At 39.6% G+C, this 532,841-nt stretch overlaps 3 protein-coding genes across 4 annotated transcripts; 2 read left to right on the forward strand and 1 right to left on the reverse strand.

Moving 5' to 3' along the window:
- Positions 1–113,203: 113,203 nt before the first annotated feature.
- Positions 113,204–455,187, forward strand: gnao1a (guanine nucleotide binding protein (G protein), alpha activating activity polypeptide O, a). Of its 2 annotated transcripts, none has more exons than XM_028809389.2 (8): positions 113,204–113,697; positions 113,886–113,928; positions 223,327–223,468; positions 402,576–402,736; positions 418,725–418,853; positions 420,990–421,119; positions 428,608–428,761; positions 434,972–441,395. In XM_028809389.2, the coding sequence occupies exons 1-8, from the start codon at positions 113,580–113,582 to the stop codon at positions 435,157–435,159; spliced, it is 1,065 nt and encodes a 354-aa protein (XP_028665222.1). In that variant the 5' UTR covers positions 113,204–113,579; the 3' UTR covers positions 435,160–441,395. The 2 variants fall into 2 exon arrangements, with proteins under 2 accessions (XP_028665222.1, XP_028665221.1); XM_028809388.2 differs by lacking the exons at positions 428,608–428,761; positions 434,972–441,395 and adding exons at positions 445,965–446,118; positions 452,848–455,187 and having other exon boundaries at positions 113,210–113,697.
- Positions 455,188–465,005: 9,818 nt separating this feature from the next.
- Positions 465,006–509,920, reverse strand: tradd (tnfrsf1a-associated via death domain). The gene is made up of 6 exons (XM_028809391.2): positions 509,770–509,920; positions 480,359–480,436; positions 474,734–474,884; positions 473,987–474,264; positions 473,425–473,557; positions 465,006–467,232 (listed from the first exon to the last, which is right to left on the reverse strand). Exons 2-6 carry the CDS (start codon positions 480,362–480,364, stop codon positions 466,940–466,942), a joined length of 861 nt encoding a protein of 286 aa, XP_028665224.1. The 5' UTR covers positions 480,365–480,436; positions 509,770–509,920; the 3' UTR covers positions 465,006–466,939.
- A 15,556-nt stretch (positions 509,921–525,476) lies between these two features.
- On the forward strand, positions 525,477–529,512 carry fbxl8 (F-box and leucine-rich repeat protein 8). Its single transcript, XM_028809392.2, has 3 exons — positions 525,477–525,750; positions 527,570–527,733; positions 527,992–529,512. The coding sequence occupies exons 1-3, from the start codon at positions 525,748–525,750 to the stop codon at positions 528,968–528,970; spliced, it is 1,146 nt and encodes a 381-aa protein (XP_028665225.1). The 5' UTR covers positions 525,477–525,747; the 3' UTR covers positions 528,971–529,512.
- The last annotated feature ends 3,329 nt before the right edge of the window (positions 529,513–532,841 follow it).

The following is a 532,841-nucleotide window of genomic DNA, read 5'->3' on the forward strand; positions in this document are numbered from 1 at the left end:
CAACTGTCTCACTGCAAAAGGTACAATTTTCCATGAGAGTGTTCCTGACAACCATTGAATTATTCGATGACAGAAGGTCAGTACACTTGTGTGTCAAGCAGCACCTGTCTACATTATGTTACAAGCATGTGAAAGGTGCTCAATATTATTATGAGGAAATAAACTAGGATATGAAATGACAGGCTTTAGATATGGTCAGTGGACAAATCAAGGTCTAAATCGGGAAAGCAGAGTAATCGGAATTGTAAGATGCGAGGGTATGAGCGAACTCTAAGGTAGGGAACAAAAGAATTCATTGTTGACGATTTGTTTTTTTGTTAGAAAGATTCCTTCAGATGATACTAGTTATTTTTGATGCTGTTTTGTTTGACCTTGGATGCCGCTATTTTGTGCAGTTTTGTTGTAGCTTTTGCTATTGCGTTGCTATTGTTTGACATCATTTTGTGAATGTTAGTAGTCAAGGTTAATAAAGATCAGCTCCATACACTTCCTGTTTTACTTTGATCCTTTGGTCCAGTTTCCAGACTTCTTGCTTTGCTTTTTGCTGTCTGCATGATAAAAGAACTGACTTTTTGGTTATAAACTTCACTCAGTTTCTGACTCAAATTTCATCTTCCTATACTAATTAAAATTAAATATGTCTACCTTTCTGTGAAGACAATTACAACAAGAACCTATTGTAGTTCTACTTGAAAAGAGCGCTATTTCTAGAATTAACTGTTTATTGGAAATCCCAGTAACATCAATGAACCAGACGCCTGTAACTACGAAAATAGGAAATTTATAACATGTGGACAAAATTGCATAGTCTAAAAAAAAACAAAAAAAACAAAAAAAAAACCAACACAGTAATGAAAAATAACACCCATTAAATGGAATTGAAGGTGCAAATTATAGTCAAAAACATAATCCTTACATACAAAAACCTCAAACCAGACAAAACCATATGTACAGTGGATTCAGAAAGTATTCAGACCTCTTCACTGTTTACACATTTTTCTTTCTTGCAGCCTTGTGCTAAAGTCATTTAAATTAATTTTTCCCCACATCAAGCAACACTCAATAACCCAGAATGACAAAGCAAATTACATTTTTGTCAACTTATTTAAAATGAAATTTGAAATATCTAATTAACAAAAGTATTCCGAATTTTTGCTATGACAGGCTCAGGTGCATCCAATTCTATTGAACTTCATTAAGATGTTTCTATGGCTTGTCTATATAAGGTGCCACAGTTGACAAACCATGAGGTTGAAAGAATTGTCTGCAGAGCTTATAGACAGGATTGTGTTAAGTCACAGATCTGGAGAAGGCTTCAAAAAATTCTTACAGCAATGAAGGTTCCCAAGAGCACAGTGGCCTTCATAATTCTTAAAGAGAAGAAATTTGGAACAACCACAACTCTTTTAGAGCTGGCCAGCTTACCAAACTGAGTAAATGTGGGAGAATGGTCACAGTAAGAAAGATGTCCAAGAACCTGATTGTCACTCTGGCTGGGCCGTACAGACCCTGTGTGAAGATGGGAGAAACTTCCAGAAGGAAAACAATCCCCGCAACACTCCACTGATGATGTGAGAAGCAAGATTCTCTGGTCTGTTAAAACCACAATTAGTTTCATATCTGCATTACCATTCTAGTTATGAAGCGTATTGGTGACAGCATCATGCTATGAGGACGATGACCCCAAAAACAAGGCAAAGACAACACAGGAGTGGCTTACCATCAACTTTAGGAATGTCCTTGAGTTACCCAGCAAGTGCCCAGACTTGATGTGGGGAAAAACTTAATTTAAATGATTTTAGCTCAAGGCTGCAAAAGAGCAAAATGTGAAACAAATGAATACTTTCTAAATTCCACAATATAAAAAATGGCTAAAATTTACATATCAAACATAAAAAGAAAACAGAAATAAAGCAAGAACAAGATAGTGAGATATGAGAAAGCAGCCATCTTTACAATGGTGCAATCATTTACAATCTCTGTGGAAGTATAAATAGACTAAGAATGATCAGTTGGATGTCACAGACTATAAAACGTGCTTGGTGTGGAGTTGACAGGCGTTTTGCTGAGTAGAACCAGACTAAACTGATTTGGATGTGTGTAGTAAAAGATGGAGAAGGATTGGGTGAAAAGCCGCACCAGCAGGAAGGTGGAGGAGCATGACAGCAACATAATGTCACCGGCTGTGACAGTTGTAGTTGAACAATCGACACTCAAAAGAATCCTACTAAGACTTGATTAGCTCGAGTCAGAAAGGCAGGAACGATCTACAACTAGCGCAAGGGCTGACACTCAGAGTTCCAGACAAGATCTGAGAGATCTGTTGTGGCTTTCAGATCCTCTCACTTTCCTTTATTTTTACAGTTTGTGAACATGTTTTTTTTTCAAGTGCTGTCTGTGTTGAAGGTTTTGGCTCAAGTGATTTAAGTCTACTGTTTCAAGATATAGGTGGTAAATTTTATATTAATGAATTGGGCTTTGATTTCTTGCCTTTATTTTGCTTCTTATTGATTTCTTGCTTCTTTCTTTTGAGCTATTATTATTTTCTCTGATTTAGAAAAGTTTTCCATGTACTTTTTGTCTTGAATCTACATCATAGCTTTCCTGGAACCTTTTGGTGTATTTTACAAATTTTAATTATGTTTAACATTGTTAATTATTTTAACTTCATGATAGTGATGCCATCATGAAGTTATTTTAAAATATTATTTTGCTACAATCACCACCATCATTGGCTATATTATGTACAGTTGCTATTCTCATTGCTGGTCATGTAACATGTATCATTCATTACATACATAGGGCCACATAAATTAGGAGAAAGAAACACGGAGTTAGTTCAGGATTTCTGTCTAGAAAGTAATTTAAGGGCTATTGCTCCTGGTTTGGTGTCTTGGTTTAATTTCACTTCCCCTGGTTGATAGATCTTCAGCCTGTCTTCTGACCTCACATTTAACTTTCCTTCACTGGTACTTTCCATTCCCTGGTAAAATTATTAAGTTATTAATATTATTATATTATTTTATATTATTATTAGGTTTCAGTCTTAGATACATTATGCCAAAACTTTAGTTAATTAAATTATCAAATGATATAGCCCATTTAGCTAGTTTTTTTTAACTGTAGAATTTAATACTTACATAAAGTTAAATACTTAATAAAGTTAATGCAAATTTTTGCTATTGGCCATTTTAAGTTTTGAGGTGTTGTGGCTTTGGCCTTTTGATTTGGGAAATAGACATGACAAGGACAGCCTCAAATGACAGACAACTTTTTTGTGTGTATCTTATAGTCTGTCCCACAGGAAATGTTGATGTGTGATAACAATGAGCACAAGAAGAAATACAATGGATGTGAAAACTCTACACTCTGTGAGATTTTACCTTTTTTTGATGGAATAGCTGACATCAGCACAAATCATAACAGATGTCTTCACGTTTAGTAAGATCTTGTAAGAATGAATATCTCTCTATTATAAAAGGAAAAGGATTGTTTCAACTTCTGCAAGAGATAATTTCAGGTCCGGCGAGACGAGACTTTTTGCAAAGAGATTTTGACAAGTCCCGCCCTCCTCTCAAGCATTTACAACCACGCCCACGGTCCAATCACTTCTCATTCGTGTGAATGTTATTGTCAGACACAGTTCCTGTGCTCTCAGCCCCAAGTGGGGTCAGAAATAAAAGACAAATAGTAGAAGACAAAGTAGAACGTCGTAAAGAGGTTGAAAAACATTGGTGCAATACACATGCAGAGCAGGTTAGAGATTATGAAAGTACTAAAATTCAAAAGTCTCAGAAAAATAATAGTAAAGATCACATTAGCGCTAACAAATGGAAATTATTACTCGGTGAAATAATGGAACAGTGAAAAGTGATAGAATATATGGACATAAGTGATATGACAGAAGTACTGTATGTAGATATTCTTTGGCTTTAATCTAAATCGGAGACTTGTAGATCGTCTAATTCGTGTTGCCATCAGGGAAGATTAGTGTTTCTTCCCAATGAAGAGGCCTATCCACGAGAATTAAAAGAGTTGTTGTTTGGTGAAAGTGAAATCCACATTCGCGAGTGGCAGAGACGTGAAGTGGCTGGCGCATAGCTCAGGCTGGGGGGTTGGTGAGCGAAGCAAGCAGGGGGCAAAGCCCCCTAGTTTAAGTAAAAAACAAGTGTATCATTTTTAGGGAGAATAATTGAATCATTAAACTATGTGTTATGGTTGCACAAGTGTTCACACTCCTACTAATGGCCTGCTGGAGATGTTCTCGGGACAAAAGGTAATTTGACTTCACATGGCATAAACTGAAGTGATAGGCTCAAAATAAAATCAGCTATTCAAATAGAATTTCTCTGACTGCACCTTTTTTGGGTATACCAAAATGAGATAACTAGAGATCTTTTAGATCTCATTGATTAAAGAAACAAATCAGGAGAGACAATCAGATCAGGTCAGGTCCAGTTGAGGAGCATGCACTGATATAGCGCATAGCCACACCCCCCACACAATGAAACAGCTTGGGATCCTGGTTGGCAAACCCCAGGCAGACGTGGTTAAATCCCACCCTCTGGAAATGACATCTATCTGCCTCAGCCATGTGTTACGTCGGCATCCCTTGGCTTGGTCCAGCTACTCTGGTCCACAATAATGAGGATCCTGTGAGCCAGATCACCCTCGGGGAATCATGCCACATGGCCATAGTGCCGCAACTGATGCTTCACAATTCAGGTAATGTGCCTCATTCGGGACTCCATGAGCATCCAGTTGTTTAACATAGAGTCAAACCAACAGTACCCAAGGATTCCCTGAAGAGACACAGTACCAAAGGAGTCTAGTCTTTGTCTCAGGTCCATTGAATAGCATCCATGTCTTGCACCATCTAGCAAAAAGGAAGCACCAAGATTCTAAAGACTTGGTCCTTTGTCTTTTTTGAAATCGGGAGTGCCACACACCACTTTCCAGTGACCTCCAGCAAGAACACACCCCTGATGAACCCTAGAATCAACTGGGAATAATTCAGAGGTTCTTCCTCTACTCTGCACAGCACTCACAGTACCAGTATACAGGCTAGCCATGACTTCCAGCAAAGTCTTGGGATATTGCACAGGGCAGCTTGATCAAATGAGTTGAACACTTTATGAAAATCAGCAAAGGTTGCAAAGAAACTCTGCCAATATGGGTGTTTGCGTTCAATGAGAACCCTCAGTACCAGGATGCAGTAGATGGTAGACTTCTTAGGCATAAAACCGGACTGCTTTGGTTCCTAGTAGATGAGTAAGTGATAACGGATCCTACTGGGGATGACACTAGCAAGGACCTTACCTGGCATTGAGAGCAGGGTTATCCCCTGTAGCAATCCAGGCGATCACTCTTCCCTTTCCAGACAGGGTTATCATGTCCTGTTTGCCAGTTAGTTGTGAGACGCCCGTCACCCAAATTGAAGAAAAGATTGCTTGCAGTGCAATGAAGATAGCCTTGCCACCAGCCTGGAGAACTTCACCCTGGATACCACAGTTCTCTGCAGCCTTACCTCCCCAGAGCTGGTTGATCACCTGTGCAATCTCAGTTAGATTGAATGGTTCACAACATATTGGAGGATTAGCCTCAAGAACCATGGACCCAGAGATGTCCATCATCCAACTTTTAACAGCTGCTCAAACTAGCCAGCCCAGCAAGTCACAACTGCAGCGTCATTCATAAGGACCATTCCATCCGTTCCACCCTTACTTCGACTCTCTGAGGAACAGATTCGATGTGTGTAATGTTTGAATTCCTTTGTAAGCAGGATATGGGTCACTAGACAATAGATGGCATGTCATGTGCTCACAGAGTCCTCTAACAAACTCTTTATCTGCCCTCAGAGTGCTCGCAGACATCCTTCTCAGTTCCCAATAAAGATGGGAGCTACCATCAAGCCATGCGCTGTGACTCCTGTCGATAATTTCCAGGATGCCCTGCAAGATTAAACATCACTTTCTGGGAACACTGACAACACCAACACAACCCTCAGCAACCTTCAGGTTCTTGTCATGGTAGGTATCCCACTTCACGTTAGGATCAGCAGTTACTCCCAAGTCTGCAAGTTCCTCACACAAACTGCATGCAAACTCATTAGAAACAGCCTGATCTTGGAGTCTGGCCAAGTCCATCTTCATTCTAACTAGTAGATTGTAGCCTACTGGACCTGGATCTTCAGAGTAGCAACAATAAATCTGTGGTCAGAATTCGCAAACTGGGCACTTCTGTAAACACTGCAGTTCTGTAGGAGCCAACAGTGTCTGCCCACAAGGATATGATCAATCACCTTTACTGCACTACCAGTATTAGAGTACCAAGTCCAATGATGTTACTATGGGTGCTGGAACCAGGATCCAGCAATCTCTAGCCCCTGACCTTTTGCAAAGTCAAGGAACATGGAGCCACTTTCACCACGGTCACCAGACCCATGGGGACTGATACAATCCCCATAGTCCGCCCCGTCAGTGTCAGTAGTTGCATTGAAGTCACCCATGACCAGATGAGTGTCACCTTGTGAGCACTTATCAACCACCAAGCAAAGTTGTGAAGAGAATGTCTCCCTCATTGAGACATCACTCACTGCGGTGAGAACATGCACTGAGACAACAGACAAGGCATCTAGAGAGTGCATTAAACCTGATCTCATAATCTGCTCAATGAAAAGAGTGACATCAGACACTATCGGAAGAAGCTGATCCATCACAGCAACAGCTACTCCTTGAGTCTGACAGCCTTCAGAGCAACCAGACAAATAGAAGGGGCACCCACCTGCAGGGATCTGGCTAGTACATGTATATTACATGTATCATAAAAGATTAAAGAAATATCATTAAAAAGTGGGGGGAATATGGCACCACCAGGGCTTTGCAACCCTAAAATGTGTAGTACAGAGGATCCCCACTTGCAATCAGACTTCCTGCAAAAATAACAGAAAAATATTGCAAAATCTGGATTTGCTAAGTTGATGGAGACCTATGTAATGAGTTTTATTACTGGAATCAAAACAAAAGGTAATTCCACAAAGCATTAGTGAATGGGTGTGCATACGTTTACCACCAAGTAATTGAAAATGTTTATAGAATTTTTAACCTAATTTTTTTAATCTGTATTTTTATTTTTAAGCATTGTTAAAAGGTTTTGGATAATCATTAAACTGGTGAGCAAACTGTTTTTCTTGTAATTCTTTTCAAATACCTCTCAGAAGAAGGTCACTTGAATGATCAGCAAATCTTGGAGACATCTACAAGGTTAAAGTGACATGAAGTGACTGATCACTATCTTAAAAGAGAATCATTTACTCCACTTGTATTCTAAAAGAGTAAAAATATTTTCCCATACATTGGATGTAGTAATTTAAACCTTTTTTTTTATTCTGTTACTAAGGTTGTAAATTCACTTTTAGTATTTACCATTTGGCACATTGTATTTTGATCTTATTTTATAATCCTGGCTGTTGCTTGTTGTAAACTAGAAATATAGATTCAAATATTGATTAATCAGTACATTTCTCCCTTGCTTATGTAAATAAAATTCCCATACAGGTTGTGAGAAGGATAAAGAATGTCATATCACAGATGAGAAGATGATCTCTTCGGACTTTCCTGTCATTTTTCTCCTATTTTATGAAACACAACTGTAAATTAAGTACATCTGGAAATTGAGGTGGGTTGTGTCACACCTGTTTGGTACAGGTTTCTGAAATGTTTAAGGGTGAGTACTCTAGAAGAAAGAAATGATCAACTGGCAGACTGCAGTGGCTTGTGCCTCCTTCAGTGTGTTTTGCTGATGTTCCATAATTAAATGTGTAAGCAAAAAGAAATTTGCCAAAGGCAACACAAAAGAGATGAAACAGTGCAACCATTCAAAAAACAGGCTCTGTACCTCCAGGCAGCTTCATGTGCCATTAGTATGTAAGCCTCCTCACGCTGACTGCCTTGGCATGTCTTAAGGCCTCGTGTTTATTTAAACATAGGCTGCTTGCTCAGGAGTCAGGCACGTTGGAAACCTTTGTCAAAGTGACCTTGTTCAGAGCACCCTGCTAATGTTGTGTAACTGTGAGTTTCAGTTGTGACAAAATCCAGATAATCCACAGGCAAGAGTTCTGCTCCTCTCAGCATCAGTTCATTTGATATGGTGATAAATGACTCTGCTATTGAACCTGAACTAGAAGAAGGAGAAACACAAGTTCATTTATTCCTAGTAGTCACTTAACCCTGTGGGCTCTTGGAAAGGATTTCCATAATTTGAGAAACCAAGCGCCTAACTGTATCACCTTAAAGGACACAGATGATGGTGACAAGGCTTTTACCTCTAGGCTGCTTCAGTTTGATAGTAACGCTGATTATCAGCACAGATGCAAAAGTCCAACTATTACATTACTCTTTTCTAATATAAACACAATATTACAGTGACAGCGTTAAAATAAAAATCCAATTTTCAGCTATTGACATGTTACATATATGTGAACACAACAATCGGCCATAATGCTGCTGTTATTTTGTTTAGGCTGGAAATAGAATACACTGTCGTGTGCATCTTTCCAGAAATAATATGAGCGATAAAATATTAATCCTATAGCCTGTAAATGAAATGATGCATCAGAGTGGCAGTGGCTCTTGTCCAATGAGGTCTCAGTCAACTTGCCTTACTCCTACTTTCTCAATGACACCTTTTATTGGCTAACTAAAAAGATTACAATATGTAAGCTTTCGAGGCAATTCAGGCCCCTTCTTCAAGCAAAAGCTTACATATTGTAATCTTTTTAGTTGTCATTTTGCTTGACTTCTCATTACATTCATAATGACTAACACGGTACAACACCCTAGTACTTCTTTTTCACAAATGGAACTCTCACCTGTAGCTCTAGGAAGAGTTGTGGTTGTTCTAACCGTATTTCTTTGGAGGTCACCGTGCGATTGGGAACCTTCAATGTTGTAGAAATGTTTTGTAGCTTTCCTCAGATCTGTGCCTCAACACAATCCTATTTCTAAGCTCTGCATGCAACTGTTTTGGATTCATGACTTGGTTCTTTGCTCTGTCAGAAGTGGGACCTTCAATAGTCAGGTGTTCACCTTTACTTATGATGTCCAATCAATCGAACTGACCATCGGTGAATTCCAAACAAGGTGTAGAAATATCTCAATGATGATCAATAGAATAGAGTGTACCTGAGGTAGGTTACAAGTGGCATAGCAAAGGGTCAGAATACTTGTGTGCATGGGAAATTTCAGTTTTTTATTTTTAGTAAATTTACAATAATGTCTAACATCCTGTTTTCATTTTGTAATTCTGGAGTGTGAGTTTAGTATGAGGTAAAACAAAATGTTAAAAAGTAAAGGATCTGAATATTTTCTGGAGGCATTGTGTATATATATTGTGTATAATTGTTTTTATATGTGTGGCAAGCGGCTGGGGGTGGCACCCAGCCAGGATGCCCGGAAGGACCGGAGGAGGGATTGTGCCTCCTCCAGATCACGAGGGGGCGGCCACTCTGGTGTCTTTGGGGACCACGGGAACTGAGCATGGAAGCTCAACCCTATAGGTGCCCGTGGTCACAGCCAGGGGGCACCCCAATGCCTGAGGAGCCCTGGCCCTCAGCACTTCCGCCACACCTGGAAGTGCTGGGAGAAGGAAGACCAGGGACACCCAGAGTGCTTCTGGGTGCACGGCCGGTACTTCCGCCACACTGGGGAGTGTCGGCGGAAGATTATCGGGAGGCACCTGGAGCACGTCCGGGTGTGTATAAAAGGGGCCGCCTCCCTCCATTCAGGGGCTGGAGTCAGGTGAGGAGAGGTGGCTGGAAGAAAGAGGAATTAGCTAAAGGACTGGACTTTTGGGGGAGTTGTTTGGGATTGTGTGCTTCACTGTAAATAGTAAATTATGTGTAATAAACGTGTGTGGGTTGAACCATTGCTGTCCGCCTGTCTGTGTCCGGGCCAGTCTCCACATATTTTACATTCTATGTATGTTGTATTTTTTTTTGCATGTGGGTGTTGTGTTCATATTGTGTTTTTATCAATATGCTCAAGAGACCTACAAGCAAAATATCATTGTATTATGTACACATGCCAATTTCTGCCTCTTTCATAAATGGATCAAGTGTAAGTGAGTGAGTGAGTGAGGGTGCGTATGTGTGATGGGCTGGCGTTTCGTCACCAGCTGGCACCTGTCTTGGACTTTAAACCCTGAGGTTGCTGGTTCATCTCACTGTGTGAACCTGCCTGTCCTACGATAATAAAAAATGTATGTGCACAATGAAACCATTATGTACCTAGGGATGGTGATCACCATTGAAAAGGAGCTATATAAAATAAAGGTTTTCTTTTTTTATTGTTTGAACCCAGTGCTGTAAGAATAAGCTTAGGTTAATTGATTACTCTAACCTGGCTTGAATGTGTGTGAGTGGTTGTTTGTCATATAATGGACTAACATTTTAAACCAGGGTGGGCCTTGCATCTTATTCTTCCTGGATTCAGGACCTAGATGGAAAGATCAATACATTTGAGTTTCTTTGTTTAGTAAATATGCATTTTTAAATAACCTTTTACTTTATGGTACACACAACAATGCAACACGCATTGTACAGTGAAACATCTGTACCTCAAGACTAGTAAGATCTAACATAACATTCCTGATCAGTGTCACAGAGAGCTGCAGCCTATCCAAATGTTATCAGGCTCGAGGAATTTACCAGTCCTGTAGTGGGTAATCGTCCATTCATACAGTCACTTGCAGAAGGGGTCATTTTAGAATTGCTGTTTAACCTAATGGGTGGCACAGTGGTAGCGCTGCTGCCTCGCAATACGGTAGACCTGGGTTCGCTTCCTGGGTCCTCCCTGCATGGAGTTTGCATGTATTCCCCGTGTCTGCGTGGGTTTCCTCCGGTTTCCTCCCATAGTCCAAAGACATGCAGATTAGGTGCATTGACAATCCTAAATTGTCCCTAGTGTGTGCTTGGTGTGTGTGTGTGTGTGTGCCCTGCAGTGGACTGGCACCCTGCCCGAGATTTGTTCCTGCCTTGCGCCCTGTGCTGGCTGGGATTGGCTCCAGCAGACCCCTGTGACCCTGTGTTAGGGTATAGCTGGTTGGGCAATGACTGACTGACTGTTTAACCTAATAAGCAAGCATTCACCAGGCAAGAATTAGAGAGGGAAGAGTATGAAAGGTGTGGCAGAAGAGTATAAGTACTGTTTTTTAAGGATGGTAAGTTCACAAAGCAGACAGGAGTGCAAATCTTGCAGACTTAGAGCCAGTATGGCAGCTGTTCTTGGTTTTTTGTTTAGAGTTTGTTGCGCCTTGTCCTTACCTTTCTTGTGTTCTTATGTTAATAAAAATGCATTTTTAGTCATGTTCCCAAACGATGCAATAAGCGTTTACTGTTATCATCATATCTGTCTGTCTGTCTGTCCATATGGAGCAACTTGGTTCCCAATGGACCAATTTTGTTGAAATTTGGCACACTTACTCTTCAAGAAAATGTGTCATGAAAGTTAAACTTTCTTGGGCTTATCTCAAGTACAGTGCGCTGTACATATTCTTGAAATTTCAAAATCTTACATTGAAAAGCACTTGTGAATTTTCAGATTTGTCCATCTTAAAAAAGAGAAGCTTTCTCCTGTGATTTAGTTCACTGTTTCAGAAAGAGGTTACTTCAACTTGTGCATTTTGCATGTTTTCCTCTTTCACTTGTCCAACACTTACTCATGATGGTAAAACAGATTCCCTATACAAGTTAATTAAATGCTGGGAGAGGGGCAAATGTGCACAAAACCATTGATTCACCTGCACACTTCTTCTGCTTGAGCTAACTATAAAAAGTGAACAAAAAAAAGTAGGAAGAAAGAGGAAAATTATTATGTGTGCACTGAGCGAATAAACGCATCCATAGTATTTACAGTACATTACACCTAAAACAACCTCACTGCTGCATTATCTCCACATTAGAATGATTCAAATCACCAGACCTGTCCAAAGCTGCCAACAATTTTAGCTTGAGACTTCAAGAGAGATTCTCCATCGGCTACGTCTTTCAAAAATGTTATAGTTGAGAAATTTGAACTGCCATTAGTCATTAGAAGCTTCACAATTAACGAATAACAATAGCAAATCAATCAGTACTATTTTTACATTTGTTGAACTGGATTCTGTTGTCTGTGAAAGCTATCTGAGCCACCACAAACTTGTTGGGCTAGGTTTTTAAATACATGACATTGTAAAGTTCTGTTAAAATGCATTGTATTTAATATAGTCTTATAGTCTACAAATGCATGTAATTGCATTCTATTATGGCTGTTATTTTTTAATTTGACCCACAACTACAAACATATTTAATAAACAAAAATGTGAGAACTGACTCATTGATGAAGTAACTAAAACACATTTAAAATACTCCAGTTTTCAAACCAGTTATTAAAGTTCCTGAATCTACATGAATGTTACATTTTCTAACTTATTTACTGTAACTTTTACCTATTTGGTTTTTCTGGGTTTTGGGAAGGCTTGATGGTGCCCTTTGTTGAGCACAATGTAGTCTATCCATTTCTGAACATCATTATAGTGTGTCACAAAGTCCAAGGCTATGCCAACGCGTGACAAAGGCCTTGCCTGGATGGGTTGGCAATCATAATGTGCTACTTTACAAAATATACTAAATTTGATTATGGAATGATAGTGCAGTCCTGCATTTAAATCTTTTGCAAAGCTTTCATTTACTACATTATATTCTATTAATTATTTATATTCTATATATTGTAATAATATAGGCAGACAGTCCGTAAAGACTTAGGGCACATAGGTGACCCCCGCATATTTTGCAAGTTGAGATTTGCAGGAAATTAAAAGGAAAAAAAAGAATGCGATTGTCTTCTTCAGACGTGACTCAAAATGACTGCCCCAAGATGGTGTTCGAGCCAGTTTTTAGTGATCCAAGGTGGAAGCAGTAGGTTCAGGAGGGAGGAATATGAAATAAGTGATGTCATCAATGTTCTGGCTCTCACTCATCACTCAGGAAGAGGGAAGACATTAGGCAACAGTGCCAACTCCTAGTTCGGTGTGTAACTACCCCTAATTGTGTCCTGAAGTTGTATATTTTACTCTGAGGATCAGAAGAATCCAACATCAAAGAAAAGTGAATTGAACAGTGAAAAAAACTGAAGAAAACATTCATATTTCATAATCATAAAGGGCCGGTCTACTGCAGTTGATTAATGTTTAAAAAATTTAAATCTTTTGCAAAGCTTGAATTTACTACATTATATTCTATTAATTATTATATTCTATATATTGTAACAATATAGGCTGTGAAAGAATTGTCTCAACACACTGAAAAAGGTTTGGGGCAGCCACCCGTATATTGTTCCTGGCTGCAAAAATTTTTAAAGTTAGCACACAGATGTTGTTTCTTTGAGTTCCTAGAGTGAACTGAACTGATCTGACAGAAGGAAGGTTTTATATACTGTAAACCGGAAGTGACGTCCGTCTGGGCGCTGGAACAGGAAGTGATGTCCGTCTGGGCGCCGGAACAGGAAGTGATGTTCGTCTGGGCGCTGGAACAGGAAGTGACGTCCGTCTGGGTGCCAGAACAGGAAGTGATGTTCGTCTGGGCGTTGGAAGAGGAAGTGACGTCCGTCTGGGCGTCGGAACAAGAAGTGTTGTTAAACCAGGCAGGTTTTCCCGTATTTGGCCTGCAGAGATAACAGAAAAGGGTTTAGAGCACTCTGCCACCCCCTGACCTGGCGGATGATGACCTTCACTTGGTCCACTCAGCTCGCTCCTAGTCGCATGTGTGTGACAAGGCAGACAGGCCATAAAGACCAGATAGCAGGTTAGTAGCATCACGGTTCAAGTCTTGCCATTATCCTTTTTTTTTAATCTTGATCTTATTTATTATCATTTACACAAAAATGCCAGCTGAATAATAATTATCAATATTATATAGGTTATCTCAAAAATCAAAGTTTATATTTAAAAATTAAGTATTGTTTTTAAAATGTAAGATATTCACACTTTTCAGTCTTTGCCTCTGTTTCTTATGCATCAAAATGTGCATTTATTTGTATTATTTGCTTTTCTGACAATATAATACCATGTTTTGATTTCCTTTGAATTTTCCATTGCCTTCTATTGTATTCTTTAATGTATGAGTGCTTTGAGTAGTGAGAAAAGCGCTATATAAATACAAAGAATTATTATTATTATTATTATTATTATTATTATTATTATTATTATTATTATATTGATTACATTACCAGTGTCGCTTAAGAAATTAAAACCATTCCCATCTCTATCTGTTCGGCATTGTTCTTTATTAGTTCACATTTTCACTTACTTCCTCACAGTTATTTAGGTGGTATTATAAAAGTAGCACTACACTTTAATAGTAAGTCATTACTTTAATTTATTTCTCAGTTTCTATATGTCCTTTCACAATTGATTTGTTATCCATTTCACGAGCAAAGCACAATGGCTTGCAAAGTGCAAGATGTAGTCATTACTAATACAGTATACAGTATATTGTGGACATCAGGGTGTGCTATTTATCTTAATCTCCAGACACAACTGACCACAACTCAAGATTTAGCTCAAATAGACCTTGTTATTTAGCCACAGAACCTCTAATATACATCTAAAGTATCTCCCAGACAATGTCCTTACAAATAAGATCAATAAAATATAATTACTACTCTTTCCATTTTGTCTTCTTCCCCTCCACTCCAGGAAAGCATTGTCCTTCTCAGAGGGGCAGTGATGTCACAGGCAAGGTAGGCAATTTCCAGATGCTCCTCATTGGGAGAGGGAAGCTGAGGGGGTCTGTTTACATACGTACTCATAGCTTACAGGAATTCCCAGAAGCTTAGCATTGACATACTACAACGACTAACTTGACCTAATTATGGCATCTGAGGGCAATTGAAGATTCAATACAAAGACAAATTACATACCCAACAAATGTTTAATTCAATTCAGTTTAGTTTTATATAGCACTTTTCACTGATGAAGGTCAGAGTGCTCTAACAAGTTTACAGTTGACATAAAATAGCAAACTTTATGTAATGTGCACACACATAACAATACAGATTAAGGAAATACAAAGCCAGACAAAGCAATTTAAAACTGTCTGTATATACATGAATACAGAAATAACAAAATACAAACCAAACAAAAAGACAATTCACAGTAGAACATAACAGCGTATACACTGCACAGAAAACTCATACAAATGTCCACTGTCACTTACAGCAAGTCATTTGGTGCAGTCATTAATAATAATAATAAGTAATAATAATCCCTTTTATTTACAAGACCTGGAAGGATCATTTCAAATGGCACTGACACCAAGTGCCACTTTAGGATACTGGTAAAAAAGAAATTGAATGAGAAAGTCTTAGTAATGACTATTCATAATGGTAGGCACAATTATTATGGAGCGCATAGCACTTTCACTAAGGAGTTATGGGAATCTGGAACAAACTCCCAAGTCATATAGTTCAAGTTAAAAAAATGACAACCTTTAAAAATTTTCTGGCTGATTCATGGAATTGAATGATCAACTCTCATTTGTCTAACTTCTTATTCAGCAATATGTGCAGCCTCATCAGAGATTCTGTTTGTCAGACAATTAAGTAAGTAGTCATTCACTGTAGAAGTGACAGCACTCCTTCTACTGCTACTAATACTAATACTACAACTCTAACAAGAGCATGATAAGCTAAATTGATTTGTTAGCCTTAATTGAAATTCTGGGCCAGATGGGACATCTCTAATATGGGCAGGTACATCTTTATAATTAATGTAGTCACTGTTTCCTGGGGCATAACAACTTCATGTAGGTCATCTTATTACTTTTTCCTTTTTACTCTTCAGTCCAACTGTAGAAAATCAGCATGTAAAGTTTTCTGAATGAATCTTCTGCCAATCTCATTTAAACCATCTGCCCTATATAAAAGTTCCTAAGTGTTATGAAATGGTCTCAAGACAATAACAAGGTAGAAGTATGGGACCTCCATTAGGCTTCACTGGACAGACTAAGCCTATTTTGCATGCATGGAAAAAGCCCAACCCAAAGGGTTTAATCCCAGCTCCACCAGCCTGCTTTGGCCTTGCAAGCCTATGATGTTTGTAAGCCTCAAAAATAAATAAATGTTCTAACGTATCTCTCAAAGAAAGGAAACGGTGAAAATCTAAGGTTGAAGAGACAATTTCTAACAAATCTTTAAAAATGAATATTTATTTAAATTAGTAAAATTACCAAAAATGGAAAAAATGGGTTAGGTTTTAGCAGAATACTGGTTCATGGGAAGGAAACAGCATGGAGAGACAGGGTCAGATGGATACCCCTTGGGGCTCAGGAATGATTATTCCACAGGTTCATATATGGGAACCTGGTTATGACTTTTAATTCCTTTATTGTCTGTCCTGGATCAGGGGATTCTTCTTCACAAGGGTCTCCAAGCTATTTTGGGAGCAAGCCAGGACCCTTACTGAAGCACCCAGCAGAGGCACACTTAACTTCAGTCAGGTCCCAAAGTAATTAGCTGGACTCTGATAGGAGCAGGCCTTTGAAATGGAACACTGGCCTCACAATTAAGTCTCAAAATACTAGCAAATGCCACCAATAGCAATAGGATCACCATAAACCTTAGATTATATACAAATGGCAGACAAATAATCTTTATAAATAAAAAATATATATATTTTCCAAGATAACACTTGTAACGCAAGAATGCACAAAAGAAATCAAAAAGAGGCAATTGAAATCCAAATACAGAATCTGATCAGAGTGGTCAAAAATAGAGCAGAGGCCAAAAATCCAGATAATCAAATAATCACCTAAATTTCAAAACAAACAAACAAACAAAGAGAACTTACCCTAACAAATACAAATAAACTGCATCAGACCGGTGGGTTTCCTCAGTTTTTATACGGCTGAGGGTGGTTTAACACAGAGACTGACAGGCGGTCCTGCCTCTTGGGGGACCACCCATAAAGTATAAAGGGATGTAACAGAACATGAATACACATAGAAACATAACTACTCAACCATGACAAAATGTATACATTACATAAATATTTATAATAAACATATAGAAAATAATTGAATTTAAACAAGGAAGACATAAGAACAGAACTTAAGCAGTGAATACAGAACATAAGCAAGAAGAACCATGACATAGTCAAGTTTGATCTTCTTCTAGGCACCACGCCAGGGGCCATGATTAACCACAAAATGGTGCCAATCTGAGGACCTCAATAAACCATTCAATTAATATTAGCGATGGGCGGTGGGTACAATGGAGAGAGACTTAATCAGTGTGAGCTTATGACCTGAACTTAGAATTTCTTGTTCGTGGGTTTACATTTGCAAGCCCCAGTCATGAATGGAGTTCAACAGTTTACCCACACCTCTTGGCACTGAGTAAACACAAATCGATCGATTCAGTGTAGTGCACATGCAGCCTGAGACATCTAAGAGTATCATAGACCTGTTATTGTTCAATGTCACATTTCAATGTTACGCATTAGGCCTCTAGGAATTTTGCAAATGCCTGTGAATAGATAGGAGTAGACCATGGGTATCGTGAAATGAGTTACACTTTTGTAATTTTGGATAAGCAAATCTGCAGGAACGGATTCCACAAATAATGAGGATTTACTATACTTACTTGGACTCCAGACAAAGTACAATACACAACCACTGAATAGTCTCAGTTCTGACTTTAATAGCAAGAGGTAGGAATTGAAGTGGTGACGTCACAGTGGGTACTCACCTCTTGGAGTACCACACACATAATACGAGGCATAGGAGAACATCATATAACACATAAAAACATATATTTATGCATTAAATAATTAAAGAAAGTAAGACCAGAGAAAACATTTTACATGAAAGAAAACAGAGATAAAAAAATAAGGAAACAATAAATAACAACAAAAACATTAAATCCATAAAAAATACACTTAAGCCAGGGCAATAAACCTGGCTGAACCAAAGCACCAAGGCCATGATCCACATAATCAATATTAGTGTGTCATTTTTTAATGCAATACAAAGAATACTGACATTAATTGTTTCATTACAGGTTTGGAAGGTCTTGCCCAGGCCTTCTTTGTATCCCTTGCTTTTCCAAGTACTTCTATAATTTTGTCCATTTCCTGTAAATACCTATTCAAGGCCTTGACAGTGTGGGTGCTAATCAGGCTGTATACATTTAAGGACTTCAGTTCTCTTACATTAATAAAAAGCAGATAGGAGTTCCAGAAGAGAGCCTTTTAACCACAACTTAAGATGGACCAGAACACAGCTATAACAAATGCTCCGACACTCTGCAAAGGGCTTTATCATAAAACAGGGGTGCTCTGGAGAAGACTCTGCACTCAAAAAGACACCAGTGCTGTCCAGTTACAGGAATTTAACAATAAAGTATGTCCTGCTGGACCTTACTAACACATCTGGGCTAACTTCCCAGCTGTAGAACTTCTTGTATTTTTATTTTATTAATTTTCATTGTAATCATTCCATACAAACAGATCAATTTATAACCCAACAAATTTGAAGACAAATCAAACCCCACCCCTGAGAAGGAGAGCTTAGCTAAAGGAAAATTGCTTAAGGCTTTTTAATAAGGCAACATTAAACAAAAGAAAGGGAGAAGTAAATATATATGTAAATAAGAGATGGAGAAGGGAGTTAAATGCGGTAATAGTTATTTCTCTTATTCTAAAATAATATTGATTAAATCCTGCCAGGTTTTGAAAAAATTTTGTAGAAATCCTCTAACTGAGAATTAGATTTTCTCCAATTTCAAATAATATAAAACATCGGTTTCCCACTGACTTATAAGAGGAGAATTAGGATTCTTCCAATTTAACAAAATAAGTCTGCGTGCCAAAAGTGTAGTGAATGCGATCACCGTTTGCTTGTCCTTCTCCAATTCAAGTCCATCTGGAAGAACACCGAACACAGCTGTTAATGGGTTAGGAGGGATTGTGATACTGAGGCTGTCTGAGAGGCACTTAAAAATTTTTGTCCAAAATGATGTTAGTTTGGTGCAGGCCCAGAACATGTGACCCAGTGAGGCAGGAGCTTGGTTGCAGCGTTCGCAGGTTGGATCCTGCCCTGGAAACATTTTGGACAATTTTAAGCGAGACAGATGGGCTCGATATATAATTTTTAGTTGAATAATTCTATGCTTTGCGCATATAGAACTCGAGTGAATTCTCTGCTTTGCTACCTTCCACTCCTTTTCTGATATATTGATTAAGAGATCTTCTTCCCAATGTCCTCTTGGATCTTTGAAAGGTAGGGACTCTAATAAGATTTTATATATTGCGGAAATAGTGTTTATTTCCTCGAAATTGAGCAGTATTTTTTCCAGGATTGTGGAGGGTGCAAGGTGGGGGAAATCGGGCAATTTCTGTTTAACAAAATTTCTAATTTGAAGATAGTAAAAGAAATGTGTAGCTGGGAGGTTGAATTTTGAACGTAATTGTTCAAAAGATGTAAATATGTTGTCTATATAAAGATCTCTGAGCATTTTAATTCCAAAACTTTTCCAGGTATTAAAAACTGGATATATTTGCGAAGGTTGAAAGAGGTGGTTCTCTTGCAGAGGTGCCACTGATAAAAGATTTTCCATCTTAAAATGCTTTCTAATTTGGTTCCATATTCTAAGTGAGTAAAGCACAATTGGGCTATTAGTATATTTGCGATAACTTTCATTTATTGGAGAGCAGAGCAGGGAGTATAAAGAAGTACTACAGGATTTTACTTCTATTGCGGACCAAGCCTGTGTATGTTCATTTATTTGTGTCCAGGTTTTTATGGTTTGTATGTTTGCTGCCCAGTAATAAACCTGAAAATTAGGTAAAGCCATGCCACCTTCTGCCTGAGGTCTTTGTAGGGTTGCTCTTCGGATACGTGGGTGTTTTGAGTTCCAAATGAATGAGGTTATTGTTGAATCTAACTGTTTAAAAAACGATTTATTGATATATATTGGAATGTTTTGAAATAAAAAGAGAAGTTTAGGAAGGATATTCATCTTAACAATGTTAATTCTTCCAGCTAGAGTGAGATGAAGGGTTGACCATCTATGCAAGTCTAGCTGTAGAACTTAAACAGTAATTCCTAACCTCCCCACAACCTTGTGCTCTCCTTGTCCAGTTCCATGCTTGTCTGACTGAATGTCCTGTCTGAGTATGCCAGGAAGCAGTTTAGATTTGATCTGGGACTAGAAGATGAAACATTGTCAAAAATCAAACCAACATTGAAGCCTGGAAGTCAATTAAACCAAATAATGCAGCCAAAACGTCAAGCCTGAACTGTAGTTGAGAAAACAAAGCAAAATGATATAATTTAGGAAATCATAATCAAAAAAGGTCTTTAGTGGAATAAACAGTCTCAGGCTACTTCCACACTACTGTCTTGTTATTTAAAAGTGCTATGTTTAAATAAAAGTGACCTCTGTACACACTAGCATTTTCATTTCATTTATGAAAGTATCTCAGTCTACACTAAAACAACCAAAAATACATATGATGTAGAAGTTTGCCTACACTGGGCATGCATGCATTGGCGAAAAAAGATCCTTGAATGCTCAATAATGTAGCTAGGCACGGTATTTATCACAAACGTGTAGCGACCAGCAAATTATTTACCGTTTGTGCATGTGTGCAGCATTCAAACAGTACAAACTTTAGAAGCATACAGGAAAGCAATTCAACAAGTGCCATGGAAAAGATCTTCTTTGTCCACTATGTTGAAATATGGTTTTCTTCAGTGAAAGCTGACCAAGCTGGGAATGACACTTTTGGAATGAGCAGAATCCAATCAGGAAATGTCAACATAATAAGCTTGAACAAATCAGAGCGTAATTGGAATTAATACTGCCACACTTGAACTTTTTGAAAACGAAATAGTGTGGATGAGGCTTCAGAAGTAGTGTGTTAATGACCTTTATACTGTTGAGCTGATTACATTAAAGGTCACGACCTCCTGTCATGTGTCAGTGGTGACCACCCTAACAGCAGTATACAAACAAACTAAAAAAGCAGTGCTCCTGAAAAACCAAAATGACGTTGGAAACACTATACATACTTTACAACTACATTGAAACAACATTTAAATAAAAATGAATATCTGAAATGGAATAGTGCCTCAAAAACTATATTTGAAAATAAAACATCTTGAAAAATGTTTAGAATGTTGAAAAAAAATAAACTAATCAAAATAAGCCCAAATCATAACAATGAGGAGGTGGAGGCCATTATAAAACTACATCAGGTGCAATTTCTGCCTTCCAGGTAGTGCGTCCAATTTACCTATCATTCCATAGATGCTCCTAGAAAAACAACACTTCCCAAGATCCTCAGAGGGAAGTTGGGGCATCATAGCCAAATTTTGTTGCTACCCACTACAGGCGTGGGGGATTTAGTACAATATATCCTTTAACACCACCACCATTAATACTGTAACAGCATACAGAGTAGTTCAGAAGAGGATGCTGTTTTCAATAAATCACCATACATTTTCCAATCCGCTTATCCAGTTCTGGGATTTGTGCAGCCAGTGCCATTAAGCTGTTTCTGTAACATTTATAAGTGTACATTTTGCACCAGGTTCTCTCAGCTCTCTCTTTAACCAATTGAAATGCTAAATGGTCTGGCCGCCACCTTGTTTCCTTCACCTCAGGTACAGCAGAGTAGCGAGTGCTCATGAAGGACAGTAATAAATAATGGTCAATATACAAGTTGTATTATGAAGCTGTAAATGTTTTTTTTTTCAGAATGTGTAGGTAATGTGATCAGATTCTTCCAGAACCAAAAGAAAAAAAATGGGACATCCATTTTTAGATTTCCTTTACAGTTCTTATAAGAGAGGTACTCTGATCATACAAGCTTTGCTGTTAGTACATGGCTGACAAGTTGTTACAGAAATCAGACCAGCAAAGACAATGGAAAAGGAAATGGGATATCTTCCCCTAAACAACTGCTTATGCATTAAGTGACCTGTATTCTCATACTTTGTGCTGCCCCCTGGTTCCTGTGGAGTTTGTATATCATTCCCCTTAAAGCATTTAAGCCAGCTCAGCTAGCCCTTTCTCATTAAATAAGAACATGTAATGTGATTGGAGTGTATAGACCACTATGTCATCCACACACAAACTGTCAATTGCTGTTTTCTTGTAATGCAACACTGGCGGCTTGACAAGCTGACCCCATCATGCAGCAGAATCCCACTTTGTTTCAGCAGGATGGGTAAAGTGTACCGGTCAAAAATGACAAGCAAATCCATGTGTCATCAGCATTCCACTGAATATTCACCCAGTGGAGCTGAATAATGTTTCCTAGGGGGCCCTTCTAATGCACTGAGAGTAGATGCCAGACGCCACCCCGCCCCCTCCCCCAGACCACTTCAGAAAGAACACAAGACAAATCCTTTTTGAAAGTAACAAGCTTGTCTTTTGAAAGGCAAAGATTCAAGCCAGTTCAGGACACCCCGTCAAAGGCTCTCCTCAAATCTAACCCAATGCGTCCTGACAGCCAGCCGTGATCAGACAAAATCTGAGGATTATGAACATAAAAAGTCTGCAGTAATGATTTCATTTAGTCCCACACATTCCACAAATATGATGAGAGCGGCAGCTTATGGCAGGGATGGGGGATGGGGATGGCACTAGTCTGGCAGCCACTTAAAACACTTCTGCAACTGGTCTTAGCCCCTCAGAGCGCCTGATTCGGTTGTTGGTAATTGGAGCTGAAAGCTGCTCAATGGGTCGTTGTTTCCACGCCAGCATCAAATAATCCTACAGCTGATGCACTCGAAGGGCATATAAGTGGCACCAGCACAGATCACGGCCCAGACTGCCTGTGTGTGTGTGCAAGTCAAGTCATCTCATCTCCTTCTGTCCATCACAGGCAGAAGTCAAACCCTTTGGATAAGTAGTCTGCCACCAGCTGATTTCCAAAGGCAGCTAGCATTTCATGGTGTGGATGCACACATTAGACGAATCAAGCCACTTCACCTTCAAGGGTCCTTAGTAGGGCAGCATGGGGACACAGCAAATAGCCGTCTACTATACTAAGTTGAGACCTTAGTTTGAGTGCCTGGTGGTCTAATATATGGAGTCTGCGTGTTACTTTAGAATGTTAGAAAAACGTAGACAAGAACAGGCTATTCTGCCTAACAAAGCTTACCAGTCGTGTCCTATTAATTCCTCCAAAATAACACTGAGGTCTATTGTCACCACACTACTTGGTAACTTATTCCGTGTCTATAGTTCTATGTTTGAAGAAAAACTTCCTGTTTGTTTCCAACAGTGTCCCCGTGTTCTCTTTGAACTCACTTTAAGGTAATAGTCTCAATCCACTGTACTCATTTCTTTCATAGATTTAAACACTCCAAACATGTAACCTCTTAATCTCCTTTTATTTAAACTAAAAAAGTTCAGTTCTTTTAAATTTTCCTCATAATTCATCCCTTGCAGTCCTGGAATCAACCTAGTCGCTCTTCTCTGGACGTTTTCTTGTGCTGCTATGTCATACATGTACACTTCTAAATTTTAGAAGCTCCTTCTGGTCCCAAAGATGTGCTGCTGGACTGAGTGATGTGAGGTTATGTCCAGCAAATGACTGTGCTTCTGTAATTTACAAAAACTAATTGAAAGCTCGTTTTATGATCTTGGTAACCTAAAAACACCCACATATATCTCAAAACAGATGACAGAGGAGAAAAAACTTGAACATTAGGAAAAACAAAATGGTCTCTTAGCTTGACAAATAACGCCAATTGAAATTAATGGCTGTGGCGGAGGAATATCAGCATCATCAAACAAGAGTCTCTGCCATAAAAGGGGCAGAAGCAAATTTATTGTGTGACTTTCAGGTTTTGCGTCCACGTAACTTGGTTGAAGAGAACCAAAAGATAGGACAGCTCAATTACTTCAAACAAGACACTAATGTTACACCATTGCGACAGACGCAGAGGCCCTAAGTTTGCACCTTGGAGAGTTGTGGGGTGTTCAGCAATTTCTCACAGGTAATAGGGGATGAGATGATGAGGGGATGAGTTCTAGCCAACTGAAGAAAGAGCAACTGTTTATAAAAAGAATGCAAAAAATTAAGAGTGACAATGTACAAGTGAGCCCAAAGGTACTGTGTTTCTTGGACAGCAATTATGGAACTGTTGTGGTCTGTTTTTACTTGTCCAAAAAAAAATTTTGGAAGGAGACGAGACATGACTGTCTCAGAGACACTGTGAGACGAGACTTCGTGCCAAGCGATGTAACCACACCAGGGGCCAGAAGCCCCGCGAGACAAGAGCTTATGCAAAGGGATCTGGAAAAGTCCCGCATGGTTATACAATACAATACAATATAATTTATTTTTCTATAGCCCAAAATCACACAAGAAGTGCCGCAATGGGCTTTACCAGGCCCTGCCTCTTGTCAGCCCCCCAGCCTTGACTCTCTAAGAAGACAAAGAAAAACTCCCAAAAAAACCTTGTAGGGGAAAAAAATGGAAGAAACCTTGGAAAAGGCAGTTCAAAAAGAGACCCCTTTCCAGGTAGGTTGGGCGTGCAGTGGGTGTCAAAAAGAAGGGGGGGGTCAATACAATACAATACACAGAACAGAACAAATCCTCAATACAGTATAAAAAATAAAAATATTACAAGTACGGATCAGAATTTAACAGTAGTTGATATCACATAAGGATTTGTTTAGAGTCCTGGAGACCTCAGCCATCAAGCTGCCTCCCCAATTTGACCATTCCACAGCTTAGACAGCACTGGGCCAGCCGATCCGATGAAAGGACCCCTGTACCCAACGATTCCTGCGATCCTCCATCAGGGATGACTTTACCTTAGGCAGGCAAAACAACTTGGCAGGCAGGCCGTGGCATCAAGTGCTACATTTGAGAACCGAGAAGAGAAACAGAATAAGTGAGGGTTAGTAACACATTACAACTATCATATATTGTGCTATGTCAGACACATTTCTTGTAGAGAGAAAGGATATTCATTCACAGGCAGTTATACGTTGCGTTGTCACGATGTAATTCCAAACACGGAATCAAAATTCAATGCGATATTGATGAAAAGTTAAAAGCGAAAAGAGATCGAATAAATGGACATAGGTGATATGACAGAAGTGTGCAGCGCGAAATGCAGATCACGCGACACGGCAGCAGCAGCAAGCCAGAAGCTGATCAAGCAAAGAGGAGGTAAAAAAAAAAACTGTATGTGTTCCCATTGTATCACCGTTTAAGAGGGGGTGTCGGAGGAGCGATCACGTCTCTTTGTGGTGCATTCAGCCCCCCTCTTCACAATGCAAGTGGCAGCGATGAGAAGTGGTTGGTGCGTAGCGCAGGTGGGGGGCAGATGGACAAGCGAAGCAAGAAGGGGGCGAAACCCCCTAGTACTTTTATATATATGTGTGTTTGACTTGAGTACTGATTGAAAAAGCCATGTTTTAAAGTCTGTTTGGTGCTCAGAGCTATGTGACAATATGAAGAGTACTGGATATTATGGCAGTGTGCTGCTGTTACCACTCAGCTACTAAAGAAGACCTGAGAATGCTGGTGATCTCAAAGGTTTCCTTCACATCACACAACACCGATCAAAGCAGAAGAAATTTCCCATCTGGACATCTCTAAAGAAACCCAAACATGGCTGGTTGTTTCCAGTAGTTATTTAATAATAGTGAGAGTCAAAAGCTTGCATTTCAAATCGAATGTGTATGTATGAATGAAGTGGTCCGGTGCCATACTCCAATATTACATTACTATTATTGCACAGCGGTCACTTCAGATTACAGTTTTTTTTTTTAATGAGAGTGCATGTAGTTTTTCAGAGGATTTCAAAGGATTTTACAGGATTATAAACCATACGTTTTTTTTTTGGTTTTTTTTTATACAAGTTGGAAGCTTGTAAAATTCTCTATTCTCTTTTCAATGTGGAAAACATTTTAACAGTAAGAAGAGGATAAAATAAAAAATGATTTATTCATATCAGATTCTTTTTTTCTAATCCTTTGGCCACAATGCAATTAGTGTTGTGTTTAACAAATGGTTAAAATCCTCGAAAAGGCAGTGAAAAGAGAGGACCCTACAGAGCAAATAAAAATAGAGCTTTTTATATAATAAGGTCGAATCTCAAAGCTCTGAGCGCTCAGCCTGTTTTTTGAGGCTTCATAAGATCCTCCCCTCTCACTCTTAAATGATTTCTGCTTTCAGACGGTTGGTTTCCAAAGCTGTGTTTTACAGACAGTTTTTTAGCTGCTTTTATGTATTTTAAGGGTGTTAAAATCATGTCCCCCTCCAGTCTTCTGTGGGCACAAATGAGCACCTAATAATAAAACTTATTGTCACTTCAAGAGGCAAACTTTAAACAATTAGAAAAAAAAAATAGAAGATTTATCACCCTTCTCTTTTCTGAACTCACTTATCCATTACAGGCTCACAGAGAAGTTGAGCTAATCCTTGTGGCATGGAGATCTGGATCCAAACTGATTTGAGGTGCTAGTCTTTTGCCAGAGCACACTTGCATGTACACCATCCACCCTAATTTAGATTAGGTCAATTGACAGAAACCCCATGCGTCTTAAGATGTGGAAGGAAACCAAATTCACTTCAGTCCAGAAGGATGAGAGACCTTGGAAGTCTACTGGTACAAATCAACACAATGGAAACCAAGGAAATTGAATCTAGATTGAAACCAACAGCAGTAGGTAAGACCATCTTTATCGTTCTTCCACTTACTAATCTTCCACATACATAATATAACATTCACTTTACACTGGCAGAGGCCGCCCACTGCTAGTTTATGGCAGGGATCTGCAAAGATGGTCATGGGGGGGGCTGTAGTAGCTGTAGGATTTTGTTCCAATTAGAAACCAATCATTGCCAATAACCGATTCTATTTAATTTAGTAACATGTTAGTCTTTTTATTCTGACATGTCAGTTCATTCTTACATCATACATATTTTTTTCTTTCTAAGAATATCATCCAAATGATTTTTGTCTTGAAGCGAATTGGTAATTCTCAGTGCTTCACTTTTTTTCTCTTCACTTCCCTTCAAAATATTTTATTCATCCGGATCATTCATGATGAATACACACAGGCTGGAAAGGGCACAAGTTAGATGGAGCACTGCTGGCTCTTTTTTCATTTGAATCTTACTGCTAATAAGCAGCAATTACAAACAGGAAGCACAGCTGTTTAAGACTAAAATAAAAGATCACGGGTCGGAAATTTTAACAAGTGAGCAATAAGTGCTAACAAAAGCAAAAAGTGCTCTAACAGTAATATTCTCATTAAGAAATTGGGTTGGAACAAAAACCTGCAGCTACATTGGCTCTCAAGGACCAACTTTGTAGACCCCAGGTTTATGGCAGCTAGATTATTAATACAAAAGCTGTTGTCCAATGAACTATGTAATACAGTACAGGAAAATACCATCACACTGCTTTACAGAACTCCTCCACTGGGGAAGAGTTCAAGTATCTTGGGGTCTTGTTCACGAGTGAGGGAAGAATGGAGCGTGAGATCAACAGGCAGGTCAGTGCGGCGTCTGCAGTGATGCGGGCTCTGCATCGGTCTGTCGTAGTGAAAAAGGAGCTGAGCCGCAAGTCAAAGCTCTCAATTTACCAGTCGATCTATGTTCCTACCCTCACCTATGGTCATGAGCTATGGGTAGTGACCGAAAGAACGAGATCGCGAATACAAGCGGCTGAAATGAGTTTCCTCCGCAGGGTGTCTGAGCTCTCCTTTAAAGATAGGGTGAGAAGCTCAGTCATCCAGGAGGAGCCCAGAGTAGAGCCACTGCTCCACTGCATTGAGAGGAGTCAGATGAGGTGGCTTGGGTATCTGATCAGGATGCCTCGTGGACGCCTCCCCAGTGAAGTGTTCTGGGCACGTCTAACCGGGAGGAGGCCTCGGGGAAGACCCAGGACACGCTGGAGGGACCATGTCTCCCGGCTGGCCTGGGAACACCTCGGGATTCCTCCGGAAGAGCTAAAAGAAGTGGCTGGGGAGCCACCTCAGATAAGTGGAAGAGGATGGATGGATGGATGGATGGATGGATGAATGCTTTACAGAACATATTAGATTTTTTTTTTCCTTAATTTAAACACTGGCCCATTCAACAACTTACGTAGGGTGACAAAAGTGAAGAAGTGACAGGTGTTAGGGACATTCAGAGCGCCTGAGGATTATTGTGAGTGAGAGCACACCAGGAGATGAAAGGAAAACAAGAAATCATGGTCAATAGTAATAGGGAGGTTCAAAAAATACTGCAGACAAAAATAGATTGAGCAACTTGGAAAAGACAGGCAAAACAATTTGTAGATGAAAGTCAAAAACTGCCAAAACCAAACAAATAAACTTGCCAAAACTAAGGAAGATAAAAGTATTTTGGTATCGACCATAGAATAATCCAGTACACACATTCGCTGCACCATATAAAAAGTTTCCATAACATCACAAGCGTGTCAGCTGCGGTAATGTGATCACAGCAGACAGCGTTGCATAAATAAAAGAAAACAAGATGATGATAATAATAATCATTTTAATTACACAGATAAACACAAAACAAACAACAGATTCAGAAGCTAGATACAATCAAAACCTCAAATAATTAAAAAATGTACACATGTATTTGTGAGAATATTATAGTAGAGACCAAATCTGCATCTGTGTGATTTACAGTGCTGGGCCTTAGCAACCAAATGACACTAACTGTCTAATAAGCAAAAATATCTGTCTTTTGTCTGATGGAAAATGTACTTGTAGTTGTGTCTAAAGCAATTCAAAGCTGGTTAGTATTATGCATGGCCTTTTCCTTTTTGACGATGACTTTTGTATTAGTTGGCTGTCTGACATTGCAGGTGATACTGGTGCCAGTGTGTTAGGCGGTTGTTTTGGTGACCATGTCCTGTATTCTTTGGCAATGATTTCTGCACAAAACTAGATATGTTAAGCACTTTCTTCCAAGTCAGTTTAGCCTTAGGCTTTGATTTTTACATTGTGTAATTCAAAAGCAAAGTTTCTGTTTTTATGATGCATAGTTGAGTTTATGCAGTTAGCCAGACTTAAGTCCCTGTTTTGTTTTCATGCAGCCTTGGGCACTGGTCACATTAAACAATGCTGTATTTCTATTACTGGAGGTAAAAGTCAGCATTAGCCATTAGCATCTATGTCCATTCAGCTTTACAGAGTGGTTTCCATATCTAATGAGTCAAAGGCAATGGTTTCTGTGTCCATTTAGAGTGATGCATTGATTTCAATATCAGACAAGTCACAAATAGTGCTTTCTGTGCTCATGTAGCCTTAGAAGGCGATTGCCTGTGGAAATGATGTGTCTATTCAGCCTTGGATGGAGGGTTCTATGTTTGATTCACTATAGACAATGAGTTCTGTGGGTATTTATCCCTTTGTAGCTGTTTCAATACGTAGTAAGTCAAAGACATTGGATTCTGTGCCATAATTTGTGATTTCAATATTCAAAATGCTTTAGGCACTGTATTTTGTATCAATTTAGATTAAGAAAACAGTTTCCATTCGGAGTTCTCATAGCAACTGCTTTCTGTGCCCATTTAGACTATGGCTGGTGTCGCACTACTTGACTTTAAATCATAGAGCACGTCATACTTAATGACTGTAGTTGCTGAATCTCGTTGCCTGTGAATAATCCCATCGTATTTTTATCCTGCAAGTCACTTTGGATAAAGACATCAGTTTTACATGCATTGGTACTATGGTAATATATCCACTTCTTTTTTAACTCACTACTTTGCAGGTTTCCTCCAGCTCCACCTTTGGCATTTGCTTTTGTGTAAAAGCAAAAGTAAAAACCTGGAATTGAAAGGAAATCTGTGTAATTGTGAAGAAGCCTGAATTTTGAGAAGACACTATGTGTGTCTTGATTTGTGACCTCAACTGCTGATTATGGTAATTTACTCTTTAAAATTTTCCTTGATTGAGGTTATTTCAACTTGCATGTTTTCCTCTTACGTGTCTGATTGCTATGGCTGATGGCAACACAAATCCCCAGTACAGGTTATTAAAGATTGGTATACATACCTTACTGGCCATGTGATAGCAGACTTCAACACAGATATTAAATCTCCACTTTTAAAAATTGTATGTTTAAGGTATACGGACTACAATTAGTTATTGGCCCTCCAAATCTAACAAACTACAGAATATAAAATGATCTGCTGTATTTCAGCCAGCACAAGCCTATTTGGGTTCAGTTTCTTATAATATTGTAAACTGCTATCAAAAATCATGTATTTAAATTTTAAATCATCCTCTTCCTGACACCTACCGGGGCATTGTAGAAAACATTTAAACATGTGTTTTACCTATGTAACTGCCTAGCTACCTCTTCCTTAGGTAATGGACTAGTTGGACATCTTAATTTAGAACTATTCCCGGATGCTTTTAAATACCAGGATCATGCCTCACCTCGTTGGAGCAAACCCCCATGTGTCTTGGTCACCGTACCCAAACATCAGTTTAATATACAATTAATATCAATTAATAATACAGTTTAATATACAACCCCAGATTGGGAAGCCTGTCAGTTATTAAACTGACCAGAATACGACTGCAGACACAATCGTAACCAAGAAAACACCTAAATACAATGCTGCCTTGCTGCGGCCAGACTGGCAGTGGCACTAGGACAAAGTTGCTTCACGTACCTGGAACTTTGCTAGGTTGGAGGTACCCTTAAGGAGAATACAGCAATCAGGGAAGAAAGCTGGCAGAGGTCCTTGAAATGAAAAAAGGGAAAGACACGCGAAAGAAATGGGTGTAAAACATTCACTAAAGGCAACACCTCATTTGCATTGGTTAATGAAAGTGATCTGTGATTGGCCAGCACCTTCATCTACCCCTACCACCAAACAGACAGACCCACCCCTTTCTGCAGGCTGCAATGCAGCCATGGCAGTCTAGATAGATGGGCAGGAAGACATGAGGCACTTCCTCTACCTGACACCTACCAGCACTTAATAGAAAACATTTAAATGTATGTTTTGCCTATCTATCTGCCTAGATTCATCTTCTTTAGTGTTTGGGCTGGTGGGACATCCCTTTTTGGAACTACTCCAGTAAGCTCTGCAATACCAGGATCATGCCTTAGCCTGGTGAAGCGAACTCCACCTGTCTTGGCCACTGTTCCTAAACATCTGTTTAATATACAGCGGACAACCCCAGATGGGGAAATCTATCAGATATTAAACTGACAGGAATACGACTGCAGACACGATCATAACCAACAAAACACCAAGATGCAATGCTGCTTAGCCATGGCCAGCCTGGCAGGGGATCTCAGAGAAAGTCACTTCTCATGCTTGAGTCACCCTTAGGGAGAAAGCAGCAGGCAGCCCAGAAAGCCAGCAGAGGTGCTTGAAATGAGGAAAAAGGAAATAAACGAGAAAATAAAAGGTATTAAACATTCACTAAAGGTAACACATCATTTACAATTGCCAATGAAAGTGATCTGTGATTGGCCAGCACCGACATCTAGTCCTAGCCCCAGCCCCACCCCCTTCTGCAGGCTGCACTTCAACCAGGACAGTCTAGATAGATAGATAGGCAGGAAGCCATGAAGCACTTCTTCTTCCTGACACCAACTGGGCTTTGTAGAAAACATTTAAACATGTGTTTTTCCCCATCTAACTGCTTAGCTCTCTTCCTTCGTTATTGGGCTGTTGGGCATCCTTTTTTAGAACTACTCCGAGAAACTCTGTAATACCGGAATCGTGCCTCAGCCTGGTTGAGTGAACCCCACCTGTCTTGGTCACTGTTCCAAAACATCTGTTTAATACACTACTGGTCAAAAGATTTAGAACACCTCAGTCACAACTCAATCAGAAGACAAGTTTCTGTGGGTCACCATCTTGTGTGATGGGTGCCACACAGCAGAATAACTTTATGCACAGCTTAACAGTGCAGGTCGAAAAAAGCAAGTCACAGTTTCTGCTGTGAAGAAGAGACTTTGTGCTGCAGGTTTGACAGGGCGAGTGGCAGAAAGAAAGCCATTCCCTAAAGGTCAAAATGGGGCCTTGAAATACCGGCCGTGGACTACTGCAGACAGGAACAAAGTCTTATGCACCAATGAATCAAAATTTGAAATCTTTGGTTCATCACACAGGGTGTTTGTATGCCATCAAGTTGGTAAAAGGAGGGTTCCTCAGTGTGTGACAGCAACTGTCAAACATGGAGGAGGAAGTGTGATGGTCCTGGGGTTCTTTTGCTGGAGAAAGAGTTGGTGACTTGCACAGAGTGACTGGCATTTTGAATCAAAAGGGTTTCCACACTTTAGCTGTTATACCTGCAAGAGGTGACTACTTTGATTAATGAAAAATGTGGATAAAATTTTGTACACAATGATTGATTTGCTTTTTTTTATTTGCCATTGTTTATTTCTTCTGTGCCATGATTTCATGAAACATTAAGACATTAAACTGAGTATATCTCTCAATTATAATAAAAAAATCTTGGGAGATGTGACATGACTTTTTTGAAGAGACTTTTTGGAATAAAGTCCCGTGAGACAGAGACTTTTAACATGAGATTCTTTCAAGTCACGCCCTACTTACAACCATTTTCAAACAAGACCACAGTCATCTAACCTCTCAGTCATGTGAATGCTTTTGTCAGACACACTTCCTGTGGTCTCAGCTCTTATAAATTTTATCAGGACAATAATTTTTTATGTTCTAGACACATCAATGACTAAGCGAAGAAGAAAGAGCACGGACAAACATTTGAAAAATTTGGTTTATTTATTAGAGAGAAAGAAACGATATTCATTCACAGGCAGTTATACATTGCGTTGTCATGATGTAAGTCCAACACGGAATCAAAAGTCAATGTGATTTTGAAGAAACGTTCATTCCAAATATTGTTTTTACTGAGGTTTTAAAGCAAAAGTGAAAATAATGCATATGTAACAATTCCCATGAAAATAACAATCTCTTTAAATTGTACATCCGGTTAACCAAACCCGGGGGTTGACGAGCGAAGTGAGCAGGGGTCAGAGCCCCCTAGTTTCCATAAAAGCTGAGGTGTTCTGAACCTTTTTGACCAGTAGTGTAGTACCTTTTTGAATATTCAAAGCACTTCACAAAAGCCAAAGATATACAATAAACAAAGCAAAGCTGAAATTAATAACACAGGATACAAACTACAGTAATATCAAGCACTAATAAATATATGAAAGTCAAAGTTTTGAATTAGATAAAAAACAAGCAGGAGAAAAAAGAAACCCATGTAAAAATAATACATTTTTTTTACACTTACAGTACATGTAGGAATGTAAATGTTACAGAATACAGATGTTACAATCATCCACGACAACAAGGAAAAGGGACAATGAAAAAAATAAGAGTGATTTCATTATTAGTTTGACAGCCAAACGCTGGATAGACATCGGCCATTCAATGGCTATCCATTTGCTGTTTCATTTCTAAACACTTGGATGGAGATTCCCTGTTAAAAACTGTGTCATTCTTAATATATTTAGAATGTAATGTTGAGAAGTTCAGCATGATATTGTGATGGAATGTGCTCATTGACACCGCACCACCTACATTCAAACATCTGTACTAATAACCTGATTAAAACTACACCTTGACGTGTAATGTCGGCTCGTTTGATAACGTGTACTGCATGTCACGCATCTGCGTAATCTGTCACTGCAAATGTATTGTCAATAAATGAATAATAACCATATAATAATAATAAAGGTTAAATGGCTTGAATTCCCACCTTCTTTGGCTATAAAGTTAACATTTTTCCAGTCTAATTTCTGGCTGAATCTGAAGCGTGGTTAACTGTTTGTCGAGCTGACAAATCCTCCATGGCTGTAATTTTCAAACTATCTTGCTGTAACTTTCAACCGTGTGGCCATGTGTTTTCATTTATGCGCCCTTTCATTGAAGTTTAGTGAAAGTTGCCTGTCGTGTACTGACAATGTAACTTTTTTAGTTGGCGACTGAATATGCCCGATAACATATGCGGAATAAGTCATTCACAAGTGATGAAGCTTTTGAATTTATTTACTTTCAGTTTTAGCAGAGAAAGCTGAGTGATGGATGAAATGACCAATGACATCCACAGATTCTGAGGGATACTTGCACATGAGCACAAATAAATGCTTGTTCCTATTCTGTGAATGGGTTTTAAATAATATGTAATAAATATACCAGCAACTGCCCGCTTGTGTTTACTATAAGCATAAAAACTAGTGTGGTGAAAATCAAAATTAAAAATTACAAAAACTAGTTTCATTTTTGTTTTTATTTTCTTGCTTTCATTTAGTTCTAGTTTTCAGACAGATTTTACTTTTGTTTTAACTTTAGTTAATGACTTTTTTTCATTAATGACATATTTCATGTTTGTTTTCGTTAATAGGAATAACACTGTCTTTTCCGAAGTAAATTCTCATTACTCAGAAAGCCCCCAGCTCACCACGTAGCAACATCTCTTTCTTGTTTCTTGATGCCTGTAGGATATGCATGCTGCAAACGCCATGAAACTTCAAGTTTCTTTTTCATCTGTGATGCATCTTTAGGATTGCACTCATGAAAGTTGTTGTCATAATTGGCAAAGTGAGGATAAGTAGTACTAGAACATGACTGGCAGTTCAACATAAAGTCTACACGTGACAGGAAAGTCTGGTGATCTTTTTTTACTTAAGATCTTTACATAAATACTGAATGCAAGGCAGAGACACTTGTGGAAGTAATACATGTAAACACTTCCAGACAGAAATTAAACACCTTTCTTGTGTTAATGGCACTAATTTTGCTGCAAGTAAAATGCAATTTGTCTCAAAGTTATTTGCAAGAAGATACAGTTTGGTTGTAAATTCATTTTCATGCAAATGGTTTCAGTCATCTCTACAAGTAACAAGTTCATTGAACTATGTACATGTGATAATCAATTTGAAGAGAACTTGCACTTAAAGAGCACGTCTGTTTATTTAAATTCTGTGCTCTTTTCAGGCGATAAGTTTGAGTGGATCTACAATTAGGCTTTCTGTATTATTAAATCAGATATTACACTCCACAATTCAAATGTCTCATAATGCTTCACATTACATCCAAATGGGGGACAGTATTGAGCAGCCTTCTATAGTCCAAAATGCCTCCTCTCAAGTAAACTTCTAAGTGCTTAAAGATTACATGTTTGGAACCCATGCAAGGTCCTGTATTTTAGGACACACCTGGAGAAACTGTAATGGCCAAAACACAATCCACATTAATTAACCCACTATTACAAGATCATATCTTAATCCAGCACCATCAAGACAGGACACAATGCTGTATAGGTTCCTAATAGTTGTGTGTCCATGTATTTTTCTTTTTTTCCTGGTTATTCTGTTTTCTCTGTAAAATACCAAATACACGCACATACAGTTAGGTCCATAAATATTTGGACCGAGACAACTTTTTTCTAATTTTGGTTCTGTACATTACTACAATGAATTTTAAATGATACAACTCAGATGCAGTTGAAGTGCAGACTTTCAGCTTTAATTCAGTGGGGTGAACAAAATGATTGCATAAAAATGTGAGGCAACTAAAGCATTTTTTAACACAATCCCTTCATTTCAGGGGCTCAAAAGTAATTGGGCAATTGACTTAAAGGCTATTTCATGGGCAGGTGTGGGCAAGTCCGTCATTAGTGAGTTGTTTCATTTAAAATTCATTGTGGTAATGTACAGAACCAAAATTAGAAAAAAGTTGTCTCTGTCCAAATATTTATGGACGTAACTGTAAGTGTGCTTGGTGATTCTCAGGAAAAGTAGGTGTGTGTATGCCCTGTCATGAATTGACATCTCATCCAAACGGTGAGGAGGTAAGACTTCAGCTAACTGCAATTTTGAATAGAACAAAATAAGAAGATTGATGGACCAAAAATAGGAATACATAATAAACTAGATAATACACATTTGCTCACACAGTTTCAACCATGTCAGTTTTGAAATGACAGGCAGCCTAATAGAATATAATTTAAGGTTGCAATAAATGAGGAGGATTGAGAGGACATAACAATCCAGATCTGTATATGAGAGATTACAGAGGTGGGCAACCTTTTAGCCCAATGGTTTGGAATCATTTTATAACTCCTTAATGGAGTGGGACTCTACAGAAGAGATATTTCCCTCCAGTCTAAGAATTACTCCAACTCCAAAATTCATTTTGGGAACCATCCATCCATCCATTTTCCAACCCGCTGAATCCGAACACAGGGTCATGGGGGTCTGCTGGAGCCAATCCCAGCCAACACTGGGCACAAGGCAGAAACCAATCCCGGGTAGGGTGCCAACCCACCACAGGACACACACAAACACACCCACCATGGCCAATTTAGAATCACCAATCCACCTAACCTGCATGTCTTTGGGAGGAAACCGGAGTGCCCGGAGGAAACCCACGCAGACACGGGGAGAACATGCAAACTCCACGCAGGGAGGACCCGGGAAGCGAACCCAGGTCCCCAGGTCTCCCAACTGCAAGGCAGCAGCGCTGTTCACTGCGCCACCGTGCCGCCCATTTTGGGAAGCAGCATTTGTGAAAATAAAGGTTTACACATTTAATAAAAATCCAAAATGAAAATCTCTCATTTATATAAAGTATTCTAACTTTTAATTCAGTACTTATTGCCTTAAGTCTTGTTGGGGAAGTATCTATAAGCTTTGTACACCTGGATTTGGGCAGTTTTTTACCATTCTTCAAGGCAAATTGTATCAAGCTCTATTTGCAACCTGCTTGGAGGTTTTCCCATACTGCCTCACATTACACTTAATAGAATGCATTGGCACAATGACTTCTTCTAATTAGATTTATAAGTAGGCTAGAACTGTGTCGAGTTTTGAGGCACTTAATTTAAAAATGGTAGAAAGTCTAGCAAAGTTCACAATTAAAAGTGGCTGTTAGTCTAGCTACATTCACCATGTGTGCAAACATCTTGAAATTATGATTTCAGTTGTGAAGTGGGCTTAGTCTACAAATTAACTATAGTGTAACAATGTTGAGATAGCCTGTGCCTGTGCCTGTGATGAGTGGTCCGTGGTGCAGGGCGACTTTTTAAATAAATATTCAGGTCCCCATAATGTGCAGGGTGTATGAGTGTCCTTCGCTCCGGAGCTGGTTGGGGTGCCTGGCTGGGAGCGCACAAACGTGTGAATGTGAGCGCCAGTCAGGTGCTTCATTGTTGCCTCACATGGAGTGGCATCTTAAACCTGTGCCCAATTAAGGCAATGTAAAAGGTGCCTGCACAGCAGTAAGGGGGATAAAGAAAAGGAAAAAGGAGAGCAAGAATGAGAGCGAGAATGAGAGGTTAAAAGATGGAGAGAAGGAGAGGAGTGAATGAGAGAGAGCCGAAGCAAAAGTCAGGAAGCAGGCAGACGGGAAAGGAGCCCTGAGATGGAGCTTATGGCCGGTGCTCTAAAGGGGACTGAGGGTTGCTCCAGCTGAGCAGTCTGAGAGCAGGAGGAGCCAAAATACTCTGGAGGTGTCCCTCACAAGACTTGGTGTGCCGCCCTGTGGATCACCTGGGATTGGCAGTGGGGACATGAGCAGAAACTCAGGGTGGTCTGTGCCTGCTCAATGACGTCTCTCTGTGCTGCAAGACCCAAACAGGGTAAACTAGGGAGACGTTGTTTTTAAAGGGATGCACCAGGACTTGTGCATTTTTCAATGACAGATTCCTGCATGGATTTTAACCTCATTTTTATAAACTATTTATTGAACATTTTAATTTTCACAATCACTGACTTTTAATGGATTATTTATTCATTTTGGATTGACTGCACTGCACAATCATTTGGAACACTGGTTTTTTTTTTTGGTTGTTTAATAAAAGCACTTTGGCACCTTTTTGCACAAAATCCTTGCTGCTGATTGTGTGTCCACATTCGCCTGGCTCAACTCGGTTTTGACTGTCGACGATCCATGTGGGAGTGTGGAGCTACCCAGACTTTCACAATGCCCCACATTCATTAATTATGTTCTTGCAAAATCAACCATGATTCTAGTGTGTACACACAGTTTATCATAAATAAGGCAAAATAGTCAAAGTTGTTCTTCCTTAGTTATTAGCCACTGTATTTGTGGGTTTAGGACTACAAAACTCACTAGTGTGACCTCTAGGGCGTGTTCATCTTTTAAATGCTACAAATCCAGACATGCTCACTTATTTATTTTGGGTCTCCACCTAACAGTATGATGGTGGCTGTTTGGATCAGTGTCTCAGGCAGAGTTTACTTTGACTGCTGCCTCTCTCGTGTAGGTGATTTTTTATATCATCTTAGATACACATAACCAGACAAGCTTGTCCTCTGATTTGCTGCCAAAGCCTCTTGGTGTGGGTTACTCCTCTGTGTCTGGGCTCTCTTATGGGAGCCCAGGACATGTTCTGAATCATCTTTACTTCTCACTGGTTTCCCTTTTGCTCCCAACATGTTCTACCCTAGGAGGTGTGACAAATTATATTATTTATCTTGATTTTCAGAAGGCTTTTAATAAGGTACTGCATGAAAGTTTATTGATAAAATTAAAAGAAGTGGCAATTCAGGGCGCAGTCTTTTGCAGGTGGGTACATAAGTGGCTCAAGCACAGAAAACAAAAGGTTATAATAGTGAGGGTAACTTTTTCAGAATTAGGTGATGTTAAAAGTGTTACCCTCATGGATCATTGCTGTGGCCACTGCTCTTTTTAATATACATTAACAATCTGGAAAAAATATAATCAGCTAGGGGGCTTTGCCCCCGGTTGCTTCGCTCGCCAACCCCCTGGCCTGTGCTACACGTTAGTTAGCCTCTTTGCGGTTCTGATACTCACGTATAGGGATATGGTTGTACAATTTAAACAGATTTTTATTTTCATGGGAATTGTTACATATGCATCAACACAACATATAACTGCCCATGATTGAATTTTGTTTCTTTCTCTCTATTAAATAAAATGACTTTTTCGAATGTTTGGCTCTGAGATTTGTTAATTGTCTTTGCAAAAGCTATTCTGACCAGAAACCGGTAACATTTTCATATGAATGACATATCAAGATCTCTTTTGTTGTCTAATGTTATCCGCAGAAAATGTACTACATTACCTTTCTTGAATACATCCTTCTTTGTACAGTAATTCATGAATTGTAAGACCGGACAGTGTTAACGGTTGTAGATATTCTTTGTGATATTGTAAGTTGTTGTTTTCATCTTCTGCATGATCACCACCAACTGTTTCAGCATAGTCTATTGATAACTCATTTAACCAATTTGCAGTGTAACCATTTGACATTTTCGGATGCATTTAACCAATTTGATGTGTAACCGATCAACATTTTTGGCGTTAATTCATTTGATTTCCTCGTTTCTTGGTGCTAGGACTGTGCGTGTACTCATTTTTTATGTTGATATCCCTTTGTGATGAAATTCTTCAATAAGATTTGGACATAATACATCTTCTTTAATTGGGAACTTAAAGTGAGGAAAACATTAAAATGTATTAGAGCTGAGAGTGCAGGAACTGCATCTGAGAAAAGCATTCCCACGAATGAGAGTTGAGAGGTCCATGGTCTTGTTTGAAAATATTTGAGAGGAGGGCGTGACTTGAAGAAATCTCTCTTCCAAAATGTCTCATCTCCAAAAAGTCGCATTGCTTCGAAAAAATTTTTTATATAATAAAGAGATATGCTAGTTAAGTATATTGATGATACCAAACTATGTGGAAGGGCAGATCATGTAGAATAAGCTAAATTGTTACAGAGGGACTCGGATGCCATGTAGGCTTGAGCACATTGTTGTGAGATAAAATTTAATGTAAGTAAATGCAAAGTAAAGGAAGCAAAAAATATTACATTTTAATAGACAATGGGGATTCTGAAACTTGAAAGTGCACTTTGTGAGAAGGACCAGTGAGTTATAGTGGACGCATTACTCTCTACTTCCAGACAATATATAGAAGCAATCAAGATAGCTAATAGGATAGTAGGTTATATATCAAGATGTGTGGAGTACACATGGTCAAGGAAGTCAAGGAAGGTTATGCTGAAGTTATATAACACACCAGTGACGTGCAGTGAGGTTCATGGCTGGTGAGGTGCTGACTCCTTCAGAGTCAGATTTACAAATATATGAACCCAAAAGAGTAGCTTATTTACTATTCTATTGGCAGCCTGCACATTGACTACTGGTTATGTTTCATATCTCATCAGCATTCTTTACACACACGTAGGTAAGGCGCATATTTGGCTAAGAAAGAACGTTACATTTATAGCAGCGAGAGAGAGTGAAGAGAGTGCGTTTGCTCTGCACCTTCCATGTGTTCTAAATTTGTCGTTACAATTCCACAATTCATACTCATTCAATGCCAATGAAAGCAAAGAGTGGTGTACAAAAAAAAAAAGAATTTCAATTTTGACCTTAATTGAAATATTTAGTTGTTTTTAAAAGCTTTTAATTCTGTATGCTTTAATCAATTTTAATACAGACTATTCAACAAAAGGATAACAAGAAAAACAAAAGAATGAAGGTCAAAATTTAGTTTTTGAATATTGGATTTTTTTATTAATCTGATCCCATTTTTTATAAAATTGAAAACTGTTTATTGCCTTACCTTTATTTGTAAATGAAGTCCATGCACCTATCCTTCTCCATTAAAATCTCCATCACTTTTTTGTAAAAGTCCTCCTTATTTTCCTTTATTTTTGAAAGTCTTAATCTTCCATTTTGACAGTCAGTTGGAACAATAAATAAAAATAAATGCACCGCTGCAGTGTACTTGACTTTCTGATATCGCTAACTTATTATTGGCACCTCTGAGTAGAAGAACCGCAGCAACAAGGACCTGTTTGGCTCACATGTGCTCCCTTCAGTACAGCACGGTACTGTCTGTCTCACCTTGTGTCACTTCACTGCGGTTTTATGTCCGATCAACAAGACTAGATATGTCACACACATTCATTAAAGATATTAGCCAGACTGTGGCATGTCAGGGTGTATAATAAACGTCACCTGCTTCCCCTGACCGCACATCCAGTTACACATTAATGAAACCTCACCTGGAGTACTTTGTGCAGTTTTGCTTTCCATATTACTAAAAAACACAACAGTACTAGAGAAAATCCGAAGCAGAGTGACTAGGCTAATTCCAGGACTGAGTAGTATTATGTTATGAGGAGACATTCAGAAGTTGAACCTTTTCAGATTAAGCAAACAAAGATTAAGAGGTGACATGAGTAAAATGCTTAAAATTATGAAAGGAATCAGTACAGTAGATCCCAGTTGTTTCTTTAAAATAAATTCAGCAACAAGAACAAGAGGATGTTTTTGTTTATGCCACGAAACAATAACACATGGAAAAAATAACCAAGTACAATGGTGGATAGGAGGATATTAGAGAATTCTTAAATCTTGACTTGATGTTATTTTGGGCAATCTCACTAAATAGGGCAGATGGGGTGAATGGTCTGTTCTCATCACAGTTTTTCTGATGTTTTACAATGATACTATGTGCTATGTTATGTTTTAAGAGCTGTAATGCTGCACTCCTAATCACTTTGCCAGTATACTGCCTAAATCCGACATTCAGGCCATACCCAGTGAATTTTCAGCATTGTCAAAATGCAGTATTTACAGTAAATGACAAGTACAGTATTACAAAAGCGAAACCTCTTGTCCTTACATTTACTCTATGTGGGTAAATCCAAACTAATTCACAAAATGTTCACATCTTTATTTCACTCCATTGGGCCCAGCTGATAGTTTTATGCACATCCTTGGTTATGGTATCTGTTTATACTATGGTTTAAATCTATTCAGTTATTTTTCACCTATAGTGTTGTCAACATGGCATCTTGGTTTATTACACACACTGTATAAATAAAGTGAGGAAATAATCTTGGCCAGGTAAATCAAATGCGGAGGCCATTTTTGGATTGAATACTTTCCTGGCTGATGACCTAGACCTAGAAATTCACGCATGGTACACATTTGGTAACAAAAACCAAAAAAAAAAAAATCTGTATACTAAAAAAGCAGGGAAAATACAAAAATATATTTGTGTTGGTCTGACTCTACAGATGTATAAAAAGAGTTATTAAATTATAGGGCTCCCACTGTGCAAAACTATTTTAGCAATAATTAAACATTTTTACTCCGTTCATCCTCCTTCATCTCAAATGCCTTGTAATTTTTGGTTTCATTACCATCCCCACATTCTAACATCAAGGTCCTGTATTTCTAGACTAGAGTCTGGAGTAACCTCATGACTCTGGGGACAATGCAGTAACCAGTAGTGTCTTTGGGGAAAGTGACACCTAATCTATCTCAGGATGTACAGCACAAAAACATAAGTGACTTGACCTCCAACTATAGGCCTGGGCCCCACAATGGACAATCGCAGAAAACTAATCCTGCTGGCCTGCCTCTATTTCCTCCTCTGCTCAATGATCTTATGCTAGGACTGCCTAACCAAAACTCTAAGGCTGCACACCCTTTTCTGCTTCAGTGGTGGCTGAAGGACCAAGCAAATAACTTTTGGGTTGTCCAAAAATTACATGACAATGTGTTATCCATACTGCTGCTTGTACTCTTTGAATACTGGAGCAGCTATGCCATGATATCTTAAAATATCCAAATGATCATTTGTGTTTTGAAAAATTCAAACACATGAACAAATGTGGCTCTGGACTGTTCATAGGTTCATAGGGTTCATGGGGTTAGACTGTCCCATATGCAGAGTACAATGGAGTTCTTACTTGCAAGTGCCAAACAACATGTAGCATGTCGCCACTCACCAATGCCAGTGAGTATAACAGCCTTAACTCATAACCTCTTAGTTCCTTATTTTAAATAATTACCTTACCTTGAAGCTAGAGATGTAATAGAATGTGATTGCTACTTTCATGATAATCATTTGTTTTGACTGATCTGTTTACCTAAAATTGGTGTTTGCACTAAAACTGCTACATGATATCTAGTTATCCATCCATTTCTCTTCTTCTTCTTTTGGCTGCTCCCATTTCTAAACCAATTTAATCAAACTCCATGATTTTAGGCAGTTGATGTTTATCCCAGCTCTAGGAACCAATCCTGAACAGGGTACTTATTGATCTCACAGAACACTGAAACCCACCGAATACCTCATGCTCATGTTGTAGGAGGAATCAGGAGTACCCGGAGAAAAATCCAGTCCGACACTTCTCATGGACATTAGCCATGCCAGGAATCAAACCATTCTCTCTCCCTATCAGCGCTTCTGGATAAAAGTGGCTAAATGAAGGTGTCCTCAAGCTGTGGTGACAAAGTAGACCAGTAGTGTACACTACTGCTTCATAGATCCTTTATTTGAATCATATGCTTGGTTGTTGTCTATGTGTTTTCATGTTCTCTTTATGTCTTTGTTAATTTTTCTCAATTTTTATGCTTAAATTCTCAAAGATGGACAGGTTAGGTTAGATGGCAATTTTAATTTGCATCTATTTTGTGTACCCTGTGATGGAGTGGCAGCCTATCTAGGGTTGTTTAATGCCCAGTGCTGCTTGGATGGGTTCTGGCCCTTCTGCACTATGAAATGGATTAAGCAGGTTTACATGTCTTGCACTCTCAACATTCTCACACACTCATTGCATCATGGTATTTTACCTTCATGAAATCCCACCCAATAACCCTTAGAATTTAATATGTCAGCCTCAGTATTTGAGCAGACCTGCAGGGCTCAATTTTAAAATTAAAAAGGATTGGATGTCCATTACTCTGGAGAATTCCCACAGGAATGGCAAAATTCCAGATCTTCTGGAGAATGAATATTGCACCTCATTGTATTACGTACCATATTTCAGTAATACTGGCACAGTGCTACTTGAAAGTTGTTAGGAGGGTTCCCCATTTCAATTCTTTTCAATGTACACATCACTCAGCTTCCCCTTATGGACCACCTGAATATTGCATATGATGCTTACAGCTCGCTGAATGTCTGTCATCATGTGAACCGATGGACTACATTAAAAATATAACATTACTCAGGTTTAAAGATGAAGCTAACCTTATTTCTGCTTAAGACGTATTATAGTAAATCTTCACCCTGAATTGCCTACTTTTACAGCCATTTTTGTCACAGACTTTATTTAAATAATCTTATAAAGTTAGAAGCACGCTGCAACTGCCAGTCCTTTGGTCTGACGTACCCAGCGACTCAATCCAACCAGTCTGTGACTCTTCCTGACAAAATCAAACAGGCATCTTTTTGTCTTAAATAATAGGGGTGAGCTTTGTGTGCAGGAGAGTCGAGAACCAATGAGTGTGAAGTACAATGCATATAATGCAGCAACATGAAATAAGGAATGTGGGTGTTTTGGACCTTTCAAACAGAAGAGAGGGTTGTCTGTCTGATGTCTTGTGTGATATGCAATGGAAAAATGATATGACACAATGGAAAAAAGAAAAACAAAGGCAGAGATTTCTACTGAACTTGCTGTACCAGATAAACATTTATACAGCACCAGCATTGTCAGGTAGCACATTTTTTAATGTAAAAAATGGTGAACTTGTAGTGTTTTAGAAATGTAAAACTGTGCTGGAAAGTCGTGTAATTTGTCAGGCCTTGCAATTCATAGTCATGTAATCTGAAATCCTCAGTCACATGATTAGCAACCATAGTTTGTCAAGTTGGCTTAAAAGTGAGTGTCCTGTGATGGACAGGTACCACCAAAGATACATTAATAAAATACTGTAATAATGTGCTTAATATGCTGTATAATGAGGTATTTGTAAAGCATCTAATAAAAAAGAGCTATTAAATATTTTATACTTCCTTAAATTCATATACAGTTTTCCAGACAATATGTTACAAAGAAATTAATATTTAATACCTTGATATATAACATACATTATTAATTTTTATACATAAAACAAATCAGAATAACAATAAAATAAAAGAATTTTAATGTCTATAGTAATTGATTATTAATGTTATTAACATAAATAATAAAATGCTTAATGACTGCTTAATAGCTACCTATAAAGAATACCCACTAAAGTGTTTCCTATAGGCACTTTGGTGTTGAATTTTAATTGAATGAAATTATCCAGTTGGATTAAAAATGTATTTTAAAGTATGGCAGAAATTAAACAAGAGTTTGTTAACACGTGAAGTTCAAATACTACAATTGTTTTCTTGTTATGATATAGTTTGGTTTAACTTTTTTTTTTAATTTCTCTTTGTTCCTTTTGGGGTGTGTTGTATTCATTTTGTTTTTTATGCTGTGATTGGTGTTTCTATCATTTATTTTTCATTTTGGTTTTGTTCTGAAGTTATTCCTGCTACTCTATTTTGTTTTTATGAGGACGTTGCCATTTTCTAAGCTGTTTGCTTGTGATTTCTATAGTGTTGCTATGTGAGGATGACTGGATGGACATGCCACGTGACGTTACAGCCACAACGGCGTAAAGGTCCACATTGCACACTTTCTGGTTTTCCAAGATTGTGGATGCAAACAAACTTTTTAGCATGCATTCTTAAGAACTAGTGTTTCTGTCTCTTGATTCTTTTACATTTAAATTTTGACCATGATTTGTTCAGTGTTTTAACTTAGGTGACTTGCTGTATAGATTTCCTATTAATGACCTTTGTCCTTTTTCTTTACTATGTTTCATCTCTTGTTTTCATATCACATTATACTGCCATATTTACACAAATGGCTGAAGCCAAAATGCTAATCAAGAAAATCAGAAAACTGAGAATCACAACCTCAAAATGAGATATGAAGCTAGAAGTTTCCTAACTCACTAACAAAATTTTTTGTTGTTGAAAATTTAGAAACTAAAATGTTGATGCAGCATGTGTTTATATGTTGCAAAAATGAAAGAAAAATGTAGCAAATGATAAGTCTCAATAGAATATCTCAATGAATCCTCTTCTCAAACAAGAGGACATAATATTCATTAGCTTTATGTCACCTTTAAAAAGATGAGCATTTAGACTGAAAAGTAAAAGAACACCAAATTTAAAAAAAATCCCAAACTTGTTTTGGGTTTCCATCCATGCAGGAAGATTTTTAAATCCTTTAAATTCTTCAAATTCAACAACGGCCTATATAAGCACTTTGCACTGGAAAAGCAGCAGCAGATGAAACAGCACTTGCTACTTCCGACAGAGGCTTGAACTTGTCAAAACCACACAAATGTTTGCTGTATGGTCCATTAGCTTGTAACAGCAGCATTCCATTGCACTCTTTTCTGAGAATGTATTATGTTGGCTCATTCCTGCTGTAATGTCAAGTAGGGAGATGAAATGCTGTTGAATACCAGATGCACATGATGTTCACCTGAAGCATCCACGAACTAAACACAATCAAGTATGAGTTTTAACAATAGCCGAGTGCCTTGTTTTTTTTTTTTATTTTGGAGTAGGATACCTCAGGTACACAACTTTGGGGGAAAAACAAGGTATACTTGAAACAGTCAGACGAAGGCAAATAGAAGGATTATAAGTTAGGAAAATAAAGCCTAAACAAAAGAAATCATATTACAAATAAGTTCAAATCCATCCCTCCTGTGTTGTCAATATTGAGTTTGCAAGTGTGTAGGTGTTTCTTTGTTTGTTTTTCCAGCTTTCTTTCCAAAGAAGGACAAGACAGTGGATTAATTGTACGCTTTCATTTAATATGATTACAGCATCAATGTGAAAAATACATTTCTTTTACTATAATGTAACTGTTGAATTTGCTTAATCCAATTCAGGGATTTCGGGAATGGGGCTTAGCCTGGCGGCATGGGGTTCAAGGCAAATGCCATCCCTGGAGGAGGCACCAGTCCATCACAGGCCATAAAGTCAAGTTTTGAATAAATTGACATTGCTTGGTTACATATGTTTACATTAGTAATGCCTCCACAGGACATCCTGTTATATTTAACCAAAGAGGTGCACAAATATAGCATGAATAGCCTATAACCACTTGTACATCTGTAGATAGGCAAGTGTGAGTGCATCTACATGCTCAGTGAGGCGAAGACTTTTGGAGGATGGCCTGGTGTCAAGAAGGAGGGCAAAGAAGCCACTTCTCTCCAAGAAAAACATCAGGGACAGACTAATATTCTGCAAAAGGTACAGGGACTGGACTGCTGAGGACTGCTGGGGTCAAGTCATTTTCTCTGATGAACCCCCTTTCTGATTGTTTGGGGCATCCGGAAAAAAAGAAAAGGTGAGAAAAAAGAAAAAGCACTACCATTAGTCCTGTGTCATTCCAACAGTAAAGCGTCCTGAGACCATTCATATGAGGGGTTGCTTCTCAGCCAAGGTAGTGGACTCACTCACAATTTTGCCCAAGAACACAGCCATAAATAAAAAATGGGACCAAAACATCCTCTGAGAGCAACTTCTCCCAACTATCCAAGAGCAGCATGATGGAGCACCAGGCCATAAGGTATAAGTGATAACTGAGTGGCTCGGGGAACAAAACATCGAAATTTTGTGCCTCTCATTTAGGATTTCTGGTTTTGATCCACTGTTATTGTTTAAGGTACTGTCTTTGGATTCTATATTGGATTTGTTCTTGTTAGGTTTTGCCTTTTAGACAAAACTTATTTTGGTCTCTTACTTTTTTTATGATTCACATTTTGTCTTAATCATTGAAGGAACATTGATTTTGCTATTTTGTGGGGTTTTTTTTTTTGACCTGAGGTTTAATTGTTCTTTCTTGTATCCTTTTGTTGTGGACATTTTTTAACTTTAATAGCTTTAGACATATTTCTGGGATAGTGTAGTTTGAAGCCTGCTTTTTTCATTCGGGGTCAGGCTGCCTGGGGTGAGGTTCATCCAGGGGCCCAGACCTAAACTAAGAGCAGCTCTGGCCACTTTATGTGGTTTTTGCTGGATTGCACCCCATTTTTACATTTTTTTACTTAGCAGTATGTCAACAATAATTATGTTAAAGAGACTGGGTCAAAATAAAAAAATTAATATAAAGAAGAAACAAGGGAGCAAGGTAAAATAGCAAAAATGATAAAAGAAAAAAGACCAAAGGATACAAACAGAATCTTAATAGTTCCTGCAAAATCCATTTGTCATAACCTGCAAGAAACTGGTTGCTGAAAAGGGACGCGGCCAAAGTAGGAGAAGCACTTCAGAATGAAAAGGAGCACAGAGCATCAGAGCTGTTAAAGATTTCCTCTAAGTAAAGGGCAGCCAAGTCATTGTTGTTTGGGTTCTACCTTTTGATAAACTATGTCTTATTGTATTATCACTATAGTCATTCGTTTAGAGCTGTGGTTCCCAACCTTTTTTTTGGCCATGCCCCACCTAGGCCTCTCTAAAATCATGATATCCCCCACTGTAACATATACCTTATTCTTATTATTACCTGTTCAAAACGTAAACTCCTACTCACGTGGAGGAAGTCCATAATGTCATTAATTTGGTGTAAACAAGCTTCCAAAAAACATGGAAACAAAAGAGGCAAAGGATAGTTGAAGTACTGACAAAGAAATCACTAAGAAATTGTTTAAAAAAATATAATATGAAGTAATATGAAAATACAGCAAATACAGTTTTGAAAACATATAATAAGAGACGTGATATTCATAAATATAAAAACTTTAATGACAGCCTTTTCTGTAATATTTTGATAATTTTATATTTTTGTTATATTGCAAATCTTGATCATTGTTACAATTCATATTATTTTAATGGTAAAAACAATTTCTAAGTAGAAAAACCCAAGCCGGTTGCAAAACCATAAATTAAAGGGTTCTTCACCATCCCTTCTATGTTTTTTATAAATATATAAATGTCTCTGTAAAAAATGTAAATTATTTGTTTATTTTTTCTATCATTTTTAACAGTGAACTTCTGTTTTTTCATTTTATAAATTAACATACCTAAATTCTCGAATTGCCCCCCTAAAAAATCGAATTGCCCCCCAGTGGGGTGTGTGCCCCACGTTGGGAATCACCGGTTTAGAGTATTTTGCAGCCAATCAGGGTGGTCTTTTAAGGACACTGAAAAGAACACAAAATTCTATCTGCTGATGTGATGCTCAGTTTTTCCCTGACGTCATTGATCAGCAAGACACAAAGGTTTTTTCTTTTTTGAGTTTGAGAATAGAATTATTAAAGCAAGACGCATATTTAAATTTTTTTCATTTAGGATATGCTTTTATCCAAAGTGACTTACAACTCAATTATTCATAGGTTCACGTTGACTGGGTATGCCATTTGCATGGTCTGGAGGGTACACATTGATCTATATGCAGTTAGCAGCAGGGTAGCCATCGATTTGAGGATCAGTAAAGAGCAATCTTATCAGCTGCGAAGTGTACAGATATGCAGTAAATTAAATTGTCAGCCAATATGACACATTGTCAAGGCAAGTAGCTGCAAGCATGGGACCAGCCTAGGAAAACCTTCCACTAACTTGTACTTGTCTGTATTAAAAAAAAAGTTAAATGTCCAAGCATGCCAACTGCACTCCATGTTTTACTCTTGTTTTAAATGTAATATTGTTAGCCATATACGTGCATTAGGATGTCGCTATACATGCTTGTGTCCAGCTTGTTCTTTAGACCACTCTTTTATTATAATTCTGGATTTCAGGTACAAAAACTAGAAGATAGAGCTGTCATTATCAGGTTTGAAATTTTCTTACAGTCAATTACACGACTAATAATTTATCCAATTTCTGTAAATATGAGTTTTCCATGCTGGGCATGCTTTAGACAAATCTTATTTTTGGTCTCTTTTGCTCTTTTGGTCTCTTACCTTTTTTATGATTCACATTTTGTCATTGAAGGAACATTGATTTTGTTATTTTGTGTGTGTTTTTTTTTTGACAAGAAGTTTAATTGTTCTTTCTTGTATCCTTTTGTTGTGGACATTTTTTAACTTTAATAGCTTTAGACATATTTCTGTGATAGTATAGTTTGAAGCATGCCTTTTTTAAGAGCAGCTCTGGCCATTTTATGTTGTTTTTGCTGGCTTGTACCCCATTTTTACATTTTTTACTTAGTAGTGTCTCAACAATAATTATGTTAAAAAGAGACTGGGGCAAAATTAAAAATAAAATAGCAAAAATGTAAAAGAAAAAAGACCAAAGGATATAAACAGAATCTTAATAGTTCCTGCAAAAGCCATTTGTTCTTTAGACCACACTTTTATTATAATTCTGGATGTTAGGTACAAAAACTAGAAAAAACAGCTGCCATTATCAGGTTTGAAATTTTCTTACAGTCAATTACACAACTCGTAATTTATCCAATTTCTGTAAATCTGAGTTTTCCATGTTGGGCCACAGCAAGGAGACCCTGCAGAACTTGGCAGAAATGAAATCTGGGTGGATTGTAAAATGATGTCAGGGCACAGTAGCACACATCTAATTAATTTAGCAACATGTCTTAAGGCTGTGGACATAAATCCATGGAAATTTAGGAAAGACATTCTAATTCCAATTCAACACTTAAGACAATTCTATATGGGAATCAGGCTGTGTGATGTGGCAGGTATATGTGACTCATAACAGCTGGTCAGTTATGTGGTGGCTTACCCTTCACAGTGAGTACTGTCACTAATCATTTTATAAGTATTCAACACCACAGAATTGAACCATTTGTTCCTATCGACATAACATATTACTGTCCTGTAAATGTTGTTTCAGCAGGACTGAATCCCAAAGAAGACATTGCAAGTTGGTTGTGCTCAAGGTGGTTATCGTAGATTTTTATTTTCTGGTTACAACGAGAAAAAAAGAGGTGGGAGCTGTTGTGCATTTATGTATATTTTTGTTGTCGTTGTTCACTTTGAGTCATTATTTTTTATTTTTACGTTATATCTTGTCACACACATGCGTTTAGGAGACAGCTAAAGGGCCTGGGGGACTGTAATACTACACCCGACCAGGGGTTGGCAGAGTGTGCTGACTGTCTCTCTTAGTTTCTTGCAGACCATTCCCGGGAAATCTCACCAGGTTCCGGTGCCTCTGATGACGTCACTTCCGGCTCCGGACTAGATGACATCATTTCCTTCCCCAGCCCTTAAAAACCGCCATCTTACCTCCAAATGATCAGTTCTGTTTTGGACTCTGTCTTATGAACAAATATTACTAAACTTTTGCAGCTGGAAAATAATATACAGGTGGCTGCCCCAAACCATTATGATGTCTGAAGTCTCATTGCTATCACAATCTATTGATTTTCTTTATAATTGGTTAATTATGTACTGTTTTATCCGGTTTGCACAAGTTCCTTGTGCCATGTTGGGGGTTCCCGAAGAGGCAGAACCACCCTGATGTCATAGCTGCTGGGTATTCCTTCAGAATTTATCGAGGCAGAAGCAGAATTCAGCAGCCAAGCATTTTCTTGTGTGGGATCGTGAGACTTGCGGCCACATGTCTTGGACACTCGGGTGAAGAGAGGGGCGGAGCTGTCAACTAATCACCACCTGGTGGTGAGTTGGCTTCGATGGTGGGGGAGGATGCCGGTCAGGCGTGGTAGGCCCAAACGTGTTGTGAGGGTCTGCTGGGAACGTCTGGCAGAGCCCCCTGTCAGAAGTAGTTTCAACTCCCACCTCCAGCAGAACTTCGACCATGTCCCGAGGGAGGTGGGGGACATTGAGTCCGAATGGGCCATGTTCCGTGCCTCTATTGTTGAGGCGGCTGACCGGAGCTGTGGCCGTAAGGTGGTCGGTGCCTGTTGTGGCGGCAATCCCCGAACCCGTTGGTGGACACCGGTGGTGAAGGATGCCGTCAAGCTGAAGAAGGAGTCCTACAGGACCCTTTTGTCCTGTGGGACCCTGGAGGCAGCTGATAGGTACCGGCAGGCCAAGCGGAATGCGGCTTTGGTGGTTGCTGAGGCAAAAACTCGGGCGTGGGAAGAGTTTGGGGAGGCCATGGAGAACGACTTTCGGACGGCTTCGAGGAGATTCTGGTCCACCATCCAGCGTCTCAGGAAGGGGAAGCAGTGCAGTGTCAACACTGTATATGGTGGGGATGGTGCGCTGCTGACCTCGACTCGGGACGTTGTGGGTCGGTGGGGGGAGTACTTCGAAGACCTCCTCAATCCCATTAACATGCCTTCCAATGAGGAAGCAGAGCCTGGGGACTCAGAGGTGGGCTCCCCCATCTCTGGGACTGAGGTCACCGAGGTGGTCAAAAAACTCCTTGGTGGCAGGCCCCCGGGGGTGGATGAGATACGCCCGGAGTTCCTCAAGGCTCTGGATGTTGTAGGACTGTCTTGGTTGACACGCCTCTGCAACATCGCATGGACATCAGGGACAGTGCCTCTGGATTGGCAGACCGGGGTGGTGATTCCCCTCTTTAAGAAGGGGGATCGGAGGGTGTGTTCCAACTACAGAGGGATCACACTCCTCAGCCTCCCTGGAAAAGTCTATTCAGGGGTCCTGGAGAGGAGGGTCCGTCGGATAGTCGAGCCTCGGATTCAGGAGGAACAGTGTGGTTTTCGTCCTGGTCGCGGAACAGTGGACCAGCTCTATACCCTTAGCAGGGTCCTGGAGGGTGCATGGGAGTTTGCCCAACCAGTCTACATGTGTTTTGTGGACTTGGAAAAAGCATTCGACCGTGTCCCTCGGGGAATCCTGTGGGGGGTACTCCGAGAGTATGGGGTACTGGCCCCCCTGATAAGGGCTGTTCGGTCCCTGTACGATCGGTGCCAGAGCTTGGTCCGCATTGCCGGCAGTAAGTCGAACCCGTTTCCAGTGAGAGTTGGACTCCGCCAGGGCTGCCCTTTGTCACCGATTCTGTTCATAACTTTTATGGACAGAATTTCTAGGCGCAGCCAGGGCGTTGAGGGGGTCCGGTTTGGTGGGCTCAGGATTGGGTCACTGCTTTTTGCAGATGATGTTGTCCTGTTTGCTTCATCAGGCCGTGATCTTCAGCTCTCTCTGGATCGGTTCGCAGCCGAGTGTGAAGCGGCTGGGATGAGAATCAGCACCTCCAAATCCGAGACCATGGTCCTCAGCCGGAAAAGGGTGGAGTGCCCTCTCAGGGTTGGTAGCGAGATCCTGCCTCAAGTGGAGGAGTTCAAGTATCTCGGGATCTTGTTCACGAGTGAGGGAAGAATGGAGCGTGAGATCGACAGGTGGATCGGTGCGGCATCCGCAGTAATGCGGGCGCTGCATCGGTCTGTCGTGGTGAAAAAGGAGCTGAGCCGCAAGGCGAAGCTCTCAATTTACCAGTCGATCTATGTTCCTACCCTCACCTATGGTCATGAACTATGGGTAGTGACCGAAAGAACGAGATCGCGAATACAAGCGGCTGAAATGAGTTTCCTCCGCAGGGTGTCTGGGCTTTCCCTTAAAGATAGGGTGAGAAGCTCAGTCATCCGGGAGGGGCTCAGAGTAGAGCCGCTGCTCCTCCGCATTGAGAGGAGTCAGATGAGGTGGCTCGGGCATCTGATCAGGATGCCTCCTGGACGCCTCCCTGGTGAGGTGTTCCGGGCACGTCCAACCGGGAGGAGGCCCCAGGGAAGACCCAGGACACGTTGGAGGGACTATGTCTCTCGACTGGCCTGGGAACGCCTTGGGATTCTCCCGGAAGAGCTAGAAGAAGTGGCCGGGGAGAGGGAAGTCTGGGCATCTCTGCTCAAGCTGCTGCCCCCGCGACCCGACCTCGGATAAGCGGGAGACAATGGATGGATGGATGGATGGGATCGTGAGCATTGTTATTTGTGTTGGACTTTCTAATAATTTTTCTTTGTCAAAGGATTCTCATTCTGGATTACATATTGAGACTTTATTTATTTAAGATTGCCTTTGATGCAACTCCTTTTCCTTCTTTTGTTCTGTGATGCCTTGCTTCCTATTTTTCTATTAATAAATCCTCCTTTTTTTTTATAAAAGTTCATTTTGAGGCCCTTTTGCTCACAAGTGACACTCCTACTTGTGGAGCTTTTTGATATATTTTTAGGACTGTTAAATTTCTTTTGAAGGATTTAATCCCTTTTGGGCTTGCAAGGCCTGAAGCAGGCTAGTGGAGCTGGGATTAATCCCCACTGGGGTGAAGCCAATCCAGGCAGACAGATGGGGCCACAAATAAGTTTGTCTTTATGTAGTCTATTGAATTTTCAAAATCGTGTCCAGCAGCTGGAGTACTGTCCACATTGAGTGTCGGGTTCAGACTGAGCACCATCTTCTGGGGACCGCTTGTGTTTTTGGTGGAAGGGGTGGGGCTAAGCATAGTCCTTGGGTATTTTCTCAGAACTGTGCTGGAAAGAGAAGATGAATTTAGTGCCAGTGCCCCCTCTCATCCCTGAGTACAATTGCTTACCTCATTACAGCCAGGAAGGTGATCCCCAGGCACGCATGTGTGACAACAGATAGCACTTTATTTGTTTCCAGGGGAATTTTTTTTTTACAAAAGCTCAATAAATAAATATTATATTATAACAAACAATAAACCCCTTCTCAAATATGCAGCAGAATAACAAAAGAAGGAAAACTAAAAACAAATAAAAACTCCTTACTTGGGTAAAGATAAGAAGAGCAGTAACAGGTACATTGAGGCCTTATAAAGAAGCCCTTTACTGTTTCAGTGTTACTTTTCACACTCCTGCTGAATAATTAGTTGGCTGAAAGTAATGAGACACTTAATTGTAGTGTGTCATTCAAAGGTCGGTTAAATTCTGTATTAAATGTGTTTCTTGTGATGAATTTAACATTTTTAAAAATGTTTAATTTTTAACAGTGGTAACACTCAATGAACGAGACTGGCACATTCAGTACAACTAACCTCTTTTGCATTATTTTATGACAAACAACACCTTCACCTCATCCCGTCACCTTTTAGCATTACGTTAATTAATTCAGTTACAGTGCTGTCTGTGTAGTGCTCACTAGAACAATCTATTTGGCCCAACAGAGCTTGCCTATCCTTTTTACTTAATTCTTCCAAAATAACATCAAGAAAAGTTTTAAGGTCCATAAAGTCCTACTGTCCACCAAACTGCTTGATTGCTTATTCCAAGTATCTATGGTTCTGTATGTGAAGAAAAACTTCCAAATTGTTTTGTGAAATTTACCCTTGACTAGTTGCGAACTGTGTCCCTGTGTTTTTGGATGGGGAGCATGCATTGATATAGCCCCATATATCAATATGTATGGGGCCCCAACACCCACCACACGACAATCATCTCAGGATCCCAAATTAGGACCCGAGCTCAGCCGTGCAATGGGTGACACCTCGGCACCACACTAGTTTGAATGGAGTGAACAGTGTGAGGTTTTTTACAGTGGCTGAAGTGCCAATCCTGCCACACCAGCTTGATGAACTCATTTTAAAGTAACAGTATTAAAAGTATTCACCCTGTGAAAATGTCCATGGTGGGTGAATATTTTTCATAGGCACTTTATATCCTGATTATTTATAGTCTGGCCTTGTCATTTCTAAGGATTTTGTTGATTTATCCTAATTCTCTCACATTTGTCTTACTTTTCAGTTGGAGTTTGGTTGTATCACAATTCAACATTGTATGTATTTAATGGCAGTCTGATCCTGCCAGATGTCATTAATACGCTTATATATATTTAATTCAAAGCAGATCGCCCCAGATTTAAGCTTCCTGATAATGTATTTAATTGAAGTCAGATATCAGCATTCTGCATTCTGTTCAGCTCTAATGTGAACCTGGTATTCCACTTCAGTTCAAGAGTGAACCTGTCAGGTGGCCGAGAGCTCAGTTTTATGGATTTGCAAAGCATTCTGTTATATTTACAATGCTATTTCCATTTATTTGATTAAGTTGAGCTCAGGTATACTGTTTTGTTGCCAAATAAAAAGAACCATAAAAAAGACTGATCCTGTCAGACTTCATCATTCTATTTATTCATTTAGATGAAGTCTGATGTGCTCAGACCTTAACATCTTATTTCCATATTGACTTTATATTCCAGGGTAGAGTATCCGCATCCTGGTTATTTTTTCAATTACATGCTCATCGTGTTAGATATCAACATAGTGAACATTTATTAAATTGGAGTTGGATCCTTTCTTAGTATTGCGCTTACTTAGTCAGTTGTCAGTATTATGAATTTTATTCAATTATAGACTTATCATGTTAGACTTCAAAATCTTGAACATTTATTCAATTATATTTGAATCCTGCTGAATTTTGGAATTGTGCTTATTTATTCAATTGCATCCTGCTCCTGTCAGATCTTCATTTTAAAATACAAGTGAATAATCACATTGGGCCTCTTCTTTCATGTAGCTATCAGACGTGGGCATGAGAAGGAGGTTGTGTGTTTTTTAAGTTTGATTCATTTTTCTTGTGTGTTTGTGTGTGCGTGTGTTTTTGGAACATAATGGCTTTACCTCTGTAATGCTGACATGAGCTGATCCTTGAGTGAATTGTCTTATTGCATGTTTTGTATTCTCTTAAATACAATAAAACCAAAAATGATCTCAGTTCTTTGATTTCATTTATAGGCTGATTTTGTCAGACCTCAAAATATTGAACATTTATTAAGTAAGGTTTTGATCTTGCCAGATCCTAATCCTGTCAGATTTCACTGTTCTACTTTTTTATTCAATTTCACTGAAATGCTGTCCAATTTTAGTATTCTGCTCCCTTATTTAGTTCTGTCAGATCTAAAAATGCCCAACATCATTCATTTGAAGCCCAGTTTTGGCAGATCTCTGTATCCTTCTTAATTATTCTGCTAGAGTCTGATCCTGCCACGTTTCAGTGTTGTGTTATTTAATTCATTTGAAGCCTGATCACAAGGCCTTGTTAATTCATTTTGTCTGAGCCTAAAAAATACGGGTATTCTGATTATTTATTTAAGCCCAGTTACTTTTCAGGATTCTATGTAATTATTTATTTTGACTCTGATTACACAATCTTCAGTATTCTTTCAGTTTCAGTCTGATCTTGACTGAATTCATTATACTGCTTATGTATTTAATTACAGCGTAGTATGATTGCAATATTTTTATGTACTAAGCTGCTTCGTGCCCCTTTATTTTGTTAGATTTCTTTAGAGTCTGTCACATTTCATTATCTTGATTGTTTATTCCAATGTAGCCTGATCTTGTCTGATCCCCATACCTTGCAGCTTTACCCTACCGGAGTCTAATCATGTCATTTTTCAGCAATCTGTAGCTTTACCCTCTTGAAGTATTTACCCTGTCAGACATCAATATCCTTGAATGCCACATTTGAATCAGATTGTGTTATGTCTCAGAGGCCAACAGCTTAAGGATGATACATTGAACTGTTATCCAATCAGACCTCTATGTTCTGTAGAATGATTATTTTACAGTTTGACCTTGACATATATTACAGTTTTGAAGTCTTATAAATGTAGAAGGTGAGCAAGGTTTTAATCATAATTGTTCAAAGAAGCCTTACTTGAACATCATCTTAAGCATATTAGATGCAATATACTATATGTTGTAAATGAAACATTGTCTGAGAAGGAAAGAACACTTTAGGAAAGTGACCTAAAGTGTGATCACAGGTGCACTTTCATGGCTGACCTACAATTTAATTGTTAGAGTAATTAAAGTAACTTACTATAAACCCCCGGTATCTCATTTTCAGAAAGTTGAAGAAGACATTCAAAATATTTCTGCAAAATAGTAATCTTTGAGTAAAAAAGCTCATATTTGACCTTTCTGCTTTAAGAGCTAGATGAGGTAGCAATAATAATGATCTGAAAAAACAAACAGCTAAGATTTGAGTAGACTTCATTAGAAGCATTACTGAACAGCTGTCAGGAACTATAATTATAGATCACTTCAGCGGCTTCATTACTGATCTGTACGTAACAATAATAGCAAATGCATATAGGTTGCCAAGAGTTCAGAAGAGCAGCTGCATCCTGTTCAAGCCATGGGCCTCTATCTTGCACTCCATGGCCCCAAACAGTTCTTGCTCTTGGATTTGACGTCACTTTTAATAAACATATTCACAAGCAGCTGTCATTCCATCAAATCTTCTGTTGCCCAGCCAGGTCTCTAAAGTATGCTTAGAAATCTGTGTTGATTGATCTTAAAAATCAAAAGAACCCCCAAGCTACTTTAAATTATCTTCAGATTAATGTTAGGGCACCTTACAATGTATAAATAGGACAAACTATTGATTTTGAAAGTTTTTTTTTTGATTGTTAATTCCACTTAGGGCTTTTCACCTATGTACTTCAGATATTCCAGTCAATTCCAGTTAGGGCAGGTAATGCAGAATGGCAGAATGACCAACTGGAACAACTTTCCATGAAAAACTGTGTCTCATCAGTGGTGTGATTTTATTTGACAGTCAGCTGAGATAAGAACACAAATGGTGAAATTGAATTGACCAATGAGAAAGTACAGTATTTAAGAATGTGTAAGTTTTCAAAAATCCTTTGATCTAAAACTGAGAGGGCAATGTAAAGTTCAAAAGCTGTGAGATGTGTGCTGCTGTCTTTCATATCGTGGTATCATGATGTCACTGGTCACATGACACATGAGTAGCGTGACTACCAACCCCAGTATCGTAGCAACTGAAAGCTGTAAAATGGCGGCACTCTTCGAAACAAACACAAAAAGATAGAAACAGGAATACACAAAATCAAAAAATTAAGAAGTCACTGTAATAATGATAGAAATATTAACAAAAAGAAATAAAAAGCACAAAAACAAATTAGTATTACTATTAGCATTAGTTATAACTTTGAAATTCTTGCTTGTATGTCCAACCAACTTTCACGGAGAGTTCTTGAAATTCACATTATGAATTACGATAAATCTTGTCCTATCTGCACAAATTATAAATTAAATACATTTCAAGCCCATGCGTCTGTTTTATTTGATCCCATTATAAATTCAATAAAATCTCTTTGAACTCAACTTGCTGTCCTGTCTGCTCACATTATCGATGAATTAAAGTCTCTCTGTGCTCCACTTGTTGCCCTGTCTGCCTTTTCACATTACAAATTAAATAAAATCTCTATTAGCTTGATTTGTTGCCCTGTCTACTCAATTCATAGATTAAATATAATCTTTCCTAAGCTGAAATCAAAAACTAAATAAATCTTTCAGAGTCCAACTTTCTGCCATGTTTGCTCACATTATGAATTAAATAAAATGTCAGAGCTTGTTTTTTATCCTATCTGCTGAAAGTAAAAATTACTTTTTTTTTCTCCCTCAGCTCAATGTGCTCCCTGACTACTCAAATTATCAGTTAAATAAAATTGTTTTGCGCTCAAATCACTGTCCTGTCTGCAAACAGGCTGAACTAAATGAACACCCAGTAAATTCAAGTGGTCATTTCACCTGCTATCTCTGATTTCAGTGAGGCCTTCCTATGTTCAGTTATTTACTTTGACTCAACTCATCCTATTCCATTGTAAATAAAAATTCTTTGCTCCTCACTCACCTGTTGTACTAATTCAGAAGATTCTGAATAAAAGAAAATGAATATGACCAGGAGAGGCAGAGGTTGGGGATATGCCAAGATCAGTATCAAAACTCAGAACCGATCTTTCACTAAAACAACAGCTCAATCAAAAGTCAAAGCTCAAAGCAAGGGTTCATTAACTGGGAGAAAATCCAAAGAAGTCTTCTTAGCAAAGCGATAAGAAGATCTCTCCATCAAGTTCAGATATGGAAAGACTGATGAGAGCAATCTTTATACTTTATCTCTAATGTCGTCACAAATGAGCATATTGCAGAGAATTCTTGGAACAGTTTCCATGTCAGCAAGTGAAACAAAATGTCTGAAGATGACGGTGCCCATAGAAGAAAGAAAATGGTGTCACATCAAAATGCAATATTTAATATATAAGTTGTTAATAATGAATTAATAATAGATACAAAAAAATTAATAGAAATTGTAACACCCATTACCATTTATTGGAATGAGAAGTTTTGTAATATTAATGAAAGTCGTGTCATGTCATTTTCTAACCCACTTAATCCAGACCAGGGTTACAGGAGGTGCTGGAGCCTATCCTAGCATAGGGAACAAAGCAGGAAGAAACCCTAAAAAGAATGACAGTCCATGATAGGCCATATTAATGAAATGGTGAATTTAATTTGCTGCTGTATTTTTTGGTAGACTTGAGTGAATTATCTCTGAATTCATCTTGTTGTCCTGTCTGTTCAGTTTTTGAATTAAACAGAGTCTATATGAGCTGAGTTTACTGCCCTGTATGCCCACATTTTAAATTTAACAAACAATTGCAATGAACTGAGTTAATCTTCCACAGCACCATCTGCTGTTGTTCTCTTCACTGTTTTGTACACTTAGAAAAAGAGTAAGAGAATGGATTCAACAAATGCAGTTAGTAATTGTTGTGAGACACTTGTCTCAGTATTATTGTGAGAAGAAATTATAGACCAGGAGAAGTAAAATGCACAGCAGAAATGTAGTTAAAAAGTTAGATGTCGGAACAGTCAGGACAAATAAATTGGGACACCAAAACCAAAGGGCAAAGTGAAAATCAAAGCTGAAGAGTAACAAGGTTTTCAAACCCCTGGCAATAAGGTCTACTTGAATTGAAACTATCACTTAGTTCTTTGAAAGATTCATTATGTGTATCCATCGAGGGATTATTAACGGTACGAGTACTCCCATATTTATAGTCATATCCTGTGACATCCATAGCGTGACTGAATCAGTCATGTGACACTACTGGGAGCATTGAGTTAACAGCAGAAACAAAAAAATATGTATTAAATCCCATGAGACACAAATGCTGTAAATGTATGTTGTTCAAAAGTCACTTATTGTAGTTTTCTTTTAACTTAGCTCTTTTTTCATTTTATCAATAAAAATTAGATCACAAAAAGGAGGCTTAGAATAAACCATCAGAATCGTCATGGCAGTGTATCTAAAAGGACTGATGCTGCTTTAAACACAAAGTGTGGTCATACCAAATATTGATTTTAAGTTTTACTGCTTATTCCTCTATTTAGTATTTTTTTGATATTAAGTCATTTTTTCTTTGATTATTTTTGAAAATATCATTTGCTTTAGGGAATCCTTTACATGTGCCTAAGGTGTTTGCACAGTACTTTCACAACTACATTGTTTTGTTTTTCATTGGAATTTTGAATTAGGGTTAGGGGTAGGGTTAGGCTTAGGGTTAGGGTTATTTCTGTAGTATACCTTATAAATGTACTTACATCTAAAAGATAAACGCCTATGCTGTAGCCAACTCGTCTGCTGATTATTACACTAGCAAATCACTCACATCAGTGGGATAAGCATCATAGCAGAGGAAACGTCAGCTCCAAAGCTCTGCCTTTAGGTAAGTGTATCTTGGCTTACAGTTTACTTGAAGCCTTTCGGGTGACTGCCAAGGCACTACTGTCTGCACCTTCTTAACCCATTTAGGCCATGCTAATTTATACTTTGGCAAAAATTGGCTAAAGTTAACATAATTAACAAAAAACAAAGACAGTAAAGCTAAGGTGAGACTTAGGCTGAAACATGACACCAGTGGTAAAGACTGGCCACAGCTGATCAACACCACGCTCAGGGACCTCGGACTGAACAATGTGCTGTGCAGCTGAGTTTTTAACTTCCTGCCTGGCACACTGCATGTGGTTCAAATGGATGCCCACACTCTATCACTTCTCACCCTCAACACAGTGACTCCACAGGATTGTGTTCTGAGCCCTCTGCTGTACTCCCTCTACGCATACGACTGCAAGTCTGCACATGACTCAAGCGTCATTGTCAAGTCTGCTGATTACAGACCTTTGGCAGGCCTGATCCCTAACAACAAAGAGCAGACTTACTAGGATGAAGTGGAGAGTCTGTCACACTGGTTTAAAGACAATGCTATACTTCTGAATGTCAGCAAGTAAAAGGAGCTGATTGTGGACTTTGGGAAAAAGAACAGAGACACTGCCACCCTCTCAGTATTAAATGCACACAGGTGGAGAGGTTGGACAGTTTCAGATAACTTGGTGTCCACATCACAGAGAATCTGACCTGCTTCAAACACACTGACACCTTGGTGAAGAAGGCATGACGTCTTAACCTCGTCAGCCACCTCCTGGATTTCAGGCTGCTCTCCCAGATATTAAAGAACTTTTAATACATCAACCTTCAAAAGTATCCAGGCTGGAAGTACTGAAATCAGCAATCTGCAGGAACATAAGGTTCTGCAGAGAGTGGTGCAGTGAGCTGAACACATCACTTGGGGTGCACTATCTAACTTTTAGAACATGTACGCCAAGCCAGGTCCAACAAGGGCAAAGAAAATGATCAGAGAGCCTGTTCTTTGTGCTGCAGTCAGGAAAACACCAAGGAAATTATTGACCTTTGAAAGTCTGAGCCTCATTCTGTTGTGATTTGGCTTCATTCTTTAATTTTATTTGTCTTTTTTGTGATCATTTTCCATTTCTCAATGACATTTACGAGTTTTTTTTAATTCTTAAGAATATTTTCAGTATTTATCTTAAGTTTTGGGCTTATTTTTAACATTTTGAAAATTATTTTAAAAAGGTCAAAGTTACTATTTGTTTTATGGCTATTTTTGTGACTTCATATGATGGTAGTTATTATAGGTATGGTCACGCTAGTTACAGCCTTGATATAAAATGTGAACACCGTTTAAAAGCATCTTCTTTCCAGCTATTTTCTATGTGAGTTTTGTGGATATACTTTTAAATTATTTTGCTGAACTTCTGATTCCCTTAGTTGTTAATGACTTTTACTAGTACCTTTAAAGACTTTGACTTCTGCTTAGTGTCTTTGGTACCTCTGAATATGTGACTTAATTTACAGGTTACAATTCTAGAGTGTTTTTTGACAACTTCTTATTTAATGGTCCTCTTCTCATAAACAGTCTCTATTCTCCCGTGGTAGTATGCATTCTGGGGTTGTACAAACCAAAAAGCCTGCCATTTGAGTGTGGGTCTAGGCTGCCTGGAGTGAGGCCTGCTTCTAAAAACCCAGACCCAGTGGAGCTCTGGGCTGGCTTTGGTTTATTTTAAGGCCAAGTTACCCTTTGTGCTATTTTGGTGCGCTATGAAGTACTTGCATTTTGCTGCTGTGCAAAACACAGAACGGTGAATGAGACTGTATGGAATAATATTTTTTGTTTTTCCCCCCAAAGTCCTTCAAAACCTCACCCCACCCCCCAATTTTTTAAAATTAGATTTGCTTTTTTAAATGAAGAAAATTTATTTTACCACTAGTTTTACAATGTTTCACTCATGACCAGTATAAAGGATATATGTGATGGTGTGAGCTCAGGGGGCTCAGAACTAGAGGAACATTTTTAGACCCAAGTACTTCCTGAAGACATGCCTGGCCCCAGAGTCAGCTTTGGACTTAATCCTGGGCCCAGAAGTATAAAGCTGGCTCATTCCCAGAGACTAACTCTTACAACAATTCAACTGGAAAGAGGATGAATGATCAATGGATTAAGGTAAAAAGTAATAGAAGTGTGGAAGGAGTGTTTAGTCAAAATTTAAAGGTAGGAAGTAGAGTGCCACCCCATTATTTAAACAGAAAATATGACCTACTATAAAGGAAAGCCTAGAGAGGTATCAGAGTTTTGTTTTCCTTTTAGTTATTTGTGTTATTTTGTGTCTGTTTGTTCTCATTCCTAAGTTGTGTGCTTTATCTATATATAGTATATAAAATGTTAAGGTTAGCATGTCATAGAATTATTCATGACATACATGGACTAGAACCTTCATCTTGGTCTTGATCAAAACCTTATGACCTCATACGTACTAAAACTGCAAAAAATGTGACGTACCTCAGCAAACTGAACTGCGCTTGTGAATTTAATAATAATAATGTTATGTATACATCTTCATTTGTAAATGTCAAGGGGTATCCTGTTTTTTCTTATATGGTAAAGGGCATGGTTGTGTGTGCATGTGTAATATAAATGAAGGGGTGTGGAGTTTAGAGCAAACAGTGTGTATGGAATGAGTGACAAAGAGACACGTGTGTGAGAAAGATAATAGCGTTTGCGGTTGGTTCAGTTTTGTTAAATAAAGTGTTCCTGTTGTTCATCACCCTGTGGAATTGGTTGTATTTAAATGTATACAGAAGAGAAAAATATATAATAATAATTCAAGTGAACCCACTATCTCCTTACTGCAAAGCTTATGACAAAGTGATAGATGAACAAAGTGACACGGCGTAAAGAAAAAGAAGACCAGCGTCAAGAAAATTTCAGAGGTTGATGATGTGATGAGTAAAGCCATAATAAGAAGACAAAGAAGAAGAAAATCAGCTCTCTCTGGTGAATACCAAGTGCAGGATAGAGAATGCAAGAACTAGAAAGGTGGAGAATTACACACAACCTGTGTCTTCTACTGGTGCTAGAACTTTGATTGAAAATGTACGGCCTGAAAAGGCTTAATCCCCTAGGACACGGTACATACATGTTCAGAGTTCATAATCAAGTGTACATATTGTGTTTATTGATCCTTAAACATGATGAACAACGCCAACATAAGAAGAAGTAAAAAAAAGACAGATGACACCTGTTGAGCATCAAGCATGTTGCAGAAGGCGTTTAAGACACAGCGGCTGAGCAAGAGACAGAGACAAAATTTTATAGGCGTGCAAGAAATAAACTTGACCAAAGAATGCAAGAAAAAGAACAATAGAGAATTGCATGCCAAGAGACGAGCACTATGAGCTCGATCCTTACAAGACCAATCTATTGATAATCCCCGAGAGCACACTACATTCATCTTCTGAATGAAGTGTAAGTATTTTGATAATCAACCATGAAGAAGAACTCTGTAACGGGAAGAAGGTAAAAGAAGAGCAGCAATATCTGTTGAATATCAGGTGCTTCATGGAAGGCGCTTACTACAGCATACAGAATGCAAGAATGAGAACCAGAAAGAACTGCATGCCAACAAATGAGCACTACTTTGCAAAGTTGCATCAATAATGTGATCATTGTGAAGCTGTATTTTTGCATGGTGAAAACAAAACACTGTCTTGCCCAAATGGAAAAGTTCAGCTCACTCTATTTGAACCAGCTTTATTTGGGGACAAGAGGTCTTTTTGGGGATTTTGCCTTCTTGGCACTCATTCTTGGTCTGAGGGCACTCCCTATCTACCAAATTGGTAATTGAGACATTTGAGAAATGGGGGCCAGCTGAGGTAATATTCTTCCACATACAGACTCAGTTCTGTTTCACGGAATGACTTGTTCACCGTTGTGTTATTGTAAAAGAATATTCACCTCAACAGTATCAGGCTTCAACAGCAGTGATAACTTTTGCATATTCAAAGCATTTGTGCCTCATGGAATGCTTAGCCAGCTGATACTGAAATTAGCTCACTGCAGGATGAAGGCACTATCTCTCTACAGCCCTTGTTTTTAATTTGCACCCTTGTCTGTTCATCATCTTCAATATTATGAGAATGTAAATGAAAGAAACAGAAAATATCACTTTCAGAAATACCTACAGTAGGAGTTCTCAGTTGCACAATAATTTCTGTTTTGTAGTTGCTGCTTCATTCTACATACATGTACATGAATAAGTCTCTGTCTTGTTAGCTCCAGCATCAATTAAACAGCAGGCACTACTAGTGTGTCCTGCATACTCCATATCTGGCCCATCAGCAACCTGACTATTGGCCAAAAAATGGCAGTTACCCTATCAGAATTCAGTCAGTGAGCTAAATATTTGGTGCTTGCCCCGTCCCACCATGGTAATTTATCATTTTCTCATTATCTTTCATGAATATCTGATAGCATAGGCAGCCAGGATTTTTGAGGATGTTAAATGGTAGAGAAAAGCCAAATCATCTGAACCAAATTTCTTCTGCTAGGCTGACTGTGCCCTGGGAGCTGCTGTGCAGTGCGATGTGCAGCAGTCCAAACTGATGGAATATGTCGTGTGGAAAAAGAATATGCATACCTTTGGTGAAAGTGGACTGATCAAGAGATGGGGCCCTTAGAGTCCCAGCTTTCAAAAAAGAGCTATGCATGTAAAGATGTTCAATTTCAGACAGGAGTGATGCTGCTTTTAGTCATGTAATTTACATTTTTATAGTATCCCACACAAGCAAACTCTGAAGCCCATCTTATCCAGTTCTGGGTCAAAGTTTGTTGTCCTGGTTGAATTAATGCATCTCATAATCTTATTATTTGTTTCTGCTAGAAGACTTAACTTCATCTATGGTGACTTCCACTGACTGAGACCCCCATCACTATAGTAGTTTACCACCTAAAGCAAATTTTTCTGCACATGTACTGGTGTAATAAAAACCTTAGTTATATGTGTATTTTTATTTTTGTGGCCGTCTTATGTGAGATTTAAATGTTTGGCATTGGCAATAAAATTGATATTTAAAATATTAATTTATTACTATTCTGAGTTCAGTCACGCGATCCATCATGTTGCTCTTCTGAAATCAGCATTTGATGCTATAAATGTGTTACCAATTTGCTTTATTTCTAAGTGGATACAATGTCTGTGTAAATATTTATTGCTGGTTAACTTTTACTCAAGTAGACCCTAATGGCAATGTTTTTTTGGTTTCATCATCATTCTGGCTCTAGTCTTTGCTTTCATTCTGTCCTATGGGATTTGTCATTAGGTTCTTACTGACTTCCTGGTTTTGACCCCTTTCTACTCCTTCTGACAATGTGTTTCAGCTCTATTTTTCTATTTTCTCTTTTCATCTCCAAGAATCATTTGGCACTGTTATGTGTTCATAGTAACTTGAACCTGAGTCACAAACCTCCATTGTTGGGTTCTGGTATTTAGGTGGTCCTTCTTTTGGTTAGAATTTGGGATAGATGGAACGGGGTTGTTGTTTATTAGCTACATTAGCTGAGCAAATTAATCACTTTTTTCAGATTTGCTTATATACAAATAAAAGTCATGTTCACATATTAATCAAACATCACTTACAAATCAGTTATCTAAATTTCAGATGTCAGCATTTCTGGAGCCCTGTGTGACCTACACCATTCAGTCCACAGTAGTCACATAAGTTTTTCTGTAGGCCTGAGGAACATTGCTTTATGGCGGATTAAAAACTAATACTTTATTTAGACTAAACTAGTACTTTATTTGTCCCAAGTGAAAGAGCACTCTTTAATAAGTACAGGCTAAAAGCGCTAGAACAAAGTTCATAGCTACAATGCAATTATAAACTTTACCAATTACTAATTACATTATCTGCGGTGGGTTGGCACCCTGCCCAGGATTGGTTCCCTGCCCTGTGTTGGCTGGGATTGGCTCCAGCAGACCCCCGTGACCCTGTGTTCGGATTCAGCGGGTTGGACAATGGATGGATGGATGGATGGATAATTACATTATATATACAGTACACACAAAAACACACAGTAAGACAAAGCAGTTCTGGACTGATTTACATAAATGGAACCTAGCAATATCTGTCCGTTAATGTAAATTAAATCTCACAAAATATCTGTCCATTAACATTATGGTTGAACTATGACCAGTTCACAGTGAAAAAGGAAGCAAAAGCTCCAGTTAGCAGCATCCCTTGGGAAAATAAACCTCTTAGAGGTCCACAGCCAGTTATAACGGAGAATAGCAAAGGTAAACTCAGACAGTCACAGATCTGGACCCTGGCCACATGGCCATCCATTCTGTTCCAGGTATTCAACAGCAAAATCTGTGCTGGGCTGACTTTCCATCTGTTGGTTCCAAGGCTTCCTGTATCTGAGATGTCTTTACATGGAAAACAAATTAGAAGCAGAACAGTGGTACCAAGTGTCAAAGCAGGATGCCAAGAAGTGAAACAAAATAATGGAGGGTTGATAATGGTTCATAATAAATGTGTCTTGCATTCATTCATTTTCTACCACTTATCTGAATCCAGGTTGCATGGGCAACAATCTTAGGAGTGAAGCTCATATGTCCATTTCCCCAGCCACACTTGCCAAATCATACTGTGGAATCCCCAGGAGGTCTCTGGCCACTTGGAAGATATAATCCTCCCAGCGAGCCCTGGGTCTTCCCAGGGTCTCCTCCCAGCTGGTTGTGCCCGAAAAAACTCCACTGGAAGGCAACCAGGAAGCATCCATATCACATGCCCAAACCACCTCTTGATGTGCAGAGTCAGTGCCTCTTCAACCATGCCCCTCCTGGATGTCTGAACTTCTCATCCTAATGTATAAGGGAGAGCCCAGCCATCCTGTGGAGAAAGATTATTTCGACCGCTTGTATCTGCAATCTCATTCTTTCGGTCATTACCCAAAGCTCATGACCATAGGTAAAAGTAGGGACATAGATCAACTGGTAAATTGAGAGCTTTGCCTTCTATCTCTGTTCCTTCTTCACCACTATGGATCAATATAGCAACTGCATAACTGTGTTCAACACCCAAATCTGTCTGTCGATTTCGCCATCCCTTTTCCCCTCATTTGTGAACAAGATCCCAAGGTACTTAAACGCCTCCATTTGAGGCAGTAACTCACCCTCTATTTGGAGAGGACAGTCCATCTTTTTACTATTGAGGACCATGGCCTCAGATTTGGTGGTGGTAATCCTCATCCCTGCTGCTTCACACTTGGTCACAAATCGTACCAATGCGTGCTGGAGCTCACAGCCTGATAAAGTCAACAGGACCACATCATCTGCCACCGAACTGGACCGCCTCCATGACTGTGCCTAGATATTCTCTCCATGAAAATTACAAACAGGATAGGAGACAAAGCACACTCCTGGCGGAGTCCCACACCCACTGGAAACAGTGTTGATGTTTTTCCAAGTACATATGCAGGTACAGCTCCAACGCCATACTCTCCCAGCACCACCAACAGAATCCCTAATGGAACCTTCATTCATACACCTTCTCTAAGTTTGAACAACACATGTAGAATGATTGGGCATACTCCCATGTCCCCTCCAGAATTCTCATGAGGGTAAAGATTTGGTCCACCGTTTCATGGCCTACATGAAATCACCATCTGACCCAACTCACCACCAGCTGCAAATCCGATGATATGATTATGAAATTGATCACAGATCTTTGGCCTAAGGTACTCTGGTACCAATTACACTTATAAGCCACCGTATGTTTGAACATGGTGTTTGTCATGGACAAATCATGCCTAGCACAGAAGTCCAATAACACCTCTCCAGTTGTCTTCATTTTTTCCCATTGAAGTCACCCAGCAGAACTATTGAGTCCCCAGTTCTGAAACTCATGCAAAGTGATTTTTGGAATTACGAAAAAATCATAGGATGCAAGGTCTAGGGAGTAGTTAGGGGAACCGTTGTCATCCCGTTTGCTTCACACTCAATACTGTTTGGGCGGGAGACGTTGTCTTGATGCAGAAGACACTCACCTGATCGCATCAATTTGGGTTGTTTTCTCCGCAAAGCATCATGCAGTCGCATGAGCACTTTAATGTAAAAACCCTTGCCTGGCTCAAAGCTTCTTCTTTGAAAGCCTCTCGAACCTTTGTGACAGTTTTTGCTGCTGTTTTGATGCAAACACATTATTCTTTCAAGTCAGCTATCACAAAATCGACAAAGATGGTAACAGAGGCTAAAGAAGAAAATTACACTGACCTTACAGGCCTTTCCCCAAGGACACCACTTGGCCAAATGCAGAGGGTAGCCTAGTACACGCACCTAGCGGGAAACGTTGGAACTAACACCCCTCCAGCCTCCAGAAAAAAATTCTTGTTATTTTTGGGTCCCCCCTTGTACAAATAACTAATAAACAGAAATGCAATATGTATATCTAATCAGCAGCTCTACTCAGGGTATGCTAAACTAAAGTAGTGACTCTTCAACCGGGATTTAATAACTGAGACTGAAGGAGCATCTCTTATATAAGAGCAGGATGATCATTCCAAAACTTTGGGTCCCTGTAGCTAAAAGCTTCACCTCTCACAGTTATTTTTTCAGTCTTTGGAATCTTGAGATCTTAATGTGCACTCTGGTTTGTAGGTTATGATAACTTTAGATAAGTAAGCAGAGCCCTGGCCACTTATGTATTTATATAAATAAAGGAATATTTTGAAATCAGCCCTAAGCTTATATATATACGGAGACTTTCCTCCCTGATGTACAGTACTTAAGTTGATTTCTGCATGTAATGGGCGTGTGTCATCAGTTGAGATGATTTTAATTTTTTTCAACATTGCCCTCTGACACACAATTACTACACCATCTGCATTTGTTCCAATAATTTTGGTTTCATGCTTGGTAATCTGCTGGAGCATTTTTAAAATTTCAAAAGAAGGACAACATGAGGTCTTTTTCCACTTTAAATAATGTTAGTTTATAAAGGATAAATAAGCACTGATTGCTTTTAGATTATGCTTTGTATTTTTGAATGAATATTCCAATTAAGATTATTATCTCGGATAGTTCCTCAAAGTCAAAAATCACTTCTTTAGTCCTTCGAGAGAGTTAGCAGTTATGATAGAGAGAAGGAAGGTTGATATATTGTGCGTGCAAGAGACTAAATGGAAGGGGAATAAGGCCAGGTGGATAGGAGGTGGATTCCAATTGTTCTATCATGGTGTGGATAGGAGGAGAAATGGAGTAGGATTTATTCTGAAGGAACAGTATTTGTCAAGAGTGTTTTGGAGGTGAAAAGAGTATCAGGCAGAGTAATGATTATGAAGCTGGAAATTGGAGGTGTAATGATGAATGTTGTTAGTGCATATGCACCACAAGTTGGGTGTGCAATGGGTGAGAAAGAAGATTTTTGGAGTGAGTTGGATGAAGTGATGAACAGTGTAACCAAGGGACAGAAAGGGGTGATTGAAGCGGATTTCAATGGGCATGTTGGTGAAGGGAACAGAGGAGACGAGGAGGTGATGGGTAGGTATGGTATCAAGGAGAGGAATGAAGAAGGTCAGAGGATAGTGGATTTTGCCAAAAGGATGGACATGGCTGTGGTGAATACGTATTTTAAGAAGAGGGAGGAACATAGGGTTACGTACAAGAGTGGAGGAAGATGCACACAGGTAGATTACATCCTATGCAGAAGAGTTGATCTGAAGGAGATTGAAGACTGCAAAGTGGTGGCAGGTGAAAGTGTAGTTAAGCAGCATAGGATGGTGGTCTGTAGGATGACGTTGGAGATCAAGAAGAGGAAGAGAGCAAAGGCAGAGCCAAGGATCAAATGGTGGAAGTTGAAAACGGAAGACTGCAAGGTTGAGTTTAGGGAGGAGGTGAAACAGGCACTGGGTGGCAGTGAAGAGTTACCAGACAGCTGGGAAACTACAGCAGATGTAGTAAGGGTGACAGCAAGAAGTATGCTTGACGTGACATCTGGAAAGAGGAAGGAGGAAAAGGAAACCTGGTGGTGGAATGAGGAAATATAGGAGAGTATACAGAGGAAGAGGATGGCAAAGAAGAAGTGGGATAGTCAGAGAGATGCAGAAAGTAGACAAGAGTACAAGGAGATAAGGCGCAAGGTGAGGAGAGAGGTGGCGATAGCTAAAGAAAAGGCGTATGATGAGTTGTATGAGAGGTTGGACACTAAGGATGGAGAAAAGGACCTGTACCGATTGGCTAGACAGAGGGACCGAGCTGGGAAAGATGTGCAGCAGGTTAGGGTGATAAAGGATAAAGATGGAAACATACTCACAAGCGAGGAGAGTGTGTTGAGCAGATGGAAAGAGTACTTTGAGAGGCTGATGAATGAAGAGAACAAGAGAGAGAAGAGGTTGGATGATGTGGAGATAGTGAATCAGGAAGTGCAACGGATTAGCAAGGAGGAAGTAAGGACAGCTATGAAGAGGATGAAAAATGGAAAGGCTGTTGGTCCAGATGACTTACCTATGGAAGCATGGAGGTGTTTAGGAGAGATGGCAGTGGAGTTTTTAACCAGATTGTTTAATGGAATCTTGGAAATTGAAAGGATGCCTGAGGAGTGGAGAAGATGTGTACTGGTGCCGATATTTAAAAATAAGGGGGATGTGCAGGACTGCAGTAACTACAGGGGAATAAAATTGATGAGCCACAGCATGAAGTTATGGGAAAGAGTAGTGGAAGCTAGGTTAAGAAGTGAGGTGATGATTAGTGAGCAGCAGTATGGTTTCATGCCAAGAAAGAGCACCACAGATGCAATGTTTGCTCTGAGGATGTTGATGGAGAAGTTTAGAGAAGGCCAGAAGGAGTTGCATTGCATCTTTGCGGACCTGGAGAAAGCATATGACAGGGTGCCTCGAGAGGAGCTGTGGTATTGTATGAGGAAGTCGGGAGTGGCAGAGAAGTACGTAAGAGTTGTACTGGATATGTACGAGGGAAGTGTGACAGTGGTGAGGTCTGCGGTAGGAGTGACGAATACATTCACGTTGGAGGTAGGATTACATCAGGGATTGGCTCTGAGCCCTTTCTTATTTGCAATGGTGATGGAAAGGTTAACAGATGAGATTAGAGAGGAGTCCCCGTGGACTATGATGTTTGCTGATGACATTGTGATCTGTAACGATAGTAGGGAGCAGGTTGAGGAGCCCCTGGAGAGGTGGAGATATGCTCTAGAGAGGAGAGGAATGAAGGTCAGTAGGAACAAGACAGAATACATGTGTGTAAATGAGAGGGAGGTCAGTGGAATGGTGAGGATGCAGGGAGTAGAATTGGCGAAGGTGGATGAGTTTAAATACTTGGGATCAACAGTACAGAGTAATGGGGATTGTGGAAGAGAGCTGAAAAAGAGAGTGCAGGCAGGGTGGAATGGGTGGAGAAGAGTGTCAGGAGTGATGTGTGACAGACGGGTATCAGCGAGAGTGAAAGGGAAGGTCTACAGGACGGTAGTGAGACCAGCTATGTTATATGGGTTGGAGACGGTGGCACTGACCAGAAAGCAGGAGAAAGAACTGGAGGTAGCAGAGTTAAAGATGCTAAGATTTGCACTGGGTGTGACGAGGATGGATAGGATTACAAATGAGTACATTAGATGGTCAGCTCAAGTTGGACAGTTGGGAGACAAAGTCAGAGAGGCGAGATTGCGTTGGTTTGGACATGTGCAGAGAAGAGATGCTGGGTATATTGGGAGAAGGATGCTAAGGATAGAACTGCCAGGGAAGAGGAAAAGAGGAAGGCCTAAGCGAAGGTTTATGGATGTGGTGAGAAAGGACATGCAGGTGATGCAGAGGACAGAAAGATATGGAAGAAGATGATCCGCTGTGGCAACCCCTAACAGTAGCAGCTGAAGGAAGAAGAAGAAGACATTCAGAGTGAGAAAATTCTTATTGCACCAATTTAAGTAATGGCTTTCATCCTCTGCAGATACACGTCCTATTACCATAACTTTCTACAGCATACTTGATAATGGAGTAGTGGTCATTATTCTGTCTCACATCACTTGTGTACAATTTTAATAGTAATGGAGACAAAACACCTCTTTGAGGAGAGCCTGAATTTGAGAGAATGACTTTTGAAAAAGCATAATGTACTTTGACTGTCTGTGAATGATTTAAAAGAGAGTCTTTCCTGAAGAGAGTCCTGAATCCATCCACTTTAATAAAAGGATAAGTATCTGTGTATCCATCTAGATGCTATGTCTCTGTCATTCCAACAGATGGCTCATTACAAATATTTGTAGTAATAAAATGCTTTGCATTTGTCATTGCATCAGATGGCACATCACAAACATTAACACTGCTGTTACGAATCCCAAAATGTCATATAACAAAAACATGCAACAGATGCAATACACTTTATTACTACATGCATTACAAAATACATTCTGAGTGTAACTGCAAACATTAACACTGAGGTCTCTTTGATTACTTAGATATCAACCCGTCATATGTTGCATTCCATTTACCTTGGAAGTCAGATGTTGGAGCGGGGAATGACATCACACTCAAGTTGGCCGCGTTCAAGTAATACATTCGGAAAACCAATATGGATGCTTCCAGGAAAACGTTTGTTGTGCTTGGTACATCGGAATGTTGATAACAACATATTACATAGTATTTTGCATACCCAAACACTGTAGCAACATGTCCACAGATAGAAGCTGGAAAGTACTTTGTGTACAAGGAGACACAAGTAAACAGAAGTGCTAATAAACAGTATAATACTGCAGCTTTCACTGAAGTTCATGGTGTATGTCACCATTTTGGATTGATGTCTGATCTGAAGTCAAACAAACACGGACTTGACAGACCAACCCCATTCCAGTTGAAAATTCTGACTAGAAACTCAATGAAAAGTCAAGCAAAATGACACCTTTTATTGGCAACTGAAAAGCTTGCATATTGTAATCTTTTTAGTTAGCCAATAAAAGATGTCATTTTGCTTGACTTTTCACTACATTCATAATGGCTAACACGGTACAACACCCCAGTACTACAGACTAGGAACTCAGAAATTCTGACTTCTCACTTCAAAGGAATTAAGCATTAGATGGGTAGAACAGCTAGTAATGTAATAAATGGGTTAACGTTCATACTGTTCAATTTCAAGTCAGCATGTTAGGCTGGATGGTATTGAATGCTGAAAAAAAAATCCAGAAATAGTGCTGTTACAATGGAATCAGGTTTGTCAAGAAAAGTGTAGATCAAGGATGGAGGTTTTCATTTAATCATGTTTATACAAGAAAATATTAAATATGCCAAAAAAAAACAGAAACAAGACAGGTTAAAACTCGCAGAACAATTCTAAAATATTTACATCATTTAAAGAAAAAACAAATTCTTTGCTAACAACTTCTAGTAGCATGATAGTATGCTTTTGCCTAAAATGAGTACATGATACATAACAAAAACTCTACACTTATGGAAATTTGTACTGTCTCTGATATTCCTTATTAAAAAGACATATTGCACTAGAGAGAGTGGAATTTCTGGAGCAATTCGTGGGGGTCTTTAAAGCAACTCTCCTTCCTGAGTTACAGAAGTTAAGTTCTGCGTGTTATGGGTGTCCATCACCAGCTGAGATGTTTTCAAGCTTTTTCAACATGAAAACATGAATCAGGGCCTACTGTTAATTTTTTATTGTCTTTAAGGTGGTGCCCACTTAAAAATGTTCAATATTATTCTATACACTGAGATGTTGATCTTTATGAAGGGCACCACAGCAAGTTTTTTTGGGATTTGAAATGGAGCTTACAGTGCTAATGGTAATGTTTTTCATAGAGTCTGGTTTTAAGGTGGTGGCTACTTTAAACGGTGCTATATTTTAATCTTTCTTTGAGACCATCTTACAGCGAAAAGGCACTAAATTGCTTTCTGACTAAAAAAAGAGCTTAGTCTGAGTGACATTGTTGTTTGTTGCTCTTGGCTTTAATAATTTGCCATTTCAAAGGACTTTGTTTTCTGCTTGAATCAGGGTTTAACATCGGGGGCACTACAGTTTTTGAAGACTGGCTTTTGAGCTGATGCCCATTTTGAAAGGTGCTCTGCATTGAATAAGTAGGGACCACGCTCAGTTTGAAAGGCTCTGTACTGTGGAATAGTGGGTCCACAGCTCAGATTAAAAAGGCCAGTTTTTAAATAAATAAAGAGGGTACGTGGTAGTGTGGCCGGAGTGGTTCCCTGGTGCTTTGTGATGCGGATGGTCCCTGCTTATGTGCACAGGTGAGGAATCGTCCGCATCCGTAATTGATGCCGGGAACTGCTAATTGCCATGCCTGAACCATGTCCCCATAATATTATATAGTATAAGCGTGAGTGCGGAAGGGGAAGAGAAGAGAAGAAACAGAGGATGGAAAGAGTGAATGGAGGTTAAGGGAGGTGAAGGCGGGAGGTGATGAAGCTAGTGCTGGAGTGAGTGAGAGCAGGCTCGTTGAAGGCTGCATGCAGCTGGTAGGAGAGCCCCGGAAAAATGTTAGGCCAACTCTGGGTGGGTGGGTTAGGGGAAGCTGATTGAAGTGGTCGCTCCAGCTGAGCAGTTTGGAGGAGCTGGAGTGACCGGCAGAGAAAACAATTTGCTGTTGAAGGAAGCAGCAGTCGGGGATGCTTGGGAGTGTTGAGCCCCAGCGTGAGCGCCCTGCCCACTGGGAAACCCAAGCCTCGGTCCGGCTGGAATCTTACATACCCGGGGAACGGAAGTCTACCGGACCAGAATAGAAGGCAGCTGTATTTGCTGGTAGGCGACTCCCCTGTTGTGGGGCCCGTATGGGAGAAGCAGGGGAGCCGCATGGTAGAAAGAAGAAATTTTTAAGAAAAGACTGCTTCCAGCCATTATTATTTTAACCTCATTTTTAAAGGATGTATTTATTGGATTTTAACCTCCACAGTTCACTTGTTTTAATTGATTATTTATTTAAGGACTGTTTAAGACACTACACTATTTATTTGAACACTTTGCTTTTGTTTTTGTTTTAAATAAAAACACTTTGCACATTTTGCACCATCCCCTTCCTTCATTGTTGATGTCTTCACTGTCCAGCTCATCCAGTTATATTACCGACAGTGTCGGGTTTGAGAGCTCCCCAGAAGCCATATGGGAGCCTGGAGCAGAACCTGCATCGTCATATATAGTATACTGATTTCTGCTTTGAGTAAAAGCTGATTGATATTGATATTGTAGTGCATTACTCTTGCCCTTAAAGTAGAACTCACTGTGAAAGGTGCATTATTGTTGTTATTATTCTAGTGCTTGCCATGACAGTCATTGTCACTCTGCTCATTGACTAGTACTTAAACTCTGATCAGGTGCGTATTTCAATCTATATGTAATGTTGTAAGGTTTTTGTCTGTCTGTCATGTGATTACTTGAGAACCACTAAGGCTAGAACCTTGATCTTAGTCTTAATCCACATCTTATGACATGATATGTGCTAAAGAAGCAAAAAATTTGGCAGTGGTGAGGTTATAGGATTTGCATCTTTCCTGTGGCAACCTTTTCAGGGAAACTGATCGAGAAGTTGACATGGCAAAAAGAAAAAGAACAGCAGTGACATATGCTGTGTATGAATCAAATTTTAGAAGCTCATTATATGATAAGAAGAAAAAGAGTGATAGCTCTGGCATCTGCCAAATGTCAAGCACAAGCAGTGTGTCAACTACTGGGGATGGAACCTTGATCTTTGGAGGACCAGAGATCTATGTGTTTTCTAGTACATTTTCATATATCAGAATTATTATAATATATATTATAAATATTTTAATATTTATCAGACTTGCTTAATCCAATTCAGGGTTGGGATTGGAGCCTATCCTGGCAGCACCAGACAGGGTGCCAGTTCATCAAGAAGACCTCTCACACACTCCAGCCAAGGACCAATATAGACTTGTCAGTTTACCTAATGCCCAAATCCTTTGGTTGCATGATGTAAACCAGATGTATGATGTAAACCAGAATGCCTGCAGATAAATCCACAAACACACTGCCAGAACATGCAAATTCTATACTGTGCCCAGGTGTAGGTTTTGGCACAGACAAAACAAAGTCAATGTGGCAACAGAGCTAACTACTGCACCTCAATACATTACATGATAGGCAGATCAGGGGTTTCTAATTTTATTTTAATTTTTTTATAAATCTCATTTATTTTATTTAAAAACATAACGTTATAAAAGAATGCATCTCAATCAAACAAATGAAAATAACATGGCAAGTACAATAATATGCTTTAAAGACAATTCATGACCTTCACAATTAAGCTGTTTCATTCAATTCCATTAATTTTGAAGCTCCCATACTTGATAACTTTTTGTGTTTTGCAGACACTTTCAGCCAAGATATGAGATTAGCATATATCAAATGCATATATACTGTCATGTATGTGAGGATTGCAAGTGATAAACAGAGTGGTGAAAGAAGGACTGCACTGACTCTGTTCTAATACTGTATGTCCTCAGGCTAGCAGAAGTCCCATCCGTCAATGAGTTTCATCACTTCCAGTCCTTCATGAATTTGCCCTCCTGCTTCCTGAGCTATAAAAACACCCCAGCCTACAACCTGGATGTCATTTGTCAGGTGGAGCTATGACAGTGTTTTTTTCCCGAAGGGGGACACTCGATTCTTTTGTTTATTTTTATAATTATTATTAAAAAGGGTTTCCTGGCTGGGACCCTGACTCTTTGCACATTGATTTTGATCTTTTTACAGTATATCATTTACAGTACAAGCACAGATAAGTGAGTTGCTCTGGGTCACATCAAGAATAGGGGAAGGGGAATGAACCAGATTCCTTGTGACTTAAAGTCCAGTGTCCTGGTCACTATACTATAATGTCTGCTAACGTGCAGCTACTGAAGTCTTCAGAATACATGGGGGCTATCCTGGTGTAATGTGGCAGGAACCCGAGCCGTATGGAATACTAGTCCACTAAAGCATGTCCACAAAGAGTGGCAGATCCATACTCATTCACAACTATGCTGGATCACTGTATACCATGAATCTGAGTTGGCCTGTGAGTAAAAGCTGTTTTTACTAGTGGAATTCTCCAGTAATTGAACAGAATTAGCCAGGCCCTGCTGATAAGAGTGGTGCCAGTGCACAGAGTGCTGTGTCACAATATCACCAGCACAGTCACCCCCTCTAGACACTTCCCACTTTCAGAAATGAGCTTGAAAGCTGTTACATCAGCTCCATGCGATCTGAACTGTCCACACTTCAGTGGCCTAATTCAGGGGTAGCCATTCTAGGAACAAGAGAAGAATGGGGGGGATAATGCACTGCTGCAATTTTCAGTCTTCCATCACAGGGAATTCTGTAGCATTCAGGGAACTTATTAGCGAAAAAATGAAGATGGTGAGGAGACTCAAATGGCAGCAGCCTAAGGACCTTAGAGACAGGGGACCGCTCTTCCTAGAGCAGCAATGGCTCATTACTGTGTGGAAAATATGAATGAATGAAAGTTTGACAAAAGCACCTATTTATGCTAATGTTTTATTTTGTGTGGTTGTGAAACTCTCCATGCATTTTAGAACGCTCAACTGACAAAAACAGGAAGAATAGAAAGAATAGCAGACGTCACTGTAAAGGAAATTAGCTGCCAGGTTGTCAAGGTGAGAAATGTAGGGAGAGTGTCAGGGGATTTGGGGCCCCCAATTAACCCACAGACTATAGTGATTGAAATTGTGAGGAGGGTCCCTGAAAAGTTGGTTTTAAAAATGTATCAATTACTCTATACCCATTACTGGAGTTCAGAGAAAAGGGGCAGGAAGGCAGCTATCTGTGTGCTCTTCACTGGCAGCGTGAGCCTAGGTGTTTAAGTGGAAAGAGCGTGATGAGAGCATTCTTGGTGTGAAGGCCAGCCGGGGCCCTTACATGGCCAGGACACCTCTTTATTGGAAGGACCAAGGGGAGAGAGCATGCAAAGGGCTTTATCTCCTCCGGATTGGTAGATGACAACCCCTTGGGTTGCTGCAGCACCATGGTTGCCCACAGAGCATCATGGGAATTGGAGTTCTTTGACTCAGCCCTGTTGGATGCCACCAGGGGGTGCTGCTGGGACTGAGACTCTAGACTTACCCAGAAGTGCTCTTGGGCCAAGCATTCAGAAGACCAGAAGTACTTCTGGGGATTACTTAAAAGGAGCTGCCTGCCACTATTCCAAGAGCTGGAGGAGCAGTGGAAGCGGGCAGAGGAAAAGAAGAGACTAAGAAAAGAAGGCAAAGACAAAGTGCTGTGTGCTTTCTAATTGTGTTTATTCACTATACTGTGCATTGCAAGTGGGAAACGATTAGGAAGAGTTTCCCACACCTGAATAAAAGACTGTGTGTTGTGCTGAATTTGTGTCTGTCTGTATCAGGTTAGAGGAGCCGGAGCACCTCCTGGTGTTCACATTAGATAAACCATGGCAAGACTGGAGAAGGGGGACAGAGATTTTCATGAAAATGAATAAACAGTAGCCTTGCCTTGGTGTTAGAGATACTGAGGAGAGTGAAAGAGATTGCTGATACCATGATAATGGCAGTGCTCACTTTGCAGGGGAACAGCTAACTGTGTCTTGTTCCCAGTTTGTTCAGGTTCATCTTTTTGGTGGTGTTTCCCATTTCAGGTACCAAAGAGAAAGTGAAAAAATTAGGCTCATTTGGCTCTTAAATAAAACAACAACAACAACAACATTTATTTATATAGCACATTTTCATACAAAAAGTAGCTCAAAGTGCTTTACATAATGAAGAAAAGAAGAATAAAAGACAAATAAGAAATTAAAATAAGACAACCTTAGTTAACATAAAAAGGAGTAAGGTCCGATGGCCAGGGTGGACAGAAAAAACAAAAAAAAACTCCAGAAGGCTGGAGAAAAAAATAAAATCTGTAGGGGTTCCAGGCCACGAGACCGCCCAGTCCCCTTTGGGCATTCTACCTAACATAAATGAAATAGTCCTCTTTGTAGTTAGGGTTCTCACGGAGTCACTTGATGCTGATGGTTATACAGACTTCTGGCTTTTAATCCATCCATCATTGTTGGAACATCATGGTGCTTTGGGTAGATGGTGGTGGCACAAGCCACCACCAATAGGACACCGGAAAAGGAAACAGAAGAGAGAGTAGGGGTTAGTACAAATTTTGAATGAATAGTTATTATAATGAATTGGATATACAGAGTGTCAGGATTAAATTACAGTGAAGTTATGAGAAGGCCATGTTAAAGTAATGTGTTTTCAGTAGTTTTTTAAAGTGCTCCACTGTATTAGCCTGGCGAATTCCTACTGGCAGGCTATTCCAGATTTTAGGTGCATAACAGCAGAAGGCCGCCTCACCACTTCTTTTAAGTTTTGCTCTTGGAATTCTAAGGAGACACTCAGTTGAGGATCTGAGGTTGCGATTTGGAATATAAAGTGTCAGACATTCCGATGTATAAGACGGGGCGAGATTATTTAAAGCTTTATAAACCATAAGCAGAATTTTAAAGTCAATTCTGAATGACACAGGTAACCAGTGTAGTGACATCAAAACTGGAGAAATGTGTTCGGATTTTCTTTTCCTGGTAAGGATTCTAGCAGCTGCATTCTGCACTAACTGCAAACGATTGATGTCTTTTTTGGGTAGTCCTGAGAGGAGTGCATTACAGTAATCTAGCCGACTAAAGACAAACGCATGAACTAATTTCTCTGCATCTTTCGATGATATAAGAGGTCTAACTTTTGCTATGTTCCTTAGGTGAAAAAATGCTGTCCTAGTGATTTTATTAATATGCGATTTAAAATTCAGATTACAATCAACGGTTACCCCTAAGCTTTTTACCTCCGATTTGACTTTTAATCCTAATGCATCCAGTTTATTTCTAATAGCCTCATTGTATCCATTATTGCCAATCACTAAGATTTCGGTTTTTTCTTTATTTAATTTGAGAAAGTTACTATTCATCCATTCCGAGATACAGGTTAGACATTGTGTTAGCGAATCAAGAGATTTGGGGTCATCAGGTGCTATTGATAAATACAGCTGTGTGTCATCAGCATAGCTGTGGTAGCTCACGTTATGTCCCGAGATAATCTGACCTAATGGAAGCATGTAGATTGAGAAGAGCAGCGGACCCAGGATAGAGCCTTGTGGAACACCATATAGAATATCATGTGTCTTTGAGTTATAATTACCACAACTAACAAAGAATTTTCTCCCTGCCAGGTAGGATTCAAACCAGTTTAAGACACTGCCAGAGAGGCCCACCCATTGACTAAGGCGATTCTTAAGAATATTATGATCAATAGTGTCAAATGCGGCACTCAAATCTAAGAGGATGAGAACAGATAAATGGCCTCTGTCTGCATTTACCCGCAAGTCATTTACTACTTTAACGAGTGCAGTTTCTGTGCTGTGATTTGTTCTAAAACCTGACTGAAATTTATCAAGAATAGCATGTTTATTGAGGTGCTCATTTAACTGCATAATGACTGCCTTCTCTAGAATTTTACTTAAGAAAGGCAGGTTAGAGATGGGTCTATAATTTTCAAGAGCAGAGGGGTCGAGATTATTTTTCTTAAGTAGGGGTTTAACTACCGCAGTCTTAAGACAGTCTGGGAAGACCCCCGTATCTAATGACGAATTTACTATGTCAAGAACATTATCAATAAGCACACCCGATACTTCTTTGAAAAAATTTGTTGGTATTGGGTCAAGGGCACAGGTGGATGGTTTCATTTGAGAAATTATTTTATGTAAAATCAGGTAAATCTATCCTAGTGAAAGACTCTAATTTATTTATTATGGAGTACTGGGGTTTCGGGGGATCCTTAGTGTTGGGGAGATATACTATGTTATTTCTAATATCATTAATTTTTTGATTGAAAAATACAGCGATAGCCTCACAGGTTTTACTGGAAGTACTTAGGAGGCATTCCTTTGAGTTACCTGGGTTTAACAGATGATCAATTGTCGAAAATAAGACTCTGGGATTACTAGCATTGTTATTTATAATCTTAGAGAAATAGCAGCGCCTCTCAAGACGGACTGTGTTATTGTATTCTGTTATTTTAACTTTTAATATCTCATAGTCAATAGTTAGTTTAGTCTTCCTCCATTTACGCTCAGCTCTACGGCATGTTCTCTTTAAATCAGACACTCTTTGGGTCTTCCAAGGTATAACAATGCTAGAAGATTTTTTAACTGTCTTTTCAGGTGCAACTAAGTCAACAGCAGCCCTCACTTTAGTATTAAATCTTTCCACCTTACTATTTACATTCTCCTCGCTATTATAGTTGGCACTATAAACGGACTGATTGGTTAGAATGTTTGTAAGTTTTAAAGTTGCTGATGAGTCAAAGAAGCGTTTTTTAACAATATGCTTCTCATGAGTGTTTTCTATCATTATTTCTATATTAAAAAGTAGAAGAAAATGGTCTGAAAGACCCGTATCAATGACCTGCTTTATATCAACTTTTAGTCCTTTAGTAATTACTAAGTCTAACGTATGACCTGCTTTATGTGTAGGCTGATTAACGAGCTGTCTCAAATCAAAAGAGTCCAGGAGGTTCATAAATTCTTTTACTTTTTGGTCACATTGATTATCTACATGAAAATTAAAGTCGCCGACTATTAAGAGTGCGTCATAGTTCGTAATTAAGATTGACATCAAGTCAGAGAATTCCTCAAAGAAAGACGCGTTGAATTTAGGAGGTCTATACACGGATAATACTAGAACGTGAGAATCTCCCTGAATAACAATGGCGAGATACTCAAAAGACTTGAACTTACCAAAACTGATATTTTTACATTTTAACCTGCTAGAGTAAATGTTTGCTAGCCCTCCACCTCTCTTTCCTTGGCGATCAGCACGAGTAAAACTGTAATCCGGAGGCGCAGATTCGATTAAAACAGCTGCGCCATCTGAGCTAAGCCACGTTTCACTTAGTGCAATAAAATCTATTTTTTTTCCACTAATAATGTCGTTGATAAAAAACGTCTTGTTAGTTAAAGCTCTAATATTTAATAGTGCCATATTCAATGTTTCGGAGGAGCAGAGATGAATACTATGTGCGTTATTGATATAGGGAACCAGAATTAAGTTATTTTTATTAGCGCCGCTCTGTGTGTATTTTTTGTTTAATCTATGATCTGTTTTTACAGTTTTAATACATTGTTCATCTAAAGTAGTAACTTTAATTAAATTATTGGCGTTTATGCCGTATTGCCTAGATTTTCTATGTGCATTAAGATTGGTTATTACAGTATTTATGTTGCGCACTTTTATGGAAGATTTTTTTAAACAATTATCATGACCAAACACAGGAGTGGCATTTCGGAAGGGGTTAAAAGCAGAGATAGATAGTCAAGATAAACGAATTACCTTCGATATGTTTTCGGAGAGGACCCGGGCGCCGAAGCTGTTCGGATGCAGGCCATCTCGCTTGAAGAAACGCGGGTCTTTCCCAAAAGAGGTCCCAGTTGTTAATGAACCCGATGTCTTGATTCTTGCAGAAGCCCTGCAGCCAGTTGTTTAAACCAAGCAGACGACTGTAATACTCGTTTGATCGTCTGACGAGAGGGAGTGGACCCGAGATGAATATCTTTGCCGATGGGGTCCTCTCCTTTGTGTCTTTAATTAATGCAGTGAAGTCTGCCTTGAGGATCTCCGACTGTCGGTGCCTTACGTCGTTTACGCCAGCATGTATAACAATGGCTCCAACTGCCCTGTTCTTGTAGATCGCCGGTGCACGTCTCGTCACATCTCGGACACGAGCACCGGGAAAACAAGAAACAAAAGATTTTCTATTAGGGCAAGTGATATTGAGGTTCCTAACAATAGAATCACCTACCACAATTACATCACCAGGAGCTGAAGGCGAACTGGGGACGCTTAGAGGGTCAAACCGGTTCTGGGTTACGATGCTTGCCTGTGCCGATGGAGGTGTTCTGGCCTTGAACCCCCGCCTGCATAGCTGAAATACACCGAGGTCATCATCGGTGTATTTCAGCTATGCAGGCGGGGGGGTGAAGGTGACTTGCGCGGCACAACGCGGGGTTGATGTTACGCCGATAACAGATGGCGAGGACGGTTTATCCAACAGCCGAGCCTTCAGATCTCTGAGGTATCTTCGTCTGGACAGAAGATTCTGAATCTGTTCATCGAGTGCCTGGAGTTCCTCGACTACAGTTGCAATGCGATTCACCTCACTGTCGGCCATTGTCCGGAAATTAGCTGCCAGGTTGTCAAGGTGAGAAATGTAGGGAGAGTGTCAGGGGATTTGGGGCCCCCAATTAACCCACAGACTATAGTGATTGAAATTGTGAGGAGGGTCCCTGAAAAGTTGGTTTTAAAAATGTATCAATTACTCTATACCCATTACTGGAGTTCAGAGAAAAGGGGCAGGAAGGCAGCTATCTGTGTGCTCTTCACTGGCAGCGTGAGCCTAGGTGTTTAAGTGGAAAGAGCGTGATGAGAGCATTCTTGGTGTGAAGGCCAGCCGGGGCCCTTACATGGCCAGGACACCTCTTTATTGGAAGGACCAAGGGGAGAGAGCATGCAAAGGGCTTTATCTCCTCCGGATTGGTAGATGACAACCCCTTGGGTTGCTGCAGCACCATGGTTGCCCACAGAGCATCATGGGAATTGGAGTTCTTTGACTCAGCCCTGTTGGATGCCACCAGGGGGTGCTGCTGGGACTGAGACTCTAGACTTACCCAGAAGTGCTCTTGGGCCAAGCATTCAGAAGACCAGAAGTACTTCTGGGGATTACTTAAAAGGAGCTGCCTGCCACTATTCCAAGAGCTGGAGGAGCAGTGGAAGCGGGCAGAGGAAAAGAAGAGACTAAGAAAAGAAGGCAAAGACAAAGTGCTGTGTGCTTTCTAATTGTGTTTATTCACTATACTGTGCATTGCAAGTGGGAAACGATTAGGAAGAGTTTCCCACACCTGAATAAAAGACTGTGTGTTGTGCTGAATTTGTGTCTGTCTGTATCAGGTTAGAGGAGCCGGAGCACCTCCTGGTGTTCACATTAGATAAACCATGGCAAGACTGGAGAAGGGGGACAGAGATTTTCATGAAAATGAATAAACAGTAGCCTTGCCTTGGTGTTAGAGATACTGAGGAGAGTGAAAGAGATTGCTGATACCATGATAATGGCAGTGCTCACTTTGCAGGGGAACAGCTAACTGTGTCTTGTTCCCAGTTTGTTCAGGTTCATCTTTTTGGTGGTGTTTCCCATTTCAGGTACCAAAGAGAAAGTGAAAAAATTAGGCTCATTTGGCTCTTAAATAAAAGTGACATTGTTGATTAGTATTCACTCAGCAAGCCCTTTGTTGAGATGAGCCATTATTCAGTGTGTGTCTCTATCCTTCCATCCTGGCGCCTGCTACAATATTCTCTATTAAGAATTCAGAAAAGGCCATTGTTAGGGTGTTTCTATTTATTTTAGCCTACTTACCCTTGAAATGGTGTATTTCTGCCTGGAGCTACAGCCGTTACAGGGTGATAAATTGGTTTACAACATGCACTTAACTTAATCCACTCTTTATTTATTAGTGGCAGTAGTACTAGGGTGCTGTACCGTGTTAGCCATTATGGATGTAATGAGAAGTAAAGCAAAATGAAACCTTTCCTGAAGAAGGGGCCAGAGTGGCCTTGAATTCTTGCATATTGTAATCTTTTTAATTAGCCAATAAAAGGTGTCATTTTGCTTGACTTTTTATTAGTGGCAGTTAGGTTCTAAACTAATAGGCCATGGTGTTGGGTTTTGATCTTCTGGACTTGAACTCTTTGCTCTCTGGCTCTGGGTTTTTGTCTTGCACCTTTGGTTTTGGTTGTTCAGCTTAGTTTCGCTTAACAGTATTTTGACCCTTGCCTTCTGTTTTTGGATTTCGCTTATGGTCTCATGTCATTTCCCAGCCCATTCGTTCACGATAACCTTCGACATTTTCTGTGTCATAATATTAACGAGGGGTTACCTGAATTCGTGGTCACTGAATATTTATGTTTAGCATTGGGTGGTGTCACAACTGTGACATAATGGTCAGTGTGATCTTTACCAAGACTTTACTATAAAAAATGTTAAACATCCATCCATCCATTTTCCTAACCTGCTTATTGTATCAAGGTGCAGGATTGCCTGGCGCTTATTCCAGCAGTCTATAGGTGTAGGGCAGGAACGATTCCTGGATAGGGTGCCAGCCCATTGCATGGTAAACACACACATTCACTAGGGTGAATTTAACAGCACCAATTCACTTAACTTACATGTCTTTGGTCTGTGGGTTAAAACCAGAACAAATGGAGGGTGCCAACACAAACACAGGAAGAACATGGAAACTCCATGCAGGAAGTACCCAGTATGTGAATCACAGTCTTCTTACTGCATGGCAGCAGTAACACCATCATGGCACCCTAATCAAAACCAAATTTTAAAAATGATGACTTAATTTCACAATTAAAAATGTAAAGACAATGTAAGAATAAAATTATTTATATGCAAAAACCATATCTAAAAAAAAATCAGGAATGTACTACAGCAGTGAAAGGCAACCTTTTTCGAGTTGCAGCACACTAAGTCCAAAAATTTTCTTTGGCGGCACACCTGAGGGACTGCCCATAAATAAATTCATGACGACACAATCTATGGACAATCATCAATAAAAACAGTTAATTTTACAAGTTTGAAAGACATTTTATTAATAAAGGAATCAAAGGATAAATCTTAAATTTAATTAATGTGAACATTGAGATTGTTTTTCAGCACATATGAGATTGATGCGAGGATCAATTTTCGAAAGACAGACGCGCGTTTCCTTGTCAGTCATTTGAAGTCTCTCGCGCTTCTTAGACTTCATTTCCGTATCCGTACAGTGAGCGAGATCTTCTAACAACGAGACTTTTTAAGTCTCACGAGATGTGTTTTTGACACCGCTGGTGTTGATATTATGATGAATGGTGAACAGCGAAAATTTTAACTTGCATTCAAAATAAATACATTCGTTTATTCAACAATCTGATTAACCGTTATCTGTTTTTCCAACATAAAATATTTTTTTTAAACATTATCTTTTTAATCAACCAAAAGTTCAAAAACACTAGCAATTTTAAATATTTTACAAAAGTTTTCACGGCGCCCCTAGAAAATTCCACGGTGCGTTGCCCGACAGTGTACTACAGTCATGAGAAACAGCTGTTCTGTGTAATGCTGGTCAGAAGTACAAGGTGGTGTGGCTTTTATTTCCAGAGAGCATATCCTTGTATGATATGCTTTGTTAACTTACTGCATGTATCCTAAGTGACAGTGTTCTCTGTCACTAATTGAGGGTACTGCATATTGTGTAATGCCAGAGTAAGATTTCAGTGTTTGTTCAGACAAAAATGGAGCACTAATGGAACTTCTTGATTACCTCGGGGTATTTCCCTCACTGTGCAAGTCCTTGTGCAAACATAAATTTACAAAAACTTCTAGAAAATGCAAGAATCCTGGAGTGTGCATTATGCCTTATTATTTAATTTGTAGATGTAATATTTTTTAGTTTTAATGTGCATGTTTTTGGGCATTTGGGGTTTTAGACTGGCTGATCGTGTTTCTGCACCTTATTTCTTATTTTGATTTAGTTGGTTTTGGTTCCTGTTTCACATTTCATTATTTACGCTGTTGAAGCATCAAGTGGCCTTGTGTACTAAAAATATTGTGAACTTATCTAGTAACTAATACAGTTTTAGTATATTTTATCCCTCAGTACAAAATTTAAAATTAATTTCTCTTTAGTACAGATTTGTTTCCCTGTCTCTCATTTTTTCCATTAACTTTTGATTTTTGTTTTTCAGTTTGCCTTGTGGTTACTTGGATGGTTTTTGACCCAATTACAAAACTTTCTTTTTTATTATGTAAATTATTTGCATAATTTTATGTTTAATTTAACTATTGTAACATGAACAGGCTTGGGGTCCTAGCCAGGAAATCCCAGTTTTAACGGAATAAAGTGTTTAGTTAAAGTAACAAACTGCTTAATGTATCTCACAAACTGCACAACATGACTAGCATCCACAGTGTTGCTGCTGGTTGACTGACGACGATTTCCTTAAGCAGTTTTGTCTCGTCTTCACTAGAAGGTGTGCAATGTGAAGAGATTGGCAATGACGTTAGTCTTGGGATGGGATTTCCTCTGTCCTGGAAATGGGAGCAGAAATTGTTGTTCTTTAATCCCCCTGGCGTCCTGGAAAATCAATTCACATAAGTTTATGTACTTGACACTGCTTGTCAGCTAAAACGTTTCGATATGCATATATTGTCAATTTTCAAAATGTAATATATTTGAACATTAATTTAATAGAAATTGTTAAATTAAGAAATTAAGTCTTGGGATGAAATTGTATGTACAACATCAGCATAAGTATGTATATAAAAATAAATGCTAAGAATTCAGGTATATATAATCAAAACATAGGAAATACAAAGCACATCATCTGATTGAAATTCGTAAAGAAATTAATGTGGTCCATAATAGTTTGATCTATTCACAAAAAACTAAAGAACTGGACTCAGCCATCTCAAAGATCAAATGTATAGAGAGCAGTTAAAAGGTAAATATTTAAGCAACAGCAAAATGTCTCTTTGTGAGTACCATGTAGGATGGACTGGCTTAGAATGAGATTTGTTACCTGGTTGGGAGGCCACATAGATGGAATCACAACTTGGCCGGAATGGCTTGTGGATCTTATCACCTTCGGGATGAAAATATAATGGATAGACTGTAGACTGAGGAAGACACTCTACAAAGAGTGATTCATCCCCCAGCATGAGAGTTGTCAGTGCTCCTCTGGTTTGGTTCTAGCTTGGACACCTGCAGGCTTCTACATGGCCTGGAAGGGCTTCCATTGAGCTTGTAATGGCACCTGAAGAACTTCTGGGTCCATTTTAAAAGGGGACCGTCTCACCTTACTCATGAAGTCATAGTTGGGAGATATTGGACAACAATTATTAAGAGCGGAAGAAGATGGAGCATCACTTATTAAATTATTAGAGTTGAACTGACTTTAAATAGCCAGTGAAGATATTAATACTTAATAAAGCACTTTTAACCTAAATCTTTATCTGTGGAAGTTGTGTCTGGGCTTCAGGGCTCAGTGGGACGCCCTAGTATCCACACTTTTGCTCAAGTGCTCGGAATGGTTTATCACAGGTACAAAGTATACACTAGTATATTCAGTGTGATGTATTGTTGGCACAGTAGTTGCCACTTCTGTTGGTAGGGAGCGTACATCTTCTTCCCATGTCTGTGTAAACTTTCCTTCTCTTTTCCTTCTATATTCATGATTTAAGGTTAATTGACAATTCTAAATTGTCTCTGTGTGAATGTGTGAGTGAGTGGTCCCTTCGATTGACAGGCACACTCTTGAGGTCTGTTTCCCATCTTGTGCCCAGTGCTGCTAGTATAGGCTACATTGGCACCCCACAGCTCTAAATTGTTTGAATCTGTTAACATGCATGCATGCAGCATATATTGGTGGCTATAAAAGGATGCTAAATGATTTGAATAGGAAGGTGTGATGGTAATATTATAATATTAGGCCAAGAAATTATTGGACATGGATTAGAATCTGAGGGCCTTAGCCAACCCATCAATGGTTTGGGCATGCACACAGTGTGACAGTACTGCCTTTTTAATATGAGTATACATATTAATTCATCTGCATGAAATTGCAGATTTGGCCTTACATTCATGAACATTTACTTCAAAAGACTTTTGAGGGAGAACCCCTAAAACTCTCGTGGTGCACCAGGCATGACAAAGCAAGAAGCCGGTCCATGATCTAAAGAAGCTGTGCACCTCTGCTTTAGCAGAAATTAATTTTTAATGTGACCACTAGTAGAGCTCAGACCATTGTAGAAAGACAAGAAACAAGCAAAAAGAGCTGGGGATCCACCCTGTATACTGTGCAGATAAAACAGTTGAAAAATAAGTAATCTCTTTAGACCGAGCCAATACCACAGGTATTGATTGCTTGACTGAGGGCGTTGACTGGGTTTAGAGCAAGAGGGCAGGAAGGGCATGCTTGTAGGACAGAAAGTAGAATTAGGTCATCAGCAGGGGCCAGAAGTGAGGTCTGGAATGGAAGCGGAAGTGATGCAGTCAAATGGTTTTCTTTGGGAAGTGAAGAAGAGGCATTAGTGCTCAATGCCAACCCCTGATCCGATTTGCCAATACCCCAGTTTGAGCCTTTTGATTGCCTCCCAATCGCATGTGTGTGACACGGTTAAACAAAAAGATTTTCAGAGAGCAGGAGCAACAAAAATAAATGAGCGCTCACAGAGAATTAAACAAAGATTCTCTGGGATCAGCTGTATCAGAGGATCTCAGGTGTAAAGCATATGTGAGGTGAGCAATCTGGGGCACTGGAATGAACACATTAACAGTATAAGGCATTAGTATAATTTTAAAACATTATGGGATAAACTACAGGAAGTCACTGTAGCCAGGCCAGTTAGGAGTTATATATTCATTACATTTAGGTTAAGTCAGATCTGTGGCAGTAAGATTTCAGACATTTTGTAATGTACCGATACTTTAAGCAGACAGACAATAGAAAAGAAAATTTCAATATTCCAATTAAGAGGTGATGAAGGCTTGATAGAACAATTCTTTAATTTTTCTGCATGATAGACAGAAATCCTGACGGCTGCAGAAATACAATTTCAACTACTGCAAGTGCTGTCAAGTGCAATTCCAAGGACAGTTTCATTGACAGTGAGAAACATTTTCATAAATGAAGGTCTACTGCAGGGGAATCAAGTTTTATAAATTGAGCTGGCAATCCCAAAGAGATAGTGTTCAGTTTTGCTGAGGTTTTGGCAAAGGAAGGTAGCAAACAGTATTATATACCAATGTCACTGAAGAAAAAGAAGAAGAAGACGTGGCATTTATATAGCACATTTCTCACTACTCAAAGCGCTTTACATAGTGAGTGGGAATCCACTTCAACCACCACAAATGTGCAGTATCCGCCTGGATGATGTGACGGCAGCCATTTTGTTCCAGTACTCTCACCACACATTAATTATTAGTTGGTGAAATGGTGAAAGAGATAGTTAACCCATAAAAGACAAGAGATGATTAGGAGGCCAGAATGACCAGTCCATGATGGGCAACTTTACCAGGACATTGGGAAACACCCTACTGTTTATGAAAGATGTCCAGAGATCTTTAATGGCCAAAGAGTATCAGGCCCTCGGTTTACGCCTCATCCGAAAGACGGTTCAGTTTTTGCAGCACAGTGTACCCATCACTGCACTGGGGCATTGGGATCCACATTCAGACCACAGGGTAAACACCCCATGCTGGTCTCACCAACATCTTTTCCAGCAGCAACCCAAGCTTCTCCTAGATGGTCTCCCATCCAAGTACTGGCTGGGCCCGAACATGCTTAGCTTCAGGTAGATGACCTGTTCTGAAGTGCATGTGGTATGACCGGATGGCAATGAGCTTGTCTGTTTCTGTTAGGCATCCTGGAGTGATCTTCACACTGGTCACGTGCAAGTGGATCATCAGGTGATAAATGAGGTGGTAAATCAACTGTCCTAATAGCCACATATATATTAAGCAGAAATGGATCAATGTTCAGCTCATTACACACACCATAGGAGAAAGACTGTCAAAAGCTTAATTCACCAAAAAATTGCATAACAGAGCCTCTTAGAACAGTAATATCCATGTTTTATGGTGCTGAACATGCTAAATTGTTGTTTCTTAGCAGTATTTTTTTTAATTAATAGTTTTTTGGTTTCTGCCCTTTTCCTTGCTGTTGCGTGGTTTGTATGTGTTGCATGTGCTTATTTTTGGGGTTCAGGGTCTGTTCAAAAGAGACCAGTCTTCTTATATAATATGCTACCATGGCTGTCCAGGATTTTAAATCATCTGTAGCTCACAAACCGTTTGAACTATTGACCTGAAATTAGTACATATATACTACGTGACGTCTACTATCCGCTTTCAGGGTGATGATTGACCTCCAAGGTTATTCCTCTTTTTATTTTCATTTTATTTTATTGTAGAATCAACTATCGGCAGCAGCCAGCAGGGCGGCTGTGCGGCACATGCATACGGGCACCGTTCTCATTCCTACCACCTTCGCCATCACTCCTACCTCTTCATATTTTAAATCATTCTTGAGGCAGATTGAAGGCTTAAGTGCCAGCTTAAGTAAAAAATTAAAGGAAAATGTACTAAGTAAGTGCAACACAAACACTGACTTAATCAGTTTTAACACGAAAAGATGCCAACGAAAGAAGAGAAGAAGCGGGCTGCTAGGGTGAAGAAAAGAAGAGCTGCTCAGGAAGCAGCAAGCACATCAACCTCTGAGCAAACGAATGCTAAACGTACAGAGAAAGAGTATGAAAACTAGGAATGCTCAAGTCAAGTGCAGTGCGCCGTTACTGGTAAAGAATATAATTGACACAGAAGTAAACAGTGAACTCATAGTTATTGGAGGATTTGTGGCACATAGGTTGGTAGGTCATAACAGAGAAAGAGACAGAGAAACATTGTAGCAGTGTGCTTAAAGGATCAGTGAGATGTAAGAAAGGTAGGGGAAGGTGTTGATGGAAAAGATTTGAAGATAACACTGCCACTCAGAAAGCACATGCTCAGGAAGCAGAAGCCATCAGCACTTACAAGGTGACGAGAATGACCATCCTGATTAGAATCCTTGTGCTGCACGACAAAACAAATCATTGTGACAAGAAGTCATGATGTTATTAAAGGATAAGTTTGGTATTTTTTATGTCAAAGTTATTTCTGGACAAGCATGGTATATATTAGTTTACCAATGAAATTGTGGTCTGAAGTGCCCCATATTTTATAAATTAAAAAATTATCTAGCCTGCTTTTGTATTTTATAATTGAGCTGATTGGTACTGGGGTCCACTTGTAAGAAAAGCCTTAAAATTTACAGAATGAAGTAGCAAAGGTTTCAAATTCAGAAATCATGCCTTCTGTGTTTCTGAGGCCTGCTTTGTGACAACAAAACTAAACTTAAAGTAATATATTTATCACATTTTCTTGCTACTGTTTTCTTAAGATAAGAGTATGTTTCTTACTCACTTCTTGGTTGGCAGTGGCCGTTGTTGGTGGTGTCATAGCATTACTAAAGTGGCCCTAGCATGTGCACACACGTCTGTGTGTGTTTCACCCTGTAAGGGACTGGTGCCTTGTTGTTCCTGCCCTGCTGTATTAGGCTCCAACTGCCCCACAACCCTGCACTGGATAACAGGATTAGGAAGATGGATGGATGTATTATTATTATTATTATTATTGTGCCTACAGCAGAGAAAAATATATAAAACATTAATGGAAGGAAGAGATTGAGGGCAGCAATTATTTTTATTATTATTAGGTGGCACACTGACACAGTAGTAGTGCTGCTGTCTCACATTGAAGAAGACTGGGGAGTACCTCTGCATGGAATTTTTATGTTATCTCCAGGTGCTCAGGTTTCCTCCCAAAGTTCAGAAAATTGCAGGTTAGGTGAATTGAATTTGTAAAGTGGTCCCATTTTGTGTGTTTGTGTGTGTGTGTGCGTGTATGTGTGTTTGCCCTGTGGTGGACTGGCACCTTGTCTGTTATGTCTGGTGCTTGCTGCCCTTGGAAGATGGAAGGTCAATATTCTCTCTCTCTGAAGCACACATGTGCTTTATCAATCTAGCAACAGCAGGCAATATCGTCATCAAATAGCAAAATAAGGTTTTGCATAGTAAAAACAAATATAAGCAATCATTAAGTGTGACTTTTTCAGTTATTATTGTCTAGTTGTCTACAGAGCAGAGATGGTAATTTACATCTGGGCACCAACATTCAGTAATGTCGGAGCTTGGTGATGTCTTTCTGTTCTTGAGTCTGAAAGGGTGTTGTGGAGGAAGAGAAGCAGCATAGTGAGGTGCACAGTCAATCTCATTTTAAAATGGATGAAATGTGCAACAGTGCACATTCTTAAAACAAAATGTATACCCTGTTTTGTAGTAGGTGTGTAATCTCAAGGCACAGATCAATACTCAGTAGTGAAAAATTAATCATATTCAGTCATTTTAAAGGCTTTTCTTTACAGTAGGACCCTGGTATGCATTAGCTCAATTATAAAGCACAACAACAGGCTAGTTCTTTTTTAAAAATATATAAAATACGATTCACTTTAGAATACAATTTCATGTATGCCATGACTGTGAAGAAATAACTTTGACATGAAAAATGCCAATTTATCCTTTAAAAAGATGAGCCTTAGGTAAGAATTGAGAATCTTACGAGTTTTGGTGACATACAGCAAAAGGTACTTCTGTAGATTAATTGATTGTTTATGCAGTAATGAACTTTGAATTTTACATATGCAAAATAATTTGGTTTCATTTTTACATGTGAACTTCTCATTGTTTATTTTTTATATTGTTATTGTGGTGACACCGTTTTGTATCCTGTTGTAATATGCTTGCCACCATAATGTGCTGATCTTTTTTGTGGCTATGCCCATATTTTTACATACATGTTGCTATGTCTGTTATTGGTCATGCCATTTTTTTAGTTCGTCTTTTCCACCAGTAACAGATGATGCCATGTGTGACCTGGTTATCCAGTTTCTTAAACAAACTAAAATACAAACTGTTATTTCACCAGATGTTTTTAGTAAACAGAGTCAAAGTTAACACTTTGCAACCTTTATTTTTGACAACGATATTTTCATGGTTTTTACTCTTCTGAACTATTCCCAAGCATTATTTTCACTTTGAACTTTGTTTTACAATTATGCAAATATTTCACCTGTCATAATATACTGGTGCTAAATGATTAAACCAGGAATAAATGTCAATATATAGAAAAAATTATAGTCAAAAGATAATGAGCCACAAAAGACACACAATAAGGCAACTAAAACATGAAGGCAATCTGAGTCTGAGACGAAAAAGCAGTTCAAAACCAAAAATGAAACCCGACCCTAGGCCTACTTATTAAGAAACTAACTGCTGCTAAAGAACAGAACTACTGCCATATTTATACTGTCTGGTTTGGTGACATCACAGATGTAACGATCATGGTCATGTGAAGCCTCTCCTCAAGTTGCATAAACAGAGACTGGGGTAAAATGAAAATGAAAATTAACATTTTCATAATAAATCAAAATGGTTAAAAACGCCAAAAAACATTTCTTTATAATAAATAAATAAAATAACTCAAAATACACATATAAAAAATGTAATATTGTTACATTACCACATTTATGCCATTACCATGTTGAGATATTTGTCATGATCACTGTCATTTTATTGTTATTGATGATGTGCTGTTGCAGTCAACATTATGTCACCGTGTTATAATTATTTAAAATGGCTGTGTGCTATACATTTCATCCATGCTTTAAAAAAACAGAGAATGTTTAGTATGCAAATTAGTCTTTTTGGGAGTTAGAATATTTGCCTGTTTTTAACTACTTTTGGTTGGAGATTTTGATTTTGTTATCGCATTTTGGTCATGTTGTGATTGTTATTATTTTTCATTCTTTTTAGTTTAACCCTGTTTTCCTGACCCCTCATTCAGTCATTTTGTTTTAGTTTAAACCTGTTTTTCTGGACCCTTTTCAATCATGTTTAATGGTGAGTAGAACTTTCCTATTTATTTTCTTCTCCATGTCATTTTCAGCTATGTTAATATTCTTGTTATGTTATGTTATTTTGTGTTTATGCAATTCTGACAGGTTGTCATATAACGACTTCATTACATTACTGATGTAATATCTGTTAGATATTGTAATTTAAAAAGCAAGAGCAACAATAAAGATTTGGGCCACCGGATGTTGAAACCCAGTATAACTGGCCAAAAAAAACAAGTTGGCAAAACATAGAAAAATAACCATCTTTTCAGATGTAGATGGCCCTGATGACATCTTCTGGTGGTGGTGTCCTATTTTTGTTGACCCCGGATAAGTCACTGGGTCCAAGTAGACAGAAGCAGAAGAGATGTCAGGGCTCTTCATATAGTGGATGTGCTGGTCTGTGTGTGAAAGGAAAGAAGCAGCATTAGGAGACAGCGCCAACCCTTTACTCGGGGTGGAATTACTAGTTTATAAGCCATTCGCGTGTATGACAATATAAATACAATTGCATTTTCAAATGGAATTATCTCTCAGTTGGATAAAAAAATTCTTTCTTGCAATTCTTGGTAGCTTAGCTTTACATCCCAAATAGAGAGGTTCGTTTTGGTTTTCGACTTTGGTGACATTTCAAGATAAACTCTAGTTCTCCCCTTTCACTAGATGTTCAGTTTATTTTTGTCTCCATAGTTTCCAATCTTTGCAAGTCAGATCATCTCCTGGTCCCACTTGTTCTTACAATGAATACTGCATACATATCAAGTTAGCTTTGTCCTAGACAAGCACAATGAAGAAAGTGCAACCAGGAGAAAAGGATCAGTCAAAATTCAAAAACAAAAAGTTTGAAAGCAGGAGATCAAGCCATACTAGCATCAAAACCAAAATAAGAGACAAAAAGTCAAAAATACAGGTAGAGATCAGTACCATAAAGATAAAAGACAAGATTTTAGTTTATAAAAAAAATGCAAAGCAAAAAGTTTTAGGAACACACAATCTCAGAGGATGAAGTGATCTTTTAATCTGGTTGCACCTCTCCAAAATTGTCATGATCTATGAGGATGCACCTATAGCAGTACTGGATGCTGTACAAATGATGGGCCAACAATATAGTGATGACCAACATAGTAGCTCAAATTGTGGAAATAAAGATATATTTGGTTCTAACCTTAGAGGATATTTGGACTACTGTTCTATCTCATCTCCCCAGTTTTTGTTTAATTTCTTGGGCGTGTTTTTCATTTACTTCTTAATGATGACACTATGAACATCAACAACTTTCTGGGTTTTCATACCCTAACACAGTGGTTCTCAAACTGTGGGTCGGGCCTCCCTAGGGGGGTGCGAAGTAACAAACAGGGGGGCACAAAGATGTGAAAAAAAGAAAACAAGAATCGAAAATATGAAAAATACATCTATTGAAACCAAAACAAATTAACTTAAACTACATTCTGATATTAGAAAAATAAATATAGAGTTAGATAAATGTCGATAAAAGTTAAGTAGCTATAATAAAATATGCATCTATGATATATCATTAATTAAAAAAGAACAAATTGGTATTAGTGGGCTCCTTTCAAAAAAACGTTAGGGGGGCGCGATTAAAACTGTTATGAAAACTCAGGTTGCAAATGCTTAAAGGTTGAGAAACGCTGTCCTAACATATACTCACAATATATTTTATTGTTATGACATTGATGACGCTCAGCGCCATCTTGCTGTTTGTTATTCTTGTTGGCACTGTTTATTACTTGTTTTGCACAGCTATAGCTATGTTATTCATGCTGATAACATCATGTAATTGAAAGTTGTTGTTACACAAGACTTTATTGTGCACTTCCTATTTAAGATGGTGGCATGGCATGGACTTTATCTGTATGATGGATACTCTCAGAAAAAAAAAACACTTCTGTAGTTTAGTTAGGGGAATACAAATAAAAGAGAATGGGGAAATAAACTTTTATTTGTGTAAGTAAACAAATAAAAGTAAAAGTAAAGTTGAACAATTTCACACAGCAACACCTGAGCTGCAAATATCAGGCATTTTCGAATGTTGCAGAATAGTGCCCCTTACTGGCCGTTGCTTTGAATTTAAGTCTCTCGATCTGATTGTCTGTGTTACTAGTAATTCATATTCTAATACCTCGCTAGCACTGAAAAGAACACCACAGAAAATGGCAGAAATGCTAATAAAGGAAAGAAAATTTCAGAAGCAGAGACCAGGGACCTCAACAGTTAATACTCAAGCTTTAATACTTGATTATTTATAGAACCCACTTATAGGTTTATGTTTCATGTAAATGAGCAAGTAAAGTTCTTTACAAGTTGTTAATTACAGAGGTGTCTGACTACATGACGGAAATCAGCTTTGAGCATTACTGAAATAGCCAGTTGTGTGTAAGAGCTAAAGATGAGGGGTGGCTGCGGAGTATTTTCAATGCAGACTTGTCTAATGGATTTCCCCACCTGTAAAAGTCTGCACAATTATGAATGAGTTAAGGCTGTTAAAAAGTCACTATTAAAAAATCATTCTATACAAAGTCAAGTAAATTATTTCAGCTCTGCTTCGCCTATTAAATGTAACAAGTGTTTAGAAAATCAGAAGCCTTGTGAGAATTATTTCATAGAAATTAACTTTGGGAGGCAGAGATGATGCAGAGGTAATGTTGCTCCCTCACAGTAAGGAGACCAGGGTTCATGTGCCAGGTCCTCCCTGCATGTTCTCCCCATGTCTGTGTGGGTTTCCTCCGGGTGCTCTGGTTTCCTCCTACTGTCCAAAGACATGAAGGTTAGGTGAACTGCTGACACTACTGTCCCTGGTGTTTGGCTGAATTGGGTGATTTGGAAAATGTTATTTTTATTATTGATGTCATTATTTAATATACCTATTCATACCTATTCAATTAACCTCATATATGTCATTATATGGTTGCTGAAAACCAAAGTTTATGCCTAAGTCCTTGATGGACATGGCACGTCCATACTCACTCAGTTTAAAATAATCAGTTAACTCAATTGTATATCTTTGGGATGTATGAGGAAGACAAGAGAAAACCAGACATGAAAAGAAAGTCAAAACTTCATATAAACTCTAGACGAAAATTTGAACCTTTTGCTGTGGAGTTCTTGGACACTTATTCTGTCCATAAATGTGAAGTTCATTAGTATGGCTGTAACATAACATTGTGAAATCTGACTAATTAAGATCAGTGCTGTGTGGGGGGATTGTATTTATCCTGACAGCATTAGGCTAGAACCAACCCTAGTTGCGACACAGGTCTAACACAGAACCCATTCATACTAATGGGCCTCATTTAGAATTGTGAATCAACATAACTTGAGCATTTTTTTATACAGGAAGAAAGTTGGAGTGTCCTTATGAAAACAGAAGTAGACATGCAAACTCCACAATAATAATAAAAGTAATAATCATAATTATCATAGTCACCATCATTAGTGATGAGTGAACCCCACTGAATTTGCTTTACCTCAAGGTAAGGAAATATTTGGGAACTTCGCTGGACTTGACAAAATGCATTGAAGTCATTGGGGAAGAAGATACAGAACTTTGAGTCCATTATAATCATTGCAGTGGTCTTCTAAGTGTCCCTGATGGCTAGGGAGATGTCTGCCAGTTATGCTGGACTGATTATAGTGGCCAAATAGTGACCTGAGATGTGAGGCAGCCATGCTTACAACTGTGACACCCTGCCTCCCTGAGATAAAGAATTAATATCAGAACAGTACAACATCTTGCAGGCAATGGCAACAGGAACAGGAAGCATGAATTTACTGAGGCTTGTCCCCACAGATTACATAGCATGTACCCACCTCTCTTGAACCAAAACATACAGTCTGTTTTACATTAAAGCATGTGGATTCTTCACTCCTTCCTATCTGCATCAACCGCATAACACTCTGTGTAATACTCTTAAAGAGGTAGGCCCACATATTACACACCGCTCAAATACAAGTCCAAACAAAAACACTTCACTGCCACAAATACACTGACACATTTCCAATTTCCTTCTGTGTGCACACTTTGTGTTTAAAGGTATTCGCTAGTTTAGCATACCAGTAAAATAGTTCTTATTAAATCAATACTCAAAGAAGAATTTCATTCAGGATAGGTGTTGATCCAGCATGCCACCCAGTACTAAGAATAGCAATATATGCTCAGAGTGCTGTCCCATCCAACATTAAAAATAAATATGTAAAATAAAAAAAATAACATTTATGTAAAATAAATATTGCTCAGGTAACTGTAACAGGATGGATTTGTTTTTGTTTAATACTAAAATTGTCTTATCCAACATACAATTTTTCAGGTACAGTACATCAAAACAAATAAAGAGCTGCTTTCTGCTCAATTTAATATGATTTCTGAGTGTCCAGGGTGGATCGGTCTTTATAGTTAGCTGCATAGGAAAGTCCTTTTGAAGAATTTATACTAATTTAAAATGACTGCTGCACCTCATTTCAAGGTTCACATTCCTCACTGAGATGGGAGGCTGGTGACACAGTCCAAGCTTTTATGATCACTTTCGTTTTTGTTCCTATGATGTTTGCACAACAACAATGGTAATGGCAACTATAATAATAATAATCTACATTAAAAAATAGCAGTGTCTATCCATCTGTCATGTGATGTGGCAAGAACCTTGATCTTTGTCTTAATCGAACGCTAATGACCTGATCTTTTCTGGCAATTCAAAAAAAACTTTTAAGTACCAGCAACCTGGTGGTCACAAAAGTTTATTTAATTAGAGCAAAGTTAATACTAGTCCATCTACCGATAATCCTCCAGTTACATAATTGTTCAGAATTTATAGTCAAGTGTAATTTCTTACATTTGTAAACAACAGGCGGAGAGTTTATTGTTGTTTATATCTAGCTTTTGTACCATTTTATTTTAGGATTGTAGGTCCATGTGTTTCACTAATAATAATAATGATGACATATTTCTGCCTTGTGCTTGATGCTTGCTGGGATAGACTAATAATAACAATAATCATTAATGACTCATTAACATGCACCCCAACTACCATAAAAATACATTGATTTGAAGCAGAACTGAAAGAAACTTCAGCCCAAGCTGGTAAGAAGGCCATGTTTATTGACCTGTAAAGAAATGTCTTGAAGTTTGGATGGCTACACTCCATTGCTCACTAAGTTTATTTTCTGGACCTAACAAATAGAGAAAGTGGGGAATATAGACAGCAGAAGGATAAGCAAAGCCAAACCACATGGGAATAGACTGTCAACACGGTGTACGTGTCATGCCCTGTCTATTTCTTTCAATCAAGTTCAATATGTAATAGTTTTATTCTTGATAACACATTCTCTGTTATCTCTTCATGATAGATAGATAGATAGATAGATAGATAGATAGATAGATAGATAGATAGATAGATAGATAGATAGATAGATAGATAGATAGATAGATAGATAGATAGATAGATAGATAGATAGATAGATTTTTATAAATTCAGTCCTAGCAGGTTACATGACTTCTTCAGGGTCACACACTGAACCATAGGGTGGTATTGAACCAGCAATCTTGTGATTTGGTAACAATTGCCACAGCCCCACCAACAGTCTTGGGATTGCCAGGGAATTTCTCTACCATCAAAAGAGGCTGTGCAGGCTAAGCTAGGACGGTGTCATCTGCTCTTATTAATGCATTATATGTAATGAATTCTGGAATAAAGTTTGCTTGTACATTTAGCCTTTGGTTTGGATGTAATCATCTGCCTTGATATCCTAGTAGAGTATATATCAGTTAGTGTCTCTAATAATCCTTTTAGAGAAAGAGAGTTCAGATTTTGTTAGTTGAAAGCATTTACTTTTAAACAGAGTGCAGCTGAAATATTCTAAGGCTTATTATATGGCTGGTGACTATCATTCCCTCTTTACTATCTATTAAATCATGTTTAACATTCGGGGCAGCAATATTATTATTTTGGGGACAATGCAGAAATGCAGTGCTTCAGCAACATACCCTTTAAGTGCCCTTTTAATGAAAGCAGGCACAGATATCTCAGATTTATCAGATAAATGTAGACATCACAACAAAGGCTGAATATTGTCTGATGGACGGTTTGTAATATAATAAGTGCAATAAATACATTTGTTTTATGAATGGACACTTAGAGTTAAAGCTTCTAGTGAAGGCACTTTTGTCTTAAATTTCATAATGGCAAGAGAAGATTATATTATTTAACTTGGGAGGGCAGTGCAAAATCAGAGATTCAATCTTAATGCTGGCCCATGAAATGAACCTGATGAAATCACTCAATTCCGCTTGTGGTAAACTGTAGGAATATAAAAAAATTATATGGCATTTGTTTATTGAAGCTCTTCAACAGAATGGTTTTTACTTTACTCCTTGCTTATTTAAGTGCCTCTTGATTGTGTTTGCTGTGAAAGGTACTACATAAAATTAGTTGATTATACCCACTACTGCAGGACAGGCCACTGGCATGAAAATAACAGACATAAAAGTAGTTGGATGAATGTTGTCTGTTAGAATTTTTCTTGAGTTTCTATAATTTTTAAAATTTCCCTCTTGGTACTGTGATATTTGCCCGGACACCATCAGTCGGAGACCACATCTTTATCAAACTCATGCTTTTATTTTCTTCTCCACACAACACAAACTCAGTCCTGCACAACTCACAATGTGCTTCTAGCCCCAGTCACCTTTCTCCTGGGCCTTCTCTCTCCCCGTCCCTGGGCCACCTGTCTCCTCTTTCCAGGAGCTTCGTCCCGCTCCTGCTCCCGACTCCAGCTCGTTGATTGGAGGGAGGCGGCCCCTTTTATTCTCACCCAGATGAGCTCCAGCTGCTCTACCTGACGTCACTTCCTGGTGTGGCGGAAGAGTCAGGAGAGCACCCGGAAGCACTCTGGGTGACCCTGGAAGGATTGTCCTCCATGGGTGTGGCGGAAGCGAATAAGTCCCGGGCTCCATGAGGCTCGGGGCGCCCCCTGGCGGTGACCTGAGGCCCCAACGGTCTTGAGCCTCCCTGCTCCCCTTCCGTGGGCCTCTTCTACTCCAGGGCGGTTGCCCCCTCATGGCCCGGAGGACAAATATGCCACAACCCAGTCCTTTCAGGCGTCCCGGCCGGATCTGACCCCCAGCCATGTACGACAGTACAATTAAAGCATTACCTATCTATCTATCTATCTATCTATCTATCTATCTATCTATCTATCTATCTATCTATCTATCTATCTATCTATCTATCTATCTATCTATCTATCTATATGGATTGAAAATAAGAGAAGATGATAACATATTTACCATATGTGTAGCTCATCCATGCCTCCCTTTCCACTTAATCCAGTTCAACGCTGTGGTGCCTCTACATATCCGGAGAGGGCGCCATTCTACTGGAGGCCTGGTCACCCGCAGTTAAATGGGGCAAGTTTGGAGTCACCGTTTTTCCTAATTCATTAGGACTGGAGAGGAAAGCAGAATAGCTAGCCAAATTCAACAAAGACCCACCCAGGCTCTAACTGAAATAGTAAAACAAAAAATAATACATTATAATTTATTATCTTTGGTTTGATGATAAATAAGGTGAAGTGTTATGCTATGCCTTTTTGCTAAATACTAGTTCATTCAAAAGATTAAAATTATGCCTACATAAGGTAAAACAGTAGCCAAGATCTTTACTGTTACATGGTGCATATTTCTTGCTCAAACTCTCCTGGTGTGCTCTCTGATTGCCAATCTTTTTTATTTTCAAATGTGACTTTTTGTATAACACTTATAGCTCCAGCCTTGTGTGTTAAAATTTTGGTTTTAGTGAATCGTTCACATGTTATCACACCTGGGCTCTTGAGTCATCCAGCTTATCATGTTCTGTCATGTACTATGTCCATTTACATAGTCCAGTGTCTAGATGAACACCGAACTCCTTGTCACTCTAGTTCTTATTCAGAGATAGTCGAGAATGAGTGTTCCAGATTATCCTTGTAGACTGAGGCTGACTGCATAGAGGGTGTAGAAGCCCTCAAAGAAGTTGGAATTTCAAATATGGTGGAGCTACCTGTACTCTTATTGAAAGTACCAGTATGCTCCCATTCCATATTTTACCAAGTGGAATAGTACATGTGTTGCAGTCTGTCATGTTCCCCTGTAATAGAAAGGGGTCTTCTTATTAATTCAGTTGACAATTGCCATTGAGACTCTGTTTCATCCCCACTGGACCCATACAACAAACTGATAATGCATTTATCTAGTGAAGGCAAGCTCCATTATGTCATGCAGGTATCAGGCCACTTTCTCAAAAACCTTCCCTTTAATCCAGGAGTTCCAGCAGGCCATTTCACGCAAATGATTGGATATGCATGGTGTACTATTGCCCTACTGGCTTGCAAGTACACATGATTTGTGAGTTTTCACCTGAGTGGTTCTTTACTAGCTATTTTCCTTAAAGAACCTTGCTGTATTTAAACCCTTCAGGTACCTTTAGGTTGTCTATCAATCTATCTGTTCACAAATGCTATTTAAGATGCCACAGTGGTAATATTAATGTTCAGGTTTTAAATAAAATGCACGATGAAAGTAGCTTTTTAAGGAAGGACTAACCCTAAAAAGAAGTAGCTGCTCCATAAGCATTTTATTCCAGGGCAAAAAAATGTGCCACATAAGCCACTTGTCAACCCAAAAAAGATATTTTTGCCTCTTCTACTGTACATATAAAACTTGGACTGATGAAACAGTTTGTGTAAGTGAAGAACAAGGAAGGTGAAGACTATAATATTTGAGACTGATGTCTCCACGAAAGACTTTTTTGTTAATCCACAAATCAGATGTGTCATTAATGAGAAGCGGTTCAAAGATCTGCAAATAGGGCAGGAAGAAGCTGCATATAAAACACATTAAATATATATATATATATATATGGTTGAAATAGTTTACTGTCAAATAAATGCAAAGAGTACGCGATACGTGTTTCGCCCTCATTCTGGGCTCATCAGGCATACACACTCCACTGCACTCCCTCTCGGGAATCGAACCTCGGACGTCAGCGCCAGAGGCAATGCCCCTAACGTTGCGCCACGGCGTGTGGTTCGTTTATTTGACAGCATGTAGATCGGGGTAATTACATTCACGGCATTCGTAGTCTGTGTCACAATCTGATTGTATGGGTGGTTACCTACCAGGTAACGCTTGTGGTTGGCCAGCAATCTGCTAACATCCGCCACGGTGCCCTCAGTTTGTGAGGAGCAGATCATAGAATGGTTGAAATAGTTTACTGTCAAATAAATGCAAAGAGTACGCGACACGTGTTTCGTGGCGGATGTTAGCAGATTGCTGGCCAACCACAAGCGTTACCTGGTAGGTAACCACCCATACAATCAGATTGTGACACAGACTACGAATGCCGTGAATATATATATATATATTAGGGTTGGGCAAGTTAACGTGATATTATCATATTAATGCATTAATTAATTAACGCGACAATTATTTTCTCACCTGTTAACGCAGTTTTTCTTATTATTATTATTTTGAAAGCTTTAGTCTCGCTAGCGATCGATAGAGATCAGTGATCTTCTTGTTACAGCGCTTTTCGATACGCTTTTGCTAGAAAAAAAGTTCGCTTTGTTGATTTGACCTCGATTCCCTGCGTGTGCATGAGTAGCGAAGAGCAAACAGCTTCTAAAATGGTATGTGGAGAGATACCAAAGTGAATGCTCAAAGTAAAATAATAATAATAATAATAATTCATTACATTTATATAGCGCTTAATCCATGGAAGTCTTTTTTCGTATTATCACTGAATTGGACTCTGATTTGTTTTACTCAGATTTGTCAGATTTTGATGCAAGTGATCTGGAGATGTATATTGAAAACGAAAATGAGGTACCGGCATCAGCTGATCGGTCCCCAGCTGATTGAGGTACTGAACACATTTGTGTAGCTGATGCACCTATGGCAACGTTCGCCTGGGAGGACAGACCATAGTGCGTCTCACTGCAACTGCCACCCCCACGCACCTGTCTCACTGGGACAGCCATGCAGCCAGCCCACCATGCATTCCTGCTGGCCATCGAGCAGAAATGTGACTGCTGGCTCTGCGTAGCCGCTGCTGCTGCAAACTGCAAACAGACGTCGGCAGCAGGCATAACAGGCAGCAACAGGCTTTTTTATGTTGATTTATTGTGTGAAACCATTGCTTTGTGTGCTTTTCAGAAAACTGAGTTTTTTTGGAAAAATATTATCCCTCAAAGAGTTGCTACTGAAAATAGACTGTTTATGCTGCTCTCTGATTAAAGAAAATGTTTCTGCTGGTATCTATTCAGTTAAAAAAGAAAACATATTTAGAAATGTTAACTTGCTGTTGCTAAGAAGGTACCTGTTATAATGTTGTGATTGTGGCTCTGGAATCTGAGGTAACTTGTTTTCTATAACAAACTAGATAAATCGTTAATGCCCTGGCAGTGGCAAATAGCTTTGTTTTATATTTGATTTGATTACATTAATGTTTAAGATGATATTTACAATAGATATTTTAACTGCTACTATGTAAAGGGAATACTGCTGTTAAAAAACACCTTATTTGTTTAAAGTGCTTGCAAACCAAATACACGCAATACACTACTTTTGAGTTCATTATTGAATTTTGCACATAACAATGTGATTGTTGTGATTGTCTGCGATTAATCGTGGTTAAAAAAAATATATATATATTATTACACAAAAGTCAGGGATTGACAAAGTGCACTAATGTCTCTTCTCACTCTCCTACAGATCGCCAGAAGGGAAGCCCAACTAAAACACTTCCAGCTCCCGCACGCCCTTTCTGATCACGCCTCCCTGCTGACCTCATTTCCTCCCCATCCCTCATGGACCCGCCTCTTCCTGCTCAGCACCTATAAAACCCATCCACTTCATCTTACGAGTCAGTCCCGTTTTGGACTCCACACCAGCCGTTACTCTGGTATTTTTTTTATGAGAGATAATTGCTGTTGACAATATACAAGGTGAATCCCCAAACCTGTCTATTTTCTTACAATTTATATAAATATGTGATACAATACCTGCCTTACGGGGATTGAACTTTGGATGTCAGTGCTTAAGTGAAAGCCTCTGACATTGCACCACAGTGGCTGGTTTGCTTACTTGGCAGGGTGAAGATCGGAGTATTACATTCATAGGTCTGAATCGCAATCTGATTATTTGGATGGTTACCTACCAGCTAATGCTTGTGTTTGGTTGGCCAGTCAGCATTTGGCAGGTAGTGTATCACATATCTATGATCTCCTTCTCACAGCTGAGAGGATGTGGAGTATGTTAGCCGACTGGCCGGCCAACCACAAGTGTTACCTGGTAGTTAACCATCCAAATAATCAGATTGCAATTCAGACCTATGAATATAAAGTTTCTTTATCTGCATTAACATTTACCTGACTAACCTTGGTGCAGTCAGTGACAATCATGGTGAAAGGTTTCACCAGAAAATTGCAATGATGGACAAGCAGTATCAGGGCAAGTTGAAGCTGTCAATGTTGGACACTGAAATTTGAAACATTAGATGCTGAGTACTTTGAAAACAGAAGCAAAACATTTTAGCTCAGGGCATCAATAAGTGGTTAAACATGCAAAATTCAATAAACGTTAATGTCATGTTTCTCCAAATGTGAAATAGTCAATTTAAAATCATGTGTTCAGCTTGAATCTATCTGTCACATTCACCAAAGTGTTTTCAGGAAGCAAAACTTCTGAAAAAACTGTTGTCCGGTATAACTACTGTTTCACAATGGTAAAGCCCTTGTAGAATTGAGGCCTCTTCCACCACCCTCCTCCATGCACTTCTGTCCTACACCAGTCTTAAATGTTCTCTCACCCCCAGCTTTTGGAGGTTTTCTTCAACACCTTTCATTCATTTCTTATGGAGTTACTCCTGAAGACACTTTACTTCTGGCATATGACATACGATTCAATCCTCTCCTCCTTCCTGTGACAGCCTGTAAATTTATTGGAGAATCTTTTTCTCACGTTTGTTTAGTAGTTCAGTTTTGTATATCATTTTTATCAACTCTGCACTGCATAGATGATCATACATAAAAAGCATTAACCAGGTTGGGCTGACCATCAAGACCAAGTAAATGGTGCACGGCTATGCACTGCATGAAATTCAGGTTTACTAGTTCAAGACATTTAGTAATTTTAAATACCTTGTTCACTAATCTCCAACAAAAATTAGAAGAGCCTGGAAAATATTGAGAGAGTCAATGCAAGAAAACAATGAAGTTTGCAAATCAGAAGTTTGTTGGGGATAACAAAGGTAATATATCAGCCCATCTTTCCCCCAGTCACTTGTGTCCTGATAAAAATGAACAAGGGACAAGCAATATTAATGAAAACTGCAATGATCTCCTTATATAATCACAAAGTTCAAATAGAAGGCACAATAAACTTCATTTTTCTCACTCTTGCAGAATGTGTTCTTCAGAAAAATGTTAAGCTTCATGACAATAGTGTAAATCACAGTAGACAGTATACGACATTAGCATAACATAACCAATAGTGACATCTGAGGGTTTGTGCCACTCAGAAACTTTCTTTAACACTTATGTTCTACTGGAATTAAATAAAAGGTTCTGTAACAGTAAATTGAAGGCTTAAAATGAATTTGATTTTCACTCTTTAAAACACAGATGTCTGGTGTGTCACTTAAAGAGGAAAAAACAAACACATTTTTTAAAGGTCCATCCATCCATTTTTGGATTCCTTTTAGTCCATTGGAGAGATGAGGGAAAATGGGATCTGTCAAAGCAGCACTAAGGGGAAATACAAAATACCAAATCGTCACAGGATAGGGTTATGCACTGGTTTACCCAATATTTACATTTTTTTAATTAGGAAGAAACAAGCACACCAAATCAAAACATACACAAGACCTGCAGAAAATATACAAAATTAGTCCCAAAAGCAGCAGGCCAGAAACTGAACACAAGTCTCTAGAACTGTCAGGCAGCAATAATAATAATAATAATAATAATAATAATAATAATAATAATAATAATTCTTTACATTTATTTAGCGCTTTTCTTACTACTCAAAGTAATACTAACTGCTGTGCCACCCAGAGCATTACACCTGGCAAGGCAAGCAGACTGTACACCACATTATAATAATGAAGAGCAACTTAACCTTAAATTACAGAGCATAAGACTTTATTTACTTATAAAATGCATATTTCGTATATAGTGTGTATAGTGTAGTGTATAGTGTATATACTGTATTATACGTTGTATAGTGTACAATGTATAGTTTAGAGTACACAGTGTATATACTTTACAGTGTAGTATATGTATATACTGTACATATAAATTTTTTTTGGATTTTATTGAATTTAATAACAAATAACATTCCATACAAATAAGTCCAGTATTACAAGACTATACATGCAGTACTCAAACACCCTTTCCGGAAAAGTTGGGATATTTTCTAAAATGTAATAAAAACAAAAAGCTGTGATGTTAATTCACGTGAAACTTTATTTAACTGAAAAAATACAAAGAAAATATTTTCAGTAGTTTTAATGACATACTTAATTGTACTTTTTAAATATACACAAATTTTGAATTTGATGGCTGCAACATACTCAATAAAAGTTGAGACAAAGTTAAAATAAGACAGAAAAGTGCACAGGATATTCAAGTAACACTGGTCAGGAAGACTCCACATTAAGCAGGCTAATGGGTAGCCGGTAAGGTATCGTGATTGAGTATAAAAGTAGCATCCATCAAAGGCTCAGTCTTTGCAAGCAAGGATGGGTTGTGGCTCACCCCTTTGTACCAAAAGTTGTAAGAGAATTACAGTAGTTAGTCAGTTCAAAAGGAACATTTCTCAATGCAAGATTGCAGAGAATTTAGGTGTTTTAACATGTGCTGTCCATAATATTGTGAAAAGACTCAGAGAATTCAGAGATCTCTCAGTGTGTAAAAGGGCAAGGCTGGAAATCACTGTTGAATGCACATGATCTTCGAGACCTGAGGCGGCACTGCTTCAGAAGCCATCAAGTTACTGTGACAAATAAAGTCACCTGGGCTCTGGAGTACTTCTGAAAACCATTGCCACTTAACACATTCCATTGCTACATCCAATTTCAATGCAATTTGAAACTATATTATGCAAGAAGGAAGGCATACATCAATTAACTGTATGTAGAAATGCCAGTGAGTTCTCTGGGCCTGAGCTCATCTCACATGGACCGAAAGACTGTGAAACTGTGTGCTGTGGTCAGATGAGTCCAGCAAGAAAAATGGGCATTGAGTTCTCTGTGCTAAAGATGAAAATGATCATCCAGATTGTTATCAGCAAAAGGTGGAAAAGCCAGCATCTGTGATGGTATGGAGGTGGATCAGTGCCCACAGCATGGGTGAGCTGCATGGAGGTGAAGGTACTATTGGCTGTGAGGCATTTGTTAGGATTTTAGAGAGACATCTGTTGCCATCAAGGCGAAGTCTCTTCCTGGGATGTCCATACTTATTTCATCAGGACAATGCCAGACCACAATCTGCATGATCTATAACAGTGTGGTTTCATAGACACTGAGTGTGTGTGTGCTACTGCCAGTCCAGATCTACTGTATCTCCTATTGAAAATGTGAAGAGGAGAATCAGACCTCTGTGCCCACAGACTGTTGAGCAGCTGAAGTCTTAAATCAAGTAAGAATGCACAAAATTTTCAATTGCAAAACTACTACAATTATTATCCACAATTCCAAAATGATTAAAAAGTTTTATTAAAAGGAATGGTGATGTAACACAATGGTAGACAACTTTTCTTGAGTGTTCTGCAGCCATCAATTTCTAAATTTACAAATGTACAAAATACAATTAAGTTGGTCAGTAAAACTACTGAAATTCTTTTTTTGTGCTTTTGTCATTTAAATAAAGGTTCATGTGAATTAACATAGCACAGATTTTTGTTTTCATTGCACTTTAGAAAATGTCCCAACTTTTCTGGAAATGGGGTTAATATAAACACAGAGGATTCAGAATGTATTTCAAAACTCTTCACTTTCTGCACACTTTATTGTGTTCTACATTTTATTTTAAATCTATTTACAATTGTTACCCTCCAATCTACACCCATAATGACAAAGTAAAAATATGTTTTCATATTTATTAAAAATCGAAAACAGAAATCTCTCATTTATTTAAGTATTCAGACCCTTTTCAGTGGCACTCCAGTTGTGGTCTGGTGTATCCAGTTTGCTTTAACTCTTCTTGAGATGTTTCTACAACTTGATTGGAGTCCACCTGTGAAATCCTGAATATATTGGACATCGCTGAGAAAGTCACACACTTTTGTATAGAAGGTCCCACAATTCACATTGGATATCAGGCCAAAGACCAAGCAGTGAAGTCCAAGAAGCAATCTGTAATCTCTACAATAAAATTGTGGAGTCGCATGGACCGGGGAAAGGAGATAAAACCATCCATCCATCTATCCATTATCCAACCTGCTATATCCTAAACCATTTCTAAATATTTGAGTGCTCCCAGTAGCACAGTGGCATTGATAATTGTGAAATGGAAGATGTCTAGAACCACCAGGACTCTTCCTAGATTTGGTCACCTTTCCAATCTGATTGACTGTGCAAGAAGGTCCTTGGTCATGGAGGAAATCAAGAACCCAATGGTCAATCTTACAGAGTTTCAGAAGTCATCTGCTGACATGGGAGATATTGTCAAAAGGACAACCATATCAACAGCAGTCCAGGAATCAGGCACTTATGACAGCCTGCTTGGAAATTGCCAAATGGCATTTAAAGGACTATGAGACCATGACAAAAAAGATTCTCTGGTCTAGTGAGACCAAAATGGAGCTCTTTGCACAGGCTTTCAACCACAATGTCTGGCAAAGACCAGACACTCCTCATTGCCTGCCTAATACCATGGTGGTTAGCAACATTTTACTATGGGGGGTGCTTCTCAGTGACAGGGGTGGAGGGACTGGTCAGAATTAAGGGAAGGATGAATGCAGACAAATACAGAGAGGTCCTTAAAACAGAGTGCATGCAACCTCAGACTGGGGTGACGGTTCACCTTTCAGCACGACAATGACCCGGAGTATACTGCCAAGACAATGATAGAGTTGCCTTGGGACAAGTTTCTGACTGTGTTTGACTGTCCAAGCCAAAGTGCAGTTTTAAGCCCTATATAACATGTCTGGATAGACCTGAAGAAGGCAGTTTAGAGAGCTTAATATGATCTGCTGGGAAGAATGGGATAAACTACCCAAAATCCAGGTTTGCCAAACTTCTAGAGTCTTACCCAAGAAGACTCAATACTGTAATTGCTGCCGAAGGGGCTCCTTACAACATACTGAATTAAGGGCTTGAATACTTACATGAATGAGAGATTTCAGTTTTTGATTTTTAATAAATTTGCAAACCTTTCTAAAACATGATTTCACTTTGTCATTATCGGTTAATGAGTGAAGATTAATGGGCAAAAACTGAAAATTTAAAACTAAATCTACTAAAGTGTGTCAACAGAACTTACAGTACTTATTGGAAAAAGCTCCCGTTATTCCCCAATTATGTTTGACTAGATATAAAACCAGGCGTGTAAGAGTAATCGCGCTAAACCTCGTTCGTTAAATCGACTGTCTGGATTATATTGCGTGGAGAGCAGAGCTGCATATGCACAACAATTGTGCCCACCTGTCATTATTGTACCCATACATTTCTTTCGTTTCACACATATTGTAAATAGCATCCATTAATTTAGTTTTCCCGTAGCCAATACAGCTGATTGTTTATTAGCTAAAAAGAATGAATGCTGATTATAAACTTTTATGTAATTGTAACCTAATACAGGGTTCACAGTGATCTAACGTTCTGGCTCAGCTCGAAATCCGCCCAAGGTAGTTGGGTGTCTGGATTTTGGACGTTCTGCTCGTGTGTGGATGGGTTTCTTTGGACATAAAGAACATACAGAATTGTTTTAATATTGGATTCCAAATGGAACCTGTGTGAGAGTGTCTTATACAAGGTTAACCAAAATCCGTGTCTAACATCGCCAGCGATCTTAGTCGAGTAAACAGAGCGAAAGCACGCAGACCTCACATATATGACAACTCCAACGCGCACGAAACCGCGCTCCATGCTTGGCCTCTGCCATTAATAGGTATTTTACAAAATCAAATGGTCTCGGTTTCTTTTTTAATCATTTCACTCCTTTAGGCAATGGAATTCCAAAATTAAGAAAACCAAAGTAAAAAAGTTAAGGCAACCCTGACGTTTTGCGTGTGCACATTGGAAGTAGCGCGGGGTTGCGCGCGCGTTCTTTAACAAGCACGCATGCTCGCTCCACTCGTGACGTCAGTCGGCAAGCCAGCCAGCCAGCGAGCTCTGATCCTGGCGCACTCTCCCTCTTTCCTCTCCATTGTGACCAGCTGAACGATGCGATCGTTCGCAGCCATCGCCGCCGCCCATTAGAGACCCCCAGCCCGCACACTTCGGCAGACCGACCCCCGAGCGCTTGCCCAGCCCTCTTAGCCCCGGACCGACTGCAGCCTCATAGTGCTTCTGATGTGTTAGTTCGACAGAAAAAAAGAAAGGAAGAAGCGACAGCGACGAAGGAGGTGAAGGGAAAATATAGAAAAGGAGAAAGAAGGAGAAGGGGGATCGCTCGTTTTTTCTGCGCTGCCTGAATACATATCGGGAGAGAGAGAGCCGAGGTCTGTTCGCCATGGGATGTACACTGAGTGCTGAGGAGAGAGCCGCCTTGGAAAGGAGCAAGGCAATCGAGAAAAACCTGAAAGAAGACGGTATAACGGCGGCAAAGGATGTAAAATTACTCCTGTTAGGTGAGCTATATATCTCCATTCTTTTTCCCCAAATGCAGCTCTTCGTGCCTCTTCCTCCCCCCATCCGCTGGGCGAGATAGCAGCCCCTCTGCATCCATTAGGCACAGCTGCTTCTTGGTGTGTAATCTCCTTTATCTCCTTACAATATTCCACTGACGGCCCTTTTATTTTGTCTTTTCTCCTTACAGGGGCAGGGGAATCAGGAAAGAGCACCATCGTAAAGCAAATGAAGTAAGTGCTCCGCTTTGACACCTTTCTGCTTCTCAGATGGGCTGTGATTTTTTTCCTCCTCGGCTTGGTTTGTTAACGCTTAGGTCCGCCATATTTATCAAGGAATGAGTATATCTGAACGTCGATCGAGTTCAGATGTCTATATGGATAATAGTTTGTGGTTTATTCCCAAACGAGCATTTACACAAAATAAGGAAAATGGAAAAGGGAGGAAAACCTGCCTGCCCTGCTTCACGTAATATGACGAGTGTGCTGTTCACGGCGCCGGTGCTGAAACGAGCGGTGCAATCTGACTGTGATTGATTTTCGTGTCCTGGATGGACGGGTGTATGCGTGGCGTGGAGTATTCAAGTGTACACCGAAGGGAAAAAAAGAACAAGAAATATTAAAATGACCAGTTGTACGAACCACCGTCAATTAGAGTCTAACGCCAGGCTTTTATCTCCTTGCACTGCAGTTTTTATGTTTGATCTCCTCTGATAGGTTGACGGGTTAGCTCTTTGGCATTTATTAAAAAATCTGACTGTAATACGGATTTAAGACATGCAGGACTCAATGCTATTTAAAAGCCCCCTCACAAGATTTCAGTATATTCCCATCCCTCCTCCACTGGCAATTAATTTGTAAGGGAGTTTCTGTGGTAATAACCAATTAAAGATGCTAATACATTAACACATCCGTTTTTAGAAACCATTTGTGGCATTTTCTCTGCACCTATTGTGGATACAAACAATATTGTATTCATAGTTTTATTTTATGGTCAACACTATCTATCTATCTATCTATCTATCTATCTATCTATCTATCTATCTATCTATCTATCTATCTATCTATCTATCTATCTATCTATCTATCTATCTATCTATCTATCTATCTATCCGCAAACATCTGTATGTATCTACTTTAAATGTGTGCCTAATTATTTGCAGTCATTTTCAGCATATATTTTATCCATAATTATTCTACCTTGCATGATAACCAGTAGCTACTAAGCAAGCAATTATAATGATTTTAGTGAATATGACAATTCTGTTTTTAACATATTCAAAACATTCCTTCATTGCAGAGCTGCTTTTATGTGTTACACCCCACTGTTGGTTTCATCTACGGCCTTATTAAGCATTGATAAATATAGACATAACTATAATTTTCTTGCTTATGATACTTATGATATCATCAAGAATAATATTAATATATTAACTTCTCGTATGTATACACATACGTACATTAATAGGCTACATAAGTGAATTTATTTACTTCAGCTCATTGTGTTTTTGTGCCTTTTCTCGTGTATGTGAGAATCCATCCTAACAGCAGATGTAAATGTGTAGTAGTCCATATATGTCTGCTCAAATTGGACCTGTTTCGATTGATTTGCCAGTTGTAAAGGTATGAAAATATGACATATTTGCAAAATATGTTCGTTGAGACCTGATTAAATATATTAGCTTACTACTTAATTGCTTTCTTTATTTTTGTGTTTACTAAAATCCTCGTCTATTTACTAATGCGTTATGATTACATGTTTTATTATTTTTATTTTCTCCGAAGCCAACGTCATAAAAAGAAACAATTCGCAAAAAATGCATGTACATGAAAGCACGGATTATATATTAAAGCATCAGTGAAATAACTTGCACTCCTGACATAACGAGAGAATGGGGTATGACGCTCCCTTCCTGCCGTTTTGCTTTTTGTGCCATTTTGCCGCTTAACTATGGTATATTCGGCATTTTATTCCGAGTTCTCTGTTCTCCGTTGGTGCAGTAGCTAGGTATAACATGACACGTTAATGAGTTCAGTGGGTCTGCAGGCAAGGGCCCAGTGGCTCTCCTGACGGGCGAGCAGATTTCAGGCGGTATCTATGGTGGACAGCGCCCAGCAGAGTGTGTGTGCGCGCGGTCTCGCCTGCTTTCGGAGGCGCTCGTTTTTCTTCGGCTCTGGGTTGACGATAGATTTACAGAGGGAGATAGAGAGCGCGCGAGGGAGACTGGATATTTGCTGCATTTGAAAGAGTTTCCGGATGGCAGATCTTGGGCGTTGTTTTGATGATAAAAGGCACTGCTGGTAATGAGACATCCGCTTAGTAGGCAGAACCTGGAAACTGCATTAAAAGAGGAATTTCATATAATGTATATATATATATATATATATATATATATATATATATATATATATATATATAGCGTGATTTTAGATTAGCATGTATCAGATGGCTTGAATAAACAACCTTTGACCTCGCTTCAGCATTTATCAATATGCATAGTAATTTTATTACTGCATCTGCATATTGGAATTATGGTACACAGTACTTTCTTACATTTTGTTCACTATTCTGAAGTCATTTCAAGTAATAAAAAAATGATATTGTCATATCATTTATAGCACTGCCAGTATCAGCCAGTGTCACTTATGGTTCGTGCTCAATTTGTGGATTTTTCATGTGATCCTAAGAGTTTCTTCTGGTGTCTCTGAATTCTTCCTCCAGTTGAAAGATGAGCTTTTTGGTAAACTGGAGATACTGAATTAGCCTATTATTAGAGAGTGCATGGGTGTCTGTCCTTTCATGGACTGATCACCTAATTGGGTAAGTTTGAGTCATGTGTCCACTATTGCCAGGATACCGTCAGAATTCTTTATACTCTGTGATGGGAAAAAAAGCCCAAGAAATGATTGGGTTAGATGTAACACTTATCAGGCTGTTAAAATATAGCTTTTATTTTTAAACTAATTCAATGCACAGTTTTCAAGTGAAGTGTTAATCATAAGCTTTTTCACATAAAAAAAAATCTTATTCAATATTTGACTCTGTTCTATCAACATATAAAACATTAAGCCTCTTAGCGTAATTATTTGTAGGAAAAAGAGATTTTAGTTTCAGATGATATAAAAATAATCATTATGTTTATGTGAAGGCATACATTTTACCAATCATAAAAACATTTAACCATAATTTACTGTAGACCATGTTTCTGTTTGGGCGGCACGGTGGCGCAGTGGGTAGCGCTGCTGCCTCGCAGTTGGGAGATCTGGGGACCTGGGTTCGATTCCCGGGTCCTCCCTGCGTGGAGTTTGCATGTTCTCCCCGTGTCTGCGTGGGTTTCCTCCGGGGGCTCCGGTTTCCTCCCACAGTCCAAAGACATGCAGGTTAGGTGGATTGGCGATTCTACATTGGCCCTAGTGTGTGCTTGGTGTGTGTTTGTGTGTGTCCTGCGGTGGGTTGGCACCCTGCCCAGGATTGTTTCCTGCCTTGTGCCCTGTGTTGGCTGGGATTGGCTCCAGCAGACCCCCGTGACCCTGTTTGGATTCAGCGGGTTGGAAAATGGATGGATGGCTGGATGTTTCTGTTTGTTTCTACAATGCAATATATATTCATATATATTTGCATCATATAAATTCACTGTTTATACTGTATACTATGCTATATGCACATCAATGAATGAAAACAGAAACATTATATTTTAGCTTTATTAATAGTAATTAATTCCATTTATATAGTGCTTTTCTAACTACTCAAAGCACTTTACATAGACAATGGGGAGTCACTTTGTAGTTTATTGTCATATGCACAGTCAAACAATTGTTACACCATACAATCTATTTATCTATTTGGCTTGAAAATAAGAGAAGATGATAACATACTTACTGTATGCCTCCCTTCCCACTTAATCCAGTTCAAGGCTGTGGTGTGCCAAAAACTCCAGACAGGGCGCCAGTCCACTGGAGGCCTGGTCACCCGCATGTGCACTCAGTTATGTGGGGCAAGTTTGGAGTCACTATTTTTCTTAATTCATTAGGACAGGAGAGGAAAAAAGAATAGCTAGCCAAATTCAACAAAGACCCACCCAGGCTCTAACTGAAATAGTAAAACAAAAAATAATACATTATAATTTATTATCTTTGGTTTGATGATAAATATGGTGAAGTGTTATGATATGCCTTTTTTGCTAAATGCTAGTTCATTCAAAAGAGTAAAATTATGCCTATATAAGGTAAAACAGTAGCCAATATATTTACTATTACATGGTGAATATTTCTTGCTCACACTCTCCTGGTGTGCTCTCTGACTGCCAATCTTTTTTATTTTCAAATGTGTCTTTTTGTATGACACTTATAGCTCCAGCCTTGTGAGTTACAATTTTAGTTTTAGTGAATCGTTCACATGTTATCACACCTGGGCTCTTGAGTCATCCAGCTTGTCATGTTCTGTCATGTAATATGTCCATTTACATACTCCAGTGTCTAGATTAACACCAAACTCCTTGTCACTCTAGTTCTTATTCAGAGATAGTCGAGAATGAGTGTTCCAGATTATCCTTGTAAACTGAGGCTGACTGCATAGAGGGTGTAGAAGCCCTCAAAGAAGTTGGAATTTCAAATATGGTGGAGCTGCCTGTACTCTTAATGAAAGTACCAGGATGCTCCCTCTCCATATTTTACCAAGTGGAATAGTACATGTGGTGCAGTCTGTCATGTTCCCCTGTAATAGAAAGGGGTCTTCTTATTAATTCAGTTGACAATTGCCATTGAGACTCTGTTTCATCCCCACTGGACCCATACAACAAACTGATAATGCATTTATCTAGTGAAGGCAAGCTCCATTATGTCATGCAGGTATCAGGCTACTTTCTCAATCACCTTCCCTTTAATCTAGGAGTTCCAGCAGGCCATTTCTGGCAAATGATTGGACATACATGGTGTACTATTGCCCTACTGGCTTGCAAGTACACATGGTTTGTGAGTTTTCACACTGAGTGGTTCTTTACTAAATAGTTTCCTTAAAAGAACCTTGCTGTGTTTTAAACCCTTCAGGTGCATCTGGGTTGTGCAGTAATACTGGATAAGAAAGCACATTCAGTCAAGCTAAGCAGTATCTGACTTATGCAATGGCAACTACATGTTGCATATCACTGCGGTATTTAATCCGTTTGTGTGTGTTTTCTAACTTTTATTTTATACTATGCAGTTTGTTAAAAATACTCAGACATTTTAATCACAGTTTTGTTCACAGCCTACTGTAAGTGAAAAGCAGAGTGGCAGTGTTTTGTTGTTTTCTTGTTGAGAGCAGTTCTCAATCAGTCATTACAAACTAAATAAATTCATCTTTTTTTCTTTCAGTTATTTCCAAATTTTGACTAATGTCATGTACTGTTTAGTATGTGTGTTTAAAGAAGAAAAGTGATGGTGTGGGATTATGGAAGCTTTGTTTTTTGTTAGAAAAATTGTTTTGTTGTTTTGAAAGTCATTTTTTCTTTTTACTTTGTTGTACATGAAAAGTAATTAATGGTCCCTCTTATTATGTGTGGTTTTGCTTAAAAATATTAGTAACTAATTTTTATTGTTAGCTTGAACTGAACATAATACAGGGTGGCGCTCATAGCCTGATGGATCATTATTTTGCATTCAAATTCATCACCTTGTCTATGTGGAGTTTGCATGTATTTACTGTGTTTGCTGGGGTTTTTATCCGGGTACTACACTTTTCCTCACATATCCCAATATACCTGCATTTTAGGTTAATTAGCTATTCTTTGTGTTGTTGCTGTTAGCTCAATTGGCATCACTTTCTCCCATGGTAGTTTTCACCACTGGCAAGCTAATTCCAAATCATTCTTCTTGGATCAAGCAAACCTTGGAGGTGTCTTACTTATAAATTCAATAATTTCAGTAGGTTTGTGTTGCTCACTCGTCTTTTGCTCCACATTGCATCCCTTCGTTGTTATATTAGTTGGTGACTATCATGTCCCAGGTTAACCAAACCGTGCTGATTTCTTACCAGGAAATGTTCATGATAATTTGTTATGCAGCTTGTTGTTGTCCCTTCTTGTACTTTTATATTTGACTAGAAAAAGGGTATTCAACAAGTGAGAAAGACTTTATTAATTAATTTACTCAGGAGGGAAAGGTCTAGACACAAGCAGGGATCATAGACATAGGACAAGGTGGGGTTGATCAAACAGGCAAACTTCGATATTACGTACCACAAACAGAAATCATTGCCACCCTGAATTATTTCTTGTTGTGAAGGGTCTTTCATTGAGTTTATAAGTAAGTTGTGACATGTCATACTACATCACATTTGATCTTAAATAACACAGCTTTAGACACACCATTAACTGATGCATAACCAATGGCTCTGCAGCAGCAGAAAAGCATCCAGAGACTCAAAGCATAACACAACACAGTTACGTCATTGTGAAGATGACACAAAAATGCAAAGAATAAGCAAAAAATAAATTTCAAAAAAACTCACAAAATGAAAAAAGTACCCCACAATTTAAGAAACTAATGCAAAAAGATTTGAGTTGGTGCGCATGATATTTTAATTTGCCGACCAGCACATCCCAAGCTGGTTGTTCTTGCTCAAACAAACTCATCAATGAATCAAAGAAATTTTCTCAAAAATGCGTTTGCAGTGAAGGGGTGGAGATGTGCTGCCCACTGTTGTTCTGCTCCATATTGCTGTCCTTCATGGTCATTTTAATTTCCAACTAACAACTGCCCAGCTGATGGTCATCAGTTTGCCAGGCTTTGCTGCTTATTTGCTAAGGAATCAGAGGAACATTTTAGGAGATGTGGCTGCTCTATTCTGTTCTTGACTTATGTGTGCTAAACATAGACAGAGAGACATTCTAAATGAAAGTTAGACTAAATTGTAAGGTATGTATTATGTTATGGTGAAAAAAAAACATAAAAAATCAGAAAATTAGATATTTACGTATTTTTTAAGCTAGTTCAACTAACAATATTATGATGTAGTCATTTTCAATAATTTCATTTTTGCTTTGCCTTTTGTCATTTGCAACTCTCTTTATGTCCATTTGGGTTTTTTGTGACAAGGAATGTGATTCTTCAATTGTAATTTATTTAAGTTGTAAGTATTGTAAGTAAGTTACTACTCCATGCTGTTGCTCATGGGTACACCATTTCCTCAGTAGCTTGATTTAACGTTGCTAAGTGTGGTGCATAACGTTATTTATGAGATGGTATAAAGGTGCAGTTGTCCAAGATTATGGATCCAAAACAAAAGCCTTCAAGTGTGATTTCTAAGATGTAATGTTGCTGGCTTTAGATTCTTGCCTACAAGATTCTGATTTTGATTCTGTTCAGTGTATTTTGGCTTACGCAAAATTGTCTGTAGTGACAAGCCATAACAACTATGTTTAATCTCCAAATCCCTTATTCCATCAAGCGGCATATTTCCTTCCCTGGTGAACACACATGGTAATATTAAAATGGTATACCTCAGTAAATTTAATTTGTATAAATTAAGAGTCTTATATAGTTGGAGAAAATGTACATTTTCAAGTGCGCTGATATTAGGTTATCAATCGTTGTGATAATTCTGTTTGTGATCTCATGGGGTTAGTCCTTTCCAAACTTCTCTGCATCGGGCAGCACTTAAATATTTTGCCATATTTATTTTTATTTTGGCAGGACTTCCAGTCTATATTTTCAGTAATTTGGCTTACTTCATACACGTTCATAACTTTTAAAAAGCAGTTTGACATTACCTGTTCAAACAAAGAAGTTAGGTAGGTTTGGTGTTTTCTTCAGGTGCTCTTGGTTTTCCTCATGCTTTTGGCAAACAAACATCACTCTCAGCTGACAAACTGCACATTTCTGAACAGAAAAGATTTACGCTTTTTTGGTGTTTCACTGTACTTGGCAATCTTTTAGAAAATGATCTGAAAGTAATAAATAGCGTGGACAAAAACTTTTGAGACAAAAATGGCCTTTTCAATTTTTGTCTGTTTTAGTGTTATTAGTTTCACTTAATAACATCAGAATGATAGCAAACACCAGGTGCCCATTTTGTGTACCAATTCAAGTTGATCTAAGGATTTCATCCGTCTCTTCCTAAAAGTGCACGATATATTAGCTACAACAACATGACTTGGCAGCCATTTCCACTCTTCTGCGGCTCTCTCAGGAAAGAAGTGCCTCCTCATTAAGTGTTTATGAAAGAAGGGAAGTGAAGCAAAGAACAGATCATTCAGGCCATCATAACTCATTTATTAATGTAATATTTTTAAGATTTTGACACTTTGAAATTCAGAGGTCCCCAAAATGATGCTCCCATCATGGGTAAACTAGTCCATTTATCTATAGTTCCTTGTTGTGTTGTGGTAGACATTTATATTTTTTGAATACTAAACAACTCTGTGGTTGTATAGTCTCCAGACTCACTGCCATGAGAAAACCCCATATATGATATTCCATTCGATACAGCTGTATGTCTGGCTATGTAAGACATCAAGCGTTTTGGGACTCCTTTCTATTTTTCGCCCTCTAGACCTGAAAAACCCTAATTTTTGGGCAATTCTGATCATATTTTGAGCAGTGTCTTCAGTAAAAATACTCAGAAGGACTTGGAAGTTGAGCATGTCACGCTAACCAGTCTCAGGGGTTCACATCCTAATAGGATACACAGAGTTCACAAAAGTTTGAAAAAAATGGATATTTGGCAATATAGGCCCATGGAGTGTTGTTTTATGTTGTTTCAAGGTTGCTGATCATGATTATGACAGTGTTTGATATTTGATTCTTTACTGGTGGGCCCCTTTAAAAGTCACTCCCAGAAGGTTAAAAATAATAAATTTGAAACATAAGCATGTTGAGTATCATTTTAGACTATGTCAAGGTCAGTGATTACGAATATGATGTTACTTTTGATTTATGATCCTTTACCAAGGACCTAGCTGTCAATTCACCTTAATCAGAGTGTGAAAAATGGCAAACTTGTAATACAATTGAGAATATTTAGACTTTCAATATTTAAAGTGAAGCACATATTTTAATATTTAAAATATTTGGTGCAGCTATTTGTGTTTATTATGTACTTCTACCTTACAAAATAAATTGATACATTTCTTATGAACACCCCAAATTAAGGCAGCTTGTGCCAATTCAGACTTGTTTGTTTCTTTATATGACACAGTTTAGAAGTGTCACATGACTGTGATTGTCCCACTAACGACATCATGGAAGTGATGCTATAAATATGTGGCTGTCCCATCATGCGTTATCCCTTGGTGGATATACTACGTTCCATCTAGTATAGTTAGCTTAATTTCTGAGTAAGCTGTAGCGTTAGGGTTTGCTTTTGGTTTTAGTTTGTTTCACACTCAACCTCTGAAAAGCATCTTTGATTCTGAATGCTAAGTTCATTTTTGGTCACTCAGTTTTGACTCCTTGGTTTGCCTGACTATGTTGCCATCTTGGTTAACCTTCTACTGGTTATCTTTTTTTTCTCACAGTAATTGCTGGACACATACTCTGTCCCAGTACAAATATCTGCTATCCGTGATTATCCCCCATTCCTTACTCCACCTTTTTTCCATTTAAATTGTGTTTTTGTAATTATGATGTTCTGGAACAGTCTGTCAGTCCATTTTCATTCTGAGGCAATGAAGGGTCAGAGCCATTAACCACAATCAATTATTTGCTGAAGTTTTTGAAAGCGCAGTCACCTGAAGACTATTGTCACTGAAGTGCTGAGGTGTTGTCATTCTTAGCATTTCCATTTTCACTTTTAAATACAGTACATTATCTAGTTGTGTGTTGCTCCTGGTTGATTTTCGACCTCCATAGTTAATGATTTATTGTTCAGTGTCAGGTTTCAGATTTTGGTTCATTACAGTTCTTAAAGTTTATGTTTAATGTTTAGCACTGCTTTTCAGTATTGACAGATTTTTTCAGATTACTTAGTGCTTTGTTTATTAAGACATTTTCCCTTTTCGTTCTGGTTTTTCTTGATCTTGCTACTATTTTCTGCTTAATTTTATTACTTAAAATGACAAGGGGCCTCTGTTCCCTGCTCGATTCGCTTGCCAATCCCCAGAGGCAGATGCTGGGCACCCGCTTTCTATTGGCTGAGTCACTCGTAGGGCATTGGGGCACCCCTCTGTTAGAGAAAGCGATCGTATTTAAAGAGATAGTAATGGAAGAGTATGCGGGGTGTGGGAGGAAGATGATTGGGTCCTTAGTTATTATAGAGAGAAAACCAGTTACTTGAGTATTTCACTACAACTGTCTATTTTACATACCAATGAATAATATAACATAGTAAAAAGTAGAAGTAAAAAAGTAAAACATAATAAAACATAATAAAAACTAAATAAAAATTAAATTACATTGAAGCCTTGTCAAAAACAATATTATGATCATTATATTATTATATATTATCATTATATTATCCTGTAACTTACATTCTATAAATGTTGCTTTTTTGCATTTCTGTTCGCATATTGTTCAGATATATTTCTCTTTTTCGTATATTGGACGATTCTCTTTGTTCTTGATTTTTATTATATGCAGCTCTTTTTTGTTCATTTTCTTTTTTTCGACATTCATTATCAGCTCTTGCCACTCTTTTCTATCACAATCTAAAATTCAACATCCTTGAATAGATAATTTGCTTTTCTGCCTTGGCATTATAACCGACTGCATTGAAGGGCGAGTTAGCCACACTGATAGTGTCACGGGATGGTACAGAGAGAGGATGTGCACAGCAGGAGTACTGATTGGGCGACCGTTCTGGAGGGGAGTGGTCAAGGCTGAATAACAGACACAACGGAAAACTTTTTTAATATAATAGAGAGATAATGTCTTTGTTCTGATGATTTAATTGTTTGCTTTAATAAAACTTTAATTATTATACTGTATCTTTTTAGTTTAGAGTTCTTTTGGCTGGAGTTTTGTGATGTGTTTATATAATTTGTTGAATTTTTTAATTAACAAATGCAGAGGTTCAGCCACCCTTAATAAAGCAATACTCAGACAAGGAAATGCAGCCGTCCTTCCATGCACAGTAAATGCAAAACGACGCTCAGGGTGTCTCACATGCCAGTGCACACGGCAAAGACGTGCACCTTTGAACCTTATAGATGATGTCATAACAATATATCCTGTGATGTGAAATGTGAATAAATGTTTAGATACAAATTTAGACATAACATAAAGTAGCACCCAAAGGAATATTCCACCCAAAACTGTTATTTTTCTTAAATGTTACTTCCCACATTTACCTTGTAGTGATGGCTGAGAAAAATGTGTAATCTCATGTTTTCATGGAAAATAGAGCTAATAATGTTTGTGCATCAATGGAAGTGGATGGTGGCCAATGCTGGAAACAGTAAACAATATCAAAGCATCCATGAAAAAAATCTCTCATTACACTGGTCGCATAATCCACATAAAGTCATCCAGTCGAATGGTCAAAATGTGCAAAATGTGTGCATTTTTTGCAATAATATTGTCAAATCGATTCCTCTGCTAAAACAAAAGTAGCCCATGTTGCTGGGCTGGCCAGTCCTGGACAAATTAGCAGTCATTTGAAATCTACGCCACTTGTAGATGATTTTCATTAGAGTGGAGTGATTGTTTTCAGATAATTTAGCAATCGTTTAAAATCCTTTGCCAGACTTGTAGGCATCCATAACTTTTTTTTCTGAGGGCCTTACAGAGCTCTTTGGATCTTGTCTTGATGTGACCACAAATACCAATAGTAAAGAGGACAGCAGACCCTCATTATCTGAGGTTTTAGTAAGACAGGGTCCATCTGCATACTCCTTAAGGAGATTCTAATGCATTGACACCTAACTTTGAACACCTGATTCTAATTTTATGGATTTGAGGTGGTGATAAATGTTGGGTTGGACTTATTATTCGATGTGACATATCCACTTTTTGATAATTTAGATTATGAGAATGAGTACATCACATAACTGTAGATGATGGTGTATGACTTCAGAAATAAAGAGCCTGTTGCTGGCTGCAGCTGCAATATTAAAACATACACACTTTATTGTTATATTAGACCTCTTATTATTAATTTTTTTTTCATTTCCTAGTTTAATTGGTGACTTTATATGCCTTTGTTGGAGGTTTTGAGGGATGTAGATTATGAATTTACTGTTAGTTTTTGCAACTAAGCCTTAATTTTATTTTTGTTATGTTTATTGTGGCCATTATCTCCACAATATTATGGATGTAAGGTGTGCTTATTTTGTGTTTTAGTTCACAATCCTTGTCCAGTTACTCATTGGAGTTAAAAGTCGCTTGGAAAGGTCACTTCCATATCCAAGCTGATGGACACCAAAGCATACCTTTTTGCCAAGTGATTTTGGAATAACTTTGGAATGCTCCAGTTCTTTGATCCTTATCTGTATTTTTTCTACCTCAATTTTTGTCTTAGGTTTTGGATTTGGTAACAGTGTGGTTGGCATCTTGGCTCTCAATCTTTTTGTTAATTTTGACTTCATCGCTTCTCCCAGTTACTATTTCAAATCCTTATGCTAGTTTGCTTGGCAGGAAGTGTGATCTGGTAAGGAAGAGATAAAAGCAGGGAACTTCAGGTTTTGTCCTTCATAGTTATTCATTATTCGATGTAGAACTGAAGAAAGTCATCATGACCAAAAGGGACTGAGTGCAAAATAAGAACTATTTCTGAATCATGGGAATGTCCAACACATACCATGTGGGAGAAAAAAACATGGACACAAGGAGAGTGTCGAGACTCCGCATAGATGATCATCAGACAGGAGCCTGAACCCAGGACTGCAGTGCTAAATGAAACACCTCTGTGGTTCATTCACTTCATTCATTTAATAAAAAGCAGGGAAAGCAAAACATTTTCATTACCAGGCTTAATAACTTAATGACATGGACATACTCTGTAAATATCCAAGTGATGTTCATGTTTTTCTCTTCATATTTTCTGATTATGTTGTCAGTCAGGCTTAGGCACAGCATTGGTTTCTAATTTAACTGGCCATGTGAAACTCTCCGGGCATGGGGTCAATGATAATGCTGTGCCTCGTGCAGTTTTCTTTACAGGGAGATGCCAAATGCCGTTGTCTTGTCATGTAACAGTTGGATGATTTCTTTTATTATTATTCTTTTATTTTATTTTTATTCTTTTATTGTCTTATGGTCATTCAGTAGATGAGCTGGGATCCTTGTGACTTACAAGCTAGCACCACTTTGTGACTCTGGACTGAAAGGTCCTGTTGGGTGAGGCCCAACATATTTTGGTTTGCTTAAATCATCAAAATTCTCAAGTGGCCATTCCCAGTATGACAGGTACTTTGAGGTAATGAATTACTAACTGACACAGCTGAAACACATGCCGCGCACAACAGACCATGGTTTATAGACAACAGTATTGATTTGTAATTCAGTGCCCGCCAATGGTTACAGCCTGCGGTCATGAGAGAAGTGACACTGAGCCGCCCCAAGAAGAGCAACCAGCTCTGCTGTGTGCACTTGGGTTTTAATGCTTTAGTGAAACGGCAGTTTGACAGGGAGTCAAAAGAACGGAAGATGGCAAAGGGTGATGGCAGTGGCGCTTCAGGAGATATTGGAGGAGGGATGTACAACAAGGACAAGGAGTTCCAGTACGTAGATGACAACAATGTTCAAGCCAGCCACCCAAATTTGGAGCATAGCAAAATAGAAAGTAAAAAAGTTTTCCATCTTAGTTTTAAGCATTCACTGATCCCAGTATCTCATCCAGACATTTAATGAAAGATCAAGAGATGAATGTTTTAGTAACATCACTTGGAAAGTCTTCAGTCAATACAAAAAATACTCATTGTTGGGATAGCAGTTCCTCATTTCAAACATTGTCTTTGATGGACAGATGTGACAAGTCGAGGCACTTGAGGATTTGTACTTCTGGGTCTTTACATGTGAGACACACCAAGACATCACTTTCTAGAGGGAGAGTTTCAGAAAGTTTGAATGAGAAGATCAGGCTTTTTCTTTACTCTGCCCATGTTGTCTTTGAAAGCCTAACAGTTTAGTTTTCCTAGAAGCTGCTCAAGGGGTTCAGTGTTTAAAACTGTCCTGCAGTGGGCTGCGTAAACATTTTAACTGACAAACCTGCCATGGAAATAAACATCAATGGATTCAATAATGGATGACAGGATGGAAGGATGCTCACCTGTCTTTTTGGGGCCTCCTCAATGTGTGGCCTTTCACATTATGGCACTTCATGTAAGATTCAAACGTAACAGAAACTGCTTTGCTGTGCAAGTGTATTTAAATGGAGGCAAATGCACAGCACAAATCTCTTTAGAGCTGTAGCCTGTTGCAGAGCATGCTGGTGCAGCCTGGAAAAAAATGTCTGCTTAAAATGTAAAGAATTATGTTTAATTTCAAAGAGTAATAAGAATGAAGTCTTAAGTAAAACTTTTTTAATAGGTAAGCACCCTCTGCCAACTTCAGCCAGGCACCCAGGAATACTCAAGTATAGGAAAATCTCTTTTATTTTGTTTTGTACTCCCACGCACAAGCAGGAGAAGGTCACAGTGGGAATGTTGTAGTAAAAGCAAGTGCAGCATTTATTATGAGATGATCACAGGGAGTGCTTCCAATAAAAACAAGGCATTTATGGAATTTCTTTTCCCGCACATATAGTATATACATTTTGTATATAGTGGAAAGTATTTCTTTGTTTTACTGTTGTCCATATTGGAAGGGAATGATCATTGAGCAAATTCACAGAAGTAGAAAGCCACTTGTTTGCTTTTTAATGTTTAGGACTTTTAAGGCCCATTCTGCACTACTGTGTTTTTGTTTAAAAATGCAGACATTAGTCTCTGTTTTCTCCTTTTGTCCACACTATCCTAATGTTTTCAACCCTTGAAAGTGGAGACTTCTACAAACACTACCCAGAGTCATAAACTACCTGAAAATGCAGCCTTGGCATTGTAAATACAGGGTGTATTCACACTTTGATTGGTTCATGCTTATTACTTAGACCTTCCCTGATTGGATCCTGCTCATTTCATCTCATTGTCTGATTGGTCAGTCTTCACAGAAAAAAAACCCTATTTGAATGTAGAAGAGATTTTTCCATGGCACTTCTTGCGTTGTTTTTGTGTATGCATCTAAATTGTATTTTGTACTGTTTGAATGCTGCATACATATCTAAAAGGGAAATAATTTACCAACAGCTACAATTTTGCGATAAACCCATTGGATGGTGTGTTCACCATCCCTTCAAGGATTTTTCTGCCAATGAGTGTGTTCCCATTGTAGGTGAACATTGACATCATATGCATTTTTGGTCATTTTAGTGAGGATGGAGATACTTTTGTTAAACAATGTGAAAACACTAGTGTGGACGGAGATTATTTTGGTTTATAAACAAGGTTTTTAAATGGAAACATAGTCATGTGGATATAGCCAAAAGCATTAAAGTATTCATTTCTTGATTTTATGTGAGACCCATATAGGATGGGATTAATTACAATGAAAATGTACAGAAACAGCACAGTGCTTCTTTGTTTTACAGACAAAGGAAAGGTAAGACCATAGGAAATGTGTACAGGAACAAAAAAACATTTTGTATTTTTATGATGTTTGATCATGACATTACTAGCTGAAGAGCATAGGCAGAGTTTAAAGGAACAGCAAAATATTTTGTTAGTTTTGCAGAGTGTGGTGGACACATTGGGAGTGGACAAACAGAAGGAAGGTTCAAAGGCACACTAAAGTTGGTCTGTATTATTGTGGTGTATGCAAGATATACTGGGAGGAAATGATAACATGGAATGTTTACAGGAACAGTAGTATACACTTTTGTTGGAGTGTGTTTAATATACTGAGAGAGGAAGATCACAGGGAAGATTTACAGAAACTGTTCATTATATTGTTATTCATCCAGAGTGTTAAGCCCGTATCATATTACACAAGTTTTCCATAATCTTTGCAAGATGGAGGTGCACTTGGGATTGTCAGTTGTGCGATGTGGCATACTCCATGACTCAATCCGACCAGACTCCGACTTCCCCTGACAAAATTAAAAAGGTCCCATTTAGCAATGGTTGGGTGTTGAGAGCTGACAATCAATGACCACCCACCCAGAAATGCAGTGCATATAATGCAGGAAGAAGGAATGTGTGTGCTCAGGACCTTGGAAACAGAAGAGAGGCACGTCTGTCTGATGTCTCATGTTTTACATACCTTGACAGAATAAAAATAAATAAATAAAAGGAAAAGGCCTGAGACTGGGGTGGATAAACTAGCTGTATCTATAAAGCACCAGCACAGTCAGGCAGAACATTATTGGATGTCAGAAAAAACAGGTGAACTTTGGAAATGTGGAACTGTGCTAGAAAGACATTCTGAGATTGCAGTAGAACCTGCCATACCTGTAAAGCCATCGCATGGGCACCAGCTCCATCAGGCAGCATGTTATTGACTGTCAGAGAAAGTGGTGAGCTTGCAAAACTTTCAGAATGTGAAATTGTGTTGGACAGCTGTCATTCAGTCATCTAATTTATCATACTCTGTGATTTTTAGTTGTGTCAGTGTGACTTCCCCTCTGACTAGATGTTGTGTAATGTAACATCAGCTCAAGACGGTTTTATAGTAATAGCAAATTACACCCTTTATTGTAATAGTGTGAGGTCAAAAATAGTGGGTGGTGAAAATCACAAAGAAAACTTTGCAAGAGCAGTAAAGTATGTCTATAGTTTCACATTGTTTAACTGACACACTAGGAATGAATGACTACAGGGAAAGTTTATAAAACAGTGTTTTGTTGTTAGAACCATGGAAGGTGATGATCACAAGGAAATCCTTATGTATGGCTTTGTCTTTTGGGGTAGGTAAAGTTTACATGAATATTAATTGACTTTCCATGCTATTAAAGCAGTTGGAGGCAATGATCATAAGAAATATTTCCAAAAACAGTAAAATGTGTATCTAGTTTAGGGGTGCGAGATCAACCGGACATTTACAAAAACTGCACAATATAGATTTGCTTCCATAATATGTAGTCCAGTAAGAAGAAGAGGTTACTGCTAGAAATATTTGTGGAAAAAAGTAGACTTTTATTTATTTACTAGCTGTGCTACCCATCTAACATGGATTGAAATCCAATTAATCAATGTAGACCTCAGCATTAACATTTGCAGTGCTCCATCTATTGGAATGTAATGCAAGTAGTGCTAAAATGCATTTGTCATTCAAACAGATGGCATACCACAAACATTTTTTATAATAAAATGCATTACTACAAATGTTTGTGATGTGCCATCTGTTGGAAAGACAAATGCAAAAGCACATGTCTGTTATATGCAATTTGGTATGGAATTACTAAAAGCAGTGTTAACGTTTGTGATGCGCCCTCTAATGGAATGACAAATGCAATGCATTTTATTACTATTAGGAAAAATGTTTTTGATGTTCCTTCTTTTGGAGTGATGGAGACATAGCAACCAGATAGACACACAGATACTTATCCTTTAATTAAGGCGGACTAACTGTGTTACCCCTCTAAGGTGGGTTGAAATCTAAGCAATCAAAGCAGACTTCATATGTTAACATTTGCAGTGCAGTGTGTCCGTCTTGTTGCTGTGTCTCTGTTACATACCATTTGGTACCGGATTTCTAAAAGCTGTTCTATTGTTTGTGATATGCCATCTGTTGGAGAGTAGAGACACGGAAACTGGACGGTCGCACACAGACACTTGTTCCATTAGTAAGATGGATTTTTGGTAGATAAATGGATTATGAACACAGAGTAAATGATCACAACGAATATTTACATAATATCAATCAATTTAATGTTGAGTTGTTTGGTATGTGCCTACATATTGGGTGTAGAAAATCACAGGTAGACTTTACAAGAACAGAACAGCCTTTTAAATTATTGGCATTTAGCCCTAACAAACGTAAGGGATGATGACAGAGAAATTTCACAAAAATACAAGCATACTGTATGTGCTTGTTTTCTTGTTGTGTAGTCCACAAACAGAAGGAGATGATCACAGTTAGTGGTAAACTACACAACATCTTTTTTTTTTTACTTGATGCGTGGCCCACATAAAGGTTTGGAATGATTACAGGATTACTTATTAATCGAGGAGTGATTAATGTTTATCCCAAGCCTGTCTTTGATTTCTTGATGCCTGGTCTGTGCAGAAGGAAGAGTCTGCAGTGTGGCACATATGCCTAAGAGCTTTCGGATGCCAGTACATTTGGCTCAAGTTAGCTAGCGCGTCATCAAAAAGCAGTTCCTTTATTGCATCTAAACTGCTGAAATGTTGCATTTTTTTATTTTAATTTTTTTGTGTTGACTGTGAAGAAACAAAGACATTTTTTCCGTTTCAGTCCTTGGTATTGTACAAAAAAAAAGCAACAAAAAGAACCCTTTGACTGCACTGCCATACAGCAGAAGCGTGGAACGTCATGTACTCTCTAGCTTTGGATGCATTATAAACCTCCTCTCCAGCTCTCAGAAGCACACAATACTCAAAATGGCCTCAGAACAGTTGTCAGCTTGCTGCAGTGTCTGGCCACAGGGTGCAGACGTGGGTGAGCTGTGGTAGGCTTGGACAGACCGACATTACAAAGGAGATGTGCAGCCTTGAGCCAGGCGGATGTGCCTCCCTCATGTAGCCCACTGAACTCACCCGTAACACTAATGGCCCCAAGCTGCACCACTTGGCTTTAATTAATGAAGCAGGTTATAATCACTTTAATCCTACTTTACGCAGTCTGGAACAAACTCAGCAGGGATGGTGGAAGTGAATGGAAAAGCAGTGCTTATTTGTCTGGGTGTCTGCCAAGCCAGGTTATCCACGACAACTTCTTGGAGCAGAGCTCATGGGCATCATTATATCAAAAGGTAGCTGTTTAACATAAGGACTTACAGTTTGGTGTTTTGCACATGGCTGTTGTCACACTGCAGCCTATCCATCTTCCCATCATGACTTGTAGTTTTGCAGATCCTGAACTCTTCATTTAGAGTTATGGAGTGGCAGATAAGAAAGGACATTCTGAAAGGGGGTATTAAGGGGTGCCTTAGCAAAACAAACAAGACCAGAGTGATCCTGAGGAGTGTTAATGGGGAGATCCCAGGAATTAGAAGGTGGCAGCAGGACAATCCCCCATGACATACCTGAACCTGCTGGGGGTACAAATATCTTCATTCATTTGTCTAGTTGTGCTTATTGCAATTCAGGGTCATGGGAGTACAGGCTGCAAGTCCATATCAGGTCACACAGACACATACTGAAGAGATGATGACTGACTTTAAGATCTGAACCCAGGATCTGTGAGGCAGCGTTGCACTGCCCTGCCAACCCCTGTTACGGTTTAAAAATAGAATGCTCAGCCCCAGCCAACTGACCAAGAGAACCCCTTATTCATTGTCACACCCTACCTCTTTATGTCTCATTGGTAGATAAAATGCCAAGTGGCTGTCAAGTGAGTATGCAGTGCCGCTGTGATCCAACACCCCACAATTTTATTACACACCCAAGCTAAGCTTCACACCATGGGTTCATCCTGTATTCATGGAATGTTCTCTCCTTAAGTTTGACTGAGACGCTAATGGATGTCTTTGCTACTGAGCCCCTTTGAAACATCAGCATGCCCACATCCTCCTATTGCCCTTTTAGGAGTTATCCAGGAATGAACAAACGCCCTCAGTGATCATTCTAATGGAGTTGTCATTTTTGGCAGCTTACCAGCTAATTCTGCTTACAAGGAAGATGTGTGCAGCTCAAAATAGCTTGCGTACTATCTGAAATAAGAAAAAATAAAAAAGGAACCCAGCTATTATATGAAATATAGAAACGTTTCTTGTGTAGAAGTTCAAAGTTTAGACAAAACGCTTACTGTATGCTTAAAAAATTCTGAAAGCCACTAAAATATATTAAGATTCTACCGGGCCTGCTCTTGGTATTGGGATTTCTCAGGGTGGGTCACCATGGTGGGGGCACAGGCTCAAGTATCTTTTATTAGGAGTACCCGTTAAGGTGTTAGTGTATCTGATACCTTTCTTCTTTAAAATTATATTTGTGTTAATGATTATTTGGCATATATATTCCAGTTCTAAATTTTGTCTAGCTCATCTATATTGATTTAGTTTCCTCTAGGTTGTCTGCTGCTTTCCCTAACCTTTAACCGTTTGTTTCTTTCGGCTTTATCTAAATCATTAACATAAGCTAAAATGAGAAGCAGCCTTGGCATGGATCCTGGTGTTATCCGCACTTCAGACCTCTTCCTCATCTATTAAAGTCAATCAAGTGTTCATTTCTGGAGCTCACCGTATGGTCACTGATAGCTGTACTCTGTGACATAAGTGGGATGTGAAAGACAGAAGCCCCATGGAGGACATTAGGCCTTAAAAGAACATGCCCTTATAGCATTATTGTACTGTATTTGTGCTGCAAGAGAAAACATGGAAAGTATGGAAGCTCTTCACACAAGGCACCATGGCAGGTATCAATTTGGCCAACTAACTCCAGGAGACATCAACAGGACTCACTGGGCCACTTTTACTCCCTGTATTTCACTCATTTATCCATTCATTCATTTCTTAAATTCACCTACTCCACATTAGCCTTTCAAGGGGATGGAGTCCCTACCTGGCCAGACTGTATGAGCAAGGCCCGAATTATCTCTATAAAACTTGGCTCATTATCAGTAACACCAACCAGGTAAGTACTCATCCTTGAGAGTGACGATCAATGACCAGCCTTCACTGACCACAACTGTCTCTCATTCATGCACATTCACTCTATATACAGTAACATCTGTAAGACGAGGCTGTATCTGACAGAGTATGCAAAACAACTTTGGCCTTGTCATGTCTAAACTACTGCAACTACTAGTAGGGGTACCGGCATGCGCTACCAGTCCACTGCAGAAGGTTCAAAATACAGGAGCATGTCTTGTATTCAATCAGCCAAGGCATGCGCTTGTCACTGTCTTTTTCAGGTTACTTTACTGGCTCCCTATAGCAGTATGTTATGTTCAAATCCTTAATGCCTGCCAACAGAGTCAGTGGATCACCTCCCATGTATATGAGACCTGATAAGTTCCTATGCTCCTTTTCACCCAATCAGGTGTGCTAGTGAATGGCGTCTGGTAATGCCACCACTGGATGGCATCAATTACAACCCGGACTCTGATCATTTGTAGCTCCTACCTAATGGAGCCAGCTGTCCACGTCCATGCAAACTACAGACTTTCTCACTGTGTTTAAGAAGCTTTTGCAGACTCTCTTGTTCTGTGAATGTCTGTCTAATTGATAATAGCTTTGATGCCAAGTTCTTCATAGCTAAAAAAAAGCACAACACAAAACACACTAAGCCATACACAAGTAGATAATCAAAAACAAGCTAAAAAACCTTTACAGCTCTTAATACAAACACTTGAAATGCAGAATTTACTCGCACACAAAAGCACACATTCATTTGTACTGGATCACCTTAGACTTACTAATCATCCCAACACACAAGTCTTTTGGATATGGAAAGAAAACCAGGATAAAAATTTACACAGAAACAGAGGAAATGCGTGAAGCCCACATAGTTGGGAAGCTTTATACTTTGAGTGCTGGATATGCTGGATATAACCACTATGCCTCCAATTATTTCATTGATTTCAACTCTAGTGCCCATCACAATGGAGATGCCACATTGTGTGATAAAATGTTCATTAAGGAGGAATCATTGAAAATGAAAATTATTCAAAATGTACCACATAGCATTGTGTATTATTTGCTATGCTCAACTGTCTGCCTGTTGCTGACAGTTTAAAATACACTCATCAGTTATTGTAAATAAATAGTTTTATTTACTTCATTTATTAGCATTATTTGTAATTGTATGAGTAATTGTAGAATGGATGTCACATCACTCATTCTCCAATACAGTCCTATGGAGTCCATGCTCTTTCTGCTTTTCACTGCATCCAATTTTAAAATCATAACCTAATCTACTCTCTATATATAAAATCCAAGGCCTAAAAGTACAACGATTTTGTGCAACGATTTTATGTCACTTTTTTATGTAACTTTTTTTGTCACTTTAAATCGGGCCTATTTTAAAATCTACATATATATGTTTGGCATCATTCTTTTCAGAATTTATCGAACTTTAATGTGATGTTGTTAGATTTCTAGATTCTTATTCAGTTTTAAAATTATAAACTAAAAAATATCAAGAACTCACATCCTGAGAGACAAGACTTAACCAAGAGTGCCAAGAGACTTAACCATGCCTGGGGCAGGGAAATAAAAGACAAAGAGTAGGACAGCAGCTGTAAAGGTTTTTAAATGTTCAAAGCGCCGCACGAGATGCAGATCACATGGCACGGCAGCAGCAAGCCTGCAGCTGATCGAGCAAAGAGGAGGTAAAAAAAAACTGTATTTGTTTCCCATTGTATCACCATTTAAGACGGGGTTTCGGAGGAGCGACCGCGTCTCCTTGGGGTGCATTCAGCCCACCCCTTCACAACGCGAGTGGCAGACTGGCCGCAAATGGGGGTTGGGTGCCAAAGGCACCAGGGGTGCTTGCCACCCTGGTATTAAATAACATTCTCAGACCTGCTCATTCTCACATGTATTGTTCCTCTTTATTTTTCCAATCAGTTACTCTACCATTTGTGGACCTGCTTTTTCATAGCACCCATGAGCACAAGATGCACATACTGTACCTACACCCACGTTGATTTGCACAGCTTGGCCTAAATGGGAATTCAGTTAAGCAGGGAAGAATACACAAACTCCACAAAGAAGGAATCTCAGTCCTGAAAGTGCCCAAATACTGTAAGCTGGCAATGCTTCTGACAGTACCTTGGTGCACCCATTTAATTAGGTCCTCAAGTTGGAATTTCAGAGTGATACGTTTTTAGATTTATTTATACCCTTCAACACAATGAGAAGAAGATGCTTTCAAGATACAGTATATACACTTGCTCGCCTGGATTTCGAGCTTGCAAATGACATCAAATTATCTGTACGGGAGTAGGATGCCTTGTGATTTGCAGCTGTGTCTGCTGCTTGTTAATTGTCTACTTGAAATCCTTATTTAGAAATAATTAAAGGAGCAAAGTGCTGAATGAAAAGGGAGCAAAATGAATGAAGAACGTGAAACGAGACAAAGCTCTGACAGCAATATGTATCTTTGTAAGTTTCCTACACCCAGTTTGGTATTTCTAACAGAATGAATTGTCTTATTAAATAAACTGTTAAATTAAAACAGTACAATGTGATTTGTGATGAAGACATCTTCTGAAGCCATAGCCAGCAGCTGTATAGGGCTCCCTCATGACCAGGCTTTATGTAGTAGAACGTCATTGACTTAAGTTCCTCATGAGCAAGTGCAGATGCTGCTTTTTTCTGCTGCTTAGTTTATAGTCAATTATTGATCAGTCATCTATTTTACCATTTATCTTCTTTACCCACTGAGCCCAATAACAAGTTTATGGGAAACCCAACCCAGGCGGCACAGGACTTAAAATAGGAACCAATCAATGACAAGGTGCATTGGTGAGCGACATGCCAAGTAAAAGTTACCAATCAGCCTGAAACATGTGGCTTTGGATTGTGGGAGGCTATCCTAGTAACCAGAGAAACCACACTCTGATTACTTTAGCAAATAAGAAGCAATGCATATGAGGATGCTTCTGAAATACATAAAAACTGACATCAGAGGGAACAGGATGCCACAAGCACATGTGTACTAGTGATAGTGGTCCTGTGGGGAGAAACTGTCCAGAATCTGCATAGGACTGCAAACCAATACTTTAACACACATATAACTGAGTATTTCCTTAGAAACTCCATCTCTTATATATATTTCTCTTCTGGTTCGTCCTGCTTCCACTTCAAAACTGGTCCCGCCCACACGGCATTTCTTGATTCCTATTCGTCCTCTTCCATGTCATGCACTATACTGGCCTGCTGAGCGTAATACATCCAACAAGTACTCAAGGTGCTGCCACAACGGTAAAGTAGCTTTACCACCCTTGCGGAGCCACCTGTGTCTTTACAACAGCTTCTTACACAGCAAACAACAGAAGCTAAAAATTATTGTGAACACATTTGAGAATACAACTATTCTCTAGTGTTTTCTCCATGGGTGCACAGATAACTCAACCTCCTGGCCACGGACCATACTGTTTTAAAATACACGGGCAAATTTATCACCAAATCTCTCCACTATACGCTAACACTTCTACCTTTCCAGGATATGGACAGTTGTATGTTTTTGACACAGTGCAAGCTACTAAAGTACGCTTACAAAATAAAGCAAATTCTCATGCAGCGAAAATGTACTTCTCCAGCTAGATTCCATGCTCAGAACCATCAACCCCTTCGCTAAATCATACAAACACATGCATGAAATCGCTCAGTCCAATCCAACAGCATCTGTACGAATGATTTTCAAGGAAACCCCTAGGCAGGATTTACAATGATACAATGCCCCGACATGTCACACTGATGTTGCAGCGATTTTCGTCGGAGAAGATGGCGAAACGCCTGCCGAAAGGGACATTTGCATCTATCCCATAGGCAACTCCTGTAAACAGATTTCTACGCTCAATATGAATTGCGATCCTATGGTTTACCCACTTTTATTCCCTTATGGAGACATTGGCTGGCACAAAGAATAAGGCTTACTCAATGCCAATTTTATGCGTACAGATTAGCAATGAGGAATACATGTAGTATTTTGCACTCCAGCGGCAAACTATTCCAACAGTACGTCGTAGATGCGTATGTTAAAACAGAGCGCGCACGTCTCAACTATCTCAGATTACATCAACAAGATCTGCGCATCGAACTATCATTCCTGGGCATTACATGTTAGGGAAACTAAACCTATCTATCTATCTATCTATATTGCATATTAAATGTCTAAATGTCACTTCTCTGTCTAAATGCCACTTTCAAATCCTACTTGTCCACCAAAAAAAGAAAGTATACTCAATTTTGTAACCCAATTACCAGTTTATGGTCATGGGGGCCTATAAGTATGGCAGCAGATTTGGACACATATCCATTATAGTGTATATGACAATACTACTACTACTGTGCTACTCCCACACTCACCCAGGGCCAATTTACAGTTATTGATATTAACATAACACACACTTCTTTGACATGTGTGAGTAAAACAAATGCAGACTCAAGAGGAACGTGCAAACTCCACACATGCTTGGACTGGGATTTGAACCCAAGATTCTTAAGACTGAGGTGGCAGTGGTAACCACAGGGCGATTGTGCTGTCACATGTATATGCTGATGTTGTGAATAAGAAACACAAAGGGATCCAATGAATAAATGCACATCTTTTGTGTTTTTCCTCCCCCCACATTCACAAAGGTGGGCTTGTTAGGTTAACGGGTGATTCCACCCTGGCCCGGGCGGAGTGTGGGTGTCGGTGATGAACTAGCTCATTGTGCGTGGTTGTGCAATGGATGCTGCCAGGATAGGCTGTGGCCCCCATGACCTTGAACTTGATTAAATAGGATTCAGAATATAAAAAAGAGAATGCAAGACGGCTTGTATTGATTAAGACTGGTCAGCGAAAATTTTGATTACCTTAAGAATGTTTGTAGTCAGAAATGATGAAAGACTGCTATATATTGAAAAATTTATGAGTTTTTTTGTGTGGAGTGAATTTAATTTCTCTCATTTTAAGCAATACAGAACATCATTTTCAGACTATTATATTGCAGGCAGGTTGGAACTCTGAACTACTAGTGCTATAAAAATGCTGGTAATGTTATGATGGCTTGTAGCATTGCAATGGCTAAACAGTGAAGCTCTGTATGGGGTTACCCTAAACATGGCTATTAAAGAATGGGGCTGTGCCCTGCCTTGTGCTAACTGTTGACAGGACTGACTCTTGTGACCCGTTATGATTCGACAAAGCTGCATACTGCAGCCTAGATGTCTGTGTGTGCATCTTGCTCTCTACCTCTTTATCACAGCTAGACATGTGTGCTGTCCATTGTATGCTAATTATACTGCAATGTTAAAGCAGAACCAAATTCATCTCCATTTTAAATAATCCCCACCAACACATTTGGATAGACATACTTCTGATGTATCCAAATTGAAATGTGCTTAATATCTCCTACCAAGAACTCTTTAACTCTTTAACAGATGACACTTTATAGTATCTCCCACCTATTGCCATCCCAGAAGCAATCAAACTGAAAGTTGATTATTGGATAAGGTGCACTGCAGGCTGACAAGTTTTGAGGAGCACTTGAGCACAGCAGAGGTGTGATGGGAATCGGTGCCCCCAGGACAGTAAGACCTCTTCACAAGTGTTAAGATCTCTGCTGCACCTGCAGAAGGTCAAAATAACAAGACTAGCAGGACACTGTGCCTCTCTGCCTAACTCATTTGTTAATTAGACCTGTAGAGTGAAACACTCTAACACTGTCAGATGTGTAAGTTGTGTCTCATCCACTTTAGAGTGTCCACACACTAACAAGAAAGTGGTAGATGAAACTGTCAAGGTGTTAAGCCTTTCTTTTTGACAATGCAAATTGCAGATAATTGTTGAAATAGTATTACACAGGTTTACTTACAAGTCCTGGACTCATTCCAGTTGCTCAAATTCTGTATCTTTTATACAAGTACAATACAGGAAGACATGTTAAGGGCCAAACATTCAGATGGTGATCTGGCAGGGCAGTGGTATGAAGTCCAGGGTGTTAGCCACCACAGTACACTGGCTAAAACATCGAGTGAGGAAATATGAAATCTGTCTGGTAAATCAGAAAGGGATGGCACACTCTAGTGCTGTATGCCTTCGGGACTGAAGGATGAAACCCACACAGGCATGGGAGAATAAGCAAACTCCACATGGACAATGGCTAGGCCCGGGTGTTCAGACGGAAGCGCTGTTTACTGTGTCATGGTGCTTCTCAAATCCTTTACAGTATCCCAAGTTTCGTGCCTGTGCACTTGTTTATTTGTTTGATTTTCTCATCTTATAATTTGCAGAAAGTCTTATTTTTTTCCCAGGAGCTGACATATTGTTTATTACTTTATTAGTTAATGTCAGCGTTTCTCAACCTTTAAGTATTTGCGACCCGAGTTTTCATAACAGTTTTAATTGCGCCCCCCCCCTAACGTTTTTTTGAAAGGAGCCCACTAATACCAATTTGTTCTTTTTTAATTAATGGTATATCATAAATGCATATTTTATTATACCTACTTAACTTTTATCGACAATTATCTAACTCTATATTTATTTTTCTGGTATCAGAATGTAGTTTAAGTTAATTTGTTTTGGTTTCAATAGATGAATTTTTCATATTTTCGATTCTTGTTTTCTTTTTTTCACATCTTCGCGCCCCTCTTTTTGTTACTTCGTGCCCCCCTCGGGGGGCCCACCCCACAGATTGAGAACCACTGAGTTAATGTTATTTCAGCTCCAGCTGAACCATTGGGTCAGTTATTCATACCTTCAGTTGTCATATTTTTGATATTAGCTCACAATTTTGCACTTAAAGTGCCATTTTTGTTGGTGGGTACAATACCAGAGTGAGATGGTTTTGTAACTTTGCATTATGCCAGCTATGAAGATATGCAGAGACATTGTAATTGAAATAATTTCTCAAATGATTTCTTGCATTATTTTTCTCTTTTGACATGGCCTATTATTTTAAATGGTTTTGACTTGTTTTCTTGGATATATCATGTCCACTACAAAGTCAACATGAACTTGAATTGAATAAAGCGGGAACAGAAGATTTCTTCTAGGGGCACTCAACTCCACTCCTGGAGCTTTCATTCCAACCAGTTTCGTAATTAAAACCAGGCCTAGCAGATAATGAAACTTGGTATTTAATTATAGGGCTGGTTTGTGTTTTCATTTTTCCATGACACATCTGTATGACATTGTAGCTTTTTCATTTGCTGAGATTATCCATATGGTTTGTGGTCCAGAACAGATTTATACCTCTTAGTTCTTCCCTTTTCTCTCTCATTTATTTCAAAACAATGTGTTAAAGCAGATGTTTCATGATGCATGTGCACAGGTTTAAATGGAAGCACATTAGCTGGTGGCTCCTTTGTCATTTGCAGCTCATCATTAACTGATAGCTGGTTAACAAAATAGGCAACAATTAAAATTTTAGTACAGCAATGTAAAACTAAAATAGGCAATTAAGGGTTCTGAACTGTAACAAACAAGTTAACTAAAACTAAGCCCAGAAATTATGCTTTAGTAGTAAATAAATGGATTCTCATGCAAAATTGGTTAAAGCAAAAACTTGATGCTGCCACGGACCTCCAGGACCGGAGCCGGGTACCCCTGGTTTCCTTTAGTCCCTCTCCCTGTACTTCTAGAGTTTAGACCATCCTCCGCATTTCCAAGTGTAAAGCCTTAATTACGTATTAGTGCAACGTCAAATTCACTGGTGTGAGTGGCTTATCACAGCAGCAATCATTTTATGCAACTGGGAGGTCCAATTTCAAAACTACTGCAAGAAAATGGACATGACTGGCTTCATTTCTCATTTGCAGGCATGAGAGTCCCCTTTCCGCTTCCTTTTAAAGTAAAAACTGTGGATTGTAGAGGTGCGCTTTTTTATGACACATATCAGTTCACATCTCTGAAAGGGTGTTTTAGTTCAACATTTTACTGAAGGAGTAGGCATGGAGTGTGTGCTGTGCCTGTTGAGATGTGTTTTTGTGTGGTGCATTTCCATTTGATTGGATTGGAAGATTTGTGTTCCCATTCCATGTTCTGATGGTGAAGTAATCATGGGTTTTGGATATGCATGGCTTTGTTTTATTTTTAATGCTCATTTCAAGTGCAGTTGGGCCTTGGTGTGTATGCCCCTTCAATATTTTAAAGAGGAAGTAGGCATGGATAATAAGGGCCACATGTTTTATTTCACTTTAAGGTGGAGCATCGCAGCTCAAATAAAAATGTATCTTAGAGATATGCATCTCAGCCCCAGTGGAGCGTGGAATGTGTGATCCATCGCCACTTGAAGCCCATTTGGAACCCTTGGCAAGGCTGACGGACTTCACCCCTCGTTGTTCATGGCAGGTACTATTGGACCTTGACAACCTCTATGGGGAGTCCCTCTCGATGTCTGGAGCCTTCAGATGCACAAATGGCATATTTTTGTTTACATACCACTGACATTATCATTATACTTCTATGACCCATGGGGACTTATCCCCCTTGGTGTCCAGAGCATGTGCCTCTTAACTTTCATAAATAGTGCCCCTCAAATGAGGGCACCATAGGCAGTTGCCTATGAGGCCTAATGGATTGACCAACTCTGGTGTGGCTCCTTCATAAATTGATCACACTTTAGGACAGGGGCTTTATGGGCTTGCTCTTATCCATCTAGTAGTCACTAGTTGGTAAATAACACAGATAAAGGCTTTGTTGGAATCTTGTTAGAAAGGAGTGAGTGACTAAAAGGACCTTTATAGGCATCCCCTATTGAAAGGATGTCATGGGTGCTTTGTAAGCAGTTTGAACAACACCACATGGTAATCAGGGGGTCCTGTTAGAGCTGCATTGGTGGCTGAATGTGGAAATTTTATTTTGGTTCTATAAATTAACTAAGTAGAGTGCTACCACTTAGGATATCCTTTAATTAACGCCACGTCACATTACACAACCTTTCAGTTGCAGACTCATTTACATAATCTTTGTGAGTCAGTGGCAGTCATGGTGCGCTCCCAATATGTCCAGTGACAACAGTCATGTAGTTTGGCATCCCTAGTAACTCAATCCAACTAGTTTGTAACTTGCTCCGACAAACTCTTAAGTTATAGGGCTGGGCTTGACTGCATGTGAGAGCTGACAACCAAAGAGTTTTTAGCCAGAATTGCAATGTATATAATGCAGCTAGGAGTGGCGCAGTGGGTAGCGCTGCTGCCTCGCAGTTAGGAGACCTGGGTTCACTTCCCAGGTCCTCCCTGTGTGGAGTTTGCATGTTCTCCCTGTGTCTACGTGGGTTTCTTCCAGGTACTCCGGTTTTCTCCCACAGTCCAAAGACATGCAGGTTAGGTGCATTGGCAATTCTAAATTGTGCTTGGTGTGTGTGTGTGCCCTGCAGTTGGCTGGCGCCCTGCCCGGGGTTTGTTTTCTGCCTTGCACCTTGTGTTGGCTGGGATTGGCTCCAGCAGACCCCTGTGACCCTGTAGTTAGGATATAGCGGGTTGGATAATGCATGGATGGATGGATAATGCAGCTACAAGGAATTAGGAATATGGGTGTGTTGGACCTCACAGAAGGTCTGTCTGATGTGTCATGTTTTTTCAAAAGGCTGAGATTGAGGTTGACCTTGCTGTACCCGGGCACTGACTCTATCAGGCTATTGACTGTGAGAAAAAAAAACAAGAAAGAAAGCAAAAAAAAATCTGTAATATTTGAAAGACAGCAAAAATATTAAACAAACAGAAGATAAATCTGAATCTTGACAACATTACCTTGAACTTCTGCCCAGCACCACACATAATGTACTTCTTTTCTGGAAGAGCTGGCACTGCCAACTCACTTGCTAGAGCTGTGCTGATGCTCACTTCAGCAGCTGTCACACGTTTTGTTGAAATCTATTTATTTGGACTATTTTCATGGTTTTGTTTGATTGTGCTAGAAGTATTTCCAAAATCTTCATTTTGGTCCTGTTAGATGAAACAAATGTCACTTTCTAAAATGCCTGTTTCATCATGCAGATTGAGGAAACTGAATGTCATGAACCATTTTGCCATCCTGCTACAGACCTCTCTAGTAGTTAAAGGAACAGAAGGTGGAAGCATGCCTTTTCAAGGATAAAGCAGGCTAAAATAAAAAGAAACACCCTAACAAAATTGAGACTACTAGTTTGTAAACCCAATCATGGCCAATGAATGATTTATAGCACCATAATAAGTTTTTAAAATGTATTTTCCTTGACTCTCTATACTTTCAACCTTGAAGCTTTCCAAGGGGTTAATAGGGAGTCCCTGACACCTTGTAAGACTTAATATAACAGAACAAAGCAAATTTTATTTTATTTTTTTACATGTCAGTAAAAGACTAATAGGTGCACTTAGAGAACCCCATTCTAAAAAGTAACGTACAGATTTAGAGGCGGACATGTTAATTTTACTTAATTGAAGTCACATCTTGCAGTTTGTGCTGAAAAAGAAGTTCGATTTTGGAGCATTTGCATGTTTTTCACTTTTGTGTGGTGCATTTGAACTTAGAGTTTGTTGAGAGGTATAGCCTATGTTCTTCTTCCACCTTTTACATTAGATTTGATTAGATATACCCCAAGTGAAAATTCAAATGCATATCACAACAAAACAAAAAACATAAAATAAGCAGATAACAACTCAAAGTACAACAGAACAGAAGAGAAGAAAAACACAATGCAATACATATTATGCTAACATTATCTAGTAAATTGAAGTTTGTACAAATTTCCTGTGGCTTTTGGCTGGAGTGAAGGACAGGACAGCAAGCAGAAAAAATCCCCTAGAGGTGCTTCTTATTGTACAGAGGAGGCATGAGCATGTGGCTAAAAGTACGTCGAGAAAGCATGCCCTGGAGGGGATGGACAGAATTGTTCATGATGGCATTGATTTTTTTTTTTTTTTTGAGAGACTGCTACATGCTAGCCTCTTTGTGGTTCTGCCATTCACGGATGGGGATGCTATTGTACAATTTAAACAGATTTTTATTTTCATGGGAATTGCTACATATGCATAATAGAACAAACTATTTTACATTACAGCGAGTAATTAACCATATTAAAAAAATAGTAAAACATAATAATTTGAAAGTAAACTGTGTTTCATGTTGTGTTAGAGTTATTCGTTGAGTAATACAATTTCGTTCTGTTTGGCTTTGAAATTAACACGCAAATACTTTTTAATCTTACACTTTTACTGTAAAACTTAACTAAAAACAATTTTTTGAATTAAATTTTCGTCAATTTCGCATTGAATTTTGATTCTGTTGTTAGACTTTCATCATGACAATGCAACGTATAACTGCCCATGATTGAATTTCGTTTCTTTCTCTCTATTAAATAAAATGACTTTTTCTAATGTTTGGCTCTGAGATTTGTTAATTGTCTTTGCAAAAGCTATTCTAATGGGAAACTGTTAACGTTTTAATACGAATGGCATATCAAGATTCCCTTTGTTGTCTAATGTTATCCGCGGAAAATGTGCTACATTACCTTCCTTGGATGCATCCTTCTTTCTACAGTAATTCGTGCAGTGGAAGACTGGACGGTGTTAACGGTTGTAGATATTCTTCGAGATATTGTAACTTGATGCCTTCATCTTCTGCATGATCACCACCAACTGATTCAGCATAGTCTATTGATATGCATTTAACCAATTTGCCGTGTAACAAATCGACAATTTATGTGATAATTCGATTGACTTCATCATTTCTTGGTGCTAGGATTGCCCATGTACTCATTTTTTCTGTTGATAACCCTTTGGGATGAAATTCTTCAATAAGATTAGGACATAATACGTCTTCTCTAATTGGGAAATAAAGTGAAGAAAATGTTAAAATTTATAAGAGCTGACAAAGCAGAAACTGTATCTGTCAAAAGCATTCACATGAGTGAGAGGTGAGAGTACCGTGTGCGTGATTGAATATGGTTGAGAGGAGGGCGTGACTTGAAAAAATCTCATGGCCAGAGACTTGCAGGACTTGAAAAAATCTCTTCCAAAAAGTCTCATCTCGTCGCAGGATTTGTTTTATATAATAGAGAGATGTTTTATTGGACAGTATTCAAATACTTTAAATGCATTTTCAAAGGCATAAAAGGGTCATATTCACATTAATTGAAAACTGCATAAAATCAAAATCCAGTATACAGTCATCCCTCACCTATCGCGGGGTTTACCTTCCAGAACTCCCCCGCAAAAGGTGAAAATCCACGAAGTAAAAACCATATGTTTATATGGTTATTTTTATATATTTTAAGCCCTTATAAACTCTCCCACACTCTATTATAAACATTTCCCGCACAGTTATACAGTATAAAGCCTTTGTATTCTCTTAGATATTAGGTAAGATTCGTTGAAATTATGTATGTAAACACACTGTTTTTATACAGTAAAACCTAAATATTATAGATATCGAGTGTCTCCGATATCACATGTTACATGTTATGTTACAGCCATTGTGATAGACAGGCCGCCAGCAATAAATACGTACAATGCAAGAAAAATTGTATACAGTAAAATGTGTGTACAGTGACACTAAGCATACGTACATGTACTAAGTACTGTACGTAGAAAATTAATTATGGTTACTTACCAACAACGACATGACGACTTGTCTGATATCAATGAGTTTAATTTTACTGCACAACAAAGGAGAGCGTTACAGCTCTTCTAAAGGAGCCTCTTCAGGCGACTGTGTAGCACCACTCTTGTTCTTCTTCCGGCAGTTTTATATCCAAATCCCTAAAGCAAATTCCATCTGGACTACTGCTTTATTACGTCCACTTACAACTCATTTTGCGCCCTGGTTAAAGGACACTGCGGCCATAGATCTTATATTCTTTTCCTTCTTTTTAAATAAAAAGAACCGTGGACTCATTGATGTCGTAATGGCATCCTACAGCGGTGTAGCTGTTCCCTTCCTTCAACATATCCAAAACTTTTACCTTTTCGGCAATCATTAGCATCTTCTGTTGGTGCTTGTGCACGGCCCCTGAAGCAGTAGCAGGAGCAGATCGTTTTGGAGCCATAACGAAGGGCTTGACTATGCACAAAGATAAACACAAAACAGCACAAAAGTTAACTCTTTACACAGTGAAACATGTTGATGCTGAATGAGCGAGATGAGGCTTCCTGGTTAATGCAGCGGAATCGAATTCTGCGCTCCGTCGCTGAGCCAATCAGCACACAGGAACTTAACTGCATGCTCTGATTGGGTAGCTTCTCAGTCATCCGCCAAGAACGTCCCTTGTATGAAATCAACTGAGCAAACCAACTGAGGAAGCATGTACCAGAAGTAAAAAGACCCATTGTCCAAGCAGAAACCTGCGAAGCAGCGAAAAATCTGCGATAGAGTGAAGCCGCGAAAGTCGAGTGGGATATAGCGAGGGATTACTGTAACCCTGATTATCTCTGTCCTGATTTACTGAGGTTCCACATTATCTTAGTGTAATACACTACTTTTCTTCTGCTTCATAAAAGCATTGCCATCAACACTACAGAACATTGCAGCAAAGAAGCGAAGAACAATAAATTCACTAAGGTTTGAAAAAGTGGCTTAAAAGTGATGCTGTATCAAATAAATTGCCATTTTCTTTTATATTGTGGCTTTTAATCCAAAATTGCCACAGCCATCTTTTTTTATCAGGTTTTTTTTTTCAATTTCTGAGGTGGCATCTGTCTACATTACTTCAGATATTCAGAGTTCTGCTGTGCCTATTATCACCATCAGATATTAAAGGGGTGTGAATATTATAAATGATACAACTTACCTGTTACATATAAAATGATATGATGATTTGCTCAATATCAAAGTTTAAGTTAAAGTTGAGTATTATATATAGCTTCTTTTTATTTTTTGAATTTTATTAATTTTATTAAAATCAAATACCTTTCCATACAAGAAAGTCAAGTTTAACAAAACTCGGTTATAAACAAATCAACCCCCAACCATGAGAAAGAGAGCTAGGCCAGCAGAGTAAAGCTTTAAACATTGATTTTGATACCATCATCTTTTCCACACTAGCCTCCAGAGTGTCCAGGGTCAGTCCTGTGATGGCCTTTACTGATAAGTTTATACAGGCGTTTTGGTTCACCTGAACTCAAGTTGCTTTCCCAGAAGACCACAGCATTGAACAACACACTGGCTACTATGGATTGGTAAAACATTTCCAGCTGTTTGCTGCACACATCAAAAGACCTGAGTCTTCTAATGAAGCACAGCCTGCTCTGGCCCTTCTTATAGTATGCCTTTGTGTTATCAGACCAGTCCAGTTTGCTGTCCAAATTCACCCCAAGGTTCTCATAGCTCTGCACCATCTCCAATTCTTCCCTCTGGATGGTGACTGGTTTTCGGAGATTCTTAACACGTTGGAAGTCCGCCACCAGCTCATTTTTCTTGTTGATGTTGATCTGCAGGTTGTTCTCCCTGCACTTCAAGATAGAGTCCTCCATCGGCCTTCTGTACTCTGATTCACTTATCTCCATCATCAATACAACCTGAATTTGTTGTTGTGGATTTTAAAGGAGTGTGTCCGTCTTTGCCTTTTTGCCTCACAACTCTTATCAGGTCTGGTAGTGTGTTGCCATGTACAATTTTGAGGGCTTCATTTCACTTTTTCCTGTTGTTTCTGAATAATACCACATGACCTCTTACAATGGGAGATGAGCTGCCAACTTTTCAAAAAAGTGTGGTGTGCAGGCCTTATATTTACTTCATTACTTTTCAAAACTGTTGCGAAGAACTACTGTACATAACTTTTGAAAGGAGATGGGATCTGAGGACAATGCTACACCCGTTGTGTACATTGTGATTGTGTGTTTTGTTGCCACTTTATCCAAACTGACTTCCAAGATCACAATACATTACAACTGTTTGCATTCAAGTATTACAGCAGGAGCTGTGGCTGACTAAGTGACTTACTCAGGGTTAGAATCTGAGTCAGACATGTGACTTGAATCTTGGCCACTTCAATACGCTGCCTACTTGCCATATATCTAGTCATCACCCTCCCAATCAGGTGCCACTTGTCTAGTCTTCTTCTTGATGGAAGTTCAATGCCTGATGACTCTAACAATTTGTTTTCCACACAATTTTTTTTGTTTATCTTAAGTTCACTTGGACTTTGCACCTATAGACTTCCACATAAAGTCATATTGTCTAAGGTGCCTCTCTAAGTCTTCATGTTCAGCTCCCATAACTAGCAGCTAACATTTATGTTCAGATAGGTCATTTTTTCCCAATGTGATCAACAGCAAGTGGATCTTCCTCTCTTGTGTTACATGCAGCAGACACTCAGTATGACAATCCTTATCATTCTGGCATGGCTAAGTTTCCATTTCTCAGATAAGGGAGTTGTCAACTGCTCATATAAATCCTTTTTAACAGCATCATTTACCAGATGCTGGTCTTTAACCCTCCACAGTCCTTCAGCCTTCTGTGTCACTCTATTAGCATTTCTTTGTCTTTCTTATTGATAACTTATTAAAGCAGGAGCTATTATCTTGTAGCTATAAACTGTCAGACTGCTGGCTAAGTCCCCGCCACTAACTCACTGTTTGACCCCTTGTCACTGCTCACATTGTTCAAAAATGGCTACAGTTATAATATGCTATGACATGGTATTGGATTTAGAAAGATTCCAATTTAGACAAAGTGGAAACCAACCCTGTGCAGGGTGCCTATCTATTATAGGATGGACTGTAGAAATATCCTAGATAAAGTATAGCGTCTGTCTCACTAAAAAGCATAAAATTAGTGAGACCTTCATGCAATTACGAGCACAGCTGTGTGATGATCTAAACATAGGGAGCTTCAACCTGTCAGCATAACAAAGATGCTCTGCATGTACCATGTGGCATGCATTTTATTGGGATGCTTAAATCTTTACTTAACATATCAATAGAAAACCTTAAGAGGAGCTTTGAGGTGCAAAGCTTGAGTGTTACATCCAAAAAGGCCTGTGAAGGAAAAGTCAGATGGTGCCTGGATCCTAACAGAGCACATTGTTAAAACATTAGAACATCTGAAGATTAGTACAAATGTGACAAGAACAGGCCATTCAGCCCAATGAGCTTGTCAATCCTATTCACTGAGATTGTCCAAAATAATATCAAGTCAAGATTTGAACATTTTTTAAAGCCCTACTGTCCACCACACTACTCCCGTGAAAAAGACTTTTTATACTTTGTGTGAAATCTGTTCTTAACAGGTATCCAACCGTGTTTTTTTTTGAAGAATTTATTTTAAAGTAACAGCTGGAGTCCAATGTACTAATTCCCTTAATTTTAAACACTTCAATCATGTCACCTCTTCATCTCCTTTTGCTTGAACTGAAAAGGTTCAACTCCTTCAATCTCTCCTCGTAGTTAAAAACCTCTCAGTCCTGGACCACCCTAGTCACTCTTCTCTGGGCTTTCTCTGGTGATTCTATGCCTTCTTTTGGAATATGGAGGCCAAACCTGAATACAGTACTTCAGTTGAGGCCTTGCTAGTGCATTATAAAGCTTAAACATAACTTCCCTTGACTTGTACTCAACACATCATGATATATAATCTAATATCATCTTGGCTTTCTTGATTGCTGCTTTCTTGATGTAGATAATGATGAGTTCACTGTGGCTGCCAGGTCCTTCTCAAAAGGGACACTTTTTTCATAATACTTTACTTTTACTTATTCAGTTTCATCTGCCACAAATCTGCCCAAGCCTGTATGCTCTCCAAGTCCTTCTGTAACATTTAGCTGATTCTACATTACTATATTCTACATCCACCTAATTTGGTGTCATCTACAAACTTTCCCAGCTTACTTATTATATTCTTGTTCAAATCTTTTATGAATATTAAAAAGAGCATCTGCCCCAACAATGATCCCTGACGGTGAGCACGTTTAACATCATCTAATTCTGAAAAAGTTTCTCTAACCATAATCCTTTGCTTTCCTGTGTTTGAGCAGTTGTGTTACCTAACATTGAGTCAGTGCAGATGGGAGTGAAACCTATTCAAGTAGCATAGGTGCAAAACAGGAACCTACCCAAGATGGGACACCAGTGCATCTCATGGCTCAGGCAGGGTCATTTTAGAGTCATTATGTAGCCTGTCAAGCATGACTTTGAGAAGAGGGGATTATATCAGGATTAAAAGCCATGCAAAAATGGGGAAGAACATGCAAACTCCATATAAACAGTGACCCAGTCTCAATTTCAAACCCATTCTGATGGAGTTGTACGATAGAAGTGCAGATTACTGTGCTACTGTGCCGCCCACCTAACTTGAAAACATGTACTCAGCTCTTATCACTCTGATAGCTAGCTTTGCACGTTATGACATGATGTAACATCTATTCTCTGTGAGGAGTGACAGGGACCAAGCAGCTAACTGACTGGAGGCCTTTTGTGAGTGTAATGACACCAATGGACCAGGCTGTACCAGCTCATGCTGGTGAAGCTGGGGATCTTCTTGGAACTGGTGGTCCGCTCACTGCTTTCCACTGAGTGCCCCTTTGTCTCTGAGGGGCACATTGTTCCAAATGAACATGTCTGAGGCCGAGACCTGATTTGATGCGTCATCCAAGAATGTTTTTTCAAAGGCCCCATTATATTGACATGGTAGAAGCCTTCTGTGCTTGAAAACGCCGCGTCACATGCTGCAGATGTCCTGGCGAGAAGCAGCAGATCAGTGCGTGAACTCGGATGCTCCAGCTGTTTTTTGCCCTCTTTAAGTTTTAATGTTTTTTTCCACCATTCGTACTTTTAACCTTGTCTGGCCCGATCCATCTAGTAACGGAGCAGTTGCAATATATCAGGCACTTTCACAAATGTATCTACCTGAGTTATTAATTGAAAAGAAAAGGTGAGGTACAGTCTCTGTGCTGCACTCATTGTAGTTGGGGAGTCCCATGGCCATCCAGTCCCATCTCTGGCTGTGTAGGTAAACTCTCGCCCATACTGGCAAGTGAGTGCTGTGTCACTTCAGAGGCGTTCTTTTCTGGCCTTACATTTCACATTATTTGTTATGGGGCTTTTTGGATAATTTCTAGTCATTAATCACCAAATCAAAGGTAGGCTGGTGTGTAAACCCCCATTCTGCTTTGCTGTGTACCTTGGGGAGATGAACGCTGATAACCTGGCAGCTGAGAATAAACAGGATAATAACTCCCTCAGGAATGACTTGAGTTTAACTGCACATTGTGTGTGTGATTAGCTGAGCCTCAGAGGCCATTTTGTTGGTTGAGGACAGGTGCACCTCAATTTAACTTTTTAACAAAGCATTTCAAAACATTTTAGATAGCACCTATGTTATAACAAAGCCTCACACATGTGCTTTTTAGAGCTAAACCATGTGCACAATTATTAGGAAAATGGTACTCCAAAGAATTCATTTTATTGTTGAACAAAATACGCTGCTCTCAGTTAATCCAAATGTTTATTTTACATCATATCTACATGTTTAATAAAGGAAGAGTGAGTTTTGGCTTTCTCGGGGGAAAATATATGAGTGCACAATTATCAGACAACTAAAATACAAATCACCCCCTATATATATTCTCAGGTTTTACAGTAAGTGTAACAAATCAGTAACATAAAGTGACATTTAACAAATAACAAAAGTATTCAGTGGCTAGTATAGCCAACCTTCTTTTCAATAATGTCTGTGAGCCTCTCATCCATAGAGTCTCTCCGATCATTGATCTGCTCACAATGAACTTTCACTGAATCAGCAACCATAATCTCCCAAATGCTGTTCATAGTGGTGTACTGTCATCCCTCATTGAAAGAACGGCCCACAAGTTCTCAATAGGATTTAAGTCAGGTTAAGGGGTTGGGGGTTTGCAGGCCATTATTCAGCCATCTTTAAGACCTTTGTTGGCGTGCCAAGCAGTTCAGTACTTTGAATGTATGCGGTGGAGCATCATCCAACATAAAGATTATGGCTTTCTTGAATGCTGATGATTTCTTAATGTACCATGTCTTGAGGAAAGTATCATCCAGAAAGCAGAAGTAGGTTTGGGAGTTGAGTTTCAGTCCATTTTCAACCTGAAAAGATTCAGCTAGCTCATACTTAATGGTAGCAGCCCACACCAGCACCCCTTCTGTACCATGTTGGCATCTGACTTGGACTGGTGCCCTGTGTCCATTAGTGATCCAGCCACAGGCCCACCCATCTGGTGAAGTAAGTCACCCTCATTTCAAATAGCCTTAAAACCTTTACAAAAATCAGGTTTCAAGTATTTCTTGACCCAATCTTGATGTTTCAACCTGTGAAACTTTAGAGGTGCTCATGTTTCAGCCTTCTTTACCTTAGCCTTGTCCCTAAGCACTTGACACCTTGTACTTCTGGACACTTCATGCAGGTTGAAATCATGGCCGAATTTATCATCAGTGTGACACCCTGGGGCCCTGCTTGTAAAAGGGGCCTGCACACATGCAAGGGAAAGTGTCTAATAACAAGAAAAGTTCATGTTTTGGCCTACAATACAGGCACTCACAGCAATTCTCTCTGTATAGCACACACCCCAATCCGACATCGATCCTCTTGATTATAAACCTGCCCAATCACTGCTAAATAAAATGCTTTGAAAATCAGAGTCCTTGTTGGTTAATATGAGCAGGTATCTATAGGTCACTTTTATCAGATTGTACATTTGATGTGTACTGCAAAAGAGAAAAGGTCCAAATGGACTTTCATTCAGAATGAGAGTTTAGTGGTGCAACGAAAAGAAAAAAAATTCAAAAGAGATAGAAGCAAAAGTCACTGTTATGGTGTAAATTATACCTGACATTTTCAAAAATTAAATCAAAGTGATGAAGCACTTTGACCAAGCTGTGAATACTGCATTTGAGACTATTGAGACCACTGCCACTGCTACTGATAAGACACACCAAACAACGTCAAACTAGAACAATCCATCTTTTATTTTATTTGGTACAAATTTGCAACAGAAAAAGTTCAGTTACATTTCACCTTTTTTCCACAAATTTGGCGCAGTCCTTTTAAAAGATTGTGCCTTTTTGGACTCATCAATCCGTTTATTACGCCAATAAACAAAAAAGGAAGGTGAAGTTGACCTTTTATAAAGTTTTGGACTTCTTTCTACTTCAGTCCCTATACTGATTTATTATTAATATGCTGCATGTGATGTTTGTGGCGTGTTTGTATGCATGTGCCTAGTGGGATGGTGCAGTGAAGTGATGGGGGCCTTTTGAGCTTCGACACCCACGGGCCTGCGGGGGTCTAATGCTGTGTTCCATTAACCTCAGATGTCAGAGTTGGTCATACCAGAGGTCATACCCAAGTTGATCCAGTAAAACATTTCTAGAAACCAATATGGAACTGACCATGAAAACCTTTGTTGTGTTTGCTCCTCGGAATAAACAGCAATTGATAACAACACATTATGCAGTATTTTGCACATCCAAGCACCGCAGCAGCATGTCCATAGACAGAGATTGGACAGTACTAGGTGTGCATGACTGATTCAATGAGACACAAATAGACAGAAGTCCTCATAAACAGTATTTTGTGGTTTATATTGCAATTTTAAATTGACGTCATAATCTGAAGTTGGACAAACTCGGGCTTGTCAGACCAGCCCTGAGTTTCTGAGTTGGAAATCTGACTTAAGGAGGCATTCAAGTTGAAAATTCCAACTAGGAGCTCTGAAATTCCGACTTCCCACTTCAAATGGAAGACAGCATTAATCTGGCCTTGGTTGCAGTTGTGGAATGAGGTGGCACTAATGAGTTCCTGGTTGCTTCATGTTAAATTGTTTAAAGTCTTTTCTAGTTAATTTGTGCCATTTCTTCTTCACTCATTTTTGTGACCTTGTGTAGAAATATGTTTGATTGTCTGGTGGTCAATACTCAGCAATTTAGCAATTTCCAGAGTGTTGCATCTGTCTGAAGAGCACTTTACAATTTTTTAATTTTCAGTGTCAGATGTTTTTCTAGCCACTTTTTCCTGAGGTAATACAGCTACTAATTATACACATCCCAATATAAGGTGTTAATCACTTTAAGCAACACCCGCCTTCATTAAGCAGTTACCCTAAATTCTTGTCAATAAGCCGCGGCTTATCTAAGGAAAAAAGTTGTGAAAATGAAAAAATAGAATATCGGCTTATACATAAGTCCGGCTTATACATCCATCGCGGGGGTTGCGTTCCAGAGCCACCCGCGAAATAAGAATATCCGCGAAGTAGAAACCATATGTTTATATGGTTATTTTTATATTGTCATGCTTGGGTCACAGATTTGCGCAGAAACACAGGAGGTTGTAGAGAGACAGGAACGTTATTCAAACACTGCAAACAAACATTTGTCTCTTTCAAAAGTTTAAACTGTGCTCCATGACAAGACAGATGACAGTTCAGTCTCACAATTAAAAGAATGCAAACATATCTTCCTCTTCAAAGGAAGAAACAAATCAATATGTCTGTTTGGCTTTTAAGTATGCGAAGCACCGCGGCACAAAGCTGTTGAAGGCGGCAGCTCACACCCCCTCCGTCAGGAGCAGACAAAGAGAGAGAGAGGGAGAGTTTGTTTTTCAGTCAAAAATCAATACGTGCCCTTCGAGCTTTTAAGTATGCGAAGCACTGTGCAGCATGTCTTTTCAGGAATCAGCTTTACAAAAGATAGCAACGTGAAGATAATCTTTCAGCATTTTTAGACGAGCGTCTGTATCGTCTAGGTGTGCAAACAGCCCCCCTGCTCAATCCCCATACGTCAGGATCACAGATAGTCAGCGCAAGATTGACAGAAAAGTAAGCAATCTAGCTTCTCAGCCATCTGCCAATAGCGTCCCTTGTATGAAATCAACTGGGCAAACCAACTGAGGAAGCATGTACCAGAAATTAAAAGACCCATTGTCCGCAGAAATCCGCGATATATATTTAAATATGCTTACATATAAAATCACAATTTAAATGACCGCTACGCGCTCGTGTTGACTCGGCGACGCCCAGAGCAGAAAAACGCGCTCCGGCCGCTCCAACCGCGCCATGCGGGGAGTGAGAGAGACGGCAATATCTCACACTCTCTCCCCCCTTAAAGAAATTAAATGGGCGCGAGTGAGACCACTGACCTCCCTCCCTTCTATTAGTTATAGGTTATAGTATGTTCGGCTTATCCATGAGTCCGGCTTATCTATGATACGATTTTATTTTAAAAATTCGTATGATTTTTGGTCTCCGGCTAATACATGAGTCCGGCTTATAGACAAGAACTTAGAGTAATTATCACCTGAAAATGATTATATCCAATAAGCATCCAGGATTATATGGTTTAGAGCTAGACTATGTGCATAGAAATAATGATAAGGTCAGAGTACTGATATGCCTAATAACTGTGAACACAGTGTATAATACAATTTCTGCACATGCTTTCCTCCTACATCCTAAAGAGGTGCAGGTTTAGTTAACTGATGACTAAGAATTGGCCCTGCATGAGTGAGGGGGAATTGTACCCAGTGATTGACTACTGCCCTTTCCAGGCTTTGTTCTTGCTTTGGACCCAGTGCTGCTTCAATAGTCGTCAGCTAACTGTGATCGAAAGCTACATAAGCAAGATAGAAAATAGGAAGATGGATTCATTTTGCTTTTCACCCTCAGCCACCATAACCTATCTTCTATGGGAGATGAATGAAAGCTTTAGATTCGTCAAAAATGTCAATCTCTGGTTTTCAACAGATCTCAACATTTTAGGGTCCCCTGATACTGAAAACACTGATATCTCAATGATGGGTGTGTCACAGTTTCTTGAGGACAGTCTAGAGCAGGGGTGTCCAACTCCAGTCCTGGTGGACTGCAGTGGCCGCAAGTTTTCATTCTAACCCTTTTCCTAATCAGCTAGCAGTTTTCGCTGCTGAATAACTCATATTCCTGTCATTTTAATAGCCCAGTCTTTAAGGATTCAGTCCTCTGAATTGATTGTTTCTTCATTAAATGGCAGCCAAACATCAATGATATGTAGATACGAGCCAACAGATGACCACCTAAACTGGAACATCAAACTCCAACCAATTTCACTCCAACCTAATGAGAAGCCAATTCTTCCTGTTAATTAAAGCCATTATTGAATATCATGACTTGTTGCTACTCTCATTCTGCCACAGCAGATTGTTGATTTTCTGTTTTTTTCTAAGACCACCGTCAAGATGTTTTGGTGACCTGAGCAGCCCAACATGACGGAGACCTTCACATTTCTTTATTTTCAGGTTAGCTGGTCATGTGGTGACTTGTTCTGTGTCTCATTATTGTTTGGCTGCTCTTTAAGGAAAAAGAAACAACTAAGGGGTCTCAGTCACATCAATTAAAACTAAGGCAAAGCGAGTTCATCAGCAGCAAAAATGGTTCACTATGGTTGGAATGAAAACCTGCAGCCACTGTGGCCCACCAGGACCGGAGTTGCACACCCCTGGTCTAGAGCTAACATGGCTGAATAGAAAAATGCTAAACTCGAAACGTAAGCCTGTTATGAGATGATGATGTGCTGATTAGTTTTTGAGCCAAATCGTGCAAGACAAAGAGACACTCTAGAGGAACCCTCAAATGCCATAATTCTGCCATTAATTATGAATTCTTCTTGTCAATTTCTAGTGTAATGACCTATTTTATGATCAGAAAGATCAGCATCAGAGTGGTAAATAATTACTAGAATGTTATAGAATATGTAGTTTGGGTAACGTGGCTCCTAGGGCACAAAACCTACTGAAGCTCACGTCTAAATTTTTTATTACTGCTCAAGCCTGGCAGGATCACACGTTAAGGCAGTGCTCAGGCCTGAACTAACCGCCAAATGGTTTACAGTCCATTGCCAGTAGGCCACATCACCAGCTGAGAGTAGTTTATAGAATAAAACAGGGTAAAGCTTCTCCAACTAACAGCGGTCTTGACTCATATGGCACTTTCTACAGGCAGCATTTCTGTTATCCATAATTTGGCCCGATTAGCTCCTTGCCTAGCTGTTCCAGGTGCCACTCTGAGTGAGGTTAATTAGACACAGCTTAACCTAATTGGATCAATTTGGCTTTCTTTATGTCTTTCACATGGAACAGAGGATTATAGGGGCAAGAAAACAGAGGAAACCATTGCATAACTCCTATAACACTGATCGCCATTCATGAGTATCCCTAGGGATGATTTGTTACACTAGAATGTTGGAGTTTCTGCTGCATGATCCATTTTCTACAGATGCTTTGTCTTGTTTTGTTGCTAAGCCTACAAAAACAGTTTTAATTTTGAAGCAGAGGAATGCAATTTTTAATAATAAAGTACTTGTTCAGCTCACATTTCAAGAGTTCTGGGTTCAGATCCTGACCTGGTCACTTTCGGCCTGAGATTTGTATGATCTCCTGCAGTTAATGTGGGCTTTTCACTGAAAACTTTGGTTTTCTCACACATCCCGAATGTGTTCGTGTTAGGTTAATTGGCGACTATAAACTTACACTAATTAACTCTGTGTGTGCGTGTGTGTTTGTATGTGCGTGAGTGTGTTGGCACCCCATCCAAGGTTTCTCCCTGCTTCACACTCAGTAGACAAATACACTTCATAGAACAAAAGCATAAGCAAAAAATGAATGCATGGATATGCACACTGTTATGGCTTTGTCACATCTACAACTCATTTTCTTAACTCTGGACTTTGTTTAATATATTTGATTAATATATTTTTTTCTGAGGTCATTTCTGAACATTTTATAATTTTCACCACTACCATTTGGGAGACTTTTTAAGTGCACTTGTATACAATGCAAGAAGAACCAATTCTGATAGCCATGTCTGTCTGTCTGTCTGTCTGTCTGCAGGAAACAACCAATTTTTGTTGAAATTTAGCACACTTATTCTTCAAAGAAATTTGTCAAGACAATTTAAATTTTATTGAGATATCTCAAGCAGGTTGCATTCCATAGTTTTGTAATTTGAAAATCTCCCATTGAAAACCATTAGTGAATCAGCAAACTCATATATCTTAAAACAGAGAAACATTGTGTGCAACTTCAATTACAAATTAGTTTACTGTTTCAATTTTACCTTAGAAGTGGTTACAACAACTTATTTATTTTGTATCTTTTCCTCTTTTTTACCCCTCCGATAGCCGCTACTGATGAAAACAGATCCCCAGTACAAGTTAATGAAACAGCTTCAGGCTGTGTGGTTAAGAAGGCACTGTTATGAGTTGATTCGGTGAGTGCAGGCAATCCTGCATCTTTAAATGTAGTCAGGCTCCTGCAAAAACCTCAGCATCAGCAAATTGTTTCTGTTTCATAAAGTCTTGAGCTCAAATGGAAGAGAACCAGTGTGTGACGGCCCAGGTTGGCTGTAGTTGCCATGTCCCTCTTGAACCCGAGACCATTGACAGTTGAAAACCAACCAAGATGAGCCAGTGCAGTAAGGACACTTGAACAAGAGTGATGGTGCAAAACTGTGCAAAGTGCTTTAATTCTATAAAGTCGGTCCAGGGCTCAAAATCCCACAGTGCAAACAGTGCAAATTTGCAAAATGAATAAAATGATAAGTAATTGCCAGAATAAAAACAGTGCTAATGTACTGGATGAAAGTCAACAATAAATACATAAAATCCACTATGAAAACTAGGTCCCAAGAGGCGATCAACAAACAGGTTGTCACGACTCTCACTCGCTGACTCCCCAGCTCGCCTCCCCGTGGGTCTTCCTAGCTGATGGAGATGCCAACAGGTGCTGTCCCTTTCTCCTGACTCCCAAACTGTTTGCCTCTACTGCACCTACCAGGACGCATGTAGTTGGCTCTTCATCACCCCACGTGCTCCCTCAGGACTTTTTTGGATTCCTGGGAGACATCATTCATCACCAGTCTCCACACCAACACCATTGCTCAGACACCCCTCGGAATGCCATTACTTTGCTCCCACACAGAGGCCCTCTTCACTTCTGTACTCACTCTCCTGATCTTGTCCACTGGTTTCCCTTTTAAGGCTCCTTTTAAACCAGATTTGCGGGCACAGGGGCCGTGATCACAAACCCCAGGGCACTAAAGAGTTAGTTGGCTGCTGCTCACCTCCACATGTGAATGCTTAGCCAATGCCTTGCCTACATCCTGGAATCTCTCTGCCACTCTGCCGCTGGCCTAGCAACACCCTGAGCATAAACACTCTGGCTTATAAAAATTTACACTGTCATGAACCTTTCCTTATTACATAGTGCATCAGCATTTTACATCTCCTGATACTTTAAGTAGTAACAGGTAAGGTAAATGATCTTCCTAACCATAAAAAGTATAAAATACAAACAAGGGAAGCCAAAGGTTATGAATGAAGTAGCCTATGGCCTGTAAGTTGATATTCCCTGAGTAATTAAACATGTAGTCCATATTAACCTTACACTTATCCAGCCTCACAGCTCCATTATCTGCAGATTAGAATGATTCTGTATTTCACTGACGCTATAATTTACCGTCATTTTGCCACATTAACCTGATACACCATAATGGTCAGTAATAAAGTTTTCCTTTCACTTATGTAATTCCCTTACAAGTTTAAGCAAAGAAGAAATACATTTTTTAATGTTATGTTAATTAGCAATTGCAAATTGTCACTCCGTGTGAATATGGATGTGTGCGTGTGTTTGTGTGTGTAAGTGTGAGTGGTCCCTGTGGTAGACTCGAGTCATGTCCAGACCTGTTTTCAGCTTTTTGCCCAATCCTGGTGAAATAGCCTTTGGCCCCCAACAGTCCCAAAATGAAACAAGAAGGCTCTAGAAATTACCAACTGAATTCAGGCAATTGAGGGCTACAGTGCTTGCACGGCCCTCAAACGCACCTGAATGTTATGCCATTCATTCATTTTCTAACTTGTTTCATGGCTGCTTCAACGACATTCATTGCTATTCACATGCTCTAAGTTTTCGCTATGTGTGATGTCACTGCGTTCATCTATAAAAAATGGTGATGCAGTGTTTTAAATGTACAAGTTTTGGATAAAACTGTAAAGCCTTGAATCTTTTTTGGGGTACTAGTTATTTAGGAAAATAACTTTTAGGTTGCAATGTCTTCTTTTAATTTTTGACTTTAGCTTTAAAGTTTCATTTTGATGGTTGGTTTTGCTCTTCTTGATTTAGGTCCTTAGTCTGTCCCTCATTTGCATTTTCTTGTCATTAGTTTAATTATTTTCATCCCTAAGCTTCTCATCCTTTTTACAACAAATGCCTTCATGTAATAGAGCAGAATAAACTTACGTAAGGAGTTTGCTTGTTTTAATCAGTGTCTGCACCCGCATCGGTTTCTCTCTCGGTGCTCTGGTGCTCTTCTCTCATGTTGAATTTTCAGTTAATCTGTGCCTCTAAACTGGCCTCTGGATGAAAGAGTGGCTGTGGCTCACGAGAAAGTGGCACTCTGTCCAGTGTTAATTTCTGCCTTTTGCCCAATTCTGCTAGTAAGGACACTGGCCCATGCCACTGGATTTTGAAGGTGGATTGATAGATGGAAGGCCTAAGCTTGAACAGCAGTTGTAATGAGTTGCATGGTATTTATTTGGCAGGATCCTTAGAGTTTGTACCCAATCCAATAAAGTAGTTTAAATGGCTAGCAGGTGTTGTGTCTCATGTGTACCCAATACCTTAGCCATGTATAGCAATGGCACTTACTCATCCATCACATGAACCTTGTTACTGTATTAGTTCCGTATGTATAAAAAGGGATTTAATTTATGCAGACTATTGAATTAACTCCTAGCTTCTTGAGACTCCTCATACTTTATCATGTTTTTTAGCTTATTGGCATTTTTATTTGCAACACCGATTTTGCTCTAGTCCTACAGTATTATCTTTTATTCCATATTGTGTCCTTTGTGCTTAACTGAAGGTGTCCAATAGGAGATAAAAGTCATTGGACAGGTGGCTTTGCTTCCAGCCCTTCCTTTTGCCTGTTGTCTGCCCCAGCCCCTCCTGTTACTGTTTGTTGCCATGCAACCGTAATCAGGCAGCAATCACATGACAGCACAGGCAATGGGAGTAAAAGAGGGAGCTCAATGGGGGCTCTTTGCTTGAGCATTGTGCTACCTGCCTTTGCCTCAATCAAGGTTCTCATTGATTTTTCACATTTTGTTGTGATTTGCAATTTGGATACTTTTGAACTCCTTCCTTCTCTCATTCTGCTGGTCTTTGCAAGTATGAACTTTACATTTATATGTATCCAAGGCAACTTACAACATTTATGATACAATTGGATACATTTCTTTTTGTTTTCCAGTTGGAGCACATGTGGGTGAAATGACTTGCTGAGGGTCACACAGTGTCAGTGGTGGGATTTGAACCCACAACCTCAGGATTTGAAGTCCAAAGCCTTAACCTCTACACCGCACAGCATGCCCCTTAGAGTTATCTTTTACACATATTCCATATTGCCTTCTTATTTGGGTCTGTGCTTGCAACAATGGCAAGCTGCCAGCCACACTTAATGATGCACATCCCCTTTTCCACATGGCTTTCCTTTCGTACAGGGCAGAGACCACTTCTGTGCCCACACCTAATCAGTGTGTGCCTGGCAGGGAAGGCCTAAGTTCGGTAATTTGTGTTGGTCTGGCAGCATGTCTGTTTGGTTCAGTTTTGCTTTGTCAGATTATGTCCATGCCTGCTCCTTTTCTTCTTCTTGTTGTCACTCAATCGATATAGTGACTGGGTCTGTAACCATCGTGAACCTTATCAGGACAATCAGACTGAAAGTTTGAATACAGTTTTTAATAAGACTGCTTTAGTCAGGAACAATTTGCAAGGTCTATCAATGGGCAGACATTCCTGCTAATTTGTCTGTCAAACCTCCTAAACAGAGCAGTGCATGATGGGAGGCTTTGCATTTGCTTTATAAATGCACCACACTGCCCACACTTAAAATCAAGGTTAAGTACTAGCAAGTAGCCTCTGTTCATTGTGAATGACCCTTTACTCAAAGTAGCTTCAGTTTGTTATATTTATGAAGAGGTAGTCGCTGTAAGAAATGATCTTTGTGGAGGAGGTGAGAGAGAGTTAGATTATTGAGAGGAAGACATGTACGAGTGCTACATTGACAGAGAAAGCAAATCAGTTGGTCCCACTGTTTAGAAGTGGCCCCAGCAGATATTAGGAGCTTCACACACATCCCTAGAAGGGTTTAGTGTTTTGTGAATTTGCGATCAGCTCATTCTGTGGACTCTCTTGTTCATGTGAAACACAAACAATATTTGATATATTTTGTTTTGGTGATTGTCATGACGGGCGGTATGGTGGCGCAGTTGTAGCGCTGCTGCCTCGCAGTTAGGAGACCCGGGTTCGCTTTCTGAGTCCTCCCTGCGTGGAGTTTGCATGTTCTCCCCGTGTCTGCATGGGTTTCCTCCGGGCGCTCCGGTTTCCTCCCACAGTCCAAACACATGCAGGTTAGGTGGACTGGCGATTCTAAATTGTCCCTAGTGTGTGCTTGGTGTGTGGGTGTGTTTGTGTGTGTCCTGCGGTGGGTTGGCACCCTGCCCAGGATTGGTTCCTGCCTTGTTGGCTGGGATTGGCTCCAGCAGACCCCCATGACCCTATGTTCGGATTCAGCGGGTTGGAAAATGGATGGATGGATGGATGATTGTTATGACAGTGCCAATTCATTCATCCATCCTTGTTGCCAATTGCCCATCCACTCATGTCTATCTCAGCAGCACAAGGCAATGAAACAAAATGTTGGACACTTAAATTAAATAAAATATATGTCTTTGGGATGAGATATGAAAAAGCCTTATAGACATTGAAAAAATGTGCAAAATCCATATTAAAGTGACAGGCACAGGATTCAAAATCAGGGCCCTAGAAGTGTTAAACCCTATGTCACTTTAGTATGTTCAGTATAATTACTATGCTGATTAATAAAAGATTTATTTACTATTGCTGCTGAATATTAATATAGCATTTTAAAGATATTCTCATTTCCTCTCATTCAAACACCTATTTACTCCAATTCCGGTTTGCCAGCAGGTGGTCTATACTGACAGCCATGAATACAACACCTGAAGGAGTCAGCCCAACAAATGGCTCAATCTATTCTGTATGGAACTAAATCAAATACAAGAACAAATGTATTTTTCATTTCTGTCGAACTACCTGCCTTATATCTGATTGTGCAAAGGTGCTTTTGGCTTCCCAATACCCTGAATTGTAAAGAGCTGGTGGGGAAAATGGATGGATGGACGGATGGCTGGATTTAGTCTTCCAGGATATTGCAAAGTAAGAGATAAAATAAAGATTAAGACTGAGGATATTAAAGGGAAAGTTCATTTTTTTATCCTGTAGAATTGTAGTCAACAGCAACTTCTGTAACAGATGTGGTTAGCTGTGGATCCCATCAAGATCTGGATATAACTGGGCATCACATTGTGTGGCCTGTATAAAGGCTGAACTAATCAGGTTGGGGGTTATTGTTTTTTGGTGTCCAGACTGAGAGCTCACTCTTGGGTCCCTGGGCCTGGGAAAGTTAACATGTTAATTTTTGTGATTAATGTGGCCTGTTTAACACGTTAAAAAATATTGTCGCATCCAGGGCCGGCCACAATACAAACACTTCAGGCAGTGCTTTGGTCATGGTGACTTTCATGTACAAAACAATAATAGAAAAAAGTTATGTGTGCACGTAAAGAATTACATACACATCCAGTACCGTACTTATCTACTACCTTTAAAAATTTTATGAAATAAAACTTATATTTAAAGGTTTAACATTTCGTATTATGTGATTCATTTTGATACCCCACATGCCAATATGTAACCCTGGTGTTCGTTTTCTTTATTTATACGTATTGACATAGGTGCAGGGGCATGGAAAGAAAGGGGGTGGGGAAGGGGGTGTATGGCAGTTTGTTGCAAAGCTAGAGAAATGTTGCTAGTTAAAAATTATGCTTTTTTTAAAATTTTATGTTTCTGTAAGAATATGGAACCAATTTTGTATCACATAAGTGCTAAATAAGTTATCTTTGAGTGGCACTAAACCAAAGTAAGTCTCTAGTACTGCCCTTCTATAATGACAAAATACTACAAAATGTATATAAGTGTAATGATTATCCCTACCCATTGTTCCAGTTTGCAGTATCTTCGCAAATTTATGCAAAGAACATAACATAACCATCCAAGTAATGTACAGTATCAGTTTTTAAGCAAGATAGCAGCTACAGAGATCTTTTTTAGCATGCCAGGAACAAAGGTATAGGTACAGCTGTATTTTCCAACCGTTTTTCTGTGGTGGCACATCTTTGTAACCCAAAACATCTTAAGGCACAACACAATTCTACCAACCAAAAAAGCATTACATCTCTTAGACGTGCTAAACTGTCCAAAAGGGCAAGACAGGGGCCAGCAAAAAAAGCAGCATGGAAACTGACATTCACAGACATAGCACTTGTGTGGAGTATAATTTTCAATCATTGATGGTGATGAATAGTTGAGGATAGTATTTGTTTTAACAAAAGTTTTAAAGTATGCCCATTTAACAGATGCTTATTATTTCAGTTAAGTCAGTCTCCAGGAGTGAATTCAAAGTCAACAGCCTTTTCAATCGTTTTTTACTTTGACGCGTCTGTGTTTCATATGCTATGCCAATTTGAGAATTATCGTATATACTTGTGGAGAAGTTCTCCCGTGGTTAAGTCGAAACTTGATTTTATAGTATAATTTCTGGTATTTTATAATGTCACTCATATAAGTTGAATGTGTAAAGCTCACGCTATTGGTACAAGAGATTATGATATGCTAACGCCCACCTGAGAGAGAGAGTAACCACGGAACACACTGCCTTTTTTTCTATGTGGATGTGGCAATGCTCTGTATCAGAGTGTGCTCCTAACCTCTCTCTATCTCTGTGTTGTGTCTACGTGACCACACGGTGTTACCCAAACTATTCCAAAGCAACATTTGCACTGATTTGTGTTTTTTGTATCTCACACCCTCATACACCTTTATCGTAAGAGCATCCCTTGTCTACCATGGAGCGTTTGATCAAAAGAAAATATGAAGCTGGTTTTAAACTAAACATCATTGAAGTAGTGAAAGAAATTAGTAACTGCGGTGCTGCAACAAAATTCGATGCGTCTGAGAAACTGATGTGAGATTGGAGGAGTCAAGAAAATGTAAAAAAAAAAATTCATAAATAAGTGTCGCATTTTTGAACGGACCTATAAGTCGGGGTCTGATTTTATGATCGATTTTTCGGATTTCAAGACCTATGCGAGAGTATATACGGTAATACATTGGCCTTGTTTTCTTATTGCCTTCTTTTCAACTTGCATTTAAGGAAGGCATTCAAATTCAGGTTGCACTTGCTCAAGTAGTATTTTGTTAAAGGTTCAGGTTTAAGGTCATTGTTTAAGTTTAAAATATACCATTAATTTTTTAATTCCTTTGTGTTGATTCTAAATTAATTTTGTGATTCAGTATATATTTACTTTATGATTTATTTATTAATTTTATAATTATGTGTTTTAATATTAGATGCAATTATATATATGTATGTGTGTATTTTTTTAATTAAAGAAGAACTTTGGTAAAAGTAATTGAAAAATGTGGCTGTAATAAAGAACTCTGGATGATGTCTATTGATATATCTTTCACTTTTTAATTTTGCTTTCATGTGCTTAGGGGATAATATGCAGAATAGAAGATAAAATTCTGCATTCCAGGAAAGCAGAGTATATTTTGTAAAATAGTTTTTGATGTTGGAATTCAAAGCCTACTAGACATTAATTGGCTTACAGACTGACTATTTAGTGGGCCTCTTAAGGCGCAGCCTGTAAATCCAATTAATCGATCGCCATCCTGCTATGATATTGATGTCTCTCTTGGTTTTTGAAGCCTTCTGTCTGGTGGCATTTTCTATTTGTTTGTTCCATATTTTTAGTAATTTTGTTTAAAATAGGCTAATTTTGTAGCTTGGCCATTTTTCAGTTCATTTAAAAATTAGTAAAGATGTTATGTGAATCAAAACCACACCAAGTGATGCAGACATTTCATGGCCATTACCTCCTTATCTGAAGCAAGGGGTTTCAAATCTGTTGTGAGTTGAGGCACATCTCTAGACCATCCAGACCATTTTTCTACCTTTTTGTATTCTACTCAAATGTGATGTAGCAACAGATAATTAATTCAATTAAGTATTTAAATGAAAGTTAAAGTATAAGGAAAATACTCTGCAGAGATAGAAGTGTACTCGGTTTCATATTTAGTCTCCTAGTATCCAAAAATATTAAACTCAACAATTTTTTTTTCTGGCTATCTAGTTGAAATTTGTTTCTTTTTCTGAATTCAGCATATAAGGTAGTTTAAAACAATAGCCTGCAGTGTTATGATTATTTAAGATACAGTACCAGAAAATTCAGTCTCACTCATTTACTTGTATTCTGTCTTATCAGTGCTGCTTGTGCTAAGGGGGCTTTTCCTTGACTTTTGTTTAGATGCCTTTGCACCTTACAGCACAGCCAATTTCCAATACATCTGTGCTTACTCATGATGGGAGATCATCTTCATCATCTGTATATTTGTTGTTCTAATTTCACAGTAATGGTGGGCCAGCATTGAGTGGGGCACCAGACTGTCACACTCACTCATATTTTTTGAAAGTCTGCACAGGCAATGGCAGAGCTGGAATTTGCACAAAGTCTCCTTGAGTTGTGAGACAATGGTACTAACAACTGCACTGCCCAATCACTATGATTGTCATCAGCTGATGTAATGTAAAGGCATCTGCTGGCGCACCATATGAACCTAACTAGTAAAGCAATCTTTGATATTTTTTGATTGGTGCTGTCGTCTAATGGATCCTGTGTCCTGGATTTGAATCCTACTTCTGTGTGGATTTACCACATTCTTCTCATTTCTTTGTGAATTTTCTTCCATATCCCAAAAGTTAAAACCTGAATACTTGGAGAAAATTCAACACAGATTAGGGGAGAACAATCAAACTCCACACAGGCAATAACCAGGCAAGGATTTGAACCAAGGTTTTGGGTTCCATGAAGCAGCAGTATTACCGACTGCATTATGGCGCCAGCGCTGCTGCCTCGCAGTTGGGAGATCTGGGGACCTGGGTTCGATTCCCGGGTCCTCCCTGCGTGGAGTTTGCATGTTCTCCCCGTGTCTGCGTGGGTTTCCTCCGGGCGCTCCAGTTTCCTCCCACAGTCCAAAGACATGCAGGTTAGGTGGATTGGCGATTCTAAATTGGCCCTAGTGTGTGCTTGGTGTGTGGGTGTGTTTGTGTGTGTCCTGCGGTGGGTTGGCACCCTGCCCAGGATTGTTTCCTGCCTTGTGCCCTGTGTTGGCTGGGATTGGCTCCAGCAGACCCCCGTGACCCTGTGTTCGGATTCAGCGGGTTGGAAAATGGATGGATGGATGGATTATGGTGCCTCCTGTCCATTGAGTACTTCAATGCTGAAGTAACCAGTCAGCGACAGTTAGTCATTTCTATACAATTTACTAGTGTTTTCACCCAAAATCTAATGTTTTCCCGAATCTTCTTCATTTTTTTCCTATATTTGCGCCCCATCTTTAGTTAGTTCTAACTTATTACCAATGCCTTCAGGGTACCTACCAGCTCTCCAAGACTCTACACTCGATAAATGATGTTACAACAGATGAATGCAAGTAAGAATGTATATGTATATGAGGCAATTAGGCTCACAAACCACAGTGTCTTATTGATTATTGCTTGGTCTCATTTTTAAAATATCCTTCTCATAGCTATAACCTGAGTAATTTCTTTACATTTAGAGAGTGTTTCTAGTGATTTGTCTATTTTGGGTTTTCACACAGCCAAGCAGTCATCACTCCCCCACATTCTTGATAAGGACATCACATATCAAAAGAAAGTTAAACCCCAGAAAGCTGCATGGTGTTTCTGAAATAGTACAACATAATTTCAAATGTTTGCCTTTTACGTTTCACAATTGTCAGCTTTGATGTAATCAAGCTGCCCCATCGCCACCTCCACCCACCCATCACCACCTCACTTGCTTACTTAAAGCCCTGCTGGGTGCTGAAAGCAAACCAGGATAAAGGAGAAGCAAGTTATTATGAACACATGTGAAAATGTCCTTCAGGTCATGGAATGGTTCATGCTTAAGTGTGAATTAAAAAAAAATAGAGGCAGTGAATGTGAATGGGCCCTCTCTTCATGAATTTGTCGTTATAGTCGTCCCTCTTTTTCTCTCGCTCTCTCGGTACATTTGTTGGCTGGGTGCCAAGGCCTTTAATCCCTCATAGCTTTTTTCCTAATAAAGTACTCAAATTACCATACACAGTAATTATATTAAAACATTTTATTAGTGTACGAATCCTGTAAATCCCACGCATTATATCCCACAATAGCTGCATTCAGTTAATCTGCTATTGTAAGAATTATACAGAGGCTACCGTTAGTGGCACGATACACAGTGCTCACTGCTCTTTTATTTTCCCATCTTGAATATGAAAAAAGAACTTGTGAAAGAACTGGTCAATCCATATATCATCAGTTATGGACGCCATTTTTTGGGCACTGTTGTAAATCTGTGTAAGTGCTTTCATTCTGTCTTTAAAGAAGAATGTTATTTGGGAATAAACTGCAGTGAATTAAAATGGACATTGGTGGCACAGTGGTTAGCACTGTTCCCCCAGATGTGTCTGTGTAGGTTTACTTTCTAAGGTCCAGTTCCCTCCCAAATCCAAAATATGTGCCGGCTGGTCAGTGAGTCTGTGTATGCAGTTATTTTAGCAAAGACCACCTGCACAGAAAGTACCTGCTAATGTTCATATTAGGCTTCTAAACTTGTCCAGTATTGCCATTACTAAGGGGACAGTGGACCATCATGGACTGGATTACCACATTTAGTATAAAATTTGTTGAGAATTTTCAGGTAAGGCGGACAGTAGTTTTGAGGTAAAACAGTTGTTTAATATAAGAAAGGCCGACGCTTCATGTTGGTTAGCACATGCATGTCAGTCCTGGGGACCCACTGTGGCTGCAGGTTTTTGTTCCAACCAGATTCCTAATCAGTGACAACACCTGATGTCACTGATCTCATTTAATCAGCTGGTATTATTTTTCTTTTATTCTACATTCAGAAATCCACAGCAGCCTGATTTTTACATTTATAAGACATTTAGAAGTATTTCTGATTTTGCTATAGATTTAAATGCTTAAATGTTATTTAATTATATTTTGCCCTTTCTCTGTGCATTTTTTCCCCTTCGTTGTATCTTATTAGTGACAATTTAAAACAAGCAGATCAGACATGCTGGCAAACAACACTGAATGATCAGAGGCTGCAACTACTTTAGCGTCAGACCCACTAATTAGTAAATAATGGATTAATTAAACAATTAGAACACCTAGAAAAGTAGAATGAAAATCAAGATGAAAATATTGTATTGAAAAAATGCATTATTCCCATATAACTGCTTGGCACATTTTATATATATATGTGTAAAGATCGCTGACATGCTATAAGCGCCTACCGTCGATGGGTGATGCAAGGAAGAAGGAACATTATAAATGCGCAGGGCACAGTACTACTTGGCCACGACCCTGCCTGACTGTTGTGTCTGTGTATAGGAGAGTGTCAGAACCCGCTACAATAAATAACCGCGCTGTTGCTGTTTCAAGCTGAATAAAGCTGGTGTTGCTAGAGTACTGAGACTCAGCTTCGTGTTTTGGGGTGCAAGATGGGGACTCGCACGTCACAACTCACACACACACGCGCGCGCACACACACACACACACACAATGCTGTAGTAAACAGTATACGCGCATACGGATGTTGACTATATGAGTGAGGCACGCCAACTGAGAGCAAGAATGGGAGATGATTACCCACAATCCCGCAGCGAGAGAGAGTGAGAAGAACCATCAGCTCAGTTGTGATCACATGACGCTCAGCAGACAAAGCATATACATACTACTCGTATTGCAAGACCTCGCTCGTTTATCAAGTCAAAATTTATTAAAAATTTTAGCTCGTCTTGCAAAACACTCGTAAACCAAGTTACTCGCAAACCAAGGTTCCACTGTATATGTGTGTGTGTGTGTGTATATATATATATATATATATATATATATATATATATATATACTAGCTGATTACCCAGTGGCTTCGCTCACTGAGTGCAAGGGAAAAAAACTAAAATGTAGTATTTATAAAATAACTTTGTTAATTACCAATGTTATTTTTGAACAAATAAAGAGCATTTACAATAAATAGAAATTAATTAAATATTAATTATTAAGTAGTAAAACATTTTGATAAAAGAATTTGAAGAAGATATAAGAAGCGTATAAATTATTAAACAGTCAAACATTAACATTTAAGAAGTAAAGATACATTGAGTACTACTGCAGTGGTTTCGGGCAAACTACCTGCTTGACAACCTTGCACTTTGTGCCTGTGATTTAAGCAAAAAATTATTCTGAGAAATGTGGACGCTGCCTTTCCGTGCTTAACGGGCAAAAGGTCCAAACAATTCCTAAGTCTAATACTTCACATGAAGAGGTCGGTACATCTTTTTAGATGTAAACCCTCCATTTTCTTAAAAGAATTCATCACAAAAGCAACCTTGAATGTTGCGGGGTTTTAGTGACCCGAATTCATCTTAAGGGACAGTAAGTAGCCGTGTACCGCAATTTACCAAGAGAGTCCTGGTTCGATAGCGCCGATTACACTTATTCGCAAAGATTTCCACTGTCCCAGGAGCTGACGGGGCAATTGAAGTGTGACAAACAGTGCGAGAAGAGAGGACGCTGCCCAAAACTGCGAAGCTGCTGACCTGGAGGAAAAGCCCGACATTCCGCGGCTCCCAGCATACACTTTGTTCTCATGACCCCTCGCAGCTGAAGGCGGTCTCGTCTTCACATTGTTTACAGCTCGGCACAGTTAAAAAGTAGAAAGACGCAAAGCTGTTTTCTTCATCTCTTTTACTATCAAGGTGTAGCGCGTTCCTCTTAAGTTGAATGAGGAGCCCAGCACACACAAAAATCTCCTACTCTTAAGAAAATTAATTCTATTAAGTACGGAACCCAACCGAACCTTAGCCCCAATTTGATATCCTCATCCGGAGTTGTCTATTATGAATTTATACAAAATAAATAATCACCCCAACAATTCTTTAAACAATCAAAAAAGAATTTATTATAAATCAAACAAAACAATAAACACCCTTTAAATCCTTGTCAAATCTATAATAACTACACAAATCATAATTAATATGCCGACCCCCTTAAACACTCTAATATACTCCCCAGAAAATGGTGAAACAGCAAAGAAAGAAAGCAAGCAAGGTAAAGAAATGGAAAATTACCCTATTTACAAACAGCACAAATATATTTACAGTAACCTATATTACATCTATATACAAATATAAATTAGACACACACACACACAATCCCCACACGTTCCCCAGTCTCTTTTATATCAACTTTGTTTTAAAGTCTAAATTCACACGGCCTGGGAAATCTGCAATGAATCCAGTGATCAAATCAGATACGTTCCGCTGACTTGTATACTGAATTTAAATGTAAAAGACACAATCTCACCTGCCAGGCGACAATTCCTTTGTTGAAGGAAGAAGTCCGTCTTACCCGGGTGTCTCGGCGTTAGCGTCCGTCCATGGCCTAACCCGCAACATAAAAGCAAAGTAAAGCCGTGTGTTCCGAAGGTCCTTCGAGGTTAGCCGGCACTCCTTCTCCGTGCACCCAACTGTCCTTATTACGGAGTCTCACTTGCTTTACCGCTGGCTTCTTCTTTACATTCACCTTCCCAGCTCCTTATTTAAACAGTCCTTTTCTTCTTTTCAATATCAGTAAAATAACTCTCACACAAATAATAAGTTCTTATATTATAATATGTTCTGTGGTGATACGTAATTTCCGTTACCCGTGGTCATACGTCATTTCCGTTTCAAACACAAAAAGAATTTTATATATATAGATATATGTTTACCAAACTTAGTTTTCTAATTTCTATATTGTTCCCAAAACACAGAACTTGGGGAAATAACACATCACTTAATTAGCCCAGGAGTCCAATTAAAAACAGAAGCTGGTTGGAACAAAAACCTGCAGCCACAGGACCAAGGTTGGGAAACACTGATGTAGGAATTTCACAGTACAATAATGACACTATAAACCTACAAGTCCTACAAAATACTTAAGTCCAAAAATTGATCTCAGTTGCAATGACTAAATAATGAATAATCTATTAAGACAAAATATTATAATTAGAAACCAACCCACAAAACCACACAACCCACAAAAGCTGGAAAATGAAACAAAATGGGAAAGTAGAAGGAAACTAAGAAATGAAAATGTCAGCACTAAATTTTAAATAAATAAACTCAGCCTAATATACCTAAGAGTAAGAAAAAATTGGACAGAAATATGTTAAAAAAAAAAGAAAAAAATAGCAAAAGAGCAAAATTCAAACGCATAAACTGAAAAGTAAAAAGAGAATTCATAATCTAAAACGATACACCTCAATTATGATCGGTGAACTCTGCTGAATTCACTTCACCTTAAGTTCGCCGAAATGTTTGGGAAGTTTGCCAAACTCCATGAAATGTATTGAAGTCAATGGGGAAGGACGAACTGAAAATTTTTTGAATGAATTGAAAGGATGCAATGGACTTTTAAGTGTCCCTTATTGTTAGGGGAATTACTACCAACTATGCTGGACTGATTATTGCGGCCAAAAATATGATCTGAGGTGTGAGACAGCAGTGCAAACCATGGACCACCATTACCTCCCTGAGATAAAATGAATAGAATTAAATATCAGAACAATAACATGTCTTGCAGACAGTGGCTGACAGGAAGCATGACTTCACTCAGGCTTGTCCCCCATAGATTCAATAGAAGGTGATTGTCTTTCTCAAGTCAAAACATAGTTTGTTTTTTCCCTGACACTTTTACTGGTTCATTGCCTCTGCTACCAGATAAGTGCAACACTAAAGCACATAAATTCTTCATTCCTTCCTATATGCATCAACTGCATAGCACAATGGGTAATAATATTAAAGGGGCAGTCTCACATATTACACACAAGTTACATACAAGTCCATACAAAAAGATCAACACATTTCAAGTTTCCTTCTGTGTGCGCTTTTTGTATTTACATGTATTCACAAGTTTTGTGCTAATTATTTAGCCCACTACTAGGATCAGTGTTATATAGTCATGGGGACTGTGTCATCCAGCATTGGTTGGTACAGCTCTGTGATCTCTCACTGGCCTCATATCACGGTATCATGGGACTCTGGGAAAAACATTTATGTAAGCCAGACACACAAAATTCACCAAACTCCATGAAATAAGTTTGAAATCAATGGGGAAGGACAAACTGAACTCGATTTGAGTGGATTGTATGGGTGCAATGGACTGTTAAGTGTTCCTAATGTTTAAGGAAATGTCTACCAAATTTGTTGGACCAAATATATCCTGGAAAATATTTGGTGAACAACATCACCGGCGGGCACAGTATATTTGATGCAAAAAAAAACAGGTGTCTGTGGTATATTTGGAAGTAGTATTACAGTATTGTCACAGATAATGAGTACTTCTGATGAGCTCATTTGTGTTTTCTCTTCAATGAATAAGTCAGGTATTTCGATACATACTTGTTTATCATGGTGTCAGTGATTGGCAATATGTTGCAAATAAGAATTTCACTATTCTGCATATTAGCAGATTAGCATCCAGGCCCAAGACTGAGCCAAAATTGTAAGTGCTAACCGCTTGGCCACTAATCATAATTGGATTAGGGGGGCAATCGACAACTAAAATGAAGATCATTGTCAAATATAAATGGAGAAAACCAACAAAGGAGAAAAAGAAATGGGCAGAGAACGAGCCAAACCATGCGTGCCTTGTGATGGACTGCCCTCCATTTCTAGCTTTAGACTTGGAACTTAGTGACTCCTTGTTCCCTCTTCTCATTTGAAATTACTTGACCTGCCTATGCTCCGGCCATGGATCTGTACTTGTAAAGTGTGTTGTGCATCACAATCATTTGTGGTCGATGGTGTGAAAGAAAATGTAACTGCTTGCAAGCTACTAAGGGTTAAAAGCTGTTTTGTTATAACGGCAGGTTATTCATAGGGCACATTTTGTCATAAGCTGACCAAGGACGACAATTTTATTTAGAATGCGTCTGTGAGACACAGGAAAGATGCCTTTTCCTTCTTTAGGGCCTCTTTTGCAATGTACACAAAATAGAATTGGTTAGAAATGATAAACATATTGTGCTGATTAATAAGTAAGGGGAAGGGGGAGGGAGGAAAATTATTAAAAGTCTTCCTTGGGGGTTCCTTCCACAATAGAATGAACTATAGGTCCACAAGGATAAAATGTTGGGGCACCAGCCTGGTTGTCCCCATTTAATTATAGTAACAGTCCAAAACAATCATATGCTCAATGGCGCTAAACAAACAAAAGTCAGGGTCCATGTGCAATGAACCTTTTCTGGGTTGGTAAAGCCTTTGAGAGTCGTGGTGGGAAGGAGCTCCATCCTGTGGTGTGTTCTTGTAACAAGTGACAGCTTCTTCCAGAAACTGTGGGATCTGAAGGAGTGGGGTCAGCTGCCCTCAATGGGTGTCTTCTCAGTACTGTAGAGGGAAAAACAGAGGATAAGGTTAGCGCCGTCACCTGCTCTCGGCCCAGCATGGAAGTAAATACCTCAGAAGAGTCCGATTCATTGACACTCATGCATGACTCATTGTAGTTGTTGTTTTCTGATTTGCAAACAATGTTGTCAGAATAAAATTTAACCCTGAGTAGCAATGCATTGGAATAGCAAGTTTGGAAAATGAATAAATATGTTGAAATTGGTGCCATTGTGCTTATTAGAGAAGGAACTGTGTATTTAAACTTTTTGGTCTGTGTTAATTACAACTTTTGATCCTCTTTAGAGTGCACCTAGAAATGTCTCCTACCATAAAAACTCTCCACTGTTGCTTGAAGCCAGTGTGTTTCTGGCTATTGAAGAAAGTCAAAACTACATTTTAGTCCATATGGCCTGGTGGACACACCCTTGTAAATGTGTTTTATGCTAGAAATCTTGTGTGTTGTAGATTTTAGCAGGCACATCCTTGTGAAAGCATGTAATTATGATGATAACTTTAAGTTGCACCAGTTACTTTCTTAAAACACAAGATGTTTATGGACCACAGTTGTACCAGAGGCATCACTGTTAAACGCACCGTGTGGCCAATGTTTCCTTAGGCTGTGTCCACATGATTATTTTTATGTTTATAAATGCAGATGTTAGTTTCTACTTTCACCTGTCATCCACATTAAAGCAGCATTTTTAACTTTCAAAAATGGAAACTTGAAATGAAAACGCTCTTCAGAACTGCATATCCTGAAAACAGTGGCTCCGTGTTGCAGCGTGGATGAGTGAAAACATAGACTTTTAAAAATGCAGACTGTAATCATGCTCTGATTTGTTTTTGTGTATTATGTTGCCCTTTCCTGCTCATTACAACATTTTATTCCCCGTCACAGAAGAAAATCATATTCCCACATAGAAGAGCTGCTTCCCATGGTGCTAGTTGTGTTGCTTACCTGTACGCATCTAAATAGCATTTTGTACAGTTTGAATGCCTGGTATACATGCGTAAAAGTCAAATAATTTACAAGTCTGTAATAAATCCTGGAGGCGTTGCTACCTCTGAAAGGGTTTTACTGCCAATGCAAACATTTCCAGTGTAGACAAATGTCTACAACGTATGAGCGTTTGGTCATCTTAGTGTGGACGAAGGTTGTTTTTGTTTAAAACTATAAGTAGTAGTGTGCTTTGGAAAACCAAGACCATGGCAGGGTTGTCTTTAAAAATCTAACTTTGTGGCAAAGGCATTTTTAAACACTTATAATGTGCTAGACGTGTTCAGGTCCTCTGGTGTTGTGCTATAAAATTCAAGTAATCTGAAGATGTTCCAGATGTATCCATATTAACTCTGAAATGTGCAAAAACATCCTTTCTCATGTAAAGTGAAGTTGTACCAGCCACCCCTATTTAGCTCCATCGACAGACATGAAACTCATGTTGTGTCGTACACAGCCACAAAAACTAAACTTCGAACAGAGGCATCTGTGTCACTGCTGAACGTGTCCATCTACACCGGTGCTTCTCAAGTTTGTCCCTGGAGGATCCCCTGATGCTGTAGTATTTCATTACCAACAGTTTCTTTATGTAATCAAACTGCTATGTTAATTAAGCACATCTTTTCTTTCCAGTTTGTGATTTTTTGTATCAATCCAGAAATATCCAACTGGTTATGCTAAAGTTTTACTGAGTGAAGAATGAATTTAGATGCATAAGAATTATTTTTTGCCTTTTAGTGTTTCGTTCATGTTCTGGTTATTTATGCCATTATTTACTAATAAGTGCACAGGAAGGTAACACTAAATTACCTGACTTGTAGTATTTAGGGTCCCTTGCAAAGGGGTCTACTATGCTTGTCTTTGATTGCATTACAATTATTACAAGATCAAACTTCACTAAAAGGGTGAATGAAAAACTCTAACAGAAATAAACATATTGTGGCACCCGGACGGGGCTCAAGCCCGGCCGGGACGCCCAGGAGGACCGGAGGAGGGCTTGTACCTCCTCCAGAACACGAGGTGTTGACCGCCCTGTTTGTACTGGGGGCCACGGGTAAAGGGCTTGGAAACCCAACCCTGTAGGGGCCCATGGCCACCACCAGGGTGCGCCCCAATGCCTTGGGAGCCCTGGACCTCAGCACTTCCGTCACACCCGGAAGTGCTGGGGGGAAGAGGAGCAGGGACACCCGGAGTCCCACACAGGGGAGTGTAGATGGAAGAGTGTCGGGAAGCACCTGGAGCCCATCCGGGGGTGTATTAAAGGGGCCGCCTCCCTCCATTCAATGGCAAGAGTCGGGTGGAAGTGGACGAAGCTTGGTGGAGAGGAGTGGAGGCGGACCAGAGACAGTGAAGGCATTGTGTTGTGTGGCCAGGACTGAAGGGGTGATTGGTGCTGCGGCACTGGGTATTGTGCTCACTATTTTAAATAATAGCTGTAAATAAACGTGTGTGTGGTGAAACCATCATGTCTACCTGTCTGTGTCCGGGCTGTTCCCCACAATATAAAAATACAAGTGTTTCTTAGTTTCATAGAAATAGTAAGATCTCAAATAACTGCACTTTTCTAAATTTAAACTCATAGACGAAAAGAATAGCTAATTAAATAATTAAATTAAGTGGAAAATACTAATTTATTGTGAAACTTGCTAGAACAAAAACCTGCAGGCACAGTGTGGGCCAAGGAATGAGCTTGAGAACCTCAGAACTACATTGAGGTCCTTGTTCCCAAAATATCCATTGTCACAAAAATGACAAATAGACATATAAAGGTTTGGAGCAGCCACCCGTGTATTATGCCCTGGCTGCAAAAGGTTAAAGTTTTCAGAGTTGTTTTCATTACTCAGTCCAAAACAGAACTGATCATTGTGAGAAAAGATGGCGGATTTAAAGGCTGGTAAAGGAAATGTCGTCTTCAAGTCCGGAAGTGACGTTATTACAGGCGCCAGGACCGGAAGTGTCATTATCATCGCTGGGACTGAAAGTGATGTCATCATAGGTGCCGGAGGCAGAAGTGATGTGTTCAGAGGCGCTGGAGGTGGAAGAAAGACCGAGACAGGTCTGCAGGGAACTGAGAGAGACAGTCAGTGCCCCTCACCACCCCCTGGTGTAGAATTACAATTACTCAAGCCCTTTAGCTGCCTCCTACTCGTACATGTGTGACACCATATACACCAATTATGTGCTAGACATGCCCTTGTAAGTGCAGGGGGGTCAGAGGCATTCACAAAAGTTAAGGTTGAGCCATGCACTTTCACCAACACTGAATCTCTTCCAGATATATCCATTTCAACTCAGGAAAGTGCTAAGCTCAAACTTCTACAGTAAACAGGGGACTGCTCCAGAAACATCTATGTGAAAGCAGTTTGTGCTAGTCAGGTCCATGTAAGCCCATATTGGGGCAGGTACCTCATTTGTGCCCAACAGATACATAAAAACTTTAATTGTGCAAGGTTTCTGCACATTACATCCATATAAACCCTGGAAGCACATCCATGTACAGTCAGCAGGGGTGGGCTTGATGCATCCATGTTAACCTAGGCTGTCCCAAATGTAACCATGGAAGCCAAAGTTGTGCTAGACATCTCTATGAATGTGTTTTTGAAGGCAACTCTACTAACACAGCCAGGCTTCTTCTCTTTCTCAGCTTCTTGTGATTATTTTACTACATGCATGCATTGCACAGATGAAGCTGTCAGACTCATACTCGCTTTTCACATTTTTTGTATGATGTCTTCTTATTCCCTTGTGTGGGTGGAAAAAAATGTTTTTTTCTTTTTTAATTAAGTTACCTTTACTGCCCACTTCCCCCATTACTGCCAACTGCTTTCTTCCTGACAGGAGAACACCAGTAGTGTGGTTCTTAAGAAAAGCAATTTATTCGACAAATACTAATTGGGGGGGATGTAAGGATGCAGACATTGAACCTGTTATTAGTCAGCACAGTGCATGGTGCAGACATAATGGGTGAGGTCAGAGGTCACTCACCTCAGAGAACTCTAGCCTGTGCTGTGGGCCAAAGGTTACCAGCCCACCTGACCCCAGAGAGCCAGTGATGAGCTGTCAGATTTGCATTTCTGTCAGTATAGCCTGCCAGCAACCCCAGTCTTGTATCAAGTGGGTTTAGGAATTGAAATTATAGGTGGGTAATAGAATCAAATCTGTTTTTACTGATCCTTTAGTAGGGTAACACAATGGTACCTCATGTATCCACCAATCTTGGTTTGAATCCTATGCAGGGTTCACACATTCTCTCAGTGCCCGCCTAGGTTTTCCTCTGGATGTTTCAGTTTTTCTCCCATATCCCCAAAAATGTCCAGGTTAGGCTAGCCAGCAACTCCAAACTGATTCCGTCTGAGCATCACTATGATTGTATATGTCAGTGGGCCCACTGTTGGGCTGACACCCTGTCCAGGTCTTGCTTTGTACCCAGTGTTGCTATGATCATTTAATAACTATGAACTGGCCTAAGTGGATTTGACAATGCTATAATAGTTAATCAGTTAATTATCTGAGACATTCTCAACAATACAATTTGGTGCAGGTAAACTGGGAGCACAAACTACACCTGCTATGATCACAAGAATGCCATTACTAAAAGGATGTCTTTCATTAATATACTGCAACAAAATAATATGATCAGGGAGATGCATATGGTATTATTTACCCTGTTTTTAGGAAGCCTTTATTTTAATAAGGTAACACATGAAAGGCAAATGATCAAACTAAAACAAATAGGAATGCAGGGCACAGTCTTTAGGTAGCTACAAAATTAGCTCAGAAACAAAAGGCAATGGTGAGGGGAACTTTTATGGAAGTAGGTGATGTTCAAAGTGCTGTCCTTCAGGTGTCAGTGTTTGAGAAACTGCTCTTTGAACGATTTGGACAAGAATATAATCAGTACGCTGGTTAAGTTTGCAGATGATACCAAAACCGGTCGAAGGGCAGGTCATGTTGAATCAGCTAAATAGTTACAGAGGGTCTTGGATGGCATACAGCTTGGACTTTGGCAGATTTATGGCAGATGAAATTTAATGTACGTAAATGTGAAATATTACATGTAGGAAGTAAAAATGTTAGATTTGAATACATATTGAGAGGTCTGAAACTTGAAAGCACACCTTATGAGAAAGACATAGGAGTCACAATGGACTCATCATCTACATCCTGACAGTGTACAGGCTAATAGAATGTTAGGTTATATATGACGAGGTGTGGAGTACAAGTCAAGGGAGGTTATGCTTAAGTTACAGTATATAACGTACTAGTGAGGACTCACCTGAAGTACTGTATACAGTTTTGGAGTCCATATTTCAAAAAAGACAAAGCAGCACTAGAGAAAGTCAAGAGGAGAGCGATTAAGTGGATTCTGGGACTGAAAGGTATGAGCTATGAGGAGAGATTGAAGGAGTTTTCAGTTTATTAGCAAACAGCGATTAAGAGGTGAAGTGGTTTCAGGGTGTAAAATTTGAAAGACATTAGAAAAAAAGACAGGGATGTGGTTGGAAAATTGTTATGAGCAGATTTCACACAAAAGCTAGAAAGGTTTGTTTTTCACATAATGAACTATAGGCGCATGGAATGAATTACCAAGTAATGTGGAGGAGAGTAGGACTTCAGGGAACTTCATATCTCAATGTGATGTTAATTTAGACAATCCTGGTGAATAGCATGGATAGACTTGTTGTGCTGAATGGCTTGTTTTTGTCACAATTTTGTAAATTTCTAATTGCTGCTATAATGATCTGTTGGATTGCAAAGTGCCTCACAGCTCGTCGATCAAGCTCTCTGGGATCCAGCATCACAAATAAATCCAGCCCTTACTTCCCACAAGTCTTTTAAAGGCAATGTGATCATCACCTTTCAAAGCCGTTTGGTTGTGTTGTTTGTGCTTTTCCAGGAGTAAAACAATCCCGTCCCTGAAGATGCCTGAGCACAACTCCGAAAGTGCTTATTGATTCTAGCAAGCAAGGGCAGTAAAGGAGGAGTAGAGGAGAGGCTCCTCGTATCTCAGTAGGTTATTTCACTAAAGCCCCCTGAAATGCCTTAGCTAAATGTGAATGTGCTTGCAGTGTGGTAACTCCATATCCTAACAAATCCAAATGCTGCTCTCCAATATGGTATTTGGGTACAGTCTGACGTTTTAATGAGAGTAGCTATCTGTGTGTAATAATATAACAATCTTTGAGTGTTTCCTGCGTAGGCTTCAAGCTTACATCCCTGTCAGCCACCAACGAAGGTGTTCCCACGCCAAGTTGCCTCTCTGGCAGCATAAGAAGTTGAATTAAGAGCAGCACTCATGTCTCGGCCACATCATCAGGCAGCTCCCTGTACAATAGAGGATGCTTCAAAAAGTAAAGAAAAATAAATAAAAAAATATATATATATATATGTATATATATTTTTGTTTGACAAGCAGGTTGCATAGGAGTTCCTGGACATTTTCATCTATCAGGCCAAGATTTGTGGACATTTGTGGATTATGCAATCAGAAGCACCAGCTGTTAAACATCTCTGTTATTGCTAAATATAGAAGTCTGAGATTTCATTGAAAATTAAAAAGTTTACACACCATATGGCTAAAGGTTTGCAGACGCCTGACCATCACACCTAAATGAGCTTGGTAGGCATCCCATTTCAAAACCAATGGGCATTAATATGGAGTTTCCCCTCTTTTTTTTTTTTTTTTTTTTTTTGTTCTTTATTTCGTCTTATTAGATTTCTCGTATTAGAAATTTGTTAGTTTTCGCATACCCCTTGGGGTCAGAGCACAGGGTCAGCCATTGTACAGCGCCCCTGGAGCAATTACAGGTTAAGGGTCTTGCTCAAGGGCCCAGCAGAGTAGGATCTCTTTTGGCAGTGACGGGGATTCGAACCGGCAACCTTCAGGATACCAGCGCAGATCCTTAGCCTCAGAGCCACCACTCCACCTCTTTGCGGCTATAACAGCCTCCACTTTTCTGGGAAGGCTTTGCACAAGAATTTGGAGTGTGTGTCTCTATGGGAATATGGGCCCATTCAGCCACAGCAGCATTTGTAAGGTTAGGTACCAATGTTGGAGGAGAAGACCTGGCTGGTAATAAACCTAAAGGTGTTCAGTAGGGTTGAGGTCAGGGCTCTGTGCAGGCCACTTGAGTTCCTCCCTATCTTTCTGGCCCTGACTTTACCCACTTAAATAATGATGGTCTTCTCTGTGGTGCAAATCCCAAATCAGGCACTGCTATCATGAAGTTGGCTGAATCTTCCCATATGCAGGCGCGTGTTCTGATTTCTTCACTAATGCTGTGTGTGTTGGTGACTCAAATCTGGCCCTGACTGACTGAGTGTGAGTATGTGTGCCTTGGGATGAAGTGGCTCACCATACAGGTTTGTTCCTGCCTTTGTGCCCACTAGGCTTACTTCCACCTACAGGTGAGTAATGAATGTCGCAGGTTATGAAAATGAATAGGCATAAATATAGCTGCTAGGTGGTTGTATGTTATGTTAAGACCGTGCACTTCAGTACACTCTGGTTGTGTCTCTTTCGTGCAAGACATCACAGCTAAGCTTTTGATAATGCTACAGGATTGGGCATCTCTCATTCTAATCATAGACATGACAATATTCAACTCTTGCTTTAGAAGGCAAAAACATATTACTTCTCTAAAAATAAACATAGAAGAAAACGGAGAACAGACATTGACAGCAAGTTTAAAGATCTACCAGAGTTATCTATTATATGAAATTGTGTTCTTAATTTTTTTTTAATTCATATACTGATTGGTTTTATTTTGTGCCTTAGTACTGTTTAGAAACATTAAAGAATAAAGCTATTTGTAGAATGGCCATTCACAGTGACACAGTGGTTAGCACTTCTGCCTCCGTATTGAGCATGCTGGTTCCATCATTCTCTGTAGAGTTTGCATTGGTTTTCATTTGAGAGCTCACTTTTTCTGCCCTGCTCCCCAGAGGGTACTCTGGTAGGTGGATTGCTGATTCCAAATTGTCTCAGTATGGGTGTGTGTTCTGTGATAAACTGGCACCATGTCCAGGGTTGATGCCTGAATAAGAAAAATATGCTGTGACCCCTGCAGCTTTGAACTGGAGTAGGCAGCTTTAAGGATGCGTATATAGATGTAAGTATATTAATATTTACTTGTAAATGTCAAATACCTCTTACGACCATGAGTCTAAAAATGTTACATTTAGTAAATGCAGAGGTGATACTGCATAAACGGTTACCGTGTCGTATGTTAAAAGTCTGCTATTAGGTTTTAGCTTTTTAAATCCACTCCTCGTGTCTCATATTTATCACATTTAGGTAGAAGTTGGTACTTGGAGGGTGTGTGTTACCTCGTACTCCTCCAAATGGTAGCAAGCTTTGATTTCTTAGGCTTGTCTTTTATGTAAGTGGGTAGCTTCTTTTTAAACTTTATTCTGATTCTGTTTATTTGTTGATGTTTTTCTTTAAGGTCAGTCTTCTTCATCTTTATTTCTTTTTTTTTTTTTACTTTCTGAGTGCCCACCTTCTAGAATTTGTTCTTCTGTGAAGGTGTGATTGTCACCTACTGTTTCTGTTTGCCTTTAAGTGCCTATCAGACTACTTTTGGTCTGTTGCCCAAGTTTTCTTTAGCCAACCTGCCAAAGCTGGTTGAAGCTTTCTTTAATTAAAGAGTTCTGTACAACACAATTTCATGATAAGCAATGGACTGAGTACCCATTTGAAGAGGTCTGCTGCATATAAAAATAGCTTTCCATTTATTATCCATCTTTCATCTCCCAAGCAGGGCCATGTGGAGCTGGAGTGTTGCCCGGTTACAATGTGAAATCATTACTGTTTGTGTCACGTGGTGGATTTGTGGCAACCACAATCTCAACACATTTCACCAATTCCATCCAAATTACAGAGAAAATGTTTCTTACAAGTGACACACTATCAAGCTGACACAATACCACAGATACAAGGTGTGTATGTAGTCCTGTGGAGGCATCAAGATTTCTGAGAATTCATCAGTTTACTTTATTTGAGAGTAATCAGAACATACAGTAGTATAATCTAATAGTATATGACATAAAACTTTTTAAACCCAGTTAATCCAACTCAGGCTATCCAACAGCTTCTAGTGCTGGAACCAGCATATTCACAAGTACATGGTGACAATTTAGAATCACCAGTCAACGTCACTTTCACAACTTTGGGGGAGGCAAACTGGAGTGCATGATGAAAAACTCCACACAGACAGAAGAATGTACAGGCTCTACACAGTGGAAAACTGGATACAGGATACAGTTCCAAGATTTTGGACCTGTGAGGCATCCATGTTAACCAGCGCAACACCTTACCACTTGTGAGTTTCTGTCTGATCACTTAGTATATATATTACTTCATCTGGCACATTTACTTCTGTAGTGTAGAATGATTTTCTCTGCTAAAGACAAATGTACATGTTCTCAAGAGGATGTAGTTGAAATATTTACATTTCCAGAGCACCCATTTACAAAAATTCATCTTTCAGACGTGTCCTTCAGAACTGCAGTATTTTTTATTGAACTGAATTTTTAATTAAAAGCCAGCATTTGCTGGTAGTGTAAAGTGTTGTTCCTGCTTTAATTTTGCCACATGAGAACTTAATTTTGATATATGTAAGATATGATCCAGCATGCTGGGCTTGAGCCTGATGTCTGATGTCTGTTCTTCTTATTAATCCTGCCATCTCCTTTCTGACTGTGTGTGGCCTGCAAGTCTTTGGCACCTGCACAGGTTTGTTTCTTGCCTTGCTATCCAGTGAATTATGTTTGTTAGGTTTTTTTTAATGTGGAGAAACATATTCTTAAATTTGTTGTATGAATTGTGTTCAATAAAGTCATATTTTTTATTGTCTTGATTTTCATTACATACATAGTTGTTATATAGAGATTTTATATTTCATTATAATTAGCTCCCATTCACATTTAGAAATTCAATTTTCAGCTTATTTTGTTTTTTTGAGTATGAAGATTTCAAATATTATGGCAAAAATATATTTAATTGTTTAGAAATTATTTTATGCCATTTGCTTTGCCTTTATGTTTTCTATATAGATGATACTATTTTGTGAGCTGGTTGCTATGTCATGGGTTCTGGTCACCAGGAGTAGTTACGCGGGTTGTGGCGTCTGTCGCCAGTAGCGTAACAGCTTAAAACTTTTCCACTGCCCAAACTCACAGATATTCCCTTATAAGATTTCAAGTGCGATTTTGTATATTTCCTGTCTAGTTCTTGACATGTTTGCTATGCATTTTTGGGGGGAGTTTGAATTTTTGGGTTTTGATTTGGGTTTGGTAAAAGTGGTATCTGATTTTTGGCTCTCAACTTTGTGCATATTTTTTTACCCATCTTATTCTCTTGATCATTCTGACTAACATACTATTTATGTCTTTGACACAGTATAGAAATTCTTTGTTCGTGGTCACTTGATCATGTGGTTGCACTTATGAAATTGGGTGTTGCAATGTTCAAATGCAGTGGTGATCCTGCTTTCATCTTATCCCTTGGTAGATAAAAAGCTCTTGATATCTTTAGTTCTGGTTAGCTTTGAATTCAAGTAGGCCCTAGTATCAGGTTTTGATTTTTTTGGTTTTCAACCTTGTCCCTTTGCTGGCTCGTTTCCACCTTTTTGACTCCTGGTATTTCAACCTATGTCTTCTTTGACTGTGTCTTTGAAGCATTCTATCATCGCCTGAGCATTTTGTGCTGACTTGGAGTGTCCATAACAAATACTAGTAAAGCCGTAAAGAAGGCACAAAGGATAAAGTGAAGTTTTGGTGCCCCTTTCAGGTGAAACCCCATTTAATAACAAAAAAACTTCATAAAGTAACACAAGAAAAAGAACTAAAGACAGTGTGACCACTGCCACTGTCAGATTCAGTAACGTTCTGCTGATCAAATAGAAAGGCTGCCTCCTTCAGTTGCAGGTCTATAAAATGAACACTGCCTCCTATTCCCAGCCAGCTTATCCACAGTGTACTTCTTGAAGGAACAGGTCATCATTGGAAATGGGGAAAGTAATGACAGCTTCCTGTTGCTCTTCAAGACTGTAGAGGAGAGTGGAGAAAGGGTTATCAAATGCGTCCTCTCATGGCATGGTGTAGTACTGCTTGCCTTGGTTGAGTGCTGAAGGAGCCCCCTTAGCATTTGTATCTAAGTGTCTGTGCTTCAATCTGTGAGTCTGTCTGGTTGCTTCAGATGCACATTTTATTAATTCCATAAGGCATGCTTTTATTCAGAATGGTGCTTTAGATATACTTAATAACAGAATTGACGTGGGAGGTTTGAAAGTTCTGAAAATTGAGAATACACCTTATTAGAAGGATTTAGGAGTCGTAGCAGACTCTATGGTATCAACTTCTAGACAGTGTTCAGAAGCCATTAAGAAGGCTAACAGAATGTCAGGTTATATAGTGCCCTGATGTGTCGAGTATAAGTCCAAGGTGGTTATGCTCAAGCTTTATACCACACTGGTGAGGCCTCATCTGGAGTAATGTGTTCAGTTTTGGTCTCCAGGCTACAAAATGGACATAGCAGCGCTAGAAAAGGTCCAGAGAAGAGCGACTAGGCTGATTCCTGGGCTACAGGGGGTGAATTATGAAGAAAGATTTAAAGAGCTGAGCCTTTTCAGTTTAAACAAAAGAAGATTAAGTGGTGACATGATTGATTGAAGTGTTTAAAATTATGAAGGGAATCAGTACAGTGGACTGAGACTGTTATTTTAAAATGAGTTCATCAAGAACATGGGGACATAGTTGGAAACTTGTTAAGGGTAAATTTTGCACAAACATTAGGAGTTTTTTCTTTACACAAAGAACCACAGACACTTGGAATAAGCTACCAAGTAGTGTGGTAGAAGGGAGGACTATGGGACTTTCAAAACTAGACTTGATGTTATTTTAGAAGAATTAAGTGGACAGGACTGGAAATCTTTGTTGGGCTGAATGGCCTGTTCTTGTCTACATTTGTTTTAATGTTCAAATGTTCCAATTGCATTACAGCATTGATGCCCTGCACTGTGATCACAATAAAACAAAAAGCGTAGACACAGAAGGACATACATAAACATTTAAAAAATTATCCTCACCATCAGACAGCATGTAAAAATATTCCTGTGGCTTCAGTACTGTGTTAATGTAGTGGACTGTGTTATACAAGATACAAAAGACCAAAGCAGCAAACAATTAATTATAATAAAAGCAAAAATTACAACAGGCGAAGATAAATTACCAAAAATTGGCAAAATAACAAATACCCAATGCCTACCTACAAAGGTAAAGCCCTTGGCTGCCCACAACTACTGTAGCTCTCCCTGTCCACCTTCCTTAAAATTCACACTGGCCCCCTCTTTCATGTTGAGCCATTTTCACCCAGTATTCCCCAGCCTAAAGTTCCTCATGCAAGGGAGAAGAAAGTTTTTTAAAACATGACTCACAATTACCTTGAGCATCCTGCAGTAAGTACTGTATGTGATACTATTCAGAATATTTTACCTCTACTCACAAATGATTTAAAATATTTGTTATAATTCTGATAACTTTTTCTGCCTATATGTAACTGGGTTCACTGAATGACTTAGGAGTGGGCATTGAGGCCGACATAGACATGCACGCAGCTTCACTGTCAGATGAATTCCGTTGGACAGTTCTGAGAGGTCGATATGTAGTGGTCTGACCTACAATCCATGAATCACAACCTGGAAAATGCCATCCACCAAAAACGTTGATGTGATTGCATATAATCCGTTTATAGTATATACCTTTCATATTGCTTTTTCAATATAAATGGCCTCTGATGCACTACTCTCGTCTCCCTCTCAGTCTCTCACCATTACAGAATAGCTTAACTCTAAGATTAAATTACAGATCAGTGAGCTGCTGAAAGCATTGGCTGTCGTATCTGAATATTTGTCATTCCGTTGCAGCTGAAATACGTGAATGCTGACACCATCCATGAGATGGCTGATTTGACCTGACCTTAAGGCGTGGGGTTAGATAGGAGTTTCTTTAGGCCTCTGTGGAAATGAATGAGAAAAGTACAGCTTAGCTGCAGGTGGTAAAAATAGAGCAGCAAAATTCCAATGAAGATCATCTTCAGTGTTTAGTTTGCATCAGTGGGCATGGATCTCAGCTGCTGAGGTTTTCAGTTTGAATTTTAAGTATTGGAAAACGTCATATGACTTCTTGAAGGACTGTAGCCTTTGCACCTTTCTTTCTCTAGAGTCGGGTCAGATTTATGATATTTAAGTAGAAGTAGTTAGTTTGATGCGAAAATAAGTTATTGATTAGTTATCAATGAGTATTGGAGATTAAAAAGGCAGTAGGTGACTAAGGGCACTATAAGAACACATATTACTATACATTAGCATTTCATATTGCAAACAGTAATAAAAAGGTGCAAAATAAAAAATATATATATATTTTTTGCATTTTGAAAATTCATTTAAATTATTATTTTATTATTATTATGTTTTTTTTCTTTCCTAATCAGAGAATGGCCAGACCTCTACTATGTTACACCCATCATTCATGATTCCTGTGAAATACTTAGTGCACTAAAGGACTTTATTTGCAGCCCACTGTTATGATGATCCCAGTGAAATACACAATAAGGTGTTGCAATTAATACTTCTGTATATCTAGATTTGCATAACATGACATTCTCCTACCCGACTAATCTGATTCACAGTTGTGGGGAGTCCAAAGTCTTTCCTGATAACTCTGGGCACAAGACGGGAAACACTGCTGGCCAGGACAGGCAGCCAGTGCATCACAGGGCCCACTCATGCCCACAGACACACTGATCCTTGGCTAATTTAGAGTTGTTAATCAACCTAACACACAGACATGTGGGGAAGTGGAAGGAACTCGGGACACGCGATCAGCAAGGCAGCAAAACTTACCACCATACTTCCCCATTAACAGTCTTACTTATGCACCCTCCGACAAGCACGAAAATGACTGGACAGACAACAGTCATTCCCATCTAACATATAGTTTGCTTTTTAATAAAAAAAAACTTTTGTCAGGTGCTTCATTGACCATACCAGCTTCAATCTCTTTGAGAGATAGCTAAAGCTGGGAAGCAAATTAGTCCATGCACTTCTCTTTGATGTCTGTTCTTTGTCTTTCTCACTGTCCTTCAAGTTGTATGTTCACCCAGTTGTTCTTAGCTTTGCACATGGGTTAGTGTTTTCACTCTGGAGAGACCTGACATCCCAGTATCACTTCTGACTCTGATGCTTTTGTGTTCTATCTCAATGTGTCCCTGTAACAAAACCCTTATGAACACAACTTGGACAGGTGGTCTGTGTAGTTCATAGCCTGTAGCATACAAGGCAGGACAATTAAATTGGATGAGTGCTCATCAATATCTGTAAGTGTATGCATACCTAAAGGCATATCTTAGATAGATAGATAGATAGATAGATAGATAGATAGATAGATAGATAGATAGATAGATAGATAGATAGATAGATAGATAGATAGATAGATAGATAGATAGATAGATAGATAGATAGATAGGAAAGGCACTATATTGTGATGAACGGCTGGTAGCACAACCCGGCCGGCACACCCAAAGAGTGGAAGGATGGGGGAAGGCAGCTACTTTGGAACACTGCCTGCCCCAGGAGGCTAGCTGGCGATTTCCCTGCAGCATAGCAAGTCACGGGGATGGAAGCCCCGAAGTACTTCCAGGCTGAAGAAAACTCAAGCCTCCATTTGACCCAGAAGTGCTGACAAGACATGTGAAAGGAAGAACGGAAGCACTTCTGGGTGAAGGACTATATAAAAGACTGTTGGGAACCCAGCAAGTGAGCTGGAGTTGGGAGGTAGTTGACTGAGCTTGCTGGGAGTTTTGGAGGAGAGAATTATTACTATTATTGTTATTTTTTTTGAGAATAATTAATGTATTTATTAATATTACTTGCCTGTGTACGGTGGTTGGGGAGCTTAGAGGCATGAAGGGAAGAATTAAAAAACCTTTTTGTGCTTTTACCTGGTGTCCTGGATGTTTGAACAGCGCCCTCTAGTATCACACACTGTTATACCATGATACCATCTTTGTTTTTGTTTTTTTCGTGTGCTGCCATTTCAGGGCTTTTGTGTCACACATTGTCACGGTAATTCCCCCAAAATTAACCGAAGTGGACTGGACGCCATATGTGATGTAATCAGAGTGATGGTTTAAAGGCTACTTCAGACATTCCAAGAGTATCCAAGCTTACGTATAAACCTTGCGTTTGAGCTACTAAAAGAATGTTTTGTTTGTGACTCATGGTTTTTGAAGTCTTGCTTTCATTTCCGGGTCCTGACTTCTGTTTAGCATTATCACCCTGTTGAAAGATAGGATTGGCTTACAGTTCTGTCCTTGAGTTGCTTCTTCACTATGTGTATCTCCCAGGCATTTTCTTTTAAAACATTACTGTCTTTCTCTGAGTTGGTATGCAGGTGTTTATAGAGTAGCTTTGTGGAGAAGAGTGTGGTGCATGTACAGGAAAAGCTAAAAAACTGCAGTTATTTTATTCCCAAACCTGAAGTAGGGTCCGATCATGGCAGTGAAATCTTGTAAGGCCTTTCCAATAAGGGGAGGTGTATAGCTCACTTCTATCAATTTGTTCAGTGGAATAAGGAAATGGCACCACCCATCACCTTCGCAAAGACATTTGTCATTAAAGTACAGAATGAGCAAGATGCCCTCACATAAAGACTTTGAGTCCCCGTTACAGAAAGGGAAGGGAGGTGTACATCAAGAGACTATGACAGGGATTGGGGGTCATTTGTACCTGTCTGTGGGTAATAAATCCATACCCCTTTGCTTGATTATTCTTTATTCATCATCACAAGCCATGCTTTCCACTCTTTGATTTCCAATTCTGGCCTGGACTCTGCCTTCATTGGTGTTTTTCTGTTTTATCTCTCACATCTCAAACTTGGTTTCGGTAAATGTTGGCCCAATATGTGTGAGTGTTGATGTGTGTGTGAGTGTCCAGAAACACAGTGTGCTGACGCAGTACGGTCCAGTGAAGCCTCTAACCAATTATGGTATAGGCAGAAAACCTATAGTTGTTTACTGAGTTTGGAAGGCATAAACAGAAATTGTAAAAACAGGCGTTCACTCCCAGGATGAGCGTCTAATGAGGCAATGCAAATCGTGTTTGCTGGAGGATAAAATTATAATGAAGTGCTCTTCAACTTCTTCATGTCGATGCTGCCAGCTTATTTTAGACAGCACCCTGTATGTGTGTGTGCAAACACAAGTGTTTGTGTAAGTAAGACAGGGCGAGAAAGAGTGCCTCAAAGTTTGAATTCCAGAAATGGTTCCTACACCAATTTAAAATATACACTATGTTAAATTAAATTTTCTCTTTCTCGTGTTGTGCTGTTTTGATTTTAACCACACTTAGAAGTTTAGAGCTCTGTGATAATAATAGATCCTGCTTGTCTATTTGAGAACCATTGCTCAAAACACATGAAACCCATGGCTACTAAATTTGACTAAGAAGAGTGGCTTGATGGCATGAGTCGAAGTTATTAGGAGTCAAAGTCAGAGTCAAATGATGTTTGTGGGGCATATTCACTTGAGGCCCATGGGACAGGGGATGGGAAATGTATGGGGCTTCCAACGAATGGCTTTTCCAGTGGCTGGAGGGTGAATATCCTGATTTGTGCACCTTCCCGAGAAGCTTTGTCAAGGGGTTGATGGCTTGTTTGGGGTGTTGCTGATTATTAATAATAAAAAGATTTATGTTAGCCTGTAAACCCACACAAACAGTAAGCACAGTGTTTCAGGATCTCTTTGTGAGTGTGTGTGTGTTTTGTGGGAGGATGGGAGCAGCGCGAGGGTACAGTGTGATAAAGTCTTTGCGACTTATTATGCTTGTCCATCCTAATGAGAGCCTGTCCTCTGCTTGTCTGTTTCAGTCCCGATCAGAAGCATTGCCTTTGTCTTTGGCTCTATTTGGGTTTTCCGCTCACTAAAAGTGTTGCAAAGCAGTTCATTTGAACAAAGAGCAAAAGAGCAGACTGCTGATGGGCTACATTTTCATCCCCAATAATGAGTGCATCGAGGACAGATTTCTCGAGCAATGACATTTTCCGGAAGCGCTCTCTCTGCTCTCACCCCTTCTCTCTGCTCTCACCCCTATCAAATGCAATAAGGAATTAAAGGTTTAGTCATGTAACTGAGGGGAGAGACTCCTGTGAGGATGAATCGATCAACCCCTAATTGTGTTTCCTCATACTCAAGTAAACCTAGAAATCTGCAGACAACTGAGAAAGGCAATGGCCATGACTGATCCTCTGTACACAGTATGCAACTAAAGAGCCTGATCCTGGCTCACAGTAATGGGGGCAGGGGAGCAAGGTAAGCTGCAGACCCTTCCCATTGGCTGTCCTTATTCAATGCCTTTTCGTCATAGGAATACTGTATGGACTGTAAGCTTTAAAGGGGAGGGCTGCTAGGGTTTGTCAGCTTTCATGTTATCAGTGCATACCAGCCATTGACTATCACGTGAGGTAATGATGGACAAGTTTCTTACTATATCAATACATTGACTCTTACTTTTTTCTTTATTATTATTATTATTATGACCCCAAATTGCATTGTGTGGATTTGAGAATACAGTATTATTGCTATAATTGCTATGCACTATGCGTTATAGAATTTCTTTTTCCATGCTCGAGCTTCCTCCTCCTGAAGTATGCTGAACGTATTACTAATTCCCAATATAGTGTCCTTTTCATGACTGACAGGTAGGCTGCTATATAAAGATATGTGTGTGCTGGTGAACTGTGAAGAAGAAGGCATTCTTTTGCATTCACCCACCTAGTACACACAACAGTAGACTTTTGCAGTCCTAGTATTCATCTTGTTCAGTTTTCATGCTCGGTTTCTGCCTATTTTTTTCACTCAAAAGGAGCTTAAACTTATTTGCCAATGAGGTTTAGTTCCATAGCATGTCCACAGATGGTGCTGTGCTGATCTCTACCGTCATTTACAGTGTTATTTCTCTGTATTCCTCCTACTATAAATATAACACCAGGTCATGTCACTTGCAGAAATGCTCAGATGGTTCTGCACTAATGGGGTTTATTGACAAGGGGGGATGATGCAGAATTTAGGAGTCAGGTGGAGAATTTTGTTTCTTGGTGCAGACAGAATTGTCTGCTACTTAACATCAGCAAAACCAAGGAGTTGATTTGTGACTTTCACCACACCAAAGAGCCTCTACACCTGATCACTCTTTAGGCAGTAGATGTAGAAGTAGTGCACTGCTACGTCAATGACTGATTAGACTGGTCTCCTAACACAGAGAAGGTATATGGGAAATAGCAGAGGACTCTTTCTTTTTTGGAAACTGCATTCCTTTAATGTGACTTGTGATATCCTAAACATGTATCACTCTGTGATGGCCAATGTGATTTTCTGTGCTATGACGTATTGGGCTGGTAACATCGTCTCAAGAAAGGCCCACTGAAAGAACAAGATAATTTAAAGGGTAGGCTCAGTTATGGGACATACTCTGGACCCCTGGAGGTTGTATCAAAGGAGAGAATTAAAACAAAACTGAGTGCTGTTATGAACAATGCTGCACATCTTCTCTCTGACACACTAATACTGTGGAATTTCAGCTAATGAATTATTCAGCAGAAGTGCATCAAGAAATGCTACAGATGGCTCCTTTATACCTATGGTAAAATGGTTTTATAATGCCTTGTTGTGACAATGACTGCTCTTTTAATGTTTGGCAAGGTCAGAAGTTTTCTTTGTTTTTAGTAACTCTGGTGTGTATTTGTTTGTTATAATGCTTATCTTATCTATCTATCTATCTATCTATCTATCTATCTATCTATCTATCTATCTATCTATCTATCTATCTATCTATCTATCTATCTATCTATCTATCTATCTATCTAACTATCTATGAAATTAATGGCACTCCCCCTCTTTATTAATAAAATATGGGATGGTGTTCTTTGTTCAAGACGTTTATATGAAATAAGGATTGTCATACAAGAAAAGCTTCGAAAAAATATGTCCATTTTTCTTTTTGTATTAATTGTAGCTGATGACGACGTAAACCGGTTAACTGCACATCTGGTGCAACATATAATTGCTCAACAGATACCTGAAAGGCTTCATGTAAAAAAAAAAAAGCCCGAACTCTGCCCAGTAGCCATGCTCTGGTATTGAGGTCACTCTTTCAGGTTCTTTCTTTGAAATGTAGTCTTGCTCATGTACTGTTTATGGGTTTGGACTTCCTTAGGATTGTCATTTGGCTTTTGGTTCAAAGACCCTGTAGTTAGGATATAGCGGGTTGGATAATGGATGGATGGACTTAATTAATGTTATTGATTTTATTATCCTGTAAAGGTTATCATTAAATATGAGAGTTAATGTGCTGTTACTATATGGTTAATGATTTTTTTGGCTTTGATTCAGGTTCTGGCTTCTTTCTGATTAACATCTTTTTTTTAATATTTTTCCTAATCCTTGTATTTAATTATTAGTTTCTGTAGCCTTTTTTGGTTTTATCTTTTATTTTTCTGTAAATCTTTAGTTTTGAGGGTTTAGATGTTCTCAGGTTTGGTTTCTTTTCTTACTCCTTAAAGCTAAATCTGACTGAGGAATTTTGAATAACTTTTTGGAAAAAGTTGCCGAGGATGATGTGACCTGTTTAGCCCAGCTGCACAGGTTACCAGTGTGACCCCCATCGGTATAAGCAAACTGAAAATGATGACGATGACTTGATCTGACTTGAGACTACTGAAGCTGTGCCAGCTAAGGACAGACAGAAAAGAGAATTACTGACACTTTATTCTGGTTCAATGTTAATTACCCTCTCAGTAATGAGGGCTCCACAGCATCCCACCACTTCCTGCCATGGTGCAGTTAGGCAACTGATCATATGTGGCGATTGCAGTTGAACTTCATGAAGCTTAAGCTATGAGTAAATATCCCCAACATCAGGGAATGACTTGCTATTAAAAGGAAGTATAAATAAAATATCAGTTCATCCATTTTCTGAATCCCTTTATTCCAAATCAGGGTCATGGAGAGCTGGAACCTATCCCAACAATACCTGGGAAAAGACAGGAAGCAACCATGGTTTATTTATAATGGACTGGTGCTCTGTCCATGGTATTTCCTGCTTTGTGGGATCTGGATTAGGTGGATTTGGGAATGTAGGGAGATAGGTAGGTAGGTTATCTGGCAAATTTAATTATAGTATCTTGTTTTTTCTGGTCAGTTCTGCTGTATTTGGACTTATTTTCTTGTTACTCTTCCATCCTATCCTTTCTTATTTGTATTGCGTAGGTTTGTATTTATTTATTTGTGTTCTGCTAAAGCAGAATGATTCTTATTTTGGGACCAGAAGATGAAATGAGTAAGTACAGGGATCAGAAACAAACAAAACAAATCGCTTATTCACCCATCCAGAAATGTGAGACAAGAATCAGAATCGTAATCCATGAAGTAAGTAGAAAACTGAGACCAAAATACTGAGAAGTACATGGATAGGCTTTTAGATTTTTCCAAAACACAGATAAATGAACTGCACATAAATTACTATTTTAAAGGATTGCACTGATGATGTTTAGCAAGCAAGCTCCTGGGGATCTCTGGGAGGTTTCCTCGGCAATGGCTGAAGTGAATGTCACAAAATGGTGCTGCCCATCAATATTCAAAATGACACCACAATGAAACACTAAAAAAATGACAGCTTAGTCAGGAATTAAGATAGGATTAAATAAATAGGATATGTGATATATGTTTTTGTTTTGATAATTTACAATTTATTTTAATAAAAATTCTGTGTTGTAATTTTTGTTTTTTAAATGTTATCTTTATGAGAAAACCTGTACTGATTGGCTAGACAGAGGGACTGAGTTGGGAAAAATGTCCAGCAGGTTAGGGTGATAAAGGATAAAAATGGAAACGTACTCACAAGTGAGGAGAGTGTGTTGAGTAGATGGAAACAGTACTTTGAGAGGCTGAGGAATGAAGAGAACGAGAGAGAGAAGAGGTTGGATGATGTGGAGATAGTGAATCAGGAAGTGCAACGGATTAGCAAGGAGGAAGTAAGGACAGCTATGAAGAAGATGGAAATGGAAAAGCCGTTGGTCCAGATGACATACCTATGGAAGCATGGAGGTGTTTAGGAGAGATGGCAGTGGAGTTTTCAATCAGACTGTTTAATGGAATCTTGGAAAGTGAGAAGATAGATAGATAGATAGATAGATAGATAGATAGATAGATAGATAGATAGATAGATAGATAGATAGATAGATAGATAGATAGATAGATAGATAGATAGATAGATAGATAGATAGATAGATAGATAGATAGATAGATAGATAGATAGATAGATAGATAGATAGATGACTGAGGAGTGGAGAATAAGTGTACTGGTGCCAATATTTAAGAATAAGGGGGATGTGCAGGACTGCAGTAACTACAGGGGAATAAAATTGATGAGCCACAGCATGAAGTTATGGGAAAGAGTAGTGGAAGCTAGGTTAAGAAGTGAGGTGATGATTAGTGAGCAGCAATATGGTTTCATGCCAAGAAAGAGCACCACAGATGCGATGTTTGCTCTGAGAATATTGATGGAGAAGTATAGAGAAGGCCAGAAGGAGTTGCATTGCATCTTTGTGGACCTGGAGAATGCATATGACAGGGTGCCTCGAGAGGAGCTGTGGTATTGTATGTGGAAGTCAGGAGTGGCAGAGAAGTATGTAAGAGTTGTACAGGATATGTACGAGAGAAGTGTGACAGTGGTAAGGTCTGCGGTAGGAGTGATGGATGCATTCAAGGTGGAGATGGGATTACATCAGGGATCGGCTCTGAGCCCTTTTTTATTTGAAATGGTGATGGACAGATTGACAGACGAGATTTGACTGGAGTCCCCGTGGACTATGATGTTTGCTGGTGACATTGTGATCTGTAGCGATAGTAGGGAGCAGGTTGAGGAGACCCTGGAGAGGTGGAGATATGCTCTATAGAGGAGAAGAATGAAGGTCAGTAGGAACAAGACAGAATACATGTGTGTAAATGAGAAGGAGGTCAGTGGAATGGTGTGGATGCAAGGAGTAGAGTTGGTGAAGGTGGATGAGTTTAAATACTTGGGATCAACAGTACAGAGTAATGGGGATTGTGGAAGAGAGATGAAAAAGAGAGTGCAGGTAGGATGGAGTGGGTGGAGAAGAGTGTCAGGAGTAATTTGTGACAGACGGGTATCAGCAAAAGTGAAAGGGAAGGTCTACAGGACGGTAGTGAGACCAGCTATGTTATATGGGTTGGAGACGGTGGCACTGACCAGAAAGCAGGAGACAGAGCTGGAGGTAGCAGAGTTAAAGATGCTAAGATTTGCACTGGGTGTGACAAGGATGGATGGGATTAGAAATGAGTACATTAGAGGGTCAGCTCAAGATGAACGGTTAGGAGACAAAGTCAGAGAGGCGAGATTGTGTTGGTTTGGACATGTGCAGAGGAGAGATGCTAGGTATATTGCGAGAAGGATGCTAAGGATAGAACTGCTAGGGAACAGGAAAAGAGGAAGGCCTAAGAGAAGGTTTATGGATGTGGTGAGAGAGGACATGCAGGTGATGGGTGTAACAGAACAAGATGCAGAGGACAGAAAGATATGGAAGAAGATGATCCGCTGTGGCAACCCTTAACGGGAGCAGCCGAAAGAAAAAGAAGAAGATCTTTGTGAGAAAACCTGTTCATTTGTATATCAGGATGAAATAAATGCCTTAACCAAATTCCTTGACATCAGAAACCCCAGAATCGTCCCCAAGAAATCCCAAAGACTCCTCAGGAAAGTGTAAAAAATTAACAAAGAATATCAATCACAATCTATTTATTTATTTTGCTGCTTGTAATTATAATTCTTGTACCTCTTGTAAGTCACTTGGAGCTGTACTTACTTTTTATATAAAAATGTGCTATATAAGTAAATGTAGTTTTTATTCAGATTTTTTAATAATTATTTCAACATCATTTTGTTTCATATAGTAGTAGTAACAGCAATATTGTCATATGTACATATGTTAGGCACTATTTTGTCCTGAGCTTTTGCAAGGCCATGGCTATCTTGTTTATACTTGCCATGCCAGTCACATGTACCATCATCGCATTGCCCTATAAAAGATAATGGCACACAGCTCCAGCTTCATCACATTCTAAACTTTCTCTGTGTTTGTCTTTAGTGTAGAGGAAGTTAAAAGACATTTCCTAGAAGAAATTAGTGTTAGCACATTTGATTTGTTTCTTTGTCTCTGTTTTCTTGCTTTTGTGTTTAGGATTTCATGACTAAATTCACCCTTGACTCTCTCATTGGAACACCTACCTGTCCCTGACCATGTTCTTGCTTACTCTAGCCAGACCCTTTTTCCTGTTTTTCTGACCTTGCCTGTTGTCATTCCTGTATTCCCTACACAAGTCTTGTATTTTGGCCTGGTTTTTGTATGGGGTGTTCTGCATTGAGCTGGTAAACTTTGGCTCCTGATTTGTACCCAGTTCTGCAAAGATAGGCTTGGTCCTTCATGGCCATATACATAGATGAATCAGTTTTAGAAAATGAAGGCGAAGTCATTCAGCATAATTTACATGATAACCATTCTTAACATTATCTCACTACTCGAATATACTTTTTCCTTGTGTCTTCCTTTATTTTTGTGGGGCCTTTTTTATGGAAAGTAACTTCTTGATTATGACTTGATCGCACAATGGAGCAAATCTTTCTGCCGCTTTATTGTCTTCTTGAGACCTTATTGCACAGATGAATGCTGACAGCGCCCTGTGAGTTTGCTGGCTACAGCTCTCTGAGTGGAGATTAAGGACTCAAATATGTTTTACTGCCAGGACCAGGAAACGACAAAGCAAGATAAGCCACCCGCTGTTGGAAGTGAGACGAACAGATTTTGACGTTTCTGCACAGCCAATATCATGAAAGGAATTTCTGAGTCCTTGGCCTTGCTAAGTCCTCTAAAGGCAATTCAAAGGGTGCAATGATACATAAAGCATTTGCCTTCCACCTCTTAATCTGTCTTGGTCTTTCTTATTGCTTGTTGTTATGTGGATGCTCTGGGTAGCTGGGCATTAATGACAGCAGAGAGAACCTCAAAAAATCATGGAAAATTGATATTTTGGCTTTGTGATATAGGAGAGGGCTTTCATGGCAGCTCTCCACCCACATTTCTCTTCAGAAGTAATGCCAAGGTGGCACGAATTAACTATAAAAGCCAACATCATAAAGTCAGGTGAGGGATGATCACAGGGAAGAAAAGTTAAATAATAAATTGTTGGTCCAACTAACAGGTGTTGAATCACTATTTATCTGGCTCTCTCACTTGTGTACCACCGTAAAACACCCAAACTTCCCCCATTACTTCCCTAGTCTCTCTCTAAACCACTGCCACCATCCTCTTCTCCTCCCACTTGTTGGACATTTGTCCTATCTTCTTCTAACACTGACCAAGAGGAAGTTTTAATTCTAAAAACCTAGTATCACCATTTGAGGTCCAAGACCACCCTACTATGATAAGACTCCCTCTTTTCGCTCTTCAAGTTCATGCGTCTCCATGCTCATAGTTGCAGCTCTTCGGGAAAGCTTCCCATCTGCTTGCTTTATTAGAGAGACAGCACAATTCCTGCATTCCCCTCTGGGACTGTGTGCCCTCTAGCTACCAGGTGGCATTGCCACCACTTACATTTCCTTACTGCTCACACTTTTATCTTTAACCAATATGGCATAGTTTAGTTCTATAGGTATTTGGGATTTCAAACTTTACACATCAAAAGACACTGAGCGTTGAAACTCTAATCCATGAGGTTCTGTGACATTTAAAACCCCATTCCAAAAGACATTCTGAAATGTGAAGGTCCATTGCGTGAAGCAGTGAGGAATCCTAAAGTGCCATTCCTGAAGAATTGTATAGCCACCAAATTCATTTCAAGAGATCCAGCAATCTGAAATTTCAGGCCATGAGAAACTCGGGAGTATTAAAAATGTATCCCAAATTCGAACCTAAATAGGTCTCTGATATCTTAACCTTCAGGCATTAAGAAATTTCTGGATCTGAAATTCTACAACTTTAATAACTGAAACTCGAGCATGCAGAGTTCATGTCCCTGAGACATGTAAAGTACTTTCTTACTTTCCTACTTTGAACTACCTATCTTTAAACACCGATAAAACAGATGTTAATTATTGGAGGGATTGATGCTGATCGCAACAATATTTTGTCAACATTTAAATCAATTGGAATCACCATTAATTTTACTGAATCAGCCCACAATCTATGAGTTATCTTTGACTCTAGCATGTCATTTAAAGCACACATTACAAAGTTGTCCAAGTCATGTTTCTTCCATCTTAAAAATGTTGGGAAAGTAAGACGCTTTCTAAATGAACAGGATTCTGAGAAATTAATTTATGTTTTTATTTCTAGTAGGATTGACTACTGCAATGCGGTGTTCACTGGATGTTCAAATTGTTCTTTATACGACCTACAGTTAATCAAAAATGCTTCTGCAAGAATTATTATAAGAACAAGAAAATACAAACACATAACTCCAGTTCTTAAATCCTTACACTGGCACCCAGTTAAGTTTAAGGCAGATTTCAAAATCCTTCTTTTAACATATCAAGCCTTAAATGGCCAAGGTCCGGCTTACTTGTCTGAAACTATCATGAATTACAAAACAGAACGCACATTATGATCTCAAGATGCCGGTCTGCTTATGATTCCAAGGATTAATAAAATAACAGTGGGAGGTTGAGCTTTTAGTTACTGGACCCCTAACCTGTGGAATGGTCAGCCTGCTACTATAAGAGATGCCCCTTCAGTCTCAGCTTTCAAATCCCGGCTGAAGACTCAATACTTTAGCATACCCTGACTAGAGCTGCTGATTAACTGTACAGACTGCATCTCTGTTGTTAGTCATTAGCACTAAAACATACGTAACATGATCGTTATAATTTGTTACTAACCCTCACCAATTCTGTTTCTCTTCTCGGTACTCAAATGTGGCACTTGGTGCCACTGCCCACCTACCGAGTTGTTCTGCATGCCTAAGGTTAAGTCATCTCTGATGGAAGATCACAGGAATAGTTGGGTAGAGAGGTCCTTTCATTGGATTGGCTGGCCCAGCACTGTCTCAGCTGTGGAATGGCCAACTGGGGGTGGCAACTTGATGGCTGAGGTCTCCAGGACTCTAAACAAATTCAAATCATATTATGTGATATCATCTACTGTTAAATTCTGCTCTGTACTTGTAATATGTTTACTTTACTTTTATACTGTATTGAGGGACATTTTAGGAATTCAGGCAATTTGTAGTTCGTGGTACTTTTTTTAGCTTCTACACCAGGGTATGTACTTTTCAATCAACAAGACACTATTTTGGGTGAGGCTCAGGTGATGAATTGTGCTGAATGTTTAACCACAAGCACTCGCACTATCTTACACATCTGTTAGTAATTTGGATTTTGAAGAGTTAGTGGTGAAGATGGAGTGCTGCACTCCAAACAGCATCACATTTCATAGCTTCCTCGCTGGTGCACTGCACCATGTACTGTATTGAAGCAATAATCCTGCCCATGAAATAATAAGGTGTAGTGGTCCCTGTGACCACCCAAATGTCTGATCTCACCACACTTTGCACCACATCACTCTTCTTTGCACATTATATATTTTGCATAAAGGTTGCAGTTCCTTTTGTGCAATGAGAATGCAACACATGACAAAGGCCAGGGACCACAAGTAGACCCATGGCCTACATCATATAGGAGCTCATTGGTTCCTGACAACAAAGTTTCTGCAGCGGAAATACACCTATGAACACCTGAGACTTCATTCTCTAGTCCAAGAGGAATTTTACTTTGTTAAACTTCATTTCACAGTGAGAGTTGACCTGTGACACTTTGTTCTATCAGGTGTTCAGGTCTCTGCTTCTCCCATTTCTCAAAGAAATGTCAGATCTGAAAATCTTTTCCATGAGAGACAAAGGGAATGGCTCCCTTTAAAAGCTAAAGAGTCACATACACTGGTCCTCAGTGGATGTAGTCATCTAGATTGCAGTCCTAAGGGGATTAAAGATACAGAAATTCCAGCTTACAGGGTTCTTTAAGATATTACATTTAAGATATCAAGGAGATTAGGGGTCTGGTGCACCAGTCCTAATTTCCCTGTGACCAACACAACTGCACCTATGAGGGAACTTAAACATCTAGGATTTCATTCATCAAATGATATGGTCATCTTAAACATAAAATCTCAAGGGGCTCTGAAACAACAGTCTTTGAACATCCTCAGTAGCTTAAACTTCAGATATTTTGAAGGTGTAAAAAACTACCCCTTTGGTAGAAAACTCCAGTCTTTGATTCCCTTTGACAGTTAAAACTCTATTTCTAAGCATCTGAAATTCTGTTCATAATAGGAGGCAGATATCCCAAACTTTTGGCCTAATAGAGCTCCAGAGGTCTGGAAGTACAGTCTTTGAGGGACTTTGCTGTAGTACGTGGTGTACTTAAAGGACTTCTGGGTCTAAACATCAAAGAAAAATAGAGGAACTCAGCCTTGTGTAGTTGAGCATGTGACTGTATCCACATGGCACCCATGTCACTGCCAAACTTGCTGTGCTTGACTTTATTGTAGCCCACTCGCTTCCTATTGGCCAGAATGGCACTCTGCCTCTAAATTGGCCCCCTGTGTGATGGAGTCCCACACTTGTTTGTCTCCAGCCAATAATCTGAAGCACTCTTTATGTCATCTTTTCTCCTATAGGCTACTATTTCAGCATCCAGTTGTGCTCCCATGGCAATGTCATGGGAGAGGGCAGGGGATGAAGCTGAGATTCCTGCTTTGTAAGAACATTTGAATGGAAAGTGTAAAGCTTGGCATGGCTCCTGGCTTTCTGTCCATTTTCTCCTTCAATGTTTTTTTTACTTTGGGAAAGGTAGTCAGAGGTCACCAGAGGTGAGTCAGGATTTGGCAACAGACTGCCTGTAGCAACAGCCCAGAGCTTTTAATTTGACATAATCAGGGTCAAGGAGGAGCGTGTAGTTTCACTGGTTAAAGTGGAAGGCTGTGGCCCTTACACTCCAAATGTAGTGACTCACAGGAAACCCGCTGTGCCTTGTGCTCAATGGCCAGCCCACTTTGGTTTTTTTTTCCCAGCACAATGCAGATTGTTTTTCAAAATAGAAGGATGAAAAGAAAAATGCCTATGACAGCAATAATTATAAATCACAGGCCACTATGATAGTGTCTCTGCTGTTGAGCACTTCCATGTTCCCTTATGCCCGTCAGCATGCATTTCTTCCTTTCCACTGGTTTGATGTTAGTGACATATATGGCATGCCTACTATATATAACACAGAGTCACCTCACTCTTCTGGAAAGAAAGAGGGGCTGTGCTGGATACATTTAATGTAATGTGAGTATGACAGTAGCTGATAATATGCCCCTGTTAATTCAGGATGGTGTTTTTGAGGCTGCGTGTTCAGTTCTGCTCATCTCTGTAGTTTTGCACAGTGTATACACACTAAGTGTTGTGAAATCCAGGCTTTGCATTTTATCTTAATCTGCCTTTTAATGGTGGTACAGACTTGTATGTGGTAATGTCCTGTTCCAGTAAGGCACCCCATCTTCAACAGCCCCTGCATGCCACATGCCACTCTAAGATGTACTGTTGCTTGCTGTAGTCTTCTAAATACAGTGACAAGAAAAAAGTATGTGAACCTTTTGGAAATGACCACATTTATGCTTAAATTTGTTTTAAAATATGCTCTGATCTTCATCTAAGTTACAATAATGAACAATCTTTTTTCACTAATAATGCACAAATCATTGTATTGTTCTCATATATATTGAATACATCATTCAAACATTCACAGGAGTAAGTCAGAAAAAGTATGAGAACCCCTAGGCCAATGACTTCAACAAAAGATAACTGAAGTCAGGAATTAGTAAACTCAGAGAATAATCGATGAAAAAGGACTGGAAGTGTGGCTTAGAGATACTTTGACCAATAAAAACAAGACTCAGACATTCTGAGTTTGCTATTCACAAGATGCATCTGCTGGTATAAAACATGCCTTGTGTGGAGACTGGCTCGGACACAGACAGGCAGACACGCTCATGTCACCCAACACATGTTAATTTACAATACCTATTTACAAAGTCCCAGTGCCACAAACCCCAATCTTCCCCAAAGTCCAGGCCAACCACTCTGCCTCTTCGGACCGCCTCCTTCTCTCTTTCTAGCACCTTGTCCTGCTTCCATCCGACTCCAGCCTCGAATGAAGGGAGGTGGCCCCTTTTAGCCATACCTGGATGTGCTCTAGGTGTGCACCAGCAGTCCCGCGGACATGCCCCAGTGTTGCGGAAATGCCAGCTGTCCTCCTGGAAGCACTCCGGGTGTTCCCTCTCTTCTTCCCCCCAGTACTTCCGCCACACCAGGCGTCCTTCGGGCAGGGGGATGCCCCCTGGCCGTGACCACGGGCCCCTACAGGGTTGGAATTCCAAGCCCTGTACCCGTGGCCCCCAATACAACCAGGGCGGATGCCCCCTCGCGGTCTGGAGGAGGAATGAGCCCTCCTCCTGTCTTCCTGGGCGTCCCGGCCGACACTTGTTATAAATAGGCCTCAGATGATATCTACAGTGATGATTTGTTGATTTGCATAAACCAGGAAAGGCTTACAAAGTAGAGTTCAAGTATTCATCAGTCCATAGTTTATCAGGTTGTGCATAAATGAAGATTATTTAGTGCTGTGGCTGATCTCCCTAGATATGGGTGCCCAGCCAGCATGACTCGATAGGCACAATGCAGAGTGGTGAGTGAGATAAAAAAAGTAAAAAGAACCCTAGAGTAACAGCGAAAGGCTTGAAGGAATCATTGGAACAGCTAAACACATCTGATGGTGAAGTCTACCATAGAGAAAACATTAAACATGGCCCACGACTGAGGAGGAAGTCACTGTTCTCCAAAAAAACAAAGACCAGAGTGAAATTCCATGATGCCATTGACAAAATCTTTTGTGGACTGATGAAACTAAGTTTGAAATTTTTAGGAAGAATATGCAGCATGGCGTATGCCGTATAAAGGGCTGTGCATACTGACATGAAAATATCTTCCCAATGTAGTACAGTTGAGGGAGCATCATGATTTGGGGCCTCTTTGCTGCCTCTGGGCCTGAACAGCTTACTATCATTGAGGAGAAAATTAATTCCCAAGTTTATCAAGGCAGCCAATGGAATAAACCAGGATAGCTGTCCACTAGCTGAAGCTAACTCTAAGTTGGGTAACACAGCAGGACAATAACCCTAAACATCAAAGTAAATCTGATGGCTTCAAAAAAAGAAAGTATGTCTTTTGGAGTGACTGAGTCAGAGCGCAGACCTTAACCCATTAGAGATGCTGTGGGGTGACCGTAAAAGAGACATTCACACCAGACATTCTAAGGATATGGCTGGGCTGAAGCAGCCCTATAGGAAGAATGGTCCAGAATTCCTCCTGAACGTTGTGCAGGTCTGATCTGCGGGCACAAAAAGTGAACAGCAAGGATTATTGCTGCCAAAGGAAGTTCATCCAGTTTTTAAATCCAAGGCTTCACTTACTTTTTCCACAGCTCCCTGGGAATCTTTGATGGATGTGTTCAATCAAGACATGAAAGATTATAATTGTGTGTTATTAGTATACAAGTATTTTGACTTAAAAGGATCACATTTTATCACCAATTAATGCAGAAAACCAGGGGGTTCACATGCATTTTCTTGCCACTGTAATATTAAGTTCTCCATGTATTCATTTAGATTGAACATCTTCGTGTCTGCTGGCATTTGTAATCTGTTTTGGACAGCAGCTTCTTTGTTTTTTTTTGCAGTTCTGAACACCTTTAAGCCAGAATGAGACCCACTGTAGAAAGTTTAAAGCCATGCATGTTATAATAGGGCCTTTAGAGGATTAACAAGAAGGAGTTTAGGGGCGAGCTCAATGAGTTGGCACTAGGATACCTAGGATGTGCCAAATAATGATGGCTTCTTCTTTATTGTGAATGTAGAAGGCTGTATAAAACTGGAGTTTTAGGGATATTTTCTGCAGTACACCGTGAGCCTCATGTGAAATGAGTGGGTTTGGAAATGGATCAATGGATGAGCGGAACAGTGATGCTTACAGCTGTAGCTTGCTTCCTGGCTTAGTTGCTATCTGTATGGAGTTTGCATGACCTCCTTGTGCAAGGAGTGTTTATCTTTTGGCTTTTCTGGTTTCTTCACTCATGCATCTCAGGCTTAAATAAGTACATGTGAGTGAATGTGTCCATGCTGCCATCCCATTCATATTTTCTCCCTGCAACCCAACAACTGGATTAAGGTAGTTTGGAAAATAAATAGTATACAGCACTACAGTGTGTTGGGCTGTGCTGTTGTCTCACAAATCTGGCTTGATTCCTAGACTAGTCACTGATTTCGTGCAGTCTGCCTGTTTTTCCGTGTTCTTATTGGTTTCCTAAAGGCCCTGTGGTTTCTACAACTATATGTGTTTAGTTAATCAAACTCTAAAAACGAATGAGTGTGTCCAGTGGCAGACTGACTGTAAGGCAGAAAGTAAACCAAGATGAACTGCTGGTCTATCACAGGACCCACATATGTTCACACCCACACTCACATCTAGTTAGCCTAAATGGCACGTTACTTCCAGGAAAACTGGAGCAAAGCCCACTGGCCATGCAGTGCCGATCAAAGCCCATTTTCAGGCGGGATGGATGGAAGTCGCCCCTCATTTTACATAGTGTCCAGTTGTTATTATTACAATTTGATGACCTGTATGATTTCTCCTCGGTGTGTGGAGCACACATCCCTTCAGTAGCACAAATGGTGCCCATTTGTTTATATACTGCAGACTTTGAGGAGTGCACACCCATTGGTGTATGGAGCTTGCGCGCTTTTACTTAATGGCTCCCAGCAGGTAACAGCACCCACTTGGTATCACAGTTCAACGACATGGAAGGTGTCCTCCTCGGTGTCCACAGCACACTGCCCTTATCTTTCATAAATGGCACCCCTCTTATAATGGCACCCTATTCAGCCACCTGTGTCACCTAATGCTGTTACCAACTCTGAAGCCACAAGGAGATCATGTAGACTGAAAGCAAATATTGACCAGGCAGTGGATTCAATCCACATTGCTAAATTCAAAAGATAAAAGTGCTAACCACTGCAACTGCAGCACAATCTATTTTTAGGCTTCATTATATTAAGTAAAAATGTTCATTTTACTCATGTCCTGGCCTCTCTTGGTGTGTGTAGGTGTGCCACTGAGCATACAATTAACCGTAATACTCTTAACAGCAGTGCTGCCATTCTGCTGAAATCAAATGTAGTCCTGCCAGTGAGTGTTTAGACCTGAATGTATTTTCCTTTTTTTCCATCTGGAGTAGGTTACCCTGCTGCCATTTGCTCCTGCTAGCCCCTTCTTTTGCTAATGAAATTGTTCACATTGACTAATCTCCCCACCTAACGTGCCTTAGGACCTGCAGCCCTCTTACTCTTTAGCTGTAATTGCAAAAAAAGGCTTTCCCTGCTGTTATTAAAATTGCAGAAATATTAAAATCTGCAATTAGTTTGGCTGTTTTATCCTTTAATGCTCGAACAGAGCCAGGTCACAAAGCAGAAATCCAGGTCAATCTGTGGGAGCCAGCCTGGAGAATGTAGCACAGTGTGTCAGGGGCAGATGGACTGTTCACGTGTGTTATGTTTGCCGGTCACATGAAACTAATATGTGTGGTGTTGAGGGGACGAGGATCACAGACACTTTAAGAACAGGATGCTCTGGGGAAGAGTACATTTTTTAACTGTGACATTATACATCCCGCATTGCCCCTTGTTTGTGGAAGGAGCCAGAGGGTTAGGCCTTCTGTAAACAGTTACTGTATATAGTGGATGTACAGTAAGGGATACTAGGAATCTTCCGCAATTATGGATTGTAGCTGTGTGGTACCAAATTTTATGTATGTCTGCTACCTTGAGGGGCTACCCGGCCCTTGATAGAGCATTTGAACACGGGATTTTAGGAGCACCTGAGGCCTTCAGGGACATCCTAGAAAAATGCCCAAAGAGTTCCCCAAACTATTCCTGACCCCGGGAGCAATCTCCAGGACATGCCCAGAAGTAGATTCATGCCCAGATTTAAAAGACCCTTCTGTACAGTCTGTGTTTGACCCCAGCAATTGGGAAGTGTTTGGCAAAGGCTCATTTTGTAGAGGTGTGAGAAGCCATGGATTGTAGAAGGAAAATGATTTTTATGCTATTCTTCCTTTTGGATTCTTCTTTGTACTTTGCTTTTTCCATCCTTTATAATATCTCACTTAACACCATCTTTATTTACACGTTTTTGACCTTCTTAGTCCCATATGGATTTAGACGTGGCTTGAGTGCACCCCCTAAGATACACAGTTTCATATACAATACCTTTTCTTTCTCACCTCATGGCAGCAGAAATTGTTAGGGGCTTCATGAAGATTAAACCAAAAACATAATTTGGCCTTGGTAACATCAGTTCCAGTGAGCCCAGTCTCCAGTAGTTGCCTCCCACTACATATGTAGCCTTCAGGGGACACTCTTGAGCGATTGCTGAATCCATATAAGTTGAAGGAGATCAACATGGAAGAAAATGAAAGTGATTTATTAAATAAGCAATAAATACAAGCAGGGACAATTAAAAGGTCATTAGAATATTTATGTCAAGGACAATCCATTCAGCCAGTTCTTTAGATGTTTTTAAGTAAATTGTTAATCATTATTTTATTGTTATTTGGATTATTTTAATGCCACCATTTTTCCTGTGTCCTTGCCATTTTGTGTTGTTTTCTCTTGGTCACAGCCTGTATTACCTTGGGATGAATGGAACTCATTATTGGATTTGTCTACTCTCACACCCTAAACTGCACACACATACCCAGAGACTCTGTCCACACAAGCACTGGTTATGAGTGATACTTGCACTCCTCAGTATTCCACATAGGAATTCACAAGCTTCAGTGTGAACAACGCACGGATGACCCCAGTTATTACCTAGACCTAAAGGCTAGCAGAATAACCCTGAGAATAACCTAGACACACTTGGTTAAAACCATTTATCGACCAATACCGTTTGGTTCACTCTATTGGGGCATCCCCCTTAAGCTTGCTAAACCCTGTGAGAATGGCAGTGACAGTCGCCTCATAATAGGTGCCTGTATTTACTTTATTACTTCAGTCACTCTAAATATAAAAAAACAGGTACAACACTTTAAAAGTATAGTAGTATTTACAAAAATAGAATAATAGCAGTACATTGATCCTTTGCTATATAGTGCTTCGACTTTCGCGGCTTCACTCCATCGCGGATTTAAAATGTAAGCATATCTAAATATATATCATAGATTTTTCGCTAGTTCACGGATTTCTGCGGACAATGGGTCTTTTAATTTATGGTACATGCTTCCTCAGTTGGTTTGCCCAGTTGATTTCATACAAGGGACGCCATTGGCAGATGGCTGAGAAGCTACCCAACCAGAGCATGTATTATGTATTAAATAAAACTCCTCAATGATATACGATATGCTTCCCACGAGGTGTTTCGTATACTTAAAAGCTCGAACGGCACGTATTGATTTTTGATTGTTTGCTTTTCTCTGTCTCTCTCACTCTCTCTGACATTCTCTGCTCCTGACGGAGAGGGTGTGAACAGAGGGGCTGTTCGCACACTGGCCTAGAGGATATGGACACACCTCTAAAAAATGCTGAAAGACTACCTTCACATTGCTCCCTTCCTTGCAGCTGCTTTATCCGGCAGTGCTGGCGGTGCTTCACATACTTAAAAGCCCAAACAGCCCTATTGATTTTTGATTGTTTGCTTTTCTCTCTGTCTCTCTCTCTGACATTCTCTGCTCCCAACGCACACTCCTTTGAAGAGGAAGATATGTTTGCATTCTTTTAATTGTGAGACGGAACTGCCATCTCTGTCTTGTCATGGGGCACAGTTTAAACTTTTGACTAAAGGGTGTTATTTCATGTCTAGAGGGCTCTAATAATGTTAAAAAGCATATTTAGAAGGTCGTAAACAGGTTTTCTATGCTCTAACTGTGAAAATATTCGATTTATAAATTAAGAGTCCTACTTCGCGGATATTCATTTATCGTGGTAGAGTCTGGAACAGATTAACCGTGATAAACGAGGGTTTACTGTATACGAAAATATACTAAACTCTGAATATGTATAATCTTAGAAAGCCTGTTGAAAATTAGCAGTGATGTCAAAAGAAGATGGTGACTTTTAGATTCAGCAGTTGGACTGATGCATAACTTGCATTCTTTTATGTCCAGATCAATTGGTGTATCATTCTTTGACACAATTCTGTCTTTTATGTTGTTTCTTTGGTCCCTCAAATGGGCCATTATTTATGTGAGAAATTTACATAAACCTCCGGACCTTGTGATATTACACACATACAATTTGCTAGCTACCCTGCTGATGGATGGCTCTGCCCAAAAGCTTTAATCCTTGTACTTATCTGTGCAATCTCTTGCTGTCTCCCATTCCTTACTATTAAGTTGTAAACCATCTGATCACTTAAACTAAGATTATTTACTTAGGTAACAAGAAAAATGGAATGCACAATTATGGCTACAAATGTGTTCAAGTCATAAATTAGTTACAATAAAGAAAGAATGCACAATTGCTGGTTACAAGAAAGGCAAAAAAGTGCAGATGTACTTACGTAACTTGCCTAGAAGAGTCCTGTAAATTACCTTTATAAATTGTAAATTGTCTTTTAAAGATCTTCACAGTTTATTTGAGATAAATTAAAAGCTTAAATAGAGGCAGACTGAAGTTTGTTGTTGCTGTTGTTTTTTAATTTAGTGTCTGCCATTCCGAAATGACGATTTTATCCTGCAGAACACGGCTATGTTGTTTAACATTTCAATGGTGCATTGGAGCCATGTGATCAACATTGCCACGACACATGATGCCACTCTCTCCAACAATAAATAAGATGGTGGCATGCAGTTTTTGGAGTGAAGAATCTGCTGTAATTTTTTTTGTATAGTTTTACTTTTGTTTTTGAGAATTTGTCCTTTTTGCGTATTGGGTACATTCACTAGGTTTAGAGCCTTTGTTTATTTCCAGATTTTTTCTTTTGGTTAGTCCCTGAATCTTGCATTTTCATCTTGTAGTCCATCCATCCATCCATTGTCTCCCGCTTATCCGAGGTTGGGTCGCGGGGGCAGCAGCTTGAGCAGAGATGCCCAGACTTCCCTCTCCCTGGCCACTTCTTCTAGCTCTTCCGGGAGAATCCCAAGGCATTCCCAGGCCAGTCGAGAGACATAGTCCCTTGTAGTCCTCTTGATTTTATTTATACATCCTTTTAGACTTACTCTTGTTTCCTTTCAGTCAATGCAGTAGTTTTTAAAAGACCAGGTTCCTTTAGGCCACTTCTAAATGGTATACATTACAGGGGCAACATAGAATCAGTCCGACCATTTGGGGACCATGTGCTGTCCCCTAGCAGGCTTTTAGAAACTTAGTGTCTATGACATCACCTTTAAAGATTGTAATCACAGTTCCAGATAAGCTCATGCTTATCTGCTTGGAAGTTCTTCTAGCCTTCTGTCAGCACACCAAGGTGTCACTGGTGCTCCCATCTTTTCGTATGTCCTGGGGCCTGCAGCCCCCTGTCTTCCCATAAAGAGGTGTTCTGTTATTGCCAGTGTGTTGCCCTCTCCACAGTGAACAGCCCACAATCCTGTGCCATATTGCCCCTAGTAATCCATTGCCAGCAGCTCTTGTATGCCAAGTCTTTTACTTAATCTTCACCATCACCCAATCTGGTGTAATAACGTTACAGATGCACGAATACTTTGCAACTTATGGACGGCAAAAATGATAGGAGATCTAGTGGAGAAAGGCAGGTAAAATGTGAGAGCTGGTAGGCACCAAAGATTTCCAATAATATTTTCTACCCAAAATATCAGTGACTGCCATCAAAGAGATGTTATAGATTATACAGGAGTAAATTTCAGCAACTAAAGGGTTTCTTTGTGTCCTTTGTGTCAGTTCACTATTGTAAAGTGGAGAGACAAGCTAAAAGTAAGAACTGCCAGTGTGAGCTTTTCTTCTACCTTACACTGCCTTCTCTATGACTCTTCTCTTAATTGTTAACTTTTAGGTTATACTGTATATTGTCCACTCATCCATTTATAAATCCATTCAATCCAACTCAGGGTCAGGGGGCTTGAGCTGATCCCAAGAACTTTGGATAGAAACCAGTAACTAGAAGAAATGCCTTGTGATGAGTTGGTGTCCCTTCCAAGCACTGGTTACTACCCAGAGGTTTTCAGATCTCCAATATCTGGAGAAAAACTCACACGAACCTGGAGACCCTGTGCAAACTCCACACTGGCAGTAGACCAGTCTACCATTTGAACCTGGTGTTCTGGTACTGTGAAAGATCAGCACTTACAACAATGCCACCATGCTGCCCACTAGATATTGTGTGCTGTTCTCTTGTTTTTTTAACAAGAATTCTCCTACAAAATGTCTGCAAAAATGACTCATAAAGCTCAAAGTAAATCTTGTCCTTGAATCTTGACTGATGGGTCCCATCCAAATGTTGCACTGTGTTGGGATGTTCCATGGCGTGGAGGTCATTCCTGTTTCCATCATTTTTCTCATGGAAGTTATTCATCACACAGCTAGCTGTTAAAGGAAGTGACTAACGAAATGATTGATTGAAATTTAAAAGCACTAACGGACACAGAAATGTAATGTATACAGATTGTGTGACCCGAGTGATGTGCAGGAGTGGAGGGTTGGGGCCTGTAGATAATGAAGGCAAATGGTGGGAGAGAAGGTTTGAGCAAATATGGGAAGCTACTATATAAAATGATGATTGATCTGCATTCTTATCTCAATTCTTTGCTTTTTAATGGCACCTATTTATGTAAAATAATTTGTATATTAAATATTTATATCTACTTATAAGGGTGTTTGCACAGTTAAGTAATGGACTCCATATGAGAGGCAATAATCTGTAATATTACTTTTGGTTCTTTGCACAGGGGTTATTGATGCTGCTTGGATTTCAAAGGCGCCATGTTGAAGAATAACTTATTAATGCGGCTGTTGATTTCTTAGCGCTCTGTTGTGCCTGTTTACTTCATGTCAGACTCTGTGATAGTGTGTATTACAAAGGAGCTATATAAAAGAAGCTGAATGGTCATGTTGGCAGTTATTTTTGTTGTTTTTCTCCTTCAAATTAAGACATGACAATACTGACTTGGGTTTTTTTGGGAAAAATCTAGACCCCCCGTGGTACACCAATGTGGATATTGGAAAAAGGTGCAAACTCTACATGGGCAAGGACCAGGTGTTGGATTTAACCCATGACCCTGGATCTGTGAGGCAGCAGGATTAATCGGTGTGTCACTGTACTGTCGATGTCCTTTAATTTAATTTATATGCGTTAATTTTTTTAATACACGGCCCTGAGTCTGACTTACTTGCATTTGCATTCTGCTTATCTCATCAGCACGCAGTTTGTGTCTAAATAAAAAGGATGCATTGATGAACTTTAAAATTATGTTCCTGACGTGGCAAGCTTCTGCACTGGAAGCATTCTTTACCCTGACTGAAAAACTTAATTGCATTGGGAGGGGTTTGAAATTTATGATTCGGGGTCAGAAAAAAGAGATCAAGTCAGGGAGTTGCAGATATAAATAATCTGAGTGAACTCGGATAAATAAGACATTATGTAAATAAAGGGCACAATATCAAAGGCAAAATATGCTTCCCATACTGAGTTGTGTAGCTTAATTCCCGGAAAACAGTATTTGAAAATTTCTTCATCGTTTATAGAATCTGTAAAGTGAGAACTGAACAGCAGAGCTGGGCTGCACTTTTACAGCCAATCAGCAACTCGCTTCATTAGAAACATATTGCAATAATAAAAAGCACTCACCCATGTACATTACCAGGGACCCTTTTATGTTGAATAATTAAAAGTGACAAGTAGTTCCAGGAAATAAATGGAGTTATAGGCACCCTGACAGACACCAGGCTGTGTGGAACACGATTTGAGGTTTTATACTTTTTACTAAACACCCTTAATCAGGTCAATAAGGATTTTATTTGCTCGGAGTGGATATGCATGTGAGTGTGTGGATAAACTGGGATTTGATCCAAGCGTGCAGATATTAATTAAGCATATGACTGAGGACGCTTTTGGTTATTTGTGCGTGTGTGACAGTTACATAACTCATCAGGGAAAAAAAAAAACAATAATTAGCTTAATATTCTCCTACGCTGGTGAGCATTCTAAACAGACGCTATCTATCTATCTATCTATCTATCTATCTATCTATCTATCTATCTATCTATCTATCTATCTATCTATCTATCTATCTATCTATCTATCTATTATATAGTGCCTTTCCTATCTATCTATCTATCTATCTATCTATCTATCTATCTATCTATCTATCTATCTATCTATCTATCTATCTATCTATCTATCTATCTATCTATTATATAGTGCCTTTCCTATCTATCTATCTATCTATCTATCTATCTATCTATCTATCTATCTATCTATCTATCTATCTATCTATCTATCTATCTATCTATTATATAGTGCCTTTCCTATCTATCTATCTATCTATCTATCTATCTATCTATCTATCTATCTATCTATCTATCTATCTATCTATCTATCTATCTATCTATCCTCATGTGCAATTTGTGCCTCTTTCATTGTTTTTCACCCAGTGCTTGTGTTTTCTACACCACATTAATGCCTTTAACTTGAGCTGATGTTTATTGCATTTGCCTTTTCTATCCTCTGTCCATAAAAAGTGATTTGTGATGATGTTTGCTGTGGAAGATGCTGATGAATATAAATGAGTGAATGAATCAGTCCATCTTTATTTTAGTCAGCACCTATCATGCCAAGGACTGTCACAGTGGCTTTGATAAAAGTAAGAGGTGTTGTATAAAATGAAGCTTGATCCTTTCAGCTGTTTTTTTGTCTAATACCTGATCATTGTCAGAAAGTATTGTAGAATTGAATGGGCAATATCCATCCATCCATCCATTTTCCAACCCGCTGAATCCAAGCGCAGGGTCACGGGGGTCTGCTGGAGCCAATCCCAGCCAACACAGGGCACAAGGCAGGAACCAATCCCGGGCAGGGTGCCAACCCACCGCAGATGGGCAATATTATACAGGCATTTGTCAAATGGTGGGTGAAAGATTGGATGAATCTCTCTTTTAAAAGTATGTTTCATTTTATATGCATTTACTCATTTTTATGTGGTTAGCATTGCTACTTCATGGATTTGGCATTCTGCATTCTAGTACCACACCCAGTCAAGGTCTGTGTGGAGTTTGCATGTTCCTCCTATGTCTGTGAGGGGATTTTCTAGGCATTACCCATCACATCTGAACTGACATGCATATTAAGTTATTTTGCCATTCGAAATTTGCACACTTTTTGCATGAATGGACTTTACAATGGGTTGGCAGCCCATCCAGGGACGGTCCCTACCTTGCACCTGATGTTGAAGCAGTAGGCTCCATCCCCCACATGACTCTGAACTTGATCAAGCAGATTTCAGAAGGTTATATTAAGTTTTCAATGTAAATTTTATAGATTTTAAGAATCTCATTACAAAGTAAAAGTTACAAGTCACTAAGTCACATGTGTTGTTTTGAATCATATTGAAGGTAATCTTGAAGAGCAGAATGGGAAGTACACAGCCTGCACTGTTATCCTCAGTCTTCAAAGTAATGTTATGAGCCCCCTGCTGTATTCCCTTTACAGCTATGACTGCGTGGCCACACAACTGCAACTCCTGTGTGAAGTTTGGTGATGACATTGTGGTGATAGATCTTATCTCTAACAATGATGAGGCTGTCTATCTGGAGGAGGTGGTGAATCTGGAATTGTGGTGCCTTCAACCATTTGTCAGCAAAACAAAGAAGCTGGTTGAGGATTTCAGCAGGAAGCAGCGGCAGTCCTTCACACTAGTCTATGTCAATGAGGCTATAGTGGAAATGGTGTGCAACTTCAGGTACCTTGGAGTTCATACATAAGAGGATCTAACATGGACTCAGCATATTTAAGCTCAGGTCAAAAAAAGCACCATATGAGGCAACAGGGGGAATCTAGGGTCTCTCCAGAAATCCTAAAAACTTTCTACAGATGCACTGGAGAAACTGTCTTAACACTCAGCATCACAAGATTAGAAAGCCCTAAAAGGGTGCTGGGAGCTGTGGATCTATACTCCTTTTTCTGTGGGTCACTTATACCAAACAGTGTGAGGTCCAAAATCATCAAGGACTACTCCCACCCAAGTAAAGGACTATCCTGCCTGCTGAAATTGGGCAAAATGTTCTGGAGTCTTAATGGCCAAAGCAGAGAGTCCATAAGAGGAGCTTCTGTTCTCCGCCATAAGGCTCTCAATCAGGACATTACCACAGCATCTTTTGAGCATTACCTACAAACTGGTCTCATTTGATTAGACATCTGCTTCATATTATCCATCCATCCATCCATTTTCCAACCCACTGAATCCGAACACAGGGTCACGGGGGTCTGTTGGAGCCAATCCGAGTGTTTCATATTATGTAATTTTTAATTTTTTATTTTACTGAGTTACATATAGGTACATTATTCAATTAATCCCTTTGCCTTACTAGCTTGTATATATATATATATATATATATATATATATATTATAATAAATGACATCCTTTTATGTAATTTTGCCAATGTTATTTTACACCTTGCATACTGTATAGCTAGTTATTTTTTTAATTTAGGTAACTTCTATCTTGTTGTATTTTTAAAATTTAAGCTGTTCTATTTAGGCTCCCTTGCTTTTCTGTTTCTCTGTGTTTCTTATCTTTTTGCTGTCTTTTGCAGAACCAGGTTGACAATTCACTGCACATTACACATGTATACTTGCTTTAACCACAAGGGAGTGCCACTGAGCCCCAAATCTCAGACAAAATAATGCCTATGCATAATTCTGGGTTCAAATAAAAGATTTTAATCCACCTCCAACACCTTCCTTACAGAATCACCAACCACAATACACAAATATAAATCCTCTCTTTCCACCTCTTGTAGAGTGTTGCCTGCTGACTCCAGACTCTGACTCAAATAAGTGAGGTTATAGACTTTGTTTTAAATACAACCCAGGAACTGTTTCCGGTGTCATGCCCAGGTCATCTGTGTGGAAACTAGGACAGTCCTCCCCTGGCAGCACCCTCTGGTGGTACCCAAAGACCCTGCCGGGGCTGCGTTTCTGGACTCCAACTCCCATGCCACCCTGCAGGTGTCCTAATCAAGTTTAGCTCTGAGGAACACTGCCTCCTGTTTTGTGGGGAAATTAAGTGCTCCCAGTGTGCCCATTCACCCAGTCCATCCTCTTGTCAGGGCAAGAATCCATCCTTTATCCCAGCCAGGATGCGTGTCCTTCTTCCATGTCACTTACAATGTGTATGTGTCAAATAAAGAACTCTTGAATCTTGAACCTTGAACCTTGAATCATGACTACAATGACCGGGCTTTGACTCTTTAAGTTTGCATGTTATCTAAGTGTCTCAATTGGCTTTCTATGGCTACTCTCCATTCAAAGGATGCATATGTTAGGTTGATTAACGTGAGCCCTGTGATGGACTCGTGCCCCATCTAAGGTTGGTTCTCACCTTGTGCACAATGCTTGTGGCATAGTCAATCAGTCAATGTTGTCATCTAATTAGAACTGTAAACATGTAGACGAATGGATGCAGCAGGGACCCTTAGATAAAATGTGAAGTAGAGGGGACCTAGTTTGGCAGAATCTAACAGTCAGTCAGAAATAATCATTTTGGGTGTTTATAACGTGGACCTGCAAAGCAGAGGAAAGGCCACTTGATGAAGAAACAGTGAGTTGTATGTGTGTGTGGTAATGTCCAGTTTGATTAATAATTTAGTAATTTTTGCATCTCAGTTCAAACACAACACTAATAACAAATTAAGAGCTTTTGCTTTCTTTCATGCCATTCCCTCCATTTCTAATTGGGACCTCATCACTAGTGGCGTATCTTTTTTGTTTTTTAGACATGGGGTCTTTGCAGGAGCAGCAGCTGCTGTAAATATTTTTACTCAGCTTCTGTTTTTCAGAGCAGCTACCCCTGACTGTAGATGATTGGAAATTAATTACCCAGCATGCCTCATTTTTAAGTGTACACTATATCTAGACTGGCCTGGGATCTGCAGAACGGCTAATCTCAGGCGCTAGTGAGGGATGAAATTAATTTAGGTCTTTTTTAATTTGCTTTATTGTACCTTAATTACACCATCTGTATACATTCAAGTATGTATATTCATAGCTGCATGCACCACAGAGCTTTAATGATAATCATTTGAACATTTCTCAGAATTGTGGTGTTACAGTTGCTGATTAGTGGAGGACTCTTGGGTATGTTAATTGTGACATGGTGGGGTAGAAAAAACCTGAGTGAGTTGTGGGGCAGAAACTGGGGACAACTGGAGAAATTTCCAGCTGCATTTTTGTGGAGGGCTGTCATGCCTGTAAAATTGTTGGCACTGCTGTGTCATAGCCCTGGAGTCCTGGGTTCAAATCCTGGTCCGGGGCCTCATGTATAAATGGTGCATATGCACAAAAATGTTGCAGCACCCCCCCATTGCGTACGCACGTTTCTGCTTGGTTTTGCAAATTGGTGGCACCCAGCATCAAAGCAGTGCTACTGTTCCTGTGTGGTTTCCCTTTCTTTTTTAGATTCATGTCCATGACGCTGGTTTTATCAAATACACTGAAATTAACCGCATATTGTTTATAAATTGATGGCACCTTGTTGTAATCAACCTGGTGCACGGAATAGGCAATTTATGCCAAATACCACAGCTCCTTTAGCGTTGTTACTCTCAGTGCACCACTTGAGTATTTTAACCCATTGTATATGAGTGTTGGAATCACAACTCTACAGCAGCTGAACAGAAAGCTGGTTGTGTCAAAAGTGTAGAGGATTATCATGATACAGCTGCCAGACCTGGAGAACATTTACAACACATGCTGCCTCAGGAAAACCACCAGGGTCTGCATGAATTCCACTCAGCCATGCCACAGTCTATTTGAACTTCACCCATTCGGCAAACACTTCAGAGCTTTTCCTGCACGGACCTCAAGGCTCAGAAACAGGTTCATCCCAAGACCTTTAAACACACTAAATCAGTCCATCAAGTGCTCCCGGTAGAACTGTTTGTGCTTATAATTACAATTACCTCATTGTAAACTTGTACTACAGCTGTAATATTGCACAGCCTAAGACACTTTATGAATCATTTGCACAATCTGCACAATATTTACATGTATACTTGTACTACAGCTGTAATATTGCACAACCTAAGACACTTTATGAATCATTTGCACAATCTGCACAATATTTATATGTATATTGTACTTATGCTTTCATACTGTATATTTTCCATTGTTTTTTATAGTATTATTATTATTGTTATTTTCTAATTGTATAGGAAAATACGTTTATGGAGTATTTGCATATTGAATCTCATTGTACCATACAATGACAATAAAGTAATTCAATTCAATTCAATAGAAGACAGCATGTATTTACAGATGATGATGACTGGCTTCAAAGTCGATTTAGATTTCCAAGAGCTATCCTCTTGGCGCTGTGTGCTGTTAGAATACAAGGAAGTACTTGATATAATTTTTTAGATGAAATACATTAAAGTATGTACTGTATATTGCATTTTACAGATAAATAGTTAACTTCATTTAAATAATGTATTTTGTTAATAATTAAACATGTGGGGCACAGTGGCGTAATGGTAGTGATGAACTAGTGTCCCGTCCAAGGATTGTTTCTGCCTCGCGCTGTATACTTGCTCTGACTGCCGCAACCCTGGATGGATAGATGAATGGAATAATTAAACATGTATTACGAAGATTTTTCAATGTTCCTTAAAACTTTTCAAGAAATGGTGTTGTAAGCTCATAATTGGTTTGACATTTATTACAGAGCTTATTGTGTGGCGATTATTTACATGGAGAAAGAAAACAGAAGGACAGGAATTGGGAGTTGGTACATTTGACAGAGAAAGTACTGCTACAATAAATTATTTCTTCGAGGGTTGCGTGCTTCAGAGCAACCGTCTTGTGGGAGGCAGGAACAATCCCTGTACGGGGGAGGCAAGAACAATTCCTGGACAGGGTGCCAGCTCATCGCTACCACTGCGCCACTATGCCCCCATGCTTAATACATCCTTTAATGCATTTCATCATGAAAATGATATCAAGAATACATCTGAGTATACTAATATTTTCAGAGAGCTGAAATATCATGAATGTAATGTATACTGTGTGGAGTTCAGTGCCTGCATACTCCTGTCTACAAAAGAGAAAGTCCATAGTGATTCACACACATAGAACAAATAGAATATGAAGCATTTAACATGCTACTTTAGTTACAATGGGATTTGAGAAACTCTAGTAAATTAAACATCGACTTTAAAATGAAGTTTACAATGTTCTACTTTAATAACAAAATAAACTTCGAGATTAAAGTGGAAATTTCAAGATTAAAGTCGACATTTTGGCCTTTTTTCTTCACTGTGTCCCTATTTTTTTCTTTTCTCTGTACCCTAATACACTTCTGTATGACACTCATAAGGGGGTTTTGACTCACCTTTTCACAGCAACTTTTGATATCTGACCACTTTTTTTATTTTGGGTACTGTGCAACTTTCTGAACTTGCACTTTCGAGTGTCTCCACCACTCTATATCACTCAGTCAACTTCCTTTTGTTGATTATACCACTGCTTAAGCCATCAAATAGTACTTTTTTTCCTTGCCTCTACTTCCCATTCATTGAAATTCTTTTTTTTCTCTGTGCTTTTAAATCTTGGGTCAATCAGTATCAGGAATCATGCTGAATTCTGCCCCTTCTTCTGTCATTTGACCCAGTTGTGATTCTGTCATTGTGCTGGTTGGTATGTGTATGGTGTTGTAGTGACAATATATAAGGGAAAGGGAATGAAGGAGGAGCACACCTTTCAGTCTGGGCTGTAGTACTGGACATCCCTCAAGGACTTGGCTGGCCACCACAAAACAGGCACCCACGGGTTGAATAACAGAGTCACTGCTGAAGTTCAACCAAGCTCTTCTCCGCTCCTTCTACCACCGCTCACAGTTCTGCTGTAACTTGAAACCCAGCTAGTCTTAAGTTAAAACCCCATTTAATCAGGCTAGCTAGTGTAGTAGTTAGAGTGGCTTCACCTACCAGCCCAGTGGAGGTCTCTGTGCAGTGTGGATGCTCTCCTGTTGTGCATGTGGCTTGCTCATCAAGTACTCCAGACATGCTTTTTAAATTTATTAGTTTTGAATGTTGGTATAAAGTGACTGTCAACTCTTGTCTTGTGCCCAGTGTTTGCAGGATAGACCCCAGTGCTTTGTGACTGAATAAGCATGTCTGGAAAATGAATGCATCAATAAATGATTATTTGTATCAATAAATGATTATTTGTGAAAGCCCTGCTGATTCAACCAGCCATACAGAAAGATGTGTCAGTTGTAATAAAGTGGCAATTCAATAGCTTGGACAAGAAAGAGAAAAGGATAAGCATGGAGCCCATCTTTACAGGGGACCACCTGGGTGTTTCAGTGTTTTGATGCTTGTTTACTGTTCCTATAGTCTTAAGAAAGTCCTGAAATTAATTCAGAGTTGATTTCAAGTCTTTATATGTTTTGTGTTGTCCCTCCTAAACAGCTGCTTAGCAATGAATGTCTCCTTGTAGTGCAATATCATGCCTTATATTTTATCTTTGTAAAGCACCCTGTGAAAGTGGATGATATAGAGATCAATATGGTGGCACAGTAGTTGGCAATGAAGCTTTGGAATTCCATACCTGGTTGTTGTCTGTGTGGAGTTTGCATGTTCTCCTTGTGGCCATGTGGGGTTTCCTCTCACATTCCCCAAAGATATGTGTGTTAGGCTGACTGGCAACTCTGAATAGGCCCTGTGCATTACTGGGTACTGTAATGGGCTGGCGCCTTGTCTAGGGATTATTTCCTGCCTTGCGCCCAATGCTTCTGAGATAGTCTATGTCCCACTTGCTACCCTGAATTGGATTAAGTCGGTTACAATTGACTGATTGACTGACTAATTGTATGCTTATTTAATTGATTTTGATTTGTGCACCATGGCTGCTTTCTGACAGATCTGTTTTATATTTTCAGGATTATTCATGAAGACGGGTTCTCTGGTGAGGATGTGAAGCAGTACAAGCCTGTGGTCTACAGCAACACAATTCAGTCTCTGGCAGCTATCGTCCGTGCCATGGATACTCTGGGCATTGAGTATGGAGACAAGGAGAGACGAGTAAGTGTGACCTGGGGTGCTTGGAAAGCCCCTTTTTTATATCTGCTGCTATGGAGATGCCTCTGCCTCCATTTGAGGATTGCGATTAGTGTATGAAGGGTTGGGGTTTGTGATATTCTAACATTTCAGATTGGAGTAAGGGCATCACTGCCCTGCTGGTTTTAGTGTACCGTATGGACTATAATACACATGACGTCACATAGGCAATGCTGGTGGAGAGTGTTGATTATTACATTTTGGGGAGATGGTGGTCATGGCTGGAGTACATGGCTCCATTTCATTCTTAGTTGTTCTGCAAGTTATAAAATGTTCTGTCTTGAACTGTGGACCCTGATCCCACAGAATAAGCTGAGATGTGGATATGTGGGAGGAGTAGCCATTTCCCCTTCTTCATTGTCAATGATACTTTTTACCTGCTGCCTGTTTCATTGCCTTTGCAGACTGGCATTTATTTAAAAATTAAACCCTACAGCCTTTGGTGAAGCTGTCTGTACCATGTTTATTCAAATTTTTATTATTTATGAAACCGATAAAAAAGCACTGCAAAGCTCTGTAAAAGTGTCTTTCTGCATTCTGCATCTCTGGTTAACTCGCTGCTTACCGTTTTTCAGTAGCAAACAGTCCAAACAAACTCACCTTGAACATCAGATGGTCCTCATCTTCTACAGGCCAGCATGGTCACTGCGTATCTGTCAGTCAGAGTCCAGTAGGAGGATCACGGTGAGGTGTTTACCAAAGCGCTTTTCAAAACCCAGCAGTGCGTTTCACATTTCCCCTGTCGCTTTGCGTAGTCAGCACTTGGCTCTTGAGAGATCAGTCAGCTTGGCTTGTGATGTGAAACGCTGCTCAAGGACTCCATCTGCCTTTGCCGGTTTTATGCAATACCTCCTTTCCAGTTTACATTGCTGCTCAGAGCGTGTCATTTTCTGCAAGTGATTTAGTAGCCCTCAGTATATTTCTTGTCCCCCATATTGTTGTAACTGAGACATGTCTTCACTGCTGCCTCCCAGTGTGCACTAGTAGAGAAATCTAATCTGTCTGTACGTGTAGCCGACATGTGTCTTGTACCACAGCTGCACAGCTCAAGGTCTTACTTAATATTGTCTTCATAACTAAAAAAAATTTCTGTTGCATTTGGTTATGAAAAAATCAACAGTAGTAATTCCTGTGTCACACACAGTGGCTGCACAGTCAAGCGTTGAAAAAACACACAATGCAGTGTTGAGCTGCCAGTAATGCAGCCCACATAGTAACTGTGATTATGTAACTGTGAGGAATGCACAATGGGATTTGCTGTACAGTAGCGAATACGGAATATGCAGAGCCCGGCACAGTATGGGAGAGTGACCAGGGATTGGACGCAGTCTTCCAAGTGCTAAGAAGTTCCTCTTTAATACTGTGTATTTAAAAAAATTGCATGTAGTAAATGTGTTTAAGTCGGGCAAGTTTTCAGAATAGTGTGTGTATTAGACCTGGACAAGTAATAGAATGAGTGAAAAAGAAAAAAGAGAAAAGGAGAAGGAAAAGGAAGAGACAAGTACATGAAGAAGTGACTGGAGTGGAATCTCTCTATCTATCTTTTGTAGAAGGTGCCTAGGGATGGGGTGTCCAGTTGCAGTGTACAAGTAAGGATGTGCTTGTGGTACATTGTGGGACAGGAAAAAAAATAAAAGAGGAAAGTGGAAAACTATATTAGATATATTTCTTCATCAGAATCATTCTTTCTCTATCTATCTATCTATCTATCTATCTATCTATCTATCTATCTATCTATCTATCTATCTATCTATCTATCTATCTATCTATCTATCTATCTATCTATCTATCATGTATGTCACAATTTACAACTGTGCTGTAAAAGTGACTGCTTTCTATTTTTTATTGTTTGATTATTTTAAGAATTCTCTCAATTAGAAAAAAGTAATGTGCATTGTTTGGAACCACAATCATTTGCCAGCTGTTCTGTTTCCCCTGTGGAGATAGGATGTTCTCCCTATGTCCCCTGGGGCATTGTCTTGCATTGCTAGAAGCTACAAGGAAGCACTGTGGCATTGGACAGTAAGGGTAGGATTGGCTTCTTAAATTTGTAGGTAATTAAATATGTTTAGTTTAATGGATATGAATAAGCTTTTGCAAGCATGGTTCCTCTTTCTAGAAGATTCTTTTGTTTACATGGCCTCACATTCAGTTTCCAAAAGGTGATAAAAGTGAATTCTCTTCCTCTGGAGCAGATAGCATGCACAGATTAGAACAGTCATCTGCAGTGCTCCTAAAAGTGCTGCACCCTGGAGTTGGGGACCAGCCTAAAAATTGTCAGCATGTACAACTGAATGATGAATGAGCATTTTGACAGAAAAGAGACATTGAGAATGACAGAGTGAGAGGTTTCAAGTGTTTATGGTGTATATGGTGACCCTCAACTGGTCCTGTGTCAAAGAGTGAGTAGGCTCTGCAGTGGACTGATCCTGTGTTAGTTCCTGCCTTGTACCTGATACTGCAGGACAGGCATCAGCCCTGTGTGACTTTGAAATTTGATTAAGCAGGCTTGAGAATTTTATGTACAGATTTTATATTATCAAATTCAAACAATTCCAATATTCTACTGGGGCTATTTTATGCAAATGGCAAAATACCTTCATAATACTTCACTGTGACTATAAATGCTCTTTATAGCTTTAACCAACTCAGAAGTTTCCTTTCTTTTTAGTTATTGTGTGTATTTGTTTGTTAAAATATTTATGTATGTATGTACAAATCTATCTATCTATCTATCTATCTATCTATCTATCTATCTATCTATCTATCTATCTATCTATCTATCTATCTATCTATCTGGCTGTCTGTCTGTCTGTCTGTCTGTCGGTCTAATGATTTTTTGATAAAACATTACTTGTAGTTTACTTTTATGAGACCACCACCAGATATTGTATATGATATCAATGACCCATCTTTGAACCAAACGGAAATTGAAACCTGTCACAGATAAACCAAACAATGCTCCAGATTTACTAGTAGAGAGGAGTTAAACGTTTTTCTGGGCAAACTGACCAAATATTTTTTTATAATCTGAGGTTATCTTTTTGCATGTGTGCTTTGATAAACATTCCTTTAAAATAATTGTTTGCTGTGTACTGTATATCTTTTCATAGTCATTCAAAAATATTCCAAATGCTTGTTTCTGCATTTGACAGTCACTGGATGCTAACTTCTGCGGTGGGTTGGCACCCTGCCCGGGATTGGTTCCCTGCCTTGCGCCCTGTGTTGGCTGGGATTGGCTCCAGCAGACCCCTGTGATCCTGTGTTCGGATTTGGTGGGTTGGAAAATGGATGGATGGATGGATGGATGGATGGATGCTAACTTGTGACTGTGAGGAGGGATCTCAGAGACTCACTATTTACATTTTTACAGGTTCTTTCTCTTCGATGTGCTGTATGTTGTTATCCTTCTAGTGGGCCCTGGAGTCTCTGCATCATAAAACTCTTTATAGGTGCACTTTTGTAAACTGAGAACACTTATTGATGAAATTTGGAACTGTTATTCTTTAACAAAATTTGTTAGAAAGGTTCAGTTTTCTCTGAGATAATACTGAATGGAATGCACTATATCCATTCATCCATTATCCAACCTGCTATATCCTAACTACAAGGTCACAGGGGTCTGCTGGAGCCAATCCCAGCCAACACAGGGCATAAGGCAGGAAACAAACCCTGGGCAGAGAGCCAGCCCACTGCAGGGCACACACACCAAGCGACAATTTAGGATTGCCAATGCACCTAACCTGCATGTCTTTGGACTGTGGGACGAAGCCGGAGCACCCGGAGGAAACCCACACAGACACGGGGGGAACATGCAAACTCCACACAGGGAGGACCCGGGAAGCGAACCCAGGTCTCCATACTGCGGGGCAACAGCGCTACCACTGCGCCACCGTGCTGCCCAAATTTTAAAAAGCTTTGATACATTTCAAAGTCATCCTCTTTGAAACAGATAGACATTCTGTATGACCCCAATTACCAAATCATTTACTATTTCAAGTTTACATTGAGAGAGGTTATTTTGTGATATCTATTTATACCTGTTTGTTTGATGAAGTAAATAAACACAAATGTAAATTGCTCCAAGTCAGAAAATCTCTAAGTCCCAGGAGACACCACATTTTCTAAGTTGCTTAGTGACATTTACATTTTGTATAGAAAATACAAATTAAAATAACACTTGATGAATGTGAACTGCTTTCATTTTGTTGTTATATTGAATCACTAATAATTGTCCACACTTGACAGCTGTTTTTATTAATGTAGTTCACAGTACAAAATCTGCCACCAATCTGAGGAGAACTAAGCCAAGCAGGCTCACTCGCATCCCCTAATGACATCCACTTTTAGTCTTTGTGCTCTCATTGGATATTATCGGCTCCTGTCCTTACCTACTGTATGTGTTCTTTGTTCTGCACAGTATTACATTTTAAAAACTCCTGAGACATATTTTATTAAATTCATTGGTAGTTGTGGAAATATGCCATGACACTGCCTAAAGTTGTTAATGGCTGTGTGTGTGAGAGACATTTGCACACGCACAAACACCAAGAGGGGGACACTGAGTGAATGGCTACACAGCCGGTGATGTGCAGTCACAGTTGGTGCCGAGAGACTTCATGAGAGACAGAAATCAAGACGAGGGCACAAGTGCAGTTACAATCTGGAGTACATGAATGCTGGGACCTGCCTAGCTCATACATTTAATTAGCATTATGGTCCTCTCATCTTGCCAGGCCTCTGTGACAGAGCTGTTGTTACGGCCCTGATTTTTAGAGAAACTGGGCTGCAGCAAACCTCAGATGACCTGGATGAAGTGTTATGTCTGCAACCTCTTTTTGTCTTTTAGTTGCCATTCTGTTAGCAAAGAAATGATCCAAATTGGATCTGAAGGCCACCTGCGTCTCTCAAAAGCCTGAACTCCCTAGAGTTTCACACTGCTCTCCCTGTTTTATTCTCATCTGTCTGATTTTTCGAGCGCTTTGACACACCTAGTGGCAGTTCATTTCCTTGTTGCAGTGCCATGTTTATTATTTGCTTGCTTCACATCAACATGAGGACATTGTGCTCTTTGCATTTTTTTCTCTGCTGCATTTGTGATATTTGAAAAAGATGGTCACTTCCTATACAGCTGTCACACATTTAGGTATAGTAAGATATCTGTGTCACCTCTGTCACCACATGATATTGAAATTTGTACAAAACAAAACTCCCTGTTATCTCAGCACTGGTCAAACAACCCACTTGAAGTACTGAACCCACCTTCTTTGAGGGGGTAAAATGTACATTGTGTTAGTCCCCCACTCACACAGTTAAGTGATGGCCATGGAACATTCTACATGTTTCTGCAGGACTTTTCATCGCAGGGGACACAAGAACTTTGCTTCCTAAACCATCTTCAGCTGCATGAGCTGCTTCTCTTCTTTGACTCCCCGACCATCAGTCAGCACTGGCGTGCATTAGACTCATTTTAGATGCTTCCCACTTGCCACTGTCCTTGGTAGAATAAGAAGCATTACCTGTCAACCATGAGCCTCATCAGAGAGGACTGTTAAGCACAAGCATCCAAAAGCATCCTTGAACCTTTCAATGTCTTCCATCTAAAACTCAAACCAGACTTTGACATAATTTTAATATGAAATATGAAGAAATAATTGCAATTTGAGTGTCGCTGAGATGAAAAGCTTCTGATGTCAGGATCAGGACCTTTGACTGTGCTTAAAGATGAAAAGATGGATTTGTATGGAAAGGTCAGGCCAGCAGTGCCGACTTAATCTGCCAGCCTGCTCTGTTGTCTTGCATGCAGCCCTGATGCCGCCACTTGCCCTGATTTATTGTGAACTGCAACATTTCCTAAGCACTTGGATTGCCTTTTGTCTCTAGTGGAAAATCTAGCAGGTTACTATTTTACCATAATGGTGGACACCTAACTGTCCAAAGTGTCACTTCCAGGAGGACAGAGAGCCTCAGCAGGGTGCCTTACCTTTAAGGAGAAAGCAGTAGGTTGTAGCAGAAGCTCCAGTGATATCCTTCCCATATCCCAAATGTGTCCTTTGATGTACTGGTGCCCAGTTTGGGGTTGGCTACTGCCTTTAGTCTAGAACTTCCAGGAAATGCATTGGCTCCTCTATGACTGAACTACTTAGGTGGGTTAAAAGATTGATGGAGTGATGAATAGTTGGAAGAATTTTATTATGCTGTATGTTTTGTTTGCATGAGCTCCACTAAGCCAAGGTCCATTCCATTGTTTCTTGTATGGTAATGATTAAACCTAAATAAAAAAAGATATTCAGAGAGGGAATGACTGAGAACCGTAGAGAACCCAGTACTGCCAAATAAGAGCTATGAAGATGTTGACACTGGTGTCTTAGCAAGACATTGCGGAGTTAGAAGTCTAAGGCTTTATAATGTTGTATGAATTTATTGGACTTATAGCTTTTGGTAGCTTTGTCTTCCTGCATCACCTGAACCTCAGTCCAGTTTCAGGCTGAGTTGTCCTCAGTGTAGAGACAGATTGCATCCATTGTTCACCTGTGACATGCCACAATCCAAACTACAAACAAGGTGACTGTGAGAAGGCTGTGTGTGGATATACTTGGACCTGGCATGCTCTTCAGCTGAGCAGGCCAAGTGTGAGTAAAAAAAGCAAGTACGTACAAAGTTTAATGACTTGCTGATGTTGAAGGAAAATTACGAGCAAAGTAGAAAAGCAGTAGATGTTATCATGAAGCACGAATTTCAGTAAGAAGGGAAAACTAGGTCAGAACCCAAAAAGACAAAAGATCAGAGAACCACAATGTGAGTGCAAAACAAGAATCAGAAGTTGAAGGCAAAAATGAGACCAAAAACTGTCATTAGGGACTAAAGAAGCTAACTAAACTAGAATTGAAGTTTAAGAAGTTTTATACAGAGAGAGTGCATAATTTGAACTGTGCCGTATTTATATCATCACATTTCGTGACATATTAGAAATGGCGATTACAGTCATGTAGCACCTCTTACCACATCACACAGAATGGTAATTAAATAAAACTGTGAATTTCACATTGAAATGATCAAAAAAATCTCAGAAAGAGATTCTTTTTAGTACAAAAATATAACATAAACCAAAATACACATATAAAACATTAATTTTTACATAAAATAATAATTATGGACTTGCCTTTCTTGCCATGCGATAGATGTTTTGTGGTTCCAAAGTGGAAGTAGTGATGTACCTTAATGGTGTCCAATCACCATCTCCTCTGAAGCAGCTGCAGTTAGTGTCACATGCCAGTGTGGATTGTCCCCCTGAGCTCTGACTGTGACCCACAGGCAGGCCATATACATAGTTGAATTGAGAAAGCAGATCCAGCAAAATTCTTCCAGCTTATCAGAGAGTCACATAGTTGAAGACACTAGTGGTAATTAAGGGGAAGTGTGTTTAGGCCTGAAGCCAGGAAGTGCTTCTTAATGCAAAGAATTATGGGATTCTGGAACAAACCATCGAGACATGCAGTTGAACCTCAACAACCTTTAAGAAGTATTTGGATGAGATATTGGAACAGCTTAGCTATCAAATCCAAAAAGCTTGATGGACTGAATGGTCTCCTCTCACTTGTCAAATTTCTTATGTTTCTATGCTCTTATGTTGTATGTCTTCTCTGTAATGAATGGCATCCGACCCCATGCCCAGGGTTGAAACAGAGAAAGGTCATGACTATTTTTCATCACTAATAGTCTAGTCTTTGTCCTCAGCTTTTAGTTAGGGTACAGCAACCACTAGAATAGAGGAAAGACCTGTGGATCACAGAAGCCCACATTTTTATTCTCCTGAGATATTTGAACGAGTGAAGCTATTTAGGTACAACAGTAGAGGATGCTCCTCAAATTAGTCCATACCCAGGATAATGCCAAGCAAACAAGATCTTTTAAAGTGAATGTGTGAAGCACACAGTAGAGGGTGAGACAAATAAGAACTTAAAATCTAACAGAAAAGAGGAAGAGATGGCTACTCCACTGGGTTTTCTTTTCTGGGTTCAGCTCCTACCCGACAGATGAGCTGCTTTGCCCTCTTTCCCACCACCCAAATGACACATTAAAGCAAGTCCCCCTTACCCCTGGTCTCCTCTTTTCATGACCCCGGACTGTTTTCTTCTCACTGGTGAGTCTTCATCCCCAGCTCTCTTCATGACTGGATCCAGCTGCCACTTGTGGTCACAGACCTCTTTAGGCATAAGGACCTCAGGCTAAACCTTTATACCCATGAGCTCCACGTAGTCCTTAATTTCGTGATTTTCAGTCGTTTGGATTAGTTGTGAAGTTTCCAGAATATTTGTTCATATTCTGTTTTTTTTTTAATTTTATTTCCATATTTCACAACTTTTTGTCACATTATTCAATGTTGTGTCACACAGATTGCTATGAATACCTCCCTGCAGAGAAGCTGCTGGAGTGCATGAGTCAAATGGGTAACATAGCAGATGTTTTAGTGCTCTCTTTGGATGGATTTTGTGTCCCCCTAGAGTGGCAGAGATCAATTAAAGCCTTTCTGTTAAATATTTTTTTTAAAAAATTGTCAAGGATTTTAGCAGTGGTCTAAACACACAAGCTGTCAAGGTTTTTACAAAATGAAAATAACACCCAGAGTTCATGTCCAACACATAATAAAAGCTGTAACCAGAATCTTTTTCTAAGTAATTGATTTGTTTTGCTGGAGTGTAGTATATTTGCTATGTCGTTTCTGTAGTTTGTACACTTCTTAATCTTATTTTTTATAATGTAGGCGCAATGACTTCATGTCACCTAGCTGGAGCATCATGGTCCTGGCATTACTCTGCATCCATAGTTTCAAAGTGACCAGTCACATAAAAAACTATCTTCTTCTTCTTCTTTTCCTTTCGGCTACTCCCATTAGGGGTTGCCACAGCGGATCATCTTCTTCCATATCTTTCTGTCCTCTGCATGTTGCTCTGTTACACCCATCACCTGCATGTCCTCTCTCACCACATCCATAAACCTTCGCTTAGGCCTTCCTCTTTTCATCTTGCCTGGCAGCTCTATCCTTAGCATCCTTCTCCGAACATACCCAGCATCTCTCCTCTGCACATGTCCAAACCAACGCAATCACTCCTCTCTGACTCATCCAACTTGAGCTGACCCTCTAATTTACTCACTGAAATAACAATACAAATGTAAGATAAAAATTAACAATGCAATAAAAATAAAATTCTGTCAACAACACAATCATTATGTGTGCAATTTTATCTCTGTAATGGGCGCTTTGCAGTTTCTGAGATTATTGGGAGCACTAGAAAAACCTGAAGATGATACTCTGTCTATTGTGTCATCAGATCACCTAACACAAAAGGTACCCACTAACCTCTTTACGTTTTTTTCTTAATGGCGGATATGAGGAATTGTCAAAATCAGTGATGTAACTTGTTACCTGTAACCTCTTACCTGTCTCATTGTCCATTTTGCACCCTGCATATTCAATCCTAGGGACCTTTATGGCAGGCTGCTTGATGACTGCGACCGTCTTTACGTCCAAACCTTTGCGTCAGCTCCATTTACCACCAATAGAGGGCTTCTCAATGGCATCCTCTTGTGCCATTAAGGGACAGCAGCTAGTCAAGGAATGAACAATCCAGCCCCTCAGTTTGCTGTTATAATAATTAGACAAAGGCATTGACTTTCAAGCTTTTACTTGTAAATTGTATTTACTGTATTCGCATTAAAACCAATAACCACATATATAAGACGATACATAGAAACATACAACCTGAATGCTTTAAATCTTCATTCAGTCCAAGCCGAAGTAGTAAGATGCTGATGATCATTTCACTCCTTGGCATTTACTTATGTGTTGTCAAGCAAAGAGAGGATATAGCGAGCGAGACACAGAAAACTCTTTGGAATTTTTTAAAACAGAAGATGATGGGTTTTGGAGGGTCGTGGGATTTTAGTGGTGGTTGGCTCCAGTAGAAGGGTTGCCCTTCTATCACCCAAACAGTACACTCAGCCACACACTCTGGTAGCAGAGCAGGTTGGCATTAATGTTTGCATTTTCTCAAAGGCTCTGAAATACTTCTCACATTGATATCAACAGAAGGCTCAAAGTCAGTTTTGTAAGATTCCCAACTAAATAACCAAAAGCATAAAATAATAATAAAAAGAAAACTCTAAAATCCTGCTTGAGATTCCAACTTACCCAGCATGCAGTGTATGTCCGTTCATAGACATGATTTCAGACTAAGAAGCTAAAAGGACTTATGCCAATTTCACTTTAGACGGCTTTTCCAGTGGTTTACAGTCAACCCAAACAACAAAAACCTCAATTTATTTCTTGTATAGTCTAAAATCACACAGAGAATGCCCCAATGGGCTTTAACAGACCCAGATTTTTGACAGCCCCAACACCTTGATTCTCTAGGAAGACAAAAAAAAACTCCCAAAAAAGCCTCGTAGAAAAAAAAATGGAAGAAATTTGGAAAAGGGCGAGAGAGAGAGAGACCCCTTCTCAGGTAGGTTCAGCACACAATGAGTGTCAAAAAATGAGGTACTGTATATACTCACGGATAAGTTCTCCCGCGGATAAGTCGGGACTTGATTTTACAGTGTAATTTCTGGTATTTTATGATATCGATCGTATAAGTCGATTGCGGATAACTCACGCTATTGGTCCAAGGGATTATGATATGCTAACGCCCACCTGAGATAGAGAGTAACCACGGAGCACACTGTGGGTGCGGCAATGCGCTGTATCAACACATGCTCCTAACCTCTCTCTGTCTCTCTTTCTCACTCACGCTCTCGATTGTGCCTGCATGACCACACGGTTATACCCAAACTATTCCAAAGCAACGTTTGCATTGATTTGTGTTTTTTGTATCTCACACCCTCATGCACCTTTATCGTAAGAGCATCCCTTATCTACGATGGAGCGTTCAATCAGAAGAAAATATGAAGCTGGTTTTAAATTAAACGTTGTTGAAGTAGCGAAAGAAATTGGTAACTGTGCTGCTGCAACAAAATTCGATGCGTCTGAGAAACTGATGTGAAATTGGAGGAGGCTAGACGACGTAAAAAACAATTAAGTGTCACATTTTTGAACGGGCGTATGAGTTGGGGTCTGATTTTATGATCGATTTTTCTGGTTTCAAGACCCAACTTATACGTGAGCATATATGGTAGATACATCACACAAAACAGAATACAAATAATCCTTTTCACTGAGTTAGATGTCCAGTCTGTCACTGCCACCTCAGAAATGCAACACAATAGGGCAGACTACTATGGTTTTTCATAGCCCTCCTCACCAAGTTCAGGCACAGAGCACCACAACAACTCATAAGGGAAAATGCAAGAAAAGATTATAACAGTCACTAAACAGAGAACTATCATATACATGGTTACAGATTTGTTAAAACATATCAGAAGCAAAGTAGAAACTAATTAACATAAATAAAAAACAACAAAATCTGTCTTATCAGCTAATTGCTGAATTATGGCCAGATTGTAGAAAAGCCAGACACAGTCAGAGTCCAGGAGACCTCAGTCATCTAGCTGCCTCCCATATACTAGCCATTCTACAATTAAGTCAGTGCTGGACCGGCCAGTCCGAGTAAAGGACCCATCTATCTCATGTTTCCAGTGCTCCTTTAACTGAGATGATCATAGCCTTCATTTACATACCATAATCTTAGTAAGTTGAAGGCACTCTTGTGAAGCTGATTGTCCCATGTGACATGACCAAAGACTGAGACCAACTACTCCACATCTTGATCTGATAAATTCCAATAGGCTTGATTTTGTCTTTTACTCTCCATGACAATTGACAACCAAGGAATGCTTATCTGAAAGAACAATGCAATGAATGTAGCGATGAGCAATAAGGAACATGTGTGTTTTTAATCACAGAAACAGAAAAGAGGCATTGAAAACAGAATGGAGAAAAGAAAAAAAGGGCAGAACGTGACATACCTGTTAACCCTTCGTACAGCACAGGCTCTGGCAGGCAATACAGGGCCTTTGGACCTCAGAAACAGAAGAGAGGTTCATGTTTAACATACCATGACAAAATGGAAAAAAAGAGGAAAAAAGGGCAGAAATTGCTAGTTGACGCTGAACTCACTGTAGCTTCGTACAGCACAAATTTTGCCACACTTTTGGCTGTCAGAAAAAGGGATAAGTATAAAGCAGATATAGGCAGCAATTTCCAGTTGTTTAAGTTGACATGATCCAGCAATGAGATCAGCTGTGCATGTCAAATTATGTGACTGCATACTGAATTCTAGCATGGTCGATTTTTATGCTGCCAGATGAACTGTACAAACGGTTAACAGGTACAGTGAATTCAGTTACAGTTTTAGTCCTTTTTTGTTTTTTCCATTCTGTCATGGTAGGTAAAAACACTGGACATCAGATGAGGTTCTCTTCTGTTTGTGAATTCTGAGACTGTACTGTACTGCACTTACAAAAGAGCATTCATTGGTTGCCAGCTCTCATGCACACAGAGCTGCTGCTAAAGACAAAATCAGCCCTGTCCGATTATGTCGGTGTGAGTCGCAGACTAGTTGGGGTGAGTTGTTGAATATGTCAGACTATGTGACTCTGCCGACTGCCTCCGACATGGTAAGATTATGTAAATGAAGACTACAACTGAAAATTGCTGGAAAAGTTGTCTTATATAACTTGGCCTGGTTTGTGTATTTAACCTCTGCCACTTGGAAAATTAAACAATAAGTTAATTTTTTTTATGGGAGTCATTCTCATTGGTCACACTTGAAGATCTAATGAGCTAAGTTAGAAACAATGTGGCATCTTTTAGTAGTGGTTCAGAGCATTGGTGGCTTCTTGCTGGACCCCATAGCTCTCTACCTTAAATGGCCAACAAAGTCCTAACCCTCTATCTCTCTGTCTTTCTCTCACTCACACACACACTCTGCAATACCAGGACACCAGTTGTACTGACAGGATCCTTCAAATTCCCCTGCTTTCCCACACTAATATGCAGAGATATCATCAAATGTAGTGTGGTGCTGTCCTCTGCATTGCACCATCTTCTGCTGTAGCAATCACTTGCCAGATGAGCATTCCTCGTTTCAGTGGTTGTTGGGTGCTGAGGCTATTAGGCTTGGCACATTCCTGATTGTTGTGACTTCGATGGAATTACTAGGCTTTGACAGCAGAGAGGCTGACATGTGTGCTCATGTCTGACCTTTAGAGAGTTTACCCAGCTAATTGTTTCATTGTTCAAAGAAGTAGAGCACAATGAGTGAGATGCCTGCCCTTTCAGAGGATGCATTTTTTATTGTAAGCTAATATGAGCTCAAAGACAGCAAGAATATTTAAGCAAAACTCCCAACAGCAAGTTGTCTAACAAAAAAATTGTGGAAGTGAAGAGGCACAAGTAAAGTAACTGACCAAAGCTCGTTGATCAGTAGCACTGGGGCACATGCCAATTCTTGGCATAGCCACCAGTGATGGAGCACAGGGTCTTGAGTAAAACCTGATTCACCTGATCCTAAGAAAGGCCCTACTGGGTGGAGCAAAGCTGAGGTGACATCTCCCTACTGCTCATGGTCCCAATAGAGGGCCTGGCTGTGGGCAGTCTTAGTCAAATGGCTAAGCATGGAGGTGCCAGTTCAAACCTTGCCTGCCTGTGATCCAAATGTAAAAATGAAAAATAAAAATTAAGCATCCTTGGGATACTGTTCACTATAGGAAAAGCCCAATATAAGATAAAGATTGTCTGAAAGCCCCTCAAGCCATCAGAGTGGATGTTGAAACATAACAGCTGAAAAGATCAGAATGAACATTTCTCCTGGGGCTCCCTGGCCTTCTCGAGGGCGAAAGAACACAATTTATTCAGGCTGTATAACCTGGGAGTGCGCTGTTCCCAGCTTGATTGGTGTATAATTTTCTCATCATATTAATTTATGCTTCAATTACATTTAAATTTCTATTTCCACCATGCAGCTCAAAAATGATTGCCCTGTATGTAAATATTACCTTAATAAATGCTGTTCTGTCTGAAGCCAGGGAAAGTCAACAGCTGAGTTTTGGATCCAATTAAACAGAAGACCGTCCTCAGTTGTGGGACTGAATGTCCTGACTTTGGAGAAAGTGTGTTAGATTTGATTAGGTAAGGAAGAAGAGCATCTGCTGTGTGTGTATGTGTGGGGGGCATTGGGAGAGGGACGCAGAGAAATCAAGAAGGAGGGCATGATCTGGGAATTTTGACAGTCTGGTGGGACTGGGTGTTTACAAGATGAGTACATGGATCATATTCAGTTGCTGATCTTCAGAGGCTACCAAAGCTAAAGATAAATTTGAACCTCAGCCCTTCTTCATGCTGTATCTATGAATGGCTAATACCGTGTTTCCCTGAAAATAAGACCTACCCCAAAAATAAGCCCTAGCATGATTTTTCAGGATGCTCGTAATATAAGCCCTACTCTGAAAATAAGCCCTAGTTACGATCCCGCGCAGACGTCTTTGGATGAGCGATAAACGCCTACTGCTACCGCATGTACACAGATGAATAGGAAATAATGCCGGTATTTTGACCCCCCAACAAGATGAGTGCAAAAAGAAAGAGCTATTCTGTCGAGTATAAGAAATTAATTGTGGAGGAGTCCCAGGGCAAAAATCTTACTGCTTTCTGCAAAGAGAAGAAGTTGGATATCCGAGTGCACTACGAGCAGGCTACATGGACAAGAGGTGCTCATTTAAGGAAAGCTCTATTGCTAGACATGAGAGACTGGGGCCAATTGTTCTTAAGGAAATGAGAGTCCCAAGAAATTCATAATGGAACTCGGGGTTTGGAGAGTTATGATGATGTTCCAGAAGATGATGACATGACAGTATTTGAATAAATGTAGATTTTTGTTCAAGAATACTAGTGGGTTGTGCCCCCGGCTCCCTTCACTCGCCCACCCCCTGGGGTGTGCTGCACGCCAGCCACTTCACGTCTCTGCCGCTCGTGTTGTGAAGGGGGGGCTGAACGCACACTACGCGGTTGGATCAGCTGTTGTCTTACTGCTGCTAAGCTGTGTGTTCTGCTTGTCTAACTGTATGTCGATCATTTAAAAGCCTGTGCAGCAGCTGTCCTTTTGTCTCACTGCCTTGTCTTGCAGGTCGTTAAAGTGTCTCTGAGAAAATTATGTATCGTCTCCTTCCAAGCCTTCCAAGATTTTTTTTTTATAATAGAGAGAAATGTAGATTTTTGATCAAGAAGAAGTGTAGATTGTTGTTCATGGAAAAACAAGACATCCCCTGAAAATAAGCACGTCTTTTGGAGGAAAAATGAATATAAGATAAGACCCTGTCTTATTTTGGGGGAAACACGGTAGTGGAGTACCTTAACGGCAAATCCAGAGTCTTTGGCTAGTCAGGCTTTTGAGATGTCCAAGGTAATGTTTTTATGTAATGTATATTCAGCATCCCTTTTGTTTTTTTCATATTTGAAATCAGCATTTTTATAAAAATACTAGAGCACAGTTTGGATTAATCTTTAATTGAATGTTCTCAAACACACTTAATTCCATTCAGGATCAAAACCACTTTATGAAACTTCTAACTAACTAAGCCTATATGTGGAAGGAAGATTTGGGATGGATGAAATCATTCTTCCTCCCACCAGTCACTTGCTCCTCTCTAGTCTCTAAGCTCACCATGCCTGTGGTCCATGGCCTTTTTTCAAGTCTGGTCCCAGGGGTACTTCCAAGGTCACCTCCCATTCAATCTAAAGTACTTCTGAGCCAGAGCTAGCTTTATTTAAATTCTGGGGTTATCATCCTAGAGTTCCTACTGGTGGCCATAACATTCCTTGCATCGTTTGAAGCCATGTATAATAAAAAGGTCAGGTAACCCTACAGGGGCCTTAACTCCTGCTATCTCCTTTCATTCTGTTAGGGAATGTGTGATCTCACCCCTGTCCTTACATTAGTAATTTGTTTGTTCTGTCTTGTTTATGCATCCCTGTCAGTACTGTCATTCCTCCCAGGGTAGCCTTGGCCATCATTACCTTTACAATGGTCAATGCCACCTTCAATACTAAAGCCACTTCATTAGTTCTGACTGCTTTATAAATTAGACATTCTGACCATTTGCACATAACAATGTGTTGAGCCCATGTTTATGTGGGTACATGTTTTGTGGTGTCAGGGTCCTAGTGTAACCTGATTCCCCTTCGTACTTTTTATAATGTAGATCTTAATAAAATATACCCAAATCCCTGTTAAAGCCCTATCTAGGTAACAAGACAGTGCCAGAACAGGTGGGAGAAAAAAGTTACACATTTATGTCTTATAGATAATATGCCCAAAATAGAAAAGCACAATGAGTGTTGGCAAAGTAATAATACTAAAATAACCTGAGTAATAATCAGTTTATCTTGTTTAGACTATCAGGTGGCTCTGTCTTATGTTAAGGTCCCGGCCTGGTCGTTCATCCAGGATGTCATCTGGTGACATGGACTGTTTGAATATGGCTGCCAAAATAAGAGTTAGTCTGCATCTCCTCCAAGCTTGGAACAAATGGCATAGAAAATCAGCTTCTCTGTAATCTCTGTCTTTAACTTGATGTACCTACCTGACCAATAGGATGAGCCAACTCCCAACTTTATACCAATCATGTTCAGCTACAACTCAGTCCTCCAGTTCAGGCCATGTTCTAGTTGTGGCCTGTATTGCCCCAGGCTAGCTGGCCTGGTCAGTAAAATCCTGCTTTGGAATTTGATCAGATGTCTTATCTGATAAATGGATTGGTTAAATGTAAAATTTAAGTATAAAGACAAGTTTACAAATAAAGATAATCTGTAAAATGTAAATGTTCATTATGCTAGATCTAATAATTTTTTTTCTCACTGCTACAGTCAATTTGTTATTCCATCACTAGTGGGAAATTGTTCAGTGCCATACCTACTGTATCTCTGTTTCATGTCCTCACATGGAGAGTCTTGCCACAAACCCAGGGCCTCTATGTCAGAGCAGACTTGCACACCCAATTAAGGAAAAGGGAATCTCCCTCTGCCACCTTCTACACTTTTTCCTCCTCATGTAATCCCAGATGAGCTACCAATTGACATTTTCAAGATATCACTTGGGGCCCTGCCTGTCTCCATTTCTCGAACTCACATTGAGATATTGGCTGCAAACTCAGGGGTCTTCTGTGCAGAAAGTACAGACTTATCTAGTTGAGCTAAACAAACGAACAAACAGATGTCTCTGACATCTAGCTGTAACTGCATGGGGATCATGTTATGGTTGGGCTCTTTCTTTTTAGGCCCACTGCTCCTCGCTACATATTCTTTTAATCTGTGTGTTGTGAGACAATTAGGGAAAATGATAAATATATTTTGTTGATTGATTGTCTGATTGATTTCATGTCGTAATGGTTAACTCTGTTTATGTGAGTTTGATCCCTTTCCTAGCCACTGCCGATATAAAGCTTTCCCATTCTTCCCATGTTCAAGTGTGGTTTCTCCCAGCAGTCTCATGTTCCCCTGCTTCATATCCCAGAGGTATGTGCTTTAGGTTCATTGATCCCTCTAAGCTTGCCTGGTATTAGTAAATGCATCCTATGATGTACTGGCATCCCATCAAGAGGTTGATTCTCTTTTGTGCATGCTGGTCAAATGTGGCAGAATGTTATAGAAAGTAAGTGATTTTGATATGGTGTGTGATTTTGGAGGCAAAACCACAGCTGACAGTACTTCTAGTTGGGCATGTATGTGGGCACAGCTTTCAGTTTAGAAGTCTGCTCTCCAGTGATACTGTGGCTTAAAGGAATCAGCTGCAGTCAGCCATTTTTGCTCTTGGTGATCCCCTGAATCCATACCAGCCAATTTAATACCAGCATCATTTCTGGCAACGGAGGACTTTCATATCTCCGGGGTGCCAAAGCACTTGTTCTTAATGCTGTGTTTTGGATGAGAGGTGCTTACCACAGCAGCTTTAATGTTGTCTTACATGTGGTAATTGCACACAAAGTCCCAGAAGATGTTCTGACAGTGAATGATCATGGTGCTTGAACCCAGAGCTATGGATTTTTCATGTTGTATTAAGAAAAGAATGGGTGTCACTTGCACATCAAGAAGGAATGTCAATGAGAAAATTCAAACATTTAGTGTCTTATTCATTTTCCATCTAGTCCCCAGCTCTAAGAGGCACAAAAGGACAGGGATCTTCTTATTGTTTTTGTTTCTTCCATGTTGCATAAATCCTACACTGTAGGTCTATTGACCATTGCTAGATCAGGTTCAGATGGTTTTTTTTCCTAACTAAAAATTCTTCTTTTCTGGCTGGTGTACAAATTCCCTCATTAACAGCATGACCCTTGGGCTCCATAATGGCTTTATTACTGCTCTCCATAACTCTGCAGTTTCCTGCTCTCCATTTGTCCTTATAATATTAGTGTTTCTTAGCCATTCATTAATCCATTATCAATAAGTGCTCCAGCCTTTGCAGAGCGGGAGAGAAGGGGCATGATTTGGGAGAGTGGGTAAACTACTGCTACTACACGATGCAAAGACATCTGCCACTGGTTAGACATGAGGAGCCACAGTGGGAGGAGAGCTTTTCACCAGAGCTGATTAAATTCTTCAGACCAGGACAGTGAAGTGATCCCTGTCATGGTACGGATACTATCCTTCTGGGTTAATTACCTCTTGAAGCCTGCAGTCTTGTTTTTCAAAAGTGTTTAATGGACAAGAGACTGAAGTATATCATTAAGTCAGGGGCGAGATCATAAATTCCTCACAGATTTATTATAGTTCTAATTCTGTCGTGCATAGGGCTGATGCCAAGGGTTGGTTCCTAAGTTATGTCTTATGTCACCAGGAGAAGCTGTAGACCCCCTCTGTGTAAAAAAAAAAAAAACTAGATGGATAGATGACCTGAAACATTACTAATTGAAGGACTTGGCTCAAAGACTTAATAGTTCATTTTTAAAATTAAATCGGATTTGGCATCAGGTAGGCTGATATAATTTCATATGGAGAACAACCGTTAACCCATCTGGTAACAGTCAAGTTCTTCACTAGCTCAGCCGTTTAAGACCCTTGCGTGTCCAATCATTGATGAGACTGTCAGTACTAATGGCTGGTCCAAGAGCCAACACAAACCATATATGCAGTTCTTTCTTTAAATTCTGCCATCATATATAATATACTGTAAGCAACATTAGGCAGGTTAAAAATACTCACATTCCTTGCAGTGGCGTTATGTGCATTGTACTTGTGGGTAAGCACTCATTAGTTGTCTGCTGTCATATACATGCATGACCACCCCATGACTTAAAGAAGCGAGTCACAGACAGGTTTAACTGAGTCTCTGGTATGTCATACTACTCGACTGCAAGTCACAGGACTGCCCCCAACTCACTCAGATTAGGTAAATGAAATCTGCAACTGAAAATCGCTGGAACATTCACGTAATGTGACAAGAGTTTTAGGTGAATTTTTGATTCCAAACTAGCTCTTTGAGTGTATTAGTGGACCCTGGACTGATCTCTTGTTCAGGCTCATTTCCAAACTTGTGCCCAATTCTTCCAGGATAGGCTCGGACACCCGTGACCCTGAAGTGGCTTAAATGGTCTTGTTATGATTTAGTGTTTAAATTAGTTTGTCCCACTTTGTTTTCTCTTTGTATGTTTCATTGGAGCAGGTGACAGACACTTCCATACGTAGGGATCATGGGGCCTGGCTGGGTATTTTGTGATTCTGTCCTCAGTCATGTTCAAATGAAAAAATGCTCTAAGGATCTACTGTTTTTGTATTCCTAACACCCAACAACATTTCTCACCTAGTGTTACGAAAATATTTTGTTTAACACTTTAAATTCAGGCATGTTTTGAACAGAGCTTTACCAGACTTGCTACATACTGTATGACGGTGACTTGACTGACTATTGAGCAGCAGTACTTTTGAACTCCATGTATTCTTTGAAATGGCCTATTTAAAGTAATCAATTATGATTTGATTTCTACCTCTCAGCTTTAGAGGTCTGGGTTCAGTGTCTACCCTAGTCTGTGTCTTTGAAGAGTTTCCATGTTGTTCAAATATCCTTGAGGTACTCTGGTATATTCTACTACATGTTAAAAAACATGAGCATCATGTTAAGTGTAGACTCTAGGCCTGGTGAGGATCTGTACATAAACAAGCCTCATGATCAACAGAAATCCTGTTCAGAGTTCATTTATGACTTGCGCCTGAACCTTAACTGGACTTAACAAACTGAAAAATGGATGAAGGAATGGCTGATCTAGAATCATGCCCCTCTCACCTTTATACTATTATACAGTTATGGCCCAGGAACAGGTGTGTTAAATCATATCATATCTTTTAAACTGGGGTGGGGGCAAACACCCTGAAGCTATGTTAGTATACATTTAGCGCACAACACACACAAATTCCGGGGATTTAGCATCTGATTGCAAAGTGCTTCTCTGACATCAAGGGAGATCATCTGATTTTGGACCCCGTGCTGATCAGTGGGGAAGCCTGTTTGAGTGTTCAGTCTAAACAAAGTTACTAAGTTACCCAGGTAAATTGTGATGGGCCACTGACACTGTTGTTTTCCTCCCTTGCTGCATATTAATCATATAATCATATTACTGTTTTCATTTGCACTTGCACTTGTTTTATGTGTTATTTGTGCAGTCTGTTTCTTTACTGGAGAATGGGTCTCTCCTTCATAGATTTTGTAATTACAGCTTTGACCAGATGTAGTTGTCGGTTGTCTTGAATCAAGGAAGCTGGAGTACTGTTTTTGACACGCGCTTACCCATTTCCTAGTAAGATGGTATACGGTGTGATAGGTTTATGCAAGTTTATGATTGTTTCAGAACTGCATTCTGTAACATCTATGTACTGTGTATCCATCCATCCATCCATTTTCCAACCCGCTGAATCCGAACACAGGGTCACGGGGGTCTGCTGGAGCCAATCCCAGCCAACACAGGGCACAAGGCAGGGAACCAATCCCGGGCAGGGTGCCAACCCACCGCAGGTACTGTGTATGTATAATGCAAAGTTGACTCACTTACTCACTCACTGACACAATTTCCCATTTAGCTAAAAAGCTGACATTTGTCACAATGGTACATCAAGGATTAGGCATCCACTATGAAAGGGCATTTCGATATATCAATATTTAAGGGTAAAAAATAAAACACAATAGCAAAACTAAATATCCCAAAATTTGAAAAATGCTGCGACAAACTTGATAGAAATTTGGTTAAGTTGTAGAATAAAACAAATTAACTGACGTTTTTTAATTTGTTGATATTTGTCATTAATAATTCTGTAGCAAGTGGAACATTCTAATACACCACGTCCTGTGTTTCGCCACAGTGCTGACAGTGATCACATGGAGAAGTGGGAGCATGACACTTTGTGTAAATGAAGGATGTCTGTACAAGCAAAGTGAACAGAGCAAAGCTTGAAAAAGATGTGTTTAGCAATTGCTTGTCAGTGAAAAAGGTATATAATATATGTTACTCACTTTATCTGCAACCTGGTGCAAATGTCAAAGTGACAGCTACCATTCCCATAAGCCACTGCACTGCACCAAATAATTTCATCAGCCCTCACCAAGTTTAAATAAGAGTATGGACAAATGCGGCATGTCATCAAAGGTAGCAACTGCTGTGCTTTTTTTTCCTTGGCCTGTTTGGGATAACAATTTGTCTCACCGGGGGGTTCCCTATTCATTAATCAAAAGCAATTTGATATAGCGGGAGGAGAGTGGTCCCCTTGGTAAATCGAGTAGAGTTAGAAATAGGTAAAAGTCTGTGCAGTATTTGCTTTGGCGGACTAGAGGTATGTCATATGTAACCATAAATATGAGATGAACTGATTACACATTTTATCAGTACATAGCCTTGCATTTTTGAAAAAACAACACTTGCGTATTGTGAATAAATCTGCAATACCAAAAAGCGATTAGCGTTAACATATGAATTAAAAAGAAGAAAAAAATGCAGTGCAAATTAACTGATGAAGCCACACCACGATTGATCAGAATGAAGTGCAATTTATTCTGTAGCTGATGAAGATGCAGTTTTTTGGAATGTGATAAGAAGAGAACAGAACTGTGCTTTTGGGTGACTAAAAGTAATTAGTAATTTATGTTTTTTTTTTGTTGATAGACATTTCTTCAAACCCATCGTATACTTAGGTAGAACTAATTTTAGACTTTGATGCTAAAGGAGATTTTTAGCAGTTTTTAGCTTTGAATGAATCGACTTTCAAGCATCTTTGTAACATTACAGAATACGGCTTTAATAAGGACTTCTGCTGCAGTCTTTTTCACATCATCACCACCATGAACTGTATGTCGCATGTTCAGCTCAAGTAAACTAATAATGTTAGCCCCAGTGAAAACCAGAATACAAATATTGTATATAGAAATGTACTTATTTATTTACATAGCTCTTCTGATACACCTGATTAACCAATGGCACTGTAAACTGAGGCCCACTAATTTAAAAACGTTCTTGGGCAAAGCTGGATAACAACACTAGTGTAAATGTATACACAATATCCATCCATCCATTTTCCAACCCGCTGAATCCGAACACAGGGTCACGGGGGTCTGCTGGAGCCAATCCCAGCCAACACAGGGCACGAGCCAGTCCCGGGCAGGGTGCCAACCCACCGCAGGACACACACAAACACACCCACACACCAAGCACACACTAGGGACAATTTAGAATCGCCAATCCACCTAACCTGCATGTCTTTGGACTGTGGGAGGAAACCGGAGTGCCCGGAGGAAACCCACGCAGACACGGGGAGAACATGCAAACTCCACACAGGGAGGACCCGGGAAGCGAACCCAGGTCTCCCAACTGCGAGGTAGCAGCGCTACCCACTGCGCCACCGTGCTGCGTATACACAATATATTATATATATTGTTAAATAGACTTTTTTGTCATGTTTGTGACCCTCCATTAGGGAGGAACCCTGGGCGAATGCCCCCTTTTGCCCTTCTGGTTCCTCCACAGTATAAAGGCCAGACACTTCTGTTGCATTTATATTTGCTTATGAGCTTATAAGCACACATAAGCCTGTTCTTCTTTCACAAGTCAGGCAGCGCAACCAAATTTATTTTTTGAAGTTTTAGACTTCCAGACAGCACAAGAGGTCCTGACCACAAGCAGGTGAGAATGAGTGATGCACTTTCGACATGTAATGCAATCCCACAAGTAAACACATGTGACAGGCACTGATGCAAAATATAACTCAATACGCCTGGCTGAGGAGGTGTTGAAATACCTGAAGTTCTCATCATCTTACTGAAGATTCTGCTGTTTGTGCTCAACTGGTAAATGTGCAGTTTTTCATGGCTCATCTTCAGTCTCCGGTATTGACTCAATTAGCCACCCTGGCTGACTCATTTAACCTGTCAGTGCTGCAGGGAAATAATTACATCCAGTTACTTATAGGCCACTTACGATAAAAGCATAACTTAAATAATGCATAACAGATCCACTAAATCTAATTGAATGTTGCAGAAGGCCACAGTTTATCCCAACAGCACAGGGCACAGAGCTTAAACCAGTTCTGGACAAGGCACCAGGCATGTGATTCAACACCCAGGTCTCTGGATCTTTGCGGCTGCAGCAGTAATCACTGAATCACCGTCCTACCCATTAGTCAAATATATTTAGATAAACTGAATTCAAATAATTTTAATCAGATGCCGACATAGCTATAAAAGCATGACTTTGTGCTTGACTTAGTGTCAAACCACTCCCTTTCACATGCGGTTTATTGTTTCATGTACTTTGCATCAGTTCATCCCCACCTTCTTGCATGGTAGAATGGTATCATAACTCCACTGGCACACAAATAAAACAATTACTATAATGATAAGGCATGAAACATGCTGCTGAATCTCCAAAGATTTAAGCAGCAACAGGAAGAGAAAGCTAAAGAAAACAACAAGTGTTGTTGAAAAGCCCGAACAGATGTTACAGCTAGAACTGAAATAAAGAACTAATATGAACCCCTGATGGTCAAGGCCTCCTGGACTGTCTTCACTACACTACACACCACACAGATGACAGTGCCTGCCTAAGCAACAGCTCCAAAGTGTGCGCAAAGTACGCAACAAACACTGAAAGTATGGAAAAAGCTTGCAGAGCAGAATGCTTAAGAGGTGTGAGCTGGCCAAGCACAGGTCAAAACAGAACTGGGACCACTGAGGAACGTTTTGGACACCAGCTGGGCCGTCCCATTTAATTCCCTGCTTTACTCTTTCAGACTGAAATAAATGCCTATTGGCAGCAACGACCATAACCCCGTATGGTAGAACACAAAAGAAAATAAGGGCTTGGATTTGTATACGTTAGAAAACAGAAAGAGGTCTCTCGTAGAGCTATGTCTTGTTAGGAGTCAGTCCCAAAAAAGACAGCTCAGTGCAGGCAGTCGGGCTTTTTATAACAGGAGGACCGGAAGGGGCACAGCTAATTTCGCTCACTGGGTGGTTTCTCTGAGCTACAGGGATAAAAGGAGTCGAAACAGTTAGCCCCCCTCTCGCCCTGGCAGGTTATCACCTACCTTGAATGAGCCAGCAAGGAGATCTTCAAATGCGCATGTGTAACAGAGGAAAATGGTGAACAACACCATGTAAGTTGCTTATGCAGACAAAGCATGCTTAGCAACAATAATCTGAAAAAAAGAACTTCAAAATGGTGTCAGGATTTTTTTAAAGGGTTAAAAGAATTGAAAACATTACAGTGCATCCCTCGTCTACTTTTGTAGATTAAAATGTCTCAAAAGATATCATGCAATGGCTTGCACAACCACATCAACTAGATCAATAAAAAAATGGCTACTGGAAGACAATGAATGATAGCCACTAGATGAAACAATATAGAAAAAAACATATAAATGCATGCAAATATTAAACAAAAATAAACTAAAAACACATTTAGCCCATTTTCCTTTGTTCTTTTTTCTATGTTTTGTTTTTATGGATTGGAACTGATTTGTATGTTGTTTAGTGGCTTACTTTATTGTTCCTTTTAACAGTATGTTGTCTGTTTTGTGCTCTTCAGGAGCTAGTTATTGTACGCAGGTACTCATATATGGCTCCATAGGCACTAGTAGGGAAAGAAGCCCCTAGAAGACTCAACCATTAGGCCTAAGCACTTTCTACAGGCTAGCTTATGTACATACAGTATATACATATATATACTGTATATGCTGACTGTTATGATTAGATAGTTAGTTACTTTAATTTGAATTTGTCCATTAACAATATCCCCAGCTCCTCTTGTCCTCTCAAGAATGTTCAAGTTCATGTGTCCATGGATTGTCGTGCCCTCAGCAGAAGTATGAAAGTGAGTACCTTATGAGGAAGTGAAGGTCTATTTAGACATGGCTGACTGCGTGGCGACATGACACACATTGTCACTGCGGCCAGCCTCCAGGACTGCTGAAGGTATTTTGCTGAAGTGAGACCTTCGTGTTTTACAGTTAGGTCCATAAATATTTGGACAGAGACAACTTTTTTCTAATTTTGGTTCTGTACATTACCACAATGAATTTTAAATGAAACAACTCAGATGCAGTTGAAGTGCAGACTTTCAGCTTTAATTCAGTGGGGTGAACAAAACGATTGCATAAAAATGTGAGGCAACTAAAGCATTTTTTAACACAATCCCTTCATTTCAGGGGCTCAAAAGTAATTGGACAATGGACTCAAAGGCTATTTCATGGGCAGGTGTGGGCAAGTCCGTCGTTATGTCATTATCAGTTAAGCAGATAAAAGGCCTGGAGTTGATTTGAGGTGTGGTGCTTGCATGTGGAAGATTTTGCTGTGAACAGACAACATGCGGTCAAAGGAGCCATCCTTAAGCTGCGAAAACAGAAAAAACCCATCCGAGAAATTGCTACAATATTACGAGTGGCAAAATCTACAGTTTGGTACATCCTGAGAAAGAAAGCAAGCACTGGTGAACTCAGCAATGCAAAAAGACCTGGACATCCACGGAAGACAACAGTGGTGGATGATCGCAGAATCACTTCCATGGTGAAGAGAAACCCCTTCACAACAGCCAATCAAGTGAACAACATTCTCCAGGGGGTAGGCGTATCGATATCCAAGTCTACCATAAAGAGAAGACTGCATGAAAGTAAATACAGAGGGTGCACTGCAAGGTGCAAGACACTCATAAGCCTCAAGAATAGAAAGGCTAGATTGGACTTTTCTAAAGAACATCTAAAAAAGCCAGCACAGTTCTGGAAAAACATTCTTTGGACAGATGAAACCAAAATCAACCTCTACCAGAATGATGGCAAGAAAAAAGTACGCAGAAGGCTCATTATCCAAAGCATACCACATCATCTGTAAAACACGGTGGAGGCAGTGTGATGGCATGGCTGCCAGTGGCACTAGGACACTAGTGTTTATTGATGATGTGACACAGGACAGAAGCAGCCGAATGAATTCTGAGGTGTTCAGAGACATACTGTCTGCTCAAATCCAGCTAAATGCAGTCAAATTGATTGGGCGGCGTTTCATGATACAGATGGACAATGACCCAAAACATACAGCCAAAGCAACCCAGGAGTTTATTAAAGCAAAGAAGTGGAAAATTCTTGAATGGCCAAGTCAGTCACCTGATCTTAACCCAATTGAGCATGCATTTCACTTGTTGAAGACTAAACTTCTAAACAGAAAGGCCCACAAACAAACAGCAACTGAAAGCCGCTGCGGTAAAGGCCTGGCAGAGCATTAAAAAGGAGGAAACCCAACATCTGGTGATGTCCATGAGTTCAAGACTTCAGGCTGTCATTGCCAGCAAAGGGTTTTCAACCAAGTATTAGAAATGAACATTTTATTTCCAGGTATTTAATTTGTCCAATTACCTTTAAGCCCCTGAAATGAAGGGATTGTGTTAAAAAAAATGCTTTAGTTGCCTCACATTTTTATGTAATTGTTTTGTTCACCCCACTGAATTAAAGCTGAAAGTCTGCACTTCAACTGCATCTGAGTTGTTTCATTTAAAATTCATTGTGGTAATGTACAGAACCAAAATTATAAAAAAGTTGTCTCTGTCCAAATATTTATGGACCTAACTGTATCTGTATATCTGTCTCTGAATGAAAAGTCAGTTTGATGAGGGGAAATCTGAGCAGATAATTGTTTTTCTCGGTTTCAAATATGGTGACATTGCAAGGGACAATTAGAGCAGACGCAGGTGCCACCTGGATTGCGTCTCAGGAGGGAGTGAGCGCTCCGTGATGTCGGTGTGGAGTCCTGACAAACAGAAGGTTTACACTAAATGTCATTTCACTGCAGGTGTCCTCGCTTTTGGTAAAGCTGGCACATTTAGAAAACAAAACTGACAATTAGCCATGTAGAGCCATGTAACTACAAGTATACGCCGCTACTAAAAAGTGACCACTTAGGCTCTCATTCTTTACATCACCAGACTGTGGCAACCAATGCAAGATAACACTGATTTAAAGCTGATTGTCTTGCTAGACCAAATTGCCCCCTGCACCCTTGTCATGAATTAGATGCATTGGAAGTCTGATAATTTATCTTTTTAGTTCCTGGCTCACACGTTGTGGCTGTTGTGTAATCCTGGGCCCCTTTGGTAAATAAGAGAATGAGACCTTACTGATATATCTGTGAAAGGGGAGGACTTTTTTATTTTTACCAGGACATGTGTCTGTATGATTGTGTCTGGGGCTCAGGGTGCTAAAACACCCCTAACAGTCTCAATAGAAACATCAGGGGAAGACACTACAGGTACACAAGAGTGACAAAGAGTGGCTTAAAAAAAGATTAGGAAAAGAAGATTGACGAAGCTCATTGGAGAGAATGCCGGAGTCTGAATTTAGGGAACGCTTTAGAAATGCAATGGGATGAGGAATTAAAGAATGAAGAGGAGGAGCACGGAGCTGAATGATTTTTATCATTATATTTCTGCTGAATTAGCAATCAAGCTGTTACCATATCTGCCATGAGCTGGACTGGCTGAAGCTCCTTCTACTGAAGTGTAGTCAACATTTTTTAAATTGCCAATATGTTTATGCCACTTCAATTTTTGCTAAAAAGAGTTAAACTAAGACATTGCTAACTTTTCTGTCCTTCTATGGAAATGAACGCAATAGCAGTGAATTTTGGATAGATACCATTTTATCTCCCAATACACTGCATAATAGGAACACTTCAAAGATGTCTAAACAGCAAATGGAAATGTTTGCTGAGTTTTTTTGTATGGACCCACACATCAGTAATGTTTAGTGTAAGTCTAGGCAGCAATCAAGCAAAAATGGGTAGCGACAGATCACAGTAAATGGCAGAGTAAGGTGAGTTTTAACACATGAGAGGTTCTATGCTAGAAAAAATGATCAAATGTCAGGCTTCAGTTCCCATACGTGTTTTGATCTTTCCAGAAAATGTACAGTAGCTCAAAGGTTAGTTTTTATTAATCAGATTGAGGCAGAGAATTAAAAGAGCATATAGGAACAATAGTCAGGTTTGAGCAGAGGTCAGTACATGGAAGTGAAGAAACCAGATTGATAAGAAACAATGGTTACAAACCTTTAGAACCAAGTGTCTTTCAATGGGAATCATTTTTGAGTAAAATTGTTATTTGAATGTTTAATTTACGTATACTGTATGTGCTCGCGGATAAGTTCTCCCGCGGATAAGTTGAGACTTGATTTTACTGTATAATTTCTGGTATTTTATAATGTCAGTCATATAAATCGAATGTGGAAAACTCACACTATTGGTACAAGAGATTATGATATGCTAACGCCAACCTGAGAGAGTAACCACGGAGCACACAGCCTTTTTTTCTATGTATCGTGCCTACGTGACCACACAGTAATACCCTGACTATTCCGAAGCAACGTTTGCACTGATTTGTGTTTTTTGTATCTCACACCCTCATACACCTTTATCATAAGAGCATCCCTTATCTACGATGGCGCGTTCAACCAGAAGGAAATATGAAGCTGGTTTAAAATTAAACATCGTTGAAGAAGCGAATGAAATTGGTAACTGCACTGCTGCAAGAAAATTGGATGTGTCTGAGAAACTGATGCGAGACTGGAGGAAGCAAGAAGATGTAAAAAAAAAATGTAAGTGTCACATTTTTCAACAGGCGTACAAATCGGGGTCTGATTTTATGATCGATTTTTCGGGTTTCAAGACCTGACTTATACATCAGTATATACGGTATGTTGTTTTGGTGACATCAATAGATCACCACTTTATTTGTTGTTTTATTTGTGGCATTGTTATTTTTTGTGGTGATTTCTTTGGGTGGCATGTTGTTTATAGCAGTGATGTACATTGCTAGGCACATGTTGCCAATGGTGGGTGACTTTCAAATCGTGGAACTAAAAGGAGGATTTTGAGTAAAGGCCCCAGTTTCTTTGGAAAAGTATTGTAGGGATTTTGAGTTTTACAAATATCTGATTTTTGTCTTCTGATTTTGTTTTGTTTTGGTTAAACATTTACTAGTGACTATTCTCTGGTCAAATCCTTTTGAATAGTCTGCATTAATGCCTACTGTAAATTAAACAAAATCACAACAAAATGAGTTTTGAATAAAATCAAAAACTGCCTTTAAAAAGAAATTGTTTTTCACTTGGTAACAAAAAGGATGTCTCCTGTATCAAAACAAATGTCAGACAAAAACAGAGCACAGGGCACACCAGGCTGGCTACGGGCACTTTTTGTTCAAGAGCATTGTTTCTTTTTTGAAAAGTAAGGATAAAATCAAAAAACCAAAAGTAAACTTTTCTGAACCTTGAAATATGAACACTGAAAAGATATAACCATAATCATTGTCAGAAAAGAATTGCAAGGAATGATTCGCCAAAAGTCTGCAATACAACAAGATCGAAAACACCAAGATGAAGACTGAGTGAAAATGAAAGAGCAAGAGTCAACAGCAGAATTTCAAAAACATGACTTTTTAAGAGTACTTGTTTATTGATTGCCTCTGTAAAATGTGCCAATTTATGGGCTTTAAGACTGGCATATTCAAATGGCAGCCCAGAAACAACCTCCAAGTGGAACCCACCCATGGTCCCACCAGAAACACAGAGAAAAATTGAGAAAAAACACATTTTGCAAGCCTTCAGAAATCCCTACAGTAGTACAGACTATGAATGCAATACAGTAATCCCTCCTCCATCACGGGGGTTGCGTTCCAGAGCCACCCGCGAAATAAGAAAATCCGCGAAGTAGAAACCATATGTTTATATGGTTATTTTTATATTGTCATGCTTGGGTCACAGATTTGCGCAGAAACACAGGAGGTTGTAGAGAGACAGGAACGTTATTCAAACACTGCAAACAAACATTTGTCTCTTTTTCAAAAGTTTAAACTGTGCTCCATGACAAGACAGAGATGACAGTTCAGTCTCACAATTAAAAGAATGCAAACATATCTTCCTCTTCAAGTCAGGAGCAGATGTCAGAGAGATAGAGAAAAAAAGCAAACAAATCAATAGGGCTGTTTAGCTTTTAAGTATGCGAAGCACCGCGGCACAAAGCTGTTGAAGGCGGCAGCTCACACCCCCTCCATCAGGAGCAGACAAAGAGAGAGAGAGACAGAGTTTGTTTTTCAAGCACAAATCAATACGTGCCCTTCGAGCTTTTAAGTATGCGAAGCACTGTGCAGCATGTTGCTTCAGGAAGCAGCTGCACAGAAGGTAGCAACGTGAAGATAATCTTTCAGCATTTTTAGACGAGCGTCCGTATCGTCTAGGTTTGCGAACAGCCCCCCTGCTCAATCCCCCTACGTCAGGATCAGAGAAAGTCAGCGCAAGACAGAGACGGAGAAAAGTAAGTTGGATAGCTTCTCAGCCATCTGCCAATAGCGTCCCTTGTATGAAATCAACTGGGCAAACCAACTGAGGAAGCATGTACCAGAAATTAAAAGACACATTGTCCGCAGAAATCCGCGAACCAGCAAAAAATCCGCGATATATATTTAAATATGCTTACATATAAAATCCGCGATGGAGTGAAGCCGCGAAAGGCGAAGCGCGATATAGCGAGGGATTACTGTACTCCGTGTAGCCTAGCAACATTCAACCCACAATGCAGCGCGTTGTTGTGTGTCTAGAAGTGGTGGTGGTAGTCTATGATACTGTGATGACCTGTTGAAGGAGCTGCTTCTTTGGGGGAATCTCTTCCTACTCTTTTACCATTTGCTCTCCTCTCACCCTGTTCCTGTCACCCAGCTCTCTCTAGGGAGGTGCCCTGAGCCTTCACAAAGTGCCCCCCCCCCCAAGTCCCCCCCACAGCCCATGCAGTAGTGAGACACGTCACAATATCAACACACATCTGGTGATTTAAAACAAACCTATGTTCCCTCAGTGTGCTGTAGACCTTGTATCCATGTGTGTTAATTGCTGTTATCACTTGTTATGGGTTTGTGTACTGATAGTTTTGATAGCACTAATAGTTTTTTAATTCTGTTAAATGCACTTTGTGATATAACTGGGTCATATATATGCATTGGCACAATCGCAGAAGATCGTGGGTTCACATCCTGTGTGAGGCACAAAATCTTTTAAGTAGTGAGAAAAACGGCATGTAAATATAAAGAATTGTTATTACCAAAATATTTATTACAATTCAAAAGGGAAACAAATCTTATTGCTAATACTTGTGTTTTAAGATATGCCTAGGTCAGAGATGAGCAAAATGTTTATTTTTTTATTTCAAAAGTAGAAAAAAAGTATTGCTAGTACCTCAGATTCTGTTGAGCTCTATCTTTTTTATTGTTTTTATATATGCTTTTTGATGAGCCTGAGTGAGATGTGACCAAATCTAAAAGGGAAACAATGAATAAACATTACTTGTTTTTCAATACATTAATTTGTGTTTGTTTAAAATTTGTCATCACCTGCTGCTTACTGGCTGCTGAAAATGTCTGACCCAGCTAAATTTCTTGTTTTGAAAATCTGGCCCAACTGATGTTGTAATTGTATAGCCCTGGTTTAAGGGATGAAAGAAAGAATAATGAAGGCCTGGCATGTGCGTAAAATTCCTGGAGATAGCCTAACAAAACAAATAAAAGCAGCTAACTGGAAGTCCTATGACGAGCCCGCAAAGACTTGCTTTAATCTCCTTATGCTACCAGGTAATTGCAGCCATCTGCCTAATTAACTTTTTCCAAAGTGCTAAAAAACTGTAACATGAAACCAAACAGACTATGAAAACAGCCAGAGCAAAAGATATTGTACTATGCAATGGTAGACAAGAGATTTGGCCAAGGGTGGCGACACACTTAAGACACAATCCTGTTTTTTTTTTCTACTTCTCCTCTTCTGTTTCTTACTATCTCTACTCGTTCTTCCTCCCTTCTCTCATCTTCTCTTTTGAGCTCTCCTTTTCAATACTCCCTCTTATTTCCTGTGACGGGTGATGGGTGGTAGATTATAGGATGCCTTTCTCTCTAAAAAGTACCACAAATACACAAGAAACCTCAGAACTAATGAAGCACCCCAGCCCAACATGTATGATAACAGAACACCCACATTGTTTTACCATTACTGAGAACACCTGCAACATATGTGATTGCCAAATCTACTAGTATTTGATAGTTCCTTGAACCTTTATGGGATTCCCTCTTGTTAGATGGATTAAATATTCCCAGGGAAGAAATTGAAGATGAGGCAGGTATATGAAAAGGTTTCTCATTTTTCTAGCCTTTTACCAAGGACTTTAGGGTGTAGTGTATGCTGGAACCTAAACATCTGAACATGAACCTAAACTACTGGCCCAGTGTAAGAAGTGTTCAGGATTGGGCCCAGTTGCTCCGTGTTCTACGGTCTTAAGATTCCTTTTCCTTTCTCTCTTTTGTTTTTTTTTAAATTAATTTTATTGTAATCATTCCATACAAATAGATCAATTTTTACAAAAAATAGGATTGAAAACAAATCAAACCCCACCCCTAAGAAGGAGAGCTTGGCCAAAGGAGTAATACTTAAAGCTTGTACACATACCTAAATTGTTGAGTTTAATAGGGCAATAAAGATTAATGGAGAAGAAAAAGAAATGCGGAGATAATTCTTATTCTAAAATATTATTGATTAGATCCTGCCAGGTTTTGAAAAAGTTCTGTACAGATCCTCTAATTGAGAATTTGATTTTTTCCAATTTCAAATAATATAAAATATCGGTTTCCCACTGACTTATAAGAGGAAAGTTAGGATTCTTCCAATTTAACAAAATAAGTCTGCGTGCCAAAAGTGTAGTGAATGCAATCACAGTTTGTTTGTCCTTCTCCACTTCAAATCCATCTGGAAGAACACCAAACACAGCTATTAATGGGTTAGGAGGGATTGTGACACCAAGGCTGTCTGAAAGGCACTTAAAAATTTTGGTCCAAAATGATGTTAATTTGGTGCAGGCCCAAAACATGTGACCCAGTGAGGCAGGAGCTTGGTTGCAGCGTTCACAGGTTGGAGCTTGCCCTGGAAATATTTTAGACAGTTTTAAGCGAGACAGATGTGCTCGATATATAATTTTGAGTTGAATAAATGTATGCTTTGCACATATGGAACTCGAGTGGATTCTCTGCATTGCTACCTGTTCCACTCCTTTTCTGATATATTAATTAAGAGATCTTTTTCCCATTGTCCTCTTGGATCTTTGAAAGGAAGGGACTCTAATAAAATTTAATATATTGCAGAAATGATGTCTAAGTCCTCGAAATTGAGCAGTATTTTTTCCAGCATGATGGAGGGTACGAGGTGAGGAAAATCGGGCAGGTTCTGTTTAACAAAGTTTCTAATTTGAAGATAGTGAAAGAAATGTGTAGCTGGAAGGTTAAATTTGGAATGTAATTGTTCAAAGGATACAAAGATATTGTCTATATAAAGATCTCTGAGCAATTTAATCCCAAATCTTTTCCAGATATAAAAAACTAGATGTGTTTGCGAGGGTTGAAAGAGGTGGTTCTCTTGCAGGGGTGCCACAGATAAAAGATTCTCCATCTTAAAATGCTTTCTAAATTGGTTCCATGTTCTGAGTGAATGAAGCACAATTGGGTTATTAGTATATTTGCGATAACTTGCATTTATTGGGACACAAAGCAGGGAATATAAAGAAGTACTGCAGGATTTTACTTCTATTGCGGACCAAGCCTGTGTATGTTCATTTATTTGTGTCCAGGTTTTTATACCTTGTATGTTTGCTGCCCAGTAATGAAACTGAAAATTAGGTAGAGCCATGCCACCTTCTGCCTGAGGTCTTTGTAGGGTCGCTCTTCAGATACGTCAATGTTTTGAGTTCCAGATAAATGAGGTTATGGTTGAATCCAATTGTTTAAAAAATGATTTATTGATGTATATTGGAATGTTTTGAAATAAAAAAAGAAGCTTAGGAAGGATATTCATCTTAAGAACATTAATTCTTCCGGCTAGAGTGAGATGAAGGGTTGACCATCTATGCAAGTCTTGCTTAATTTTTTCCATACAGACGGCGAAATTTTGTTGATAAAGAACTTTATGTTTACTTGTGATGTTTACCCCTAGGTATTTAAACTGATCTGCTATGGTAAAAGGTAGGATGTCCAATCTAATATTATATGCTTGAGAATTCACTGAAAAGAGTATACTTTTATTTAAATTAATTCTGAGACCAGAGATCTTTTGAAATTCTGTAAGCCCTGTTAAAACTGCAGGCACAGTGTTTTCTGGGTCTGATATTTATAAAACCATATCATCTGTATATAGAGAAATTTTCTGTTCCAGTCCTTCTCTGATAATCCCTTTTATCTGATTAGAATTTTGACAGTGAACCGCCAGTGGTTCAATGGCGATTGCAAACAGCAGTGGTGACAAGGGGCATCCTTGTCTGGTGCCACGTTCTAGTTTAAAGTAGTCTGAACAAATGTTGTTAATACAAACTGAAGCTTCTGGATTGGTATACAGTAGTTTGATCCATGCACAAATATTCGGGCCAAACCCAAATTTCTCTAATGTAGTGAAAAGGTAGTTCCATTCACTCATGTCAGATGCTTTTTCTGCATCCAATGATAATAATATCTCTGGGGTGTTTGATTTTGTTGGTGAATATATTACATTAAACAGGCGTCGAAGATTGGAAGATAAGAGTCGGCCTTTAATAAATCCAGTTTCTCCATCCTTCTAGCTATGATTTTTGAGAGTATCTTAACATCATTATTCAGAAGTGAAATTGGTCTGTATGATGCACATTGTAACAAGTCTTTATTTTGTTATGAAAGACGGTGATTAATGCTTCACGAAAGGTTTGAGGTAGAATTTGATTGTCTCTAGCTTCTGTAAATGTTGCCAATAAGAGGGGAGCTAGCTGAGTGGAGAATTTCTTATAAAATTCTACAGGGTAGCCATCAGGGCCTGCTGATTTTCCGCCTTGAAGTGACTTTATAGCATCTAGTAATTCTGATAGCGTCAGAGGTTTAGCCAGTTCCTCAGCACTAAAAGTATCTATTTGTGGTATCTGTAATGTATCCAGAAATGCATTAGATTGTTTGTTGTCTTCTTTAAACTCAGTAGAATGTAAGGTTTTATAGTAGTCTCTAAATGTGTGCATTATATTTTTATGGTCAATGATTTCATCTCCATTCGTGTTGGTGATTACTGGGATTGCATTACCTTTCTCTCTAAAAAGTACCACAAATACACAAGAAACCTCAGAACTACTGAAGCACCCCAGTCTAACATGTATGACAACAGGACACCCACGTTGTTTTACCTTTACTGGGAACATTTGCAACATATGTGATTGCCATTTTTCTAGCCTTTTCATTTTTCTAGCCTTTTACCATAGTAGGACTTTAGGGTGTAGTGTATGCTGGAACCTAAACATCTGAACATGAACCTAAACTACTGGCCCAGTGTAAGAAGTGTTCAGGATTGGGCCCCAGTTGCTCCGTGTTCTAAGGTCTTAAGATTCCTTTTCCTTTCTCTACCCACTTTCATTCCTTGTGCTGTTGACTCCCAGCTTTGCTCTCCTATGTTAATATGCCACCCCCTTTCTTTCTCTTGTTGCCTTTTCATGGCAATCAGCTATATCAGTCTGGCAGATGTTGAGGGCTGGTCAGGGGGGTTACGGTTATTTGTATGCATCAGGTTGAGTGCATAGTGACTGCTGGAGAAAGCTCTCTCTCCTTTTTTCTTTTTGTCTCTCTTCAGAACAGCCCCAAGAGCAGGGGTGCCAAATGTGTCGATCGTGATCGACCGGTAGATCGCAAAGGTAGTGCAGGTAGATTGCGCTGCATTCAAAAAAATTTTTTTTAAACATTAGTCTATCATATATCCTCCCTATGGCATTTGCCACTTGCTTGACATACAGGGCTGCCAGTCTGAGATCTCTTTTCTTCTAACACACTGATCATCCCTCATGCACGATCAAACGTGTGAGCTACTGCAAAACTCCGGCTGTGATCTAGTTAACCTTCCAATTTATATCGACTAAAAAAGGGATTTAAAAAAAAAATTGTTGGTTATGGGCTGGATGTGGAATTGGAAGAGGATTTTTTTTCTCACAATGTCACAATCGAAGTGCGTTTGTCTGATCTGTCAATCTATCATTGCTATTCCAAAGAAGGAAAATGTGGAAAGGCACTTTCGAACTGTTCATAAAAACTACGAAAATGACTTCCTTCCAAAAAGCGATCTGAGAAAGAGAAAGGAGAAGGAACTAAAATCGCAGTTAATCGAACAGAAGTCATCTTTCACTTGGCTTAATTCAAAAACAAAGGCAGACACACTGAAGCATAGTTCCAGATGAGTCACTCGATCATTAAACATAAGAAGTCCTCCCAAGATGGAGAGATGATAAAAGAGGCCTTCGTTGAGACAGATGTCTAGGGAGAAATTCCTGCTGAGATTTCAAGACCCCTGGCCGGAGAAAAAGAAGTTTCTCCTTGTCATTAAACATGCAGAATACAAGCAACTTAATAACGATCAATGGCCGCTAGACTTGGCATTTTTTTCTGATCTGACCAACATGTTCAATGAGCTTAATTTACAGCTGCAAGGAAAAGAGAACTCCATGGTCAATATGATTAGATCAGTTAATGCTTTCAAACGAAAAATGCAACATCTATCCTCAAAGCTGCAGCGCCTTGATTTGGGGAACATCCAAAACCTCGCATCAGAGCTGGAGACGCAATGGAAGGCGTATACGCTACACAGAGCAGATTGAAAATTGCCTGTCAGACTTTGACAGATGGTTTCAAGACTCAGCTTTACTTGAGCCAATCACTACATTTAAGTGCTATCCATTTAGGGAAGATGTTGAGGGTGATTCACCCACATCAAAAATTGCAAAACTGTTTCACCTAAAACTCCTCTACAGTGGAGGATGAGATTTTGACACTAAAGGATGACATTCAGCTGAAGTATGGGGCTCATGGACAGTTTTGAAACTTACAGAGGAAAAGTATCCAAACATGAGGAAATGTGCTACCTCCTTGACTGCATTATTCGGCTGTATTTATTTATGCGAGTCAGCCTTTTCCCACATGAAGATTATTAAATCCAAATACTGTAGTGACCATAAATGTATTGAATTGTTATTGTGCCATAAAGGTTATTCAGTTATGCAAGGTACGACAACATACATTTTATGCATAAAGTATACTCAGTATATATATATATATACAGTATATATATATATATATATATATATATATATATATATATATATATATATATATACATATATATATATATATATATATATATATATATATATATATATATATATATATATATATATATATATATTCATTGCATTCGTAGTCTGTGTCACAATCTGATTGTATGGGTGGTTACCTACTAGGTAACGCTTGTGGTTGGTCAGCAAGTCGGCTAACATCCGCCACGGTGCCCTCATTTCAGTTGCGAGAAGCAGATCATAGAATGGTTGAAATAGTTTACTGTCAAATAATGCAAAGAGTACGCGACACGTGTTTCGCCCTAATTCTGGGCTCATCAGGCGTACACACTCACTGCACCCCCCCCCTCTCGGGGAATTGAACCTCGGACGTCAGCGGCGAAACCTCTAACGTTGCACCACGGCGTGTGGTTCATTCATTTGACAGTATGTAGATCGGGGTAATTACATTCATTGCATTCGTAGTCTGTGTCGCAATCTGATTGTATGGGAATTGATCAGATTGTGACACAGACTACGAATGCAATGAATGTAATTACCCCGATCTACATACTGTCAAATGAATGAACCACACGCCGTGGTGCAACGTTAGAGGCTTCGCCTCTGGCGCTGACATCCGAGGTTCAATTCCCCGAGAGGGGGGTGCAGTGAGTGTGTACGCCTGATGAGCCCAGAATTAGGGCGAAACACGTGTCGCGTACTCTTTGCATTATTTGACAGTAAACTATTTCAACCATATATATATATATATATATACTGTATGTGTATATATATATATATATATATATATATATATATATATATATATATATAATTTTTAATGTAGTTAGATCATTTCGACCTGGTCATTTTAAAAGTAGCTTGCAAGCCAAAAAAGTCTGGGCACCCCTGCCCTAGAGGGTGGTGTTCATGCATTTATTTTTCCTAGAAGCAGAAAACCTTGTTTTCCTGCTTTTCACTCTTTGGATCATTTTATTTTTTTGTTAAACATCCTATAATGTACGATGAAGAGGATTTTCATCAGGTACATTCATCAGGTATATACACTGGGAGAACTTTTCAGGCCGGGAAAGTAAATATGAGACTTGCCAATTCTGAAATAATGATTGAGCTTGGGGCTGTGATTGGATGCTGCCAAACTGTTCCTTAATGTCTCCAAGGCTAGACAGGTAATGGACATAGAAGGAAGAAGCCAGTTTCACCACTATGGGGCAGCTGAAGTCTGCCTAATGTGGAACAAGACTAAGAAATTAACCAGAATTTATTTTTGTTGACACCATCCAGGATTGTTTAATGCCTCATGATTTATGACACTGGAACCCCACAACCCTAAACTGAATAAGAGAGTTAGAACATAGATAGATGGATGGATGGATGGATAAATCTACCGTTTCATAGTGATAACATAGTGATAGTGATAACAAAGGCTCAAGAAAGAGGTGGGGCAAAAAACAGAAAGCAGTTATAACTTCCAGTGCCACATCTTAGCTGATTTATATTTATAGGATGGAATCCGAAAGGCCCCACCACCTTCAGAAGGAAGGCGGTGAAAGAAAGAAAGAAAGCATTGCAGCACAAACACTGTTATCTCAATCACCCGTTGAGAGGAGAGCCACGTGATGCCTCTCATGTTGTGTCGGAGACCTGAAATTCTAATTGCCAGGACCGATTTAATGTGTGCATTAACAAGGCTGATAACGGTCCGCATCACTGCAAGTGCCTGCTTTGTGCAGCCAGCTTTCTCCACCCCATCTCTCCACTGTCAAAGAAAAGGCGTATTGTTCCTTGAACAACATTCAGTGTTGCTCTAATAAAACGTGCACAGCTTGACACAGGGGTTATAAATAGCCAGACTGACGCTGTGCACAGAATGGCTCACGCAACAAATGAGTGCAATACTTGGGTTCTACGTACTTACCCAAGCCTCACCTGCTACTCTGGATCCTCCTCAGACTGAGATGTTTAACCAACACCTGCACTAATTTAGTTCATACCTGCAACTCCCAATAATTCTCATGTCTTTACTGAACTCTGTTTGTGCTGGCAGTGGTTTCCATAGATGTAAAGTAGTTATGAGTCCTCTTTTTCATCTTCACATTTCCTGAGTAAAAATATAGGGGGATGAGGATGTATGGTTTTGTCATCCACCCCCTTGTAGGTAGACAATAATGACACATAAAACTATTAAATCTTTAGTGCATCCGTTCATTATTTTCCTATACATGGTGCCAGAGACCTGAGCCCTGTCTTATCTGCATTGGACACAAAGAAAGACCCAGCGCTGGAACAGGAGGAGATACACCCTCCACACAGACGTCAACCTAGCGAGGAACTGAAGTAAGGTCCAGGTGGTCTGAAATCACAAATCTTTACCGTGCTGGCCATCATCATTTATGTTATATAAGAGTTAGAGAAGGACTGCATCAGCATTCATCTTCAAAAGAAAACTATAATTAGATATCATTGATTTTTTTATTAACTAGCTCCTTTCACCTTGAGTACTGTCACAAAGAAGTAAGAACATAATGCAAAGCCACATAAGAATGCAGGGCAGTTTATGGAAGAAAAATTAAATTCCACATAAGAGTGTTATCCTGCATGTAATCCTCAGCTTGTACATAGCTGGGAACAACATGGACAGCTGAGGTGGTCCAACTCTAAATATGTCCAAATGCAGATTTGTCTGTCAGTATTTCAGCTAAGCAGGAAAACGATTTACGTAGCAAAAGATGTTTTTTTCATCTTCTTCATCCTTCCAGCTGTTCCAAAGCCTAGTTAATGCAATTCAGGATTGGTTAGGGAGAAAAGACAGAGGTGGCAACAATGGGCACAGGGCAGAACCTAAGGTGGCAGGTGCACCAGTCCTTAACAGGGCACACTTAAATATACAGGAGTTCTCTGGCTAAAGTCTTTTTAATCCTTGTTTATTCGCTTTGCAATTTTTTATATATTACTCACATATATTTATTAATGAAAGTGTTTCTATTGATTAGTTTTTGTGTTTACTTACAAAATACAGTGAAAAAAAAGGACAATAACAAAAGACCTAATGCCCAGAGGACCTGCCTATACAAGGATATGACCCAGACTCACCATGTGGTGTGCCGAGTCTAGTTACCCACAAGTACTCTAAAGGCTCACCCTGCTCCCTTTCTTTTAAATAACTCTTTCGAACACTTTCTCCACACCCTGGGGTCTTCTTCCAGTTGAGACTTTGCTAACAGTTCACTCCTGCCCCCAGGCTCCCCAGCCCTATGACAAGAAGGAACTTTTAATCTCTAGCCTATGACCGGCATGCTCCAGGAATTGCTTCTAGGTATGCAGGCCCTAATCTTAGAGGTCTCTTGAGGGGCCCCCAATGCTTTTACACCACTGTGCCTTGACCACTATAGACACCAACAGGCGAAGCCCAAACAGGCTGTCCTCAGTGGCGTGGCATCCAAAAGTATTCAATTTCTTAAGGAATGGCTTCTTTCTTGCTACCCTCCCGTAAAAACCTATTTTATGGAGAGCTCTTGAAAATTGTGGACCCATGCGCCTTCACTTTCATTTCAGCCAAAAGAGCATTGCAGACTTCTGAGATTTTGAGTGGATTTTTAGTAGCCTCTCTCATCAGTCTCACTAGTTCATGTCTTCCTCTAATGTTTAGTTTTGAGGGACGGCCTGTTCTAGTAAGAGTCTGGGTGCTGTGATGAACCTTCCACTTTCTGATGATGGATCCAACAGTGCCTAATTATGTTTAATTACAGTCAAAAGACTGTCACCTTTGTGTCATTTGTGATTAATTTGTAATTTGTGCAAACCCGGAGCATCCAAAGCACAGAGGCTTAAATACTTAACACTACTGCTCAAAAGTTTTAGAACAGATCCAACTCTGTTTTAAGACAGACAGAGAGTTTTAAGTAATCCACAGAAGTTGGGACACCAGTGCAAATTGTTTGTTTCAACTTGTAAGGCTTAATTTACTTTAATTGCTGCAGAACATCTGTATGTTGTCACCTATTAGTTGTTCCCTGAAGAAGGCCCATTTGTAATATTCAGATATTTCCTTTTTTCTGTTTTTGCTAACTTTAAATTTAAACCTCTGATAGTGTACTGCTTACCTTTTCATCATTTTAGGTCATTCATTGCGTTTCAACTGATTAAATCTAAAATAAAACTGGAAAATTGAGATGATCTAAAACTTTTGACCAGTAGTGTATGCAAACACTAAATTTTGAGTTTTTTTTCTTCAGTTAAATATCCACAAAAATGGTTTATTTTGACTTTGGAAATGTATTGTTACAGTATAAGACTTCACATTAAAAATAGTGAATGGATAAATTTGTGTACAAATCTTGTTGTCATGCAGAAAAGTATGATGACTTTCAAAGGGATTAAATACTTTTGTACGGCACTGTAGTTTACAGAGGCCCATATTCATGGCAGTGGTATTACATTCTGCACTGGAGAACTTCCAGTATATTTGTGGCAGTTCTTTAAATTAATATATTTTTTTTATCAGTATGCTGCTGCTGGAGTATGTGAATTTCCCATTGTCCTCAGAAATCCGCGAACCAGCAAAAAATCCGCAATATATATTTAAATATGCTTACATATAAAATCCGCGATAGAGTGAAGCCGCGAAAGGCGAAGCGCGATATAGCGAGGGATCACTGTATACCTTTTATGTCCCTGTCCTCTAATATATGTAGATAAAATTTTTCTTACTTTTAAAAAACCAGATTGCTGAACACAAAGCACTACTAATTTTTGAATAAATTTGTGAATTTCCCCTCGGGATTAAGAAAGTATCTATCTATCTATCTATCTATCTATCTATCTATCTATCTATCTATCTATCTATCTATCTATCTATCTATCTATCTATCTATCTATCTATCTATCTATCTATCATATAGTGCCTTTCATATCTATCTATCTATCTATCTATCTATCTATCTATCTATCTATCTATCTATCTATCTATCTATCTATCTATCTATCTATCTATCTATCATATAGTGCCTTTCATATCTATCTATCTATCTATCTATCTATCTATCTATCTATCTATCTATCTATCTATCTATCTATCTATCTATCTATCTATCTATCTATCTGTCATATAGTGCCTTTCATAGCTATCTATCTATCTATCTATCTATCTATCTATCTATCTATCTATCTATCTATCTATCTATCTATCTATCTATCATATAGTGCCTTTCATATCTATCTATCTATCTATCTATCTATCTATCTATCTATCATATAGTGCCTTTCATATCTATCTATCTATCTATCTATCTATCTATCTATCTATCTATCTATCTATCTATCTATCTATCTATCTATCTATCTATCTATCATATAGTGCCTTTCATATCTATCTATCTATCTATCTATCTATCTATCTATCTATCTATCTATCTATCTATCTATCTATCTATCTATCTATCTATCTATCTATCATATAGTGCCTTTCATATCTATCTATCTATCTATCTATCTATCTATCTATCTATCTATCTATCTATCTATCTATCTATCTATCTATCTATCTATCTATCATATAGTGCCTTTCATATCTATCTATCTATCTATCTATCTATCTATCTATCTATCTATCTATCTATCTATCTATCTATCTATCTATCATATAGTGCCTTTCATATCTATCTATCTATCTATCTATCTATCTATCTATCTATCTATCTATCTATCTATCTATCTATCTATCTATCTATCTATCTATCTATCATATAGTGCCTTTCATATCTATCTATCTATCTATCTATCTATCTATCTATCTATCTATCTATCTATCTATCTATCTATCTATCTATCTATCTATCTATCTATCTATCCTTCTCTTCTCTAATCCCAGACCTTACAAGTTCCTGATAGCACACCCTAGTGGTTCTAACTTGCTTGCTACAAGTGCTGCATTGAGGATTGACTTCCACTGACAAGTCACTAACTGTCCACCTTTGTATTCCATGTTTTTGCACCTAACAAAAGTCAATTCTGGTATGTTTCACATGCTAGCAATAAAGTGATTCTGATTCTGATTCACGTGCTATCTGACTTTTCAGAACTCTAACTTCAGTGTATTCATGTGAGTTTTCTGGCCTTTTGTGAGAAATACAAGGTCACTGTAGATTTGTTTCTTTGATTGGCAAAAAATAATAAAAAGATAAACTGTGTTTTTTTGTGTGTAAATGAAAGAGCAAGCTAATATCTTAAAGCTGTATTGCAATGATCCAAATGCATGTTATATTTTTTAGATTTTATAATTCACTGAGGTAAGAAGTCAGCGTTACATCACAGCTCCGAGAATTCAGATAGCTTTGTTTGTCTGAATTGCCCAAGTTTGGATCCCTGACTTCATTTGGCATTCACATGAATTTATTGACTTGGAAACTCTGATTTTCCATCTGTCCGATAATATGTGAACACATCCATCCATCCATTATCCAACCTGCTATATCCTAACTACAGGGTCACAGGGGTCTGCTGGAGCCAATCCCAGCCAACACAGGTCGCAAGGCAGGAAACAAACCCCGGGCAGGGCGCCAGTCCACTGCAGGGCACACACACACACACACACACTAGGGACAATTTAGAATCGCCAATGCACCTAATAATAATAAATATCTTTTTGCATTTATATAGCGCTTTTCTCACTACTCAAAGCACTCAGCAATTGCAGGTTAAGGGTCTTGTTTAAGGGCCCAACAGAGCAGAGTCCCTATTGGCATTTACGGGATTCAAACCAGCAACCTTCCGATTGCCAGTGCAGATCCCTAGCCTCAGAGCAACCACTCCGCCATCTAATTAACCTGCATGTCTTTGGACTGTGGGAGGAAACCGGAGCGCCTGGAGAAAACCCACGCTGACATGGGGAGAACATGCAAACTCCACGCATGAAGCGAACCCAGGTCTCCTAACTGCGAGGCAGCAGCGCTACCCACTGCTCCTATGTGAACACAGAATATATTATATTCTGTATATAAAGTAGGTCTGTCATAAAATGAATGAGATTGATGTTAGAGAGAATTGCATTGTAAAAATGATAAGATTAAAGCATTTCGGAGATGTTCGTCTGTGAGGTCTGTTAGTTCATTGTGTTATGACAAGAGTGTTTTCAATTATTCTAATTAATTTCAAATTTGATTTACGTGAACCAAATCACATGGCAGATTGCAAGTTAGGGGATAAAGGAATGGTGTCTTTAATGAGGAGTGATGAGGTTTTGTGTTTATTGCACTTGTGACTTGTTAGTAGATAATAAAAGTAGGAAATTGAGTAACCCTGATCCATCCTATGGTTTTATAGTCTTTCGAACATGAAGAAAGTTGCTGCACAGATGGGCACGGCTCCCAAACATTTTTTTGGCAAATCAGCTGCACTTCCTTTTAGGTGTTTGTTGTTGTTTTCCCTCTTCTTCCATTCCTTACATGGCTGTCCTAATACTGTATACATGAAAAGTAACTAGAGCCAACCCTGTAAAGCAACACAACACCTAACAAGCTAGGTAATGAATGAGCTCACAATGTACCAAACAACACACGAAAGGTAATTATAAGAAGCAAACAAAATAATAACATTGGTACTTTGGCCGGCTGGGTATGGCGTACCACATACTGTACTGTAGATTAACAAGTCTTCGCTAACTAAGTAGGATGGCTTGCCCATTTGCCCTGCTTAAACTTCACAAGAAAAACAGCTCTGCCATTAAATATATTTTAATGGATCGTGGACCATATCAAAGATTAGATATTTGGGAGGAAAAATACAACTTGTTAAAAGTCCAGGCAGCAGATATAATAGTGAATGTACAGTAAGTATTGTCCTGGTAAATGTTTTAAAAAGGCCATATGTCAAAAAGGGTGAAATGCATTAGGTGCCTCTTTGTGAAAAATAAAAACAACCTACTTTACCATTGCAGCCTAATTTACTGCTGGAAGAAGACAAAGCGGTTTTCCGACATGCAGTTCAGTAGCCTCATTTTAAGGTCTACTGTTCTGTGCAATGATGACAGGGCAGGTTTACAAAAAGAAAAACAGCCCACAACTACTCTGTGACATTATGGGTAAATAAAAAAAGCACAAGGATGGCAGTTTAGTGCAGGAAGAAAATTGTTTGCCGCCCAGACAAATCACTCCAGCTGCAGCACATCAGGGCGACGGCACCATAAATATTTGTGTGAGGCGCACGTCAGGCCACATTCATAATTCGGGATTGTAAAATACAGAAGGCCGTGATTTTATCTCTGAAGAGGTCGGAGTTAGGCTCAGCTTAGCTAGAAAAGTGGTACCCATAGCGTGGCAGGTGAACATTCAAGGTCCAAAGTAAATAGCAATGTGGAGTAAAGCACAAGGTCACTGGTTCTGCCCTCGCCCAGGACTTTATTTAATGTTCTAAATATAAAACAATTTATGCAGTTTCTCTGTACTCCATACTGTTCACCATATATAATAAAGTGTGTTTCTGACTGGGCACTTTTGTTTCCCCTCTGCACTGCCCTTCCTAGGATGGTTCCTGCTTTGTGCCTCAGACTGCAGGAGGAGGCTTGGGTGCTCTACAGCTCTGTAAATCTAAAAGGGATTTACAAAACATCTTGATAGTGTTGTTTGGAAACAAAAAGAAAGAACAGCTACTATAACAATTGAGGTACAGGATGTGTTAAACTTGGCTCTCATTTTTGCTTGCCAAGAAGTTTTTAACTTCTTTGCCCGGCTACTTCTCTGGGGGACATTTTTCTCCTGTATTCACAACCTTCAGAAATTACGTGCTATGGTGTACCCAACTAGGATGATTAAATAAGTAATTCTGGGACAAGTGAGATCCTACGAAGTCAGTTTTTCTCTTTGGCTTGGTAAGCAGTCATTCAGCCTTATGTAGTCTAACATCTGAAGCGGCTGCAGTTCTTTCATAAAACTCCTCAAGTCCTAGCATTCAGACTGAGCCACCTGCTTGCATTGTTCAGAGCAACCACCTTGGTATGATGTATCATGAAGCCATGTATTGCTGTGTAGGTACATAATCGTACAAATGGAAAGAGCTTCGGCACAAGTGAAGCAAAATGATCAAGACCCTTGTTGAGGACTTTGCATCGTGAGCCATCAGAAAATGTCTGTGAAATTCAGGTGAGTGTAAGGCAAGTACAGTGCATCTGGAAAGTATTCACAGCGCATCACTTTTTCCACATTTTGTTATGTTACAGCCTTATTCCAAAATGGATTATATTAATTTTTTTCCTCAGAATTCTACACACAACACCCCATAATGACAACGTGAAAAAAGTTTACTTGAGATTTTTGCAAATTTATTAAAAATAAAAAAATTGAGAAAGCACATGTACATAAGTATTCACAGCCTTTGCCGTGAAGCTCAAAATTGAGCTCTGGTGCATCCTGTTTCCCCTGATCATCCTTGAGATGTTTCTTCAGCTTAATTGGAGTCCACCTGTGGTAAATTCAGTTGATTGGACATGATTTGGAAAAGCACACACCTGTCTATATAAGGTCCCACAGTTGACAGTTCATGTCAGAGCACAAACCAAGCATGAAGTCAAAGGAATTGTCTGTAGACCTCTGAGACAGGATTGTCTCGAGGCACAAATCTGGGGAAGGTTATAGAAAAATTTCTGCTGCTTTGAAGGTCCCAATGAGCACAGTGGCCTCCATCATCCGTAAGTGGAAGAAGTTAGAAACCACCAGGACTCTTCCTAGAGCTGGCTGGCCATCTAAATTGAGCGATCGGAGGAGAAGGGCCTTAGTCAGGGAGGTGACCAAGAACCCGATGGTCACTCTGTCAGAGCTCCAGAGGTCCTCTGTGGAGAGAGGAGAACCTTCCAGAAGGACAACCATCTCTGCAGCAATCCACCAATCAGGCCTGTATGGTAGAGTGGCCAGATGGAAGCCACTCCTTAGTAAAAGGCACTTGGCAGCTCGCCTGGAGTTTGCCAAAAGGCACCTGAAGGACTCTCAGACCATGAGAAAGAAAATTCTCTGGTCTGATGAGACAAAGATTGAACTCTTTGTTGTGAATGCCAGGCGTCACGTTTGGACGAAACCAGGCACTGCTCATCACCAGGCCAATACCATCCCTACAGTGAAGCATGGTGGTGGCAGCATCATGCTGTGGAGATGTTTTTCAGCGGCAGGGACTATGAGACAAGTCAGGATAAAGGGAAAGAGGACTGCAGCAATGTACAGAGACATCCTGGATGAAAACCTGCTCCAGAGCACTCTTGACCTCAGACTGGGGAGATGGTTCATCTTTCAGCAGGACAACGACCCTAAGCACACAGCCAAGATATCAAAGGAGTGGCTTCAGGACAACTCTGTGAATGTCCTTGAGTGGCCCAGCCAGAGCCCAGACTTGAATCCGATTGAACATCTCTGGAGAGATCTTAAAATGGCTGTGCACCGATGCTTCCCATCCAACCTGATGGAGCTTGAGAGGTGCTGCAAAGAGGAATGGGCGAAACTGGCCAAGGATAGGTGTGCCAAACTTGTGGCATCATATTCAACAAGACTTGACACTGTAATTGCTGCCAAATGTGCATCGACAAAGTATTGAGCAAAGGCTGTGAATACTTATGGACATGGGATTTCTCAGCTTTTTTATTTTTAATAAATTTGCAAAAACCTCAAGTAAACTTTTTTCACGTTGTCATTATGGGGTGTTGTGTGTAGAATTCTGAGGAAAAAAATGAATTTAATCCATTTTGGAATAAGGCTGTAACATAACAAAATGTGGAAAAAGTGATGCGCTGTGAATGCTTTCTGGATGCACTGTAAATGTCAAATAGATTACCAATAGACAAAAATATCTAAATTATATGAAATAGGTCAACATGAAACTTGAAAATGCACTTGAATACTGTAGACAGGAAGGCAAGCAACAAAAAGTTTCAGCACAGCCTACAGAGCTCACTCTTGTTTAATTCCTGCACCCTCCCACAAGTGACTGGCATGCAACCATTGATGGAGCACAGCACAGGAAGGTGGGCGGGGTCAGAAACAATAGTTTGTGGGAGGGGCTGAGGGTGGGGCTCTAGGGAACACCTGACAACACCTCCGCCCACTTGAGTGTTCAGACTGTTAGTTGGGCTTCCACTGAAGGGTGAACATGTCTTCAATTGGTTTAAGTAATGAGAAAAATTAGCCAGATCAGTCCAGTCCTGAATGAAGAGATTCCTGTTGTAGATAGATAGATAGATAGATAGATAGATAGATAGATAGATAGATAGATAGATAGATAGATAGATAGATAGATAGAGTACTATATATAACATATAGACAGACAAGAAAGAGCAGATGCACCTGTCTGTAAGAAATAATGAGCCTCTCGGCATGACTAAACTAATCTGCCTTGGCCCAGAATCTAGACGATGAACAAAACAATTCATTAGGTTTCTCATATTCAAGAATATTATTAGTTTTTATTGCTCAGTGGGGACTCCACGGAGCCGGCAAAGGTAAGTGCAGTGAAACTGCTTTGCTTAATTGACCAAAATGTTCCTAACAAGATGCTTGGATTGCATTTTTTAAGCCCTACTTGGCTTGATTCTCAAGTATACCCGCCAGGGGGTTGCCACTAGCCAACTCTTCTTGCCCTGGCTCATGTTAGCTTCAAATTATAAGAAATTCTGCATGTTTACTGTCAAATTGGACATGATCATTATATTCAGTAGGCTGTGTTGGATTCCTTTGCCATCCTGTGCCCAGCTACTCCTACTGAAGTGTTCATGATTGGTTAGTAATAATGTTATGCATTCACAGGCTCATGGGAAACAGCAGTGTAAGTCAGTGTCTATGATCAATAATGCTACTGATAAAAAATGTCATGGTGTTTCTCTTTTATTAATGTTTCTAGTGAATGCTTTTTAGATTTTATTGATTTAATTACCTGACCCTTTTACCCAAAGTGGCTTACAAATAACAACTACAAGTGTTTCCTTTTTTTCTGGTGTGAGCACTGACATGTAAAGTAATTCTCTGAGTTCACACAGTGTGTTTGTTCTGGGCGCTGACCTCACAGCCTTGTGGTTACCTTAGGCCGGGCATGCTCTGTGCGATTTTCACATGATTTGTAGTCTCCAAATGATTTTCTGAGTTGCTGTCATTTTATGTGCAGTATAACAGGGGTTATGATGCCTGATTACATCTTATGATTGAATGAATTTCTGTTATGTCAAAATTTTCAGTTGACTGTCTTATATTGTAAGAAGTTTCAAGAGCTGATTTTCTGATGTTGACATCAAATTTCCCATAATTCATTGTAAAGTGACCACAGTACATTGTACATTGTGTACGGCTGTTGTCACGGCCATTTTCACCTTTTTGATTTCAAAAAGCTATGTACTGTATAACAACGCACATATAACTGAATGGCCAATGACAAAAGAATCTTAGGAAACATTTACTGAAATAATCTGAAATAATCGCACACAATGGTAAATTGCATACATTATGCAGCTTCTGTTTTCTCTGTGAAATAGACAGACCATATTGTTCATGCCTTCCCAACCATCCATGTGTCCGGTTATGCCTTTGTGTTTTCTTTGTACTTTCAGAACACAGTACAGTGAAAGTCAGCTACGCTGTTCCTTTTTTTGTTGATATTTTTGGAAGCCTGCGACCATATTGTTTTTGAGTTGGTAAAGTTTTATTGCAAAATGTCAATTAGTAAACTGTCTGTGGATGCCATGTACACGTATTGTCTGAGTACCCACATGATAGCATGTCAATCGGACCAAACGTGCTCATACAGAAAGCAAAATATGCGTTAAAAACGTATGCAGACTTGAGCTGAGCAAGAAAAGTTCACACAGTGTCCCAGCGGGAATTCGAACTCACGAACTTGGATGCTGTATACAGGAGTGCTTCGTCTGCTTCACTTTGCAGCCTTTGTCGATTTCATGCAATTAACATTTCAGATATCAACAAAATTTGATTGTGTTTGTACAGGCTAGTGTCATGTTGACAGAGATGCCAGATAAAGCCAATTGACTTTTCATTGTCAATAACTTATGTTTTGCTTTCAAAAATGGTGGGAAACTGGAATTTATTGTCTTTGTTTTTAGTTGAATTGTGTTGGCAGATTATTTCCTTCTTCTCTTTTGTGTGGCTGTTCTTGCTTTCCTCTGAGATCTCTTTCTTCTTCCAAGCCATCCCTATGTGACAACCATGATGTACCCTGTCCCATTTCATGACTTCCCAGCCCTCTGGGCTTTACCCATATGTAAAGTTTCAGCGGATAGACTATGCACCCGAGACATATGTATGCAGTATAAGAATTTTTTTCTGTTCTGCCTGCCTTGTGGCTGTGTATCGCTACCCTCATTGGGCATTCTCGGTGTCATTCACACGAAAGGAAATGTAGAGCTGGAAAGGGTAGGTACAGAAACATTCTGAACTTCAACAAATGGAGACTCTTGCTTGTCATATGATTAATGCGCAGTCCATTTTTCTCTATAAAACAAACAAAGTGAAGTTCTTCAGTTCTCACTTCCTCGGGTGTTCTGGATGGACCTTTTACCCTCAAACAACACATCTTTCAGATCTGGCAATGGTGGTCAGCATTCCCATGTTGTAGAAAGCATATGAAACCCACATCAGCTACCTGTATGTCCAGTCAGAAGCTGGACATCTCCTTTTCCAGTTGAGACCTCCGTAATGGACTTCCATGCCATCCTACTAGGAGGTTCCTAAGGAACAGTATATGCATTCTTTTTCCAACCAATTTCTAACAGTGACTGTTTCCATGCAGGGCTGTAGGGTAGTGTTTCTCAACCGTTTGGTCTGCTGCAAGTGGTTGGGTTGACATTGTTTGGTAGAGGAGTTGGTCGCAGTGTGTTAGTCACAGCAGGTCACCTAAGCTATCAGTGCTGTCGCTGTTTATCTCTATATGTCTCTATGATCGTCTAATGAATAGAAACGTCCTCAAGCACTCTTAACATTCATTCTCCTTTCACCCTGCCTTGTGGGTCACAAATAAATGTACAGAGGTAAACTGAGTCACAACACCATAATGGCTGAGAAACACTGCTATAGAGAATTATAATCAGCACCTACAGCACCAGGTACAAAGCAGAAGGCTGCTCTGTGTAGGGCACCACAACTGGCTTTGTTTTGCTTTGGTTTGCCTTTTCAGCATATCTTTGTTTGAATTTACTTTTTGTTGTTTTTCTTTGCGTCTCTTTTTTTTTTGCATTCGTTTTGTTAAAAATTAAAGAACTTTGATTTTTGTTATTCAGCCCAGAGGTCTCACAGTTCCTCTCTCAATTATGAGACTTTTTAAAAGTTCACTTTAATCATTTTTGTTGGGGCTGTGCAGGCCAAAAGCCCATTTCTAGAGTTTGGGCTAGGCTGATTTGGTATACTTTTTTGTTCAGATTGGTGTGGAGTACTAGTCTGATTCTTATTTCAAGGCCTAACACCTTTAATTATAATTTTTTGTAATTTCTTGTCCTGACAAAATTTTTAAGCTGTTATTTCATAAGTTTGTGAGGTCAAGGAATTTGGTGATTTCATTTATTTTTTGTTCTGATGCATTTTTATGAAAGTTTCTTTTAAACGTCTCTTGTAGTGCCGTAATGTTTTAGTATAAACACCACCATTGTTCTCACAAAGATAACTACTTTGTAGCTTGTTTTAAATGGCTTCGTGATTTTTTAAAACATGGTAGATCTCCATTAGGAGGAAAAATTGATACTAAGGCATTTCTGAGTTTTAAAGAGTTCATTGATATTCCTTGATGAGGAAGATGACTGACTTCACTTGGAGAGATTCTACTATTTTGCAGTGGGAGAATACGCCACATTATTTGTATTTGCTGTCTTTCACATGGTCTTTTATCCAAAGTGCCTTAAATTTGCCAAGTGGTCCATATGGTTGTTATCTATGTACTTATGCATGATACTAAAGATGCAGTTGTGGCATTCTCTTTAAACATAAATCAGGAACCTTTCATTATTTTTCTGTTTTGGTCCCATACACTGCTTAGAGTGATGAAATGTACTTATCATGGTCATAAGCGATGAATATCTCTATTCATAATCAATGAGAGCAGCCATCTTGCTAAGAATGCCTTTGTTTAGGTGGGGCACTCCAGCCAGTGCTCATGAAAGATGAAGGCATCTTTTTCTTGGCACTAAACGCTTCTGTCTTTACTAACATTAGTTGACAGCAAATGCCTGTAATAAAAAAAAAAAATTCTGCATATAAATCCATCACTTTTTCCTGTCTCCAGTTTATGATAAGCCAGATTTTTTCCCAGTATCCAATGAGGTGTCATGACTAGATCTTTGAAATAAATCACAAGAAAAGTAAAAGAAACCCCAAACCACAAAGAGACAAACCAACACTTCACTTTCCTAATTAACAACCAATGATAAGACAATAATCCAATTAATGTTTAATAAGAAGTTTCAGATTAAATAATAAAGAAATTGATAATGTCAGTTAATAATAATGAACTAAACTGATACTAATTAGAAGGAATAAAATAAAATAAATGGAAATTTAATGAAACTCCAAACACAAAGCACTAGGCAAATCAGGACTCAGGAATTTAATAATCAATGAATTCTGTAATATTACAACACCAAGAACCTAAATACAGAAATATTTAAATATACAAAGACCCTAAGCAGTAATGAAAAGACAAGCCAAATGCCAAATCCAAAAAATCCACCAGAGGAGCCAACCATGAATCTAAATCAGTGAACAGAACAAAGAAGTAGCTTCCTCCATGCCTGTACAAAGTGCTGCGATTTTATTAGACCACAGGTGGCTGGTATAATTGGTAATGATTTGAGACCCCGCCCTCCCAGGGGGATATTAATTAATAAATAAAAGAAACATGAGGGAAAAGACACCTTAAAAGGGGGAAAGAATAGAATATGGCAATGGAGCTCCAGTTAAGCCCTAACAAGAGCAGGTAGGTACAAGGACAAGACGCCAATCCAGAGCAGTGCACAATGAAACATGCTGCATTCATTGGCCAGTCCTCGGAGGAGATGCTACTCAAACATCTGACAATGTCCAAACTCCATACTGGAGGACTCAGATTTGTAAGAAATCATAAATGTATGCAGAAAATATATATGATTTTACTTGGCTGCATAAAGCCAGGAAGAATGAAAATGATTCAAATTGGCTGCCATTCTGGGTAAAGCTGAGCCCTCTGCTGCCTGCACCATGTAGAACTAAAACTCAAGGATGGAAATCATAAGACGACAGAAGAAGGTTTGCCCGTGTGCAGAGGAATATGATTTTTATTATTGTAATAGATGTTATATTTCTTGTTAATGTGTTGAGAAGAATTATAGACAATGTATTTATGGTAAAAAATGCTTAAATTGTAAGTACACCTTTTAGTTTTACTGGAACTACTGATCTCTGTCACAGTTTACTTAACCACAGAAAGAGGAAGTGTTAGTAGTTGGGTGACTAGACGACCTGTTTTTTCCCGGACTGTGTCTCGTGCCCTGCAATATTTGCAAAATGTCCCATTTTTAATCACACAAATAGGATCCCTCCCAATGCTCTCCGATTTTGATATACCTTTTTACAATTTAATGAGATTTCAAGGAGACCTACACTCCCCCTTCTGCTAGGTTTTCAAATAAATTTACACATAATACACTGGTGTGATTAAGTAGCTGTGCCCTGCTTGGGATTTTAGAAAATCTGGTCAGTCTAGTTCAGCGTTTCTCAACCTTTAAGTATTTGCGATCCGAGTTTTCATAACAGTTTTAATCGCGCCCCCCTAATGTTTTTTTGAAACCCTAATAAAATTTATTCCTATATTTTTTGCTGCCAATACACTGCTACAAGTTTAAAATTTCCCAACAAATAGCGAAATTACGCCACATATGGCAACATTCGCACCCCCTTTTTTGTTACTTAGTGCCCCTCTAGGGAGGCGCATCCCACAGTTTGAGAACCGCTGGTCTAGTTAGTAAAGACAGCAGACCAAAAGATAAACTAGCAAAAATAAAACTTACTACTGTAAGAAGGGTGACCAGACAAAATGAAGGGTCAGAACTTTAAATGGTAAAATTGTAATTTTCTGAACTTTCCACAAGTGCAAATGCAAAGCCCTCAAACTATTGGTTACTTTTGTGAGTGCTCACCTTGTGAACATGTACTGATATGTTGGACAGAGAAGGGCTAGGTGTGTTCACCTTGACCCTAATTAGCTTTAAAAAGTATTGAAGAGAGAGAAAACCATGAAGGAGGAGAAGCAAGAAGAGCACAGCCACACAGCAGTGTAACCTTAAGAGACTGAACGCCACAAACGTTGGGTACTGCGGCCACCATCATCTATGACAGCTTCTGAAAGATCCAGGTTGTGTAATTGGTGATTTGTCATCATCCATTATGCTTTTTCTTACACTTTGGCACATTAAGAATATTTAAGAATGTTAAAGACTACATTGACTCAATCAAAGTTTTATTGCCTGATCCCCTTGCTTGCCTTGTTCTGTCTTGCCACTTGAGATATAAATGAATATAGAGGAGACATCCTCTGCTGGGACAAGAGAAGCACAGTAGCTGTCAGTTTTGGGCAAGTCCACTGTGGCTGTCAGGCTATGTCTCCTTCCAGGCCAGGTGAGTGTAAAAATAAGAGAACAAGAGTTGAGGTGGAGGACATATGTGTGGGTCCACGTGACAAAGAATCTTGCCAAGGGAATAAAAATGTCAATGTTTTAGGATAAGATCACCCCAAAATATTCCCATAGTAAAAAACACTGCGGTACTCTGCACATTGTTTAGTACTTTAATCATCCAATGAGATAGGGTCGTGTCACAGGACTGGCGAGCTTTGATAGGCTGACTGGCCTGTTCTCATCTAGATTGTTCTAATGTTGTAATATCACTGTCACCTTTCATCGTAGGTGCCCATTTTATTTATTTTTTGCTCAAAAGCCACTTGCCTGCTTTTTATTATTCAGTGATGACTGTTCAGTTCTCAGCACACCAAGTTCTGCTTTTATATCTGAAGTGGCTATTAAAATAATTTTTGAAGAGGCTTACATTCCACTGTTGCTAGTATCCATAACTGCCTGTCTATTTTATGAACCTGCTTTGTGTATTATATGGCTGCTTGGCACTGGAACTTATCCTGGTGTCCTAATGTGCCGAGCAGAAAGCAATCCTGAACTGGATGCCAGTGCATGGGTACACATCTATCAAAGGCTAGCTAACTAGCTTTACTTGGCACACATATTAAGTGAATAATATTACCATACAATCTTGGAGAGCAGCAAAGGGAAATTTGGTGGCCATATTTTTTCTGCTTTCTGAAGTCCCCATTGTCAATTTTAAAATTTGACACAGTATAATAATATGAACATAGTAGCTGATCAAATGCATATTTCTGAGCTGGCAAGCAGTTTGAAAGCGTCCTCAATTGGCTAAATACAGGAGCGTAAAGAGAGGACTGTGCAGTGAAATTGGCACCCATGTGAAGAGCCTGCAGGCTAATGAGGGAGATGTGAGCTGAAATGTGCCGTGAAGAAACTTGGCAGATCAGATATTCTCACTGAATCCCCTGGAAAGGAGAACTGCTGGAATAAAATGATCTCTGTTGAAAGTAATCCAGCAGCCCAGATGTGCAAGGCTGTCCGCCACATGCAGAGATGGCAGCTCCTGTGCCCTCTGCCACAGCCGCCAAGAGCAAGAATTTCACTCATTGTTAAAATGTGAAAGCCGGCCTCTGCCGCACTTGCCCAGAGCCGGAGAAGACATTTGTTGTATCAGCAGGCTGTCAACCACGACATTTTCTGCAAGGTCATAAAATAAACTTTAAATAAGGTGCCCTAATTTGATGAGATGGAAATGCTGAAGTCTTTCATTTGGTTGCTCGGGTACCTGCTCATGCCAGCTGAGATCTTTGATGTTTTTGAAGCTTTATATTATTATTTTAACCTTTGGACCTCCTGTATGGATATGTGGAAGAATCCTCCATGTCAGTATATCTGCGCCTGAGCTGAGTGGAAGTTGGCCCCAACAGCATTATATTAGGTTGCTCTTTAATGCCACCCTGTGCCTAGTGAGCACTGGCATATTATCAAGTATGTTTTCTGTTGAATACATGAGGATAGGAAATGCTAGTCCAGAATGCAAAATGTCTAAGGCACCACTTTCATTAGCTTTCGTCTGGTACAGAGTAGGCTTAGGCCTGCCATCGTGGATGTGGGTGTTGCTAGAAGAGATACTCAAGCAACTGTTTTGCTAAATTCCATTGCAACTTTACTAAATTGCGTGACTTAAATGAAGGAGTGCACTACAGGATCATTTTTGCCATTCTGTTATTCAACAATAACCTAAGACATCTGTGCCAAAATGATGAGAGCAACTTGTGTGGACACATTTAATGGAAAATGTTTGTTTGACATCTGTAAAGTGAGTGTTGGTGTAAATCAGCTTGGCCTGAGGTGGGCTGGCATGTAACATTGGGCTCAGCTCCCTGCCACCTTACACTGGCCTGAGTTCTAAGGGTAGCCAAAAATGGAGACCATTTGTGGAGAGGCAAATCAGGGCTACCTGTGCTAAGGCATATTACGTAAGTTGGAATTTGCAGATTGACAGATTGAAAGTTGAATTTAATAATCAGTGGCATACTGAGCGTGTTGGTGCGAGAGTGTAAGGCGGGTTCAAGCACGAGTAAAACGAGTGCCGAAAGAAATTTCTCAGTCCAAAAGTTTGTTTTAAAATATTTAGTGAAAATTCAAAGTAAATAGTCCACACAAGAGTAAAGAAAAAAGGTTGTTACACAGGGCGGCACGATGGCGCAGTGGTAGTGCTGCTGCCTCGCAGTTAGGAGACCTGGGTTCGCTTCCCAGGTCCTCCCTGTGTGGAGTTTGCATGTTGTCTGCGTGGGTTTCCTCCCACAGTCCAAAGACATGCAGGTTAGGTGCATTGGCGATCCTAAATTGTCCCGTGTGTGTGCCCTGCGGTGGGCTGACACCCTGCCCAGGGTTTGTTTCCTGCCTTGTGCCCTGTGTTGGCTGGGATTGACTCCAGCAGACCCCCGTGACCCTGTAGTTAGGATTTAGCAGGTTGGATAATGGATCGATGGTTGTTACACACGTAGAATAAAAGGCGAAAAAATGTATCTTCTCTAAACTTAGCTATTCTTGTCAAACTTTAGTTGTTTCTATACTTAAAGATGCTTTACGTCTTCTTCTGTACATTTTAAACGTACAGCACTTCACAGTCAATAACATACTTTGTCTTTCATGCTACTTGACACTTAAGGCACGTAAGGCACAGTTTAAAACCATGTGCCCTCAACCCCTTACACCTGGCAAGGCAGGTCACTAACTGAGTGTAATGTATAGTCAGAGAAGATAGAAATAATTAGAAAATACAGTATACCAGTTCTGTTCAGCGTATGGGGGTTGTAATATTAGACTATACCCTAATATTTAGGCAAACATTTGATATAACTTAAATAACTAGCAAATGGCTCTTACACAGACATAGCTTTCTTTCCTAAATTCCATGTTCCCATTTATTGCCAATTGCGTGCATAGTGCATTGATATTTTGACTTGCATGTCTTCCCCAGACTAGTGACAGCAGCGCCAAGCAGGTAGTGAATATAACATCATATGTTAAACGCAAAGCAATGCAGTGCTCAGTATGACTGGTTGAGTTGCACCTTGACCTGTGGGTAAAAACTGTCCAGAGTCGAGTGATGACAAAAATTTTTGTTTTCCGTATTCACCATTGCTCTTCTGCATGTGTAAACATAAAAGCCAAAAACATTCCTGTAACTCCAAAGAGCTACCAAATAATGCCTCAGTTAATTTATTTGATCAAAAGAATCATTCCTTCAAAAGAAAAATTTAATTACTAATCATTAGGCTTAATTATGAAAAAACAGAAAACAAACCAAAAGACCTATACAATAAACAAAAAAAAATTAATAAATCTGAAAAGAAGAATGCAAGGAAATAAAGAATTACCATATATACTTCTTATAAGTCGGGTCTTGAAACCCGACAAATCGATCATAAAATCAGACCCTGACTTGTATGCCCGTTCAAAAATGCGACACTTGAATTTTTTTTTTAACTTCTTCTTGCCTCCTCCAATCTCACATCAATATGTCAGACACATTGAATTTTGTTGCAGCAGCACAGTTACCAATTTCTTTTGCCTCTTCAATGACGTTTAATTTCAAACCAGCTTCGTATTTTCTTTTGATGGAACGCTCCATCGTAGATAAGGGATGCTCTTACGTTAAAGGTGTATGAGGGTGTGAGATACAAAAAACACAAATCAGTGCAAACGTTGCTTCGGAATAGTCCGGGTAACACTGTGTGGTCACGTAGGCACAATACATAGAAACAAAAAGGCCGTGTGCTCCGTGGTTACTCTCTCAGGTGGACGTTAGCGTATCATAATCTTTTGGACCAATAGCGTGAGTTTTCCACATTCGACTTATATGACCGACATTATAAAATACCAGAAATTATACAGTAAAATCAAGTCCCGACTTATCCACGGGAGAACTTATCTACAAGTATATACGGTAAATATCAAAAATAACAATAATTAGCTACCTAAAGAAAAATCAAGAAATCAATCAAACATTAATTAGAAGCAGAAATTGAAACCAAGGGGGGCAGGCTATAATTCAAAATGATTTTTTTCTGTTTTTCTTTCTTTTTTATTTCTACCTCAGTTAATGGCTCACGGAAGGACTCCAGGTGCCAACGAGCTTCTGCCAGCCTCACTTCCAGGTATGGTGGAAGTGCAGCCAAATAAGGCCCTAGAAAGGTCCCTACTGGGAACCAAGGGGGCTGCCTTCTATCGGCCCAGGGGAGAAAGTGTCCTGAAAATACTCTGTCCCCCAGTCCTTTGGCACTCTGGGTGTCCCGGGCGGGTATGGGTTCTGGCTGCCCATCACAGTAGATACAGGGTTTGTGTAAGATGTGTGAGATGTAATCCTATTCCCTTTCTAATTTTAAGTATGTGAGGCTGAATTTTATTAAGTTCAAAATGAGGATTGTTTAAGTTAAGGGGCATCCATGTTATCCCCAGAGTGAAGAAGAGATCAAACTGCAAGGCGGTTTGAAGAAGCTGAATGGCACATACTAACCTTACTGGAGTGATGAAGCTAAGACAGCATTTTGTCCTGCTGTACAGGAACAGAGTTTTGAAATTTTTAACAGCCTCCCTAATTGCATATTCATTAACAACTTTAACTGTGTTTCACCATTTCAGCAAAGTTGTTCTAATTTTGGAACAAACATATACAGCAAATAATCTGTCTAGAGGTACATTGGGGTATGTGCCCAAAGTACATTCAAAAGAATAAGCCCCTAATATCACAAATGAGTATTCTCATTACTTAAAGGGTAAGGGGTTGCCAATTCCCTAAACCACCAAATGAAACTTCACAAATAAAAGCCCTAGTATGGTACTCATCTCAAAAAATGCATTTATTTTCACATATTCTTAACCCCATCGGCTCATTTTATAATTTCACCCTGCGATCTACTCTTTTTTTGTCTTCATCTTATTCTCTTTTGTGTAAGATTATCTCCTCCTTAATTCCATCTTCTAACTTTTCATTTCTCGGGTGTCTGTCTATCACCTCTGCTTGCCCCCATCGCCTGATGTTGTAATTTTTGGTTCTGAATTTATGTTCCGGCTCCTCATTTTGTACTGTGAGGATGTGAGATCATCCATCTCCTCTTAGAATCATCTTCTAATTATGTTTTCATTATCTGTAAGGCAAATCTCCTCCTTTTAACGTGCAGCTAATAACTTTGTATTCTTTCATTTTAAGAATACTCTTTCATCCTCTTAAATTCTTTAAATTATTTCATTTTTAGGAAGCAGGGCATGGGGGATTCATTTTGAGGTTATTCTTATCCTCACATCCCCACCTTCTAATTTTGCTGTCTTTGGTTGTGAGGGGCTTTCCCTCTTCTTACCTCCATCTCATAGTGTTTTGTGCTTTGGTTATTAAGTTATTCTTATTTTCGTAGTTTTGGATATGAAATGACCTCCTCACTTTTGCCCAAATCCTAATTTTGTACCATTTGAGTGTGACTTGATTCTACTCCAAACACCTCCATCTTCTAATTTTATGTTCTGGGGAGGTAAGTTGATTCTTCTCCTCTTACCCCCATTCCTAAGTTTATATACTTTACTTGTGATGTTACTCTTCTCCTGTTATATTGTTTCCTAATTTTGTAGTTTCTCATTGTGAGGTTATTCTTCTTCTCCAGCCTCAGTGAATTTTATGTTCTGGGTTTGTAAGCTGATTCCTCTCCTCTTATCCTATTTTCTTAATTTTTGAACTTTTCATTGTAAAGGTATTCATTTCTTCTTACCTCATCTGACTCCTCAGTTTACTGCATCTCCTAAAATTGACGCTCCTCCCTCTCTGTTAATTTTAAATTCTCTGGTTGTGCAATTAATATCCTTTATCTAATTCACTATTCAATGATATAAGTAGAGTTTTATGGGCCCTAGTGACAAAATCTAAACTATACCTCTGTGACATAAAATTAAATTAAATCTAAATAAAAATGACCACCATCAATGACATATGTCAAGGATAAGTACTACATAAATGGTCCATAGTTCTAATTAAGCTTTATGGAGTTGTAGGAGTGATAACATAATTAACCTTTTCATTCGGATGTCAAGTAGGTAAGCATGTTAATAATAAAGCTCAGAGAAAAAAAACAACACTGAAGTCACCATGGGCCCTGGAGGACCTACCTGCCTGCACTTATGATTAGTTACACTGCTATGAAAATATCTAATGTTATGAACGCAACAGTTCCCAAGCACAAAGTCCTGAAAATTGCTCAAAAATGCCAACTAGGGGTGAAGTGGCGGCTCTGAGGCTAAGGATCTGCGCTGGTATCCAGAAGGTTGCCGGTTCGAATCCCCGTCACTGCCAAAAAAAGATCCTACTCTGCTGGGCCCTTGAGCAAGACCCTTAACCTGCAATTGCTCCAGGGGCGCTGTACAATGGCTGACTCAGCGCTCTGACCCCAAAGGGGTATGCGAAAACTAACAAATTCCTAATACAAGAAATTGTATATATGGTGAAATAAAGAACAAAAAACTAGAGGGCAAAACCATGAAAACCCAGCTAGTAACAAGGGCAGAAAACACAGGATCTTTATACATAACAATATTTATAATTGTAAAAATTCTCATGAACAAAAGATAAGCTTCATGGAGCACAAAAAGGCAGTCCATCGGAGGGTTGCCTGACGCAATAAATATATCCACAGCTAACCAAGTCTCAATATGAAGTTCAAGGTGACGTCAAAACAGAGCAAAGTGGTCAAAATACCCAATAAATCAGTGAGCACACTAATGATAATCAGCACTGACTCCTAAGTGAATTCAAATGAACTGCAAATGGACTGTGTGTTGACCCCGCCTTTATAAGGCTGTGGGTGGTCCCTTGTGGTGATGGGCAGCTGGCCCCTCCTCCTGGGGAAACACCCACAAAACACAAGGACCATAATACAGGTGTAGGGAGTGAAACAAATAATTAACAAAAGTAACAGTAACAATGAAAAGAGTCAACAGTGAATAAAGAAGACATAAAACAAGATTTTAATGACTGAAATATAATAGTCCCAACCTCTTGCCTCATATTTTGTTTATTTTTTGTGAAAGTATCTTGCTCTTTTTGCCCATAACTTATTAGTGCCAGGATTTTACTGCACCGTGCATTTCCCATTGCACCCAAAACCTTCAGAAAGGCACCACGCATGTGACTTGAACTGCATTATAATGCAAACTACATTTTACTTCTCAGAGTAGGAGGCATTATTGCATGGCCTGGTATTTTAACCACGCACACCAAACCCCTAACCATACATCAGGAGAAAAATCTAAATTTCTTGATGATCCCTCTCCTAATTTTATTCACAATGGTGTAACTGTGATACTCAATCAACCCAATTCTTCCAATTGCTTGCGCGCCTGTGTTACTGCCAGCCCTGAGGGCTGCCTCCTCTCAGAATACCCAGGTGTGCAGCTTCTGTGTGGATTCGCTTTGACGCCCTCCTCTCTCGGTATGACGACTGCCCAGAATGAGCTCTGCACTGCTTGAAGGATGATGCATTACTGCAGAAGGGACTGTGCCTCCCGAGACTTTGCCAGCGCTCTGCAGCATTTGTGCTCCTGGAAGGAAAGGGGTCGAGTAGGGAGGGGTGTGATATTCTCTTGTTTGGATAAAACATGGTGAGGTGTACTTAAAAAGCCAGAAGGCTTTCTTGTTTGCTTCTGCTCTGTTTCCCTTGATTTGTGCCTGAAGTGCTGCCTTACCTTCAGACTGAATTCAGTCCTTTCATTGGATAACAGTTTGCTCAGTACCCTCCACCCTCCAGAGCTCTTAGATGGGGCGCCAACTGTTTATGAGCTGTGAGCTAATGTGTTTGCCAGTTTCGCAGTGCAGAAATAGAAAGACTTTTGTTGAGTTAGTAACTTTGTAACTTAAGGTGACTCATACAGATGTGAAGAACAACATGGAGAAGGTCATTGTTTGATGAAGCTGTTTGTCGTTCACTGTAATAAAACTGAGGTCATAGGTAACAGAAGGAGGCCAATCCATTATGGTTTCCAGGCCTGTTTTTAGGTCCTAGTAATGAACTGATGAGGGTAGGACACTCTTGAATCCAGTCCAGTTTGGAGAATTTCCTACAAGAGGCTTGAGACACTGGTGATGTGGAATTTAATTCATTCTTTGTTCCCAGAGTGTCCCAAAAACCCACTTGACTGAACCACTGGCCAGTTGGCTCTTGATCCATACAGTGAGGCCCAGTGGCTAAGTGCTGAATTGTTTATCCACAAGGTTGCTGGATCAGTTATATTTTATGCTTGTGACTGGAAAGTGTAGCTTTCACTTACTCATGAGCCCTGACACTTGACCTCAGAGGCCTCCCTTGGCCATCACCTCCATTTGAGTAAAGCTGGTCCCTTAGCTGTGATACTTGAATTGATGGAAAAATGAGACTAGAGGAGGAGGAGTAAATTGCTGTCCATTAGGAGGCCCATCTTTGTAGTGTAATTAAGGGTTAATAGTGACAGACACCAGTGGTGTCTGATGGGAACTGAACCAACCGATGAAGGATTAAGGTCTGGTACATGAGAATGTTTTTTCTTAAGTAGACCAACGTTGTTTAAAACTTCCAAATTTCTACCCAGCAACTGTTTCTTCTGCCTGACCTTTCTGAAAAACAGACCACAAGCGACAGGGGAAACAATTCAAGAATGCCACTTTGAACTGTTGATTCATCCCCTCCTTAATTTTGATGCCTTTGATTTGATGCCTTCTGACTTCTTTCTCTTTCCTGAGATGAAGAAACACCTCCTTAGCCGTCATTTTGACACAGATGATGCTGTCATTGATGAGGTGCTGCAGTAATGTCAAGTCCAAGGGCATCCAGAGGTCGAAACACCAGACACTACATTGAAAAATTCAAAAACAGCATTGTGCTGCGCCACTCCCTTCCTAGGTGGGCTCGCTTCCCATCAGATGCCCCTTGTACAAGTGGATTTATTTTTCCGTCCATAATCAGTATATTGTAACAAGTATGTTTGTTCTTAAAACTAGAAATGACATCAAAACGTTGTGCATATATGGTTGTGCAAAAATATGGCATGTTTAGTGGAACAAGTGTGATATTTAACAGCCTTGGTGTCAGACAAATCAGGTTATCCATTTCTTCTCAATAAGTGCTAATAAACCTGAAGGCCATGAGCAGGCGAGGATCTACCAACAGGACATTCTGGGTGCATGCCCAGGGACCCTTGACAGCAAGTGCCCTTTTTCATCTCTAGCCTAACCCCTACCTGCCACCCAATACTCAAAATGTCCTCCTCAATCGATGTAACAGTCAGGCGTCAGCATGCCAAAGTCACAAAGCAGAAGTCCCTTCTGGTCAACAAAACAATTGGGTGTCCATGCATCTAACACAAAGAAAAATTAGTTGTCGGGGTAGCGGTCATCCATTTGCTTTTATCCATCCATTCATCTTCCAAATTTGCTTCATTTTGAGCAGGGCCATGGGGAAGCTGGAGCCTGTCTCAGCATGTTTACGGCACAAGGCAGGAACAATTTGTGGACAGGTCACCATTCCATAGCAGGACTGCTTTTATCCAAAACAAATGAAAAAACTGAAAGATAAATACAGTAATTACATATGTGCTACTTGGAATTGTGTACACAATCAAGAAGATTATTCTCTAGAGCGGTCTAGTCAAGTGTAGTCTAGAGCAAGATTTTTTAAACTTATTTTTCTCGTGACCCAATCTTGCCCTTCTTAGTGTCTTCAAGACCCAGTACATAATGGCTGTCAGATTGGGGGGTAGGTTGTTCCCCTTGGAGAATCACTACCAACATCATAGAGAGCAATGTCGATTATTTCACTGCATACCTATCATGAGACTCTTCGTAAACCTCACACAACACATTTCTATTAAAAACAATGGTGAGTCGCAATTCTTTGCGACCCAATGATGGCAACCTGTGACCCAGAGTTTAAGAAGCTGTGGTCTACTACAGTCTGCTCCAGTAGCTGTGCTAAACCTGCAAGGAAATCCCTCCATAATGTCATCTTGATTTGGAGTGGCACATAGGAGACTCCTTTTTCACAGCACATCTCTCACATAGATTCACACGTACGGTGCGGTTGCATAGTTATTTCTACAGTCAAACCCAACTGACCTGGGTTCTCCCTGAACACAACTGAGTCTGCAGCCTCACTCCTGTGATGTTGATGAGGAAGTGAAGACACCCAGTGCTGCTCAGTGGTCCTGTCTTCTGCACACATCAGTGTTGTCTGCATCCTTAACTTAAGTCACACACATCACCGTGGTGGTTGGCCCAAAGCCAGTTGGCTGATGGCAGAGATGCATCAGTTCATATGAAGTAACCATTGGAATGACTGCTATATGAGTATTCCGCAAACTGTTACCTGTGAAAGATTGGGGCCGCTCTCGCTCCCTTGAACCCTCAGACAATACGTCAGACACCAGATACAAGTCCAAAATATTGACTTTATTATAATAATAGTGCACAAAGCACCACCACTCCACAAATCTCCAATAAACAATCCTCCACTCCCAGACGCTTAGCCACCCTGCCTCCCAACTCAGCTCGCCCATCTTGGATTTCCCACAGTCCTTTATAGTCCGTGACCCAGAAGTGCTTCTGAACCCTCGATCCATGTGACTTCCTAGCACTTCCAGGTCAGATTGAAACTCTTCTTTTTCATCCCAGAAGCATGTCATTTCTTCTGTCCATATGACTGGGACGTACTTCCGGGGTGTAGGGAAAATAGTCCTTTCTCCTCCCTGCAGCGTCCTCTGGTGGCCCCCATGGTATCCAGCAGGGCTGTGAATAAACACTCCATTGTCCATAATTCCCTGCTGGCATTCGGGGCACTTCCGCGCTACAGGGAGGGCTCCACCTGGTGGCCTGAGGGTATTGGCCGGGATGAATGGCCGGCCATATCCCACATACCTAAACCTGCTTTTACATCTTAAGAGTAATCAGGAGGCTGATAAACCAGCTTTTCCCTGGTTATTCCATTGCCCATACATTTTACCATCATGGAAGCTGGCCCTTCTAGATTTCATTTGTAATTTATATATCATAAAGTCTACCCCATGAAAAATATTAAAATAAACTGTAAATCAATGGCATTCAATCATGATCAGATACTGTACCTACCATAATGTCATATAGTGATTTCAATTCCCAAGAAAGTGGAGACTACTTGTATTAACAAAGTATTGAATGATGCAGTTCAGCATGAGGCACATCATGAAAAGCACAAAAAAATCAATGGCTGTGGACAAGGGAGGAGATTGTCCAGAGACAAAGTAACCGCTGGGGAATAACATACTGAGCACACTGGAGGTACAACATTGAGGTGACTCTGCCTTGCTCCCGTGCTCGGGTGTCATACTCAGACTACAACTCCGAGGCAAACGTGTCTAAACTAGACCAGCCTTAAAAAACTGCTGTCTTCCAGCAAGACAGAGGAACGTTATAAACTTAAACGTAGCCCCCAACTGTTCTTTCTTAAATTAGCCCCCAATTGTCTTTGGTAACTCTTCCACAGATTGTTCCAATAAATACCCAGATGGGATTTTGGCATCCTGTCTAAGTTGTCCCCTAACTGGCCTCATATTTGGGCACTCTGCATGCAACCTTTGACAAATCACTATCACATTAAGGCTGCCATGCTTTCCTCTCCTCCTGTCAGCACATTCTTAATTAAATCTTTTTTTCTGTTCTATTTTCGGTAAACATTAAATTGATTAAAACGTAACGGACTATAGGTCCTGCAGACAAGAGTCCAGTGCAAGGTGAAAATTGGGCCTGCTACTTGTAATGACCAATTTTTTTGTATCCCCTTGCTATAATCTCCGCCATTCTGCTTAGGGATAGCATTTAATAATTAAAAAGACTAATTGTCCAGGAGGATCTTGTTTCTTTGTGTAAGCAATGAGCAGCTATCACTTACTGTCATTGGGACATGATAGACAGTGTTGAGTTTCAAGCAGGATATACAGTAGCCTGGATTTAAAGCACGCTCAAGGACTGTTATTTAAATGGCAAACAAAAGTTAAAAAGCAGCAACCAGTGACAAAAGAAAAAACAATGCAAGTAAGTTCAGCTCTTTATATGGAGCTTTTGAAGGTAAAACATTGGAATGTTATTAGAGTTTTTAATATGTGGACATGGAATATAATTCAAGAAGGCTCACCTGAGTAAATTAGGTTGACTGCTCATCTCAACTTCTGCAAACTGGAGGAACAGAGAAGAAAAACACAGTCTGAATACAGTTCTGGCCTCCATTCAAACTAAACTGTTTTGAGAAATAGGTAGAAAAACACCTCAGTGAGATCTTCTTACTACAGGATATGCAGGAATAAGAACATCAACATATCACAGTCATACCTCAGTCACACTGCCATGTAATATATAGGGTGTCCCATAAGTCAGGAAATGGCAAAGGGGGTCAAAATGGCAGCTCTCTCTGACTTAATTTTCTTTAAGAAGTGGTATTCTGACTCCTTCATCCTGAAGGTTGTGTCATATTAGACAGCTTTTCTATCAATTTTCATTCTTAGCCTTCATTTACAAAGTCTAATCGATTGGAGGCAGTTGGCAGCGCACTTCCATGAACCGGTCATGTAATGTGACATACCCAGTGACTCAGTCCAACTGGACCACAACTCACTCCGATAACATCAAACAGGTTTCGTTTTGTCTTTAGTCACAGGGGTGGGATCTGTGGGCATGAGAGCTGACAACCAAGGAATGCTCATCCAGAAGTACAGGGCATAGAATGTAGTGACGGGGAATAAGGAATGTGGTTTGGTCCTTAAAAACAGAAGAGAAGCTCGTCTGCTTTATGACTCCTGTTTTACGTAGCACAACTCAATGGAAGAAAGTAAAAGGGCTGAAATTTTGGCTGAGCTTACCATGTTTGTTAACCTATCTTATGGCACTAGCTCTGTCAGGCAGCCCACTATAAATTAAAAAAGAAACAGCATGCACGACTGTGCTGGTGGATCTGCAAATAGTCATGTAATCTGTCATGACCAGCAATTTTTAGTTCAAATTGACATGATCTGGCGACAAGATTAGCAACTATGACTAGAAGTCTCATAATGTGACATCTCCCTTACTGAAAGACATTTATGCAGCTGCAAAGATATACAAGTTTTTCCAGAATGATGGGACATTTTATATTGTAATACAGAAGAGGTAAACACATCCCAAAAATAACTCAATCATAGTTTAGCTAATCTGTCTTGGCAAACGGGAGAGGTGACAAGTCCCAGTTCTATCTCAATGAGAAGTTTAACCTTTTAATTACATCTAAACCTCACTTGACATCAAATTTGTCTGGTAACCAGTACAGGAGACACATACCAGTTAGATTTTGTTGAGACCTACCTTCTGAGCAGTACAGGGGAATAGAAGAAGAAATATATTCCAGTTAAGTCGCAGCCATGTCTGTTATACCAAAGGCAAGAGGAACAGAAGGTAAGAAAGTAAGGTCAGAAGTTGAACATGGGAAAAATAAAAGAGCTAAGGTCAAAGACAGAGAATCAGTCCTATCTTTTGTTAAAATTTAAATGTTGTTAGAAAATCAATGTTGAAAATCATATGCCTTGTATTTTACAATTTGTAACACTTTAGTTAGTGGGTCAGTTTTTTACAGTTTTATTTTCAAAAACCAGAAAATTACAATGGCATGCTACTCAATGTAACAAATGATAATAACAGATACAACCATTTGAGTACAAACAACAAAAACAAAGGAAAACAAAACAAAATTCAAACCCCAGCCAAGAAGGGGGCCATATCTTGAATGACACTGGTTATATAAACAGCTGCATTGATAGCGTCACACGGTACGACCCCTATAAGCCACACCCCCAGTAACCGCACAAAGTGTTATGACAACGGGAACACAAACTGGCAGCATTGACAATAAACACAAGAGGGCGACATAACAATTTACAAAACAAAAAATTCTTAAATTAATACTCGTCCCAGAAATAATATTAAAGAATTTGAGTATTCACAGCCAGAGCTGTCATTGAATCTGTTGTCAAATGGGAAAAGACGTTCTGTATTCTTGAAACCCATTCGACGGAGAAACTGTATGTTTAAGACATGTAAGGAAACAGGACTTGTTGAGATCCGTCAGAAGTGAAATGGGGAATAGAAGAGGAACCCCAACCCAGGAGACTTCTCAACAAAACGTAGCAGAAAAGTATCACATTAACTGTCAGCCACACCTTCCATCTAAGCAATATCGGAAAATAGGAGAGCAAAGACAACCCAGTTCTCTCTCTGCAAGGTCTATGCTATAAATGGAAAGACCTCCTAGCTACAGTTTATTAGATAGGAGATTAAATGTCATCCAGTCACACCTCAGCAAGACTGGCCAACTCAATGGGGAATCAGGGGTGGAAACAACTCCATGTTACATCTCAGCCACAGCCAGCAACCCATCTATGCTGGGAAACAGAAGCCCATTGTACTTTAGCAAGATTTGTCAGCTGAACTTTCTTTCTGCTGTCCTAGTGCTGGCAGTGGAGCGTCCGTGTGAGATAACAAATCTCATTCCACGGCCTCATGCCTGCTGGGCTGTTTCAGCATGTCCGACACACTGTGCAGAACAATAAGTGCTGAGTGCTGTGATTGAAGCAGCACTCTGTTTGCCCAGCTGGGATTTCTTACACAAAACATTCCATTTCCACTTGAGGAGCCTGTCCATCATGCAGACCATAATTAAAAGCCCTTTCCTCTCTGCTAATAGCTGGTACACAGTCGCTCGAGGCCATCTTTGTGGGTTACGTTTCTTCTAAGATTCTTCTCTTACCTGTTAACATACAAGGGACACTCTGCTCTCTGCATGGCCACCCGTCAAGGCCCTTCTCCTGTTTCATGTAAATGGTAGTAAACAACTGTGACTCATTATTTAACATCATTCACTCACTCGCTACGAGAAGAGAAAAATACAAAGTAACGCTCAATTTTTAAGGCTTGTGTGGAGAGCATGTTTAGCATGCCATGTAAAGGCATGATTATTATCACAGCAACGATTTTTGTATCCAATATAATTACTATTATTATATACTGTACGACTCACTATATTCAATGCATCTGTTTTTAAAATTCCACAATCTAAACACAGTTACAATTTCCCAAGAACCGAAGAGCTTAAGAAACAATGTGAAGAGGCCATTGAGCCCACAGTAACTCATCAATTCCTGTTCTCCTAACATGTTCTAAATAATTTAATTCAATTCATTTTAGCAGCATTTTTCTATTACACCTTACAGTACAATAAAAATAATTTGTTGCTACACCTGCTGATGTAAAAACGTAAAAAAGCACTAACAATACAGTAGATGGTAAAAGGATACAGCAATGTAAATATAAATAGCAATGCATAGCAAAGAACTTGCCACCATAATTGAAAATAAACTGCTAAATATTGCAAGAAACGCACAGTATATACATGCAGCTGGGGTATGGCTGGTCAGTATCTGATTACTGAGTTTTGGTCACGGGTCAAGCAGATGATTGCATGCAAACTAGCAGATAAAAAGTGTCTATAGATCTGCTGGTGTGGCATTGGATGATACCATACCTTTTCATGGATGGCACTGTGATGTGTGTGGGGTCGGCCATAATGGAAAGTTTTGTTTTTTTCAGGCATCTTTGACTTAAATGCCCTGTATGGCTGTGGTCTGGCCCCCATGAATGAACTGGGCCCTTCTAACTACCTGTTACAAAGCCTAGCACCCTAACAAGTGCAGCTTCTATACCAGGTCATGATGCATGCTGCCCACTGTGCATCTGTAAAAGCTAGTAGGTATCCAAGAAGACAGACTGACTTTCCCCAGCCTTCTCTCACAATGTTGGTGGTGCTGAAGAACCATGATAGGTGTGGGACCCTTAGAACATAAAACAAGCGGATTGTACATCAAATCCAATTTTACAGTTTATAATCAAATAAAGCCTTTCTCGGAGAGCTTTTTCAAAGGATAGTCAAAGATGATTGCTAAGACCCAAGCTGTTGGAATGATCAACATTTAATGCACAAAACCAAAGTCAGACTTAAGCAAAACAAGAGTTAAACCTTTCTGGGTTTTTTTTTTGTCACTTAATTAGGGCATAAGGAATAGTCTTTTGTGAGGTCTTTCTTTTAATTAAATGATAAAAGTTTAGTTACTGTTTAATGCAAGTGGCAGCCATGATGTCACAGTTTAGACAGTAACCAGGAAGCAAAACAGTGGCGACCATGATATATAAAAAACACAAAGCAGCAATGCGATGAAGTCACCAAAATTATGATGAGAACACTATATAAATGTATTACAAATACACAGAAAACAACTAATTGAAACAAATTAATACTATTCTCCATTTGTACAGCAGTCACTTTAATGCAACGAGCACCTCCAAGACACTTAAAGTTCTCCTTTGCCCTGTTATCTTTGTGGGACAGATTGTTGTTCTTGAACCATTCTGTCCATCATACTGGCCTTCTCGTCATTGTTGGTATCCCTGTTGTGCTCTCAGCCTGCTCTGTGATTGAGTTTGTGTCATAAATGGCAACTCAGATGTGCAGAAACCAGAAACACCTTGAATTGCTGAGCACTCAGCCACTGGTTGCATTCAGCTACACAACTAGGCAGTCTGTGTCTGTGTGAAGGTAAAAATGTAACATTTTTATAAAATCTGCCCTTATGTAGCCTCCATCGGTCCTACTGAGCCATTGTTGGAGGATTTATTATCAAGGCAACTAGCTTACGCTTTATTTATTCCTTAATAATTTTAAACACTTTTGTCATGCCTCCTTTTAGTGTCAATTTGCTGAGCCTAAGGGGACCTTTCCTGCTGTCTATGAGGAGTCTTGTGGCTCATTGAGAGACTTTCCGAACTACTGTTAATGTCCTCTTAATAATATAGACATCAAAACTGTACCCAGTATTCTGAGTGTGGTCTTACAAGTGTGTCCCACAGATTTACTGTATCCTTTCTTCACTTTAACTCCACCCATTGTGTGATACAACACATCATCCTTTTGGTCTAATCAGCAGCCTGTCTGACAAGTCCACTGGACCTCCAGGGTCCCTTCAGTAAGGCATAACCTTCAACACCAAAGAGCTCAATATCCATGCATATCTATTATTTTTACTTCCTATATGCAACTCTTTATTATATGCCACTATCTCAATAATATCAGGTCCCTCGTTAGGAATTTAATGCAGTCTGCCTGCTAGCTGACTGAATTTAGTGTCATCTACCAATCTGACTTATTTTTTATTCTGTTAAGTATGTATGTAAACATCTTATAATGTATGTAAATCCTGGCTATCACATCACCTAAACAAGAAAAAAAAGTCATAACCAACACCTGCTCGCCACTTTCAGAACCCATGCTGCTTGCAGTTTGTTGATTAGTTTCTGTCATGGGTATATTATCAAGACAAAAAATATACTCTCTGTTGATAAATGTTTTTATTTCTTAAAACTCCTGCATATTGACTAAACAGACCCTTCACTCTAAACCATTATGATTTTCTCTTCAAAACTGGAGTAGTCGGCAAGATCTCTCTAAGCAGTAGCTGTAGGAGGGTCAATACACCCATGCAAGGGCAGTTTAGAAGCTGTCAGGTTTGTACTGACCAACCACATCACTTAATCCATGGCTGTACTTATATCATATAAAGGGTGACTGCCTATCACAAGTATTATTGCTTTATGAATGAGTATATTTAGAGAATAATAGTAATGCCATTAATGAGAATGGCTTAATCTGTTTACGTTTACCTAATTTCATTATGGTGGAGCAGTAGTTAGGGCTGCTGCCTCATTGATCTGAGTTTGAATCCTGCACCCATCCCTAGACTTTGTGTAGTTTGTGCATTCTCTATGTACTATTCATTTTCTTCCACATCACAATGATGTATGTGTTTGGTTATTTGGTGAATCTAAATTGGCCCAGTGTGACTGTGTGTATGTGAATATATGCCCTACAGTGTGGTAATGCCCCCTCCAGTGATGGTTCCTACCCTCTGCTCAATGCAGCCAGAATAGACTGCAGCCACCTGTGACTGAATTTGTGTTAAACTCATTTGCAGATGCCACGCTCAGCAACATAATTGCTGTTTACTGTGATGCAGGATCATTCCGGGATGTTTTGCCCAGATAACCTTACACAAATTCATATGATTTGTAGCTTTATTTATTTATTTTTTCCCACACAAGTAATCTTTCTCAAGTGTCACCCTCCCCATCCTCCACCAACAGCTGATTTGAAAAGCTTAATGGCTGGGTGCTTTTAACCACTTACAGTGTCTGCGCTTTGGCTTTTACTGTGAGTTTAATGACTGAAGGAGAAACGAGCCTTTACAAAGATCAGCATGACATCAAGCCCAACATTTGGCAAATATTACTTTCTTGGGAGCAATTGGGAATCCATAGCGGACTGAGGAACACCTCAGCATTGTTCAGGGGGTGATTAGAATGACTGCATAATTTAATTGACAAGAAACGCTTGCTCTGATGCTGAAATCTTAGTCACAGCGATTTATGTAGTGTCTCAGATGGAGCTCTTCAACTCCAAGTCAGTGGACCCTTAAGGATTACCCTCCAGGCATACTGCCACTTGCTTCATGAACCTAATTGCCTGATCAACCAGAGAATGCTGCCGTTTCCTGCAGGCTACTTAAATGCTTTGCACAAAACAAAGTGCAGCTGAAACTGGGAACAGTTTGAAATTGTCACATGTCTAGACTTCTAAAACAGAAAACAAATGAGTGGCATGGCTTTTTTGGGCATCATTGCCATGTGACTAGGTAAGATGCCAAATTCTTCAGCATACGTTGTGCTGCTCTTCCTCTTAAAACCACTTACTCGATTCAGTTTACAGTCATACATAACGTACATCAGCTCTTTTCGGTACTGTAGAAGCAACTTTTATTTCCTTTGCAGCTCAAACTGAACATTTGTTACAACTCTGAAAGAGCATGTAATGATTGAGTCAGGAGCTTAACATGGAGAGCCCTCAATAAAGAATTTATCATGAATTTATTATTGAAAACATTTAGAAATAGGCCTATCTAAATTAACATTCCTTAAATTCTTTATCTTATTTATGTTTCATTAAACATTTATATTGACTGTGCTCATCATTCTCCTTTCCAATTGTTCAGTGTATTTTTGCATAGCTGTTTTCACCCAGCACAGGCCCAGAACATATGCACATGAGAGGAAAATAAAAGTTATAGTTGATACAACTCTTGGATGTTGTGCTAGGAGCCCAGTACTGTCAAAGCCACCAAAAACATAATACCCACATGACACTTTGAATGTTTTGAATCAAAGATTCAACAATAAGTTTAATATTACTAAGTTCAAAAATAAAAAACACAAAAATAGGTGTCTTAAGTAGCACTCTGGTAACTTCATCCTAATGATTTCAATACCTGAAGACTATAATATAACTAGATGTGCATGATCACAGTGGGATTAGCAAAGAACAAAAGGTGATTCAGTAAAACAAAATTAAAATTCTTCAATAAATTAAAAGTAAATACGCAACAATTAATAAAAGAAAAATGTGAAAAAGAAGGGAGCAGGGAGTGTGAGCCAGGAGATGAACGAAAGCCAGAAAAAGGCCCAAACCAGGAGATCATGAGCATCTAAGCAAAAATGTAAGACAAAAATTTGCGGTCAAAAAGCAAGAACCAAAAATATCAGGAATCAAAGATAGAATAGTTAGCAAAAGCCATAAGAGATGTGTGTTATGATCTGCAGCTCAGATGAGGAGGTGTGTTCACAGGTGAATTTGTATTCTGTTTTGTTGTGAGCAAAGGTCATGACCTCCAATAACACACCTCTAACAACTGGTGAATCAAGAAGAAGAAGAAGAATTTAAATTTCTGCAGCACTTTTCTCAGTACTCCAAGTGTTTCACATAGGGAGTGGGGAACCACTTCAACCACCACCAATGTGCAGAATCCACCTGCATGATGCGGTGGCAGCCATTTTTGCAACAGTATGCTTACCACACATTAGCTATCAGGTATTGAAGGGGTGAGAGAGGTAGTTAGCCATTTAGAGACAGGGGATGATTAGGGGGTCTGAATGGTTAGGCTATGGTGGGCATTAGCTCTAACAATGGGAGAACAAAATAATGTCAACCTCAAAAATTATAAAACAGTGGATAAAATGGTCCAAAAAATACTTTCTAATTTTTCGGTGACCCATCTCCTCCCAAATGAGGGTAAAAAGCTAACTCAGGAACTCCTGTAAAATTAGGAAATAAAGGAGCAAACTCCTAATAAAAAGAAAAACAGGTAAGCAAACTAAAGTTACAGCTGAGACTCTTGTAAAACCCTAACACTAGAGAAAAAACTCTGGGGGTCCAAGGTCAGTTATAACAGACCACGTCACAATCAAGATGCCCTAGGCCTGAGGGATTTTACAATATCAATGACTAATACTTTATACTTTACTGTACTTTAATACCTTAACCAAACATACCAATGAACATGCTTCAATTACTCAATCATTTAAAATGCTTTGCCTGTAATATAGCAATCTATTCAAAACAATCAAGATTTTTTTTTAATACTACAGTACTTCCTTCAAATGTGTCTTGAATGTCTTGATGTAAAGGCATTAAATATCATAAACACACCATGCACGGACGCCATTACTTTCATTGCCTTACTGTTCATATTCTAAAAAAATATAACAAAACTTAACATTTTAGAAAAACTCATGAAGCTTTTAGAAACTGTCCATAATATCATTCTTACTGTATAAAATGAGTTTTGTGCACTTAATACTCTGTTTCCTCAATAAAGATCTCAACATGAAAGAGGAAACATTCAAAGTGCTCCCCCTACTGTATATATGCTGGCATGTGATCAGCTGCCCATTGAATGCTGAAATCCACAGCAACTCAAAAGGACAAATACATAGACTAGGCCAAAAAGTAAGTAAGATGCACATAATCAACATTAAAAGAATCAACTGGACTACTGCAACTCTCTGATGTCTGGACTTTCACTAAAGGCAACACGACCACTTCAATTGATCCAGAATGCAGCTGCAAGACTCATTTTTAATATTCCCAAATTCTCACACACTACACCTCTGCTGCGGAACCTGCACTGGCTCCCTGTGGCTGCCCGCATCAGGTTCAAAACCCTAACACTTGCCTTTAAGGCCAAAACTGGAACTGCACCACCTTACATATCAGCACTGGTTAAGCAGCGTGTCACTTCTCGCTCTCTCAGAACATCAAGCACTGCTCGTCTCGAACCACCCTTACTTAAAAGAAGAGGACGACATGTATCAAGACTCTTTGCAGTGTTGGCTCCTCAGTGGTGGAACGAACTTCCTCTTGCTGTATGAACAGCGGAGACCCTCACTGTCTTCAAACGTCGTCTGAAGACACACTTCTTTAAACAGCACTTGGGGGACTAAAGTCCCCATACTTTTTTTTTTTCTACCCTTTTCTCAAAAAAAAAAAAAATGTACTAACAACTTACTATTTTCTTCTAGCATGGTTTTGTGTACAACTTGGTCAGCGGTAACTTGTTTAATGACAGTAGATTTAATCCTAGCCTTAAAGACTGAAGAACAGTCGTAGACTACTAAGCACTGTTGTAAGTCGCTCTGGATAAGAGCGTCTGCTAAATGTTGTAAATGTAAATGCAAAAATAAACAAAAGACACATAAAACATGAATTTGGCTGAGACATGAAAGAAGGATAACTAGTATCTTTCCCATTTTGGATGTGGGATCTTGATAGTCCTATTGGGGCACCATGACTATTATTCAGTAAGTGAAAAGTTCTGCATTGATTGGTCAGGAAGCCACAGACTAACAGAGGAAGTGGGCAAGTGATCAAGGTGAAGAGAGAGCATTAACTGATGCTAAAATATGAATATTTCGGTAGATATGCCAACAGAAATGGTGTTGTGATGCAGGAAGGCAAAATGGCAAAAAGGGGTGAGCATGTCTCAAAATAAACAAAAACCTGACTAAGACTTTTCTGATAAGCCTCAGAAACAGGCCTCAGCCTTGGCAGCCAGACCCCAAACTCCAGAGACAGGTTTTCAGACCTGTATAGGCCTAAAATGGAGGACTTACTGTATGAGATCGAAAATAGAGAAAACGATAAAATATCCACTACCCAGAACTCAGAATTCAAAAACAGAAGTAATAAAATCACAAAAACAAAAAAAAAGTAATACATTACTCACAGGTATGAACCTCTCTCCACCAATCTCATTAACACTCTGCTGGGACCCTCTCGTCAACCTCAATATAAAGGCTGAGGGTGGTCCTGCAGTAGTGATGTCATAATGGCCCCACAGAACACTAGGAATAGGTTCAAATTATTTAAATACACAATACATAAATACTAACAATGACAATATTAACACAAACACATGAAAAATAATCATTCAGAAACAACAATAAAAAAGAAAATATATTTAAGCTAGAGAATAAACTCTGGCTGAAGCACAACAAATGGGTTGTGAGGTTAGAGAGTAGATGGGAGATTGATGGCTCAATAGAGGGGCGACTGTCCATGCTCACAGGAGCCAGGGCAAGTCAGGGAGCAAGTGGCCTGGGCACATGCAGACTGACTTTCATCACCTAACATGTCAAACTCGCTTTGTTCAACTTAGCCTATCCTAACCAGCCTGTGTTCAAGGCATGACTCAACTCAGAACAAGGCACCAGGCCATCCCAGGGCCCACTTATGTATTCACCCACACAGGCCAGTTTTCAATTGTCATTTGACCAAATACCCATGTCTTTAGGACAGTAGCAAAAACTGGAGTACCCTGATAAAAAATCCTCACAACCACAATGAGAACGTGAAAACTTCGGGTTCCTCTTTCTCAATCCACTGCACCACTGTGTAACCTGATGATGAAAAAATATATATCACCCCATTAATAGCAGATGGTTATGCCAATATACTGAAAATTTAACAAAATGCCTCTGTGGTTTCCATGAGTGTACTTTCACATAGTTTCCACTGTCCAGGTGATGAATTGTTGAACACATAATGGGAATTCTTTTACGCTTTGTGTTTTCCTCAGCCATGCCAGCATTCAACCAGTGGCCAGTGCAGTCATTTAAGCAAGCTACCTTTTGTTTGGTATTGAAGATGTTATAGATCTTCTCATCTAGAGTATGATGACTATGACAGGAAGAGTAATTATTAAAAAGGATTCTGCTGTGGTTACCGTATGTGACCTCACCAAGTGCCATTATCTAGGAGAAATACCTGAAGAAATTGTCACTTTGGAAAATGGCGTGTGACTTGAACAGCTCCATGTCTCATTGGGCAGATAATAATTAAAGTGCTGATCACTCAGCCTGCTTTGTGTGGCCTCATGCTTTCCATTTTCTAGTTTGGCCACTGCATACCAATTAGAAGGATCATTAAGGTATCCTCTAGAGAAGCTAAAGGCTCATATCTGATGGTCAAAAGGTTTGAGAGCTGACCAGTACCATACATATCATAATAATCATAATAATTTAAGAGTTGTCTCTATGGCTGCTGCTTGCCAACATGTGAGATGTGTTAATTAAATGTTATTGGGTATTTTTGTTAGGTGGCCAAATTCTATAGGCCATGAAGACCTCAAGCATTTGCTGATTTAATTTAATTGTATTATTTTAGGCAACTGCAAATCCAGCCAATCATAATGTACACAAATAGTCTGGGAAATTTTTATAATGTCCTGAATGAATAAAAAACCCAGTGTGTACTGTCCAGTGCTTTAATCATCAGCACAGGTGACACTGATTTTGGGAGAACTGAACTGCAAAGTTGAAAGCTTAACTTTTACTTAACTTATGTCAGTTCATTTCCACTTCCCACATCCCTCAGAGCTGCGGTGGTTTGGCACCCTGCCCGGGATTGGTTCCTGCCTTGTGCCCTGTGTTGGCTGGGATTGGCTCCAGCAGACCCCCGTGACCCTGTGTTTGGATCAGCGGGTTGGAAAATGGATGGATGGATGGACGTCCCTCAGAGAAGGAGGGTGACACTTTTTGGGAATTTTACCTCGAGCTTCGCCTAATTTTCTCTTTACATGTAATTAACCACGTTTGGAATATTTGTTTGCATGTAGAAATGTAGTAGAATTGAGAGCCTTCCGATGAAAGTGTGCAGTGAAGTCGAATGGCTGCTTTCATCAAGGCTACAATAACGGTCCTGTAACTTAGCAGTCACTTGTTCTTCCATCAGTGTCATCCCTTCAAGTCCAGTAAATTTTTGTGTATTCCACATCTGGATTCTTCAGTGTAATGACATGGGTTCATCTCCAGAAAGATTATATGATTTCTCATTTGTATGCTGTTCTATAATTTTTTTCAGGAATTTTGTCTAAATAAATATTGATTTGGCAAAATTTTACACCGGATGCCCTTCCTGACGTAACCCTCCCCATTTATCCGGGCTTGAGACCGGCATGAAGAAACACACTGGTTTGTGCATCCCCTGTGGCTGGATTCTAATATAGTGTGTTGTATGCTACATTCATTTCCTGGCTAAGCAACTATGACAGCACAATGAAATTTGAAATAACTAAATAACATCATACAGCAAGTTATTTCTGAATAAACAGTGGATGGGATGGCTGAGAACCAGCATTATATAAGGCAATAATGCTTGTGTCCAAACTAGAAACAGTCATTGTAGTACTTTTAGATTTATTATAAATGTCACATGTAATATATTAGTATGGAGTATGTTTGGTATGAATGAGCGTGGGTAGTTCCTGCTATGTGTCTGGTGTTACTGGGACAAGCTGTAGCACCACAAAGTCAATGAATTTGAATCTGTGGGTGACAAAAATGCACAGTTAAGATGTTACAGTGTCCGAGCAGTAAGAGCGTTACATACAGCAGCTTTATATAACTTGTACAATGCCAACAACGGCCATAGCAGTGGTCTCTTCCCACTGTGACTACTCCTTTAGCCACAAATTAATTTCTGTGTCCACCTAAAACCTTTTTTAATGAAAATTTAAACTTAACCTAAGCTGAAATGGTTGACAAGTTGATCAGATTCAACGAATACCATTTAATCTACTTTAATCTGCCAGTAGTTTTCTTTTGTAGAAATATAGAAGCATTTATACTTTGGCAATTTGTAAGTTGCTTTGGGTAAAAATGTCAGCTCTTGTATGTACTTGTAAGTCAAGGTAAGGTGTAAATGTCTGAGTGGGCTGCACAACTTCACCAGCTGGATCATGATATTCTCAAACTCACTTATTTCAGTAATAAAAAAATAATAGTAATACATTTTATTGATAAGTGCCTTTCATGACACTCGAGGAAACCATGCAAAAGTAAGTTAAAACAAAAATCATAGGAAAAATAATAATAAGACAGTCAAAATAACAAAATACATGCATCAAATAAAAGTCTGTTTGAAAAGATACTGTATGTCTTTAGATTGGCTTTCAAAGCAGCAATTGATGCAGACTGTCTAATATGAAGAGGCACGGATTTTCATAATCGGTGCGTAGAACTGAAAGCTCAATCTCCCAGTCATTTGTCTTTAGTGAGTGGGAAGAAATTCAGCATAGGATGACCTTAAATTGTGACAGGGTGTATAGTTTTATAACAGGTTTGAAGTACAGATAGGACAATTGCTACAAAGAGCTTTATATGTTAACAAAACTATCTTATAAGAGATCCAATATTTAACAGGCAGCAAGTGCAAAGAAACCAGTGAGGTGGTTATATAGCCCCAAGGTTAAACATGTGCTAAAATTCTGGCTGTGGAAATCTGTTTAGCACTTTGCCTGAAGCACCAAAGAACAGAGTATTACAATATTTAAGCCAAGAGGTGACAAAAGCATGAACAAATATCTGAGCAGCATGATTAGTGAGAAAGTCTGATTTTGCATTCTTAACATGAGGCTCAAATGACAGATTGGAATCTGATACAATCCCCGAGTTCTTGACTTCCAAAGAAGGGGAGATGGTGTAAACATTAATGTCAAAGCTACAGTTGCCATTACATTTAAGATGGTTCTTAACCACGTGGGAAATCAGAGGTAGGCTTGGTGTGCGCAGAAATATGAGTGTCACTTGCATAGAGATGAAAATCCCAGACCATACTGTTTAACACTCTAATCCAGGGAGAGAACTTAAATACGCAAATGCAATGGACCAAGTGCTGAGCTCTGAGGAACAGCTTGTGCAACTGGGATGGGTGGGGACTCAAGTCAGGGTGATTGAAGCCTATCCAGCAACATGAGACACAAGGCAGGAGTAAAAGCTGGACAGGGCACCCATCCATCACAGCTGCCACTTACACACACGCTCAGACACCCGCACTGTCAGTATAGAGCCACCATTTCATTTAATCTTTACGTTGTGTGGGGTGTTGGAGGAAACCTTTTGCAGACATAGGAAGAGTGTTAAACTGTACACATACAACAACCAGGCATGGCCAACCACTGTGTCACTGTGGCCTGTAAGGAAGATGCTTAGTAATGGCTGTCAAATATATCTATACAGTGGAACCTTGGTTTGTGAGTAACTTGGTTTGCGAGTGTTTTGCAGGACGAGCTAAAATTTTTAATAAATTTTGACTTGATAAACGAGCGAGGTCTTGCAGTACGAGTAGTATGTATACGCTTTGTCTGCTGAGCATCATGTGATCACAACTGACTTGATGGTTCTTCTTTCTCTCTCGCTGTAGGATTGTGGGCAATCGTCTCCTATTCTCCGTCTGAGTCGGCGTGCCTCACTCATATAGTCAACATCCGTATGAGCGTATACTGTTTACTACAGCATTAGCATTGTGACTGTGTGTGTATGTGTGCAGTGACGTGCAAGTCCCCGTCTTGCACTCCAAAACACGAAGCTGAGTCTCTGTACTTTAGCAACACCAGCTTTATTCAGCTTGAAACAGCAACAGCAACAGCGCCATTATTTATTGTAGTGGGATCTGCCACTCTCCTATACACAGACACAGCAGTCAGGCAGGGTTGTGGCCAAGTAATACTGTGCCCCGTGCATTTAGAATGTTCCTTGTTCCTTGTATCACCCATCGACGGCAGGCGCTTACAGCATGTCCGCGATCTTTTCGGATTCGCTTTTACGACGAACTGCTACAGCGCTGGGCGACTGCGACTGCTTTGGGATGCTCTTCCGTGTGTCGTCCCGTTGGGCGGATTCCCACAAGAGTTTAGAAACTCACTCACACCAGCCAGGATTCTTTTCAAAGGTGAAGTGCAGGTTAATTTGTTTAATGTATTTTTACTTTATATTTTGTATTAATCCTTTTTATATGAACAGTTTTGGGTTGTGGAACGAATCATCTGAGTTTCCATTATTTCTTATGGGGAAATTCGCTTTGATACACGAGTGCTTTGGACTGCGAGCACGTTTCCGGAACGAATTATGCTCGCGAACTGAGGTTCCACTGTATATATATATATATATATATATATATATATATTGTAAATGAATGGACACTAGGTGGCACTGTTGCCTAACAGACAGACGCAAGACACAGGTTAAAAGCACAAAGAAGGTTTTTAATTCTCTTCTGCTTTCTTTGTATAGTGCCTCCAAAACACCGCAGCCACAATAACCACAACAATAAAGCACTAATAGTTTTCTCCTCCACACCTACCAGCAAGCGCTGTCCACCTCCTCCCGACTCAGGATCACTTGCTGGGTTCCCAACAATCCTTTATATAGTCCTTGACCTAGAAGTGCTTCCATTCTTCCGTCCCTGTGACTTCCAAGCACTTCCAGGCTGCAAGGAAAGCATGACTCTCCAGGTCCTTTCACAGCTCCCCCCGGCGGCACCCACGGCACTCAACAGGGCTGAGATACCGGACTCCAAGTCCCAGGATGCCCTGCGGGAATCCGAGGCACACTACAGGGGAGCTGCCATCTAGCGTTTTGGGGGAGGCAAATATATAAAAGGAATATATATATGTGTCCATTATTACTGACGCCACTTAATCCTGTGAGCAAATCAATTTTCTAACCTGCTTCTCCAATTCAGCATCACAGACAGCCTGACTGCCAGAGGCAAAATGTGGCCATTTGCAAGTCCACCCCAGTATCTGTGTCCAACCCTGAATGGGATGTTAAGCTTATAGGACAATAATAATCACAGTGGTGACCGTATGTTTGCTACAGGCTACAGGGTCACCACGTGGCCCAACTCATCTGACTTTTTGCTTTAACAGTAGGAAGGTGTATCCCCAAAAATTTCTTTTACATTTTAGAAATCTTTAGATGTTCGCAGTTGCTAAATTATTGAAGCAATAAAAAGCAGCCTCTGCCTCCTGATTAATAATTCACAAATGTGATTTGTTTGTCCCAATTGTAGATGCCTCACCTGTGTCCGCTCTCCCTCCCCTGGTGTCAGTTTGGCACAGCCCGTTTCTGAGGTTAGCTTCAGCCTGCACAAGACATTACATTTGGAGCTCTTAATGGCCGCCAACCTCAACCAGTGGTGCTCAACTTAAGTGCATAATTATCGATTCAGGGGCGAGTGGAGGTAATACAGGGCGGCAGCCTCTTGAGGCCTTGGCTGTAAATGGACCTCCAAAATATTGCTGCTTGTTAATTGTCTTCCTTTTTATCTCACTAGTAAATACCCCCCTCCCCCCCCCCTCTACTCCCATCCCACAAATCCATTGATTCCAGTTTAAAGGCATGATTTCCAACAATATGCTCTTAATGTTTATTGGTAGGCTAATCTCCAGAGGCTGGCAGGCTGGCTTCTTCCTTTGAATTGTAAAGCCACACAGAGGCGTACCTCACAGTCTGACTTAGGAAGCATTTGAGATTTTCTTTGTAATTAGTATGGTACTTGTGCTGTGTAATTACTAGAAATCCAAACAGAAAGCAGCTTGTTGTTACACCAATCAGTCTTAGTACCTGAAGGGATCCTGCAGATAGCCATCTTGCCCTGAATATGATAGCAAAAATGATAGACTTACATGGTAATGGGAAAAAAGAACACATTTCACTTGGCAGAAAAATGAAAGAAAATGGCTTACAGCCATTAGTCATTGTAGAGAGACAATGGAAGATGACAAATGCATGACAGTGGGAAATAAAGAAAAAGAGAAACGGAGAGCGATCACTGCAGCCGGCATATCCAGTGGGAAATGGTCACATGAAGAAGACTTCCAGCACATAAAAGAAAAACACAGCAATGGGCAAGGCAGTGGCGTGGAAGTGATTGCTTGGGTGTGTTTTACTTTAGCTCAGTTAATGAACACATGCTTACCGCTGTGAAATGTACAATGTGTATAAAGGCCGTGCAGAACTATACTGACTGTTCTGGCTCAGTCAATAATTTATATAACGCCTTTCTATAGTGAACACTATGTCAGAGTGCTTCCACATGTAAAGCGCTATATGCAGCATATTTCGTGTGTCTACAGCAGCGTGTAGAAACCTTACAGCGTAAAGTCTGATGCCTGAACTACTATATCATACTGCCTGTTGCCATAACCTCTATCTGCCACATGCTGTATCAACGCAATTTTGAATTCTGATCTGTCAATATTGATCTGCTAATCATGTCAATTTAGTGTTATCTGTGAATTCAACTTGTTATATGTGTTTCGTAATCATTTAGCTGAAAATGACAGCAGTTCAAGTTCTGATCCCTGCAGGACCTCACTTTTGACATCTCCTAATTCATAAATACTCATATCATAACCTGTGGTTAAGCCAGTTCTACAGAGACCCCTGCCCCATGCTTGATGTAGTTTAATAATTAGGGAATCAAGCAGCACATTATAAAATTGAAGAGAAGATGGACAGCTTCATACGTACTGGTGCCCAAAAATTCCAGTACATTAAAAAAACAGAATCTTTCATTGTAGATGATAATGCCTCCTATTTTGTCTTCTATGATTGCTTAAATCAATCAATTTATCATTTTATTTTTTTAACGCCATTCATAGAGTCCTTCCTCACAAGTCACTTGAGAAGGTTATGTTTTCAAATACTACAGTTACATCATTTCCATTATGTTAAGGTAACTGGTCTGATGTTCTTTGCTTCTTACATTCTGCTTGTAATTGCAGCCATACATTACTGTCCAGCTTCCATTCCATGGCCTACAATAAGCAATAAACATTTTTGTAAGTATTTATAATGTTCTTTTAGAATTCAAAGATGAGTGTTAGCCCTAGGAGAGCCATGCATTTTGAGTGCAAATTTCTTTTTAAAGTGATTCTTTAATTATATATGAACATTTATAAGAGTTCACGTCTGAGTAAAAATCAACATTTACAAAATCAACTTGAAGTATAAAGTGTAGCTTGGTTGCCCATCATTAGTGTGGATTTTAACTCAACAGGTTGTGTCAGCCTAGGAATGGCATCAATGATGAACCACCAACAGTATGAGATGGCATTCCGCCATGCAAATGAGAAGCTTCAGAGCAAGCAGCAGGGAACCAACAGTATAAAAACCAAAACTCACAAAAGATTTCAAAGCAACAGTAAATGGTGCATCTAAGGACAGCAAGTTACCTAAAAGAACAATATGAAGAGCAACACTCAACAACAGTGAGAATTGCACCAGCGTAATGATACATTGGTGCCAGGAGTGGGACAAAGAGAAGACGTACAGTCTGATTTAGCAAAGCGTAGAATGCTGAGACTCAAAATGAACTTGCTAGGCTCTTCTGCAGGAGAGTATTGAGCCTAAGATCCAGGATCTGGAATGCTATTTGCAGCATCAGTATGGGGGGTGGGGGGGGGGGTGACCAGCTGAGAGACTGCACTGCAACCTCTGGAGCTCCACCATCACTTCTCCATCTGCTAAGGTCCATTGGCCTAGGTATGTAGCCACCAATGGAGTTTCAGGCTCATTGAGCTCGGAAAAGTATGGTAAATGGAGTTGCCACTGACCCCCAAGTGAGTATAAAGCAGGGCTAATGGTGAGACTTAGCAGCTAAAGGACAAGACATATTGTAGCGGAATTATAGAGCAGCCATGTAGAAAAAGTCTCAAAATTGAGATCTGGAATCTAGAAGATTGGTGAAGGAAGGAACACAGCCAAAAGGCCACTACATCTACAGCTCAACACAAAGAAATTTGTCTGCCCAAAGTTGATGTGCAGATCACTGCACAGAAGTGCAGCATTAAACACCTCTGCTGTTTCATATGATAGGGGGGCACTCAACATCTCAGCTGTATCATCTGACAATGCAGCATTCAACGTCCCAGTTGCGCCACCTGGCAATAAACTGCTCAAGACCCCCTGTGATGTGTTTTTATCAACACTTGCATGACCACAGCGAAAACGACGACGGCCCTGCCATTTCAAAAGAGTTTGTCCACCATTAGAAGCAGTTGCACCATTAGAAGGCTATGTAATGATGCTGACAAGTTGTATCATCCTGGGGATGAGCTGGCATTCCATTATTCAAACGAGCAGATGCAGGGGAGCCTAGAAAAATGGCAAGCCAGCCAAAGTCACAAAAGAATTCAAGCCTGTGGAGCAACAGCAGGTGGTCTTTCTAAGGACAACAAACAACCTAAAAGAACCATATAAAGAGTAAGAGTCCATTGGTACTCAGCACAGGCGAGCTGTGTCTCTCTCACAGACACGTTGGCTTAATTCAAAAGCATGACACCATGTGAGAGGGGTTTCCGGGTTGTGGGTTACTTTCATTTTAACAGAGGAATCGATTTAATAATATTTTAGCGAAAAATGCATGTGTTTTGCACGTTTTGAGTATTCAAGTGGATGACTCAACATGAATTATGAATCACGAGAAATGAAAAATTGTTAAATGAATGTTTTAATATCGTTTGCTGTACCCCTACCGTTCACGGGTAACTGGGTTCAAAGAGATTTTTAATGATATTTAAATAACAACGTAGGGTGCCAGAAAATCCACAGAATCACCTGCTTTATGAGAGTCCCAATACATCGAGAGTAAAGATATTCCTTAAGCCGTACTCGCAGGTCACCTTTTGTATTCTGAATAGCGTTATCATACGATTACAATCAATACAATTTATATAAAGGATTAGCAATTTTGGTTGCAGAAGATAATGTAAGATTGAGTTTGTTCCATCTGCAGAATAAAGTTTGTTTGTCAATTATATAAATTTATTTTCAACATTTTAAATCACATTATCATTTAAATATAATTAAAGAATCTCTTTGAACCTAACTATTACCTAACTGGTAAAGGATGTCGCCGACTTGTATTTCACCAAGTTGTTTCTTCGCCGAATTGCCTTTTCGCTGGGTTGTCTTTTCGCCGAGTTGACTGCCGCCCAGTTGCCACTGAACCATTTCCCACTGTCTGCTTCCATTGAAGCATAAACTTTATTAGCTCTGTTTTCCATGAGAACATGGGATGTGCAACAATTTAAAAAAAAAATTGTTTTGGGTGGAGTATTCCTTGAAGGCTAACAGAAAGCAAGTAAAAATGAAATTACAGAGCAAGAATTGTGAATTTCCCTTTGGGGATTAATAAAGTATCTATCTATCTATCTATCTATCTATCTATCTATCTATCTATCTATCTATCTATCTATCTATCTATCTATCTATCTATCTATCTATTGTGATAGATGGCCGGCAGTTAAATCTGGCCGGGACATCCCAGAACTAAAAGAGTGGAGAAGGGCAGCATTTCCAGAACACTGCCTCCCCCAGGATGCTAGGTGGCAGCTCCCCTGGACGGTAAATGTACCCCGGATTCCCTCAGGGCATCATGGGACATGAAGTCCATTTTCTCAGCCCTGTTGGGTGCCATGGGTGCCGCCAGGGGGAGCTCATAAAGGACCTGGGGACTCCTACTTTTCTTATAACCCGGAAGTACTTTGGAGTTACGAGGACGGAAGTCCACAGTACTTCCGGGCTACTTAAAGGACTGATGCAGACCCAGCAGGAGAGCCGGAGTTGGGTGGTTGGGTAATGGAGCTGCTTGTTTTGGGTGGAGTATTCCTTGAAGGGTAACATAAAGCAAGTAAAAATGAAATTACAGAACAAGAATTGTGAATTTCCCTTTGGGGATTAATAAAGTATCTATCTATCTATCTATCTATCTATCTATCTATCTATCTATCTATCTATCTATCTATCTATCTATCTATCTATCTAAGATCACAACATACCCCTCATCATATGAGGCGATTTATTGTGGACTTAAGCTAACAAGGCTGAGATACTCTAATATAATATACCTGACCCTCTCCCTCCATGTAGAACAAATGTACAATGTAATCTGAACATTGTTTGTTTTGTATTTTTTTTTTGTCACCACTTGCCAGCGTTACTTCATTTAGAGCTAAGCCTTTTATACTTGCCAGTCAGTCTCTGCCATATGTGGACTGTTAATGTTACAAGAATGTTGCTTAATGAAATGCTTTGTCTGCTATCAATATTGCATGTAGGAATTTATGTGTGATAGCTAGGAACTGCAAGTGGATGACTGAGGGTCCCATACCCCCCCCCCCCCACACCCCCCCCCCATACCAACCCATGCTATTCAGATGTCTCATTGTTTGATTGACTTGCCGATTTTGGCAGGAGATCACTGTCTTTTTTGTTTTTGCTGCTAGCTACAGATCTGCCCTATCATTGATGTAAAAGTTTAGACAGGACCTTGCAAGTCATTTATCATTTTGAGAATGACATTCCCTAACCTATTAAGTAGTCTTTATTACTAATTTTGAACCATGTCTTTCATGCAGGGATTTGCTTCTCCCCTTTAGTGAAGAAGGTGGAATAATTGAGGAAAGGAAAGATGATGTCAGGCCATCTCAGAATAAATTTTGGATTTCACTAATATGTGTGGCGTGCCTCATACATAGTGAGCTGTGTATTCATAATGAGCACCTGTGTTTAATAATTAGAGGGTGTATCTTATTTCGATATCTTGACCTTTGATTCTAATTATTATGTCAGATACAATATGATACAACAGGCTGTCTGCACTGAAGGGGGGGGGGGGGTGTTCTTTTTAACTGCTGACCTTGCTCTTCATATGGTCTGTCATCATTATTTTGATCTATTATTCCCCCACTGCATCTTGCATTTCTTTAGAGATTCAGTGTAAAATGTAAGGAACATTTCAACCAAGGCTTAGTTTTTTGCATTATCAACAAATCTTAAAAGCTGTCACACCTCAGTAAATAAGTGTCCTCTTTCACACTCAGATAGTGCACTTTGTGACACACAAGTCATCGCGCAGTCCACTTCATGGTTATTTGATTGAATTCTGTGTCACTGTCATTCTACATTATTTATATCCACATTTCTTAGAGCTCACAAAATTAGAAAGGGAATGACCAACCTACTCAGGTAAAAAGTTTTCTCTGAATCCCTCTTTTGCACTTCAACTTACTTTACCTGTCAGACAATGCACAGCTCGTGTCATGTTTGAAGTGAACTAGCCAGCAAGTCCACTTGTACAGATGGTATTATTCAAGTGACAGAGATCAATTAATGCTTTTGTTTTAGAGCAGAGCAGAATATCCAAAGTTGTTAGCAGAGTTTGGTTCACAAGATGATAGTGTTATGAAATCAAGTGCACTGCTATAGCAAAGAGGATTTAGGGCTCCGCAAATTTCATAAACAAGGCCTACCCCAGGAAGCCTGACTCCAAACTGCACAGGCTGGCTTTGGCCTAGACAGGCCTAAAAGGGACCCTGTCTTTTAGAGTTCTAAATACCTCTTTAATACTGAAAAGTATACCACATAATCCACAAAAATGCCTAAGGAAAGGAACCATCAAAAAGTTTGGCTAATGAGCATAAGGGTAACAAAGTATCTTTAAAAATACACAAATGTATTCAATCGCAACAAGGATATCAACAAGGCAAAGGATCCAAGTACTCAATTCCCATATCCCAAGAACAGAAATAAAATAATCCTGAACCAGAAAAATCGGTGCTTACAATTTTGTGCACTAGGAATGTCAATGAACCACTGCTGGACCCTTCTCTCTGTCTGACTTATTAAACCAGGATGAGGACCGAGCAGGCGTGATGTCAGGGTAGCCCTGCCTTCTTGGGCTCCACCTACAAAGAGCAAGGAATGGACACCACTTTAAAGTGACAGTACATAATTAATGAATAATAAAAACCAAAATAACACAGTAATATGAAAAGTCATAATGCAAAATTAACAAAATCGGCAGAAAATAAATCCTGGCTGTAATATAACAGATTGTTCATCCAAAATACAAGGGCAACACTAAACTTGGGAGTTAAAAACAAAACTAAATTAAAAACCTAACTTATTTGTTGGCTCATGCGTTAGAATTTTATAAAGACTTCCCTTTAATTTCTTTAGGTTTGTGTGCTGGCTAATGCATGTGGCCATCTGCTAATCATCTGCGCAGCAATGGCCAGTATCCAGACCTCCAAAATACCAGCGGCCATGAAAAGAAACTCTCAAAAGGGCAGCTCCTATGAAAAATAAGCACACAGAGTGATGTTGCTAAAATAACAATACAAAAATAATGCTCTGTATTCAAAAAAGAATGTTTAATGAGAAAGAGAGACACTAGAAAATAATTAAGAATATATATAAGAAGATCTGCGGTGGGCTGGCGCCCTGCCCAGGGGTTGTTCCTGCCTTGTGCCCTGTGCTGGCTGGGATTGGCTCCAGCAGACCCCCATGACCCTGTGTTAGGATATAGTGGGTTGGACAATGACTGACTGACTATAAGAACATACGAAATCTGACAAATGAGTAGAGAACATTCAGTCCATCAGCTCATTTGTTTAGCTAATAGCTGAGCTGTCCCAAAAGTTAAAAATGCGTTTACTATGATTTGTTAGAGGGTCACATTGAAAAGGTCAAAAATTTAATATTAGGCATGTAAAAAAACAAAAATTCCCCTTCAAAAAAACTTATTTTTTGTCTTGTATCTGCGTGTTTTTTTTATTGTTCATTGTTTTGTATTTTTTATAATATTGTTATGTATTTTTACTGTTTGCCTAGTCATGTATTTTATGTAATTTTGTTTGTTTATTTAGTTTCTTTTTGTGTGAAAACATGTTACTTAAATTTTGTGAGATGGTGCCACCCGTCCATTATAGATAATATAGACTGTGGCCTGTTTATTTCTCTATGCGCTCTGGTGTTTGGTGGAATTGTAAATATTGTGCTTTTTGTGATTTAAGATATTTTTTTTTATTTTCAATCTATTGTGTCTTTGGATTAAAGATACTATTTGAAATTGTGTTTTTGGGAATTTGTTTACCTGGATTGTCTTTGGCAACTTCTTTTTTGCTCATTAAAGCCTTTTATGCATTTTGCTCTTTTTTGTTAGTAAATATCCTTTTTTATAAAATTTTCTAGACTTGCCTTTGCTTCAGCTGGTGTTTACACTGATTTTCTCTCTGGAGAGACATTTTCAAGGTTTTTCAGATTCGTTTGCTATTTTTTTTTGCATTGCCTGATCTCCCTTCTGAGGCCTAGTCAGACCTGAAAGCCTCTTGTTTTCCTGGCCCCAGGCTTCCCTTGAAATGAGATTAGTTTTATGGGCTATTTTGGAGGCCTCACCCCTTTGTTATTTTGGCTGCCACAGCAATCATAACATTACAAGAGCACGTGGCATACTAGAATGTTTGGAGACAACCAAAAAAGCTGAATTAATTGAAGGCTGACCCAAGAAATTAAGATCTTTTTAGAAGTAAACTGAAAATAAAAGAGGTAGAATTACACATTAAATAAAGAATGGCAAAAACAAAACAGAAGTCAAAAGTCATAGTCAAAACAACAGGTGAGAAAGGTTCTGAAGATTTATCTGTTATCCCTTCTCTGACTGGGATAAAGCAATTGTTGTTTTGGGAAATGAGAATTCAAAGTATGGAAAGTAAGAGTAGCGTTTCACCATGTAAGGTGTATAAGACTAATAAATCCAATGTGAATAGGAGCACAAGGGCAACAATTCAGAAGGATATTTGGGGGGAAAAAAAAGCAGTTAAAGAAGAACATTGCAGATAAAATGTAAGATGACAACAAAGAGATTCTTTCAGCATTTTAGTAGAAAAAGAACAGTCGAAGAGGAGCTAAAGTCTATCAGTAATAGTAAAGGAGAATTAGAATACACAGACAGTGAAATAGAAAATATTTTAAACTTTTAAACTAATGCCGAAGTGGATAACCTCCCAGCAGTAACAGGGACTACCAAGGAGGTACTGAGGTACCTGGATGTTGTAGAAGGAGAAGCGCTGCTCAGATTAAAGAGGCTGAAATCTAACAAATCACCAGGACCAGATAATATTTATCATAGAGTTCTTAAGGAGTGTGGCAGATGGCTGGGGATCCTGCCCAGTTGGGATGCCTGGAAGGACCAGGATAGGGACAATACCTCCCCTGGGCCACGAGAGGGCGCCCACCCTGGTCTGCATGTGGGCCACGGGAGCAGAGCTTACAATCTCAACCCTGTTGGGGCCCGTGGCGGTGCCCGGAAGATTGTGGAGCCCTGGAGTGAAGCACTTCCGCCACACTTGGAAGTGCTGCCGGAAGAAATTCCAGGCACACCTGGAGTGCTTCAAGGTGCTCATGCGGCACTTCCGCCACATCAGGAAGTGCCGCTAGAAGATCATCACAAAGCACCTGGAGCACATCCAGGGTGTTATAAAAGGGACCACCTCACTCCATTAGTCGAGCCGGAGTCGGGAAGAGGAGGACAGGGCTTGTGTGTGGAGGAGTAGAGGCGACAGAAGAGTTGGAAGGAAAGAAGGGACTGAGTAATTTATGGCTGATTTATGCATTGTGTAGTGTTGTAAAGAAGGAAAGGATTATTAAAAAGTGTGCGTTTTGGACATTTGGTGTTTGTCTGTCTGTGTTAAGGGGCTGAACTTCCACAGGAAGTTAGTGAGTACATATGTAAATCCTTGATGATTATATTTGTAGAATGTCAGTGAGCACCATGGGAAACTTCCAAGGACTGGAGAATGGCAAATATTATCCCATTATATAAAAAAGGTGATTAGGCATATCCAAGGAACTATAGGCCAGTAAGCTTAACGCAGGTAAAAGTAATGGAGGGAATTTTTAAGAAAAAGACTGAGCATCAAATGTGATGAACAAGAGTTTTACTGAATAGTCAGCATAGGTTCAGATGGGGGACATCCCGTTTAACTAACATGCTGGAGTGCTATGAGATAGCAACAAAAGATATGACCAGAGTAGTGTATCTATATATAGAATTCACTAAGACCATGGCAAGCAAGATGCACACAAGACAGAGCCCCGCCCGCCAACTCTAACCCTCCTCCCGTATATTAAGCATCACCAACGAAGTTTCGCTACACCTTAATGAACAAGTGCTGAAACTTATCCCTACCGACGACGTGACTTTCACCAGCGTTGACTCCATCGTCACAGACGATCCTGCAGATCAACTTTCATTCCCCGAAGAATTTCTTAATAGTCTTACTCCCAATGGCATGCCTCTGCATAAACTCAAAGTTAAAATTGGTTCAGTCATCATACTTCTCAGAAACCTCCTGCCAGCAAAAGGTCTCAGTAATGGCACTAGACTTTCTGTTACCAGCATTCACTGCAATGTACTGGAGTGTAAGACTATCGCAGCTGCTACCTCACAAACTGTCCTTATTCCCCGGATATCCCTGACCCCATCAGATTCAAATTTGCCTTTTACTTTTACACGCAGACAATTTCCTGTTAGATTGGCCTTTAAAATGACAATTAATGAGGCACAGGGCCAAACTTTCAAAAAGATGCCTGTATCTGCCAAAACCAGTTTTCAGTCACGGACAATTGTATGTTGCTCTCTCCAGAGTTCCATCGTTTCATTCACTCAGAGTCGTATCCTCAAACCCACCCCATTTGGACAACTGTGTCTTTCAGGAAGTGTTCACCCAGTAATTATGCGGCGTATGCTACGTCGCGGGTTGGCTAATATAATAATATTTATCTTGATTTTCAGAAGGCATTTTATAAGGTGCCACATGAGAGGTTGAGCATCAAACTCAAAGTAGTGGAAGGTCAGTTTGGTTTGTGTAGATAGGTGCAGAATTGGTTCAGACACAGGAAGCAGAGGTTGATGATGCAAGGAATGCTATCAGAATCGGTTAAGAGTGGTTTCTCACAGGGGTCAGTTTTAGGGTCGCAGTTATTTTTAATATATAAAAATTATTTGGATAGGAATATAGACAAGAATTTGGTTAAGTTTGCAGAAGATGGTACCAAGCTAGGTGGACTGGCAAATAATCTAGAATCTGTTGAATTATTGCAGAGGGACTTGGACAGCAAGTATTACAAATAGGTGTTAAAAATGTTAGGTTTGAATACACAATAGAAGGTCTGAAAACTGAAAGTACATCTTATAAGAAGGATTTAGGAGTCTTGATGGACTTATCACTACCAACGTCTTACAGTGTTCAGAAGCTGTCCAGAAGGCTAACAATATTAGGTTATATAGTGTCCTGATGTGTAGAGTACAAGTCCAAGGAGGTTATGCTGTAACTTTACAATCCACTAGTGTAGTCGTACCTAGAGTGCTGTGTTCAGTTTTAGTCTCTGGGCCACAAAAAAGACATAGCATTGCTAGAAAAAGTCCAGAGAAGAGCAACTAGGCTGATTCCAGGACTACAGGGCATGAGTTATGAAGAAAGATGAAAAGAACTGAGCTTTTTCAATTTACGCAAAAGGAGATTAAGAGGTGACACGATTGAAGTGTTTAAAATTATGAGGGGAATTAGTACAATGGACTTTAAAATGAGTTCATAAAGAACACAGGGATGCAGTTGGAAACTTGTTAAGAGTAAATTTGGCAGAAACATTAGGAAATTTTTCTTTACACAGAGAGCCATAAACACATTAAGTAAGCTACCAAGTAGTGTGGTAGACAGTAGCACTTTGGGGACATCCAAAACTCAACTTGAGGTTTTTTTGTAAGAATTAGATGAATACGATTAGTGAGCCTTGTTGGGCTAAATGGCCTGTTCTCATCAAAAGTTTTCTAATGTTATAATGTTGAATTGCAGTGAAGGTGAGGTCAGGCATTATGTCACTAACAACAATATGGCTGCAGCCATTCCAAGAGAAGCACAAAATGGTGGTACCTATGAGATAAACAAGCATTGTTGGCAGTCCTTGAAATTTGACCTAAAGAGTTCAGTGAAAGGCAAGAGTGAGCCTCTCATTTCAAAACCCTGAAATCTTGCTGATTGCCCTGCTTTTAGTATCTCAGTGACAGTTATTCTTGAGAACCTTGGTAGAGCACTTCAGAGCCCTTGAGTGCGTGTTTGTATTCTCTCAATAATGTTTACAGTGTGTTATCCATCCTTATCTCTCAACCTTCTTTATTTTTTTCTACTAAGATAATGTAAACAACTAAAATATCAGAGATCTACCTGGGCCAGCTTTCTGGTCCGACACCTTGAGTCCATCACCAATTTCGAAAATAAATGGATGCCACGTAAGTGTCTGACTTAATGATTCAGCCAGGCCCATACCGGTTAGTGGACGGAATTAAGCGCCCACGTGGCACATGCTGATTGAAAAGCAGCACCTTCCAGGTGGCAGTAGCCAATTTCAATGCCACTGCTCATTATGAAAAAGCGATCAGTCTATCAGTTTGTTTAAAGACGTTGATAACGTTGTTTTATATTGCGACTTAATCAGCGGCCAGGCTCTGGGCAGTGAGGACTGAACAGCTGAATACATTGCCATAATGCCTTTCACAGCAAGGGGGAAAAAATAGAATAAAGAAATGGAAACAAAATAAATAATACAACCCCCTACCCCCCAAGCCTGAGCAGGGCATTAACCTAGAGCTGCAGGCCTTTACTGCACATGCTGATGTACTTGTGGACCTCTTATTATAATGAAATTTGAAATGTAGTAAGGCAAATGCATTTGTGATTTCAAAACGGACAGCCGCCTCTGCCTGTTGTATTTGTCATTTCATTGATGCCTAGCCAGATGTGTAGAATTCAGCATCCCTTAAAGGAACTTTAACCCACCCATGAGTGCACATATACTGTGTGGCTTAGAAAACTGCAGCTCTTGGGGCTCCTAAGAGGGTCTCTGCAATGTAGGGATTCCTGCAAAATGAAGAGCAGAGGCCCTTTCAGAGGGTTAAAACTGGTCTGGCAGCCAAAACCATTTAAAAACCAAGTGAAGATCAAACTACGTAAAAACAATAGATGCCTTTCAGGTCAGTCTTTCACTGTCTCTATTATTTAATTCACCTTTGAGCTCAACCACTCAGAGCAGGCAATCAATGGACCGTTTCTCAGAGAGATTAGAAAACCGTTAAAGAAAAAAAAAGAAAAGAAAAGCAGAAGTAGCCTGGCTTATTTGAAATATTAGGTGCACTGTGCTCACCTTCAATGTATCTGATCGAACATTTTCATGTTTGATTTTTTTAGGTTTATAATAGTGCTCATTCCTTAGTATCCTAAATGTGTGCTTTTAATTTGAGGACCACCATTATGTAGCTTGAGGACTGTTTTTGTTGACTCATAAGCTTGGAAGGAATGGAGGAAGAGGCCCCCTTCATCATTTCTTTGGCTGCTCTGTATGTAGAAAGCAGCAGTAGCATGTAAATGTGCTGTTATAATGCCATACTTACAGCTCCTTGGGGCACTGGGTAGGCAACTAATGACTGAAGAGAAATGAGTGACAAAACGAAAGTGGCTTCACCGCTATTGAAATGGAAAGCAAGGCCACTCTGGTCACTCCATTGTGCCAGTTCTGCCAGTCTCACAGCTTCCAGTAGCACCAAGTAGCATTCTGGCTCGGAGGTATTCAGCACATTTGGCAGAGCTGGGGATCATGAAACAGCTACAAATGGTGTTTCATTACATCAAGTCAGGTTTAAGAATGTTCAGTTTAATCAGCAGATATGTTCAGAAAGTGTTATGGAGATAAGACTTGTGATATGATACAGTAATCCACATGACTATTTTATGAAATAGATAGATAGATAGATAGATAGATAGATAGATAGATAGATAGATAGATAGATAGATAGATAGATAGATAGATAGTGTGGATGCTAGGGGTCGCTGTTGCCCCGTGAAACCCCACAGACAGACGTCCAGGACACACGTTTAAAAGCACCAAGAAGAATTTTAATATTTTCTTCAAATAAAGTACACAAAGCACCACACTCGCCACCATTCAACAATATTCGATAATTATTAACAATAATCAAAAATAATCCACTCACAGCAGCTCCATTACCCAACCACCCAACTTCGGCTCTCCTGCTGGGTCTGCATCAGTCCTTTCAGTAGCCCGGAAGTACCGTGGGCTTCCGTCCTCGTAACTCCAAAGTACTTCCGGGTTATAAGAAAAGTAGGAGTCCCCAGGTCATTTATGAGCTCCCCCTGGCGGCACCCACGGCACCCAACGGGGCTGAGAAAATGGACTTCATGTCCCATGATGCCCTGAGGGAATCCGGAGTACATTTACCGTCCAGGGGAGCTGCCACCTAGCGTCCTGGGGGAGGCAGTGTCCTGGAAATGCTGCCCTTCTCCACTCTTTTAGTTCTGGGATGTCCCGAACTGCCGGCCATCTATCTATCTATCTATCTATCTATCTATCTATCTATCTATCTATCTATCTATCTAGATAGATAGATAGATAGATAGATAGATAGATAGATAGATAGATAGATAGATAGATAGATAGACTCAGCTTGGTGGTATAGACCAGGCACTCAGGGATGTCCTCCTCTGGCAGTGGAGTCCCTGAGGAATCAGGACTGGGGTCCCTGCTATTGTTAATATACACAAATGGTATGGATAAGAATATAATCAAAAGGCTGCTTAAGTTTGCAGATGATACCAAACCAGGTGGAAGGGCATATCATCTAGAATGAACATGTAGCTGAACTATTAAACATTTACTTAAATAGTATACAGGCTTGGGTAGATTTGTGGTAGATGAAATTTGATGTCATTAAATATGAGATATTACATGTAAGAAGTAAAAATGGTAGATATGAATACATCAGTTTGAAAACTTGATAGTGCCCCTTATGAGAAGGACCTGGAAGTCATAATGGACGGATCGCTACCTACCTCCAGACAGTGTACAGAAGTGATCAGGGAGGCTAATAGGATGTTAGGTTATATAGCACAATGAGTGGAGTATAAGTCCAGAGAAGAGAGACCAGGCAGATTCTAGGATTGAGAGGTATGTGCTGTGAGGAAAGATTAAAGGAACAGAATCTTTTCAATTTAAGCAAACAGAGATTAAGAGGTGACATGATTGAAGTGGTTAAAATTATAAAAGGAATCAGTACGGTAGATCCCAGCTTTTACCTTAAAATAAATTCTTCAACAAGAGCGCAAAGGGGACATTGTTGGAAACTTATGAGCAAGCTCCACACAAATGCTAGAAAGTTTTTCTTCTAACAATGACCCTCAGCCACATTGAATAAATTACAAAATAGTGTGATTGAGAGCAGGACTTTAGGGACCTTCACATTTTGACTTGACATCATTTTAGACCGAATGGCCTACTCTTTTGACAATTGGTCTAATCTGCTAATATTCTTGGGTGCCTGTTAAGTGGCAGGCACCCAGTACTTTCTTTCTGTGAATTCCGGTTAGACATCCTAGCATAGTGTGGCACTCTTAACAGTCAATCTATTTAGCAGTGGTTTTTCTTCCCTGGCCTGGTAACTGTCTTTTTTCCTCCTTCTCACACACGTAGTCTGTATTTCAACTCAGTTGCTATGAATCATTGGTTTCTCATTTTGTTGTGATTTTATTTCTTCTTCTCTAGGTTTAGCCAAACTACTATGTGGTGTCACCCCTGCACATTATCGGGCAACAACAAAACAAGTTGTAATTGTAATTATCTGCAGGAGGCCTAAATCAATTATTGTGGATCATGTTTCATACAGAAACCTTGCAGAATACAAAAGCCCCATCCAGAACTGGGCCACGTAAAACAAGAATTTACATAACAATAAGTACAACAAAGGCAAAAGGCATTAGCACAGTAAGCAGAAGGAAGAACAAAACTTTAAAAGAAGAATTTTATAGGCGGTCTGCTGAAAAGCTTGGTGTTCTGAAGGTTGGCATCTACTAAGTTACACTTCAGTGACTTTCAGCTCCTCAGATATCAATTTGCTTTATTGCAAGGGAAAGAGGTGAGCCATAAAACTAGGTTAACACAATTATGCATTTCATTAAAGAGAATTGAGGGATTAAATATTAAGCTGGTAGGAAAAGCTGGGATGTTTATAGAAAAATGAAAATTGTTGGATGAGCGATTAGCTACGAAACATTTGCACCGTACCTGCACCTCGCTCAGACACCACAGATGTGAACCTAGGGACCCATACGGCACAGATTGGGGGATTGTTTCTTCTGTTCTCCATTCTTCTTCACTCTGTAGGAAGTATTCCATTAGGACAGATGTTGCCTCCATGACTTTCCTGTGGAGGCAATAATGACTGTATTTGGTCAAGTAGTGAAAAGGCCAATCCAAATGGACAAAAAAATAAAACACTAGGAGTAGAAGGCAAAGAGCTAAGGTGTATGAGAAAAGAGCAGTTAAAACAACAAGCATTTGTCTACTTCAATAATTCATAAGATGCAAGTGAGGAAAACCAAAACCTCAGTCAAAAAATTAGTCGTGCAAAATAGAGTTCGATTCCCTGGACAAAGCTAAAAATCTTTTCAATAACTGATCCAGAATAGATGCACGCACCATCGTAGATTGTTTTGTTTTATCCAAAACCTTGGATGCCATGTCCCGTCAAGATATCTTAAATATTTTAACCCAGCGCTTCGGTCAGTTGTAATGCTGTGTTTTTAAGCGCTTAACAAATAAAAATGGTATGGTATGGTATGATGATGTCACACAGTGTGTCAATGCTCAGATAAGTGCTTAGCAAGTAAGCAGCGTTGTCAACGACAATTTGAATCTATTAATTTTTTACATTTAAAATTTTTCATTTAAAGGTTTACCAATGTTGTTTCTTGTCCTAGAGTGTGTATATAAACATAGGAAACTTCAGTTTCTGTATTACATCTTGCCTGAAGAAGGGGCCTGAGTTGCCTCGAAAGCTTGCATATTGTAATCTTTTTAGTTAGCCAATAAAAGGTGTCATTTTGCTTGGCTTTTCTCTACATTCATAATGGCTAACACGGTACAACACCCTAGTACTCCAAAGTCACCAGAAAACCAAGCAAACTGAAAGTAAAACAAAATATTGGAAAACAAATTGGAGTTGTGATGATGTAAAAAATTATAAAAATGACATAAATGAACAAAACTTAAGAAACATTAACTACATTAATGGCTAGAAACATTGGTGACAGAATGTTGCCAGGTTAAGGTTGTCAGAGAAAACCAGTAAAAAGAAAATAGTGTGTGTAAATCCGTAACAGGCCAGCCTAAAGAACGAACTATGATGGAGGCCTTATGGTTAAATCATTTAGGGATTTTCTTGCCTTATCCAGGCATTTGCATTACTGAGACCACATCACGGGTACAGCGTGGTCACCACACTGCAAGAAAGACAAAGCAGCACTTGAAGCTATGCAGAGAAGAGTAAACGTGCATTCTGGGGATTAAGGATATGTTGTACTCAGACAGACTCAGAATTAAACCTATTTAGTCTCAAGCAGTAGAGGCTGCGTGGAGACCTAACTCAGGTCCTCAAAATTCCCAAAGGTATTGATAAAGCAGATCCATTAAAATTCTTTCAACTTAAGTGTGAATCACGTTCTTGAGGATAGCAATGGAACTTAAGGGAAAGGGCATTTAAGACCGGAGTCAGGAAACACTTCTTTACACAAAGAGGTGAGAGGGTTTGGAACAAACGACTGAGACATGTACTTTGTTATGAGAGGTACACTAGCAAGGTGTAGTTAATGACAGTGACAAGGAAAAAAGATGAAGTCACGAGCCAAAATAAACATCTAAACCATGGGGTCAGTCAACATCGTTACAACAAGAAACAAAATTTAGGTAAAACAACAAAGGACAAGTTAAAGCCAGAAACCGCTGATGAAAAAGAGTTTTGAAATTGACAAAAGAAAGTTTGGAAAAGGGTTTCATTACCCATAAATTCGAATGAGGAAGTGCTTTGAAAGATAGACTTTTAATCCATCACAACATTAAAGGGAGGTCACAAACTCTGAGGATATGCCACCTACATCCTGCCTCTGTCCTAACTATGGGAGGCACTCATAGAGTGGCACCTGTAAACAACCAAAATAACAGCAGAATCAGCTCAAAAAAATTATCAACAATTAAAGTGTGCATCAATTCAAAAAACTAATTTCAGCATCAGATAGAAACACCAGATTTGGGCCAATAAAAGACACAGGAATTGGAGAAAAAAAAGATTCCTAACCTAGTTGAAGCAGAAACCTTAACAGCTTTTAAGAAGTGTCCAGATGTGATATTGGGGCATCTTAACTATTAGCTAAACAAACATGTCTGATGGACTCAATGGTTTCCTATTGTTTGTCAAATTTCTTATGTTCATATAGAGCAAATGTGAGAGCCTGCCTGTCATAATTATCACCTAAAGGGCACAAAAATAAATAGCCTGCTAAAAGGAAACAAATAAGCACCAACATTATACTGTATGCAAATTAGTTCTAAAATCAAGAAAAATTCTCAGCAAGAAAACATAGCAAGAACAACAATAAAATATCAATGTTTGATAGAACCTTGGCTATTTGCATATATTTTCTAAAAGAGAATTTGGGGTCACAGTTTTAGCCTCCACCTCTAAAATAAGTCTAACGACTTGGGTTGAATTTAATTCTTGTCACGTGATGGATGAAACAAACTACACATAACAAAATATATGTTTCTCAAACCTGCTTAATCTAGTCCAGGGTATTGGTGGGGAGTGGCAGAGTCTGCCCTGGTGGCATTGGGCAAAAGCCTGGGACTAAACCTGTACAGGATTCCAGTTCATCGCTGGGCCCATTCACACTCATTCCCAGCCAATTTACTTTGCCATTTGTTTCTATGGCATGCAGTAGAAACTGGAGTACTGGAGAAAAACCCATGGAGGCATGGAGAGGATATGAAAACTTCAGACATTTAGCCTCAAAGTTCAATTCAGTTCAGTTCCTTTTATTTTTGTGTATAGCATTCCTTATTGAGTACAGACTTGGCATGCTGTCACAAGTGTACAGGTAAAAATATTATAAGAGCCAAAACCTTTAGGTTAATGTTAATAGTAAATTTACCTAAGAATACCTTGAATATTTCATAGCTTTAACACACTTAATGGAAGATTCTGTTCCATTTAATGGCAATGGAATGTTCTTAATGTTAACTCTGTGTGACACCAGAATAGCTCTCAGACTGAAGTAAGACAGCTAGTCAGAGAAGCATTTAGGGCCTATAGTTTTCTGACCAATATGTACATGTATGCAGTGATTGATATAACATATATAAACCTTAAGAAGTATAATGTAGATACTTAAGCCTCAAGCAGAAAACCATAGACTCGAAATTTCCCTTTTACCCTTTTTTGAATGTATTATCAACTTTTTTCCTTATTTGGTGTAAACTGTTTGCATTGAATTTCACTAAAATCTATTACACGAAGACACTTGGACTGTACAGTTTTTTCTGTACAATGAGTCATACTACTGCTGGAATGCCTTTTTGGATGCTACTTTTGAACTATTTGGAAACCCTCGGCAAACGTAGCTACAAATACAAATTACAAATGCTACAAATAACATAAAACAATAGATTAAGTTACACACACAACAAAAAAAAAAAAAACAATTTCAAATTGATCAACATGAATGGATTCTCACAAGATGTGCCCAAAATGGACAATAGATTTTATTGTTATGGTTAAAACATAGGTGTGCTGGGCATTGTGATGCCCGTCATCAGTGTACTTTAAAACAGTTTAATAATTGCATTCAGATCGTGACCCTAAAACATGAGGCTTACAATGCAATGAAGGACCTGAATTAGTCACTCGCTGTCTTTAAATGTCACCGTGAAATGTCTAATAGCTTAAATCTGTGTTGCCTTAACCCCTTTTAATGTTGAAGTATTGCTCATTTGTTTTATCTTGCACATCCATCTACTATATAAGACAAAGCAGGCTGATCTGACTATAAATAGAAAGCCTGGCACCCATGAGTCACTGGTGTGATTTTCTTATACACCTGTATGGGATGATAGTGAAATTGCACCCCTGCTGTTAGATTTTGGGTAATTATGAAGGAATCTGCATATCAAATGTATGTTTGTACGATTTTTAAATTGAAATATTTCAATTAGTTTGCACAGCTCACACTATGAGATCTGTGAATGACTCCCCGATTAAAACTGCAGTAGTCGTCCATTTTATTTTAATTTTTTACCAGCCGAAGAGAGGATTAGGCTCAGGCACAATGGGCTTCATGTTGTGAGATTGGAGGTAGAGGGACTCAGACTAATCTGAAGTGTCCATCTATTTTCTAAGAAACTGATCCTACAGTGTGGCTCCTGTCAACATTTGACTGCAAGCACAGAGCCTTACTCATGAATGTTGGCATCTCGGAGTCATTACAGAGAACACAGGGCAGCTCCTCTGTGGACTCCATCTCATTGAGGCATACTGAGTTCCAAATAGTCGGAGAGGTGAGCATGGACCACGCTGTTCATCTGGACCCTGATTTACATATTTTTTTGGGCATTTCAGGGTGTTATGATTGATTTCTTTAATGTTTCTAGCACCTCCTTGAAATTCTACATCGTTTATGGGGTTTTAATACCCAATGCATTCATTTTTGACATTTATGTTGTGATCTGTGTCTCCCCAAGGGAGTTCTTTTTTACAGTTATGCCGTGACACCATTTAGTTTTTCTTGAGACGGCACTTTGTTCTGATAGTGGTTTTGATGGTTGCATTGAGGGTTACACTATGTGTGATGTCATTGACTTGACCATATATATATATATATATATACAGTGGTGTGAAAAACTATTTGCCCCCTTCCTGATTTCTTATTCTTTTGCATGTTTGTCACACAAAATGTTTCTGATCATCAAACACATTTAACCATTAGTCAAATATAACACAAGTAAACACAAAATGCAGTTTGTAAATGGTGGTTTTTATTATTTAGGGAGAAAAAAAAATCCAAACCTACATGGCCCTGTGTGAAAAAGTAATTGCCCCCTGAACCTAATAACTGGTTGGGCCACCCTTAGCAGCAATAACTGCAATCAAGCGTTTGCGATAACTTGCAATGAGTCTTTTACAGCGCTCTGGAGGAATTTTGGCCCACTCATCTTTGCAAAATTGTTGTAATTCAGCTTTATTTGAGGGTTTTCTAGCATGAACCGCCTTTTTAAGGTCATGCCATAGCATCTCAATTGGATTCAGGTCAGGACTTTGACTAGGCCACTCCAAAGTCTTCATTTTGTTTTTCTTCAGCCATTCAGAGGTGGATTTGCTGGTGTGTTTTGGGTCATTGTCCTGTTGCAGCACCCAAGATCGCTTCAGCTTGAGTTGACGAACAGATGGCCGGACATTCTCCTTCAGGATTTTTTGGTAGACAGTAGAATTCATGGTTCCATCTATCACAGTAAGCCTTCCAGGTCCTGAAGCAGCAAAACAACCCCAGACCATCACACTACCACCACCATATTTTACTGTTGGTATGATGTTCTTTTTCTGAAATGCTGTGTTCCTTTTACGCCAGATGTAACAGGACATTTGCCTTCCAAAAAGTTCAACTTTTGTCTCATCAGTCCACAAGGTATTTTCCCAAAAGTCTTGGCAATCATTGAGATGTTTCTTAGCAAAATTGAGACGAGCCCTAATGTTCTTTTTGCTTAACAGTGGTTTGTGTCTTGGAAATCTGCCATGCAGGCCGTTTTTGCCCAGTCTCTTTCTTATGGTGGAGTCGTGAACACTGACCTTAATTGAGGCAAGTGAGGCCTGCAGTTCTTTAGACGTTGTCCTGGGGTCTTTTGTGACCTCTCGGATGAGTCGTCTCTGCGCTCTTGGGGTAATTTTGGTCGGCCGGCCACTCCTGGGAAGGTTCACCACTGTTCCATGTTTTTTGCCATTTGTGGATAATGGCTCTCACTGTGGTTCGCTGGAGTCCCAAAGCTTTAGAAATGGCTTTATAACCTTTACCAGACTGATAGATCTCAATTACTGCTGTTCTCATTTGTTCCTGAATTTCTTTGGATCTTGGCATGATGTCTATCTTTTGAGGTGCTTTTGGTCTACTTCTCTGTGTCAGGCAGCTCCTATTTAAGTGATTTCTTGATTGAAACAGGTGTGGCAGTAATCAGGCCTGGGGGTGGCTACGGAAATTGAACTCAGGTGTGATACACCACAGTTAGGTTATTTTTTAACAAGGGGGCAATTACTTTTTCACACAGGGCCATGTAGGTTTGGATTTTTTTTCTCCCTAAATAATAAAAACCATCATTTAAAAACTGCATTTTGTGTTTACTTGTGTTATATTTGACTAATGGTTAAATGTGTTTGATGATCAGAAACATTTTGTGTGACAAACATGCAAAAGAATAAGAAATCAGGAAGGGGGCAAATAGTTTTTCACACCACTGTATCAGTCTGGTAAAGGTTATAAAGCCATTTCTAAAGCTTTGGGACTCTAGCGAACCACAGTGAGAGCCATTATCCACAAATGGCAAAAACATGGAACAGTGGTGAACCTTCCCAGGAGTGGCCGGCCGACCAAAATTACCCCAAGAGCGCAGAGACGACTCATCCGAGAGGTCACAAAAGACCCCAGGACAACATCTAAAGAACTGCAGGCCTCACTTGCCTCAATTAAGGTCAGTGTTCACGACTCCACCATAAGAAAGAGACTGGGCAAAAACGGCCTGCATGGCAGATTTCCAAGACGCAAACCACTGTTAAGCAAAAAGAACATTAGGGCTCGTCTCAATTTTGCTAAGAAACATTTCAATGATTGCCAAGACTTTTGGGAAAATACCTTGTGGACTGATGAGTCAAAAGTTGAATTTTTTGGAAGGCAAATGTCCCGTTACATCTGCCGTAAAAGGAACACAGCATTTCAGAAAAAGAACATCATACCAACAGTAAAATATGGTGGTGGTAGTGTGATGGTCTGGGGTTGTTTTGCTGGTTCAGGACCTGGAAGGCTTGCTGTGATAGATGGAACCATGAATTCTACTGTCTACCAAAAAATCCTGAAGGAGAATGTCCGGCCATCTGTTCATCAACTCAAGCTGAAGCGATCTTGGGTGGTGCAACAGGACAATGACCCAAAACACACCAGCAAATCCACCTCTGAATGGCTGAAGAAAAACAAAATGAAGACTTTGGAGTGGCCTAGTCAAAGTCCTGACCTGAATCCAATTGAGATGCTATGGCATGACCTTAAAAAGGCGGTTCATGCTAGAAAACCCTCAAATAAAGCTGAATTACAACAATTTTGCAAAGATGAGTGGGCCAAAATTCCTCCAGAGTGCTGTAAAAGACTCATTGCAAGTTATCGCAAACGCTTGATTGCAGTTATTGCTGCTAAGGGTGGCCCAACCAGTTATTAGGTTCAGGGGGCAATTACTTTTTCACACAGGGCCATGTAGGTTTGGATTTTTTTTTCTCCCTAAATAATAAAAACCACCATTTACAAACTGCATTTTGTGTTTACTTGTGTTATATTTGACTAATGGTTAAATGTGTTTGATGATCAGAAACATTTTGTGTGACAAACATGCAAAAGAATAAGAAATCAGGAAGGGGGCAAATAGTTTTTCACACCACTGTATATATATATATTTATATATATATATATATATATATATATATATATATATATATATATATATATATATATATATATCAGGACATCTTTTACTTTGTATCCAAGATTGGTTGAAACTTGTTAAAATACCTACAATCATTTCTTAATGCTCTTCTGGTTTAAGTCTTATTTTTCTGAACTGTTGTCTACGATTCTTGTTTTGCCCCCAATCTGATGAAAGGTCAGTTTGATTCCTGGTTTTCAATTGTTGTGCATCTCTGGTTTACATTTTTTCTCCCGATCCTTTACAAAAAAAAAATCACCTAACTGTCTTTTAGACAGAACACAGTCTGGATGAGAAGTTGTTAGAAAATGATCTAAAAACTTTTAAAACGAAAATAGAATTTTCAAATGTATCTGTGTTAGTGTAGACTTGTTCTAGGTTTCAAGACACACCTGGGTTATGATATCACAGAATTAGGACTGTACCCACATGGTGTAGCCTCTCAAAATTGGAAATGAACCCATATCTAATTGCTATAGCTGATCCTTCAGGGCATAATCAGGCCATGCCCACATGGACTAGAATCTAGTGCTGTGTTCTCATGCTATCAGACTATTTGAAGCTACCAGTCGTGGTGTTTCACCTTCCTACTTCAGTGCGTTCACGTGGATTCTAGTCGGAGTAATTGCAAAAGTGTGAGGTCGTTATTGATTTGTTACTTGGTCTGCAAAAAAAGAGCAATAAAAGATATACTTAATTTTTTGTGGAAGAGTAAACTTAACATGTTAAATGTGTATCACTTCCCTCTACATGCAATTTGGCCAAAACATATTATGTATTGCTAATTGCATTAGAAGTCCTATTTTTTACAATTGACTGAGATAAAAGGTCAGTGTTACATCACCGCTTGGAGAATTCGGGTAGTTTTTTTGTTTTCTCTGAATTGTTTAGATTTTTGCTCTGAATCCGTAGTGCATTCACTCGTATTTACCATATATTCAATAGTACGTGAATACAGCAAATGCATGACATCTCTTAATTAGAACTATGTATCTCATGGTGTGACATCTCCGAATCACTACTGTACCTGCATGGCCTGCAATCTGTAAGTATCAAAGTCAGTGCATATCAAAGTCTGGACTGTACCCGCAATGCATGGCATCTCTAAATCCAGACTGTACAAATAGAAAATCACCTAATCTCCTAATCAAGACTATACCTACATGTGATGGAATTTAGGTGTCAAGGCTGGCACTGGCTTGGCATTTCAGGTTTAGGATGGTAGCTGGAGGTAGTGAGAAATGTCTGATTTGGCTGAACCACTTCTTTCCATCTCCAGAGCAATGCTTCCCAACCATACTGGTCCTTAGAATTTTTTTGCCGGTCCTCGAAAATTACACAGGTCACACCTCCACAGTTCCCTGTACTTCAGCTGGTCCTCATGTCAAAATGATTGAAAGTGCTGGCTCAGACCGGCTAGGGCTTACTGAGTTGGACCAGTCTAAGACGACCATGGCCTTCCATTGACACAGCTGTTCATAAACTGCCAGAGTTGGTCATAAAGTACAATATTTCTAAATCAGGATTGTTGACTACAAAGTAAGAGCTGGTATTTGATGGGTATGGTGTGGGAAATTCAAGCATGGCATCTCAGAGTCAGAATGGCAGTGGGAAGGCATAATATCTGAGCCACCAGAATGGCACCTGTCCTGGCCAGAGCTGGCAGTAAGGCATCAACTTAAGCACACATCAGTTTTTGAAAGATTCAGACTGTGATGGTGCCACACATTTTCCATTGTAGGATGGGACTGGCTGATTTCATAAGAAAATCAGTGCTGTGCCACTCAGCCCGCATATTGGCTCTGCAGCTTAAATTAAACTCGAGTGGCATATGCATCATCAGTGACTGGAGTAAAGTCACAGAGTAGTGGGATGGAGGATCAAACAGTGTCATTCTTTTCAAGGTTTTTTTTTTTTTTGTACTTGCACACCTAAAGAAGCAAATATATCACAGCAGTCATTATTTGTGCCCTCTCATATCACCAGAGCCTGCTCCCACTTGAATCCTCTGTGAATGCTGGGAACCATCAGTGGAGAATTTGAAGTGAAATTGCAGTAAAAATCTGCTGGCAGCACTTCCCCACATTCTCCTCCTGCTCACCACCAGTGGGGGGACAGTCTAGAGTGACACTTTTAGCAGTGCCTGCAAGGGAGGAAAAAAAATCCATCATTTTATAAAATGAACAGCATGGAAAAAAGGAGGAAGGGCACCTCCTGCAGGGCTGCAGCAGAAGCATAAACTGCCTTTACAGATCAGTCACCACCCGAAATAAATTGCCAGGTGGAGGGCAGAAGCCCTAAAAAGGTGGACCAGCAACCAGAAAGAAGGCACCTCAAGGTGCTCAGCAGATTCTTCTCATTTCATTTGCAATGCACCCCATGGGCACTTTCTTTCTTTCTTTCTTTCTTTCTTTCTTTCTTTCTTTCTTTCTTTCTTTCTTTCTTTCTTTCTTTCTTTCTTTCCCTTCAAGACACTCAGCTGAACTCTCCGCTTGCAGAACTTCACCTTTTTACTGCGCTGCAGCCCATTAGGACCACTTTTAGATCCCTCTTGACATCTTGTGTAGTGAGTGGGCAGGTGTTGTCTGAGGTGCACAAGTTAAGGAGGATCCTTGTTTTCTTAGCAGAGGAGATTTCTGCTGCTGTAATGCACATTTCCCTTCATTTTCCATATGCTGGCTTCTCTTGGCCTTTTGCTGCTAGGCGACAAGTGGTCGCCATGGCAACAAAGCTCCTAATGTTTGGAGTCTCCAGGAGCCGCATGTTTGCACCCAGGTGATTTTGGTGGCTTTTTTTTTTTTTTTGCATCTTGTGCTATGGGCTAAAGTGTATTACCTGTGGGGGAGTTTTGGGGGGGCTGTTTTTCAGCCATTACTTATGCACTCTGCAGCAGGCACCACTGGCAGAGGCACAGGTCATGTGGTTTGTTTTCTAGGCAACTTTGAGTGCATGTATGGATGGACAATGTGATACAGTGGCGCAACACCTGGGCCTGGCAACTGCTTTGTGCCTAATGCTGCTATGGAGGCTGCGGCCTCCTGAAACCCAAAACTGCACGAAGCAGGTTTGAAAATGTTATGCTATGCATGGATGCGATGAAGTAGGCACTCAAACCCAGTTAATCTGGTCCACTGTTATGTTATGTTACAGTATATTGAAAAAGTATTCAGACCCCTCCACTTTCTGCACACATTATTGTGTTTTATTTTAAATAGATAAATGTGACATTTTTGTTTGTCAATCTAAATTCAATAACTCATAATGGCAAAGTAGAAACACGTTTAAACTCCATTAGATTGGGTGGAAAGCATCAGTAAACTGCCACCTTTGGGTCTCTCCTCAGATGTTCTATGGCTTTTAAGTCTGGGCTTTGACTAGGCCAGTCAGGGACAGTCAGAGACTTGTCCTGAAGCCACTTCAGTGTTGTCTTGGTTGAATGCTTCTGGTAATTATCATGCTGAAAGATGAACTGTCACCCCAGTCAGATGTAGCATGCACTCTGGAGCAGGTTTTCTTCAAGGATATCTCTGTATTTGGTTGCATTCATCCTTTCCTCAAGCTTGACCAGTCTCTCTGACTGTGCTGCTGAGATGTACCCACACAGCATGATGCTTTCATCACTAGATCAGAAGGATGGTCTTCACTAGACATAGTGCTTGGAGATCTGCCCAAATTTGTTTTATTAGACCCAAGAATCTTTCTCCTCATGCCCTCAGAGTCCAAAGGGCAGTCTTATGCACCTGATTGATGGAGTACTGCTGAGATGGTCATCCTTCTGACACATTCTCCCATCTAATCAGAGGACTTCTAAAGCTCTGTTGGAGTGACCATGGGGATTGTGGTCACCTCCCTGACTACGGCCCTTCTTGTCCAGCTACTCAGTTTGGAAGAGTCCTGGTAGCACACTTCTTCCATTTCACAATTATTGAAGCCACTGTGTTCCTGGGAGAATTCAAAGTTTTAGAAATGGTTTTATACCCTTGCCTCATCACAGTTTGAGGTGTACAGAGTTCCTTGGACATCATGGCTTGGTTTTTGTCCTGACATACAATGTGAATCGTGAGACCTTATCTACACATTCTAAACAATGCCCAATCAATTCAGTTTGTCATAGGTGGACGCCAATCAAGTTCTAGACACATCTCAATTGATCACTAACTACAATTTGGAGTGTCACAGTAAAGGGTATGAATACTTATATGAATGAGAGATTTTAGTTTTTGAGTTTTAATACATTTGCAGACCTTTCTGAAAACATGTTTGCACTTAGTCATTATTGGTTACCAGTAACGGCGTGCTGCATGATAACGTGCAGTGAATACACTTGACTTGAGCATTCCTAGTTTTCATGCTCTTTCTCTGTACGTTTAGCATTCATTTGCTCAGAGGTTGATGTGCTTGCTGCTTTCTAAGCAGCTCGTCTTTTCTCCAACCTAGCGGCCCACTTCTTCTCTTCTTTCGTTGGCATCTTTTCACATTAAAACTGATTTAGTCCATGTTTGTGTTGCAATTACTTAGTTTGTTTTCTTTAATTTTTCACTTAAGTTGGCACTTAGGTCTTCAGTCTGCCTCAAGAACGATTTCAGATATGAAGAGGTAGAGGAAGTGATGGCGAAGGTGGTAGGGAAGAGAACGGTGCCCCTACGCATGCGTCACACTCCCGCTCTGCTGGCCGCTGCCGAGAGTTGATTCTACAATAAAATAAAATAAAAATACAAAGAGGAATAGCCTCGGAGGTCAATCATCAACCCGAAAGCGGATAGTAGACGTCACATAGTATATGTGTACCACATTTCAGGTCAATAGTTCAAATGGTTTGCGAACTACAAGTGATTTAAAATCCTGGACAGTCAAATGGACAGCCACCGTAGCATATTATATATAAAGATTGAGTGTAGATTGTTGGGTAAAAAATTGCATATCCATTTAAGTAAATCAGCAACACAATAAAGTGTGCAGAAAGTGAAGGGGCCTAAATGCATTCTGAATCCACTCTATGTTATGTTATGTTATGTTATGTTATGTTATGTTATGTTATGTTATGTTATGTTATGAAGTACCTGTGCATGGCCCACTTTTGAAGTAGCACCTTAGCCTGTTTTAAGGAAAAAATATAAAAACTGTTAAAAATAGGCTTAGGGCATTAATAAGTAACCATGCTTAATAGCCATTGGTTTGGGCTTAAAAAAGAAAAATGGCAGCATTGACAATATCCTTGTTCATACCCTGTACTAGTTAGCAGCTTTTTGGAAAGAGATTAAGTTTCCAAAATTGGTTCCAAAAAATGGCTGCTGTTGCATCTTCCAGATGGACGCAGCACATAGTGGCAGGTGACGTGGATCCCCACTGTCTATGTAACACACTTTAATTAGGTTAGAAAAGTGCTAAATAAATGTAATGAATTAATGAGTTACCACAAATTTGCGATGTGGTTTACAGGTACCATGACCTCCCTGGAAGCCAGCCTGCAAGTCAGGAAGTTAAAGTACTAGTGAACGCACACCGGTCCCACAGATTCCCAATTGCAATGATGTACACTTTGTAACTGACATACGGCCAAATGGCTGGTCTCAAATAGACCTGTATATCAGTGTATGACTGTATCTGAAAAATAACCAAAATGCTGAAAATTACAACAAAGGATATGACGACAAGACAATCCAAAGGTGAACGAGTCCAAAGGCAGAGCAAAAATGATCAGGAGTACTAGTATATCCAAGTGAAAAGCAACACTCTCACAAACCACGCTCCAACTTAAAAACAGAGATAGTGAAGATAGGAACTTTATAGACAACAAAAAAAATATTAAATGTATAAGAGATAAACTAAGGCAGGGCAATAATCCTGACTGAACCGTAACACCTCGGTGTGTGCCAGAATCAGCTTTCAGGCCGGCCTCAAGTCTGCAGCACAAATAGCACTGGCACAGTTTTGAACCGTCTCTCCAGGGTGGTAATTGACATACTGGGCACTGGGTGGTCTTTATTGACCCGTGAGCTGTAATTCTTACCTATTCAGTTATCTGTTTAGTGGCAGATTTGGTGTATGTGATTCCTGCCCTCTGCCCAACCAATCTCTGCCACCCCAAATGGGCATTAAGTCAGTGAGTGTAAAAAATGTGAAGTATTGAACCTAAAACATAATAGCAAAGAATGAAGTGAGTGTGGATTAGCAGGCAAGGTGCTGGACTGTAAGCCAGTAAGGAGACCACTGACTTACTGGGTGGCCCGGAAGCGGTTCACTTTCCACTCTGGACTCCTGCTGTAGAAATATGAACTGAATTGTGCAGTCACTTGCCATCTTGTCATGTCTTTCATTCACATTACAATACAAAACATGAAAAGAGCAAAACTTCCTGGACTGTGGACTCCATCTATGTGATGCTGACCATACTGGGCACCGTGGATTGTCTTGTATACGGAGTGCCTAGCATTTAAGACTCCTGGTGTTTAGCCACCCATTCCAGGTTAGGTGCCAAATGTATAAAACATTTACTTAAATGAACACTGATCTTGATCAAGACGTCAACTGCATAGCACCAGGTTTGTGTAGTTTCATGTTCTTCCTGTGCTAACCTAAAACTGGATGTTTGTAACCATCTGCTATGAATGGTGCCCTGGGCCACCACAGTGAGTTTAAACAGCTTCAGAATGGAAAGGGCCGCAGCAGGGAGGGCAGGTGAGTTGTCCTGGCAGAGCACAGCTGCCTGGTAGCTCAGGTGGGTGCCCATGCTGTTACACCTCATTCAGCTAGTCACCCTTATGAGGACAGCCCTTGCCAAAAAAAGAGCAACTCTTGTTGTCTCTCCTTTGGTGCAGTAATATTTAAGCAGCGGGGGCACCGGGCTGTGCCCTATAATCACATTACTTGTGTGCAGCCAGCTAAACAAGGCCTAATTAAACTATTCAGCTTTGTCAGGTGGTGTTACAAGGTGATGTTCATGTTGTTTGTTATTCTGTAGGCCGTTCATGTGATTCGCCAGCTCATTGGCTCCTGCCCTCGCCACAGGGCTCTGCATGAGGCTTGTCGTCTGTTATGAAAAGTTGTGAAATCTTTGCTATTAGTTGGCTTTCATGCTGCGTGTTTTGTTTTGTTTTTCCTTAACTGTTTCCAGTGTGCACTTTGCTTCAAATGTGACTTCTGGCCACAGTCTTTATTGTATATGGCAATTCTCTCAAGGAACCCAGTCACAAAAATAGCTGTCTGCAGTGACATGATGATACAGTAGAGTCCAAAAGGGGTAGCTGACCTCCTGGGGCAGGGACGGGATTTGAACCTGCACACTTCTTACATGAGACCTCACGCTGGAGATAGCAGAACCACTGTAGGCAAAGCTAAGCAGAGTCACTATCCAATTGAAATGTGGAGAGTTTAAATTCTCATAAAGACATGATGATCGGTAATGGCCACTTACGCAACTTCTACGTATTGGCTATGTCAGACTTGATAACTGCCACTGCCGATCTTGTCAGTTTACATGACTGATAATAGTTCGACCTGTTAAATTTAGCAACTGTGTGCCAACCTTCCAGCACAGTCATGCTCGCCCCTTTTTGTGATAGCCAATAAGGGTCTGCAGGACAGAACTGATGCTGTGTGAAAGCTGCGGAGAGTTCAACCACAATCTCAGCCCTTTTTTTAATTTTTTAATTTTTTTTGTGGTACGTAAAACATGAGGCATCAGACATCATCCTTATCAAGCAATGTTCTTACCAGATGAGCATTCATTGGTTGTCAGCCCTCATGTACTCCAAGCCCACCTATAGAAGAAAAAAACTGGTTGATTTTATCGGGGTGAGTCGTGGACTGGTTGGAGTTGCTAGTCATGTCACATTATGTGACCGACCTTCACAGAAGTGTGTCACCGACTGCCTCTGACTCCCTTAAATTATGTAAATGAAAATCTACGTAATGTGACATGGCCTTCATAGGAACTTAGTCTCTATTACACCAGCAATGTGTTAGCCTTACACAAAAAAATGCTCCTGAATTTAAAGGAATAACCAAAAGAGGAAAAGTAAACGAGTAGAAAGTCAAAGCCAAAGATCAGGCCTGTTGAAGGTCAATACCCAAATCTGTACCCAAGAATCGTAGTAAGAGAAGCGAAAGCAAAAATCAGGGACCAGGAAATCTTAAAAGCACAACTAACACAGACACAAAGATAGATTCTCCTTTGATTATCCACAAATTTACACCAATTCTGATCACGGTGTCAACCACATAACTACCCAGGACTGCCTACCATAGGTCAGCAAAAAATAAAATGGAAATGAAAATGACACAAAATATTTTGTAATAACTGAAGAACATTTCTATAATTATAAATGCATCTCAAAAATCCCATAATGTGAATTAACCATTAATAAAAAATTGCCAGTGTACAGAATCATAACACACAGATGACAAAGTCAGGTTTGTACAGATAGCTGCCCTCTCCTTGTCCTTCTGAAACTCGCCAATTGCTGTCAGAAGTGCTGTGGGACCAGTACAGCCATGTAGGAAACGCAAAACTGTGAGGTTTGAATACACAATGGGAGGTCTGAAATTTGTAAGTACCCCTGAGGAGGATTTAGAAGTCACAGTGTTCAGAAGCCATTAAGAAGGCTAACAGAATATGAGGTTATATAGCACCATGTTGTGTGGAGCATAAGTCCAAGGAGGTTATGGTGAAGCTTTATAATGCACTGATGAGGCCTCATCTGGAGTACTGTGTTCGGTTTTGGTCTCCAGGCTATAAAAAGGACATAGCAGCACTAGAAAAAGTCCAGAGAAGAGCGACTAGGCTGATTGCAGGGCTACAGGGGATGAGTTACGAGGAAAGATTTAAAGAGCTGAGCCTTTTCAGTTTAAGCAAAAGAAGACAAAGAGGAGACATGATTGAAGTGTTTAAAATTATGAAGAGAATTAGTACAGTGAATCGAGACTGTTATTTTAAAATGAGTTCATCAAGAAAACAGGGATACATTTGGAAACTTGTTAGGGGAAATTACGCACAAACATTAGGAAGTTTTTCTTCACAAAGAGAACCAAAGACACATAAGATACCAAATAGTGTGGTATACAGTAGGACTTTAGGGACTTTCAAAACTACACTTGATGTTTTATTATTAGAATTACATGGATAGGACTGATGAGCTTTGTTGGGCTGAATGGCCTGATCTCAGCCAGATTGCTCTAATGTTCTGTTGTTCTAAGGAGACAAGACTAGTTATACCATGGATTCAAATTCCTAGAAAGCAGTAGACCTTTGGAGCTGTGATGGTCATTCACTGTCATGATGTGCGATGGCCGAGTATAGAATGTGATATACAGAGAGATTGTCTGGGAGTGCCCAACAGGCTGTTAAGATCATAGCCTCTGTGTTAGATGCATGGAGGCATAAGTCTTTTTCATCACTCAGAGGTGGGTTATTGTCCTTGAGGATATGAGGCAGTTTAGTGTATATTGAAAAGTTCCAGGGGGTGACAGATAACTTGCTATCATGTCTCTTAAAGAAATGTATTGGCTATTTAGTTGTATTTTTAATATAGTGCCTATCATAGCCCCCGCCTGCACAGTAGCTTCGCAGACGATATCACCAGAAAGCTGTGTGAATTCCTGAAGACTTGGCCACTGGCGTCTTCCTCTAGTGGGCATCTTGTAGGTCTTGACCAAGGATGGACTGATGATGGTGAGGAAGCAGACAACAAGGTTTAAGGTGGCAAAAAGTGCATGTTTATTAATGACAACATGTGTTATTATTGAAGTGGATAAAATTTAAAATCCATCGTAAATCATTTCTAAAATCAAAGTCATTAGAGTTACCGAATGTAAAATCAGTAAATATAACAGAAGGACTCAACGGGAGGAATATATTCGCTGTCTTCACAGCAATCTTCCAAGCAATTCCCATTGACATTCAGTCTGTGGATGGAGTCCTACCAACCAATCGCCAATCACCAGATGAATATTCTTTCTGTTCCCACATCCACTCCTTCCTTACACCTCATTGCTTTCAAATTTACAAGTCCTCAGTTCCCCTCTGGATGTGTCACATCTCCCCTGCACTCCATCTGCCAACTTGAATACGCTAGTAAATCTGAACTCCTGGGCTCTCGCTCCATTGCCACCTCCCTTGGTACCCGAAGGTGCACTCCAGCCCCCTGTCACCACTGCTCTTGGTTGCAGAAGAACATGTTTGACCCTGCTCTCATAGAAGGCACACCATTACTTAAGGAGGCACAACCTGTTTGACCCCTTCATCATCTAATTCCTTCACTCGTCAGTTTCTCCACACCAACAATATTTCTGCACCAATGTCTTTCTCCTTCTGCTTCACAGTCTCCACATTGATTGATGCTCCTTCTTCCCAATGCCCCCCTTCATGTTAATTTTCAATCACTTATATCAAAATCGAAGTCTGACAAGTCAGAGTCCAATTCAGCCGATAATATGCAAAACGCCATCCACAGAGTATTTTGCTTTAGACATTCACTTCAATCTCTCGCCAGATTTGCTGTTGTTTTCACCTTCCTACCTCCTACAAGCTCAGGGAATCTCAGTCAAACAAATGAAGCTATCTTTCCTTCTAGCAACGGGAGTCCAAGTAAAACGTAATGGTGGGTTTTGTCACCGTTTACAGTTGATTGCCACTTCTGTTTGACAGATGTCGACATCCGCCCTGAAAGAGTTAATGATGCACCATCTAAGTCACTAAGAAAACCTGCACCTTCCACTTAGAAATCACCAGTTGTGGCACAAGCAGGCTAAAGGCCCATTTCGGGCTCTGTGATACCGGGGAACCCTGACGGATTGTTTTGCATAGGTAGAAGGATGGGGAACACAAAATAAGCACACTACTTAGGTCTCCAAAAAGGCTAGAAAAGGCATTAAACAGATTGATTATACTGGACGGAGCTGCTGTTGGGACTGAAGGTGTGTGCGCTAAAGGGCTATAATTAAAACAACACATAGTGGCTTTTTTCTCTCCATAACATCTCAATATGCTGTAGTCACCTTGGGAGAGTTCTGTTTCATCTATGATCAACTGGGAAAGCAAGTGGAAGTCAACTGGGAACATCCCCGGAGGTTCCTGCTCAGCAGCTCTCGCTGTACTCCACAGTCTCCTCTGACTCTCCAGTGTCCTCTTCTTTTTTTATGGAGGCTGTGAAACTTCACGTATGAAACTGACTTCAGCCATACAGGACTAGCAAAAAAAAGCAGAGATGAGAACAACAGCACGTTGAAGAGACCAAATACTGCAGCCAAACTCAAAACTATGGATCTATACTGCCTACTGAAAAAATGTCAACCCGATCCCCTTGGTGCACAAGTGTCAGGACTCCATCCACAGGGCTAATTTCATGTGGCCATGCTATTGTATCAGCATCAGGAGCGTTCATCTGCTGCAAACAGTGCAAGTGATGGAACACCCTCCTAGTCGAGAACCCCAATATTCACTACCACTATTGGAAGTTTCTGTTCAATAAGGGCACGCACAAAAAGGCGACCTTCAAAAGGGCGACCTCAATTGATTGCCGAATAAAGGCGCCAGTAAATATAGGCGAGCTTCAAAAGGGCGACCTCAATTGAGCGCTGAATAAATGCACGTGCAAATAAAGGAGCGCTTCAAAAAGGTGACCTCAATTGAGCATGGCAAATAAAGGCGAAATATGTTCAGTCATTGCCTTAATCTAATTTTCTGTAATTTTGAAAACAACGAAATATAGAGAGCTTTAGAAATAGTTCGTTAGAAGTAGTTCGTTAGAAGTTCATGCATTAATTAATTGGATGTTTTAATATTCTTGCTTTCACCTTTTTATACGTTCAATCATTGCCTTTATCTGATAAATTTTCTGTAATAATTTTGTTGCGTTTGCCTTTATTCGCTGCGCCCAATTGACGTCACCCTTTTGAAGCACTCCTTTATTTATGCGCGCAGTTATTCGGCGCTCAATTGAGGTCGCCCTTTTGAAGATCGCTTTTATGTATGTGTGCTTTTATTCGCTGCGCCCAATTGAGGTCGCCCTTTTGAAGGTCGCCTTTTTGTGCGCGCCCTTATTGACGGATACCCTATTGGAACGAGTCTGTCATATTGGTGCTGTGACGCAGATTTAACAGATTGGCACCAGGGATCCTGTCAGTGTACCACAGCTCAGATGCCAGCGCCTATCATAAGTTGTGTGAATGATGCCACTGCCTCTGCGTCAGCAGCTCATATAGTCGCAGGCACTAACTAGCTCAATTACATTTTATTCATTCATTTATATTTTACTGTATTTATTAATTATTTGTGATCATATTTTTTTCTTAACCTCTAAAGAATGTTGAGCCACATATCTGGTATGAAAATGGCAGTGTAGATATGAACCTTGTGACTTGCAGCTCTACAAGCAACTTCTAGTCCCAGAGATTTGTCACCGAGAAGAAGCCAAAACTGTTTAGTCCTTTGCATGCAAGGAGGAGATCCAACATGTTCTTAAGTTGTGAGTAGCAAAGATTTAGAGGTGAGAGGATGTCTGGTGGATTCTTCTGGAGCGTGAGTCAACATAATATACTGTAATGGCAAGCATGAGAATCTTTGTTTAAAGGGCAAATCCAAACTCAGAGTCACTCAAATCAGGCAGAAGATCAAGACCAGTAGTAATTCACTTAAATACAAGAGCAGATCGATGTTTATTTCTAGTGAGAGCTGTTATTTTGTTAGACGAAAGTTCAGTTTTTGTAATGCACACTTCACTGTTAAAAAGATGGCCAGCATGTCGAGATGCTGACAGCGACTAAGTACTGACTTTTTGAAAGTTTGATGCTCATCTCATGTCTAAAAGCAATTTATACCTGAGCAAGCCTTCAGTGTAGTGTGTTAGGATTGGGTCCATTCAAAATAGCAAAAGGGATGAGGTCCATAAAGGACCCATAAAACTAGGGGCCTGATGTATAAAACATACTTACACTCTGAGATATGCGCAAGCCATTTCTTAAACAAGTTTGGAATTTATAAAACACGAACTTAGTGTGAAAATTGGTTTAAAGTTATGGAAAATCTTGACCATCCATAAGTCATGCACAGACTTTTTTGGTATTGGCATTTTAGTTACTCCAGGTGGCAGGACTAAACAAAAAATGTCATTTCATTGTACATTTCAGTGGTGCATCAGTCACACTACGATTTTCTTGAACTAATTATATCACATTTAAGGGACATGCCCTCCTTTACAACAATAATAAACTCATCCCTTGACACTGGCTCTGTGCCGCTCACTTTTAAAATTGCTTCTGTAACCCCAACGTTAAAAAAGTCTGGCCTTGATGCTGACAATCTTAACAATTTTCGGCCTATTTCCCACTTACCTTTCCTGTCAAAAGTTCTTGAGCGTGTTGTAGCTTCCCAACTCACCAATTACCTAACCTCTAATAATTTGATGGAACCCTTTCAGTCTGGTTTCAGGGCGCGGCACAGCTGTGAAACTGCTCTGCTACGGGTAACCAATGATTTGCTTATGGCAGCAGACTCTGGACAAACCAGCATATTAATTCTGTTAGACCTCAGTGCAGCATTTGACACAGTCAGACATGACATCCTACTGTCCAGAATGGAGAACATGCTGGGTATCTCTGGCACTGCCCTCCAGTGGTTCAAGTCCTATCTGACTGATAGGCAAGAGTTTGTTAGTCTTGGCAACAGCAGATCCAACTCCGTGCCAGTCACACAAGGAGTCCCTCAGGGCTCTGTCCTTGGTCCTCTGCTTTTCTGTATTTATATGCTTCCCCTTGGCCATATTATCCGTAGTTATGGATTGGGTTATCATTTTTATGCAGATGATACTCAGCTCTACTTCAATGTTAAAAGTGGAACTTCATCAGAGCTTTCTCAGCTCACAACCTGCCTTAGTGAAATTAAAACCTGGATGGAGCAGAACTCTTTAAAATTAAATTGCAATAAAACTGAACTCCTGCAAATTGGGACTAAAATGCAACTTAATAAAATGAGCTCCTTCCCAGTCCATCTTGGCGGTGATCTCATTAGACCTGCCTCTACTGTAAAAAATCTTGGTGTCATTTTTGACTCCTCCCTCACTTATTCCGCCCACATAAATCACATTAAGAAACTTTCTTACTTTCACCTCCGTAACATATCCCGTGTTCGCTCCTTCCTCTCCTTCTCTAATGCTGAGAAACTTGTCCATGCTTTTATCACATCCCGCATCGATTATTGTAATTCCCTACTGGCAGGTGCCCCTTCTAATCTTATATCACAGCTCCAGCTTATTCAAAACTCAGCTGCAAGAGTCCTTACACGGACCAGCAGCAGCGAGCACATCACACCCATCCTGCTCCGTCTTCACTGGCTCCCTGTGTCCTACAGAATCGAATATAAAATCCTACTAATAACCTACAAAGCTTTAAATAACCTCGCACCAAACTACATCAGTGACCTCCTCCATCACTATGTGCCTGCCCGCCCACTAAGGTCCTCTGATTCTGGTAATCTTGTTGTGCCCCTCACTAATCTACACTCCATGGGTGACAGGGCCTTCAGCTGTATAGCGCCCAGACTCTGGAATGACCTACCGAAATTAATCAGGTCAGCTGACTCCATGAATTCCTTTAAAAAACAACTCAAAACTCATCTGTTCAGGAAGGCTTTTAGCTCTATTTGACTTTATTACCTTTCTCTCAGTTTACATCTATGTCAAGATGCCAATGTAACCTGTATGTGTGTGCTAGACCATCAATTATGTTGTCTGTTTTTTTTTTTTCAGAATTTACTGTCTTAATCTTCTTTGTTTATTTATCTGGTTTGTACAATGCTATATACTGTATATTCTGCCGTTCTTTATTTATTCTGTAAGTGCCTTGAGCATGGGAAAGGCGCTATATAAATAAAATGTATTATTATTATTATTATTAATACCAGTGTTGGTAATAACACCTAATGCATTTGCTCATGTTAATTGCCTCAGTTTGTATCTGTTTTCTTTTCTATCCAAGTGTCTATCTATTTTATCTATCTATTATTAAAAAAAATCTTGGAAGGAGACAAGATGAGACTTTTTCAGGGAGATACTTTCATGTCCCGCGAGACGAGACTTTGTGGCAAGAGATTTAAACACGCCCAGGGCCGGAAATAAAAGACAAAGAGTAGATGACAAAGTAGAATGTCATAAAGAATTCAAAAACGTTGGTGCAGTACACATGCAGAGCAGGTTAGAGATAATGGAAGTACGAAAATTCAAAAGTCTTAAAAAAAATAATAGTAAAACATTGCATTAGGGCAAACAATCAGAAATTATTACTCGGTGAAATAACGAAACAGAGAAAAGAGATTGAATATATTGTTCGGCTTTAAACTTTTAAGTCGGAGACTTGTAGATCATCTAATTTGTGTTGCCATCAGGGAAAAGTAGTGTTTCTTCCCAATGAAAAGGCATATCCATAAGAATTAAAAGATTTGTTGTTTGCTGAAAGTGAAATCCCGCGAGAGAAAATTTCAAGCCCCACAAGAGAAGAGCTTATGTAAAGAGATTTGGAAAAGTCCTGTCCACATAACCACGCACACGGTTCAATCATTTCTCATTTGTGTTAATGCTATTGTCAGACACATTTCTTGTAGAAAGAAAGAAACAAAATTCACTCACGGGCAGTTATACGTTGCGATGTCACGGAATCAAAATTCAATGTGATATTAATGAAAAGGTAAAAGCGAAAAGAGATCGAATATATGGACATAGGTGATATGACAGAAGTATGTAGATATTGTTAGGCTTTAAACTTTAAGTCGGATCATCTAATTCGTGTTGCCATCAGGGAAAAGTAGTGTTTCTTCCCAATGAAGAAAGTTTTGTTGTTTGGTGAAAGTGAAATCCACATACGCGAGCAGCAGAGACGTGAAGTTGCTGGCGCGTACTGCAGGCGGGGGGGTTGGCAAGCAAAGCGAGCAGGGGGTGAAGCCCCCTAGTCTATAAAAAGGAAGTGCTGTGTATTCTACAACTTAACTGACAATGGCAGTATTAGCTGTTTTGGGGGACATCACCAATGCTTTGCACATTTTCAGGGATCCCAATGATATTTTAGTTTACGATGATGATGGGTATATAAGCTGATTTGGACTTCCTAGAGCTGTCCTTTAGGGGTTGTGTGCTGAATTGGAGCCCACATTACAGAGACCATCATGCAGAAACAACACGTCCCTGTTCCATTACAGGTTTTAAAAACTTTTTACAGATTACAGGTTTTAACAACAATACTGTAGGGTATTTGGCAACAGCCCTTTTCAGTGTGAATTAGTTGACCTGTGAGGCATCTCACTGTCACCCCTGAGCTGTGTCAGACCATTTTTATGGGATGGCAGAATTAAGATGCTGAACCGTGTACACCAAGTACATTTCCTTATAGTCAGGGTAAGCAAACTGAGATCAAAAGATAATTTGCAGCTATTGCTGATTTTCCTAATGTAATTAGTGCGATAATTGACTGCACACATGTTGCGATTAAGGGACCATCATATAATGAGGTAACTTTTTTTAAACAGAAAACACTTTCATCCAATTTTTATACAACTAATATGTGATGCTCAAATGTGTCTAACCAGCATTGTTGTGAGGTGACCCTGCTGATGCCACAATTCCTTTATATTATCAAATAGTAGTTTGGAAACTAATACCTTAAGTTCGTATTCACTGAAGTTTCCTTTTCTGTGTTTCCATGGTTTGTAATAGAGATGTAACGCAGGAAAATTGACATATTTATATGGTGAATAGATCAGGAATATTCTTAAAAGGTGTTTTTAAGCCATATATGGTTACTGGTGGGAGGTGACTGGGAGTGGCTAAAAGCTTGTATAGTTTTAAGTTGCTTTGAGATTAATAAAGGCATGTAGTGTGCATATGGCATATGTATGGATTTATAAATCCTATTTTTTTTTGCCTTTTTAGCATAAGCAACATTTTAGAATGAAATCTAAGCAAGGTTTTATGCATGAAGCTCCTGATCACTTGCCTGCCCAATGATAGGCCTCTCCCCAGGCAGTCCCAAACTCTACATGCAGGCTTTGGCCTTGTTCAGGCCCCAAAAATGGGTAACATCAGTGCCAGTGCTAGGTTATTTTGCACCCTAGGCCAAGGTTGTAAGTGTGCCAACCAACTGTTAACTAGCTAGTCCATGTGGCTGCCTCCCCCCCCCCCCCCCCCCCCCCCCCATTATGATCTGTGCTCTCAACAGAGTTCATAATACTCAAATGTCCCAAAATAAAACAAAACGCCTCTTAAAATAATTAAAACTATTGAAAGTTTGGCTTGATAAACAAGCTCACAAAGAATTTTTATGAACAAGGATTTATCTGAATATACAATAATCAAAAAGGGCAAAAAGAAGGCAATAGGTTTACCCTAAAGTGGCATATGACTATAAGCAAATCATAATCTGAAATCCAGTAATTGTCAACTCAAGGCAAGCAAAAATTCAAAAGACAGAAAATATAATACAAAATAAAGCACGTCTCTAAATGCTCTCAATTAACCCCAGTGAAGATCTGAACGGCCTGCTCACATATATTGGCTCGGGGCGGTCCTTCAGCATCACTATCAGTGTGGCCCCATCTCTTGGGGATCCACCCACAAAATACAAGGAACATAAGAAAAATCAAACATATATTCTAAATAATAAATAAACAGTATAATATTAACAAAATTTACATAATTGCAATGAACATATAAAATAATATTTTAGAATAAACAAAGAAGACACAAAAAAGGCAACGCACCCTGGCTATAACAATAAGCAGTGGAGTTTGCTCTTAAAAAAACATGCCTATCATGACATCATGACCCTGACAAAGACACCCCTGTAAAATGAAAGCAAGAAAACTCAATGTGTACAAGAATAACAAAAATTAGGTATAAAAGATGCCAGGAATGGCAGTGCTCTTAAGGCCTTTGTGAAAGCTCTGCTTGTTTACTTCTTGGATATTTAACTTCTAACTGATGGAATTTTCCTTGTACTTTACATTTTAGCGATTTGATATTTGCCCGCCAATGTTCCAAACCTTGAGCTGTTTTTTATTTTGGATTATGATTTTATTTTATCAGTGTCCTGACTGTCAACTGTCTTTAACATGTGTAACATCTAGCCATCATGGCTTCTCTCAGTGCCATACCTGACTGACTGTCCACTCCAAGATATTGGAATGAGAAGTCAGCATTTTCGAACAATCGGCCAACCAATTCAAACTATTTACATATAAAAAATGTGTTTCAAATGATGACTTTTCAGATTTAGAATGTTTTTAAAATTATATCTGGATATATTGCTCATATTTTCTTACTGTGTTCTTCTGTTTGGAGTTTGCGGAACTAATTTCTTTAATTTAATGATTTGGGGTCATTTTCTTGTATCTGCAAATATTTTGCATCTTGGTGCCTGGCCATCTTTTTTTCTTATGGACGCCGTCATTTTGGATTGTGTTTGTTCATTGCTTCCATCCCAGTCTGTACCACGTGACAACCAAAAATCGTAGCACCTGATATCACCATCAAAATGGTATAAAGGTTAGCATCACGCACTTCCTAATTGTCCAAGATTTTGGAAGCGAATAACCAAAAGAAATTTTCTCTGTGGTAGATAGTGTGTTTTATTGGTTAAAGGTTTAGAAACTCTTGTGTTTCTCCTCAAGTATTTTGACTTTTAATTTGCATATTGGAATTAGTAATTTTCTGCATTTTGACTTTAACGATGACCCTTTCAAGAATTAACAACTCCAATTTTGTCTTTGTCCATTTCCTGGTTTTGTTCATTTTTTCAAGCCTGTTTGTCAGTCAGGTAGAACAACACATTTTTGTTATTTGGTTCTCGTAAGTAACTCTAAAACACCTCTGCTGCCTCTGATTTTTGGAAGCAGTGCTCCTTGAAGTTTACATATTTCACCTAAAGTCCATAACAATGAGGCCCCACACATTATGATATAAAATGTGCCAGTGTTATTTCAAGCACTTAATTCTTGTATCATTTGTGGGCTGTTATAAATATTCTATTACAGGTCAGGCCATCGCATACAGAGATAAGAGACTGTATACCCAGCATATATTATCATTGATTAAACTACCCCATGGCCACTAGAGGCCATAAGGTGTGATGATGATGACCACTGGGATCTCTGGCTCCACCTAGAGTAATCTCAGCTCTCTAAGTCAATCTCCTTATACGTTCTGACAAAGGCACTCAAGAACGGGAAGGGGATGTGTATTCCTATGAAAGCTTTTATTACAGGGGAACACAATTCACATTTTGAGTTTTGAAGGTTCTTATTAAGATTTTAGGTTTTGCTTCTCTCTTCCTCTTTAACCAACTCATGTATTATCACAGATCAGTGAATGTGGTCATCCATGGTGATGCGGTTTATTCAAGGTGCACTTATACCACTGAGTCAGCCTTTGCTCAGCTTACCTAAGCACCACTGATGACCACTTTTGCTGTCCTTTTTAGCCCGGTACTCATGTATGTGGTATCAACCACAAATGGTTAAAGCAGCCTGAGGTGGAATGATCCAGATGCCGCCTACTTCATTTGTTAGGCAACATGGCCAGGTCTACAAAAAGACTTGAGCAGTAAAACAGTGCCATGACACAGGTGATTGAATGTCAGCCTGCTGTTTGTGGATATCTCCACTCAGTAGAGAGAGATAAGCCCTAGAAAAATCTTTATAAAAGGTGTCATGAACTAGGAGATCCTAAGCACAAAAATTCCATTAACTGCAACAAAATGCCCCACATGTGGAAGGATCCATCAACCTTTGGCTTGAAGCAGGAAGGGGCAAACAAAAAAAAATTATGAATGCAAGATGTATTTTCAAAAAATGCTCAAAATAAGAAAGCTCCAAAGAGCACAAAAGGCCCAAAAGGGGTTGCCTGAGAAAGGCAATCCAGCAAAAAGCAAGGAACAAAACAAAAATCCAAGTGACTGGTCAAAAACCGAACAAAAAGGCCACAAAATCCATGAATCCACAAAAGCACAATAATAATCACAAGAGAGCTCACAAATATCACCAAACACATTCAATGAACCTCATGGGACTGTGTGTGCAGTCCCTTGATGGGGATGAACAGGTGGCCACCCACAAAATACATGGAACATAACAGAAAAAGCATAGACACCTAAAAATTAAATAATACATAAAACTAATAAAAAGCAGATAAATAATAAGAAACAAAATTAACATAAAAGAAACAAAATTAACAAAAAGGACAGAGCAGATGATTTTATAAACAAGCCATAAGAGGGACTTTGGCTGAAATATAATCAAAGGAGATATTAACAAAAATAAGAAAATAAAACAAAATGCTCAAAAGAGCAAAAAGAGGCAAAAGGAGCTGCCAAGAAGGCAATCTTAAAGCAAACCAGTAAGTCCCAATACAAAATAACAAATCAAAACCCTTAAACAGAAGCTAAAAAGAGTCAAAGGAACAAGTAAATTCAAAGAAACAAGTAATACTCCCAGAGAAGATTCAGCTCTCCACCAAAGTGCAGTCAATAAACTGTAGAGACCACACTTAGCAGTCTGCTTTATGGGGCTGGGGGCGGTCCCATAACAGTGAGGTAAGTGGTGGCCCTGCCTCTTGGGGCTCCACCCCCAAAACACAAGGGAAACAAAGGCATTTAGTGAAGCAGCACCTAGATATTCTTAAGCATAACAAAAACAATAATTCATTAAATATATCAACTAAATAATATATGAACAGAATAATAAAAGCAGAAATAATCCAAATTGAAAAATAAATGAAAAAGACAAGGAAACGGATATAAACATAAGCCAGGGAATAAACCCTGAGTAAAACATAACAGTGACTTTATGTGACTTTTCCTTCTAGCCATGAGATATTTATTATAAGTTATTAATTTTTTCATTAGTTTTGTTTATTTAGACTTGCACTCTTACAATGTTATGTGTCAGTCTTTTAGCCAAAGCTGAGGATGTTTAAGACAGTGTAGCTATTGCTGGAGTGTGCTGACATATGAGTGTGCACAAGTGATGAGTTACAATTTTCATCTTAAATTATAGTCAGGCCCGGAGACACCATCCACACTGTACATACCCTCACAGTTCCCCCCAACACAAATTTACAATCCCAGCCATCCCATAGTCATCATTAAGACTGTCGATACCTGAATTCTTACTACTTCATGATGTCAATTTGATTGCTAATTGCATTTATATTCTTTATCTTATGATCACATTTCTGAAATATGTGTGTACTTGAGTTGGGTATGAAAAAGGTAAAAGGTGTCTGATTTAGGTTATTTTCCACTTTGCCCATTCTGGCCCCCTAATCATCCCCTGTCTCTCACCCCTTCACCACCTAATTAGCTATTGTGTGGTGAGCATATTGGCACAATAATGGCTGCTGTCGCATCATCCAGGTGGGTGCTACACACTGGTGGTGGTTGAAGTGGCTCCCTGTGTCTAAGGCAGCGATTTGAATAGCGAGAAAAGCACAATATAAATGTAATTAATTATTATTGTTATTATAGTAACCCCACAATATTGCACATATTAACATTTGTGCACGTTGATTGATTAATTAGTCTTTCTGTCTTGTTTTATAATGAGCATAGTCAGAAAGGGCTTTATAAGTCAATAACTGAAAAGGCAGCGAAGCAGAAAATGAAACAAAAGATTAAAAGTACATGCAGCAGCCAAAAAGTTGGAAACACTTGGGGAGAGCAGAGCATATCGAAAGCAGTGCCTCTGCCCAAATATGGTTACCAAATCAGTGAAGCAATTCTCTTCCCACCCTACTCAGAGATTTGTCCAAAACTGGTGTGCAGGCTTCATTACCTAAAGTTGTGGCTATCCATCGGTGACCTTGAGCGAGGAGAGTCTGCGGTGCCTGATGACTGGAGCTCAACCTGCTGATGCTTCACATAGAAGAGAGAGGGAGGTGGAAGTGGAATTCAAATGTGAAGGTACGGGTCAATTAAGTGAGCATGTCCAGAACGTGAAAGCAGGCATTTCAGTAAATACATTTTGCGTATTCCCCACACTTCTGCTGTGTTGGATTGGAGTGAGGTTGGTGGTGCAACTAATAAACACCTGACCTGAATGTGTTTTCTGTTATAGCCCAGCATCATTATGTGCTGCTCCCCACGTAAGGTTTGGCTCATACATCCCACTTGATTCCTCACATTAAGCAATGTGAGCTGCTAAACTCACTGCTTCCATTCACTTTCACATACTTTAAACGTTTTCATCTGAATAAAGTGTGCCAAGTCCCTCCTACAACATTTCCCAGGCTGGCAGACTCTGCAGTGTGGCACAACTGGTGGCACATGCTGGAGTGCTTTCATATAAGTTAGATTGTATAACATGGTGTCCTGCTGATATTTGATGGTTTGGTTGCATATAAACTGACTTCATCCTTGTGTTTCCAACATTTTGGCCACTACCTTTGTAAATATGAAATGAAATGCTACAAGTAAAAGAATTTCAGTTTCCGAATGTATCAGTGATCATGACGCACAAGACTGTCAGTCCAATATTCTCTAACAGAGCAGTGGAGGGGCCTGGTGGGGCAATTCACCCCGGCATTGCCAGTGTTGGTGGTTTGGTGCCATTAGGGGTAGTAAGTCTTATGGGCACCAGAGGGAGGAGTGAGGCATTATGGAGGCTAAAGAAGAGGCCATTAGGTGCCATTAGGTGGAGTGGTGGCTCTGAGGCTAGGGATCTGCACTGGCAATCGGAAGGTTGCTGGTTCGAATCCCGTAAATGCCAAAAGGGACTGTTGGGCCCTTGAGCATGGCCCTTAACCTGCAATTGCTGAGCACTTTGAGTAGTGAGAAAAGCACTATATAAATGCAAAGAATTATTAACACTGGTCTCTAATCCAGAAGGCTGGGACAGTGTTACCCTATTGTTCAGTCTATTGTCACATGTACAGGGTATGGCGCCATGACCAGCAAGCATTACCTTACCTTGAGACCTCTGAATTTTTTCTTTCTCAAAAGTGATTTGTCCAGACAGTAAATGTAAACAAGTTCTACGTAATGTGGCCCATGCAGTGCTTCAAACCCCAGGCACAACCGCACAGATTCAGTACCAGGTTCAAACGAGCATTTATTTTGAAAGAAATTTGCCTTGCACAGGCTTCTCTTACCAAAGTCACCACATTCTTTTAATCTTTCTATCCTTCTTTCTCCACTCCTCCCACACAAGCATTGTAAACCTCATCTTAACTCCAGCTCACCTAAGGTGCCTTTATGCCAGTTCCGGGTGTATTTCCTGATGTGTTTTTCTAAGGCAACATTTGAAAAACAATTGGTTATATTTTTTTTGTTTTTCCATTTGCTCATGGTCACACAGTCACACAGTGTCAGTAGTGGGACTTGAACCAACAACCTCAGGCTGTGAAGTCCTAGCAGTACTGCACCTCACTCCCCCTTACCACACTCTTCAGGAGTCAGACTTACTGCTAGTTCACTGTGTGACACTAAAGTCACCACCATGATGTCTGTATCTGAGGAAATGGTTTTGTCCCATCCATGTAAATTACTTATGGGTGGGGTTCATCTATAGGAACTGTGATTGGTCCATCACACCTCATTCTTCCCAGCTTTTTGATTTCATCCACCTTTAGCTTCTGCCATTGGCTTTGCCAGGGGAGCAGCACTGTGTCTCCAGGTTTGACTGTTTCGTCTAATCCATCACTGTAAAGTAGGAACCAGAATACCTGCAGGGTGAATTGTCCACACCATCCACTTTGTGTCTGCAATGGCTATTGAAAGGATTTAAAAAATTAGAGATGTCACCAAAAAAAGCTGAGTGAACTGCAAACCAAAGTAAAAGATGAAGGACCCACCAAGTGTTAGATGATAACATTTCAACTTTAAAAACATGAAGCCCAACTCCATCACTTATAGTGAAAGAAAACTGAAACAGAATCAGAGGAAACTGTCTACATGTAGCATAGGTTAGTGCTCCACATCTTGTACACATGAATGGAATTGACAGTGGGTGGAAATCTGCTTCTTCTTTGTGGCTGCTCTCTGGGGTCATGATAGTTTGGTGTGCAGTTATTTTTATAGCATGACTGTGGAACACATGGTGACTCCGTGATTAACATTGCTGCCTCACAGGTTCAAATTCCACCCTCAATCACCCTCTGTGTGGGGTATGAAAGTTCTCCCAATGTCTATGTAGGCTCTTCTCCAGGTAGTTCAGTTTTACCCCCATAATCCCAAAAAATATACTGGTGAGGTGGACAGGAAACTCTAAATTGTCCACCAGGTGTATAAATGAGTTAGCCCTCTGATGGACTGGCTTCCCAACCAGGGTGGGATCCTGCCTGTGGCCCCCCCTGTGACCCGGAACTGAATTAAGTGGGATGGATAATCAAGTGTATAAAATGATTATTCTCCTTTTTCAGATTGTTCAAATACCAGCCCCACCATTAATTAGTCTGAAATGAAAAGAAATGAACCGTTAAATCTCTGTAGTCCCATGAAGACCCCTGTGTGGCTATGAGGGGCAATGTGGTTTTGTGTATTGGCCTCTCCTTTACACTGCTGTGACATGCTCTCCAAATGTAGCTCTTTAGTGTCTTGACACCCCTATCTGCAGGCTGAGCTAAAATACGGAGAGCGGTCCTCAGGGGCTCCACACAGCAACCCCATTTATCACTCCACATCCCATCATCTCAGAAGCTATAGAGGAAAAAAATGATTGCTGTGCTAAATTGTACCTCATTAAAATGCAGATCCGGGACAGCGAAACTGTGCCACAGAGCTGGCATTACACGCACGTCACTTCTGCCGGTGCTTTGGATTTTACAAGGTAGAATAATTGCTTGACCTTCTCATACAGAATTTACAGTTGAGGAAAAAAAAGTAAAATGGAGTGGGACTGACCCACCCATCCATCCATCCATCCATTTTCCTAACCCACTTATCCAGGAAGGGGTCGCAAGGCAGCTGATCCTTGACTACTAACCTTTGCTTCTCTTTCACCACTTCTATCACTTGACCATCCATCACTGCAAAAACACTGAAATCCAAAAGTGACAGGAGAGACAATACAGTTGAGGGGTGCCATCATGCATACCAGGCCACAGTGAGCCATTTAATAACCTGGCTAGTCCTCTCTTAGTGTGTGTAAGATCATTAAAATGAGAACAGCTTGGGTCCATTCCTCCAAGTGACTAAATGAACAGTGGTGGACAAAGAAGGATAAGCTGATCTTTAGTACCTTGTGCCAATGAAAGATTTTTGTTTCAGGCATCACTTCTACCTGGGTCACATCTTAAATGTGTCTATGGGGTGACAAAGCAGGCCACACTGGTAGTTAATTCCCTCAGTCACCAAGCTGACAAGTCCCCACTGTGATGGTCATCTTGGACACATTGCCCTGTTCAGTAAGACTTGTCTTTTTGGACCTGATGAGGCATTTCTATATCTGATTCCATTTAAATGCTGGCTGTCAAGGCTGCCTATCAGCAGGCCTCTGCATGCTTTCAGTTCAAAGTTTTTTATTCCAAATTGAGGTCAGGATGTCTGCAGGCATTTTTGAGTCTCTTTATTTTCCTGTGTTGTAACCAAATGGCATTGTGTTATTAAGTGCCTCATCATGGAACGTAACACCGGAAACTTTCTTCTAATTATACTGCACATCAATGTGCAAGTATCTGACAAATATCCATATTACTAACCGAGAATGGTAAACCGGATGGCATGGACACAGGTACACGGCGATGGGACCATGAGACGTACTGCGCAGGCGCGTACACCGTGTGTCTCATAAACCGCACGCGAGTCATATCCACCGCGCACGAAGGAGTCATGGCCCAAAAACGAAAGAGCTCAACTGACATGAATGAAAAATGAAGCAACAACGCGCCCATGGCTTACAACTACCGACACAGCCACACAAAAAAGAGGATTCTGCGCTGCAGCCCAGATTCAAACGGAAGAGGCTACGGAGGCCTCACGGGTCCATAAAGTATGTAAGGCGCAGACGTCACCGCCATATTGTGAGTGGCACTACTGCGGAGTGAAGGCGCAGGCAACAGCGTCATACAAACACGAGCCCGTCTGCATGAAAACAATGCACGCAGGCGCCTACAACGCGGTTCTCAAATGACACAGACTTTACACATGGACAACTGTATAAACGTACGGCATCCTCACACGTCCAAACCATATAGCATATGTGAATCACATTACACTCATGCAGTATTGACAGTACAACCACAGAAAACGCTCCGTGTTAACAGTAAGTGGAATTGTCCATATTACTAACGGTAGACAACGGATAACTAATGGAGTCATGGTCACGGCTCCAAAACGATCCAGATCAACTAACGGCGCTACAAAAACGAGCCCGCATGAACACGCATGTCTGAAATGCCGAGGGCAAAGCGGGCATGGCTCCAAAACGAATGAGCTCGACTAATGTATTTCAGGATACCCAACGCCGGGGGTAGGCGAGCGAAGCGAGCAGGGGGCGGAGCCCCCTTGTCAGTTTATATAGCACCGCTGAACTCTGTCAAGGTCTTGTTAAAACAAGTGTGGGCATCAGCAGATAATATTTGGCTGTATTTGTGAGGCTCAAAAAAAGCCGTTGCTGGCTATAAGTTCTGCCTTCCACTGTTAATGTATAAGTAATGCTTACTTCCTGTCTTTTAGAGGACTTATAGAACATGTGACAGAAGGGGTGGGGCAAGGGGAGGAGTCAGTAGTCTTCGTCTGGCGATTTGTCTTCAGGGTTATGGGTGAAAATGGAAGATGCGTTAGCAGCCCTGCAACTTCTGAATCCTTCCCTATAAAAGACACGCTGTTCCTGCGCATTCGACACAAATGACTGAATCATAATGCAGGACGACTCCCACAATGCATTGCATATGAAGCAGGTTTGATGCTGAGCACAAAATCAACAAGTTACAACCGTGTAATTGAGAAGCGGGTCATGCTTATGTGCTTCTAGTGCTCATTGCAATGAAAACAGACAGAAAGTAGAAAGAAAGCTGCGTGAGTGCCCAACAGATGTGTGCCAATGTGTTGGTGCCACGCTATATTATAGTGTACCTCCAAGAGCATTGGTCCACTTACCCAGACTATCTCAGTGAGGTGTAAGAGAGTCACAGCATGGCGCTACACTATAATGTGAAGCTAAAATGTTAGCCTATTGTGGAGGTGCAAAGTGCTGTTGTAACATTACATGTATCATGGTGCCTAAGGTTCCTGGCCACTGGGCTTAACCGTGAGGATCAGGACCAAGTTAGAGATTCTCATATTCCCTGCTTTTATATGTGTATTATCATGCATATTAATAAAGTATATGTCTCTCTATTATAATAAAAAAAATCCTGGGACGAGACGTGACTTTTTCAGAGAGACACTTTCCTGTCCAGCGAGATGAGACTTTGTGCCAAGACTTTTAACCACGCCCGGGGCTGGAAATAAAGGACAGAGTAGATGACAAAGTAGAACGTCGTAAAGAATTCCAAAATGTTGCCGCAATACACATGTAGAGCAGGTTAGAAATTATGAAAGTACTAAAATTCTAAAGTCTCAAAAAAATTATAGTACAGATCACATGAGCACAAACAAATGGAAATTATTACTCTGTGAAATAACGGAACTGCGAAAAGAGATCGAATACAGTGGACCCTTGACTTACGAACTCAACTCATTCGTGAGGGCTGGTTGTAACTCAAGTTGGTTGTAAGTCAAGACTATTTTTCCCATAAGAAATAATGGAAATGCCCTTAATGTGTTCCGAACCGCCCACAGCAACACTTACTTAACTTTTTTTAATAGAAAAGGGTTGTATAATGTGCATAATTTACCAAAAACACCAATAATTTTTCTAATGTACTAACCAAAAAGTTATAAAAAGTGCCTAGCCTACCAGAAACAACAATTTCATACTGTACTCACCATTTAAGTTGACATCTTTGGCTTGTAGGAGGAAGGAGGAGGAGAATGAAATGGAAGGTGGTTATTGTTTGGAAGGAGTTTCCTTATACAAATCTTTTCTTTGTAAAATTATCGAGATGGTAGATTTCGACATGCTGTACATATTAGCGAGATCGGTCACATGAACGCCACTCTCATATTTCCAAACAATTTCCTTCTTCATTTCGATTGTGAACGCTTTCTTTACCTTCGTTACCTTCTCTTCCTTTCTTAGCAATTACCGAAATAAATTATATAAATCACTGCACTGACCGAAATTACGTCCACAAACACATGTATCTGGGCTCCGACTGACGCTTACAAACGCTCTCAGCTGGTTGTTTACAATCGCACAAGCGGATACATGTGATCGCATTCGGGTCGTAACGCAAAATGTTGGTCGAAATTCAAAACAAACATTTTGGTCGTAAAGCAAGTTGTTCACATGTCAGGCAAGTCGTATATCAAGGGTTGACTGTATATTGTTCGGCTTTAAACTTTAAGTCAGAGACTTGTAGATCATCTAATTCATGTTACCATCAGAGAAAAGTAGTGTTTCTTCCCAATGAATAGGCGTATCTGCGAGAATTAAAAGATTTGTTGTTTGGTGAACTGCCTCGCAGTTAGGAGACCTGGGTTTGCTTCCTGGGTCCTCCCTGCGTGGAGTTTGCATGTTCTCCTCGTGTCTGCGTGGGTTTCCTCCGGACGCTCCGGTTTCCTCCCACATTCCAAAGACATGCAGGTTAGGTGGATTGGCGATTCTAAATTGGCCCCAGTGTATGCTTGGTGTGTGGGTGTGTTTATGTGTGTCCTGTGGTGGGTTGGCACCCTGCCCGGGATTGGTTCCTGCCTTGTGCCCTATGTTGGCTGGGATTGGCTCCAGCAGACCCCCGTGACCCTGTGTTTGGATTCAGCAAGTTGGAAAATGGATGGATGGATGTTTGGTGAAAATGAAATCCACATACGCGAGCGGCAGAGACGCAAAGTAGATGGGGCGTAGCGCAGGCCGGGGGGGATTGCGAGCAAAGTGAGCAGGGCTAGTGTTCCTAAATAAGGTGTTTCACTAGCAGCTTCAGGACATTCTAAAACAATCACTGCCCACTCCATGTTCAGCAACTATCTTCCAAACACCGTTGAGCCCAAACCGGTGAGTAAAAGTCATTACTGACTTTACTGTTTTAGACATTTATTCAAGTCCATTTTACGAAGAGACTGTTCTAATTGTACGTTTTGATGGCAATACAGTGGTGATTTGCAGCAATTTTAAACCAACTTTGAATCATCTTTTTAGCATTACTAAATATAGCAGCAATTTCTGGGATGTAGAGATATCTGCTCCTTGTCCCACCTAACTGTAAATCATTTCCATGTTCCATTCCATCTTGTAACTCCAGAGCAGCCATTTAAGCCCCACCATGGTGCACCCTAAAAGTCCCCTGGGATGTCAGATTAGACTGGCCTTTGGCATTCTCACTTGTCCCACTACGTCTCTGAGCTTTTCTTTATTTAAAGAGACAGACTAAGCAATACCGTAAGCATCCCTTAAGCTCATCTACCATCATCTCAATAAATAAAACCAGATTTGCTCCTTTAGGCCATGGTGTGTCTGTGAAGCGAATACCTTGCAGATTTAACTTTTAGGCCATTCATTAAAGGGCATTGAGGCCCATTTGGAATTGACAATAAGCCTAACAAGGATGTGACAGGATAACCACAGCAGTCTGAGGAAAATCCATGCAGATGCCAGAAGAACACACAAGCTCCGCATCGATGACAACAACCCAAAATTCAGGACCTGTGAGACAATAACACTGCCGACAGAAGATTGCGATTTTTTTAAACACAGCCATCATTGGACTCATAAATGATCACTTGCTGATGTGCTTTTTGGATATTCTTTGCTAAATCTGTAACCAAATATTCACTAATTAAGCTGAATGCTGTAAGGGTAGCATAGCGTCCCAGTGGTTGGTGTTGGTACATCACAGCTCCAGAGTCCTGGGTTTTAATTCAGTGAGTGAGTGTGCCCTGCAACACACTGGAACCTGTGCCCACTGCCAATGCTGCCAACTACAGGCTCCAAATAAACCTCAGAAAGTACTCCACTTTTATACAGTGTGTGTAAGTTCATGCTTGAGTTTAGCAGATTAGAGCACATTCTATACTTAATTTTATTTTTACTGACGTGAACTCTTGAGGTACATACCGATACAAGTGCTGTCAATCTGAGTGTTAAACTGCTAAAAATGTAAATGTGCAAAGCTGTTTTTAGCACATTGGCACTCCATTTCAGAGACCTATGCATTGGTAGATTTTGGATGTTCTCCACACGTGTATACGAGTTTTCTCTGGGTTCTCCCCCTTTTCACCCACATGTTCTGTAATGGCACTTGACAGGATTGTGTGGTTCCCCATAGAGCCATTGCTTGACAAAGAGCCATCTCATTCTGGGAAGAGTTCTTTGTATTTGAAACTGGTTCTTTGGGCTCTGAAAAGATTCCTGTATGGACAAAAAAAAGTCTCGAATGCATACTTGACTTTCCAGCAGGACATTAACAGATCACGAAAATCTGAGCTTAGCCTTAGTGAGAGTCCTTTTAACATTAAGAATCCCTTGGTATTTCACGCACCTGTTATCATCTATTCATGGCGATCTATGAATCCTGTTACAAGTCTAAATAAATAAATCAGGGTGTTTCTGGAACCTTCATGTTGATGATTCTTTTACAACCAAAAGTGGTTCCACTATGACATGGATCTGACGAGCCGCTCTGGTTTAATTTGATTGGTCAGTTTAAACTGACCCAATATGCTTCCTCCCTTTAATCAGATCCTTCCAGAATAGGCTCCTGTCCCAGAATATGCAGATTTATAAAATGAATTAAGGAGGAAATAACTTGGCATCCGGTCTTGGATTGGGTCCTTCCTCTGCCCAAAGCTCCAGCCCTTTTCAGCAATACAGCTTCAGCGAATGGATGGATGGACTGCAACATGAAGTCGGCCTGTGTTGGGCAATTCATACGTTTTCCCCTACAATAGACTGGCATCCAATATGGAGTTGTTTCCTGCCTTATAGTAGGAAGTGCTTTTGAAATGTGGACAGATGAAAGGATGACTTGCATTGGTCTTGGATCTTCCCATTGCCTCCTGTCCTCCACTCCGTGTGTTTTAGCCTTCACTTATCGAGGGGAAAAAAAAACTAAAAAAAAATGCAAACTGCAGATCCTCAGGAATTTGATTGTAACATTCATTACTAAACACACTTTAAAGAAATGTCCTCCACGCCCGTAAAACCTGCATCAGAAGGAAGGTTCCATGTTGCTATGGCAACTGGCGCAGGCAATCATGTGACTTTGGAGGGTGGGGCGAGAGGCGAGCAGGGAGAGCCGTCTGCTGTTAGTGAGTTGAGAGCGAGTGGGAGAAAAGGCTGGGGGGGGGGGGGGGGGGGGGGGGCGCTTGAAAGACAAGGAACAAAAGAGCATTTTTAGTTTGTTTTTACCGTGCAGCCGAAGACGTAATGTGACCTGACATTTATAAAAACATATGTGCAGGCTGCTCATACATTAAGATGCGTGTGTGTTGTTTCAGAAACGTGAAGTTGCAGCAGCAGCCACCTCATTCTTCTCGGCAATCCTAAGAGATAAAAGATCAGAGTCCACGTGAACTTGCAAGCTGTTAGTAATTATATAGTGCCAGGCTGAAGTGGCACAGTTTCCAAGACACACACACATACAGACACACACACATAAACGCACCGGTTGTCAGATGATTCATTCTTGGGATTCAGAAGATGATGATACGTTCAGGGCATCGCTCTCAAATCGGCATCAGACATTTAGACTAGCGGGGTCTGCCTCCCCCTGCTTGATGTCTTCTGTGTGCAGGGTGCATGCTGCTGGCACAAATTCATCTCCCACTGCCCACCTGCACTGCTGACATCTTTGGACTTTTGAAAGTAGGGCCCGGCATCCTCTATGTGTAGATGGTGCTATGGTGTGGTCAGTGTTGTAACTCCTGTCTCATAATGTAACAATACCTCGAGGCACTTAACAGGCTCATTGTAACACATCTGTTTCCATATTTCTAAAGCACATTTGGTTACAAACTGAGGCAGTGGTAGGGAATGAAGTGGCACCCCAGTCATAATTACGCAGGCATAGAACCTCAGACCTGCTAAGTCAAATTAATAATAATAATAATACATTTTATTTATATAGTGCCTTTCCCATGCCCAAGGCACTTCACAGAGTTTAAGAAAGAACAGCAGGGTATACAGTATATAGCATTGTACAAACCAGATAAATAAATAAAGAAGATTAAGACAGTAAATTCAGAGAAAAGCCTAACAGACAACATAATTGATGGCATAGCACACAAACAGAGGTTACATGAGCATCTTGACATAAAGGTAAACTGAGAGAAGGGTAATAAAGTCAAGTAGAGCTAAAAGCCTTCCAGAACAGATGAGTTTTGAGTTATTTTTTATTAGAATTCATGGAGTCAGCTCATCTAATTAATTTCGGTAGGTCATTCCAGAGTCTGGGCTCTATACAGCTGAAGGCCTTGTCACCCATGGAGTGTAGATTAGTGTGGGGCACAACAAGATTGCCAGAATCAGAGGACCTTAGTGGGCGGACAGGCACATAGTGATGGGGAAGGTCACTGATGTAGTTCGGCGCAAGGTTGTTTAAGGCTTTGTAGGTTATTAGTAGGATTTTATATTCGATTCTGTAAGACACAGGGAGCCAGTGAAGACGGAGCAGGATGGGTGTGATGTGCTCGCTGCTGCTGGTTCGAGTAAGGACTCTTGCAGCTGAGTTTTGAATAAGCTGGAGCTGTGATATAAGATTAGAAGGGGCACCTGCCAGTAGGGAATTACAATAATCGATGCGGGATGTGATAAAAGCATGGACAAGTTTCTCAGCATTAGAAAAGGAGAGGAAGGAGCGAACACGGGATATGATACGGAGGTGAAAGTAAGAAAGTTTCTAAATGTGGTTTATGTGGTCAGTATAAGAGAGGGTGGAATCAAAAATGACACCAAGATTCTTTGCAGTTGAGGCAGGTCTGATGAGATCACCGCCAAGATGGTCTGGGAAGGAGCTCATTTTATTAAGTTAGATAGATAGATAGATAGATAGATAGATAGATAGATAGATAGATAGATAGATAGATAGATAGATAGATAGATAGATAGATAGATAGATAGATAGATAGATACTTTATTAATCCCAATGGGAAATTCACATTCTTCAGCAGCAGCATACTGATACAATAAATAATATTAAATTAAAGAATGATAATAATGCAGGTGAAAAAACAGACAATAACTATGTATAATGTTAAATATTAACGTTTACCCCCCCGGGTGGAATTAAAGAGTCGCATATTTTGGGGGAGGAACGATCTCCTCAATCTGTCAGTGGAGCAGGACAGTGACAGCAGTCTGTCGCTGAAGCTGCTCTTCTGTCTGGAGATGATACTATTTAGTGGATGCAGTGGATTCTCCATAATGATAGGAGCCTGCTGAGCGCCCTTCGCTCTGCCACAGATGTTAAACTGTCCAGCTCCATGCCAACAATAGAGCCTGCCTTCCTCACCAGTTTGTCCAGGCGTGAGGCGTCTTTCCTCTTAATGCTCTTAATGCTTAAAGTTGCACTTTAGTCCCAATTTGCAGGAGGTCAGTTTTGCTGCCATTTAATTTTAAAGAGTTCTGCTCCATCCAGGTATTAATTTCACTGAGGCAGGTTGTGAGCTGAGAGAGCTCTGATGAAGTTCCACTTTTAACATTGAAATAAAGTTGAGTATCGTCTGCATAAAAATGATAACCCAGTCCATAGCTACGAATAATATGGCCAAGGGGAAGCATATAAATACAGAAGAGAAGAGGGCCGAGGACAGAGCCCTGTGGAACTCCTTGTGTGACTTCATTCAAGGGCATGGGTGAGCAGAGCTTATCCTGGCTGCACTGGGCCCAAGGCAGGAAACAGCCCTGAACTGGAAGGCAGTCCACCTCACAAAGGGGAAGTTTAGTCAGTAGGGATGTGGGAGGAAAACTGAAGTTCCTGGAGGAAATGCACCGAGCCACAGGGAGAACATCAGTCTCGACATGGACAGCACAAGCCAACACTTACTGTTACAAGTATACTCTTCAAAAAAAAATGAAAATGTCCTGCTTGTAACAAATTAACCAAATCACATAACAACTAATTCCAATTGTAATAGTAATTCATTTTATTTATGTAGCACCTTTCCCATGCACAGAGTGCTTCAAAAATATAAGAGGGGGTACAAAAGAAATAATAACAAAATAGTAACACCAGACCAAATAGAGAGGCAAACTCACCCCAGTTTTGATTTGCACCCACATGCTTCTGTCTGGGCCCCGGTTTGCCTTTGTAATCTCCAGTCAGGCACATCTGCTCATCAGGGCAAACCAACACAGATATCAGCGCCATCATTCATGGCCGGGGTGCCCAGCATCACCCACTGTGAGTCACAGTGAAGTGACAAAAGGGGTTTATTGTCATTTTAAACGAGTCTCTCCTCAACATAAAGAGCTGTCATGTAGCTTATAAACACCTTTACACTAAATCCTGAATGTTTAAACCTTTCAAATATGTTCATATTTACTACATGATTTTTCAGTCTCCTCGTTTCAGTCTGTACACAAAAGTACATTTTACATAAACAATATGATAATTTAAATAATAAAAAAGTCTGAATGCGCATTAAGCCTTCCTATTGTGGGGTGTTCAAAAGAGATGCAAGGATTTGCTTCCTGAGGTTAAAGTGCATAACAAACAAGAATAGCTGCGCCAGAGATATGAAATATTAAAATGTGTGCTTCTATTTAACTGTACATGTTTTGTGTTTAGAATGTATCATTTTAACCTTGTGAGAGTGGCTCTCTGGGGGTTAGGACCACCGCAGCAGTGTGGTGTAGCGGTTACGGTTTTGGACTTCAAACCCTGAGGTGTGATCCTGAGCAAGTCACTTGGCCTACCTGTGCACCAATTGGAAAACCAAAAGAAATGGAACCAATTGTATTATAAATGTTGTAAGTTGCCATGGATAAAAGTCATCAGCCAAATAAGTAAGTAAAGAATCAAAAATATTATCATAGTCATGATCTGCATCTCTGAAATAGCCTGAAACGACACTCCTCATGTCTTTATTTCTAATCCTCATTTGTTCGAAGTTTTGGGAGAAGGAGTAAATTTGACCCGTCATATCCGATTAGCGGGTGAACCCCTGGGGAGGAATGATGTGAATTGCACAACGTCAAGTCCCTCTGATCATTTTTGCTGAAGAGATCTATTGGTTTACTCTTTATCATAAGCGTGTAATTTCCTGCATAAAAAATGAGACGTTTTTGGATATAGAGAGCCGCATATAGGAGGGAACTCCTTAAAATTCAACATCCTGCAGAACCAGACATCAAGACAAGGCAAGCAGTCAGGAAGAGACTAAAAAACCTGAGGTGATTTCAAAGCGTTTATAAGTAATTCTTATGAGCACAACAGATTGGCTGCATACACAGGATTAGTTTAAAAAAGCTGTACTGGTGATTCTAAACGCTCCCAGTATAAGTGTGTGCATGAATGGCTCTGACAGTAGACTAGTGCCCCAGCCAAGAATGGCGCATGCCTTGTGCCCGATGCCAGTGAAATGCTGCTTCTCAGACACACTCTGGCCCCAGTGGTCTTTTTGTGATATGTTGTTTGCACTGATAACCACCACTAGAGGGCCACACATCAGTTTCTGATAATGACAAGGGCAGTCATGGTGACCTCAGGAAGACTGCAGTCATTTCTTGCAAACGTGTCACTATTTTTTATCACAGTGCATAAATTCTTTACTTTATATTCAGTCCCAAATCAGGTTATGCAATGCTTATCTCCTTGGGGATCATTTTCCAAAAGAGTCGAATACTTGTTCAGGCTTATAGTTCTTCTCCCAACACGCTGGGAAAAGTAATCAGCTGCCTGGTGGTCTGATGAAGCCAATTCCCTGCATGCTTTATGCTCTAAAGACTGAGATAAGTTTTAAAGCTTTGTAGCGAACGTGTCCTCATTGTCTGAATCCTTTAACTTGCTTTCACTTTTGCCATTTTAAATCGCTTTCAGCGCTCATGCTAAATTGACATTAAGTGTGGATCTGAGGGGGCAACCTCAAATCACCACAGGTCAAGAACCTCCTCCATAAAGAAACGTAACATTCACAAACCCACGTAATCCAATGTAAGATCATTAGAGGCCACAGCAGCCCTGGGTGCACGGCAGGAGACAATCCTGGACAGGGTGCTAGTCCGTCACTTGGCCCACTCATGCACATAACTAGGGGCCAGACAGGAACTGCCCACTAGTCTAATATGCATGTCTTTGGGGACATGAAAAGAAAACCTGGAAGAAAAAGACAGAGGGAGAATGTGCAACGTCCACACAGAAAATAACTAGCCGAGGGATTCAAACCCAGAACACTGAAGCTGTAAACCAGCAGCGCTAACCACTGCCCTACCAGGTTAATTAACAGTCTCCTGCTTTCTTAAATGCAGCACCTTGGAAAAATAACAATATGAGCACTCAGGACACTTTGTCTGTCACTGTTGTCATATACATGGTTTTGTCATTTGTCACTAGAACCCAGGAGCTGCGAGGAAACAGAGCCAAGCATCATGCCACCTGCCAAAGCTCTACCCCTTAGAACACTGGAATAATTATGATGAGAACAGGCCCAACAAAGCTCACCAATCCTATTCACCTAGTTTGTCCAAAATAAAATGAAGATAAGATTTGAAAATCCCTAAAATCCTCCTCTCCACCACACTACTTGGTAGCTTATTCCAAGTGCCTATGGTTCTCCGTCTGAAGAAAAGCTTCTTAATGTTTGATGTGGGCTGGTGATGAACCGCCCCTCGCTGCCCCCATTCATTCTCAATAGCAAGCCTGCTTGTACTGTTAACGCACATAGCAGGAAGTTGTCTCTTGTCAGTACAGGGTGGTCCAGATCTAATTCTGCAGATCCAGATTGTCTGGATGACTTTGATTTATGCAGGGACGATTCCATTTCGGCGCAAAGACGATTCTTCGTGTCGTCAGTTCACACACTTCTCGATGGTCCGGGATTTTTTGGGTGATTTTCTATGTAATAAACTGAATAAGTTATAGCGTAATGAAAATTGCATAATTAGATCTGGACCACCCTATACATCAGACGTGTTGATGACTGGTGCCTAATCTGCTGTGATAGCGTGTACAGTGCTGTACAGAAGAACTCATCTTAACCTTTTGTCTTCACCCTTCAAGAATGTCTCTGAAACTCAAATCTGATGCAAGTGCTGGTGATACAGTAAAGAAGAGAAAAAATATCACCATGGAAAATAAAGTAGAAATAATTAAAAAGGTCAGAGAGAGGTGAAACTCCATCATTCATTGGCAGAGTTTGGTTACAGTCGGTCAACAATATCATTTATTAAAGTAATGTACCTGTTCCGACTTATATACAAATTCAACTTAAGTACAAACCTACAGTCCCTATCTCGTACGTAATCCGGGGACTGCCTGTATAGCGGTAACATCGGTATTTTACATTCTAGCACTGCGGGAGACATAGCAGTACAGTACTGTACAGTATACGGGTTTACCTTTACATTCTTTTTTTAGGGTAATGTATTAAGCTGAGTTTGAAATGAAATAAAAGTGTTTTGGGGGCATATTTAGGGTTTAAATTATAAAAATAGGCATTTTTTTGACCACATCCAAAATTTGCGGTTTTTCACAATTTGTGGGTGCTCTAGCAGTGAAACCCCTGAAAATTCCGGGTGTCGATTGTATATGTGATGTGGTTGCTGTAGCATTAATAGACACCCTGAATGTCAGCTGATCTGTTCTGGTATGAACGGCACACTCAGCAGCTCCAGAAGGCTCAGTTCAATTCCTAGCACTCAGTTTTTGTCTGTGTAAAGTTGGCATGTTCTCCCTGTGTCCATGTGTGCTTTCCCCAGTACCTCAACTTTCCTCCCATATCCATGCAAGTATGGTAGATTGGTGACTTTAAAAAAAAATCTCAGCATGTGTAAGTGTGCCATGGTGACAGACTAACATCCTTTGAAGGGTTTAAGGGTGTAACAATGTAAGAACATAAGAACAATTGTAGCAAGAACAGGCCACTCATGCCAGCACAGCTCGTTGCTCTCTTAATTCACTTAACCTATTCAAAGTAGCATCAAGTTGAGCATTAATGGCCCCCTAATAACTACTGCTCACCAAAATAATTAGCAACTTATGATTGTCTGAATGAACAATAATCTCCTACCTTTCCTTGCTTGTATCTGTGCCCTGTGTTCTAGCTGCAGGACTTCATTTCAAACTAACCACCGCTGTCCACTATACAAATTCCCTTTTTAATTGTGAACATTTCACTCTATCCTCTCTTAATCTCTGTTTTCTTAAAAGGCTCAGCTTCTTCAGTCTCCCCTCAAAAATCATACCTTTCTGTCCAGGAATCAGCCTATTTGCTCTTCAATGGACCTTCTCTAACACTGCTATGTCCATCCATCCATCCATCCATCCATCCATCCATCCATCCATCCATCCATCCTCTTCCGCTTATCCGAAGTCGGGTCGCGGGGCAGCAGCTTGAGCAGAGATGCCCAGACTTCCCTCTCCCCGGCCACTTCTTCTAGCTCTTCCGGGGGAATCCCAAGGCGTTCCCAGGCCAGCCGGGAGACATAGTCCCTCCAGCGTGTTCTGGGTCTTCCCCGGGGCCTCCTCCCGGTTGGACGTGCCCGGAACACCTCACCAAGGAGGCATCCAGGAGGCATCCTGATCAGATGCCCGAGCCACCTCATCTGACTCCTCTTGATGCGGAGGAGCAGCGGCTCTACTCTGAGTTCCTCCCGGATGACTGAGCTTCTCACCCTATCTTTAAGGGAGAGCCCAGACACCCTGCGGAGAAAACTCATTTCAGCCGCTTGTATTCGCGATCTCGTTCTTTCGGTCACTACCCATAGCTCATGACCATAGGTGAGGGTAGGAACATAGATCGACTGGTAAATTGAGAGCTTTGCCTTATGGCCCAGCTCCTTTTTCACCACGACAGACCGATGCAGAGCCAGCATCACTGCGGACGCCGCACCGATCCGCCTGTCGATCTCACGCTCCATTCTTCCCTCACTCGTGAACAAGCCCCCGAGATACTTGAACTCCTCCACTTTGGGCAGGATCTCGCTCCCAACCCTGAGAGGGCACTCCACCCTTTTCCGGCTGAGGACCATGGTCTCAGATTTGGAGGTGCTGATTCTCATCCCAGCCGCTTCACACTCGGCTGCGAACCGATCCAGAGAGAGCTGAAGATCACGGCCTGATGAAGCAAACAGGACAACATCATCTGCAAAAAGCAGTGACACAATCCTGAGTCCACTAAACCGGACCCCCTCAACGCCCTGGCTGCGCCTAGAAATTCTGTCCATAAAAGTTATGAACAGAATCGGTGACAAAGGGCAGCCCTGGCGGAGTCCAACTCTCACTGGAAACGGGTTCGACTTACTGCCGGCAATGCGGACCAAGCTCTGACACCGATCGTACAGGGACCGAACAGCTCTTATCGGGGGTCCGGTACCCCATACTCTCGGAGCACCCCCCACAGGATTCCCCAAGGGACACGGTCGAACGCCTTTTCCAAGTCCACAAAACACATGTAGACTGGTTGGGCGAACTCCCATGCACCCTCCAGGACCCTGCTAAGGGTGTAGAGCTGGTCCACTGTTCCGCGACCAGGACGAAAACCACACTGTTCCTCCTGAATCCGAGGTTCAACTATCTGACGGACCCTCCTCTCCAGAACCAGACTTTTCCAGGGAGGCTGAGGAGTGTGATCCCTCTGTAGTTGGAACACACCCTCCGGTCCCCCTTCTTAAAGAGGGGGACCACCACCCCAGTTTGCCAATCCAGAGGCACTGTCCCTGATGTCCATGAAATGTTGCAGAGACATGTCAACCAAGACAGCCCTACAACATCCAGAGCCTTGAGGAACTCCGGGCGTATCACTGCTATGTGTCTTTTATAATATGGAGACCTAACCTTCACACAATACTCCAGATTAGGCCTTACAAGTGCATCATATAGCTTAAGATGGATCTCTCTTGAATTATACCTGAATCTTCCAAAGTGAATTCTATCACCTGCAGCCCTATAGCTTAAGTTTAGAAAATGAAGGGACGAATATTCTAGCAATTTGAAGATGGTATTCCTGAAAAAGGTCTGCTTTGGTCTCTGAGTTGGATTTTCTAAGTACAGCTTTTATGTGAAGGGAATACCTGCAAGCTTCTAGTCTATAAAGTAGCTCCCTAGCTATAGTGGTCACCTCGACATGAACCTGCATTCATTCCAACCTGAATGTACTCCCCTGCATATCCCCTCCATGTTTTCATTGGCCAGATCATGTGGACTGCCGCTGAATGTGTGGCTTCAATTCCAGGAAGTCCAGGAGTTGTGCGTCTTTTACGAGACTGACTGATTTTAATACGGCTGTGAAAGTTGCTATATAAAATGATGCTGAAATGTTTCTTCAGCCATCTGCTGCCTAGATACTGAAGACAGACTGCATGTACCATATGTGGGTACAGAGCGGCTCAGCGTTGGCACCCTGGAAGAACTTCTGATTTTTAAGTGCGATTTTAACAAAAGGTTTCTTTCATTTGAAAATTTCATGTGATTGTATGTGTGGGGGATCAGTTGCATGAGTGCTTTTGTTAATGTGTGTGATAAGCTAGTCACGCCAAGCTCTTGTTTCCTGTGCTTACCTGTAATGTCATTTCCCACCACATTGGCATGCTTACCTTGAAAGCATCCAGAGGTGTGAAAGTGACATCCACCAGTGCAATCTACTGTTTTGCATGGTGAGGCTTTAATTCTGAGGTGTCTGATTGACATTGTGATGGCAGATCAAACAAAAGTTAACCCGGTGGTGAGAGGCTGTCCTAATGGACATCTGGCATTAGCAAAAGAGCACCAAGCAGCTGAGACCACAATCTTATTGGTGGCAGCACTCATTTTCAGGCCCGAGCTCAGTTGTTAGTCAATCATTCATGATGGCTTTCGCGCCTGATGATAGTCCATTAAAAACTGGCACTCTTCCAGCTTTGCCGGGACCTGAATGAAGAATTAGAAGAGGCTCGCGCATTTTAGGCACTCTGCCACAGCACTGGTGAGCTCTTGACAGATTATTCAGTTAATGCGAGGGGAGCTCCTGCGCATTAGGGATGTAATAAGAGGCCACTCTTTGGAGTGTGCTTCGTCACACGGTTCTGACAGTCACGTCAGGGACATCCTAACCCACCAGAGTAGTGAAGACAGAGAAGGTCACAGTCCATCAGCTCTACGTGGAGCTGGCAGGTTCATGGAGGAGTTCTGAGCTGAAACAAAGCAGCAGTTGGAATCAATGGGTGTAAAGATTCTGCTGTCAGATTAGACGGCCCAGCCCAGATTTTATTTATGTAGAATGCCAGGACGGGGTAGGTGGCCAGTTGGTCAAGGTCTCCAGGACTCTGATGGTGTCTGACTTTGTCTGTTATAACTGGCTATGGACCCCTAAGGGGTACATTTTCTCCAATGATGTTGCTGACAGGAGTTTTTCTTCTCCTTCATTGTCAACTGGCCATAGCTCAATGGATGATGCTAACAGCAAGATGTTTCAGGTCTCAACTTATGCTGATCGTTTTTGTCTTCTTTGTTTCCTGTCTGTTTAAACTAACCTATGTATTTATGTTTACTCTTTATATGCTTAGTAATTTGTAAAGTTTGCATTTGTATCTACTGGTGAACGTGTCACAGCCCTCTGCACCTCCACTCAGTGAAGATGCTGTTCAAAAATAAACTGAACTGAAATAAATCAAATTGGAAGAACCATCCACACCTGTGGAAGTGGGGGAATTAGAAGATATTGAAATCAGTACATTAACAAGGAGGAGCGCGAGTAGAAAATGTGTTTTGGAAACCATGAGTGACTTGTCATGTCACGTCATTGTCCAACCTGCTATATCCTAACACAGGGTCACGGGGGTCTACTGGAGCCAATCCCAGCCAACACAGGGCACAAGGCAGGAACAAACCCCGGGCAGGGCGCCATCCCACCACAGCATGGGTGACTAAATTTAGGTGATGGCGTTCATCTTGGAAAGCACTATATAAAACCCGAAAAGAATTAAGGTTACCAACAATGGATTTCCTTCAACATACACCCAGTAATCTGCTGGTGGACATTGGCATCAGCTCGTTATCATATCAAACCATCACATTGTCAGGCGCCCCAGTATAGGGGATACTGAGATCCGTCTGACTTGCACTCTTTCTGGACAATTTGAAACCTGAACTCTCACTTGTCCACCCCAAACCTCCCACCAGTCCCAGCCCTGTCGAAAATAGGGGTTCTTAGTTGGGCACAAATGTGTTGCTGTGTAAACACATCATAATGTTCAGTCATTAAGCACTGGCAGACAAAAGTGATTCTGATTCTGAGTAGGCATGGAGTCTATGCCCATGGCTATCCTGTGTGTGGTTAGGCTTGTGGTTGAGGCCTTGCACTGTAAAATGCACGGTGGTTGCTTCAGTCCCAACCACTAACTTACTGCTCAGCCAAGTTGCTGAAGCCTTTAATGTGATCTGTAAACTGCTTTGGATGACGAAGTGAAAATTCTTCAGTCCTGGGACACACCGTGTGCAGGATTCCTTAAGTTTTCAGTTTTTAATTTACATTCTTTGAAAACTCCATACGTCAGAAAATGTAAGTTATAAACTGCATCAAAATGCCAAAGATGTAGAGTGTCTTTCTCTATGGACCATTATACTGAGGTACTTCACATGCTCATTATATAACAACTCTATACTATTGGTTAAGCAAGTTAAATGATGATGGAGGGTCACCTAGTGAGCCAGTGGGAGGAGCTCATGGGCTATGGCCACACTGGCACCCTAAAATGATCTCCGTCCAAATTATCGTTTTCACATTGTTTACGAAAAGTATCTCTGCCCACAAGCGCCCAAAAATACATACCGTATGATGCAGGCATTCACCTGAGGAAGAGGATACTGTATATCCTTCAGTCCTAGACATTCAAATGCAGCTTTCATTTACACTCCTAGAGAACAGCAATGTTGAAAATGGGAAACAAAAAAAAATTTGTTTGGACTGACAAGGAGGTGGAATTGCTATTGGGAGTAAAGCACGAGTATAAGATGAGCAAAGCGGCTGAGAATGCAGACTGGGAGTCGTGTCAGTACAAGTACAGTGACATTTTAAAGCACTACAAGGAGCACAATCCATCACCGTCCACTCACGGAAGGGCCACAGAATAAGCAAGAACCAATCACAGTATGATTAGAGTCTACATTTTCAAAACACTACATTTTCACCCATCCACACTCCAATGCTGAGCCTGCGTTTTCAGAAATACAGTATATGGTGATGAAGAGCATTTTCAAAGGTCTGTGTTTTCAGGGGTTAAAAAGCCAAGTAGAGTGAGTGAGTGATAATGGAGACTAATGTTTATGTTTTTAAAGGAAAATATAGTAGCATGGACCTCTCCTTAATTTTCACACCATCTTTCAGGATCACAGGGTATATAGCCTATCTCAACAGCAGTGGGCACATCCTTGGACAGATCATCACACGCATCTAAATGTGGGCGACTTCAGGGTCACACATGTTTTTTGAGACTTGAAAGGAGAACTGGAGTATCTGGAATGAAGCTTTTCAGGGAGAACATTAATAATGGCTTTGATGTGAGGGTCTTACTAACTGAGAACAGAGTAATAAGTCTGCTTTTGTTCTGTTTGGTTTACAGCTCTGTCCTTGGATGATCAAATTTGTAACGTTGTTCTGTAACACATATTCCCAAACAGTCCCCCATATTGATGCTTATTTGACTATGTTGACAAGACATGTAACAATTCGTCCCACCACACTGACACGAGACATTTGCTACCACTAACCTGTTTTAAGTGGCGGCAGATGATAAAAGGATAGGCCAATATCACACCCCAGTAAATCCCCTGTATACCCCTTATTCTACAAGGTTCAGTCACCCCTGATGCCGGCGCATTTATAGTCTACAAAAAAACTAATGGTCAATCTCTATAATCACATGAGGAATATATTACATCAAAAAAAAAAGAAAACAATCCCTTTCAAAGTAGCAACTTCCTTTTAATATATGACATGCCTTATGGAAACAGTAGTATTTCAGCAGTGACATTAAGTTTATTGGATTAACAGAAAATATGCAATATGCATCATAACAAAATTAGACAGGTGCATAAATTTGGGCACCCCAACAGAGATATTATATCAATACTTAGTTGAGCCTCCTTTTGAAAATATAACAGCCTCTGGACGCCTCCTATAGCCTTTGAGTGTCTGGATTCTAGATGGAGGTATTTTTGACCAAGTCAGGGGACTGTGACAGCCATTCCAGAACATTGTACTTCTCCCTCTGCATGAATGTCTTTGTAGATTTCGAACTGTGTTTTAGGTCATTGTCTTGTTGGAATATCCAACCCCTGTGTAACTTCAACTTTGTGACTGATGCTTGAACATTATCCTGAAGAATTTGTTGATATTGGGTTGAATTCATCTGACCCTCGACTTTAACAAGGGCCCCAGTCCCTGAACTAGCCACACAGCCCCACAGCATGATGGAACCTCCACCAAATTTGACCGTAGGTAGCAGGTGTTTTTCTTGGAAAGCGGTGTTCTTCTTCCGCTATGCAAAGTGCTTTTTGTTATGACCAAATAACTCAATTTTTGTCTCATCAGTCCAAAGCACTTTGTTCCAAAATTAATCTGGCTTGTCTAAATGAGCATTTGCATACAACAAGCGACTCTGTTTGTGGCGTGAGTGCAGAAAGGGCTTCTTTCTCATCCCCCTGCCATACAGATGTTCTTTGTGCAAATTGCGCTGAATTGTAGAATGATGTACAGATACATCATCTGCAGCAAGATGTTCTTGCAGGTCTTTGGAGGTGATCTGTGGGTTGTCTGTAACCATTCTCACAATACTGCGCATATGCTGCTCCTGTATTTTTCTTGGCCTGCCAGACCTACTGGGTTTAACAGCAACTGTGCCTGTGGCCTTCCATTTCCTAATTCCATTCTTTACAGTTGAAACTGACAGTTTAAACCTCTGAGATAGCTTTTTGTAGCCTTCCCCTAAACCATGATACTGAACAATGTTTGTTTTCAGATCTTTTGAGAGTTGTTTTGAGGATCCCATGTTGTCACTCTTCAGAGGAGAGTCAAAGGGAAGCACAACTTGCAATTGACCACCTTAAATACCTTTTCTCGTGATTGGACACATCTGTCCATGAAGTTCAAGGCTTAATGAGCTAATCCAACCAATTTGGTGTTGCAAGTAATCAGTATTGAGCAGTAAAATGCATTCAAATCAGCAAAATTACAAGGGTACCCACATTTTTGCACAGCCAGTTTTTCACATTTGATTTAATTTCATACAACTAAATACTGCTTCACTAAAAATCTTGGTTCGGCAAACACCCCAGTACTCAGATGTTCCTAGGAAATGAAAGACATACCACTGTTATCTTTTTTGTTGAAAGTAGAGTACATTATTATGCAGGCTGAGAGGGGTTCCCAAACTTTTTCATATGACTGTAAGTCCACAGTTCTGACCCCTGATGCTAGCAGGCGCAACGAAGAATTCTAGCAATTGCGGACTTCGCCATAAAAGATATACAGTCAGTCTTGCGCCATGATACAGTGCAGTAAGTCCTTTGATAAGCTCACCCGAGTCTATAGGAAATAGCGGAACATTCAATTCACCGGTCAAAAGAATTACTTCCACACAATCGACAGGACTGTAGAAGCTCCTGGACTTCGTCACATGGCCCATTCAGTAGCTGATCTGCTTTTTTCGATGTTTTCCCCCCGTCTTCTTGGCTCTCTTCTCTCACTTTAAACGGCACGCTTTATGCAAATCGCTCCCCAAAAAAAAAAGGAAACCAGAAGTCCCATCTCTGGGGCACAGCTGTCAATCTCAGGCTGTAAGAACGATCTCCACAACACCCGATCGACAGCAGAAAAACATGTTATATTTATGTGGCAGCGCTGCACTCTTTTGTAAGGATAAATGTAAATGAGAACATGCAGCCTCCACTTGAGCAATGAAAGGTTTCAGGATTTGAACTCGGGAGACTGGACCCATGAGACAGCAGCACTAATCAGAGCACTCCCATGCCATCCTAACCATATCATATTATAAAGAAATTCATTTTTATCTTGTGCCATTCCAAAATGAAGAGCATCCCGAGCCACTTTATAGCACAAGGACAGTTGATTCCGCACTTCTGCAGTAGGCATGTTGGCTAGGCTGAGTGACTGTCTAGGGAGACACAGGGAATCAATGGTGTGGATGGAACTGCCATCCTCCACATGTCTTCATTAGAGACACAAGCCCGGTGCCCCTTAAATTTGAGGCGGACATGTGGTGACATTAAAGACTGGGCAGTGATGTTTGAAGTGCAGCCCTTGCCTGCTACTTTTGGAGACTAGATGGGAGAAGGCTGTTCGTTTGAAGGTTCTTCAAAAAAAGTAGTATGGCTGCATGTGGCTATGTGTGTTATTTTAAGTATGTCTGCTTCAGTGAAGAGTGGGGGTTGGAACTTTTTGTTATATGGAGTTATAATGGCTGAAAAGTCGTGTGGACATTAAAGGCATTCCCCAGACATCTTGGTGGTATATGTTACTGTTGGTTGAGTGGTTGTAGATATGCTACATACTGCATGAATGAATGGTGCTGACCACGTCTAATTGTGGATTCTTCTGCCGGTCTTCCATGTGACCTACCATCTGTTGAGTGGCTGGTGTCACACAATGAAGTGGGCACTTATGAAAAAAGACCACCAGCACAGGAAGACAGTGCCAATGGTTTATATCCTCATAAAATCTTTCAGAACTCACAACTAGAGGTTACACAAAAGTGGCCAAAATGTTCAAATCTCAGTAAACTGACTGAGTGAAAGACATTAATCAAAGGAGTAGGCAGGGGCCATGGTCAAAAATGTCAGGCCAAGGGTAGGCCCAGGTAAATTATACATAGCGGTACAAGCCACAATCAATTTGTGCGAACAAAGATTACTAGTGATTGGGAAGGCTGCCCAGTGACAAAGCACCAGACGAGGGTTAAGACACCTAAAGAAATAAAAGGAGATGGAACTGAAATGAAAGGCAGGGCAAAGGGTCTCAAATGAGCCGGACCACTGACAGATCTGAGGGCACAGCATTCAGTAGCTTCAGACGGCAGCTTTAAATCCTATCAGTTTGCATATTCTCCTCTCATACATCACTAAGATGCATCAGGTTTGGCTGACTGATGTCTCCAAACTATTTGATTCAGAGCATAGTACATTGGAGTTTCTGTTTCTGCGTATTTTTTGCAGTTTTATTTTGTCATTACGTTTTGAAGAGCTGCTGTTTGATTAAAACATTTTAATCTCAGTTGAGCACACAATTAAAATCTTCATTTGGAATTAACTGCACATTAATCAAAACTTTACATATTTCCTTCAAGCACATTAATCTCTCTATTATAATAAAAAATTTTGGGATGAGATGAGACTTTTTAGCCTGGGACGAGACGTGACTTTTTCAGAGAGACACTTTCAGGTCCCACGAGATGAGACTTTGTGCCAAGAGATGTAACCACGCCCGGGGCTGGAAATAAAAGACAAAGAGTAGATTACCAAGTAGAACGTTGTAAAGAATTCAAAAATGTTGGTGCGATACACATGCAGAGCAGGTTAGAGATAATGAAAGTACTTAAATTCAAAAGTCTCAAAAAAATGATGGTAAAGATCGCATTAGCGCAAACAAACGGAAATTATTACTCAGTGAAATAACGGAACAGCGAAAAGAGATCAAATATATTTTTCAGAATAAAACTTTAAGTCGTAGACTTATAGATCATCTAATTTGTGTTGCCATCAGGGAAAAGTAGTGTTTCTTCCCAATTAAGAGGCGTATCCACGAGAATTAAAAGATTTGTTGTTTGGTGAAAGTGAAATCCAGCAGCAGAGACACAAAGTGGCTGGCGTGTAGCACAGGCTGGGAGGGTTGGCGAGCAAAGCGAGCAGGGGGCGAAGCACCCTAGTTTTTCTATAAAGCAGAAATAAATTGGTGATTACTTTTTAACTCAAAACAATTTTAATAACCATTATCCTTGGCGTATTAAATTATTCAAGTTAGTTAATTCAAGAGTTTTGTGTAGCCCTAATCGGTCAACAGCCCAAAGTAAGCTTTTCTATTTTGAGCCACATCACAATGCAAATTAGTCTAGCACTTTGATTGATTCTGTCAATAATGCTCTTTAAAATTACTTGAAATTGAAAAAAAAGACATTATTGGGAGTCTATTGAACTATTTATTTAGCCAGGGGTGCTCTTTTTTTATTAACAACATATCCAGACACAAAGAACAAATGTTCACATGGGACAGTAGTAGCTGGGGATGCAGAATATTATCTAGCTAACTTAGCCAGCGCTGGATATTTGTTCCCCTGTAGCTTCCGGCACTGTAGTGGACCCAAGTCAATGTAATATTTTGCTCAAGTCTGCAACGCTCAGCAACTGTTTTTGTTAAGGAGGAGCGAGGCATCAGTGGCTCATCTTCAGAATCTGTGTCTTTCAGGCGTATGTTGATCATAATTAAGTTGCTCAGAACTTTCCACAAGAACTTGCAGCCCTTGCCAAACTTGTCTGTTTTGTCCTTTTGCAAGCATCTAAGATTTTTGAAATGTGGGTCCAGAGCAGTCACAATTCTCAACTATGAAAGGTTGAAGTTCAGTTTGCATCATTCAAAATCAATCAAAAGCACATCTTTGTGGAATATGATACTGGCAGGGTCATCATCAGATACTGCCATTCCAACTTTAAGGAGACAGAAGGTTAGAAGAGTCATGGACCATTTAACATATTGCTGTCCGCCCACTACTTCTGTGGTTAAGTGACAGGGATCGAGAACCATTTGGACCAGACACAGTTTCTTCCATTCTCTCTGAATTGGTAGAGTGAGGCTGTATGGAGTGGGGTCAGATTAACCAAATTTAATTAACACCTTTAGACATTGTATTAAAAAATGTAATTGCAGAAATGTTTAATGCTATGATTGTATGTATTAATTGCGATTAATCAAACACCCTACTTTTTTATGATTATTTTGATGGCACTTATTCTATTTTGTTCATTTTTAAATGGCCACAGCCATATAGTTGTTGGCCATGGTGCTCCACTGCTTCCGTACAAATTTTTGGACTTAAATATAAAATTCCTGTGTGCATTTAGCTGGCTAAATGTCAATTTTTGGAGTTAAGACATTTCTGTTTTATGTTGGTTTTAGTATATTTAGTTCATTGCCTATCTGGCTTCAAGTAATTTGTTGTTCTTTCATCTGCCAGTCCATTACTTTAATTCTGCTGTTTCTTGGCAGTAAATACCCTGTCCAGAGTTTGATCATGCCTTACTCTTGATGTTCTGCCTTCCCAAGATCCTCTGGGATCAGATAATGAATGAATGATTTTGAGCTGTTAAGTTACGGTTCCCCCACTTATTACAACCTGGCCTGCACCTTGCACTACATCAAATGTGATTATACAGCCTCCTAAACTCGGAGAAATTCCGTCCTCTTTCAACCCAGAATCTAATCTCAGAGTAGTCTTCTAGAAGATAACTTCATCCAAGGCACTCCCTAAAGGCTCTCCGCTATTAAGAAGTAAGGCACAGCTCTAGAAACTGCCCAGCACAAATATTAAGGACCACAAATGAATTGAGGCCTGGTGTTAAAACACTACAAGCGAATAGCAGCTCTCCAAATCTCTTCCGACATTTCTTTACTTTGATGAAGCCAGCCAATGTCGTTTTGACAAATGAACGCTTCTTTTTAGGGGGGTTGCAGTTTTGCTGTGCCGTCTTCTTGCTGTTTCAACACTTTGTGAAGTAGATATAAAACTGGATTGATTACAGCCAGCTTTATTTTTTGCCATTTTCCACCTCCTGTCATCTAATTCATGCCAGTAGGCCACATTCATCGATCAGTAGCTTCAAAGAAAAACGCAGCTCACCTCCTGAAGCAGCATCATTTATACCTGTAATATTTTCTGATAATGTGATGGGACATGTTATCAAATTTGTGCTTCCATTTTTGCTTCTTATTAATGACAAGTGGTGTTTTTGGCACAAAGCTCAATGTCAGGAATTCCCAAGTCTATCACTAGCTGTGGTGCATGGATTCCAGGTGGTGGCTGGATTGCCTGCCTGTCACATGATGGGGGGCCACAGGGGCCTCATAGACATCTTCCCAAGATGTTTTGTTTGTGTGTTATGAAATATTAGGTTATATTGTAAAAAGGTTGAATATAAATCGTGGGTTGTTATGCTCAAACTATATAATGCACTTGTGAGACCACATCTGGAGTACTGTATGCAGTTCTGGTCACCACACAACAAGGAAGACACTGCAGCACTTTAAGGCATGCAGAGAAGATCAACCAGCTGCATCCCATGACTTGAGTAGCTCTGAAAGACTTAAACAGATAATTAAACAGTGTGGGGACCTAATCCAGGTCTTCAAAATTCTTAAAGGCATTGATAAAGTAGATCCAGTAGAATTCTTACAGCTCAAGTACATCAGTGGAAATTAAGCCTGTCCATTTAGGATCAAAGACATCAAGCACTTCTTTACTGAAAGAGTTGTGAGAATCTGGAAGATACGCACAAGACATGGGGTTGAAACAGAAATCTTGAAACCTTTAAGAAGTATCTGGAGGAGACATCGGGACAGCTTGGTTATCAGCTAAACAAACGAGCTTATCGGACTGAAGGGCTGTCCACTTGTTTGTCCAATTTCTAAAGTTCTTATGTTCATTACTGACTCCTGATGCTAACAAGAAAGCAAACTAGTAGATGCTTGGGATGCCATACAAATTAAACAAAACACGTGAAGTTTTGAAGAGGCAAAAATGCCTGCAGGCTATAAGAGAGTGGCATACAATTGAAGGATGTTTGGGAGGAGGAGGTCAGGTTGTCTGCTTAAGAGATCAGGCAGTACAAGAAGGCTGCCCTGGAGATGATAACTGAAAGTGAGGAGGTGCAGGGACAGTGGACTACTAAAGTTAGCTCACATCTGGTGTCTCTATGACAAAAGGAGGGCAGTCACTGTCCCCAGAATTGTGAGGCTGGGTCAGAAATGCACTGGCTCATTGTGTGCAAAGTTAGGAGAGAAGTTGGGCCAAGGGCTCAAATGGCAAGAAGAAGAGGGGCCTGGATTTGAAAAGTGTATTTTGGGAGTGCTTTATGATATGTAAGTGAATTAGATTCTGTAACTCGTGAACAAGGATAAAACTATTGTTGTTTTGTTGTTATACTGACTTTATTGTTGTTGTCCTGGGCAGAAGGGACTCCATACAAGCGCCCAATCCATAATGATATCCTCCATATACCCATTTCATTACGCTACATTGGAATGCCAGTTTCTTGTAGGACCCCCTGATGCATACGTTGCTTCACACTAGATTAGCACATTCGTAGAATATGGGAAAAAATGAACAAGAACATGAAGACGATGTGTTAACTCCACAATGGCAGAGACTGAACTGTGGTCCTTTGAGCAGAGAAACCACAACACTAACCTCACACATAATACTCAAGATGTGGTCGTATTAGTGACTGTTTCATCCTCTCCTGCTCCCGTATGCCCGTCTCGAACATTTCAGGGGTGCCTACCATCCTCTTCATTTTACAAAGGCTTGAGTATATGTGTGGTCATTGACCGGACGTACTTCATGTTCCTCGAGGGGACTTTTGTATGGCCCTACTCGTGTCTTGTGAAATGTTAGGCTGTTGGCAAGCCCCTTGTCCACTAGGCCACCCAAAATAAAAGACATATTGTAAATGTGTGCCAGCAGCTGTTTTAGTAAAATGACAGAGTGCTAAAAATCTAAAGGTGTTTTACCTCAAGAACAGTTTTTTTGGGAACTACTGTGCACCAATGACATTTTTTTATGAGAACTAAATCTCTTCTTGATTCTCTCAGCTTCTAAAATTCATTAGAGTGATATTACTGAGTGCAGCTGCTAGAATGGCATTTCCAAACAGATGGTGTACAAGTCACAGAGGAATAACAAGGCCGAACCTTGGGCCTCCCTCACATGTCGGAAATGGCTGTCAGGACCGTGGACAGTGATAACAGCCTGCCATGCAGACAGCCAGCTGGGAAGCACAAATGGAGGAAAGAAACGGGGCCTCTAAATGCACCTCCTCCCCAAGTCACAACAGTGTAGAAGTTTGTCAGTCAGGGGTCACCCCTTCGTTACCTTTTTGGTTTAAAAGTAGGCAACCATGCTTAAGGCCATGCTCTGAAACTGTCTCGTCAAGTCTGGCATTCTCTTGGCAAGAGGTCCATCTCTGCAGGGCTAATTACATTCTCTCTTTCACCCACTTCTCAATGTGCTTGTCTTTATGCTTTATATTTCTTTATTTAGATAATACATTGTGGAATATTCGGACCCGGACACAAATAGGCAGACACAGAATGTCTCAAAGCACACACGTTTTATTGTGCAACACACAATGACACCCCAAACAGTGCACCAACCACCAATACTATAGTCCTTAAGACTCCTTTCTTTCCCTCTCTGTCACCTCCACTCCTTTCTTCCAAGCTCTGTCCACTTCCACCTGACTTCGGCTCCTGAGTGGAGTGAGGCGGCCTCTTTTAAACAGCACCCAGAAGTGCTCCACGTGCTACACAATTAGCATCCGGCAGAACTTCCGGGTGTGGCGGAAGTGCTGCGGACCACTGTTCCGGAGCTGTCTAGGCACTCCCTGGTGGTGGCCACGTCCCTCCATAGGGTTGAGCTTCCAAGCTCTGTGACCCCCATGTAATCCTGGGAGGTCGCCCCCTTGTGGTCCTAGGAAGAGACTGCCCCTTTCTCAGTCCTTCCCGTCTTCTGGCGTCCCTGTGGGGCAAAGTCCCTGGACATCTGTCACAACATTTATCCAAAGTAACGTGTGTCTCCACAACTTGGGCCTTCTCAAATTAAATGACTCTTGATGGTCAGAGAATGGCAACTCACAACCTTCTGGGTTGCAGTCCAAAGCTTTTAGAAAATAAGCTGCACTGCCTTGTGATGGTATGCTACATAAAAGATAGATAGATAGATAGATAGATAGATAGATAGATAGATAGATAGATAGATAGATAGATAGATAGATAGATAGATAGATAGATAGATAGATAGATAGATAGATAGGGCGGCACGGTGGCGCAGTGGTAGCGCTGCTGCCTCGCAGTTAGGAGATCCGGGTTCGCTTCCCGGGTCCTCCCTGCGTGGAGTTTGCATGTTCTTCCCGTGTCTGCGTGGGTTTCCTCCGGGCTCTCCGGTTTCCTCCCACAGTCCAAAGACATGCAGGTTAGGTGGCTTGGTGATTCTAAATTGGCCCTAATGTGTGCTTGGTGTGTGGGTGTATTTGTGTGCGTCCTGCGGTGGGTTGGCACCCTGCCCGGGATTGGTTCCTGCCTTGTGCCCTGTGTTGGCTGGGATTGGCTCCAGCAGACCCCTGTGACCCTGTGTTCGGATTCAGTGGGTTGGAAAATAGATAGATAGATAGATAGATAGATAGATAGATAGATAGATAGATAGATAGATAGATAGATAGATAGATAGATAGATATTGGGCAGGCCGCAGATCGTGAGTCTCAGGGAGCAGGCCTGTTTCCTTTTCTCTTCACTCTGTTCACCTCCGACTATAAACATAACACCAGGTCATGTCACTTGCAGAAATTCTCAAACGATTCTGCACTTATGGGGTGTATTGATAAGGGAGATGAGACAGAGGAGAGGAGCCAGATGGAGAACTTTGTTTCTTGGTGCAACTTAACATCAGCAGAACCAAGGAACTGGTTATTGACTTTTTGCTTTGATTTGTCCTGAAAGTGATTTACTTTAACATTTAAAGAATGGGGCAGATTTACCATGTGGGTGTTTTTCCTATTCAGTTGGGCTAATTTTGATCTTTTTCAGAGTAACCACAGGTTAGAAAATGGTAGAACATTCGAGTGGGTCCAGAGACTTAGTTATCTGATTTTAAAGTTGGAGCATGTTTAATTACTCTTATTATTCGTCAAGAAACCGAGTATCACATTTGTTTATTAAACATTTTTATAACAATGAATGATATCAAAAAATAACAGTGGTGATATCATGTAATTAAAGGTATTAGTAAAGTACATCAGGTGTTTTTGCAGTATCATGTCATTAAATATGAAGAACACATACAGTATTGTGTGTGGTGGCTCAAGCAGTGTTCCTAGATGAAGATTTCAACTCCAGTCACGTAAAGGATCTGTTTTGCCTTCAGGAGCAGCAAATAGTCAAGTAAAATATAAGTTGAAATAACCTCCCTCAGGGCAAATCAGAAACAGTAAACTAATCAGTAACTGAGATCACACAGAATATTTCTTTGTTTTAAGATTTGATAAGTTCAAAAATTTGCCAGTGCTTTTTAAATGAAGGTTTTCCATATTTCAAAACTTTCTACATTGCTCTCTAATTAAGGCACTGCAACAAATGTTGAACTATTGTATAAAATTTCCTTAAAGTGTAAGTATGCCCAATTGCATTGAAACTGGTCCCTAAGTAGATAGACAGACAGACATGATGATGATAACAGCTTTTCTTCTTTTGTGCAAATACACCTAAAATGGGGTTGGGTGAGTGATAAAGACAAAATAAGAATAACACAAAAACCAGCTTTTCAATCATTTGCCTTTTAAATTTTAAAAACTAACACTGGTAATGCAATTACAATGATGGAGAGGACCGCCTTACCATTCACATGGAGAGAGAGTAATAGTCGGTAAAGTTGCTTTTACAGTGAAACATTTTGTCTTTGAAAACATGACAGTCTCAACACAATTTCACTGTCTGGTTTGGAGTTTGTATGTCCATGTGGGATTCTCCAGGTATTTGGATTTCTCCACATATCCTAAAAACGTGTTACTTTCATTGGCTACGGTAAACTGGCCCAACGTTCAGTGACTTGCTGTCCCAACTAAGGTCACCTCCGGCCTTGGGCCTGTAGATGTCGAAAACCTGCACTGTAAAAACAATGGCAAATGTTTCACTATATTGAAGTACGCTTGATTAGAAATGAATGACAAAAAAAAAAATAACAAAAATCCTAGTCATTGGGAAAAGTTGTGAGAAAAAATAAAACTCTGAGGGGTCCAAAGAAGTTGCCTTCAAACAGCAGGCACTGGCATCTGTTAGATTTTGATTGTACCTTTTCCATTTTTATCAGGTTGTGCTGAGCTGGTGTAAATATTATGTACACAGTGACCTGATATAGCCGTTGGTGCCACGACTGGACTGTTCGTTCTGACTGGGCTGTGGCCAGGACTTTCTTTAGGAAACACAGTGAAGGCAAAGCTCAGATCCATAGAGCTTTAGGTTACATGATGTCTCAATAGGAGGAAACACCATAAATTCTCTACATCACTGGCACTACAAGCCTGCAACTGTCTAAGTGATCATCTCACCTCTGCATAGTCTCCCTTATGTGTTGACTTTCTCCAAATCTCTACGAGCTTTGGTGCTTCAGCATTTGATGTCAGACAATGTTGATATTAAATGATTTCTTTACATGCTACCATTGGCATCCTACAGTGCAAAAGATATAATAATATGACACCAACAGTATACTCTATGTGGAAATGTCTCCATATCCAAACCAGCTGTATTGCTGGGATTACAAAGCAGACTAGAAAAGGCATTAAGGGGACCAAGAGATGAACTGTCCAAAAATCATTTTTGTTTAAGAGCAGGTCAAGGATGAAAAGATGAAAACTCAGTAAGCAACACCCAAAACCATAATCCGAATGCACAGTAGAAAGGAATAATAAACAATAAAGACAAGAAACACTTGTCATACACAGGCGACTCGAGAACATCCTTGTGGCACTTTGGAGGTAAAGACACTGGCATCAGCACTGGGAGAAAGACGATTGCTTAAAACCTCTCTCTCTCTCATTGATGTCACTTCCTCAGGTCCTACCTTTTGCGGCCAGCAGGATATTTTAAAAAACGTGTTGCTGAGAATTGCAGTCAATGCCAACCGAAGAATGCTGAACTCTGTAGGAAAGACACTTAAGGATGTGTAACATCTGCTATAATTCATTTGGAATTTCACTTTTGTTTTCTATTCTGCAATATTTAGTTCATCTTAGACTGGGTACTGACTTGTCCCGAACACTTTATTCTCTTCCTCTTGTATTTTCTCATTACTCATTAAAATACCACTAAACACCTCAAAAACTGTTTGCTGCTATCCAGGAACTTGGACAATGGGAGATATACACAAGACTTTTTACATCGATGCATGGGTGACATCACAGGTCACATGGTAGCAATGGACATAGCAACCACAAAACAATACAACCCATAATGACAAACTGAAAACTACCCCAAAATTACAACACCGATTCTAGAAATGGATTCCACACATTCTGAAACTTTTGAAAACAAGAAAAGCAACACAGACATACATGGAATAATATCAGCAAAGATTTTAAAAAGTTCATATTCCTGACACCAGCCATGCTAACGGAGAATAAACACCAAATGTGACTGTTTGTCATCACTCCATTTTTTTAAGAGGAGCCAACTAGTAACCCTCCATGTGTTTGGCGTAAGGTGCTGCCACAAGCAGAGCAGTTTAAGTATCTCAGGATCTTGTTCAAAAGTGACAGAAGAAGGGAGCGGGAGATCGACAGGAGGGACGGAGTGGCATCAAGTGGATGCTGTACTGGTCAGTCTGCAATGAGCTTACATTGCAGGGTGTTTGAGCTCAGCCTTAGAGTGAGAAGTGCAAATATTTAGGAGGAACTCATAGTAGAGCCGCTGCCCTTCTCCATCAAAAAGAGCCATTTGAGGAGGATCAGACATCTGACTAAGATGCCCACTGGACACCTCCCTAGTGGGGTATCCAACTGGAAGAACACTTAGGGGCAGACCTAGGACACACTGGACAGATTACAGTATATCTCTCTGATTTTCTGGGAATGCCTCGGTGTTTTCCTGGGAGAGTTGGAGGATGCATGGGCATTTCTGCATAGATTCACATCCTGGACCTGGATAAGCAACAGAAAATGGATGGATGGATGGAGCCAGCTAACAAAGAAAGGTACATTTCCTTCTAAAGGACGGAAAAGGCACATTACGGCCTAAACCGCCCTCTGGTTAAAAAGAAAATAAAACTCAACATGCTGTGCCCTACAGAGGGCACTCTTTAAGTTGTCCCTTACCTCCAAATAAGAAACAAATGTTCAAAAATGGGGTGGATTTATAAAATCAGCACAAGGCGAACAAGTGGAAATCAACAAGAATAAAACACCCCACTGATGTCAGCGAACAGATTACTGCTCCTGTCTGCCAGGTGGGCTTCCTGACACTCTTGCTCGCGGCATCTTGATCCCTTTAAGCACCTCCTGTAAGTTTATCACCATCTCCTGGGAGGTGAGCGCCTGCCTACACCTACATGCCCAGCCCCAAGCTGATTTCCTACTTGCCAAAGGGCCCCCCAGTTGGTCTAAGCCAGGGGTGCCCAACTCCAGTCCTGGAGGGCCGCAGTGGCAGCAGGTTTTCATTCTAACCCTTTTCCTAATTAGTGATCTGTTTTTGCTGCTAATTAACTTCTTTTGAATTAATTTTACTTGACTTGGTTTTTGAGAAATATTTCCCTGAATTTCTTCATCGTTCCTCTGATTGCTTCATTTCTTTCCTTAAACGGCACCCAAACAAAAGTGAAATGTGAAGTGAGTGAGCCAGCAGAAGAGCAATTAAGTCAGGGCCTCAAACTCCAACCAATTTCACTCCAACCAGTTCCTTAATGAGGTGCTGAGTCTTGTCTTTAATTAAACCCATTCTTTAATTTCATGGCTTGTTGCTGCTCTAATTTTGCAATAGCAGACATTTCCGAAATTATGGATTTTCTCTTTTCTAAGAGCAGATCAGCATTCCTGAGACCTTCACCTTTCTTTATTTTTAGCTATTGTATGATGGTCACAGTTTGCTGGTCCTGTTTTGGCTCATTTTGTATCTTATTATTGTTTGGCTGCTAATTAAGGAAAAACAAACAATTGAGGGGTCTGAGTCTTCAAGAGCAAGTCAATTAAAATGAACTCAAAAGAAGTTAATTAGCAGCAAAAACAGGTCACTAATTAAGAAAAGGGTTAGAATGAAAACCTGCAGCCACTGCGGCCCAGCAGGACTGGAGTTGAGCACCCCTGGTCTAAGCCAATGCCAGTAACCGATTCTGGCAGTTGCCAAAACGCCTCTACTGAGGTCAGAAATGCCATGGGGACCTGAAGGGCCTGTACCTCTAGAACTCCACCTAGTGGCCTCACGTGTCCCTGAAATCCTGACCTCCAAGCTTCTTGTAAAGGACTAGGCCCACAGCCCTTTACATTGGGGGGCAGAGAGCCTTGTGTAAGTGAACAGGCTCCCTGCTGCCATCTCTCATTGGCCTTTCTCTTTTATTACTTCCCAAGAGTCATTGTATCCTGGGCATTGTCCATTATATTGGGGCATTCTTGGTGGTGCTCTAGTGTCACTTGTGTTATTAGCATTTTGGCATCTGTACCATCCTGACTCCTGGTTTACAAGATATTTAATTGCCTGTGTGTGCAGTCTCGATCAGGCCTGCTGTTATCGTGTACTGGCAAAACGTTAAAAGATGTCTGGACGAAACCCAAAAAGAAATCGGATTGTTTGCCACCACATTAAAGCAAAGCAGACTCTTGTTGTTAGTCATTTTCTGTATGTGTCTAGCAAGAGTGCAAGCGTAGGGTGATATCATATCCATAATCCATCCATTCATTTTCCAAACCCGTTTATCCAGGGCAGGACGGTGGCACAACTGGAGCCTACTCCATAAGATAGGAACAACAGCTGGATTGGCACCAGTCCTTTGCAGGATGAACATACACCCACCTACACATCAGGGCCAATTTAACAACACCAATCCACCTAATCTGCCATGTCTTTGAGCTGTAGGAGAAAACTGAAGCACCAGAGGAAACACAAATGGACACATGCAACCTACAAGCAGGGAGCACCTTGGGCTTGATCCCGTTTTCTTGTTGCATATCCATGGTCCCCTGTTTAACAGATGACAAAAAGTGTATTGTGTAAACAACCCAAGCAGTTACATAGATGGCACTGAACAGAAAGTGGTAGCTTAGTTGTCTTCAAATTACTTGTGCATAGCTTGCATGGTCTTCCAACTGGGACACATCTACTGGGCTCTGTGCCCATCCTCACCATGGTCTTCTGCTAGAATGACACAGAAAACACAGTGGGTGCAGGGAGGCTGGATACATGAAGAGAGGTGTCACCGCTAGTGTCTTTTAAGAGAATGTGAGATGTCATGTTACTGGTAACACAGAAGGCCCTCAGTCTTTACAAAGTGGGACGTGACTGGCAGTTTAGAGAATGCAACATTCTGGCATGAGGCTGTCTTTTGTGTTTTTAGTTCCCATCCAGAGCCACCTTATCCAAGCCAGCATGTTATTTTCCACCTCAGTTCCACCTGTGTCTGTGGATTTGCTGTGTAGAAGCTTTTGTTGGGATCTAAACATTTAGACAAGAGGGTACATTAAGCACACTGAAGTTTGGCGGACTTTACATTATTTGCTGTGATGCTGCCGCCAGCCTGCTTCAAAGAAAGGATGGTGTGTTTCTGATAATAAGCAATATTGGTCTTACACCAAACATGTAATTTAGCATGATGGCCAAGAAACTCAATTGTGCTCTCAAAAGAGAACAGAACCTTCTTTCAGCAAACTTATACATGCAATGTGTTTTTTCTCTTTGCCCCTTTCTGTCATTAAATTTGCAACTAGTGAATACCTGGGAAGCAATTGTTGTCTGCACGGTCTCTCCAGTCTTTTCCACTGTAGCTTGTAACTCCTTCAGAGTTCTCAGCGGTCTTTTGGTGGCCTCCCTCACTTGTCTTCTCCTTTCCCGACCACTCAGTTTTTATGGACAGCCTGCTGTAGTTAGATTTGCAGCTGTGTTCCCCTTTCTTAGTGATTGTTTTAACTGGACAAAAGGGGTATTCAGTGATGTGGATATTTTCTTGTTTGTATTCCCTGACTTGTCTTCTCAATCACCTTTTGACAAGAGTCCCTTAGAGTGTTCTTTTGTCTTCACTGTGTAGATTAACGTTTATACTACAGTCGACTGAAACCACAGACAAGTGATCTCCCTGGAACTAATCTATGTGACAATTGTGACAATGTCGGTGTGTCACATTAAAGGCAGTGAACACTTAACATGATTATTTGTGTTCTATATCTGTAGTTAAGACTTTTTGGTTGAGTTCTGTTTTCACTTTGACTTTAAAGAGTCTTTTTGTTTTGTTCAGTGTCAAAAAAGACAAATTGAATCCACTGTAATCCAATGTTGTGTAATAATAAAATGGGAATACTACTTTTCACAGGCACTGTATGCTGTACTACATGAGATTGTAGCCTCGGTTTATTGTGTAGCCTGTGAGATCCTGGACATTGTCTTTTTTGCCATTCATATAAAATTATCAGACAAGATGTGAGTTTCTCGGACAGACCCAATGATCCACTAGAGGCAGGCAGTGTGGTCAAGCTGGTAAGGCTTTGGCCTTCAAACCCTGAGGTTGTGGGTTCAAATCCTGCTACTGAGACGGTGTGACCATGAGCAAGTCACATGACCTGCCTGCGCTCCAACTGGAAAACCAAAAGCGATGTAACCAGTTGTGTCACAAATGTTGTAAATTGCTTTGGATAAACTTAGCAATGTAGCAAATCTGTACTGCAATAATGACATTCCTGGACGTGATATTTACTGAAAGCTGTCAAACTATAGAACACTGTCAGGGCACACCTGTATAAAGAATAACGTACCTGGATGTGGCCAGTTCCCAGCTCATGTCAGATTCCTGGACATTTTCACTACTCTGCTATAAGTAGAATTTGCAAACATTCACAGTACTTCACTATATTTGGACTTTCTGGACATTTCTAGGTTCTTTTTTTGCTGGACACAATCGATACTCTGTAAAGTGAGAGATTTTTAATACTCTACTATGTGTAAGATTCTTAGATACTGTCACTTTGCTAGTATATTTTAGATCTTCAGACACAGTCAGTACTCTGATACAAAATATCAGGTACTGTATTGTCACGAGTTCTATGTGTGAGGACTCCCTGGCATATTATAAATCCTACACATTGTCATCAATTTCCTAATCAATAATTCTGACCATTGCCAATTCTCTGCTCATATGACATCCCTGCAGACTGCCACTTCTCTGCTATAAGTGAGCTGTCTAAAGAACAACTTCCTGGATATGGCCAGTTCCCCACTAAAGTGAGATTACTGAACATTGTCACTGCTCAGCTACAAGTACAATTTCGGAACATTCACAGTACTTCACTATACATATTTGGGCTTCCTGGACATTGCTTGTTATTTGCTTGACGTTATCAACACTGTTATAGAAGAGATTCAAGGATTTTTCAGTGCTTTATAAAATTTCTTAGAGATTGTGGGTTTTCTGGTATATTATTTTAAATCCCTGGACGTGGTCAATTCTCTAGGAGAAAACATCCTTGGGTATTTGTTAGTATTCTCTGATGTATGAGATTTTTTGAAGTTGTGAGCACTTGCTACATACAGAATTAGATATCCTGGACATTATCAGTCAGTTCATATACAACATTCCTGGACATTGCCAGTTCTAGACTAATGTGAGATTCCTGGAGATTGTCGCTACTCTGCTCTAAGTGGGATATCTGAGGATTCACTGTACTTCACTGTGTTCAAGGATATTTAATCCTCTACATAGAAAAGTTTTAAACTGTCAGTTTTCTGGTTCATTGTCAGATCATTGGACACAATCAGTAAACATTCTTGGACGCTGGGAGTACATGCTCTGTCCAGTATTATGTGTCCTGGACATTAGCAGCAATTTCACTGTCAGCATTCCCATATGCCTGAAGATGTTTCCTGAAAAGGGTCAGAACTGTAGGAGACTCTTGGACATTGTTCACTGTTACATGTAAGAGATTCTTGAATGCTCTCGATATTTTTATATATAACTTTCCCAGACTATGTTCACACTACATAGTTTATACAGTATGTTCCCTGAACGCTGACTGCGCTCCTCTCTATAAATGTGTATTACATTCTTGCACGTGCTCAATTCCTGGCTATTCAAAGCAGTGAAGCTCTTGGACGGTGCCACTAGAAGCTGCCCAGAATTGTGGCGAGTGCATGGGATTTCACCAGGCTAGTGCTGATGCTCTAACAATACGACTAATTAGGCAGTAGCTTCACCGTGAAGTGTGTGATGAGAATTAATCTTGTGGTCCCAGACGTCACTGAGAGCCGCCTGAAGCTTTTTTTTTTTTTTTGAGGCCTGCTATTGGCTGTTAGAAAAGCTTCTATTTTTTACCTTTCAACTTGCCACACACACACACACACACTCACACGTACACACACTGTCTTTCTCCCTCCCTCTCATCGAGACCATTTGGAGGTGTTTTGGGGGGTTGGGGCCAATGCAGGGAGCTCTACAGGATATTTTTGGCTTGAAAAATTAATGCGATCTTCATTAAATGAAGGCTGTGCCGGAGATAGCTCTCCAGTGCATAAGGATGGTGGAAATGCTCTGCAGTTTCATGTGAATGCCATGGCTTAGGGGTCGAGAGACTCCAGAAAAGCCGCCTGCTGGGGCAGGGCAAAATTTTAAGGTCAGGCACAGTGGGCGCCGGGTCCTGGGGGAGAGAAACAAGCTGCTGCTAAAGCGCTAATTGCTCTTTAACCCAATAATGAATGTGCATGCTAATCGTGTGGCAAGTGCACCTGGGTGTCTGCAGCACTATATACCGGTGCTCTGTTTATTTTTTCTGTGTTAGTTGAGAGTCTGTGTGCCGCCTTGCATAACCTGCACACTACTCTACGTTAGTCTACCGTGAAGGGCACAATATAGAAATATAAGTCAAACTGAACAAAATATTTGGAGCAGCATGATAGCATATTGGTTAGTGCTGTTGCTACATGGATCCAGTGCCTGAGGTTCAATTCCTGTACCTACACTAGCTGATGTCTGTGTGAAATGTGCATGTTCTCCCTGTGCCGTACTCCTGTTCCTCCAACATCTTCAAACACTTACAGGTTAGGTTAATGGGTGCATCCATATGTGCAAGTAGGCCTTCTAATGGACTGGAGGCCCCCTCCAGGTTTGCTTTCTGCCTTGTGCCCAGTGATGGTGGGATTTGCTTTGGCCTCAACCAGTAGTGACTCTGAATTGATTTAGGAGGAATCCCATACAGTATACAGTACAGTATTTTCTTTTTTCATATCTCCTCGTCTGGTTTTATTTATAAGAGTCATCTACTTTCATCTACATTTCTTTAAACTGCTTTAATGTGGTGCCTTCCATGTAAGGCCACCATGGTCAGGACTTTCATTGAGACCACTGAGACCTTGTACAATGGGGGGGCACACACATGTGATGGTCACAGCAACAACCTCATATCTCTTAGGACCTGGGGCCTTCTGTTAGGGGTACTGCCATGCTTTCTCTACCCCGATATTGTACCTCTTTCCTTTGGGGTACTAAGCAGTACCCCAATGTATCTGAGTCCAATATACCTAACCAATGTATCGTCACCCTTGCTTGGTTACATTTAGACTGCCAGATGTCTGCTTTACTGATACCTCTGACACAGACTGGATTCAATGTAAAAAGATGAAGATGGAATGAAAGAGAACAGAGAACCGCATTCAGAAGTGATGCAGTCCTTAAATCGGTATGAAAAATTGATTACATATTATCATATCAGTCTGACCATTCTTCTGTGAGGTCTGTCCATACATCAGTTACGGCTTTTTGGATGTTTTTAAATCACTCGCATTCATTTCATGGCACACCTCACATCTGTTGTCACAACCAAGCAGGTCTACAAGTAGTCATCTACTCGGACCACATGCTGTCCTCTATTTTAATAGGCCGTGACGTCTCGCTATTTTTGGGCGATGTTCTTTCATGTGTGCTGATCGTTTCAGAGCACTGTCTGTGTAAACGTGAGATCAGAGCCCGTATTTATCAAGCGTCTCAGAATGCACTAAAAGTTACACTAGGATAAGAATTTGTCCCACATCAGAGTAGGCCATGACAAGTATTTACAAAGCATCCTGCTCCCAGTCCCAGCTAAAAGTAGGAATTCACATTTCAGAATTAATGATGTATAACGTATACAACGTATGATGTATATGGCACCATTTGCCACAAATTGCCACTCATGATGATGTTTTGAAGTCTACTGTTACTAATGCTAAGGCTTCACCACAAAGATAATAATAATCTACTATATATACAGTATATATATAATCCTAAGCCTAAAAGTGCAATGATTTTGTGCAGCGATTTTATGTCACACTTTAAATCTAGCTTATTTTAAAACCTACATATACTGTATATGTTTGGTATCATTCTTTTCAGAATTTGTCGAACTTTAATGTGATGTAGTTATATTTTCAGATTCTTATTCCATTCTTAAATTATAAACTAAAAAATATCAAGAACTCACTTCCCACGAGACGAGACTTTGTGCCAAGAGATTTAACCACGCCCGGGGCCGGAAATAAAAGACAAAGAGTAGGACAGCTGCTTTACAGGCTTTTAAATGTTTGAAGCACCACGCGAGATGCAGATCATGCAGTACGGCAGCGACAGCAAGCCAGCAGCTGATCAAGCAAAGAGGAGGTACAAAAAAAACTGTATTTGTTTCCCATTGTATTACCATTTAAGAGGGGTTTCAGAGGAGCGACCGCGTCTACTTGGGGTGCGTTAAGCCCCCCTCTTCACAACGTGAGGAGCAGAGACGTGAATTAGCTGGCGTGTAACGCAGGCCAGGGGGGTTGGTGAGCAAAGCGAGCAGGGAGCGAACCCTCAAGTAATAATAATAAGGGAAGAAGAAGCAGGAAAACTTGTTGCCACTTGATCACAACAATATCAAGATTAATACAGTAATGGAGTACCAAGATAGAAAGACCAAGAATCACCCACCGACTGAGACTAAAGCCTGATAACAGGCATGTTTATTTAACAATGAATGATCCACAGCCGTACTTTCAGAAGAATAATTTTTCCACTTATAACCACAAGAAGTACCTCATAATGTAGGAGTTACTGAAACTAGCTGTGGCTATCAGTCGCAATGCTCTATTTATTTGATGCCCTGAGATTCTCTTGGGTGTGTGGAGTGCAGACATTAGCATACCTGTGTGACATTTCGCTGTCAATCACCCATCCAGCCCCTCCTATCTTCAGGGTTATACGCTGGCTACTATAGTACAGTTTACACCCATTACCAGCTGTGTGTTGATTCTGTGATATCTCTTGCAATCGCTATATGTGTGCTCATCCACACGAGGGGCAATGAACTTTATGTGTGTGCCAGTTTGCATGAATGCACCTTGCTTTAATATTAGCTCATGAGGAGTCAGGGGAGATGTATAATCTGTGGATTAACTCACATACTGTAAGGGTATTCCAGGTTTGATGCAAAATTCAAGAAATGGTCTGTTGTGAGATACCCAAATCATTGCTACTGGAAAGCTGCATTTTCCCTGTGGCCAAAACATTACCAACACTTTCATTTTAGCTTACAGCACGTGGCTTTTCTGTGTAGATGGATTGATCATTTAACAAACAAGATTTGTTATGAAAATTATTCTATCACTTTCAAATCAACATCTTGTTACAAGTTCATTGTTGTCTAGCATTTCCAAAACATTTCACCTTTCCCAGGATGTGTGTGCCAATCTCTGCCTGAATGCCATCTTCTGGCACCTCCTAGCAAGTTAGGACACCTCATGTGCTCTCCTAAATCCTGGTGAAGTTAGGAGAACTTTCCTAAATTAGGAAAACTGATAAAATGCTTTTACTCCCAAGTTCTAAAAGTAGGGCCAAATTTGCACCACTCTGAGAAGTTTGAACCAATTAGGACTGTTTTCTATACTCTGAAACATTTGATAAATACGGGCGCAGATGCATCAAGCATAAATATGAATATTCTGGTTAAAGGCTGCGTCTTAAAGTAGTGGTGTTGTGTAGAAGTTTTTTCTAGGGTCGAGTGTTTTATTTTTGTGATCAGTAACAATGAGCCATGATGTGGCAGAATGAAGGAGCACACTCTCCTATGCTGTATGAAAGGCCAGAGAGAGCTAAGGCAGGGAAATATTTGTCACTGGTGGTAAAAGATAGTAACATAATTATAACTTTTCCATCATGGGTTAATAAAATATTATCTATCTATCTATCTATCTATCTATCTATCTATCTATCTATCTATCTATCTATCTATCGTGCCTTTCACATCTATCTATCTATCTATCTATCTATCTATCTATCTATCTATCTATCTATCTATCTATCTATCTATCTATCTATCTATCTATCTATCTATCTATCTATCTGTTTATCCATTTATTAGAGCGACTTTCTGTCTGTTTTCAATACACCACCATAACCCCACCTCACTGCACCTCCAGAGTTCTGTCAGGCCATCAGGTGGAGTACTGAGAGGAGAGCCTAAGTTGGCGGTGGCAGTCAAACAGGCTCTGGCTCCTTATATATAGCCAGTGTGGATTCACACATGTGGCAGCACATTCATTGTTAGCTGCTGCTGCCGCCTTGTGCCCAGGACTGCCTTGCTAGGCTACATCTTCCCATCACGCTGTAATGAACAAATCAAGTACATTAAACTGACAGATGGAGATTTCACATTAGCTGTAGAGATACAGGAAGTCAACTTTTGCACTAGAACAAAAGCAGGATATTGAATTATTTCCTCACTGTGTTAATGTTTTCCTTCATTGCTTTTTATGATTTCAGTCACCTCCCCTGTGTCCTGTCACTAGAATGTCTCTTTAATGTTGAACCGTTGCTGTGATAGACAAGGATGGGCATGATAGGATATCCCTGCTACCCTGAAGTTGATAGGCAGGTTAGGAGATGGATGACTGGATGGATGATGTGATCCCTATACCTGAATGAAGTCTAATTTCATCAAAGCAATGAGGCGTTCATCCCAGATCTCGGCAGGGAGGAGGCTAAACTATAAAAGAAGCACACTTGCAGGCAGAAAGAAGTACAGATGAGAATGAGGTGTCTTTTTTCAGACTTGGCTCTTTAATCATCTTTATCTTTTAAAATGGCCACACATCAAAAGCCTCCTGAGTGTCGTTTAGTGGCAGCAGGTTTAATCAATACTCCCAGGCGGGAATCATTAAAATGGACTCCACTGACTAGGGCCTTATTCCCAGTGGCTTGATTTCTCACATGGATTTCAGTATATTTTTATTACAATATCATTTGCTTATGAGGCACCATATTTGATATCATAACAAAATATTTTTCCTACTTATGAATATTTCATATCATCAAACATTTGATTTGATGTGAAATGCTGTGGTGCAGTCTCTGTGTGGTGTTTACAAGTTCTATGTGTGATCTGTCGGGTTTTCTTGTAGGTCCTCCCACATCCTCATAGCATGCCGGTTAGGAGGACTGGTAACTGTACATTTACACTACGTGAGGGGGCCCTGTGATGGACTGGTGTCCTGCACTGCGTTGGTTCCTGCCTTGTTTTGATGCTGCTATGCTAGGCTCCCCGTGGCCCTGGAATAGGAATAAGCAAGTTAATGAAATGGATTGAAAGCCTGGACACCAAAACTCCAATGGCTTGCTCACAGTCTCCCAGTTGACCCATTTAGGTGTCATTTAACTGCTACAGCTTAATATGGTTGCACATATTGGTTTGCTGAAGCAGCACCCCTCACTGACAGGTGCAAGGAAATGGCCAACTTTGGTTATGAAAGTAGACTTTCTTGCATAGAAGTCCACCCTGTTTGTCTTCACTACCTTATGCTGCTGATGTAAAGATGAATCATTTGAAAGATGAAGGTGTGAGTGAGAGTGGGACCGGTGTAAATACACATTTTGGGAGCAAACGCTGAATGCTCTGCAGCCTCATTTGTTATAATCCACCCCAACCATAGGAGAATCTGATCAGCACTCCTCAGCCTGTACGGGATGTGTCAGCCTCTGTTGTCCCACCACTTTTTTGGGGTTTGTTTTTAAGGGATTTAGGACGGCTACTGATAATATTTGGAGTAGGTACCCATGGGTTTATGGAAATGTTATGATGACTCCCTGCACTTGTGGCTCTTACCAGTAACAGCGTGGCATCCTGCCCATGGTGGATTGCTGCTTTTCTTTCATGGCCACAAGATGGAGTCCAGTTAGGCGAGGAGTTTGACAGAAGGTGAAACTCTCAAATAAATTCTACATATCACGTAAACCTAAAGCTAATCAGCAGCCACTTTTACTGATGCCTGCATAAGCACCCCAGTGCGTGTTCTTATATACGTATACGGCCCATACTGGTGATGCAAGTGGAATTTAATGTATGGTGTTCACTATGTGTTGTTTGTATTATATCACTGTCACTAGTCTGTAGGAGAAATGCAAGTAAGCCTCTCAACTGGAAACCAAAAACAAATGGAGGGGGGAAAAACAGCTTTCTTTTTTAAATCCAAGATACAGCCCCCATATTTAAATACATTTTCAGATCTAGTTGTGGCAGAAAGTATCTTTGGGCTAATCACTCTCATCCTCTTTTTACGTATTAAATTTTGCAGTTGAATCTCATTACACTCTCTAGAGACCCAGATGCCAATGAGACCTACTCAGGACTGGTGAGATTGCAATCAGACATCCTGTGGCTTCACTTTCTGGTTCTAATGCTAGGCCTGATTATAAACTTCATAGTGGTTCAATACAGCATCACATAATGAATACATGGGTGGGACGGACGGGTGATGGTCTGTTGATTTACAGTGTATGAGCTTCTCTGCTGCCTGTGGAAAGTTTCGCGAGCCATTTTATATTTGTACCTATCCATATGTCATCTTTCGTGCCCTGGCAGTTTGGACGTTAACTTGTTAACAGTAAGTAACATGTGAATCGCTTCCATTGATATGTCCATGTTCTTTTGGTTCATTGTGCTTCATTCTTGATCAGACACTTCAGTGCATATCTGATATAAACAGCCTCTGAGGGGGTCTGCTAATTAATAATACTTGGACTCTACGATTGAGTTACATGATACCCAACTGCCCTTATCTTCTGTAACTGCTCTAATGTTTATATTCAGCGTATCGGGATCTTGACAGTTTAAAAAATAATTGGACATGTTCCACTTTTGAAAGTAACCAAAGAGCGACTCTATATCTGTTCATTCTGAGCACTTTTCTGGAACACTTTAAATATGGAAAGACCAGATAAAGAAAGGTGCACAACCCGTTTGCTGGATGGGTGTCCACCTACCAGTCATCATGGAAATAAAGGTGGGGGGAGCAGCAGAATGTAAGTAAGTGGACTGTAGCCAGTGAGATCAGTCCGCATCACTCACTAACTTGCTTTGTAAACACACCCGAGCATCTTGATGTTGTGCTAGGTGGGTGAATGGTTGGACTGAGGGTGGGGTGCTTCTGCATTTCTTTTTCTGATCCGGAAAATTAAGGTAAGCAGCACTTTATTGCTGTAATCATCCCACTTTAATTACACTGAGGATTGACGGCTACCTGCTGTTACCCATAAGAACTCCGTCAATTAATGGAAACCATATCATTATGTACTATCTAACACAGGGGATCACGCAGTAGCTCAAAGCTCCAGGGGCATGGGCTCTAAAGCAGCCTCAGGCATAGTGTGTGTGAAGTTGCACATTGTTCCCGTGTCCATGCAGGTTGTCTCTTAATATTCTGATCTCCTGCCACATCACAGGGATAATAAGCATGTCAGACCACACAGTCCGGTGTGCATGAGTGGTGGCATGAAGTGGGCATTCCATGACGGGTCACATCATCAAGTGTGCTCCCTGTAACCATCTAATGGGTCCAGAAAAAGACACAAGAGTGGCAGCTGTCAGGCCATGCAGTTTAGTCTTAATAAACAAGTCTCCTTGCTCAGTATAACACATCATAGAACTTGAGATACTAAACCTTTCTGATATGTTTTTTTATTTTTGTTAACAGTTTTTAATGTTGTCATAATATGCTGGATCCAACATCCTGGGCTTAATCTCACACCTGGTTTTTGTCTGTGTGGAGGATCCATGTTCACCCTGTCTGTTTGGTTTTTACTCTGGTTTTCCTCCCATAGATGTGCATGTTAGGCTAATTGATGGCCCCCAACTGTTTTTTTCCCCCCAAAATGCATTAAAGTGATATATAACCTCAATGTATAATGTTTTGACCTTTAATTTCCAAAAAGAAATTTTAAAATGAAGAGTTCTAAAACAACACAGACAAAGTGTATACCTTTTCTTGCCATCATCTTTCATACTTTGCCCCATCCATATAACACAGGTACTATGGAAGTTGAACGTTGAGATTTAATTACCGTATATACTCGCGGATAAGTTAGGACTTGATTTTACAATATAATTTCTGGTATTTTGTAATGTCGCTCGTATAAGTCGAATGCAGAAAACTCACGGTATTGGTACAAGGGATTATGATATGCTATCGCCCATCTGAGAGAGTAACCACGGAGCACACTGCCTTTATTTAAATGTGGGTGCGGCAATGCGCTGTATCGGCGTGTGCTCCTAACCTCTGTCTCTGTCTCTATGGTGCCTACGTGACCACACGGTAATACCTGGACTATTCCGAAGTGACGTTTGCACTGTTTTGTGACTCTCACACCCTCATACACTTTTATCGTAAGAGCATCCCTTATCTACGATGGAGCGTTCAATCAGAAGAAAATATGAAGCTGGTTTTAAATTAAACTTTGTTGAAGTAGTGAAAGAAATTGGTAACTACGCTGCTGCAACAAAATTCGATGCGTCTGAGAAACTGATGTGAGAGTGGAGGAGGCAAGAAGATGTAAAAATAAAAAAATGTAAGTGTCGCATTTTTGAATGGGCGTACAAGTCAGGGTGTGATTTTATGATCGATTTTTCAGATTTCAACACCCGACTTATACGTGAGTATATACAGTACTTGACACATTTTATTATATAAACAACAGTAAATACTAGCAGCAGTAATAGTAGAAGTTAGTAGCATTGCCACGTATACAGAGTACAAGGAAATTCTTAATTGCATGATGACTGACCAACATGTAAAACGCTGCTGCTCTCCAACAACACTTAAAATAAGAATGTATGACAATACTTAAAAAAGTCATCTTATTTAAAAGAAAATAGAAATCAGCTTACCTTATGGATTCACCTCCCTGTTTCTATACCATTTGTTCAGTGATGCTCCCGAAAACCTGTGGAGAAAAAAAACCTGAGAAAAACTCCACTCTGGTTAGCCACGGGCCTGTCTTTCTCTGAGACTAAGGCACTTGAACCTCTGTAGTCCTCAACAAGGGGTCCTAATCCAGAACTTCACAATTCCCAATGGACTGAATGGCCTTTTTTCTTTTGCAGTACAGTGCGTCCAGTAAGTCTGTCTTCAACTATGATGAGCCCGTGTTAACTGAACTGAATGTGTTTAGTGCTGATGTACCATCAAGGAAGACATTTGCAGGGACCGAGTGATAAATAGGTGGGCCACACTGGACTTTCAGAGATTTGCACATTGACAATATACAGTATTTATGATAATATTTGGAACTTTTACATGAAAAATGAGACAACACTCGTTTACGAATGCCTTCTGAAGTGTGGTGAGGCTTAACTTATGTAGAGGTGGGCTTTGACGTCCAGTAAGTTCTTCCAGGGGGTGGAAAAGTAGCTTAAACCTACTAAAGTGTATATTTTTAGCATAATCAACAAATATAAAAACAATCTGAGGTATCAACACACACCCTGGTAATTTTAATTTTAACACCTTCTTCCATACTGTGCATCAGCCTTTGCTCATTTTCATGAACCTTTTGCCACCAGGCAGAGTGGTGTGTTGAAAATTCCAACTTACTAATTGCCATCCTTTTTTTATTCCAGGCCGACGCCAAGATGGTTTGCGATGTGGTCAGTCGAATGGAGGACACAGAGCCCTTCTCTCCTGAGCTGCTTACGGCGATGATGAGACTCTGGGCGGATTCGGGTATCCAGGAATGTTTTAACCGATCTCGTGAATATCAACTTAATGATTCTGCCAAATAGTGAGTATAACATTACTGTCCCATTTTTGAATCATCATACATGACAATATGTGTATGGCAGGGCAATGTAATCTGTTTATAAAGCAGGATTTGACTTTGGAGCTGCCTTGACAACTCCAAATGTTAGTAACTGCATAAACCACCATATTCAAATCATTTTTATATTCACTGATAATTTTGGAAACAATGCATTTAAACTTAGGCTAATTGTAATTTATTGTGAATTGCTTTGTACAGTGCTTTGTGATAGTGATCACTTAAACATGTAAGATAACTAGGGGGTTCTGTCCCCTGCTCGCTTCGCTTGCCAACCGCTACACGCTAGCCACTTGGCAGCTCTGCCGCTCGCGTATGGGGAAGCGGATGTACAATTTAAACAGATTGTTATTTTCATGGGAATTGATACATATGCATAATAGAACTAACTATTTTGCATTACAGAGAGTAATTAACCATAGTTAAAAATATTAAAACGTAATAAATTGAAATAAAATTATGTTTCATGTTGCGTTAGAGGTATTCGTTGAGTTATACATTTTCATTCTGTTTGGCTTTGAAATTAACACGCAAATACTTTTTAAACTCCTGTCTTTGATATCTCCGTCTTTTGAAACTATTTCCGCTGAGAATTCGTCACATGTTGGTTTATTATAAATGTGACCTTAATCTTTCGGATTCATATAGAAATCCAAGAAAACTTCTTTGTCCATGTTTTGCAGATGAATTTCATGTAAAGTGCGATACTTTTGGACATTGGATTTGTATCCATTAATGGCTGTAGAATTTCTAATACGTCCGATCATTTAACTCTTTCGATTCTAGGCTGCATCACTTCTCCGTGATCATGAATATAAACCTGACCGAACTGTGGTTTCTTCGAAATTCAACTTGTAGTAGCTTTAATTGTTGCGGGACTACAGATTCTCATAGTGTATGGTCCTGAATTGTGTAAATCTATGTTTTGAGCATTGAATGTTGCGATCACAAACAGATTATTGTAGATGTGGATATTTTGCCTGTAGTGTTTGTGGATTTCACTTTCACCAAATAACAAATCTTTTAATTCTCGTGGATACGCCTCTTCATTGGGAAGAAACACTACTTTTCCATGATGGCAACACAAATTAGATGATCTACAAGTCTCTGACTTAAACTTTAAAGCCAAACAATATCTACATACTTCTGTGATATTACCTATGTATGAATGCAAAGAATTATTATTTTATTATTATGTCCATATATTCAATCTCTTTTTGCTGTTCTGTTATTTCACCGAGTAATAATTTCAGTTTGTTAGCGCTAATGCAAACTTTACTATCAGTTTTTTGAGATTTTCGAATTATTGTCCATAAAAGGACCACATTGAACGAAACGAATAGATTGTATGTCTAAAAATACTGTCCAGAAAAGCTTCTTTAAAGGATGAAGCTGAGGACTTTTCTTAAACAACTTTAAAAGAGGAAAGCGTAAAATTTTATAACAGCTGAGAGCGCAGGAACTGTGTCTGACAAAAGCATTCACACGAACCTTGAGAACCTTACACAACGTCCTTTATGTTAAGATTACTAAAATATGAATTGCTAAAGACAACAGATTGGATGTTAGACTGCACCACCATATGAAGTTACTAAATACAAGGGCATCCATCTCTCCATCCACCCATCCATTTTCTAAGCAGCTTATCTGGTTCATAGTCGCAGGCAGATGGTGGCTATCCCTGCAGCATTGATCCTGGCCAGGGCACCAGTCCAGTACCCTGACTCACAAGGGAACAATTTAGAATGTATGACTAGCCTAACCTTATAGATAGACAGACAGATCTTATGCTGTGACACCTAATGACAGCTGGTGAAACGTACCTCCAATGGCACTGCCTGGGGCACCATGGTAGAGTTAGAAATGTGATAAAGGTGCACCACAGGTTGACCGAGGTGTCATGCAAAGTTCATAAGAGCCAACGTCCTTTACTCTGCTTCTGTCTCCAGAACGTTCAGACTGGTGCCCACTAAAGAGCTGGTCTTCCTGATTATAATATGTTTTCTTCTGTTTTTATGCTACTGCCTCCAAAAGACCACACTTGCAACCAAAGACTGATGGCACTTTACATATACAAAAATGTTTTACCGACATATGAGGGCCTGAGCTTTCAAGGAAATACACTCATCTCAGGCCCTTTCTGTATATGGCTTTAGTGTTTATATCTCAGTCCAGATCTGTATTTGAGTGCCACCCAAAAGAACTGTATATGCTTGGAGCACCTCTGTTTCTATCCTCTGGCTGAAGTTCACAGTATGAGCAGCCTTACTGTTCCTGAGACCCACCTTGGTTGATGTTAAGTTCCTTCAACCTGCATTAGCCTACAATGTCATCTAACAGACCTCCTTATTCTTATTCGTGTCCACCACTTACATATCCCATGACTGCCAAGTCATCCAAGACGTTCTACAGGTGGTATTTCTCAGAGTTTGTATTTTAAGCTTGATGTGTATAGAGTGGTCAGGAAGGGAGTTAATACTGTTTTGATTGCATGTTACTGATCACTTATTTTCAAACATAGCTTTGCAGCCTGACAAAGTCTATAATCAGTAATCTGAGACACTAAGGGGTGTCCTCCTTCAAGGACCTTAACGTATCTGTGGTAATAAGTGCTGCAGGGAAATGGGCGCTGTGCACTAGGGACGTCCATAAATGTGATCCTCACATAGCCTCCTGCCTTACTCAGATGAGAGCAGGCTTCAAATGGCTTATAGATCAAGTTGCCTGAACCAATGCTGCTTTCAGGTCTGAGGTGACTGAGTACAAATCTCTCAGGATTTTCATAACATGCATGTCAAGTCTACAGGTCTATGAGCATTTTGTTTGTTACTGTTACCTTTCTTTGACAGTGCAATCTGATGGGGTGTTGTCCACAGCAATGTGACCCTTTGCAGACTCAAACTGAGATGGAATTTGTGATCAAGATCTCCACATAATTGAACATGAGTGAAAAGTTGAAAAAATGACTTCCGCTCAATAGCATCCACTAATGTTGCTTCTGGCTGTTTATAACCAGTTATCTTTCTCATCCTATCCTATCCTGATTTATCATATGTAAAAAGGCGCTATATATGCGTACGACCCGACACAGACTGACAACGGAGGCATGTTAAAATAAACCAAAAAGAATTTATTTTCCTTCTTCTGCTGGGGGCCCACGTCTTCCCTGTGTCCCTCAGCCACAACACAGTCCCAAAACACCACAAGTCACAAACACAAATAAACCCTTCAAGTCCTCCACTCCTCCTTGGCAGCTTTGTCTCCCTCCTCCCGACACTGGCTCCTGGAGTGGTGGCTGGTGGCTCTTTTTATAGCTCACCCGGAAGTGCTTCAGGTGCTTGACCACCTGCTTCCGACTACACCTCCGGGTGTGGCTGAACTACAGCCCAGACGGGCCCTGGAACCCCTGCAGCACCTCCTTGTGGCCTCCCCGGATCCCAACAGGGATGTGGAGTTCTCCATCTTCCATGGAGCCCTGTGGGTATCTGAGGCACCAGAGTCACCCAGGGGAGTTGCCACCAAGTGGTCCAGGGGAGGTACTGTGCAGCCCATGCTTGCTCCCCTGGAACATAAACAGAAGGGTGTCCCAGCCGGGCATGGGCCCCGTCCATCTGTCACACATATCATATCACTCTCATACTTTCTTAATCCAGCTCATGATTGATTATAGTACCAAGCCAACAAAGGACCAACCCACTTAAGCACACACACATACTGATACAGCCGTCTGTTATCCTTACTGGCCAGGCTTTGGGGATATGAGGGAAAAACTTGAGTACCCGAGGAAATTCCAAACAAACATGGGGTAAACATGCAAATAACACATGGCATGTTGATTGTAGCTTTATCTTTATAGCAATGTATGTAACATCACACTGCTTGTAGCCTATTGCTCTATAAAGACTTCTTAATCAAGAAATTCTTGATAAAACAGCATCAAGTTTAGCTCGTGTAATGGTTTCCACTCCAAGTCTTACATTCAGGAGACTATTTCTTCCATGTCATCCTATAAAAACATGACAAAGTTGTAGGGCTGTTCTTCTTGTTCTTCTCTTAACTTGGTTCTCTGTTCCAGAGACTCCACCCTGTCCTGTTGTTATCGCTGTGGTCAAGGATTTGTTATTTTATGCCATGTGTTTCATCCCACAGATTTAATGTTCTTAAAAAGATCTAACTTTAAGAACTGGATAATATTAGAAAATCGTTCACTAGCCTCATTCCGTTTGAAACGTGCTGCTTATGTTTTAATCCATATGGCCAAGGCTGCCTATCTTTATTACACCTTAAAATTCATGGCGGGACTGTAAGGAGGATATGGAAAACATCAGTACAACGTCTTAAGCTGATGTCACATTATGAAGCTTCTAGTCGCGGGGTATTTCCGACTTGCCTACTTCAGTTGCTGACTTCATTGTTGGACCTTGTCAATTTAAAGACTGAAAGTCGCTGGGTATGTCGCATTTAGCGACTGTTTGCCAACCTACCAGCATAGTTGTGCTTGGCCCTTTTTGTGACTGCCAATAACGCGCTCCTTGACAGAGCTGGCACTGTATGAAGGTTTAACGGGTATTGGGAGTTCAGCTGCAAAGTCTGCCCTCTGTTTTCTTTTTTCCATTCTGTTGTGGCATGCAAAACACAAGACATCAGACAGATGAGCTTCTCTTCAGTTTGTGAGCTCCAAAACACCTGCAACTCCTTATTCCTCATCACTACATTATGTGCACTGCACTTCTGGGTGAACATTTATTGCTTGCCATGCCTCATGCTCACACAGCCCACCCCTACCACTAAAGTCAAAGTCAAATCTGTCTGAAGTGAGTCGCCAGGTATGTGACATTACAAGGCAGGCTTCACAGGAGCACACCACTGACTGCCCCGACTCACTAAGATTATGTAAATGAAGGCTACGACTAAAAATCACAGAAAAGGTTGTGTAATGTGGCATGGCCTTTAGACCGTCTGCATGACCACAGGCTCAGACAAAGCAATGTTGCTGACACTTTATAATCATTATAAATTTTCCACCGATGGCAACCATCTGGGAATTGCTGCAGCTCAACAGGGGGCGCTCTAAGATATTTTCTAGAATGGAATTAGATTATGATTTTTTTTCTTTTTATCTGTTTGAAAAGTGAGGCAGAATTGGTGTCCCCTTCCTTTGATTTGTGTGCTCTACTGCCAAACATGAGAGCATATGTTAGTAAACCAGTTTAACACAAGTTCTGCTCACAGAGTGCAGGAACATTCAGATTATTAAATGAGTTACTGCTGGAGCAAAGCTGCTCAGGCCTTATATGGAAAGAGTGAATGAATTCTGCTGATCTGCCCAAATTATATCTTGTATGGTAAAAATGCAGGCAAGCAGGACTTAAGAGGAGAAGGAAGAGAGCAAAGCAGTGAGGTGCGCTGAACCTCTGTGAGTGCATGTGAGTCAATGTGGCGCTGCTAATGAAGGCGCAGTGCCAGTCCCCAGGAGTGTGAGGTCAGTGGGTGCTTCATACTTCATTTCTCATCGAGTGTGCTGTAAGGCCCTCGTTGAGTGCTCCATACTGCTGACATCGACGGTAACATTGCGTCAGGAGTAGGTCTGTTAATAGCATCGCTTCATTGCCTAATGGCTTCTCAATAAAGAGACAGTGGCTCAAAACAGAATTTCAAGGAACTGTCTGCTACTTCAGTTTAGACTACTGAACATTCAGGTCTTTGGTTATTTAACTTCCTTACAATACTGTACATGGTGCAGTTAATCTTAAAAGACTATTAGCTGGTTTAATTTTACAAAATTCACTATTTTCTCCATGCTTCAAAATAGTTTATATGGCCTTAAAATATTTCAGTTTCAGCAATATGGCATTGACTTGATTTGCTGGAAATTTAGAATAAGTGATCCCGGGGAGATTGATGTTGACGCGTGTTTGACATGGGATTGTAGCCTTAATGGTGTGGCCAGAGTTAGATATAATACACAAGTCCACTGTTTAATCTGATGTTAAAAACGTCTAACCCAGTGAGCATGCTTCTCTTCACATCACCATTGTCTGAACATTATATGTTAAATGCTACATTTCAAAAGTCCCCCTTTGTGGTTAACTTTATGATTACAATCTCAGAATCTACCTGTTGTTTAATTTTTGATTTCATATTGCTTACAACTTACTTATGTTTTCCTCACCTGAAGTGTTCTGTGCAGTTTTGGTCTCCATATTGCAAAAAGGACATAGCAGTGTTGGTGAAAATCCAGATTTTGAAAGGGCCACTGGAGTGGTACTGGGACTGAGAGGTATGAGCTATGTGGAAGAAATAAAAAAGGCACAATATTTTAATAAAGGAGGTCTTTAATAGCATTAATTAAAAAATATATATATATATATATACTTTATTTACCTAGGTTTAGGTAATATATATATGTACTGTAAAAACAAAATCTAGTACATTATCGCAATCTGTGTCAATTTATGTCATCGATTACAATCGACTATAATCCACTACAATCTAATACAATCTTTAACTATCTTATTATATTGTATACTTTATTTATAGATATTTAGTTTATATTGTGATAAAAGGCACTATATGTGCACCAACCCGACACAGACTGACATGGGAGGCACATGTAAAATAAATAAACGTGTATTTTCTTCCCAGTGTCCCTCAGGCACAACACAAAAGCAAACACACATCTATTCTTCTCTTTTTCTCCATTCCTCCTGGCAGCTTTGTCTCCCTCCTCCCGAGTCTGGCTCCCCAAGTGGTGGTTGCTGGCTCCCCTTATAGCCCACCCAGAAGCGCTTCAGGTGTTTGATGACCTGGATTCGGCTGCACTTCCGGGTGTGGCAGAAGAACCACCCATATGGGCTCAAGAGGCAGTGCAGCTCCCCCTGGTGGTGGCCATGGAGCCCAACAGGGCTGAGTGCCCAAATTCCATGCCTGTGGCCCCGATGCAACCCAGGGGGGCTGCACCAAGCTGCCACCACCCATGGTTGTTCCCCCGAATCATGTACAGAAGGGGCATCCCGGCCGGCATGGGCCCCAGCCATCCGCCACAATATATATAAAAACACAATCTGTTACACTATTACAATCTATTTCAATCTATTATATCACTTACAATACATTATTAAAACACAGTGGTTCTGAGTCCATTGAATAAGAGATGAGTCCTTTGCCCTCCCTATGTTTGGGTTTGGGGCTCTCCTCCATCACTTTCTGCATCGCTTCGATCCTTCAAAGTGTCCAGGATGGAGTAGTTTCTGAGCAGGCTGTGGGTGTATCTGCAGCAGTCCTAGATTGTCATCCTTTATGCAGTTCCTGGCGACCCAGAGAGCGTCTTTTGCAGAGCACCATGCCTCTTCGGTGGCTTCCATTGCGTGGATACTGGAGAACAGTCCACAGAGTGTCGAGTGGTGTGAGAGACTGTCTCTGGGTAGCAACTTTTCCAGTTCCCCTTCAATGCATCCAGCAGTGACTGCACAACTGGACATTCCCTGAAGAGGTGCACTGCATCTTCTTGCTGCAGTTTTATTGCTTACAGAGATCATTAATTGTCTTATTAGTAACTGCCTGTTCTTAAAACTCCTTCTTCACTGATCTCTACTGACCACCTGTGGAAATATTTTATAGGTTATGATATACTGTACTTAATAAGTAACTATACAGATACAGATATGGTTACAACTTAAAGAAAATAACAAGTATGAAACTATTAAAAATACATGAAACCCAGGCCATTATTTAAGGTTAAACAACATCTATATTCCTAGTGATCGTACTTAAAAGTTCACAGAGTAGAATATAATACCTGAATAGACACATATAAACTGAGCATATATCTTCCACAGCTATGAGGAGAGATTGGAGGAGCTGAACCTTTTCAATTTAGGCAAGCGAAGATTAAGAGCTAACATGATTGAAGTGCTTAAAATTTTGAAGGGAATTATTACAGTAGATCAGAGCTGTTGCTTTAAAATTAATTCTTCAACAAGAACGTTGGAAACTTCTTAAGGACACATTTCACACAAATATGAGAAGGTTTTTCTTCACACAAAGAACCACAGACACATGAAATAAATTAATAAGTAGTGTTTTTGAGAGGACAACCATAGGGACCTCCAAAGTTCAACGCAATTAGTGTGTCTACATGTGCCTCAGTAACCCGATTATTCACAGAACCCTGATTTCTAAAATGCCATGTAGACCCTTATTCTGATTAGAGAAATCGGGTTATTAGCCTATCAGAAAGTTGGTTAACAGAGATGGACCTCTCTGTGAATAATCCAAATATGTGGCCATGTAAACCCTTAACTGGGTTACTGTTAAGGATTTTGTGGTCTGCGCATGTCTGTTGCATGTTTATGCCAAAAGCGCTTTCAGAACCACAGATAGAAGCTTCCATAAAATACATATCCATTGGCAAAATATTCCTTCTCCTGGCTGAAATAATGTGTCTCAATATTTCAGAATTCACCAAATTTTTGTTGATGTGCTGAGTGTATAGTGCTAAATTCAGCAACACAATCTCAAGAGCAGCACAGTAACACATTAAAAGTAACGTGTGTTAAGTAGTCTGATTACTTTCTAAAGTAACGAGTAACCTAACGCATATTGTAAGTAAGCACTGGGTATAAGGCAAGAAACACACGTATACCGTGTTCTCTGCAGGGCTCAGTCACATGGGCATTCAGAAAACGTTTTGCTGCATGCAATCTGGTATCAGAAACCTATAATTAAAGCATCAGTTTGACTAAACATATTTATAAAACACAAAATAAATGATCACAGGCTTCATGCTTATTTTTGGATTCACGGTGGCTGATGATGATGTTTAACTCTTATGTGTAGTTTAATGATGTCAGAGCGTTTTGCCAAAGGAGAACTCCAGAAGATTACTTAAGATTATTAAGAAAGCAGGTTTCTGCCTTAACCAGGTTACTTGCCTTAACCCAGTTACATGAGTACATGTAAACGGCCTGAGTGTTATTTTTGAGTATGTAGAATAATCGGTTTAGCAAGCTTGTTGGGCTCAATGGCCTGTTATTGTCACATTTGTTGTAATAGTCTACAGTTACTGTCATTGTAGCCATTAAATCTGGAGAGTCAAGCGTTCCTGTGTTGGAATATTTTGAGGAAACTGCCATTACTGAGACTAGTTTTGACACTATTGTGAAAAGGGTCATTTGTGGCATTTTGAAGCCCTAGATGGTATTTTGGGACCCCCTCCTCTCTTCACCTCTCTTGTCTATTTAAGCTGGAGCACTACACTGGCCATTGGACCCCAAGCAGATGGTTAGGTGACTTACAACAAAATTGACTGTGAGTATAGTAAGTATGATAAGATGTATAATATACATGTGTGAGCAGTGAGGAAAATTCTGTGGCATAGGGTGCATTTGAGAAGCTACTGAATAAATCATTCCTGCTGAAATTACTTCTTTGGAAGAGTGGTAGTCATGGTTGTGAATGTTTGAATGGAGGACGGCAAGATCACCTTTTAGACATTTTCATACACAGAAACCTGAAGCTCGGTGAGCAAAATAAGGCAGTCCTACTTGCTTCCATATTTTTTTATGGCCCTCTGTCTTTTGTGCATGGCTTACTGTTTATAATAGGAGTGAACTGTCTGTCTGTTACCAGTAGTCCTGAACTCTGCAAAATTCTCCCATCCAAACAATGGGTGCTATATGTTCTCTGGACTGTGTCATTGACAATGTGCCAAGCTATGAGAGTACATTGACAAAAACACAAAACTCACACTGTGGTTTGCCTTGTGCACATTGTTTATAAAGGCAGGTTGGCCTACATCCTTTTACAGATATGTCAGTTTCTAGGGTGCTAGGGTGATAGGATTGTGGACCTCAGTGTCTGAGCAGTTTAAATGGTGCCTCAGAATCTCCTCATACTAAGATGGTGAGCGCCAATGTTCATTTACAACGTTCTTATTACAACTAACTGTTGGGGAGATGAGAAAAGAGGCCAATGTTTGCTGTGGTGGTACAAATTGTAATAAATCTATAAAACTTGGGCCTAAAATCATGCCTAATACTTTAACAATATGTGAAGCAATGCCAGATGGGATAACATTGTGCTATGAGAAAGCTGTTGTAATATCCCATACCGCTGTCCGTGTGCAAAAACTTACTGTGCTCATCTGGAAGAATCTCAATCTACCATCTACTGTATAACTCAGTGGGAAAGTGATGTTCTATGTAGTCTGACATTGCAAAAAAAATAATTTTTTACAAGGATCTGCTCAGAATTTATGCTCAGTTTGGCAAGAATTCATTAATGTAATTGTAAAGTAAACATGCCAGCCCTGTGCAGAACCATTTCAGTTTCTTTGCTGTTTTATTCTAATTGAAGAACCACTTTAAATAGGGCACTCTGAGTCATGTGGGGCTGTAGTGCTGGCTTTCATGGATTGTCTTTGGTGCATATTATTTATTGAATCTGCTTATTTTTATTTGGATTGTGTTTGTTTATTGTGTCGTGTTGTTTATTAAAACATAAATAAGAATTAATTATTTCCCACATGTTAGAAATAAATTCCAGGTCTCTACAAAGAAAACAATCCCTAAACACAAAGGGAATGCCCACCTGGCCTTTCACTGTGTCTAATTCGGCATCCAAAATAAAACTGGGCCTCAGCTTGCTTTTAGTGGTTATCACAATCAGCAAACATCTTCATATCCATAATGGTGCTGTAGGGTATAAAGCCTTGCTGAGAATCTACTGGAAAGTATGAGGAAAAGTAACATATACAAAGATGATCCATTAGTGCGGAAAAGTGCAAAGTGCTACATGTGGGTAAAAGGAACGTCAGTTATATATGCAAGATGGGAGTCCTGAAGGAAGCAACCTCTTAAAAGAACTCGGGGATTTATGTTTACAAAACATTTTCACCAACTTCACAAAATACAGAAGCTTTTAAAAGACAAGTAAAATGTGAAGTTATATTGTAAAAAAAACTTCTTCTTTCGGCTGCTCCCGTTAGGGGTCGCCACAGCGGATCATCTTCTTCCATATCTTTCTGTCCTCTGCATGTTGCTCTGTTACACCCATCACCTGCATGTCCTCTCTCACCACATCCATAAACTTTCTCTTAGACCTTCCTCTTTTCCTCTTCCCTGGCAGCTCTATCCTTAGCATCCTTCTCCCAATATACCCAGCATCTCTCCTCTGCACATGTCCAAACCAACGCAATCTCGCCTCTCTGACTTTGTCTCCCAACCGTCCAACTTGAGCTGACCCTCTAATGTACTCATTTCTAATCCTATCCATCCTTGTCACACCCAGTGTAAATCTTAGCATCTTTAACTCTGCCACCTCCAGCTTTGTCTCCTGCTTTCTGGTCAGTGCCACCATCTCCAACCCATATAACATAGCTGGTCTCACTACCATCCTGTAGACTTTCCCTTTCACTTTTGCTGATACCTGTCTGTCATAAATTACTCCTGACACTCTTCTCCACCCATTCCACCCTGCCTGCACTCTCTTTTTCACCTCTCTTCCACAATCCCCATTACTCTGTTCTGTTGATCCCAAGTATTTAAACTCATCCACCTTCATCAGCTCTGCTCCCTGCATCCTCACCATTCCACTGACCTCCCTCTCATTTACACACACGTATTCTGTCTTTTTCCTACTGACCTTCGTTCCTCTCCTCTCTAGAGCATATCTCCACCTCTCCAGGGTCTCCTCAACCTGCTGCCTACTATTGCTACAGATCACAATGTCATCAGCAAACATCATAGTCCACGGGAACTCCTGTCTAATCTTGTCTGTCAGCCTGTCCATCACCATTGCAAATAAGAAAGGGCTCAGAGCTGATCCCTGATGTAAATCCCACCACCAACTTGAATGCATCCGTCACTCCGCAGAATTCACCACTGTCACACTTCCCTCGTTCATATCCTGTACAACTCTTACGTACTTCTCTGCCACTCCCAACTTCCTCATACAAAACCACAACTCCTCTTGAGGCACCCTGTCAAATGTTTTCTCTAGGTCCACAAAGACGCAATGCAACTCCTTCTGGCCTTCTCTAAATTTCTCCTTCAACATCGTCAGTGCAAACATTGCAGCTGTGGTGCTCTTTCTTGGCATGAAACCATACTGCTGCTCACTAATCATCACTACTCTTTCCCATAACTTCATGCTGTGGATCATCAATTTTATTCCCCTGTAATTACTGCAGTCCTGCACATCCCCCTTATTCTTAAATATCGGCACCAGTACACTTCTTCTCCACTCCTCAGGCATCCTCTCACTTTCCAAGATTCCATTAAACAATCTGGTTAAAAACTCCACTGCCATCTCTCCTAAACACCTCCATGCTTCCATAGATATGTCATCTGGACCAACGGCTTTTCAATTTTTCATCCTCTTCATAGCTGTCCTTACTTCCTCCTTGCTAATCCGTTGCACTTCCTGATTCACTATCTCCGCATCATCCAACCTCTTCTCTCTCTCGTTCTCTTCATTCATCAGCCTCTCAAAGTACTCTTTCCACCTACTCAACACACTCTCCTCGCTTGTGAGTACGTTTCCATCTTCCTTTATCACCCTAACCTGCTGCACATTTTTCCCAGCTCGGTCCCTCTATCTAGCCAATCGTACAGGTCCTTTTCTCCCTCCTTAGTGTCCAACCTCTCATACAACTCATCATACACCTTTTCTTTAGCCTTCGCCACCTCTCTCTTCACCTTGTGCCTTATCTACTTGTACTCTTGTCTACTTTCTGCATCTCTCTGACTATCCCACTTCTTCTTTGCCATCCTCTTCCTCTGTATACTCTCCTGTATTTCTTCATTCCACCACCAGGTTTCCTTTTCCTCCTTCCTCTTTCCAGATGTCACGCCAAGCACCATTCTTGCTGTCACCCTTACTACATCCCAGCTGTCTGGTAACTCTTCACTGCCACCCAGTGCCTGTCTCACCTCCTCCCTAAACTCAACCTTGCAGTCTTCCCTTTTCAACTTCCACCATTTGCTCCTTGGCTCTGCCCTCACTCTCTTCCTCTTCTTGATCTCCAACATCATCCTACAGACCACCATCCTATGCTGCTTAACTACACTTTCCCCTGCCACCACTTTGCAGTCTTCAATCTCCTTCAGATTGACTCTTCCGCATAGGATGTAATCTACCTGTGTGCATCTTCCTCCACTCTTGTACGTCACCCTATGTTCCTCCCTCTTCTTAAAATACGTATTCACCACAGCCATGTCCATCCTTTTGGCAAAATCCACTATCCTCTGACCTTCTTCATTCCTCTCCTTGACACCATACCTACCCATCACCTCCTCATCTCCTCTGTTCCTTTCACCAACATGTCCATTGAAATCTGGTCCAATCACCACTTTCTGTCCCTTGGGTATATTGTTCATCACTTCAACCAACTCACTCCAAAAATCTTCTTTCTCACCCGTTGCACACCCAACTTGCAGGGCATATGCACTAACAACATTCATCATCACACCTCCAATTTCCAGCTTCATAATCATTACTCTGCCTGACACTCTTTTCACCTCCAAAACACTCCTGATATACTGTTCCTTCAGAATAACTCCTACCCCATTTCTCCTCCCATCCATACCATGATAGAACAATTTGAATCCACCTCCAATCCACCTGGCCTTACTCTCCTTCCATTTAGTTTTTTGCACTTACAATATATCAGCCTTCCTTCTCTCCATCATATCGGCTAACTCTCTCCCCTTACCAGTCATACTGCCCACATTCAAAGTTCCTACACTCAGTTCCACTCTCTTTACTTTCCTCCTCTCCTCCTGCCTCCGGACATGTCTCCCCCCTCTTCTTCTCCTTCTTCTTCAGCCAACAGTAGCCCAATTTCCGCCAGCACACTGTTGACAAACAGTACTGGTGGCGGTCATTGTTAACCCGGGGATCGACAGATCCGGTATGGGAATTTGTATTGTTGTCCGCATATTGATTTGGCAAAATTTTACACCGTAAGCCCTTCCTGACATAACCCTCCCCATTTATCCGGGCTTGGGACCGGCACGAAGAAACACACTGGTATCTGCATCCTCTGTGGCTGGGTTAAGTTATACTGTAAAAAACTGCTGAATATAAATCAAAGGACTATATAATGCAATAGTGAGACCAGCTCTGTAGTATTGTGTGCAGTTCTGGTCACCACACTACAAGAAAGACATGCAAACACTTGAAGCTGTGCAGAGGAGATCAGCCAAGTGCATCCCAGGACTTGACGAAATGTCATACTCTAGCAGACTCAGAGAATTAAACCTGTTTGACTCGAGCAGAGGAGACTGCATGAAGACCTAATCCAGGTCATCCAAATTTACAAAGGCAATGATAAAGGAGATCCAGCAACATTCTTTCAACTTAAGAACATACTCAAGGACAGCAGTGGGAATTAAGGGGAAGAGCATTTAAGACTGAAGCCAGGAAGCTCTTCTTTACGCAAAAGGTTGTGTGAATCTGAAAAAAACAAGGCATGGAATTGAAGCAGAGACCTTGACAACCTTTAAGAAGTATCTGGATAAGAAATTGGGACAGCTTAGCTATAAGCTGATAGTCTGAATGGCTTCCTGTTGTTTGTCAAATTTCTTATGTTCTAATATCTAGATTGACTTCTCCGAAACTTTGTTAGATGTATTCAGTTGTGCTAAACGATAACCTATGTAAAGGGTGCAATTAAAAGGTCCTAGCAAAGCACTTGCTTTATTTATTATTAGAAAACAGTGAGGCATTCTTCCTCCCTTCATTACAATCTCACATCCTGTCAGTTTCCATGCCATCTAAAACTGAATTGTCATAACTGCACCCTCTGCTGGTAACCAGCTGTAAAATCTAAAATGCCATTATACAGTAGCTCCCCATAAATAAAGGGGGAACCTAAGAAATTAGGTAAATGAGAAGAGACCACTCAGCTCATCAAGCGTGTGCGGTTAGCGAATGACAAACGTATCCAGATTATTTTTAAAAGTCATCAGTGTTTCAACTGAATCTTTTGGTAATTTGTTCCAGATTTCCATGGTCCTTTGTGTGCAAAGGTGCTTTCAAGATTCTATCCTAAATGCACATCCCGTAAATTTTCACTGACTCAAGTATATCTATCTGTACTGAAATGAAAGAATTTTATTGGATTAATGTCAGTGATGCTTCTGAGAATTTTGAAAATCCATTTAGAAACCCTAAACTGCACACACTACACACACAGAGTCTTGGGATCATTCAGTATATAAAACATAGGCAGTAAAGAAAGCTGGATGAGCATGCAGACGATATTCTGAGCTATATGTCCATCCATCTAACCATCCATTTTCCAACCCATGTAATCCAATTCAAGTTGGCACAAGCTGGGGTCTATCTAAGCAGCACCAGGCACAAGGCAGGACCAGCCCTGGACAGGATGGCAGTCTGGCAAAATCACCCATACACTGTGGACTCATTTACACAAAGTAAAGTTAGAGACACCCATTAACCTAACAGGCACTCCTTGAGATCATATGACATATGACATGGATACGTGAAAGACATAACATTGTAATGGTTTGCCAGGTCTTAAGGGTTCACTGAGGATTTTGTGGTTGGTCTGGTAGTACACACATGTTTTGCTGTGTTGTATCTAATTAAACAGTTTGATTATAGAGACATTTGCCTGTTGACAGACATGGTGAGGTGTGTTCAGGCCCTTATTTGTGGGTTTTTGGATGCACAGCTCCTGCAGCTACTACACACAATAAAACTCATTTTTAGTCTTAAGATAGTACAACTTTGTACATGTTTGCAGGTTTGTCATGTGGACTTTTATGGTTCATTTTTTTCAGATCAATGTTACCTTTGTATTTTCATACTGAACAAGTTCAAAAAAGCATTTTAATAATCAAACATAAACGCTAGTCCTTCAGTAAAGACTGTGGATGAATGTGGCTGTTTTGTTTTTAAGACTGTTGCCTTGCTTGTATTTCAGCTATCTAGACAGCTTAGATCGGATTGGAGCAGCGGACTACCAGCCAACAGAACAGGACATCTTGCGGACCAGGGTCAAGACGACTGGGATTGTAGAAACTCATTTTACGTTCAAGAATCTCCACTTCAGGTAAGATGTGATGACATTGGCACTAAGCCACTTGCCTTTTAATTTCTAAGGGGCTGGCAAATGGCAAATAAAGTCCATACAACTGAACAGGAGAAAAGGAGGTGAAAATAAAAGATAACTTTTTTTTTTTGAAAAGCTGAACACTTTGAGAAAAGGTACAAGATAGAGTTGGATATAAGGTAGATAGACAGCTGTCAACCCCAGTCCTGTGCAACCATTGTTACACTCAAGACCAAAGAATTTTGACTATTAAGTAAATGGAGAAAAAAATGTCCCAGGAGTGCAGGTTACAGGCAAGTGTATTTATTTATGTATTCTTTCTGTAGGCCTGCTCATTTCAATGCAGAGCCATAGGGTATACTGAATTATACATAGTAATGAGCGAAACAGCAGTGTTTCACTTCACATATTGTTTCGTTATATTTTGCATGCAGTTTTGCGATTGTGAAGTGTGAAATACACTAAAATTAGTGTTTTTTAAGTGTTTTTTTGGGTGGAAATAAAGAATATTGATCTCTAAGTGTTATTCCACACCTGAAACTGCTTTATAATCCTTGGCCGCCCACCAAAACTGACCCACTTTTCCACGGCTCATTCCATGCCTTGTGCACTGCCACTGGTTCTAACTCACACTACTTTTTTTTTTTTTTTTTTTTTTTATATTTTTATTTTATTAATTTTCATTGTAATCATTCCATACAAACAGATCAATTTATAACCCAACAAATTTAAAAACAAATCAAACCCCATCCCTGAGAAGGAGAGCTTAGCTAAAGGAAAATTTCTTTAAGCTTTTTAATAAGGCAACATTAGACAAAAGAAGGGGAGAAGTAAATATCTATATAAATAAGAGATGGAGAAGGGAGTTAAATGCAATAATAGTTAATTCTCTTATTCTAAAATAATATTGATTAAATCCTGCCAAGTTTTGAAAAAATTTTGTACAGATCCTCTAACTGAAAATTAGATTTTTTCCAATTTCAAATAATATAAAACATCAGTTTCCCACTGACTTATAAGAGGAGAATTAGGATTCTTCCAATTTAACAAAATAAGTCTGCGTGCCAAGAGTGTAGTGAATGCAATCACCGTTTGTTTGTCCTTCTCCAATTCAAGTCCATCTGGAAGGACACCAAACACAGCTGTTAGTGGGTTAGGAGGGATTGTGATACTAAGGCTGTCTGAGAGGCACTTAAAAATTTTTGTCCAAAATGATGTTAGTTTGGTGCAGGCCCAGAACATGTGACCCAGTGAGGCAGGAGCTTGGTTGCAGCGCTCGCAGGTTGGATCCTGGCCTGGAAACATTTTGGACAGTTTTAAGCGAGACAGATGAGCTCGATATATAATTTTTAGTTGAATAATTCTATGCTTTGCGCATATAGAACTCGAGTGAATTCTCTGCTTTGCTACCTTCCACTCCTTTTCTGATATATTGATTAAGAGATCTTCTTCCCAATGTCCTCTTGGATCTTTGAAAGGTAGGGACTCTAATAAGATTTTATATATTGCGGAAATAGTGTTTGTTTCCTCGGAATTGAGCAGTATTTTTTCCAGCATTGTGGAGGGTGCAAGGAGGGGGAAATCGGGCAATAACTCACACTACTTTTGGTCAGAGGTCAAACTATCTGGGCTCACTTTCCCCAACTCTGTAAGCTTATCCAAGCCGGGATCTTTCTGGAATCTCATCAGTGACTGCATACCTAGGCTAATGGAGTTTAGCAGTAGAAAAGCTTCTCCAAAGTCTTTGCAGGTAAATGTCCTCTATCTGTGCCACGCTCACCACACTCTGCACCAAATTCAATTTCTGCCATGATTTTGTGCATGTAGGAAAAGGTTGCAGATGAGATGAAAATGTGTTAATGGTGTATATTTTTGCTACAAATTCAATTTTGTGCAAATCATTTCATTCTTAACCAGTAATACACAGCTTGTTTAGAGTCAACAATCATTATAAAAATTATAATCTATGTTAAAAAGTGAGATGGGGCAGTATAATAAAGTTTGCAGGTATATTTGTTTGTTGTGGAGCCGAAACAATGTAAGGAAAACCATTTAAATTCAATTTGACCTTTGATTAGATCCAAACCCACCAACCTGAGCAAACACTAACACTGACAGCATATTACTTATTTACAGGCTGTTTGATGTGGGAGGTCAAAGGTCAGAACGAAAGAAATGGATCCACTGCTTTGAAGATGTGACAGCAATTATTTTTTGCGTGGCATTAAGTGGCTACGATCAGGTGCTTCATGAAGACGAGACCACGGTAAGTTTTTGGTATTGACTCTTTTTTTCTAATGGTGCATTTTTGCCATAAAATGTGGGCCTTATAAAGTGTGACGTTTAAGAAAGACTGTCTTCAATGTATTGAGTTGTTGATTCTGAATGATCTGAAAACATATGTAACAGTTTGATCGTGTTGACATTATGTAGTTGAACATATAATGCAGCTGATGGAATAAAACAAAATACTAATATCTGCTATGTCAATGTTCTTTTCTTTACAAAACAGGGGTCTGTGGCAGTGCTGTGTACTATTCAGTGTCTTTGTTTACAGGGAATGGTGTCCACTGGGAGATCCTTAACTTCAATTTTTATTTTTTTTAAGCACTTGCATGAATATTTTCATTTGTAAATCCTGGAAGGTTATTTCAAATGTCATTTGTTTTGCATTAAAAAAAGCAATCAGCCAATCCTTATAAGGCATTGTTATTTGCCTTCGCCATCACTGCCAGTCTTACGCAATACAAGAAATGCCAGTGCAATTAGAGAGAACAGAATGACGTGAGGGAGTACTGAAAAAGCACTTTGAGTCTTCCGCCATGGAGCAGCAATTCTAAAATTAATAAATGCTCAAGCTATAACAGTAGCAGATTCAGAAATATAGATGGAAGAGCATGGGGAACAGTCTCCTTAAAGCAGAGCTGTTGACAAAACTGGTGCTACTTTGGACTAGTCAAGGGGGGAAGACGGATTCCCACAACTGGCAACAAATTCTGGATTTGACCTTCTGTACACAGGGTCTGAGAAGTCCAAGAAGAAAAGCCCACAGATTGCAAATACCATGGAGGCTACTTCTGGAAAGGTTACAGCCACTTAGATCTCATAAGGCTGGAGTTTTATAAACAATGTTTATGACTAAACAGATAACATTGATATTAGCTGTTAGTCGGGGCACCTGCCCTGCATAATAAGAAATTGCTGTTTATTAATAAAAGGGGTAGCTAGTTCTGATGCCTCACAACTTCCTATGTGGAGTTTGTTTCTTCCCCCCATGCACCCCACCTGGGGTTGGTTCCTATCTTGTAACCCATACTTCCAAAAAATTCTCTTGCTCTAACAACTGGATTCACCAGGTTTAATAATTGTTAGCTGGATTATTGAAATGTTAGTTATTATCAGGATTTTTTTTTCTTCTTATATTATGCTAATAATGCTAACGTTAAGAACTGAACTGATGTCTTACAGCCCTGCATGGAGTCCCCAATAATCATAAAGGTTGTAATATAAGCGTTCATGCACAGCAGATAAGTCCCACATGCTAGCTGCCAGTTTTGTGTAATGTTAATATGCTCCGTTATAATGTGTGCTGAGCACTGCACAGTCTGCACTGACGCCCTGACTGCTACAGACAATTAGAAGTGTTGAGAAATGTCTGCCTTGCTTGGAGGCCACCAAAGAACATCTGTTTGAAAAAATTGTAGTCATTCAATATCCATTTTTGAAAGCATAATTATTACCTAAAATATAATGTTCAGTTATTACTCCAAAAGCAATACCACACCCATCGAGGAAATGAGAAAAGAAAATATATTCTAATCAATTGCTTTTATAGCACAAAATTAAGCTTTACTCTTTTTGCCTTATATATATATATATATATACAGTGCATCCGGAAAGTATTCACAGCGCATCACTTTTTCCACATTTGGTTATGTTACAGCCTTATTCCAAAATGGATTAAATTCATTTTTTTCCTCAGAATTCTACACACAACACCCCATAATGACAACATGAAAAAAGTTTACTCGAGGTTTTTGCAAATTTATTAAAAATAAAAAAACTGAGAAATCACATGTACAGAAGTATTCACAGCCTTTGCTCAATACTTTGTCGATGCACCTCTGGCAGCAATTACAGCCTCAAGTCTTTTTGAATATGATGCCACAAGCTTGGCACACCTATCCTTGGCCAGTTTCGCCCATTCCTCTTTGCAGCACCTCTCAAGCTCCATCAGGTTGGATGGGAAGCGTTGGTGCACAGCCATTTTAAGATCTCTCCAGAGATGTCCAATCAGATTCAAATCTGGACTCTGGCTGGGCCACTCAAGGACATTCACAGAGTTGTCCTGAAGCCACTCCTTTGATATCTTGGCTGTGTGCTTAGGGTCGTTGTCCTGCTAAAAGATGAACCGTCACCCCAGTCTGAGGTCAGGAGCACTCTGGAGCAGGTTTTCATTCAGGATGTCTCTGTACATTGCTGCAGTCATCTTTCCCTTTATCCTGACTAGTCTCCCAGTCCCTGCCACTGAAAAACATCCCCACAGCATGATGCTGCCACCACCATGCTTCACTGTAGGGATGGTATTGGCCTGATGATGAGCAGTGCCTGGTTTCCTCCAAACATGACGCCTGGCATTCACACCAAAGAGTTCAATCTTTGTCTCATCAGACCAGAGGATTTTTGCATCGACAAAGTATTGAGCAAAGGCTGTGAATACTTATGTACAGTACATGTGCTTTCTCAATTTTTTTATTTTTAATAAATTTGTAAAAACCTCAAGTAAACTTTTGTCATTAAGGGGTGTTGTGTGTAGAATTCTGAGGAAAAAAATGAATTTAATCCATTTTGGAATAAGGCTGTAACATAACAAAATGTGGAAAAAGTGATGCGCTGTGAATACTTTCCGGATGCAATGTATACAGTATGCATGTACATGTGTGTACCATATATAAAGTATGTACCACATGCAGTATGTATACAGTACTGTAGTATTCAAAAACTAGGCACACACCAGAACGGTGACTGAAATGCAGGAAATTCAGTAATATCCATAAAATCGACAACATTTTTACATCTTTTTTTTTCTTTGTAATGGAGCAGTAACCCAAGTGCTAATTTATGTTCAGAGTACCACCACAAAATGGCCTTGTTCATTCAGGTGTTTTTCATTAGGAGTGGAGAAAACTGTGTGCCAAGGAATGACAGACAGCCTGCAGTAATTTCACTTTTAAAGGAATATTCTTTTTAAAAATTATCATTTTTTATTTGTTCCTTAACCATGTTGTTTGTAGTGATGCCCAAGAAGAATTTTTAATATCCTGCTTTGTTTGAGAATGGAGATGTTTTGGCCATCAACGAAGGCCCACCCTGAATAACAACAAACAATATCAAAATGTCCATGAAAAAAATTCTCGGTTACTTGTGTTACATAATCCACATGTCAGGTATTTAGTCATATACTGACAATGTCAACATGTGCATTTTGTTTAAAATAATTTTAAATTAACCACTTCCTGAAAATTTACATGGACATGAAGAAAAAAACAGCAAATGAAATCAAGTTTTTAATTGAAGACCAACTCTACCTTCATTCATCGGTCATACTTCCGCTGCCTCACTGGGAGATAAGCAAGTCACTTAAGTTTCCTTTGTTCCAAATCCAGACTTTACTAACCTACCCTGATTTTGTAAGTCACCTTAGATAACACGTCAGCCAAATTTTCAATGCTAAACGGTTATGGCACTTTGGTTCCAGAAAATGGAGTGATGGGTACAGGGCAGGGAACCCATCACTTTGGCTATTTGGATTCCTTTAAAAACAGGACAACTACAAATAAGCCATAGTTCAGCCAATGATAATAATCATATAACAATATAATAATAAACTTGATCTATACAGCACCTTTAAAGCAGGATGCACAAAGTGCCTCACAATTAAGAAAAGTTGCAGCAACAACTAAACATTTAAAAGCAGTAAAACAGAATATAAAATAAAGTACTAAAAGTAATTTATTCACATATGTCTTAAGATGTGATTAAAGAACACAAACTTAATCAGATGATTGAATACTAAAAGGCAGGCTATTCCAGAGCCTTGGAGTCTTAGCAGTGAATTCCCACTGACCCCTGGATTTCAACCTTGTCATCAGGACACCCAGCAAGGTGACATCTTATGATCTGAGAGATCTTTGAGTCTCATAAGGGCTCAACATCTTGTTACTATTCTCTGGAGGTAAACCATGTAAACCCTTAAACTCCTTTAATAAAATCTTATAAACAGTCTTAAAACTCACAAGCAGCCTATACGAGGAGGCAAGCACAAGTATAATTAAAGATTAACATTTTTTTAGAAAGGAATTTTGTCCCAACTGAGCTCAATTCACCGCTCAAGGATTTAAACAATAAAACCAGGCATTACAATTATCCCAAGAGAGGCTAAATATGGGGGGATGCTTTACCACTAGCTTACTTGTTAGACTTGTCATGTCACATGACTTCCAATTTACATCAACTGTGTAATAAAAGTGTACAAGTAGGGGGCGCTGCTTTGACTTGAGCTTATAGTGTTCTGCTCTTGTGGCTCTTTGCTGTGTATTCGTACTCAATTTGGGTGGCATTGCCATTTAAATGTCGACCTATCTGTAAACACTGTAATCTGTCTTTTCTGGTAAAAAAATATGGCGTTATCGGTTTTAATCCCTTCTTGTTATCACTGCACAAGAGAGTGGCAACATGTCTCATGTCGTTGGGTATACAAGGAAGAATTCTGCTGTACTCTGTACACATCACAATGTTACTACTTTGACATTTTTTAATTGAGTATAAAATCGTCCATGACTTTTAGCATACCAAGTTTCACTGCAGTATCCCGAGTGCTACAGAGTCGGCTTGGCTCAAATCCATTTGATTTAATCTAGAGGGTGATTTTAGCCAAAGGGTCAAGTATGAATGAGAATTATTTGTATTGGTGTTTAGAATTTGATAATGTGGTCTGATGTACAGTAAAAAAGTAAATATCTGCAAGTTCCGGGTGCATCTTTTCCTCACATCCATGTGGGGTTCCTCTGGGTGCTCCGGCTTCCTCGCCCAGTCTACAGACATGCATGTTAGGTGCACTGGCAATGCTAAATTGGCCCCTGAAGTGTGTGTGTGTGTGTTCACCCTGCGGTGGGCTAGTGCCCTGTCCAGGGGCTGTTCTTGCCTTGTGCTCAGTGCAAACTGGGATAGGCACCAGCTTCCTTGTGACTCTGCTCTCAGGTTTACAAGATGGAGGAAGTACTTAAGTGTGCACAATACTCACCCAAGTGTATTTAAAAACTTGTGAATTCCCCATCGCTGCTGATCTCTTTATCTTGCACATGCTGTGTACACTGTTAGGCTGTAATTCAAATTGATGCCACCATGCCTTTCTGCCATGTCTAACAGTGGCAAAAGAAATGAACATCTGCATTTCTGGTATTCTTGCAGTTCTTTATATTGTGACAAAGCTCAATGTAATCTTTCTGTTTCTACAGTTAATTATTTGCAAACAGTCTGCAAAATTCCAGCAATGACATTGTCATCCAGCTTTGTGTCATGCCTTTTACACAAATAGTGGGAGTGCACTCAAAAAGTGAAGAAACTCAAAAACAATTCTCAAGAATTGATGAGTTCCATAATCCAGGCAGCTGTTTGCTGAAAACCATCTTCTAAGCTGTGGCACGCTTTCCTGTTTTTATTGGCTCTAAAATCTAACAAACCTGTTGTGCCCACTTCATTCTAGTCTTTGAAACACTTGAGGGTTTTAACTCTCTCTCTGAAGAAGAATTACAAGACCTAGATGGGGAACTAAAGGGAAAGGCTTTTACTGTACATAATCTTCGTGGATTCTGGCATGTGGAGGAGTTGCTTTTGTGCACGGGGATTTGGGCGGCCCTCACAGACATGAAGGATTTGGTTGCTTTTCTTTGTGAAAGCCTGTGCTGCTAATTCCTCAGAGTCTGTCCCTCGCGCCCTGTGACGTGCTAGTGATTGTATAGGACTTGACTTAACCCACAAGAGGTGTGAGGGTGGTCATTTGGGAGGATGGGGTGTATGTGGTATTATTAAATGTTCATATTGTGTAAGTTGGTGCAGAAACAGCTGCATATACTTCAACACAGTTCATTACCATGGGGTAGACGTCTTTAACCTAATAAAGTGTGCATCATGTGTCCCAACTGTGTCTTTTTTGTAAAGAATCTGAATCACAGCATACATTTTCTCTGTTTTTAATTAATTATTTATGAGCAATTGCCCCAAGGTGCTATAATACTAATGATATGAATAATATAATGATTTGTCATCCTTGCTGACACGTTTTTTCAGGGGTCACTCTGAAAGTGGCCTGTGGCTCCATAAAAATCAATCTAAAGACACTCAATACGTGGCCCATGACCTGAATGAGCTGTGAAATGTTCTGTTGAAACAAAGTCTAACTATTCTGGGCCCTTGACTGAAACATAGACATTCCTATCCTAGAATGTTGAATACTAAAATGATGTACATGTTTGTGTGTGTTGTGTCACATGTCTGTCTGCTCTGATCATTTAGTGCAGCAAAAGCAGCGGAACAATATGCCAGGGCAGCACAGCAGCGGCAGACTTTTCTGTTTTTGTGGTTCTAATGTACTTTTTGTTGCTGACCTGGCGTGTGAGTTGACCATATGCAACCCGACTGAAACGTATAGGGCACAGGATAGCTCTGAAGGGCAGCTGATTCTCTCATGATCCTCCCTGGCTGTGTGCTTTCTTCTACTCTTGCCTGCTCTCTGCTATCCCATGCCCAGTTGAGAAGATTGCCTGTGTAATCATCTGGCTACAGCCTCTTGCTACAAACATCTTTCAAGCAACACGACCCTCTGCAACATTTCTTCCACCAGCTGACCTATTCTAACAAAATGCTATAAAGCGAAATCGATTTTGAGAGATGCTCACCAAAATTTGGCAGGTATGAAGCTCCTCCTGAACACCACCAAAAAGTCTTAAAAGAGTTGAAAGCAGCACCAACTGACTGGCTTTGTTTTTGGTTTTGCCCTGAACTCTCCCCTTCCCCATCCATGTCTGTGTCCCTCACTCCAGCACTACTGTCTCCAGGAAGGCTGGTGCCAGAGGGCCTGACCTCTCCTTCATCTAAAGTTTCCACTTTTCCTGCCTTGTCATGCCCTCTTCTCTGTATGGCATGTCCCATTATTCCAAAACTTAATATCAAACCTCCATTGTTGCTTCTTTGATGTTTCTTGTGGTCTAGTTTTCTGCAGCTTTTCATGACACTTCACGTCAACCTTTTTTTCTTAAGTCACCCCCCATATTTTACTCCCTGTTAAAGGTCAAGGCAAACTCAACAAGTCTGGCGTGTCTGCTTCCAACTCTGGATTAATTCAAGGAATTCCCCCATCCTTGATTAATGTAGAAAAGCAACTGTTTGCGGCTAAATAAAGAATAAAAGAAAGGAAACTGCATGACTTAGTGGTAGATCCATGCACTGGGCACAAGAACAATCCAAGACACGCATGGTGCATGAATCTCTACCCTACCCCCCCAACTCTGTCCTCCCCCTGCACCCTTAAATCCTTTTACTCTACTTTACCTATTTAGGCCCTGTAGCTCTCTCTTAGCTGTAGTAGATGAGAGCGCCACCCATGATGCGCATGTCTTATTGCCCCTTTGCCTCTCTGGATGGTGCTCAAGTGTGGCAGTGTGCTCAGCTAACTCTCTGCTCTTTCTGTTTGCAGAACCGCATGCATGAATCTCTGAAGCTATTTGACAGTATCTGTAACAACAAATGGTTTACTGACACATCCATCATCCTCTTTCTAAACAAAAGGGATATATTTGAAGACAAAATTCTGAAATCTCCTCTGACTATCTGCTTTCCAGAATACACAGGTAATGCAGAAGGACCACAGATACTCACTTGTAGGGACGAGTCAGAACTCTGAAGTGAAGCTTTCCTTTCCAGTAGGCCCCAAAATGCCATGACATCTAGCACACCTGGTCCTCCATTCCTGGCACTTCCCAGATTTTTGTAACGGCTGAAAAAATAAGCACCTAGATTTTTTTATTTGTTCTTTTAGCTCTTAAACAAAGAAACAATAACCACTTTCAACTTATAGAGGGCCTGGTAAATGTCTATGTGGAATTTGCATGTTGTTTTTGTGTCCTTGTGTTTTGTTCTGGTTTTCCTCCCTCATTTTATAAGTTAGGTTGATTCCACCTAGTAAGAGAATGGGTGGATAGATGAACACATACAATAGAATGTGACCCCAAGGGCCACCGTTATCATTTTTAACTGACATTATATCCTGCTTTCTTATTGTCAGCATCACCCACCTTATAGCTGCTCTGCAAAGTCACCCTGTAGTCCTCATTGGGCTTACAGTCTGATGTCCATGTGCAGCAATGTAAATGGTGGTTGTAACAGTTTAAGACAATAGCACCAGCCTTCCACTTCCTTTGGACAATTTGCAGACTGAAATGCTTTGCTGAAACACATTGCTCTGCAGCAGGGGTAGGCCGAGTTGGTGTTGAAGGGCTGCAGTGTCTGCAGGTTTTTGTTCCAACCTGGTTGCTTAATTAGGAAACAATCCTTGCCCGTAACAGATCTTACTTCTTTTTAGTGTTTTCATTCTGCCATGCCAGGTCATTCTTTTTTTTTTCCTTTCCAAGGATATCATCTAAATGATGTGTAGCCTAAAAGCAGATGCATAATTGTCAGTCCTTCAGTTTTTTCTCCACATTTTCCTTCCATATATTTTATTAAACCAGATAATTCACAATGAATGCAATGCACACAGGTGTAAACGGAAACAAGGTAGATAGAGAACTGCTGGTTCATTTGTCACTTACATCTTATTGTTAATAAGCAGCAATTAAAAACAGTGAACACAGCTCTTTAAGACTAAAATAAACAAGGGTGAGGAATTATAAGAAACAAAACTAAGATGAAGCATAAAAAGCAGTACATACTTCAACGGCAATAATTGACTTTTCATTAAGAAACTGGGGTGCAACACTATGACCCTTCAGAAATGACATTGAAGACCCCCACTCTACAGGAATATCATTAAATTATTCCATGACCAACTCATATAGGTACCATAACTCCTTAGCAAGAAATACATTGACACAAGTGAACTGTCAGGAATGTGATATGTTCCAGAAGATTGTCTTATAAAAGGAGAGCTAAAAGCAGACCCATCCATTATTAGAGAGCAGGACATAATGTGATCCTTTAGAGAGTCATCTATTCTTTCTTCAAAGTTAAAGGGATGGTAAGTTGCAGTCCAGTGAACAGTCCAGTAAATATGAACAGGTATAGATAGCCAGCATACCAAAACGAAGGCAATGAGTATGTGGTGACTACTATACAGTATTAATATTAGTTCATTGAGCATGTCGGTGCTTCTTGATGGCAGAATGACAAACAAAATTCCTGCATGGAGTACACAATTTAGAGAAAGAAAACAACGAGTCATCAGTGAAAATAATATGTACTTAATGAGTCTTCAATCAGCAAACATGTTTTGGATCAATATATAAAAAATGAATGTGCTCTAGCTGCATTTAAGAGAGTCATAATAGTTCATTTAAAAGAATGTGATAGCCGAGTCATTTTGGAGTACAGCAAGCATAAATTAGTAAAATTGAATGAGATAAGTGTGAGTGTTCACTCAGTCACCTATTGTCCAAGTGCTCATAAGACATCTAGGAATAAAAAAAGGGGAAAAATGAAACAGGAATGATGATTACAAGTTGGAAAGGATCTCGTGGTACTCCATGAGTAACCTTAACTTTAAACATAAGCAAATATGGAAAGGAAGGCAAAAGCACTGCTCAGATGGAAATGCCATTAAGGTGCTCCAAGTCCAACTCATGGAAGTATTTTAGCTCCCTAGCAAGATTACATTGACACAAGTAAGCAGGAAAAGGCCACATTTAGGTTGTCAGAATAGGATATAGTCAGTCAGGACTTATTATTTGTAGAAAATTTTAAGTAAACCATTAGTTAGTAATGAAAGGAGTATGAAAAGTTAGTGAATTATTATTTAAGTTCAATGATCTGTGTAAAAGCAATGAGTAAACAGTACATAACCTGAAATATAGTCAGTCTGAGAATCATTTATAGGCAATGTTAAAGAAACCATTTGTGAGTAATGAAAGAGAAACGAGTAGGTTGTGAATTATTGTTTTACATTGACTAATCTGTGTAAAAGTAGACAGTGAATACTCTGCGACATACTCAGTTGAGAATTATGTATAGGCTGTTTTGAGTAAACCATAAGGGAGCAGCATGTGCACCATAAGAAGGCATTAAATTATTGGCATATAATTTTAACAAATGTGTTAATGAGCAGATTATGAGTGATCTGTAACTGAGGTTTAGTAAAAGTGAGTTAGCAGTCAGCAAACTATGAGTACTACAGGAAATACGGTGTTAAAGAAGCACCTGATGTGATGAGTGTGGCATTAGTAGATGTTCAATTCAATAAGCAATTTTAGGCTAACCTCAAGTGATGAGTAAGTAAGCCACAAACAAGCAATGCAAAGTAAAACTGAGCCATGAGTAGTTAGTGAGTTATGTGTTAGCAATGTTGAATAAACAGTGAAGTAAGCCAAGAGGGAGCAGTCAGTAAGCCATATGCAGATAGCTCCCTGCATCCCATGTTCAGTAGCTTTGACTGAACAATGAACTCTCTAAAAGTGGACAGTTATCAGTACATCACCATGTTAAGTAAAAGAATGAGCAGGACGTGAACCAAGAGTAGATAATAAATTATTAATTTCTGATATGAAGTAAAACATGGGTCTGCACTGAGAGAGTAATAAGTAGATAGTGAAATACATACACACATACAGTATCAATATTCTTTACAAGGTAGTCATGTGATCAGAATCAGAATGAGAATCACGTCTTTGCTAGCATGTGTAACATACCACAATGATTTTGGTTACGTGCAAATATGAAATGCGACACATTACCAACACAAAACAGCACAATTACAACCTACCATTAACCTAACGCTGTGCAAACCACTACACAAAGCCAACAATTTCTTGAAAAAACAAAACATTTGCAAACTTCAATAAGTTAACTCAGTAATGAGAAAAACTATACAAAATAATAGATTCAAATAGTACAATTTGAGCAAATATGAAGTATTTACGAATACACAAACAGCACAGTTACCAGATACAATCATATGAAAAAGTTTGGGAACCCCTCTTAATTCTTTGGATTTTTGTTTATCATTGGCTGAGCTTTCAAAGTAGCAACTTCCTTTTAATATATGAAATGCCTTATGGAAACAGTAGTATTTCAGCGGTGACATTAATTTTATTGGATTAACAGAAAATATGCATCATAACAAAATTTGACAGGTTCATAAATTTGGGCACCCCAAGAAAGATATTACATCAATACTTAGTTGAGTATCTAGACGCCTCCTATAGCCTTTGATGAGTGTCTGGATTCTGGATGGAGGTATTTTTGACCATTCTTACATACAAAATCTCTCCAGTTCAGTTAAATTTGATGGCTGCCGAGCATAGACAGCCTGCTTCAAATCATCCCATAGATTTTCAATGATATTCAAGTCAGGGGACTGTGATGGCCATTCCAGAACATTGTATTTCTCCCTCTGTATGATTGTCTTTGTAGATTTCGAACTGTGTTTTGGGTCATTGTCTTGTTGGAATATCCAACCCCTGCGTAACTTCAACTTTGTGACTGATGCTTGAACATTATCCTGAAGAATTTGTTGATATTGGGTTGAATTCATCTGACCCTCGACTTTAACAAGGGCCCCAGTCCCTGAACTAGCCACACCGCGCCACACCAAATTTGCAGGTGTTTTTCTTGGAATGCGGTGTTCTTCTTCCGCCATGCAAAGCGCTTTTTGTTATGACCAAATAACTAAATTTTTGTCTCATCAGTCCAAAGCACTTTGTTCCAAAATGAATCTGGCTTGTCTTAATGAGCATTTGCATACAACAAGCGACTCTGTTTGTGCGTGAGTGCAGAAAGGGCTTCTTTCTCATCACCCTGCCATACAGATGTTCTTTGTGCAAATTGCGCTGAATTGTAGAATGATGTACAGATACACCATCTGCAGCAAGATGTTCTTGCAGGTCTTTGGAGGTGATCTGTGGGTTGTCTGTAACCATTCTCACAATCCTGCGCATATGCCGCTCCTGTATTTTTCTTGGCCTGCCAGACCTGCTGGGTTTAACAGCAACTGTGCCTGTGGCCTTCCATTTCCTGATTACATTCCTTACAGTTTAAACCTCTGAGATAGCTTTTTGTAGCCTTCCCCTAAACCATGATACTGAACAATCTTTGTTTTCAGATCTTTTGAGAGTTGCTTTGAGGATCCCATGCTGTCACTCTTCATAGGAGAATCAAAGGGAAGCACAACTTCAATTGACCACCTTAAATACCTTTTCTCATGATTGGACACACCTGTCTATGAATTTCAAGGCTTAACGAGCTAATCCAACAAATTTGGTGTTGCAAGTAATCAGTATTGAGCAATTACATGCATTCAAATCAGCAAAATTATAAGGGTACCCAAATTTTTGCACAGCCAGTTTTTCATATTTGATTTAATTTCATACAACTAAATACTGCTTCACTAAAAATCTTTGTTCGGAAAACAACCCAGTACTCAGATGTTCCTACGAAATGAAAGACATAACACTGTTATCTTTTTTGTTGAAAGTAGAATAAATTATTATGCAGGCTGAGAGGGGTTCCCAAACTTTTTCATATGACTGTATATGTTGCTAAAACAGTTAAGTGTAACCCTACGGAAGTTTGTTTAAGATCTGAATAATTTGAGGAAAGAAGCTGCTGAGATGACGTATAGTATGGGTCACGATAGACTTGTACCACCTCTGTGATGGCAATTTAATGAACAGGTGGGTGGGTGGAGTCAGCTGCCATCTTTCCTGCTCTCTTTTTCGCACTGGCAATGAACAGATCTTTTAATGGTAGGAGACAACAGCCAATAATTTTTTCAGCTGAACAAATCACCTGCTATAACTGAGTCTTACAAGAGAAAAGGCAGAAGGAAACCAAACAGAGATAGAAGTAGTCACAAATACTCTCAATGATGGCTGAGTAATTATTTAACAATATCCGCCTTGATATGCCAAGCTTCTTGAGCTGGCAAAGGAAGAACAATCTCTGCCTAACTTTGTTGCTGATGGAGGAGATATGTTTGTCCCATTTTAACGTATTAGTGAAAGTAGTCCCAAGGAATTTGAATGACTGAACCACAGACACAGTTAGGACATTAATTTGCAAAGGTGGGCAGTTAGTGACTTGTCGGTGAAAGTCAATCGTGGTTTCCATTGCCTTAATAGCATTGAGCTCCAAGTTGTTATAAGAATACCATTCCACAAGACAGCCCACCTCTCTTTGACAGGAAGACATGTCATTATTGGAAATAAGACCCACTACAGTTGTGTCATCTGCAAACTTTAGGATTTTTACAGATTTGTCTAGGGATCTGCAAGTGAAAACAGGAGGGGTGAAAGAACACAGCATTGCGGGGAACATATGATAACTAACATTGAATCTGACAGATGGAGGCCTAGTCTCACATACTGCTTCCTACTTGTCAAGAAAGTCATAATTCACTGGCAGACACCACAGGGTACACCTGACTGAATGCGTTTACTCTGAAGCAACTCCGAAACAATGGTATAGAAGGCCAAGCAGAAATCCTCAACGAAGACCCTCACATAGGTGTTAGGAAAATCTAGGTGCTGAAGAATGTAGTGGAGGTATAAATTAACTGCATCCTCCACTGAGCGATTTGCCCTATATGCAAACTGAACTGGATCAAGGAGAGGGTAAGTGATAGGATTGAACTGTTGCACCCTGAAGTAGGCCACTGTACAGTACCAGAGGTCCAGATTGTGCATATCTGTCAGCAGATTGGGTGTCTAGCTGGTCTTTAGTGGCAGTTATATTAAACTAAGAATGCATGCCTTCCCCTTTGTGTTTAGTGCCTTTTGGTGTGTGTGCGTGTGTGTGTGCGCGTGTGTATTTTTAACCAGTTTTTCATTTCTTCTTTTTTTTTTCCCTTTCAGGCCCGAACACTTTCACCGATGCTGTGGCCTATATTCAGTCACAATATGAGAGCAAGAACAAGTCTCCCAACAAGGAGATCTACACCCACATAACTTGTGCCACCGACACCAATAACATCCAGTTTGTCTTTGACGCTGTGACAGATGTCATAATCGCTAACAACTTGAGAGGATGTGGACTGTATTAGTGCCAAAACAAAAAAGAGAAAGGCCAGCTGTAAAAGAGGAGCTCATCCTGGGCCACAGTGCTCTCCCAGTTACATTTAACATACTGTAACAAAATGTTTCTGATTCTCTGCTGCTTTTTTATTTTTTAATACCTTTTCCAACCATTCATACAAACTTTTCAGAAATGTTCTACAATTATAACGCTGGTAATTGACTAAAAGAAAAATATAGCATGCTTATTTAGGGTACACCTTTAAACTGCTGAACAATTAATTATTAAATATATTAAAAATAGCAACATGCCCAGCTGGAGAAACATGACTGCCACTGGAGCAGTTCATCCAAGAGCCTTACCATAAAAACACACCACAGTGAGAGGGAAGAAGGCCATTTGTGTTTATCAAAAGATTTCTGAGTTATGAAACAGTCAGTTTTTTTTTAATATAAACTTGCAAAACATATCCAGCTAAAGAAAATGTAGACAATTTGTTCATCTCCATGACAACAACTGGTTTTGTAAATAGTGTGATTTACTTGTTTATGGTATTGTGATGTATATTGGAAAGTCCGTGGAAAGAAAGGAGTTGGTTTTCTCATTTGTGATTAATGGATCTGAAAGCCACTTGAATGTGACTGTTTCTTTGTGATCAGTTACTTGTGTCCACCATAGCTGATGTAACCAGGGTGCCAGTTATTTTTAAGTACTGGAGAATCGTTATTTTATTGTACAGTATCCCTTACTGCAATGAGATACAACTGCCAGGATACAGCCATAGCCGGGATGTCTCTCTGGAGACTCCCATAACTTGGTAAAGCTGTATTTGTAACGGGGAGCAGCAGAGTAAATCACTCTGACAGCTCTGGTGGTGGGAAGAGGGAGACTGGGTGGGTACTGTAATGATTTGTAGGAGAAATCACATGCCAAAACACTAAAAGAGAAATAAATCTTTGAATTTGTAAGAATTATACCAGGGAATGGAAAAGAACCATTAAGGCTGTCATTAGGGAAAGCCTAAATTATTGAGTAACAAAATAGAAATGACCAGGCATGTACATAGTTAAAACAAAAAAGGATCAGCAACCAAAAATCTGAACATTAACTTAGGATTCATTTCCCTAACTCACATCATAACAAAGTTTGTTTTTATTTGGAAAGATCCAACATAAGGATAACAGAAGGTGTGTGCAACCATCTTTTACAGGTGGAGCAAGATGACACACCCTAATTACATGTCCTCCACACAACATGGTTGGTAATAATCTAGCCACTGCCATAAAAATAGACAATTGCAGCAACCATCTATAAATATAATACGAAATAGTGTCAATGAAACATCACTGCCAAAACAAATAAAAACAATTCACATAATGGATAGCTAAAAATGACAAAAATAAAGTGAAAATGTACCAGGTAAGCCCTAGCACAAATTCCTGACACATACAGTACCACCATCCTTCAGGTCACACTGGTTGATAGAATCCAGGGGTGCGTGTTGTGGGCCATATTTAATGTTGACTGCTCTTCACAGACATGCAGCTCCCTGTGCTGATGAGTGGCTTTGTCTCTGCCCGTTGATATGTTGCTTCATAGAATTTGCAGAGCCAGCTCTTTGTCCACTGCCAGCGGTGGATGGGTCCAGGCTCCTTACCGAATCAAGGTGACTCTGGTCTTGATTGTGTAACTGTGCTAGTTGATGGGTTAGCTATTTCACCTCATCTTAAAAATTATTTAAGAATGAAACTGTCAGCACTGCTTGTGAGTTTGTGTTGCATTTTATTAGCCTGTGGTCTGTGACTGAGAATGCTGGTAAAGTTGTGAGCCTTTTCACTTTCAGGTGAAGATGATGTGTGCCCTGACAGTGACAAATTGATGGCCTTAATGGCTGCCTCGAATATAGATCTGCTTGTGCCAAGACATGGTCTGTTGCACCTGGGAATGACAGATGTAATACTGGAAAAGGTCAAATACAAGAACCTCTGATTAATACAGAAAACGGTGCCAAATCATTCAATAGTATTAAGGAGCTTCATCAAGTTGAAAACTCCTGAGTGCAAATATTCACCTGAACAAGGTTGACAGGCCAGGCTTTTAGCCTGCTTCTCCTTAGTTTTCTTTTTAATTTTAGGGTTACTTTGTTTTGAAATGAAAACTTGTTTTGTAAAACTTGATAAGAAACGTACAAAGCAGGTTGTACACACTGTATGGTAATTCCTTTCTACGTGGCATGGTGCCTACATGGTCCTTGGTCTCTCAATTTCTACACAGGTTATTGTGACTTATGTGCTAGATAACATTTTCCTCCTTTAATTTTTCGCTGGATGACCTGTTTACCTTCCACATTTTAAAGATATGCTGTTTGGTTGATTGGTTACTGTAAAACAACATCTGGCATGTATTTGTGTGGCTCATTGTGGTTGAGATAAACTGAAAATGACTGAATAGCATTAATAAAAATAAACATGGGCAGAAATATCCCATGCTAACAGTATGTGTCATTTCTAAACATTGTCCCATAATGCATAGTTTCCAAAATGTTATTAACTTTTACACTGATTAAGCTAGAAGAATTTCTGTGATGGGAGAAATTGGACTCTCTTCTCAAACTGTGAAATGTAGCAGGAATTAATGTCATCAATACTGAAAATGATATTTATTTAGTTCTGGTTGATTTACTAGGTATGTGACAGGAAGACCTCTGAAATGTATGATAATTGTTGAATTTTGCTCAGGCTGTCTGATGCTAAGAGGTAGTGTACTGCTGTTGAATTTTTGCAGAAAGCAGGTTTGTTTTTCTGATCTGATACTATGAGTTTACTGTATCAAGTGTCTTACCTGCTCATTTTTAGTTTTTACGGCACTTATTCCACCCCTCTTCCAATTTGGTTCCGTTCCTGCAATTACTATGGAAACCTTGCAGATCAGAAATCTCGCTCACTGACACATCTAATTCTTCCCTGTGACAAGTTGTAGATCACCTATGATCCCAATCTGTCTGCTTCTTCATAATCTTGTGACCTCGGTAAATGTAGTTTAAACCAATGTTAAATATAACTCTATATTTTCAATCCCAATTTTGAATCCTGGTCTGGTTTCAAATATGCAAGTGGCATCTTGCAATTCCCCTTCAATACAGGAACTGATCTGTATTGATCCTTCTAGGTAAATATTCTAATGATCCAAAGGGGAAACTGCAGTTTATAGCAACCACCACCAAAAATAAAACTACAGAATATATTCATAATGGTAAAATGGTATAATGGTAAAAAAAATTCTTTACCCAGAGGTTAAATGTTGTAACAATGATAGTATAAGGGACCTTAACTAGCATTTGATGGTAACACTGCAGTAGAAGCAATCTTGTACTAATTGTGCTCCATCGTTTGATTATAATGTTGGTGTGAGACATTGCACATGGTGGCAACACCTAAGCCAGTCTCATTCTTTTTGATTCTGTCTCCAGAGTCCACACTTCTGCCCGAAACTCAACCTGCTGTTGCCCCAAAATAACCCATTTGGAACTACAAATTGATAGAGCATATGAAGAAATGTTCCATCCATCCTGGATGCCTAAAGAAACACAGTCAGCTCTGGCCATTGTGTATATGGCTTCAGTGTTTGCAACCCAATCCAGGGTTGTGCCCAAGTACACCCTCAAGTATTTATATGCCTGAACCATCTTAGTCTAGCAGAACTAGACATGTAATACATACATCTGGAGACCACCATGAACAAAATGTGGCTGGGGATAGTTTAATGGTTCAGTGAGTGTCACATTTCTAAACCAATCCAACACCTCATGATGGCAGAGCTCAGAGTAGGGTCAGTGATTTAAACAGCAAAGAGTAGTGGTGCTGTTGTTAAGGTCACTTGACCAACAGCAAGCCTATGGTTTCAATGGATACATCATTTGTGGCTCCAAAGTCTCTTAAAAAAGACGACTGCTAAACAAATAAATATGTGTTGTGTGTGTGAAGAACAAATTACACGTGTAAAAACATAAACATAACCTGCTGCAAGGGAAAAATAATTCTGATAAAGCAGATTACAGTTTGGCATTCAAAGACATCGCTGGGCTAGTAGTAAACATGGACAGTGCATTGCTGTTAGCTGTATAAGATGTCAGTCACTTACAGTGTGAGGTTAAAAGAACAGGCAGCTACGTTCATGAAAAGACGCAGTGTAAAATAATGCATTCCAACAAAAAGAACTCCACTTAGGTGAGATAGAGCACAGCTACAGGAGATGCAGAATTCACTACTCATTACACCCAAAACAGTTAATGTGCCTAACGGCCCTGACACCCCCCTGAACTGAATGAAGGACAGGGCTCTGACGGCATGTCTAAACGAATAACTAAAGTTAATATTACTGTTAAACATACATAATGTCGTAGCGTTTTAACTCATATGTAACCCCACAATGCTTTACTAAACACTATTTGCTGTTTTTATGCCATGTAGTGAGGTAATTGCCAAAGTGACAGCTAAATTAATAAGCAAGCTTCACTTAACCCAGGCTACTGAGCTTTTGAATTAATAACAGCAATTTTAGTTCATTGTGTGATTTACAGTAAGTCATCTAATTAGGGTCTGCTCCAACTGCAAAATTTACATTGATTAGGCTAACACCTTCAATACAAGGTGACTTACAACATTTGAGATACAATTAGTAGGCAGGAGAGGTGACTTGCTCATGGACACACAGTGTCAGTAGCAGGATTCGAACCTCAAGGTTTCAATTCCAAAGCCTTAACCACTACACCATACTGCCTGTTGAAATAACATAAAGCTTTGTAAAAATGCTACTTATCTTAAAACACCTTCTTTATACTTGCAAAGGATCTTGGGATAGAAAAAGAACTGTAAAAGATACAGTTTAGGTTGATAGGGAAGCCAACTGGTTAGTAGTTAGTGTTGCAAATTCACATCTAAGTGTTCTCTCCACATACCTCAGTTGAGTGTGTTTAGTCATTAGTTGACTTTAAATTGTCCGGGTGTGAACGAGTGTGAATATGTGTGCCAATGTTCAGTGCAATGGAAAACAGAAAATGGGTGCAGGCATGAATGATTACATGCAGAGGAACTGTGACACTTCTTAGGGTGGAAACATTTTAACATGCATAAGTAAAAAAAAATGGAATGGGACATACTTATAAAACAGAATTTACCACTACTGCATTAAGCATATTACAAAATCTGATTTTTCAATTAATTTCAAGAATATTTTCTGCAAAGTTTATACAGTATTTTATAAGCTCGCCTGTTCCCAATGCTCTGTTAAACACCACTGAATGCAAAGTCCAGTCTTGTTGATGGTTGCAGTTGAACAGTTTTGCCAATGTGTGGAGGCTGGACACTGTGAAGTACACTGTGCGGAAATTCAAAAGACCCAAACACTGCCTGCTGTTCCTATGAACGGTAGGCTTACCTGGTGCATATGTTTGTCCGTTTGTTCTCCATTGCCAAACGCCATGATACCCAAAGTATACTTTCGTCCAGTCACTTATTATGACTCAAGCAAGCGTGCTGACAGTTTTCTTTTCTTCTTTAGGTAACACTCGTCCCTGTTATAACACCTACAAGGTGAAGACCAAGAAGTCAGGGCTCACATTCTAATTTAAACACGCAGCTAGTCGTCACTAAAACAAGAGAAGGGTTTGGGACATGAAAGTCTGCTGCATTTCCCTACTTGCAGAATGCAATTTTAAAAAAATCTGCTTCCTTGTCTGAACGAAGTGAATCACTCAAGACCACCAAACACACGCCAGGACGTGCACCCTTGCAGAATATACGTTTAGTGAGAGATTTTCTTGGTCATTTTTGTTTGTTTTTTTTTTTTTATAAATTGTAACAAAATGGGAGGTGAAGACAGCCATTCAAAGTGCAAGTTCTGAAGAAAATGACGGAAACTCTAACAAAAGGATGAAAAGTGCCAAAATTCCCAGTGAGGCCTGATTTTAGTTGGCACCACTTCTCCTGCTGCACAACAAACTGCCGACTCCCCTAAACAGACCCAACTCTGCTCTCCATACTTTACGTCTGTGCTTACAGGCTCAAGACATTGTTACTTTACACGAGTTCATATATACATACATTCATATACGTGTGTGTGTATATATGCAGTATATTGTATTTTTGTATTCAAGTGGCTATCCATTTTATAATAAATCCTTAGATGCTGTAATTATTTATTGATTTGTGGTAATGTATTTATTAGAAAGATATTTAATAAAGTCCCAGGCTCCTTTCCAGTGTGCGACTTTTTCATTCTAGGTAATCTGTTTGTGTCTGTCATTAAGAAGAGGTTCTGAGTGAGTCTGCTCTTTACTTGGGTACCTGTTTCTAATTTTTTGCTAATTTAATTACTATATATATATTTTTAATTCACTTAAGTAATTTCCATACAAAAATGTTATTAAGGTTTAACTTCCTCTGTAGGTTTGTGTCAATATGTTGCTCAAATATGATATTGGCTGTTTACAATTCAGTTGATGTTCAATTTATTTAAAGTATGGACAGAAGCTGGTCTACCGCAAAACTGGGCCAAAACGTTATAGAAAGAGGCATATAGACATTTCAGAAATGTAAAAGTGTTGCCTTGGCAAACCACACACAGTCTGTGATCATCAGGTTGCTTGTCAAATATGGACAGGGCGTGTTACAGCCACAGGGGACAGGGAAGGTCAGTAGGGCCATGTCAGTGCTCTGGTATGACAAAAAGGCAGGCTTTGTACTCTCTTAAATCATCAAAAACAAACAATTAAACCAGCCTCATATATAATCAGTTGTAACTTAAATAGAAGCCCACGTCACAGTACAACATGGTCATTAAAAAAAAAAAAAAAATATATATATATATATATATATATATATATATATATATATATGGCAGCACATAAATATCATTGACATAATATAGTACAGAAGGGATAAATAATGATTACCCACTTTCTGGACATCTTGACATACAGTATGTGTCCTGGCCTCCTAAATCTGAAATTGGAACAGTTTACATCATCCAGTAGACTATGTGAGACCCCGATATTCAGGTGGAGACATTTTATTCTATGTTCCTTCTTCAGATACAAGGGGTATAGCTACTCCATGTCAGTGGATTTGACATTTTCAAGACTTTAGGGGTGGTAATGGGTGTTTCAGGACATTTCACCCTGTATATGATGTGTTTGTAGTTATTTATTGAGTGTGATTAATGTCATGGTAAGGTTCTATAGCACCCTGGGACTGGTTATTCGATGATCCATGCACCAAATGGTATACAAAAGTGTTTGATTTTATTCTGGTTTCCAATATCCTTTTGTTTACTTAGTGGGTTATCATTACGAAATCATTTAAATCATCACAGCATCAAAAATCATAAGAGCTCCTGTTCTTTCCCTACCTTGTAAGTTGTCCATGAAGCATCTGCTAATTTCTCCTGGGGACAAATAAATTCTATCTATCTATCTATCTCTCATCTTTTACGTCTGTTCAGTCTTTGCGATTCTGGGCACTTTTGAACAATTCTGTCATGTGTTCCTTCTGCTTGCCTAAAAGGTTTCTTTTTTCTGTCCTTGTGGGTGCTTGTACTGTTCCACTTTGACACAAACCAGACCTCTCTGCTTGCCATGAAACTAAACTGATTGTGTTATTACAAGCAAAGTCACAAGTGACTTATGAATTACTGTAAAATCTAGTCGCTACTAAGAGTACACTTGGCATTTAGCCTGTAATCAAATTTTAGACTGTGTTAAGTTTCCTTTCTATAATTTCACTTCTAAAAATTGTATCTGAGTTAACTTTAAAGTAGATTGTTGATACCACTGAATGATGCTCCATGTCAGAATCATATTCTTTACATTTCAATATAACCTTATATGATCTCAAAATGATGTATCATTGAATTTCAACTTGATCCTGGTAATTCCTAGGAATATATATACGTCTTAAAGTAGATTGTGTAACCTTTCAAAATGATCTTTGAACGCATTGCTTTTCTTATCCAGAAACTGTGTGTATTTAAAATTCAACTTGAATCAGTCCAGGTCTCAGAATCATTTGCTAATTAAGTCTAAATTCAATCCCGTTAGATTTCATAACTAGGTTACAGTTAAATGTATGCTTAATGGCAAAACCACGTTTATCTCAGGTACTTGTGTGTAGTTCTTGAAAGCTTTAACAGACCATCTTGTATATTAAAGCTGGGCCTTTACCCATAGTTTATCCTCATTGTATATCGTATTCGCAGCCCGTGTTGCTATAGGAAATTGCATTGAGTTGCTATAATTTACATGACAGCAGTTTTGCAATAAAACCAAACAATCTACCTTTGTGCAAAAGTGAAAATTGTATTTGGATTTACATACTTCAGCCATACTGGCGCCTCCTTGTTTCATCAACTGAAAGTATATTTTTCTTTCCCAATTTCACTTAACAATTCAGTGCAACTTCTGCCTCATTTTTGAGATGCTTTTGCAGGGGTGAATGTTTAACTTCCTTTCTTTTCAGTTTCTCTTCACTATCCTTTTGTGGGAATTAAAAACCCCCTGTCTTGTTCGCAGCCCTGAGAACATTAGGTTTGTGTTAACAGATCGGTTTCTTGTTCCTTTTCTTTGTGTCTGTTAGTAAAAGTGGATTGCTGGTGGTGGTTTTCCATGTGCTGCTCTTGGAGTGCCTTCACACATTGGTGTCCAAGGACTGGTTGAGAGATCGCCAGAGTATTTAGAGCCAAAGTCAGTTCAGCAGTGGGCACAGCAGGCGGCCTCAGTGGTGGCAGAGTAACGTTGTTTGCCATAAATATCCTGAATTTACAGTAAATGTTATATAAATGTGATTTAAAAACACCGTAGCTGTTTTCTTCGTGGAGTAGGACCCCCACCCCAGCATCATGTTTGACTGGACTGTAAATAAATTTATAGCTGAATGCTTTAGCTTTGATTCTCCTCTTTTCCCTGAGTTGGCACTTGCTTGTATTTCTCTTCCTCTGCCGTTTCCCCTTTTACCAGAAGGTAACTTTAAGCTTTTCCTGTGCTGCTTCTCCTGTAACTCAGCCACTGGAGGTGTAAGTGGGAGAAGATTCTTGTCCAGTTTCCATATTGAAGAGCAGTGTGCAGTGTAACTGAGAGCCATGTACTTCACAGATTGATGATGATTGTTGAAAATGGCAGCCATTTCTTTTTGTGTTGGTGTTACGGCAGCACCAGCTGAGATGTAACTGGGTGGTGGTTCCTCCCGTTATAGATTAAAATGGGAAGCTCTTCTGGTTTCCAGTAGCAGTGACATCACAGTTGTAACTGGGAACTCCTTCCTCTACTATTTCCAGTACAACCGAGTCATTTTTCCTGTTTCTGTATTATCCAACTGTTGAAAGCATAGCTGAGAACTTTTTCAACTACAGATGAAAGGTACAAGTTGTAAATGGACAGCATTTCTTTTCCAGTTTCTCACTGCAGTTCTAGCTGAGATGTAATCTTGTGGCATTTCCTCTCAGCTGTAGAGTGAACAGACGTCTGAGAACCGTTTCATCTCCCAATTCTACTGTTTCCCCATCAAGCAGATTTCACTTGTCTGCCATTTCCTTTCATGTCACCCAATGGTCCTCTGCAAGTGCAAACTGAATTGTGACTTTGTGATGGTCCAGAATTGGAGAGTGAGTTATGATGTGGCTATTTAATGGGAAGTTGTTTCCTGTCTTGATTCCCTAGCTAGCCAACTTGAAGCTTAGGTATAGGAGAGCTGTGGGCCTGTTTCTCTCACTTCACCTAATGCAGAGATGAGATGAGATATAACTTGGAGTCGTTTCCTTACATATTCACCTGCAGCAATGCCAGTGGAGTTGTAACTCAAAAGTCTTTCCTCGGCTATGTTTCCTACAGCAGGGTTGCTGTAACTGAAGGCTGTTTTCCAGTTGTTTTTCCTTGATGGCTTAGCCAATGGAGGTGTAATTGGATGCAATTTCTTCTGCACTTTCCTGTCTCGTAGTACCGGCTGAAGTGTAGCTGCCATCTGTTTCTCAGAGTAGCTGAGCTGGCCAGTCTGAATGTGCTGTAATTAGGAGTCTTTTTGTTTTCTGCACCTCAAGCTTAACAGGAACTACATAAAACTGCTCGAAAATTCACTCAACTGAAAACAGCAGTGATTGTCAATTTAGTAACCTTCTCTTTGCAGACTGCCCGACTTCTTGTCTGAGTGACTACAGATAGAACATTATTGCAATTGGGAAATACTTCAAAAATGGAACAATGTGCATTACAATAACATATCTGCAAAATGTTTTTTACATTTGAAATCTGCTCGGGGTGAAGCCCACTTTATTCCACAGGATGTGTGCTCCAGATAGTCAGATCTGCACCCTGCAGCTGATCCTTTTATACACAAGTGGGCTTGCACAGTAATGTGTGCTGAATGGCAGACACAGAGAGGTCATTGTTTCCACCATCTTGAGCTCATCGTTTCCTTGCCTTGCTAAGCCTCTCTGCCTCACTCAGCTACATCTACATCTAAAGTATGGGGCTGCAGATGTGAGCTCCTCAAGACAGCAATGTAAATATGTGTCGTGCTTTGGCAATTCAAAATCCAGTAAACCTGTTTAGAAATACCAAAAGAAGCGTCCGGGTGTTGAGCAGTAGTTACTACTTACTCACTTCTTTCTTCTTGGCTTCTCCAGGGTCCTACAGGCTTTGGACAAATGATCCTGTCACTAACTCTTTTTTTTACAACTTTAATGTTTTTTCTTGTAAATAGCAGCCCCTGCTTTCCCAAGCTAACCTTTCCTCTTCTGTCTTTCTGCTTTTCTTTTTCTTGTCCTTTTTTCTCCCTCCCGCTGCAGAACCGCATGCACGAGTCTCTCATGCTCTTCGATTCCATCTGTAACAACAAATTCTTCATCGATACTTCCATCATTCTCTTTCTTAACAAGAAGGACCTGTTTGGGGAGAAGATCAAGAAATCACCATTGACCATATGCTTCCCCGAATATACAGGTATGCACCTCCCGTTTATTTGACCTGCAGATTGTACTCAATGTGTGAAATATTAATGGGGCTACCAGGTCAGAAATGCCACCAAAAAATACATATTCTAATCGAACAAAAACTGCCACAGGGATGCTCACTGCACTTTTTTTGAAATGATGGATTGATGTCAAATGCCTGCCCACTTGCAATGATTGGTAGATAATTCCAGTAACATTAAAGACAGAAGGGGGACCTTAAAACGCCTATGCCAGTTAATATGATTTCTCTGCCTGTAGTACATTCACTGAAAGTTATGACTTGTAGAGTACTGGGATGGGGCATGTGTGACGTTTTGAACTGTTATGTAATGGGGTATGTCCATTTGAGATGATGCCCAGTCCAGTTAAATCAGCTAGAATTCATTGTCTTAAAAAGTTAGCCATCGAAATGAAGAGTCAAGAAATTTGCCTGGAGTTCTTACTGGGCATTAGGACAGTTGTGTGGTAAAATAATATCTATTTGTACAGTGCGTGTCAACATCAGTGAAGAATGAGAGGTGGCGATCCCAAAAGATGCAGTACGTGTCATAAAATTAAAGCCGTCACATATTTTCAGTTTGCAAAGTATAAGTAAAGCCAGTGCGGAGGGACAGTAACCCAACAGGAAGGGCACCTTCTTGTTTTACTTGATTACCATTCCAAGTTAACTGAATAAAATGGAAAAAAATAACATATCTTGTGGGTCTTGTCTCATCTGTCTTGTACTGAGGATGGAGAAGGCTGTAAAGGCCGATTCAGCTTTGGCCAGCTTGCACGCTAATCCTCTGACAGAAATGTATGAGAGACAGGTTGTTAGTCAGTTTGCTGCATACATGCCATCAGATTCATGATAGTGTTTGTGTTTTTTACTTCTCCATCAGATTTTGCGTTGAGCAAATTCAAACGGGACACAGAAAAAAAATGGGCTTGTGTTAGGGGTCCTGCATTACACAGCCTGAAACATAACCTGTTGTTAATCTGGTCCAGGACATGGATTTCTGTTTTGCCGCAGTAGACAGTAGGGTGGTGAACAGGAAATCGTGAGATGGACCAGATATTCGGCAACTGAAGGATCAGATTCCACTCTGATATGGAACTCTGGTACTCGCATTAATGGCCGTTCGTTTTAACTGAATGCTCAAAATTGAGTGAGTATTGTGCAAACAAAGAGAAATTGTGACCCTGGCTTGTAGTTGGCTCATAGTTTGCACCCAAGGTCAGATGTTTTCCTTTTTTGTTTTAATAATAATACATTTCATTTATATAGCGCCTTTCCCATTCTCAAGTCTGTTTTTGATACAAAACATTGTACACGGGTACTTATTATTGAATTGGCATATGTGACACACATGTAGATAGGACCAACTTCCTAATGATCATCTATTAATCCTCTTATTTTGAAGACAAACTGGACAGCTGTATCTTTAATGTGACCCCAGCAACAACAGAATTCAAATGGCAATGTTATTTGTATGCTGTGATAATGGCACAAAAACAAACAGTTTTAACTGATACACTAAAATATTGTGTCTTCATTCAGTGTTCTTACACTCCAATTACTCAGTTAAATCAAACAACTGCACTTACAGCGTGACCACAGTAAAGGATAACCTATTTACATGATATAATCTTACTCCATATGTACCTGCACTGTTACTGAAATTACAGAGTAAGTACACTGTAGAAAAGTCTAGTCAGAGTAGTGGACGAAAATAAGCCACAATACTTTAATTTAACAAAAGGAGGTCATTGATAGCATTAGTGCTGACCCAGAACTTTACATTAAACACCAGAATAATATTGTTAAAGCAGTCCCCACTTTTATAGCTTAAAGATCTTCCCCCCACTATTGCCATTCCATCAATCACTGTCAACCTGCATACTTCATACCAACAAGCTGGCAAACATTTGTCAGTTTAATGCTTACAGAGATCATTAATTGTCTTATCAGTAACTGCCTGTCCTTGAAACTCCTTTACCTTCACAGACCTCTACTGACCCCCTGTGGAAATATTTTATAGGTTATGATATACTTAATAAGTAACTACAGTACACCCCCAAAATTAGCAGGGGTTATGTTCCTAGAGCACCTGCGAATTGTGAAAAACTGCGAAGGTTAAACCCTAAATATACCCCTAAAACACTTTAATTTAATTTCAAACTCAGCTTAATACATTACCTAAAAAAGAATGTAAAGGTAAACCTGTATACTGTACTGCTATGTCTCCCGAGGTACTAGAATGTAAAATACTGATGTTACCGCTATATGTACTGTAATTCATGCAAGCTCAGTTTCATTGCCAGAAGCCTTAGAAGGTGCAGGGCGTTTCGGCGGCATCTTGGGGCTTTAACCCTTAAACTGCCACATAATTGGGGGTTAATGCATCCCTGGACGCCAAATACTTTTTGCTGCACTTTAAGTAAACGTCACAATTCACAAAGAAAAAGTGAAATTTTAATAGAACACATTTTTTTTCATGCAAAGAGCATCACAATTAATGCAACACTGATCTTTTTACACACTGCTAATGAACTGTAAAAACTATTTAAAAAACTACTGGAACAATATGTACAAAGTGCAACTGACGCCATGGATGAAATTAAGTACATGACCGAGCCAACCGCAAGCACACAGAGGTAAACACTGACGCTGTCTCAATCCCAGAGACAGTGAGGCTGCAGTGTGTCACGCTTGGGTCACAGAATTGCACAGAAACACAGGACATTGTAGAGACAGGAACTTTATTCAAACACTTCAAACAAACGTGTCTCTTTGAGAAGTTATACAAGCTCAGTATGCAGTTAGTTCTCGGATTAAAGAATAGACAAACATCATAGGGGAGCACAACGGGAGTGGGACCCCAAACAATCAGCCAAAAAGGACAGGTGTTGTTCAGGCTTTTAAGTATGCGTAGCGTCGTGTGAGAAGCATATCACGCAACAGAGCAGCAAGTAAGGGAGCAATGTGAAAGTAGTTTATCAGCGTTTTTTGAGGGGTGTCTGTGTCTTCTAGGGGTGCGTTCAGCCCCCCTGTTCACATGGGGCTGGCAATGGTCATGAGCTGGCTGCTCAACGAATGTTAGGCACTGACTGATCAGCTCCTGTGTGCTCGCAAATGGCACTGGGAACCGACTATAGCTGGTTGAGGTGGTTTAAGGGTTAAGAGGAACAAAACAGAAAACACAAGAACACTCAGCTGGAGATGCATCATAGTCAATCAGCACCAAGAAGAAATTAATAATGCTGTAGCAGTCTGGTGCCGCTAAGATTTACACTGTCGAGAAGACTGCAATTTATTTATTTTTATGGTAGAGATTCCAGGGACGCACCCAGCCTTGACCCAACCCGCAAGCACTCACAAACAGAGACAAAAACAAAGCAATCTGGTAATCAAACAGCAAATAAAGAATGTAATGAAAACAAATGAAATAAATGAAAACGATACCACCCCTGTTCCCCTTACAGAGATTACACATTAAATACAACAAAGCACAAACAAAACACACACAGTAAATCATGAAAAACATTCATGAAAAAATGGCAATGGATGAAATGTAATGATGAAAATAGATAGTCCAGAGATCCACACGTTGAATGGGAATGTAAAGATAGTCCTACCGCTAGCTCCTGAAATAGTGAAGACGGGTTCAGGAGTGCTTCTTTCTTTGCAGGATGGCCATGAATTCACTTATAGTCCTCATGTACAGAGGCAGACGGCAGACAATGCAGACGCCAAACATGAAACAATCGAGGACAAAACAAATAAGTACAGGTAACCCAACAGAAGGCAGGCAGAGAGACAGAAACTTGAAACACAAATTACAAAAACTTTTTTTTTTTGGTTCAAGCTGCGCTGACATCCTTTGACCCCAATAGCCCCAGCACCCTCAGCAGAAGACCAATTAGAGCCACTGCCGGGACTGCTGGGAGTTGCAGTTTCAAATTCTACTGGTTACTTTCACCATCCCAAGCCGCATTTCCTCTACAGTTGCTTCCTGTTCTCTCTACAGTACAGTATTGCCACGAAAAAAGCCATAAAAATTGCGGAGGATATTTGCGGTTTCTGCTAACAATTATTAGATAGGTTCTAAGGAAAAATCCGCAAACTCTGAACTGCGACTTCGCGGGGGTCTACTGTATACAGATACAGATTTGGTTATAATTTAAAGAAAAAAACAAGTATGAAACTATTTAACATACATGAAATCCAGGCCATTACCTACTGTTAAACAATATTGTCTATTTTCTTAGTGAAAGGATTTAGAAGTTCACAGAGCAGAATAAAATCCCTGAACAGACGCATACAAACAGAGCCTACAGTATATTCTTCCACACAGCGTGCTTAGGCAGGTCACTATACGGAGTGAACATGTGCTGTAATAAGTAACATTTCATTTTAAAGTATAACCAATACATACTCTGGAAATATTCGTAACCCTGTAGGATATACAAAGTATTGCTGAATATAAAGAAAGAACAAGTTCAGCCTGCAGTGTATATACAGACATCACGGCTTTACTGTACACTACTACATATTTCTGTATTAATCAGATTGAAAATTTGATGTGATCTTCATGTAAATCCAAATAATCAGATTAAAAGAAAATCTGAGTAAACAAATAGGGACCAAAAATGTCACGATTGTTTCATCCAACATTTTTTGTTCTATAAAAATGGCTTGAATGTTACATTCAAAGATGTCACCTTCCTTAGCATGTCCTGGTTCACCAACCCTGCCCATTCCATCCTCTGTACAGAAGTGCTTGAACCCACTGATAATTTCAAAATGTCTTGTAGGATCTACTCACTTCAGTTCATGTATTTGGGTTGAGTCTGCAATTTAGATCCTTGCAGAGTTCCCTTTATTTCTGACTGACCCACATGTTATTAAAATTCAGTTCAAAGTAACATGCCAAGCCAAATCAATTAGAATATTTCAGAATATTTGCTCTCTCAATGACAGGGATTCTTCTTGGTCTTAACTCCAAACGTTCATGCTAGCATGACAAGAGGAGTTTCTGTAATGAGAATGAAGTTATTGTGAAATGATGGCAACAAAGATCCAAAAAGGACAAATACTAATTAGACTGGCAAATAGAGTTGACAGATCCTCATTTGACCACAGTGTGACTCACTTCAACTTACCTGTATTTGAAGAGCAATGTTTGACAATCCCAGCCAGAGTTTGTTATTTTTAAAGACCTGAACCTAATTCTCATCTCACTGACTGGAGCATCTGACTCAAATGATCTTCTTAACTAAGACAATTGGCTTGATGTGACACCCAAACCTAAAGACAGTGACTGCGGAGTGAAAATGAACATTTTTATGTTATGCACTTCAGCATATTCTCTTTATTTATTATGCTCTCCTCATCTTCATCTAGGCTCTTCATTAACCCATTGACCATCATCTGGTCCTGGAGAGAGAGAGTAGGTACAACAAATGGATGAATGCTGAACAAACACCTATGTGAAAGAAATAAATAACAAATGCTTTATAATCATCGGAAGGAGCAGGATTAATGTATCCACCAGCAGTACTTATAAGGTGCAAGAAGCCGCACATAATGAGTTACCAAGAACAGGAATCAGAAAGGCTATTCAGATGAAGAGGAGAGCGTATTAGGAAGATCAGCACTCTTGTTAAAAGATAACTTTGGCATTTTTCTAGTCGAAGTATCCTGCCCGCTCTGCCATTCCATAATGGAAACCTAGGGGCACAGGACACAACTGGAAAAAAAATTCTAAAACTTACCAAGTGGAAACCTTGTGATATAAAAAAACATGCCATCCGTGTTTCCGATGTATGATTATGACAACAAAAGGGGTCTGAAAATAATCATTTCATTGCATATCCCTGGTACTTTCTTGAGGTAAAGATGTGTTTCCAAGTCACTTGTTTCACAGCAGTGGCCTTCATGTTAGGAGTTACCACATAAATATGAAAGTAAATCAACATGATACCAAGCACATGGCAGGAGCAGTTTAATGTGATTTTGTCTTTCAAGAGGAAACCAAGCCCCTAAATGTGAGAGGTTGCTGTAGGTGAACTGGAGGACAGATGTGTGTGCTCTCTGCTACAAGGTGTTCCCCTCATAAGCACAGCCTGCGACTCCCAAGAAAACTCCAAATGAACTAAGAAGGTTCAGTCTATGACTGGATGGCACTGAAGAAGGCAAAAGTACGACACAAAAAGAAACTGAATAAAAGTATGTCAGCTTAGCATTCAGTGGAGAAATGATAGGCTTTACACTTCAGGATGAATGTTTAGACCTAAGAACCTTTTTTCAGCAAGGCTTGAGGAATTTCTAACATGGGGAACATCGTGGCTGTCAAATAGAAAGAAAATGGGGCTCTAGGGACAGATTTCCGCCATGTGCGGCTTTCTTCCTCTGCAAAACCAAAGCTTTGCTTCATACTGCAGAAGCTGAGATCAGCTGAGGTCACACATTTCATGCTCATCCTACCTGGTAGGAGGGTCTCTCTCAGAATTACCCTCCTCAAGATTTCTTCCATTTGTTTTCCCTACAACATTTTCTTTGGGAGTTTTTTCTTGTCTTCTAAAAGAGTCATGGCTAGGGAGGCTGTCAAAAACAGGGCCTATTAAAGCCCACTGAGGCTTTCCTTGTGTGATTTTGGGCTATAAAAGAAATAAATTGTTGTTCTTGTTATTTTTAACTGTTTTTTTTTTTTGTTTGTTTTGCTTTGCATCCCAGGACCCAACACCTATGAGGATGCTGCTGCCTACATTCAAGCACAATTTGAGAGCAAGAACCGCTCCCCGAACAAGGAAATCTACTGTCACATGACATGTGCCACAGATACCAATAACATCCAGGTCGTCTTTGACGCCGTCACCGACATCATCATTGCCAACAATCTCCGAGGCTGTGGCTTATACTGACCGTTCTGTATAGTAACTTTGGTAATGATTATTAAAATGCAAGTTGGTAAACAAAAGGCATAACATATATATATATTAAAGAAGAAATCTTTTTAGTTTCTCTCAAAGAGCTGCAAACAGAATTGATTTTGTAATATAAAAAAAACCCAGCCCTTTGGTCAAACACAAGCGAGAGACTTTATCGCACATCAGACGCCTGCCCCCTTCACTCACTGTTTACTGATTTTGAAGCTGTAACCCCCTTTCATAGAAGCGTCATTCTTTTATTTGTTGTCTTTTTATTTATAGAACTATATATATATATATATATATATATATATACATATATATATAATATATATATGCAGATATATTTATTACGAAGATCAAGATGGCGCTGGCATGAGGCATTTGCCTCCAAATATCAAGCTGTTTCAAAAGAGCTGGGTTTTCTTTGTGCACTGTCTCCATTCTGTTCAGCTGTTTGATATTTTAGGAACTTTTTGAGGACACACAGGTTAGCACCATATCAGTTTCTTTGATTTTATTTGGCTTTAGTTCTTTCCACAACGCTCACTTGTGGAATGTGATTCCTCCCAAGTCGTCCATTGAAATAGGGCTAGGTCTTTCTCACAAGTGTCTCTGGGAATATGGAGGGGTTTCACTCCTCTTTCCAACACATCTACAAGGGCATATGTTTGCCAACAGAAAAAAAAAATATATATCGCAAATATGTCATATTGGTGCCAATCTCCTCTTTGGCGGTCTTGGACTAGAACTAGCAAACCAACTAGGCTATGGTAATGAAGATCATGTTATTGTTTCTGTAAAGTACCTCGTCGTTTTCTTTTCTTTTCTTTTCTTTTCTTTTCAGTTTAATTTCTCCAAGTCCCTGCCCTCTCCCTACCACAGCCCACCCCATGTCTTGCTCTCTTTTTCTCATCTGCAGGCTGGTTAATGGCTCTCCTGTTGTTGTTCGCATACTGGTAGCATGAACTTTGTTTGGCCTTTAAAAAAAAAAAAAACAAAAAAAAACAAAAAAAGGAAACAAAAACAAAAAAAACAAGAAAAAAAGGAAATAAAAAAATAAATAACCAGAAAAAAAGTAAATAAAAGAAAACACAGCCATCCTTTGCATTTAAAGTTTTCAGTGCAGGATGCTGACTGTGTGTGTGTGTAGAATGCTGTAGATCTGGAATTAGCCATGTCTTTACAAGTAGAAGCTAAAATGATAATACTAATTATAATAATCATAACAGGATTTCTTGTGCTTCGTAGGTACAGATTTTTTTCTCTTTTTTAACAGTTTTGCAACAGTTCTAAAAGACATTGTTACCCATATCGATGTAAAAGACCGTACAGGATCTTTTGCCTGATCGCCCTGCACCATTACAGTCTTTACTAGCCTGGAGATAGGCTTATTATGAGGATTTTATTTATTTATTTTTTTTAACCCTTTTGGGATTTTGCTTTGTGATTTTTTTTCACACAACCAAGTACAGCTGTCACGATGGCAGTTTGGCTGTATAACTCCCCCCTAAATGCGCTTATTTCATTTATTTCTTTCTTTTAATTAGTTGTCCAATGTCTTCACCCCTCCAGGTTTGTACAGAAAAGCACAGCTCTCACGGACCAGTAGATCTGAACGTCGTTACCCTTTTTGCTCTGATAAAGACTGTGTATTACATACCCGGTTAGGCTCTTTCCCACCCTGCCCTTTTTTTCTTTCTACAGTGAATGCTTTTTTTGTGCTGCTTTCCTCTCTTCCTTTTAGTGAATGGTGTTCTCTTATGTGGGATGTTTGTGCTGCAAAACCAATCGAATGTAGTGTTTACATTAAAGCCACAGTTTTCATGACTAATTCTTTGTCATTTCTACTTTGATTATATCTCTTCACGTTTTCACCTTAAAAAAAGATTAACTTGCTTACATTATCAATCATGCTGTAAAAAAAAAGAATAAATAAATTTAAAAAAACTGAAAAAGAAATCCACTGGCTGAGTAGCAGCTCTTATGTTTTTTAAGCTTTATTTTATCAATCGATAAGGTTTAATTTTATTTTCTCTTTCTTCCTTTCTTTTTTGCGATATATATATATATATTCTGGACACTGCCAGTCTTTCTCTTTTAATGGAAAATTAATGTGAAGCTCAATAAAGAGTGTTTGTCTGTACCTCTCGTCTCCCCAAGTTTGGTTTTCACAGCAATAATTCACTTTCAACTTACCGGCCAAAAAGAATGGGAAATATTTTAAACTCGGTTTACAAAGCACAAATCTCTAATGGTGTCAATATCAACAGAGTGCCAAGTTTCATCTCAACTGACGTGGAGATATTGTTGTCTCTCAAGTGCCGCTTTCTATTCTGATTTTGCACGCCAACCCATCCATTACTCGATGAAATCTTATCACCTGAGAGATGGAAAATAGCTGTTTTTTTTAACCTTGATTCAATTAGAATGCTGATTTGACTTTCTAATGGCAGAGCTGGTCTGGACTGATATCAAATTGCAGTCTTTCATTTTCTTTCCATCCAGCCATAAATGCAAGTGACTGTAACTTTCAGACCTAGTAAATGTTTCCTAACCATTACATTAATGGAAGACAAGCTAGTTATCGTTTCCTACTCTGCTTAAAAATAAACATTTCATTTGCACTAACAAAAAAAAAAAAAAATACTGACCTCTGTTTCTGCTTGGTGTCTCAAGCTTAGCCGATTTCTGCAATGCTTTTGATGCGGCTGAAGCCCCCTGCGGCCCTGCCTTGGAATCAGATGAATACTCGTAACGCTGATTACCCATGATGGCCAGTCAACTGTTTTGTCTTTCAAATGGAATTATGAACAATGTGTAAGATGGGTCCTTTATGAAAATCCATGCAGCTAGTACTAGATACTGCTCCTCCACTCTCTACAAGAAAGTTTAAAAAAGGTAACAATGTAGAAAAACAAAAAGAAGAAATTGCAAACAAAAGTCCAGGAAAAACAACCCAAAAGGTTAAGAAAATATTTGAAAAAGAAATCCCATTCAAAGCTACGAATAAGAAAAATAAATTAAAAAAAAAAAAAGCTAAAGCAATCAGCCATGTATTCACAGTAAAATACAATTTAAAAAGACTCCCAGATATACAAAGAGAAATCTCTGAAACAGTGCTTCACCCAAGGCAATCGATGGAAGACCTCAGAGAGAAGTTACAAGAAAGTCTGCCATTATGTTGTTTAAAACACAAGAGTCCGACATGCAAATTCTCTATGACTGCAATAAATGTGATCTGCTAGAATTCTTCCACTTAAGTAGTGAATTACATCCTTGAGGACAGCAGTGGAAATTAAGGAGACCTGCTCTTAAGACAGAAACCAGAAAGCTCTTCTTCATGCAAAGAGTTGTAATCAGGCAGAAACTACTAAGTCATCTAGCTGAAGAGGAAACTATGACAACCTTTACAAAGGATCTGGATAAGATGCTGTGACAACTTAGCTAGCTATGAGCTCACAAGAACAAGTCTGATGGACGGGACGGTTTGTTACGTTTTTGACGGTGTTATGCTTTTTATTATTATTCTGTCCAAGGTGACCTGCAAGAACAAACTATTTTACATATAATTAAGCTCAAGGCAGTGGGCCATTTGAGAGCTATCAAAAACCCCTAAGCCTTTTGGAATATTACAAGTAATGATTAAATAAATAATGCACATCATTTATAAATCATTATCATTAAAAATCCCCATAATCATTTAATACTGGGGGAGTACCTAAGTGGAATATTGCAGAGGTGATTAGAAGACACAAAATCTTACCAGCATCCAGTATAAAATAATGAAAACTACAGCCAGAATCAAACTAGAGACAGTTTGTATGAAAACAACATTCTCAAAGATAGAAAACAAGGATTTTGCAAAGGAAAATCCTAACAAACAGATCTGCTAGTCTTTATAACAAGCGCTGGGGGTCTCAGACAGAAGTAAAGCATACAACATGATTGACTTTGACTTTCCAAAAGCCTTTGATGCAGTTTCACCCTGAAGCTTGAAGATATGGACATCATTTACTTGCGTCATCACTGTATGTTTCTTCATGGACCATGCAAAAGATTTCAGATGAAACAATGGTGCTTCACATGGGGTGGGGGCCTGAGAGACCCCCGGAACAAGGACTGTTTGTTTGGTTTTTATTAGCTTCACAGAGAGAGAGAGAGACTCCTTTAAATCTGCAAATGACATCAACAATGATGGGAGAACAAATACTAAAATGGACAATAAACTAGATCACTAAGATCCAGAGAGCCTAAAGTAGATGTTAAAAGTGTCAATAATTATAAAGATAAGTTACATCATGCTGACCTGCCTGCCAGAAGTAAATTCTGAATGTTTTGGTCAACTATACTGACACAATTTCTTCATCCTCCAGGCACAGAATCTAAAAAAGCAAATGTATTATAAAAGTTAAAACAAAATCAAAGTGATATGATGACGAAGCTCTAAATAGCGCTGGTGAAACAGCACGTAGTGTACTGTGAGCAGATCTACAAAAAAAAAAAAAAAAAATACTAAGCCTGAACAGAGAAGAACAACAAAGTCCATGCCCTACTCGGCCAGTCGAGGAAACTGATGTTCTAAAGGAAGGCTACATGGGGACCCAATCTGGGCCTTCACATTTGAAGATGACCTTGATGAAGCTGACCCATGAATTTATTAGTGAATGAAGTGTAATTTTGATTGAATGCAGGAAGCATTTCTTCATATGGGAGGTAGAATTGTAAAGGTTGACAGCTATTAAAAATATCAAGATGAGTGACTATGACAGCATGACTATTTAGTTGTAAAAGACAGAATGGTCTCTGTTTGTTTTTTAATATTTATTATTTTCTCTAAATGAAACCTATTAATCCAACCCTAAAATAATGACAATGTGTATAAAGAAAGTATCCTGATAAACCAGGAAGGAATTCAAACTATTTCAATCCTGGACTGAGGAAATCGTCTGAAAAAAAATACATTTTATATTGAGCCCAGGTCATTGCAACCAGAGAAAAAAAAGAAAAATACATTCTGGACTTTGCAACAACAATAACAACAGACAAAAAAAATATGAGCAGGGATTAATTAAACAGTCATAATCAACTGACCAAAGAGGCAATACAAAATGACAACCCGGTATGATCACAAAGGAGTCTCACCTCATTCAGCTGTGGGCCAGAGAAACTTTAGGAAGACGTGGGATTCGAGTAATTCCTCCATTCGGGGAATTGACACAGAAAATCCAGCAGAGACCAGTTGTTTGTAAACCTACAAAGCACTACCATGAAACAGAGTGAGAAAAGGCAACTTATAATGGTGCTCTGATCGGGTTTTTTAAGGTGGATACCAATCCTTGATTTCATGTTACTTGATCAGCCAATTTTGATCTTTTTTTCTTTTAAAAAACTTTTTACACTAAGCCCCTGCATAGCCAGACTCCTTATGTCCTATACTAAAGTGAATTTGTATAATTAAAAACTATAAATCACAGGTGTTAACTATTCATTTTTTTATTAACAAAAAGAAATTATGTAGGCTTATTGTTCAATGGCCATAAAAATACTAAAATAGTTTTCTTAAAACGCAAACAAATAAAATATGTATAAAAATATTTTTCCATAATATATATAGCATATAAAAATAAAATGCTTCTCATAATTACAAACTGTCATATTGTTTAATTTTTTTCTGTAATGTACTTATCAGAAGAAAGGCTTATTAAAAAAGTTTTCACGATTTCTCTAACAAGAAAAAAAAAAAAATTACATATATATATATATATATACAGTATATATATATTTATTTATTTATTTGGTATTGGCAATTAAACACTGCTTAAATGTGAATATACCTGTACTTATGGGTTTTAATCATTAATTGCACTACAGCTTTTTGCTGTTAAAATATACATTTACTACATTTATACTGGTGTGTTCATTCAATTCAGAATTCTTGAGGTGTAATTATATACTGTATATGTTTTACTTTTTTAATAATGCAGTGCTGGTTTTTTACCAAAACCTATGCTGTATGTCACACAGTAGCAAATAATAAACACAGTACAATTTTTTTTAAAAAGCTGCAAATGTATCAAATGTTCATAAGTTGTTTTATCAAGGAGACTCGAGACTAACATGCTTAACAGCTTTATAACTAAAATACGTTTTGCTATTAAGCTAACAAGACTATATTTTATTAAGCAGTAATTTCAAAGTTGTCTTTATCTTTCCTTTATCCAACTGAAAACCTGAAGCACTTAAAGCAAGCTTGCAATCCAAACTCAAACGGTATCCATTTTAATTAAAGAACAAAATAAAAAGGTCTGAATTCATTACAGTACCTTTTCATGATGACTCCTCCGATTCCTTTTTCTCAGCTTATTACTCCACTTTTAACGTAAAGGCTACTATACCTTCTTGTAAAACAAGCCTTGACTTGCTTCGTTTACACTACAGGAGATTCACAAAAAAAATAAATAAATAAAAAATAAGCACACTGCCTCAATTACCATAATACCTCACGTAAAGGAGCAGTACAACTAAATTACTGATCAGCACTCGAGTCTTTTTTAATGAAAATCAGCCAATTTAGAACAGCGGCTGATCAATTGGAGCATCTCTAGTAACATACTGTAATTATCCCAATTCTACATTAAAATGATTTGATGGGGAGCTAAAACTGCTTTTACTTTTGACTTGCAGGGAAGAAAACTATCACAAAACAGAAATGCAAATGTTATTAAACCAAACCAAAGCAGTTTGTATTGCTAAAAATATGGAAGAAACAGTCTCTAACCAACAAGTTCCATTTTTTATCTCAGTTACACAAAACTGAACGGATCAGTCAAAATTTCCATTTTCTGAAGGCTTTTCATTCTTCACAGACCTGCACCATGGAGTGATTTACGAAAGACCCTTCAATTTGAGATGCTGCCAGGTGAGCTTCAATTGCACTAAGCAGGTTTGAAAATGCATAGATAGAGTCTCATTGCATTGAATTTACTTGGAGGACTTCAAATTTTATATTGCATCATTTATTATTTTATACATGCAATATTTAAAATGGATTAAAAAAACTATTTATGATGTAATTTTGGCACCATTTTATGGCTCCTTTTCCTTCTGGTGCTTCATTTTGTTTCTGTTTTCTCATGGCCTCAGCCATGTTGTTTATCAGTGTGACTGGCATTGCTAGTGATGTCTCTGCAGATTTCCTTCAGAAGATGGTGGTGTGTGTGTTCCCAGCAGTATTATTGTTTGCTAGAGACCTGCATTCTAGTGATGGTAGGGCACTCTGCTTTCATGTTTTGAGAATGATTTTTGATTTACGTTTTGGTTTTTGCTTCTTGAGCTTTTTGACCGTCCTTCTTTTGGCTCCTGATTCCCTGCTTGATTTTTTGACTATGGTCAACTTCTCTAACTGTGTCTTTTGAGCAGCCTGCTTCTATCTTGGCAAACACCCCATCCTTAAGCAGTTCATTATGTATTTTCACTAGAAGAAATATAATTTGTTTGTAACAATGTGCTTTTTAAAATATAACAAACTCCTAAAAAGTAATTCAACAACTGAAATTGCTGAACAACTTAGCAGCAAAGAGATCTGGATACACAGCATGACTCACAGATTTTGCTGATTGGATTCAATCAGAATTCAAGAAATCCAGGAAAACAAACAGATTGGACTGAAACATGCAGGCTTCTCTCACCCACAGGCATTTCTCAAGGTAAGAAAACAAAAGTGAAATTACGTACGATATTTATCTTTAAAAATGAATTAAATATTAATATTCTGTATGTAAACTCGAAGATAATTGTTTTTACGATAGTACCTGTCATAGTTTGCCTCTTTTTGGCTACACAATCTTCTGATACTAAAATATGTCATTGGATTTTATTGGTCCTCTTACTTGTCCGCCGGGGTATCAAGCATCTGGAGGCTGTGAATCTGTAAAGTATTTCAACCAGGGTTGTGGAATCTTTGAAAAAACATCAGATTCCAACTCAAAAAATTCAACTTCAAGTTCATTAGAGAAAAGGGGCATTCAGAGTCCCAGTGAGAACTGGATGAGAAACAGGCTTGTGCACATCTTAAAAGTGCACTGTAATCAGAGAGAAGAAAAGAGCTAGGGTGCCAATGTGCTGCCCATACTGAATGAATGGGAACTCTTTCCAAAAACTGAATCAAAAATAGTCATAAAAAGGAAGGACCATCAGTTCCGTTAACGTGAGACTCTTCTTTTAGTGATGTTCCTCGGAGACAGCTGGACCTAGGATGAACACCTACTTCCAGATGTTTTCCAGCATTATAGGGGAAATTATGTCATTGTTTGGCTGGATTTCCACCTCCACTCCTCTCCAGTGACAGTTATCACCTCTTCATCAGTCTCCATCATGCCTTAACAGAGGCAGTGAGATGCTCCTTGGGTTTTTGCGAGTGACAATGTATAACAAAGAGTAAATAAATTTTCTGAGGCTGCATCGACCTTAACTTTGTGCGGCATATTTTAAATCACAAAGCATTCCCTTTGCAACTGTGGCAGCCACTTCCTCCCAGATCTCAGTGTGCGTGTCAACATTCTTCAAAAACAGAGATAAGTTTAATCCATACTTCATTACTAGTTAATGTGTTTTTATTAGAATACTAGTGCTGGGTCACATAAGAATTTAAGATGGTGACTCCCACTAAAAAAAAAAACACGGCCAAATCCACAACTCTGACTGCAACCCCACAGCCCTGATTTAAACCATTTTTGAGCTTGTCAACAATTAACCATATGAATTAGTTCCACCTTCTTCAGGCATTTGATTATCACCATTTCTCCAATGCCTTAAAGATTTTCCCCAGATGTCTATAAACTGTACCCTCATGCATGTGAATCCACTACTCAGTCTCATCTTATTGCCCACTGTACCCTCAAGTCCAGATGGATGCTTAACCCATACCTGAGACAAAGCTGATGGTGTCTCAATGGCTATGTAGCTAAAATATAATTTGTGCTATAGACAGGAATTATACAGCCTGCTGTTATTAAAGGTTTGTATATTTCACAATTCTTCATATAACTTGTGTGATAGACGACCGGGGTCCTTGTCCGGTCAGGATGCCCTTCTGAGTAGAGGAACGGGAGAGAGGACATATCAACAGTAGTACCTCCCCCGGGACACAAGAGAGCAGCCTCCCTGGATTGTATCAGGGCCATAGGTTTGGAGTTTAGAAGCTCAACCCTGCTGGGGCCTGTGGCCACTTAGACAGCACCACACTCGGAAGTGCTGCCAGAAGAGGCACCAGATTCCCATGCAGCACTTCCGTCACACTCGGAAGTGCTGCCGGAAGTTGATCGAGGTGCAACTGGAGCACCTCCGGATGCAGTATAAAAGAGGCTGCCTCACTTCATTCAAGGAGCCGGAGGCGGGGGGCAGTGGACAGAGCTTGTGGGAGAGGAGTAGAGGCAGCCAGAGAAGAGAGGAAAGGAAGAAAGGATTGAGCACTGTTAGTGACTGTAGTAACACATTGTGTGGTGCTCTAAAGCCTTAGAGAATAACAAACGTGTGTGTTTTTCAGACATTGTGTCTCAGTGTCTGTCTGTAGCCGGGCTGATCATCTACACTTGGCAACAACTCCTAGAAAAGTAGAATTGGAAAAGAGCTGGATGAAAATACAGCAGTCTGTGTAAGGTGCTTTGTGTGCTCCTTGGTTCTACCAATCAGAAGTAGTATTTTATACCGTTAATATTATTTTGTTTGACAACATCAGGTATAAAACCATCACAGTGCCTGTACCTTAAAACAAAGTATTTATAAGCCTCTGTGGTTGGAGGGCCTAGGATTTTCATGGACACATGATTAGATAATAAAACACATGGACTAACTTAAGGATTTAGTTTAGCATATTGTAATATTCCCACCTGAAGCAAGATACACTGTGGACAAAGTAAGCACAAATACAAGTAGCCATTCATCAAATTTTGACTTGGAAAGCACAAATACACAGAAAAGGCCTGTATACGTTATTAGAAACATCAGCGTCCTATTAAAAAAAAACACCACAATATTTTATCAGATATTGGAGATTCAAGCGTGGAATATAATACATGTCTGACATTCTTTATTTCTATCACTGCAGAGGTGTGGAACAATCAGGAACATCCATGGAGAATTCCATTGGGAACATGGGAGCTGCACATGCACTTCAAACATCCGAGAGTGGACAAAGTAAAGAGTTGCTGCACATCCTCATATCTGTGTGTGAATGACACTTTAGATTTCACAAATCTGAATCTTGCACGTATATTCCTAAGTAGTTTACAGCATAAATACTTAAGATTGTAAATGCACACAAACATAGTAATAAACGTACTCCAGAAACTGCTTATAACCATATTACTGCATTTATTTTTGTATGACACTTCGACGTGCAGGCAGAGGTGGCATTTCCTACTTCTCTATCACTCAGCAAATTTTAAATATTTTGGGTACTATTTATTGTGCCAATTTTTACACAAGCCCAAGCGTATGTAACTAGATCTACAGCAACCCTGAAAGCAAAAAGGCACTGGCAAAAAAAACAAGGAAAACATTCAAAATGAACAGTATTTACTCTAATTATGGTGTGTAAGGATGATATTTTCTACTTAAAGGTACACTCCAGCAAAAAATTATATTTTTTAATGTTACTTACCCCATGTAATGTGACAGTGATGGCTGAAAAAAAATTTGAATCTCATGTTTTCATTCATAATGGAGATTAAAAAAAGTTTGTTTGGATCTTCAGGCAATCTGGAGTTAGAGTATAGTTAAATATGAAGAAAAGAAAGAAAAAGAAGTTAAAAGTGAATTCGTCCATGAAAAAGCAAAAAAGAAAAACAGAGCAATATGTATACTGCTAAGGAGGGAGTTGGCCTGAAGAGGCTATGTAGCACATCACTGTCAACAAAATCAACTTGAATTATGCTGCGGCTTGGTATTATGGTTAATAAAAATTCTGTTACTAATTCTATTAGTATTTGCTGACTCACAATATTAAAGCATTTATATAATAGTGATTTTTTTCAGTTTGGCATATTTCAAATGATTTATTTTACAAATCAGTTAAGAGGCAAGTCTATATTTTTAAGAAAGGCCAATTGTAGTGATGAGCACCATAAAACTATGTTAAAAGCAATTTAGCACAAAACATTAAAACACAATGGTACTTAAAATGCCAAAATAGATTAAAATACAACTACCTAGTACACCAAGTGAAAAACAAAGAGATAAAGAGAATAAAGCAATTTGTACGCTTTTACTTTTCTATGTCAGTGTTCCCACTAATGAACTTGTTACACCTTTGGAGCAGAGACAACCTTCACATAAGCTTGAACAACATAAAGCAATGCAGCAAACTACAACAAGCAGGCCTGACAGATTTCAAAATTAAAAAACACCTCTCTTTACTTTACAAGTCAGTCAAGAGGTATGTCTCTGTTTTTTGCATGAAGCCAATCACAGTGATGACTGCCACAAAACATTTTAAAAGCAATTCAGCACAAATAATTAAAACACAATGGTTTTAAAAATTGCAAACTTTAAGAAAACAACAAACTGGTACAAATTGTTGACTCTAATGTACTCTAATCTACAATGATAATTTAAAGATCAAATGAAAAATTATAACAACTTTATTATGTTTAACCATCTCTGTGAATCTTTTCTTCATGTCCCCACTGGGTGTCAGGCTTACATAAAGCTCCCTTAGTCCTGATTTTCACACATACTTTACCAAGTCTAAAAAAGCTCTTCAGACATCATTCTGGAAACAAATTAAAAATTTTTTTCTTTTATTCAAGTACAGTGATGCTGAAATGAAGATGACAAGCAAAAATGTAATGATATAGGATCCTCACTCCAAACAAGTGAACCAACAAGGTCAGCAGAATGACTGTTGTCAGTTTGGTTCTTTTCAAACCTGAAATACATAAATGTGTTGATTTTTTTTATGAATAACATTACAGACATAATTGAAACAGCCATGCTATTACTCAGAAAAGAAACTGTGATAAAGACTGATCAAAAGGCAGGAACTGAAATGGAAATTCAGCTACTTATGTAGGGCAACAAATCTGTGTGCCTACAGAAACCCATTGAGTATGTCAGCAGGTTTCACTCCCTTTGCTCAAAGAAATCTCACAAGGGCATGTTGTTCAACAATGGTGTAATCTTGCAGCGGAGCATCCATGTTCATTTGACCTTGGCTTCATCTAAACTAAGAGCAGAGCCCAGCACTGTGCGTGTTCGAACTACCTACAAGTCATTGCCAACATGTACTGCGTCAGCTTCTATCCATTAAGGTTACTGCAAAATTTTCAAGTTGCCTTTACTTTTAAATTTAATGTACCCTCATATATCATTGCCTATCACATTCCCCTCCATGAATTTCTGAGCAATTTCCACTATATTACAGGCTAAAACAGGATGACAAAAATAACTCAATTGCTCGAGTTTACGGTTCTGTGACCATTTATGCAATGTTTATGGTGTTGTGTTTAGCATTTACTAAACTATAAAGTTCTGAAAGGATTCTATTCTCTGATGAGCACCCTGCACATTATTCTGCATTGCAGGAAAAATCCCCCCCCCCCCCCCCCCCCAAACAACCTCCTGAAAAACTGATGGTTTCAGTCCATAATTGTGCACAGATGTTGCAGACTTTTTTATTACCACATAAAACAATGTTCCCAAAAACATTTTCAAAGTAAACTAGTTATGGCAAAAAAAACTGTCAGTCTAATAGTATTTTTGGTACTAATAAACCATACTGAAAAAAAAATTTAAGTTTTATTAAAAAAAAACACCTGCATTTGTCACAGCACATACAGTAGCACCCTCAATACAATTCAACATGGCAAAAATACATTATTACCTTTAAAATATAATATCACTTTCGTAGAACAACAGTAGTAAGAAAAAAAAAGCTGCTAATAAATGTATTCTTGGGAAAATTGGTGAAAACCTCTAGGACACAGAATACCTCGACTAACTTGGGTACTGCTTGATATTTTGTTTTCCGAAAAAATATTCATACTCTTTAGATTAGAATGAAAAAGTCAACAGAGACACTATGACCCCACTACAAACTTAACAAATATCATTTTATCTGACCAAACTCTCCCATAAAAATACATATATTAAATTACTAGGAACAGATAATTCTGTAAAGATTGTCGTGTGAACATACTGTAACCATGTGTTTCCTTCTGCATATGGAGGGAGAAGACCGCCAAAGACTCCAGAGGTAGGTTGCGGCTCCCATATTTCTAGAATGGACCCTTCCATGTTGCCTCAGTATGATACGTAGAGCAAATAATAAAAACACTGAACAAGTCAAGTTTACCGGTCTGCATGTTCAGTCAGTATAACAGTAGACTCACTCTGCCTAATATAACAGCAATACAAAATTAACAAATGAAGTTTACATGATTACACGTTCAGTAAGTATAGCACTAAAATCAAATACCAGGTCATCAGGGCAACATAATATCAACAGTACTGTACATCATTTGTTAAATTGCCCAAGCAGGTTTTTATAATCCATGACAACATAAACAATTGAAATGCAAAGAGAAACATTAATCAGAAGTGACACCATGATTACTATAGAAATAACATGGCAAAAAGTTTTGCTGTTTTCATTTATAAACCTGATAAGTGCATAAAGAGTATTACTTTACAGCATTTTTGCTAATTAACTAATGACAATTTCCCAGACATCCTGAACAGTCTGTTTTGTAAACAACCTTACATATATCCAAGTATTTTTCTTTTTTCTCTTATATAAAAAAAGAACACTCAATTTTATTTTTTAAAATAACTTCACAAAACAGCATTGATTATAAACAACTTCTTATTGATATCAATATGAACTGTGTTACTCCATTTTAATGATGGATGCCAAGGATTAGTTCTGCCACACCTGCCAGTTCAGTCTCTTCCAAAGCTGATATTAATCTGCTCAAAGTAGCTTTCTTCCCTTCTGCCTGCATAAATTTCCCCAGCATCTGGTAAGCTTGTTCATACAGGCCTTCCCTGTCATATTCATATGCAAGGTTATCAATGGCTGGATCCTGCAGAGCACGGCAGGTCTTCTGTAAGCAGCGACCAACTTTCTTCCAGCTTTTACCAATTTTTTTAGCAAATGTTTGTTGATCTTCCCCAGTTAGTTTTCTGTCATCTGTAAAAAAAAGTAAATTAGCTGTTTTAACTTTTGGAATTCTCATTTTCTATGTGTTTTTCTTGCCTCAACACCTTTATTCTGTTCAACATGAAATAGCCATGATTTTTCATTAAAAACAAAAGCTTTTTGATGGTTCATAACTTTAAAGACAAGAAGAGACTCCTTTCTTCTCATATTATTCGATCTTAGTGGAAGATCCTAAAGAAACACACTAGATGATTTTTGCATGTTCACAGTTCTATCCATTGACAAATACATCATGAATAAATTCTGTTCCTAGTGGTAACAAAATTATTTCAATAACAGTCATTGGATTATTATTGAAAGACATGTACAGTAAGAAACATGCTAGAGTTTAGAAATGTCTTGAGCATTAGTGGGTGTGTTTAACACTAGAATCCCTGAAGTCTACAAAAAAAGTCGGATTCCCGGGGCATCTTAAATTCCTTCACAACGCTCCATCAGCGTCTTTTGTTTTTAAATGTGTCGATCAGCACAAGCAGCCTGCTATCCCATCCCCCACCGACGCAACTGAAGTCGGACCAAAAATTCTCCCAGCTCAAGTCTGTTTATCTTGGTGTGAGGTGACTGGAGTTGCATAGGGTAAATAATATATCGTTATTTGGAACACGGTAAATAATATATCGTTATTTGGAACACATGTATTTCATGTGTGCTCTGTGTCAACAATGATCTGGGTAAATGTACAATGACAGGAAATGCGAGGCAAGAAATGTTGAACACATTACTAAAACAGAAATTTTTTGCGTGTTATAGTACTAATGACAAAATGTTCACATGAAGGGTATAATGTGTGAAGACTGAAGTACAAATATCAAATAAACACTTTCACAAAACAAGTGCGTTTTTATTCAAGGCTATAACCGAAGAAAAACAAATTGGGTTAGGGGACGATGCTGACACATTCAGTTGGCCAGTGCAGAGGTAAGAACTGCTGTCTCATAATCAGGATGCTGCAGGTTTGATTCCTGCTCTTTCCTGCATTTACCATTTTGAGTAGTGAACTGCTCTTATTGTTACTATTATAGAATAAAAACATACTTTTGATTTGAGTTTGTAACAGCCGGTGTAAATGTATGGTACTTGTAAAGGTTAGCTTTTTTTTTATTATTACTAGGGGGCTTCACCCCCTGCTCGCTTCGCTCGCCAACCCCCGTGTTTGGTTTTCCGGATACACACTTTTAAGATTTTTTTTTCTTAAAATTGTTGCTATTTCATTAGTTTCACTTTTATTTCAGAACTTCTGTAAAAACAATATCTGTAATCTTGCGAGTCCCAATATGCTGAATCTTTTTAATGAGGTCAGGATAGGTTTCTCTGTTTGGAATTTCAGCACAGACAAAACGATCTACAGCAGTTAATTTTTTTTTTACAAAGTAAAAATGTAAGTAGAGTTCTGCATTGGACTCCTGTCTGTAAAGTTGTACTATTTTCCTCTCACAGTTCCAAAAGTACATGGGGTTACCAAGGTGATACCCCAGCTTTTGTCTAGGTTTTTGTACAAGGGATAGACAGAACGTTTTTGACTCCTGGGGTAAATGTAGCTTTTTAAATAAGCAGATAGATAAATATATATACATGAACAAAGTAACCAATAAATGTATTTGCGGTAAACTCCGTTTTTGAAATTCTCAACATTCTTTATTTGTCACATGCATAGTTATACAGGACAACATGCATCCTGATCCGTTTATCAAAAACTGTGCAAAGTTAGAAGAATATCAGTTAGATTAACAAAAAGTCAGATTGAAAGGTAACAGCATAGCTAATAAATAAGTACAATTATGTGAATAAAGTAAAATTAAGTGTTAAGGTGCAATAGAGTAGTAATTATTGTGCAAAGCCAACGTTAGACTGGTGCATAGTTAAATGAGGCAGTTTGTTTGTTTGCGCTACTGCAATCTTTACTTTCTTTTTTTATATTTTCTAATTTTCCTACTTTCATATCCTTTAACTTTCTCCACGTGTGTATAGCACAGTTTTTTTTTTTGTTTTTTTTGTGCCTTTCTAATTTCACTGGTTTCATAGTCTCTAACCTGCTCTGCATGTGTTTAGTGTCAACGTTTGTAAACGTCTTTATGAAGTTCTACTTTCTTTTACTCACTGTCTTTTAATTCTGATCTGGATTGGACATGCTTTTTCAATTCCACTTGTTCCAGGCTGATAATTACTTTCCTTATTTTCTGAATTTGCACCTCGATTATTCTTTTTTGCTCTTTTTTCTGTCCAATGCATTGAGTCTCTTTTCTTCGTGCTGCTTTCTTCCTCGCTTAGATGTCGACATTTAATTTATAACGTACTGTCCTTATATGCTTTATATGCGCTGAGAGCCCTGGATCTGTGTGTGCTCAAATCCTTCACAAGACTGAATATTTTGCTGCCTATTGTCCTATTTGATACATTGTAAGTAGGGCGTGTCTTTGGTCTCGCGGGTAGACAGAATGACTTCGTCCGTTCATTGGTAATTCCATTAAATGCCATCCGCTTTTCACTGCACTAACGTATCGAGTATCTAAATATGCTTGAACTTCGTCCTGTGCTTGTTCTTTCGATAAAGTTTCGCGTACTCTATCGTGTGCTTTATGAATGTACTTGTAGATGTACTTAATACTCATCACTGATGCACAATATTCGACATTAATATGACAGTCGAATCTTTTTAGTAAATACGGGTTAAATGGTACAATCGTTGAATTATCGATCCTCACAATTTTTTCATCTTTCTTTCCGTGATAAGTGTGTTTTTCGTGACGATTATCTCTTCGCCGATAGTCTGGAAAGCCAGACATAGTCATATCTGTTGTTTGAATAAAAGCTTTTGGAAATTTTTTTAAACACTTTTTTTCTTTCGAGTCCCAACATGCTGAATCTTTTAAATGAGGCCCGTGAGACATGTGTTTAATGACTTTGTACCATAATTCAGGATAGCTTTCTCTGTTTGGAATTTCAGCACAGACAAAATGGTCGACATCATCAGCAGTTAATAAATTTTTTTGTAAAGTAACCAATAAATGCATGTGAGGTAAACCCCGTTTTTGAAATTCGATCGTGTAAGTGTATGCTCGGATTTGCCCGAATACTGTTTCGAGTTCTTTCAATAAAATTAATACTTTCTGATAAAACAATCTACTTACGAATGTTGGAATATCTTGTGCTGATGTAGCTGGTGGCATTTTTTTCAAGAATCTCCGGATTTCTGGCCATTGTGGATTGCATGTCATTGTAATAAATAACTTTGGCCGTTTGCGCTAATGCGATCTTTAGTTTCTTTGTTTTGACACTTTATTTTTTTTCTGTTTTCATATTCTGTATCTTGCTCTGCATGTGTTTTGCGCCTGCGTTTTTTTTGCGTCTTTTGAATTCCACTGTTTTCATTATCTCTCACCTGATCTGTGTGTTTTTTGCCCCCTTGTTTTTTAACATGTTTATGACGTTTTACTTTTTTTTGTACCCATTTTTTTCTCTCCATCGCTTTTGGGTGTCTTTTCTCCGCGCTTTTCTTTCTTCTTTGTTTAATCGTCAATGTATCATTTCTACCGTATTGACCTTATACACTTTATATGCACTGAGAGCCCTGGAGCTGTGTGTGCTGCATGACTGCCTTTACACTACTGATTTGTTTTTTTTTTATCTTGTTTATAAGTAGGGTGTGTCTTGCAAGACTCTCGTTCTATGTTCCCGCGAGACGCACCATGGCAGGTCTCTTTCGTCTCGCGGGTCTTTAAATTATCTTCCAAGAGGATCACGTATCGTAGACTATCAGGACAGGGGACAGGATTTCTTTTTATAATAGAGATTATTCAGTTTTATTCTCTCAGTCACATTCACGCTCCCCCCGATCTGACACTGTTAGTTTTCAAATAAAGACATGCTATACAGAGGTGAACTCAGAACAGGATGAGGTTCTCCATCAGAGAAAGAGAACAGAAGCCCTCCCCTCAAGAGACGTCCACTCACATATAAGAACAACGCAGATGCACCAGGCGTAAAGGCGGAAGATGGCACCGTTTGGAAGCAGCTAGAGGTCGGGCGTCATTCTGCCAGTGAATCTGACACACACACATGTCCTTCAATGAAATAGCAGGGCCTACAGAGCTCGCCAAGGTATTGTGTAAGGATCTGTTTGCGATTATGTTTTTTGATTGTCTTTATATTAGAAAAAACATTTATATGTTACTTATATAAAAGCCACATTGAATGTTGTTTAGGGCGGCACGGTGGCGCAGTGGGTAGCGCTGCTGCCTCGCAGTTGGGAGATCTGGGGACCTGGGTTCGATTCCCGGGTCCTCCCTGCGTGGAGTTTGCATGTTCTCCCCGTGTCTGCGTGGGTTTCCTCCGGGCGCTCCAGTTTCCTCCCACAGTCCAAAGACATGCAGGTTAGGTGGATTGGCGATTCTAAATTGGCCCTAGTGTGTGCTTGGTGTGTGGGTGTGTTTGTGTGTGTCCTGCAGTGGGTTGGCACCCTGCCCAGGATTGTTTCCTGCCTTGTGCCCTGTGTTGGCTGGGATTGGCTCCAGCAGACCCCCGTGACCCTGTGTTCAGATTCAGCGGGTTGGAAAATGGATGGATGGATGAATGTTGTTTACCTTGATTTAGTTACTTATCTTCCTAAAGCATAAAGTCACAAGTAGACTACAGAGCTTCCTGTGTCTGATTGAAAGTACATGTGCAAAGCCAAAAAAGCGCACTTGTTTTGTTTTACTTGTACCTTTTGTGAAAGTGTTTATGTGATATTTGGACTCTAGTTTTCACACATTAACACTTCATGTCATTAGTACTATAAGATGAAAAAGCTTTCCGTTTTAGTTATGTGTTCAACATTTCCTGCTTCGCATTTCTTGTCATCCTACATTCACATAGATCGTTGTACACACGAAACACACATGAAATGCATGTGTTCCAAATAATGAGATATTATTTACCCAGTACAATTCCAGACACCTCACAACCAGATAAACAGACTTGAGCTAGAAGAATTTTGCGTCTCACTTCAGCTGCATCGGTGGGGGATAGGTTAGCAGGCTGCTCGCTGCCAGTGCCAATCGACACATTTGCAAAACACAGACGCTGATAAGGAGGTGCGACGGAATTTAAGGTGGCCTGGGATTACAACTTTTTTCGTAGGCTTCAGAGATTCTAGTTTTAATGTCTGCCATGAAGGACACCAGATTGTGACAAGATAGAACAAGGGATCACAAGTTCAGTAGCAACCCACAAAATAATTTGTAAGTGAATCTGAATGGAAAAACAGGTAAGACTAATTACTTTTGCATTGTCAAGTACTCAAACACATGAATTCATATTTACCTCAAATGCTTTCACACAAACAAGTTAAGAAAGAATATGAAACTAAAACTTTTTTGTTCAAAAACATCCACAAGTGAAACCTAATGTTCTTAATGTCGGGCTACTTCAAAGAATTGGAGATGCATGCAATGCATTACTTTCAAAGCTTTTACAATATTATGTCATGACACTAAGGGCTCCCTGTGTTAAGTTTTGATCTTGCAACTTCATGCTTTCTCCTTCATTATATGATCACTGAACCAGTCATTCATAGCAAATGTACTTCTCCCATTGATTATATGTGAATCAAAGGCAAAATATATTAGTATAAAGGAGAATCTAACATCATTTGTTTTTATCTTTAATACTGCACTAACGTATAGAAACCCAATACAATACAATATAGATGTATGCCTCATACATTTGAAACTTCTTTTCCTCATTCCAGAAGTTCTATGCAGTAACTACCTCAGAAGTTCAGTTAGCTGCACAGTCTTAAGAAGTAGTTATCAGTCTACATGTAGTCATCTCATTTTATTTTTTTAAATATTACTGTTTACAACTGTTTTCCTGCAGAACTGATTAATGTGAACTGTTAAAAAAAAATCTGAGGTACCAGATGAACTGTGATCCTGAAGTTTTGGGAATGTCTTTATATATCCATCCATTGTATAAACCCGTTTATCCAGAGCAGGGTTATGGGGAAGCTGAAGGCTATAAGGAAGTTCTGCAAATTTATTAAAAATCAGAAGTTGAAATTTCTCATACATATAAGTATTCAGACCCTTAATTCAGTGCTTTGTAAATGCTTTGTAACAACAGTACAATGGCTAATTACCTCAGATCACCCCAGTAACTGCAAAGTACCTATTCCAGTCTTACCAAAGTGTTTGTCCTGAAACAAGAAAGTAGAGCAAGGTGTCCCCGCTGGACGTGGAGGTTCCCTGCTATTCAATGTAGCTTTCTTTAGTCTGGTTTCCAACTCTTCAATCTCATCATCTTTCAATCTATTTGGCTGAAATAAAAAAGGATGGATCAATCTTTTCAAATAATCAACACTGATCAACAATTTGTCCAAGTACAACACTTCCAGTTTATAAAACAATTACAAAGCTGAGTCACTGATTGGGTATACTAAGGCTGAGTTGTCTTTGGTATTTGTATGTATGCTTTTAATGCAGTGTTTTATTTATGCCTTCTTTGTGGGTATACTTTTACTGCAATTCAGTTTGAAATTTGTATGCAATTTGTTGTAAAAGGATTTTTTTTGCATTATTTAATAAATTATTGCCACATTTATTTAATTATTTAATGGTGGCATCTCTCTAAGATGAGATTTCCATGCCACTAGTTAGCAACCATTGCCACCAACTAATAAAAATTTCATAGAGGAGACACTTATTTATATTTTTGGTTAGACGAAAACTAGACATGTTTTTCTTACCTGTGCCTCCATGATGTTATGTACACATTTGTCCTGCTCTGCAATGAAGTCATCCAGGATTTTACTGTATGTTTTCAACTGAGTCTCAAATCGTGGATCTTCAGAAGGCACAAGAACTTTCGTATGTTGAATCAGTGACTGCTGGAGACCTTTACTTCTGTAGCTGTCTAGAAACTTCCTGCAGCTATTTTCCTTTATGAACTTGATATGAAGTATTATTTCTAAGTCATCTGCAATGATTTTCAATATCTCAAAACCATCAATGCCACCAGCTGCATCTTTTAGCACAAAAAAGAATTTAAAATTTGTTAATATCTCAACTCTGAACATAATAAAACCTATACAATAGAATTCAATTTAACATATACAATAACTATCCAAAAGAGATGCATATTTTTAAGATTACCATGATTAGTATTAGTTAAACTTCAAATAGTAAGTAGGTAAAATAACTAAGAAATAATAAAGTAAAACAATCATAAATGAGTTTAAATTTTTCAATTCCACACACAATTCATGATATATAAGCAAATGACTCTCCACAAAATGTACTGTAATTTATAATTATAATTATAAGTAATAACAGCAATAATAATTGTCCACTAGATATAGCCATCACACACAAATACTACAGAATTTTCTTTTTCTTACATTATATAATCATAAAATGATCTAAATCGAGTACACTATTATAAATGGCAAAGCCTTTAAAACTAACAGAAAACAATCTTAATATTTTAGACATACCTACAAGTGCTATCTTAAGAGTTTTGAACACCTTGTCTTTCTTATCTGGGTTATTATATAGGGCAGAAAGATTCACCACATTCGACTTTGAACGAATGAACAACAAGACACTTCCAGAAAAGGTCCCAGATCCAGGTGATGAGTACTGCGCCTGAAAAAGTAAGATCATTGCTGTTTTGTGTTCTTTTAAGAAACTCTAATACTGCAGTTCCTGACAATAAATATTAATTTTTCAGAAAAAAAAAAAACTACACTGAGTCAACAATGTTGTGTTTTATTAATAAAAAAAGAAATTTATTGTTTCTTCCTCTTAAACTTACTATCCTGAGTGCTAGTTCATTCTTGCCACTGCACAATTTTAAATCTTGCCTGAAATTATCAACGACATATTCGATTTTGGAGCTTATTTCTTTGAAGGTACTAGAGATAAACTGACAATAATGACCCTATAAACCTGTAAAGGTATATAAAGCTGAAATAGCTCGTTTCAATGAGACCAAAAACAAATACTTAAAGTGTAACTAAGCAACTGCCAATCTAAGATTTTCAATTGAAATTCAACAATCTACAAAGCTTACTTTAAAAAAAAATTTATAAGAAAATTGGAAAATTAATAGCAGTAGCACAAATGTTTCTATCAGAAATGAAGAGGTATTATTCTACAGCTGTAAAACAGTCTCCACATAAGGCTTTTACTGCAATACATAGTGCTGTGCTCTAACTTCAATGCAGAGATAAACATGAGTATGCAGAAACAGTAGCCACGGCAGAAGGCACAATAAAAATATACCCCACACATACCTTTATATCCATCTATCCCGTTCATATTCACAGGTACAAAAATGTGTATATGGGCCTTTGCTCTCAGTGGTTACGATCTGTGTACACCAAAGAATCAGTGCATCTCTTAGCGAGAATGAGTTAACATTTAATTGTATATAAAGTTTTTTTTAATGCTACATTATACACTATGTTCAAGCTTGTTAGATAACAGGAGCAAATAGCAGGGGGAAAAAAGTTGTTTCTTAAACTTTAATCTAGGAATTAGTAGTAAAATGTATTAAATCTTATAGTAAGCTGATGTAGTTTGAGGAATGAATGCATTAAGGTTCTTAAGTTGTCTTTTGTAAAATTACTGACATGCCAACATTTTTCTTTTCAGCTTATATGTTGTGACTGTAACCTGTGCAGCACAAAACAAAGGCATCACTTGATGCAAGAATAATCTGTGGGGAAAAAACAAAATCTTCTGGATTTCTATGTTATTATGGTTAAAAAATTATAATGGAACATTTGTAACATCCATCATTTTATCATGTAAAATAGTTTATTGGTTCAGAAATTACTTATGAGATGGTATTCCAGTGTTTGACCATACAAAAGGTGGATAATTGTTAACTTCATTATGGTCTCCTGCAATAACAAAGCTTTAGTACAAAGGTGACTAACTTGGCAGCATACTGTTGCAATGATTATGCTGTACCTAGACCATGTCATATTAAGATCATATATTTTGCTATATATTCAGTTTATAGGCATTTAATATTAATGCCATAAATAAAATAAAAAATATTGCTGTGAAATATTAGTTTAAGGGAAATTTGCATTGCATTTTCTCAAATCTCAACAGTTGGTGGAAGTATCCAGTTATCAGTCTACAAAGATAATTTTCTCTTAAAGAAGGTCTAATAATACTACAAGGCTGATGAGGAGCACGGAAGCAGTAAGAGATTCTGGGTAAGTGAGCTGGAAGCAGAAAAGGGGAAAGACAGCTAAGGCGAGAAAAATGTGTAATAAAATCTGGGTAAGTGAGATGGAAGCAGAAAAGGGGAAAGACAGCTAAGGTGAGAAAATGTGTAATAAAATCCCTAACTTTCTTGTCCAATGACACAAAAATAAGAGTGCACAAAAAAAGGAGAAAAACTACAGGGGATAATGTGGATGACTGCAATAGAGGAATGTCACATGACTTAGAAACTGGACTCTGTGGAAGCAATTTCAATGACCTGTAAACACACTGCCAGTCACGGACATTCATTTGCTGTTTATTAAGAGTTTCTCTTACAACTGTATTGCTTGTTTGAGATGTTGGCAGTTCTAAACAGCATTGTTGCTAGTTTAAATTTTCATGAACTGTTTTGTAGACTTAACTGTTTAAAAGTAAAAACTGACTCATAATATACTCCCCAAACCTTTGCAAATTTTGAAAAAAACATTTTAGTTTGTGACACCAGAGTAAAACAATTTTAGCTCTCAGACCGCTGCTGCTACCCTTCTGCAGGAAGGCTAAAAGAAGCCACACTGTGATGTAGTAAATAAGGATATTAATTCTAAACGAGAAGGTCGCTGATTCAGCTCCTGCCTCTGATCAACTGTGTGACCCTGATAAAGTTACTTGACCTGCCTGTCCTGATAATATGGTGGTACTTGTAAAGTTCTATAGAAAGACACTATATAAAATCTAGATTTTGTTTGATTGTGCAGTTCTATACAAAAATGTGCAGGTTGTCTTTTTTTACTTTTATGATCAGCCTTCATGAGAGATTCCCATACCTTTTCTAAAAGTCATTCAGTTTCTAAATGATAACAGGATGATTTCTTTTTCAACATTCAACCATGGTGCATATGTACCATATATATATATATATATATATATATATATATATATATATATATATATATATACTACACTTCCTTAGAAGACTGGCGTCCTTCAACATCTGCAATAAGATGCTGCAGATGTTCTATCAGACGGTTGTAGCGAGTGCCCTCTTCTACGCGGTGGTGTGCTGGGGAGGCAGCATAAAGAAGAAGGACGCCTCACGCCTGGACAAACTGGTAAGGAAGGTAGGCACTATTGTTGGCATGGAGCTGGACAGCTTGACATCCGTGGAAGAGCGACGGGCGCTCAGCAGGCTCCTATCAATTATGGAGAATCCACTGCATCCACTAAACAGTGTCATCTCCAGACAGAGGAGCAGCTTCAGCGACAAACTGCTGTCACTGTCCTGCTCCACTGACAGACTGAGGAGATCGTTCCCCACCCAAACTATGTGACTCTTCAATTCCACCCGGGGGGGTAAACGTTAACATTATTCAAAGTAATAATAATAGTGGGTTTTTTTTGTATCAGTATGCTGCTGCTGGAGTATGTGAATTTACCCTTGGGATTAGTTAAGTATCTATCTATCTATCTATTTGAAACAAGAATTATCCTTGATTGAGCTTAGACAGATATATGAAATGCATTTCTAATCAGTCAGAACAACACTGACATATGACTTTGCTAAATGTGTATCTCTACAAATTGAGTTCATTATTTATATTACCACTAAACCTGATAATACTGAAGATTGCATTGTGGTGCTGCACACCATCTATTTAACAGTATACAGTTAATGGTGAGCGAGTGCGGAATTTCAATATGTATTCTGGATGGGCGGCAAATCTTAACTTGGTGGGGTCATCAGGTTAATTGACAATTTTAGAAATGGCTCAGAGGCAGGATTAAGAAAGGAAGAACATCGGGGGATACAAGTATGGTGATTATGCCAAACTCCTGGGCCAATGGTTCAAAACAGAGAAGCACACTAATGTGCAGCCAGCTTTTAATATGAATATCTAATTCTAAAAAAATAATATTTTGACTAGATATTTAAAATAACATTTAAGATATATTAAAAATAATAAAAATATTTTATTAATCATATGAATCAATCAATGAATTATACATAGAACAAACTATAAATCAATCAGTGCTAATACTATAAACTTATGGCTGATATTAAAGCAAATTAAATCAACGTTGGCACTTTTCCCCTAACCAAAAAAACAATATAAGTTAGTTCCTCCTATGTGGTGAAATATTAAAATCTTAACAAAGGCCCTTTTATGCATCCTAATATATTAATAAATTCATATAAAATTCAAAAAAGGCTGCTCCTCCGAGAGAAAGATGTCATTGTCTCCAGTGAGTTATGGAGGGTGTAATAGGATTCTTCCAAAATAATAAAATGACGATGAGCTAACAGTAAGATATCACAATAGATTTTTCTTGAATTTTTCCATCAGGTGTTACTTCAACTAATACTGTCAAAGGATCTGAAGTAGTCCAAAACTATTTGTTAAATAAGCAAAAAAAAAAAAAAAGTTTTTTCAATAGGGCGTTCCAATAACGTATATTCTATTGAGGTAGGTGCTTAACCACATTGTTCCCAATCAAATCTTGTCCTGCATATTCAGTATTATTGATAAGCTTATTCAAGATAGATGCAGGCAATGCATAATTTTCAAATGAATTACACCTTGGATGCATATATTGAATGTGTATATTGTTGATGGCTGACTTCTATGTAGTGTGTGAGATTCTAATTACAATTTTCTTCACCAACATTTTCCTAGTTCATCTACAGGTGCTTTCTTTGAAATAATGTTGTAAAGTCTGTGAAATGCTGACCAACCATACCTTCATTATCATTAGACAGCAAAGTTTCAATTTTAGAGTTCCAATCATGGAAAAATTAAGAAAGATTAGGGCAGCTGGACAGGATTTTACTTTTAACAATTTTTTAACTTGTAAACAAGTAAAAGTAATGTGCTACTGGAATTTTGTAATTGTTCAAAAAATACAAATCTCTCAATATAGCAGTCTCTAAATGTCTAAGTATGAAGTACCTTCAATGTCTTAAACATTGAAGGGGTTAATAATGTTTGGAATAAATTGATATTGCATGCAAGAGCAGCTGAAAATAGCATTTAATACAAAATTAAATCTCCTGCCATTATGAGCTTATGAGAGGTTAATTCCTTATCGTATAAATTTGTTGAATACACTGTATAGGAGCTGGAATTTCTCTCATTTAATTTAGTTTTCCTGCAACCATATTATAAGGCACTAAAGTCCAATATTATCCCTGTAGATATGAAGGATAATTTATGTTTTTAATATCTTTCAAAATTGGGAAAAAAAAACAAAACACTTTTTAATCTTTCCAGGAGAATTCTACATTTTGCTCGCCTCTTTAAACTTTTTCCATAATTTCTGCTGCTGAATCTTGCAACTAGTCATGTCTCAGAATGGAGTGTCTGTCGCTGACAAATGGAAGAGATGAAAAAGACATCTTTAATTCATATACATTTAAAGTATCTTTATTTGTCAAATTACCTGGTATAAAACTAATTTCACATTTCTTATCAAAAGCTCCATAGGAACTATTTAAAACAGAAATAACAATATTTTTACTCTACACTTTGACTAGTCAAAATGTAATTGAAGACATCAAACTTGAAATTAACACAAAATATTAAGTGTTAAAATGGCTTCCCATACACATGTCCTTGTATGGATCCAAAACAGGTGACTGAGCCACCTTAGCCATCCCTCTGAACACAACCCATGCTTCTGCCACCAGTAAACACAAGGAGACTTGGAGAACAATCAGACATAATGCATACTGTTACTAGTCAACACCAGGCATTACTACAGAAACACAAACTTTTATTCTAGTTCAAACAGTTATATATGGAAAAGGTTTTTTGCTTTGATTATAATGTGGTTAAAGTAATTAATTAAACATTAGCTCTTTATGGACTACTTCTGATAACCAGTATAAAGCAGAAACTTACCTGCATCTTATCTATTCATTAGGCATCACGTCCTTGTCAATCTATAGCTCCATCTGCTTTGTTAAATACACATGGCCCCTTGAAAAATGAACAGTTACAAAAATCAATGTAAATCATGTGTCTATTCTTTCTGGAAATGTTATAATACATTTGCTTAAAACAAGAACTCAGGCATTTGGTGTTCTGTTAAGTCTTTTGGTGGCACTGCTTCAAATGCCTTTAGTTTAATACTGACCTCCACTGCAGATACTTAAAAATAATTATACATAACACAGGTGTTAAAGGATAAGTCAAACTTATAGCTTCACAAACATGGAATATATGCATTTGCCACATGAAATTGTGTTCTAAAGTAAAGCACTTTCTATAAATTTAAAAAGATATCTTGCCTGCACAGGTGCTTTACACTGTAGGCTATGGGGTATGGAGGATAAGCTTAAAAACAAATCAACTATATCCATTTTTCAAATCAAGACAGTTGCTGTGTAATGATCTGTGTATTGCAATTACACACACATCTCTCTATTATAAAAAAAAAAATCTTGCGACAATACAAGACTTTTTTCCTATGATGAGACGTGATCTTTGGAAGAGAGATCTTTTGAAGAGAGACACTTTCACATCCTTCACAACGGCGTGTAGCGCTGGGGGGGGGGGGGGGGGGGTGTGTGAAGGGGTTGGCGAGCAAAGCGAGCAGGGGGTGAAGCCCCCTAGTTGTATAATAGTTTATACTGTACATGTCATTTTTGAATGAAAACACCAATTTTATGAGATTCAGCCATTTTGAAAGAAGACCAGCTATGTGCAATGGCACATGAATATTTAACTTGTGCAATAAATTAAATAAAAAAATGAAATTGCAACTTTTTCATATTAACTATATTTAAAAACACTGAACAAACTTATCATGCTTTGTTTTCTCTTCACGGCTATGAAAAAAAACAAGAGTGTAACATAAATGAAGAACTACAACAAAAATGACTAACATTTAAAGAATAATCAAATTAAGTAAGGAAAACAACTGCAAAATAAAGTAATATGTGTGCCCTTAAACAAGTGAAGAATATAGTCTATTATTGTTTGAAATATGGTACATAGTCTATTATGTTTTTATTAAAAAAAAATCCTGCGGCTGCTCTAAATAGTCAATTTTGAAAGTACATTCTGGTCCTCTAATATAGAAGGGCTCAGTTATTGTCAATGACAAGATATGCTGCACAATAAATGTGGTTTCATATATTATCTGGCATTAAAGCAGCAGCAGATGTGGTGGCTGTCACTCCTGGTAATGTTGATGTAAACTAGTGAGCACAAACAGTGCCTTGTGGATTGATCCACATTATGCTGCACTGTGCTGTCAAATTCTGCATTCACGCACAAAGACTAACGGCAAAATTATTCAGAGGCAAAGGACAATAAATTTCCAAAAACTGATCAATTCAGCATCTTAGGGCAGGGGCAAAAACACTTCCAACATTCATTGGATATTAGTAATAATTTAACATTTAGAACTGTCAGCATCACAGTAAAACTCTGTTATGACCGTCCAATTCCATCTGATATGCTAATATAAAAATATGAAAGTCAAAAACACTACCACCACCACAACATGAATAACATTTAAACAGACCAATTAACCAATCACTCAAACATTTAAGTAACATTGACTCAAAATAGAAATGTAAGCTGATAAAATATCTTGACTGTACTGCGAGACTTAACAAGCTTTCCATCACTTTAGTGCCAGTGTTGCAATGAAAAATAAAGAATATGTCACTTTACAAGCTAAGTTCAACAAGTGTCATATGTCTGCATATGGCAAGTGATAGTTAATTCTGCTAAAGATGGCTTATTAATGGGTTAATTTACATTAGCAACTCAGATTGAAAAGTGGATCAACTGTTACCCACAACGGTGGTCTGCATGGTGACCACTCCCCAAATCAGTGCAAAGTGACTTGTAAATTGTTCGGATACTGTATGTCAGTCCATAATATTAGCATTTACTTACAAACATGCTGCTGCCAGACATCCACACTATGCAGTGAACTTAGGTCCATGAGGAACTTTCTTGCCAGCAGTAACTAATGTTTCGTTAAGTTTGCCATGTGTGGGCACTTGTTGAAGATTCACTCTGTGCCAAGAAAATTAATGAAGAACAACAAGCGGGAACTTCATTATGCAAGTCTCCTTTACTGTATTTGCATACAGGCACCCATTAACTTCTAACACTCTCCTGCATTACCACAACTCTTGTATATAAGCTATACAATTACTTGTAGTATATGCACATACCTATAGCTGGGGTCCTCAAGTGTGCTGCTAGTGGGCTGAAGTGGCTGCAGGTTTTTGTTTCCACCTAGTTTTTAATTCAAAGCCAATTATTGCTGCTAAAGAAATTATTGCCCAAGAAACATTTTTGTTAACAGACTTACGATTCCCAATCCCATAATTGCTTCTTTTAGCCTTAAATAACTGTGTTAACAGATTTCAAATCATTCATTTCTTAGCCAGCTGACAATTAACAATGAGATGCAAATGACAAAGGAACCAGCACTTCACCATCTAAGTCAGAGGTCTCAAGTTAAGTCCTGAGGGTTTCCTGTGGCTGGAGGTTTTCATCCCAACCAATTCCTGCTTTTAATTGGACTCCTACCTTAATTAACTGAGCTGTTACTTCCCAGTTTCTTTTCATGTGTTAGTGTCAGTCCATTATTTACAAAATTAGCTTTGCTAATTTGTGATTAGAATGTGAATAGCATTTATGTGTGTTACTTGGAAATAATCATATTTTTGTGTTTTTTAATCTTAGTTTTAATTTTTTTTATATTCATCACTAAAATTTCCCCCTGCCTTTTCTAATATTCTAGTTATTTAAGTTGCCATTTACTAGTGAGCATGCTATCTGCTGCCTTTATGTGTTAGTAGCCCAGGTGTCTCATCTGCACATCGTTAATTTCCACTGTTAAATTAAAATTAAGGGAGCAAAGCCCTCAAAGAAAACAGTGATTTAAAATGAAAGTGACAAAAATGCATGTAAAACGACTGCAAAAATACTTATTAAAATAAGACTCTTCATTTCAGTGTTGTAATTTCCTGCCCCAGTCTTGTTCTCTTGTTGAATATTTATTTAGTCTCAGCCCATTCTCCAGTCCAACCTTTTTTTGCCTGGTCCCTAAGACTCTCTTTTAAATTCACTATGATGTCAGCCTGTAGAGCCCACCTCTGGTCATTTAATTTCATGAAGCATGAGTGCCCCATTCTGTTGCATCACTGCTGTGCTGCAAGTTTGCTTGCTGTTATACTATATCAATGGTTGCTATATTTGTATGGATTATGCCTGAAATACATAGCTTTAAAACATAGATCCAGCAGCAAAGGGTTAGAATTTCAGTACTTTTCACATAAAATACACTAACAAGTGAATACTAACTGTAGGTAGACCACTGTATCTTTAAGATTACCAAACTGGCCTTTGGTCTGAAGCACCACTGACTTATATGTGTTGTACTTTATGTCACAGAACTGTGTTACAAATGGCAAGTGAAGTCCTTAATAACGGAAATGGGTAAGTGGAGCAGATGGTGGAGAGACTGTCTAATTAGGCACGTGCAATTTTTGAGATCAGTGCAGCCATCCCTCATTAAGAGCTCACACTGGCAGGTATGGCAATGCCTTCATTAAGCAGATAAATTCACTGGTGGGGTGAGAGGAGAGAAATGGAGAAGGACTGGTGCTTGCACATGTACATGGCTGTACAAGATGAGATGCGATGGGAGAGTGAAGAATCATGGTGAGAGCGCTCAATCAGATGAAGGTCCAGATGTGGTGGAATCTCCACTGTATTTTGAGTGTTGTCCAGAAGAGGGTGTCAAGCCTGCTGTGCTGCAGCCTGAAGCAGGGCAGACCGGGCTCTGGCGACTCAATGAATGGTCCAATGGAAGCAGTACTGAGAGAGTTGAGGTGGCTGCTGATGGGGGCAGCAATGATGTGAGGATCAACTGGGATGGGAACGCTAGTCTTAAGGATTACAACAGCGATCCAATGTGATAAATGGAACTATTGCTGCAACTTTTAAGTCACTTGTTCTTTTTGCAGAGGTGAGACATTAGAGGAAATGGGGCTGTATGTATGGACTATGATTCATGTTGCTGTAGAAGGACAACTCAGGATTCTGGACATACTTGGTTTTAATGGTGTTTTAATCATTTGTTATGCCCACACAAAACTTTTGGCTTTGTTTTTAAGACAGCATTTATTTATACATCTTTCACTGAAAACTGCATTTTGTCAGTTTACTGTATGAAATAAAAGTTGCACCATTTTGATCCTACAAAACATGTGGTCTCCTCAGTTGTCCTTGTCCACCATCAGTTCCCAAACTACAAGATATCCCAGCTAGGTGTTGTTTTAGGTCCTGCAGGCACCTGGAACATAACAATATGAAGCAAGTTTTCTCTTGAATGGATCAAAACATTGCATACAGCTATGTTTTGATAACTCTGTAACAAAAAGAAAGGATACAGAATGCATACAATGCATATTTTTCTGCTATTAATGAGACTAAAGAGTGGTTTTCATCATTCCGATAAGGTAAAATGTTATTTTGTGCATTTTCAAGAACACCCCTAATTATATGCAAAATAAATTCTGGATTTGAACAAAAATCTTTCACAAAGATTTAAAAAAAAAAAAAAAAAAAAGAAAAAACTTCCTATCATGGCCTCGAAGCCACTATTTTGTTGTTTTGCGGCCTTCCCCCACCATAACCTGTCATCTGTGGGGTGCAGCAGAAGCTTTAGATTTGTCAAAAATTTTGTTCTCCGGTTTTCAATGGATCTCGACATTTTAGGGTCTCATGATACCTAAAACACTGATATGTCGATGAAGGGTATATGTCTGTCTGTCTGTGTGTTTTTGTGTGTAACAGTTTCTTGAGGATCGTCTAGAGCTAAAACAGCTGGATGGAAAAAATACCAAATTTGAAAATTAAACCTGTTATGAGATGATGATGTGCTGAATAGTTTTTGAGCCAAATTGTGCAAGAGAAAGAGGCACTCTACAGGAACCTTCAAATACAGTAATTCTGCAATTAATTATGAATTCTTCTCATCAATTGCCATCATAATGACCTATTTATGATCAGAAAGATCAGCATCAGAGCGGTAAATCATTACTGAAATGTTATAGAATAGATCGGGTACCTTGGTTCCTACGGCACAAAGCCTACTGACACTCACGTCCGAAATTTTTTGAATGACAGAGATTAAGTACACACATGCCTCACTAAAGCATTTTCAAAATTCCAAATTGGGTTTATTACCATAAAGTCAAACACCATCAGTCAGAAGAAACTGATTCCAAATTTTTTAAAAAATGCCAAGACAGTCAATATTATTTACCAATTACATATGTTGTTGTCACATTGACAGTTTTGTTTTATATCAAGATAACTGGAATTCAGGCTATTTTATTAAACTGGAGTGCAACCTTCAAAATGACTTTAAGTGTATCAGAAACAGAAGATGCTATTCTGATTTTATATGGTTTGCTGATAATTTCAAACACTCACAAGGAAAAAAAAAGATTTCTGTGATGATGCCAGAGCATGCTATTACATGCAAAAGAAAAATACAAGTTAGAAAATGTACACACGGCATAACATTTGGGTGTGGTCGGCAACTAAATTAATGGATATGAAAGTTGGAAAATTACAAAATTTTTATTCTTCCAAGAATTAGATTTTTTTATTAAATATTTTTGTAATAATAATTTATTAATATTTTTGTCATATTTAAAACAACAGTGATAATAGAATGCAATTACATTTGTTTTTAGACTACAAAAAATGTGAATTTTAACAGCATGATGGAATTAAAAATGGAGTGCAAATAGGCTTGTTATGGCTCAACAGCTTTCATACACAGTAGATTCCAATTCAAGTGACATTGAAATGATATCTATCAATGAGGGTTAGTGGTGGAGGATCTGTGGCTAATTGTTCTGTTTTCTTAAACATAACATTTTTGAACGTATACCCAATAGAGTAGTACCCAATAATTACCAAAATGAATAACTATTAACACAAAATGACTAATGCTAGCATAAACTCACTGTTAACATTACCCTATGAAAGGAGAAAAGCAAATGAAATAAATTCCCCATCTAGCTATTAATATTAGTTAAAACACAGTAATTGTAAAAATAATTAAGAACTTGGAAAAGACCCGATTTATTTTATAGTGGGAATATGAAAAGTGACAATTATCTTAATGATTTTAATTGCAGACTGAAGATAACATGGAAAAAGTGGCTTTTTTGGGTATGGATAAACTATAAGACACAGTCAGTCTATTGTATATTTTACCTCTAAGTAATCGGAACAATGCAAATCCTGCCCTGTCTTTAGTATTAGTGGATGGTAGGTCTGGGTAACAATATGGATTTTCATTATTTTTAGTTTAAATGATTCAATATCGATTCTTAAAGTCTCAAGATCGATCCTGTGAATCTCTATCCTGCTCAATTACTATACTTAAAGTTTTGCTTTTGTGTATCCTCTTTAACTGAAATCACCATCTTAGACACTTAAATTAAGACTAAACTTAGACACTTAAATGTGTGGACTTACTACGGATTCAAACGGTGCGTTAGTAAAGAACAACTGGATAAAAGCAAAGCCATGTATAAACTGTGCAGGTCAGAAGTTACTTATTGTAACACAACAAATTTAAGAAATCATTTATCCCACCATGACATGGCCTCACCCATAAATGTAATCTCAGTTGACATCCAAACAAGCCTAAACCGTCTGCACTGGAGATGGTGTTTAGTTCCAAGCTTATGTTTAATTCGCCTTGTGCCCAAAATATAACAGAATCTACAGCAGTTTTATCTGTCAAGATAAGAGACCCTAAACACACCTCACCCAGCAAACGATCCTTTCATTCAGTGCCACTGAAAACGAGCAACTGCTCCAGAATCCTGGTACCTCGGTTCACGAACGTCTCGGTACACATACAAATCGATTTACGACCAAGAAGTTTGCCAAACTTTTGCCTCGGTTCACGACCACACACTCGGTATACGAACAAGCCAGTTACCCTTTCGGTTTGTACATGTTCAGTCTCTCCCTGTGCATTTCCTGTGCAGCGAGCAAGAGAGAGAGCGAGAGAGTGCGCGACAGACACACACACGCACGCACGCACGCATGCACGCACGCACGCACGCACACACACACAGAGGCAGCACAAGAGAGACACAGACGCACACACACAGGCAGCGCGACAGAGAGACAGACGCACACACACAGGCAGCGCAAGAGAGCGAGAGCCGCACACACACACACACACAGGCAGCGAGAGAGAGAGGGAGAGCCGCGCACACACACAGGCAGCACGAGAGAGAGGGCTGGACTCATAAGGTAGAGAAGGCAGTTAAAGAATGCACTGGGCTTGATTTTGTTTTCACTTCTGTTTACAGCGATCGGTTCGTAGCGTGCATTGTTGCAATGTTACTTTTCTTGGTGGTTTATTAAATTACAGAGTTTTTCAAATGTTCATTTTTTTCCCTATGCTTAAAACTCATAAAAAAAAAAAAAAAAGTGTTTTTAGCCAGAGGTTGGTAGCGCTATAGCGCGAACTATTGCAGTGTTAGTTTTCTCTGTTGTTCAAGGTTTTCTCAGTGTTATTCAATGTTTTTACATTTAGTTTACTATTATGCTGTACATTCTATGGTTTAATTAACTATATTTGTGCTTAAAAACTTAAAAAATACATATATTTACATATAGTTCATATGGTCTGGAACGGATTAATTGTATTTACATACAATCCTATGGGGGAAATTGCTTCGGTTCACGACCAAATCGGTTTACGACCAGAGTTTTGGAATGAATTATGGTCGTGAACCGAGGTTCCACTGTATTTTAAAATGCTTTCTTTTTGCCTGATGACTGTCAGGACACATTTTCAAGAGTGATTAACATGACAGCTACAATTTAGAAAATGAAGACATGTAAGTTGCAGAAATATAAAAGGACAACCGTCTTCTTACTGTATCTTTAATTTCAATTAATTCCATATTATTATAAATGTCCAATAGGGGAATACATTTTGCTATCACTTTAGTTGAAGGGTGTCTACATGGAGATTCATAACATATGAATAGATAATTGAATAACATTTATTATTTAAGAAGCAATATTTGATTATTTATTTATTTGTTTTATTATTATATGCCATTGCAGTGTATTAAAATAGGGAATCCCCCATACATGTGTACTCTGATGTGGTGATAGATATGTTAAATTATAGTGAAATTTGAATAAATGCTGTACTGTGAAAAAGTTGCTTCCATATCTTCCAAATACTGATGATAACTGTTCATTACTAATCAAGTATTTCTTCTTAAATGTCATTCCATATGTTATGAGGTCACTATGTAGACAACCTTCAAATAAAGTGCTACTGAAATTTGTCACATTATATTAATGTTTTGTATACCTGGCTAAGTAATTTCTAAAAAAAGCCACCACTTTAAATATATTAGTGCATGCTAGATAACAATGATATTGAATCAAATTGGGATATTGTGAATCAGAATCTAATCAAACTGGGATATCAGTGATGATATCCAGCCCTAGCGGGCCAGTGTGGTTCTTGTTGCATACCTAGCAGCTCTGATCTACTGGCCACAGATCAACAGCAGCTCCATTTCTACACACGTCATATGTTTCTATCAATTAGGGCAGTTGCACCTTTTCCGTGTGATTAATTACTTCAAACACCATTTAGAAGACAAGTTGGTAATGTTGGTTTGTTACAATAAGAGTCTACGGATAACATTATTTCAATCAATCCAGTCATATATGGTTACATATATGCTTTCACCTTCTGTTTTTGTCCAGAGAAGTGACTTTTTTATTTTTGTACTTTTATGGTTAACTTACGTAAAGCAGCAGCAGAAGGTACTACTGTGCAAACTGCTTGGACATGCGCGTCCTCCTGACATCTAACTGACTTGCATTGGGCATCCGAACAGCTGTCAGACAAGTAAATGACGAAAATATACAAAATATTTAAGTTCAGCGACCTGCTCCCAAGGTAGACTTGAAACCGTATCAATTTGTACTTACAGCTGAACAGAAGGTTCCTCCATTTAAAGATGAACAAGTTTACATGTTCGCCTATGTTTTTCAATGGGAAATTTTGAAATTTAAAAAATGTGCATCGCACATTTCTCAACGTAAATTAATCTGTCTCATCAAATTTCCTTGAAGAATAAGTGTGTCACTAAATTGTTCCATGTGGGTTCGAGTTGTTTCATGCAGACATAGAGACATAATTTTCACAATAGGAGCTGTGTGCATTATATATACAAACACACCTATAAAACATAAATAATCTGGTGTCCAAAAAAAAAGAAAAAAAAAAAGAAAATCACACCTTTTGGTATTTCAGTTTTAAACCGAATGAATATGGTGCAGGTGCTGATTCCAGTCATGCCAATTGTCGACTGTGAAGAAAAGTAGTACAGAATTGATAAAAAGCAATAAAACAAATCTGCTAGTGGATGTGAGGAATACACATCCTGCACAGTATGCTTAACTGACTAACAGTGCAAAGTATTCAAGTGGAGGGGAACCTTCTGCTTCACAGGGTCTGCCAGATACACAGTTCTCCTTTACAAAAGTAGCAAGAAACATGGGAGACAGTATCAAATTGAAGTCTTGCAATGATACAGTTTCCATTTTTTGACCTAAGGTATGCTCCCGTTTTACACAGCAGAAAAGGTCTCCTTTAAAAACATTATTTATGCACTGAAGTACAAAGTGCCTGGTTGTAAAATAGCAGTTCCCGAAATGTACAAATTATGGTATGGAAAAGACACAGCTTTCACTGCAGAGCACAGAGTTTTATTCACTTACAACAGATATTCTGGTTCAGGTTGACTGTGAACTCAGTTTACCTAATTCAGATATAAAATTCATATTTATTTACTTAAATCATTTTTTTTACTAAGCCAGTTAGAGAAAAAGTGTCCTTACAAAGAGCTGTTCTTGTTGTTTAAGTACTTTAATTTTCTTCTATGTAAAGGCATTCTGGCCTCTGCATTCTACCTACTTAATAAAAAGATGGAGGTGTTTCGTTCCAGATAGGAGGAGGAGGAGGTTAGGAGCACGTGCTGATACAGCACATTGCCGCACCCACCACATGACAAACCAACTCAGGACCCCAGGTTAGGACCCGAGTGCAGCCATGCAACGGGTGACACCACAGCACCACACTAGTTCAGTGATGTAAGAAAAGTATATAAAGTGACTTGTTTTGTTTCACAGATTTGTTTTAGCCTCTCATATTTGGGTGAATGGTTCCCCTTACTTACAGTCCCCAGGTTTTATGTACAGTATTTCTCTGTTAGTCTGTTTTCATTCCCATATTTTATAAACAAATTTTGTATTTTAGGACTGTGTATATTTTCTCCCTTTGGATTTGCCTTTGAATTAAAATTTTTTGTAAGTGCAGCTTTCTCTCAGGGCCATGTCACATCACATGACTTTTCCAATAATTTTCAGTTTTAGACTTCACTTTTACAATCTTAGCAACTCAGGGGCAGTAACGATATTGTCTCATGACTGCTAGTGCTGAAGTACAACATACCCAGCGACTAGTTCCAATTAGTCTGTGACTCACCCAGACAAAATCAAACAGGTTTTATTTTGTTTTAAGTCATATGGGTAGGCTCCGTATGCACAAGAGTTGACAAAAATTGAGCGCTCTCCAAGAAGTACAATGCATATAAATGCAGTGATGACAAATAAGGAATTGGGGTGTTTTGGACCTCACAAACAGAAGAGTGTCTTGTCTGTCTGATGTCTCATGTTTAACATATCACAATAGAATGAAAAAAAAACAACAAAGGGACAAGATTGTGGCTAAACCTCCCATACCTGAAAATTCTTCACAAAGACACTGGCTTTGTTAGGCATCACGTAATTGGCTATCAGAGAAACGGTCAAGCTTGGGATACTTTGAAAATGTGAATCTGTGCTGAAAAGTCATTACAGAGTCGCATACTATGACACCCCAGCAATTTCTACTGTGTAAACTGACATAATAAGGTGACGAGATCATCAACTGCAGTAGTCAGGTTCGACATCCCCTCCAACCAGAAGTCATGCAATGTGATATCGGCTTTACACAAGTCACTTACTTCTTAGCGTTTTACTGTAATGGGGGATCTGTGAATGTGTGTTGTGACCTGTAGTTGGCACCACTGAGCCCCCAAACCCTCCAACACAAGTCCCATTTCAAAAAATAATTTATTTTAATAAATACCTTCACAGGTAATGCACAAACACAGCACGGGCACAGTTAATGTATTAATTCTCTTTCTTTCTTTCTTTCCCCCCCTCCAGGCAAGTGTCATCCAGCTCCTCTCCCGAATCCTACTCATCTGAATGAGGTCAAAGCAGCTTTCTTTATGCCAGACCCAGGAGTACTTCCAGTGCTACAGCACTACAAGTTGGAAGCACTTTAGGGTCAGGCAGACAGTCCTTACAGTGGGGACGATCTGTTGCTGCAACTCCCCCTGTGGCACCCATGGAAAACTGCAGGGCTATTTACATGGACTGCAATTCCCAGCTTGCCCTGTGGGCATCCATGAAGGCATCATAGCCCAGGAAGGTGATTGGTCTCACTCTGTCCTTCAATCAAACTGGCCTCCCAGCCAGTAAGGAACCTTGAACCATCCCAGCCGGAACACCAGCCAATGCTTGGTGTCCACGACATTGTCCTTCTCCAAGCTGAGCCTAGTAGGGCAAGGCAGCCAGACCCGCAAGGGTTCCAAGTCTTCTGAACAAATTCTGAAGGGGACCAGGAACAGAACAGATAAAGTTATTACGTCCCTGGTCTTCTCTGTACGCTTTGTAGAAGCAGTATCTCCATGCAAGTCGCAGATTATGGTAGTCGAAATACCCGATTTCTTTTACCGGCTGTCTTACCACGTGCATATGAAAGAAGGTGGGAAAGTGTGGCTCGTCTATTTGCTCCAAGAATCTGGGCACTGCCGTCATGTATTCCAGGCTATTCATGGTGGTAGTAACAGGAACATGTGACCCTAAAAACACTACTGCTTGATTGCTAGTACAGCCGTGATTCTTGGCATGGCTCTCCTTTTAAACTTTGTAGTACACAGACTGCCTGGGATGCTCTATGAATCAAAGATGGCTCTTTGCTTTCTGTAACCCTTTTACTATATTAGTTAAAGCATTCAGTTTTTTAGGAGGTAAAATAATTTGAGTGCTGGCATTGACAGACCGATCTTTTTTACTCTGCACTCCATCATTCTTACCCATCTCTAGGTCCACAATCTGAGCAGTTACATCTCTGATTATGTGTCCTAGTACCAGGATTTCAACTACATTTTCATCCACACTCATAACAGCGGCTACTTCGTTCCCTTCATGCACATCCATGATCTCTTCACTCTGTGTTCCTTTTTCTGTGTCCATTCGAACCTCAACATTCTAAGTAGTAGTCTCTGTGACTTGAGGTTCAGATATAGAAAACCTTTATTCTATATTTGACAACACTGTTGGGACCAGTGCTACTCACTTCCCTTTCACATTATTCAGGGACTTCATGGCACTGTGTTTCTTTATACTGTATTGTACAAAACTCACTTACTCATACAGCAGAATCTAATGTGGATAACAAATTGATCCCTTTCCATCATAAGCAGTTTTCCAAAGCTTGAAGCTGGACTCATTGCATTCTTCAATTTCCTTTAAGGCCGCTGACATGGAGTAACAAATACCTTCACAGTTAATGCACAAATACTGCACCAACACAATTCTTTCTTTCTTTCTTTCTTTCTTTCTTTCTTTCTTTCTTTCTTTCTTTCTTTCTTTCTTTCCTTCTTTCTTTCCTTCTCTCCTTCCACCTCCTCCAGGCAAGTGTTGTCCAGCTCCACACCCGACTCAGACTTGCCTGAATGAGGTCAAGCGGCTCAAGTTTCTTAAAGTGTGATCGATCAGTTCCTGCAGCTTCCCCTGGGGGCAGCCATGGAACACCGAAGGGCTGTCTACCAGGACTGCAATTCCCAGCCTGCCCTAAAGGTATTCGTGCAGGCAGCGTAGCCCAGGAAGGCCACAACCTACTGTATTGGGGGGAGGAAATAGTACATGCAATTGGTCTCCCCCGTCCTCCCATCATACTGGCCTCTGAGCCTGGTAAGGAACCTTGACCCACCCGGGCCGGAGCACCACCCCATGCTTGTTGTCCATGACAATGTGTAAATTAAAACCCAGTGTATTCCGTGTTGCATAGTTGAACTAGGTTTACCCCAAACTACCGTTCAAATAATTTTTAACTTTATTCCCTTTCTAACAAACATAAACTGTCAAAATCCTTTTGGAAGAAGTGAAAGAGAGAGAGATAATAGCCAACAGGAGAACACATGGTGCACATCTGAAACTGTACTTACCAACTTTTAGCAATAACCAACTGCAGAATAAAACATGAAATACTTGGAGAAGCTTTCGGTGCTCAAAGATAATACGCATAAATATGCTGAACATTAAACATGCAAATTTTGAGTTACTGTAATTTGCCTTAAAGTTCAGAATTCTATGTAAACATTGACCAAATTTCCTGGATTTTAACATACCTAATATATATTTATCAAAAAAAATGTATATATACAATTTTTTTTATAGACAGCAGGGGGGGGGGGCTTCAAGAATTGCCACCGTTCTCAATATTGGAGCAATGTTGATTGCTTAAACAACCGGTGGCTGATCATTGTGATACACTTCACAAACCATATACAACCCATTCTTAAAAGCCATAGTTTATGAAACTCTGCTCTAAGACAAGTGTAAAAAAACAGCTAAAAAAACCCAATAAGGATATTTAAGGGACTTTTATATTAGGCAGAATGTCCAGTGGGGACTGGGTGGTCTTTTGATCTTAAAATCCCTACAGATTTTTTTTCTATCCTCCCTGGCCATCTGATTTTATCATTAAGACTCTTTTTCAGAAACTTAAAAAACAATTCTATATATAAGAACTTCTGTAATACTTATATACTGTATCTAAATCTAAGATAAATGTATATTATTTATTTATTATATGTTTCTTTTTCATTATTATTATTTAATTTTAATTTGCTTTTTTTGTTCATAATTATTTCAGCTACATCTAGTATGAAAATGTGCTATAAAAATAAAAGTTTTTTGTTGTTTTTACTTTATGTACTCCATAATCATCTCTCTTCAACTTAACATTTTTCATTACTTTTGCCCCCTAGGTGTTTATTCTTGGTGCTGATTGTTGCAAACTTTTTATTTAAATTTATAATGTTCATTTTTAAAACAGTGTCACAAAGTGCCTAAGACACTACACTGGAAACCACCGACTTGCAAGTCTAATCCCCAATGCTGATATTGTGGGACTCTGAGTAAGTCACTTACCCAGTAGGTGCTTAAATGCACTAATTAATACCTGTTCCAAATATTTTACTCTTGGTAATGTTTAAAATGTTTCATAATGGTACTATGAAAGCTGATGAAAATAATTAACCAGATCTTTATTAAAATTTCAAATCTCAACTTTCTAGATTTGTAGAATTATCTGAAAGTATGACACTGAAAAATACTCAGCAGTAAAACTTGGTATACAGAGGAAGACGCGTTTCTTTCACAAATCTGCCTAAATTCTGCAGCCTGCAGAAGGGAATTTTGAAATTAGGTCTTTTTACCATGGATGGATAGTATAAACATGCATTAACAGTTAAATAATGGCTCTGACTCCTTTCTCTGCTTAAGGTATCTAGAATGTGCTAACCGCAAATCTGCACAAAATTATTCACAAAGATCAAAGTCTTTTTATCTGGGTCATTCGTTAACTAAAAGATCTTGCTATTACTTCCCATGATAATGACTGTCAAAAACTCACACATTTCCAAGCACACGTGTATTTTTAAACACTTCTGTACTTCACTCTGTACAAAACATATTGTGCAATGCACAATGCAATTTTTTACTCTACTGTAATTATTGTCATATTTTATCAGATAATAAGCTTTGAAAAAAGCAGACTAGAAATATAAATAAGAGCACTATTATCATTCTCCAGGAAGTAAATTGTTGTATGAATCTGCTATTTAAAAAAAAAAAAATCCTTCATTTAAAACATACTGTTAAAAAAGATCTAATAATAGCAATAAAAAAAACATTAAAAAAATTAAAAAAGGGCATTTCAAAGCACTTTCATAATTCTCCAGGACTACAAAGCCTTACTTTAGTTGGTAACACATGTTTACATTATGATTAATGTTCAGTAATCTAAGAAAAAGTATTATGTTCACTATCCAGGTGGCAGATTAAAAATCAGTGGAGTATTTTATGAACTACATGGCAAGTCATGCCGTGAAGTAAACACTGCAGTGTAAAACCTACAAAGATAAACCCCTATCTAACTCAGTTCCTCTCTGTATCACATAAAATAGTTATACAGGCACGAAAGCTATAATAATTTCCCTGGGTTCAGACATTACCACAAGGGTACTGCCTGGTAATGAGCTAGTGGGGCAGAAATCTTCTATAAGTGGCGGTTATGGTTGGAACAGCAGGACCTATAGAGAGAGATCAAAAGGGACAGAAAAAGAAAACTGTTGCCTCTGAAGTGCTTGTCCTCAAGTTCTCCAACAGTAATGTGTCTGCAGAGTTGACCCTGTTAATTATATCTTCCAAAAACATCAAAAGTGCAAGTAAAATTGAAATTGGAGTTAAGAGTTTGCTTTTGGTAAAATGTTCACTTACAGAGATAGTAAGGACAGAATCAAAGATAGAAAAATAACAAAGTTATTTAAGCAGGTTAAAGTGAATAAAACAAGCCCTGACATTAGTGAAGAATTTGTTTTTGAGCTGGAGCAACGCCCTAGGAAGTGCTCCTTAAAAACCATGTTATAATGTTTAAATTAGGACTGCAGCAATCGATTATTTAAGAAATCACGTATTCTACTGATTATTCCATTGATTAATCAAGTAATTGTATAAGAAATACTTTTGCTTTATTTAAGAGCAAAAGGAAATATACAAAAGAGAAAATAAGACACCGCTCTTAAAACTAATAGCAAATCGATTTCCTTTTTAGAAAAAAATATTTATTGCTTAAATTGCATACAATAAAATTATTTGTCAAACTAAACCTGTTAAATGCATTTAATTTTTGGGTTTTAAAGAAAACATTGTCTGAAACACAAAAACAATTAAATACAAAACATATCAATTACAAAGCATTTTAAAAAGAGGCATAAATCAATAAAAATAATAACACATAAAGGTTGCCTTTCATCCATCCATCCATTAAGTTGTGCAATTTAACTTTTAGAACTACAATTTTTAACCTAACTACAGCTCAGGCGCAACGTACGACTTATTTTCTTGAAAGGCTTTCTGTCATTTGTAGGAGGCAAAAGGAGTTCTGGCAGGATCGCATCCCTTGGATGAGGTAGATAATGGTGTGTGTTTGAGTGTCTATAAATCCTATAAAGGTGCATGTGGAGGTTGCAATGAAGAAACTTGAGCATATCAACATACTCAGAATGGAGGCTTGCTCTACGCTTTAATGCAATGTTTCCTGCTGCAGAAAAGAGACACTCTGATGGAGTGGATGTTGCTGGAATACACAAAAAGGACTTTGTCAGCATGCCGAATTTGTTTTTCTCCCTTTCTCCATTTTGCAGTCTGTGGCATCAAATCACATCTTCATGTTATGTATCCACAGTGTAAGCGTGGTGTACGATACTAATAATCATCTGTGCAAAACAAACTGAGCTCACTGAGGTTTAGTTATAGGAGTTAAACGAAGTTTTAATGCAAAGAATTTGCTTTGATGATTTTTTTGTAATCGAATTACTTGAGTTTTCTTAAGAAATCGTTTCAGCCCTAATTTAAATACAAATATGCTAGACTCTATAGGACTCTGAAAAATGTATATCTCCTAAATCCTGCAACCCCACCCTTCTGGCATAGTGCACTCTGATATTCCCTTATACCTTAGTACAACTTCCTTATGTTCAAAACATCTCAGTAGAAATCACATCAGCCTTACATGTAGCAATCCTCTGATTCATCTTCTCATTATTGGCCCAGGCAGCTATAGTTCTATTATTCAGGAAGGTGAATTCATTATTAGGAAAAATAGGCTTTACATTCCACATGTCTATCTTTTGTCAACAATCTAATAGGCTTGTTTTATTTCTCCATAAATGTATTATGAAGCAAATTATACATTAGCTAGAATGTACTATGAGAACGTAAAGGCATGTTAGCATATTCCAAATTAAAATATTGACTTTTGCATTATATCACGTGTCTTTCAGGCTTGGAATTCTATGTAAACATGGTCAATGCCGAGAAAGACTTGGGTTAACCAATTTTGATAAGATACAGAGTGTTAACCATTAATAATGCTCAGGAGAATATTTTTCCAACACTCTTATGGATGAAATAAGATTATACTACAAAAAAAAAAAAAACATGAGTTATTCTGTGGGTTCTGAAACTGGTAACTCTTCAATATTCATGACTGGAATGGAGCTATCAACATAAAAAGACAATGGTGTATAAACAGAATGCTATAAAGCCAATTTTAAGAACAAACTGAAAATGAACCATTAGTTGAATCAAGCGATAATAAAGGTCAATGCGAAATGGTCATCAGACATTGACACCGATAATTAAACTGGTGCATATGGCACTGTACAATATAATCAAGCTGCTATGATATGCCTGGTGAATTCTATCCCATGATGGTTCACTGTAGTGGAAGTAGTTGCGTGGCAAAAAAGTCAAAACGACTGCAGTCAAGAAGAAGTACAATAAAGACATTAGGCCCCTAAGTACTGTTCACAATGCAGCAACTGTGAATGTTCGTGTCAGAGGAAATTTGGAAGTCACTAAGCCTTGTACTTGGTTCATCTACAATAACACAGGGGACGTGTGGCTTGTGTGAATCCGAAACTTATATTCTATTCTCTTATGCACAAGCAACAGAAAAATTTCATAAGAAAAGTGCGTAAAGATACACCCTCAGGGCTTTGGAGTCAGTACACAAAACTGTCAGCTACAACCCCTCAATTTATTGAACCAACAACTCCGACTCTAACTCCTCTATTTGTAATAATATATTTACTAGGTTGATTTAAAGCACAAAACATACAGGATAAAAGGCATTTCTTCACTGCCATTATGAATGATCAGGCTATGTTTTAGCACCCTAACTTGTTAAAGTTTGGCTTTAAAGGTTATAGGGATGTTGCTGTGGCTTTTTTGATATAAATTACTAAATAATACTTCCATCCATCCATCCATCCATTTTCTAACCCGCTGAATCCAAACACAGGGTCACTGGGGTCTGCTGGAGCCAATCCCAGCCAACACAGGGCACAAGGCAGGAAACAATCCTGGGCAGGGTGCCAACCCACCACTGTAAATAATACTTACAAAATTAAAAAAAAAGTTATATTTTTACCAAAAGCCTATAACAAAATTTGCTTAATTGAATTAGTATCAGTGAAATTATAAATTTTAATACATTATATTACAATTTACATTTAGTCAGAGTCAGTACATTTTTACCGAATCCAACTCCTGTAATCCAATAATTGCTTCTGACTCCAACTCCACAGCCCTGTTTCTACAGTCCTGACTGTAATATCAGGCCACGTGTTGGTTACCGATTCAAAACATATCACATAAAAGACATGTACTAACTCTGCATTAGTACAGCAGTTGACACTAGACATACCTTTCGTACTGTGATAATGTTGACATTTTGATATTTACATATTTCTGTTATACATAATAAGATTTTTTTCTTGTCGAAACAAATTTAACACTTTTAGGTTGTTTTTAATGAAGTAAACATAATGCTAAGGAGACTACTTAATATATTACAACATTAATTAATATAAACATTAATATAAAATACTTTTTTTCCTTTGTACTTCAATTTTTACTTTGTTTTCTTTGTATTTATTTTGACATAAACTGATATATCTGTTTATTATCTGTTCATTATAATGTTCTTGGTTTTGGAAAAAAAATATGAAAAACAACAGCAGTTCATAATTAACTGTCTTCGTTACCTAATAAAATCAGAAGTTCAGCACTTACAGGAGAGGGATTAGAGAGGGCTCCTTAGAGCTAAAAATGAAACCGAATAGTGTCCTATCTGTGAAGTGAATGATATGGCCTCCCTCGGTTCTTCAGATGGAGTCTGGTGGAGTAGGTAAATGTTACAATGGCAACCGATTTCCACAGTGGCAAATGTAACAATCAGCTGCCAATATGAAAATTTACTCCTTTATCACCTGTACCTGTGTTTAAAAATGTTAAGAGTGTGGTTTTTGATTTTCCAATGGTTTTAGCTTTGTTTTTAAATAACAGAAACAATACAGACAGACCACTTCATATAAAGCAAGATATTATTGAGGAGCAGAAACAGATGAAATTAACATTACCTGCTCATCTTTATTAGCCTATTGTAAGGATAAGAAGAAGCTGACTGAAACTTAAGCAAATGTACAAAGTCCGTTAACTTAAATAAATGCTTTTTTTTAATTTCAAATCTTAAATTTTAACGTTGTTCCTTCATCGAAAGTGATCACCAAGTTCTTAAACATGTGACTAAGTGCCACATGCAACTAGACATTGGACTTTCTAACTACCAGATCACAACATGTACAAATTGGTAACATCATTTTCTCAACAGAGACACTCTAAAGCATAGTGTACTAAAGCCCCTGCCATACACCGTGTTCACCTATCATGGTATGACCAGACACACCTCTAGCTTCATCATTAAATTTGGTCACCAAAAATGATGAGATAGTTGGTTTACAGAGAATAGATTTGCCTTCTGACACAGTGGTGCCTTGACAACAACTTCTCCCGTAAAGTTAGTAAAACAGAGGTAGATCAGTTGGAGAGGTAGCATGACAAAAGTGCAGTTCTAATTAGGGAATCCATTCCCGGGCTCACGATATTCCCGGACACTTTTCATTCCCGGGAATGAAACTGATGTAATTCCCGGGAATACGGGAATGGCCAAGCTCGCATATATAGCGTGTAAAAATCGATCAAGAAATAACAGAGTTATAGTTGAAAATAATTATGGTGACGCCATTGCTGCAGCTTGCACTTCATCAGACAACAGCTTTGAACAGCAACTTGAAACTGCAATGAGTCAGTCTGTTGCATCCGCATTATCTGTGCCAAGAAACTTGCCATCACAGAATGATGACAAGAAACTGGAGGCATCAGTAAAAGCTGAAATGACGGTGTTTCAGAGCAACTGCAAGCGCGAGTGTTGTTTAGAACAAGTGTATCAGTATCTGATGACTGCGCCTCCTACTTCAGTGGAGGCAGAGTGTGCTTTCTTAGCAGCTGGCGTACTCTGCATGAAGGTGCGCTCTAGCCTGAACGACCACACGCTGGACACGTTGTGCTTTCTACGCTCTTATTACCGCAACTAACTAGATACATGTACTTATATGACAGCAAGAACTGCTTGTAGATAAGGTTAGTCTTATTTGTGTCAACATATTTTTAATAAAACTACTGCAATAAGTGTTGGTCATTCTAAAACCATTCACATGTGAGATGCCCATGCACTGTGTCATTCCCGGGAGCCCGGGATTCCAGGGAATGAAATGCACAGGACTGAGGATAAAACATGCAGCCTGCTCTAGTACATGAAGTTCTCCTGGTTTTGATTCAACACTTTCTTTCTGAATATTCAGACTCACTATTCCATATATATTATACAGTTGGCTCTCCATATCTGCAGGGGATTGGTTCCAAGAACCCCCACTGATACTCAAATCCCTTAAATAAAATGGTGTAATATTTGCATTTAATCTGCACATATCCTCCTATATACTTTAAATCACCTCTAGATTACTAATACTTAGTGCAATGTAAATGCTACTTAAACATAGTAAATGTATTGTTTAGGGAAGCAAGCAATCAAGCAACATGACATTTTTCAAAACATCTAAGACTTTTACTTTCTTGTCTAATGATAGCACTTTACACTCCCTCTTAGCCTATGAGAGATTGCTTTAACCACTTAATCGCTTTTTAGAAGCATTTTTTCACATAAACAAAGGGTGTGCACAATTTGACACCAATGGCCTCACAATGCCTTACAGTCAATATTGCAGACTGAATGATTTTATCTCTACTATAAAAAAAAATCTTGGAAGGGAGACTAGGGAGACGAGACGTGATCTTCTCGGAAGACAATTTGACGTCCCGCGAGAGACACTTTAACGTCACGCAAGACAAGGCAGTGAAACAACATTTAAAACAAGTTCACGGACATCTAACCTAGCAGCTGTTGGAATACTTTTGGCAGACACGCTTTATGTGCGCCCAGCTCTTAAAACAACGACAAGCAACAAGCAGAACACGCAGCTCGCCGGCAGCAGCAGGCCAGCAGATGATCCGACCGCTTCTCCTAAGCTTGCGTTAAGCCTCAACCCCCCCTTCAAAACGCAGGCAGCGTTATACATCCTGCGAGAAAGAGATTTAGCCATGCCCAGGGCCAGAAATAAAGGACAACGACAGTATTGTTTTTACAAAACTTTTAAAGTAAAAGTGAAAATAATGCATATGTAACAATTCCCATGAAAATAATCTCTTTAAATTGTATATCCTGTAAACCAAACCCGCGCGTGGGCAAGCAAAGCAAGCAGGAGGCAGAGCCCACTAGTTGTTTAAAAAAAAAAACCGTGAACAGCACTTGCCACTGTGCATGCATCAATAATAGTGGTTTAGGTAGTTGAAATCACAGTTTTTAATTTAAAGTGTACCGACAATCTACAGGCAGTCGGTGTGTGTCAAAGGGGTATCTAGCCTGCACAGTTTTTTGCACACATATGTGTACACATAACCTTACACAAGTTTAAAGCTGGTGCCCTGGACAAGTGTCTGTGGGTTGATGGATGGACTCACTTTGATTGACTTGGAGGGAAGCAATGGTTTAAGGAAGTCAGATTTCAGCTTAACTTTGTTGTTAGCGATTGTTTAGTCTTCTTTCTTTGAGCATCTTTATTTTCCAGAATATGTGCATGTTCTCTCCCTGTTGCGGTCTTACTAACTAACCCGTATTCCTCTTGATTCTTACCAGGACAGTGAGTCATAAAGGCAGTCACGAAAAGGAGCTTATATTTTTATAAGCCACAATAGCTGGCACTGCACTTCACTATATTATTAATATTTTACTTTCTTATTTTTTTTTATTCACAGTGCTTCTGCAAAGCATGACGAACTTATGAAAGTATTATGTGGGTCCCGTTGGTAGCACTCAGCTAGTATCCTGCACTGCAAACGTATTATGATGTGTTTTGCTGCTGCAAGAACAGCTGTGATGAATGAGAAGCAGGGGTACAGATGAACTCAGGAGAAAGCACTTTTTGTGAAGGTGTAGGACAGCTGCTCTTGGTGTTTGATGTTGCTGTGGCTGCCATTTAGCTGTTACAATAATAATAAAGTATGTATGTACTATTCAAATATTTTGCATTTGACAAATAAACTTTGAATTTGATTTTGATTTGATTTGACAGTGTTTTCTATATGGAGGAGTTGGTGCTATAATCTGTAAACAACGTTCAATGGCAATCTTCTATCCTTGCTACTTTCTCCTCAAATCAAAAACGATATCCTCATTAACATGAGACTCTTCTTCCATTTTAAGTAGACCCATATTCAAATTCTAACAATATAGAGTGCATCCGGAAAGTATTCACAGCGCATCACTTTTTCCACATTTTGTTATGTTACAGCCTTATTCCAAAATGGATTAAATTCATTTTTTTCCTCAGAATTCTACACACAACACCCCATAATGACAACGTGAAAAAAGTTTACTCAAGGTTTTTGCAAATTTATTAAAAATAAAAAAACTGAGAAATCACATGTACATAAGTATTCACATCCTTTGCTCAATACTTTGTCGATGCACCTTTGGCAGCAATTAGAACCTCAAGTCTTTTTGAATATGATGCCACAAATTTGGCACACCTATCCTTGGCCAGTTTCACCCATTCCTCTTTGCAGCACCTCTCAAGCTCCATCAGGTTGGATGGGAAGCGTCGGTGCACAGCCATTTTAAGATCTCTCCAGAGATGTTCAATTGGATTCAAGTCTGGGCTCTGGCTGGGCCACTCAAGGACATTCACAGAGTTGTCCTGAAGCCACTCCTTTGATATCTTGGCTGTGTGCTTAGAGTCGTTGTCCTGCTGAAAGATAAACCGTCGCCCCAGTCTGAGGTCAAGAGCGCTCTGGAGCAGGTTTTCATTCAGGATGTCTCTGTACATTGCTGCAGTCATCTTTCCCTTTATCCTGACTAGTCTCCCAGTCCCTGCCGCTGAAAAACATCCCCACAGCATGATGATGCTGCCGCCACCATGCTTCACTGTAGGGATGGTATTGGCCTGGTGATGAGCGGTGCCTGGTTTCCTCCAAACGTGACGCCTGGCATTCACACCAAAGAGTTCAATCTTTGTCTCATCAGACCAGAGAATTTTCTTTCTCATGGTCTGAGAGTCCTTCAGGTGCCTTTTGGCAAACTCCAGGCGGGCTGCCATGTGCCTTTTACTAAGGAGTGGCTTCCGTCTGGCCACTCTACCATACAGGCCCGATTGGTGGATTTCTGCAGAGATGGTTGTCCTTCTGGATGGTTCTCCTCTCTCCACAGAGGACCTCTGGAGCTCTGACAGAGTGACCATCGGGTTCTTGGTCACCTCCCTGACTAAGGCCCTTCTCCCCCGATCGCTCAGTTTAGATGGCCGGTCAGCTCTAGGAAGAGTCCTGGTGGTTTCGAATTTCTTCCACTTATGGATGATGGAGGCCACTGTGCTCATTGGGACCTTCAAAGCAGCAGAAATTTTTCTGTAACCTTCCCCAGATTTGTGCCTCAAGACAATCCTGTCTCGGAGGTCTACAGACAATTCCTTTGACTTCATGCTTGGTTTGTGCTCTGACATGAACTGTCAACTGTGGGACCTTATATAGACAGGTGTGTGCCTTTCCAAATCATGTCCAATCAACTGAATTTACCACAGGTGGACTCCAATTAAGCTACAGAAACATCTCAAGGATGATCAGGGGAAACAGGATGCACCTGAGCTCAATTTCGAGCTTCATGGCAAAGGCTGTGAATACTTATGTACATGTGCTTTCTCAATTTTTTTATTTTTAATAAATTTGCAAAAATCTCAAGTAAACTTTTGTCATTAAGGGGTGTTGTGTGTAGAATTCTGAGGAAAAAAATGAATTTAATCCATTTTGGAATAAGGCTGTAACATAACAAAATGTGGAAAAAGTGATGCACTGTGAATACTTTCCGGATGCACTGTACATTTTCAAGCCAAATTAATCTAACTTTGGGTTTGTTGGGAGTGACTTAAGCCTGGCAGCACCGAGCACAAGACAGTGAACAACTATAAACAGTGTGCCATTTTATTCATAACCCACACAGAGCTAGTTTGGAAATGTCAATCATCTTAACATTCACATCTTTAGGGATATGGAGGAAACTAGAGTATCCCGAGGAAAACTACATATACAGAATGTGCAAACACCACATGGACAACAACATGGGGAGGGCCTAGAACCTAGGACTCTGGATCCGTAAGAGGTTGGCACTACTCACTGCACCACCAAGCTGCCCATTATTTTAAATGTACTGTATATCATAGAAATGTAGGCCACTCCCCCCCTTTTTGATTTTGCCACTCTTTGTGTGCTTACGTATAATTCCAACTGGTTTGTTTTATTTTTAATACTTCTTATGTTATATCGAGTTATTTTTATTTTATTGCCAGTTTCATTCTGGCTTGTTCCTTCTAGTCTAGTAGCTTAAAAATTATTGTTTATATTAATAACTTGGGGGCTTCGCTCGCCAAACCCCCGGCCTGCGATACGCGCCAGCCACTTCTCGTCTCTGCCACTCGTGTATGTGGATTTCACTTACACCAAACAACAAATCTTTCAATTCTCACAAATGCGCCTCTTCATTGGGAAGAAACACTACACTAAGATGGCAACACGAATTAGATGATCTACTGTATAAGTCTCCGACTTAAGTTTTATTCTGAAAAATATATTCGATCTCTTTTCGCTGTTCCATTATTTCACTGAGTAATAATTTCCATTTGTTTGCGCTAATGTGATCTTTACTATCATTTTCTGGAGACTTTCGAATTTTAGTACTTTCATTATCTCAAACCTGCTCTGCATGTGTATCACGGCAACTTTTTTGAATTCTTTACGACGTTCTACTTGGTCATCTAATCTTTTTCTTTTATTTCCGGTCCCAGGCGTGGTTAAATCTCTTGGCACAAAGTCTCATCTCACAGGACATGAAAGTATCTCCTTGCAAAAGTCACATCTCGTCCCAGGTTTTTTTTATATACAGTGATCCCTCGCTATATCGCGCTTCGCCTTTCGCGGCTTCACTCTATCGCGGATTTTATATGTAAGCATATTTAAATATATATCGCGGATTTTTTGCTGGTTCGCGGATTTCTGAGGACAATGGGTCTTTTAATTTCTGGTACATGCTTCCTCAGTTGGTTTGCCCAGTTGATTTCATACAAGGGATGCTATTGGCAGATGGCTGAGAAGCTACCCAGCTTACTTTCTCTCTCTCTCTCTCTTGCGCTGACTTTCTCTGATCCTGACGTAGGGGGTGTGAGCAGGGGGGCTGTTCGCACACCTAGACGATACGGACGCTCGTCTAAAAATGCTGAAAGATTATCTTCATGTTGCTACCTTCTGTGTGCAGCTGCTTCCTGAAGCGACATGCTGCAAGGTGCTTCGCATACTTAAAAGCTCAAAGGGCACGTATTGATTTTTGACTTTGTTTTTCTCTGTCTCTCTCTCTCTCTCTCTCCCTGCTCCTGACGGAGGGGGTGTGAGCTGCCGCCTTCAACAGCTTTGTACCGGCGGTGCTTCGCATACTTAAAAGCCAAACAGCCCTATTGATTTGTTTGCTTTCCTCTCTGTTTCCTTTGAAGAGGAAGATATGTTTGCATTCTTTTAATTGTGAGACAGAACTGTCATCTCTGTCTTGTCATGGAGCACAGTTTAAACTTTTGAAAAAGAGACAAATGTTTGTTTGCAGTGTTTGAATAACGTTCCTGTCTCTCTACAACCTCCTGTGTTTCTGCGCAAATCTGTGACCCAAGCATGACAATATAAAAATAACCATATAAACATATGGTTTCTACTTCGCGGATTTTCTTATTTTGCGGGTGGCTCTGGAACAAAACCCCCGCGATGGAGGAGGGATTACTGTAATAGAGAGATACTATCTGTTACTCTACCTAAACTTTAAAAACCCTGTCCCAGAATGCCTACCTTTCGTTATCAATTCCAAAGTCCTCAAAAGATTGTCACCTGACAAGTGATACCATTTATATCAAAAATATAATAAAAGTTAAACAAATACATCATTCTTTTAGGGAGTATGTCACTCTTTCAGAAGTGGTTAAAGTTACGGTTTGGTTAGACGGAACTAATAATTTTTTTTTTGGTCGCACATGGTTTTGCAAATATAAAGCACATTTTGCGAAAAGACTGAAATTCAACAGTGTACAATGTTCACGTGAATATAAAATTTACATAATCATAATGTTACCTCAAAATACTACCTTATTTTGATTCCTATAAATTATTTGGTTATCTGGCTATCATCTTTTAATTAATAGTAGTCTTGTTGTACTTTATAGAGTACTAGTACATATTCTCTAATGAATTAAATCACTGATTCTTACAATCACAGTCGGCTTGCAAACTATGAACACTGCAGCAATATTCTGTTTCAAATGTGAATCTGGAACTAGGTAACATAAAGTGCAGATAAAAGGGTGATTTATGGGTTAGTAGACTGATCCTCCAGTAAGCCATATCTCACTAAGAAGCTAAATTAAAAATATACAGTTACTATACTATGTGTGAAAAATGAGATTCTGTTGTTCAATTCAATGATTTTTTCCATAGCAGAACACAACCAACAGTCCTCACCTAGTCTTAAAGAGACACATCCAACCTGGGATGCAAAAAAGAACTATGTACAAATATTTAGCCATTTGGAAGCAGTTTGACAGTAAATGGAGAAGATTGAAAAAAATTGAAAAAATTTAAGAGATGATAGATACTGTGTACCACCATAGGCACCACCTAGCTGAACTATAAAACTGGACGAGCTGTTGATCCATAAAAGAGAGAGTTCAACAAGGGCTAGGTTAAAGAAGGATAACGTCCAGTGGGCTAAAGAAACAGAGTTAGGGGATCACCAGTGGGAGGCCCAGTCACAGTTTTCCAGCAATAATACCAAGAGTGAATACCCCCTCCTGGAATACAGTGACAGAGAGGAGAAATCTAAAATGAGAACTGGAGGTGACAGTGGGGCATGCACAGAAATAACTGGAAAGAGAGATTTGACCACATAGGATCAAAGAGAATCGCCTAGGGAACACTGCCAGAAAATATGAAAGAAAGTGCCAAAGGCATTTAGGGAATGCAAGTGACAAAAGGTCTGGAGCCAAACTCAATATGTGGAGTCTGAGTAGGGTTGGATATCTGTGCCTAGTACTAGGGCTCTTTTTCTCAAAAAACTTTTATTGGAAATTAGAAGTACTTATATCAGATAAATGGGATCTGACGGTGAGCTATTAGATGCACGTTTTTGAACCTTGATAATGGGTCAGAGTTGATTCCTAGAGTGTTGCTAATCAACTTCAGTTTTACAGATTTCAATGAAATTTAAACTACTAAATTGAGTTTCTAAACATCTAGTGGATAATGCATCTTGGTCATAGCTCGTCACATTCCCTGGACTAGACAGTTCTTCTTTATAAGACTCACTTATAAAAAACAGCCAACAATTGCCTCCCTCAAAACACATAATAAAAACATGAAGTCAATAAATGTTCGCAAGATTAATAAACACACCACCCGTCAGGGTGAAACATTTCATTCAATGTATAACCTTCTAAACGTTCAGTAAAAGAAAAAGGATGCTATTTGAAATGTATGATATAAAATTGCACACATATGAACTGGAAAAATAAGCTATTAAGCATCCTATTTTACTAAAATGTGTAAATGTAATAATAACAATAATTCTTTATATTTACAGTTTATAGCACTTTTCTCACTACTCAAAGCGCTTAGACAGAGAGGAACCACTTCAACCACCACCAATGTGTAGCACCAACCTAGAAGATGCAGCGGCAGCCATTACTGAATCTGTATGCTAGCCAAAACATTAGCTATTAGGTGGTGATGTGGTGAGAGACAGGGGATGATTAGGGGGCCTGAATGACTAGGCCATGGAGGCCAATTTGGCCAGGACATTGGGATAAATCCTATTCTTTTCGAAAGATGCCCAGGGATCTTTAATGACTACGCAGAGTCAGGACCTCGGTTCAACATCTCATCTGAAGGACAGTGCTATATTTATTGCCTATTCACTGCACTGGAGCAATGGGATCCACTAAGAGACCACAGCCTGAGACCATGCTGGTCTCACCAACACCTCTTCCAGCTCTTCCTAGATAGTCTCCTATCCAAGTACTGGTTAGGCCCGAACATGCTTAGCTTCAGGTGGATGACCTGTTCTAAAGTGCATGTGGTATGGTTGCTGGATAACTGTAAATCAACTCTATTACTAGGCCATAGGTTGGAGAGTGCTGAGCTGCACTTTATTACATTCCACCGAGTGTGGTCATGGACAGTACTAATAATCTGTTCTCTAAATATACTAAATCACAGGAAGCCAAAACCAAATCCGGCAACACCAAGTACAAGGCTGGATGCAAATCTGGACGAGGATTTGTACAATCCCAAACTACTTTCACCCACACCGCATCAAATTGTATTAAGGTAAAATACCAATGAAAATTTCAAAAAGACATCAGTACCATAAGCCTATGGGCTGTAATATAAAACCTACACTACAGCAAACTTGTAACAATTTGTTTGACACATCGGAGAGTATCAAACACCCTAAGCGTGAGTCTGTAGTGTTACGACTCTGTGATTATTTAATGTCAGTATTTTGTCTTACACTAAATCGAAATGTACATAAAATAAATCGGTCGGCTTCACTTGTCAGTCCAGCAAAGCCGAGAAACACTCGTGTTTCCGTCTCACAGAAAAGTGACGGCGCAAGTCCCAGATTCTTGTACATTCGATACAAAATGTAACAACCTAAAAAAAACATAACTGTATAACTTTCCCAAATACTTCACAATGGGGCAATAGCTACACGGTGTGAAATGGGCTTTTAAATAATATTTTTTATAGAGTTTAAAAAGTTAAGTCACCTTTGAATAGTTTCACTCTCTTCTCCTTCCGCCTCGGGTGCGCGCGACTGGGTTGCGTCACGTAACCGGCGCAGGCTGGATGGCTGGCGGGCAGGCACGCGCTCCGCCCCCTGGTGTCTCGAGCCGCCAACCCAGACGACGTTCGATCTGCTTCTGCGTAGCAAGTAAGGAAAGGAAAATCTTCAACGTGCAGCAAAAAATGGACTTCCAGCAAGTGTAGAAATAAAATGGAATGGCAGAGTATGGTAATTTTTATTATCAACCTAATTAATTTTAGCGCCACATGTGTCAGGCATGATTTGGTTTGATCCGTTTAATTTAGCGGCAATATTATCTTAACGAGGAGGTATGGTGGCGTAATGGTTACTTAGTACTGACTCACGGATACAGTAACCGTCCCACATTCAAGTCTGTTCTCCATGGGAAGTTTATATGTTCTGTTCATTTCCACTTAAATTTCTCTCCGTTTCCGTTACACGTTCAAAGAGATGAAAATCCATCCATTCATTTTCTAAACTCGCTTTATCATGAGCAGGGTCCCAGGAAAGCTGAAGCCTATCCCACTAAGCATCAGACTCAAGACAGGAACAATCCCTGAACATGTCGCAAGTCAATCAAAGGGTGAAAACACGGACAAGGGCTAATTTAACATCTTTGGACTGTGGGAGGAAACCCATATGAGCAAGGGGAAAACGACAAACTCCACACAGGGAGTCCTTGCTGCAAAAGAGCAGCACTACCACTGTAACACCATAAAGCCCTCAAAGACAAAGATAGGTAGATAGATAGATACTGTAGATAGATCTATGAGCTATCTTTCTTATGAGCTCAAGCGCATGCAAAAGGAACTCAGAGTCCAGCTCAGGGCGGCGAAGGAGCAGTACAGGAGAAAGCTGGAGCAGAAGTTGCAGAATAACAGCATGAAGGAAGTGTGGGATGGGATGAAGATCATCACTGGCTGCAGCTTGAAGTGGGGTGCCACCATCGAGAGAGACATGAAGAGAGCAAACAATGAACAAATTCTTTAACAGGTTTGACCACCCTAACCCACTCTTACCTCGGAGTACTGCACCCTCCACACATCCTTCTGCTGATACCAGCATAGGAGAGACATCCCCACCCACAATTACAGCAGCGTAGGTGAGCAGAGAGCTGAAAAGAATTTGTGCCAGCAAAGCAGCGGGTCCAGATGGAGTATCACCACGACTGCTGAAGGTCTGTGCATCGGAGCTGGGGAGTCCTCTACAGCGCATCTTCAACCTGAGCCTGAAACAGGGGAGAGTCCCGAGGCTTTGGAAAACATCTTGCATCACCCCAGTCCCAAAGGTATCACGACCTAGTGAGCTGAACGACTTCTGGCCTGTCGCTCTGACATCACATGTGATGAAGACAATGGGGAGGCTGCTGCTTCACCACCTGAGGCCACAGGTCCAACACACCCTCGACCCTCTGCAGTTCGCATACCAGGAGAAGGTGGGAGCGGAGGATGCCATCATCTATATGCTACACCGATCACTCTCCCACTTGGACAGATGCAGTGGTGCTGTAAGAATTATGTTTCTGGACTTCTCTAGCGCCTTCAACACCGTCCAACCTCTGCTCCTTAGAGACAAGCTGACAGAGATGGGAATAGATTCATACCTAGTTGCATGGATCGTGGACTATCTTACAAACAGACCTCAGTATGTGTGTCTCGGGAACTGCAGGTCTGACATTGCGGTCAGCAACATAGGAGCACCACAGGGGACTGTACTTTCTCCGGTCCTGTTCAGCCTATATACATCAGACTTCCAATACAACTCGGAGTCCTGCCACGTGCAAAAGTTTGCTGACAACACTGCTATCGTGGGCTGCATCAGGAGTGGGCAGGAGGAGGAGTGTAGAAACCTCATCAAGGACTTTGTTAAATGGTGCGACTCAAACCACCTACACCTGAACACCAGCAAAACCAAGGAGCTGGTGGTGGATTTTAGGAGGCCCAGACCCCTCATGGACCCCATGATCGTCAGAGGTGACTGTGTGCAGACCTATAAATGCCTGGGAGTGCAGCTGGATGATAAATTGGACTGGACTGCCAATACTGATTCTCTGTGCAAGAGAGGACAGAGCCGGCTATACTTCCTTAGAAGACTGGCGTCCTTCAACATCTGCAATAAGATGCTGCAGATGTTCTATCAGACGGTTGTGGCAAGCACCCTCTTCTACGCGGTGGTGTGCTGGGGAGGCAGCATTAAGAAGAAGGACGCCTCACGCCTGGACAAACTGGTGAGGAAGGCAGGTTCTATTGTAGGCACGGAGCTGGACAGTTTGACATCTGTGGCGGAGCCACGGGCGCTCAGCAGGCTCCTATCAATTATGGAGAATCCACTGCATCCACTAAACAGTATCATCTCCAGACAGAGGAGCAGCTTCAGCGACAGACTGCTGACACTGTCCTGCTCCACTGACAGACTGAGGAGTTCGTTCAAAGTTATTGTCTGTTTTACCTGCATTTTTATTACTCTTTAATTTAATATTGTTTTTTTTGTCAGTGTACTGCTGCTGGAGTATGTGAATTTCCCCTTGGGATTAATAAAGTATCTATCTATCTATCTATCTATCTATCTATCTATCTATCTATCTATCTATCTATCTATCTATCTATCTATCTATCTATCTATCTATCTAGATAGATAGATAGATAGATAGATAGATAGATAGATAGATAGATAGATAGATAGATAGATAGATAGACAAACACATTATGGTATGAACATGGAAAATGTTCGGTTAATCCATATCCCTGTGTTAATTTATTCATGAGGGCACTGGCTTCTTGCTCTGGCCCTTGTGACCCTAGATCAGATTATGCTATGCTTAAATGCTGTCCTCTTTGATGCTTCCAGTCTACAGTTTTTCATAGCTACTGAAAATCTAACCCAAAACCATCCATAGCTGCTGCAGTTCAACCCAAATCTTCTCATACCTACAGCAGTTTGTACTTGTATATTAATAAACTCTACAACCAGTTTACATTTCCTAACACTGTGCAACTATTTTTTGTTACTTAATAATAAACCAAATTCCAGTCCTAAGTTAAGTGCAGATGGTTGTATCCAAATGGATTTTATTGGTTACAGCTAGAGAGTTCTGGGTTGAGATCCCAGCCCAGCCATTGACCATGTATTTAGCAAGTTAAATTCTTATGGGTTTATATGGGTAAAGAGAGAGGTGAGCGAGTGTATATGTCCTGTAGACTAGTACCCCACCTAGAGTTGCTTCTTGTATGGTGCTTATTGCTCCTGCCTCCTGCATACCTGTACTGGAAGAAATGGGTGGATATAAAAAACAGAACCAGATGTACATGTTATAATGATAACACATCACCCCCTTGAAAGTGTACTCTGAACATACCAAGAAAAGAAAACTGTCCATAAATGCATCCCTCTAAAATCAGTTAATTTTTTATTCATCCAGTAAGCTTTCCACTACTGCTTTGTGCATTGAGCTAGGGTTGAGTGAAACTTCTTTGGTCTTATATGGACATTATTTGTTCATTATATTTTGTTCGTTATATATTGTTTTGTTATTACTGTTATTACATGTACCATTAATTAAATTGAAATTTTCATACTTACCTTTTAAAGAGGCTTTCTTGCATTGGAGTAAGGACTTTTCGGTTAAAATTACAAAAAAAAATGTACAACATAAAAACATATAGTAAACAGTAAAACATACTGTATTCTGTCTCAATAGATAGAACTTTATTTGTCCCCAGGGGGAAATTTGGCTTTTTACAGAATCTCTTTAAACAAATAAATACATAAATTGGTAGTTAAATTAACATTAATTAATTATACATACAGTATATATATATATATATATATATATATATATATATATATATATATATATACTAGTCATTTAGCCCGTTACAATAACGGGCGCTAGAACAGTAGTGCATAAACATTAGTAGGAACAGTCTATATTAAATGGCAAGGGACTTTGACCTCATTCTTTTTGTTGGTCGTATTTTTCTTTCTTTCAGCCTTTCTTTTGTTGATGTTTACTTGCTGAGCTGACCGTTCTTCGTGGGCTGCCGCCGTGTATTGTGTGTCTTTAATTTTCTGTGACAGTAATACTGTCTTGTACAGCTCTATTCAATAAGGGCGTGTAGATAATTTAGTTCAAATGGCTCTGGAATATGTGAAGAGCAACAGGTGCAGATCTTTATTTACGCGTGCCTTTATTCGCTGTGCCCAATTGAGGTCGTCCTTTTGAGGCTCGCCTTTTTGTGCGCGCCCTTATTGAAGGATGCCTGTGCGCGCCCTTATTGAAGGATACCGTCTTGTATGTCCGCTGGCTTGTACGTCCGTAATATACGTCAGTACGTCCGTAATATACCTTTAATTTTCTCTGGCGGTAATACAGGCGTGCGCGTCGGTAATATGCCTTTAATCTCCTCTGACAGTAATACTGGCTTGTATGTGGCTGTAATATGCGTCACTGTATTGTGTACCTTTAATTTCCTCTCGCAGTAATACTGGTTTGTATTTCCGTAAAACGCCTCTAACTTTCTCTGACAGTAATATCGCGCATAGCACCGTGCCCCGCGCATGCGCACTTCACCAGAAGACACCCACACACGGACACCTGGACGCACATAGGGATTTTATATATATAGATATATATATATTGTGGAACACGGCCCGGACACAGACAGGCAGACATTGTTAGTACACCCAATACACGTTTATTTACAATATTTACAACAATAAAGTGCCACACACAACCCCAAACTCCCCCAAAGTCCAGGCCTCACAATGCCTCTCTCTCTCTCTTCAGGCCGCCTCCTTTCCTCTCCTCCCGAGCTCCGTCTCTCTTCCTCCCTACTCAAGCCATCAAATGGAGGGAGGTGGCCCCTTTTAAACCCACTCGGACGTGCTCCAGGTGCCTCCCGCTAATCTTCCGCCAGCACTCCCAAGTGTGGCGGAAGTACCGGCTGCGCACCCAGAAGCACTCCAGGTGTCCCTGGTCTTCTTCACCCAGCACTTCCGGGTGTGGCAGAAGTGCTGAGGGCCAGGGCTTCTCAGGCATTGGGGCGCCCCCTGGCGGTGACCACGGGCTCCTATAGGGTTGAGCTTTTAAGCTCTGTTCCCGTGGTCCCCAAAGCCACCAGGTCAGTCGCCCCTCATGGTCTGGAGGAGGCGCAATCCCTCCACTGGTCCTTCCGGGCATCCCGGCTGGGTGCCATCCCCAGCCACTTGCCACTATATATATATATATATATATATATATATATATATATATATATACATACACACACACACACACCATGGTCTAAACACACACCGGGATGACTAAAAAGCAAAATTAAAAAGAAAGAAAGAATTCTGATTCTGCTGTCACAGTTAGGCATTATGCAGACATACTGCTGTTGGTATAAGGGAACCCCAATAGCGTTTCTTTCTTTCTGCTCTGCTGAATGATTCATTGGCTGAAAGTGCTCAAGGTCAGTGTGTCAGAGACAATGTGCAACAGTGTTCAGAATGGCACTCAGTTTTATTTTAACTCTCTCCTTTGTTATGACCCCCAGGGTCCAGAGTGTGTGTATAATTCAGCCTGCTCGTTTAATTAGCTTGTTGATTTTGTGGGCCTCTCTTGAAGTGATGTTACGAACCTAGCAAAACACAGTGTAGAAAAATCTCACTTGCCACCTTAAATGAACACAGTCTTCTAAGAAAAAAGACCCTGCTCTATCTTTTCTTATGTAGTCCCTCTGTGTTCTGAGACCAGCCCAATCTGTCATAAATGTGGACCCCCCAAGTACTTGTAGGAGTGGACCACCTCTATATCAGCTTCTTGAATAGTGACCGGACACAGAGGATCTTTGCTGCAAAATTCAGTAACCAGTTCCTTGATTTTGCTGATGTTATGATGCAGGCAACTCTGTATGCACCAAGAAACAAAGTTCTACACAACTCCTCTCCTCTGTCATCCCTTTATTGATACACCCCACAAGTGCAAAATCATCTGAGAATTTAAAAGTAATAATGTGATGTTCAAATGAAAGTGCATATTCTACCTGTCGACGAGATGCACTGCATTGAATCTTCTAGAACAAAACCTAACAGGAACAACATGAAGAACATTTACGTTATGTAGAATGCCCAGTGGGGTGTAGGTGATATTTTGGCCCTGGAAGCCCAGCAGATTTTTTTTTTTTGTTTTCTCTCACTCCTGTTTTTTTCTGTCCTTACCATAGCATCAGATACCATTAGAGACTAAAAAACAAATCTATAAATAAGGACTCTACTTTATCTATGACTTGTACAGTATATGTCTGATATGTAAGTGCATATTGATTTATTCTTAATTACTAATTTTGGTATACCACTTATTCATTTCTATTATTTACAGTACTTTTATTATTGAATTTGTTTTTCTTTTCTGATACCTTGTAAAGCACATTGAGCTACATTCTTTGTAAGAAAACATGCTATAGAAATAAATGTTGTTGTCTCCTCACTAGAGACTAAGTGAACAACAAGACATGGAAGATAAGGGTTCCATCTTAGATTAAATGCCAGTCCGTTTCTATTATTTACAGTTTATTATTGAATTTGTTTTTTTTTTCTGATACCTTATAAAGCACATTGAGCTACAGTCTTTGTAAGAAAACATGCTATAGAAATAAATGTTGTTGTCTCCTCACTAGAGACTAAATGAACAACAAGACATGGAAGATAAGGGTTCCATTTTAGATTAAATGCCAGTCCATCAAATGGCACTATTAAGCATACTCAATAGAGCGTTTCTAGTGTCACCTGAAAATAACAGTATGCATGCCTGTTTATTGTGGGAAGAAGCTGCAGTCTCTAGGAGAAAACGCCTAAATACAAAATGTTTATGTAATCAACATTCTTCATTGCTATAAGGAAATATAAAATTCACTAACATTTAGTTAAATCATGCAACAAAGCATATGTTTGCATTTTGCTCATACCTAAAAACAGCTTTCACGTGTAAGTGAGTCCGTTCCAAAGTTTTTGAGTACACAGGTGATGGCACCCTCCAATGTTACCATCAAAAACAGTTTACTATGAGAGCTTGATATTTGCAGCACCACATGGGGTACACAGCAATTACTACTATCCAAATTCATGTCCTCAAAAGTAACAAGTACAAGACGGTGAAGAAACTTTCGTTTTAAAAAATACTGTCACTGGTTCCATGATATGGGTGCAAAAGATCAATGCTAACTTGTCACCATGGAGCTATTTCCCCAGCACTCAAACAAGTAAGATGTGTTAATGCAATATACACACGTCACCATCAATTAGCAGTCAGTGGTGCTACAAGGAGGACATTTTCATTTTGCTCACCTGGGAGGGCGCATCCACCTTCGGCAGCCAATTTTGCACCATGTTAGAAGTACGTGTTCACAGTGGCAGCAAAACTAATAGAAATAAATAAAAATGAAATAGTAAAAATATTACTTTGCTGAAGAATAAACAACACACAATCTAGATTTGTATAATTTAACTGCTATTATACTTTTATTAAAAAATACATATCAATTTGCCTTAAGTCCCCAGCACACCAGTTGAATGGTTGGTTCCTGGCATTTGATAAAGAACTTTATGCTGGCCAACTTGTTGCAAATGTAGGCTTGTGCATTTCACAGATTTTCCATCTTTCATTATAAAGTAACCCAAAGCCGGGGTCAGGTCAATCTGAAAAGCGCAACTTTCACAGTCTTGTGAGAATTTACAAGTAATTGCATGCATTTTTAAAAGGCAAGTTTGATAATTAAAGCACTATATAGTATGTTTTCATTTAAAATGCTGTGGACCGCCAGCTTAACCTGACACAGACAAGCGTGGGACACAAGTTCAAGGCACACAGTGATTTTTATTTTTTTTTCTCCCTTCCCCATCTCCCACAAGGCTTGATTACTCATTTCCAGCAGCACTTCCGGGTGTGGCGGAAGACCTGCCTAAAAGGACTCAGCAGCTCCTGCTGCAGCACCCCCTGGTTTTGCCTGCGGATCCCAACAGGGCTGCACCACACTCCAACTCCCGAGGCACTGGGTTGCCCTCTAGCATCCCTCGGGAGGTAATGCTCTGGCCATGATTGCTCCCCTGGTCCTCCTAGCGTGGAGGCGTCCCAGCCGGGCATTACCCCGGCCGCATGCTACAATGCATAAATGTCGCAATTTCTACCTCAATGGTTTGTTAGTTTCTCCAATTTTACTACATTAGGTGTAAGGTAATTCTTCAACCCACACTCACTACAATTATATTTTGCCAAACCCGTTATGATTGTGTGTCTAAGGTAAAACTTTTACGTGCTCCCTGGGTACACCACAACACCCAAGGAGTTGAACCTGCACCCATGTGAAACTCTGTTCCTATTATTCCTCCTTTTCCATTACATCATTAAAGTTAGAAAGACAAGATTAAACGCCGTAAGATTGACTTTGGTGGTTAAAGCTGCCTGTTTAAAAGAACAACAACAACATTTATTTATATAGTACATTTTCATACAAAAGATGTAGCTCAAAGTGCTTTTCAGAATGAAGAAGGAGAAAAAAGACAAAATATAGAAATAAAATTAGGCAATACTAATTAACATAAAATAAAAGTAAGGTCCAATGGCCAGGGAGTACAGAAAAAAAAAAAAAACTCCAAACAGCTGTAGAAAAAAACAAAATCTACAGAATGGTACCATGTAAGAATATCTGGGTAATCTTCACGGAGTGCACTGTGTTGTTTCTCAATTCAAGTAAAATAGCATATCTCTAAACCATTGTGTTTTGAGTGAATGCTAAGAGAGAGAGATTGAAGGTGCTACACAGGGTATCAAGGTAAGGAAAGCTGGACTACACACACACTAAGCTCAGCAAACAACAATTTTTTTTGTAATGAGCTCTGTCATCCATTCTTCCATCAATTTTCCTAATCTGCTTATCCAGGCCAGTGTTCCAATATCTTGGAATGCTGCATTTTGCTAGGTATCCCACACAAATTTATTTGAGCACTCAGGTGATTATTGACAATCAGACAGGCTAAGCACAAACCTTCAGAACTTGTCCTTTGGGACCTTCGTGATCTTTTCTTCATGTTACTGTAGTTTAAGATAATATATATTCTTTTTAGAGTTGTTGTTTTTGCTATTTATATTTACACAGTAATCTGTTAGTTATCTGTATTCTTTATTGGTGGCCATCATCATAAATGTTATAGTGGTGCAGTGATTGGAGAAGCTGCATCACAGCTCCTGGGTTTGAATTCCAACCCTGCCATTGAGTGGATTCCGAATGCTTGCACAATGTTTGCATGAGTTTGCCTGCCACATCCCAAAAAATACCCAGTTAAGGTTAACCAACTACATCACATTGGCCCTGTTCGGCTATAAGTGGGTTGGTGAGTATGCTCTGTGATGGACCACCATGTTTATTTACGGTTATTACCTGTGTTGCAGCCAGTACCGCCACTCCCTATACGCAGAGTACGCAGTCTGCGTAGGGCACCATCCCAGCTGCTCAAAAAAATCATTTTTATATATTATAATAATAAATTAATATTAATAATATACATATACAAATAAACAAAAATATAAACGTATATATTGCATTTTACGGTGATTGAATAAAGTTCTATTTTGGCCCCTATAGTAGGTGTTTTTTTTATTATTTTATTTTTACTTCCGTAATATTTGGGGGAGGGGGCACAAAAGTAAATTTCTGCTTAGGGCACCCATTTGGCCAGCAGCGGCCCTGGTTGCAGCCTTACGTGACCTGAATAGGCCCCAGATCAGCATAAGCTTGAATTCAATTATTCAAGTCAGAAAATGGACAAATGGAATGTGGCTCGTTTCTCCTAACAGTTTCCCATTGTTTACTTCTCCTCAGGATTATGCAGTGATATTTGGTTCTGCTACTGTCTTGGCCAAGACATCCCAACTGGCCACAGAGTGAGAAAAGCAGTTGATTATGTTTGGCATCATCAAGGACTGACACAGGATCAGATCATTGTCTCATTCTATCAAGTTGATGAATACTAGCATATAGCATAGAATACCATAAAAACTGTAGGGTGTCCAAATAGACAGCAGTTGACCTGGGCCAGGTAGGTTTTGACTTTAGCTTTGGCTGTTTATTTTCTTCAAATACATAACAGAAACCTCCAAACCTATTTCCAGATATACACTTTATAAATGTCATCTCTTTTCCAATCATGTTTGAGCCCCAAATAATTATGTATATAAGTATTAAAAATGTTTTACGGACCTGTGGACATTCATTTGAATGGTTTATGAGGATTTGAAGTGGCAGGCAGCTACTTAGCGACAAATCGAGATATAGGCAAAAATAGCAGGATTTGGTTCATAAGTTATGGGCTATCCTGACATAATCATTTTTCCTCTAGATTCCAGACAGATTGCACAGCTTATCCCTATGATATTTAACTTCAGTATATTTTTGGGAATTGTTCTCTTAAACATGGCTTTGCTCACCAAACAGCACAATTTTTTAGCTGCTAAAACCCATGCAGGCTTGCACTCCTTCCATAATTGCGTGGCTCATCTCGTACTTTGTTTAGTAATGGCAGCAGTGTGTACTTTATGTGTGAAGAGGATGATGTGATGAGGAAACTGTGTTACTTAAAAGGTCAGGTCAGATTGGGGAGCATGCACTGGTACATCACACGATCAAACATCTTGGGATTGCGGTTGGCAACCCCCCAGGCAGACATGCAGTCCAGTCCCAGCCTCTGGAAATGATCATCTATATGCCGCAGACAGGTGTTATGTGGGCGTCCCCTTGGCCTGGTCCAGTGGCATGGACCCTCAAGAATGAGGATCCTGTGAGTTGGATCACCCTCGGGGAATCATGCCACATGGCCGTAGTGCCGTAACTGATGCTCCCTCACAATGCAGGCAATGTGCCTCATTTGGGACTCCGTGAGCAACCGCTCATTCGACACAAAGTCAAACCAGCAGTTCCCAAGGATTCCCCGAAGAGACACAGTAGTGAAGGAGTCCAGTCTCAGTCCCAAGTCACTGGATAGCGTCCATGTCTCACAACCATATAGCAAAACAGGAAGCACCAGGACTGTAAAGACTTGGACCTTCGGCCTTTTGCAAAGATATCAGGAGCGCTACACAACCCTTACCAGTGACCTCATGACCCCCCATGCTCTCCTAATCCATCTACTGACTTCATAGGAAGAGTCACCAGAGACATGAATGTTGCTACCAAGGTAAGTAAACCTCTCGACAAGGTCAACACTCTCTCCGCAAACAGACACACTTGTGCTTTGACCCCATTTGACTTTTGACTCTAGTCTGCTTTGCACCTTTTGCATTTGTTCATAGTTGCTTTTGGTCTTTTTCTTATCAATGCCACCTTTGTTTTCTACTTAATTTGTATATTTTCAGGAGTGTATCCTTTTTTGAAAGTTCTACTGCAATTTATGTTCCACACCCTTATGTCAATTCCTTACATTAAATAAGCCCTGATAGTACAGCATGTGCTTGACCTTCTGTGTTGCAAATCCTGAATTATGCGTTTAATGGCTTTTTATCTTATCACAGAGTGTTGGCTAAAGTTCATTGCCACTCCCTGGCAACTCCAACCCCCCATTTAAAGTCCATCCAATTTGTTAAAGAAACCATAATGTGAGGAATATCAAAGAATAGGAGAGAGCAAAGCTGTATCAGGAAACCAGGTAATGTCCTTGTCTAGATTTCTTTAAAAATATTGTACCTGCTGCCAGAATCTGGAGAATTCACATATAAGTTAGGCACCCCTGAAACAAAGTCATACATTGATTTCCTTCCTTTATACTGCCCTATCAAATCATGCTGCATGTTTTTATTGTGAAATCCCTGATATGACTTTGCTGTTTAAGCCTGCCACATACTGTAAGTAAAATCTATTATTATTATTATTGTACCTCCCAAATCCACACCAATGTGATGCACTATATATGAAAACCTGATCATAAATTTTAAATAGTGAAATAAGAGAAATAGAATGGTTAGCCTGTTTCATCTACAAAAAAAGCATATTCATTCACAGCTAGACCTTTCTTTTTAGATAAAATAATACTCATAATGCTACACATTGTACTGATGTTGAGTTGCCTTAGACTTGGGGTTTGAGGCTTAGTGAGTTGGACTAGGATGGAGTCAAGGGAACTGAAAGAAGATAGTTTGGAGTAAGATACCATTCAACATGTCCTAGCAATCATCTTTAAAGTTCTTGGTTGTTTCACTTTGCTTTAAGCAAGGGCCCATATTTTTAAAATAAGGAAATATTGCTGTAGAGCAAATTCCAATAAATTCAGTTTAAATGTTCCTCTAAGCAGTTCACAAACAACTCTTTAAATTACAGCATCTGTAAAATGTCCACTACAGACACAAATGTGTACAGTGATCCCTCGCTATATCGCGCTTCGCCTTTCGCGGCTTCACTCCATCGCGGATTTTATATGTAAGCATATTTAAATATATATCGCGGATTTTTCGCTGCTTCGCGGGTTTCTGCGGACAATGGGTCTTTTAATTTCTGGTACATGCTTCCTCAGTTGGTTTGCCCAGTTGATTTCATACAAGGGACGCTATTGGCTGATGGCTGAGAAGCTACCCAACTTACTTTCTCTCTCTCTCTCTCTCTCTCTCTCTTGCGCTGACGTAGGGGGGTGTGAGCAGGGGGGCTGTGTGCAGCTGCTTCCTGAAGGACGTGCTGCACAGTGCTTCACATACTTAAAAGCTCAAAGGGCACGTATTGATTTTTGACTTTGTTTTTCTGTGGCTCTCTCTCTCTCTCTCTCTTCCTGATCCTGACAGAGGGGGTGTGAGCTGCCGCCTTCAACAGCTTTGTACCGGCGGTGCTTCGCATACTTAAAAGCCAAAAAGCCCTATTGATTTTTTTTTTGACTGCTTGCTTTGTTCTCTGTCTCCTGACGCGCACTCCTTTGAAAAGGAAAATATGTTTGCATTCTTTTAATTGTGAGACAGAACTGTCATCTCTGTCTTGTCATGGAGCACAGTTTAAACTTTTGAAAAAGAGACAAATGTTTGTTTGCAGTGTTTGAATAACGTTCCCGTCTCTCTACAACCTCCTGTGTTTCTGCGCAAATCTGTGACCCAAGCATGACATTCTAAAAATAACCATACAAACATATGGTTTCTACTTCGCGGATTTTCCTACTTCGCGGGTGGCTCTGGAACGCAACCCCCGCGATGGAGGTGGGATTACTGTATTTTTTTTTTACTTTCTGTGTTAAGTATATTGTAAATCTTGCTCATACATATAAATACATTTTTCCTTAAGTAATTCATTGTTCCCTCATTATTTAATTTTCTTGAGTCCACTTACTCCAAAGCAAAGGTGGGGAAAAAAGACTTTCATGGCAGCATCAGACAGAATCATAACTGGATGGGGCACTTCCACAACACAGTCATACCAGAAAATGATACAGTTGCCAATGAACTTAGCCAGCACATGTTGAGATGTGAAAAAAAATCAGACTGTATATCAGAATCAATGGAGGCTGCTTTGGTCAGTTCAGATTTTTCCATTAGACATTAGAGTAAATGCCAAGTACACTAAGACACCTCTAGTGAAAAAAGTGCTATATAAATGCAAAGAATTATTATTCTTAATGCAATACAGTAGATTTTTTTCCCAATAAAAGAGTCTTGTGCTCCCTTGGACCAGCACACATTTCTTCCCTTTTCTGTATATACGACAAAAACAGGTCCATTTCCACTGTTGCAATAATCTTGGTCGAGAATGTGGTCGTAACTGTCAAAAACAGGTCATAAATGCCTCACATGTGATTGAGCAGAAACACACCTGTATTCTGAGCTAAACATGATGGAATCTTCAGGGCACAACTCTGGTAAATAGTTGGAAACAGTACTTGAAAATAATCTTGTCTTGGTGGAAGCAGTGCTGAGGAGTACCACATCTACATATTTAAGAACCCTAAATAACATTAATAACTGTATTTTAAGTACTTGGATTGTAAACTTTGATAAGGAGACAGTTATTTGACTGAACACCCAGTATAACCTCCAGCTATTGTGAGTACCAATGATTTCTCTAGTGTGCTCAGTATCATTTTACCTTCAAATATCTCTTGTGGATGAGCCATCCTACAATGTATTCACCTATGCATTCCAAAACTGTGACACATGCACCACTGATGACATTTCTTTGAATTATATTTTTGGAAGTTTCTCTCTCATTGTGCGTCAGCTCTCCAAAAAGAGAAGTCTTTTGGCTTTCAAAACCAATGCATGCTTGTACTTCTTCAATAATTGTTTGGCTAAGCTACCCCTCATCCCCATCACCTCAGGAAAAATTAAGCCCACTCTTTGTTAAGTTGCCAGTTTTCTGAAACTTCTCCAAGACAAGGAACATTCAACTGACCAATTCAAATACAGATTGACAGGCTATGTTGAGTTAGATTATATGTTCTTGTTATACTTATCCTAATGTTCTAATGTACACTGACTGAAATTTTATTAAACGTCTTGTGGAGTAAACATGGGAGGATCAGAAGATTGAATTAAGCACTATTTATTCCCAGCACATGTTGGGAAGCATAAGACATCAGCAATAGACAATATGTGCATCTGAAGAGGGGCTCTCTAGCACAGAGCTTATATAGTTAACAGTAAGTATGGGTGAAGGACACTTGCCTTAATTTAGAGTAAATGTTGAAACCAATGGTATCTAACATGTAGGTTAGTATTTTAAAATTGAAGAAATGCAAGCTCCATTGAAAATAGGGTACACCTTGCAGATGGACCTTGACAACAGTTTTAGACTTAAAATAAAACTGTAGAACATTTTACGTGTCCCAACCCAAAAAGCCCATACCCTTGCAGCCACACATATAAACATGTATTTATTCCACACATCTCACAGAGCATATCATGTTCATGGCTTAGTTCATCTCAGTATCACACTCTAATAATTGCTTTCAAACACCTTCTATTTCTTTTGCCATGACCTATAAGAAGAAAGGTGCAGATCAAAGCGATTATGTATCTTCACTTTCTGAAACAAGATGAAAGGTAGATAGCCATGCTTTTTTTCTAAGCGGAGATATGCCATAGTCCCTACGTGGACGACAGACTCCTGTATTGCAAAACTGCCCAGTGGGAGCATGACAAGAAGTGAACAGCGCAGGGAGGCCAGTTCTGTTCAGGTAGGTTGGGAGCATGCGCTGTAACAGCCGTTGCCGCACCCACCACACGACGAACCATCGAGATTGGGACCCGAGTGCAGCGGGTCAGCACCACACTGGAACAGTGTGAAGTTTTTTATGGTGGATGGAGTGCCAATCCTGCCACTAACCCATCACGTTTTCCATGTAAGTAGGAGCAAAGAGGAAGTCGAGATACGCATATAAACGTCAAAGGACTGGTTAGGATTATTTATCAATTTTTAATGTACCGAGTTTTAAATAATTTGACGTAAAGATTTAGTTTGGCACTTCATGCGGATATACTGCACTCAAGGAGAGGCCTCATCCCTTCGCCACACCTCCCACCTTCGTCAACCTCCTAGCAACAGAAGCGTTCAACTGCGCGTAATTGAAGTCCGCAGTATCTATGAGGTCAGTCATGTAACTCCCCAACATCATGAAACGCCCATCGCATGCTCGGTTCCATCGGTTAAGATTTGGGTTACGTGAGGGTTATCGGACTCAAAGGGCTTTTCGTGACAGACGCGGTAGACATAACACGGCCAACGTCATAGGTATCGCAGACTACAGACAGCTACAGACCCGTCTCGGAGCTTATGGCGAGGCTCCGCCCACTGCGTGCGCGCACTTCCCGGAGACCTCGGTTACTTGCGCGTCAGCAGTCAGATGTGAAAGAGGAGGGAGCAGTTGCGTTAAGTTTAATAAGAGGAAGACTGTCAGAGATCTTGGGAAGCACTACGAGGGGTACAAAGAAAGGAAGAGCGACATGGTAAAAAGTCCGCCGAAGTCGTGCAGTAGAATAATAGAGCATCAGGTTAAGAAGAGAATCAAATGAAGGACAGAAATACGCGTTGATTTAACTGCTACGCAAGGAAAGCCATTGACGTCCCACGAACTGACATCCAGTTCAGTGCATTGACTTTGGCAGCAGAGGATTCTTTTTTCCTTAAACAGAATTATTTTGTGAGAGCATGATAAACGTTGCAGTACCTTAATATCTTCACTGCCTCATACATATACACCATTTGTCTTTTAAGTTTAACAACTATTTGAATATAGATGAGCTAGTATTATCATGTTTCAGTTATTTAATTCTCCACCTTTTGCACTTGTTTTTTTCCTCTGTAGCGCAGTTACCGCATTTGCTGGCACCATCCAGCTGGGTTCAAGAACCAACTCTGAACGGAAAGCCCGTCTTCCGTACGCGTCCATTCACAAACCTATAAAAATATATTGGGACTATTACCATGCACACCTTTTTTGATGTATGAAGAGAGTTGTACCATGAAAGAAAAAAAAAAACACGAGGACACGTTGAGAAAATAATCGATCCTGCGTCACAAGACGTGTTAGTAGCGCAAAATATTCGTGTAGGAGATAACCATCTGTGGACGGGAGGACATCTGTAGCTGTGGGTTAGTTTCTACCAGTTTCCTGATAAAGAAAAAAATTCTTGATAGTCAGATTTTTACACTTTCTGGGCATTATTTGCAATATTAATTTAGGATCTATTCAGAACAAATTGTACTGATACACATATAGCATTCATACAGTTGGAATCTTAGCAGGTTAAGTTACCTTTTTAGTTGATTTGGGGGTATTTGACCAACTGTACAAGCTTATAGTTTACAGTTCAAGGTTTTATGCACCAGACCCTAGAAATGTGTATACATAATAACTTTAAGAAGTAATTATTATGTAATGGGTGATGCAAAATCTTTAACAATAACACTTTAATAACATAAGGTTTACTCATAACAAACATTGTAGTTTGTCAGTTACAGTTGACACTGTCAAAATGACCACTAGGATTCCCTTCTTGCTGTGTATGCCGTTTGAGTAAATCTGTTCGACCTTGAACAAGAAACATTTCCAATATTAATAGAATATTGTCGAACCTGTTTAGTCCAATTCAGGGTTGTACCAAGTCTGAGCCTGGGCATGGTGGCAGTCTATTATAGGGTCCACTCATCAATTCACCCACACTTCGACTGAGTGAATCTGGAATCACCAATTATTCACACAGACATGGGGAGAATGTGCAAACTCCACACAGACAAGACATCCATGGGGCAGCAGCACTAACCACTTCAGGCTTGGCAAAATGTGAAATCATACTATATGTTTGGGATGTTGCATGTTTAGGTGACAGGTTGGGTAAGTGCTGTAGAAGTAACTGATATATTCTACTCTCTGACATTGTTTATCCAATAACTTCACAAACACTTTCAGTACTTAAGCTTGAATAGTTAAACAATATCTTTTATATTTGTATTATACGGTATGATTCTGTGTGTGCTGTTTGGCTTAACCAGAGTGTATTTTATCTATTGATACGATGTATATGAAGACAGATCATACTTCAGAAGCTATTCATGCAAAAATCCAGAAAATTCTAAAGGGTCCATCAGCATTATCTATCTATCTATCTATCTATCTATCTATCTATCTATCTATCTATCTATCTATCTATCTGTCTGTCTGTCTGTCATATATATAATGTTTTAAAGATTTATAGACATACTGTATTAAGCAGAAAGAGAAAGATAGCATAATTTTATTAATTTATATATTTGTTTCCATTTCAGAATTTGCAATTCTGCTTCAACACCATGCAGAAGGTGCCGGTGGAAATTCTTGCAAACATATTTTCATATTTGCCTTTTGTTGACAGACATGCAGCATCTTTAGTTTGCAAGAAATGGTATCATGCAATTCAGTTTCCAACCGTCTGGTATTTCACTGAGGTTAGGTAAGGAGAAGTATCATTTTGTGCACTTTCTGTTGATTCAAAATTCATTTTTAAATTACAATAATTAGTTTACAATAAAAGTCATAGCTTTTTATGATACACACCCTGGGTAACATCATTCACTTCGTCTCCTCCACTTATAGTCTTCTGCACTGATTACAATCCCATTGTCTGCTAGTAACAATACAGATGACATTTTAAAGAAGAACCAGCTTACAGTGCAAAATTTCAGAATACTGTTATTTTTTATTTTCACAGCTTTGAAATTGGAACTGAAGAGAACACTTTACAAAAAATGTGTCAATTTCTTTCTAAGGTGAGACATCTGAAAATTGTCCTAAATCAGGCAGTACATATTAACCGGAAGAATGCAATAGAGACCTTGAAATATGCAACAGACTCGAGCAACAACATACAAGTGCTATGCATTGCATGCCGGGGTGAAAATCCACTGTTTTACTCTGGCCAAGATATTCTGAGGGGCATCTCGGACATCTTTCAGAACAAATCAGCAGGTCTACGCCTTCGGGAAATTGACTTTCGACACATGCCATTTATGCTGGATGACTACCTGGTCCGACTGATAGCTTCAAAAAATCCAAATTTACACCGTTTGTATATTAACAACCAGACTTTAGTTTGCAATGTCACTAAGGATTCGGTTAGAGAATTGCTGAGACTTTGTCCAGAGTTATCTGTCCTTGGGGTCTTCTATGCCAGCATATCAGAAGATGTGATTCATGACCTAATGAAGCCAGAACGACCCAATTTCCTCTTACTGGAGCTGTTCTGTGAGCGGCTGGATAAATATATTCCTGCTATCACCAATGATCTATGGGAGGCACTTCACAAGAGACACCCCTTCATGGCTGTTGACATGGTGTTGGACCACACACTGCCTAAAAGAAAGATGACAAGGATATTGCAGCCTGCAATTCCAGTCAGAAACTTGGAACTGATCACCTACACGTATCTAGTAAATGAAGTGCAATTTACTGCCTCAAATTACTCCACGACGTTGGAAAAGTTAGTGCTGCAGACGACGTCCTCTGAAGAGCTGAATGCCGCACTAATAGACCTGGCTTCAGTTTGCACTTCACTTAAGGAGATCCACTGCTACTGTGTGGTGTCTGCAGGTGTTATACAGGCGTTCACTACCTGCTGCCCTAAGCTATGGAGATACACTTTAAAAGTCAGCAAAGAGCCCCATCCTTGGTTGTGCACTGTAGTAAGATAAGGAAGATTATTAATGATAATTGACCTATACTTTCCAAAACCAATGAAAACTGCTGTCGGCACTCTCTGTGAGTTGGGGGGGGGGGGGTTGGGGGTGATCCATGCCAAAACTAAGACTCGCAGTGGAGACCTGCACATTCAGCATGATGACGCACTTTTCGCCTGTGGATCATGCTCTTTTCGCATCAAGACATGAAGGTTCTTTTTCATTTACTGAGGGCTGCTGTTTAAGCCGCATCCCATAATGAGTATGTGGATGCCATTGCCACATTTTGGCCTGTAGCACAAATGCATGCCATAAGTAAATGTCAATACCTCAACTGTGACACCTTAAGTTTGGTCGGATCACCCTGTAGCAGTAGTGCACTGTTTGCTCGTATTTAAATATTTTTCATTATTAGTAGCAGAAAATGTTATATTACATTCAGGAGGAATTACATAAATATTGCTTAAAAGTTATTTATAATCTGTCATTGAGTATCATGCATTTTTAAAGATTAATATGAATATCGAATCAGTGTATGTGTTAATACAAGAAAAAGTTCCAAGAGTCATGGTTTCTTTCCTTCTCATGCACCTTAATTTTTCCAGAAATGTGTTAATTGGGATATTTATATTTTTACTGCTCTTATTTTAAATTGTATACTTTTTAAGGTAAGTTTGGTAAAAACCAAATAAAATGAAGAGTGGTAATGTTTGAAGAACTTTCCTCACTAGAGATGCCCAACCATGTAAATTCGTAGGATATTTGCTGAAAGCCATTTACGGCCACTGCACTTATACATGTAATCTTCTGCAGTTGGTCTTAAAGATTTATCAGCCTAAAATCAATCAGGGAAATTGTTTTTCATGCTCTTACATGGTGGTGCTGGTCTTTTTAGCAGGGTATATAGCAGCAGAAGTCACGGCTTACTAAATAGTACAGTAAAGGTACATGAAAGAAAGAAAGAATCGTAATGTGTGCCTTATTTATAGTAGTAATTGTGTCATTCTGTGGGCAAGCAGCAGAGGGCATAAGAGGCTAACCATTAACTAAAGGTTTCACTGTTTAGGAATTGTATCATCTTTATACTGCCCTCTGTTGTTCTCTAGGAATATTGCTCATAGCTTTCTGCTCTTTGCTGTTTTCTGTCTTGTAGGGCAGAGATACAGAATATCAGTGACTGAAGTCTTGATAGGGGCATCATTTTTTAGAGGTTTTGTTTATATTGCATAAATGAGTGTATATGGTTGATTAAGAAAGAACATGGTATATTGAGTAAAGTATAATATCCATCCATCCATCCATTATCCAACCCGCTATATCCTAAGTACAGGGTAACGGGGGTCAGCTGGTGCCAATCCCAGCCAACACAGGGTGCAAGGCAGGAAACAAACCCCGGGCAGGGCACCAGCCCACCACAGGGCACACACACACACACACCAAGCACACACTAGGGACAATTTAGAATCGCCAATGCATCTAACCTGCATGTCTTTGGACTGTGGGAGGGAACCAGAGCACCCGGAGGAAACCCACGCAGATAAGGGGAGAACATGCAAGCGAACCCAGGTCTCCTTACTGCGCTACCACTGCGCCACCATGCCACCCTAAAGTATAATATGAATGTTAATTTAGGGGAACATCCATCTGTCCATTTTCTGAATATCAGAGTCACTTTTATTCACCAGTACTTAATGTACAGGAATTTCAAGTGGTAGCTTTGGAGCTGCTTACAACATAACACATTACATACAATTAACGTAAGTTAAACAACATATATAATAAACAGTTGCAGAATAGTGCAGTTATAAAGGAGATGTGCAAGTGAACGTGTGTGTTTAGCGTATATGCACTACAAAACATGTTACATAAATTGTACACACACACACCTTCATTCAGTATTTGAGACAACACATTAGTAAGTGAGGAAGACGTGCTAAATTTCTGATTTGCTAGAGCTATGGCTGTGGATAACAAACTGTTTAGATGTTCATTAGTCTAAGCTTGAATTGACCTGAAGCGTTTACCAGAGGGGAGGTTTTGGAGCCAGTGATAAGCTGAGTGAGATGAGTCCATGGTGGTGGTGCTTTGGACATGGTTTGTGACAGTAGATGCATGCAGGCCTGTGATAGATGGAAGAGTACAGCCAATTATTTTCTTGGCAAACCTCACAACACGCTGTAATTCATTTCTGGAGTGTGCCATTGCTGAACCAAACCAGATAACAGAGGAGAACGTGATTATGCTTTCAGTTACAGCTTTGTAAATTGTACTAGGATGGGCTGGGAAATAATTCAATTTCTTTAGTTGATGTAAAAAGTACAACCGCTGCTGAGCCTTCTTAGTGATGGAAGTGGTGTTAGTGCCCCAGCTGAGAGTGTTTGTGATAGTTGTGCCCAACAAATTGAAGGATTCCACCATATTGACTATATAATCAATCACCACTAGTAGGAAAGGTTGTAACTATGCTGTTGGCGCTAGTCAAATACCACTACCACTGACTTGGTGGTATTGAGCACCAGGTTATTTGTAGCACACCAAGACACAAGATGACTCCCCTGCTTTGTGTATGCTGTTTCATTTCCATTAGAAATTAGTGCAATAATGGTAGTGTCATAAGTGAACTTGATGCTTTTTACTAAAGGGTCAGTGGGCCTACAGTTATTAGTGATCAAGGAATAGAGCAGAGGGGAAAGTGCACCGCCTTGGTGGACACCTGTGTTAATATGGAGGCAGTCAGAGAGGTGGGAGCCCATCCAAGCATACTGTTGCCAATCTGTCAGAAAACTAAATTAATAATTAACAAGTGGAAGCGTTCAGTTCAGTTCAATTTGTAGAAATTTAGTTTATAAAAGTTCAGGGACAATAGTGTTAAATGCTATACTGAAGTCTAGAAATAGTATTCTTGTGTAAGTTCCTTTAGGCCAGGTGCTCTAGCGTCATCCACAGATCTGTTTGACAACTGAACAGGGTCAAGATGTGCAGCAGTTACAGATTTGAGATGGGTTAGAACAAGCTGATCACATACTTGCACTTACATCAGTTCTAATGAAATAGGCCCATAATCATTGAGGCAGCGTATTTTATCTTTTTTTTTACAGGTTTTTGCTTTATCTAATACAGAGTCAGGGTTGCATGTAAGGGTGGGCATGACTGTTGCATTCACACAAGCTGACAGCTTGTGTTCTTCCTTTCATGTAGTTATTATGAAGGCCAGTTCTCCAATTTGATGCTCCTTCCCATTTACTGAGTTGTACACCACATACTGTCAGGTCAGGTCGGGTTGGGGAGCATGCACTGGTACAGCGTGTTGCCGCACCCACCACATGACCAAACAGCTTGGGATCCTGGCAGACACGCAGTCCAGTCCCACACTCTGTAAATGAGCATCTGCCTGCCACAGCCAGGTGTTACGTGGGCATCCCCTGGGCCTGGTCCATCCAACAATGAGGATCTCGCAAGCCGGATCACACTCGAGTAATCGTGCCACATGGCTGTAGTGCTGTAACTGACACTCCCTGCCAATCCAGGTAATGTGCCACATCCGGGTCTCCATGAGCAATTGCTTATTCAACACAAAGTCAAACCAGTGGTTCCCAAGGATACCCCAAATAGAGACAGTACCGAAGGAGTCCGGTCTTTGTCTCAAGTCACTGGATAGCATCAATGTCTCGCAACCATATAGCAAGACAGGAAGCACCAGGACTCTAAATACTTGGACCTTTGTCCATTTGCAAATATATTGGGAGTGCCACACACCCCTTTCCAGCGACCTCATGACCACCCATGCTCTCCCAATCTGTCTGCTGACTTCATAGGAAGAGTCACCAGAGACATGAATGTTGCTACCAAGGTAAGTAAACCTCTCAGCAAGGTCGACACTCTCTCC

Source organism: Erpetoichthys calabaricus, chromosome 9 (assembly GCF_900747795.2).
Source record: "Erpetoichthys calabaricus chromosome 9, fErpCal1.3, whole genome shotgun sequence".
Classification (NCBI taxonomy): Eukaryota; Metazoa; Chordata; class Cladistia; order Polypteriformes; family Polypteridae; genus Erpetoichthys; species Erpetoichthys calabaricus.

What these genes read in the sequence shown, in the direction of transcription:
- gnao1a (XM_028809389.2), top strand. Translation starts at nt 113,580, where the DNA reads ATGGGATGTACACTGAGTGCTGAGGAGAGAGCCGCCTTGGAAAGGAGC. An exon ending in ACCATCGTAAAGCAAATGAA is followed by an intron (nt 113,929 to 223,326) that starts GTAAGTGCTCCG and finishes TTATATTTTCAG; the next exon opens with GATTATTCATGAAGACGGGT. An exon ending in ATGGAGACAAGGAGAGACGA is followed by an intron (nt 223,469 to 402,575) that starts GTAAGTGTGACC and finishes TTTTTATTCCAG; the next exon opens with GCCGACGCCAAGATGGTTTG.
- tradd (XM_028809391.2), bottom strand. An exon ending in TCTTAAGATAGCACTTGTAG is followed by an intron (nt 474,265 to 474,733) that starts GTATGTCTAAAA and finishes TTGTGCTAAAAG; the next exon opens with ATGCAGCTGGTGGCATTGAT. An exon ending in GTTTCAGGACAAACACTTTG is followed by an intron (nt 467,233 to 473,424) that starts GTAAGACTGGAA and finishes TTTTTTTTACAG; the next exon opens with ATGACAGAAAACTAACTGGG.
- fbxl8 (XM_028809392.2), top strand. An exon ending in TGGTATTTCACTGAGGTTAG is followed by an intron (nt 527,734 to 527,991) that starts GTAAGGAGAAGT and finishes TTATTTTCACAG; the next exon opens with CTTTGAAATTGGAACTGAAG.